General features: G+C 41.1%; 6 protein-coding genes, 3 long non-coding RNA genes, 1 other non-coding gene and 1 pseudogene across 24 annotated transcripts; 5 read left to right on the top strand and 6 right to left on the bottom strand.

Moving 5' to 3' along the window:
• Nucleotides 1-31,832: 31,832 nt before the first annotated feature.
• TFCP2L1 (transcription factor CP2 like 1) lies at nucleotides 31,833-88,274 on the bottom strand. The gene is made up of 15 exons (XM_020805679.3): nucleotides 88,033-88,274; nucleotides 73,906-74,057; nucleotides 57,803-57,879; nucleotides 56,529-56,634; nucleotides 55,789-55,895; nucleotides 53,915-54,067; nucleotides 50,522-50,632; nucleotides 46,837-46,928; nucleotides 44,965-45,013; nucleotides 44,774-44,867; nucleotides 44,251-44,341; nucleotides 43,742-43,842; nucleotides 42,063-42,205; nucleotides 37,243-37,294; nucleotides 31,833-35,941 (listed from the first exon to the last, which is right to left on the bottom strand). The coding sequence occupies exons 1-15, from the start codon at nucleotides 88,092-88,094 to the stop codon at nucleotides 35,904-35,906; spliced, it is 1,428 nt and encodes a 475-aa protein (XP_020661338.1). The 5' UTR covers nucleotides 88,095-88,274; the 3' UTR covers nucleotides 31,833-35,903.
• Nucleotides 63,613-72,059, top strand: LOC144583601 (uncharacterized). The gene is made up of 2 exons (XR_013537502.1): nucleotides 63,613-65,221; nucleotides 65,729-72,059. It is a non-coding gene; the product is annotated as an uncharacterized LOC144583601 (long non-coding RNA).
• Nucleotides 88,275-128,691: 40,417 nt separating the features above from the next.
• Nucleotides 128,692-360,919, bottom strand: CLASP1 (cytoplasmic linker associated protein 1). Of its 6 annotated transcripts, XM_072985237.2 has the most exons (42): nucleotides 360,624-360,919; nucleotides 333,073-333,564; nucleotides 284,535-284,613; nucleotides 282,761-282,864; nucleotides 279,570-279,661; nucleotides 279,374-279,449; nucleotides 270,108-270,205; nucleotides 267,678-267,745; nucleotides 238,955-239,107; nucleotides 237,519-237,592; nucleotides 236,285-236,377; nucleotides 235,517-235,662; nucleotides 233,008-233,143; nucleotides 232,045-232,115; nucleotides 229,936-229,995; nucleotides 228,182-228,259; nucleotides 227,239-227,406; nucleotides 225,103-225,152; nucleotides 217,971-218,141; nucleotides 215,164-215,187; nucleotides 211,592-211,699; nucleotides 208,498-208,524; nucleotides 207,581-207,748; nucleotides 204,607-204,714; nucleotides 197,445-197,507; nucleotides 188,546-188,649; nucleotides 184,754-184,777; nucleotides 183,315-183,559; nucleotides 180,422-180,485; nucleotides 179,407-179,570; nucleotides 177,915-177,993; nucleotides 177,528-177,671; nucleotides 171,141-171,284; nucleotides 169,866-169,972; nucleotides 164,912-165,028; nucleotides 158,400-158,550; nucleotides 157,722-157,968; nucleotides 155,633-155,823; nucleotides 151,192-151,320; nucleotides 145,977-146,183; nucleotides 132,686-132,802; nucleotides 128,692-131,210 (listed from the first exon to the last, which is right to left on the bottom strand). In XM_072985237.2, exons 2-42 carry the CDS (start codon nucleotides 333,265-333,267, stop codon nucleotides 131,124-131,126), a joined length of 4,731 nt encoding a protein of 1,576 aa, XP_072841338.1. In that variant the 5' UTR covers nucleotides 333,268-333,564; nucleotides 360,624-360,919; the 3' UTR covers nucleotides 128,692-131,123. The 6 variants fall into 6 exon arrangements, with proteins under 6 accessions (XP_072841338.1, XP_078233706.1, XP_078233662.1 ...); XM_078377580.1 differs by lacking the exons at nucleotides 197,445-197,507; nucleotides 204,607-204,714; XM_078377536.1 differs by lacking the exons at nucleotides 204,607-204,714; nucleotides 208,498-208,524; nucleotides 215,164-215,187.
• LOC140703584 (U2 spliceosomal RNA) lies at nucleotides 238,262-238,376 on the bottom strand (annotated as a pseudogene).
• LOC140703640 (U4atac minor spliceosomal RNA) lies at nucleotides 289,827-289,952 on the top strand. The gene has a single exon (XR_012082942.1). It is a non-coding gene; the product is annotated as a U4atac minor spliceosomal RNA (small nuclear RNA).
• Nucleotides 360,920-383,575: 22,656 nt separating the features above from the next.
• On the top strand, nucleotides 383,576-391,410 carry TSN (translin). Its single transcript, XM_020805831.3, has 6 exons — nucleotides 383,576-383,948; nucleotides 386,412-386,505; nucleotides 386,841-386,937; nucleotides 387,767-387,882; nucleotides 388,915-388,994; nucleotides 389,765-391,410. Exons 1-6 carry the CDS (start codon nucleotides 383,613-383,615, stop codon nucleotides 389,990-389,992), a joined length of 951 nt encoding a protein of 316 aa, XP_020661490.3. The 5' UTR covers nucleotides 383,576-383,612; the 3' UTR covers nucleotides 389,993-391,410.
• A 2,179-nt stretch (nucleotides 391,411-393,589) lies between these two features.
• LOC110085671 (intersectin-2) lies at nucleotides 393,590-504,407 on the bottom strand. Of its 4 annotated transcripts, XM_078377325.1 has the most exons (8): nucleotides 504,283-504,356; nucleotides 427,361-427,507; nucleotides 421,096-422,845; nucleotides 411,442-411,538; nucleotides 407,882-408,086; nucleotides 406,107-406,729; nucleotides 397,798-397,943; nucleotides 393,590-396,200 (listed from the first exon to the last, which is right to left on the bottom strand). In XM_078377325.1, exons 3-8 carry the CDS (start codon nucleotides 422,637-422,639, stop codon nucleotides 395,405-395,407), a joined length of 3,411 nt encoding a protein of 1,136 aa, XP_078233451.1. In that variant the 5' UTR covers nucleotides 422,640-422,845; nucleotides 427,361-427,507; nucleotides 504,283-504,356; the 3' UTR covers nucleotides 393,590-395,404. The 4 variants fall into 4 exon arrangements, with proteins under 4 accessions (XP_078233451.1, XP_072841337.2, XP_072841335.2 ...); XM_072985236.2 differs by lacking the exon at nucleotides 421,096-422,845 and having other exon boundaries at nucleotides 504,283-504,407; XM_072985234.2 differs by lacking the exon at nucleotides 504,283-504,356 and having other exon boundaries at nucleotides 427,361-427,957.
• On the top strand, nucleotides 426,955-429,811 carry LOC144583539 (uncharacterized). Its single transcript, XR_013537371.1, has 2 exons — nucleotides 426,955-427,990; nucleotides 428,342-429,811. It is a non-coding gene; the product is annotated as an uncharacterized LOC144583539 (long non-coding RNA).
• A 2,881-nt stretch (nucleotides 504,408-507,288) lies between the features above and the next one.
• On the bottom strand, nucleotides 507,289-524,589 carry LOC144583464 (uncharacterized). Its single transcript, XR_013537247.1, has 2 exons — nucleotides 514,389-524,589; nucleotides 507,289-507,677 (listed from the first exon to the last, which is right to left on the bottom strand). It is a non-coding gene; the product is annotated as an uncharacterized LOC144583464 (long non-coding RNA).
• A 9,039-nt stretch (nucleotides 524,590-533,628) lies between these two features.
• On the bottom strand, nucleotides 533,629-558,263 carry IQCB1 (IQ motif containing B1). 4 transcript variants are annotated; one of them, XM_020805870.3, is made up of 14 exons: nucleotides 558,126-558,263; nucleotides 555,649-555,762; nucleotides 552,947-553,109; nucleotides 552,660-552,789; nucleotides 551,155-551,248; nucleotides 550,888-550,987; nucleotides 549,821-549,993; nucleotides 547,963-548,072; nucleotides 546,881-546,990; nucleotides 539,894-540,036; nucleotides 538,959-539,107; nucleotides 537,904-538,032; nucleotides 535,743-535,899; nucleotides 533,629-534,765 (listed from the first exon to the last, which is right to left on the bottom strand). In XM_020805870.3, exons 2-14 carry the CDS (start codon nucleotides 555,755-555,757, stop codon nucleotides 534,539-534,541), a joined length of 1,794 nt encoding a protein of 597 aa, XP_020661529.2. In that variant the 5' UTR covers nucleotides 555,758-555,762; nucleotides 558,126-558,263; the 3' UTR covers nucleotides 533,629-534,538. The 4 variants fall into 4 exon arrangements, with proteins under 4 accessions (XP_020661529.2, XP_020661501.2, XP_020661511.2 ...); XM_020805842.3 differs by having other exon boundaries at nucleotides 558,122-558,261; XM_020805852.3 differs by having other exon boundaries at nucleotides 557,761-558,168.
• On the top strand, nucleotides 558,191-575,754 carry EAF2 (ELL associated factor 2). 4 transcript variants are annotated; one of them, XM_078377159.1, is made up of 7 exons: nucleotides 558,191-558,407; nucleotides 563,963-564,057; nucleotides 565,671-565,807; nucleotides 568,687-568,832; nucleotides 571,316-571,534; nucleotides 574,621-574,682; nucleotides 575,038-575,216. In XM_078377159.1, the coding sequence occupies exons 1-7, from the start codon at nucleotides 558,191-558,193 to the stop codon at nucleotides 575,053-575,055; spliced, it is 894 nt and encodes a 297-aa protein (XP_078233285.1). In that variant the 3' UTR covers nucleotides 575,056-575,216. The 4 variants fall into 4 exon arrangements, with proteins under 4 accessions (XP_078233285.1, XP_078233313.1, XP_078233367.1 ...); XM_078377241.1 differs by lacking the exon at nucleotides 558,191-558,407 and adding an exon at nucleotides 558,591-558,826; XM_078377187.1 differs by lacking the exon at nucleotides 574,621-574,682 and having other exon boundaries at nucleotides 575,038-575,754.
• Nucleotides 575,755-576,716: the final 962 nt, after the last annotated feature.

Genomic DNA, 576,716 nt, shown 5'->3' with positions numbered 1-576,716 from the left:
AGGGAGAATGCCAATTTTTACTCTGTGTGTGGTACGGTATTTTATCATAATGCTTGAAATTGTATCAGTTACCTCTTACATTTTTAAAAAAACCAAACCAATACACAACTTAAAAGAATGACTTAAGGAATCCACCATTTAAGGATGCCTATCTCTGATTATTTTCTTTTTTGCTCAGTTCTTTTTGTTTTGTACATTCTTCTTTCTTTTGTACATTCTTCTCCACAATGGCATGGTGTTTTTTTGTGGGGGGGGGAAGTTACAAGAGCTGTTGCCCTGGGCACAACATTCTTAGGGGGTCTGCAGACTGTCCCACCCAGCGCACTGCCGCAGCCACTCCTCATGCTCCTCTTTCCCTCTCCCAGCAGTCTGAATCCAAGTCGTCAGGGACACGGGGGCCCTTGCTTCCACTGCCACCAGGGCAGACCTTGAATGGCTCCACATCTGCTTCATGGCACCAACTCGGGGACTTCTCCCGCACCTTTCCATGCCCTGTCCCACCCACATGTTGTGTCACAGAGCCGACATATGACCCACGCCCTGCAATACTTGCCTTGACTTGCGTGCTGGGAAGCCACCCTACACCACTGCTTCTCCATCTAGCCTTCCTCCATTTTCTCTCTTTCTCAGGCTAGAAAGAGAGATTGGAGACAATCCATAATTCCATCTGAAAACACACGCTATGATAGTCAAGGCTTCCTTCTTCCTGTCGCAGCCTGTTTCTAATGTTTGTTTCTGGCCTACTCCACTGGTAATGAGCACCCCTCCTATCCTTAGCTCTGGTTTTCCTGCCCCAGTTCTCAGCCATTGAAGACTGCTGTTCAATCAGACCAAAGGCCTACGTAGCCCACCATTGTGTTTATACAGTGGCCAGATATATTTTTATGGGATGTCCACAAGGAAGACACAAGGGCAGCAGCATACAGAATTCTGCTCATGTTCCCCGTCAGTGGGTACACAGAGATAAACTGCCTCACCAGGCCAATCCCACTCTCTAGATTAAAAATAATTTAAAATATAGGCTCAGATGACTTTGAGATACCAGAGGAGGCCACCATGACCAATCCATAGGTGTATGCAGCTGTCCCCTATATCTTCTCCTTAAGAGAATTACTGTGCAAAGAGGAAAGTAGCAGAGAGAGGCCGTAAAGGAAAGCAATCCTCACAACAGGAGCCCTCATGTAGAAATATGGGCAGAATCAGCTACCAAAACATGTTGACATCTGGAGCAATCAAGGTGTTCTCTTTTGTTCTGTGAAATGTTGTTTGAATTATCTTCAGGTTACAAGTTTGGTCACTGCTAAATTCCTTTCTTGATAGCAATGATCTAAGTTTGCTAGAGTAGCTTCATTGGGACTAATACTGGAAGTAACATATGTATCCATCATGACCAGTAAATAGGCTCTGAATCTTTCCACATCTAAGGATTTACATCGTGTTAAATTGACAACCGTCCCATTTACAAAAGACTACAAATTGTTTAGTCCCATCTCATCATATCAGCTCAACCAATCACTGTTTACCAGCATAAATGCAGGACAGTGCAATACAATAAAGAAGACTTGTGTGTCATATTGTTTCACAATGTACTTTTTTAAAAACCTACATCCGGTTCACAAGCATATAGCTTTGCCACTCTAATACTGATTTCTTTGTTATAGATCTTCTACTCTCCCTTAACAAAGGAACACATTTACCCATCTGGACACCCTCAAAAATTTTTACTTTTATAGTTAGTGAAAAAAAGGCCATTTATGAATGTTCAGTGTTATTAGGAAGTTAATATTCAGAAAGAAATAGCTATCTCAGCATGAATAAGCTTCTTGTTGTAGGTCTGCCTTGCAAATCTGACGGGTGACCAAAAACGTAGCAGAAACAGATTTAATGACTAGCCGTAGTTTTCAGTCTCTGGATGGGGAACAGGGCTATTTCTGTCTCAAAATCTGGCTGAAAGCTGCATTGGAATTGATTCAAATAATTGCTATCATCCAAGACTCTGGACATGAAAAGTTACACTTTTTCTCAAACAGTATGTGCCTATGCATATGCCAACACATGCACGCACGCACGCACGCACGCACGCACGCACGCACACACACACACACACACACACACACACACACACACACACACAGAGAGAGAGAGAAAGAAAGAAAGATATGCATGTATGTGTCATTTACAAATATATAAACAGGATATATGGGGAATAGGTGGAGGGTACAGTTGTAGCTGGCATAGCAGCAGCTGATCCTGCATTAGGTTCTCCAGAACAGTGGTACACCCTCAGTCTGCTTACTCCAGTTAAAATCTTGAACTTGCCTCTGCAACTCAGTCCAGAACAACCACTATCTCTACCGCCTCTAAACTCTGGTGACATCACAATCTGGATCCTGCCCAGAAAAAGCAGACCTCGTCAGCCTTACAAATGTACTGGTCATCCTCAGATTAATTTATTCTATGTAACACACTTCCTGCTGGGTTGCATTTAAAGAAATGGGAAACTCGAACCTGGAAATGTTTTGTTTCTGGATTACAACTCCCTGACGTCCAAAACAAGCTTAGCTAGAGGATTCTCAGAGTTGTAATCAAGAAAAGCGAGTTTTTCATACTCTGCAATGAGTACAGAATAGAGCTGGTTGTCAAGGCCAAGTGTTCAAGCCATATAATGTGGTTATTTATACCAGCTGCATTGACAATTTGTTTCTGGGCCAATTCATGTCCACATTCACTTTTTAAAGCTCTAAATAGATAAAAAAACATTCTACATTGTTATCCACATATATACATCTTGTTAAACACTTTGTATGAGGAGAGGTTAAGAATGTATTGAATTCTATGGTCTTAACTTCAAAGAGCTTATTTTTTCCAACATTATGTCATTTGTATTCGCGAAGGCTTTCACGGCCGGGATCTAATGGTTGTTGTGGGTTTTTCGGGCTTCTTGGCCGTGTTCTGAAGGTGGTTTTTCCACCTTCAGAACATGGCCAAGAAGCCCGAAAAACCCACAACAACCATTATGTCATTTCATATATGAGAAGAGGTGATATTTCACTACTTTCCTATGGAGCACTGTTCTTTATACTTACTGTGTGTTTCTTGTGTGTGGGAGGGGATAATTTTGCTATTTTAAGAAAAAAAACAGTTGGTTTCTAATGCAGCATTGGCTGAAATCCAGTAGTAAGTCACAACTAACATAGGCCCATTGAATCAATGGAACTTATGGAGATGAGTCATCAAATCCCCACTGATTAAATGGATTCTGCTTTAATACTGGATTTCAGCCACTAAATGTCTTATTTGAAAAAGCCTTGAGTAGTTTATAGTTTGGATCCGGTTATTTGAAGCACTAAGTGCACCCAAGTAAGTCCATCCGTATTTTACATTTGACCGCAAAGGCAGTGCCTGCAGACCAGAATCAAAATATATCAAAATGCATTACTTATTATACTGGCAGTACTAAAGAAAGAATTTTCCAGGGGTGGCCCTGTATCTTCCAAGAGACATAAATGTAATCCAGAGCTTGGACACTTCCAAAATCTGCTAGCCAGAATATGCTAGAATCCAGGAATTGGTAGATCCTAGGAGTTGTAATAAAAACAAAATGAACCTTTTCAACCCTGATGGAGCTATATTTTACCAGTCTTCAATCAGACATGGAATACTTTTTAGAATTTGTTCTGCATTCTTAAAGTATGCTATACATTGACTTATATGTTGTTTTACCGACTGCTGTTTTAGGTTACAGTTGGTTTATTTCTATGTAGATCTTAAGACTTCTTTTGTTTTTTCCTATTTTATGAAAACTGCCTTGAGAAGACCTGCTACTCATAAGCATTAGAATGAATGAATACATATTTCCAGACAAATAATATATCTATCTTCCAAATAATTGGATAACAACAATTCAGACTTTTATATATTCATAAAATGGATTAAAATGCTCATGTTTTGTGCTTGTCATTGGTTTTCAACCAGAAGAATGCCCTTCTATATACTGGGCTGGGATGAATACCAGCAAGACTGGTCTAGATGCTAGATCCATTAAAAAAATTAGAAGAGGAAGTGCTAGTTGCTTCAAGTCTTTGCATATTCCATGTCTGCATCCCCATAAATATCTCTCCCACCGAGCCTTGGCAAGTTTTTCATGCTTGTGTCTATGTATCTTACTCTTCCAACACTGCCTAACGACCAGCTATTTCCAGTGGGATAATGAATTCTATGAACAGACAGATGGAGTGGCCATAGGGAGCCCCCTCAGCCCAGGTATAGCAAACTTCTACATGGACATTTCGAAAAACTTGCCCTGGCTTCGGCACCCCTCGCACCCACAGTCTGGTTCCGATATGTGAACAGCACCTTTGCAATTTGGAGCCACGATAAAGAAAAATTGGAAGAAGTTTTCAACCATCTCAACAGCATCCATCCAAATATACAAATCACCATGGAAAAAGAAATAGAGGGCCAACTCCCATTCTTAGATGTCATGGCCTTACGCAAAACTGACCTCCGACTGGGACACAAGATCTACAGAAAACCCAACCACACAGACCGGTACTACACAAAAACTCCAACCACCACCCACAGCAAAAAAGAAGCATAATCAAAACACTGGTAGACCGTGCAAATTGGAACTATGAAGCTCACTTTCTCAGCACTGAACTCAACCATCTCAATTGGGCCCTACAGGCAAATGCCTACTTCAAAAATAAAATCACAAGAGCCATCAAACCAAGAAAACAACACCGAACTGAAAAAGAAAAACAGCCACCCATAAATAAAGTATTTCTGCCATACATCAAAGGGGTCACGGATCGCATGGGGAAACTTTTGAAAAAACACAACCTACAAACAGTATTCAAGCCCACCACAAAAATACGACAAATGTTACGGTCAGCAAAGGACAAAAGGGATCCCTTCACCACTGCAGGAGTATACCAGATACCTTGCAGTTATGGCCAGGTATATATTGGAACTACAAAACAAAGCATCCACACCAGAATCAAAGAACATGAGAGACACTGCAGACTAAAACAACCAGAAAAATCTGCAGTAGCTGAACTTGCCCTAAAACAAACTGGACATGAAATTCTATTTCAAAATACCGAAATACTGGACAACACCAGCAATCATTATGTCAGACTGCACAGGGAAGCCATTGAAATCCTCAAGCACCAGCAAAACTTCAACAAAAAAGAGGAAAGTTTGAAACTCAACAAAACTTGGCTCCTAGCTCTCAAAAATACAGTGTGCAAAAGGTCAACGAACTCTACCCAGCCACAAGGACCGGGGACCACTACACACAGAAGACCAGCTAATTACACCCATCAACCACAGTGACAGATAATCTCTCCTTATCACAACAATACACCCACAACAAGAGACACACTAATCACCCATCTACAGAAAAAGACAAAAGCCCATCTCACAGCCATAAATACTCCACTCCCAAGCCAACTACACCCAAGCACAGAGTGCTGTCCTCTGAAGATGCCGGCCACAGAGACTGGTGAAACGTTAGGAAGAACAACCTTCAGAACACGGCCAAAAAGCCTGAAAAACCCACAACAACCATATCTTACTGTTCCCAAGGAATTCACAAAACATTTTATCACAAGACATTTACAAGCTGTATGTACTGTTTATCTGCCATGATTTTTGTTCTCGTTTAGTCGTTAGGTTGTGTCCGACTCTTCATTGAACCCATGGACCAGAGCATGCCAGGCCCTCCTGTCTTCCACTGCCTCCCGGAATTGGGTTAAATTCATGTTGGTAGCTTCAATGACACTGTCCAACAATCTCATCCTCTGTCGTCCCCTTCTCCTCTTGCCTTCACATTTTCCTAACATCAGGGTCTTTTCCAGGGAGTTTTCTCTTCTCATGAGATGGCCAAAGTATTGGAGCCTCAGCTTCAGGATCTGTCCTTCCAGTGAGCACTCAGGGTTGATTTTCTTTGAAATGGATAGGTTTGTTCTCCTTGCAGTCCAGGGGACTCTCAAGAGCCTCCGCCAGCACCACAATTCAAAAGCATCAATTCTTCGGCGGTCAGCCTTTTTTATGGTCCAGCTCTCAATTCCATACATCGCTACCGGAAAAACCATAGCTTTGACTATGAAAATCTTTTTGGTATAATTCCTCTGTTTATTCTTGCCATCTCTTCTTGATGTCTTCTGCTTTTGTGAGGTCCCTACCATTTCTGTCCTTTATCATGTCCTTTAATACTTTCAGTTTTCCTCAACAGATCTCTGGTTTTTCCCTTTCTATTATTTTCCTCTGTTTCTTTGCACTGTTCATTTAAGAAGGCCCTCTTGTCTCTCCTTGCTATTCTTTGGAAGTCTGCATTCAATTTTCTGTAACTTTCCCTATCTCCCCTGCATTTTGTTTCCCTTCTCTTCTCTGTTATTTATAAGGCCTCGTTGGACAGCCACTTTGCTTTCTTGCATTTCCTTTTCTTTGGGATGGTTTTTATTGCTGCCTCCTGTACAATTTTACGAGCCTCTATCCATAGTTCTTCAGGCACTCTGTCCACCAAATCTAGTTCCTTAAATCTGTTCTTCACTTCCACTGTGTATTCATAAGGGATTTGGTTTAGATTATACCTGACTAACCCAGTGATTTTTCCTACTTTCTTCAGTTTAAGCTTGAGTTGTGCTATAAGAAACTGATGATCAGAGCCACAATCAGCTCCAGGTCTTGTTTTTGCTGTATAGAGCTTCTCCATCTTTGGCTGCAGAGAATATAATCAATCTGATTTCGGTATTACTCATCTGGTGATGTCCATGTGTAGAGTGACCTCTTGTGTTGTTGGAAAAGAGTGTTTGTGATCACCAGTTTGTTCTCTTGACAAAACTCTATTAGCCTTTCCCCTGCTTTGTTTTGAACTCCTAGGCCAGACCTACCTGCTGTTCCTTTTATCTCTTGACTCCCTACTTTAGCATTCCAACCCCCTATAATGACAAGAACATCTTTCTTTGGTGTCAGTTCTAGAAGGTGTGGTAAGTCTTCATAGAATTGGTCAGTTTCAGTCTCTTCAACATCGGTGGTTGTTGCATAAACCTGGATAATTGTGATGTTGAAAGGTCTGCCTTTGATTCGTATTGACATCATGCTATTATTTTTGAGATTGTATCTCAGTACAGCTTTTCCCACTCTTTTGTTGACTATAAGGGCTACTCCATTTCTTCTATGGGATTCTTACCCACAATAGTAGATATGATAATTGTCTGAATTGAATTCGCCCATTTCTGTCCATTTTAGTTCACTGACGCCCAGAATGTCCATGTTTATTCTTGCCATCTCCTGTTTGACCACATCCAGCTTACCAAGGTTCATATATCTTACATTCCAGGTTTCTATGCAGTATTTTTCTTTGCAGCATTGGACTTTCCTTTCACTTCCAGGCACGTCCACAGCTGAGCGTCCTTTCAGCTTTGGCCCAACCACTTCATTAGCTCTGGAGCTACTTGTACTTGTCCTCCACTCTTCCTCAGTAGCATGTTGGAAGCTTTTCAATGTGAGGGACTTATCTTCTAATGTCATCTCTTTTAGCCTTTTGTTTCTGTCCATGGAGTTTTCTTGGCAAAGATACTGGAGTGGCTTGCCAGTTGCTGTTCCAGGTGGATCGCGTTTAGTCAGAACTCTCCACTCTGACCTGTCCATCTTCAGTATCCCTGCATGGCATAGCCCATAGCTCCTCTGAATTACTCAAGCCCCTTCGCCATGATAAAGCAGCAATCCGTGAAGGGAATCTGCCACAACACACTTTCTCAAATGTTATCAGATTCTTGGAATTTGTAACAGTGATTATTTAACACTCTCATTTTGCAGATGCACATTAAGTATGTGGACATCCTTACTGAACCAGTGCAAATTGGAGGAAAAAATAATTACTTTGAAGTGTTTGCCTTTAAGGTGCCACAAGACTCTTGCTATTTTGGATAGAATAGTGTTCTGTTCAGTTTTCAGACAGAGCACATTTGCAATTGGGTATAAATTTGATCAATGGCCTATCCGTCTTCTAACTCAAATGCCAAAAGTCATATGTCTTAATATATAATGTTTCAGTTTACTGCATCCAAAAATTGCATGACACCTGGGCACAACCATCACTTGTTTCCCAGGCCAACTTTGTCACACAGCATAGTGAAGCAATCTGCCTTGGAAGAAGATTGAAGCCAGGTGAAGAAAGTAGGGTTAATAATCTTAGAACTGCAGAGCTTGAAGGGATCCTATGAATCATTAAGGCCGGGCCCTGTGAGGGAGGCACAGTGGGGAATCGAACTCCCAACCTCTGGCCAGAGACCTAAAAAACTGAGCTACCTCCTAGAATTGGCAGTTCTGCCTTCAGTTCCTGTAACCCGCTGTGCATGCTAAAAACCTACTGTGGATGGCTAGGAAATCCTCTGAAGCATGTTTTTGGCTTCACAGAGGGTTATAGCAAATGGAGGAGGAGGAGAAAGGCTCGATTCTTCATGTTGACTGGCAAAATACACTGCTGGGGTATGGCTAATAGCAGCTGGGTTATTCCCCATTTCAACTGTTTGAGTTAAGTACAAAGCTACAAATCACGATACTTGCCAGCTGAACAAACAAACCTAAATCCTCTGACCTGAAGACAGTAACAGTCACCTCAGAGAAAAGTTGTGTTCTATGTCCTGGCAAGGATGGTCAAATATAAAGGAACCAGCTAGTTAAGAGGGAAGAAATTTAGCAAGTGAAAATCATATTGTGAATGGCGAATCAAATTAATTTGGGGAGACACCATGAGGAGGAAGGTGCCTAAATCAACAACTCTCGTAAATATGAATTCTGAAGGACTATCATATGATGATGAAGCAACCAGGGAACTCACAAATAAAGGTCATACAAAGTGGTGTTTAAAGAAATAGAGAGTCATAAAAGGCATATCGCTATTAAGAATTAATATCCACATACACAGGAATAAGCCCAATGCTCCACCCTGATACTAACACTCAAGTATAAACTTTTCACAAAGAATGTTTCTCAAGTAAAGTGTTAGGAATCTTTATTAACATTTTTACCACTGTATTGCAAAGATTAGAAAATGCTTTTGAAAAATAACTATTTATAGTTATGTACTTGGAAGTTGAGTCATGGCAACTGGACATCTTTCTTATCAGGTTGAAATGTTTTGCTACTCATCCAAGTCACTTCTTCAGTCTGAGGAGAGTTGACTGAGGACGTGCCTCGAATGAGTAGTGAAACGTTTCAACCTAGTAAGAAAGTCCAGTTGCCATGACTCAGCTTCCAGATAACCTCAACTGGATGACTGAGAATCTTTGCAGATGTTTATAGTGACTGTTCCAAGGACTAAAAAAGGAGTTAGTTGCTGTACCTTGGCAATTTTGTAGCATAATTCTTTATTTTCTTGTATTTAAAAGTAAGCAAAATGTATACTTTTTCTAGCTTGTAGTTAATTCTAGTTATTTAAATATGGTATGAAGCACACACTTCTAAATATAGTGAACCATAACTATAAAAATAGCTAAAACAGCTGCGGTCAGTTACTTTACAAACAGGAATGAAACTCTTTCATATTGGCCAGAATCTTATTGTTTTTTGTTAGATTGCTCAGTGGTTTAGGCATTTGGCTGTGGAGCCAGAGGTTGGGGGTTCGATTCCCCACTGTGCATCCCTGACAGGAGCTGGAATCAATAATCCACAGGGTCCCTTCTAGCTCTGCGGTCCTAAGAGGAGGAGGAGGAGGAGAAAGATGAAGGCGATTATGAGATTTGCTGGAGTCCATCTCAGTTGTACAGTCAGGCATGTGACTTAGATATGCCATAGCCCTGGCAAACTGTACTCAAACACCAATAAGATTGTGGCCACTATGTTACAATTATAATGCAATTTAGTCATGGCTTAGTGATTGCAAAACGGCATTTGTGCTACTTGCAACTAGCAGTTTATAAGATCTGTTCTCTTTGTTTTGCTTTGAGTGACCTGGAATTCACAGATGACTGAATCATCCAAGATGAGCCTTCTTCGGGCGGGGGGGGGGATTTTTTTACCCACATTGCTGAAACACCCAAGCAGGGGAGCCCTCGTCCCTCCCTTCTTCATCATTGCTTTCGATGCCTGCCTCCTATGCCTACATAGGAGATGTTCCTGCTCACTTTCCCAGGGTGTGTGCGCATGTGGAAAGCCTACACATAAACAGGCACAACTGCTTTGTGGGTACATTACTTTCCATGTTGAAAAACTGGCATTGGAGGGGGGGGGTCAAGCAGTGCCCTACTCTTTCGTTGGAGGGAAGCAGGTAAGTTATGCATGACTTAGGCCATGAGCAAACTCCTAATCACATGGGAAGACATTGTGGTTTTGTAAAAGGAATTTCTTGTTCCAGTCTATAAAGACTATCACCACTGCTGCTAGAACTATTAACTGATTTTAGCAGTGTTCTTCATTGTGTAGAGAACAATAAAACAAACAAGAGGTCTTTTCAGACAAAAAACTTAATATGAACAAGAAGGCAAAGGCTAAGAGACTCTTGTCCTCTACATGGTCAATATTTCTAGAGTTTGAAAAATTTGTGAGTGTATTTATTTGGTTTCCAGTCCTCTAATTTCTATCCTCTATTTTCCCTCTTCTATTCCCCCCTCAAAGACTGTAAGACTGTTAGAGAGATTTTGAAAACCGGTTATGGTGCCTAGACAATTCCATTAATAATTACGTCAGCAAATTTAACTCCATTGCTAGTCCCCTCTAGTAGCGACCTAACTGAATCAACAGGCAGAAATACAGGCAAGATCATCAGGAGAACCTTTTTCTCTTGGTTCCACACCATCTTCAAAGGTGCACTTGGTGTGGACACAGGAGGCCTTCTCTATTGCTGTTCCGAGACTTTGGAACTCCCTCCCACAGGAGGTCAGGCTAGACCCATCTTTGCAGTCCATATGCAAGCAGGTGAAGACCTATCTCTTCAAGCAAACTTTCTCTGAGTGACCGGCTGCCTGGATGGAGTTTTAAAACTGATTGTTATACATTACTACTTTGAATGTGTTTATGTGTTGCTTATGTTTTTTAGTATGGTATTTGTTTGATCTTTTTTAGGTTTTGTATATTCACTGTTGTTAGCTTTAAATGCTGTCTTTTAAGGGTGTAAGCTGCTTCGGGTCCTTTTTATGGAAAAAGATGGGGTAAAAATATTTTAAATAAATACAAATTAATAAATAATTCCAGATGGCAACATGGCTCATAATACTCCTGGGGGGTAAAGAGAGGGAAGAATCCTGACTTTGAAGAAGACAGTGATTGTAACCCAGTAGCAAGCTGCAACTAAAATAGGCCTATTGAATTAATAGAATTTTCAGAGGAGTTGACTCACCTAACCCTCACTGGTTCAATATAATTATGACTTACTACTGGATTTCAGCCAAGTTCTTGTAAGCTCAAGATGTTTCAGAAATCCTTCTTCAGGGACACTATATTCTGGGAGCCTTGTGGAGCAGTGGTTCAATTGCAGTACTGTAGTCAAGACTCTTCTCATTACTTGAGTTAGATCCTGGCGGTCTTAGGGACAGTAGTTAGCTCAGAGTTGACTCAGCCTTCCATCCTTCTGAGATAGGTTAATGGAGTACCCTGCTCTTGAGGGGGGGGGGATGAGTAGCCATCATAATTAAATTAGAAACCACCCAGAGAGTGCTTTAAGCGGGGTGGTCTATAAGCAGCACATTTCGTTTTGCTTTACCTACAATCACAAAAAGCTTACTTCCTCCCCCCCCCTTCTTTTTTTCCTGCTTCTTATGCCATTCTCTTTTGCCTGTTTGGATTATTCCATAATCTTCCTAGCCTAGAAGAAAGAGATGATTCGGGGGGGGGGGTGTCACCAGCTGATACACAGTTTCTGCCTCTGTACTCTTCAACTACTGGCCACCTGACCTCAGGATTTTGCGCCTCAGCAGTGTCCCCTCACCTTGTTTATTGAACTCCCCAGGACACCTAAGAAGTCACCTAGAGACGACTGAATGAAGGAGGGTCATAGGTCTTAACAGAAATGATATAATACGTTTTCTGCAATGCGACATTAACACTCCTGTTTTGCAGATAAGGTGCCAAAAACGACATACCACTGAGTTCTCCAGGATTTCTCAGCTGCTAAGGCTGACTTTGAATCCTGATTTCCAGAAGGAAAGTCCACTGCCCAGAAGTTCTGTCTCTCCCAGGACACGCAGAAATAGTGATGTTGCAGTCCTATACTACCTGTACAACAGAGTGAAATAAAACAAGACGGGATGTTGTGGCAAGGCTAAGGACAAATACTGTTTAATAGTCAGAGAGGTCATTTTTTTTTCTTTTTATTATTTTTAGGGCCACTGCAGCTCTGCTTAAGCCAGGTCAAGGCCAGCAATGGCTGTCTAGAGACATTATTGCCATCCTCCATCTTGGCCAGCACAGTTAGTGGTGGTGGATGATGGGTGTTCCAGTCCAGTAACATAAACACTCATTTCCCCACTCTGGTCTAGGCAAAGATTGATCACTTATAAAGCCCTAAACGGTTTGGGACCTCAATATTTGCCAGATCGTCTTCTCCCACCCAGATCTACCCGGATCACCCGCCATAGCCAGCAGGGATGGCTGAGGGGCCTGGCGCCAAGAGAGGCTCGGAAGGAGAAAACTAGAAACCGAGCCTTCTCAGTGGTGGCCCCTTGGCTGCGGAACGCCGTCCCAACAGATATTCGGCTGGCACTCTCGCTGGGTGTTTTTAAAAGACAATTAAAAACTTGGCTATTTAGGCAGGCCTTCCCTCCAGTCAGCTAAGTCTTTTTATTTCTTCTTTCCTTATCTTACCCATCTTGGTAATTTTTTTCTCAAATTAATTGTTTTAATTAATATAGTAACTGTATTTTTAATGATTATATATATTTTATATTGATTTTTATGTTGTAAGTAGACATGGTCTAGAGGGGCGGGGTATAAATTTAATAAATAAATAAATAAATAAATCCCAAAGGGGCATCTACATTTTTGTTCATGAAACATATTTTGACAAACTTTGAAATCCTACTGCACCTGTTTTGCTTGTGGCTTGAGACAAAATGTGCACCACAGCTTACCAGGACAAAAGGTGCTCAAGAGAATGCGTCTTCGAGGTGAACAGAATCTGCACTTGATACATCTCTTGCTGGGATTCTGGCTCCCACAATCACCCTGACTGGGTCATTTTGTATATGCATGGAGGATTCAGACATTTAAGCATACTCATGCAGGCTGAAATGATGCAACTGAGCAGACAGATCTGCTTTGGCTTTTTTCAATCCCCCCACCCCCAGCTTGCACATAATTTTGAATGCGAATCTAACTTCCTTGGAACTAATTTCTTTCAAACCCATGCAGTTCACTCCTCCCCACTCCAACCCTCTCTTGGACCCATCTTCTCTTTCTCAAACCTCCTTGCCTCCCAAGAACATACCACATTTTCAAATTAGCAATTAGGTTTGTAAAGAAACCGGTCTCATCTGGCTGAAGCTGGTTAAAATACAACTTTTCAATCAGAGCCATCAACCTTTTGCAGGTTAGGCCCAAGGGAAATGATCCTTGAAAATGTCAATCTAGACGACTATGAAAATTATTGTAGTTGTTTCCCCTTTTCTACGTGGAGTGACAGTAGGTAGAAATTGCTTCTGAATAACCTTGTTCTCTATCCTGTAATCAATGGTTTGCTGTAGCAGGTTAACAATATTTGGACACAGCCCATTTCAGTCTGTTAAAAGAGGAACATTTCCTGTATAAAATGCCTTCAGAGGTGCTACAGTATAATAAGCACTCAAGGTTCATTTAGACTGATGAAAAGTAAATTATAAAGCTTCCATCAGCAGACCAACAGAATCTCAGCCGACTTTTCCAAATGTTCCCATCGATTCCTGCTCCTGAGATTATAACTCAAAAAGAGAGGCCTGAAATATGAGTGGCCATCAACAGGGCATGCACACAATCTGCTGGGAAAGTCATCACAGCAAATCCCATTGAAACAAGCAGCTATTTACCTTCAGAATTTGTGGGGACAGCTCAGATAGGAGGACCACCTGCAAAAATAAACAAGCAAACAAGGTTTCTGCCCTTTTTAATAGTTGCAAGAAAAATGGAGGGCTCCACAAGTGTCATTTGCAGGACAAAGCCACACACCCACATCCACACACCTTCTGCACCACCATACAAGTGGCGAAGAGGCTTGTGTTCTTCTTCACTGGAAGATTGTTTGAGAGGGTAACAGAAGGGACACGATCTGGGCCCAGAAGCTTTTCAGTTAGCCTTTGCAAGACACAAATGCAAGAAAACATCCCTGAGCAGCATGCTCAAATAAAGTACAGTACTGTAAACTTTAAATGGCCAGGAAGAGCTTGCTGAAGAACTTTTGCAAACAAGTGGTTTTGAGTAACATAAACCTCTTCCAAGGTTAAAGGGCAGGATGGCAGAAAAAGGAGACACAAGATCAGGGTAAGAGACAGACGAGGCAAAAAAAAATCCATTTTAAGGGCAGAAATATGTGCTCATTTAATTTCACACTGCTTTTTTTCCAAATAAAGGAGGACCCAAGGTAGCTTGAAACAATTAAAACCACACAATACTAATAAGTTAAAACGTTATACAAAACTAAGTATTAAAAATGGTTAAATATTTATGAAGATTAAAAACAATTCTAAAAACATTCAAAAATACAGTGGACCCTCTACTTAAGGAATTAATCCGTATTGGAATGGTGGCTGCAAGTCGAAAAGTCTGTAAGTCGAATCTCCATTGACCTACAATGCACTGATTAATCCCATAACCAGTGGTTTTTATTCTATTTTTATTCCATTTTGGTTTTTTTCTGGTCTGTAAGTCGATTCTCTGGCTGCAAGTCGAATCTAAATTTTGCAGCCAGAAAAGTCTGTAACTCGAAAAGTCTGTAAGTCGAGCCGTCTGTAAGTCGAGGGTCCACTGTATCTAAACTTCATAAATGGAGATAGTTGCCTAGACCCCAGCCTGACTAGGGAAAGATAAGAGGGAGGTGGTCAACCTGGCTTCTCAGGCCAGTTCTGAGAATAAGAACTAGAAACTTGAAGCTGGTAGAGAGTACAATTGGTAACTGCTGCAGTGAACCAAGAATACACACACACCATCTTCCTCTGCAAATCTATTAGCCTTATTTATTCTTCAATGGCTGTACAATAAACCTTCCTTGGCTCAGCTATCGATGAGTTCCAGATAGCAGTGTTTTCATTACTTATCAAGTAGCAAAATTTTCTTTGACAGCAGAGAAATTACGAGTGTCCAGCGAGTTAAGGAAAAGCCTATGTTACTTTATCTAAGCATATAAGAATATGCAAATATATTGTGTCGTTGCTAAAACAGGTTCTTTTGATATATTATGATGGCCTATGTTTTAAGCAGCAAAATTTTGTACACTTTTAAAAAATAAACATGTATCTTTGCATAGTTATCCTGAACTGAGTGAAAAGTGATTACATGGCAAGCAACGAGGCCAACGAAGCTTACTACCATTTCATACAAAGCATGACTAGAGCACCTGCAAAGATTCTGAGCAGTGAGGTATAGTACAGGTAAGTAAGGTGCAGCCCTTCAGATGCTAGTGGACTGCATCTCCCTGCACTCCTCAGCACTGGCCATCGTGACCAGTTCCAAACCACGTGGAGGATGGCACATTCCCCAGCCCTTGGGTGCAAGAAGGAAAAGACATGCATTGAAGTACTTTGAACAGAGGTGGCAACAGGATTACATGGTGTGAGACGATAGACAGCCATAAAATACTAGGGCTGTGCTTACAGAAGAGTTCACAGAACCTACCACTATACTTACAGAAAAGGTCATGGAACCTGCAGCATTTGAGCATCTAATGTGTTTTGTAATATTATGTTGAAGCATCCTGGATCTACTAGATCTGAGCTGTTAGGCAGACAACAAGAGCTGTTCTGTTGCATGTCTCTGTGCTAAGGAAGCACAGATTGTCGCAGTTCCCACCATAAACTTTTATGGCTGTTACCCAAAGGGCCCTGTCTTCAGCATCCACTCTATTTCTAAGTGAATGCCCATTTCCAAAGGCCATTTTCATAGGGTGTGGAAATGTACACATTAGGAAAAAAATAAGGTTGATAAGGAATAAGGATTAGTCATGAAGATATATAGAATTTATAAAGAAGGTTTGCAGGTCAGGGACCAGTCAGGGAACTCCATGGCCTCTGCCTGGAGCTATAGAGCTCTCCTCCTCTTTCCCACTAAACCTAGGATCAGCAGGAAAGTAAAGAATTCTAGGACCTTTTTTTTTTTTTCAGAACTTGGAATAACTACATTTTTGAACTACAAAAACCAGAATCCCCCAAGATCTTCAATATTGTGTGGGGGATTCTGGGAGTTGTAGTCCAAAAGCTGCAAAAAGTCTTGCAGCCCTCTACCCAGCTTGCCAGCTTCTCCTCCAGAGCCACGTTGCCTCCTCTGATCCCAGCCAGTCCCCCTCGGTCATGAGGTGGCAGGGTCGGCATCGCCCCTAGCCTTGTTGGTTCCGAATCACAAAGAGTCCAAGGTTCCATTCCTTTACTTTTAGTCTTTGGAAGTCAGCTGGCGAGCTACGCATCCCCCCCCCACACACAATGAGAAGGCATCCATTACAAAACTGGAGGACAAATGAGGATCCTGATTTTTGGAAACCACATCTACTACGTAATTTATATGTACAGATGCAAAATTATTTCTTTCAATGAAACAGCATGCCAAATGCATATGACCTACATGGGGAAGATAGGGAGCGGGCAACCTGTGTGACTGCTGAGCTGAGTCTGCTGTCCAGGGGTTCTGTGTGGATTGGCAATCCCCAGGTCCCTCATCTCCTTCCTTGTAGTGCTTATCCTGGGGACATACAAGGAGTCTCCTTGAAGAGTGGGAAAGCATTGTGAGTGCCCTAGGGCATCTCCTGGGCCATGGCATGTAGCCAGCAAATCTTCCACTTCCAGAAGTGTTACACTAGAACAGCACTGAAACGACCCACTTCATAGACACTTGCCCCCTGGATGACAGCTGAAGCTGAGGAAAAGTTTCTGCACACATCTTAAGCTCTGGCCGCTTATGATCAAAAATAGTCGGACTGTCTTGACATTTTAATTGGTTTTGCCTATATTTGGGGGGGAGGGTCATCTTCTGTGTACGGAATTCTGCCTTTGCCCTCAGACAGCAAAATATCTTGATAGTATCCTAGATCAGTGGTTCCCAACTTTGGGTCCCCAGATCTTCTCGGATGAAAACTGCCAGAAGCCTTCTCCACTAGCTGTGCTGGCCAGAATTTCTTTGAGTTGTAGTGCAAGAACATCTGCAGACCCAAGGCTGAGAACCACTGTTCTAGATAATACTTCTGCAGAGTCAGCCCAAGATATTTTGGGCTACATCCAATTACTGGCACCAGCTAGGATAAACCCACTGTTACAAATATTACATAGCATACAGCAATTGATTCAGAAGGCCTACTCTAGTAAGGAGTGACAATTATATTTAGGCCATTCCTGCTTGAGGCAAAGGGCAGGGAGCAAAATTATATTCCTTTGCCACCCAATGATGCAGGTAGATGCCTCACTTCAACATAACTGAAAAGGAAGTTTTTCCCACTATACTTCAAATCAACAAGCTAGTTCAGGCTAGAGGATACAACATGGGGTTCTGTCCTTCAACACAGCCTCACTGCTCCATTGTGTCGAGCCCTCGTGATCTGTGGCTTAAAGTAGGTATTTCACTCTGCCAAATGGAAGGACTCTCAGGGCATTTTTTTTTTTAATTTTTAAAAAACTACCCCCAAAGATGCTGGGAGGCAGACTGTGAAGTCAGCATACCTCCAGACAAATAGCTTTTCCCATTTAAGTTTTCCTGAAGGCCTGTTTCAAAACAATACAGTGGAACATTTCCACATTAAAACTATGATGCCATTCTCTACACACAGTGTCTCCCAAACAAATGTTCTCACTAAGCCTATTGCTGTCGATAGTGAAAGAACTATGGGAACAAATGGTCACCCTGGCACAGAAGCTGGCACCTTCTTGTGGATACACACGATTGTCCTTGGCCACACTTCAATGTTTGATATGCCAAAGCTGCAAGTTGCCAAAATTTATGAAGGAGTTCCCACACAACCTGTGGCATTTGGATAATGCATTTCATTTTGTAACCAACAAAATCTCTCAGCCATAACTGGGCGATGGAATCTCTCTTTACTCACTAGCTGTCCTGTCTGGGACCTCAATTTCTTTTTCAAGAAAACTTTTCTTCAGCATGTAATTTTATTCTTCTTGAGGAAATGAGTTTGCCAACAAAATTCAAATTCTCTTCTGAGCCTCTAACAGCAGAACATATGCATGAGCCTGCTTTATTAAAAGTTATTTTAAAAGGGAGACCGCAATGATCATCAAGTTCAGCCCCCTGCCAATGCAGGAAATGCACACCGTAAAGCATCTGTGACAATATGATTTCTGCTTAAAGATCTCCAGCGAAGGAAAGTCCACCACCCTCTGGGACTGTGGATTCCATTGTCAAATGGCTCTCACTGTTAGGAAGTTCTTGGAATTACATTAAATGTGTTATTTTTATCATAGCTAATGCAACCATACAGCCATATTTGGGAGAAGATTACTTCTATAATCACTGTAGTAGTTACAGTGGACAGCAAAATTTGGATCAAATTAGTGGCAATATTATATAGCACCAAGAAATATATTTTCAGTATCTAATCACTTAGAAGTAAAGAACTATCAAATGTTTTTTTATTAAAAGCTTAGCAACACAAAAACCTCAACCACTTTCTTTGAACTTTTTTCAAAATAAAGAGGATTTTTAAAAGATGTGGGGCAGTGACCCAGATTGCATATTTCCAGGTGTAAATCTAAGAACCGGATCTGCTAAAATGGATATAATTCCAAAATATGTTTTAAAAAATCATTATCAATATTACTCAGTGTTTCAAGTAAAAGGTTGGAATTATGGGGAAGAGATAGTTTGACAGAAGACAAAGAGCAAGAATTGTGTGTCAATGGGGTCCCTCTCAGCTCTGCAGTTCTAAGATGATGATGATGATGATGTCTTTACAGCAGCATCAGAATGGAATGGTGGAAATTTGTAGTATAAAAATACCCCCCAAAAAAGAGAAAGAAATTTGTAGTATCAAAATACAAAACAGAATATATGTTAGGTGTTTCTGGGTGGTTTTTACATCCTCAGTCCAATGTTAATTTCCATACAGTACCAGTATTGCTTAATGGCATTTTAAATGCATATTGCATTGTAATAAAAATGATAATCAATTGCACAGCAGGATTTTGGCCAGTATCTGGAGCAGGACTGAATGCTGAGCCCCCTCCCATCCAAACGTGCCGCTAGAAAACCTTGTAGATGGTGATGTTCAGTGGATGCTGCAGAGGACAGCAGCTTTTCTGAACAGGAGCCAAGCTGAACCCCCGTTTCCCCAATGGGCATGCCATCGGGTTTGATATCTAAGGTGGTGGCTGGCCATTATGGGGTAGAGGAAAACCAAGTGCTAGTTTCAGCACTTGACCGTGTTTCAGAAGTACCATTATACACAGAGTTGATATAGTTGAAGACGAGCCCCTTGGGTCCTTGGCTGTGCCCTCACCTTGACAACCCTTGATGCCAGGGCCAGTCAAACACTCAATATAGCAATACAGTATACCAAAAACATTTCTAAAATGGAGTGCTTTCAGTGGTATCTACGGTATTTTTCTTTTTAATCTTTTTATTTTGTCTTCTACGTTACTGGAAATTACATCGGAGCCTACTAAAAAGTTTCCCACACTTTTGCCCTCATTCTTCCACAGTACCTGTCCTTTCTGGGGTGATTTGGAGAAAACAATGAGAGTCCCAAAGTGGGGAAATGGAACAGAGCAGCAGTAGCCCATTATCATACTCCAAGACACAATCACTGTAATCAAACAGTTACATCAATATATTCTAGAGCAGCTGGTGTTCTCACTTTAACTTTATATCTGTAGGATGCTCCCCAAAGAATTATACCCTGTAACCAGCTACTCAGCTCCCTGCCCTGCCTGTCCCACTGGAGGCATTTGGAGGGCACCTCACCCCTCCATAGAAGGAAGAGGAAATAAGCTGCTTCCGCTGCTCCCTCCACCCACAGGTGCAGCTGCAGGAGGAAGACATAAGAGGTGACTAAGAGAATCATAGCCACACATTGAAGAAAGAGCCCTTTGGGGTAAATATTCTCTGATCATTCAGTGCTGCCTCATGCTGGTAAAAGAGGCTCCCAAAACCCACCAGAGAAGTGTTTTTGGAGAGCAGAGATGGGTGTGGGGTAAAGGGAAGGGAAAGAAGAACTATCTTGGAAAGTTCTCTTTCACAAACTTCCTTCTATCCACAGTTCTTAAGATTCCATGTGTTGAAAGTGGTGTTCAGGTTCATTTCTGAAGTGAATATCCAGCCTAATATGCCACTATGTCATTTGGATAAGTATTTGGACATGGTCTTTCTGAATCCATTTAAGTGGCACATCTTTGTTGAATAACGGGTTGCCCTCTGGATACCCCACAGCAGCAGAGCAGCTAGAAAGCAGCAAGGACTTGAAATGACTTTTAGTGAAAGTGAAAGAAGGAAGTGTCAAAGCAGGATTGCAGCTGAACATTAAGACAAAACTCATGACTACTGAATAACTACATAGCTTTAATGTTGATGATGGAGAAGCAGAAATAGCTAGAGATGTTGTATACCTTGGTTCAGTCATCAATCCAAATGGAGACTGCAGCCACGAAATCAAAAGACGACTGGGATTCAGAAGGGCAGCAATGAAAGAATTAGAAAAGATCATCGAGTAAGGATGTGTGACCTGAGATCAAGACCAGGATCATCCACACTCTTTAATTTCCAGTCACCATATATGAGTGTGGAAGCTAGACAGTAAAAAAAGCTGACAGGAAGAAAATCGATTCATTTGAAGTGTGGTGCCGGAGGAGAGCTTTGCGGATACCCTGGACAGCCAGAAAGATGAACAAGTGAATGAAGATTATCAAATCAAGCCTGAATTGTCTCTGGAAGCAAAAATGTTGAAACTGAGGCTGTCCTACTTCAAGAGAAGGCAGGATTCTCTGGAAAAGACAATAATGCTAGGAAAGGTGGAAGACAGAAGGAAAAGACCAAATATGAGATGGATTGACTCCCTAGGAAACCACAGGCTTCAGTTTACAAGAGCTGAGCAGGGCTGATGAGGACAGGACATTCTGGAAATTGCTCACTCATAGAGTTGCCATAAGTCATTGCCAACATGATGGCACACAACAACAACAAAAACAGAACAGCTAAGGAGAAAGATGCCAAAACCAACATTTGGTGCTCCAAGCATCATGTGCAAACATGACGGGTACTTCCATCAAATGCCGTGAAAGTGAAGGCAGAAATGCAAAGAGACACAGCTATAGTTCTGGTTTTCTTCCATGCCCTCCATTTTGTTCCAGCAACTGAGGAAATCGAATTTCATATGACTGAGCATATGACAACCTTGTAACGAGAGTGAAATGAAGAGGTTTCAATGAAGAGATTTACCAGGACTAATCAGAATTTGCCATACTCTAACTTTGAAACTGGGTCATTTCCTTCCTCATTTATTGTAGGCTCGTCTACCTTATGCAAGTTAGTACAACAATTGCTACTACTTTTCTAACAAAATACCACAAAGCTGGAGTCCTGCTTTTGCAACAGGACAAATAATCTGAAATCATCTATCTGTGTTTTCAAATCATTGCTTTCTCCCAAGCCTTACACCTGTGGCTGAAGATCAGACTCTGACAAAATGTGATGTCTAGATATCAGCAGGTACAGCTGGTTGAATAACTCAGAGAGGCAGGTATCTGAGGTTGGGAGTTCAATTCCCCTCTGTGCATCTCAGAACAGCCAGCTTGTGGTGGCCACGACAAGCTGCACAGTCCCAAGATGTCCCCAGACGAAGGGAAGAGTAAATTATGTCTGAGTAGTCCTCTACCTAGAAAACCTTGGAAAGGTCACCACAAGCCAGAGTTGGCTTGATGGCACTCAGTTATTTATTATCAGCAGGTACACCAGACACATGGATTGCTCATGTTTTTGAATCACTCATACGCACTAAGGATTCATAACATTTGATACCTAATGCTTTGATTTTGTTATTCTAGTAAGAAGATTTGTCTTATTCCTTCACTTAACATTCCGATACAATTGTATTTCAGTTCATCACATCCTGTATGTATGAGGCACCAGGAAAAAAATAGTTGATAGTGTCATGAGGTTGGTGAGAATAAATGAATAAATGAGATGCCAGGTTTGACAAAGTAATTTCAAGGCTGGGTAACCTGTAGCAATCCAGATATTGATGGTCACACAACTCCTATCATCCCCGATCCTAGGACATGCTTGCTGGAGCCGATGGAAGCTGGAATCCAACATCTTCTGAAGGACAATGGGTTCCCCATCTCTTCTGTGGGATGGCCATGCTGGCTGGGGATACTGCAAGCTGTCCTCTAAAAAAAGTCATATTTCCATGTTTTGGAGAAGGTTGAAAGCACTTTCCTATCATCCAGCTGCTTTTTGGAGCTGCTATTTTTCATTTAGGAAGAACACTCTCATTAGAGATATTGCTTACAGTATTTACACAGGGGTAGGGGCAAATCCACCCGTTACTTTGATCCTGTTGGTAAACATCACCCTCCCCTCCCCTTTCCGAAACTGGATTGAAGAAGAAACTGCAATTTTGCATTCGACATCACAGCTCATTTGGTCCTGAAACTTGTGCTTTGTAAAACGTATGGGTATATTTTTGGAGTTTGCATGAGAGTGTTGAGTATAACTAGTTGGCGCTCACTGAAACTGGATCTGTGCAGCCAGCGATACGGGACGGCACAAGCTGAACTCTGAGGAGCTATCGGCTTTTCTTAAGGAGATTGTGTGTTCCCAATATGTTCTATTTGCTCAGTTGTATGAAGAATTAATATGGCAAATATGACATAGGTTTCTAATGGAGGGTGGCCACGAACCCTTTTTAAAGAAAGACAGTCCTCCGTTTTAAGAGAAGCCAGAGAACAATCTTCCTTTGGAAGAAGGAGAAAAGATGCCCAGTCTCAGTCAGATCAAAAGATAAAGAAAGAACCATAAGGAGGGAGATCAGGGACTCTGAAGTTGCTCCTCCACAGTTGAAAAAGAAATAGGTTTACAGAAAAATAACTAAAATACTTGAAAACCCTATATGTAACTAATTACTAAATATATTTAGTAAGTGATGTATACTTCATAGTTTTTAGCTTTAAATATTGTCTTTTAATAATGCAAGTTGCCTTGGGTTATTTTTAAGGAGAAAGGCGAGGGGGGGGGGAATATTTTAAATAAAACAACAAACCAACAAAACTATCCTGTTGTAATGCACCGTCAAGTTGGAACTGACTTATAGCAACTCTGATGGGATACGTAAGGTATTTAAGAAGTGGTTTTACCAGTTTTGTCTCCCTTGTGTGTTCCCATGGCTGAGCCAGGATTTGAACTCTGGGCTCTTGAATCGTTCTATCCACCACACTACCCTGGGTATCAAATAAACCTATACTGTACACAGGATTTATTTCTGAGTATCTCTGCATCAGTTTGCACTGTTAGGCAATGGCACTCTTATGAACACTTTTCCTGGGAGTAAGCCTCTTGAAGATGGTGCCTTGATGCATGTGCAGAATACAGAACTCAAATCAGTGCCAAGCTGATAGCTATTCCTATTTAATCAGCCATTTAATCAAGTGCCAGGTTAGTAGACATAATAAAGACAGAACAAGGATCGGGGATAGGAGAGAAGTAAGATAATAGACAGGAATTTTCTCTCTTTTTTTCTATAATACTTTATTATAGTCATCTAATTTACATGGCAATTACACATCAAATTAACTGTTAATATTTTACCCCCTCCAACTCAAACATATTCTTGGGCTGCCTAGTGGTTAACTGTTAACCCTTCTCTGCTAACTTTCCGGTCTCTGCCTCCAACATCTTCCTTGAACATGTAACACTCTTCTATGATCTCTGACGACTCTGTTCTGACAAGTCTTTAAGAGAAGTATAATCTCTCGGGTTCACCAAAAAGGTGCTAGCAAGCCAACTGAAGTGTCTCACACATTCCATGAAGAAACAGAGAAAATGGTTTAAAAACCACAAAATGGTTTTTAAAAACCATTTTAAAACCATTTAAAATGGTTTAAAGACCATACAAAATTAACACAAATGGTAGAGCAGGCCAGTTGCTATTCATGGCCCAGGTCTTCAATGGTTTATGACACACACAAAAAGACTTCATACAACCTTTGTCCAAAAAACTCTCTCTTTAAGGCTGACTATGTGAAGCTAGTAAACAAAATATGCCAGGCATTCCTCAGGTCAAGATACTGGACCGGCAACATGTTAAGGAAGACAGGAATAGAGTTTACATTTGGAGGGTACTGAGAACAAAATGTACAGATTAAATAACTCACTAGAGAAAAAAAAAAGACCCTAGGCAATTGGTGTTCTATCCTGCTCCACTACCCCTTCAGGTGAACAATGAATTAAATTATACCTTGTTTGCCAGGGGGGGAAAGAATTTGATTTATTGTAATTCCTCAGTTAGGAACAGGATAGAACAAAGGGTGGGAAAATAGGTTACCATTCAAATGGGAACTGAGAAAATTTTGAAGAGAAGGCTTGGGGGTTTGTTTCAAACGACTGAGGGTTACAGGGTTTTTGCTTTGCTTTGCTTTTGTTTTTGTAATGGTCCAGAAACTTCCAGGAAAGGATTTAAAACATAATAGTAAGTAGTTCAGTATTTTTCACCTGGAAAAAAAAGGCACTTGTAATAGTGGCTTCAAATTTATTTCTGTGAAGGTGTTCTACAGAAAAGATTCTTATGGCACCTGAAACGCTAGTATGTTTTATCAGGCATGAACTTTTGCAAACTGCAGCCCACTTCGTCAGATGCAGATTTATGCCTAATAAAATCTGTTCGTCTTTAACATGCCAGAAAACTCTCTTGTTTTTTGTGGCCATAGGTTAATATTGCTACTCATTCACACTTGCAGTCATACAGAGAGGTCATGAGAAGGTAGGGACATTTTCCCTTTTAATCTCCACAGTAATCTTTATAGATATCTAAACATATCAATGTATAACATTGATTTAATAAAATTTTAAAAAAGAATTTTCATTTTTCTTCAGTCGTCCCCATTCACTTCAGTGTGCAGAGGTGACTCATAAATGTCTCCGTTTGGGAAAGAGTACCTCACAAAATGTAGCAAATATGTTCCTGAAAAGTAAAAGCTATAGTCCTAAGTAAATGTTATGAGACTAGACATGTTCACTAGTAAATTTGTTGAGACTAACTTGTGGATTTGCTGGATAGCTCAGTGGTTTAGTTATCTGGATGCGGAGTCGGATGTTGGGAGTTTGAGTCCACACTGTGCTTCCTGGGAGAAGGGCCAGCCTTTGTGGCCTTGGGCAACCTGCATTGCCCCAGGATGCCCCCCCCCCCAAAAGAAAGGTATGGTAAACCACTTATGAGTATTCTCCACCTAGAAAACTCTGAAAGGGATTGCCATAAGTCAGAACAGACTTCACAGTAAATTATGATGATGATGATGATGATGATGATGATGATGATGATGATGATGATGATGGATAAATATGGTTAGGATCAGCTGTTACTATTAAGTCCACAAATATTATGGACTGTAGCTATCAACAATAAGCATTAAAAGAACATTTGGTTGGATCAGACCCATAATTCATCCAATTAGTATCTTGTTTCCAGCAACAGCCAACTTGGTGTTCCAAAACAGGACTTGAAAACAACAGTCTTCACCTGTTCTTCAGCAAGAGTCTTCAGCAACAGCAGCTGATGTTCAGGAACATTAATAAAAACCTGTAACAACATGTTTCCATGTGAAGCCCTCCTTTTCAGGAGTCCAGCCAATCCACCATTTTGTCTTTCGAGAAACCCCATTCCATCCTCTCTGTCCACTGGATTTCCACCCCACCCTGATACACACATGATCACTCATCATACCATACTCAGTTCTCATTGAGTCCCATCTCACCCCTGTTGGTGGTTCCTTCCCTCCTAAAATTGTCTTTACTTCTGCCAAGGTGTGGTTCTCCTGAGCTGGCTGACTCCCCTTTTATGCATGGTTGGCACTATTCCAGTTACTAAAGAACTGGCACTTAGGGGTTTCAGTTCAGCACTGGCACATGTGATGCAGCTCCTCAACACTAATGTGAGGTTCCATATAGCTGTCATAGCCCATAGGTATTAATTGGCTGTTGCACAACTCTGAGTGCACAACTGGGATGATGTCAGTAACAGCAGCAAATATCACTGATTAAAGGCATATCTCTGCTCATTAAAATCACTGTTGGGGTGTACACTACTAATACTTAATGGAACAAAGGCTTGATTAAAAGCTTCCAGCAGAAGCCTTTAATCAATGGTATTTGCCATTCCCGACAATATAATCACTTGAAACCACAGAAATGCACAATAGAATTTCAGCTATAGTCTAATTCTCACAGAATTGTCTGATCCTTTTCTCTTAAAAAGAATTAGACCAGTCAGTACTCCTGGTGGCATTTTCTTAGATGTCATTGCAACGTGAACATTGTGTCAACCTGCTGAACTACATGTGGTTTTGCTGACCTAAATCTATGGTCAGCATTTTGTCATGAGAGGAAAAGCCGAGGAGTAGCTATGCATTTTCCTGTTTAAAAATTCAAACTGACAAGGAAACATTGGCACATTGTACACATGCAGAATGCCATATTCCATTTTGCTAAAGCATCTATGCAATATGTCCTTGGGACAGACGAAGCCAAAGTGGAGATGATTGGCCATAATGCCCAGTGCTATGTTTGGTGAAAACCAAACACAGAACATCAGCATAAACACCTCATACCAACTGTCAAGCACGAAGGTGGAGGGGTTATGATTTGGGTTTGTTTTGCAACCACAGGACCTGGGCAACTTACGGTCATTGAGTCAACCATGAACTCCTTTGTAAACCAAAGTATTCTTGAGTCAAATGTGAGGCCATTTGTCTGACAACTAAAGCCTGGCTGAAATTAGGTCATGCAACAGAACAGTGATCCCAGGCACACCAGCAAATCTACAACAGAATCACTGAAAAAGAAAAGAATCAAGGTGTTGCAATGGCCCAGTCAAAGTCCAGATCTCAACCTTATTGAAATGTTGTGGCAAGACCTTAAGAGAACTGTACATAAACAAATGCCCTCAAATGGTTGTTGTGGGTTTTTTGGGGTCTTTGGCCATGTTCTGAAGGTTGTTCTTCCTAACGTTTCACCAGTCTCTGTGGCCAGCATCTTCAGTGGACAGCACTCTGTGCTCTGGTGTAGCTGGCTTGGGAGTGGAGTATTTATGGCTGTGAGATGGGCTTTTGTCTTTTTCTGTAGATGGGTGATTAGTGTGTCTTGTTGTGGGTGTATTGTTGTGATAAGAAGAGATTATCTGTCACTGTGATTGATGGGTGTCATTAGCTGGTCTTTTGTGTGTAGTGATCCCCGGTCCTTGTGGCTGGGTAGAGTTCGTTGACCTTTTGCACGCTGTATTTTTGAGAGCTGGGAGCCAAGTTTTGTTGAGTTTCAAACTTTTCTCTTTTTTGTTGAAGTTCTGCTGGTGCTTGTGGATTTCAATGGCTTCCCTGTGCAGTCTGACGTAATGATTGCTGGTGTTGTCCAGTATTTCGGTATTTTGAAATAGAATTTCATGTCCAGTTTGTTTTAGGGCAAGTTCAGTTACTGCAGATTTTTCTGGTTGTTTTAGTCTGCAGTGTCTCTCATGTTCTTTGATTCTGGTGTGGATGCTTCGTTTTGTGGTTCCAATATATACCTGGCCACAACTGCAAGGTATCCGGTATACTCCTGCAGTGGTGAGGGGGTATCATCTGTCCTTTGGTGACCGTAACATTTGTTGTATTTTTGTGGTGGGCTTGAATACTGTTTGTAGGTTGTGTTTTTTGCAAAAGCACCAGCCTGAGGATTTTTCAGGATGCTTGTAATATAAGCCCTACCCCAAAAATAAGCCCCAGTTAAGTGAAACCCTGTCCTCCACCATTGTACATCAAACAGAATATGACATGGCTGTTTTTGAATAAATGTAGATTGTTGTACATGAAAAAAAATTAAATTCCATGAAAATAAGCCCTAATGCGTTTTTGGAGCAAAAATTAATACAAGACTCTGTCTTATTTTTGGGAAAACATGGTAGCTGTAGGACAAATGCTGGCTGGGAGATTATGGAAGCTTAAACTCCAAAAATAAACTTGTAGAAAATCTGATATTATATATCTTAGCAGGATTCTAGAAAAACAATGTTTCATTTTACCTTTCCTATATTTCTGAGAACTTAAACAAGTGCTACCCTGAGGAAAGGATGAGTTGGTAAGAACAAGAAACAAAGTGTAGGATGAATTATTAGAAGCTTCTGCTAATTGTTATTCTCTGAATCCTTTGAATCTTAAATTTCTGAGAAAATATTTCACACAATTGCAAAAAACAAAAAAAGATAATGTCCTCTTAAAAGAACTAATTTCTACATGTTGTTTTGGCAGCATGGAATGGCTTTTTGAACAGCAAAAAAATATATTGTTGAATACAGAACAAGGAGAGCTAAATTCAAATCCTAGCTTAGTCACAAAAGCTAAGTAGGTGCCCTTGGACCAATCGGTACCTCTCAGCAAAACCTATGTTAACAACCATAATTCAGTGTTGTCAAGTCAATTCCAATTTATGACTGTCCTTTCCAGGGTTTTATAGGTATATAGTACTCAGTAGTAGTTTGCAATTCCATAGACAGACAGACGGACAAGCAGATGGACAATGTATTCTTAAAAGAATTCATTCTACACATTATTTTGACGTTATGGAACGGCTTTTTGAACAGCATACACATGCACATACATATATGTTCCACATGTTCTATATTGAAAAATATATACCCTGAGGAAATCATTGCTATAAACAAGTCACCCTAACTATGACTCCTACTGAGAGAGAAACCTAACTGTATGTGATGTTTTTGACCAAAATATGATGTCAAGTACCTTTATTCAAAGCCAACATGGGTGCCTTTGCATTTCTTTAAAATGGCATTATGTTATTTGATCCTAAATGGAAAAAGCCACATTGTTCTATTATAAGGTGGAAAATCCATTTTAAAAGCAAGTTGGCTTGCTACCAGGGCTGAAAGCAGAGTAGTGGAAAGCTTTGCCTAAGTCGTTCTAACTTCAACTTTTCTTTTCCTTCTTTAATGTTTCTTTTTTAACATGGCCAGCCTTAATCCATTTATAGTCATCAGCTTCAGGCCAATTTCTAATATATTTTTCTTCAGTTTTCTACCACAGAGAATTTGGCAAGCCTTTGAATTTATCTTTAATAGGCCATTTGCCTGTTAAGACAGCATGAAAATCATTTAATGTTTCATGACAGATAATACAAGTCTGACTGCTGGGGAGCTTTTTGTGTTATTCAAATAAAATAAGGAGGAGACATGTAGGGCTCTTCCCCACAGCTCTCATGTAGGTTGGCCACATAGCTCACATGGAAGTGTTACATGGTCTCTGTGTGCATATTTGTAAATGTGGCAAATGTTTCCATGACTTCTCTTACTTGACAGAAAGTAAAGACATCACTGCTCCCCTTAGAACAGGATTTAGTGAAGTACATTGCTCTGGATATACTTGGACATTCCTCAGTCCTAGCTAACATAGCCTATAGTAAAGAATGCGGGGATTTGTAGTCCAACAAATATCTGAGGTACTGCAGAAATAGTTGGATTTTATTTTAGAATATATAGGACTTGAGTTATTTTATAGCGAGCAAATACACACTGTGTACTATTATTTGATCCTGTTAATACCTAGCCAGCTCTTCCTTTGACAAGCTTTGATCAACTTATATATGGCTCCCCCAGGTGGTCTCCTATTCAAATACTGCTCAGGATTAGCTCCTCTGTCTTCAACAATCAAACTTTGTTATCTTCACATCTGTCACATAAAACTTCCTTTGCATTCTGCTTCACCTGTATGGGATCTAAGTCCAGTATTTAAAAGGGCCTTAATGGAATAAAAGGAAAACCTGGAAGCAGGTTAAACAGCAAATGGCAGTGAATATGAAGTGTTTTACCTAACCTCTCCTGAACCTTACATCTCTCTCATTTTGGAAGCAACAAGTCAATTTTAGGTAGTTCCTTCAACCATCTGATATTGAAGATACAGCAGAGGTTTTCTCCATTGATCCCCTCTTAATCTGAAGTACTTTGTTCTTGCTTAATGAGGATTTCAAATACATTAAAAGTCAGTAAACATTTTTTTATAACCTCTTTCGTCTCAAAGTGCTAGCACTTCTTGCTGGGCAACCTTGAGAAATGTCAAGGGGAACATAAAATCACTAAAGGAGAAATACAGCAGCATTGCAAGGAACAAGAGAGGTAGCGCGTACTGGACAGGCATGCAAGAATTTGTTTTCTTTTGATTTGGTTTGATTTTTTGTGAATCATAAATGGGCTCCTTTCCTTCATTAATCATGTCACAATCACACAAATTTTGTTACTATCTTACTGAGGTCACATTCATTTTTATACTTTAAAAATGCTGTTATTGGGAGAAATTGTGTTGTTTTGTGACACAATACAAGTGGTGCCTCGCTAGACGATTTCCTCGCGGAACGAAAAACCCGCAAGGCAATTGGTTTTTGCGATCACTATGGTGCCTCGCAACATGTTTTTTCTATGACTCTATGACCGTGCTTCGCAAGATTTTTTTTTTAGACCGATGCTTCACAAGACTTTTTTTAAAAAGACCGATGCATAGGGAACCTCGCAAGGCAATTTTTTCACAAGACGATTTTCACAGTCTTGCGAGGCACCACTGTACTTTGCTCCTGAAATATTCTGGAAAGATAGTATCCCTGCTAAAATATAACTAACATGTTCCCTTTAACTATACAAATAAAAGCTCAATTCTAGAGAGAGGGGGAAAAGAACTGGGCATCTTTAGTGTGTATTTCATTTGACAGCAATGATTTCTACTTCACTATCTCTGTAAATAGTATTTCAGAACCAGAGAGGTATCTATTAAACTGTGGCAGAAACAGTCATTTATACATTTTACCTCAAGGACCACATAAGCATGACAACAATAGAAAAGGACTTTGTGATTAAAAAACAAAATATAGGTTAAAACTAAAACACTCAATTTAAAAACACCCATTTCTTTTCTGTACTTTACCATAGACTACTTGCAGTATCACCAAAGGTGTCTTTTTGCATCTTCATATCATTTCCTACCCAACCTTTAAAATAGTCTTTCCAGAAAAAATGCATTTGGCCTCCTCCTTTTTTTGTTTTCAGATGGGGACTTTTCATTCAGGCGGTTTTCAAATTATTTTTACACTTAATTTTGTGTTATTTGATAACTTCATTTTTACCTGATTTATCACTTCGTTAGCAATCATTGTATTTTTATTGCTGCCTTTGTGACATTACTATGTTGTTCTATTGACTGTCATATAAACCACCATGTCAGGATAATCTCTCCTGAAATGCAATTAAAACCCATTAAAAATCCTCCTCCTTCTCATCTTGCTATCCCAAGCCCTTTTAATCTTTTCTCCAACTACATCATGTAAGATATGCTTTCTCTCCTTCTCTACCATTACAGACATTCCACCTGCCCCCCAGTTTCTGATGTTAGAAGTAAAGCCAAGCAGGAGGCACTAATAACCAGCTGCATCCTTTTATAGCTGAAAAAGAGAATACATGTACTTCAAAACATAAGTGTTTCCTATAAACAAATTTATTTGCATTTTTACCAGAGCACAGAGTCTAAATACAGCAGTGTCTTTTCTTCAGTACAACAGTAGAATGGCCAGTGCAAAATATGCATTTAAAAAAATTCTTTCTATATATATATATCTATGTATACGAAAATGTCTGGCAGTATTACAACTCTTACGCTTGGCCTCCCTTTCCATTCATTGTTCATTTAAGTCACAAATTAACTGGCTGTTGCATTATATAAAGATAAGCTCCCACAGCCCTTCTGAAAGATAGAAATACCTACCCCAATTACCAGAAGAAATTAAAACATTGGGGGGAAAAGAAGGGGGAAGAGCATTGCATAAGACAAAGATAGGTGCAAAACTAAACATACAGAATATATATTCAACATGCATCAAGAGTTAGGCACTAAAATTAAAGCTGCCTTTCCTGAGACACCAGCATAGAATATTATTACATCACTATTCTTGAGCACACTGAAGACTTCAGCCACAATAATAGGTTCACACATTTTCTCCCAGATTGCAGTGCTTGTGAATAGAATAGTGGCATGCTGGCAACGTCATTCTATCTGTCTCTTGAGGTAACTGAAGCACTAATGACAACACTACCTAATATACTTTTTGTCATCCTCCTTTGGAGGACTAAGAGAAGTCAAGCTTAATGGATGTAGATGAGAGAAAAAGTTAAAAAAGAAATATTTTAATTCCAACACAGAAAGTTTAGCACTTAAGCTAAAATGCCAAGCTTTCTCCAGATTCCCCCCACCACAAAATGCATTTTTTAAAAAATCTACAATCTGTAACTTTTTTTTTTGAAGAGTAACAAGCCAGAATTATCTTTACCAAAAGAACATTTATATTTCAGCAAAATGCAATACATTCAAGCAGTTACAAATGTGCTAAATGTGAATTCTGAGCTATGATTATTCTTCTCAATGATATCTGTACTTATTTCAGCTGCTTGAGGAACCAAGGTTTTGATGCATCTTTTCATCCTGAAGAGCCAGGTAACGGGAACAAGATACACACCAAGGATCCAACCTAATAAGGCCGGTGCATGAGTTGCACACAAAGCTCTGGCTATGTGCACCCACCTAACAGATACTAACGAAATGCTGGAATCCAAAGTAGCAGCGTAGAGTTCATCAACTCACCAGCGCATTAGTCATCCATTGGGCACTGTGCACACAACCCAAATCCAGTGAAGAGCACTACAAAGAAAGCCCCAGCTGCTGGAGGTGGGCACCCAGCAATGGGAGGTAAATGTGCACTTCTTCAGTACCTGCACAGTTCCTGATCCAGCAGAGAATTTTTGCACAGAAGCCTGCTTCTGTATACCTACTGCACTCACTGGATCAGGGTTCACGTGTCCAGCTCCTATACACATCAATGCAACTCTGCATTGCATCTGTCCAGATTAGTATTATATTTAACATAGGTAAAAGAAAATATTTTGACACAAAGATTTCATACAGTTTACAATATGTTCACTGGTAAAATAGAGGCACAAAAGTATTATTATCAGAAGGCACACAGGTTAGCATAGCAAAATTACTTTGTCACAGATGACATCCTGACTTTTAAAATGCCTGCCTTTCCAATGTCTGAGTGTAAAAAAGATTTTTTTTATGTCTTGTGAGGCCCAACAGAAGTATGAGACTTACTTAAGAGGATATGTGGGTACATTAGATTAGAGGGGAAAATGGGCAAAATCCATCTCTAATCCAACAGCAAGATTAGAGAAGGGCTAAGACCTATCAGAGCACTCACCCAAAGCATTTATTTCCGAATGTTTTAGCTCATCACTTGTCTTTTACTGTCTGCACCATTTAGTGAATGAAATAAAACCACTGGGGGGGGGGAGAGGGAAAATATATTTAATAAAAATATATTATCTCTTCAGTTCTACTTTTTCTTATGACAATCTATGAGGTGGAAAAACATTATTTTAGCAATAATAATGACAGCTTTACAGCCTCTAAGTTTGTGTGATATTGGCTTTCAAGTTAGGATACCCAGTGTCTCTGGTGTTTGTCCTCTGCACAAATGTTTATAATGTAAATACTAAAAAGAACAAGAGGTAGCAGGAAGAGGTGTCATTGTTTTTTTCAAAAGAATATCCAGTATATAAATGGAAACAGAAACCCCTATTAGTTTGTGTACGACAAGGTACACACATTTCCAACATTGGGCAAAAGTCTCTCCTCACATCCTTCATCAACAACTACTGTAATGTCTTAAGATCTTGTGAGGCAAAAGTGTGAACACAGCAAAAGAGTGATGGGAGAAAAAGAGTAAGACTTCTACCCATAACTACAATAGACATCCAAGTCACAGAAAGGATGTTCCCTCACCAAACCCTGTAACTTTCCGTTAAATACATGAAGGGAGCCATTTGTGTTTATAAAAGTAAGGAAACCACAGCTCTGGGGAACACACAGGAAGCCATATTGTACAAAGTCAGATTACTGGTCCCTCTTGCCCAGCAATGTCAACTCTGACCAGCAGCCAGAATCCAGCATTTCAGGCAGGAGTCCCTTCGCACACTACTCAGAGCTCCCCATATCCCCTGATTGTCTACCAACTAAGTACCAACCAGGCTGGACCCTTTTTGTCTTCTGAAATTAAACAGGATCAATGTGTCAAGGCTGGTTTTGATAAATTAATCTACATAAGAGGAAGAAAGGTGAAGCTTGCTCCCTGCAGAAAGTGCAGGTAGCTCTTTGCTACAAGCAACCCACACCTAAATGTGCAGCAAGACTCTTTTTTCCAAGTTAGATCTCTTAACAAGTTATATGGGGCAACTGCAACTTTGGATGTACATGGAACAGTACACAAGGCCTGCCCATCACTCTACTTTCTCCTACTATAGCCACTATTTTAACCTTTTCCAGGTGATTGCAATGAGAGATGTTGTGTTTTGTGAAGCAAATAAACTAGCAACCATTAGAGATAGAGCTTAGTTGAGGGCAGAAAATGCCCCCCTGTTTTGTCCTGTTCTCGTTTGAAGATCTGTTTGGGGAGGAAATATTAAATGTAGGGGACAATTATTCATATATTTAAACATTTACAAAGCACTACATGTTGAAGATTTGGAGTACTTCATTATAAGTACAAAAACCTGAGGGGGGGGTGGAAATTGGTCATCTGCCTAGTTTTTGTCAAACTCACAAAAAAGTGTTAAAAGAACAAATCCTCTCACTATGACAAAGGATGGACATTTTGCTTCAAGAGAGAATCATCCAATACAAATTAATTATAAAACCCATGATTTCAGGCTACTGTACACCATCTACAAAGAAAAATCACAGCAGCAAAAGCCCAGTGAAAAACATCTCTATATCCAGGATTACAGTATTAACCCTGAACTCAGGGGTGATGAGTATTCCCCGTGGCTTATGTATGTGACCTCCCAATACCACTGGGGAATCCTAGTTCCTCCTGAACAATTTCTTTAAGGACCGAAACTTAAAAAAAAAAAAAAAGAAAGTTCCCTAAAGGGCAGGGCAGACCATATCCCCTTGTTTTACAGGTCTTAGCAATCCTAGCTGCCCTTGCTCTTCCAAAATTTCTTTTTTTAAAAAAAAAAATGGCCACTAGAAGGCACAATAGGACTTTTAAAAGCAACAAGCCTTTTTGAAGAAAAAATGTTCTGAAGGTGGGAGTAGGTGCAACCTTTCAAGGTCCAGAGGCGCAGCCTGTGCGTCTCTGGAGGTTTCCCAGGATCTTTTACCTCCTTGGTCATCTCGGAGAGGTGCCTTTTCATTTGCTTACATCAAAACAATTTTAGCAAGGCACACAGTTTTAAATAATGAACTGAACTGCCACATCACTACTATGTTCGAAAGCAAGTTAGGAAGGTTAGAGATAAAAACAATCAATGCCAGAGACATTCTTTAGTCCCCAACATGTCAATATCCAGACATTTTAATTTTCTTGTTAGGATATCCATTTAAAAAGAGAACTTTATCCAAAAGAATTTTCCGTCTTTCCAGTCTGTGTCACAGTAATGTAGGCGAGATAAAGTAATATAAAGCTGTCCAAGTCTCATTATAGAGAGAGATGAGTCATTTCAGGATGATATGGTAGCCATCATTACTTTCAGCTGCAAGAAAGAGAAAAGAGCTTTGGTTAGTTTGTTCTCAGCTCCTTGGCTCCTAGTAAGTTACCATAAATTTCATCAACTGTACTTTCCACAGATTGTGTAACAACAGGCTGTAACATGCCCATGTTGAATTTCTTAGCATTAAATGAATGATGTATTAATGATCCAGTTCTCTCCCATACTGTCGTTCCAAGAGTAAAAATGAAAAGCTTACTCCAGCCACCCGAAAGCAATGAATATTCTGTTTGTATTCACTGTGTGTTTGTGTGATGATAAACACAGAAGCAAAAGTGCCCTGGTGTCTTCCCACCACCAGTAAGGAAACATCTTATCCATCTATGGCCAGAATTCTGTTATGAACGCATGGAAGACTTCTGCCAATTTGCTTTCTCAAGCAGTTCTCCAGTTCCTCTCCTATCTGCTGCACACGTATGGTTCAACCAGTGAGGGCCTTTGCTCAGCCAAATGCATATATGAATTCTAGTCCTAGAGCAATATTCGCCAACTTGACACCCACCACTTATGCTGGACTAAAACTCCCAGAATCTCCTGGCCAGCATGCAGGATTTTGGGGAAGTACAGTCCAACACATCTGGAAAGTGTCATGCCAGGGAGGGATTTTCAGATCCTTGTAGGAAAAACAAGGTGTCTAGTGGCACCTTAAACTTAACGAGTTTGTTTGCCTAAGCATTTATGGACTAATTTACTTCATGCAGCATGCATCTGATGGAAGTGTGTTGCAGTCCACAAAAGCTTACATCATACAGAACTTGTTAGCCTTTAAGAAACCACAAGGCTCTTTTCTATAGATGGAAAAGATCTGTAGACAAACAGACACTGCAAGAGCAATCCTTTTTCTTAATATAGCTGATAGGTTTGTATATTGATAAGGCCCTCTTCAAAATGCATCCACACCTGGACATGATTTCTGTTCAAAGAGGAGGACAGTCTAGACAGGTAACTAACTGGCAAGATTAGGGCTTTTAAACAAAGGCTTCCTGAGGGCTATCTGGCATTCTGTGCCTTCAGGCTCTTAGAACTATGGCCCAGATGCCTGGTATTCAAAGCAGAGTATTATCCAGTATGAAACGCTCAGGAAGTGCCACCTCACAGATGAACCTGTGAAGGAAAGGTCAAATCAGCCTGTAACCTACTTTTCACACAAGAATGGTCCACGCTGATGGTTCCTCTCTTTTGCATTTTATGGGTGTCTTTTTAAAGGCTTAAAAAAAACACATTCTTACTCTGTTTAAAGAAACTCTGCCGAAAATGTTTATGGCACGAAATGTGTGTAACTATACCTTTTAATGTAGAGATGACAAAACAAGATTCATCTTGGAAATTCTGTACCATCTAGAGAAAGAGAGAGAAACAAACCACAAAGATTTTTACAACAGATTCTCCCCCCCCCCAAAAAAAAGATTCTTATTTTTCTATTTTGCTTCATTTGACAAAGCACCATTACTGTGCAAAACAAAAACTGTCAATTATACAAGATTGAGTTGTTAAAAGACCACAAATCAATTTGGGTCCAGGACTCTCATTCTAACATAGCACTTTGCAATTATGAAGTAGTTCTTAGAACAAACCATACACATTCTTTATTTGTTATGTAAATGATGGATTCCTCTAGAGCTGATAATAATAGTATCAATTATAAAACATGAGACATTTTAACAAGGGATTTGCAACAATCAAAACAGAAAAGTCTTCATTTCTCCCATTCTAGTAACTTCCTGTGAGCATATATGATATCTAACGTGATGTGTTCTAAGTGAAGTGCTGCAATAAGGTGGTGAACAATGTGCTAAAATTTTGCCTCTGGATACATCAGATTAGTAAAAAAAATGCATTGGGCGTACACACATTATTTTCCTTATTATTTCAGTAATGCACATTTATGCTTAGCTAAAGAAGTGAAATTCAGCACTCCAAAAGCCTTCACAGAAATGGCGAGTCTTGAGAAGAGATGTGAAGAAAGTTAAAGGAGATGGCCTTCAGGCATAAGGTAAAAAAGAAAAAAGGGGCAAGTATTTGGAAAAGGTTAGTATGAAAATAAAATTAATAAGGTATAACCTGACTGCTTCAACACACACCAACCAGGGTCTGGACAAGCAAAAGGCCTTGACATTATAAGAGAAAGAACATTCTAAAACAACATTCTGATTTCTGACATGGTTTGCCATAAAGTAGATCTATATCACAGATAACCTAAGCACAGCAGTATAATGTATCTCTGTAGCACCACTAAGTTGCAAATTATTATATACACCAGCAAAACCAGTGGCCTGTCATGACATCCATCCAATCTAAAGCACTATGCAGAAATCACAGGCAACATCTGCTACCATCTCCAATTTTTTTTTTTTACAAAATGTCCTTTCCCATCATAGTTCTCTTAAGCATTTAAGGTTTCTCTTCCCTCAATGACCTCCACAAGCAAAAATATCTACCAAAATGAAAGTCAGTGCTGCCTTCTTGTACACACGCACGCGCATACACCACGTATCTAATGATGCATGAAGAACATCCATTTGGTGCCTCTTGTTTGCATCACTTTTGCTGCCTTTCCACTAAAACACAAAAATAAGGCCATCATAGTTGTTAATCAGTAACTTAAGCATTTAATGAAGGGGCCTCCTTGCATTAAAAGTTAGCTAAGGCAATTCTTCTCTCCAAAAGCTGCCTTAAAGCACTTCATTGCTACTCAAATGCTGAAAGTTTCAAATTCATCCTGGTAACAGATTTTCAGAATAAAAACTACAGGCGACATTTGTATTCTTTCTAGGAGATTCTTCTTTTTTTCTACTTTAACCCTTTTCCAGAGGTCATATGCAATGAAGCTTGTTAAAGTATTTCAAAATATGCAACAGGCTGACCCGTAGAGACTGAGAATTATCTGACATGAAAATATGGAACATACATGGGGTGGTGGTAGACGGGGAGATCTGTGGAAATGGGTGCAAGAGTCCAAAATTAAGCAAGAAAATGCATGGAGTATCATGACTCAGAAAGTTTACCATTTTCCAAAATATGTTAGTCTTTGAACACTTCAATCTGAGAACCTAAACACCCTTCGTTTCTACCTGTCCATAGATTAAGGTGTCAAAATTAAGCAATGTCATAAATTTTGAAACTGAAATGTGTATTTTAAATTAAACAAGTAGAAGCCAGTTGAGCAGTTACAGTTGCAAAAGGAGAATGGCATATCTCACAGTGGCAATTTGCCACTAATTAAGAGGTCCTTGCTTGGATTCCTGTTTGTACATTGGGCCACCAGGCTGGCCACCAGACCCCAACTAGGGTCTCAGTAATTATTGGTACTTTGCCACTATGAGTCACACCAGAGTTACTACACAACAAGATTTGGCCACTGATTTGTTTGTTTTGCAAATCATTCTTCTATAACTAACCAGAGATTGGTTTGGTTAGCAGACTTTATGCTGTCATAAATAATTATTATTATTATAACTACAAATACTATAATATTTGCTATATAGAGTACACTTCTGATGTTCTGGTTTGGAAGATATCCAGATACGAGACCTGATTCAATCCAGTATGGACACAAACAAAGAAAAAAATAGACTTTATAGTAATTTCTTACTTTTAAATTGAGACTAAGGAAAGTGCTGAAAATAACAGACAGTAACTAGATTGGCCATCATGTATCTCCAAAGGCTACATCACTTAACATTAAGAGTTCACAATTTAAGCACTGCCAATTTATAGAGGATCTATTCTGAATGTGGAATAATTTGAGTACATAATTTTTTGTTGTTTTTTAAGGGCACAGGTTAAATGATTTTAATACTTTAATTCAGAGTTGGGTAGACTTTAGGCTCATGAGATATGCTTAGGATTTTCATGACAGCTGTGAGAGCCACAAAACAGAACCCTGAAGGAAGAGACAGATTTTAGAAGACTTCAGAAACTTTCACACAAAAAATTATCTCCTTGGTTACCTCAACCTTTTTTCATTTCAACAGTATAAATCACGTGGGGATTGTGTAGAATAATAATTTTGTCACTGCTCCTATTAATAACTAAGAATGAGTAACCCTTGTCATTTTACTGCCCAGGCTCTTGGATGGAAGTGTACAACCAACAACTCTGGGTGACTTATTCATCCTGATATAACGTATCTGCATCTCTGCTTTAATGGCCTTTTCATTATTTATAAGTCAAGAGGGGCTAAGATAAAGGACAAGGAAAGCCAAATGAGTGAATGAGTGAAGCCAGGAGGAACTGTTCATGGTGCTGAAGTCTCTCACTGGTTGCCCACAGAAAATGGCATTTTGAGTGGAAGACTGTCAACAACATTCTGCTCCTTTAAGCTAAACACAAACTCTAGAAGAGCAGCTGCCAAAACAATGCAGAGGCCATGGCATTGTATCTCATAGACTGAAGAGTCCACTGGAAAGAAAGAGTGACAGGAGGCATAGCCCAGGCTTCACATTCTAACCTGTCATAAACTTAGCACTAAGCTTCAGGAATTCCTGACACATCGGCAGTAATGCTAGTGTAAAAAAGATTTATCCCAGGAAATGAATATGTAACAGATGTAAAGGTTCTGGAGTCCAATGGGTAAAAATGGAAAAGTGTAACTACTTTTTATTTACTCACCCTTTTAAAAACAACAATAATCTGTCCTAGCACTGTCTTAATTTATTTTATTTTTATTCCATTTTCCTCCCCTAGTGGGGACCCAAGGCAGCATACAATTTTTTTTTAAATCAACTATTAGTTAAAGCAAATAAGATTCTTTAGATTTTGAAACTGCTATTGTGATTTTGAACATTATTTTAGTGGAAGATTTCAAAATTAAATTATTTATGCATTTCTTTTAAACTATTTAATATGTCTAATCTAAATTACATTAAATTAATTTAAATGGTGCAACATTATTGTTTGTTCCAAACAGTGCAAAGTAGTTTGTTCCAAAACTATACAACTAAACAGCAAGGTCTCTGAGCACAGTGGAACTTCCACATGCACACACAAAAAGGAGGCCTAGGGTAGGATAGACTGAAAGTTGTTTCGAGTGCAAAAGGAAGAGAAGTAAGAAGCCCAGTTGCACAAACACACAACTACTCCACACATAAAAAAGTGGTTATTTGGACTGGGATAAGATAAGGTTGTCTGTTGGTTCCCCTGCTGTTTAAGATATACATGAATGCTATCTGACCAATTAGCTGAAATTCGATTTCCAAGTTGTCGTTGGCTCAGGAAAATGGAATGTCCTATTGTATGCAGATGATAAGGTCCTTCTGTCTTAGCCTCAAATTAGCATGAGCGATCATTGAAATCATTTGGAGAAATATGCAAGAAAGAACAGTTATATGTACATTATACTAAAACTAAAGTTACAGTCAGGGTGGATAAAAATCAATGATTTTAAAAAATCAAATTGATTTAAATCATCATTTAATTTTTTTAATTGATTTTTAAAATTTAAATTGTGAAATTAACCAATTTGATTTAAATCAAATCTACCCTGGCTATTGTTTTTGGCAGTTGCATAATTAATATTGTTCCTATGAATTTTAATATATTTGTTTAATGCATTTTTAATACTGTAATAATTATTTGGCTTTTAACTTGTTTTATTTTAAATATTGTAAGCGGCCTTGGATCCTTCAGGAGAAATGTGCCACATGAATATTTTAAATAAATAAATAATAAACATAAAAGGCAGTTGGATGATGATGCTTTAGAACAAATTAATTCAATTACATAGCGATTTGCTTTAGATATAATGGTTTATGGAGGAATTACTGGCAAGCAAATATGTTAAAACCTCAAAGTTCTGAAATTGCTAGATAGGTGTGAATTTTGCCCTAGGCTTTTTACTGCCAACATTATTCCTCAAATAACATGCAAGCACAAATCTGGGGTAACTTGAAGACAGCATGGACACTGACGTCAAAACAACTCAGGGCTTTAACGTGTTTTCCTAAACAAAATGCAGTTACTAAAGAGACAGCGAACCAAGCCATTCTTCTTGCCAATGTAGTCATACCTTAAGGCTAATATGAAGAGGGGGGAGAGAGAGAGAGAGACTACATAGCTGTCTTGGATAGCAATACACGTATGAGATCCATTTGAGTTAAAGCCTTACCTCATTGCTCACTAATACGTGGATCCCTGTAGGTCCTTGTCGATAGATGCGGTTTATCTGCTGTGGGGAAATACTGTACAAATTTGCAATCTTCTCCATCAATTCCATCGTAGTCAGCTCTTCCAAGAAGATTGCATGGTATACTGCAATGATATTGGGTAAAAAGCTTTAGAGTTACAGCCTAGAATTTGCATGCAACAAAGGCAAATAGTTTAGTTACATAAACAATCCCTAGTCACCTCTTGTGGTTTAGTCCATGTGAATTTTGAAGTCCACATGTCAGAATAACTTATCAAAGTGTTATCACTGTGAAACAATGGCTGAAAATTAATAATGTAAAGTTACACTGCACAAGTCTGATGATGTCTTCTGTTGCAGTTGTATTTTGGTAATAAAAAGCTCCCTATCTCTCCTTCCAAGGTTCTTAGGCTCCCTTAGAATTGTTTTGCTCCTGGGAAGGCCTTTGAAACGGTAGGACAGGGCAGAGAGTCTTAAATGTTTGAAAATCACTGCTGGGTGTCCTAGTGGCCACAACATAACTAGCTGAAGCAATCTTCAGATGTTTAAGATTCCCAAAGTGAAAAGAGAGCCTAACAACTTTGGAAGGAGGATAGGGATATTTTTATTACTAAAATATGGCCATGGCTGATGATATCATCAGCCTTCCACAGTGTTAATGTAGTGTTACAGGATTTCAGCCAATATGAACAACTAGAATGTGTGTAGAGAACATCTGTGAGATTATTCATTGCCTCCCATACTCTTTGCTGCCTGTATCATTGCCAGATCTGCATCTGTTCTATCCACACCAGCCTACAATCAATTTGCTGGTGATAAACCTAGAAGAATAATGAACTCCCAAGTAAGGGCAAAAAACAGATACGTTTCTTAGAGAGACACAGGCTCATTTACACATAAGGGGAGGCTCTACTTTTTATGCCAAAATAAGTATGTGGGGTGATCTCACCCCTGCCCCCATTTTTAGATGCTTCCAGTCATTTTTCCAGTTTATCTCAGGGGAAAGAGTTTAAATCATCTGAATATGGTGGGGTAGGTTTCACTTCTCTTTCCCACATGCCCTTTTTTCATGAAATGTAAAACCCAAAATAGAAAAAAGATGACACTTGAAAATTATCACATCTAAGAGAAACAGGGATTAGATTATAATAATTATTATAATTGAAATTTGCCATCAAGTTAATTCCAATGTATGGTGGTTCATCCAGGGTCTGCCAGATATAAAACAGAAGGGGTTTGCCAGTTTCTGCTTCCAGTGGTGCTCTGAGATGGCGACAATGCATGTAATCCCCAAAACTATGTGTGTTCTAGGACAGTGGTCCCCAACCTTGGGCCTCTGGATGTTCTTAGACTACAACTACCACAAGCCTTCACCACCACCTCTGCTGGCCAGGATTCTGGGAGCTGAAGTCCAAGAACATCTGGAGGCCCAAGGTTGGGGACCACTGCTCTAGGAGATCTGGGATGGCACATCCTGAAGAGACACAGGACTCCCAGTCCCTGGCTTCACGACAAGGTGCATCAAAAGATGCTGAGTTGTATCAGCTCTTAATTAGATGATGAATTTGGTCGAGGCAGCAACATACTTTTTTCAGTTGGAAGAAGTCATGATATAGTTCATAAAATGCTAGCAAACTTTTCCAAAAAGACAGGACACTTACTACACAGATTGCTGTCTCCATTCTCTCGTTTTTGATGAAGATGAGATCTATTTTGTTCAGGCTCTTGACATACATAAATTGTCATTTTAGGCCTTACATTCCTATAGGCAAAAAAAGAAGATTCTCTTCAATCCTGCCGCTGCAAGCAGACACATAACACCCACCATTTTGCACTGGTAACCACAATACTGCTACAAAAGAGCATATTTTAAATAAATATAGCTCTGCAGATACCTAGTATGATATAGCCCAAGTAGTAGGCTAACTAAAACAACCTACATCCACATCCCTGCTCAACCACAAAATTACTGCCTAGTCTAATACAAGGATTGTTTTGAGGGAAGGTATTACTGCAGTACTCTGGAGATACTCACAATTTTCAGCGTTATTAGACCACACAAACATCCAATAGCACAACTAGGCAATTAAGGATTCCAATACGACACTAAATTCATAAACTGGAACTAGCAACAACTGATGCTATATCAACAAAAAGAACTGTTACAAACCTTCCTTTTATGGCATTAAAAAGTCGAATGCCATCAGCTGGGCCACAGATCTGAACAAAGTCTTCTTTAGACATCTTCAGTAAATCAGCACCTGCACATTTCAAGCAAAGGTTGTTTATATATATATAAAATTTGTGCTCCCAGTGTGACTTCAAGGAGCGCTACAAAGAGCATTGTAATGATGAACAGGTTTTAATCAGCATGGGTTTGGTGGACTGTACCCACTTTATCAGACAGAGATCACTGGGCTGCTCTCTGTAAAAGCTTCAATCAGATAAAACTGTTTAATATCAGAATTATATTGGTGTTGGTGGAGAAACTGTGGGCCTTGGCGCAGCTAATCATGACTCAGCTCCTTTTGGCCACATGCCTAATCATGTGCTGGGCACATGCTCTGGCGCCCCAGCAAGAGCACGGGTCACAATCAGATGTGGCAGTTTACATAGTCTCCTCAGCCAGTAGATTTATCCCCTTTAAACGTATCAGAAAAATAAAGGTACATAGCCCAAATGAACACACATACCTGAGAAACTTGAAAAGAGCCTACAGAACTGAGAAAACCTATTTCGATGAAGCCACTGCTGTGCATCTTGAATAGAAGCAGAAGGAAGGAGATGCTACATTGCAAAAAGAATAAGAGGGTCTTGAAATGAACTGTTCACCAGTCTCCTAAAAAAAGAAAAGCACCACATTAACAGGATCTCAAATACTTACGTCATTGCTGGGAGGCAGGAGCTCCACCTGATCAGTTGGAGAACTGTTGCTAAAATTATACAGAGTTGGGAAAGAAAAAAGGAGTTTTAAGTCTCTCGTCAATAATGCTGGCCATTCCCTGCTCCTCATCCCCACCCTTCTAACATCCAACTAAGTGGTCTGTTAAAAGCCCAACTCTCATTTTCTACAAGGCTGATTATTTCATCTAAATGAAAAAATAGCAGTGTATTCCTAGCTTGGATTGTCCTTTCCAAGAATATGGAATCCTCTTGTGGACAAGATTTATAAAGTAAACAAGTGGCAGGTACAAGTTGCCTGATCAACATTTCAACTGTGTGGATTAAAGTTGGGGGATATTCGTAAATGAATACCCCCCACACACACAGGTGGAGATAATGAGGGTCCAGCCCCCTGGAGCCAGACCGTCCATTCACCGTTCCACTGCTGCTCCGGGCTCCCTTCCTATCACTCCGGAGCTTGTGATGGATTAGCCAGTCTTCCAGCTGGCAAAGAGACTCATCATTCTGTCTCCTGCCAGGAGTGGGTAATCCACTGCGAGCTCCAGAGCAATAGGAAAGGAGCGCGGAGCCCAGAGCAGCAGCAGAACAGTGAATGGACGGTCTAGCCCCAGGGGGCCAGACCCTCATCTCCACCTGTGTGGGGGGGTAATTGTACATAAATACCTCTATCTTTAGTGTGGATATATTTTGCCTGCTAGACTGATTCCATTAAGAGAAGCCAAACTAAGCTGTAAGCAGAAGACAATTATATTCTTGATAAACAGCCCTAAGATCTGAGAAGTCTTCCTGCAGGAAATGGGGCAAAAGTGTTTTCATTATAACATTGCTGGAACAAAGCTCGACCACAGCCAGGTACAAGCATAAGGCTATCTGCTTTTGGCATGAATAAGATTGGGCTAGATCCTACTGAGCATCACAAATGCTCCTTCATTAAGTTAATAGGTCCAAATTTTGAACATACCCCTCCTGAGTAATAAAACAAATATACTGTACAGTATGTGTAACTTTTTTTTTCTTGGACTCAGTGCAGAAATGATAGCCAAGATTAATTTCTTCCTTCTTGTACCTTCGTAGTTTCTATTAAGCTGTTATTTCATTCAAATATTGGGTAGGTTTGATCAGATTCAGAGAATTATCATAAAATCCTTTTGAGGACTTTCCTCTGGGCATTACCAGTCATGACTCACCAGGAAGTTCTACCTTAGGGAAAGAAGGAATCCTGCTCGATCTGGCCTATGTGTTTGTTCCCCACCCTCTCTCTGCTCCACCTTCCGAGTCAGAGACAGAGGCTCAACACCACAAAAATTATAAGTTTGCTGCTGGATACAAAAAAGTATTTGGAAGAGACAAAGGTTGGTCCTGCAAAATTAAGATCTAACCCTTCTTTATTCTCGATTAATTTTAGAATAAACAAAGATAATGCAATGGCCAGGCTAGGACCAGCAAGCCTCAAGTCTGAACCTTATCCCATTATGTTCTTCAGTTAGTCACCTTCTTTCAGCTTACACCATTTTCCATGCTTTAGATAAAGATAAAGCCAAGGAACTGTGTGGATTATCCCAAGCTTTTCAGGGGAAGACCAGGATATATTTTAAAATAAATAGATGGAAATAAATCCCCCGGCAACCCAGTCAGCAATGAGTACCGTATATAGATACTTTGCAAGTAAGCAGAAGTGGTAAAATAAATAAATAAATGAAGGATTCGATTTGTCCAGGAAAGCCTATCTTAAACACCAGGTTAAGCTTCCTAATCTTCTATACTCGGAAGTGACTTTTTAAAAAAAACATACAAAACACAAAATGGGGGGGCTATGTTGTCAGCTAAAAAGATAAAAATATTTATTGCATACCCATCTCCAAGGCTGAAACTGTTTGGAGAGCTGTTGTAACTGGGAGACGGAGCGTTGTTCACTTGATAAGGCACATCTGGCCACGGGGAGCACTGTTCAAACAAAATCAAATTGGGAACACTGAGAAGAGCATGTTCTGAATGAGAAGCAGCTGCAACCTCACTCTCTTTCAAAACTGGTTTTACTGCCCATAAATACAGAGAACATTTGGACTGATCAACCTATAGTATGTTCAGATTCAGGGATTTTCAACATTTCAAAACAAAACATATCAGTATTAGAATCTGTTAGGCTACACAAACACTAAACTAATCATCTTCTCCTAACCAAAGAATTCCAACCTAGGGGTAAATATTCTATTTGGCAGTTTGTACTAACAATTTTGGAACACGGCAATTGTTCTCCACTTGTGAAGTGATAAATCCTAGGGGGAAAAAACTACAGGTTACATGAAACAGATTACTTGGAGATGCAACCCCTCAGAGGAAATAGCTTGCATTTTATACCAAAGCCAGTACCAATTATAATCTGTTTTAGTCCAATTTAAACATAAGTCATAGTGCGGGGATTTGGGGACAGCTAATACAAACCTATCAAACCTCTTTCCAAAGCAAAACACATTTCTTTTTCTTTGAGCAATCTGAATAAAAAGGGTAAACCTGTGAAAATCAGAGGTACAATACTGGCAGCTTTAAGAATTAAGTGTGTACAAATAGTTCGTTTAAACATCCAGGAGCATTCTATGAAATATTTCTTCAGGGTGACATCCAACACAATGTAAGGAAACTTGTCATTAACACAGCAGGACCCTGGAGTCCCTGCTTTCTTCAGATATGACCAGAGGGTTTCTTTAACCTCCAAAGCAGATTTCAGGGCACCGCAAGAGGCTGTAGAGAAAAAGGGGGATCCATTTTGCCAGTGCTGTCTATTGTGCTGGATTTTAACCTCTGTTTGCTGTGCCATGGAGGACCCTAGGACTTCTCTCCTCAGCAAATATAAGCATTAGAAAATGTTTAACTCTTTAGTAACAAGGAGCATATGATTTCCAGCTTCAAGGTGCTGAAGGTCATTCCTGCAAAGAGCAGGCCACCTTAATCTGACAGTTCCTTAAAATTAGGTCATTTTCCATGGAAAGGTGACATTGCCCTGAATTGCTGGGGCACATTATGTACACCCAGCTAAACTGTATACAAATATAAACAGGCTTTATGAATAACACTGGATGTTTGCTTTTGCTTCTCTTTAAATAAACAGGAAAAGTGAGGTAAAGTTACTTTTTAAAGTCTAGGTCTTGAAATGGTGTGAACTTTAAACAATGTCAAAACACAATGGCCTTGCAAAGAAAAATGCACCAGACAACCCTAGCTGGTAATTTTGTATCACTTAGCAACAGGTTCACAGAATGACATTAGATGCAGTAAGATACACAAACAAAACAATATAAATGTCATCAAATCAATTAGGACTTATGGCAACTCCTTCTAAGGTTTCCCAGGTACAAAATACTCAGAATTCCCTTCTTGTGGGGACATTCTGGGCCTATGCAGCTTGCCCAAGGCCACACAGGCTGACTCTATTTGCAGGAGGTACAGTGGGGGAATCAAACTCCAAACCTCCGGCTCTATCCAGTCATTTAATACATGTTAAATTTGCAAGTGGAAAGGCGAAACCAAACAGAGTATTTTTTTTAAAAAAAGCAGTATTAAGGATATAGATGCATATGTTTAAAACTGGAATTCTGAACATCCTGGGAAAATAAAAGATCTTTGTGAAATGGGGAATGGAAAATAATGGACAAGCTGACATCTCTGGAAATACCAACAACACTCTCTCTAATGGTTACTTCAGATGTGCAAGACTCAGAAGAGGGCAACAGGAGATAACCATAGGATACAATTATATATATATACAGTAGGAGACGTTCCATCAAGTAACCAGAATGCAAGTTGTTCAGGGCTTTAGAGTTCAAAACCAGCACTGTGCCATATTCATTACCTTCCTATTTCTAGTCTAAAGGCCAATGAATATAGCAAAGCACTGGCACATTGTCACAGCTGAGTGTCACCATCATTTCTATGCTACAGCTAATGCAGCGGTGAGCAGATAAAGCAGGCTGAGGAGCCAATTTTGACCCTCATGACTTACAAAGCGCTATACACATACATACACAAAATCCAGCAACAAATCACACCTCTGAACATTGACACAAGCTTTTCAAAAGTAGTAATTTATAGGGACCTCCCTAAGCCAGAAGCAACTTAACCTTTGAGGGCACTTGTCAACTGGGCAACATATAAACATTTTAAATCAATCACCCAATCTGCTCATGGCAATTTATTTACCATTTTTTTCACCAATGTGACTTGAAGCACATGGTATACAATTTAAATGTCTTTGAAAATAATATGCCCTATTTTTACAATTTCAATAAGAATAAAGACTGTGAATCCAGTACTGAGCAAACTGGGTGAAGTGTCATACAATGCTCTGTAGAAGCTTCTCCAACATAGCTCAGATCAATAGTCAATTAAAACAAGCCACAGAACTGCCAAACTTCAGCAACACATGATCAGTCTCAAATCTGTCCAGTTTTGCAATTACAGAAACTGGAGAAAAATACATTGAGAGGTACATGAGCCAGGAGTGGCACCCATGATCATCTATACTTCAAGTCCAAATTTTGATTTGGGATGATTGCCATCTTGCATGGCCTCTGCATCCATACAGTCTGATCTCCAAGTTGTCATACATAGGTGATAAGCGGGATGAGAGCATAGAAGCTCTCGTCGGAGTGCCGTCCACAAGTAAGACCTCCAGGGAGGTACAGAGCACTCCGCTGCCAACACCTCCCCGGAAAGTACACCAGGGGACAGACACCCAGAAGCTAGAAATGAGTTTGCGGGCTCTAACAGTAGCAACCCAAACAGAGAGAGAATTGCCGGGAAGGGAAGAAAAGGGGAGGTCCATGGCAAGGGCGGGAATGGAGATTATAAATAGGGAAGACAACAATATCCCGGGGGGGGGGGTTTGGGAACTTATCTGGGTAGAAGACCCTTGGACTGGGAAATGGGAAAGGGTGAAAGTACCCAGGGAGGAGGCTGACTATCGCTGAACGAGAAGATTTCCCCAGTGCCCGTCTTACTGGGGTGAGCCTGAGGCGAGGGAGTGGAGGAGATGACTGAGGGAAGAGAAGGAAGCAGTGGCGCGAGAAGCCGAAGAACGTTGAGCATGGTGAGCCGAGGAGGCGCGGAGGATGATGTACCTCTGGGACCCTGGGGACAACTTACGGGTGAGGGAGACCCGGTATGGTGAGGGGACAAGGATGATGAAACCTCCCCATTATTGAGAGATGAAGGGACCGAAGCAGATGTGCCAGACTATGACCCTTTTGTTGCTGGACCCCGAGATGTTAAATCTTCGAACCCGTTTGACTCTGAACTCTGGTTACCCTTGCGAGCCCCATTAGCTTCGCAAGAGAAGTTAAGACAGGAATTGTTTAACGAAGTTTTTCCTTTGCATAAAGAAATAAACACCAGTTTAGATACTGCTCTTAAAAAGACTCCTAGTTTATTCGAACAAAGGGGAGGGGTGAATACTGAACCTTCACAACATGCTATTTTGTAGATAAATTGAAGATCAGCAATCTATCATAGCTAATGTCACTGCAGCTGTAAAACAATCATACCTCTGTGAGAATGGTTGTCTCATAGGATGGTTGATATTTCTCCCTTTCTTGAGTTGTTTTCTTCTCCATTTTTTCTCTGTCTGTTTTTTGTTTCCTATCTGCTCCTTTAGGCTACAAAAGCAAACAGAAATACAGTTTAAACTAAGCCAAGAATACTGGAAAGTAAATACACATGTTTCTTTTGATACCTAAGTAAAAGCAACACTGAAATGTAGCTTAGAAATTCTAAAGAAAGCTATATTTTCCACCTTGACCACAGAGATGGAAGGAATCTCCTTCTACAGAGTTTGTTCCCATTCATTAAATTATTGAACATATTCCTTGCAAATTTAGCAATAACTAACCACTAGAATAAACTGCCTAGGTCTAGATCAAATGTTCAACAGCAAAACGTACTTCCTCTCCAACTCTCCCCTACAGTCCTTGAAGCCAATTCAAAAAAGCAGCTCTTGTGAGTTCCCCAGGTCTATACAGCAGGTTTCTGGATACACCAGAACAGCATGGGAATCAGAGATTGCCGCCCCCCCCCTTACATACAGAGAGAGACATGCTTCCCATGGATTTGTCCATTCTGTGAGTGGAGGTCAGGCACTCTAGGCTTTCTGTCAGCCAACTTTTTATCCTATCCTCCTTGTACAAAATGTAGTACTTTAGCCTCACTGCAAAACTATAAGGCTGAAAGTTAATGGCCTGCAGAAAGCTATCCAAGTTATCTCATAGCTGAGAGGAGAATTGATCAGCTTTTGTCAGGGAAGGGAACCTGAACAAGATTTCTGGGTGTGTCAGTCTTCAAATGCCTTTCATAATAGTAATACAGTACCTAATGCCTTTGACAGAATTGGCCCAATCCACAGAGGATATGTCCAATCAACAGCAGGTTTGACAGAACTTGCCCAATCTGGATCTATCTTCATCCCCAAGAATGTGATCACCACTGGTTAATATCCCATTAAATAATTTGCCTGGATATTCCCAATTATTAACCTGTATTATTCAGGTTGCAACAATCATACAGGTCACTATTTTCAATTTCTTACATTTTCACTGGCCTGATCCAACTGCCAATCACAAATAGACAAAACAACTGCTGAACTAAATCTGTACTTGCACAATCCCCACTGATGCAATAAATATACAGGGTGCCCAGCAAGACCATGTTAATCCGTTCCATTGAAATTGCTGTTTAGCAAAAACAATTCCCCATTGGAATGCATTGAAATCCATTTAATGCGTTCCAATGGGGAAAATAGTCCTTGTTTTGCGGAAATCGTCCATACAGAAGCCATTTTGTGAAACGTCAATCAACTGTTTAAATTGCTGTCTTGCGAAGCATCAGTCCCAAAAACACCCATTTTGCAAAGCCTCCGATCAGCTGTTAAAATCGTCATCTTGCAAAGCATCGGTTCCGAGAAAAAAAGTCTTGCTAAGCACGGTCCGAAACATCGTCTTGCGAAAATCACCCATAGGAAACTGTTTTGTGGAACGCTATAGCGGTCGCAAAAACTCATCATGCGGATTTGTCGTTTTGCGGGGTAATCATCTAGTGGGGCACCACTGTACTCTAGTTGGGCCAGCAACTGTATTTAGATCAACATTTTTATCCTCTTCTTCCTCCAAAGAGCTCATAGTGACCAACATTGTCCTACTCCTTTCACATTTCACAAACACTATTGTTGGTCTGGGTTCGGATGGCATAATGACTGGACTGGTCATTTTTATGGCCAAACAGGGACTGGAGCCTGGATCTCCCAGGCCTAAGTGAAACATCTCATTGGATAGAAACTTTTGTGTATTAATAGGTATACGTAAAGGTTCCCCTTGACATTTAGTCCAGTCGTTTCCGATTCTAGGGGGTGGTGCTAATCCCCGTTTCCAAGCCGTAGAGCCAGCGTTTGTCTGTAGACAGTTTCCGTGGTCACATGGCCAGCGCAACTAGACACGGAATGCCGTTACCTTCCCACCATGGTGGTAGCTATTTATCTACTCACTTTTACATGCTTTCAAACTGCTAGGCTGGCAGGAGCTGGGACAAGCAACGGGAGTTCACCCCGTTGCATGGATTTGATCTTACGACTGCTGGTCTTCCGACCTTGCAGCACAGAGGCTTCTGCGGTTTAACCTGCAGCGCCACCATGTCCCAATGTGTGTTTTAATACCAGACCAAAAAATTTTTTGTCAAGAAGTCTAGACTGAAGTGGTGGGTTGCCTCTGCCATTTCCAGTATAATGGACTGCTGAACTCTAATACTTGAATCCTATGTGCAATGCTGTACTATGCATACAATGCGGTGTTTTGGAGCCTGCACAAAGAGAGATATCATGTACATCCTTGCACGTGCATAAGCCCAGCACTTACAGACCCAGTGCAGTTGGTGGGAGAGCACACAGCAGAAGAGCTAGCAAGGCTAGAACCAGATGTAAGCAACAACAGTATGGTGGGGAAAGGAGGATGTAAGCTGAAGCTGGTGTGTCTTTTCACAGACTGCTGCTTCTTTTTTGCCAGCAGAAGATTCACCAGCCTAAACTCCCTTCCTCCTCTTCCTATAAGGTTGTTACTGTTACCTCCAGTGGCAGGCTAGGTTGCTTTCCTACCCTCCAACCAGCCATACAAAACACTGGGTAAGTAAGCACACAGCAAGCTAGAGACTCTGGGAGTTTCATAGGCAGAAATTTATGCTCTGTCTGCAGAGTTATTGGCCTTTCATACTTGCCCAAATCCTGTTGCTTAGTGTAGAAAACTGTAGTAGAGCAGGCCCATTGAATCAGCGGGGAATCAATTTCCCCTCAAACTGAATGGATTCAAATGGACCTACTCTACCTGCAACTTACTTTAGCATAGGAAGTCACAGTTATAGACAGAGTAGGCACATTTGACTCCATTAAATTTACAGAGGTGTTCTCACCAAATCCCCATTGATTCAATGGGCCTATTCCAGTGTAATTTACTACACTAAGCAACAGGACTTTGGTCATTATGTTTGATTTAATAGCTGCATATTATGCAATGATTGCACGAAACAGAACGTGCATTTGTACAGAGTGAGAAATCCCCAAGTGACTCCCAAATTTCAAAATGTACAGGAGAGGAGCTGGCCTGGATATATTAAGTAATTTGTTGTCTTAATTTAAAAAAGGAACATATCTCTGGACCGTTGGATAAACTTTCCTGGTAAATGGCTTTAATAGCTATTAATTTCATCAAACAAACAAAAAAAGAATTGCTTTTAAACTGCACGAATCCTTCCTTTTTTTTGTAACAGCCTGAAAATATCCTCACACCCTTTCCCAGCCCCCACTCAAGATTTACAAATGAAATACAAAATTTTACATATGGCCAGATCTCTATTCTGAAATATAAAACAAGCAGTTTCTGGGAGTCACATTACTGGCATACCTTAAATACTTTGATCTGGCAGCTGGCAGAATGCAAGTGTTCGGTATATTCACCATTCTCATTTTGTCTGAATGTATCCATCTGTATCCGGAAAGGTACTCCTTTCTCTCCCCCATGTTTTCTTGGAGTAAATTCTGTACTAATGCAGTGTACCTAATCAAAGAGAAGTGGTTAGAATTCAAGATCCAGAGCAGAATAAAACATTAAAAAAAGGGGGGGGGTTTCTATTTTGTTTGTTTGTTTTTACTAAGAGGGCCAGGAGAAATGAAATTGCAGACCTGTCTCTTAACTAAGGCTAAGGAACTGGCATTGGTTGTGCAGGATGGCACTTGTTTATGTTCTCTTTCGGCCTAACCTGTCTGGGATATAATGGATTTAATTTCTTCCTGCTACTTTAAAAAGGTTATGGTTTCTCTTTTCAATTAATCTGCTTTGTTGTCAAGGACATTTGTCATTCTACACGCATTCCTATCATCTCTTCAGAAACAATTATTAATACAAGATTAAATTCTTATTTTCAATTACATAAAACTACATATTTTCTTATGTTGTTCTTCAGTGAAATATATTTCTGTTGTCTACATGTGATAATGAAAAATGTGAAACTTTATCTACATCAAATGAATTTAACATGACTTTTTGTGAACTTTTCATATTTTGGGACTTTTTGGAAAATTCACAGAAGTGACTTCTGTATTTTGCAGAACATGATTTGCATTTTGTAAAAAAATTACAAGTTTTACAATGTAAAATGCAAAGGTTTTCCATGCAAAGTGGAAGATTTTTCACTCAAAATACAGTGGTGCCTTGACTTACGAATGCCCTGACCTACGAACAATTTGACTTACAAACAGCTCCAGTTGCAAAATTTTGCTTTGACTTGTGGCTGGAGCGTTGACTTCCGAACAGAAAAAGGCAGAGTGAAAAGGCGGGAAATTGGTGGCAAAGAGGCTGCTTCTTAGAGCAGGTGGTTATGGAACTTTTTTACTCCTGGGGCGCAAGAGGAGGGGTGGGGCGGGTCTACTCATGAGTAAGCGCCACCGAAGGTGCGTGTTTTCTCACAAGTAAGCGCCACTAAAGGTGCACGTCTACTTGTAAGCGCTGCCGAAGGCGCGGATTGGAGGGTCTCCGTGGATGGGGAATGCGGCAGCGCGCAGGAGGAGGAAGGAGAGCTGGTTAGGTGCCAGTGCTTGGAAAGCCTCTGCAGACACTTCGGACTGGTAAGGTGCTACTTTTTCCTTTTTAAAAAGTTGTTCTGGCTGGGTTTAGGAGGGTAGGTTTGGGCTGGAAGGGTTATGTTTCTGTGTTGTTTTGTTTTTTGGTGTTTTGGTGTTTTGTTTGTTTGTTGTGCAGTCCCAGCATGGGACTTGCAGTGTTTTATTATTATTATTATTATTATTATTATTATTATTATTATTATTATTATTATTATTATTATTATTATTATTATTATTATTATTATTATTATTATTATTATTATTATCGTCGTCGTCGTCGTCGTCTTCTTCTTCTTCGTCTTCTTCGTCTTCTTCGTCTTCTTCTTCTTCTGCCAGAATGGATTAATCGGTTTTCATTGCATTCCTACGGTAACTGTGCTTTGACTTACGAACGTTTTGACTGACAGCCACCGTTCCAATACGGATTAAGTTTGTAAGTCAAGTCACCACTGTAGAAGATTTTTTTGGCAATGTGGCTGACTCGTGTAACACTGAAAAAGTCTCATACAACTGACAAGTGTTTGGGTTTTGTTTTTTGTTTTTCTTGATGCAATGTCACAAAGTGTCAGGACACTCTTTTCCCTAGCAGATATGACATAACTACAAGTCCAACAGAAGAATGTTTGTTTTCAACCGGGGGGGGAGAGATTTCCTTACCTGAATAAATGCAGATGCTCTCTTAGATGGATCCCACAAAAACTCAACTGTGTTCAGCTGCGTTGGACTGGCTCTGGGGTCTAAGATACCAACTGACAGTGGGATATCTGTAGAAGAAAACCCCTAAAATTTTAAAAAAATTATAATTGAAGAGGAGAAACATTGCAGCATAATCATTTATTATGAGAGTCATTTGAAAAGCCAGTCAGGAAAACAGCTAAATTTAAATTGAAGAGAAACATGCCAGACTTCTGCTGAATTCTGACACTCCATTGCCAGAGTTTCACATGACTTGCAACTTGTCATTGCACAAATGGGAACTTCCCTATTGGAATAGGTGTTTCAGCTTACAGGAGATAAAGGATACCTTTTGGTGCTACCTTGGAAAATCTTGAACCCACCCAATCAATGGATTATTATGTAGGAGTCTGACCAAATAATATTCTGGTCTCAGGATTTTCCCGACCTCTCATAAATGAAATGACCTCTTTTAAGTTTTTGTCTGTACCAAAATGGTTCTGGTGGCATGTTAATGGTATTTGTATGGAATTGTTTTAGAATTATGTAATATATTTTTAAAAATAAATTAAAATACACATGAATTATTACCTTGCCTTTGAAGCAGTCAGTGATCCAGTGAGGAAATGCATGTTGAGCTCATGCTTTTTCCAAGACAAGCTACTCAACAAGTTAGGTGATATATGAATATGGGAAGGGATATCATAATGAAAAGTTCTCACCTATATCAAGGATGCGATCTCCAGGCCGACTCCACCTCCAGCCTTCTAGCTGTTGATGCTCTGTATACTGCAAACGGCGGTCATGGAAAACCACGCGAATGATGCTCTGTTGAGAAAAGAGGGCAAAGTTAATGAAGTTGCTCTGGTGTATATTTTTGAATGTTCATAAGCTTCACTTCTAACCCAAAAGCAACCAAAGGTTTGCGGCTTATATTTAATTCAAGTTAATGTATCTCTCTGCAGATGTCATCCATCCCTATTTTGCATCAAACACATTATAAGAATAATGGGAAACTTTAAAATCCTGTTGAACAAGATAAAATCCACAGACATCGCACTACTATAATAGCCAAATCTGGCTGGATAGCTCAGTAAATTGGGTATCTGGCTCTCGAGCCAAAGGCTGGGATTTCAATTCCCAACTGTGAATCCCAGAAGAGCCAGCCTATGTGGCCTTGGGCAAGCTGCATAGTCTCAGGTTGCCCCCAGATGAAGGGAAGGGTAAGCCACTTCTGAGTTGAAGGCGCACAATGACTATTAAACTAGCCAAGCATGTCAATTTCTTTCCTTCCACAACTAAAACCAGCCACCTGAGACCAAGGAAATTGTACTGTAGATATGGCCAAAGACACAGAAAGTGACATTTATCAGTGCAGAACCTCCATGTGAAGTAGCAATATCACCTAGGTAGTCCTCACATCTCACTGTGTGAATCTTGCCTGAGTGTCTCTATTTATAAAGATGGAAGTTGAAAACATTTTGAATTTGTACTTGAAGACTTCGATGTCGTGGCATTCCATTATTTGAAGGAAGTGTGAGCAATAAAATTTATATAAATAGTAGGAAAGAAACCTAATAGCCTCAAATCTTCAGAGATCTGTGAAATATAAAGCAAATAGCTTCAATAATGTAAGGTACAAAAATCTGTTCTCAAATTATCCCCTTCCTTGAAAGTAAAGCAATTTATTCAGAACATTGTTAAGGGAGAAGAAAGGAAAAGATCGGTATCCAAATGAAAAGAAGATGGAGAGAAGCAAAGAGAGGACACCAAACCAGACCATTTCAGGACTGATTTGCCTTTTATGAAAGCTACCTATCAGACGCATCAGAAGATCCAATTCCATGTTATGGGCCGTGCCTTACTAGGGCAGAGAAATAGACCATCATCATCAACCCAGGTCCTGCCCCTCTTCCTAATAAATTCTTTTTCCACCAGTATGACCATTTTATTATAGTCTGCCTATATGTAGCACTATGAAGAAAAGTCTCCTTACCTTTACATATTTTGTGTTTAAATCTTGAAACTCTCCCAATTTCCTATTCTCAAGTAGACGGATTTCATAAGACTGACCTAGGAGTTCAAGGAAACATTTCCAAGGTGTTTAAGCATGTTGCAGCAAGAACAGAAAGAGACAGTTGCACAGGCATCAATCATGCTGGGGAGGGGTTGGTGGTTTTTGTTTTGTTTTGTTTTTTGCAGGACAGCAGGATTCTCATAAAGGGTAAGGTATTACTGCAACTTCTTCTTAAGAGAAAGCCTTTGGCTAAACATGTGTCTTGGAAAGTCAGTGAGAATCCCTCCGCACTCCATGTAAGCTTCCTTTATATGAGGATCCTCGTCTAAACACTCTGTTTAAGCTTGCCATGAAGCATGAAGCATATTTAAATATCCATATCTTGCTAATTACTTTTCTTTTCTTTTCAAAAAGGGCATCTTAGAAAGTGGAGACTCTGAACCATAAGCCACTGGTGGCTCACAAGCCAATGGGAAGCATTTCATAACCGTTTCACTGGCACATGCTGTAAAAGAGTTATTTTTAAATGCCCAGAAATCTACTATTGGGTCTTTTTGTCTGTTTCTGAACAACTACCCGAACAGGCTACTACTGCCACTCAGGCTACATTCCTAAAACAGACTTCAAAGAGTCAATCCCAGTAAATAAAAGGCCTAAACGACTGGTCTAAAAATCAGTCTTATCATGTATGTATATATCCATAGTGGCTTGTAAGCTATGTTGTTCATACAGCCCTATAATGAAAACCAAACTGGAATGATGGATTTTGTTCCACGCCCTGGGTACATTCAGTTTATTTTTTAACTTTCACAAGCTCTCATGAGTGATCCACGCAGTTGAAAAAAATGAAGTCCTTAAAAGATCTTGCAAAATCATAACCTTGTCACACAGAAACTTCCAAATTAAAATAAGTGTCTGCTTATTGAATTAGTAGTGGCTTGTAGAAATCTTTGCATCAATTCCAGGAATAGAGCTGAGCATTTGTTTGCTTTGGACTTGCTGCATTTTATGAGAAACACTGATAGATATGGGCTATAGGCTTTCTAGATGATGAAAAGGTTGAAATCAAAAGCTTTGAATAAAAAGTTGTACTTGAATTAAATCTATTCTTTTTTGCAGACTATTGTTAACCTAACACAGCTAGCAGCAACTAGCATACATTTCCATGTGTATGAGCCTGATCAGCAATATAAAACTTTTATTTTGGATACAACAAAAGTTTGTTTAGTAACCAAATATAAAGAACAAGAGCAAATGTATAAATATAATAAAATCAGGGAACAGATACACAAGAACTGGCTTTTCAGGTTCTTCTTGGAACTACTTCCCCTCTTTGCACAAGAATGCAGATCAATGTATAACAAGGCAATCTAAAGTGATAATCAGTTTTATGTTCTGGTTTGACAAGTGGTGGGGTTGGTCCTTCAAAGAAAGTGATATAGCAGATATATCTCCCTCCTACAGAGAAAAGAAAAATGCTACATTTCTAGAATTCAGTTCAGAGATAGCAGATTCATTCTGATAGTGTAAACAATGAAAAGACTTTGCACTGAAGAGCTAGGAAGGGGATGTTCTTTTGCAGACTATGGAACTCAGCTGGGCTGAACGAATAGATCAGTGTTGTGATGGAATTCCATTTCTCAAACACACACACACACTCACGTCTAGTAATTAGCATGGCTCTCCTTTTTTAAAACTCAGGTAGCTAACATAGTTATTGAAGGGATATAAATACAGCCCATTTAGTCCAATATTGTCCACTCTGACTGGCAGTGGCTGGCCAGCGTTTCAAGTGGGATTCTTTCCCAGCTTTACCTGGAGATTCAAGGGCAGGAGTCTTACATCTAGATACTACCCAGTTCCTACTCTGCTTAATTTCCAAAATCAGATGAGAAATCAGGGTGGCATAGTAGAAATCAGGAACATGGCATATTTGCACAAAAGGTTCAGCTAAATAATTGCCTATACTTGATTCCCCTTGACATGAACACTAGAAGTATTCACTATGTAACACTTTAGAACTTGTTCAAGTTCATTTATCTTAAAACAGATGATCTGAATTAAATTCATTTTCACTACAAACAAGGCCACATCCCTTCACTCAACTGTGCAAGCAAAACCTGTGTGTGGGACAACCTGTTAAATTCATCTCGTTCATTTTCACTTAATACCTCTCAGAAATTGCCACAGGAAAATATTTTGCTTTTTTATCCAGGTTTTGATAAAACCTGTTGTTGTTGATTGATTGATCTACTACATTTTTATTCCGCTTTTCCTCCAAAGACATCATGTCTGTGTATATAATTTTCCTTCCTCAATTTGATATTCAGAACAGATTGTTAGGCTGAAAGACTGTGGCTCAAGGTCATACAATTAACTTCAGGGTCAAGTGAGAATCTGAAGAGCCATAGCCTAACACTCTAGTTGCTGTTGTTGTTTAGTCATTAAGTCATTTCTGACTCTTCATGACCCCATGGACCAGAGCACGCCAGGCCCTCCTGTCTTCCACTGCCTCCCGGAGTTTGGTCAACTTCATGTTGGTAGCTTCGAGGACACTGTCCAACCATCTCGTCCTCTGTCGTCCCCTTCTCCTCTTGCCTTCACATTTTCCCAGCATCAGGGTCTTTTCCAGGAAGTCTTCTCTTCTCATGAGATGGCCAAAGTATTGGAGCCTCAGCTTCAGGATCTGTCCTTCCAGTGAGCACTCAGGGTTGATTTCCTTCAAACAACACTCTAGTATGTGATACTAACTCTAATTCAGGAAGCTATGATAGTGATGCTACTACAATTTCAATTTCATATTATGAGGTAAGCAAACATAGAATCTGGATTGTACTCCCAGTACAAACAGTTGGAAAAGTTCCCTTAGTGTTAAGGTAACATCATACCTTTAGAGGCACTAGAAGCCATTCAGAGCCAATTAAGCAGATACTGTATTAACATCAAACACATGCTAGTATTCATTAATCATTTTAATGAATCATTTTAACTGTAATTTAAAAAAAGATCCATGTGTCCGTCAGTCTTTCCAGAAAGTCCTTCTGTAGCACAGACAGGCCCAGAGGCAGACTCACACCTATCCCTGGACCAGGGAGGGCCACACTCACTCCTACAAGACCTTTCCTCCCGCTTACAGCTTTTTTTAAAACTGGGGGAGGGAGAACACCTCTGGTGGCCAAAATTATATGTGTTTTTAAAATTGGGATGTGAGGGAGTCAGAGGTGTTGGAAGCTCCTAAAGACATGGCAGAATTGCCCCCCCACACACACACCACCTAGACGGCCAAAGGGGACTTTTGAGGCAGATTTTAAAAATTACTGTAGTTAATGGGGGGGTTTGGATTTGGGGGTTGTCCTAGCGATTGCGTTTCAACCTAGCGTGGTAGACATGGCCCACCAGCCACGCGTTACTCTATTGAAAGATCCTGACAAAAATGTAGGATCCAGTTTATAAACCTCTTCAGGCAGCATTATATTGTCCATACAGTATCTCTACATTCAGAGTTTGTACATGCAAGCACATGAGAATTGCTTCTAACTAGAGATGGGGGCATTCGTATTCGTATATCCCCGCACAGGTAGTGTTAATGAGAAGGCAGCAGACCTAAGCAGGAGCAGCAGCAAGCTAGCAATTTTATTTTTATTACAACTAGCATGGGGAAGATCCTACTGAATAGCTTCCCACAGCCATTTGGCTGGTCACTAAGGAAATAGAAAAATTCATTTAGTTAAGCCTCTGCTCTGATCCAGCATAGCTCTTGTATTCTGGACAAGGGAACCACTTAGTCTTTCCCATCTCATCATGAATGTGTACATGGCATAGTGGGCACACAATGTAGTGAAGCCAGGTAGTTTTGGGGTAGTCTCAGTGCCTTGGGAGACCTCCATGTATGCCATCTTGAATTTCATGAGATATAGTGGACTAATTAAAAATACAACAGAGCAATTTGATCTGCTGGCACACTTCATAACTGCTTATTTGTCAAATATGAGTACACTGCCATTTATTGGGAGGAGGCAAAATATGTCCCCAAATGACCTCGGCAGTTCTTACATATCTCAGAAAAGACATGCTCATCCAGGGAGCAAACTTTTGTCTAAATACACAACTCCACTTCTATGGCAACCCAGACTAAACACTCCATTGGGGCACAAATTACATAGACTACCATCATTAGTCAAGTACATTGCTTTATTAAAACAGTGCGTGTTCTGCAATTGCCATTTATAAGGTGTTACCTCTGACACTGACCAGTCTATTTTGGACTAGAAAGCCAAACCATTTTACCTTTCCACAACAACTGGTTAATTATAAGCAGGTGTAAATTAAATCTAGAAACTAATCTGGGTTCTTACCTAAAAACAGACCCCTGAGATTTTGCTAATATGCACTATCTGAATGAACCCAGCAATTAAAGGGTTGCAGTCTCCTTACAGATCAATTAAGAGTGAATTTCTCTGCACTGGTTTTAGGTCAATATGACAGGTAACTACCGTATTTTTCACTCCATAAGACGCACTTCTCCATAAGATGCACCAATTTTTTAGGAGAAGAAAACAGGAAAATAATAATCTGTTTTCTTTTCCTAAAAATTTGGTGAGCCTTATGGAGAGGTCCGTCTTATGGAATACACCCTAGGACCCTTTGGAGGCTCACCCAGCCACCCCGGGGGCCAGAGGGGGCGAAATCGCCACCTTCAGGGACTCTTCTGAAGCTTCCCAAGCCTCAAAAGAGTCCCAGAAGGTGTCGATTTCGCCCCCTCTGGCCCCGTGGGGGGGCAGGGTGAGCCTCCAAAGGGTCCTAGGGTCTGTTCCAGGGCCCTTGCGAGGCTCCCCCCACCCCCCATGGGGCCAGTGGGGGTGAAATCGCCAGCTTCCAGGACCTTTTCTGAGGCTTTCAAGCCTCAGAAAATGTCCTGGAAGCTGGCGATTTCGCCCTATAAGATGCACTTCCCCCCTATAAGACGCACTTCTCCCCACTTTTGGGGGGGTGCATCTTATAGGGCGAAAAATATGGTATATTTCACACTCAACATAGTGGCAGCTAGGGGCACTGAATTCTTTTAGTAACAAACCAGGGAGACTTTTTAAGTATTTCACTTATATAAGCTAAAAATACATAGAAAAACCTATATTTACAAAGAAAAATGCTAGGAGTTGATAGTGAAATGACAAAATCCTAGTTTTCAGTGTGCCTACAGAATATTACTAAAACATAAACGTAAGATAGATATACATCCAATACTTGATCCTAAATTGAAGATTAGGCAAAACCCAACTAGAGTAGATCTACTAAAACAATAGAATGTACACAAGTGTTTATCTAACCCATTCATCCAATATCCAAAATCCTGCCAATGTAAACTTACTTGTTGGAAGTAAACTTTTAATTAAATTCTGTTTACTTGCTGGAAGGAAACTTTAACTAGAAAGTTCCTATCCTCCCATTTTAGGTCCCTAGGACCTTCCCGCTTTTTGCCTGTCAGAAACCTTTTGGAGGCTCAGAATAGGGTGGGTGGGAAGTCTTTAACTCCCCATATCAATGCCAGCACTCTGGATCACAGAAGCAATAATCCAGTGGCAATCCAGTTCACAGCTCACTCGCGCACATGCAGAGAGTGAGTGAGTGAGTGAGTGAGTGTGTGTGTGTGTGTGTGTGTGTGTGTGTGTGTGTGTGAGAGAGAGAGAGAGAGAGTCCTGAGATTCCTAAAATGTTCTACGGGGCAAAATGGAGCTTTTGTTGAGTAAATTCATGCCAATGGAATTTTGCCCAATACATAAAATTTAATTGCGACTAACAAATTAATTATGCCCATACTGTGAGTGCTATTGACACTGGAGGCTTAACATACAAAGCATCAGGTCTGGTTTTTTTCAACCATATGGTGAGGTAAAATCGAAGCTCTTACTGTTTAGCTCTTCAGAAGCTTTGACATCAACTTCCAGAACCTCTATTGCCATGCTGACTGCAGTTTCTAGGAGTTCATATTCAAAACACTTGGAGGAGCAAAGACTAAGAACTATTCAATTGAAAGACAGCATTCAATCCTTTCTGTGTTCATATGCTAAGAAATTTTGAGCATTTGCCAGGGAACCCCAGTCTAGAGCAGAGAATTCTGGGCCAAATTCCATGCTACGGCTTACACTTTATTTACATGGCAAGGTGACAAAGCCTTATTAATGAAAATGAACGGAAAATATAATAAGAAATACATGGAGCACTCTCCGGCAGCAAATTTATAACTGGACAGAAACTGCTAGGGGTGGAAATTTTTGGACTATAAATCCTATAATTCTACATTATGAGAGTTCTACCTGAAAGCCACTTAAATGTGACTTAACTGAGCAAAAGGTCAAATTGGATGACTTTGAGGTTTAGCTAGGCCTAGTTCTGCCCAAGCTTCCTGTTCAAAGAGAAAACTCCCAGCAAATATTTGGGCAGAAACAAGAAGCTTAGGCAGAGCTAGGCCTACCTAGACCTCAAAGCCTCCTAGATTAGGCCTGTCTCTTAGGTGAGCCAAATTCAGGTGTCTGTAAAGTGTCTATCAACTGGAACTCCTAGAATGGAGAATTATGGGATTTGCAGTCCTTTTTTTAAAAAAAAAATCCCATCTCTAGTAATGCCTTTAAGAAATGTTCATCTGTCATTACTGAGATTTCCACTGAGGAACCACCATGGAGCTTAACAAAAGCCACGTTATCCAGTACCCGGCTCAACATTCCACATGTCAATGACTTCTTGGGAACTCTAGGGAAAGAAGCAGAGTGAAGAGATACTCCATGCTCTAGATCTCTCAATACTTGAAACCATAATGCAGTTAAAGAAAAATGTTAAATAGTACTATGTGAGAACCAATTTTGCACTGGAAGGACACCATAGCAAAAGTCACCATAAGGTGCATTCCAATAAACATTAGCCACAATGGCTCATGATATTTTGCTATTCATCTTATCAGTCTCTCTTAGTTCTTTATAGTAGGTTTATTCATACTTTTAAATACTTAAATCCTAATCTTTAGACTTTGGTCTTCACATAGGGTAGACTATGTCCTTAAGCAGCAGATATTACACAGCAACAGACATTACACAGAGCCTCATGGTTAAATTGCTGTATTGCAGCCAAAAACTGTGTTCAATCCCAGGTAGTCAGCTCAAGGTTGACTCAGCCTTCTATCCTTCTGAGGTCAGTAAAATGAGTATCCATCTTTCGGGGGGGGGGATGTATAGCCTGCATAAATTAACTTGCTAACTCCCCAGAGAGTGCTTTAAGCACTATAGGGCAGTATATAAGCAGCATGCTTTGCTTTTGCTTTTACTACTAGGCAAGTAGCAATTGCATGCAGTGCTTCTCCATGAAAAAAAGTTGTAAAACCAGCTAGGTTCACAATGTTCCTTGGTGGTAAGTTATGAAGCAATTATATTTGTCTTTTTACTTGCTTTACGAGCTCTTTGTGTTTATTAAGGCTATTTTTGCTCACAGTTAAATGCCATATGAATCTAACAGCATCTCACTGAAACATTTAGGACAAAAGAAGGAATGACAAAGCTAACATTTGGAAGCTGTGTCATACAGTAAGAAGTCAGACTCCCACGTTTTCACTCACTGTGAAAATTATCATTCTCTGGGATTTGTGATAACAGTGCCCATTTTCCTCCCAAGCTTTAGTCCGCATATGGTGGGATTGTCTTGGCCTCTCCAATTTCTCACCTTCAAATCCAGAAGGCAGATTTGATTTAAAAATCAATTGACTTAAATCACAATTTCAATTTTTAAAAATCACATCGTTTGGGATGATTTGAATTTTACAATTGTTTTTAAGTAAACTGATTTAAAACCTGATTTAAATCAATTATATATTTTAAAAATTCACTGATTTTTATCCACCCTACTTTCTTCTTCTTTCAGGTCCAAAGTTGGAGAGAGAAGCACAGGACTGGAACCGATCTGATACTGTACCATACACTAGGGATGTAAGACTCTCTTTTCCTACATTATTTTTGCAGGGAAGCTTGAAACTTTTCAGTAGTTTTCTCCCTATCGGGCCAGACATTTTAAAGAACATGAAACAGTGCTTGTCCAAAAATTTTGTTATGTTTCCAACACAAAATGTAATTTTTTCACACATGAAACCTATTCTGTCCCCATGCAATTCCTGATGGAAAAAAATGTTTTTAGGAATGAAAAGCTCAGAGAAGTTGCCCATTTTTTTCCAACAATGCCCTCTTCATTGAGGACAATTTTTTTCAATTCAAAATATAAGGTTCTGTGACATTTTCACAAAATACATAATTTTTGCACAAGAACAGTTTCAAGATTTTTTTTTTTTTGAGGACAAGAAAATTGTAAAATATTTTCCATACACAAGATCAGAGACAAAACAAGGTGCAGACTTCTGCCATCCTCCACTGTACAGGTTACTATGATGTCAAGAATAGTGCTACACCTGCTGATATATTTGTATATATTTGTACACTGCTGTCAACATTTGTAGAGTCCTGTCTGTCTCTGAGAGAAATAGAATAAACTCAAGAAAACTGAGCACAATTGTGTCACCTCAATGATTTGTTTATCAAGCCATGACAAAAAAACCTGACTGCTTTGTTACAAACGAAATTATAAAGCTAAAACTTCATGAAGCAAGTAATCAAATACATTTTTAATGGGTGGGAGACAGTACACCACACAACCCTGACAGAGAAAGAAATAAAATCTCAAACATAAAGCAGAATACTGGGTAAGATCTTTTAAACTACAAAAGTTGTGTTGACAATAGGCTTAATGAGTGAGCAAAGTGTATGTGATTGCCTTAGAAAAGGTAACTAATTACAATATTTAATGGGATGGAGGAAAGCAATATCTACCATATTTTTCTGTTTATAAGATGACCCAAAGTATAAGACGACACCCCCCTTTTCTAACTCCAAATTAGAAAAAGCAGGGATCAAAGGGCTCCCTTTTTGCTAAGCCCGGTGCCTTGGCAAAAGGCAAGGAAAGCGGCTGTCAAAATGACTACTGCTTTTCCTTGCCTTTTGAGAAGGAACAGAGCTTAGCAAAAAGGAAGAGAGCAATGCTTCCCCTTCCTTTTTGCTAAAGCCCCGTGCCTTCGCAAAAGGCAGTGGTAAAGAGCAGCCTTCCATACATAAAACAACCCTCAATTTTTTTCTCAAATTATTTAAGAAAAAAGTGTTCTTTTATACACAGAAAAATATGGTATCTGATGTTCTATTGTTCATCCTGCTTTTCCTTCTTTCAACATGTCAAATAATATTTTAACACTTTCTTCCCTTGTTAACAATATTCTGTGTGTGGAGAAGAAAGCAAAGAACAGTGTGTTTGTGGGACTGAACAGAAATCTCTCTGCTAGATCAAGTCCAGTTCTAAATGTTCTGTGGCATTTACACTTGAATTAGGAAACAGCTGATTTCTAAGACCAGTTGACAGCTAACAGGCTTTTATTCCAACTTTGCACATTAAAATGTCCTCTAGTTAGAGGCACAGAGCTTATTTTAAAAGGCCACTCTTTACACAACGCATGTGGCTAATTTCAGGGGTCAGTTACAAACTACTCCTGTTCTGGGAATCCTATCAAGATGGGGAATAGGTTATCCTTTAGGGAACTCAACTATTTTAGTTCAGCAGAGTGGACTTGATTTAAATTAAATCAATTCAAACCACAATTTAAATATCAATTTAAATCATTAATCAGTAAGCATTTTATTTCAAAAATCTGATTTAAAATTTAAAAATAAAATAATCAGATGTTTAAAATTTTAATTGGATTTTTTAAAAAAACGGTGTACTGACTAATTATTTAAATAATGATTTAAACTGCTTTAATTTAAATTCATCCTATTTAAATCAAATCAACCTCCAGTGCAAGTACTCTACTCAAATTTACTATTTTTCCTAAGTAAATTTCCAACAAAATTTCAATAAGTACATTTCCAACAAAATCTCATCACTTCCTCCTTACTATTAAGAATAAAAATATTTCACTCAATTGAACTGCACAGCTGGAAGCGACCATATGTTTCACTAAGTCCAGCCCCTCTCAAGGAGGCAAAGTGGGGAATTGAACTCTCAACCTCTGGCACTGCAGCCGGAGATCTACACCACTAAGCTATTGACCATCACCATATATAACAATCATTTTGTCCTACTTACACATATCCTACATACTTATAGCAAACTTATTTCCTAACTGTCTTATGCAGCCAAAGTACCACCATTCTCTCGTAAAAGGGAGCTATCAGTAGGCTTGGTAAAACTGCAGGCTTGGCACAAGTACAATAATTTTTTTCATGTAGAGAACTAAGGAAGAAATCTCCAAAAGAGACAGATGAAGACTGGGGGGTGGTATTCGTATACAAACACGAACATCCCCTCAGAGGTGGAAATCAGGGTCCGGCCCCATGGGGCCAGACTGTCCACTCACCATTCCGCTGTGGACGTGAGCTCAATGGAGTCTTCCTATCATGCCATTCTTCACAATGGATTAGCTAGTCCTGGGATGACAAGACTCTCTGCCAGGTAGCAGAGTGACTAATCCATTGTGGACAATGGTGCGATAGGAAGGCTCCATCAAGCACACATCCACGGTGGAATGGTGAGTGGACAGTCCAACCCCATGGGGCCAGACCCTCATTATTTCCACCTGTGGGAGGATACAGTGGTGCCTCGCTAGACAATGATAATCCATTCCACTGAAATCACTGTTTAGCGAAATCATTGTCTAGCGAAAAGCATTTCCCCATTGGAATACATTGAAACCTGTTTAATGCGTTCCAATGGGGAAGAATTGTCATTGTCTAGCGAAGATCAGTCATAGGAAAGCGACTTTGCGAACCGCTGATCAGCTGTTTAAATCACTGTCTTACAAAGCTTAGGTCCCGAAAACACCTGTTTTGCGAGCACAGAGGGAGCTGTCAAAATCACAGCAAAAATCGGTTTGTGAAGCAGGGACCAAACATTGTCCAGCGAAATTCCCCCATAAGAATCACTGTTTCGCGAATTGCTATAGCGATCGCAAAAAGTCAATGTCTAGCAAAAAAACTGTCATGCGGGGTAACTGTCTAGCAAGGCACCACTGTATTTGTATTCGTATACAAATACCCCCCATCTCTAATGAGGACCAACGAGTTGAGCTGTCATTTGCCACTTCCAAGTTCAGCAGTATATTCCACACAAGAGGCAGCATGATTTTTAGCAAGGCAAAGACAAGAAGTACCCGTCAGGATTGTCATGTCTTGGGTCCCCTGTAAGTAGCCTGTCTATCAAACACAATCCCTTGCCAACATCTGCTTCCTGGGTAAATTCTGAGCTCTGGGTCTAGATCAACTATTCTGGTACTTAGTCTCCTCTTGGAAGGCCTGGATAGACCTTCATATTTCACAGACTGGGAAGCCACTTCATAATATAGCCAGACTGATTATATACATTAAAAGAAATCTAGATGTGTTTGCATTTTTTAAAAATAGGGAATTATCAAGGTGGAGCCCTCATTACAACCATTTATTAACCTTTATGATCATTCTCGTTCCACTCATTCATCCTCACTTTTATAAACCTGCTCTTTCCTAATTTTTTTTATGTCCCCTTGAGAATTTACTTCTTGGACTATGACTCTCATAACCACACTCACCCACTCTGATAGTTTCACCAGTGACCACACTTGTTAACTACTTCTAGGAAATGTCGTCCGGAAAAAAAAGAGAACATTTCAAACGTTGGTCTCAACCTTCCTCCCACAATCTACAGTGCAATGTTACACAGAAGTAGTTCAGCAGGACCTCTTCCCCAGCAGACCAGCATAGGACTGAAGCCGTAATTCCTAGGAAATGTACATAATCTCTAGTAAGACTGTAGCCTTTGTTCACCAAACTCTTATACCCAGAATGAAATAACCTATAATTTTTAGGACCCCTTTAGGGGGCCCCTGCAGAGGTATTTCTTTTTTGTACACCTGCAGTATAATCAAGGGCTTCCTACAGTTACATCAGGTTGTATTATTGATTTAAACATAGTATTTCCTGACAGTTGGTTTGGAAAGGAACAGGTTTTAAACAGTCAGCCTATGTCCTTTGGGAAGTGCTTGGATTAAAATTTAAGCACAGTGCTTCTACAAAGAAATAACTAATAGAGTATCTTAAAACGAAAGGTCTTTTGGACCAAACATGAGGTTCTGTGCTTTAAGCAGCACTTGTATGTCAGATTTCCAGTGCAATGTTTCTTTTTTTTTTCTATGTGATACGGTTTTTCCAGCCAAACTGTTTGAAAAAAATGACTTTGTGATTAAAAATGGCTTATTTGGACCAGAACAATAAGAATTTATACAAACAGCGTATCAATAAAAAAAAAAATCTGAGTTATCAGGCATCTATTTCCTAAGCACTATGCAAAAATAAAAGGCAAGATTGCTCCTGCTCACAATCTAACAGCAATGATATAGGAGGAGGAGAAAGGAAGGAAGAAGAAAGGAAGAAGAAAGGAAGAAGAAAGGAAGAAGAAATCAAGCACTGGCCTAGGTACAGAGCTAATTTGTTCTCCTGCTTGCCATGATACCCCTCCGGGGAGGCAGGGCATGCAATCCCCCAGTGAGCACTGTAGTTCAATAGCAACTGAAGCTGAATATTCTTTCTGCTCCTTCAGTGGTCAATGAAGGGAGGGTAGAGTGATCATCTATGTTCCTCCTGCTTTTATTGACAATTTTGTGTCAATAAATTCTAGGGATTGCAATCTTTTGGCACTCAAAATATTTTGGAATACAACTCCCAGAACCCCCGGCTATACTGCCAATAATAAAGGACTGTGGGAGTAGTAACCAGCGATGGGCACAAGCCTCAGTTTGGAGGTTTCTGCCAGTTCATATTCTCTTCCCCTGCCTCTCCCCAGCTGGACCTCCCCACTCACCAGCTGGCACGTGCTCCTCTCCTCCTTCTCTTCGGCTGTTTAATCATTCTCTGGCAGGAGCATGGGCTTCCGTGCCAGGTCTCCTTGGCTGTTTGCCCACTCAGACAAGGAGGTGGGACAGGCAAACCTGTCCTCCTGCTGGGGACTGGTCAAACAGCCAAAGAGGAGGAGAGGAGTGTGTTCTGATAGGTGAGTGGGTCCTTGGCCGGGGAGATGGAGAGAGGAAACTAGCATGAACCTCCAAACCGATGTTTGTGCCCATCTCTAGCAATAACGCAAAACACTTGAAGTGTCAAAAGGTTCACCACCCCTGCCCAAGATCATCCTTACACTATGAAAAGAACTTGTCAGATGGTGTGCAGAGCAGGTGAAAAAGTTAAAATGACAGTGGCATGGCTGAGAGAAACAGAGAATAAATTCTTGATAAGATCAAGGAAAAAAATAAGAAAAATCACAGATAGTAAACATTGAGATAAGGACACAGTGATCATCTGAGTATGAGAGAGAGAGAAATATTTTTGTTCCTAGAAGACAAGTTGCTTCCTGGAGTAACACAGAGCAGGATGAATAAAAAAATCAATGATTTTTTTAAAAAAAGGTTTTTTTTAATTTAAGTTGAATTATTTTTTATTGTTATTTTGTTTTTTTTTAAAACCTATATGAAAACAATTTAAAATCAATATGTTGTAGTTCAAGTATTTAATAATGGAATGGGGATTATAAATGCTAATTCTATTTTGTGAGTAGAGACGGGGGTATTCGTATTCATATACGAATACCCCTGAACAGGTGGACATAACGAGGGTCCAGCCCCCAGGGGCCGAACCATCCACTAATCCTCCGCTGTAGCCGTGAGCTCTGTGCTCCCTTCCTATCGCTCTGGAGCTAGCGGTCTGTGGTCCACTCTTTGACCTTGCAGTGAGGCTCGTCCTCCTACCAGGTCTGGCTTGCAGGCTGTGAGCTCCGGAGCAATAGGAAGAGACAATGTATAATCTATTTTAAACCCTTTTTAAAATTGGGTCTAATAGTTCTTTGACTGAGACCTCTGTTTTATGAGAATTCGTAAGTGTTTGCATAGATTATTTAGGTTAGTCTTTCTATCCATCTTGAAGACATTGCTGAAAAATTTGCACTTCTTAAGCCAGTGCTTACTGACAAAAAATAAGAGGGAATTAAAAAAAACATAGAAATCTAATCAGCCCTATTTTTCAACTATTACTGATTCTATTCCTGATGGGCACAAAGCAAAAAAACAAATTAGAAAATTCATTGAAACCAGCTAATTCATCACTAATTTGTCAATTCATGTTCATCAAACATGATGACACCAATGAAACAGGCAGTTTTTAAGTGCTTTTTAAGTCATGGATTTGTCTCTAAAAATGTTTTTTAATTTTTTTTTTTTTGAGAGGCACTCACTACCCCACCCACTTCCCACTGCCCCCCGTCGCTTCCCTAGCTTTTGCTGCTGCGGCCTCCTCCTCTGCTCCTACTACCAGCTTGAAAGGCAGCTTGGTTGGCTCCCGCAGGCTGGCTCCCTGTGCATATATGCCCGTGTCTCAGCTGAGAGGTGGGTGCATGTGCAGAGGCAGCTGGCTGGCAGGCAACTCTCTGCTGCTAAAAAAATTAATAAATAAAAAAAATGAAAGCCTCAGCCTCTGCAAAGGCAGTCGACTTGTGGGAGCCAGCCGGGCTGCCTTTCCCGTTGATCCAGCAGCAGCAGCAGAGGAGGCAGCAGTGGCAGCAAAATGCAGGGAGGCAACAGGGGCAGTGGGAAGGGAGTGGGAGGACAGTGGATTTCTCTAGGTACCTGAGCAGTAATGAACCAATGAAAAAACTGTCTGAAAAAAAATCATAAATGCACGATTCGTGGACTTTGATAAATTGCAATTGCCATTATGTCAATTTGTGTCTATCTCTATCCTGAAGCTCCCCTCCTTGTCTTTAATATAATGCTGGTAACTATTGACAATCCTATTAAAATGGCTAGGATTGCATGAGTGATGCCGATTCCTTCATAGTAATTTACCTAATTTCTCTCTGCAACTTTGTGTTGATTAAGTCATTCACTAGAAGTAGGTAGCAAGCACACTCTTCTTCACTGGTGCCAATTCAGTGTCATCCTTAGTTTCTCTATCCCTTTTCCTGTTTGTAATCGTACGGAATCTTTATTATTTTAAAATGCTGAATACTATCGGCGTCAGCTTTAGTGTGATAAATCCTTGAGAGTTCTACTCTACTTTGAGAATGCCTGTGCGCTCACTCACAGGGTGGATAAAAATAATTTTTTAAAAAAAATCAGATTGATTTAAATAACAATTTAAATTTTGAAAAATCATTTTTAATTTAAATAATAAAAATCCAATTTTTAAAATTTAAAATCATGATTTAAATCAAACTAATGTTTTAAAATATTGGTTTTTAAATCCACCCTGCCCATAATTGCTCCTGAAACAGATAAATACCCTTTTTAAATCTGATTATTCCCAACTCAAGACTTGGCATATTTCATTCCATACAAAGATGCGACTCTTCTACTTCAGACATTGCAAAAGAGCATGAACACTAAGCATGATTTACTTGAGTTTCCTGTTCCTCTTGTATTATGTAATGTCCAAAGCCACTAAGGGCATTTGTCAGAAAATGTCAGTATAAGGTTGAAAATTTCATTAATTCTTTAATTCTTTGAAATTCATCCAAATATAATGGTCTAAATCCAATTGCTAATCTAAACGACAGCAGACTCATTAAATCAAATGTTGAATGGCATGTCAGAACATATGCAAATCCCATTGATTCAATTAGCCAAATCACATTGGGACTACCAACTGCCTTCAGGCCTATGAAACAAAGACAACTCCATCTAACAAAGCAACAGTTTTTATCAGAAGAATTTCATGTCAACCTTTAAGGGGCATGAGGGTAGAGGGCTGTGTTTCTCTCTGAAAAAGGATAAGAAGCTACAAGTTTTATTTTACTGGTTAAGGATAACATTATACTTCTAATTCACTCTTCCTTTACCATGCTCAACAAAAGAGCACACCGAATCCCTGAACTCTCCCAACCAAGCACGGATCACATGGCTGATAACTAGCAAGCCAAATTAAATATAAAATGTGCTTCATTCAACCTGAAAACAAATGACCTATGCATTAATTCTGTGCCAGTCCTACCTTGGTTGAGATAAGTCAGAGTTTCTTCATGGAGTTTCACAGCAGGCGATGTAGCTGCGCAGAGCACATACTGAAATGGAGGGAGTTTTGCGTCATTCTCAGGAGAGAGTTGAGGGTCTTCCTGCTTAAAGATTGGCAGTGCGAGGACATCACTGAAACAATACAGTGCACACCCAGTTAGCAATCAAACATTCCTTGAAATATAGAACATAGAATCACTATAAAAAGATTTACATTATAATGTGCAAGACCTATTTTCCACTGAGTACTTTTTTACTATGATCAGATACACAGGAAGCAGATGCCAACTAAGATACGATCAGATGGCTGCAAAGGCACGTATCTGACCACACAAAAAATTGTTGATTTAATGGAAGCTATGTCCCTTCGGACATAGCTTCGGACAAATGCTTTGGACAAATGCTGGCTCTATGGCTTGGAAACGGGGATGAGTACCGCGCCCTAGAGTCGGACATGACTGGACTAAATGTCAAGGGAACCTTTATGTCCCTTAAAGCAAGCATTCTGTCTGTTAGGGCAGTGGTTCCCAACTTTGAGTCCCCAGAAACCCTCACCAGGATTTCTGGGAGTTGCAGGTCAAGAACATCTTGGGGACCCAAGGTTGGGAACTACAGTACCGTGCTAGGAAATTGCTTCATTCCAGGCCCTCAAAGTAAAAACTCTACTGGAGCAAAAAAGGATGGGCTGGGTCAGGCTGGAGAACATTTCCCTCGTCATTGTGTGATTGTTGGGAAAATACTGCCGCACAAGTGATCCAGATTGCGATCTATTTCCCCGTGTGATTATTCCCTAAAAGAAATATGTAGCAAATGAGATGGAATTAAACAGAAAAGACCAGAGGGCACAAATGTAAGTCACCCAATACCAGGCAGCGATGGGGGAGAACTATCCACAACAAAATTAATTCAGTTTAGCAGCTCTTCCCTTCACAGTTTTGTACTACAAATTCTGCAAACACAGTCACACTGCCGCTACTACTCTGTCCCATGCATGCAGTGTAGCAACCTGGAAGGTTTCAGAAATAATGTAGCATGCAGGGGGAGGAGGCGTTTTGACTTGTATGTATGCATATACAACTTTTAACATTTAACTTTAATCGAATACAAGAATTAGATTTTGTCTGAATATTGTTGTCTTACAATTAGAAATAAAGATGCTCTTGTGCTAAGTAGGAAATTGATTTTTCCTCAAGTTCCTTCCTAAACGCACAGCTGAATTCATTCAGTTGTTGGCAAGTAAGCGGGGGGGGGGGACTATAGAACTACACCCCCTCATACTGACCTCTCCCATTTAAACTATAAACAGTCTCTTTCAATTTATCCTCCCAGAGACTACCTCTTCCTAGAAACTTCTAGCTCAGAAAGGCAGCTCCAAACTAAAAACAATTCAGCCACCCTTACCACATCAAAAATGACAAAATATGAAGAAAGTCTGTCAGAGAGAGGGGAGAGGGAGTGAAAGCTAGAGAGACTGGCCAGTGACTCAGATTTACCATTAAAACAGAGAGCGTCTTCTGGTTTGGGTAAAATGGACATTGTTCTTGTACAACAGGCTCACACTCCAGATTCCTATCAGACTGCTAGCCTGTACATCTACCATATCAAAACTACTTTAAAATTTGTTCCCTATTAAGAACACAAGGTCAACAAAGTCACCGGCTGACAACAAATCAGAGTTATGAGGTGCTGACGAGAAGATGGAATGCCTGATATTTTAATCAGACATCTTAAAAGATTCACTGAAGTGAGTTTAAAATAAATACACTGTAGTCTGTATTTCAAGAAATTGATCTTTAAGAATTTGATTTTTGTAATAAGAAATAAATTTTCAGAAGGCAATGGGGTTAAGGAAAGAAATAAGGCATGTCAATGTAAGATGAACCTGTGTGAGAAGCAGAATTATTATACAGAAGCACTGAAGGCCCATTCATGAAGGTAATTAATAGGGTGAGAAAAGCTCTTTCCATGTCCATTTCCTGCAAAAACACTATCCTAGAACATTAACTAGAGTTGTCTGACACTTTCCCTAGAATTACTGTGATCCTACTTTTCAGGGTAGAGTGTTAAAAATAAAATAGATACGCATCTTATACACCAAATATAAAATTGTGGCAAATGCACATCAAATGCCCTGGTGTTTTTTCTTCTTCACATACATTTGTCTCACATTATAAATGTATCAGTCAGGGTGAGAAACTGGTCGATATACTTATATCAATCATTAGTTGGTGGGGTACAACTCCCATCAGCCCTGCCAACACAGACAATGATCAGAGAGCTGCAGTTAAGAAACACCTGGAAGGCCACAGCAGTCCATATCTGGTGTCTTTATAAATTTCCAAACAAGTTGGGCCATGATCAAGGAATGATAATCAGGAACACCTAAATGCATGATGCGAGTTAATTTTGTGAAACACATATCACAAATTTTTAATGTGGTGGAAAGATTTTTTACATTTGTGTCATGAACGTGTATGCAGTATCAAGAAGTAAATGTCTTTTATATTTTTAAAACTAATAATGTTTTCTTCATTGGCTCATTCTGTTGTTGTATGCTGGCAAGTTGCTTCCGACTTTGGGCAACCTTAAGAAGTCGTTCGTTTAGTCATTCAGTCATGGCCGACTCTTCGTGACCCCATGGACCAGAGCATGCCAGGCTCTCCTATCTTCCACTGCTTCCCGGAGTTGGATGGTCGCTTCGATGACATTGTCCAGCCATCTCATCCTTGGTCGTCCCTTTCTCCTCTTGCCTTCACACTTTCCCAACATCAAGGTCTTTTCCAAGGAGTCTTCTCTTCTCATGAGATAGCCAAAGTACTGGAGCCTCAGCTTCAGGATCTGTCCTTCCAGTGAGCACTCAGGGTTGATTTCCTTTAGAATCGATAGGTTTGTTCTCCTTGCAGTCCAGGGGACTCTCAAGAGCCTCCTCCAGCACCACAATTCAAAAGCATCAATTCTTCGGCGGTCAGCTTTCTTTATGGTCCAGCTCTCACTTCCATACGTCACTACTGGAAAAACCGTAGCTTTGACTATGTGGACTTTTGTTGGCAAGGTGATGTCTCTGCTTTTTAAGATGTTGTCGAGGTTTGTCATCACTTTCCTCCCAAGAAGCAGCCGTCTTTTAATTTCATGGCTGCTGTCTCCATCTGCAGTGATCATGGAGCCCAAGAAAGTAAAATCTGTCACTGCCTCCATATCTTCCCCTTCTATTTGCCAGGAGCTGATGGGACCTGTGGCCATGATATTTGGGGTTTTTTTTTATGTTGAGCTTCAGACCATTTTTTTGCACTCTCCTCTTTCACCCTCATTACAAGGTTCCTTAATTCCTCCTCACTTTCTGTCATCAGAGTGGTATCATCTGCATATCGGAGGTTGTTGATATTTCTTCCGGCAGTCTTAATTCCGGCTTGGGATTCCTCCAGTCCAGCCTTTTGCATGGTGTATTCTGCGTATAAGTTAAATAAGCAGGGAGACAATATACAGCCTTGTCGTACTCCTTTCCCAATTTTGAACCAATCAGTGTTTCCGTATCCACCGTATCCAACCTTAAGAAGTAATGATATCCAAAAGTTCCAATCATTAACAGTCCTGTTCAGATCTTACAAATCAAAGCCTTTGGGTTCCTTTTGTTGAGGCTATACATCTCATGTCAGGCCTCCATCTTTTCCTACCACCTGTCACTTTCCCCAGCATTATTGTCTTTTCCAGGGAGTCCTGTATTCTCATGATATATTTAAAATACAGAGATGGCTTTAGTTTAGCTTCTCACCAGAATTCAGACTTGTTTTAATCTAGAACTCATTATTTGTCTTTCTAGCGGTAAAGCTGTTTTACAATATCTCATTTCAAGGAAGCTGATTTTTTCTCCATCAGCTTTCACATCTCTATGTTGACTACTTTGTCCTAATCTCTATAAATGAGCACAGCAAAAAAGATCCCAAACAGGGTCGGCACGAGGACACAGCCTTGTTTCACTCTGCTTCGGATATCAAAATCTGATGTTGAGCCATCAAAAACAGTGCCCTACATTTCCTCATGAAAGGACCTGATGATGTTAAGGACTTGAGGTGGACACCCAATCTTGGGAAGGATTTTAAAAACCAAATCAAAGGCCTTTGTGAGATCTATCAAGGCCACAAAGAGTGGCTATCGTTGTTCCCTACATTTCTCCTGCAACTGTCTGAGGGAGAATGCCATGTCAGTGGTGGATCTATTAGCTCGACATCCACACTGTGATTCTGGACAGACTCTGTCTGCAAGCACCTGGAGTCTCTTTAACATAATATGGGCAAGCAGCTTCCCTACAATGCTGAGAAGAGAGATGCCACGGTAGCATTGCAGTCACCCCTGTCTCCCTTGTTCTTATACAATGTGATGATGTTTGCATCCTTCACGTCCTGTGATACTCTCGAAGCAGGGAACCGATCATCGCAAAGCAAAAAAAGCCTATTCAGACCATCGTTTTGCGATCACAAAAATGTTGTCGTAATGCGGTTTTGTCATAATGCAGGGCAATCGTAAAGCAGGGCACGACTGTATTTCCCTCACTGGAATGCACTGACCGATTTTCAATGCATTCCAATTGAGGGTTTTTTTCCGCTTGACGACAATTTTGCTGTTCAGCGATTTTGCTTTAACGGATTATCGTCATCAAGTGAGGCACCACTGTATTTCTGCTAAAGTTGGTTTGCTGTCCAGCTCTTCCAAGACAGGCAGGCACTCAATGTTATTAATGTCTTTCCAGTTACTACATTCTGTCTGGAATATAGCTCAGAGTAGTGCTGCACCCAGCGGTCCATCTGCTGTGCTCGGTCCTGAATGATCATGCCTGCAGCAGACTTCAAGGGAGCAGATTTCTTCTCTACTGGACCTAAACCCTGCTTGATGCCGTCATACATTCCCTTGATGCTACCTGTGTCCTTTGCTATCTGTATCTGCGAGCAGAGCTGAAGCCAATAGTCATTGGAACATTTCCTGGCAGCCTGTTGGACTTTGCTACAAGCAGCTCAAAGAGCCTACAAGTTGTACTCATTAGGACAGGCTTTGTATGCTGCTAGAGCTGCACAGGGTTTTTTTCTCCTCAGATTTTTTAAAAAGAATTTAAACATGGAAGCTGTAATCTGCAATGGAAAGCTGGTTTGTGGTGGAAGAGGGATGCTTAACCTGTCTGTGGAACAACCTGAGAAGTGTGTTTTGTTTTGAGGGAACAAAGGCAAAAAGGATAAGAAACCCCTCCACCAGGAATCTTCCAGTGCAAATTGGAAATCATGATACTAAACTTTAACCAAGAAAAAAGGGGGAAGCACTATATAACTGGACCTTAGAAACAAAGTAGTTACAGCACATTAACAGTTAAAGTGTGCTGCTCATACAGTATATCACAGAAGTGAGTACACCCCTTCAGATTTCATAAATATTTTAGTACATCTTTTCATGTGACAACACTGAAGAAATAACACTTGGCTAAAATGTAAAACAATGAGTATACAGCTTATATAACAGTGTAAATATGCTGTCCCCTCAAAATAATGCAACACACAACCATTAATGTCTAAATCGCTGGCAAAAAAGTGAGTACACCCCTAAGTAACAATGTCCAATTTGGGCACAAAGTTTCAATATTTGTGTGGCCACCACTATTTTCCACCACTGCCTTAACCCTCTTGGGCGTAGAGTTCACCAGAGCTTCACAAGTTCCCAGTGGAGTCCTCTTCCACTCCTCCATGACGACATCACAGAGCTGGTAGATGGATGTTAGAGACCTTGTGCACCTCCACCTTCCATTTCAGGATGCCCCACAGATGCTCAATAGGGTTTAGGTCTGGAGACATGCTCGGCCAGTCCATCACTGGTGGATGTAACGAGAGTCCAGCCCCCCCGGGGCCAGACCGTCCACTCACCTTCCGCTGTTGCCATGGGCTCCACACTCCCTTGCTATTGCTCTGGAACTCATGGTCTGCGAGGTACTCCTGGAAGGAGGCAGAAGGACAAGCCTCATTGGAAGGTCGAAGAGTGGCTCACAGACCACAAGCTCCAGAGTGATAGGAAGGGAGCGCAGAGCCCATGGCAACAGCAGAAGGTGAGTGGACAGTCTGGCCCCAGGGTGTTATGTCCACCTGTGCAGGGGTATTCGTATTTATATACAAATGTGAATACCCCCATCTCTAGTTGAGATACTTGATGTCATGTGGACACTGCCATCATAAAGACATCTTACTTAAAATAAGAAACTGCTATGTGTTGGACCATAAAGAAGGCTGACCGCCGAAGAATTGATGCCTTTGAATTGTGGTGCTGGAGGAGGCTCTTGAGAATCCCCTGGACTGCAAGGAAAACAAACCTATCCATTCTGAAGGAAATCAACCCTGAGTGTTCACTGGAAGGACAGGTCCTGAAGCTGAGGCTCCAGTACTTTGGCCATCTCATGAGAAGAGAAGACTCCCTGGAAAAGACTCTGATGTTAGGAAACTATGAAGGCAAGAGGAGAAGGGGACGACAGAGGATGAGATGGCTGGACAGTGTCACCGAAGCTACCAACATGAATCTGACACAACTCCGGGAGGCAGTGGAAGATAGGAAGGCCTGGCGTGCTCTGGTCCATGGGGTCACGAAGAGCTGGACACGACTAAACGACTAAACAAACCAACGATGTGTCAGACTAGTGATTTCCAACCCTGTGGCCAGAGGCACTATTGGAGGATAAATCCCAAAAGCCCTAGCCAGGACAGTCAGCAATCAGGGCTTCTGGAAGTTGAAGAGCAGGAACATCTGGATGTCCAAGTATGGAATCATCATGTAAGGGTTTCAGGCTGCTCAAAGGCATGCTAAGACAAAGAAGCAACAGGGCTCTCCACAAAAAAAGTCATGTTAGTATCTGGGACAGCCTGAGTACTTTTCTCCCTCTTGCCTTAAGGGAGGAAGTTTAAGAGATAGCTGATTAAAATTCCTGGCACTAAGTTTTAGGAAGGTGCTCCAAAGCCTATGCTTTAAGAGAGACACTCCAGAAAAATACCTGTCTTTGCAGTCCTCCAGGCTAAACAGAGAAAGTTAGTCTAGTACTTTTCAAGTACTGTGATACACCCATGTTTGCATTGCTTTTGTTCTAATATCTTGAAGTATATTGTTTTCTTTGTTTGAAAAATGGCTTGATCAATATCTTCACCCATTCCAGGGGCTGGGCTGATAACAAAATTACACAACATGAAATTACAGTCCTCTGTAACACTCACCATCTATATTAGGTGAAGGGGAAAGTCAGGAGAACAAAAAGGGATTGTGTGGACTTTTGAGGGATACTAGCCCTTTCCTTCCCAAAAGAGATTCACTCAAATCTCCTTGATTTAGATTCCTGCATTGAGCAGGAGTCTGGACTTGATGGCCTTATGCTGTTGTTGTTTAGTTGTTAAGTCATGTCCAACTCTTCATGACCCCATGGACCAGAGCACGCCAGGCCCTCCTGTCTTCCACTACTTCCCGGAGTTGTGTCAAATTCATGTTGGTCGCTTCAATGACACTGTCCAACCATCTCGTCCTCTGTCGTCCCCTTGTCCTCTTGCCTTCACAGGCCTTATAGGCCCTTTGCAATTCCACTATTCTGTGGTTCTATAATTCTAAGAAATCTTTATAATTTAATTCTACCCAGACAAACCGAGATGTGTACACACCAATTGCTTGAAGGTCTTGGAAGTTTCACCTGCACATTCACACGACATTTTTCATACGCTTTAATCTTGAAGAATGTTGCTAGCTATATATATAAACCAACTGAAAGCACAAACTTTTCCTATGGAATGTTACCTTGTGATTCACACTTGGTTCATTTCCAGTGCTAGGCAGTGGAGGAAAGTGCATTTTCCCATATTTTAATCAATTGGATGAGTAGAAGTGAAATAAGAGTGTGTATACATGGTCCTTTCTCTTCTCAAAATAGAGGGAGAAAAGGAAGGGAAAACAAGGACAAAATATTTTGGCACTACCAAGACAAAATTTGTGTGAGTTTTTGAGGATCAAAACCCAGAGGTGATAGGAGTCTAACAGCATCTTGGAGGCTCAAAGGGGCCAGAATTAAACACAGGAGTCACTTTATTGAGTCAGACCAATGGACCATTATGCCCAGTGTTATAAATTCTGACTGATCACAACACTCCAGCATTTTGCACAGCAGCTTCCCTTAGGGCTACCTGGAAACTTAAGCTGCATGTAGTAAACCTGTATTGCATACAATACCAGCAATCCAAGAAAAGGTGAGATCAATACCTATTTTGCAAGAACAAAGTACCAGTAACACTCCAAATCATTACAGTGGTGCCTCGACTTATGAACTTAATTGGTTCCGGAGCTCCGGTTGTAACTCAAAATGGTTGTAAGTCGAAGCACCATTTCCCATAGGAATTCACTGAAATGCAATTAATCTGTTCCGGCCAATGAAAAAAAATCACCAAAAAAATAAATACAAAATACATTGCATTACCCATCGGAAATGCAATTAATCTGTTCCAGTCGAAGGGGGGTGGGGAAGAAAAGCAAACAAACCATGCAAGAGCCATCAGAAATGGGGGAAAAGCAAAGCAGAAAACAAACAAACTGTGCAAGACCCATCAGAAAACAAGCAAAGCAGAAAGCAAACAAACCGTGCAAGACCCTTTAGAAATGCAAAAAAAGCAAAGCAAAAAGCAAACAAACCCACAAGACCCATTGGAAATGGGGGGGGTCCAAAAAGCAAACAAACCCCGCAAGACCCATCAGAAATGGGGGGGGGGGAACAAAAAAAAAACAAACCTCCCAAGACCCATCACAGCACAGAAACATAACCCCCAGCTCAAAACCACACTGCAGAACACAACCAGAACAGTTTTTAAAAAGTAGAAAGCAGCACCTTACCTTACCAGGCAGTCCCAAGCCTCCTCCAATCGCATACTCTCTAACTGCTGGGGTGAAAGAGCTACAAAGAAGCAGCCTCCTCGCCACCAACGGTTAGCAATTTGAATTCCCCGCCTTTTTCCCTACCATTTTTGGTTGTACTGTAACTCGAAGCTCTGGCCGTAAATCAAAGCAAAATTTTGCGGCCGGAGCTGGTCATAACTCGAAATGGTCATATGTCGGGATGTTCATAAGTTGAGGCACCACTACTAGTGACCTATGAAGATTATCATCTTCAGTCTGCAGAGGAGAATTCCACCCACTTCAGCTGATAAACACCTTGTGCAGCTGTCCCAGGAAGATCTTGATTTAGTACGCAGGTATTAGAACCAGGAAGGGGATTAAAATACAGAGAATATTTACATTCATTTAAACATTAATCCTCGCTTCATACCACTGGCACAATGTTGCACAACTTATTTAACAGGACTCTTTAAAGAATCTGGAAAGTTTATTTTCACAGTAGATGATATAAAAATTCCAATTAGGGTAGACACATGGAAAAGAAAACTGGCATCCTGTACCTTTAACAGTTGTGTTGAGGAGTAAGTACACTTCCTGATATGCTTTCTTCTACAAATGTGTTAAAGGTATAGGGGCCCCATAGTTCCAATTTTGACAACCATCTCACTCTTAATTTCTCACCCATCCCAGTTTTACCTCTAAACTTTCCTATGGAACTCCCCCCCTTTCTCCTTCCAGACTTCTCAGGGATGACTAACAGTGTAATCCTATACATGTACATTTCGCCACTGTCATGGATTCAGTGTGGCTTAAATAGCAGTAAAGAAATGCAGGATTGCAGCATCAGCCACTTAAGCATCTAATTGTATTTAATCGTTTTATCTTTTATTGTATTTTAATTGTATTTTAATTGTTGTAAACCGCCCAGAGACCTTTGGGTAGAGTGGGTGGCATATAAGTTAAATAAATAAATAAGTGAATGAAAGGGGAGAATATTTGATCACTAGACAGTACTATATCTAGAAACGAACCTTGGGTTCTCAGGTGTTCTTGGGCTAAAACTCCCAGAAGTCTTCACCACAAGTTGTGCTGGCTAGGATTTCTGGGAGTCATAGTCTAAGAACATCTGTGGACCCAAGTTTGAGAACCACTGATCTAGAAGGTAAAGAACACAACTATGAACCCTCTATACACCCATATCTACTTTATGAGCCACCTGCAGCTTATACTAGATAGAAAGAACTTCATATAGAGACAAAAATTCAAAACACTGCTACAAGCAATAGTTTGTTGCTAAGATTAGTGTCATTTTCAAGAACACATTTTTTTAAAAAACATCAGCAGTTCTTGGAAAACCCTACCAGAATCTGATTGCAGTTCTCATTTAAATGAAACTGGGTGTGTTTGAGTTACTTGATGCCAATGATCTGGGCTTTAGAACACAAAAACACACATCCAATAACGTGCATCAGTTTTTCAGACACCACAAATTTCAGTGTTGTTTTTGCTACTCCATGGAAATGTTAAATGTTGCTTTGCCATTCTAGCAGTGTGCATTTTTTGCAACAGTTGGCAGCTAGAATTCCTCTGAATGGATTCACAATCCTGACAGCTTAAGAACTGCATAGAACAGTTTTATAGAAAGTCTAACATTTTATATCAAAGCAAAGCAGTAACAGTTAGCAGTACCCCTTGTACTTTACTAGGGCAGGATCTTGTTACTAAATATAATCCCTGTCCTAAGGACACATTTGAGCCTGCAGGAGTATGCCAATTAGGGTTAAGAAAGACTACTCCCTAAGCTGGACAAGTTCTAGATTGTTATAAGATTTCACAAAAATGTGCCTTAATTTGATTAGGTTCCACAAGTTGTTCAGTAGATCTGTATCCTCCAGTCATTAGGAAATGCTACCCCATTTGGTTTCTTTACCAACTTTTAACCTTGTGTACCACCTCCTAAAATGTTCAATTTACCAAGTTCCTCCTTATGTGTGACAGATCCAGGTTTTATATTTTCAAACAACGGTTTGGTCATAACTTCCATCTTTGTCTCAGAAGCCCTAGAAGTGATCAAAGATTTGCATTGTTTTTCATAATGCCTGGTTAACTTTGCAATTCCTTGTATTTTACCAACTAAACACAGACTTTATGGCTCCAATATCAAAGCCAATTTCTCCTATCCTAATTTTGCCTTCACTGAAACCAGAGGATAGAAATACTGTATCACTTTTTTTGGACTAGAATTGGGGGGGGTTAATAAGATTTTGGGAGTTCTAATCTAAAATAATAACATTTGTAAACTTTGGGACAAACTGATGAAGATATATGTAAAGTCAAATGCTTGGCTGCCTAGTTGATATACGCCAATTGATCCAAATAATATTACTGTGGACTGTTGAGACCTGAAACAGCATACGATATCATGTTCTGAAGCATACAGATAAAACAACTTTTATTTGAAAAGGCATTCCCTGTTATATATGTACTGTATAATCTTCTGTAACAAAAGTTTGGATGGAGGTTTCCAATTTGCTCTTACATTGCCCACTGTCCCTTTCTCCTAAAATACATTTAAATAAAATGTGACCGATGTGGAAATAAAGCAGGAAAGAAATGGATTAAACAAGCCAAATAACTACACTGAATAAAAGGATCTACTCATCATTCAAATGAGGGGGTGGGTGAGGTCATACATCTTAAATCCCTAGATAACTGGCCTTTCTTATCTGCAAGGTTCACCAGTGTTTTGCAGATACTTCTGAAAGGCCACTTACAAATTCCCAGGCTCAAATTTAATTTAGGAAGTTAAGGATTTTATAAAATGGACTCTAGTCTAAGTTAATAATTGGGCTAGTTTTTAATGTGGTACAAAATTATTCTTCCAAATTTCAAGAAGGTTAGCGGTTAGTCTACTGCAATGAAAGTTATTATGAAACAGCATCTTTATTTAGGATCAACTAAAGGTGCCCAGCCCAGTGTGGAAGCATTCAAGATCTTCAGATCTCTTAATCATGCAAGATAGCACAAAAAAGAGGAAGAGGGAGAGAGAGGGAGGGAGGGAGGGAGGGAGGGAGAAAGATAAGAACAAACTGATTGACTCCAAAGCATGGGACAAATGTATTTAAATCTAGTTTTGCTGTATTCCATTTAAAGAAGCTGAGCCTAACACAGTACGCCAACATCTTCTTCATTGTCGTACACTCCATCATATTTATTTTGTTTTTGCATAAGAATGGTATACCCAGCACCATGAAATGTATTCATGTGAGTCGGTGGGCAGAGGGTCTAACGTGCAGGGGACCTGGATTCAAATCTTTGCTCAGCCATGGAAGTTCACAGAGATGGGTTAACTATGGCAAACCACTCCTTGAACACCTCACACATGGAAGTTCATAGAGGCAGATTTGCGATGGTAAACCAGTCCTTGAACAGCACACACACCTACTAGAGTACAGTATCTGTAACTTAGAAGTGACTTAATGACATAACAGCAACGCAGTCAAAAGAAGACACATAAAGTTTTGTTCGAAACTAGCAGATGCATACACCTGTGTGTATATATTCATATCACTGTAGAGAGAATACATACATTGATCTACATACTTGAGGTGTGTATGTAACTGCCAATTTAACACAATGAATCAGATAAAGTGTTCAAAAGCCTATGCCACAATTTGATTGTCTTTAAGATGCAATACCATCATTAGATATGAAGTCATGAAATCAAATGTATAATTTTTATGCCCTACAACATGCACTGTGAAAAAGAAATCAGAGAATATGATTTAAGTGACAGAAATACACACAGTGTGGTCCCCATGCTAGTTTTTGTGTGCTGTCAAGGCACTTGTGATTTTGGATGACCCTATGAATTAATGACCTCCAAAAGGTCTTCTTATCTAACAGCCCCCTCCAGTCTTTGCAAGCTGAAGCTGTGGCTTCCTTTACTGAGTTAATCAATTTCACCTTTGACCTTCCACTTTTTCTAACATATATAAATCAGTTAACTCATCCAGACCATGCACTGATCCATCCTCAATCAGCGGAGCAGACTGAACACTTTACCCATAACCATCCAGCTTTTAACCATCGTCCTAATGGGAGATTATTAAGGAGGACCTAGTCCATCCGAAGCAATACGAAGTGGAATTTGCGCCCGTGGCTGGACCCTTCCGTACCTGGGAGAACGTTCACGTGTTCAGCCCACCCCATACTTCGACCAGCCACGTCTGCCAAGACCCGTCGCAGCTCGTGCCACTAAGATACCCACAGCGAAAGACAACTGCCAGACCTGCCTAGGCAAGGCACGCCCGCACTGCAGAACCCTTCCGCGCTCTCACACAACATCTCGCCTCAACAGACGCTCGCCTTTCAGCGGCTTCATCTACCACTCTAGCGGCCGCGAGCCAAAGCATTACACGAACCAGCAGCGCGTGGAGCCCGCTTGCATCCATTCGGAGCTTTTCCGTCGGCGAACTACTCGCGAGACACACCCGATCCCAACACGCTCCATCGCTGCAACAAGTGCATTTTCAGAACTTGGGAAACTTGGCGGAAGGAAGCCGTATTAGGCTATATACACACAGGACCCGTTGCTCTCCCTTCTTCCTCTTCTGCAGCACGAGCTGCTCCTGAGAGCGCAAGCTCCTTGCGGGCAGAGCCTCGTTTACTCCTTCCGAAGAGCCGGCAAGGCGCTTCCTACTGACGGCGTGAGAGGAAAAGCCGACCGCAGCGCCCCCCGGCGCCCAATGACACGGCCCGTCTCTAAATCCTTAACGCCCGTTATGTCCCTGACGCGCCCCTTTCTCCCGGCACCCTAACGCGCGGGTCCCAAGGGCGCCACTAACGAAGGCCAGACATTGGCTTTTCAGTGAGCCGCTTTTAGGGCTGCAATCCAAGGCACTCTAACCTGGGAGGAAGCCCCCTTCAACCCGGCGAGATTTGCTCCAAAGTCCGTCAACTCCGGTCTCCCCAGCCACCCACCGCCGCCGCCCTGGAGACCTGGCCGCCCCCCTCGTCTTGTCCGCACAACCCAAACCGAATTCGAAGCGGGCTGGCAAAGCAGCGGCCCCTCAGAGAAAAGCCCCCGAGAGACGGCTGCTCCGCGGCCATGTCTTCCTGTCGCCTCTCTGGCTGCAGCACCCGGGGGAGGTCCCGCGGGCGGTAAGCGCTGACCCCTTTCCTGTCCCCGCGGCGTGAGCCCGGCTTGGCGGCTCTCACTCACCGCAGGTAGCTGCCCGTGGAGTGCTGGTTGTAATGCTCCGGCTGCGTGTGCCAAAACAGCATCTTTCGCGCTCTTCCTTGGCCAAACCGCCCCGGGAACCCAAAGCAAAATCCCTCGGCGAGGCAAGTGGCGACCCCGGTGCGCCAAGACGACGGCGGCGGCAACGGCGGCAGAGACAGCCACAAGCACTCGGCGGCGAAAGCGACTCCGCGCGCTTTTATGGGTCAGCCGCGTGATTCGCCGCTTTGGCCGCTCCCAGGCGCTGAGGTCAGCCGCGGGGCTCGGCTCTTTCGCTCGGCTCTCCGCCCTCCCTGCCGCTCCACCCCGGCACCATGGGGCGGCGGTTGCCTGAGGCTCAGGTGGGGAAAGTGAGGAGGAGCCACCGAAGTGGAGCTTGCTTTGTGGTGGATTACCTGATGGAAAGAGAAGGAGCGCCCACAGAAGTGGAGTTGTGAGGGGAGAAGGGTTACCTCACAGAAACGGGGCGGCAGTCGTGCTGCAAGCTACCTCCTCCAAAAGTAACATCATCCCACTCCACCACCACCCTGCTTCCCACTGTTGGCGCCCTGGGTCCAGTTTATTAATTTACGAGTATTTTACAAAAGCCGCCTTCTCTTGTGGAGCTCCAGGGTAATCATTACGCTCGACCTATGAGGTGGTTTAGCCAAGTAAGAAGTTTTTCATGGCTGACCGAGAAGTTATAGGATCAATCTTTGAAGACGACTCCCAACCCTCTACTGGTTATAGCAGGCTAGCTCCTTAAATCACGGAATAAAACGATAATGCTGAATACATCCATAACTGAGCAAGTTCCATTGCCATACTGCTCTAACAGGAAGTTTTTCCTGATATTCAACCAAAATCTGACTTCCTGTAACGTGAACCCATCGTGCATGTCCTGCACTCTGGGATGATACAGAACAGATTTTTCCCTTCCTCTGTATGACAGTATTTCAAGTATTGGGAAAGTGCTATCATATCTCCCCTCAGTCTTACATAAGAACTTAAGAGCCCTGCTGGATCAGGCTAAGGGCCCATCTAGTCCAGCTTCCTGTATTTTACAGTGGTCCCACCTCTGGGAGCACACACGACAACTAGATAGATACCTGTCTCCTGATATGCCCTCCCTTGCATCTGACATTTTGAGGTCTTCAAGGCTAAACATGCCCAGTTCTTTCAGTCTTTCCTCATAGGGCGTAGTTTCCAGCCCTCTGATCATCTTTGTTGCCCTCCTCTGAACTTGCTCTAGTTTGTCAGCATCCTTTTTGAAGTATGGTGTCCACAAATGGACACAGTACTCAATATGAGCCCTAACCAGTACCGAATATAGGAGAACTAGTACCTCACGAGATTTGGAAACTATACTTCTACTAATTCAGCCTAAAATAGCATATATATATATTTGTAGCCACATCATACTGTTGGCTCATATTCAGCTTCTGATCTATGATGATTCCAAGATCCTTCTCACTTGTAGTATTACTGAGCCAGTTATCCCCCCACCTTGTAACTGCATTTGGTTTCTTTTTCCTAGATGCAGTACTTTGCGCTTATCCCTGCTGAATTCCATTCTGTTGTTTTCGTCCCAGTCCTCAAGCCTATCCAGATAATTTTAAATTTTGTTTCTATCTTCCACCTAAATTAGCTATTCCACCTAATTTCCTGCCATCTGTAAATCTGATTAGCATTCCCTGCATCACCTGATTCAGACCATTAATAAAAATGTTGAAGAGCAGTGGGCCTAGGACTGAGCCCTGGGGTATCCCACTTGTTACCTCCTCTCAGTTTGAGAAGGAGCCATTAATCATCAACCGCTGTGTATGACTGTGTAGCCAGCTGTGTACCCACATGATAGTTGTTCTACCCAGCTCACACCTAGTTAGTTTAAGAATCAGAATATCATGGGGCATGTTGTCAAAAGCTTTGCTGAAGTCAAGATATATGATGTTTACAGCATTCCCCCTGTCTATGAGGGAAGTTTTGTTTGTTTGTTCAGTCGTTTAGTCGTGTCCGACTCTTCGTGACCCCATGGACCAGAGCACGCCAGGCCCTCCTATCTTCCACCGCCTCCCGGAGTTGTGTCAAATTCATGTTGGTTGCTTCGATGACACTGTCCAACCATCTCATCCTCAGTCGTCCCCTTCTCCTCTTGCCTTCACACTTTCCCGACATCAAAGTCTTTTCCAAGGAGTCCTCTCTTCTCATGAGATGGCCAAAGTACTGGAGCCTCAGCTTCAGGATCTGTCCTTCCAATGAGCACTCGGGGTTGATTTCCTTTACAATTGATAGGTTTGTTCTCTTTGCAGTCCAGGGGACTCTCAAGAGTCTCCTCCAGCACCACAATTCAAAAGCATCAATTCTTCGGCGGTCAGCTTTCTTTATGGTCCAGCTCTCACTTCCATACAACACTACAGGAAAAACCATAGCTTTGACTATTCGGACTTTTGTTGGCAAGGTGATGTCTCTGCTTTTTAAGATGCTGTCAAGGTTTGTCATTGCTTTCCTCCCAAGAAGCAGGCGTCTTTTAATTTCGGGGCTGCTGTCTCCATCTGCAGTGATCATGGAGCCCAAGAAATTAAAATCTGTCACTGCCTCCATATCTTCCCCTTCTGTTTCCCAGGAGGTGATGGGACCAGTGGCCATTATCTTAGTTTTTTTGATGTTGAGTTTCAGACCGTTTTTTGCACTCTCGTCTTTCACCCTCATTACAAGGTTCTTTAGTTCCTCCTCACTTTCCACCATCAGAGTGGTATCATCTGCATATCGAAGGTTGTTGATATTTCTTCCTGCAATCTTAATTCCAGTTTGGGATTCCTCCAGTCCAGCCTTCTGCATGATGTATTCTGCATATAAGTTAAATAAGCACGGTGACAATATACAGCCTTGTCGTACTCCTTTCCCAATTTTGAACCAATCCGTTGTTCCATATCCAGTTCTAACTGTTGCTTCCTGTCCCACATATAGGTTTCTCAGGAGATGGATAAGGTGGTCAGGCACGCCCATTTCTTTTAGGACTTGCCATAGTTTGCTGTGGTCCACACAGTCAAAGGCTTTTGCATAGTCAATGAAGCAGAAGTAGATGTTTTTCTGGAACTCTGGCTTTCTCCATAATCCAGCGCATGTTGGCAATTTGGTCTCGAGTTCCTCGGCCCCTTCGGAATCTCGGTCCACATACTGCTGAAGCCTACCTTGTGTGATTTTGAGCATAACCTTGCTGGCGTGTGAGATGAGTGCAATTGTCCGGTAGTTGGAGCATTCTTTGGCACTGCCCTTCTTTGGTATTGGGATGTAGACTGATCTTTTCCAGTCCTCTGGCCACTGTTGAGTTTTCCAAACTTGTTGGCATATTGAGTGTAGCACCTTAACAGCATCATCTTTAAAATAGTTCAACTGGAATGCCATCACCTCCACTGGCCTTGTTGTTAGCCAGGCTTTCTAAGGCCCACTTGACCTCACTCTCCAGGATGTCTGGCTCTAGGTCAGCAACTATATTGTCTGGGTTGTCCGGGATATCCAAAACTTTCTGATATAATTCCTCTGTGTATTCTTGCCACCTCTTCTTGATGTCTTCTGCTTCTGTGAGGTCCCTTCCATTTTTGTCTTTTATCATGTCCATCTTTGCACAAAATTTTCCTCTAATATCTCCAATTTTCCTGAACAGATCTCTGGTTTTTCCTTTTCTGTTATTTTCCTCTATTTCTTTGCATTGTTCATTTAAGAAGGCCCTCTTGTCTCTCCTTGCTATTCTTTGGAAGTCTGCATTCAATTTTCTGTAACTTTCCCTATCTCCCCTGCATTTTGTTTCCCTTCTCTTTTCTGCTATTTGTAAGGCCTCGTTGGACAGCCACTTTGCTTTCCTGCATTTCCTTTTCTTTGGGATGGTTTTTGTTGCTGCCTCCTGTACAATGTTACGAGCCTCTATCCAAAGTTCTTCAGGCACTCTGTCCACCAAATCTAGTTCCTTAAATCTGTTCTTCACTTCTACTGTGTATTCGTAAGGGATTTGGTTTAGATTATACCTGACTAGCCCAGTGGTTTTTCCTACTCTCTTCAGTTTAAGCTTGAATTTTGCTATGAGAAGCTGATGATCAGAGCCACAATCAGCTCCAGGTCTTGTTTTTGCTGACTGTATAGAGCTTCTCCATCTTTGGCTGCAGAGAATATAGTCAATCTGATTTCGATGTTGCCCATCTGGTGATTTCCATGTGTAGAGTCGCCTCTTGTGTTGTTGGAAAAGGGTGTTTGTGATGACCAGCTTGTTCTCTTGACAAAACTCTATTAGCCTTTGCCCTGCTTCGTTTTGAACTCCAAGGCCAAACTTCCCTGTTGTTCCTTTTATCTCTTGACTCCCTACCTTAGCATTCCAGTCCCCCAGAATGAGAAGAAGTCAAGATATATGATGTTTACAGCATTCCCCCTGTCTATGAGGGAAGTTACCCTATCAAAACATGAGATTGCGTTAGTCTGGCAGGATTTATTCTTGACAAATCTGTGTGGGCTTTTAGTTATCATTGCATTGTTTTCTAGGTGCTTGCATAGTGACCACTTAATAATCTCTTCCAAAATTTTTCCTGGGGTTGATGTCAGGCTTACTAGTCTGTAGTTCCCAGGTTCCTCATTTTGGCTTTTTTTGAAGACAGGGACATTAGTCCTCCTCCATCTGGTACTTCACCCATATTTCATGATTTCATGAAAATAATGGACAGTCTTTCCGAGACTCAGTCAGTTCCTTCAATACTCTTGGATGCAATTCATCTGGCCCTGGAGATTTCAAGGTAGCAAGGTATTCCTTGATTATTTGTTTAACAATTTCCAGCTGTAATCCTGCCCCCCCCCTTGCACTCATTTGTCTGGGGAAAAGACTGGGCTGAAATAGAAATTGAGTGCTTCTGCCTAATTATCATATAATTTTTCCATCTCCATTGAGTCGCTTAGCCACCACCTATTTTCTTTTGCTATGCACATACCTGAAGAATGCTTTTTTTGGTTGCTTTTAGTGTCTCTAGGTAACCTCAGCTCATTCTCAGCTTTTGCCTTCTGGATACCATCTCTGCAACTGCTTGCTACTTGTTTGTACTCTTCCTTGGTGGCCTGGCCCTCTTTCCACTTCCTATACATGTCCTTTTTTGTTTTGAGGTCCTCTCTGAACTTTCCTTTCCTTTCCCTTTTTATTCGTTTTCAAAGTATTGGTAAGATGGATGAGAAAACTACCTGGGCACCAAAGTCCTGAGGTTTCCTTCCCAGAGCTTCAAAGTCTGATGTGATTTCTCTGAAGTTGCTCTTAGCTGTGTTATTTGCTCCCACATGGATGAGAGCATTAGGATTAAACCAAAGCACCTAGCTGCCTGTCCCTTTGCTGAAGCTATTTAGCAATCTTGAGAAATGCAAATTTTCCTAACCACTTGCCTGCAGAGGATATTTTGCATTTCTTTTTAATTGTTCCTTATCTATCTATCTATCTATCTATCTATCTATCTATCTATCTATCTATCTATCTATCTATCTATCTATCTATCTATCTATCTATCTATCTATCTATCTATCTATCTATCTATCTATCTTATCATATGCAAGTTGAAATGTTTCTGTTCTTTATCTTTTTTTGTACCATAGAAAAGCATGTCAACCGAACTGCAAATCATGTCCCTCCAAATTGAGTAATCTATCATTTTCTAAGGTTATCCATTCCTTTATCCTGGAAGGAAAAGCTGGCTCTTTTCTCAGGAGGCACAGAGAGGAATTGAACTCCCGACCTCCAGCCAGAGACCTAACCCACTGATCTATCCAGCTAGTCCTAAGCACTATACCATACCACACTGGATATGGTTAAAAGTGCATACTCCTCATGTCCCCATATGTGCATGCTAAGATTCATCTATCTAATTTTCATGGTCTTAGGGCTATGGTTCTGACAGATAAATGTGTTTTTCATCATAAGATTCAGATGCTAACAGGCAATCGATTGTGCATCACAAGTAAGCAGAAGTATCAGGGGTTATCTCTGTGGAGTACTGCTTTCTGTAAAATTAAGAACAGACACTACAAATAAAAAGTGAGGCTACCTGTGCACTTTATCATAACCAAACAACTGAACCAGTGACCTGCTTTTTCATTTCAGATAGTGACTCTTGATAAAAAACTGTGAGCTTCCCTTTCCGCACCATTCTTGTTAAAAAAGAAATATTCATAAAATGGGTATATTTTCTGAGAATGCCAGTAAAACAGCTCTTTAGTTGAGAAGACAGATGCCAAACTTACTTACTGCCTGAAAGCACATTATTATTTTGATTTCCAATGTAAATACAATGTTTGCATTTACAGTGCCTCAGCAGTAGTTACGGAAGTTGGCACAACTTACAGGAAAAAATTAATTTAAAGAAGGAGAATAACTAGACTTAATTGCCTCAAGCCATTTTCTTTCTCTAAATATTTCTGTAATGTCATGGCTAAACTCAATGTAGCATGGAAATATAGACATGCGAATTGGCAATGTGATGTGAATGAAAGTCAAAACCATGCTCTTAATGGGTACTATTTAGTAGCTCTTTTCTTTTTACAGAATAGGTGAAGATACTCGACTGAATCCTGTTGTGTAAAGTTACACCAGCATAAATGGGATCTGCCACCAGAAATATTTAATTTACATGAATTAAAAGTTGTATTTCCCCCCACTTTCAGGTTTCAAGGCTGCATAGAGCTCTCTTTTGCCTTGGAGAAGCCTTTGGGAGCTTTGAACTAGTTGGAGGGAACCTTTAATAATAAAAAATGTCTGCTGGATCACTACTGGTAGTCCTGATCCAACAGGATTTTGACCCATATTTGTTACAGGATCCAGTGCAGTCCAAGTGGGATGCTTTAGCTGCATCAAAATAATGTGGATTCTGAATAAAGAAACCTGCATTCTAAATTATCACCTACACAGGATGAGAGATGTGGATGAAGGACCTGCTGCAGTGACTTATAACATCCCCCCTCCCCCCCATGCATCAGTGCATTTTACAAACAGATAGGGAGTTCTACTTTTCATATATGATTGGGTCCACAGAATGTGTTGTGGTGGTCATGAATGCATTAATGAAGAGTGAAACAGTATGGTCATGTACAGTATATCACAGAAGTGAATACACCCCCTCACATTTCATAAATATTTAAGTATATATTTTCATGTGACAACACTGAAGAAATTACACTTGGCTACAATGTAAAGCAGTGAGTATACAGCTTGTATAACAGTGTAAATGTGCTGTCCCTTCAAAATAACGCAACATACAGTCATTAATGTCTAAACCGCTGGCAACAAAAGTGAGTGCACCCCTCAGTGACAATGTCCAACTGGGCCCAAGTAGCCCTTTTCCCTCCCTGGTGTCATGAGACCTGTTAGTGTCACAACTCTCAGATGTGAAGGGGAAGCAGGTGTTATCACTCTCATTCTCTCAGACTGGTCACTGGAAGTTCCACATGGCACCTCATGGTAATGAACTATCTGAGGATCTGAAAAAAACAAATTGTTGCTCTACATAAAGATGGCCTAGGCTATAAGAAGATTGTCAAAACCCTGAAACTGAGCTGCAGCACGGTGGCCAAGACCATACAGTGGTTTAACAGGGCAGGTTCCACTCAACAGGTCTCGCCATGGTCGACCAAAGAAGTTGAGTGCCCGTGCTCAGCGTCATCTCCAGAGGCTGGCTTTGGGAAATAGATGTATGAGTGCTGCCAGCATTGCTGCAGAGGTTGAAAGGGTGGGGGTCAGCCTGTCAGTGCTCAGACCATATGCCACACACTGCATCAAATTGGTCTCCAGGGCTGTTGTCCCAGAAGGAAGCCTCTTCTACAGATGATGCACAAGAAAGCCTGCATACGGTTTGCTGCAGACAAGCAGATTAAGGACAGGGATGAGACGAAGATAAACTTCTTTTGGTTCAGATGGTGTCAAGCGTGTGTGGCAGCAACCAAGTGAGGAGTACAAAGACAAGTGTGTCGTGCTTACAGTCAAGCATGGTGGTGGGAGTGTCATGGTCTGGGGCTGCTTGAGTGCTGCCAGCACTGGGGAGCTACAGTTCATTGAGGGAATCATGAATGCCAACACATACTGTGGTATACCAAAACAGAGCATGATCCCCTCCCTTCAGAGACTGATCCACAGGGCAGTATTCCAACATGATAACGACCCCAAACATACCTCCAAAATGACCACTGCCTTGTTAAAGAAGCTGAGGGAAAAGGTGATGGACTGGCCAAGCATGTCTCCAGACCTAAATCCTATTGAGCATCTGTGGGACATGCTGAAACGGAAGGTGGAGGTGTGCAAGGTCTCTAACATCCACCAGCTCTGTGATGTTGTCATGGAGGAGTGGAAGAGGACTCCAGTGGCAACCTGTGAAGCTCTGGTGAACTCCATGCCCAAGAGGGTTAAGGCAGTGCTGGAAAATAATGGTGGCCACACAAAATATTGAAACTTTGTGCCCAATTTGGACATTGTCACTTAGGGCTGTACTTACTTTTGTTGCCAGCGGTTTAGACATGAATGTGTTGCATTATTTTGAGTGGACAGCACATTTACACTGTTATGCAAGGTGTATACTCACTGCTTTATGTTGTAGCCAAGTGTCATTTCTTCGGTATTTTCATATGAAAAGATATACTAAAATATTTATGAAATGTGAGGGGGTGTACTCACTTCTGTGATATACTGTATGTTGTGGTGCATCAAGACCATAAATCATGTGACCTAGGTAGGCAGAAATCTCAGTAGCATGCAATATTAAATGGAAATAGGCATTCACACTTATAGATAATATGAGGTATGAACTGTTCAACTTGTGGCTAACAGCAGCCTGTAATATCAAGCAGACTCTGTGGAAAACCTACCAACACAACCATCATTCAAGTCTATGGCCCAACTACTAATGCTGAAGAAGTTGAAATTAAAAGGTTTTACTCAAGTGTCCAAGAGGAAACTAATTACACACCAAAAGAAGATATGCTTATAATCATAGTTGATTTGAACGCTAATGTAGAAAACAAATCAGAATCAAATATTGTTGGAAAATTTGGCCTAGGGAACAGAAATGAAGCAGGAGAATGAACAGGAGAATGATTCATAGAGTTCTACAAAGCCAACAGTCTGTTTATTGCAAATATGGGCTTCAAACAACTGAACAGACAGTTGTACTCATGGACATCAATAGTAAATCTATAGGCAAAGATAGATTATAGTCCCAGGATGACAAATGCAATACAGTGGTGCCTCGCATAACAGGCGCCCCGTTTAACAACGAATCCGCATAGCGACAATGTTTTTGTGATCGCTTTTGTGATCGCATAACGATGTTTCCTATGGGGGGAAATCGCTTTGCAATGATCGGTAAGCTGTTTCACTTACCGATTTTTGCATAGCGATGATTTTCCCCCAGCTGATCGACGGTTCCAAAATGGTCGCCGGGTAAAACAGGGACGGATTTCTCGCTTACCAGGCAGCTAAAATGGCCACCGCATGGAGGATTTTCGCTTAAAAAGTAAGATTTAAGCCCATAGGAACACATTGAAGGGATTTCAATGCATTCCTATTGGCTTTTTAATTTCGCATAGCGACAAATCCGCATAGCGACGATTTTTGCTGCACAGATTATTGTCGTTATGCGGGGCACCACTGTATTAGTAGAGACAACGAGAACTACAATAGCAACCAGTGCAGTGGAGAACAACAAGAAGGGAAACTCAAGAGATCTCTTCCAGAAAAATCCAAGCAATCAAAGGGAAATTTAAGCCTACATTAGGAATGCTGAATGACCAACAGGGATGCACGCTATCTGACCAGGAAAAAATAAAGAGAAGTTAGAAACAGTATAATAAGGATGACCGACACATTTGAAGCGGAATCCTATTATGAAGAACCTGCAATTTTAGAAAGTGAAGTGAAAGTTGTTCTGAAAGTGGTAGGAAGAAATAAATTACCAGGGGTAGATGAAATATTGATATTTATATAGTTTCAAGCTGCAGAGACAGAATCTCTTAAAATCATATCAAGAATATGCTAACAAATATGGAAAGCAAAACAATGGCTCGCAGACTGGAAACACTCAATATACATTTGAATCCCTCAAAAAGGAGATACCAAGGAATGCAGTAACTACAGGATCAGTGCTTTAAATTCCCATGCAAGCAGTGTGATGCTCAAGGTGTTGCAACAAAGGCTTTTACCTTATACGGAGTGAGAAATGCCTGATGTTCAAACTGGATTCTGAAAAGGCACTCAAGATCATATTGCAAGTATCCACTGGTTAGGGGAGAGCACCAAAGAATTTCAGAAGACCATTCTATGCTTTATAAATTACAGCAAAGCCTTTGTAAATCATAAGAAATTGTGGGTTGTTCTGAAAGAAATGGGTGTGCCTCAGCATTTGACTGTCCAGATGTGTGACTTGTATTGTGTATGAGAAGCTACAATTATGGCAGAATATGGAGAGACGGAATGGTTATCTATAATTTTTAATCATTCAATGTATTTTAATCAGTTTTCTGGTTTGTTGTTTTTACTGTACAATTTATTATGTTTTTATTTCTATTATTTTTAATATTATTAGTCAGCTAATTAGAGTCCACTGATTGAGATAAAGGCAGCCTATAAATGAGATATATAAATAAAATAAGAATAAATAAATATAGCTAAAGGTGTCAGACAAGGATGCATTTTATCCCTTTATCTTTTCAATTTGTACACAGAACATATCTTATGGAAAGCCAGACTAGATTCAGATGAAGGAGGAGTGAACATTTGTGGAAGAAACATCAATAATTTATGCAGATGACACCAAGTTCCTGGCAGAAAGTAGTAATGAATTGGGTTTTAGTGAAAATGAAAGGAGAAAGTTCCAGAGCAGGACTGCAGTTGAATATTAAGACAAAAATCATGATTACAGAAGAAAAACACAGCTTTAGCATTGACACAGAGATTTTGTGGACCTTGGTTCAATCATCGATCCAAAGGGGACTGCAATCAAGAAATCTGAAGGAGACTCGGAAGGGCAACAATGAAGGAACTAAAAAACATCATCAAGTGTAAGGATGTGTCACTGGAGATCAAGACCAGGAACATCCATATTACTCGATTTCTCACCACCATGTATGATTGTGAAAGCTGGACAGTTTAGAAAGCTAACAACTTTTTTTAAAAAAAACAATTTATTTGAAATATGGTGCTTGAGGAGAGCTTTGTACATATCTTGGACTACCAGAAAGACAAACAAGAGGGTCCTAGATCAAATTCAGCCTGAACTATCTCTGGATGCAAAAATGTTGAAACTGAGGCTGTCTGACTCTGGCATATCATGAGAAGGCATGAAGAGATTGCTAAGATTCTAGTTCAACTGCTTCACAGGGACAGAAATATGCAGAGAGGGAGCCCAGTCTAGTGTGGAGGTTCTACATAATAAATTCATGAGGCCGAGGTTAAGGCTCCCTCCAGGGATACCTTTGGTTCTGATTCGAGTCTTCCCTCGATAGCTGCCAGAACTGATTTAGCCTTCCTTAGAAAACCAGCATAGATTGGAGGACCATTCCCCGATTAAATGTTGCTGCCTGAAGCAATTGTGTCCTGAAGGATGGGCGCAGCAGTATTATGGTAAAGTAAAGGCTTACAGGTTTTTCTATGGAAAAGTTTATCTGTCTCAGCTCTGATGTTCTCAGGAACTGGATTTTTGATCAGCCAAGACAGGGCTACCCTTGTTGGGTCACAATTCTCTACTTAGCACCCTCAACTTCAGGTTAATCATGAAATGCCGTATTATTTTGAGGCACTTATTTTTCCGTAGCTCCATGCAGATTCCCTAAAGTGTTTGTTGGGTAAGCTGGCTACAGTCTGGAGACAGACTAAATGCTGGAGATGATGCATGAATTTGAGACATCTCCTATGAATCTGAATGGAGGTGTATGAGTTTGTCTTGTTCCTTATCTGAAATTTACAAGGGTGGGGCGGGATCTGGCTACTTGTAGTTCCTTAGATGTTTTAAAAGTCATTAGCTATTATTTAGATGCATTCTTTGGTTTTTTGCTTTGATTTTTTTTTCAGAAGTTAGATCTAAGTCAATGATTTTCTTTCTGTTTTTTAGAAACCAATGCCGATGTCTCTCTCAATACCAATGTTGATGTCACCCTTGAAGGAGTGGATTTTGGAGAATATGGTGCCCTTAAGGTCAATGGCGACAGAGGACGAGATGGTTGGACAGTGTCATTAAAGCTACCAATATGAATCTGACCAAACCCCAGGAGGCAATGGAAGACTGGAGGGCCTCTCTGAGGCAATATAAGCACTTAGAATGTCCATTGGCGAGGGGGATTTTGTTGCCACATAAAGTGCATTTTTCTAAACAGGCCTGCCAGGGCTATAAAAGGCAGGAAGGCCTTAAAAAAACAAAGACAGGAAGACCTTAGAATGACAAACACGAACACTTTTTTAAAATTACTCATGGACAAAAAAGAATGACAAAGAGGGAGATGATGATGACAAGAGGTAAGGTTTCAGAGATTTTGAAAGGGTAAATAAAATAATAACTCATTGTGAATGTTCCTAGAAATTTCCTCAGCAGCAGCTAAAGAGAACAGAAGGATAACCACTAGACGCAGGGACATGCACAGTGGGGTGGGGGTTGGATTCTAACAGTTCTCTCTTTCATGCAGGGGCAGAAACACCCACATGAATGAATTCACAGAGGCCACTAAGATGGATTTAGATTCCAAGAGGTGCCCTCTGCATACCTTGAAGGGGGATATCTAGGAATTCCATTTATATTATGTAAATGTGTTTTTGGCTCTAAGCAAATTGAAGATAAAATTCATTTATTGTTCTGCCTCTTTTATATGGATCTTGGAGAAAGATTCCTATGATCTGTCATCCAGTCATATGCCAACTGTACTTCTGACAAAGCAGTTTGAGGATTTCTCACTGATAAGCAGTTATGTATCACATACTCTATCTAGTTATCTAAAACAATTTGTGTCAGAAGCCAAGAAACTTTGTTCTTGTATTGCTAAGGACCACAATGTTATATAATTGCTGTTAGTGTGATCAGTGGGTCGGGATGTTTGTTTCAAAGGATGGTATGACTGGACTATTGATAAGCACCTCAATGAAACATTACAATTGCCTGCTTTTAAATTGGATAGTTTGCTTCAGGCCAAACTATCCATCTTCTGTCTCATCAGAGAAGAGAAAGCAGACTGTCTTAGCAGAGCAACAGAGGGATGATGCCTCCTGGGAAGAAGCAGCAGCATTGCAATCAAGGACTCGGAGGAATGTGGCACGGAGAAGCAAAATTATCAGGAAGCATGCTGTCTCCTTAGAATGACACAATCAATATCAGGCCCTTTCTGTGGGCAGTGATTCTTAGCCAATGGAACAAGAACAGTAGTTTCAAGCCATTTCTATGAACAGTGATTCTTACCTGTTAGAACAAAAACAACAAACAGAAGGAACCATACATGTTGCCATGGAAAATTCTGGGGATAAAGGAAGCCCTCCCTCTTTCCAGAGGATGATATACATGACTGCTCATCATTGAAGACATAGGTAACAGTTTGCAGACATGACAGGATGTCTTGGATGTCATTGTCCCACTGATATAAAGACCAAGACACATGAAGACCCTTCCTTCAGTTTCAGAAGGCAACAAATGATGTTGCCAGATATAAGATTCAACAGATAACGAACTATAAGGCTCTTGGTAAGAAGATAAAGAACCTTGAGGCAGAGGAATATTTGTTTCATCACCACCAAAGGAAAATAGATAAGAATATTGGAAGTTTCAAACTGGTTGTACAAGTGGCATTGTCAGGAAGGAATTGGCTTTTTGGACTGTCGTACATGATTTCATGAAGAACAATTCCTGAGAAAAGATGGATTAAATCTTACAGAGTTGGGAAAGGATGGTATTCCAGGGGACAAGGGGGCGCCAATTACTGTGGATAAGAGTTTTGGTGATGCACCAGAAACTGGGACAAGCCAAGAGATGAGAAAAGACAATAAGGAAGCAACAATGTTTGCTATGTCTCTATCCTATGTATAATCATGTAGTTCATGGCCATTGCTAAAACCTGATGGAATAAGACTCATGATTAGAAAACAGTGTTTGACTACTGTTTCAATAACATATTGAAAAGAAACAGAATAAACATAAGGGTTAGAAGAACAGGACTGTATGTAAAGGTTGTACACACCTGCAAGGAGATCCAACCTGCAAGGAGATCCATGAGTTGGAGCATAGAATGCCAGTGGAGAACATTTGGCTGAAAATTAAAGAAGATAAAACCAACAGTGACATCACTTTGTCTCCAAGCCATACTGAAGATTTGGATGCTACTCTCCTAGATCAGATTCTCTCCCAAAGGAGATATATAGCAGTAATGGAAGACTCCAACTGCTTTGATATCTGTTGGGAGTCAAACTCTGCCATGAATGTAATGATACAATGCACACTCTGAACCTTAAGAAAGCTGATTCCAAGAAGCTTAAGGAAGTACTAGGTGAGATCCCATATTCAGATATACTCAAAAAAAGAGAGCTTATGATGGATGGTAAAGTTACAAGAAAGAAATGTGGGAGGTGTCTACAAAGACTAGAGTGACTGCATAAGGACCATTCACATTAGCTGCAATTTTAAAATGCCATGTATAGGAAATGGAAGGAAACACAAACCACCAAGGAAGAGTACCAATGAGTAGGCATTATTTGTAGGGGAAAGGTTAAAATGGCTAAAGCTCAGAATGAGCTCAGGTTTGCAAGAGAGTCTAATTAGAAAGGTTGTTTTTTTTTAATTACATACATTCAGAGCAAGAGGAAGAACAAGGAAGTGGTAGGTCTTCTGCATGGAAAGACCAGATATATGTTCATTGAATTCACAAATAACTTCAAAGTGGGAGATGTGGATAATACTTCAGAACACAGAGTCAAGATTCAAGATGATCTTAAAAGATTGCAGGACTGCACCAAATTAAAAAAGAAAGGCAGGGAAAAACGGAAGTAATTTGAGTCAGGACAAATCAGATATACAAATATAGGATGGGTGACAGCAGACCTAACCATAGTATGTGTGAAAAGAACCTGAAGTGGCTTAGTAGACCACAGGATGAATATGAGTTAAAAAATATTGTGCAGCAGCCAAAAAAAACAACAACAACACACACACACACACACACACACACAATGCAATAATAGGCTGCTTTGGTCACACTTCACTTGGAATACTATGTATAGTTTTGGGCACCAGAGTTTAAGAAGTGTATCAACAGACTGGAACTTGTTCAGAGGAGAGTAGCTAGATTGACAAAATGTCTGGAAACCAAGCTATATTAGGATTGGCTGAAATTTTTGTTGATATTACATGCCATCAGGTCACCTTTTAGACTTTTAGTGACCCTATGAAAGTAGGTGGGTATATTTGGCTTGGAGAAGAGAAGCCTAAAAGACAGTCTGGTACCTACCCATCTTCTGGTATTTGAACGGCTGTCATGTGAAAGATGAAGGAAGGTCATTTTCTGTGGCTCCACAGGATTCCACATGAAATAATGGATTAAACAACACCAAAAAGAGTTTTGGATTAACCGTTAGAAAAAATGTTTGGACATTAAGAGCTGTTCAGCAGTGGAATGAACTACTTTACAAGGCAGTGGACTCTCTTCATTGCATATGTTAAACACAGGTTGGAGGGCCAACTATAAGGAAAGCTTTAGCTGTGCATTTTGGAGAGGCAGCGGTTGCACTCAGTTAACTTAGGGATCCCTTCTAACTGTATAATTTTATGATTCTGTTTTTCTAGCTTCCAATAAAGCCTTAAGGCAGGGGTGAGAAGCACATGGTACTTCAGAAATTGATGGGCTGAACCTTCCATCAGCCCCAATCAACAGAGCCAATGTTGGGAGATAATAGGTGTAGCAGTTCAACAATGTCTGGAGGGTCATATATTTCTGAAATTTGTGTTATATTCTGCCTTTGAAGTCCATGAGTTAGAAATGTGTGTTAAAATACTTATTTTTGCTTATTTGCTTAATGGAAGCTGAAATTCTTAGGAAATCTTCAGTCCGTGCCTCATTCAACCATCAATATTGTTGTATCATCATGGTATATCCACAATTATAGTTATATATCAGCAAAGACAGAAAATTAAATAAAATAAATAAAATCAAAATTATAATGTGTTTTGAAGTGTATTTTTTAAAATTCACTTCAGAGTTCTTTTGATTTTAGGACACTCCACTGAAATGAAAGTGAAACTATATAGTAAACTCAGAAATGGTCTGGAATGGAACAGCATATTTAGATTGGTTTCTTCTCATTGAAATCAACAGGTTAATCCAGGTAAATTGCCTTCCATGTCAGTTTCTCAGTTTCCTCTATAGTACAAACATAAAAGATGCATTTGCTAGATACATTCCATTCAAAAATAACATCTTTAAACCTTACAAGCCAGAATTGGGGATATATTCTGGCATAAGTGTAAAATTCTGCGAATTGCCACAGATTAATCAATTGTCACTTATGTCTCTCATCGTATGCCAGTCGTGTGACTTAATGCACAACAAAGTATGCCAATAGTTATCAGCAAATTGCCACCACAGTCTATACAAATACACTTACATCACTATTAATCTCCAGTAAGATTCTGGCCACACTGTGAACTTTGGCAAACAGTGGGCAGAATCCTGTTGATGTAAAGTTACACCATGGAGCTGAATGATGTCATTATCTGGGGTTTAAAAGGATTGAAAACATTCTATCCCCCCGTTTCAACTTACAAGGCTCCCTAAAGCTTTCTTTTGCCCTAAAGAAGCCTTTGGGAGCCTTGGGATGAAGGGAAAACGTTTAATAGTGGGACAGATAGGAATCTTTTGGTTGATTTAAATTAAATATTACTGGCACTGGATAACATTGTCCAGCTCTGTGGCATAACATTGCACCAACAGGATTTTGGCCATTGTATCAGAGGTATATTAAATTATACACTAAATCCTCTAAAAAGATAAAATCATTAGGACTTAGGATCATCTGAGCACTCAATCAGCCCCTCATTTTTCTAAGTTTTCTGACATGTCTGAAAATTGTCCAGCTTTCTTACATGTGATACTATTTCACAGAACAGATAACCATGCAGAGTAACTCCCCACCCCCAATGACATTTGCATGCCAAAAGCAGCTATGGAGGACAGGAGTTCAAATCAGGCCTAACTGACCAGATAACCTGTACAGTGGTGTCACGACTTAGGAATGTCCTAACTTATTACCATTTCAAGTTACGACCAGCTCCGGCCACAAAATTTTGCTTCTACTTGTAGCCAGAGCTTCCAGTTATGAACAGAAAAAGAGGGGAAATTCAAATTGCTAACTGTTGGTAGGTGAAGAAGTTGCTTCTTTGTAGCTCTTTTGCCCCAACAGTTAGAGTGAGCGTGATCAGAGGAGGCTTTGGACTGCCTGGTAAGTTAAGGTGCTGCTTTTTAAAAACATTTCTGGGTGGGTTTTGCAGCGTGGTTTTGGGCGGGGGGTTATGTTTCTGTGCTGTGATGGGTCTTGTGGGGGTTGTTTGTTGGTTGGTCATTTTCCCTCATTTCTGATGGGTCTTGGAGAGTTTCCTTGCTTTTTTGGTTTTCCCCCCATTTCCAATGGGTCTTGGGGGGGTTTCCTTGCTTTTTGAAGTTTTTCCCCATTTCCGATGGGTCTTGTGAGGTTCCCCCCCATTTCCGATGGGTCTTGCACAATCTGCTTGCGTTTTGCTTTACTTTCTTTGTATTTCCAATGGGATCTTGCATGCTTCGCTTGCTTTCTGCTTTGCTTTTTTTTGCATTTCTGATGGATCTTGCACGCTTTGGTTGCTTTTATTTTTCCCCCCATTCAGCCGGAAGGGATTAATCATGTTTCCAATGGTTCTTGCAGTGATTTTTTTCCTTCGGCCAGAACGAATTAATTGCATTTCAATGCATTCCTATGGGAAATGGTGCTTCGACTTAACGACCATTTTGAGTTATGACCGGAGTTCCGGAACCAATTAAGTTCGTAAGTCGAGGCATCACTGTAGTTAATAGTTGCTATTCCTACAAACACACAAACCTGTTCTGTTCATGGGGCGGGGGAATTCCACAGAATTATACTTTTTTTTTATTCTTCATGATTTGGGGCTGTTAGCCAAAACCCATAACTGAAAAGCCTGTGGCATGAGGGCATATTTAGGGATTACAAATGTAGCTGGGATTTGGAAAGAGAGCTGTTTCCTCTGGGCTTTGCTGGCTTGCATAACGTCAAATAATAGCAGTTCCAGTTTGCCTTGGACTATGTCCCCAAATTCAGCAAAATCTGATAACCTTTCTGAGTTGCAGATGAGTTTTTATCATACCAACTTTAAGAAAACACAGATATTTGTCCAAAAAAGACACCCAGTCCCTAAGAACGCCGGCAACATTCACATTCACCTGGTGAAAACAGGACAAGGAACCCTTTGTTTGCATCTTGGAGTGTGTTTTGGTAGTCTTAGCTTGCATCCGAGTATATGCAGTTATAAAATATTGACTGTCAGGTTACCTGAGGGATTTCTAGCAAAAAAGGTTTCTTGCTGCTTTTTCCAACAGTATTTTCCAATACTTCTGATCAATTATCAGAAGTATTCTGTGATCTCCTCATCCTAGTATGAGAAAAAGCCATTGATAAGCACTCTCTTTCGTAACTAACTTGATAGTTATTCTATCCAACGCACATTTCGTTCTCTTATTGAGTGAAAAACAAACCATATGAAGTAATGCATAATAAAGAATGAGGAAGGGTTTGAAGTGGTATTTAGAAGCTTATTTGCAACAGGGATAAAACATGGGTTTCAGTGACAACAAGATTTGGCCTCTGAGGGAAGTATAGAAAAATGTTGAGCAGTGTCAGGAGAACGAAAAATAAATAATATTAATCCCCATTCAGATGGATTTTTTTCTTTTTTAAACTTTCATTGAGTGAATTCTGGATTATTTTCTGGTCTCAGGAGAACTTCAGAGTATTGTTGATTAGGTGTAGAGTTAGCACTGTGGTTAGGTTTAATAGAAGATTTAAATTCATGTGACTTCTCTGAATAACTGAGGATTCCAACTCCCTCCCACCCCCTTGTAATGGGACAAACCTACTAACAACCAGAGTATGACACCTGCACTTTTTGGCATCCTTATACACAGCAATAGCATGGAACATATTTTTCCCAACATATTACACTGGCTGGGGCTAAACTAAACTAAACTAAAATGTTCCCCAGTAGTAAAACATAATAGATTTGTTGGGAGATTCAGCAAAGGATGTGTGTGGGAACTGGAACCCTCAGTCATTCAGAAAAGTCATGTAAATCTAAGACTTCTGCTAAACCTTTGGTGTAAAAACAAAACAAAACCCATGACTATGTGAAAGAGTTGTCCCTGGAAAAGCTGCAAACAATATCCCCCGTTTTCAATGTTCTAAAATGCCTGTCCTTCAGTTCTGCTTCGGTGTGGCTTCTTCAATGAAACATGACTCTAGGGCATTATAAATTCTCATCTGGGTGGATGAGGTTTTACAGTATACTGTATTTGTTTATTTCAATGGGAGGGGAAGGCAAACGTTTTCATTTCCTGGTTGTTCATGATAATGTGTTAATTCACAGAGGGCAATAGTTGCTCAGGTCCCACAGATTTCTGACCATTAATGAAATAATCACCTTGGTATGAGGATGAAGGCTGCAACACGCATGGCAGTTTCCTGTCCCTTCATGTGGACGAAGGGTACAGAGGCAATGATGGGGGTCTGACGGAAGGCTGCTGCTTTTCCTCCCTCTTATTTTTATTTTTATTTATTTTTTTGGAGCTTTTGGGCTTCTCATTATGTGGAATAGAATTGCAAAGAGCTTCAACTGCCGGATAGTGAAGCAGTGTCACTGCTGAGACCCTTAATAACCCAAAGAAAATAACAAACTGAAAGAGAGGAAAGGAATACACCTGGCTCATGATCCTGCAAAACTCACTCAACTGTTAGTACGGCTGCAAGAGAGGTCAACCAGTGACATTAAGAGTCAGCAATCCTTCACAATCATGCCATTTGCCCCCAGTGAGAAGCAAGTGCCTCCTAAATCTCTGAGCAATGCACAAAATGCTGTAGCCTCAATGCTGTGTCTAGGCATGCAGTGTGGAGGACCTTCAGGTATTTCAAGCAGATTGTTGGGCTCCCAGTGCTATTGTACAGCACTACTGGAATGGCCACCATTGAAGCATAGCATTGGATATTTTACCAGGTGTGACGTTGTATCTGGATATTCTGGGCAGCAAAGTAAAGGCAGCACAGAGGAGAGCTCTGAGCCCATGAAGACAGGGAGCTGACACATGCTCACACAATTTCTTGCTCTCAATTAATTCCCAGGTCTCATCATGTCACGAGTCCCCAGCATGACTGACCCCTCACCTACATCAGTGAGATTTCATAGCTTCCTATAGAAACAAGACCCCAGTCTTACCCACAACATTTTGCCCATTCTGAGCAGGAAACGGCAACATTTTTTGCACTTTAATGCACTTTCGAATAATTGTGCACAAGTAAGATGCCATTCTGGAAAGGAATTCCTACAAACCAGCACAGCTTAATGTTTCTTCTGCGCTTTCCAAGTGAATCTTCCACAGGAAATATGCCATTCTGTGCAGGAATTTTAATAATCTTGCACAGCTTGACATTTCTTCCTCTCCCCCATCCCCATGAGATTTTTCAAAGGGTAGAAAAGAATTTTGTGCAAAGAACTCTCACAGCAAGAGGGAAAGAGAGGTTTTGATCCCCCTTGGTTTCTCTCCAGGAGCAAGAGACCACAAGATTCCCATTGGTAGTAGAGGCACTTTCAGCACCAGAGCATAGTGCTGGGAATGTATCACAAGAATGACTTTGGTGCATTCAACATGGATTTGGACAAAATGTTCAGTAGTTTGGCTCCTGAAACCAACAGAATCTTCCAGAGGTTCCTAACCACACAGCTGAACGTTGTCTGCCTTCTGAGATACAATCTGGTGTTTGGTTCCTGGAACAAAATGGGGCTATGAGACCCATGGTAGTGGTGCTTTAACAAAATAATCTGGACAGCAGGACACTTCAGGTTGGGAGGATATTTCCCACCAGTTTAGACTGGCCAGTTCTGGGCTACCTCATAGGTTGTCTGATTACAGTAGAAATCTTACTATCAGGAAGGTGTTTACATATAGCAAGTTCCTATGCTTTACATACTCTCAGAAGGTCACTCCTGTTAACTCAATCAGTGGAGAATACACAACTCAGGAAATTAAAGTACATTAAGGGCTAGTAGCTTACATGTCACCTTAGTTGTTTCATCCAAATCCACAGAACAACCAAATATATTAGGAAAAAATTATAGTGGATATTACCAAACATATACAGTATGTAAAGCCATCATAGAAACATTTAGGAAGCTCTAGTTGATTTAAAAGCTTCCTGTAATCAAGAATGAGAGAGTTACAACACCATTTTATAACTCTACTTTCCTTCAAATTTCTGAATAGGGTTGGGAGTTTTGACCACTATGATGAAGATAGTGGTGATTCAGAGAGTTTGAAGAGAACACCTGTCTACCTGCCTTCTTGCAGACACCATGGAGCTGCTTGAGAGATGCAGCTACATTCAGGAAATGTATCCGCCAATTTCTGCCACTGTTTCAGATCAGGTTGCATCCTTTGCTTGCTTCATACGTTCTTTCAGGTAGGGGACAGCTACCTCTTCCTCCCTGCCCTCTGTAGAAATGACTTTGGTGTCCTTCAGGTAACCCACTTAGTAGGACATAACTTAGTGCCACAGGTCTCTTGATTTGGGGTGCAACTGTGGTTGTTCTCCATCCTCCTACAATATAGAAAATTGTTCCTGTCTTAGTGCACAGGGACTAGATTATTCAGGCCAGAATCCTATTGGTGTTCATGTAAGGTTTGTGTAACTTGCTAGAGAAAAATGCAACTTATTGACAAGATGCTGGAGTATATCTTGGTGGTGCAATTGGTGGATGACCAGGCACAACTAGATGTAACCTGGGAGTTCTTTATTTAGCCATGACAGGTTATGTGAGCACCAATAGTGTTCTGGTCATGAAGTTGGCAGAGAACAGGAATAGCTTTAGTGTAGCAATGTTGGGGAGCAGGGGGACAGCGCAAGCACTTCACTGATGACAGGGACCATCTGTTACTGTTACTACTTTTGTTCATGTTGAAGGCAGTGTCTGCCATTTATGAGCTTCAATTAATTTTATCAAATTGATTTACCTTTGAGTGACGTTCACATTTTATCTTCAGTCTTCATATCAGGATGGAATCCACTGCATCTGACCTATTTATTGACTTGTTTATTTCTTCTCCCATCCCATGCCTGTACAATCTGGTATAATCAAGAGTTCTGGAAAACTCAAAAGCTGGCCAACTTTTGTATAGTCTTTAAAAAGGTGTTGCCCACCTGCCGGTGTTGAGGGTTATTGTGTGAATGCAGACATGTGGGATAATACTGTTTTCCGGAGTGTGCCCATCTAAGTTGCACAGAATTACTTTTTTGGCTTCAGTAAGCTAGGCTCCTTCACTGACTATCCCAGGCAGATTTTCATCCATTCACAAAGATTGTTTTATGTTGTGAATAGTTCAGGTTACAGTTCCGACCTGCTTAAAAACATTTGTTTCTTTTGAATTAAGATTGTTTTGTTTGCCAGGAAATCGACCCAGAAAAAAATGAAATGAAGTTTGGACTATCTGTGAGTTCACATCAGCTCTACCCGCTAATTTCTGAGGATGAAATGTTTCTCTTTTTTGTAGAGTCTTTGCTTCATTAATGCTAAACTGCACCCAGGTAAATGATCCAACTTTAAATTCTTGCATCTCAAATTGAATGTAGATAAGGCAAAAGGAGCTGAGTTAACATTGGCCATCCTTTATCTCCCAATAAACTGACCATGGGTAGAGAAGCAGAAACTTTTGTGTCAGCATGATTCACTTCCGTCTCAGTAATCCCCAGAGTCAATGTAAACCAGGCCGCTTGCCACGATGATAAACTGTGGAGCAAAAACCTGCTGTGTTTCCAACAGATAATCAACTGGTTTGGATCTAGCACAGCACCATCTGAAATCTCCTGGATCCAGGGAAAGAGCCAAGTGACCAGTTTACTGTTTGGCAAACACACTGGAGAATTATTTGTCTTTGACATACAGACGTAACCACGTTTCTTTGGTAAGGACCCGCAATTGCCTGGGCCTGATGCATGGAATTCCCATCTGCTTCCTATTTTAAAGTATGTGACTTACTTCCAATGGTCCTATGTTGTATAGCTCACTCCTCCAGCAGGATCTTGGGGTTCCGATAACTTTAAGGAAAGGAGACCGGCTACGGCAGCTCCTGCATCAGTGCCACCAAGGCAACACTGGAACAGACCCTTAGAAATGTACTGTTAGTTAGACAATTACTAGTCTTCCTTACCTTTCCTTCTACAATGCCATAGAATAAGTGGAGTTTTATAGAAACACGGAGCAAGTGTAATCCACCTACCTGTTCGAGGAGGCACCAAGGCAGAGAGGCAGGATACAACAAAAGAATACACCTAACAGGGCCAGCTTTCCACAATCTCATTCTCTCTCCAGATAGACTGGACTGCAGCCTTCATAATCCCAGCCACTAAGGGCTCACTGGCTTGGGATGATGGGAGAACACCACAAAGGGTCATAAGAAGGAAAAGGAAGGAAGGAAGGATCGGATCCAGTACTTTTCAGGATTTATGTCCTTTCATCCTCTTTTCTCCAGTGTGAGTTGTACCACACCTTCCTGAGTTATTTCAGGATTCCCAGAAAAGAAACCAATTCTAGACATTCTGTCTATGTGAGTATCTCTGGGGCAAAAGAGGAAGTATATGGTACATGGAGGGAGTATAATTAAAAAGGGGATTGAAAATAAAGCAGCCCACATTATAATGCTATTGTACAAAATGTTGGTAAGGCCACACCTGGAGTATTGTGTACAGTTCTGATTCCACCATTCAAAAAAGCCATAATGGAACTGGAAAAGGTGCAGAAGAGAGCGATTAAAATCATGACTGGGCTGGGGCACCTCCCTTATGAGGAAAGGCTACAGCGTCTGGGGCTCTTTAGTCTGGAGAAAAGGTGCCTGGGGAGGGGGGAACATAATTAAGACATTTAGAATTATGCAGGGGAAGGATAAAGTGGAGAGAGGGAAACTATTTCCCCCTCTCACAAAATACTAGAACCAGGGGACACCCACTCAAATTGAGTGTTGGGAGAGTGAGAACAGACAAAGTAAAATATTACTTTACCCAGTGTGTTGTTAGTCTGTGGAACTCATTGCCACAGGATGTGGTGATGGCATCTGGCCTACATGCATTTAAAAGGGATTGGATAGATTTCCGGAGGAAAAGTCCATTGTAGGTTACAAGCCACGATGGGGATGTATAATCTCCAGCCTTAGAAGGAAGGTACCTCCAAATGCTAGATGCAGGGGAGGGGTATCGGGAGACAGGTATCCAGTTGACTCATGTGCTCCAAGAGGCATCTGGTGGGGCCACTATAAAATAACAGCAAGCTGGCCTGATCCAGCAGGGCTCTTCTTATGTTCTTATGTGGTGAGATTTGGCTCAATTCCCAACTGAGCCAAGTAGACTACTGGGTAACTTTGAGTACATGAGTTAACCTACCCCATAAATAGAGTCGACTATGACATTTTGCTGCCCTATCCGAGGGACAAGATGATGCCCCCTTCCCATTCCACACAATGAGACCAGTTGGATTGGCAGCTGAATTTTCAGCACGAGCAATGGAACTGTCAGCCACACTTATGAAGCAGCAGGTAGCATGTTCCACTGTGTGGCATAAATATACCTTTGTCCTCAGAAAGATGAAACAACTTGGGAATTTAAGAGCAACAATCAGGAGGATGTATCTCCTGTCTAGCACTCTTGTCACCTGAGGTGGTTGCCTCACTCTTCTTAATGGTAGGTTTGGCCCTGTTCACAATGTGGTAAAGATCTGAGTAAACAGATTAAATGAAATCAGGTAACACTGGGGGCAGCTTTAGATTAGCCAGTTTGGAGTTACAGCTGTGGGTAGCCTAAGTGAGGTTATGACTCTCAAGAAGAAGGCATTTGCATATATGTTCCCCTTGCTTTAAGCAAACAAACACAGAGATCCCTGTTTCTCTCACTTCACTATTTGTCAAATCTTCTTTCCTGGAACCCCTTTGCAAGAATGAGCATTATTCTCTCTTTGGGAATGCTTCTTCAAGAACTGAAAGGGCTTCCCTCTGCACTTAAGGAGGCTCATCTTGGATTTACATGGGAATGCCCAGATTAGTTATCTGATTTCCATTTCTAGCACAGACATCTGACTGTGTGCCCTTAAAAACAAATAGACCAAATCAGCAATTGATTTTACTTTGTTGAAACTCTGTAACAAAACCCATTGATGGCTTAAGGTTTCTAAACCACAGACTGAACAAGCCTTAAAGTTCTGGTAATCATTCTAGAAGCTTAGGGTCATAGACAGTTGTGGGTTGCGGATGCCCCTCTGCAGGAAAAAGCAGGAAAAAACTGGCAGGGAGTGGAAATGAGTGGCAAGGAGATTAGAAAGCTAGCCGCCTATTTTTAGAATAGCAACAAAATCATCAAGAGTGTTAGCCCCAAGGGCATGTCAGTGATGGCTTAACCCTTTGAAGGTTCTGGCTTCAGATGACTTAGAAATGGAAGGAAAAAAGAGTGATATGAACAAAGTTGCATTGAAAAGACATAGGACCATGTGCAACATTTCTCTTTGGTGCTTCTGACAGGGGTCATGTTCAGCCTAGAGAAATGTTGCTGGTGTGTAGAAAATTCATAGGCAGACAGAAGGGTTTTAAAATATGACTGAAAGGTGTAGACAAATTTTAAAAGGTGTGATTGTCACAGACAGGTTTGGACAGCATGTGTCATACCATTAGTGTTTTTCCAATGACTGTCCAGATAGTTCTTTTCCTAGCAAGCGAATACACAAAAACACACATATTTTAGTCATTACAATTTCCATGGATCAAGAGTTTCTCACTTACTTGAGCTGTGGGAAATTGATGGACAGGAGCACTCCTCTGTTTTCTTTGGCTGAAAGATTGCTAGAATTTTATGATGCCATTGCTATCTCTGTTTTGGAAAAAAATCAGCAGGTTACTCACCTGTAATTGTAGTTCTTCCAGTGGACCTCTGTGATTCACACTGTGGGTGATCCGCGCCTGCGCAGAGCCTCTTTGGAATATTCTAAAGCTTCTGCATTAGCCAAAAACACATTAAAATAGACCCCTCCCCCTCGGTATAAGTACCTTGGTGCCAGGACTCTCCTTTCAGTTGTGTCAACTACCGCAAGGAGAAAATATTGCATGGTGTGACAGATGGGAGATCGGGTGAGATGTGTGAATCACAAAGGTCCACTCAAAGAACTACAATTACAAGTGAGTAACCTGCCGTTCTTCCTCGTGGCCTCTATGAATCACACTGTGGGTGACTAGCAAGCTGTCTTACCCGGCGGCAGGGTGTCATGCCAAGGCGGGAGCCAAAACAGCATGTCCGAATGCCACATCAGACTTTTGTCAGACATCTAATCTATAATGTCAGATGAAGGTAGATGGTTGTGCCCACGTAGCCAAGGTGCAGATGTTGGTTAGAGGCACACCATGTAAGAAAGCTGATCGCGAAGGAGGGATAAGGTGAAAAGGGTGTCTCGGCGAGCTTTGGGGTGGGAATGAGCTACAAGGAGCCGGACGTCTATGTATGGAAAGATGAGAATCTTTTGAAGTCTGAGGAAGGCAGCCACAGTGGCCATGCACTTGGTGAAGACTCTGGGAGCTGTTGCAAGTCCAAAAGGAAGTCTTTTGAATTGGTAAGCTTGGGGCCCGAGTTGGAATAGAAGAAACTGTCTGTGGGAGGGGTGGATGGAGATGTGGAAGTATGCATCTTGTAGATCTATGACTGTGAACCAGTCATTTCTTCTGAGAAGAGGTAGAATTGATTCGAAGGTCACCATATGGAATTTTGTGGTGATGACATATTGGTTGTGTTTTTTGAGGTCTAGAATAGGTCGTAAACCTCTGTCTCTTTTAGTGACGGTGAAATAACGAGAGAGAGAACAGTTGTTGTTTTGTTGTATTGTTTCTATTGCATCCTTGATGAGCAAAATTTTTATTTCTTCTTGTAGAGTTTGGGACAGTGGAATGATGATGTGATGCGATGGAGGGAGTTGATGGAAATGGATCCGTTTTGGACAATGGAAATAACCCAGGTGTTGGTGGTGATGGACTGTCAGGCAGGTAAGTGTTTCCAGAGGAAAGGGGGTTGATTTGCGATCTCAGTTGGGAAAACGTCAAACATGATGTTTGGGTTTGCGGTCATTGCACATTTGGATAGGTTGCTGGTGAGGTTTTTGTTTGTATTGTTGTTGTTTAACGTATGGTGTGTAGAGCTTCTGACATTGGGATTCGTGTTGGAACCTCTGGTAGGAATTGTAAGGTCACCTCCACTGATTGTGTTGGGTGTGCTGTTGATAAGTGGGATACACACTCCATCTTTTAGCAACAGAACATTTCTTCTGAACGTTTTCTAGGATGTCATCAGTTTCAGCATTAGAGAGACCGGTGCCATCAAATGGGAGGTCTTCAATATGTGCTTGGGCATCTTCCGCAAGGCTGGTTGTTCTTAGTCAGGAGAAACGTCTGAGCGCAACAGAGGTAGCCATGGATTTAGCCATGGTGTCTATCGTGTGTTTGGCAGAGAACATTTGCTGTTTGGTGACAGAGTGATCCTCCTGTTGGAAAATTTGGCTAATACTTTCTTGTCTTCTGGTAAAGAGTCAAGAAAAGTGGTCATGTTATCTCAAAGGAAGCGTTGATATGCCCCCATAGCTCCTTGGTAGTTAGCTACCCTCATAGTAAAAGCCACTGATGAGTAAAGCCACCTGCCCATAGAGTCGATTCTTCAACTGTCTTTGTTAGGTGGGATAAATGACTGTCGGTTTCAAGATTGGGATTGTGAGGCCTCAACAAATATCGAATTTGGGGCAGGCTGTTTCTGGAGAAAAAGTGCTCCAGGGTCATGTATCCGATAGAGATTATAGATTATTTTAGAGACTGAATGTGAGGAGGCTGATTTAATCCAAGATCACTGAGTGGTGCTAAGAAGAGATGGTAGCATGGAAATATGGACTGGGGTAGTTGTGTCTTTGGAAATAAGATCATAAAGGTGATCCGCTGGTTAGGTTGTGGGGTGATGGATTTGAAGATCCAGTGACTTAGCCATGTGGATCATGAGTTGAGCGTAAATTTGAAAATCCTCTGCTGAGGATAGAAGATCTGCATCTGCGAGGTCGGAATCTGGAGATGTGAGAAGCACAGATGGAGTTTGTGGTCGAGAACCATGTTCTGAGACCTCAGGATCGAGCCTGGAGTCAATAGAACGTCGATTGATCTCGGTGTCGAGAAGATGTTGGTCATATTATTGTTGATGGGGGTCTGCCACTGAAGAGTGTGGTATGTCCATGAACATTTGTCAACATCGAGAGTTGTCGACTGGTATCGATGTTGAAGGTGTGTCCATGGATGGAGATAAACCAGATGGGATCTCGGTATTGAGGTCTGCATCCCGATATTGATGGACTGCGCATCTAGGTTGGTGCTGTTGTTGAGGGCTAGCAACCAAAAAAAGATCAAAGTGGAGCATCCATGGACCAGGATGGATATTGAGGGTCATCAATATTGGAACCAGTGTCTCTATGGTGCCAAAAAGGTGGCTGAGGCTGATTTGGTGGACACATAGGTAGGTCTGTAGAGTAAATCAGGGGTGTGGAGCGTTGTGTCATCAGTACGCGGATGACATACAGCTCTACATCTCCTTTCTTCCAACTGCAGGTGATGGCGTCCTGTCCCTTCAGCGCTGCCTGGGGACCGTACTGGAATGGATGCAGGAGAATGGGCTGAGGCTGAACCCGGACAAGATGGAAGTTCTGAGGGTGGGTGCCCCCACCATTGGTGGTGTGGGTGACTCTCTCTCATTTGGGGGGGTGGCCCTTGCCGCCAAGAATGGGGTTCGCAGCCTGGGGGTACATCTGGATCCAATGCTCACCATGGAAACACAGGTGGCGTCGGTGGTCCGTACCACCTTTTTCCACCTTTGGCGGATAGCCCGGCTGCGGCCCTATCTTGATGTGGGGGCCCTCACTACTTTGGTGCATGCGCTCGTAATCTCGAGATTAGACCACTGCAAGGCACTCTACGTGGGGCTACCTTTGAAGTTGATGCGGAAACTCCAGGTGGTGCAGAACGCGGCGGCCAGACTCCTTAGTGGTGAGAAAATACCATCACATCTCCCCTATTCTGGCCGCGCTGCATTGGCTGCCCATCCAGTTCCGCGTCGACTTCAAAGTTCTGATGCTTACGTATAAAGCCCTAAACGGTTTGGGACCTCGATACTTGGCGGAATGCCTACTCCCACCAAGATCTACCCATGTCACCCGTGCGAGTCAGAAGGTGAGGCTGAGGAGCCTGACGCCGAGAGAGGCCTGGAAGGAAAAAACAAGAAACCGGGCCTTCTCGGCGGTGGCTCCTCGCCTCTGGAACAACCTGCCTCCAGAGATTTGTGCGGCTCCCTCGCTGGGTATTTATAAGAAACAACTGAAAACATGGATGTTTAGGCAGGCCTTCCCCCCCAGTTAATCCCTGACCTCTCTCTTGCTTTCTTTATTATGTTCTCCCTTTTCCATCTTATAGAATTTTTTAATTGTGTACAAATTCCTTTTTAATTATATATCGGTTTTGTATTTTGTGTTTTGTGTTGTAAGCCGCCTAGAGTGGTCAATATGACCAGATAGGCGGGGTATAAATGGAATAAATAAATAAAATAAATAAATAAATCGAGGCTGGAGATGCCGATTGAGAGGAGTGATTTCCATCATTTTGAGCTGGAAAATAGGTAGTCACAGGAGCTGCAAATGCTTCACGGGTGGAAGTGTGTGTCTCGACTGTCCTGATTTTCGCTGGTGGTTGATAAAAGAGTCATATGATAGCTGTATGCCTCTAAGCAATAAGACCACTTTGACACAGAAGGTTGTCGAGGTGGAGGTTTGTGACACAATGCTAATGTTGGACTGGAAGAGGTGGCCAGTCGAGCATCCGCAGCTGGCAGGTTAGAGAAACACTGATCGGGGCAAATGTCTATCCGATGAGTGTGTTGTGCGCAGGATTGATCAACATGCGCTTGCAGAATTGCCTCATATGATGGATGAGCTTGATAGCACGCCGGTGGCTTTGGAGGCCGGCCCAATGACACAGAATAGGGCACTGTGTCCAGCTGAGGATCGGGTTCCTCTCTCTCTGGTGAGGCATCAGTAGATGGATTAGGAGAAGAGATAGAGTGCTGCAGACTATTAGGTGAGGAAGTAAGATGGTCTCCTCGCTCATCCCATGTCGGTGACTGAGAAACTGGTTGACGAGATGGAAGTCCCTCATCATCAGAAGGTGAAGGTACAGAAATTAAATAGCCGGGTTCGGAAACCTGCTGTGAAAGGACTGTCGAAGTCTTTGATTTGGTTTGTTTAGATTGTTTTGGTTGCGGGGGACCAGGAACTGGATCGGAAGGAGGCTTTCGCTTTTCGGAAGGCTTCGGTGTCGAAGTTTTCGATGTTGGCTGTTTAGACTTGTGTGTCTTAGAAGTTTTCGATGAAGTGGAAGGCGCTTCAGAGTGAGATGGAGTAGCGGAGGAACAATTTTTCAATGATTCTGCAATGGCTCTTTCCATGGCTTTGGCTTGTGAAGTGGTTTTACACACAGTTTGAGCCATACGTTTTGCTGGTTGCAAAGACTGTTCCCAGAGATGAAGTATGAGTCGAAATAGGTGGGAATGGAGGATTCATCATTTGAAATTTTTACAATGAGGGCACGAGGAGGTTTGATGTGCCTCGCCTAAACAAAAAAGGCACTTTGCGTGACCATCCAATAGTGGGATCTTCGTATTGCAGATCATGCAGTGCTTGAACGGGCCCATAGGGGCCATGAACAATAAAGAGAAGAAAAAAGAAAAATGGGAGGGGGTGTGCGACGGCCAGAGGCTGAGGCATGGAGAAGAAAAACTAAAAACAGTATATGTAACTTTGATTACTAATAGAGAGAAAAATATATTTTAAGTTCAGCAGTAAAAATAGACTTGTTTCACTTTCAGACTTATAGAACATAGAAGTAAGAGGTTCTTCAACGCGGCAGTTGAAAGAAACTGAAGGGAGAGTCCTGGGGCTGAGGTACTTATACCAAGGGGGAGGGGGTCTATTCTAATGTGGTTTTTTGGCCACCACAGAAGCTCTAGAATATTCCAAAGAGGCTCCACGCAGGCGCGGATTACCCTCAGTGTGATTCACAGAGGCCACAAAGAAGAAAGACCCTTCCAACTCTGACTCTGCATTACTTTCCTGAAGATAACTGCTTAGGACCCCAATAAAGGACGATAGAATCATAGAATAATTGAGGTGGAAAGAGGCGATAAGGCCATTGAGTCCAACCCCCTGTTCAATGCAGAAATCCCAGTCAAAGCAGATCTGACAGTTGTCCACGTTTCTCTTGAATGCCTCCAGTGTTGGAGCATTCACCACCTCCCGAGGCAATTAGTTCCACTGTCACACTGCTCTAACAGTTAAGAAGTTTTCCCTGAAAAAAATCAGAACAAGACCTCGTGGACCCCAAAACAATACAAATGCAAGAATAGGTGATATCCTTATTGGACCATTAAGAAAATAAAAAGTAAAAAAGTAAAGTGAGGTTTCAATGATCAAGATGAATTGTCATTGAAAGCTCACTTTATTTTTATGTTCTTAAATATCAGCTATTCCTGAGGTTTTTCCTGATATTCAGCCTAAATCTGGCTTCCTGTAGCTTGAGCCTATTATTATGTGTGTTGCACTCTGGGATGATCAAGATAAGACTGGCTTGATCCATAGTAATGAACAAAACCCAAAACCCAGAATCCAAAGCGGGCAAAACCTTTCTTAGGATCAAATGTAAATGCACAAAATATGCAAATTCATCAGGTTAGAAGATTTTTTTAATGGAGGAGGCGGCAGCAGAGGAGGTGGTGGCAGCCTCAATGTCTAAATACCTTGCTTGGTTTTTGAAGCCATGAAGAGCTACAAAGTTGCAGGTGGGGAATGTAATCCTCTAGCCCAGTGGTCCCCAACCTTGGGCCTCCAGATGTTCTTGGACTTCAATTCCCAGAAATCCTAGCCAGCAGAAGTGGTGGTGAAGGCTTCTGGGAGCTGTAGTTCAATAACCTCTGCAGGCCCAAGGTTGGGGACTACTGCTCTAGCCCTCTTCAATCATACTGGACATGAGCAGAATCTGCACAAGGTGGTGATGGTGGTTTCTCCCTCTCTTCACCTCTAAAACTGTGATAGGAATACCCTCCTAATTTGGCCAAATTGACATTCCTATTAGCCTGACGTGAGAGATGCTAGGAATTTCAGTCTTTAGGGAAGATGTCCCCACCCACTCTCTCACACAGAGTTCTTATCAAGTTACTTACAGAACGGCAAGTAAAGGGAGGGCAATTTCTAGTCTATTAAGGAAAATATCCTCCATTGTTAAGGAACAAGAAGCATTTTGTCAAACTCCTGCCATTTAGTTTGTCAGGTGGAATTGTTAGAAAAAAAGGGCAGCCCAACCAAAATTTGGGCTTAGTTGGTGTGCTTAGAATTATGTTCTATTGCATTCAGTAAGGGGTGCCTCTTACATCACCAAGGAGAAGCCCCTATCCATGCCCAAGGATATGGATATATCCTGCTTTCCTGTTAATTATACTCAAAAGAGTTAACATTGTGGTTAAAAACTCTATCATGCAAGGCAAACATACAATATAAAACAGTGTGCAAGAGAACAACTAATAATCACTCACAATTAAATGTAGAGGGTAACTATAATGTTATGTATGGTCATCTGACAGCAAACTCTGTTAAAACTCCATGGTGCTTCCTTTAGACTACAAGAGTCCATTTATAAAACCCTGCCACTTAGAAGATTGCTACCTTGAGTGAGAGTAAGCCTCAACTGAACTTGGCTTTACTCCTGGGTAAAAGATGCTTAAGGCATACGAGTTTATCGAAAAGTCACTTGATGGTCACCTCTAGATTTTCTAAGTATATTTTTACAGTACTTTTTGTTACTGCTTAATTGATCCAAATCCTTTCCCCCTTCAATTTTACTTGTTAAAACTGGATTTAAAAGGGAGTTCATTATCTCAGGCACTCACAAGTCAACCCTTTCCTCGCTAATTACTCATTACTACTTTCTCTTTAGTGCTCTTTCGCCTCCAGATATATTTGTAAACAGCCTGTTTCTCAACCCTTAATCCCTTTGACCATCCTTAAGTCATTCTGGTTTGGACTGCTTTTAATGTTTTCCGTTTGCAAGTCTTAATTGACTTTTCACATTCCCCGTTGCATTTCCCACTTTGCTAATAATATTAGCACTGTGAATACCAAGATGCAGAGGAGCTCCTTCACTAGGTTGCTCTGCGAAGATATAATCGACGCACAGTGGGAGGAGACTGGACTGGAACAGGGCTTGGGGGGGGGGGGAGAAGTTTGAAACCTGTCCTAGGTGAAAGGTTAGGCATGGTCTAGTATATGTACAAAAGAACGCAGATAAAGAAAATATATGCATAGAGGGGTTAGGAAATAGATTTACCATGTCCTCACTTCCTATTCTGTGCCTTTGGTATTTCCATGGTAGGTAGAACATAATGAGGAGATATGTCCCATCACTTACTTGTAAATTGAGGGAAACACCTGAGTTAGCTACTGTTCAGGAAGTTAAGTGAATAGTACATCTGTCCGAAAATAAGTTGACAACTCTGTAGAAGCAGAAGATCATAGTTGGGCTTCAAAATCTCTGATCTCAAAATACAGAAACATGACATTGCCCACTTATAGACTTTGAGTTTTGTGGATCAAAGGCTTGCCATGGCTTTTATATTTGTTCTTGTGGGTCTTGTTACTCCTTTAAGAGTTGTGTAAACAGCAGAATTTCATCAGGTATGTCTTTTCCAACCACAGTTCTGCAGTATTCTGCAAATTTCTGCCAATTATTTTCAATACTGCTTCCTCTCCGATATGGGAGTTCACATCTTGTGACTTCTCAGATACAGTACATGTCTTGAAGTACCATTTTGAATGTCCTACTTGTGTTGGGTTTATTTAGCCCAGCAATGTGTTAAACTCCCAGCAGGACTAACCTTGATGGCATTAGCTGAAGTCCCAATATGTTTTGATCATTCTGGTGGTTTTTACATTCCACCCTATGTTTAGTGTCTAATCATTGCTCAAAGTTCATGTAAAAGTGCATGGAGCCCAGGTTCTGAAATTGTGATACCACCATCTTCAGGATACTTGTAGAGTTCCAGTTTAATTGCCTTCTGAAGCAAGCAGGAACTACCACCTAGCTCAAGACTGATACTGCAACTTGCAAGGAAAAACCTTGTCATAGGATAATCAAGGGATACAAGGTACTGCGGTTTCAGAAGACACAAAATTCTTAAGGGTCTATTGGTGTTGTCAACAGATTCCATTGTATCAAGTGAAGGGCTTGTACACACAGCAGATGGTTGCACAGGTGTGCAAGCATGCATATACACACAATTCACTCCCATGATCATGTAAATAGAGAGCTGGTGCTGACCAAAGCAGAATACAGTATGCGTGTGTACTCTGCTGGACCACAATACTCTCTCTTAAATGCTGTTCTGGAAAAAGGAGCTGAATCACTCACTTGTTGTGCATCCATCATAATCTGCTGAGGAGAAAAGAAAGCATCTCTTGTATAATTCCCCCACATTTTCTGAGCTATGTGAGGGGGGTTAACTTTCACACAAAACTCTGGCTTTTATCCATTTAGCTGTCAGCAAAGGCGTAGTGATGTGTGTTTGTGTGTATGTTACAACCTATTATATTACATCAGCTATGGAAGGTTGTCTGATTGTCTGATTCTTCTACATTACACAAGTGCTGCAGAAGGAAATGGTTTCTTCTTATTATTATTATTTGAACACTTTTATAGAATAGTTTTAAACTGTTTTAATTCACTAACTTTTAATTTGATGTTTCTTTAATTCTTTGTTATGATAGTAAATTTTTTTAGCTTTTAATATTGTTTCTTTTTAATATTGTAAACTGCCTTGGGTCCTTGTAAGGAGAAACATGGAGTATATTTTAAATAAATTAAGAATAGTAAATACAATTCAACTTGCGCAACAAATGAACATACAAGATACAAAGCGGGAATGAGTTGGAACGGCATTCCTTGTGTATTCCACCAAGAAGTCATTAATAAGACAGGCTGATCATACAGCTGATCATGCTGGAGTTTTATTTGCAATCTCACATGCTGCCTGTAGTTTATTTGACTGGGAGGGACTTTTCTAGGTTGGGGTGATTGTCTATTGAGTGCTAACCAGTCATTCCTTCCTTCCATTTTTTTTTTATTTCAAAGAGAGGCCGACTTCTCTTTCCTGGGTTGGAAGCAGTTGCTTGCAGCATACACAAGTTTGTAATTCCAAGCAACTGTAAGTAAACATTTTATTCTTTCTCCTACAAATGTCTCAGAGTGAGTTCTTGAGATTTTAAGTGGCAGTTAATGAGAAAGGAGTGGTCTCTGGGGATTTTCTAGCTATTCTCCTCCATGGGTCTCTGTATTTCTGCTGTGTAGCAAAAAGAGAATTTTACTCTGCTACAGATCAAACATAGAAATTATATATGTGTGTGAATATGCTATTACATCTGCTAGTAAACACTAATGGATACGAATTCGCAAGATTACAGCTGATTGAGAGGACCACTTCCACCCACCCACACTCCATTGAATTTTGAAGTTCCTGTATAGGAACACTAAAGAGCTATGCCTTTTTCTTCATTGTTTTCTGAGCAGCTTCTGAGGCTTTGATGGTCATTTTTATTTGTCCCCAGCTACTGGAGCATCATAGCTGGTATGGCAGCCCCATGCCCTTAGAACCCCAATTTTTTTACCCCAAATTGCAAATGACACTTCAGACACCTCTGAAAGGCAGTGCAATTTGCCACACAAATGTAACTTTAGTCCACACAGGCCTTTTTAAAGCCTTAAATAGCATTCTGTAAAAAGAGGAAGAGACTTCCTGTTTTCCTGAGGGAGTCTGTGCAAGTTTCCTGTTGATTGGTAGCATTTAATCCCAGCTTTAATGGCCACTGTGTCCCCCTCACCCCCAGTTCAGAAACAGTGTATTTCCTCAGCACAGTGGACTACAGCTCCCAGCATTAATAACTACTGACTCTGCTGGCTAGAAATGATGGGTGTTGCAGTCCAACAATATTTGAAGGGCTTTGCCTATCCCTGCCTTAGAAGGAAACCAAAAAGCAGTTATGCTTGACATCTCAAAGCAATATCTGAAATGAAGTGTGACTGTTCAGTTCAGCGCAGCTAATTGAATGATGTTGTTGATAAGCTTATTGCAAGAAAAGCAGAATTATTTTCAAATACTGGCTGAAATCCAGTACTGATCTGTTGCAACTGAATCAGTGAAACTTACAGAGGAGTTGATTCACCAAATCCTTAGTGATTCAATAGGCCTACTCTAGTGGTCACTTACTCTTGGATTTTTGTCATTATGCATGACCTGAGCAGAAATCAGTAATAAATAGATTAACGGATACAGAAACTTATGCCACAGTATATCTTTTAGGATCCAGTTTTACAGGTTGTTTCTTCAACAACAAACAACCTGTAAAACAGGATCCTAAAAGATATGTATTTGACAGTGGGCACACTTAACTAAAGTAGGAGTATTAGTATTTGTATTGGTGACCCTCATGTATTCTGTCCAAATTACTCTCTACACATATAGCTATTTACTACAATTTACTCTTGTCACAGTAATCCTATCTCCCCGTGTTGTATGAATTAGCAAGCATTTTTCCTAGGCTGCCTGGAATAGGCATTTGCTGGATAGCACATAAAGGGGATTGTAAAAGCTATCTTAAGCACGTGCATTGAAAATTTGCATTTCTATCATGAGATGCCTAACATGCAATTTGCAATGCCGGAAACTTCAGAGGTTTCTGCAATGCTCCAGGGCTAAAAACCAATCTGACCCAGTACAGGCAGATCACATCAAGACACATTTGGCACTGTGCCTCTACACATTTGTTGGCACATCTACAAACTAGAATGAGAAGTTCCTGGGGCAATTTTTTTTATTTTTTGAAGAATGAATATGCTACATCCCCATCCCCAAATAAACCTAAGGGAATATATTTAAGGAAGCTTTCTTTGGCTAGTAAGGAGTATAACCATCTGGAATGCCAACTATCCACATTTAAAGGGATGCCATTTTGTTACTGCATCTGATTTTACAAATTTAGCCTTATCGCACTTCTTGAGGGGCATTTGAAAAAGGCCTCCCCTTGAGAATTCACACAATTACGATATATGTACAGTTCCAGTAAACTTCTGCTCAGATCCATAACATGTGTGTTGCAAGGTCTTGCAATCTACCATCTTGTTCTGTCTGCTTTTTCAGATCTATGAGGCTGCTGGGAGAGATAAACCAGGGATTTGAGATGAAGTATCATCAACGGCCCCTTCACAGATTGCTGCCTTGTCGTGGCGAAGGGGCTTGAGTAATTCAGAGAAGCTATGGGCTATGCAGTGCAGGGACGCCCAAGACGGATAGGTCATAGTGGAGAGTTCTGAGTAAACGTGATCCACCTGGAGCAGGAACTGGCAAGCCACTCCAGTATCTTTGCCAAGAAAACTCCATGGACAGAGTCACCGAAATGATTGGACAGTGTCACCGAAGCTACTAACATGAATTTGAGCCAACTCTGGGAGGCAGTGGAAGATAGAAGGGCCTGGCGTGCTCTGGTCCATGGGGTCACAAAGAGTTGGACATGACTTAACAACTAAACAGCAACAGCATAAGGCCATCAAGTCCAGACTCCTGTTCAATGCAGGAATCCAAATCAAGCAGATTTGAGTGAATCTCTTTTGGGAAGGGAAGGGCTGGTATCCCTCAAAAGTCCACACAATCTCTTTTTGTTCTCCCGACTTAACAACTAAACAACAACAAAAGATAAGCCCCTCAGGTCGGAAGGCATCCAACATGCTACTGAGGAAGAGTGGAAGACAAGTACAAGTAGCTCCAGAGCTAATGAAGTGGTTGAGCCAACGCCGAAAGGACCTTGAGCCAGACATCCTGGAGAGCGAAGTCAAGTGGGCCTTAGAAAGCATGGCTAACAACAAGGCCAGTGGAGGGGATGACATTCCAGTCGAACTATTTAAAATCCTGTTAAGGTGCTACACTCAATATACCAGCAAGTTTGGAAAACTCAGCAGTGGCAAGAGGATTGGAAAAGATCAGTCTACATCCCAATCCCAAAGAAGGGCAGTGCCAAAGAATGCTCCAACTACCGTACAATTGTACTCATTTTACACACTTGCAAGGTTATGCTCAAAATCCTCCAAAGCAGGCTTCAGCAGTATGTGGACCAAGAATTCCCAGAAGTAAAAGCTGGATTCTGAATGGACAGAGGATCTGGAGACCAAATTACTAACATGTGCTGGATTATGGAGAAAGCCGGAGAGTTCCAGAAAAACATCTACTTCTGCTTCATTGACTACGCAAAAGCCTTTGACTGTGTGGACCATAGCAAACTATGGCAAGTTCTTAAAGAAATGGGAGTGCCTGATCACCTTATCTACCTCCTGAAAAATCTATATGTGGGACAGGAAGCAACAGTTAGAACTGGATATGGAACAACTGATTGGTTCAAAATTGGGAAATGAGTACGACAAGGCTGTATATTATCTCCCTACTTATTTAACTTATATGCAGAATACATCATGCGAAAGGCTGGACTGGAGGAATCCCAAACCGGAATTAAGATTGCCGGAAGAAATATCAGTAACCTCAGATATGCAGATGATACCATTCTGACGGCAGAAAGTGAGGAGGAATTAAAGAACCTCTTAATGATGGCGAAAAAGGAGAGTGCCAAAAATGGTCTGAAACTCAACATCAAAAAAACTAAGATCATCCCATCACCTCCTGAGAAGATATGGGGACAGTGACAGATTTTACTTTCTCAGGCTCCATGATCACTGCAGATGGAGATAACAGCCACGAAATTAAAAGACGCCTGCTTCTTGGGAGGAAAGCAATGAAAAACCGAGACAGCATCTTAAAAAGCAGAGACATCACCTTGCCGACAAAGGTCCACATAGTCAAAGCTGTGATTTTTCCAGTTGTGATGTACGGAAGTGAGAGCTGGACCATAAAGAAAGCTGACCACTGAAGAATTGATGCTTTTAAATTGTGGTGCTGGAGGAGACTCTTAAATGTCCCCTGGACTGCAAGAACCTTCAATTCTGAAGGAAATCAACCTTGGAAATCAACCTTGAGTGCTCACCCGAAGGGCATATTCTGAAACTGAGGCTTCAATACTTTGGTCATCTCATGAGAAGACTTCCTGGGGAAGACCCTGATGTTGGGAAAGTGTGAAAGCAAGAGAAGGATGACAGAGGATGAGATGGTTGGACAGCATCATCAAAACTACCAACATGAATTTGACCAAGCTCTGGGAGGCAGTGGAAGACAGGCGGGCCGAGCATGCTCTGGTGCATGGGGTCATGAAAAATTGGACATGACTTAAGGACTAAACAGGAACAAATCATCTATGGGCCGATGGCACTCAGTTCTTACTTCTTATTGTTCTTAAGTTAGGTGTGAGGATAGATGTGATCAAATTATGTCTAGCATTTACAAGGGTCTTTATCCCAAATGGTGGCTCCATGGAACCTAGTCTGGGGAGAGGGTTGTGTTCCCTCTAAAATGATCATGTGCACAACACGGGATTCTTGGAGGTGCTTGTGTTTTTTGGGAGAGACTTCTGGTTTTGGTGGCACAAAACATCTTCCCCCAAATCCTGGACTGTGGATTGTGATATTTTGCTTGCTATGTATGCTATTTGGACCAATGCAATGTTGGGCTGAATATAATTTGGAACCTGGCATTACTAAAAATAAATAAATCAGCAGACTGTTTACTGAGACAGCATGGTATGACTAATCACTGCATAAGTATTTATGACTTTTTCAAGTTGTTACACTCTTTTAAAGTTATACTGTAAGAGTTTTATGAAGACATTCAAGGTATATCCAAGGCAGTCAGGATGAGTTGGGCATTGTGACCTTCATAGAAGGCCCTGCTATGGCACTCCTAAACCTCATGTTTTGTGTTTGTCTTTTAGTGGTCCATATGAATGCTAAGCATGTGATCTTTAAACCTAATTTTCCCGAAAGTATGGATCATATGGATAAAGGCTGCACACACTGAGAGGACTGAGATGGTCCCACAACGAGGTCCTTGCTTCCCACAAATATACTTAGAAAGTCTATGTACATATATATGGTTATAACTCTGGCCAGCATTACAAATATGTGTTTCATTGTGATTTTGGTTTAAGAATTCATATTTTAGGGGAAACAATTCATCTAGTTGAATCTGACAACCTAACTGACAATCTAGTTGACCTTCATAACCAAGCTGCAGTGCCAAGAAGCTCCCATGAGGACTCAAATTTGACTTTCATTTATTCTAGGGCAAACTCAAAAGGTTTTATTTTTTAGCAAATTCTATCATGTAAATGTTAACATAAAAACATCTGTACATTTGCCATGATACACTCAAAAGTGAAACAAATAAGATATAAATACAGATATGGATGTAACATGACAAAAGTGCCCAAAAGGAAAAAAAAACCAAACAGAAATTAAATACATGCGTTGTGAACACTGTGCCAACAAACTTCTTTCTGATGGCTGACTCTTCTGAGAAGCTTTGTAAGCCTGTATTTCCCATTTAAAACATTATTACTATTAGCAAAGTCCTGCTGCATTCTACAAACATTTCTCTGTTGTCCTTTAATATGAACCATTACACTTGATAAATAAAGGGGGCTGGGAGGGTGGTAGAAAGAAGATTTATATGACAATGTTGCAAGTTATATTACTTATACAGGTTATTGAGAAGCTAGTAGGAAGCGATAGAAAAGTCTTGTGTTGTATTGTAATCCAGGCAAGCACACATAGTGTACCTTTTAAAAGAAAGCCACATGCCTCAGTTGATTCAGCACTACTTAGTAAGAGACCTACAGTACTTCAGATGGTGGAAAGGGATTGCATTGCTTTGTTTCCATATGTGCCCCAGGAACACTGGTGCCCCACCGGCGTCATGGATGTCACCATCTAAGGCAACCCAAACAGCAGGCAGGGTTGTTCTGTGCGAATTTGCAGATATCAAGGTTGGGAGGGGAGGGGGACATGAGAAGATGGAAGAGAGCGCAAAGAAAAGAAACCTCTCTCTTTCCTAACGTCTGACAAAGTTAAAAGCCCTGCATCAGGAGGCAGCCAGGGACAAGGCAGCTGCAGACACTGGGACAGTGCTGGGAAAAAGAGGAAGGCCTCCTCAATCTGGCAGCTAAGCGCTGACAACATGCAGATTGATCTCCATCAGCATATATGCATCGGTAGCCAAGAAGTCCTTGTACCTGGAATATGTACTAAACACCCCACATACTCCTGATTGTACAGGTTTAAAGAAAATAAGTTGGTGCAGATTGAGCTAGCCCTTTGAGTACTACCTAAAGAAACAGGGTCATATCTGAAGTATTAAGAGAGACGGGAACTAATTTGCTATGTACATTAGACACAAAACAAGTTTATAAATAATCCAGATTGCATGGTAGTTGGGTAGACATAACATACTCCTGGAGTACTCAAAGGGTCGGGGACTCTTGATGAGAGGGATGGGTGTTAACAGAACAAGTGTCACACTAAGGAGCATCTGTTGACATGACAAACAAAAGCAATATTTTATTAAGAAAGAAAGGCCTGGTTAAATGAGTTGCAGCTCCCAGAAAGCCAAACAAGCTTTGAAAAGCAAAAAATCTCTTTCTGAGGGTTGAAGCAGTAGTAAACAGCAAATTTCACATATATTTCTGAGGAGAAGGGCTGTCAGTTCTTCTGATAGTGACAGTGTAGATGTTTGGCCAGTTCAGAGACAGTACAGTGTATTCACTCTCAGTGCATACTTACCTATTCAGTTAGATAAAATTCTTAAAGACAGAATTCAGTTCCCAGTAACTACTGTAACAGAACAGAGTTCCATTAAAAAAAAATCAAAAACAAAAGGCGGAGCAGGACCAAGATGTGCCATGTGGGCAGAACTTCAACTACAGCAAAAATGGAGAATACATTATAAAATTTTGCGAAACATTTTTGGCAATTTTCAAAAATATAGAAAAAGTGCTAAAACATGACAAGGAAAAACAGATTATTGGAAGGTCTATATAGAGGCAGGTCTTAAATTAGTTATACTAAAACAACTGTGTACTGTCCTATATAAACAGCACCACTTCAAATTGGCTGAGGGCTCCTGGAGAATTCCAATGACCTTGTGTCATTCAGATAATGATATTATACCTTTAAAAAAGCATTCGCCATCACCACTCAGTTAAGGGATCTGATATTGTAACCTACACAGGTTTCTCCTGAAGAAGAAAAAATGTCAGATCATTCAAAATTTTGAACTCAGGCATAAAAGAAATTAGGGAACTAATCAAAGGTTTGATTATAAATGCAGTGTAATATAAAGCCAAAGTCTCATCAATTCTGTAGAAATTGCTTTGATTAAAACATGGATGTAGCTTTGGAACCTTTTCAAGTTTTAGAAATGACTACCTTGTGGATGATTGAGATGCGTTTCAACTCTAGTATTCTACTGCCCTTTTTTTTTTTCAAATGAAGGCTGCAACCCAGGCCTTGCTTCCTTTACATTCAATACCAAGAATATCCTACAATAAACAGCTTTAAAAGGACTAAAAATACTGATTGCAATAAATATCTGCATGGCCTCCATCAGCAGATGAAGTGTGCCAATGAGGGGAGGGTCTCTGAGAGGCACAGCTGATTGCTTCTATGTCTGCAGGTATGTCCAAAGGTCTCCATTAACTATGTGTGGAAACATCTGAAGATGAGCTGCTGTTGCTGTTCGTAGTCTGGGCCCTCTTTATGTACAAGTTCAGGAGCTTCATCTGAAAGGGGAGGAAAAGGAGTCATAACCATGCACTTCATTCATTTCCTTCTTTACAGAGGAGAGTACTCATTAGTTCTTCATAGCTGGCACCACTTTAGGAAACTGCAGACATGCAACTCACCTCTGGATCTCTGACTTAATATTTCAGGATTGCATACCAGTTCAGGATTGTATTCATTGTATTAGTTTTGCTGAAGTGCTCAGGAAAGTTGCTTTTAGGGCTCCCAGAATCCTTTCGCTGTGATGGCTAGGGGCTCTGCAATCCCCAAATCTAAAATTTCTAACCTCTGCTTGGATGGGTAGCATGTTACAGTCAATGAACATATTGGGACTTATTCTGGTATATTTTTACAATATAAAACTTACATTAAAATAACACTAAGGTCATTCCCCTTAAGGAAGAAGTTCAGAAACCAGCTCTGCAGAATGATCCAAATATTTTGTTCCAAATCTCAGCTGTAATTCTCACAATAAGTAATCTGTGGGCAACATGGCTACACATTTCACCCTTGTTCTCTCAGATACTGCTGTATCTTCTTGCTTACTCTCTTTCAATCAAATCAATGTCAAGAGCCATAACTCTGGACTTGGAGATTCATACAGTCAGGCTAACATGAACAAAACTTAGTGATGGTTCTCAGATTCAAAATGAAGGCACCCGTAATAAAAACTTCCTCCCAAGGCTATCACAAGCCAAGCCCAAATTTCAAGCTCATTAATTCACCTGGACATCATCACATATTGCCACTATAGCCCTTTCCCCCAACATCTACCTGGCAGTGGCTGTGGAAACAAAGAAGTCTATCTATTTTCCAACATTCTTGGTTCATCCATCCATCCCATCCATCCAATGTAAAAATATCTTCAATTAGGCAATTCTGATCACCTTCTTTTAACCTTTCCTCTCCCGATCCAGGAACTGTATTGAATATTAATGGCAACAGTTCCCAGTGGGTCTGACATTATGTGTGCAACATGCCTATACTTATTTAGAGCTCCCCAAAGTGGCTGTGATGGAGCCGAAGCCCTGTAAAGTCACGTAGCTGGGAACGCTTCTGCAAGCTAACTCAAGTAGTTAGTTGAGATATTATCAGAAAAGGTCATGCATACTTCAGTAACCAATTGTATATGGAAGTGAGGTGTTCCTGAATACGTGCAAAGCTACTTTGCTGGTTGGGAGCTACAGCTCTAAAAATGCCCAGTGGTTATCCTGAACATTACAATAACCCATATGTATACTGTTCAAGTTTCAAGCAGATTCTCTATAATTTTTCTCAGCTTCTTTTTATAAGTCTGCCATGTATGAAAACTTTGCAAGCCTCCCTTTCAATGGCGCAAGTGCTCTCTGGCCTGTCACTGATTTCAAGATAATCTCACATTCAGCAGCAATCTATGTTTCAAAAGTTACATAATTAAAAAGAGAAACATTCAAACATTCCAAGAGGAGACATCTGGCCCGATCTGAAAACATACCTTACTCCCAGTGAGCTGTGCAAGGTGAGGCTTTAGTTCTTCACCAATAACTGAATATATTGCCACAAGGCAAAATACACTGGCTTTTCGAACACTGCTTTCTGTGTTGTCGTAGCCCTAGATACAAAAAACGAAGAGTCATGTGAATCAAGGCTTCTTTGTAAGACCTCTTCCAATAATTGGGGTAGAAGGAATGAGTGGGACAGGTACATACATCCCATTCAAACAGGAGATGTGTGAAAGCTCTAAGAACTGCTATATTACTGCAGTAAGATCTATACCTGTCCAAAGGTACCCACTTGGAAGTGGGTACTGGAAATATGAAAATCCTACCTGGTGGAATCTTCAGTACATTGTGGAACTAAAATAAACAAAGGTTAACTGCCTTAAGAACAAGAGTATAATCTCTGTAAATAAAGGCCTCAACATAATTTGCTATTCATATATTTATAAAAGTGTCATGTTAGAAGACACAGATGTTAGCATCTGCAAGGTAAACCCTCTGGCCAAAGTTCCATTGCAATTTATACTGGTATAAGTAAAATCATGTAAATTGGGTAGCCAAGTGCAGCTGATGGATAAGGTGCCGGTTGCAAGCCAATCATATGACTGGGGGTGTGCAGGCATGTAACTGGCACCTCATCCTGGATTTGGACAACAGCTCTCCATCTTTGTTCAGGAATCCTGTCATCCAGATTGAGCACAGTGAGTTCTACAGATTGCCTTAATCACTAAAAAACACTTGCCTTTAGTTTACCACCAGACAACAAGCATGTGTTTAAAAGGAACAATAGCTGCTGCCAAAAATGAGTTCATTGATAGCTTAGTGGTTTAGGTATCTGGCTGCAGAGCCCGGGACTGGAAGTTCAATTCCCCACTGTGGCTCCTTGACAGGACCTGCTCGATGATCCATAGGATCCCTTTCCAACTCTTCTTCTTCTTCTTCTTCTACTACTACTACTACTACTACTACTACTACTACTACTACTACTACTACTACTACTACTACTACTACTAAGCACAATAGTGTATTTACTCTGTTTAAAATCTAAAACATGTTGCTTAATTTAACATATGGAAGGTAAACTGCGAAACATCCAGTCACTTCTAGCTTGCAAATAACAAATCACCATTGAGATTTTGAGCATGCACACTGATTGGTTTGACAAGTGTTTGAAAATCCCAACAGAGACTCATTAATTGCCAGTTACATGTAACTGAATCTTATGCCATTTGCCTCCTACACGAGTAATTAAGAAAAGGATTTCAGCCAATCTGACTTTCTTCTCACTCTGTCTCTCCGATGATGGCTAGCATTCCCAGAGGCCTCCAGAAGAGATAGAAAATGAAATCAATAGCTCTACAAGCTAACAGCCAGGTTCTCTGATGCTCACAGGACCTAACTGGCAGAACATATAGTATCTGATAAAGTAAACCTCAGTCCATGAAAGCTTATGCCAAACAATACCTATCAGTCTCTAAGGCATTGCAAGACTCCTCAATATTTTTCAAGAGAACTGCATTTTCAATTGAGCTCCACAAGATCTAGGGCCATGGTGTATGCTCATAACCAAGGGTTGGGCAGCTGTCTGCTAGTTTAGAGTCGAGAAGCAGGTTGTTCAGCTTCACAAGGCAATGCTGAGGTAATGAATGCCCTGAAGGCCAAGTCATACTTGCCTGGGTCAGAGCAGGAATTCCTGTATTTGCATTTCTCAAAGAACATTCTCTTGGAACACAACTAAAACAAATCAAGAATCAACTCTTGACCAATAAAGCAGTCACTAATCCTAAAACACAATGATTAATGTGCAGACACTTTGCCTTGAAAAGTGCTGCAGAAATGCAAAATAGGATATAAAAAGGGGGAATCTAACAAAATGCTGAGGAGTGGTATTTCGACCAGTTAGACATACTCCCTTCCAGGACACTTACTTCCTTCTCCCCTACCACTAGTTTTCCACCCCCCACCGGTCAGTGAGCATGCTTAGTCTTCATTAGAGTGTTTGGTTTTGGGGGGGTTTCTCTCTCTGTGTGTAATATTTGTTTTCTGCTTGCCTGTGTCTCTCCCCCTTCCCCCAAATTATTCCTTCATATTTCTGAAAACTTTGGAGTCCTACCAAGCATACAGAACCTTTCCACTTCTTTTAGTCTTCAACCCTATTAGGCCCTGCCTCAAATTACCACGTAAACAAACCTCATATTTCAACAATTTAATGGTTGGGAACAAGTCTGGTTTGGATTCTTATTTCTAGTGCCCAAGTGGCTCTTAATCACTGTAAGGCCCATTTCTTTAAATATGCAGCAGTGTTCTATTTTTTTCAGCTGCATTTGGTTACCTGGGTTTTCCAAGGGGAAAAAAAAAACTATGAGGAATAAAAGATTAAATATGCACATCCATTCCATGCTATGAAAAGAAGAACAATCCCCCAATGGGAGCTAAAACACACAAAGAATGGAAGAATAAAGCCCTCCCTGAACTGCAGCCCTTTAAAATGTGAGGGGGGGGTAGTTCCTTGACAACTTAAAAGATCCATTGTAGGAGGCTGACAGACATGCACTTTCAAGACTGGCTTCTTCAAATAAGTGAGAAAGAATGGCAGTAGTGGTTGTTAAAGTCAGGTGGCTTGATCTGAGGTACAGTGCTGGAAAAGGGAGCAGACAGTTCCAAGCAGCTACATAAAAAGGGAAAGGAAGTATTAAAGAGCAAAACATGGGTCAGGTATTATTCTGACCGAGGATGGGCAGGACACTGACAAGAAGGGTTTTGCTGGTTACTGCTGTACTGTGTTTAATTGTGAAGGCACAAGAGACCCTTGCCCAAGCAGTACAGTGGAAAGGCACTTAGCTTGCATAGATGTAGAAGTGCTGAAAAACAGAACAAAATTCACACAAACTACAACACTCAGAAAACTACACTATACACTGTATTCATGATGCCAACAGAAATTACATATCCCAAGAAACCAGGTTTTGTGTCGTAAGAACTGGGGAAAATGCAATATTCCTTCAACAGAAGTGAAACCTTACAGAAATATATTGGCTTGTACGCAAGACCTGAGTAACAGCTATGTAATTACTGCCCTGAAGATGATATCTGAAAAGGCTCTAGTGAAAAGGGACATGGAGTTTCTGGTGTGCTTGTGCCCTGGGCTCTGAGTGACCTCTGCTGGGGGAATGCTACAAATATTCATGAAGCAAGATGAGGACAGGCTTGCTCTTCCCAAACAAGATATTGTAATCTGTGGCCTTCAACCCTATGGTTATTCTCAGCCTTTCAGTATTCTCTTATAATTTTAGTTACTGTAGTATTGCGGCTGGAAAAAAAAAGGCAAACTGGCCTTATAGCTAGGTAGAACAGGCTGCCCGTGTGAGAACAGGACAAAGTTCTGTATAAATCATTATATCTTGTGACATGATGATTTGTGTGACTTATATTACCTTGTGCTTCTCTTATGTTATTTTTTTAACTTATAGTTTTTTAAAATTCTATGAATGATGACAACATGGCATTTTTAACCTACCAAGAAGAACATACTTGAGTCACACTGTAAACATTTCTGAAGGTATCTTAACCATGTTTGTTAAGAGTCATTCAAAGGTCAGTGGTGGTTGACAAGTACACTCAAGTATAGGTAGAAAGAAAAACAAATGTAAGGTGGGAAAAGGTCTTTAGTCCAGTATCATGAAAGATTATGCCCACAGTTCTGATAGATTTAGTAGTAGTCATCAAAAGGGTGTCTATGAAGGCTATGTTCTATGCATCTAAAAAAGCAGCTACAGTCCACAAAAGCTTACACCAATTAAACTGGTTCATCTTCTTGTTGATTTTTAAAAGTGCAATACAGTCCAATAACTCCTGCAGACCCTGGTGTGTGTGCATATCACTATCTCATAGAGACACGGAGAAAGAAAGCTGTTAGGAAACTTGCAGATGCTTCTCTTCCTTTTCTCGGATCCCGTCCACTCATGGGAAATGGTCTCCATCAGTTCTCTGCCTGCTTCTCCCTGTTGTCAAAACTGTGTTTTGGCAATTGCACTTACTCTTCAGGACTTGCAGTACTGAGGGGGGTTTTGTCTTCAGAAATGAATACGGTTACATGAATCAACCAGGAATAAATAGCCACAAAGCATGATTGTCACACCTCGCCAGATGTGAGAGCTTTATGCATCTCTTGACTATCTCTGGTGAGATTTTATGGAGACTCACACTGAACCATACTGAAGTAACTTCATTTATTTCCCCTCCCACCTAAAAGAAGAATTATGGAGGGGAGAGGGGCCGCACTTTCCCAACCAACATTTTTACCAAACAAGTGATTAGGCAAACCAAGTAGCATGTCTAAGACAAGCCGCCTTTCCTAAGATGTTCATATGTTTCCAACATTTTTAAACAAAGTTTGCAACATTTTGTACAGCATTTTCCACAATCTGATAAAAAAAAAAACCTGTTTCAGTCTCCTTTAGAAAGCTGGGATTCTCCTCAAGACAGATAGCACACAATTGCTGCTCAGACACTCTTTGCAAATCTGAGGACTTTTTCTTAAGAGCAATGTGAAGACTGACAGGAACAACTGATTGAATGACATTCGGTGGAAGGGAGGACACCTGTTAATCCATTGCAGCAATATCTGTGGAAAGCCTAATAGAAGACCAACAGATTTTCATAAGCTTTTGCACCAAAGCCCACTCCATCAAGTGTTGATTGATAGAACAGCTGTTTCTATGGAAAGAGTAGCTTGACCAAAATACCAATGATATGGAAATATGCATAAAGAAGGTTAAGTGGCTGGTGGATATTTTATATGGGAAAAAGCAGCTTCAGGAGACTGAGTTTTGGATGGAATAGCAGCAAGGAGCATATGTTTTTAGACCCAACAAAAATTTATGTTCAGAACTGTCTTCTTGTGAGGTTCTAGATTGCAAAACAGCCATTTGTCTGCCTGTCATTCCAAGCTATTTCTATAATACAATTTTCACCTTCAGCCTGGGAAAGGAACTGCAAAATCTCAAAGGTAACAGTGCTTTGCTTTACAAAATGTTGAGTTGTATGTAGTAAATCATTCCAAAAGACTAGGAACTCAGCACGTGTGACAAGCCAAGTTGTAGAAGCTGCCAGTTTTCAAGTAAGCAGCTAAGTGGGAGGTGAGAATATCATATCTCATTTTCACAACATTCTCTGACATCAGAAACTATTGTAGGGACAATTATATTGACCTGTAATACACTTTGAAATGTAGGTTCAGCTGACAAAAGGTGGAAAATGGAGAGCCAGAATAGCACTGAGAAACACGTTTGTCTTAGTAATGGATTTGGTGTCCCTCTGAGCACACTGTGGCACATGAACATGCAAAAGCAGGGAAGGACATGGTTACATGAATCTTTCAAACAGAGACTTAGCCAGAAACAGAGGAGAGGACCTACTGCTTCTGCATGTTTAGTGGCAGAGCAGTTTCAACATCACATGGTCCTGAGGACAACTGGGGATGCTAAGTGAGTCAGCTGGAACTCAGCCAGAGTTTCCTGCTATGACATGGCTCTTGTCCGCCCCAAACACAGGGCTGTGCCCCAAAGGCATAACCTAATTCTGACCTTGTACAATAAGACTTGTGTCTAGTAATGCTCATGGGGAAACAAGAACCAATCACATCAAGCTACCAACCATATGCTGCTCTTTAAGGCATAGGTCAGGAGAACACAATTGACTTTGTCTACAATATTCTTTGGCTACTAAATTCCAATGATACTCATAAATCCAAAACAGAACACCAAACAAACCCTCAGTTGGCAAGCCTTTAGCTAATGTTGCCAGTCTGAAACTATCATGAAAGTGGATAAACTTTAATCTAGTTGAAGCAGATTTTTTTTACACATGTATCATGTCGACCTGGATTGTTCGACTTTGACACTTAACACTGCAAACAATCCTTAAAGTATCTCTCTGTGACAAACCTTTCAGGGAATCTTTAGAAAGGGGAGGAAAGCGATGACAAACCTACACAGCATCTTAAAAAGCAGAGACATCACCTTGCCAACAAAAGTCCGCATAGTCAAAGCTACGTTTTTTCCTTTAGTGATGTATGGAAGTGAGAGCTGGACCATAAAGAAAGCAGACCGCCGAAGAATTGATGCTTTTGAATTGTGGTGCTGGAGGAGACTCTTGAGAGTCCCCTGGACTGAAAGGAAAACAAACCTATCCATTCTAAAGGAAATCAACCCTGAGTGTTCACTGGAAGGACAGATCCTGAAGCTGAGGCTACAATATTCTGGCCATCTCATGAGAAGGGAAGACTCCCTGGAAAAGACCCTGACGTTGGGAAAGTGTGAAGGCAAGAGGAGAAGGGGACGACAGAGGATGAGATGGCTCGACAGCGTCATCGAAGCGACCAACAGGAATCTGACCCAACTGTGGGAGGCAGTGGAAGACAGGAGGGCCTGGCATGCTGTGGTCCATGGGGTCACGAAGAGTCGGACATGACTAAACAACAACAGACCTCATTAGGCTTCTCTGAGCAAAAGATTTAGAGCAATGAGGGCTCTCAGGGAGTGCTGCTTCTTTGCCATCTCTCTCCCAAGTACTGGTTGTGATGGCCCCTCCCTTCCCCAAGAGCCTTCACAGGATTACTGAAGAGCTTGCAGGGGGGGGGGGGAATGGGAGAAGCAAGACAAGAGGAGCCTGTTTGCCAATACCCTGATCGAAGGCAGAACAGCATTGCAGGATCACAAGATCATATATTTCAACATCTGACTAGCCTGAGAAAAACATGAAAGACAACTGTTGCAAATGTCTCCTTTCAATGATGTACATATTTTTAGTGCTTTTATGGACTTTACTACGGAATGCCTCAACTACTTGATGGAAAAGTGTAGCAACAGTAAATACAGTAACCAATATCTTTCAGACTGCAAAAACTCTAAACAGGCCTTGCCAAACAAGAGCTCTGTAAGATACGGAGGTCCCAGGTTTATGCCTCAAAATAAAATTTAAAAAGAGAGGCTACTTACCTGTAACCATGGTTCTTCAAGTGGTCATCTGTGAATTCACACAAAAGGGTTAACCCAGCACCAGCGTTGGTCCTCTCGGAACATTCTCGAGCTTTAAGAGAAAAGCAACAAGTTTAAGGCTGCCTAAACCATGCATGCTCCGTCCGCCCCAGCCTCAGTTTCATTTATCCGCCACAGGTACCTGAGCATGAGCTAGATACAGCCAGTGACAGATAGAGGGGAGGCAGGGCGGGATTGTGTGAATTCACAGGTGACCACTTGAAGAACCATGGTTACAGGTAAGTAACCTCTCTTTCTTCATTGTGGTCTTCTGTGAATGCATACAAAAGGGTGATTAGCACGCTTACTCACCGGATGGTGGGCTGTCACTGGAGGACAGACGTGAACACCGCTCTCCCGAAACTTGTCTCCTTCTTAGCCCGCAGGTCTAGTCTGTAGTGAGTGATGAAAGTGGAGACATTAGACCAAGTGGCAGTCCTGCAGATGTCAGGTACATCAACGCCACGCAGTAGGGCAGTAAAAGAGGTGGAATGAGCCCAAAGTCCTTCAGGTGGAGTCTTATGCTGATGCTCATAAGCAAGTGAAATTGTGGAGACAAGCCATCTGGAGAGCGTTGAAGACAATGCTGGGAGACCTTTCTTTTTCCCAAAGTAGCAGAGGAAAAGTCTATTGGATGACCTAAAGTCCCTGGTTCTAGAGACATAGAAGGCCAGAGCCCTCCTGACATCCAGAGTGTGGAGCATGCGCTCGGTGTCATTTGTAGGTTCAGAGAAAAGAGTGGGAAGCAGTAAGGGCTGGTTGAGGTGAAAGTCTGAAACCACCTTTGGAAGGAAAGAGACATCAGGGTGTAACAGAACTTTATCCTTGAAAAACTGTAGAAAAGGTTGGTCAGAACGAAGGGCAGCAAGTTCACTTGCACGTCTGGCAGAAGTGATGGCCACAAGAAACAACGACTTAAAAGTTAACATTTTGAGGTCGCAGGTAGCCATTGGCTCAAAGGGAGGACGAGCAAGGGCATGCAACACCAATTGGAGGGACCACTGCGGAACCTGTGGCCAAACTGGAGGCCTCAGATCAGTAAGTCCTTTGAGAAAGGCCTTAACCGTAGGATGGGAGAAGAGGCGTGATGAATCTGAATCCTTAGGCTGGAAGGAGATAATTGGAGCTAGGTAAACTTTAATAGTGGAAATGGACAACTTGAAATCAAACAGGTAACACAGATATTGCAGTAACGTAGAGATAGACACAGGGGATGGCACAAGATCCCTGGCTTCAGTGAATTTCAAAAAAGTCTCCATTTATAACTGTAGAGTAGAATAGTGGAGGGTTTCTTTGCCCGATCTAACGCCTCCTTGATCTTGGGGAGATCCTCCACGCCGTTAGATGCAGAGTGTCCACATCTGGATGGAGCACCCTGCCTGCATCTTGAGTTAATAGATTGGGTGAAGCTGGTAGTTTCATGAAGTCAGAGGACATCATCTTCAGCGTTGGAAACCATACTTGTCGAGGCCAGTATGGTGCTATGAAGATTGCCTCCACAGGTGTGTGACGAAGTTTCACCAGTGACCTCTGAATCAGTGGGAGAGGTGGAAACATGTATAGGAGTCCCTGATTCCACTGAATCATAAACGCATCCCCGATGGAGTCTTTGCCGAGGCCGGCTCTGGATGCATAACTGGTGCACATCTCGTTCAGTTGAGAAGCAAAGAGATCTACATCTGGAGTCCACCAGAGGCAATGCGAAACACCTCTGTGTTCAACTCCCATTCGTGGTTCTGAGCTGTGGTGTGGCTCAGTTGGTCTGCTAGGGCATTCTCTGTTGTGGACACATGAATTGCCACAGGAAACGGTGGAGATAACACCATTCCCACAGGTGAATGGCGAGGTATAGCAGTGATCCTGAGCGTGTCCCTCCTTGTTTGTTGATATAGTACATGGTCGTGGTGTTGTCTGTTACTACTTGAACACCACGACCCTGCACCATGGGAAGAAAAGCTCTGAAGGCCTTGATGACCGCTATGATCTCCAGATGATTTATGTGGAGGTTTCTTTCTTGTGCAGACCAAAGAGCATGAACCTTGTGCTGTCCGCAGTGCGCTCCCCATCCTGTTGGACTGGTGTCTGTCGTCACTTGGGCGGTGAGCCAAAGTGGTTGAAAGGGTCTGCCTATCCTCAGATGAGGATAGTTCCACCATTCGAGTTGTCGTGCAAGCTCTCGAGTTACGCCTCTGGCTGTCTGTCATGGGATTGAAGAGTGCCAGGAACCATGACTGTAGGGACCGCAGTTTGAGACGTACGTGTACCAGAGCCGGAGTGGTGGATGCCATGAGGCCTAACAGATGTTGAACATGTTTCGCCTTCACGCGGGCCCCTGGCCGAAACTTCCTGAGAGCCTTGCGTATTTTTTTAATCCGATCTTTGGGCAGAAAAATTCGACTTCTGATGGCATCCAGACGTGCTCCGATGTAATGCACTATCTTGGAGGGTTCGAGATGTGACTTCTCCCTGTTGATGGTGAGACCTAGTTTTGGCAGTAACCATAGAATGAATTTTGTGTCTTTCAGAGCCTGAGTCCTGGATGGAGAGACTACCAGCCAATCGTCTATGTAAGGATAGACGTGGATGCCATTGAGGCATAGGTAAGCTGCCACAGGTGCCATGACCTTTGTGAATGTCCTGGGAGCTGTTGAAAGTCCGAAGGGCAAGGCTAGGAATTGATAAATGGTTCCCTAAAAGATGGTGTAAGACCTATCCTCGACCTAAGAATCCTAAACAGGTACTTGCAATGATCTGGATGGATGCTCACATGGAAGTATGCATCCTTCAGATCCACCACCACATACCAATTGTTTTTCTTTAGCAGGGGCAGGATGGACTCCAAGGTCACCATTCGGAAGTGTCTTGGATGCAGGTAAGTGTTTTGCATTCTTGGGTCAAGGATAGGTCTTACACCTCCACCTTTCTTTGGCACGGCGAAGTACCGGGAGTAGAATCCAATTTTTAGATCTCTGAGTGGGACAGGTTGAATGGCGTCCTTTTCTAGAAGTGACAGAACTTCCTCCTCTAAAGCGGGATCGAAAGATGTGTGACTTACGAATCCTAAGGGAGGAAATTCTATAAATTCCAGTTGGTAGCCGAATTGGATGATTTTCAATGTCCATGAGTCGTTCGTGGTGGCAGACCAGTTTTCCAGAAATGCTTAAAGTCGTGTGGTGATGGGATTTCTATTTATGTGTATGATAGAATCAAAGATACTGTTTTGACTTTTTGGCAGGAGGCTTGTAAGACTGCCTACGCTGTGACTGCTGAGGACGGTAACTGGGAGCGGAGGAAGAAGCCTGAGATGCCCTTTGCTGAGGTAAGTTCTTGTAAGGTCTGTACTGTTGTGAAGATTGCTGATATTGTGCATAAGACCTTCTCCATTGAAATTTTTTGTATCTAGGTTGTGGCTGGATTGAGTATGATTTGGCGGTCTTCTTTGCCTTATGAAGCTCCTCCAAATGGTTGTCAGTTTTCTCATTGAATAGTCCAGTAGCGTCAAAAGCAAGGTTTTCCAGTTTGGTTTTGACGTCCTCTAGGATGTCAGCAGACCTCAGCCATGCATGCCTGCGAATAGTGACAGCCGACACAAGAACTCTGGCAGCAGTCTCCGCTGCATGCCTAATGGACAATCTTTGATGTTTTGATACAGTCTGTGCTTCCTCATAGGAATTTAGGAAACCCTGCCGAACGTCCTCTGGGGTCATTTTGAGGCCAGGTAGAATTTTAAGCCAGAGCTGCTTTTGGTATGCTACCAAGGCAGTTTGATAGTTGATGATTCGAAGGAGCAGCGAAATTAAGGAGTAGATTTTTCTCCCAATAATCTCCAGCTTTTTACCCTCCTTATTCATGTGAGTGACATGTGATTTCCCAGAGGGCTTAGTGCAACTTGTTTCCACAACCAGTGAGTTCGGAATTGGATGTTTAAGCAAGAATTTTGTGTCACTGCCATGAACACGATAAAGATTTTCTGTGCGAGGAGAAACAGAGGGAGAGGTAGAAGGCTGATCCCAGAATTCTTTGATAATCACCATTACCACTGGAATGAAGGTGAGACTTGGGGGAGGAGACCTTTCTTGATTGATGTCACCAAAAATAAGGTCCTCAGCAGGAGGTTTAGGTTGGTGTACCTCCAGCTTTAAAGCCCTTGCTAGTCCTGAGAGCACCTGTGAGTAAGAGGAGAAATCTTCTGAGGGAGACGAGGTGTGTGGATCCCCTGTATCAGAACCCACAACTTCACCCTCAGGGAGCTCCCCTTGGCAAGGTTGCAATGTTAACTCTTGCTCAGAATTAGAAGATGCCACAGAGGAAACCTCATCCGGGTCTGATAAGACATCCCTTTTCCTTTTACGAAGTTGTCTTTTGACGTCGAGATTGAAGGACTGGGTCTGCTTGATGAGATAGGAGCTGTCGATGTCGAAGGAACAGGTTCTACAGGAGGTGGCACTGGGGCCCTAGAGCCCTCGATGTCGACCCGTTGACGTCAATGATGGCGGCGGGGACGTGGAGACTCAGAAGAAGACGAAGAAGAAACGCAAATATATTTTACTTTCTTATGTTTTTGACCCTGATCGGTCGACGTGGAAGAAGAGTCCCAAGAGCTATAGTCCCGACAACGTTGATGGTGGTGACGAACCCTTGGTCTATCAGAATCGTCCGAGTCTGAAGACCTATTTCGACGTCGGTGTTTGGATCGACGTCTAGTTGAAGAGCGGTGTTTCCTCTTCGACGAGCGCTTTTTTCGAGGGGATCTCAACCTCGAATGCGCTGACGAGACCGAAAGAGCCGAAGACCCCTGCCCATGAGGTACTGGGCTGTGTGGGGCAGAAGTCAAGCCTGCAGTGGCTCCAGCAAGCTGATTCGGCGTCGGAGATGAAACGCCAGCTGGAAGAGACGGCTCAACTTGTCGAGGAGGGAGCGATGGGGCTGCCTCCGACAAAGATTCATGGTCTCTCGACGAGTCCTCCAGTATAGGCGATGGTAAAGCTTCAGAAATAGGTGGTAGTTGAATAGAGGGTTCCTTAGCCTTAACAGGAGCCTTTCCTTTTGCTTGCTTCACAGGTTTAGATGCAGGAGCAGGAGCAGACTTCGATGTCGAAGCGGACTTCTTCGAAGAAGTTGCTTTTTTAAGAGGTCTGGTGACTTTGGAGACAACAGACTGAATGGAAGTTCCCGATTCAGATGGAGGGGTGGCTGAAGGTGAGGCCATTTCCAGGTCAGAAGGTCTAGTAGAAGCTAAAGTGGACACCCACAGGCGGTACTTAAGACGCTGTTGCCTGGCTTTTAGCGCAGCTTTAGTAAAGGCTTTACAATGTCTACAAGATTTAGTGAGGTGGGATTCACCTAAACAGAAAAGGCAACGATCATGCCCATCTTGGTGGGGAATCTTCCTGGAGCAAACAACACAGCGGCTAAATGGCCCTGAAGGGGACATAAAAGCTGAAAGGTCTTACTGGTAGCCGTTAATAAAGCGGGGGAAAAGGTGGGAAGTCCGAAGCAGCCAAAATTGAATGGGAAATCCCAAATGGAGTGGAGCCAAAAAAAAAAGTCCACATCAGGGAAGGAGACAGTTCACAAAATCCGTTTGATCCAATGTCAAAAGCCGAAGAAATCAGTCAAAATTAGCGAAAGTATATAGAGCTCGAAGCGAGAGGTTCCAAACCGCTAGGCGGAAAAATGGAACTGAGGCTGGGGCGGGCGGAGCATGCGCGGTATAGGCAGCCTTAAACTTGTTACTTTTCTCTTAAAGCTCGAGAATGTTCCGAGAGGACCAACGCTGGCGCTGGGTTAACCCTTTTGTGTGCATTCACAGAAGACCATGCTGAAGAATTAAGGTTTTGTGTTTTGTTTTGTTTTCTAAAAAAAGAAAAGGCCAAGGAGTACATTCAAATGCCATCATCTGGCTCCCTAGTTTGGTTGTGCAAGCATCTGGCAGGAACATTTGTAGCGAGACAAATGAGTGAGATGATCCTGCTATTCTTTACAATTAGAGGCTGCTGAAGGAAGAAAAGGGAGACGTGGGACCAAGTGAACTTCCCGATTTCCCTATGAGCCAGGAACCAGTCATCTTGGCATTTTTCTGGAAATAAAAATCATCCTGGATTTCACTGGCAATGCACCAAGTTTCTATTGCTTACTATTCCATTCAGCTGAGCATCTCTTCATAGTCACCAGAAGGTAAGTGTACCAGAATATTAAAGCGGTGTTTACTGCTCACAGCAACCCACTCGCTTCCCACAGGGTGCCTTACCTGCAACAGCCCAGGGATGATGTCTTGAAGGAGTTGATGCAAAGACTCCTTTGAGATCCTCTCAATGACTTTAGTCTGCATTTTAATAGCAGCCAGATTAATTGGGTAGTCTGCTGTTTGGATGATGGGGCAAAGCACTTTGATGCACTGTTCTGGGTGGATCGAGCTGGCCAGAGTGGAGGCTGCTTCCTCAGCAGCTCTGACAACCTAGTTGGTGGTGGTAGAAACAAGGAAAACATCAGCATTTTAAACATGTGTCCTTCACAGAAAACACACAGAACATACTGAAAAGGGAGTGGCCCAGAAGCAAGCCAACAGTTTCTGCCTCTAAGAGGTGGACAAAGCACAATTCTCACGCCACCCTCAGGGGCTTTTTGAAGACCCCCCCCCAAATCACACTCCATCCCCCAACTTTTGGGAACCAAAAGCGTATTTCTGCTGCTAGTGCAAAGGAGTTTTTCAATACACTTACTCTAGAACTGACATATTATAGACTTCAGAGACTGGGCATTTCTGAAACCCTTTTTGTATCAGCATGATACAAATGGCAACAGTGACGGAGAGTTAGGGCAAGCTTCCCTAGTCAGTTTTTCATGCCTTACAAAACATGCCAGATGAAATCAACATTGTAGGATAACGGAATGCTCAAGGCAGCATTACGGAGATGGCAGATCCCCTAGTTATCCAATGCCACTGACTCATCAGCAGGGTCTATACTCTACAACTTGGGGGAGTGGAGATTTCCAGCTGGATGCTCTTTGCAGAAGACAAAGAGTACATGTTCCGGCCTCACTGATAAAATTAAACTAGCTGCAAATCACTTTATTAGGTAAAAAGATCAGTTTTCTTCTGGGATTTGTACGATGCTAATTCAAAGCCACAGTGTAAGGCTGTATTCACATATATGCATCAGTTCCCCCACCCTCTTAATTCATGCTTGTTTTCTTGCAGTCAATAAATTTGGATGCTTGCCAAATGCTATGTTTATGCAAAATCTACAGAAAGAACTGAGAATTACAACTCTGGTTCCAAGGCAGCAATCTAGCTGCCAATATTAGCCTCAAATGAACCTTGGTTTCTTCAACATTGGCCAGCATTCTGTCCAATCATTATGAACATGGAACGCCAATTGGGGAAGCTGCTGCAGGGATCTGATGAGGTGCAGGTCATGGTCATGGTCATGGTCATGCAGAACTACCACATTGTTGGATCACTGTGGCAGCTTCCAAAACTGGAGTTCCACGCATGTAACTATTCAACAGGGCACTGGGGGCCATTATCATTTTCTTACTTTAAGTTAAAGTGAGAAAATGATAGGTTATATATTTAATTTTGAAGCTCTATAAATATAGTATGCATGTAGATGCCATGTACAACTTTGATTGTTGGATGATGGTAGTGCTCAATTTGAGGCCTATTCTTCTGAGATTGAATCCGTGGCCCTGAGTGATTGTTCCCACGAGAAAACCTTCAGCCATGACTGTCTTTTATAATTTTACAGTGCTGGATTGATGACCTTCACCCAAACAGGAAAGGCACTTATTACAACCATCTCTTAAGCAGATTGTTGCTGTTAGACACACAGTGCTTAAACAGGCCTTTTGGGTCAATAAATGACAAAGGAACCAAATTATGTTTAATGTTTTTCCCCTTAGTTTTTGATGAAGGAACAAGAAACAAAGAGGTGATAAGTAGAAGGAAAAAATAAACTATCTAAACTTATTTTTGAATAGTCTTCCGCTCCAAACATTCCCAAGGTGTTGCCACCTTGGCAGTTAGAAGGGAACTGAGGGGCAACTGTTGGGTGAAGAGTAAATTAGCTAAGGGGAGGGGCAAAGAAGAATAAAGAGATACAACATGACAATACAATTTAGCCTCTCTATAGTACTACTACACTGAAGAGGCTGTAAACTATTTGACACAACAGATTTAAAGCACAGAAGGGTAACAAGCTCCCCCACTCCCCAAAATGTCTTCTGCTGCAAATATTTCTGCAGTCCTTTTGGGGAAGAGCGTATGAGGAAGACATATCTCAGCAAGTTAACCAGAGCAGTGGTTCTCAAACTGGGGTTCCCAGATGTTCTTGGCCTGCAATTCCCAGAAGCCTCCACCACTTGCTGTGCTGGCCAGGATTTCTGGGAGCTGCAGTCCAAGAACATCTGGGCTTGAGAACCACTGAACAACTGCACCTGCTACATCCATTTTCAGCCAATGAGTTAGTCCAGTGTTTCCTAACTTTGGATAACCTAGATATCCAAGGAACACCTGGGTTAATTAAGACTGGGAGCCACTGGGCTAGTCTAATAGGGATGAACAATATGATGTGGTCTCAGTGTAAGGAAGTCTGTGCAACGGGCTTGGTGCTGTAGGACCCACTACTATTATTGTCTTAGAGCATACAGTAAGATAGAGATTTCATATTCTCCGACTTTTCCTTACAAATTTAAACTTCATAATAACATGAACAGAACCAGAGTGGAAAACCTGCCAGAATCACTATTATCCAAAAAGTAGAAAAAGCCAGACATGAAACAAAGTAGAAAAAAAATCAAGGAAACTGCTTTCTGTTTGTTTTACTTGCCAAGAACTTGGAATTTTTAAAAAGGGTATAATACTTTCAATCCCAGTCCTTAGAAGTCCTCTGTTCAATGGAAGGCCTCATCCTGTATCTCTCCCTCTATACACCTTAGAATCAAGTTCCTCAGTTGTACTGAATGAATATATGTCAGTGCAAGACATATGCCTGCATCTATGTCAATCTCTGATGGCTTCCTGATGTTTTATATTCACAAGGTGTACAAGAGCCTGCTAAGTGCATAAAAATGTACATATTCTTCATAATTTTAAAACTACCTGCTACCTAGTTTTTAACCCCAACAAAGTGATTCAGACAACACGAACAATGCTGGAGCTTCTGGAGACGGCTGAGCTTTCCTATTTTCTTGTGGAGGTGATTCGCAAAGAAAACGACAAGGGCACGGAATCAAGGTGAGACAAAAAGAATGTGAACTTAGGAGAAGCCTGCCAATAAAGGCACTCCTTTAGAACAAAATGTTTTGTCCAACTGCTTTATCTGGAAATCAGTTTACAGCTACTGCTAAATGCCGTTTAAATAAAAGTGTCTTTAAAAAAAAGTGCCGTGTGGAGATTCTGGTTCCAAGAAAATATAGTACAGACATGCTGATTTATTAAAGAGATTAAATTTCTTCTGGCCCTTCTTTTGAAGACAATCCTTACACATTTTGTTCCCATGTTACTTGCCTAACTGGACAGTATCACCTTGTGTTTCAGAGCAAAAACGTGCATCAGCTACATGGCAATACAGTGGGGTCTTGACTTGAGAACTTAATCCGTATTGGAAGGCGGTTCTCAAGTCAAAAAGTTCTCAGGTCAAATCTGCATTTCCCATAGGAATGCATTGAAAACCATTTGATCCGTATCTGCTCTATTCCGTCCATAGAAACTAATGGGAAGCTGCTATTCCGCCTTCGACCACTAGAGGGGGATATTTTGTTTCTTTTTTTCTTAGGTCAAGAAAGGTTCAGGGAAGGCAGGGAAAATACAGTCCAGGCAGTCTGAAGACTGTCTCCCAATCCACTCTCTAAACGCTGGGAGGAGTGAGGAAGCAGACAGGCACCCTTTTCACTGGCCAACAGTTAACTGAAAGTTCAAATTTTGCTCTTTCCCTGCCTCCCATGTGGTTTTTTCCAGTTCTTAACTCAAATCTAAGTATGTAAGTCAAGTCAATATTTTCCTAAGAGAGTGGTTCTTAAGTCAAAATGTTCTTAACTCAAGCCGTTCTTAAGTCAAGACCCCACTGTACCATGAAATCCAGTCTCATTACACCCCTTTTGTGCCGAAGAGTGGTCTGCTCTCCTGTTTCTGTATCAAAAGGTCTCAACATTTTATTCTCAAGCTGCCGTAGAATAGACAGCTCCATAATCAAACTGGTCTCATTATAATAAGAGGTACAATACCTACCTAGAAGTAATCCATTAACATAATACAGGGTGGGCAAAGTGCAATCTTTCATGGACTACAATACCCAGCGTGCCTCATGAGTGACTATTCTGGCTAGGGATGATGGGAGTTGTATTTAAACAACATCTCAAGGATTCACATTTTGCCTATCTTGATACAGTACAGTGGTGCCTCGCTAGACAGTTACCCCACATGACAGTTTTTTCGCTAGACATTGACTTTTTGCAATCGCTATAGCAATTCGCAAAACAGTGATTCCTATGGGGGAATTTCGCTGGACAATGTTTCATCCCTGCTTCGCAAACCGATTTTCGCTAGATGACATTGACAGCTCCCTCCGCACTCACAAAGCAGGTGTTTTCGGGACCTACACTTCACAAGACAGCTATTTAAACAGCTGATCGGCGGTTCGCAAAGCGGCTTTCCTATGGCCGATCTTCGCTAGACAACAATGATTCTTCCCCATTGGAAAGCATTAAACAGGTTTCAATGCATTCCAATGGGGAAATGCTTTTTGCTAGATGATGATTTTGCTAAACAGCGATTTCAGTGGAACGGATTATCATTGTCTAGTGAGGCACCACTGTAACACATTTCTGAATTAACTTGCCCATAAGACCTTGCCGTTGGTTCAGGAAACACGATGTTGGGGTGACGTTTACGGCAGGATAGGTTGGAAGGAAAGTATGCTGTGGGCTAAGTGGAAGATGCAGTGTGCTGAGGAGTGTGTGTCCCAAACTGGCACCTCTAGGGGCTGGCTTTCTGAGCTTTACTTCAGGTAGCACTGATGCTCTGGCCATTCAACCAGTTAGTCTGTTTAGGTTATATGGGGGGAGGCTTTCTTTTTCTTAGAAGGGGCCATCGATCAGGGGCTGCAGCAAGTGGTGGGTGGAGCCAGCTCAGATGTCATTTGTAGATAGAGGCAGCTCCTGCTGTTTTTTTAAGATGAAGTGGAAGTAAACAGAAAGATTATAAGCTGTTTAAATTTTGAAACAGGTATGGACTACAAGGTATCTTTATATTGATACATTCGCTTGTTGTAATTTACTGTCTTAGAACAGGCACAGAACAATCCCCCCCCCCCAATCCTTCCAAGTACAGTGCTTGAGCACCAAAAGGGTCAGGGCAGGTCTCTCGGCAACAACCCATGGATACAACCTCTAGAGTTCTAATGAGTGTTTCTTGGGCACTGCCCACTCCTCTGGGTAGCACCAAGGCAACCAGGATTACTCACCTCTTTGTGAGAATCTTTATGAGCTTCCAGAGTCTTCATGATTGTGAGTTCAGCATAGTTCTTAAATCTTGCAGGCTGATTTCTCAAGATTTCTCGCAATACTCTCAATGCCAACGCTCGTATTGAGTGCTAAATAAAATGAAGCAGCAGAATTCAGGAAGACGGATTTTAGCTTTTCAGAACTGAACAGGAAACAACACAGATGCAAAACAGATTTTTTGGTCAACAGTCTTCTAGACCTGGAAAAGGAATATTAGGCTCAGGCCTCTAGCTTTTTAGAGGAAGAGGTCATGCCAACTTCCCTCCTACCTGCACTCCCAGAACATGGATATACTGGCCACTGATGTCACCAGGTTGCTTTCACTCTGCCTGCCCGCCCATTTATTTCTAGGCAAAGAAGGTGAAGCCATGAAATAAAGAATTTCTAGTATTGTGTCTTCCCTACTTTCCATATGCAGGCTACGGTCATTAGGTTCAGACTACCTCAACTCAACATTTCTCATGGCAGACCTGCCTAGGATTATGAGGCAACTGGTCAGCACAGAAGGTCTTGGAAACCATACATCCCAAATCTCAACATTTACTCACTACAGCCCTGCTGTTCATAACCAGGAAGATGCTAATGCGAAGTCTGTCTTTTGTGAAAATCAGTCTGTGAGGCTGATAATCTCAAAGTAAAAAAATCTTAATTCCTCAAGCAAAAACTCTTTTACAAATTGCGCATGCGGGGGGGGGGGGCATTTCATTTGCTCTTTGTTTCTGAGCTTTTAGTACATTCCTTCCTCATACCTTACAAACACTACCTCTATTACGAGAAACAGCAAATTTCATTTTACAATGAAGCATGGGATTCTCTAAATTTTCACCAATCATTTTAATGAATCCCTAGGAAAGGGTCCAAAGAAATTGCTCACATGCAAAGACTGGATCCTATATATTTCTGAAATACAGGTTTATACAAAACATCCCATCCATTATTTTGATAAAGATACCAAAAGCCAGTTAAGGTAAGCTTCAATTATTCTTCTCCTATTGAATTCTGAACACCAACAACTGTCATAAACATAGCAAATTCAAGCAATGTTCTACTTTTTATAGCTTTACAGTTATTTTACATATCTTTTGGAAACCATTATCACAGTTCTTGTAATTCAGTTTACTGCCAGTATAGTCCTGACATTTAACCAACACCTTTACTCTGGAAGACTGTCATTAATGAGAATACAGGAACAGCAGCTCAGGTTATATAACTGTTGGGTTGTGATTTTGGATGACAGCCATTCTAAACAGTGCCTACAGTTTCAACACAGTCGTATTTAGCCTAACTTGCTTCAGACTAAACTGTTAAAGTACATCCTGATGCTTTGGTAGTCACCTGCGCAATTCATGTGCTAACACATGACTTGTCTCCTGATTAAATCTTCCAATGCATTAGCAACAACAAGAGCTGATGGACATAAAAGGCAGACAATAAGCAATTTACAAGAAAGCTGTATTGGCTTCCTCCAGAATTGTATTAACAGCATCTCAATTTTTTTATACAGGTAAAATATTAAGCCCTGAGATAATGTAGTGATTTGGGGCTAGTTTCTCCTTAGCTTGTCTTGATTCTTTGCAGGAAGGATAAGTGCACAAAATAATTTGATGTACTACTGACATTTTCTCTTTTTATTTTCTTCTTTGCCTGTGTAATGTAAGCCAATTAAGGCAAGGATTTTGCATCCAAAAAGGATAAAACAAGTTCCAGGCTGTATCCTCACATGCAATAAATATGCATGGCTGACAGTAGATGTCTAACTTTTGGAATACAGTGGTGCCCCGCATAGCGACGTTAATCCGTTCCAGGATTAACGTCGCTATGTGAAATCGTCACTAAACGGAACAAAAAACCCCATAGAAACGCATTAAATCCTGTTTAATGCGTTCCTATGGGGCAAAAACTCACAGTTCAGCGAAGATCCTCCATAGGGGCGGCCATTTTCGCTGCCTCGGTAAGCGAGGAATCCATCCTGAAAACAGCGGCGGCCATTTTGCAACCGCCCATCAGCTGATAAAAAAGCATTGCTTTGCCATGATCAGTTCCCCAAGCAGGGAACCGATCATAGCAAAGCACTGCCAACCAGCCAGCTAGCCAGCCCGGGAGACACCGGGCGTCCTTGGGCAGCGGGCGAGCGAGGGCTCGGGAGGAAGGCCGCCGGAACACCCGGGCCTTGCCCTGTCTCCCAGCTCTCTCCGAAGCACCCCTCACCCCCGTCTCTGCCGCCGCCGCAGGGAGGAGGGCCTCCGGAACACCCGGGCCTTGCCCTGCCTCCCAGCTCTCCCCAAAGCACCCCTCACCCCCGTCTCTGCCGCCGCCGCAGGGAGGAGGGCCTCCGGAACACCCGGGCCTTGCCCTGCCTCCCGGCTCTCCCCAGCCACCCCCTCATCCCCTCCACCGCCGCCGCCGGTCAGCTGGGGGAAGCCGATTTCAGCACAGCTCCGGAGGGGGGGAATCCCTTCCCACTCCCCTCCCAAAGCCAACGCTGAAGCCAGCATTTCAGCACAGCTCCGGAGGGGGGAATCCCTTCCTCCTCCCCTCCCAAAGCCGATGCTGAAGCCGGCATTTCAGCACAGCTCCGGAGGGGGGAATCCCTTCCCCCTCCCCTCCCAAAGCCGATGCTGAAGCCGGCATTTCAGCACAGCTCCGGAGGATGGGGAGGGGAATCCCTTCCCCTCCCCATCCGCCCGAAGCCCCGCCCATCAGCTGCGTGAAAATGGGGAGTAGGGGGAAAATCGCAAAGCGATTTTTCCCCATTGAAAACATCGTCTTGCGATCACTTTTGCGATCGCAAAATCTTCATCGGTATATGGATTATTCGTTAAACGGGGCACCCGTTAAGCGAGGCACCACTGTATCTAGTATATACATAGTATTGCAAGGGAAATACTTATTGAGTGAGACTAATACATCTTTTCCAACAACTTAGCAGTGCTTTCATTAATTATGGCTGCTTTTGGTTTAAGTCCAAAAATTCAAACACTATTGAAAAGACCCATACTGATGCCTTCCAAGACTGGAATGTCCATTTCCTCTTAAAGAACAGAGAAGGAAAATAATAATAGGATGGGGTTTTTTTGGTACTCTTTGCATTTCATCTGCTACTTGTAAATTGCCCTTGAAGCTGTAATGAAAGCAATTGGATATAACTGCATGCAGTTAAGTAGGCAAGTAAGTAAAATGTATGTAAGATTATAAAATTTATGACAGCCAGAATAACACCAACTGTGTTTCACCAGAATAATAATAATAAGCAAAGTGTGCTTTCCAATGACATATTTATTTCCCTGGTGTTAGCTTTGATAACTATATCCATACAAATCTGCCACTATTCTGTCAGATGTTAACTAGTGGTGAGAAGCTATCCAGGGCCAGATCTAGATCTGAGAGGAGTCCTGTACTAAGTAGCTTCTGGCGAGGACCCTCCACTTTTGGTGGATGTTGAAGGGCTTACATGACCAAGGTGGCAAGCAAGCAGTGCTCCAAGGAGCACCACACCGATAAGCATGGCTAACTAGATTTCTCACAAGGTCCTAGAGTGACCCTGCATCAGTGGCAGTGTAGAGCATTTTAAAAGGCAGCTAGACCTAACCCACGTGGTGCTGTCCAAAGCAATGAAAACAATGTCCATGTAAGAGGAACCTAGGACATTTATCTTTGGTGGACCTTGGGAGGATACTGAGACCCTAGCAGTTTCCCGAGGGTGACATCTATTAAGACCAGACCTGAGGTCTTCACAGATGTTTGATACTATGTATACAAAATAGTAGTGACATATATGATTACCAATATTGGGTCTAAGTTGCATTTCTTTATGCAGAAGATGAAGATGAATTAAGGGAATAAGGCTTTTGCACCGACATAGTTCTCTGCAAGCACAAAGACCAGGCAACTTCACTCTTATGTCAGTGTAACTTATGCCCCTCCAAATGTACTATGGAGAATTCTATATTAACTGCCTCAAATACTCTTGATATTACTTCTTCTTGGGCAAAATTATCTGACATACAGTACTCATCTAAACCACATTTTTTTAAAACTAGTTTGCATTTTAGATGTGGTTATATACAGACTGCTGCCTAATTTCTGATACAAAGAAAGAAAAGAACCAATCACACACACACACACACACACACACACACACACACACAAAAGACATTTATTTATTTTTAAACTTGTCTTTCTCTAACTCTGTCTGGCCATATCTGTTATTCTGGAGAACCAGATAAGCCTGCCAAAGCAAGCAGCCATTTTCAGCTTCACTACGTTTCTGGGTTCAAAGCAATATCCTTCACCACTAAACTTCCCACGATGGCCAAACTATCTAAAAAGTAGCCCCAAACATGTGGCTGATATCACTATAACATGCATCTACATCCAGAGAGCAAAAGGCCAGTTCCTTACATCTTTGTCTCCAAGGGTTTCAAGCAACAAAAGCAGAATAGTCTTGAAATGTTCTTCCCAAACTCCCAGATTATCTTCCCTTGTAATCTTCAATAGCTCAAGAAGGGCTCCTTTCCGTTCTTCTACCCGTTCATTGTGATTAGATAATTCTTTTAGAAGATCCGCTACCAAATCAGAGTGATCAATGGGCACTGATGGAAGAAGTAATATGCAAGTCACTTCATAATGAAAGCAAACAAGCAACAACTGCAATAAATGGCTGAAGATGGGACACAATCAAAATAGTTCTTGCTAATGAACCTATATTTTTATTTTGCTTGCCTGATTATACAGTTTTATCCAGAAAATTATTATACGCTCTGTCTTGGTGTTATAGTTTATAACCATGTCGCCATTAAAGCTTTGTTTGTTTGTTTTTATTTTGTTTGGTGGAAGGGGAACACCAATGAAAACACGTGATGCTTCAGTTCTCAAGACCTTTCTTTTCATTTTTATGCAGAAAGCACCTTTGATTTCATAATAATAATAATAATAATAATAATAATAATAATAATAATAATAATAATAATAATAATAATAATGTGCCATTATGTCAATTCTGACTTATGGTGACTCATAAGCGAAATGTATTTCTGAAGTTTCTCTTTTCAATGACATGAAAACAGAGTCCACAGAGTCAAGGGCCTGGTGGCCCTGGTACCACCAGCTGAACACCTGTGCCAGGCCTCAGACACCATGCTAGAGTCTGCTGTATTGGAAGCAGGATCTCTGAGGGATCCCTCCCTTAAGCCTAAAGTCCCATACACTTCTGCCCTTATTTGCTAGTTGAGTATCACAGAAAGTGCCTCAGTTAGGAGGCCATGGGGACTAAGAGAAACAAAGAGGCAGCTGGAGGTAGTAACTCAAAAGGCCACATGCTCTTGGGAGGATTGCTCCTACAGAGCTATCCATGGACTGTAACTACCAAACTGCTTTGCACAGTCCATCCCATATTCTGGACAACTTGACAGAATAAGGCGAAGATGTGCAGGCACTCCATTTGCACAGTGAAGGCTAGTTAAGACAGAGGGAAAACGTTTTTGCCTTTCGCCCTAATTTTCATTCACAAAATTTAGGCTTTTTGTTGCTCTTCTCACTTCCCTTTCCCCCTTTTTAGCTGCAAGCGACAGTTAAGCATCAGTCAGAATTCCAGTGGACATCCATATTCCATCACAATGCCTTAGTTGGAGAGATACTACCAGAGGGCTGTATGTGTGTATGATATATTGACTGCCTAGTGATGATTGAAGTTCCTCTCTCCCCCTAAAATAACAGTACTTCATGATATGCCATTTTAGCTGAGTAGTTTGAGGGGAACATGGTGGCCTGCTGAGTGACTGACCAAGGCAGCATTGCAGTAAGAATTTCAAAAGAGAGAAAAAAAATGTGGCAGATGATATTTTCCCCAGTGAACTGTGGACTACCTGTCTATCTTTTAATTCTTTCACTGTCCCCCAAGAAACTGCAAAATGCTGCTCTGTGTTTGCATCTTGCCAATGGGTCAATAGAATGGGGCACCATTTTCAGCTCAGTCTTGGAGGCAACTGTAAAACAATTGGTTTCATGAATGAACCATCACTGGCTCCAGGAAGCAGAGTGAAAGGTAAGTACAAATTGATCTTTGTGCCCTCATGCACAGGAGACTCATACCACGAAGCTGTGGCAATTCTCAACTCCCTGGCTCAAGTATCCAAGCATTCAGGTTCATATATCTCTCCTTTGTGTATTTTCTGCAACAAACACTGATGGAATCCTGGTACAGAAGGGCTTTAAAAGGGAAGGGGCTTTAACAAATACTCTGTGTTGTCTTCTTGTTCCTTTTTTGTGTGTAATTCTGACAATCCTGCTGGGCCAATTCACTCTTTGCCAGGCTTTCAACCCACAAAGTGAATGGAAAATTTCTCATTTATATTAATAAAAAGAGACGGAGATCATGGAAAAAAATATATAATTGTCAAAACCGTATGTCCTTAAGAATTAATTATGGACACCCATATTTTACAGCAAAGACAGAACTGGCCTAGAGTTTAGAAAACAAACCAAAACCAACCATCTCGGAGTTGATCGATATCATCATCAAACACAGCCTCTTTAAGAGCACTCTTGTCGTAGGAGCTGATAGTATCCGAGTACGGATAAGGGTTATATTCTCGGGTTCGGGGTCCTGAAAAGGCACGTGGGGGCTGAGTGTTGAGTAGGGAAGTTTTGTTGTCGAGAGCCATCCTTCCTCCTTCCACAACATCACTGCTTCCACGCATATCTGTGGCTGAAGATGCTATTCCACCATCCCGAGAAACCTGCAAGAATGTTGCAAGCAAATGCTGTAAAATTACTTTATTGGGGGTAACTTGCAATAGCCAGAGCTAATGTCACCTTAGTAACATGTTGCACTTTGATAGGAAAATGTTTTAGAATGTGACTAAGCCATAATTATTATCCATGATAGGACTGGTTATACATCTAAGTTAGAACAGACAAGATGGAACTGGGATTCTCGAGCTGAGGTATTCTGTTATATGTCTTGGAAGGTGGAGGCAGAGTAGTGAATTAGGCCAAAGTTTACTTCAACCATCATTAATAAAAATGGGCATTAACAATGACAAACGGGTTGAAAATGTTCTCTCTGGGGAAAAAATTTTTCAGAATCACTGCAGTATTTTAATCACTGGCTGGGTCCCCCAGGTAAGAAAATTTAAAATTCCTTTCAAAGCCAACAATAGTTACTTACAATGTCACTGTCCTTCTTTCCATCTCGTTTAATTGGTTCATTTAGATCCTCTTGGCTACGAAAACTAAACTTTTCAATTGCTTCTGTGACCCCACGAAGCGAGCTGTAAATTTCATCAGAATTTAGGTTCTCCGTGTCGTAATCCAGCATGCTAAAGATCGAATATATACAGAAAGTTAAAATCAAGGAATGATTGATTTGATCTTGAAGCTAAATATAACTCATCAGGACAACCATAAATGGGACTTCAATTTCAAAATTTGCTATTTTTCACAACTCATCAATTCAGACTCCAGCAACACACAAAGGATTCAGATACTGGTCCTCTGAGATATAAAGGCTGCTAATGCCACATTCACATGGTGAACATGAATATCCAACAAACCTTTCACCGAATCAACTTCATAGCATGACAGAAGTAATTCAAAACAATAGTTTTTCACAACTTTAATTATATTTTCTCATAATACCAGAAACCAAAAGACACACAAAGAGCATCTTTTTCTATATGAAGTTCAAACTTCCCAGTTGCCTCTGCCAAAGCTTAGCTCCAAAATATATGAAAAGTTATGGTAGCTGATTAGTAATACTGATAAGTATCAATGGTAATGGAAGCTCAAAAGTCATGGCATTATGGACTCAATGCCTGAAATATATACATTTTATTCCAGGTGGGTTTTGCATTTTAATTTGAAAGGAACCTGTGTTAAAGATTTCCAGGGATTAAATGAATAATATCCAGAGGGAAAGCTAACTTAACTGAAATTTTAAGTGTGCATTGAAAGAAAGAAAAAGAAAGAAAGAAAGAAAGAAAGAAAGAAAGAAAGAAAGAAAGAAAGAAAGAAAGAAAGAAAGAAAGAAAGAAAGGAAGGAAGGAAGGAAGGAAGGAAGGAAGGAAGGAAGGAAGGAAGGAAGGAAGGAAGGAAGGAAGGAAGAAAGGAAGGAAGGAAGAATTGTTAACACCACTAGGATACCAAGTTCTTCATTGGTACAACTGACACTTGATGACATCTCTGGATCATCCAAGTTGCTCACAGGCAACCCAAAGAGCTGCATCACAGCAAGCATCATTGATGCTAAAGGGATTGCATTACTGGAATATTTGGAGTGGATTTGCAGGAGAAGAAATGAAGAAAAGAAGCTCCATTTGTCTCTAATAGTTTCTTGTGGTGCTTGCTGGAGACTTAAAACAGCACAGTATACGTCACAAGTGAGTGTAACATATGAATAAAAAATTATGAGATAATATATCATTATGGGGAGAAAACCAGCATCTTGCTACTTCCTAAAAATTCCTGTTACCAAATTCCTACAAATACCTGTAACCATCTGCTATGCAAAACACTTGTGGTTATGAGCATGAATCTTGGATTGTAAAACAATGCCAGGACCTTTATCTTCATATATCTTTGCCACCAAATTGCTTAATGCATTCACCTTTCACAACTGCTCTGCATAAAACAAAAGAGGTTCTGGCAAGGCATCAGACTAGTCTCTAGATTTGCACACTCAAAGCTTAACCTTATTAGCCATGCCCCTGGTGCCTTTTCTAACTAGATCAAATACTGGCAGTGCTATCTATGCAAATCTGGAGATTCCAACTTCCTAAGGGAAAACAAGTGAAAATTGTGTGTGGAGGGAAGTTCCACTCAACATAACCAGTTGGAAAAAATGTTTGCATTACTTTTCTCAGATTTGTAATTCAAAATTACATAATTAGTTGTGAAAACCACATAGGTCTTTTTAAAGGGAATGAAAAAATATATTAAAATCATGACTTTGGGACAATTCTTGAGGAGGAATGTATTCCTGGCTAAAATAATAATGAAAAACAACAAGCACTAGCAGTAAATGAATTTAAATTCTGCCAAAGAGTCAACAGCCATAATTCAAAAGGTATGGCACACGGCCAAGTTAGATGCAAGGATAGTATTCACAGGTCTATACTGTCTGCAGATGGAACAGGGTGTGGAGGTTTTCAAGTTTTACAGCAAGTGCATTGAAGTGAGGGTGACTGATAGTGCTAGCAATCACAAGCCAGTATACTTTATAGCTATTTTGTGTTTTTATCCTTAACTGATCTTGTGTGGTAAGAAAAAAGATTACTAAAGCAATGGCAAAACGTACAAGGGTTGAATGCGTGACTCTCTCCTTTAATTTCCCTGGAACGTTTCATGTATGAAGTAAAATAATAACACGTCAAAAGGCCTGTCCGGAAGGGCTACCAGGCTTCTGGGGCACAAGTGAGTTGTTTTATCCTAGAATGGGCGAATGTGTATAAACAAATGAGGTTGCGCTCAACATATGTAATTTAGCCCAGAGAAACTAAAATCAAAGAGTCATAAGGTGATCGCCCATCACAGAAAACAAACAGCACCTCTGCTGAGAAGATGTCTTACAAAATGGAAAAACATTTCACCTCAATGAACTAGAATTGTAATTATCTAGAAGAATTTCTTCGCTTGGAAAAGATTCAAGAACTGCTAACAAGATCTATGTCTCCTGAATTATTTGGGTTTTGTGAATACTGGGAACAGACACCACACATCCTGGATTTCTGTTAGTGTACTCACTGAGCAACACCAGGCCTACTAGAACCACCGGAACTGAATGTACATGGTACTTTGGGCAAAGCAGCCAAAAGCAACTCCTACACTCTTAAAAAAAAAAAAAAACTTTGGAAGGATGGTCCTGCTTGGAAAGAAAAAAAGTCACCCGAGTACAGATGAGAGAAGAGAGCAAGTGCTTCTGTTGCAATGCTGCATATATTTTCTCTTTATTTATTTACTGCATTGCATTTATAGCTGCTCTAGCCATTGCAACATAAAACAAACCATAGCAAAACGCACATAAAATAGTTTCTGAAGAGATACAGGACAAAGTTCTTGCAGTTTTTCCTGAACAAATGATTATTCAAATAGCTCTCAAGCAAAGTTCTCAGCAACAGTGTTCCGCATAATAATAAGAGACTTAGCTTCCCACAAAATGTGTGCAATATATTTTCCCAGTCATGGACAGGATTAATTCAGAAAAGTGCAGACCAACTTCTCAGATCAGCTTCCTGTGAGACTTAAGAGAGAGAAGAGACTCTGGGAATGTAGGCAATAATGCTTAACATCTGCACAGCTGAATTATCTATATGCCTGTATTTAGGTATAACAGCAAATCCAGATGAAAAAGTCACAATTGTTGAAGTGAAACAACACCAATGCTTCACTCTGCTAAAAATAAAAAACAAACAAACCGCAAGCCTTTTCAACTGCACCTTACAGTCAATTTTAACAGCCTTTATCTCTCAGGCTGCAAAAATAAATTAGAAAATATAAACCTAGTCTCATTAACCAGATGTGTTAACTTGGGAATAAAGTCACATTGTGGCAGCACAATCCATTTTAAAAAAAGAGTCTGATGAGAGGGAAAAAAGTGGCTCTCATTCTGGCACTGGAACGACAATGGCAGCAAAGAATGCTCTGCTCTGATTATGATGTCAACAAAGAAGAACCACAGACGTACGTACACCAGCACTGCATCATTATCCCAACCACTCGACCATCATTAAGCTACCTCTCTTCTTCTATGCTCTGTTCTCTGTCTTGGAACTGATTCACCAAATTCTGTGGCTCTCATTACTACCTGAGTACACAATCATTTTACATTCATTTTATCCCAACCCATCACTCCCTCTATACAGCCATACTTCTCCAGCTGCTTATAAGATACAGCTACTCAGCTGTTACTCAGATGTATCAAGCTTGCTGTACTCCCACGACCATTTTTTCTCTTTTCCACTTTCAAACCTTCCTCTCTATCTCTCTTCCTTTCAACCCCAGCTCAAATATCACCTCTGCTGTGAAGTTTCTCTAAAGCTGTAATCCAGTCATGTGGCACTGAAGCAAAGCAACTATGGCTGCTCACGTTCCTCTCTTGATCTTCTACCTCCTGCCCTTCCGCTGGTTTATTAGTCTTGCCTCTTCCTGTTGTCCTCTCTGCATGTTTGCATTTAGACTGTAGGGCAGGGAGTAAAATTTTGTTTATATTACTCTGCATTCTGCCCTAAAACCTAAGTGATCACAAGCATAATAATGCACATATACTGGAAATGTTATTTGCAACTGTTAATTTGCCATTGTGTGAATTTTTTTGCGGGGGGGGGGGCATTATTTCAGAGCTTGGTTTTTTTTTTTGAAGGATTTAAGCATTATTTTGTAATTATCTAGCTCAGACAGAGTTAACTCAGACAGAGCGTATTATTTTAAAACATAACATATGAGCAGCACAATTAAATGCCTGGGTTATGTCATGTTACTTGTTTCATGGAATGGAATTTATTTGAAATCTTAAAAATATCTGTGGGATCCAAAATCCACAAGGGAAGAACTTGTTTTTATAACCTGAAAACAAATTATTATAAAATAATCCACAATCGAAAGAAAAGCAATTCCTTTAAAGAGTAACCACATGTACAAGCAAATACATTTAGGCAGTACAGGAATTTTATGATACACAGATAATGTCAGGGGAGAGAGAGAAAGGAAGAAATGAAAGATGAAAAGCATCCATTTACAATAAATAAATACATCCTATCAATCACGTAAGATAGAAAACAATGATTCATGCAGATAACTGGAAGAGTTACAAGGTGAACAAAGAGATGAGGAGAAATGTGTGACTTAAAAGATGTCACAATATTATTTTCCAACTGCCACAGCCTCCAACAACTACAAGTTTTAGGATACAGAGCTCGCCAATATCTGGAACTTTTAATATTTCTGAATGCAAATCAAGGTTGGCCTCAAAGGTGAACAAAAGTTCTTGCAAATATCAACAATCCACTTCTTTGTTAGCTCTCAGTATCTGAGCTAGTGGGATGTTCCTCAGTCTCTTTTCAGGTTCAATGCTACAGTCATTGTTTTGCTTGCATGGCTCATAATCATCAGTAAAGTAACTTGTGAGGTCTACAACAGAGTCTGTCACCAGTGAAATAATTGGGAACATTTTCTACTAATTTTACTATTCTCTCTGTTCAGTTATTCTTTGTGCAGGGCTGGATGCTTAGCACAAAAAAATTTAATACTGAGTGAAACCCAATTTTCAGCAAACAAACATTAGCTCTCGAAATACGGTTTTCCCCTACTCTTATCCCTTTTGCATCCTGTGTGCCTCAAAAATCTGCTTCAGAGAAAGGTGGAATGAGCAACTTTCTGTTCATAATGGAAGCAGTTCCATCTGTGGGAAGATCTGACTGGGCCAGACTCAACTGGTGATTTGGGAGATATCACCTCAAACTGAAAATGGCAGGTCAAAAATCGGGACAGCTTTAGTTGCCTCAGTCCAGAAAACTGCTGCGCATAAGCTGAAGCATGCTTGGGCTTGCCTAATCCTTGCTGGATGCCAAACTTGTACACCTACAAAGCTATAATGGTGAATGAATGCCAGAGAACACTGACGTGGACACGGCTCCCCAGCATGGATCTAATGAGCTCTTACAAGTGCATGTCGTCTCTTCATACTTCAATTTTCAGCTAAGGACAAAAGCCTGCTTGACTAAAGGCGAGTGCTCTTGCTGTATTAAACATGGACTAGCGTCAGTTAACAGTGTCCATTTATGGTTACTGACCTCAATTAATTAAAATGTGCAATAGCCAAGGCCATGCATGCACGCATATCAGTAAATAAAGCTGGACTCCTACCAACTGACTGTTTGGGTAGAAAAGTGGTACAGAAAGGAGAGAAGTCCAGCTCCACGCTTCTCCCAAACTGTGGGATTGTAGGTGCGGGATGAAGCTGGAATGAAACAAGCCACTACACTTCAGAAATATTTATCCCGGTTGTAAGAATATACGCAGCAAACAAATTTGGTACATGAAATGTGAACCAAATCCTATGTAGCTGGGCAAGTACTGGCTCTCACTGTTGCTGAGAGAGCAAGACAAACCAAATGAAGAGAGAATATATTATCCTGATATATTATCTACCTCAAGGATGCTTAGAAACCTGTTGTCCCTCTTGGAGCACGAGACACTATAATTCTGCATTAGCAACTCTTCTAGGTAGTTTTAGTTATCTCACCTGACCTCAAGGTCAATCTGCACTCACATGCTGCCTTTGGTTGCCACTTTCTATGCGATCACCTGATTTCTAGCATGAGACTCTACCTCAGGCATTAAGTGCATCTACTAATTTAAAAGGGAAGTAGGTGTAACAGTCTTAGCTTGGCACGAGAGCTTGTGTAAAACAGGCCCTGACCCTGCTCTAACTGCAGTGCTTCCAGCAGAAGGAATGAAGAAAGAGATGAATACTTTCTGAGATATCTGTGCAATGGGTTGATAAGTAATGCTTCTGGGACAGAGTAAAAGGAGCTGTGATTTCTCCACAGATAAAAGCACAGGACAAAAAGGTGCCATCCCTCTCCATGTCCCCTGGACCTAGCTGTTTGAAAGCACTCTACTGAGCCAAAAGGTAAATAACATTGTGACACCTCAGACAAGTTGGATTAACAGGTAGCTTGTTACCTGGGAGAATAAGAGCGCCTGAAAGTCTTGTGAGAAGGAGCGGCGGGGATGGAGTTAGGCTGAAAAAGGGGAGGGGGATGCTTCGACAGCCCATCTGCACTCCAACCCCAGAAACGACTGCAGTGATCACAGGAAGAAAAAAAGAGAGAGGGATGGGGAAAACAGAAAAAGGGAGAAAACAAAACTATAATCTGAGTGGCTGAGTCTTTTCATGCTTTCCCAGCGAGAGAGAAACTTAATAGAAACAAATCTGGTAGGAATACTCCATTTTATTCTGCCATTCACTGACACCCAGCATCAACAGATTTAGTTCTTCAAGGATTTTAAGGCAGTACATATATTTATAATGCTTTATAGGTGAGGGATACTATTCTATCATTGAAATTAATGAAAATTTAGTCAATGGCTTATTCTGATCATAGCTTCCACTCATTCAGCTAATTTTTAAGATGCATAAATGCATCTGGAGTAAATTCACCATAATAGTAGAATATCTAAATGGTTTCACAACTAGCCAAGTGTGGAAAGTCAAGACAGGTGCTCCAAGCATACCTGTTGATGACAAGAATATAACCTATAACTCTGACTTCAAATAAAATTTCAACTAAGTCTAGTGATTTATTGTTACCAGTATAACTGTATCTCTGGTCCTTTCAGGGAATATACAAAGCAATATGAAGAGTACCAACTGATGGTTCCGCACAATTTCTCGCAATGCACCCTATGAGCAGTTGGCTTCCCTAACCCACACCACCTTGATGCTCAATAATTTAAATAAATTTCCTCATTTGCTAGGCTTGAAGGAACTGAATAGATCATGGAGGAGAGGGGAAATTAAGTTATTGGTGTGTAAACCAGAAAGTAAAAACAAAATGTTCTGGCCTTTCACTGATAATGACCCCTGGCTCTGCTCCAAAAGGTGATTAGCTCTATCTACTATTTGTATCCTCAGATGTCAAAAGCAGTAAAGTATTCTCAGCCTTTGGTCCTATTTAGAGTGGGAGAAGAGTTCAATTTCACCTAACCACTTCTGATGACTAAGGACTTCAGTCAAAGAAAATGCAAATATGAAGCTTTCCCCAAATGCTGTGTCTCCACATACAGTATTACATTATTAAGAATCAGTCTTTATTTTACAAAAGTTGAAGCCCACATTTATTTCTGTCTCAAGTATTATTTACAGGTAGTGTTGTATCATAGTTGGTATTTTTTTTCTTTTGCTCCTATTCTTTTTTGCTATTATCTTTCCTTTGAAAATATCAACCAAGATAGGAAAGAGGGCCCTGAAGATTATACACTTCTCCTTACCTCATTCTTCCTGCCTGTTCAGTTTTCCTCATCCTTTCCCAAACTTAACCAGAGTGCAGACTCTCCGCTAAGAATTAAATATCTTCCAGAATTTTCTTGTGGAATTGAACCTTACTTTAAATATTGTCTTTTAATAATGTAAGCTGCCTTGGATCCTTTTTAAGGAGAAAGGTGAGGTAAAATATTTTAAATAAACAAATAAATACACTTGATTCCTCAAACCATGATCAGAACTGGCTTGTGGTCTGCCCTAACATGTTCACTCAGTTCAAAAGTCCACCTGTTTCCTAATAGTTAAACTGATCTGTCAGGTATAAGAACAAGAACAGAACCTCTCATCGTTGCTAAGGCAGCTCCTGCAGAATGGGCTCCACAATTCAGAATAGACCTTTTTTTAAAAAAAAAATTGCTGGAGTATCCAATTTGTCATTTTGTCTCTATTGAGTTGTAAGTACGTTATATAGGCAAAAGTCACATTGGTGTATAAATAAATGACAAATGCTGCAAGACTAGAAATGGAAAATCAGAAATAATTGTGCTGTTATGTCACAGCAAAGTCTATCTAAGCAGCACTTTTGGGGAAATGGCTCAAGACAAAAAATATCAGTTCTGCTTGCAAAATATTGTTTCACCAAAACAGGAAAACAAAATATAGTAAAAGATCACAAATTGAAATCTCACCTACCTGTCAGCTCGATGTGTAAAAAGATACACTCCCAAATTTGAAATATCTCTCATATGTATGAGCAATAAGCAATCATCCTACATATCCACTCACATTATAACCATGAAAGTAGACGTGTTTACCACCCCATAAAACAACTGTCTAGCTAGCATAAAGCTTTTCTGATGTTTCATATAGAAGAGTTATCATTTGTTAAAGAGTTGTCAGAAGATGTCAGCTTGAAATTCTAAAAGTACAGTGCCAGACAGTTATCTCACTATGACGTATTATTCATCCAACAGTTTTCAAGACGCAGTTTCTATGATTTTTCTAACCTCCCTGATTTGTTCTTTGTTATAAAATTTAAAGAAGAGCAGAAACAATGAAAAAAGAGGGTGGTGGAACCCAACATCTTTTCATAAGAAACAACACACAAAAACCCAGAATATGCCAAGGGTCAAGTAACTCCAAATACTTTGTGCAATTCAGAGACAAATAGAAAAACTGCAAAGGATAGTATAATGAAAGCGACATACACACACACACACACAGAGAGAGAGAATTGGCTAGAAGTCAGAAATGATAAAAGCCATTGAATGAAATGCTAATGCCCAGAAAACAATATTAGATTCCAATTTAAATGGTGAACATAGGAGAAACAATACTCCTTTTTTAGAAATTTGACAGAAAACATATTCTAGACATTCATTAGCCATGGACTTCAAATCTCCAGAAAATTAGATCCCTAGATGTAATTCTGTTTGCCTATATTCAAGTACACAAAGAAGTCTAAGTCCTGAAACTGTGAAATTTGACTCAGTACTTAAAACAATACTGTTTAAACTTCCCAAGAATAACCACGTTACAAAATTCAAAGTGTCAAGAAGAATTTAGGGTTACTGGATCAATGTAAGCTTTTCCAATGTACCAATACAATATATTGTGTGAGGTGCATCTGACTGGATAATACCACAGGCTGTTGAAAGTAAAAGCCACGTGCGCTGATGCTTGATTGCATTCCCAGAGGTAAGGGTTCAATGTTTCTACATTCAATACCAAAAGGCCACTTTATTCAGCTTTCATAGGAGACCTGAATCAGTAATGCCAAATGGGCTGAAGCAGCTTTGCATGGGCTGCATTTGGAGGGGGGGGGGGTTACAGGATCATTGGGACATTTGTAGACAATCTGAAGCAGGATGCCATCCAACTAAACAAAGACTATTCAGCTATGCCCTTTACTTCCCATTATCCCATCACCCAATGGCCTCTTTTGCTTAAACCCTTGAAAGACACTGCTTATCAAACTGGTCTCCTCAAGCTGCTCTGTATGAAACTGGGTACAGCAGAAGGACAAGTCAATATGGATTGTCTGTGGAATAATTTATGAAATCACTGGCACTACTGTATTTGCAACAGTCATGCCCTTGGATATTATGCAGATCTCAACATCTTTTCTTGAGGTAGCACTTCTGAACCAGGAAAATCGTATTTTCTCCACAACCGGGAAACTCCCCCCCGCCTTTTCGGACCAGCTATCAGATTGCATTTGTGAATGCAATGTGGAATGTGACTGTGCAAGTGTCACAACTATCTCTATGTTAAAGCAAACGACACTGCTAATTACTGGTGAATGGCTTGCCTCTCCATCCCTAACGCTGTTTTTCTTTTCTTCTCCTTTTTATGACAGCTAGATTTTATTATTGCTTTACACAGCTTTACAGAGGGCTGCAAACATCCACACTATACCACTCCTGCATGAGAATATCACCCTCTCTCCCACCTGAAAGGCTGAAGCACTTAACAGACTTTTTAAAAATAAGCGCTGTAGGGTTGCTATCCCCCTCTTAAGTGATATACTGCATATCCCCTCTGCTACAAAAATAAATTTCAAAACTCAGCAAACTAGGGTTCCACTATCTCTTTCGACAAAACTACTCATACAATCCATTCTGAAGTGGACAGCTCTGAGCAGATTCAGATGTCACACTCATGTGAACCGCAGAGAGTAACCACTGGGTTAGATGGGCGGTGTAAAAACTGAATAAATAAATAAGATAAAATATAAGCCAGAATTCTTGGGAATTCGGTTATGATCATACATGAGGCAGTGCATTACTTATTACCTGTTCACTCTTGCTGCTGACCACAGATCTTCCACCTGTGGTTTGCTTACCATGATGCCTGAAGCTTTGATAAAAGAAGCCAAAATGTTTAATTCAGAAGTCAAGATAAGCAAATCATGGACAAAAGGTCTGTGGTTTGTTTCGTTATAACAAGCACAATGTGTGTAAATAAGAGGCCAGGACTCCCAGGTGATGCAGTCTGAAACACCACGAAAACCCAGTCACTGAATCAGCGCACATGTGCATAGCATTTATGTATCATGGACTCAATTACGCATAGAGTCTCTTTCAGCTCTGCAGTTCTAAGATCACTAAGATCATCTCAAATATTACTGCCACTGTCTTTTCATAATGTTTTGTTACAAAACACAGGTAACATACCCACACATGCTTTCTGCTCGAAGCACAGTAACATTCCTTGCACATTCCAACCATATCCTTGCCTCTCATCTCGTGAGACTGCACAAAGCTTTGGAGGCCAAACTATCTTTCTTTACAGCTCTTTCTTTACTGGTTTATGTTTACAATAAAGTAGCAAAGCAAATAATAAAACAAACAAACACACAGCACAAAGAGAAAAACCACTCTCCATTTACTGGCAACATGCTTCCAACAAACGACATCTCTTTCCCCTTGCCCCTTGACTTTCCAGCAGAGGCACATTTCACTGTATGCTTAATATCTGGTTGAACGGCAACATCCAGAAAAGCTTCTTTTCTGCACTACTTTCAGAGCTAAGCAGATATGCTAAGCACTCACTTAGTGAGATTCTTAACAAGACATATTCTGAATAAATATACCTTACGCAGAAAAGTTTTCATATTTTATGTCACTTTTTAAAATCAAACCACAATATTACCTTGGAGACAGCCCTCCATGGGAACAGTTGGTAGGTGAAGTTAAGGGGCTGGTCCTGCTGCTAGGATGACGTGAAGGGGTTCGGCCAACGGTATTGCTAGGGGAACCCTAATATGCAAGCAAGAAGAGGAGGACATGATATGTTACAGGAAAAAGCAGCAGCAAAGGATGACACAATTTGTACCAATTTATATATCACATGATTCAACCAGTTTCTCTTAGGAACTCTTGCACTGTGTGGAGCACAAGCATTCTCCTGACCATAAGCTAGTTACATATCATTGACTTCAAAACTGATCCATCTTTATAGGAAAAATGGGCAATATCTGTCTTGTGTTCGAATGAACCAGAAACAAAAAAAGCATATAAAAAAAGATTCAAACTACTTCCAAAATTCAATATCAAGGAACAAAAATGAGGACCAGCTTCCAAACCAATCCAAAATTGCCCATCACCAAATCAACCTCACTCTCAGGCTCCTTGGTTCATCACTGTCATCATCATCTTAGCATTTGCAAGCTAGACGCAATATGCTCCCATTCCTCCTGGGATGGGTTTAAAAGGGAAAGAGGATATTTAATAGTAGATGGTGAAGGTGACACAAACCTTGCACTCCTTTGGATTGGATTTCAAGCTGCATTAGAGAAGACTGTGGCTCCTAACACTCACCCTTTGTTGATGAGTTCCTAAAATTCCTGTCTGTACCTATGAGCACTACAACAGTGAAATCTGGTTGTCAAAAAGTACAATTTTTATATTGTAAAGCTAGGAGTGCATATTTTAAAGCAGAGGTCCCCAACCCCCGGTCCACAGCCCGGTGCCGGTCTGGGGCCTGAGCCAGGCCGGGCCACAGAGACAGACCTCCCTGCACTCACTACCGCCATGTACAGCCCCTTTGAGCATGTGGGCGCACACCTGCACCCACGCGAGCACTCTCCCACCCCTTTCTGCATGTGCACAAGTGCCTCCTGAACACACGCCGGCCTTTGTGCATGCACACAAGCTCCCTCTTGCTCCTTTGTGCCTGCACATGAGCAAGTGCACCTGCACAAGCCCCTCCCACTCCTTTGCACATGCGCCTGAGCGCGTGCCCACTCTTTTGCGCATGCAAGGGGTGCCCTGACTTCTGCAACCAGTCCGCGGTGTTAAAAAGGTTGGGGACCACTGTTTTAGAGGACATGTAACTTTGCACATATCAGTAGTTAACATCGAAAGTAATGCCTACCTACTATTTGAGTTGGGTTTTTTTAAAGGAAAAACCTGAGTTAAGTCTTACCACGCTAGTGTTACTGGAGTTCTTGAGGTGGTTGTGCAGTAGCCTGGTAGCACCGTCCTGGAATGTTTTGGGCAAGGCACCAAGTAACATCGTAAACTCAGGAGTGTTCAGTTCAAACAGAGAAATCAGGACTATTTGTGCTGCCTGGGAAGGAAAAGAAATCATTTAGCATCACATCATTAAAAAAAATCAGTTATGTCCTTTAGGGGAAGATCTTACTAATAAGAAATCAAGCTGTAATTTAGATCTATCAATAAAATTTTGCTAAAGGGAACTCAGCTGTGAGCTGGATCTATAACAGTATCACACACTCCAAATGTATAACAGCTGAAGTACTGCTGAGATCAAATGACTGATGTATCACAAATCTCTCAGGCAAAGATACATAAAGATCTTTGCAAGTCTATTGAAATGCTTTTTGTTTCAGCTATAGTTTTACGGCTTAAAAACAAAACTGCCTTGCTGGATTACATCAACAATCCATCAAATTAATCTATCTCCCACACTGACCAATGCAATTAAAGAGAAGGAAATATGTACCACAAACATAATCAAAGAGTCTTATCAAAAGAATGTGTACCACACAACTTTGTAAGAAAGAGCAGAAATCTCATAGCAGAAATCTCATAGAAATTTCACAGCAGAAATCTGTGTAAAATATGTTAGGCTTCTTCAAAATATTCAAAACTGTATACTTCAAAAATTCAAGCTGAACTCTAGATCTGCATTCTGTGGTTCATACTCCAATATGACTACATTTTGCCAAGTATTTTATCTGTAAAGCTCAAAATCACTTAATTAAAACACAGACCTATGTTTTTATATGTAACATATTCATATGTAGTGTAATCTAAGAATAATTATTGAGAGGAGAGTCCACTGATCTAATTGGCACGTATTACACAGTAATCATATATTGGATTGCAGCCATCAACTCTTCTATTTTTTATGCTTACTAAGATCACATTTTGATTACTATAATCTTTCCATTTGTAACTTTACTTCCAACTGGGCAACATCTGCTCCTTAAACCCTCATATACTCTGTAAACATGGACAAGGTGTTAGCTTTGTAAGCAGCAATAACGTCGTTGGAAGAAAAAGTAATTCATAGTCAACTTCAACATCCAATTGCCATCGCTTTCCTTGTTTACATAAAGCATGAAATCAGTTTCAGGGCTGGCTTATCTGGCTGTGGAAAGGTATGCTAAAATACAGAATCATACAACAATGCTTCTTTCAACTTAACGCCATAATTGCTCATCAAAAGGAAAATACTAGACCTGAAAGAGAACATTATTTCTGGGAAACAAAATTCTAGCTGCCTCTATTTCTCTTTTATATTCTTCTACATTCTTCTCCAGACAACTATAGAAAATTTGTCACAGGAACATTTTCTGAACTGAAAATATTATTACAAACTGAAGGTCCAAGGAAAGACCAAGCAAGAGCAGGGATTCATGCCAAACTATACACGTACATACTCTGAAAAATCATGCACCACCACTGCTGTAACTTAGTTTTATTAAGAAAGCCTACATGCAAGTCAGTAGTACAAACAGGCAAAAAGAAAAGAAAAGAGCTGAAGGACCCAGCTCCATTTCTCAAAGCTTCCAATCCTTCTATTCCAGAATCAGGACATTTGGGCTTTGGTGCAGCTACCGTTCCTTGAGCTTGCTTCTTCAACTGTTATGTCCCTGTGGCTCTGGGATATAACATACTTTTATTTGTACACAGAAATCATCCATTGTCATTCCTCTAAATTCAAAATTCCCCCAGGCAAAAGTACATGTCCTTCATCAAAGGCCGGAGAAGATGGGTGTGAGTACTTTGACACAATCTGAGGTGCCTCTTTGTATAGACAAACATCCTTTGCCTCCACCTCCTGTTAACAGGGAGGAATTATGTTGGGCTAATGCCCAAAGAGCATGCATATCGCACACAGAGGGAGAAGGAACCACACCTCAGCTCTGCACTGGGGGAAGCTTTCAGCTATTTCTAACCTTTTGACCCGAACTCATCAGGCTTTGCGGCCATTTGAAGAGTCTCTTTTTAAAACAATAATTATTTAAGACAATAATTTAATTCAAACTCTAGAGTGAATGGAAACATACATTCAATTATTACATACACACACACACAAAATCACCACTGCATTTTCTTCAAGCCCCCAGTCCAATTCTCTCCAGAGATCCAAACTAAATTAGAATTCTATACTGCAAACACAATATGGAATCTTATGATTAGTGCACACTACTTTTAGTCTACCTGTTTACACTTCTCTTCCAAGTTTCCTTCACCAGGACCTGATGAGGCTGCTGTCGGTCTAGCTGGCATATCCTCACCTACCCAACTATGCATAGTCTGAGTTCAACAAATAGGAAAGGGAACATGATTTAGCAGAAGCAAGCAGACAATTTTCAGTGACCAATACAGGAAAGCAACGATTGACATATTTTAGTTTCTTCCCAGTGCTGTGTTTTCAAAGCTGGTGGTTATGTCTCCAGTTTGGGGACAAAGTCACAACAATTAAATAAACAGGTCTTGGAACTTTAATTTTGAATGGGAACTTAGCTATTATTTTAGTATGATGTGACTTCAACCAAATTCTTCTGTTATTTGTGCCTCATTCAGCAGCCTTCCAAGTATTCTCAGATGCTAATTTTTTCCCCCCACTGCTGAACATCAGTCTTCTTTTTCTTCCTACTGGAAAAATAAGGATTTTTGCAAATTTTGCTGAATCTCTCAGCATTTTGCCCAGGAATCTCTTCCTGTTCTGTCTCCAAAGTAAGCAGACTTTGAAGACTTAACAGTCTATTAGGCAAGAGCTAAGTTAATGGACAGCAATGCAACACATGTCTAGTGCACAGCAGATTGAGAGTTTTCAGTGGGCAAATGGACATTGTACTGCAGCATAAAGTAGCAAAGCAACAGCAAATCAACTCGTGAGCACTGACTGGACAGGCTTTCATAATGGTGCCAACAGACTGGCTCCTGACTCCACACTTCCAACCACACATTAATTTCCAAAGGATATTTGCATGTTTCTGCAGGTCTACCTAGGACTCCCATTTTGCAAGTGCCTGCTAGAGATCTAGTATGGTACATCAGATACAGTATCAGACTAGGATTCAGGAGACTTGATTCAAAACCCTGGTTGGTTATGGAAACTTATTAGGGGATGGCAATGATAAACCACACCATAAAAACCCCATTCGGATCACAATAAGTTTAAAGTGACCTGATATCACATAACATAGTGTTGAGATAATAATTTCTTAGTATTAGAAGTCAAATTTAGTTTTACCAACCCTAGTTTTGCCTAGTACATTATAGTTCCACTCAATGTCTTCTCAACCAATAGCAACCACAACAGCCTATCGCTACCAGTTCCGTAAGCTGTTAGCTTACACTACACCCTTCTTTGGGCAGCCTGTAGACATAGGGTGTGTCATTATAGAGTGAGGTGCCATCTCCACCTCAGTCCAAGCTGGCATGGTAATTTCTATTATCAATTTCAGTATATGATGCTTTGAGTTCTACTACCATTAAGTCATGCTACGTTTTCCTGTACACCAGTAATACATGTTTATTGTAGTAATTTTCGAAACCAGAACAAACGTCCACCCCCTTGTTCATTGCAGCTGTTCTTTCCTACATGTAAGCTATTCTATCTAAACATGCTGACCAGAACTGTTCATTCTAAATCCTGATGCACAATGGTATGATAGAAGGACATTATGGTAGTTTTACGATCAATTATTTCCTAATTGCCAACTCAAGCTCAGTACAGAGATCATAGCAGCACTAATCAAGATTGTTCTTGTACCCAAACTATAGCCGGAATTATCTTAAGAAAAAATATACACACCATGCAACGATTTTTCCCTCCAGTGGGCTGTCCTTTGTGTGACTAGTCATGAACCTGATTTCCCAACTAGTGTGTGATCAGTTGCAGAAAGAAGAGATTGCTGGAGGAGGGGAAGCACTTGCGCAATTGCTCTTGTGCTCTGTGCTATTCGACAGAATTCTGGACAGTGAAGTACATTTATAAATCATGGTTACAAGACAAACCAAATTAATATTCCTGCTGGCTAGTGCCAAGGCAGGCACCAATATTCTGCATGACTTATGTAAATAAGAAAAATGGGGGAAAATGCAAAAGAGAGAAGATGGAATGTGGACAAACTCTGTGAGCCCAAGACCCAGTCACCTAAATGAGAAAAACTAGGAAGTTTACAGTTTCAGTGGAATGCTAAATTTGCTGTGGTCCTTACAGTAACTTAAGTTGACAGGTCCAACTGAACTTCCTATAGTGACCTTAAGATTCTATCCCTGTCAAGTGTCAGACAATTCCATGTATGCATGAACCCTTTTGTGCCAGTACGCATGATACTGCTCTTATTCACAATACAGTAAATCTTATAAATCATTTGTTTGCTTAGTTGCCCAGTTTAAAGAGATCTGTTTGGAATTCTTCATTATCTGTTGGAGATTTAACTTTAGTGTTGTCAACAAAATTAGACTACCAGAAACTATCCCTCCCTGACTTCCAATCATTTACGAATTACACAGTACTGTTCCCAATAAGGAAATGGGTCCCCTCCCCCCCATTATTATTTATTTATTTAATTTATTTAATTTATATACCGCCCACACTACCCAAAGGTCTCTGGGCGGCTTACAACATCCAAAATACAACAAAGATATGCAACAATTAAAATACAATTAAAATATATATAAAATTGCCATCGGACCCACAGCTAATATTATTTCAGTTAAAAGCCTTCTGGAACAGGAAGGTTTTGACCTGGCGCCGAAATGTCATCAGTGTCGGCGCCAGACGAATCTCAGTCGGGAGGGCATTCCATAGTCTGGGGGCATCTGCCGAAAAGGCCCTTTGTCTACAAGCCGTCCCTCTTACCTCCTTGAGTCCTATTCCATTGTGGAAATGATGCTACTATATAGTTATATATTTGGTTTCCTCCCGAACTGGCACGCTTATATCAATTTCCGTACTCTTGTTACGTGCCCTTCTCCTCCCTAGCACTCATTTGCTGAATTCTTCCATATGACTCTCTGACTCTTGCCAAACTGATACTCCTCTTGGCTTGTATGTAGCAATGATGGCACCTAATGGTAGAACTAGGAACTCCCTGGACTTTATGCTGCATTTCACTAGGCCAAACATATATGCACACTCTCCAGAACCTGCTCTGCTGGAAACATCTTGTCAATTAACCCAGTTGGTACGGGTCTCTAGAATGATAGAATGTCCTATGGAATGTCCTCAGATCTGGCCCAAAAATACCAAAGGGGGGAGAAAGCACAGAACACCTTTTTTTCCAAAGATGAAATAAAAATAATACTGTGATAATACATTAAAGAGAATAGTCAGCTTCTCAGAAACAATTTCAAACTTTCTCTTATGTAGTTATATGACATCATCTGGTAATGTTGTCTTTTGGGTGGCCCACTGTCAGGAGCAACGAGCTAAAGCGGGAAGAAGATTTTCAGCTTTAGTGTCCTATCTCTAGAATGCTCCACCAAGGAAAGCTTACCTGGTGCCTCCTGTTACTTTTGAGGGACCAGACAAAGATTTTTCCTAAGCATTTAAGTCCATTTATGAAGATGCTTTCCTGCTGTTGCTACTGCATTGGTGCTTTTTGTTTCGTTATTACTACAGTATTAAAATTTGATATGTTGAACAAATGTTTCAAACTAACCTCTCAAAATCTCCAATAGTGAGAAAAACATGGTGCTAAGTTCTGCTCTGTCTAGACAGATGACTTGAAATCTTATCAGATAGGAATTCAGGTCTTGTGCATGGTGATAGTGGAACCATTTCTCCAATTAATACTGTTTTCAGCATAAGGTATAATTTGAATATCTGTCGGGTGGCAAAGCCCAAAAACCTTGTGCTCTTCTTGTGGCCCAAGTATTTATGCTCAAGAGGTTTAACTATTTATCCGACAAATACAGATAGACAACTGTTTTAAAAACTATGAGGATGTGTCAGTGTTTCCTTCTCTCAGCCACAACATCCACCAAATAGAGTTACACTTTCCTGCTCTCACAGGCAGAAGTTGGGGGAGGCAATTTCCACCTCCTCTTGGCAGCCCTCAGCACTATTGCAGGTCACCTCCCAGCCTGAAGCAGATTGGGAGAAGCACAGGTGACAAGTAAATCAATGAGATTTCCTTCTTCCCCATTTCACCTACAATACAATTTCAATGGATCACTAGCCTTCCACGGATGTAAGAGAGACAAATTATGGATCCAACCCAATATATTTATTTGGCTATCCAATTTTACAATGATTACGATGATGGTTTAAAATAAACTTACAGGACTCCAACAGCTACTTCCTCTTGTTGCTTTAACTCACCTTTCTCACATCTGAGCTCTTTGGTTCTGTTGTCCAAGTAATAATCCTAGAAACTGCAAGTTTTGCCTCACTGGAGTTTACAAAATCTGTGGGGTCCATTTGTCTGGCCAAGGACTCAATATATTTCAGGATTGCCACTTTTACCTAAAGTTAAGTGGAATGGTACATTAAATAAGAAACAAGACCATAAACTTATTCTTATATTCAATAACTGATAAATCACTGATTGTAACAGAACAAAACACCTCAATCTAGCTAGCTAGATACTACCAGCCCTCAAAATATAACCATTGGAAAAATACCATATTCTCCAGTAAAATATTATCCTTCATTTTGCTCTTAGACTTCCAAATCATCTCTGAATAAAACTGCAAAGCCTATACTCACCTTAAGGTTTGGTGTTTGGGTTTGATCAACAATAAACCGCATCAAAATATTAAACTGCTGGTCAAAGGGAAAAGAATCCCTAAAGTGGAAGAAACGATACATACAAAAAAGTCATGACAATTAGTCAGTCTCCAACTAGCAGAAAGATTTTTGCACAACATGAAACAGATTCAATATTAGGTCAATAACCAATGTTCCTGAGAGGAGGGACTCAGACATTCTCTTCATAAGCCATCTGCAAAAGGAAAAAGGGCTAGGCACAGTAATGTCTAAGGAACATCTTCTACCTTATGGTTGAAACCCTGCTGGTGTTTGCATAAGGCTTCTGTAACTTGCCTCAGCTAATTGCAACTAATTGAGGTGCTGAAGTGCATCTCAGCTGCACAATGGAGTGTGTGACTCGTCACATGACTAGGTACATGAGCAATATGCATCCCAGCATCTCATTAGGTAGCTGCAATTAGCTGTGGCATGTTACACAAGCCTTATGCAAATACCACTGGGATTCTGACCTATCTAATCTGAGTAGAGACCTTAGCTACTGACTGCCAACAAAACTGTCAGCACTGATAGGCCAGAATCAATTGATGCAAGTTACATCATGCAACTCCGATGATGTCATCAGTCATGGTGTAACTCATGCCAACACCATCTGCAAGACTGAGACTGTTGGCAGTGGGTTTCCAGCTTTAAATCATTCCCTATCCCATTCCATTGCTCCTGAATGTTTTCTAGGATGAAGAGGATCCCTAGGTATCCCCAGAATGTGGTGGGGTGGGGATAAGAAGTTTTTCATTTCCTCCAAACAGCCATGGCATGGCTGCAGTTGATAACTTAATTCGAGTTGCATGGTGTAATTTGCACAACAAGATTCTGGCCACTAAATCATCTGAGATATTGTTTTATTTGTGAATAGCCAGGAAAATCAAGACACTATAGACATACTGCACTTTAAATCTCAAAAAGAATCAGTCAGGACTGGCTCAAGTATTAAGAGAAAGCAGTCCCACTTTAGCTGGTGCAACTGTGAGGAGGCTAAAAGCATTTGCTTCCCACCCTACTGAAACAGACTAGTATGAAAAGCAACAAATCTGTTTTGCCTTCTTCCAATAAACTGTATTTTGAAATAATTACAGTTTAAGCTAGTTCAGACTGGATAACCATGTGTGATTATTTCAATCACAAGGCTTTTCCTCCTGTCACCTCTTTGTGACTCTTTTTAGGAAGCAGTCATGTTTAAGGGTCAAGCAGACTTACTCCTGAAATGCTACATTGCCGTTTACTATGTCCCTTCCCAGTCTGATGCTCTCCAGATATGGAGGACAACAATTCCAACCACCACTCCCAGCAAATATGTTCACTCTAGTGAACAGAAAAACATAGTCCAACTGATGTGGAGGCTATGGGTTTGAAGAAGACACGTTTTGTGCCAACTTGCCTTCCTCTTTCCAGGAAGAATTCACCACACATGTAGGTTTGGAAGTTACATTACCTTGTTACATCCAGAGCTTTCTGCACTTTTGCTTGCACTGATCCAAGCAAGTCAGCCCCCATCTTCTTGAGTAACTGTGTCAGGAGCACAAAGAGCCAGTCTTGCAAATCATCCTTGTGAATAATGATGAAGTCTACCAGAGTTTCAAGAAACATACTGAAAACCTAGAAGTGACAGAGAGATTAAAGAGACTGTGATTTGAATAGTACAACAATCTTAAGAAAAATGTACTTTAGAGAAGGGATGTCTTTAACATCTATGTTAGCACTGTGTAAAACTTATAGGGTATGCCACATTAAGGAGATAAAAGAGTGAGATTTAGAGGAGGGGTGATGAGGAAGGAGAATACACTTACTCTCTGTTGTGAATTCCACCGCAAAACAGGCCATGCAACAAAACAAACCATTGATTAGTACATAGATATAGAGAATCAAAGCAAACTGCTGTAGGGCAGTTTCCCCTTGGACAGAGATAAAATACACATTGATAGGAAGTTTAATGAAATGTTTATGACAGATTGTCAAAAGGGTAGCATTCTTTGCTTTAGAACTAGATACAAAATAAAATCTTTCGAAATAACCCATTTTATTGCATTTTAAGGAATATTCTGCTCCAGATAATCCTCTATGTCTAATGTTCACTTATGGAACAACAAGTTCCCAAATTAATTATCACAAGTAGAGACTACACCACTACTATTTAGAATTACACTCAGTTTTTCTGCTGTTCACTACAATGAGTAACTTATTTAGACCCTAGCTTCATGATTGTGATGAAGTATGTGCTAATTTTAGTTTTTTAGTTTTTATGGGGCCACAGGAACTCTCAGCTACTCCTCCTTCACCCACAGGATAATACACCCAAAGCCAAATATATCCCAAAATGTAATGAAGTCAAGAAGTGTTGAGAGGATGGAGAGTTTGATAATGGGCTTCTACTGTATTATCAAATGCTTGCAAATGTATTTCATTTGCAACATACAGAATACATCTTAAATATATACTTAATTTTTTACCTTGCTGTGGGGATCCGCAAACATACGTGTGAAGATCTCACACAGCCTTTTCAACTCAACTCGGCTGAAACAGAACACAAGAGAAGAAAATTATTTAGAGCTGACATTGGATATTAATGATAAGAAAGCAAATGCTTGTTATTTATGGCTTAGCCTCAAGACTGGCAGTACTATCAAATACTGTATAGTTCTTAAAATGTTGTATCTCTTATCACAGGCAAAAGCTCCAACGTTTTTTTCAGAATGGACTGAGATAAGGAGGCTCCTCTCCTAAAAAGGACAACAAAAATATCCTTTGTAAGAGTGTAGAGAATGCATATCTGCTTTGACACTTTTACTGCATCATGTAGCTTATTGTTTCCCCATTACCTATTTTTACATATTGTAATCTTGCTGAGCAGGTTTTGAGATTCAGCCTGCAAAGGTCTGCAGTATCTGAGCAAGCTCTTTGCAGAGGTGCTACAAGAATAAGGAAAGGAAAGGAAGGGAGAATCTTTCCCAAACCACGGAGAGAGGGGTGGGTGGGTGAGGTAGGGGTGGGCGTAGATTGGGGAGCTACAAATATGTAGAGAAAATACTCTCAGATCAGGGGTGACAAAAAATAATCTCATTAGACTGGCTTAGAGCTTATTGTTGTTTAATTGTTAAGTCGTGTCTGATTCTTCATGACCCAACGGACCAGAGCACGCCAGGCCCTCCTGTTTTCCACTCCCTCCCAGAGCTAGGAAGCGCTCAAATCCTAGCTGGAACCATGTAAGGGAACTACCGAATGCCAGAAACTTGGCATTCAGGAGAGCAACATAGGCTAGCAGGATTCCCTGACTAAATCCTGTTTTCTAGAGGGCTAAGACAGTGATTCCCACTCAGAACATGAAGTAATCACAAAGAGGTTTGGCAGGAATCAACAGCACCAGGTTACAGGCAAAGCAGAAAAATATAGAAAGAAAATTCATTTCAGAACATTCCCTCAGAACAGAACGGGGCAAAATGCGGCCCTCCAGATGTTGCTGAACTGCAAATTCCAACGCTCCTCGCTATTGGCTGTGTGGGCTAGGATTGCTGGGAGCTGCAGTTCAGCAACATCTGGAGGGCCGCATTTTGCCCAGGTCTGCCTCAGAACAACTAACATGACTACTGTATGTCTTCTATATGACTTTTCTCCAGACTGACTAATGATCTGCCCCCTTGTTAATCATGCTCCTGTCCTGCCCTGATCTTAATCTTTGCCCACTTGGCTAATCCTATCTGATGGCCCAGAGAAAATGCACAGGAAGAAGATGAGAAGACTCTGTTTACAAAGATGCAGACCACTCTAGGGTGTTTTCTCTTTCAGATCTTCAGATAATCCTTTTATCATAAAAACAATAGAGGGCTTTATTTGGCTGGGGTACTGAGATTCTTTCATTTCCTCTTGGAGGCTTGGCTCACCTTGAAACCTAGCCTATATCTGACAAGTTTCCCCGTCAAAACAGTCTGTGGCATGCCCATACATGTCTTAGCAAGAGCTGAGCCTCTGCAGGGATGTTGTACAAACATGGCCAGTTGGGTAGCACTAATTTCTTCCAAATCCCCAACACATATATCAGGAAAGCATTTGCCTGCTGCAAATAGCTTTAAGGTAAAGAAGATGGTTGGACAGTGTCATCGAAGCTACCAACATGAAGTTGACCAAATTCCGGGAGGCAGTGGAAGACAGGAGGGCCTGGCGTGCTCTGGTCCATGGGGTCATGAAGAGTTGGACATGACTTAATGACTAAACAACAAAACAAGTCATTCTCCTGGATCTCTTAAATCTGCATTTAGATGGGGAGCCAAGCATCCACCCTAACACTATGTACTGCCAACATTCTGCATTGTTAACTTCAACATTCCCAGCCCTCTTCCTTCTGAATATATTCATAATGTCATATACCATAAAAACAAAGCTCCACCCAATTGTAGAAAAATTTTAGCTGTATCAAACTTTGACGTTTCTTTATTCATCCAACCACAATACACCAAAATGCTTTGAAATACGATCTGATATCTCAAGACATTTTACAAAACCAAATTGGCCCAATTTAATGTAATATTCCGCTAGAGAGTCATATTCCTGAGAATAATGTGATGCTCCAATAGAGTGACAGGACGGAAAGAATCCATTTCTTTGAGACATCTTGCTTGTGAATTAAATCTATTCAGGCTAAATGGTTGAACTTAGGGCAGGAACAGGATAACAAAATTTTAATCACAGTAAGGAATTTGTTAAATAAATGTCTCCTCCCTTCTATAGATTTTTTTCAACAGGAAATCCAGAAACATGCTGACTAATATTCTTCATGTCATATGATCTGAACATGAAATGCAATGACAAAATACTGATACTGAATGTTTACTTCTGTCATCTATAATGATCAGTATTTCTTCAAATACATTTCCTAACATATTGCATTTCGTGTCTAAATCTGCTTAAGTCTGTAGTGGGGAATCAGCTTTTCACCTGCATTTTCTGGTTGATTGACTGACTGATTGACTGATTCATACATACAGACATTCCCTGCCTTTCTCCTTAAAAAGGACCCAAGATAACTTACTAAAAGACACCATCTAAAGCTATGTTATGCATTCCTATGGCCAGTGATAGTAATATTTTATCAATTTCATGGCTATATTTTGCATCCTTGTATTGAAAAAATAATTTTAATTAATTGTAATTAATACTTTTTAAAAAAAGAATGTGGCTCCAAGCTACTGAGCATCTTCTAAGAAAAAGCAGACCTGACTTCCCATGCAAGTACCTTGTCCATGCATCCAATAATGGCACTGTTCAGTTCTTCAGAGAAAGGGCATGTGGGTTGCCCCTTTAATCCTGAGTTAAAACTAAGGCATCCCGTAAGTATATTTAAACCCTCACCTCAGTGTCCTTTGGCTCTTCAGTAGGTTCTGCAAACCTATTAGTCCTTCCTTCCTTTCAGACCAGTTGGAACTCGCACAGTGGTTCAAAACTTCAGCCACATCCTCTGTCTGGCGCAAGTAGTGGGGGATGCCTCCATTGCGGGAACCGTAGGAGCGCTCCGAGCAAGCACTTGATGCGTCACTGTTGGCATCATCATCCGAATACATCCCATATGGCTCGTATCGTCTTCTCACTGGCTTTTTCTGGTAGAGGTGGGTAGGAAATAAAGCTTGGAGTTAGCAGGCTTTGCAAGCTTAGCAAAATATCTAAATAACTATGGCACAGAAGCATCACAATTAAACCGCATCAGGATTCAGTCAGGGAAGAGTGCCACAAACACTGGGCTAGGAGGGGCAAAACCAATGAGCCAGGGAAACAGACAGGATCTGATGAAAGAACAGTCTGCTTTCACTGGAAACAACTTATTAAAGCATGAGTATGCAAATAAATTAATTCAGCTAGGCTGAATAAATTCTGGTGTGATTACATCACATCTGACGCAAATTAATCTAGGTATACTCTGGGGAAAGAAGAGCACACTCTCTGTACTGTTCCTATTAGTGCCACACACCAGACTCAGTGAAGCTCAAATCCCAGCAACAGGATACAATACTTGCAGCAGTGGCAACCTTGCAAAGATATATAGAGTCACTCCACAAACACTCTACAATAGATATCCTGTTGCACTTGCACAGAATGGAAGCATGCAGTGCTATCATTTAGTAACTGTGGATATCAGCTGCACATAGTCAAGCTGAATGATTGTGCTATATAAGATCAAAGATCTATTTTATTTTACATTCTGCAGGCCTCTGAGCATGTTGCCAAATTGCTCTAGGACACAATCTAGTATCTGCCACTCTCTAGTTCCTGTTTTTCATAGTCATCAGCAGTGAACAGGTGAGCTTAGAAATGGCTCCTGTAAGATGGACTTCAAGAGATGAGAGCATAGGACTTAAATATATTTAGTACAGAACACTTTAAATCTCTTGTATGGCTAAAACTTTGATCATATGCGACTAGCCATCTAAACCATCCAAGCCCAATTTCGGTGTCTTTCCTATGATTCATTCCATCTGATTCACATCATTTACTAACATTCAATGAAACAAACACATCTCAAAACTATCCCATAAACGCATCTCAAAACTACCCCATTTGCATAGTTCTCTGCAGGTTTTTAGTTTTCTCACTTAAATATTTTGATTTTTAGAGGTCCCAGATACGTACACCTGTCAGTAAGTGAACAATGCAGGATTATGCAGCTTGATAAAACTTCAGATTTGGGCTTTAACACATCACAAAAAATTACAGCACCATATGAATTTCAAAACAGGGAAAGCAAAACTTGGAACGTAAACCAAAAAGAAAAAGAAAAGTCAAAACAGCAATAGTACCTTGCTCCTGGAGTCTCCTAAGAGCTGTATGCAGGAAAATATTGAAGGGTGGGAGAAAGCATAGAGAATTATGTCAGAAGCTTATGCAGGGATTGTTCTTGCAACAAAAATGTACAAGCAAATGCATCTTAGCAAATTAAAAATTCAAACTCAGCCAATACCTCATTAAGCAACAAAAAATTAAAATGGGATCAGAGTACAGCATCAAACTGATTGATCTTCTGCTCTCGATCTTCTAATATATACCAAGACCTCTTTGTAGTTTATATGCCTAGAAATGTACCTTTTTCATTCTATTTTCACTAAAACCAACTAACACCTATATAAAAGCCCCAGGAAAGAAAGTCCTGATTTGGATTATAATGTCTAAACTGCTGTTCTCCTCAAGGTGGCATTCTAAGAGCGCAGAATTCAAGAATGGCAGCATAAAACATGCTCTTTAGTCTTATGTAGCTAAACTCCTGTTAAATGAGAAGCATCTTTGTCCTGACGTTGATCAAAAATACAACAATATCCAAGATCTTTTTACAAAAAACTGGGTCCTCCTTTATCCCTTGTCCAAAAACTCTTCACTCCAAAGTTACTCAGGTTTCCTTGTGACCTTCAGAGCGAGAGGTCTTTTTCTGTACACTGATTCTGCCTTGTTCTCCTGGAACAACAATGAATCCTTGGACAACGTTCAGGTATCGTCTTTCACTGGCTTAAAAACTGACATATGCCAGAAAATGGAACTATAAAGCCAAAGGGCTTTGTTCAAAACCTTGTTTGGTGAATTAAGGCATATTTACAACCACACTGCTACTTCTCAAATACCAAGGAGGGGTTAAATAGATGGATATTCCCTTCCTCAGCAAGGCTACAGGACAGTATTCCCAGACATAGTAAGAAACAGGCAGCAACTGGTTACAAGATAATACTAAAATTATAACAATGCTGCTAAAGGGGATTAAATACTGGGGAAAAACTAAATGAATAAAGGGTATTTCACACTTTCTGGGATACACTCAAGATATTTTTGGTGGATACATTAAAAATAATGTGTGATTAACAAAACATACACAGAGTTCACCAGCATATGAAAATTTGTCTCTTGATTCACAATCTAGTCACTCCATATAAAGTTAAGTAAATACCAGAGTAAGCAGCATTTTGCTATCATCATATTTGTCACTGTACTCCTTATGCTTCCTACATATTCCATATTCTCTATGGAATACTGCCCATTCCCAATCAATTGACACTGAGACATGGGTTAATTAATTAAATGAAAACAAACTAGTTCCTTTGTGCTAATGTTAGGATTTCAAACAAAATCCCTCATTAGCAAATGAGATCACAATGGAAGGTCATAGTTTTCTTATTCACAGAGGCAATGTACCTTCATCCAGTAGAGGATTTCCAAAAATACTGAAAGCAACTTATATTTGAATAGTGACATAGATCACCTCAGTCACCATTTTTATACTGCCTTGAATCTATGCTGCATTCCCCATAAACCTTCTCCAGCTGAATTTATCCCACAGTCATATATCTGAGTGTGTTCATACGTGAAACCAGAGAATAGTTAAAGACCTGGGATGGAGTAACATTTGCTTCTCCAGATGCTGTTGGTCTCAGACTTAGATCAGTCCCATGGCAGTGGGTCAAGGATAATGGAAACAGTAGTCCAATTTCCGGAAGACCACAGTTGTGCTCCTTAGTGTGTTAGGAGCCTGGATTACAGCCAAGCCACCTCCATCCTTCCCGTGGATCAACGCATGTATGTTAAAGCAGCCCTCCCCAACCTAGCACCCCCAGATGTTTCAGATTGTAACTCCAATCATACCAGCCAGCATAGCCAATGATCTGGGATGATGAGAACTGCCATCTACCACAGCCCCATCTGGCCATTAAGTTATTGCTTCTCTGTAGAGGCAAGAATCCAGCTCTACCATCCTGAGAACAGCAGGAAGCACAGCAAATGTTTCAGAGAGAAAGCTCAGTTCAAATGTCCATTTATAGAATTTGAAGCAGTAAAACTAGGAACAACTACTGTTTATGTCCTTGAAGAACAGCAAGTTAAACACAAGCTATTCTTCACCTTCATGTCTCTTCTGTCATCGACTGGAGATTGGCTGGAGGGGAAAGGCGGATCTCATTTCTGAAACAGGCTTTGAAGGATTCCTGAACCCTATCGCAGCTTCGGCTCAACGTGAACATCGATCACACAGTGCTTCGATAAGACAAGCCCTATTTGGGCATAACAGAACCCACCACTGTCAACTGAGTTACACCAATTTGATACCTCTTTAGTTGCCATGCTTCCACTCTACAGAATCTTGGAAGAATCCATAGTTTGGTAACGTACCTAACTTTTCCCGCCACACAGCTCTTGTTCCTCCAACTCCAACAGAAGATTCTCTCTACTGCACCAAACTACAGATCCCAGGACTCAGCAGAATGGAGCCATGAGAGCTAAAGCAGTGCCAAAGTGCTATAACTGTGTAGTGCAGACACACTCCAAGAATGTAAAGCTTTAACTGAAAGATGTTGGGGACTGCTTTCAAAAAAATGCAACCCTAACACCTTAGACTTCAAAACTACTGTCATATGGATTACAGGAACACCATCCTTCCTCCACTTCTGTAGTGTCATAGGAAAGGGTTAGTACAAGTAGAAGTTAACAGGTGCCATTTCTGCTTTATGACTTTATGTCCTTCACCAAACTCAGTCTCAAGAATGTAAGACCATTTTGCTAATATTTCGATCAACATAGGTGTAGTGAGGTTTCAGGCTTATAGACTATAGTTAGTTTGTTTTGAAAGCCATGAAATTAAACCCAATGCAAATGACACAGAGTTCAGATTAAAGAACGGTAAACTCAGGAACGTGTTCAAACTAGCAGAATTCAATAGAGCTCCACATAAAATCGACTTCAAGTGACTGTAACCTTTCTTCATTTCAACAGGATTGCTTAGGACTGGGACGGGGCTCTGAGGATCTTTTGTTGTAGCTTCTGCTATACCACTGGGAAACCAGATCAGTTGGTCCTCATCTCCCTCCTGCCCATCCCCACCCAATGACACCATAAAATAAATGAAAAAGATCTAGAATCAAAGAAAACAATCTTGATAGTTCTAAATCAATGACCACAAGACAACAGACTTTTTACACACTTAGGTCCATCTTTTGGCACCTTTCTTGAGCCTAGAATGAAAATTTACTCTGCAAAGACATTTCGGTATGAACAAGCAAATTCTCTGGAGACCGAAATATAAAAACAAAGCATATCTGAGAGACAAAAAGCAAACTAATGTACAAAAACAACAAACATATAAACACATACATAGATAAACACATATATCCACTACTGGCACACCTTAGAAATCCAGACTAAAACTCCCTAGAATTCCTGCCTATCCCGGAAATACTGAGGTCAGTTTCTTAACACAGTTTAACAAAATAACTATACTAGTATTTAGCTCTTGCATGCAATGGACAGCTCTGTTATCATACTTGCATTTACGATCCAGCAAAATTAATAGGTTATGGTCAAGCTTTTTACAACTCTTCACACTTATTAGCAGCTTGACAAATGCCAACAATCACATCAACTCTGACTTTTCTAAAGTACAACCGTGTACTATCTTACTCAAATCATACATGCCAAATTCCCAAAGAAACATTTACACTGGGTCACATTGGCACATTTCAAAAGGACATTTTAAAAAAAAACCAAGAGAGACTGTACGTACAGGAGGCAACTTCAAGCGATTTTCTGGTGTTGATAGCATTTTTTGTTTTCCCTCTTACCAGTGCATCTGCCACAGCAGCCTCCAGATCTGTGCTTGTACTGAGGACTCGCATTGCATTCATAGAGGCAGGCAACCTGCCTGGCTGTCCAAGCCCAAACCGGTCTGCACAAAAGACAACAGTGAAAAGCCATCATTAAATGAGTTCATAGTCCCTCAGAATATTAATAAGGCTGCTGGCCAGGAATTTGCCAACAAAGACTGGGAGCTCTCGACATTTCTTTAATTACTAGCAGGCACTCTTTTTATTGGTTACTATGCTACGACTTTAGGACTATTACAGAAAGTGTGGGGGGGGGGGACTTCAAAGTTCTGTGGTAGAGCGAGGTCCCAGAGGGAACACCAAGCAGGTCACTGGATGGCTTTATACTTCTTTGCTATAAACTACGGGTGGGTGGAGGCTGCATTTAAATCTCTCTCATGGTACCTTTTTAGTTGAACAGTTTCTGGCTATTTCTCTCACTCTTCAAGGGAGGGGACGTAAGCAGTACAACAAAATTTTCAGCGCAGAACTGTAGCTAACATTCTGTTTATCTGTAAGTAGTTTCCCAGGTTCTGTTGTTTTTACCACTGCAAATAGTGCTACTGAAATCAAACACCCAGAGGAATCACCTCCCAAGTCCAAGCCAGAGGGCAAATCAAGGAGCTTTAGCAGCTATCCACAAATAAAGTTAACAGCTTTGCAAAATAAAAACCATACTCTCTGTTCACAATCCATTTTCAGAGCAACTTTTCTCCTCAAGGACTAGGGTTTCACAAACCTGAATATCAAATCTTTTGGGATTTTTCTCTGAAAAATAACGCAGCAAATCTTGGTGGTGGTGGTCAGGAACTCTACTCTTTCTCCTAGCCAGCAAAGGAGAACAGACTAACATGTTACACCCCAAGCTAGTTTTTGATGGCCCTTGTTGCTCCCATTCATCAGTGCCAAAAGTTGCTACATTTCTGCAGCCACCTAAAGAACTGCACCGCTAAATATTGGTAGGGGTACTGGGAGGGGAGTGGAAATGGAGGGCGCCCTCCTCCCCTTTACCTTATTTTCTCTAAAGAAGACGACAATCTGTTCTGCAGGCAGACAAGGGGCCTGTGGTGCAGGAAAGTTCTGTGGCATCCTCCTTTCCTTAGAAAACCACCAAATTGCAACAGCCATTATGGCAGCAGCAGAAAAATAGCCAGCACTGAGGGAGGCAATGCAGTTCCAAGAAGCTGTCCAGGCTTGGAGTAAAGATTTCTCTGATACCAATCAGTTTGGGGTGTTTTAAACTGTCCTGGTTTGGAACATTTCCTCTACTTAAAATTTCATCATAAATAATTGTAGTTTTTCAAGCATGTAGTTTCGGTTACACATTGCTGTGGCTGAATAATGTCCATTTTTCAACATGATGTACATAAATTGATTCATTAGTTGCAGGTTTGCTCCAGCTTATAAAGTAAAGCACAGTTGTACAGTGGGGTCTTGACTTAAGAACGGCTCGAGTTAAGAACATTTTGACTTAAGAACCACTCTCTTAGGAAAATATTGACTTGACTTACATACTTAGATTTGAGTTAAGAACTGAAAAAAACCCACGTGGGAGGCAGGGAAAGTGGAAAATGTGAACTTTCAGTTAACTGTTGGCCAGTGAAATGGGTGCCTGTCTGCTTCCTCACTCCTCCCAGCGTTTAGAGAGTGGATTGGGAGACAGTCTTCGGACTGCCTGGTACTGCCTGGACTGTATTTTCCCTGCCTTCCCTGAACCTTTCTTGACCTAAGAAAAAAAGAAACAAAATATCCCCCTCTAGTGGTCGAAGGCAGAATAGCAGCTTCCCATTAGTTTCTATGGACGGAAAAGAGCAGATACGGATCAAATGGTTCTCAATGCATTCCTATGGGAAATGCAGATTTGACCTGAGAACTTTTTGACTTGAGAACCGCCTTCCAATACGGATTAAGTTCTCAAGTCAAGACCCCACTGTACCTGAAAAGTGTTCAAAACAGAACATACTGTATAGTTTTCTTTTTGCAAAACTGTCATCTGTCTCCCCAATCAGCTCTCAAATGCAAGGATTTAGGGAGGAGTTTTGAATTGACATTTAAATTTAATGGAAGGCATGATGGGGAACTGGGGGAGGGACCAGGGTTTAATATAGGTAAATCCAGATCTAGGTTTTTAAAATGCAACAATTACAAAGGAATGTGAGAATTTGTGTTTTTAAAATGCAACAGCCATAAAGAAACATGTGCTGAAATACAACTCCATAGCTGGGTAGCTACTTACACACATCTTTTAGAGAACTGCAAGGTTCATTCCTCATACCCAGCAAAAGATGAGCTACTGTACATTGAACTGATGGCACTATGTGATAGGAAAGGATTCAGGCTGATGCCCAATTAATCCCTCCTGCTGACAGAATACTTTCCATAAACAGAACATGGAGGAAGTAATTCCCAGTGCCAGCTTCATGCTGACATGCCCTCAGAATCTGCTCTGGGAGACCAAGAATAGAAGGGAAGGGAAAAGTCTATTGTACACATGGGAATTCACTTCCATGGACATCCTGTTTTACCCACAGACTTGTACTCAGCATTCATGCATAAGGTTACTGCTGTGTAGATCTCGTTTGCTGGGTTGTAAAAATTATTTCTTATTATTTTGTTACTATGTGATCCTGAAAATTATTTGTTAACTATTTGTCCCTTCAATAAGGGAATTATTTGCTAACTATACTACTTGTCACAGTGTGATTTTTTTCTTTAATAAAAATGTAAGCTGCAAGCATATATTTAAGGGAACGCTGACATTAAAAACAATGTCTTTCAGCAGCTTTGTACTTTAAACCATCATGTACAAGAATTCCTCACAATTTTGGGGTGGAGGATTCCAAGGCAAGTGACACAGAAACTTAGAAATATAACAAGTGCATTTTAAAGATAATCTGTGAACTGTATGAGATCTGGGTGTGTGTTTTTAAGCTTTTGAAGTTTTCACTACAACACAAATGACGTACGATGTATTTCATTAGGCCTGCATGAAGGGAAACAGCATCAAATCAAGCATGATGAAAGAAAAGAATTTTAGTTAATGCAAAGAGTGCAAAATCAATGATTTTTAAGCATTGGGACAATGCTACCTACAGAATATTTCCCCCCAAATTTTATTATCAAGACATTTTAAATCTACAACAAGCACAATTTCTAAAATTAAAATAAATTACATGCAAAAATTGAAATACAGTATCTGTAATGAAAAACTGTTTCCAAAAGTAACAGACTGATGACATTTTAAAAGGAAATAAAAGTTGCTTGTGTTACTGCTATTCCCTTTTTTTAATGCATTGAGTTATTGAAGCAGCAATGCTTACTTCAAATATCTGTTTTGTTCCATGTTGAAAGGTCAGATGGAAAGATGATAATGCACAGAAAGTGACAAACCAAAATGTTCAAGTATGTAGATTTGTAATTCATCTGTATGCACTAGTAAATATTTGGCAAAATATAAAAGCTGTAATCCCAAACCTGTTGTTCAGCATACTTATCTGAGCAACAGGTTCCAGAGACAACAAATAATAGAAAAATTACACTTTTCCCCCTTTGGGCGTAGTTTCATTTCAGTTGCATTGCTCAGATCTCACTTGGGGGCGGGGAGAAATCACCCCAGCAGTTTAAAAAAATATATCCAGCATTTCTACTGGAATATCTTTAGCTTGAATCATTAGACTGGAATTTATTGTGAAGTATCATTAGCTCTGTGGTTTAGATATATGGCTGCACAGACAGAGGTTTGGAGTTTAATTTCCCACTGTGCCTCCTTGGAGTAAAGTCATTGTGTAGCCATGGGCAAGCTGCACAGTCTCAGAAGAAGGGACTGGTAAACTACTTCTATGTATTCTCTACATAGAAAACCCTGCAAAGGGTTGCCATAAGTCAGAACTGACTTGACAGCACACAATTATTATATTGTATCATTTCCCGACTGCTGTGAAGAAGGCAGCAAAAGAATGCCCTGGATGTTTAGGCCTTGTAATGGTGACTCTTTGCTCCTCATCAGCTTCCCTCGAAGTCTGATGGCAGAACAACAGAAGGAACACAGGAAAAATAGGTAGGGTGTCACACAAAAGGAAAAAGGAGTCAGATGGTGTGACCCTCTTCCTGTCTACAGAGTAGAAACCACATCAGTCCTACTATGTACAGGTAGGGGGGTTTTTCCCCCTGTGCTACAAAAGCCTATAAAAATATTGTTATTATTGGGAGTTATTTGGATGGCTCCTTTAACACAGATAAGAAAAGAATCTGCAAGATAAATCCCAATCAACCATTCTTTGTACATCCACATAAAGTATCTAAAAAGACAGAATGGCTCTCAGCTAGTAATTGAATCAAGATAAGCTAGTGCATGGCATGTGAGTCTATGAGATTGAAGTTATTTCATGGAAGGCCCTTCTACTGAAAGCTGCTTCTGTGGAGGTATATCTGTCAGTTTGGTAACATCTGGGAAAGAAACTAGGAGAAAGATTAACTCTGTTTCCCATCAGCTTATATATTTACACCTCCTCCATCTGGCGAAGGTTCTTCAGAGGATTTCACAGATATATAGTATGGGCAGTTTTCCCAACGCAAGAGTGTTGACTGCTCTTGCAGGGAAAACAGCCTAGTAGATAGGTTGGAGTCAACCCAGGCAGTTCACTAGTGTTGGGACATACAAAGCATGTCTTGAAGAAATCAGTGTTCTCCTTCGACCAGACTGAAAATTTCTGAGAACCACAACTAATGTGCCCAGCATGGGCCATTAGAACCACTACTTCTACCCTGACCTTATGAAAAACTCTGGTGAGGAGCAATGTCAGGAGGAAGGTACGGCTAAAGGTCACCATTACAAGGGGAACAATCTGGGCCACATGATCCCTTTCAGTCCTAGGCAACAGGAAGCTCTACATTGATTCATTTGGATGCTTCCTTCCCTCCAGCAGGCAGAAAGTATGGGCACTGCTGCTTTAGATTATTCAGGGCTATTCCAGTGTAAGGTATGTAAGAACTCTGGAACATTTGGTCTACGAATGTGGAAAATTTGTTGCTTCCTAACAAAATAATGATCAAGGATGAAGGTGTAGCTAAATTCATTTTAGAAAATATAAACAGGTGCAAGCATCTTTGCCCCAGAAGTATTCACTATGATTTTTTCATATCAAAAGCTGCAGTTATGAACAATTATTGGAGAAACCACAAGCTAAGTAACATAAATCATTGTGTTGTGTTAAAAAGATACTGCCAGGGAATTAACCTCAAGGAAAATTTATCACTTGAAAGTCTAAATCCACAGTGAAAATATAGATCCAGCAATGCTAGTTGAAATGGTCTTTACATGAGCCAGGATTAAATTCTGGCTGCCATGTGTTTTCCAACAAATTTAAGTCGGCATTAAAAAAGGGACGGTAGCTTTCAAAACAATGTATGGCAATCAGAATGGCAACGTAAATTGAGTTGTAAGCCTTTAATATACCTATTAAAAACAACTAAATCGCATCACAATAAGTATAATCTAGCATGCAACTGCGTTCCCCGCTTCTGGATATGGGTAGAATGAATGAAATGGTTAATGATGTGAGATCTCTTTGGTCAGCCTCAGGTTTTGTGCTTTTTTGTCTCTTTCCTCTGCACACTAGATGTTTTCAGCTAACGTTCATATGTAGGATAGGAATAGAAAAAAACTCTCTGAAAAAATCTTGGAAGATAAGCAGAAAACTTTGCCACAAGTTTACAAGTTACTACAGCTGGGGGGTTTGGCTCTACCTTAGTGACAGTCCTCAAAAATGAAGATTAATCATTAAAGCCTTTTCACAGTTGCTCTGCTACACAGACAAGGAGAGGCTCGGCCCATCCTTCTACAGAGACTTAGTTCACTCTTTTGAGAAGTGTTTCTCTGCAGAGTCAGGACAATGCGTCTTGACAAACCAATTAGTTACAAAATAAAGCATTTTGCAGAGGTTGCCCTTATTCCTCTGATGAACACTGGCAAAATATAAAGGGTTCACAATGCAAAACATATCTGGGACAACTGTTTCACATGTCTGGGACAAAATGAATACTGTCATGACTGGCACTGAGATGTCCTGTCTCCAAAATTTCATGACAGAATTCTGAGTTCATATATAATAACTAATGTGGCATTCCACATGGCCAATGTCAAGATAGGAAAAGGAGCTGCTGCTGCCTAAATGGGCAGAAGGAATATATCCCCAGTTTATATTCTGCACCTGCATGGGTGATTTCCCCCCCCCCAGGCAGTGTCATCCTTAAAACAAAATCTTAAAAGGTATTTCCTTACCATTTTATAATGGCATTTTGCTAGTAATGTCAGAGCAAACAGTCCGTAACGCAGGGAGATGAGTGACTAAGTGAAAAAGATGGGGCAGTGGGGTAAGAGGGAAGATTCTCTCACAGGCAACTGAATGAGAGCTAATTGGTGTAACTGCCATATAGCTCTACATATAGGAATTTATCATGCAAAATCTCAACTCTGGATATGATACCTAACCACACTGTGGAAGGTACTGCTGTGGAAATGCTGTGAACAGTGTGGCCTACAAGATGTTGTCTAGCAGCACAACCCAGCATAGCCAACAGTGAGGTATGCTAAGAACTGCAACCCGACAATATCTGGAAGGCCATACTTTGCCTTCTTTTGCCTTACGGCCTGAGACAAAACCATCCACCCCCAGCCCCAAAATATTCTTTTGTTCAGAGTGAATTTCTTGTTCAACTTAGTAAAAAAAGAGAAAACAAAGAATAGTGGGTCTCGTACTGCTGTTATACAGTATCAATTCCTCCTTATTTTTCTTCTCACAATGGAGAAATGGAGGGCTGGTTCTCAGACACAAACATGTAACGGCCAATTAAGGTCCAGTTTTCAATGTTTATACTGTATGCCATGTCCCAAGTAATTTCTCATTTGCTCATGTTTTGAGACAGATGATTTTATATAAAGATTAAAATCAATTTAAAGAGATACTTTGAATTGTTTTTTAAAAAGCAGTCTGTTAAATTAAAGCAGGGGTCTCCCAAGTATGGCCCATAGGCCACATTTGGCCCACCTTGCTTTTTTATCTGGCCTGTGCGGGTGTGCAGGTGCGCAGGCGGGAGTGCGTGTGAGTGGGAGTGTGTGTAGGTGTGCAGGAGTGCAGAAGGTGGGCAGGAGAGCACGCATACACGCATGTTCCTTCGGCCCTGAAAAAGATAGAAAATATATTATGTGGCCCTCACTGTGAAAAGTTTGGAGACCCCTGAACTAAAGCAATAATGTTTCCTTTATATCTCCTCCCCATAAGAAAAACTTTCCAGGCTTAAGTATGGACTGATAAAAAATAATATTACCAAAAATGGCTATAATGACTGATGTCATTTTACACTACAGCAGTAATGGCGAACCTATGGTACGTGTGCCACAGCTAGCACACAGAGCCCTCTCTGTGGGCACACAAGCCATAAGACACCATCGAGAAATACTTACCCATCCTCTGATCCCAGATTTTGGTACTCCCCTCTGCGGGTGCAGTGGTCCAGCAGAGGGATGCAATGGTGACTATTATCAGTCTAGCCCAACGGGGGATTGGAGGACTGGTAAGTATTTCTTTGTTAATACTGCCCATAGGAAAAAAACAAACAAACATTTAACCCTTGCAGTGCAGGAGCAGTTGTTTTTTTTCTAAATTAAAACTTCAGTATTCGGGTTTTAATTGCAGAGTTGGCACTTTGAAATAAATAAGTTGATTTGGTGCTGCAGTTTGGGCACTCGGGCTCAAAAAGGTTCACCATCACTGCACTACAGTATGGTGATTTAACATAACACTAAACTATGTCTTATTTTTCATGAGCATAAAACAGCTTGAGCAAAGCCCTGGGCAGGCATATCACCCCAGTGTCCAGGAGGACTAAATATTGCCCAATGCCTGGCTTGTCAATTCCATAATGACCAGGAACCACTGTTTAAAATCAGTTCCAATCAACTGCTCCACAAACTAACCCAGGGCTGTTTAAAACACGTGTGTAACAAACCAGTATTTGTTTAAAACCAGAGGTGCGCAGACTTGTCTTAGTGGCCCTGTTGCTTACAGAGTTCTGGGAGCTATAGCATAAAAGCACAAATCTGCATAATTTTATTTAAAACAATGATATAAATTTGAACGTAACAAGCCAGGAATCAGCAAAATGCAACCCTGGCTTATTCTTCCTCCCATTCACATAGCAAGAGAAGGAAGATTGTAATTTAGTGCATACTCCTTCCTGCTCACACATACAGTGCTAAGCAGCCAATGTGATATCAAAAATTCAACTACAGTATGTGACTGAATTTTTAATCTCGCCTTTGTTGTTCTTGATCAGTTAAGTCACTTACAGAATGTTGGAAATGTTTGGCCCTAAAGGGCTACTCTATTGTGGCTGTGGGTGTTTTGCATAAGCTTTTCACAGTGTGGGCAGGGCCAGATATGTGGAAAGTTACTTCTCCAGACTATAACTTCAAAACACTTCAGTCAGCATTGGCCACTGTTGATATTTGCTGTTGAGATGTAATCTTTAAAAAACAAACACAAAACCAAAACATTCCCCTTGTCTGGGGAGAATTCAGTATCTCTTGATACTACATATGCACCACACCTGACAGGATGACATAGTAAATACATCACCAAGTCCTAGATAATCATTTTAACACTGTTTCCCTTCTAGAAATAGTGTAAGCAAAGAAAACAGAAAACATTCAAAACTTAAAATGACAAAAAGCATGTTGGAACAAAAGAAAAATCCTATGGTGAGGGAGGTGGAAGAAGCCCATGCTAAGTGCTGAGTGACAGCTGTGACAGCAAATGTTAAAACGGCAATAAAAGAGACAATATTAAGAAGCAGATTCATGCAGTTAGCACTTGTTCACCTGACTGCCCAACAGAATCAGCAGTGGAGAGAGCACTAGTGGACCTGGAATGACGTCGAGAGGCTGCAAGTAGAAGGAATGGCAACACCCACAGGATTAACAGACAGGTACTCAAGACAAAAAACACCACAAGCCAAAGGGGATACACATGATTCAATACCAACACTGGTGTTACATAGCAAAAGGAAATGGCACTGCATATGAATGGACGTATCAATCAACTGCAAGCCCCATGGCAGCATCAACACCAAGTTTTCTTGGCTCACCTTCCACCAACCAACTCTATTCTCAGCCAAGGGGCATGATGTATGAGAAACAAAACTATTCACTCTTATGACATCCAGGTTGTATGAAATCCAGCCAAGATCAGTAAGAGTGAATCACCTGCCAGCTGCAGGAGAATCACAATGCAAACATGAAATGATTGGCTTAGCAGTCCCAGGATTTAGATATGATCAGTCCAAATCCCATGGTAAAGACACAATGAATCATTAGAAACTGTGCTTGCAAACATAAATCTGAGTCTTCTCATTCACCAATGTGAACCCATAATCGGTAAATACAATCCATAGGCTAAGATGGACTACATAACGCAGGAAATAAAGTGTCAGAAGAGAGGAATAACCATCATTAATCATACTTGCCTTTTGAATGACATTTAAATTGCCATTCCAATACATTAAAAAATCACCTATTATTCTGAATATAGAAAGCTATCTCATACAGATTCAGAACACTGGCCCATTTCACCCCTGGCAGCAGGCTTCTGGAAGATCCTTTTCAATCCTGACCCCTGGGGTCCAGTCACCACAGATATCAGGGATTGAACATGCGACCTTTCACAAGCAAGGTATGTGTTGTGCCAAGTGAAGTTTAATTTGAATATGGTATAACACTCACTTTGCCTTGAATACTTACAAACTTAGTTTCAACATGAAAAAAAGGAAATTCAGATTAAGAGGAGCTTTAGATCACTGATAACACGTTTCAATAAATATAAATATGCAGTTAGACTTGTGGCTGGATAGCACTCACCACCTAAAAAGCAGGAAACTAGCACTGAGAATGAATAACAAGTGACTTTAACTAGATTATATTTACAAGTACTTGTAGTGATCAATGGCAAATTAATTGTCAGAGTGCTTGAAACAGTAAAAGTCCATCAACCTTTATTTAATCAATCATGATGACATTAGCAGAAATTATGCTGAAAGTTGTGTTTATGATACAGTCAACAGTACATGATCTAGAGAAGGGCATGAACTGCCATCCTGTTTATCCGCTGAACAGGTGTTTGCTGCTTCATAGTCCTGCTTCCTCCAGCAGGCCCCCACTCAGAGGTAGCACTGGGAGGAGGCGGGGCAGGGAAGCTGGGCTACTATGGAATGAGAGTAGATCCGATAAAACGTGTGAAATGGCTAGTTTTCTATCAGTTCTCTATAACATTGTTTTGATTTTGTAATATTTTATGGAGATCTTGTATGCTCTTATCTGATGTACCCTCTAATTTCCAGCCCTGCTGGGCGGGGCTCTGTCTCTCTTTTGCGCAGTTTTGCCCCTGCACACGTGTATGACTCTGTCCACCGTGCACTGGGTTCCATTGCGACTGGAATATCACGTGATCACTGCATGGAGAAGGAAGAGAGCTGCGTGGGGGGAAGTGGCGTCGTGTGCGCGCCCAGCTTAGCAGGAACCTTGCTCTTATCTGATAACAAAAATAAGCACCACTCTATCATCTTCTCCAATATGATAAAAGTTCTTTGTATCCGCTGAAAACTACCATTATCAATATGCTGGACCCTGCCATTTAATAAAAGCATAATGCAGTTCCTAGATTAGTGCATATCTTTCAGATACAAGAAAAGCTGTCCGACCAGATCATACTTACTGTTGCAAACTATGATAAAAAAGAGTTTATACAGTAATAATATATTGATCAATGCCAAAAGAAGGTCAAACACAGTGCTAAAAGAATTGTGCTTCTCTGATAAGTGTGTTTATGTGTGCCTGTGTTATCAGAAAAGGAAAAAGGAATCCTGGAAAAAGTGACATTAAATACAACTATTTGAGTCACAGTGGTTGTTTTGATTATTCAATATATTTCCAATACACACACATTTGTGCCTTTAGTAATTCTGAAGTTCAGAAAACTTTGGCTTAGCAGTTGAATGCATATCTGGTTGCATTGTGTGTACATATTTTAAATTTCAAATCACTAGGAACCTGTGCATTTGGTTGCATTATTTGTCAAGAAGAAAAACATGCAGCTTTGTATTCACCACTGAAAATTACCCCAAACTATACAGATCTTCTACATCAATGTGCTCCAGTCTGAATCAATTAGATATTGAAAACATACGACTAGGGGAAAAACAGCATGAATACCATGTTCTGTGGGCTTGAGAACACTGAATGCACATACACACTGCATCGTGAGAGCTGCTGCCTTAACACAAGGGATGAACCCATTCATATGGTATTTCCAAGTGAAAGGAGGAGATTGTGGGACACAAAATTCCTTCTCCTGGAGACTCAACCTTGCCTCGCAATTCACATATTCAGTGGCTGCTTACAAACTTCAGAGCCCAAGAACGAGTGAGTGACACTGTAGCACTGTAAGAGAAGAGTCCCCCTTCTCCCCACAAGCAGACCCTGGGTGCTCCAGAGATACTTCCCTATCCTCCCATATTGTATATCCCATTCTCTGTGGCAGACTGCAGGGCCAGGCAGAAACAAGCTCCTCTCACCAGCACAATAACGTAAATTGGTTCATTATTTTAAAAGAAGAAGAAATGGCTTGAGAGAAAACTGAAGTTGAGAAGCCTGGGCTTGTGTTTCTGTTCAGACCTCCCTGAAGACCCTGTCTGACCACCAGTGGTTCTCATACACTATCTGAAATCGCCAAGTAGTCTCAGTAAAGTTTGTAGAACTTTCCCTTTCTATACATCACAGCACAATAATGATTCATGCTTTAATAACTATGGCTATCAATTTCCTTTCTTTAAAAAACTTAGCATAGTATAAGGCTTCTGCTTGGGTATACATTCCATAATTACCATATTTTTCTCAATCCATAAGACGCACCTCTCCATAAGACACACCAAATTTTTAGGAGAAGAAAACAGGGAAAAATTAATCTGTTTTCTTCTCCTAAAAATTTGGTGAGCTTTATGGAGAGGTCCATCTTATGGAACACACCCTAACCCCCTCTGGCCCCGTGGGGGGTGGGGGAGCCGCCAAAGGATCTTAGAGTGTGTTCCAGGACCCTTTGGAGGCTCACCCTGCCCCCCCATGGGGCCGGAGGGGACGAAACAGCCACCTTCAGGGACTCTTCTGAAGCTTCCCAATCCTCAAGAGACTCCCAGAAGGTGGCGATTTCACCCCCTCTGGCCCGGCGGGGGGGGGGTGAGCCTCCAAAGGGTCCTAGGGTGTGTTCCAGGACCATTTAGAGACTCGCCCTGCCCCTGGGGTCAGAGGGGGTGGAATTGCCACCTTCTGGGTCTCTTTTGAGGCTTGGGAAGCTTCAGAAGAGTCCCAGAAGGTGGTGATTTCGCCCGCGCTGGCCCTGTGGGGGGTGGGTGGGGGAGCGTCACAAGGGTCCTGGAAGGCTCACTCAGACCCTTGCGACGCTCCCCCCCACCCCCACGGGGCCAGCGCAGGCGAAATGGCCAGCTTCCGGGACCTTTTGTGAGGCTTGAGAGGCTCGGAAAAGGTCCTGGAAGCTGGCGATTTTGCCCCCGCTGGCCCTTTGGGGAGTGGGGGGAGCCCCACAAGGGTCCTGGAGGGCTCATTCAGGCCCTTGGGAGGCTCCCCCCCATGGGGCTAGTGGGGGCGAAATCACCACCTTCGCTCCATAAGACGCACAGACTCCCCCCCCCCACTTTTGGGGGGGAATTGTGTCTTATAGAGCAAAAAAAAACGGTATATAAAAGCATGGACATAACCCAAGATTGTTTCTGTGAACAATTCTGGGAATTTCGATGCAACATTTGTCAGCTTTAGCTTCAGGTTAAGTTCTGCAGTATTACCATCAATTGGTAAATGATGGGGGAAAAGTAGATGGTTTCCCTGGCATGGTAATCTAGAAATCATAGTCCTTAGGATAAGAGCTTGTTAGCCTGTTTCATTATCCAGCCCTGGCCCAGTGGGCTTATTTGCTCACATCAGAAACCATAAAGCACACATATTCTTGAGAACTTCAAAAGTTTTAGAAACCATTTAAATGAGTTTTGATCCCCAAGTAGTCAATAGACACCAATCTCCTCTAGGTCATAGAAAAACAGCTGTAAAAATCTGTAAAATTCCAGAATTATTAGATGTATTTCATCAAAAGAAGAAATACTACCATACCAATGAGGGAAAAGTGATCTATAAGCAGCAAATGAATCTTAAAACAGATGAAAGTACATTTTCATATGCAAATGCTTTAAGCAGCCAGAGCAACTTTAATTTGGGGCTGAGAATGCAAAAGAGAATTCAAGAATGTGTGTATTCAAACAATGCAAAATAATCTCCATTCTGTGGAAAAAGATCTTCTAGGAGACTATGTCAGGCTGCACTGTATTTCCATAATTAATAAGAATTTAAGTTAAATGACATGATCAGGAAAATTACAAGGACAACCTGTTTCTGCACTAAACCATTTCAAATATGTGGTTCCACATTTTCAGTTTAAATGCTTCCTCATACAAAGAGAGACAATAGCAGGTTTAAAAGGTCTTAGGCAGAGCAGATATATAGGGATGAGTTGCTTTCTTGTATTTGTTATTTGTGCACTCTACACAAGAATGATAAATGGGATATGTATATTTGTTTGCATGGTAACATATGGAAGTAAAAGCTTCAGCTAATTTTAAAATTGTTTTTTAAAAAGGAAAGGACACTAGTTTTGTGCAGTCTTCCATAGAAACATTTTGCAAAAAGTGCAGAATCCTTCAAAGAGAAAAGAAACACTCATGAATTTTGGACATCTCTCACTGAAGTGTCCCGTGGAGGAATCTCATAGAGCTTGGAAATCTCTCACTGAGGTGACCCATCGTGATGAGACAGTCCAAACTGAAGATAGCACCCAATTTAATCAGTATTCTTCACATCCTTACATGTCACATATCACGAAAAAGTAATTTAGGAGGTCATACTTCAAAGTGTTTAGAATATTTGGCAGCCCTATGCTAAATGCAAACTCATTTTGTTCGGAATAATAGGAGATGAACACAAACAACAATTTTTATCATTGTCACTAACTGCAGAAATCCATTCTGCTATGGATTTTAAAAACATGGAAACCCTCTGATATATAGTGCATACTTGGGATTAATACACGTTAATTATACCTTAACTGATACGAGAATCCTAAGTACGTTCTCACACTTCATCTAATTAAGGTACACTGGTAAACCACAGAGATTACTGTGGGGGAGAAAAAAACAGAATACCAGAGCATGCAAAACTATTGTCAGCCTACTCCTGATTTATGTCTCACAGATCTCACGTACCACTGAGGCACGTAATAATATTACAATACTACTATAAATATTAATGTACACCTTAGGACCCAGTTTCTGAAATCCTGTTCCATAACTGAGTCCACATAAGGCTAATGACATCAGCAGTCATGGTGATTTTTCAGAAATAAAAAAACTTCCAACCTACCTACCCACCTGAAGGTCCGAAGGCTTCCAAGGGATCCCTTTTATCGGGAGGAAGCCATCAGAGATCATGGGACAAGGAAAGTCTTTAGTTTAGTTCATAACCAGGGGCAAAATCATCCATTTCAAATTTTTGATTTCCAAAACACCACCAGGGCTATTGATGCTATCAGCCTTGTACAGCATAATTTATGGCAACAGGATTTCAGTCAATACATTATGGTGAAATAAAGATTTCACGTGGAGTGATTCTATTTGAATCATTTTGTTTTTCCCATGGCTAAAAACAACTGCAAACTAACCAACACATGGATAGGAGACCACTGACAGCACCACATTAGGTTGTTCTGTACTTTCTAAGAAGAACAGCATGACAAAAACAAACAAAACCCACAAGCCTCTCTGTACTTTTGTCCTGCTCATATTTCCCCAGCTTCCCAACTTGCAAACCTGATTTTTTTCCCCCAATCCATGTTGGTGAAAGCAAGTTGCTGCAATTCATATACAAAACCAAGACTCCAGTTTCATGCTCATAACATTTTCTTTCCCACACTTTGAAATCCCAAGGTGTATTGGGCATGCACTGCTAGAATGTGAAATAAAGACTCCATATTATAGAGCTGCTTCTTACACATCCTTTGAGATTTGCTGCAAACAAACCTGCCAAATGCAAACTAAGCCAACATTAGGACATGATTTACGTGACTGCTTTACTTTGATTCTCAAGCTTTGTGCCTCCCAACAAACTCTTGATTTCAGGGTGCTCAGACTGGAGGAAATTTTCCTTCAGATTATCCCAGGCAACTGGTTGAAAATATGAAGAAATACCCAATAAGAAAAACCCAAAGATTTCATGTTGCTAATTTGGAGAAACAGTTTATCCTTGGAGCCAGACAGCTAGATCAAAAATTTTTAAATAAGAGGGATTATGGTGGTTGTGTTGTGAAACTAGGAGGAATCCACTGTTGCTCTATGAATGAAGGAATAATTCATTTAAAATAACAGCTGTTTTGATTGAAATTAGAAGTTAGAAAGTGTTACCCTGGCAGAATGGTGATATGATATGCATACAGCCCACAGAAAACAATGCAAATTGTAAAATTAAATTACAAACATATATCCTCAGATCTCTGCAGAGTAAGCTTTTATTGCATCAGATCAAAAAGGCCCAAGCTCATGCTTGATGGTAATATCACCCTTTCCCTGCCATTGCAGAGCTAGCAGCTTTGGAATTTGCTGTATTTGCCAAAACCAATGTGGCTCAAGTATGTTTAAAGAATTCAGAGATTATCAAAAGGATTTTAAATCAATGGATCTTCCTAGCAAAGGAAAGCAGGACTTAAGCATGCAGAAGGGAACAGGAGAAACGTGAGGATCAGAAAGGGAGGGGGAGTGTTGGGAAGTTAAGAAAAGGAAGAAACAAGCTCATTCCACCTAGTGATGTCCTGACTAGGCAATGAGAAAAAGGGAAGAGGGAAGGGCCCTTAGAAGTTCCAGCGCCTACTGGTACTCACCAAGTGGAGGGAAGCCCCGAGCAGGGCTTGTATCTCGGCTGCTCTCACGGCTGGTATCGCGGCTGCACCCCTGACTCACGCTGGGTCGGGGGATACGGCTGCTCCGTGCTAGCATGCAGCATGGAGAGTTTCAGAGAAGGTGAACACAAGTTTAATGAGGAGACAAAGCTCAGACAGGAAAGTCACATTTACGGTCATTATTGACATTAGTAAGTTCAACTGGCAGGAGCCACCAACTTGGGCTTGGCACCAACCAACTGCAATGCATGCCAAGGGTACCTTCCTGTGTTACAAATCAGTATACCTGAGAGGCCTGGCTTTGGCAGGCAATCCCGACTGGCATACTGGGCCAGGGACAGAAGATTTAGTTGACAGGAGAGGGTTAGAGTAACACATAGAGAAGGCATGCCAAACTACTAAGAAGAGTAGAAATGTTGTGGAAAGGCTTCATCTATACATATACATATATCAAAGAGAGAAACAAAAGTGATGCACTTCCACTGAGTAACAAAATCAAAGGAAGTGATTCATTGTATATTGGCATCTTGGGTTCGTTCGGCAAGGCTGTTTCTGTAAAAACTCACCACAGACCTTTCCACGAAACCTTCTAGTTCCATTTTATTACCAAGTACAAAGAAGTCTGAATGTGGGTAGCCATGTTTGTTCACCTTCAATTCCTCCTGCACTTACCCTTCCGAGCCCTCCCTTCTTTCTGGCGAGTGTCCATGGTCAGGTATTAAGACTGTAATCTCCTGGGGGCATAGACCTTTTTGTTTACAGTTATGCTGTAAAGCACAATATACAGCTAGCTACATGGTGCTTTACAATATAACTTGAAACATATAGATATAACCTGAATGCATAAATAAGTTTGAACTTTTTAAAAAATCAACCATCCCTAAAGAACTAGAAGAAGATCTCAGGCATCCATTCATGTTGAAAAAATTAGGAAGGAGGTCCCCCTAAGGGTGTGTTCACAAGGCTGCTTGAAATGTTTCATGTAAAGCAATACAAAGCCCTTCACTTTTGAGAATAAGAAAAATGGACTGAATAACTGACTCCTCATTCAGTTCATGAAATGGTTCATGGACGCAAACTGATCCCCATCTCCATCCCCATCTATGCAAACCCTAAGATTAATCCACATTCTGGAGGAATCAATGGTCTACATAATGAGACTAAACAATAAATTAAATTCTAGGTTGATTACGTACCATTAACTTTACATCACAGACAAGAAGCCCGCTGCACTCGCCAGAGCACAACAGAACAGAGTTCAGCACGGCCCTGGCTACCCATTACGAAAGTGGGAATGTCCCCATTGGAACATAGGCTTCCCTTTGTGCAAGGAGGTGTTCAATACTTCCTTGCACAAGTCAGGAAAATATCAAACCACTCATGCAATGGACCACACAGGAACTTGTTTAACTGATCAAAATACTGGCTAGAGTGCTGAAGGCTTCACAGGAATAAGATATTGACTGTAACACAAAACTGTCACGATGTTTTGGAGATGGCAGAAACGAATCTCAGAATCTGTAAGAATTTCTGCGTCTATATCTGTGTATATATACTAAAGCCATTTTATATGTAACAATAAGCAAGGGCACTTGGCTTATCCCTGCATATGTGGGCTGCTTACTTCTGTTTTGTTCTGCTTTTCATGTCAGTGGGTAATCTTAATCAACATGAGAAATTGAATTTTGTTTCTCAGATAGATCTGGATTCATAAACTAATTGGAAACTCCAGGCATCTTAAATTTAGTTCATTCACATCATTTTTAACAGCATATTGTCCTGGGATGACTGGCTAACAAAAAATTATAGCCGTTTTCTCATTATGGTGACCACACTGGCCATAGCTTGGCGCTGATGCATTGATCCTTTTCTCAAGTACTGTATACTCACATCTCACTTGTATTAATTTCCCTCTCTGCGTTCTGTTTGCCTTTTGTGAAACTACAACTATGGAATGTATCCAAGGAATTCTAGAAAGGCAAGCTCCCCCGCCCTGCCCCACCTTACCATCAAGCTTTGCAATTCTGAATTCTAATATTTCTGAACTCTAATCATATACTTGCATTGCCTTCAGTCCTGCTACCTTTTCCAGTCCCATGTTTATCTACCAACTCAAGAAGTTCTGATGACTTAACTCTTCCCAGTCCTATCCTGTTCTTTTATCTGGATGCTCTAGCTTCAGGTTCTGGCCAGCATGTTAGAATTTCTTATCAACATCTTACAAATTGTAACTTCTACATTCAAAACAAGATTAAAGCTAGCACATTTCACCCAGAAGCAGGTAGCCCGAGACAGACATCTATGTACAGCAACGGTATTTGATTACAGGACATTTATTTATGTATGTATTTTATTAGACTTGTATACCACCCATCTAGAACATGTCTACTCTGGGCAGTTTACACAAAATGTATTCAAAATGAAAGATGGGACATACACAGTGGTACTAGCATAGGTTCATTAGGTGGTGGGTACACTACAGAGTAAGTCAAAAACTTTACAGTAACAGGTGCCGTTTTTGAACTATAAGAGAGTGCTATCTCTCTCTCAAAGTCTCAATTATTTAACATTGTTTAACAAAGTAAAAGAAGCATTATTAAGCACAGATATTTTGGCATATCATATCATATTTAATTACTATCCTATTGTAACCTATGCTCCAGGGAATATATCTGAACGGTATCAAATCAGGTGAGTGGCAACAAAACACAAAACACTAATTTAAAGCAAAGATTATTGCCTGCTTAATACCATGATTAAAAATGAACAATTTATGTTAATTACCCTGACAGATTTGTCTTGGCCCCTGCATTGCTAAAGGGTAAAATAGAATTAAGGCAAACACTGGAAAATCACAGTCATCCAGCAGCCACATTAAGTTTCTGCAAGAATTGTTAAAGCATTGTAAACCAAACCAGGCTCCGAGTTCCATACCACAGGCTAAGGAGAAGCTTACCTAGACCGATCCTGTTTGGGCTTGTCTCTCGGCTACAGCCCTGACTTCGAGGGACCTTGTTGCGTTTGTCAGCAGGTGATGGAACTGCATGTCCCCTGGCTGTTCCACTGCTCAGCCCGCCATATGCACTTCCCAACAGTTTGCCAGGGGAACTGGATCGACTCCCAGCTGGAAAGAAGCAAGAGATTAAAAACCCTCAGATCTTCAGACAACTCAAAATTCAATTCAATTAAACCTAAAATGAAATTATAAAAAAATATAACTTATAATGACATGCAAACTATCATACAGCACAAATTCTAGGCATGGACTTTATGTTAATAAGAATTGCTGGAGAAGGTAAAAAGTAAACAATCATATTCCTATGTTGTACATATTTTCAAAACTTCTAGCTCCTGGATTCGCATAACCTTCTGCACCTTAACCTCTATAGCACAGTTTATAATAACAGCTCCAAAGACTGTGTACATTGTGAGCAATAATAAGAGTCTTTGCCTTCTAAATAACCATGTTCTAAACATGTTGGCTGAGTCTCATATAGATCAATAATATTGGGATCCTTTTTAAGAATAAAGGTGGGATAATGCTTTAAATAAATAAATAAACAATCAATCAATTAATTAAATAATTAATTAAGAGCAATGCTGTTGGGCTGAAACAGAAATGTCTAGTTTTTAAAAGTGAGGCCACAGTCAATTAAGAGGTTTTTACTTATGGCAAGGATAGTTTATCTAAAAACTTTATTTGTATACCCCAAACATTTGTGAATTGAAACTTAATAGCAGTTATTTTTCAGCCTCTGTGAGGAGAGAAAGAGGTCATTTAAGCTTTTCTAAAGCTGAAAGTGTTAAAACCAGTAGTGTGAAAGACAGCATAGATGTGGAAGGAGTGAAAAACAAAGAGAAGATGTTTCTTACCGCCAGCAGGGTTAGCTGATCTGGATCCTGGATTATGAGAGCAGCCCAAAGGACAGGCAGAAAGGGAATCAGAAAAAGCAAGACAATGCAGAGTTCAAGAAGCACTGCTAGTTGCATGCAACACACATTATTTTTTGACAAAACACACCAATATTCACATTTTGCAGCATACCATGGGTTAATACACAGCAACTATGTCTACACAGACAGTTCCAGCATAACTTTAAGAGTTCTGGGGGAAAGGGACTGTTTGGAGTTGAACAAAACAACTTATATCCATATCAACTTTTAACTGGTAATATCCTGTGCAGCTGCCCCAGAACATGTTGTTTTGTAGCACAGCTGGTTAGCATGATTATCCCTTGGGAATAACAATTCCACCCAATGCAGTGCAAAAAAAGAGGATATACAAACTGTTACAGCTCACTGGAAAGTGATAAAGGTACTGAATTACCATGCTTGTTTGGGGACTGGGATAAGCGGTGGGGGTGGATTCATGAACCAGTGTGCAACAGGCCTGTTGCTTTCCAATCACCCTGAAAGTAGCAGCTCTAGCTCAACCCACAAGCACAGCATTTCCTGTCAACATTTATTCCTTTACGTGAACAAGGGGTTAAATTTAATATTGTAGTGAGAATGCAAAGTCACGCCTGTAAAAGTCAAGTCAATGGATAACTGATGGCATGCAGCTGGAACAAGCTTAGGCAGCGCTAGTTAACCATGTTTAGCTGCTATGTCTGCAGTGATGGGCTGCTCTCACTATTTAAGCAAGAGAGTGAGAACAGCACCTTGTCACTCAGTTGTGAGTCTGGTGGTCATTACTTCTGTGAAAGTTACGTTGCTCTGAGAGGTCTATGCACAAGCCTATGTACATAATGCCATGTACATAATGCCATGCTGATATTTCAAGTCTAAAATATAATGCTATGTCATATCAGAACTCTCTCTGTGTTTTTCCTTATACGTCCACGTCTTTGCTCTGCTTATAAAAGGGAGGATTTGAAGCTACCAGATAAGAGACTCTGTGTAACTCCAATGTTCGCTTTCCCTAAAAGAGTGCTCTTGGAAGTTTCATTATCCAAATCTGACTCCAAGCTTCCAGAGAGGCTAATGCCACATCCACCTTTGCAGTTGGACCGACGCCAACATTTCCTAGCATTCCCTCCCCCTTTCCCCCATTTGTAGTAGCAACGTCTTAATGTTGTTAAGAGTTTAGAACACAACAAAAGATCATTGTAAGAATGAAATAAGCAACAAAACAACAATAACATCAGCCCTGGCAGAAACACTGCTTCCAAGCAGTTACTTGTAATAAGATGATTTGCCATGACACTTGAAAGCACGTCAATTTCTGGGCAGCAGCTGCGACTTAGAGCATGAGGTGTTAGAGAGTCCAGCCTAACTAACTCTGAATTATTTCCAATATGGAAGTCTACACTGTACAGCTGAATAGGACTACAATACTAACAAGATGGTAACTGTGTTTTAGCTTTACTACTTGTAGTGATATGTTTCTGTTGATTTGGATAGGATTGAATATGTAGGTTTGGTCTTAATTTGAGTCTAGAATATGACTATCATTGATGAGCTGCTTCTCTGAAACCTTCTTCTGGCTTGATCTTAAATACTAATGTGAATTAACAATATCAGCTGCACTCATTCCAAGATAAACTGATCCTCACTGAAAACTTCACATTAATCTCTTGTACTAACATAAAAAGTAAAATTGTGGAGATCTAGGGGCCTCTTCATGAATGAAAAAAGATTTATATCTCATTGCTCCAGCCCATCTCTATCTGTTGTTATAAAGCATCCAATATTCACAATATACTGTAGATTCTTCTGTTTTCTCAGTCCTTTTTAACTTGATATTCTTTGAAGCAATAGTTCAAACAAAATAGTTCTTTTTCAAGCCAGACAGAAAAACCGATTGATAATAGTTTACCAAAATAACCCTTTCCCTATTATATTAAGAATGTTCAGTGTTGCATATGCCCTTTCCCCTTCAGCCCTGATGACACATATTAAGGATAAGCTTGCCTTTTAAGCGGCATTTGGTTGACATGCTATCCTTCCTGTATATATGAAGCTTGACAAGATCAAATGACATACATTTGGGAAGCTCCCTTCATTTGAATTGACTGAGCTGCATCTGAGCTCCACATTTTAAATTTGTCCATTAAAAAAACACCACTGACTTGGTTTTTCTAGTTTTCATAGAAGGGATGGGGAAAATGTGTCCTTTTGAAAGCTGATGGGCTACAGTTCCCATAAACTCTAGCCAGTACGACTGCAAGCCAAGGGCAATGGGAAATGGAGGCCAACAGTATCTGGAGGAATGCATACTCTCTATTTACTCCTGCTCTGAAATCTACTAGACTCTGGAGGATTTTCCTCCTGCACTTATGAAAGCTTAAATAGTTAATTCTCACTTCAACACACTCTGTAGTATTCAAGGATTAGAACTGTAATGATCCATCTCAAACTGTGAAATAAGAACAAATATTGGGTGAATTGACATTTTCTCAGAATCAGTGGACACTTTCAAGCCACACAAAAGAAGCCTTCAGTCATGCCACAGAAAACACCTTCTTCTCCCCTTTCTCCATCTATACTAGCATCTGTCTGCTAACTGTCAAAGTATTTCCTCAAATGCTATATTATTCCTTAACTAAAATTATATTTATATGACTAGATATGCTCTTTTTACCTAAGCGAAATTATAGTAGGTCATACAGTATCAAGACAAAGGAACCCACAGCTACCTTTCTTTATTAAGGTGTAGTTCCTTTCTCTCTTATTACAAATGCAGGGCTTTCCTCACATTTTGCCACAGTGCTCAAAGCAACCAACAAAAAAGCCTTAGCAAAAAAAGAGAAAGAGACATATTCTCCATATTTCTAGGAAGACATGCTCCCATGGTGCTGGATAGTCTTGGTGCCTTTAGAAACTCCTTTCCACAGATGAAATATACTTAATGAAACTAACTGGAGTGAATGGAGCACTTTTCAGAGGACAGCCAATAAAGCAAGGTAAAAAAATATATACATATATAGACAGCCTTCCTACAGAACCAGAGTCAACAGGTTCTTACGCTGGGACTGTGAAACCACTTTAGCCCGACTTCGGCCTCGAGTGTCAGCAGGGGTTGAGGTGATACTGGTGGCACTTCCAGAGCTTTGCCTCCTTGTGCGGATACGACCTAGTAAACACAAAAAAACAGTGGTTAACTATTTTAAATGACTGTGTTTTAATTGTATTCTCACCCACATTTTTCTATTGTGCTTTGACTGAAAGAAGACAACTAATGCAGGACTGTCCATTCAAATAGTCCTACGAGGTACAACACCTACTCCAGAATGCTTTAAGGCAGGTAACAGGAACCTTTGGCTATCCTGGGATTGTTGGATTTCAACTTCCATCATCCTCACCATTGGCAACCTGGTTGGAGTAATGTGAGTGATGGGAACTGGAGACCGCCACTTCCCCCACCGCTTTTTAAGGAAAAGTTTCCTAAAGCCTATTCATCCTGGCCAGTTAAACCAGTAACAACTATGCCAGATGGGAAGTTTTTCCCTATTTTTTCATGGCAAACTCAACCTACGTGCTCTCAAGCCAATTCTCCTTTAGGTCACACAGATGGTACCAAAAGTACTCCATATGAAGTTTATCAATGGAGAGTTTTATTCTGTAAAAAATTTACTATGTGTACTGAAGGAAGAACTTAGTTTAATTATTTTTTTGAGCAAAGGTCTCTTTCATGGAGGGTTATTTATATTACAATTTTCTTAGCATGCTGGTATATTTGTCTCTTCAGATCCAAGCAACTACTGTATCGAAACTAGTATGTCTGGTAGCACACTGATAAATTAAAACCTGCTCATGAACAGACCTTTATGATTATGAGGGGAAAGCAACAATTCCATACTCCTAAGACAAGGAATAGTAGTTTTAGGTATTCTCAATAAAACCATTTCAATAAAACGTAAGGTGTGTTTTAACAGAAGACAATGCCAAGACCTTGACTGTCCCTCACCAGAGTCTCAAAAACCAGTCAGCACATGAAAGGGAACAAATAGAGAAAAAGATCAGTGGGGACACCATCACCTGTTCCTATCAAGCCAGACTGAGCTGAGCTGATTTGCTTTCATGTGCTTTGTTTTTTATGTAGCCACATATGAAATATGCTTGAGAGCTCCTTATGTTATTAGCAAAGAGACCGTCGGGACGATGACAGGACTGTGATGGGGCCAAGTCACAGGTCAGACTGAGTTGGTTCATGATACTGTTGAAATACAGTGGGGTCTCCACTTACGAACTTAATCCGTATTGGAAGGCAGTTCTCAGGTCGAAAAGTTCTTAAGTCAAATCTGCATTTCCCATAGGAATGCATTGAAAACCATTTAATCCGTATCTGCTCTTTTTGTCCATAGAAACTAATGGGAAGCTGCTATTCCGCCTTCTGCCACTAGAGGGGGATAATTTTTTTCTTTTTTCCTTTTAACCTAAGATGACTTAGCTTTAAAAAAGGGGGGAAAAGAGTTCGTAACTCGAATCTAAGTTCGTAAGTCAAGTCCATATATTCCTATGAGAGCGGTTCGTAAGTCGAAACGTTCGTATGTCGAGCCGTTCGCAAGTCGAGACCCCACTGTAATAAGAAAGGGTGGGATGGAGCCATTTTTGTGCACGTTTTATCTGCTTATGGTTTTTGTTGCTTTTATCCTACAGCATATTAACATACATTGCTCTTCTCTATCATCTACTGCTTTCGTCCATCGTTTTGTTTGCTAGCAGACTTCCTCTCAACATACAATTAAGAAGAATTATGGGTTCACACACACAGACACACACGCTCATATCCTGATTGTGTGATTACTTCCACAGATACTTCCTTATCTAAACTTTACACTGATTCCTTCAGAAACATGCCCTTGGCAGAAAATGGAAGAAAGGGCATTAATATATTCAAACAGTAATGAAACCAGTTTATTTTAATATTGGAATTGTATGCTATAAAATTATTTTACAAAATCATGTTATGCTTGTAGCTCCCTACTATGTTCTGCTTAAACCATAGCTTAGCCTAAACATAACCGAACCGGACATGAATAATCTGTTTGGCTGCTCATTTTCATACTTACAATCTAGAATTATAAGTAGAAAAATCTGAAAGAAAGATAATGGGCCTCTTTAATTATTTGACTGTGATGATCTTCTTCTCTCTATAACTTCTCTCAGGTCCTAAAAGGACAATTCCAGAAAGCATATTGTACAATTAACATCTGGTAATTACCAGTCAAATTTACCTTAAAGTATCATGAAGTAGAAAACAGCACAGTTTCAAATAATTAAGACACTAAACATCGTAACTGGGATAAGCATCGCCTTTTAGTTTTCTGCTTGAGTCTTTAACCTCAGATTTAGAGACTGGAGGAGAGTCACGAGATCATGGGTACTCCATTCTTTGTGTACATTAATTTCGTCATATTCCTAGATCTCGTTTCAGTGTTCTGGCCCAAAATACATTTTAAAAATCAATGTGTAATCAGAGATTGTTAAAGGGAATTGAGGAGCCTAACTACCTTTGTTTTGAACAGGATAAGGGATAACAGCCGTAATGCTGAAACAAGTGAGTAAAATCTGTGGATGACAGAAGAGGGTAGGGGCTGGCACGTGCCCTCTACATCCAGTCCTTAAGTTCAGATCAGCATTACACCCAAACCATAACTTGGTCTGAGGAAGGAGGATTTCCTACAGCAGGCAAGAACTACAATGACACAGAATATATTCAGGCTACTCGTTCTGCATAGTTAATAAAATAAAAGGCCTACAAGGAATCTAGGCAAGGAACGGCAACTATTACACAGCTGGGAAAAGGATTTGTGTGTGTGTGGGGGGGGTAGTTTACAACTCTCAAAACCCCTTAGACAGCATGGTAGCTACAGGATTCTGTGAGCTGTAATATGAAAAGTAATTTTTGGACTCTGCCTTTAATATGAGAAATTGTAAACAGCCATGTAGCACTTAGAAGATAAACTACTTTTTTTTTCAAGCTTTCATGTGTCCAAGAACTTCTTTAGGTGAACGGGCATGCCTATTCCACTGATATGAAATGAAGTACTTAGGCACACATGAAAGTTTATGACAAATGAAGACTTGTTAGTACATCTTATAATGGCTATTATATCTTACAATGGCCACGTGACTATTTATGGTTTCACTTTTGTTATAGCAACCTAACACAGCTACCTCTTATGTTTGCTTTTAATATGTTTTCTTTTAAATACTTTTCTATATATAAACAACTGTCCAATTTTCCCAGCACAACCCAAGCAAGCCTCCATTCCTGTACATTAAATCTAAACCAAATATGTAATAAATCTCAAATGAGCAATGGCATGTATAGAGCATTCAATGCTGTTGGGCTAGGTTCCCTCAAAAATGTAGACACTACATCCTACTAAGTACTGTGTCCAACAAGAAGGCCATACTGAAAGACATGATGAAGGGTGCTGAACAACTATTATCATGAGTAAGAAAAGAATACCATGCAAGAGGTCATGCAAAAGGCACCAGCGAACACAGATGAAAACCAGGGACCACTGGCGAGATAACATAGACCTGGTACAGCCAACAACAGACCTCAGGTACAAAGAGACTGCTTACCCTCAGCTTTACTGGTAGTACCATCTTTAAGCAAATTTAAAAAAGAAATAAGGAGAGGGATAATAGGGAACAATTAGTAATATCAGCAGAAGTGGGCAGTGTGTGTTTAGTGAAAAAAACAAAAAAATCAGTTGGTTTAAAGAAATAAAGTTAGTCTGTTAAATAGAAATGTAACGTCTATGCACCTAAAAGGAAGAATAAAGGGGGGGGGGAGTATGGGCAGCTACCCAATATTCCTGTTACCAGACTTTTACTGCCTCATTGTTCTTAGCTTTAAATATTGTCTTTGAATGATGTAAACCACCACTGTATAATCGTTGTTTTCAACTTTTAAAACTGTCTTTCAGTGATGTAAGCCACCTTGGGTCCTTTTTAAGAAGAAAGGTGAGGTAAAAATATTTTAAATAAATAAATAAATTTCCATATTCTATGGTTCTACTTTTCCAGACTTTTCACCTTTGTTCTGTTTGGCTAACTGGTTTTTAATTCCGCTGTGCATTTCATAGGATAACTGTTTTGAAAACTTTGTGTAAATGAATCTGAGAGGCTTGTACTAATCATATAAAATGTAAACAAATGTTTGCCATTTGTTTAAACCAGAATGCATCTTTTGAGTCTATAATCAGAACAAGAGCTCCATCTGCTGGCAAGACGAAACAACCTCACAATGCTCCCAGCAGATTAAAGATGATTATTTCACATAATCACACTTTTGCCATGACCTTGCAAAGACTGCTGGTTGATGCTTGAATGGCTGTAAAGGAGTTACTCATAAGCAGCTCATCCTTTAAACCCAGACGGGAAGAAAGCGAATCTGACATCCTTTCACAAGACTGCTGTTTTAATATACTAACAGGGAACTGGGAGGAAGCACAATTCAGCAAACTGAGGGAAGAAGACTTCAAATATTACCTCCCACATTAACTAACAAAACTAATGATAGCTCTGTAAATGTTTGCTTCTTTGTAAATCCCTCCTCTTTGTTTTTGCTCTTTAAACTTCAGTACAACCAGAGTTATATACTGTTACTGTGAGTATAACTTTTGCAGAAAGACAGGTAGGAGCTTCTTGTGCAAATATATTTGCTTAAAACCCCTGAAAGATGGAGACTTTTGTGTAATAACAGCACTCTTCAACTGTAATGTAAAGAAAGGGAAGTGAAAGGGAACCTCCTGATAAAGTGAAATAAACATACAGAATTTCAATACAGGAAAACCTTCTGCCTTGGAATTAAAAAGCAGTTTCAGCTGCAGAAAAAGTGGCACCTGAACAATAAATGAAGGGAAATTCACTCAGATTCTACAATGACACGGACACCTGCAGACAAGATTTCTGCTTTGAAGATCCAAATGTGCAAACTCACCAAAACCAAGAAAGAACCTTCCTTCTGAAGCAAAATAGTTCACATCCTCTGGAACAGGTACTATGGTATTTCAGCAATCTGTTTCACTCTGAAAATGCCCTCTCTACAGCTTGCTACATGCGACAAGCCTACATCCAATGCCACAATCACGGGAGCACTAAGATATATGGCCCGTCCCCTGCATTCTTCTCTGGCGCTGCAAACATACTCCATGGGTTTTTCCCTCCCATCAGAGAAGGTTTCCGGGCTGCTTGGGGGACTGCTGTAGGGTGCGGAGATTGTGTCACTTTTCCACTTAATGCTGGATTCCATTATTGCACGATGAGAAATCTAGCACTGGATACAGCCCACAGACCTGAGCAATTTCTGTCATTTTGCCTCCCCAGAATACTGGGAAAATTTTTACAATTACCACAGATTTTCACTGTGGTAGAATGCATTTCAAAGGCAAAGCAGTCTATCAAGCAGCAGAAGTCAGCAAATGCTGTATACTGCCATACTGTTCCAAATACACCCTACTAGTGGTGTTCAAATACTTTCCATCACACACTGCTTTCACCACACTGATTACCAAGACCTATTTCTTACCAACAACAAAGGAGTCTGTTTCCTCTGACAAACAAAGTTAAGTCTAACTTTACAGACTTGTCCTAGTACCAATACTCTTTCTAATTGGTCTTTGACTCAAGTGATATACAGACAGTTATCCTGTTTTCCTCAAAATAAGCCCTAGTATGATTTTTCAGGATGCTCGTAATGTAAGTCCTACCCCAAAAATAAGCCGCAGTTAAGTGAAACCCTGCCTCCACCATTGTGCAGCAACCAGAAGATGGCATGACTATATTTGAATAAACGTAGATTGTTGTGCATAAAAAAAAAAAACACATCCCCTGAAAATAAGCCCTAATGCATTTTTTGCAACAAAAATTAATATAAGACCCTGTCTTATTTCTGGGGAAACACGGTATTACTGAGGAGACCACAGAGAGTAAGTTTTAAATAAACCTAACTGGAGAATATGCTCTATTTAAGCCACTTCTATGGGTAAAAATACACTCACTTACACTTGCATTTGCCACTGAATTCTGATAAACATAACAATTTGTACTAAAAGGCCTTACATCACAGGTAACAATTTGTACCTACTTCAGTCTTCGTGATCTGGGAATTTTTGCTACAGAATTCAGAGACTTTAGTGAAGTAAGCAACTAACCAAGTAAACAGCCACTCAACCCATCCAGGCAACCACATCTTTTCTTTGATTACTCAGGCACCTGACAAATTTATTTAGCTAAATTTAGTAAAAACAATGTATTTATTCCATATAATTTTCCAATGGTATTTCTCTACAAGGCTTTGAAGTTCCTTAAAACCCATTTTCCCCTTTACTCTCCAAGTCCAGTATAACTGTTCGTCCCCTTCAAGGCAAAGGAAGTAAGCTTACCTAAAGATGCATATGAGCCTGGAGGCAGGGCTGCGGCAGAACTGAAAGGGGTATCTGATCCGGAAGATGTTACTTTGGACTTGGCACTGGCTGCTGCATTCACATCAATGTCACTGCGAGAACGCTGGAGGGATCCTGACGTTGACACAGATTTCGCACTTACTGTAGAGGCTTTGAATTAGAAGAGAACCATGAATGATCAATATACCTGAACAGTGTTTTTGAACCACTACTGAAAGGCTTGTGTTTAGCACAAGACTTTCAATTTCTGCCAGGGAATTAGTCATGCAATTCTTTATTTGGAAATAGCTTAGAAGAAGAGTTTGCAGGACAAGGTAATGCCACCTAGCTCTTACATTACTACACCTTATTATCACTGTGACACAGTGCTGCTTGTAGGAACACTTAGTTCGATGCAAGGTAATTTATTTGTCATAAAGTGGTTAAAGTACCTTTGAACCTGTTGAAATGTCTTATTTGTAAGAAAGTAACCCTGAAGCAGTTTAAATCATTCCTCAAGTCACAATGAAGTTTTAATTTCTTCTGGCAAATGGAAGCAAAAGGGTGGCTGCTTTTACTTTTGTTGCAATTATGATATAGAAACAACTACGTGGATTAGAAAATGTTCAGCTGCCGTTATCATTTTTAATAATCGATCAGATCATTTTACCTAGCCAGACTGGAGCTAGCTGTCAGTCTTTTGACTGCAACACAAAAACAAAACAAAAACAAAGAAACCTACAGTTGCTTTATTGCGGGAAAAGAAAATGATCCTTCCCATGCTATTTTTTAAAAAATATGGGCTGTTTCATATGAAGGCAAGAGAAAATCAAAAGGTTTTTTAAAAAATCGGTTTACTGAGAAATGCAGTGTTTCTGTTTATCTTCTGGAAAATGATGTACCACACGAACATATGCCAACACTCTTTATTTTCTATTTGTATTAAAAGACCAAGGTATTTATATGATTAACTGAATGTTGCACAGTGAAGATACCATGGAAGCTCAGAGTGGCACCAAGTATCTTTAAAAGTATTCTACTTTCTTAGCCATAGTTAACTGGATTAGAAATGTATGGCATGTTAGAAAAAGATTAATGAAATATGCAGTTGGGGTGGGGTCCAGGGGCACTGTATGTAAGGAGTCAACATCAGCTGCTGCTGCCTTACACCAAGTATTGAGCTGTAATGTAAGGCCTTACAGCGCTGAGTGAAACCCATTATGGTTCTGGATGCCACTCAATTCCCATGTTTCTGGGCCATGGTCCCCAATGTGAAGGTGAAGTCCAAGAAGTACTGGAAATAAAGATGATGGTGGCAGTGCCAGCTTTAGCTGTAAAAGAACAGAGTGGGGTGTATGGCAGCCGCAAATTGATACTGACTTCTTTTTGGTCAAAGTCCCTGTGCCCTGGGAGACATGTTGGGGAAGTGGTCCAGAAGCATTAAGAGTGTGGTATTAGAAGCCTTGTGCCCTGGGTGTTTCTTTACCAGCATCTCTGGTGAATGGAATTTCTGGACTGTTAGAACTGTGTCACTTGATTATTCACATCAGTTCCCTCTCTGCTTGCCATGAGTGGTCTCCATTCATCCTCATCCAATAAGATTCTGGAGGAGAGTTTACCCAGAAAGGACCACTAGAACACTGTGCACAGGGTTTATCAATTCTGTTCCAGGCTCTGATTTAAAATGATGTTCACTGCAGTGCTTGCTTATCTTAAGGGTAGATGCAGACTTTTCAGCTTGGAAAATAATTTGAAACGTATTTGGAATTGCGAAACAATTAAAGACATGGATGTTTCGGCAGGCCTTCCCATCAAATAATTCCTGATGCCTTTCTTTTCCTCTTTCTTTATTTTTATTGTTTCTCTCACTTTGTGTATTGCTTTTATTATTTAAATTGTTTATATATTTTCATTGTATTTTTATGATTGTTAGCCGCTTAGAGTGGTCCTGACCCGATCAGACAGGTGGGATATATATATATATATATATATATATATATATATATATATATATATATATATATATATATATATATATATATATATATATATATATATATATATATATATATATATATATATATATATAAATAAATAAATAAATAAATAAATAAATAAATAAATAAATAAATAAGTGAATATTACTATATTTTCTTGAAAGACGTCAAGCAACATCAATGAGAATGCTCATATGCATTCCAAAGTTATGCTTCTCAAAACTATGAATCTCTGCTTAGCATTCTATTGCTATTTACCAGTCATTTGACAAAACAGATGACTGTGGACAAATAACATCATTTATACAGTGTTTTGAGACTGCTTCATAAAGACAACTGTATTTTTTAATTTAAATTTTATTCATTTTCAATAGGGATAGGATTAGAGATAGGAGGAAGAGGGGCTGGGGGAGTGGACATGTGCAGGTGAAGGGTAAAATTCCAGAGAGCACGAGGGTACTTTTATATCCACTTATACAATTATACAGTGGTGCCCCGCATGACAACGATAATGCATTCTGTTAAAATCACTGTACAGCGAAATCGTCATCATGCGAAAATAAAAACCCCATTGGAATGCATTGATAACTAGTTAATGCGTTCCAATGGGGGAAATACCTGCTCGTGCAGCGAAGATCCTCCTTTGCGATCCCTGTCTTGTGGAAATAGGTCCGGAAAACAGCGGGAAGCCATTTTGCAAACCACCGATCAGCTGTTTTAAATCATCATATTGCGAACAATCAGTTCACGAAGCAGGGACCTAATCATCATTAAATGAAAAAACCCCATAGGAACCATCGCAAAAAAAGGCATCATCAAGCAATTTCGTCGTTTAATGGGGTAAGTGTCTAGCGGGGCACCACTGTACTAGAATAAAAATATAATGAAAAAGAACAACTTAACATGTTTTACCAGAATTACTATGGTTACTAATCTCTCCATTCCCTGATTGGACATTCACATTCTTCTTTTATCTATGCTTTCCAGTCCATATTTCGAGTCCAGCTATAAAACCATTCCACATTTTGTGTCCTTTTTAAAGTGACCATGTTTCTGCTTTTTTTCCAGTACTTCCCATATTATATCCTAGTTACAGTAATTATATCTACAGTATTATCAAATGTTTCATTTCTTTATCTACAATCTCAGGCATAATACTCAATAAACAAAATTTCAATTTTAAAAAACATCTTACAAAATACATTTTTTCAAATTTCAACATTTCATATGCTAATCTCCAATAATTTTCAGCTTCTCTATCTGTCCACTAGCATGGCTGAAAGTACCCTCCTGTATTTTACATTTCCAACACTTACTAAAAAACATTTCATATTTTAAACATATTCTCTCATTGCTATTTCTCTTTGGGGTGCTTCATAAAACAGTTCTTAATTTTCAGTCTTGTAGACAGATAATGTCCAATTTTAATTTCCGTATTTGTTCATAAATTCTTTTGTCTCTGGGTTGAGTCTAAACCATTTACAGTAGCTAAAAACATTCTGAGTTGCTCTTTTTTTTCTAATAGATGTTGATCTGTTCTTTTTATATGAGTTTCTTGGAGACTCGTTTAATCCATCTTTATTAAGATTTTATTTCCTCTTCTTAGATCCTCTTGTTTCCATGGTGGATTTTCCCTTAGGCACTTCCCCTTTGGTCTACTAGCTTGAGTTCTGAACTTCCTTCTGAGTTTGGTCCCAATGATGCACTTGGTTGCTCCTCTTCCTGTTTCTCATCTGTCATTTTCTCTTCTTTCCTACCCAGCCATTTCCTACTTTTCCCCCCACAAAGTCTTCTGCCTTCATTGCTGAATTAATAAAATATATCTGTGGCTGGAAGTGGAAAGAGACATCTTCAGGTATCAACCACTTACATGTAATTGAGTTTGAATCTCGGGAGATATGTCAACTCTGTATATTGTCTCCTTTTCTGCCACGGGATGTTTCAAAATCCTAATTCCTTTCTCTTTTATAGTGGATTCTTTATTTTTCATGTCTTTTAGAACATTTTCTCGAAATACCATTCTCGTGTATTTAAAATAATTTCTCTGGGGAGTTTATTGGTGTATGCTGTATTAATTCTTCGTGTTGTATCCATATTCTGCTGTACTTCTGGTCGCACCTCCATAAGTGGGGCTAAAAAATTATTTACCAGTTGCACTGTGTCTTCACCTTTTTGTTCTGGAAGATTCTGGATTCCAAGTATGAAGTTGGCTCCCTCCATTTGTAACTTTAGCAGGTTGATTTCATCTTGTTTTCTTTCATGTTGTATCACTACCAGCTCTGCATTCATAGTCTCCTGTCCTCGATGATAACACATTCATAGTAACTTTTATGAACTTTTATAATAATAAAAAAAGGGAAGAAAAGAAGGTCCAAGGAGATTCTGTAAGAGGTGGACTTTAACTTACTGGGACTGATTCTTAATTTATAACCGAAGCTGGAGAAAGCTGGAGTCTGGGACAGTATAAATCATTAGCTCTGTTGAGGAACTGATGTTTACAACTTAAGTACTTTATGGCTTTCGGCTGGGAGAAGCAAAACAAACAGCAAGCTGGGTTTCTCCAAATGAGGTGCATATTTTGAAATCAGGGATTAGAAAGCATCTTTATCTACCTTCCAATAAGGATGGATACAACGAGAGAAATATTAAATGCCTTTCAGAATATGAAAGTCAACATTATGAACTGTCTTCAAGAGCAGTTTTCGGAACTCCAGACTGTACTTTCGGAGCTGAAGAAAAAAACAGGGAATTGGGAATCTCCGTAAGAACAGTGTACTGAAACAGAAGCCGGAGATCAGCTCATTTCAGTAGCACAAGAAAGAGTGGACTTACTGGTTTTTAGAAAGGACTGCAAAATCCTTAAAAAGCAGTTTAGGAAAACTGAGGGGTATTGTGAGAAAGAGAACCAGAGGGGTGGAAACGAGATGTGTCCTACTTTGATGGGTGAATATGGAAATCAGAAAAGTGAAAAAAGGCGTAAAGGGAGATGGAATGATTACAAACCAGGCATTGCTTGGCTTCAATGGTAAATTATGATGATTGGGGAAAATCCAAATCAGAGACAAAATAGTTTAACTGGGTTCCATAGATGGTATTATAAAATTAGGAAAAAGGAATAATTGATGATTATAATAGTAAAATGATTCTGATTATATTTGGAGATAAATGATGATTAAGAATTATTAATTGTGTATTCTGGAATATGTATGATGAACATAATATTAGAAATCGAGGACTTTTAAGGTACGTATACTTTAAGATGTAAATCAACTGTAGATTAATAACGTTATGAGAGATCTTGATAATTTCTGAATTATTGGTGAAAGGTAAAATCTGGATATGAAATACATGTATATGTCGATGGAAAATAGACTCTTAATAGAGCATGGGAGATTATTAAGCTAGATAAATATACCTTCTGACTCTGTTTATGATGAATATAATATTAGAAATTGATGGTTTTAAGGCATATATATAAAGAAATGAATTGCAACATGCTTAAATTTAGAAGGCAAGATACTTGAACATACTTATTCTCTGAAATTTTGATATGGAATATACTGTATATTTATATAGGTTCTAAACTTTTTTATGGTGTTGTTAGTGGTTGAAATGTGTTTTCTTTTATTTTCTTTTCTTTTCTTTTCATGATGGTAGCACGGATATTCTGAGGAATAATTGGAAGCCAAGGATGTGAGAGAAATAATTATTAGAATTTAGTACAATTTTAGGATGGATCACACTTGGAATTTTCATAGAGTAATAAGGTTGATGCAGTCAGACTTTTAAGAATGGAAATTTTGTATGGAATGCCTCCCCCTGGCCTATACATGTGGGGTTTTGTTTTGTTTTTGTTTTTGATTTTACTAGTATTGTTTTGTCTTGTTTTTTTCATGAGTGTGTGTTTTTGTATGTAGAAAAAAATAATAACATTTATTTTTTTAAAAAAGTCTCCATTTTCTTCTGCTTTTTTAAAGGCTTTTTCTATTTTAGCTATTTCTTTTTTGTTTTCTATAATTTGGTGTTTAATATCAGTCATTTGCATTCTTCAATCTTTAATTTGGTCAGACAGCTGAGCCATTCCTCCTTGTATCTGCTGTAATCCTGTGGATAACATTTTGAATGTTTTGTTGTCAATCCTTAAGTATCTCTTGTCCCAATAAATTCAGACTTTGGCAGTGCCAAAGGAAACAAAGGTGCCTCCAATCCGGTGATGTTACACAATCTAATACTCTTCCTAAATTCCTAAGTTCTATTCTCCAATTCTAGTTTCACCCATCAGCATTGTAACTAGACAGTTTATGATTAGACTCTCCCACGGGAGCAAGTCTTTGCCTTTGATTAAAACAGTTCATTCACAAAATAGCTTTCTCCCCCCCCCCTCCCTTTTTCTCCTTCTCTTTCTTCTCCTTCTCCCGATCAAGGCTGAGGGATTGGGGGGAGGGGGAGTCTCGCTTCTACCGTGGCTTGAAGAATTATAGGATCTAATCCACTTTCACTGACTCATTAACCCCAGCTTTCTTCTGTATCACTGTTTCAGGTCCATAAAGCTTTCTTTATATAAAACACATAACTTGACTTTATGAGTCCTTCTCAGAATATTTTCCAATATCCTTCTGTATATCTCCATTCTCTGCAAGGAGTGTTCCCAGCTCTTTGCTCAACATGGCTTCCTCCTCGGTCCTTTCACTAAGAAAAGACTTTGGGGGGGGGAGCAGCTTCCACCAACTTTTCTCCCCTTTCTGTTGCCTCTGCTGCTTCAGATGCCACTTTTCCTAGTGGACCGTCCTTTTACCCCCTACATTGGGGGCCTTGAAACTGAGGGGCCCTGTTCAGTTTCAGGAGCTCTCCTGAACCCAACTAGTCTTGCCGTGCGAAACCCTGCCTCTCCAAGGCAACTGTATTTTTTTGATGAAAGGTGTTTCAACAGAATCTTGCCATAAACAATGACTTTGTACAGAAGTAGACCAGAACTGTCTGCTCTCTTCAGCAGCACATCACCGAAGTCTTACAGCAGAATTATACACTACATTGGCAGGATTGCATCGTCATTGAAATTAGGAGAGGACAGCATTCACTAGCCTCCCACTTCCCTTCCCCTTCCTGCTTTTTAGCTCAGGTCCATCATTTCTCACCTCGTGACGTAGTGCTTCCAGTTGGACTTCTTTTGGCAGACAGTGGACGGCTAAAAGGAAAGAGAAGTATTGCATTTAATAACAACTTTTCTCTGAATCAAGAAATAATAAAAATATATGAAATTGTACCATATTACAAGGCTCATTTTAACTGGTTACCAGGAAGCCTCTCATTCCACAGGTTTCAAAAAAGAAAAGAATACAGTGGTGCCCCGCTTGATGACGACCCTGTTAGACAACGAAATTGCTTTACGATGACATTTTTGTGATCGCTATAGCGATCGCAAAACAATGTTTCTATGGGCAATTTTCGCTTTATGTTGAATAGTTCCCTGCTTTGGGAACTGATTTTTCGCTCGACGACGATCTTTACAGCTGATCGTCGGGTTTTCAAAATGGCCTCCCGCTGTTTTCCGGACCTATTTCCAGAAGACAGCGATCGAAAATGGCTTCCCCTATGGAGGATCTTCGCTGGACGATGAGGTATTTTCCCCATCGGAACACATTAACCAGTTTTTAATGTATTGCAATGGGTTTTTTACTTTCGCTTGACGACAGTTTTGCTTTACAGCGATTTTAATGGAATGGATTATCGTTGTCAAGCGGGGCACCACTGTACTGCTTTGTGTTTCCTTCACAAAGTTCCTCTCATGACAATTGTGGGTGAGAGGGAGTAGTGGGCACGACTGAATTCTGCTAGCTGAAAACATAGTTCAGAGTCTATAATATACTGACTTGGAACCTAAGGAAAGAGCACAGAGAAGTACAGAGAAGGAAGATCTCCCATCTTCTCTTTCCTCCTGTAATCTCCAGCAAGCTTCTCTGAAGAGCTGTGGGCTCCTACTAAAAATGTGGTTATCATACAGCCGAGTTTTCACTAACTTCTGTATGTTAATTAATCTTGAAATCAGACTTGATTGGTGGGTATTTTTTTCATGCTCTGTTCTAGATGGACCCTGGAAGCTTTTGTGGGGACAGGTGGGGGGAAAAGAATGTAAAACTTTCCTTCCATGTATTTTCCTTAGGGTCATTTATCTTAGAAACCAAGTCCATGTGCCCTTAGGAAACCACTCGAACTTTAATTAACTGAAGAATGTAGCAGAGATTTTGGGGCACCCTGATACAAGAATCCAAGCACATACCTTTGATAATACTCTTTAAAATCATTTCCAAAAACTCTGTCAAGCACTTAAACAAACAGCAGCAGCCACCTGTTTCCAGGAGATCTGGTCCTTGCATTACTTTGTTCATATGAAAGAGAGACTTTAGTTTTTAAGAGTAAAAAAAAGGGGGGGAAGGCTAACAAATCCAAAAACTGCATCCCAATCGCTGAAATGGTTTGAATGCATTCAGCTTGCCTATTTCTTCTGAAACCATTTGTGATTACATGAACAGACTATTTTTACAAATAACGAAAGGCTTATATGGGATGGGGTACTCCTCCCTTGGCAATTCTTCCTCTTCCTCTTGGTACACAAGTCATCTTCATCTCTCTCCTGACAAATACCTTGTTTTATTTTTTTTTTTAAAGAGCCAAATATCACATTTTCTCCACACTTCCAGAATTGTGCAGAGAAGATAACTAATATTCTGGTGTAGAAATTTCAGCCTTAGGACCAATAAAAATCTGTTCTTTATTTATTTTATTTAGTTGAAATATTTTTACTCCACCTTTCTCCTTAAAAGGACCCAAGGCGGCTTACGTCATTGAAGACAGTTTTAAAAGCTAAAAATAGTAAGTATACAAATGTTTAAAAAGATTTTGACAAGTATTATATTAAAAATGTTAAATAAAATCAAAAACACATCTAAAAACAACAGAGCACAAAAATCCACCAAGAATAAAACCCTTCTCAGACTGCCAGTCACTAAGGTCTTTGCCTGCTTGCAGAAGGACAGCAATGATGGGGCCAGCCTAGCTTCCCGTGGGAGGAAGTTCCAGAGCCTGGGAGCAGCGACAGAGAAGGCCCCCTCCTTCCACCACTCTTATGTAGAATCTATCCACCTAAAGTGAAATACATAGATTTTTTAGAAGCAATGGACTAATTTACAAAGGAACTGTCTGACGCCTCTTTTGTTCTGCATTAATTTCATACAGTAGAAAAAACAAAAACAAAATTGGACTTAGGTGCTCACTTGAGACTTTCTTGGGAGCTAGAAGAGGAGCGATCTGACTGAGGCAAGGAGACGATGCTGTCAGAGTTCTTCAAATGAGACTGCAGGGCTTTCTGGTACGAAGATTCCAACGAATTAAACATATGTTCTGCTTCTCGATTAAAATGACTGTGGAAACCCCAGTAACATCTGGAAATAAAAATTTAAATTGATCATTGAACAATATATGTTAGCTCACCAGAACTTAACAATCTTGGGTTGAGAAGGGAAATTGCATCAGAAAACATTTTTTCACACACCGAAAACAAGTGTATTTATATCTGCTCCCACATACATTTAAACTTCTACATGTTATTTTCTATAATTTTGATGTTTTAGCAAAAATGAGATTGAAAGGAGACTACCAACTATGACATAAATTACAATGTAGGCATGATTTGACTTCTCTTGTAGCTTGCACTAAGCCACTGCCCATGGGGGGGGAGGGACAATTAGATGGAAAATTCAGTTTTGGAGTGGCAACAGAGTAGAATCACGAACTGCAATTCTGAAATATCAGCAATTTCCTAGAGTGCAAACGTCTGACTTTTCAGAACTACAGGACAAAGATATGTTACAAATCAATGTCATCCTCTCCGATACATTAAAGGTCTGAACAAAGCACGCTAAAATGAGCCAAAATAACTATTAATTTAGAATGCAATCATTCTAGTAAGTCCTGCTGAGTTCAGTTAGGCTTGCTAAGTTACGTAGCGTATACTTTATCATATTACTAAGACAACATCCTATCTTTCTGTTGTGTGCCTCTTTGAAGTTCTGAAAATGTGATGCTACCTGTCACCATAAAACATCAAATGCCTTGGAACTGCAACATGTAATATTGCTCTTATTCCACCTACACAGTGAGCAGCAATCTTTGGCTATTAATGGAATCGGCATCAGAAAGAAAAAGACAACAACTTACTTTCTGGCTTTTATCCGTGCTTCAGAGTCAGCATCATGGATTCCCTTCTTTATTGTTTCAGCCAATACCGATATGTGCCTAAGAAGACATTGTCATTTACCTTAAAGGGGAAGGATAGAAACACTCTACATACTGCACTTGGAGCTCATAAGAAAATTATCCAGCTCTCTGGAATAAAAAGAGAATGCTTTTCTGCACAATATCCTTTTTGAGGATTTGGTTGTTTGTTTGTGCTAGTCAGCTTTATTGCCTTTGATTCTCTTGCATAAGAAATGCCAAGAAACATTCTTCAGCGGTCATTCCTTTGTCGTTTGGAACCACGCACGCATAAATGTGCAGAAATGTGAAAACCCACCAAATGGCACCAAAACCATACTGGAATCAACTCAATGTCTGCAGAACAATTATCACTGGTGCCTTAACCTACGCTGCATTGTGCATGGGACCAAATTCTAAACTAATGAGCTATTTTAAGACAAACCCCTATATTTAACTTAAATATTTTTTTCTTTCCTTGAAAACAAGCTGCCAAAATTTCAATATATTCTCATATTCCCACCACATATGAAAAATGAGTACCTTCCAGAGGCAAATGTTTACCTCCACATTCCCTTCTCCTGCCTCATAAAGAAAACTGAAGATGATCTGGAATGTACCATACTCCTCTTCTCATTCTGCTGCTTGTGAATGCCAAAAGCTGGCTCTCCACCTAGCATGCACAGAATTAAGGAAGCTGACATGCTTTATTTTAGTGACAGTAAAGTAGGGCTGCCCTGCCGTAAGGCATTAAACATCAAGGAGATGAAGCTTCACCCAACTGCCACAATTTCAAGGACATTCTCTGCTGGCATGATGTAACACATGTAAGCTGCCTCATCTCCTATGCAATAATTCTAAGGCTAAGAAGTTTGGATGCTATCCCTGAAGGCTGGCTGAGGACTGCAACCTCTTTTTAGCCAGGGTGACAATCTCCTTGTGTTCTCCCCGGTGTCCCCACAATAGTACATAATGCAGCCTTCATCAATCTAACCAAGCTAGCAGCAAATGTTTACATAATTATGTGACATGGCTCTGTGTTCATCAACACAGTTAAACCTTGTGTGCTCTGCCATTGCTCAAAAGGTGGAAGTTATTCATTTTTTTTCTCAATGAATGCTGCCGTTAAAAGGCGTATTTTGTCTGCAATCAAAAGTGATTTGAAATCTCAGTACTTTTGCAGTATACTGATCATACTGCCATGAGGTCTCCAGCAACTCTGTTTGTAAAGAGTTTAAATGGATTCTTTTCACTGCATCCAATTCCCCTCTCGCTTATTTATTTATTTAACACATTTCAGCCCATTCTTCAAAAATGGCTCCTATAAGGTCAATAAAAAGAGGAGAACTCTGGCCTATAGACTTATGACCTAAAAGATGGGAATCAGAAGGAAAAAGGGATAAAGAAGGAAGAGGAAAATATGCACACTTAAGACACTAACTACTACTGTTTCAGAGGAGTTACTCATAATGTAAATCTATTAAAAAACAGTTCAGGAACAGGAAGATTCAAATGCATTTGGTCTTGCAGCTAACACAAAGGCCTTGCTTCTTCTTCTGCTGTACCTTTTTGGGGATGCCTGCTATTAAGGTGCCAGATGAAGGGAGGAGTCAAATAGAGGAGATCCCCTACAATTTCTCCAAACTCATCTGATATTTCAGAACAAAATGAGATCAGAGAGGAAGCCCACTTCTTTTATCATAATACCCACATCTTACCTTTCTAGGGAATGTGTCTGCCACTCCTGCAAAAGCAAATCTAAAAATTCAAAACACCGCCTTTAAAAAAAGGGGAAAATGGACATCAGTCATTATCACTGTGTAAAAACAACAACGTGCTTTAAAAACAGATTAAATAAAAATTGCCAAATTGCATTCTAAAAAATAACATTTTATGAATGCCATATACGGTATCCACTTAACCCAAGAACTTAAAACACTGCATCTGCAGAAGAATAAACTTCTGTAAAATAAACTTTGGGAAATTTCTGAGTAACATCAGGTAGTAGCTGGGGTGCAGCTACAGTACTATAACTTAAGAAAACATCAATAATGCTTATCAAGGAAGTGTTGAAGACTCTCCACCAAACAAAGAAGAAGAAATATCTCTCTCTCCCTCTACTGCATTCATCAATCTTCTAGGTCCTGAATCATTCCACATTTAATTACTAAAAGGAAAGGCACCCTATCTTAATTCCTCAAGCCCTGCACACACATATGACATTAAGTGTTAAGAACATAAGCAGCAAATACATAGATTTGGGGGGATACTAATGAGGGAGCCTCTGGTGGGCTGTCTAGCCCCAGCCCAGTAGATAATCCAGAACCTACTAGAGAACCAGAGGCTAGAGAGATATAGGTCAGGAATAGTCAGACCCAAACAAATGTGTTACTTTCAAAGATGGTGAAAGAAACACCCATTAGTGCTGGCACTACAGAAAGCATAGAGCATCTTCTGTAGGAGATAAAGGGAAAAGGGACTAGCTGGGAAGCAGGAGACACAAAGGAAGCACTGGAGGAGGTGAATGGACAATCAAAAGGAAAGAAGGAGAAAGAAAATCCAGTGCTCTCAGAGGGAGAGGAGGAGGGAGCCTGGGGAGATGCCCAGGAGGAACTGGGAGCGGCATACAATGTGGAGGAAGACAGCAAGGAAGAACCTGAACTACCCAGGGAGCGGGACTATGTGATAAATGAGGATCCCTGAACAGAAGTCCTAGATGTAGGGAGGAGGCGAAACACTAGAATCCACCATCTCCACCTTGCCCGCACTACTGAGGGGAGTGATGGCAGTAGCAGGGCCCTCGCCACAACCAGGATCCGGTATGGGAAAGCTGACCCCAACGCAGCTACGGCACCAGAGATGGAAACGTCAAAAGAAATGCCAGCATTGTCTCCAGCAAGAGAAGCTCCTGACACCAACCTCCACTTCATCAGCATCCCAAGTAAGCCATGTGCCCTGCCCACATAGTGGGTGTACAGGCCCTTGCTTCTGCAGGCCTCACATTTTAGTAGTGCATGATGACCACCAGCGAAGTGGACTATAGACTCCCACATCCCAGTGTTGTTAACATGGGACATGGAGCAAAGTAGTCAAGGTTAGTAGAGTTAACTAGTCCCAGAGGAAATCAGTCACAAGAACACACTTCCATTAAAACCTTTCTCCAAGTGACAAAAAAAAATTGTTTTGTTTGAAACACCTGTTGTCGACTCAATGGATTGGGGAACAGAAGAGGGACTATCTGTTGACTCTGGTAGAGCTGGTGGGGATCACAACACTTCAAAGTGGCCTGAAGACATTTAGGATATGAACTCCAATTTCTGCCCTACACCTCTAGAAAATATAGAACTTCATTCTTGAGTGGGAATTACCATATTTTTCGCACTATAAGACGCACAAGTCTATGCATCTTATGGAGCGAAGAAAACAGATTATTTTTCCTGTTTTCTTCTCCTAAAAACTTGGTGCGTCTTATGGAGAGGTGCGTCTTATGGAGCGAAAAATACGGTAGCACACATCCTTTGAATTAGCAATGAAACTGCTTTTTCTCCAGTGCCCCATTTCCTCCTAGGAAGGAGGTTCTGGTCTAGGAAAATGTATGACTGAAATCAAAACATTACCTCTTGCATTTGAAGTTTTAATGGGCCCAAATGTGAGCTACTCCATCAACAGCGTTCTATGAAGCCAAATCAGATACAATGGGCACCATCCTGTCAGGCGGTTGCACCAATATAAATATTCACACATGAAGCGACACATAGAGGTTTCATGCGTAACCCTAAAGGTTCTTTTGCTAAGTCACTCATCAGAGAGTGGGGGGGGGGACTCACCTTCTAACAGCAACAGATTTGGAAGTACAGTTACTGGTGATGATGGGAATTAGTCGAGGGATGTGCGTATGCTAGGGGATGAAAACAACAAGAACAAGGAAATCCTGAGAATTTTTGAAAGGAAAAAAACCCCAGAGCTATTTCACATTAATTAGATGCTAAAATGAAGAGTTTGCACTTGACTTAAGCATGTGAGTCAGTGCCTAACAGCTCTCTTGCCTCTCTCCAGGACTATTAGAATTAATTGCACCAATCAAATACATGTTATTTTAATGCATAAAATTTATACGAGTAATCAAAAATTAAGTTTTTCTTGGCACTGATTTAAATGAAACAAAACAAAGCATATAACCCTCCATTACAACCCTGCACTTTCCAGTTTTGTATCAACAGAATCTGTGATTATACAATTACATCTATTTTAAAATGAATGTTCATTTGGAATTGAATGTGATTTGTCTATTCTTCCTTCATACACAGAAAACACCAGTTACATTTAAAAGAAATATATAAGAGAGCTCATTAACACTGCCCAAATATGCAACAACATCTGCAGTAGGAATTGCTTTCTCCATCTGAGATTATATTTTGGTAAAAGCTATATTTTTCAACAGATGGTGTACTTTATTCATCACTGAAGTTTAAGAAACAATTAATTCAGCACATATCAGCATGCAGTCCAGACAGTACAGATGAATTATTTAGATTTCAAAGCTTTGTCACTTTCCAGTCTGGCTATGCTCTATGAAGGAAGTCTGTACAAAGTTAGGATTGTGTATACATGTGCATGTACACACGCACACACAAAATTAGCAATAGCAGGTGAACAACTCTTATTGATTCCCAGCTATTACTTAGGATTCTGTTAGACAGCCTATTAATTTGATTGATTTTCATATTGGTAAATCACCACCACCTTTTTCACAAATGCCACAATTTATATTTGCTTTGAGAGATACTCACCCGGATGATTAACCTAACAGCTACTACACCAGAGGTGGCCATGACTTTGGCACTGTTAGGAATGAGATTAAAAATTGTTGGCATAATGGCTTCTGCCCCATGGTCAAACTTGTTACCCAAGACTGATGACAAATGCCTGAAATAAACAACGACAATTGTGTCACAACAGTAGAAGAGTGCTGGAGATCAAAACGATCATTATTTAGAATGGTATGCCTGCTGCCATTTTCAATTCTTACAATTTTACTGATATCACATATAAGGAACTACGTTAACACAGGATACCTCAACCCCAACAACTAGTGTGCTCTATCGTTAACATTAGTTTTAATTAGGAAAATCTAGCACAGATCTCACTGTGATAATATTGAATAACAGCCCAAAAGACAGAGCCAAACTGCTTGGTTTCCCAACATTGACAGATTTAGGTCTGGCCTTCTTTCTCATCAGCTGTCCAACTTACTTTGCCATCTGTGATTTTTATAGCTGCTATTAAAAATGTCCTACTGCTCTTTCTTTGAAATCAATATTTCTAGCAGGCCCCTACAGAGATACCACCAGACAAAAAGAATCATCTGAACTTTCACTCTGAACTCACTTTGAACTCAAATACAATGTTATAGTTTTCCACGTGTTTTATCTATTCTGCTTCCTAGCCTGCTAGCAATATAACATCACATACCCTTAGGGTAGGATATAAAGGAAAATTTGAAAAATTTAAGACAGGAACAGCCATGGCTTTCTAGAAACAACACAAATATGAATGTCAATTGTCCTTGTGGTTTTTACACTCTTCTTTTCATAATCCAAATAAAAATTTCTCTTACTGCTCAAATTATTGGTAGACCATGAAGAGTTGGAACCTGGCCCCCTTTTCCCTTCGTGTCATCTCCCATTGTTAACACTGTAAGGGGGTGTGCTGTGGATTTCATCAAACCTCACTCTTTCCTCTTCCATAATTCAAACATTGATTTATCTTATTAAAGTGGTATAGTCTCCCAACATTTGTCACTACTATTGATTTCAAAATGCCAGTGAATCTTGGAAGTACGTATACTGCCAAACTGTATGTTGTATACAATTCAGAAAAATGTCACCTGGAAAAGGGCAAGGGCTTGTTTTTATGCTGGGACAGACAACTCAAGTGATAGTTAAGGAATAACATTCTTATTGACCCTTGCACTGTGGCTAATGGGCAATTAATCATGAAGGAATTTCAGAATTTTGTCCTTCTTTTGCCTTGAATATTTTTGGTTATGTTCCCCCCTACCTCTAGGTTTTTAAAAACTTCAACTCTTTACCCACATCAAACAAGTCTATTATCTGATGTTTCATTATCTCACTCCTACAATTGTCCTAATTCATTTTCTTATGAATTCGTAACTTTCTGGGCTCTAGTCCTATGAAAGTCATGTTGAACTCCATGTTGAATAATGGTGCTACTGAGTTGTTCCCATCATATACACAAACAACATGGACTTAGAAGCTATGAACCAGAGCTAACATCTACGAGCAATAAAATTCTCGTTCACAAATTGTTACAGCACAGCTGATAGCTGCTCCATAAAATGTGGCTGAATAATTGTAAATGTCAAAATGCAGAGGAATAGCACTACTATAGAAAACCAGTCAACTAATATTTACATCTGAATATTTGCTAAAGTTAAAAAAGCAGAATATAGCCACTTGGGACCTAGAATGATTTACACATCCGTTTGAGACTGAACTCAACTGTCTATTAGTAATGTCTCCATGAGAAACTGAATAACAACCATTACACCATATTAAAGCATTGGTAGTTATAAGAATAATTTCAACTGCCTGATTGTTTTTATGTGTAAATGTTGACTGATGGTAAAAGAGGTGGCACTGGAGATTTCCACTGAATTAGCAATAATCTCTGCCCATTTTCTCATATGAAAGAGGAAGCTGGTCGTTCTGACTTTCTTGATAGTAAATGGGAACTAAACTGTACACTAGTCCTACAACTGTGCTTCCACACAACTAGAAATCAAAGACTTGCAATGGGAAGTGATTGGAAATTCCTGGTCTGAAACCTTGGCAATGCAGCTCAGCACACCCTAGCCCCTCCTATAGCAGAAGAGATGGGACGGAGGAGAGAGCACTGGCAGCTTTGTTGTTATAGCAATTGCTGACATAATGTCAGAGTTATCCGTGATTCAGCAAAGGGCTAGTCTCAACATGTGGGGAGAGGGAGAGAGCTGATTCTCCCCCTTCTCTCCTGCTCTCTTCACATGGAGACAGACAAAATAAAAAGGAAAACTTTTGTTTTGAGTGGAGTCTGTCTATGCCACCACAAATTCGTCAAGGTCCCTGACTATACACACTATCCACCATGGATGTCAGAGGGTTTCCTGACAGTTGTTTTTTATGTAAGGAGGGCAAGGAGGTGGGGAGTGGAGAGAGGTCTCGTCTCCTCGCACATTCAGGTGAACTGCTTTCCATATGTCCAAATAGAGCTGCAGAATCTGCAGACTGTATGCCTTACCCCAAGGTGATGCAAGCCTCTCTCACCACCTGGGACCTCAGGTCTTTGGCAGATAATTTAAATGCTCCATCGAGCAGGCGCAGGTGCTGGAAGAAGGTATCAAACTCGGCAGCTCCAGCCAGCAACAAAGACCGGATCTTTTTCAACTGTTGGGGGAACAAGAATTTGGAAAGGATAAGGAACAGAGACGTTGTCGTATCAGTCAACATTCTTCTGATTTGTGAAGGGAAGTGCATGTGTGACAAGAGATGCAATAATGTGATAATGATATTTCATTTCAAATATTTATATTCTGTCCTTTAGCAATTATTACCAGGACAGTTCATTGAAACAAGACAGAACTACAGCATAAGATAAACTACAACAGGATAACAGCACATTAGAAACAAAAGTACTGTAATGCTTTTAAAAACCTGGGAAAATAAATATGTCTTGGTCTTTTAAACACAGGCACTTCAACTTTAATTCATTTTTGAAGGCAGACTTTGTCAACTTGCTCCAAAACTGCAGTCACTGAAACTTTTCTCCAAAATGAGAACTCAACATTCATTATCTTCCTTTAGATTTTTCTGAATTTTCAGATTTCCACAATATAATATAATGTACTGAAATAAACAAGCTTCAATATGCATGAATATACAGCTATACAATTGCACTGTTATTTCCCACCATATCACAGAGTGACAGTCACATAAAACAGAAACAGAGACAAAGTACCTGAGAGGTAAATTGTACTATAAAAGAGTTCATCTACAATCAAAGACTTACGGCAGCTACTCTCTGCTCCCAATCATGCTTATCATCAGACAGAATTTCTCTTATTTTGTTTATGGATTCTTCAAGGTCTCGGCTAGAATAAATCTATGAAAAGGAAAACATTTGTTATGACACAGAGAATGCTTCCCACAATACCGACCCCCACAAACATTTCTTAGTAAAATGAAATTTTTAAAAAATTAGTAAGTCCCTTTCCACCCTCTGGTGGTCAAAACTAAACTTTCTAGGCAAAAATAACAATGGCGGTACTGCTCAAAACATGGCAAAATCGCTCCCCACTGCACAAGAGGGGTTTCTCAGCCATTCCTTCCCCCCTACACCCTTTTAAAAAGTGTGCGATGCTGTGGATTCTCAAGGGCACTGGGGAGGCATATTTGGAGCCTTGGAAAAGGTTTACTGCACCCCATGGGCTGCATAGTACCAGCCCCAATTTAATTTTCTTTTTAAAAACTATTATTCTTAATGGATATTGAGAGTGCTTTTAAAAAATTACTCACTTGCCATACTTGTTTCAGCCCTCTGAACTCCCAGTCCAAATCCCACCTGCATGCTCTTCAGATTTCATGTTTTTAAAGCCAGTATGAATGGGGGAAACTCATATCCAAGTTGAGAAGGCATAGTTCAAGTCCTCTTCAACATTTCTTGGCCTCAACTCAGAAACACATCCACCACTCGAGTGAACTTAGCAAACAAACTGTAGATTACAACAGTGGTTCTTAACCTTTTTGAAAGAAATGCCCCCTTGAGCCATTGAGGAAGTTATCATCGCCCCTTTCTAGGGTAAGGTAGAAGTGTACCAAAAGTGAACCAAATCCATGATATCAAGTTCCAAAATGGATTTTCCATTGGTTGATTTGACAGGGAATGACCCTACCATTATAATACTGTTTTCTTAAAAACATGAACATTTGGCTCCATCTTTCTTTCTGCCTCTCCACAGAAATCATACTTGGGCATAGATATTTTTACTCTCTAAAGTAGGAGTAGCCACATATTTATCAACTGCAAAAGAAACGCATAATGGGCTTTGCACTGTCCACAGTAAGCCTCAAACCAACACAGGGGAGGAGCTCATAGGTCCACCATGTTTAAGGCACTGGTAGTTTGGACTGCTTACTTAACTCACAAGGGCACCTTTCAAACTGTGCCATTTTAAATAAAACCAGTTTAAAAAAACAAGAACTGCAGACATAACTGCTTTGTTTTTAGCCACATCACTATGTACCTGAACTGTTGGGACATCCTCAAACGCTTTAATGAAGTCCTCTTCATCTACGGCACCAGCTCCTTCTTTAGTTGCTGAAAAGATGCAGAAAGGAGGGAGTGTTTCAATGTTTTGTGTTAGACAGCATTAATATGGGATAAGAAAGCAAGAGGTAAAACACAGTGATGGAAGCATTAAAAGGGTTTTTTAAAAAAAATCTGAAGAGAGGCATGTAAAATGCATCTTACTCTAGTAAGAACAGGAAGGACAAAGAAAGGTAGAAGTACAAAAGTCATGTACACCCCATACACAAAGAAGTTGGACTACATAATCATTAAAACAGTTTAAAACAAAACAGAAGGTGCCCTAAACTAGAAGGATTCTTTTCAATTAAAGGACAAGGCTTTATGTATAATTAATGAAACTGGGGTTTTTTGACAGGGATATAGGATGAAGCCAGGCAGAAGAGCTGTCGAAGAAGGGAAATCTTTAAAACATTAATTAGGTTACGGCTATTGTTTGACATAGAACCTCTGAAAGCTTTCTGCCAAGACTCCATTTGGTAATATGTGTTTCTTTGTTCTTCCCACCATCTTTCTCTACCCCATGTTGGTTTCCATGCATGTTAGTACAGGAGGAAACATTTCATTTCTCAAAAAGGACCACTGCAAATTGCACTCAGATAACTCAGCTCTGAAGACAAGGATTTGGCTTTTTTCTCTTTGAACTGTTTTGGGCAGCAGAAGTCTTGAGCCAGAACGCTTTTAGTATGCAAGAGCAAATATTCAATATATAGTCCTCAAATAGAGGACGTATCAGATATTAAACTGATAAGAACAGATACTACACATGATCTTAGCCAAAAGGCTGAGAAGCGATGCAAGAGCAAATGTTTGCACTGACTTACACTAAATTCTTAACTTGCAGCACTACCATTATTTTCTTATATTACTGGATATTTTGTTTTATTATGTTATAGTTCATATAATTTGATTCACCCAAGCAACCAGGTTGCAATCCTCAATCACCTTCCTGTTTTTGTTTGTTTGTGGTATTATCTATGTATTATTTTAGTTTGTATGTTTTGCTTAATTATGCAAACCACCCCAAGTAGAATCTCACTAAGTTGGGTGTTCTAGAAACTCAATAAGTAAATAAACAGCAAGATTTATACTGTATTGGGCTGCTATAAAAATGTAACAGGATTCCTGCCAGCCTGGATAATTTTGTTATGTAGTGCCATGTCCAGATAAGGTGAACCCAAAAAGACTCAGGGAAAGATTCTGGACATGCTTTTCAAACCAAGAAATCTTCCAAGTGTCCTCAAACTTATTTTGTATTATTCCATTAAATGACACCACAGTTGAGAAGGAAAAGACAATAACTTAAAAATAACACTTTCTTTAAAAGCATATGGAGCTTGGACTAGGCTTTTCATATTGAAAGGCCTGATCTACCTGGAGTCTTTGAGACGAGAGCTACTGTTCCAACCCTGCGCGTTGTCCCCATGCCACCTTTTCGAGAGGTCGAAGGAGCCTTTGAAGATGTCGAAGAGCTGGCTGAGGAAGGCCTGTTCCCATCCACAGAGTCATCATCATCAAAGTTTTTATCTACAAAAAAAAGCATAGGATGAAATTTAGAGATTTGCTAATAGATGCCTCTCCATTTTGGAATGAATCAGCTCTGCTGGAAAGCAGAGGGCAGACCTAGGTGTCAAAGTTCCCATTTTTCAGTTCTAAATTCACATCCTGCTTCCAGAGATTACATTATTTTTGAGACAAACTCAGAAGTTAGTTTTCGTTTATTTCAAGAAGCAGCAGTCTTCTCAGTCTTCTCCAATTCTTATATCCTAGTCCCTTGCAATGTGAAGATTAACCCTTCACTGACACTCCTTTGACAGTCAGGTGATGAGTCTGCCAACTAATCCTGCACAGTGTTCCTCACCAGGCCCTAATCAAATAAACACACACAGAGGGAAACACGAGCCACTTCATTTAGTCCCCGCAAGATAATATTCAGTTGATCCACACCAAACAGAAGAATTTTCATGACGGTTACAGTGCACTGAACATGGCAGTCTAAAATTCCCCATCCACCATGCCACAATGGAGGTGAAGATTACACCAATAAAAGGTAAAAGAGGCATAGCCTGGATGAATGCCATGGGCTGGAAAACCTTGCCAGCCATGTTAAGCTGATAGGATGTATGCTTCCCATCGTTTCCCAGTATTCATGCTATCAGTTACATTCAAAGGCAAGATTCATGCAAGTTTTTCAGGAGAACTAAAAATTACCAGTTTCTTTTTCCAGCTTCAATAACAGTTAACCTCTTCAGGGATCTTCCTGATACTTCATAAAAGTTTATTTTGTAACAGCTCACAGCAATACACACTCGGCTGTGGCAGCACAATTGTGAAATGTCCCTAAACAGGCCCTTAAATGGATTTTAGGAAAATAATACTATTTTTTGCCAAAATGCAGTGGAACTGCCTTTAGAAGTTGGAGCATTCGTCATGTTGCATCTGGTTTTATTTAACATTTAATTTCATTGCTGCTTTTACGCTTTACTAAAATATTGGGTACTGCTTGGTTGAACAGAAGTTTCTAACTGTGGCTGAGACTCAAAAGTTGTGTAGGCTCATGTAAATGGCTTATAATAGCCCAAGGGAATACTTTTACTTTCTATGTGGGCATCTTACTCCCACAATATATCACAGTGTCTTCTTACAAGATCCCATAATAACAAGATCAAAGAGGAAAACAAAGCTACAGATCTCTAGGGTTTACAGATCTTATTTTACTTTTCTTTGGAGTATATCCATCAAAAATAAACTTACATATACAGTGGTGCCCCGCATAGCGAGGTTAATCTGTTCCGGATTAACCTTCGCTATGGGGAAACATCGCTAAACGGAACGGAAAAGTTCCAAATGGAACGGAAAAGTTCCAAATGGGCCCAAAACTCACCATTCTGCGATGTTCCCCCATGTTCCGGTGGCCATTTTGGGTGTTCCGGCGGCCACTTTGGGTGTTCCGGCAGCCATTTTGGAACCGCTGAACAGCTGTTTCCCCATCGCAATGCAATAAAACATCGGTATGCGATCGCATTAGCGATCGCAAAATCCGCATCGCTATGCGGATTCATCGTTAAACGGTGTGCTCGTTATGCGAGGCACCACTGTAACTGTTTCAATGAGCCCAAGAAAGCCTTCCAACATGTATTGTGAGATTGCTTTCTCACAAAGGAATCCTAAATACAACTGCTTAAGCTCCTTCCTAATACAATACTAATACTGTACAATGAAGCATGTCCCTGCCTTTTCTGAATTAGAGCAGACTTAAAGGTAAACATGTGAGGGTGGCCTATGAAACAAATTCACTCCTTCAGGATTTTTCTGCCTTTTGTTAATAGTGTGTCCCACTCTGCACACAGTTCCATACACACTGCTCAAAATGAAGCTAGTAAACCATGCTTTCACAACAGTCTGCAGACTCAAACTCACAAAAGTTGTACAGGCAGGACCCCCTGCTTTTGCAACCCTTATTTCTACAAAGGCCACACTGATAACTTTATCTTATCATTGTCTTTCAATATCTTATAAAACTGACCTAGTTGCACACATCAGAATAACTGCAGAAACTATCCTTCTGTATTAATATAAAGAGGAACATACAAATACTACCAAAGCAAAGCAGAAACTGCACTAATTGCCGGCTTTTTCTCTGCCTCTTACATACTATCACCAAGGGTGTGGTTCTTTTATACTACAGCATTAAACAAAACAAAGAAAACTTTCTTCTTAGTCTGAAAAGCACATTTATTTTTGCATTAGAAAGACAAACTTACAATACAATAGCTCTCCCTTTAAAACACAAGATCACATTCTACAGCAAAGATACAAGAGGACATTTACTCATTACTGATACTAAAGAATGGGTCATTGTAAGCTGTCACTTATATTTCCATGTTACTCCTTCATTCTTAGTAAGATTGCATATTCACTTCAAGGCATCAGCTCTTTGAGTGGCACTTGTGCTGAGCCAAGAGAAACAAAGAAAGGGAGACATCTGAAAGAGGTCTTCAGGAAAGGAAAGGCAAAAAGTCAAATAAAGCTAATATTCACCCCAGTAAAATTACTGATGAAGGCAGAGTTAATCAGGGAGATTAGACCCTGCACATTAGTGTTGCCATTCATAAAGCTAAATCCAAACCTGTGTTACTTCCACTGGTTTCAGAGCACAGAAACAAAATTTCCCTATGCTTAGCGATTATCCACAGTTCTCTGACCCAGAGCTCATTTATGGTGATTAACCGATATGCAAGCACGTGCTTTATCTAAAATGGCCTTTGTCTGCTCATCACCGCCAGTTAAGAAAGAATAAAGTGCTTTTTAACTAACACACACACACACCATTCACTATATTCAAATAAAGAAGCAAAATCATGAACAATTTCCTTACAGATACATATCCTTTTGCACATAAGCTTCCTCAGCATTCCTTCATCTTTTCCATCGCAAGCCTAGATGTAATGCTTTCTCCCAGGCACCGCAGCGTCCAAGTCCAGGATATAATCAGTCCTTGCCCTTCAGAATCATTAAGCACGCTTGTTTTCTTACACGATCAGACAGCCCCGGCTTCAGTACTGCTTAGGAACCTCAGACTGAGTCCAGTGCATCCCATCGCCAGTTTCTGCACCTCTTAAACCTTTCAAAGGCTAAACATGGATGGCATACAGAGGCAACTGCAAGAGACAATCTCACTATCTCTGGTTTGACTTGCAGGAGGAAGTAGCCCAAGTCCATCCTTAGGGAAATCTAATGGGAGCATCTCACAACACCCGTCATCATCTGTCTTGACAAATACCTTTGTCATTATTATATTTCTAAAACCCAGTCCTTCCTGTCTCTGTCAGGTGTAAAATTAGAAGAAATAGATGCTATGCCAGGAATTTAATAATCTGGATGGATAGGAGAGTTGTGGCAAATGACAGGGGAAGACATCACCATCCACAGGTTTACCGATTTTCCAGAATGACACATCAGAATGGTTTAGACACAAGCTATGCTTCTAAACAAATGCAGCAATAAAATTCCCGTTTTCGTAATCTATGGTGAGAATATTTTGTTCTTTAGATTATTAAAACAATGGCATTTTGTTATGCTTTTAAGATGTGACAAGACTCTGTTGTTCTCACTTCAACAGGGTGATGCTATTCCCTCTTTATTATAGGAATCACAGAGATTTACAACCACCTTGTTTCGTTAATAATCATGCTGGTGTTTTCTGTTTTCTTTTCTTTGCCCTATCTTGTAGTATAAGAAGTCCTTATCTTTCTCACAGTAAGAGACATCGCTAACGAAAGTATCTAAGGAGACATGATCAGAGAATAGTATGTACTGCTGGCTATTTATACAGGGAAGACAGAGTGGCAATGTGCTTGTGCAATGGAGCTTTCCTGTCCTCTTTATAATTCCCTGCACCCCACAATATAGTCTTCTGTCCCTAAGGATTTACAGACCCACTCAGATAGCTTGGAAACAGACACAAGGAGGTGCAACACAACAGAGAGAGTAAACTGGAAGAATCTGCCTTCCAGATACGTTAATGCATTCTAAACATGTAAGAAATGTCTGGATCTAAGCAAACAATTATTTGTTTCATAGAGAACAGGGGTCTCCAAAGTACGGCCCACCTGGCCTTTTTATCCATCCCATTTGTGTGTGTGCACGGGCGTGCATTCCTGCGGGCGTGAGTGCATATGCACGGATTCCTTCAGCCCTCAAAAATATATTATGTGGACCTCTATGAGAAATGTTCGGAGACCCCTGCTGTAGAAGAACACACTCCGTAGGCTAAATTTTTAATAGATAGCTGGAGGATCAGACAGAACAAAGAGTCTGGCGAGACAAGACCACAGGGACAGAACTGTATTCTCCCATCTAGCAAGATGACTTGGTGAAGAGTCATTATTAGAGATGGGGGTATTCATATTTGTATACAAATACAAATATCCCCACACAGTTGGAGTTAACGAGGGTCCAGACCATCCACTCACATGTCCGCTGCCACCGCCGGCCCCACTCATCCTTCCAATCTCTCCTGAGTGCCATTCTCTTCCATCGGCTAGCCACTTGTGGTAGAGGGAGGGAGGACAGGATTCCCTGCAAGGCTGCCGAGTGGCTAGCTGAGCAGCGCTCCGGAGCAATTGGAAGGAAGAGAGGGGCCACTGCTGGACATGTGAGTGGATGGTCCAGCCCCAGGGGCTGGACCCTCATTAACTGCAGCTACCGTATTTTTTGCTCCATAAGACGCACTCTCCCCCCAAAAAATGTGGGAGGGGGGAGTCTGGGCGTCTTATGGAGCGAATGCGGCGATTTCACCCCCGCTGGCCCCGTGGGGGGAGCCTCCCAAGGGTCCGAGTGAGCCTTCCGGACCCTTGCACCGCTCCCCCCACCCCCCACTGGGCCAGCACAGGTGAAATCGCCAGCTTCCAGGTGGGGGGAGCATCGCAAGGGTCCAGGAAGGCTCACTTGGACCCCTGCGCCGCTCCCCCCACCCCCCAGGGGGCAGCGGGCGTGAAATCACCAGCTTCTAGGACCTTTTCTGAGCCTTTCAAGCCTCAGAAATGGTCGTAGAAGCTGGCGATTTTGCCCGCACTGGCCCCGTGGGGGTGGGGGGAGCGGCGCAAGGGTCCGAGTGAGCCTTCCAGGACCCTTGCGACGCTCCCCCCACCCCCCACGGGGCCAGCGCGGGCGAAATCGCCAGCTTCTGGGACTCTTTTGAGGCTTGGGAAGCCTCAGAGGAGTCCCAGAAGGTAGCGATTTCGCCCCCTCTGACCCCTGAGGGGGCAGGGTGAGTCTCTAAAGGGTCCTGGAACACACCCTACGACCCTTTAGAGACTCACCCTGCCCCCCTGGGGGTCAGAGGGGGCAAAATCACCACTTTGTGGGACTCCTTTGAGGCTTGGGAAGCTTCAGAAGAGTCCCAGAAGGTGGTGATTTTGCCCCCTCTGGACTCCGGGGGAGCTGGGTGAGTCCCCAAAGAGTCCTAGGATGTGTTCCATAAGACGGACCTCTCCATAAGGCTCACCAATTTTTAGGAGAAGAAAACAGATTATTTTTTCCTGTTTTTTTCTCCTAAAAATTTGGTGCGTCTTATGGAGAGGTGCGTCTTATGGAGCGAAAAATACAGTATACAGGGATATTCGTATTTGTATACGAATGCCACCATCTCTAGTCATTACATATCAAAGGGAAAATGTATTATTAGATATTTTAAAAGGATGAGGAATAGTGGCAGCATTCTAGCTCCCAAACAAAACTTAAATGTACTAGCAGTTCCTACCTTAGACTTTAATGGCACAATAAATCCTTTATCATTTTTGAACTGCTCCATGGAATTTCACCAAACAAATCAAAGGCACTGTTCCTCATTAACCCAAAATAAAGTATACCAGTTATTTCACTAAAATGTCAAGCCTTTTCAAAAAATAGAATAAAAATAGCAGATGTGTCAATTTCTGCTCATTTTAAATTTGTGATTCTTGCAGCAAATTTGCCCCACAAAAGTTCAAAATCTGTCATGGCTATAGACTTTTTCATACAGATCAGTGACACCGGTTTCAGGTTATTATCTCTGAAGGTGTCATATTTACACGTGACTGAATGTTCAGGTTTGTAATACTGTAAAAAAAAGGTAAAGGTTCCCCTTGACAATTTTTTGTCCAGTCGTGTTCGACTCTAGGGGGCGGTGCTCATCCCCGTTTCCAAGCCATAGAGCCAGCGTTTGTCCGAAGACAATCTTCCATGGTCACATGGCCAGTGCGACTTAGACACGGAATGCTGTTACCTTCCCACCAAAGTGGTCCTTATTTATCCACTTGCATTTGCATGCTTTCGAACTGCTAGGTTGGCGGGAGCTGGGACAAGCAACGGGAGCTCACTCTGTCACGTGGATTCGATCTTACGACTGCTTGGTCTTCTGACCCTGCAGCACAGGCTTCTGTGGTTTAGCCCACAGCGCCACCACGTTCCCTTCTGTAATACTGTAGTAGAATCAATTTTCTCTCCATTAGACACTGTTGCCTGAAGAAAAGATATCTGCTCAGTATTAGTAAATAAAGGTTGAGAGAGATGCCAGTTTATATTTTCAGTTCATATTTTCATATGAAAGTATTTCACATGCACATTCTTTTGTGAGGGGGCAATATTTTATTCCCTCTACTGGATTGCCTCAACTGTGTTTTAAATGAGAGATTATAATGTGTAAGTTGAAGGAAATCTTTAAATCCTAGAAACAATATAAGCAGTTTGCCACAGGAGGTTAAGAGAATGCAAATTCAGGAAAGAGCTAGGTTTATTACTGATCTCACCTGTCACAGCACATAAAATCCCTCACAAAGCTGTATCTCAATTAACCTTGTAACAACCATACAAGACAGCTTAGACTGAAAGAAAGCCACCAAGTTGGAATCAACTTAGAGCAACCCTAATGCAGCTTTCAAGGTAAGTGAGGTATTTAAGGAGTGGTTTTACCAACTCTACTCCCACAGTAAGTTTCCACGGCCAAGTAGGGATTTGAACCCTGGTCTCAAGTCCATCAGTCCATCACTCTATCCACTGTATCAAACTGGTGGCTGACCCTAAGCAAACCAGTGAGGTCATGGCTGAGCAGGGCTTTGAACATGAGTTTTCCAAGTTCAAAAGAAGTGCACTTTTCCTCTGGTCACACAGATACTGTGTTTCCTGGAGTTGTGAAACTGAGAATGTATGGCATCAAAACTACCTTTAATGTCATAAGAACTATATTCACTCTCTCATTCTTCCCCTATATTAGTTAGTCAATATAAACTGACATATCCTCGGAATGTCCAAAGACAGGCGCTCCTAAAGATCCCCAGGATACCAAAGTACTAAAAACATGTATATGGAGTAAGTTCAGCTACTTCTCTTTACAGTATTTCGTTCTTGCCTATCTAGTGCAGATGCTGAAAATAATAAGTGGCTATAACATTCATACAAACTGAGAGGGGAAAATAACTTTTTTATTGTAAACAATTATTTCCCTCAAGTCCTTCTGACTCCTCTTTTTTTCTTAGGTGACTATTATCCCTGTGGCAATCACCCTGCTTTGGCTCATGTAGGAGGTTGTTTGCATACACCAATGGGAGCTGTTGGGAGGCGGAGCCAGAGAACCTAGAGGGCTGAGTCAGAGTTTGAGGAGTTCAGTCAGAGAGAGTCAGATATGAGAGTCGGAAGGAGAAGTTAATCTGTGGTAGTTAGAGAGGGTGGCCAAGTTAGGAGTTAAGAGTGTGGAACTTATAAAGAGCTAAGAGAGTTAAGTGTGAAATAAGTTATTACTAATCTAACGAGTACATTAAAGTCTGTGAAGAACCTGTTTAAGCGAACTGTAATCAATAAACCTGTCTTGTTCAACTTTATACTCAGCTTGGACCTCAATCTTTCTAATTAAAGGGTGTTGACAGAGGTCAACTGGTGGCAGCAGAAAGGAGAGAACATGTCGTGGGCCTCAGGCTAGTGAAACCACCTGGGGACACGTGAAGGGCGCGTCACATTTGGCGTCAGCTGGTGGGATACATAGTGTGAGCTCTTTGTTTGGTGAAACAAGCAGGGGCCACATGGTAAATGTCACAATCCCCTTTTAACTTTCTTTAGCTCCCACCCTTTTAAAATATAAAAGAGTGTGGATCCAATTTATTGGCCTTGTATATTTCAAAAAGAGACAACATATTACACATACCTTTCCCAGGTGCATTCTGTACCTAATCCCAATCCCTTTACCCACAAAACCATTCTGAAATTAAAATACTTAACCATTTTTCAGTTGGGTTATATGTGTGTGGCTAGCATACCCCCAAAACACAAGGACTTCTTTCCTCATCAAAAGTATTGCATTTAAAACAAAGAACGCTATGGGTAGAGAGTGAGCCCTGAGGTGAACCTTAATGGGGTTGCTTGGGAAAAACATGGAAAGCAGACTACGTAGCTCTTGTTGCTAAGGAAACATCTGCTGGTGAATTCTTTATTGCTGAGGCTCAAGAGATCCTGCAGGCATGTAAACATGTGACAATGAACAGGCCAAAAGCAGCTTGCTTTTCATTAGATCAAGAATTCACAGGTAAAGCTGATAAGGCTTCATTCGTGAGAGTTCCTTTCTTTTCCTCTCTATATACGCAGTAACAACATATGAACCTCCATCTGTTCCCTCAAAAACACAAACACAGAATCTGTTCCGGTACCTACTCACTAGAACAGTGATGGCTGTATAAACCAGTGGTTCCCAAACTTGGGTCTCCAGATGTTCTTGGACTCCAACTCCCAGACATCCTGGCCAGCACAGCTAGTGATGAAGACTTCTGGGAGTTTGTCCAAGAACATCTAGGGTCCTAAGTTTGGGAACCAATGGTACACACTGCTCATAATTTGTGTAACACACACACTGTGACACACACCTTAGTTATTTCCCGGCTGGATTACTGTGCTCTTGGGGGGGGGGCTGCCAATGGAAAGTGTCAGGAAAATTCACCAGGTCCAAAACGCAGTAGCCAGATTGCTGACTGGGGCTAGTTAGATGGATCACATAACCCCACTGTTACAGCAGCTCTACTGGCTGCCAATCAGTTCCTAGACACAATTCAAAGTGCTGGTTTTAACCTAGAAAGCCGTAAATGGCCTGGGTCCAGCTATCTCAATGACCATATATCCCATTATGAGCCAGCTGAGGTGTTAAGATCATCACCGGAGGGCTTTCTCTTGGTCTCACACCTGCTCAGGTGCACTTGGTGGGGACACAGGAGTGGGCCTTCTCTGTTGCTGCTCCCAGACTCTGGAACTCCCTCCCACAGGAGGTCAGGCTGGCCCCATCTTTGCTGTCCTTCCGCAAGCAGTCAAAAACCTTTATCTTCAGGCAAGCCTTTCCTTGGTAACTAGCTACCTGTGTGTAATTTTTTAGATGAATTGTTATGCGTTACTACTTAGACTCTATTTTTAGTATTACTTGTGTTTTCCATTTCTGTTTTCCATTTCTCAGAGTGGCATTTTTAAATGGTACACTTATTGTTCCTAGCTTTAATATTGCCTTTTAATGATGTAGGATGCCTCTTTACTCTTTGTTCTTAACATTAAATATTGTATTTTAATAATACTAACCACTATTATATTTATTGTTTTCAACTTTAAATATTGTCTTTCACTGTTGTAAGCCACCTTGGGTCTTTTTCAAGGAGAAAGGTGGGGTAAAAATCAACCAATCAATCAAATTGGCTAGCTCAATCCAAAACTTCACCCATTTCATCTAGGTTAATGTAGCCTGCGTTGCTTTTACTGTTTGTTGTTTTACACATGAAGGATAATGTTTCTGTGCACTCTCTATCAAATCTGAGTTAACAGGGTATGAAAAACATCTTGTGCAGATGCAGAGTAGGACAGAAATGTAGACATAAAATCTTAGACTATGACTGAAGTAATACCAAACAGTGCCTCGACGTTCCTGCTCCCCACCCACAACTTGATGGTTGCAATTCACTCTTGTTCACACTCCTACCTCTTGGTGTGCCATGACTTTGAAACTGGCACTCCATGAAATCAATCACTGATTTACATTTTATGTCAAGTATAAACTATATTTTCCCAGTTCAGGCATGACAGCAATCTAAACTTTGCCTCAAACCAGAGAGGGAGGGAGGACAGAGAAAAAAATTGTGAGAAAGGCAGGCAGGAAGGCTTCATTTAGAATGGCTTCAAGCACTCTTGTTTCAAGCATTCTTGCTTCAACCATGTTCACTGCTGATATAAGGCTTCTGGCAGGTCAACCTCAAGGACAAACGGCTCTTAGCCTAAAAAGGGTTTCCCATCTCTGTTAGTAAGTATCATTTCTGTAGATGATAGCAACCAATGAATCACATCTAAAATTTACTTTAAAAGAAACTTAGCAAGTCCAACTATCCCCTTTACAAAAATATATATATGTTTTGTTTCAACACAAAGGCCAGAATCCTGCTTGTCTTCATTTAACATAAAGTTACACCTATGTGAATTTGCCAAGTGTTACGCCTAGGCAACAAGGTTTACATAATTCTATTTGTGAGCAGCACTTTTGTATTGATGCAATTAGAGCTACCACCTGTATAATGTCGAGTTATGCAAGCACATCTCTCAACAGCATTCTAAGGAGACTACTGTAATCATGCTACTTTGAGAGCAACCACAGACACACCCATTAACACCAATGGGGTTATGGCAACAGAAGCCCCCATCCTCCACAAGACAGGTCAGAATTCTGTTGCTGTGGAAGGGAATAGGACTACGAAGAGCAGTTGTCAAGTTGTGTTGCAATATTACTCAATGTTATGCTAAATCCTTAAAAAAAGAGAAAACATCACACTTTTGACTGTCCAGGCACTCATCGCTTATCATAAATATATAATCTTTAACAAAAATTATGCTGGCAGGAGCTGCTTGGTCTGAAAACAAAGTGACTGAATGGGAGGTGTCACACAAAAATTACAGGTGGAGGACTGTCATATAGTCCTTACTTTGTTTGATTATTATTTTCAACTTTGGGGACTTGGATTTTTCAATGAAACTATTTAACCAAGTAATTTCAATTACAACTACTTTTGATTCAAAAGACCTGATCTTCACCATGTGAACATGATAGCTGTCTCACATGGTAAAGAAGACCAAAAAAAAAGCCTATCATATATTTGGCTAATGTTGTTTTTTATTGTTTTTATCTCTTGATCTCATATTTAATTACTGGTATCTATGATCCCTATTTTAATAATAATTTAAGGTAGGGGCACACATATTTTTAAAAAACTTTTCTTTTAGTCTTAATCATGCTGCCTGCTTAACATCTAGTGATCATCTGGTTCTCTATCGCTGCCCATTAGTAAGTCTAACATTTGTCAATAATTAGATAAAACAGCAGCAGTTAAAACATCAGCTAAGCGGTTTGCAACCAACTGTGCCATTCTGCTACTACAAAGTTCCTAGCACTTTCAGGAACCCTGATCTCAAGGGTCAATGATCAGTGGCAATAAAAATGTTTTAATTGTCCATTCACAAAAGCATAGGCAGATAAGAAGGGTTTCTCCATTACAATCTCAAGTATGACCAAGAGGTCACTGAAACTGAATTCATTTCCAAGGACATCCTCAAAATCCAGCACATTTTCCAATTATCTCTCTTAAAATGAATTTCTAAATTTTATTTTGTCCCTCCCCATGATTTGTTACAAGTACTGTATAGCATTTTGTTTTCTGGAAGTTGAGTGATGGCAACTGGACTTTTTTTTTAATTAGGTTGAAACATTTTGCTACTCATCCAAGTAGCTTCTTCAGTCTGAGGAGAGTTGGTAGGAGACCCCTGATATATCCTCCACCTTGGTTTCACTTCCCCCTGGTCTGAATAGGCTCTTTAGATGGACAAAGGACCTGGGGGGAGAGTGAAAATCCCACTTCTGCAGTCCTTCTCCACCCATTGTCATGGGTCATAACCGTGGTCTTTCTGGTGAGTGTGGTCCTTGTCTTTCTGGGGAAGGATGAAAGGGCAGCATGATAAATACACAGTCATGGCCAAAAATGAGAAGGGTTGCATTTTCTGACTGAATTGCAAGGGTGCCAATATTTTTGGCCATGACTGTAGGAGAAAGGTTGTTATCAGGGATCTCCTACCAACTCTCTTCAGACTAAAGAAGCTACTTGGATGAGTAGTGAAATGTTTCAACCTAACAAGAAAGAAGCCCAGTTGCCAGGACTCAACTTCCAGATAACCTTGCATGGATGACTGAGAATCTTCACAGGAGTATTTTGTTTTGCTTGCAACCGATTGCCAAGGCAAATGCCATGAGAATTCTTTGTGCTTCTTATACAGGAAACTAAATTCACCAGGTATTGAAGGTCCAGGTTCTCATATATTTGTACTGTGGGCTTTCAGTGTTAATTAATCCCATGCAATGAATGATCAGGGCAGTGAGAGGAAATCCTAGAACACACATTAGCATTTGTTCACTTCTATCACGCAATCACCTACAAAGACAATACACAGAATACGCACTTTGTTTTTTGTTTTATTCTGCTGACAGGATTTTATTTGCCAAATGTTACAAGGTGCAGTGAAGGGTCCATTACGTTCCACAAAAGAGTTGTACTGTGGCTGTAACATACTTTAGACTTGGTCAGAGGGGAAAAAAACAGAATTAATTGGAATGTTCCCGTCTAATATATTCCACTGTAGTGAACTCACTAGAGGCAATGCATGCAAATAAAGTTAAGCAGCATTATTCATGTCTGTTGCTTATCTTAGGGAGGTATACAAGGAAGAGATTCACATTATGATTAATAGCACAATATGATTAATTCTTCCAGTGGACAAAAGGGCCAGCCATTAGACCATACTTGCCATTTAGCTCTGTTTTAAATATCAGAAACTGTGGACTTGCTCTAAATCACATCTTAGCCAATGAACACCTGACCTACTAACAACTGTGCACAACTAAGAAAGCCCAAACAAGGAAACACAATTAAATACGTCATGCCATACATTACAGAGTATTTATTTTGGGTATACATAAGATGACCACACAAATTCCCATTCAATTTAATAAGGCTTGCTTCAAACCAAAAGTGCATAGGATTGGGAGCTTAATAATTTGAAGCAAGAGAAACAGAATGCATGGCAATCCAGATGTTGTTGGACTGCAACTTTTATTAACGTTAGCCAGAATAGCCAATAGTGATGGATGATGGTTGTTGCACTTCACAAATTCCCTCATTCCCTCATTCATGGTTTAAAGTCTAGACTGCATTTGGGAAAGGCAAATTCCACTGTTTATATGTTACATTTTTAAAAAATTATCTATGTTGGATGAGATCCTTTGTCATATACAGTACCTTTGCTATACAGTAATTAATTCTCTCTCTCTGCATGTGTGTTTACTCTGAATTAAGTTAATTAGCTATTTGCTAGACTTTTAGATCAATCTTAAAGCATACCTGCTTAGTTCTAAGCAGTAATATAGGTTAATGCCATGTCAGTGGTCAGTGGATAAGGCATGCAACATGAATGAAGGAGCAAAAATAATAATCATTCATATTTCCACAGTAAATTCAATTTTGACATTTTACATTTGTTTTAACTCTACTGGCAACAAAGTGAATTATACCTGAAAAAACCAAAGCCTTCAAGTAAGGCACAAGTAACTTGACTACAGAGTATGAGGGTGTAGAAAAGAGTCAAGTCAGGGCCTACTGAAACTCTTAATGAAAACGTTGATTAAATGGACAATACTTAAAATCTAATCTGGTCTAATGGAACTACATAAGTACTCTCAGGGTGCTTTGGGTCTCTTATTACTTTATTAAGTTAGGGCTGTTCCTCTAATAGTTTTGCCACATGAGGCCACTGCAGGATAAAGGTTATGCAAGAGAAGCAGAGTCTCATCTGAAGAGGAACAGGCTTCCTGTTCTGAAACTAAGCAATATGAAATCTGTGCAGTTTGAGGACCAATTTTAACCTCATGAGTATATCCTGCTTATCACTAATACTAGAGATTACTTCTTAAGGAATTACAGAGCAATCCTAAATGGAAGAGATGAGGGAGTGAGGTGATGGATAATAAACTACTTCTAAAGCCTGGACAGTTCACAGTGGCCAGAGCAAACATTAGAAAAATAGTGTTCTTTTTCTCCTAGCAGTTCTTCCTGCTCCAGCACACGTTTCTCTGGAAGGACAATAACTTTGTCAGTCCCAGACCAGTGCCGCTGAGGGATCAAATCTCCCAAGGGAAGAGAGGAACTTTGGATAGGATACATCCAAGGCTGCCTCCAACTTCATCCTGGAATGCTCTGTTTCAAAGGATCCAGGAACACCACCACCATGCCTCTACAGGTTTCCTAAAGCATAAACAGAGACCACAGAGCAGACATGTTCACACTTGCTAGCAGAGAGGTATTTCTGTCCATCCTAAACTTCTCCAGCAGTTCTGGTGGTTAACAATTACATTCTTAACTTTCAGCAAAAACACATGAGTAGTACAGATAAAATAGAGGTGGACAGATAATTTACAATCTAGATTGTGGAGTTCAGTATGCATTTATCTGCCTTTGCTGAAACAAGACAGCACTCTCTTAAGGTAATACATTGTTCATACTGTACAGTCATTAAACTACCTAATATGAATAGTGGTCCTAGCCCCAAAGGTTAGAGAGGCTGTGGACACACTGGCATATATTTACATATATAGTGAAGCTATTCCTTCACATCAAAATTTTAGCCTGTGGTATTTGAAGAAATAGGAAAAATAATTAGACAAAATTTTGCTCCCTCCCCTGGCAATCAGGCACTACTTATCAACAAAAATTTCAGCCTCCATACTATGGATTTTCCATCATTCTTATGCCTCACACGCAGAATGACAATTGTTGCTATTTGGAAAAGAGAAACAGATTTAATCCTCTCTAGCTGGGAGAGCAACATTTGGTCAATGATTGTTACAGAGAAATTAACAGCACAAGTACATGATGGCTGAAATCCATTAGCTCCTGGAAGCAAATTGCCACAAGTTAAGAAGCCTCCATAAATATTTCATGGCACATGGAGTCACTTGACTTGGCATTTGAAAAATAATACCTATGGAGATTTCCAAATGTATAGCAATTCGTGTATATAAGTTACGATATGAGCAATAATGAGTATACCTTGTTCAGATCCTAGTACTCCTTTAGTGAATAATGTAACCAGAAACCCTCACAATTTCATCTGTTGCCCATACATCTGAACCTTTGGAAGATACGTAAGATTACAGAATAACTGTAAACTGAAGTATGTCTTTTCAACATCCATATAACAGATTTATTATAATATCCAGAATTATATTACCAGTATGGACTTGTCATATAGCAAAGTACCCAAGTTTATGATTTTGTGTTCACTACATTCTTCTTTCCTTTCTTCCTTGTTATGCAATAGGCGCAACCTGATTGTTATTGTTTCTTACTATTTTTTAAAAAAATGTTATTGTTGTTAGTATTATTTTTAATATCTTTAAAATGAAAAACTACGGAAACTCTCCAGTGAGTGAGCCATGTTTGTAAACCACTCCTTGGACATATCACATACCTTTGAAAAGCCCATTACAGTCACCATAATCTGGAAGCAAGTCGACGGCACAGAACAACAACATGGTACAAAAAGAGCATAAGCCACCAAAAGAAAGAATCCCACAAATGGAGAAACAAGGTGAAGAGTTCTGCTTCTACAACCAGCCTTGCTTCTTCTTCTTCCAGTTTCTCTCCACCTGCTCCATGCTGTCCAGTACTCGGTCCATCCTTTCCCTTGTTTTGATCTCTCCCCCCCCCCCGCAAAAGAAACTTCCTTACTTCCAGCTTTATCCTCTATTCTTGTTCACCTTCTTCTTTGACTCTTTTTCTCTACCTCCTACCCATTCTCCGATCCCTCACACTTCTTACTGCTCATCCAGCATTTTCAAATTCTACAATGGAACTGTGCATCACTTTATCTTATTTTACATTTTTCAAAGAAACAGTGATTGATGAATGGAATAATTAATAGAAGGGAAATTGATAAACCTCTGAAACAAGATCAGGGTAGTAGCTGGGAGGCTGAGTGTGCCCCTTCATTTGCTGTTGGTCTGCTCCTTAATTGGGACTTCATTAAATTTTTGAAACTCCATTTTGGTGCAAGATCTGCTATTTGTAAATAGAAGAGGGGGCAGACTCATGACAAAAAATTTTTACCAAATTATCATCCATACTCATGTTATTGACCAGTGTCTTAGCTGAAAAATTACTCACATTAATAAGACTAACTAGCTTTTATTTTTCATAAACTTTTGTGTGTCCAAACCTGCATCAACTGAAGAACTGTGGCTGGGCACAAAAAAGCTTATGAAAAATAAAAACCAGTTAGTCTTAAAGGTGCTAGAAGACATCTAATTTCTCTTAAACAACCGATATGAAATATATATGAATTGTTTCATTGATAATTAAAGCACTACATTCTCAGTCACAACTCCCTGGACAGTGTGCTTGATATAATTAACAATTTTACAAATCATTCATGTGTTTTTTTCTTGTTTGGGCAGTAGACTTGATTTCTTCCAAATAAGTGGTCTCCAACCTTTTCCGAACTGCAGGCTGGTTGGGCGGGCATTTGTGAGCGGGTGGGGCATCTGTGTGTGCATGTGGGGGGCCGTGTGTGTGTGTGTGTCCATGTGTAAGCAGGGTGTGTGTGTATCTGTGCATGTATGGGGGGCATACATGTGTGCATGGGGGGGTTGTGCATGCAGGGAGGCAGGAGATCTGTCTCTGTGGCCCGATCCTGCCAAGGCCAGGGCCCGGTATCAGGCCATGGACCGGGGGTTGGGGACTCTAAATAATGTATTTTGTGCACCCTTAAGTTTAGGCATACCATTATCTTAATTAAACAGATACATTACAGCAGATGTCTCCATGATAATACTGATAACGCTGTAAAGTTTTCTGTTACACATCACTTATCAGTCATAAGACATCAGTTTCTCCCTTCTGTTTGATCTGTTCAAATCAAGTGCATCGTGTTTTCCCAATTGAAGAGATTAAATAGAAAATAGATTAAATAGTTTCAACAGAAAACTCCATAATCTTGAAAAAGAAGGTGAGGAAATGAAGGTGGACAGCTTGAGATGCAGCTTCCTCAAGCCAAAAATGGCTAACATGAATGGCTCTTCTGAAATGAAATGCAGCCTTGGGAGGGGGGAAACAGTAGCATCTGTCTCTTCCTTACAAATTAATGCTGCACAGATATGCACATTCTTAAGCAGAAGATCACCACCTCTTCTTAGCTATTCTCTTGCACATCTCATTTTAGCCCACATTCTAACTGCTGTGCAATAGGACTCTTCGCAATAGAAGAAGAAAAAAAGCCTGACCTAAAAGCCACAAGCAAAGTCCAGCTCCCCTTTCCGCATATTTCCTGGCCATCATTCACTTGTGCACTCCAAATGCCTCATACCTCGAAAAATAAGGCTATAATCTTAAAGGCATGTACTAGAGAGCATGTCCCTTTTTACATAGTGGGACTAGTTTTGGCTAGGACTTGCCCTATGAAATTGTATCTGTAGGCTGCAACAAGCTATTATGCTAGAGATATCTTCCCCTTACCCTGAATAAGTACGTCACATTGTGCCAGGCAAATGCACCAGCACACTGTTGTTGTTTAATATTCTTCTACAGCTACTGCAGAGATGCCATTTACCTAAGCTGCTTCTTTTCTTTTCTTTTTAAAATCAAGCCAATGTTGTGAACGGAAAAATCCACTTGTTAAATGTCAGGAGAAAACACCTCGCTCCGTTGCCAAGACATCAAGGGACACTCATTCCTCTGTGGCACATTTGCATTCCAGCCAATTGTTTATTAAGTAAAATGCCTACCTTTGCTGGCTGTCATGATCTCCTTTGTGTATCCTCTGACGTGAGCCCAGGACTGGATCTAAAGGAAATCCTACCCTGTGCAAGTGCACCGTTTCTCCTCAACTTCAACACCAGTTAACTCTCCACCCTCTTCGACCTAAAGCAAGGAAGGACGGCTTTTCTCCTCCAAAATAAAAGCCTCCTCTGCAGTTTGAGAAGCAAGACATGCTCTGTCAGCAGAATCTGAACAGAATCTTCCCTCTCTGATGCACAATACAAGATTCAGCTGAATTGAAGCATCTCCCCCACACCAAGCTCTCACATATGTGCACAGAAACCTGACCGTAGCAATCAGAGGTCTTTCAAGCCTACACTTATTTCAAACAAAACTGGAAAGCTGACTAATCCAAATGAGCATAGATCTCCACAAACTGGAATCCTTTTGTGTAATGCTGCTGCTCTCCATTAAGTTAAAATAACAGTTGCTTGCCTCTAAATCAATTCTGACTTACAACAATCTTTCCAGGGTTATCTAGGTAGTGAGTACTCAGAAGTGGTTCATCATTCCCTTCTTTTAGGGACTTCCTGGGACTGTGTAGCTTGCCTGAAGCTACACAGGTTGGATTTTCTCCTAAAAGGCATAGTTGGCTACCTAACTCTCTGAGCAATCAGTCTTTCATTAACTTAAAACCAGTAAATTAAAGTCCCAACGAAACCAAGATCCTCAAAGAATTCAGAGATTGCAGTGCTATATTTTTAAAAGTCACAATCTGTTATTGATTTTTGTTGACCAATTAAACATATACCTAGCTGTGCATATTTTAGATGCACTGACGGTTTTTCAGGCTAGTAAACAAGAATCTCACCACATCAAAACCATGCTTTCAAAAACAAAACAAATCATTTTTGTGGCTCCTCCCTTTCCCTCACTGGATACTCAGGGAAGAGGCAATGACATCAAAAAGCTATCCATCAGTTTTGCTTTGTGTGTTCCATTCTTTTATAAATCACACACATCTCCATGACCACACATTTACTGTTGCATTTTACATAGAAGCCAGTCCACCGACTCCTTGTACAATCTGTTTCTGCTTCTAGTTGCGTGGCAGCTTTGCTGCTTTTTCCCCTAGCTTGCAGGCTGATTATCCTTGTTTATTCACTAACACTAAACCAGACTTCCCTAGTTCATATGGAACAAGGAAACGCTGGCCTAACACAAAGCAGGAATGACACACATAATGGAGGGAAGAGAGGAAAGCGCATGGGAGGGAGTAGTCAAGATGCAGCCACACCTTCCCACTTGCTGTTTAAGATGTACTTCAAGTAATTCAACTACTGAAGTCAAAACCACAAAGCTACGGAACTGCACACATAATTCTGCTGGCAATTTTTTTAACCACCAATATTTAAGATATGAGACTTCCATCCTTCAAGTGATTAAAGGTAAAATGACTTTCTCATAAGGAAAATTTTGTCAGGATCTTGGAGGTGAGGATGTGCAACTGAGAATTCCCCATTTTGTATGTGCTCAACTTTCACGAGAAAGGGGATCAGCAACCTTACAACCATGAATATATGGAACACAGATGATTTTATTGTCGTTTAGTCATTTGGTCGTGTCTGACTCTTCGTGACCCCATGGACCAGAGCATGCCAGGCCCTCCTATCTTCCACTGCCTCCCGGAGTTGTGTCAAATTCATGTTGGTTGCTTTGCAGACACTGTCCAGCCATCTCATCCTCGGTCGTCCCCTTCTCCTCTTGCCATCGCACCTTCCTAACATCAAGGTTTTTTCCAAGGACTCTTTTCTTATGAGATGGCCAAAGTACTGGAGCCTCAGCTTCAGGATCTGTCCTTCCAGTGAGCACTCAGGGTTGATTTCCTTTAGAACTGATAGGTTTGTTCTCCTTGCAGTCCAGGGGATTCTCAAGAGCCTCCTCCAGCACCACAATTCAAAGGCATCAATTCTTCGGTGGTCTGCTTTCTTTATGGTCCAGCTCTCACTTCCATACATCACGACAGGAAAAACCACAGCTTTGACTATTCGGACTTTTGTTGGCAAGGTGATGTCTCTGCAGTGGCCTACATTCAAATAATTTTTCTTTCATGTTGAAAACAAAAATTAAATTTTAAACCTGAAATGTTATTATTGAATATAATGCCAGAAATTATTGATAAGAAAATAAAATATAGTCTACTGTATATATTTACAGCAGCTAGGTTACATTGGGCCCAAAAATGGAAAAATGCACAGACACCAACGATGGAGGAGCTTCTAAAGAAGCTACTGGACATTGCAGAACTAGATATGTTTTCAGAGGCACTACGGGACCAACCAAGAGACTTTGTAAAGCAAAGTTGAAAGCCGATATATAATTGGGCCCAGAAAAGGATAGGAGCTTAGGGGGGAACTTAGTATGTATATGGCTAACTCAGTGCCCACCGGAATCCTCTTGAGGACATTCAAGGTCCAGACAATGATGAAATCTTCTAATCCATAGGAGAAGGAAGAATGTTTAGCTAGTACTTTTTCTTTTGCTCTTTTTGTCTTGTTGATTATATGTTAGATTGTTGATGTTTTTTAGTTTGTATGTCATAATAAAAAAATCAGGAAAAAAAGGATTTTTCTTTCATCATATTATATCCAAAGAAAGATGCATACAGGTTTGTGTCTAATTTTTGTCCTCTTGCTAAAAATGTGTTTCTGTGAAAGTACAAGCACATTCCACTAATTAGAAAAATGATTACAGAAAAAGTAGTACAGCTTCCTGAAGGAGAAGCTTGCCATTTTTACACCCAGAGATTTACAGATAATTCATCCACCCCCTCACCACATATATTAAGAACTACAGAGAAATCCAATGTGCAGCTTGGCTCTATTTTCTAACGATGAAGGACTGAAAAGACCTTGTAACCTAGCAACCTAGCAGCATATCCACAAAATAAAATCCTCCTTCCCGTTATATAAAGCCCACTTCAAGTCACAATTTGCTCCCTCCAACTGGCATTTTCTTCATAATAGTATTAAAGCTTAAAAACAAAGCCCCCCTGGATAAGAATCTTAAAGCTGGCATTTCCTAGGCTAAGATCTATTTGAGGAAAATGCTGATGCATTATGAGGAAGGCAGTGAGGAGAAGAAACCCTCATGATAAAGGATTACTGTAGTTGTTTCACCTACCCAAGAATGGAGATGGACTTATACTAAGAGATGCAGTTTTCAAACAAATACCCTTTCTGGAACTATACATTGTAGACCACTTTTGCAAGTTTTGATCTTGCTACTATGATGGATATGGAAATTGAAATGCAAATATCATTGGGTCGAGGGGGCTTATAAAGACAATACTTCTATAAATAAATAAAATAATTTACTATGCATTCAATCTGCAAAAAAATGTTTTAATTTCTGCAGAACCGCAACCAGAACCTCGCCTCTGCTCTTTTTATCAAATTTTCGCATTTCTTCTTAATATTTTATAACACTGAAGCCCCCCTTCTCCACCCCCCCCTCTTCCCTTAAATTATAAGTAAACAAAATATTAAAAACCATAATTATTAATACTTTTAGTTTTTATTATTACTGTTGCTATTATTAATATAATTAATATAGTTAATACTAAAAAGCAGAAAGAAAGTGAAAAATCATTATAAATGAATGAAGGAAAAAGAGAAGTAAAAGTAAAAAAAAATTAAAAGGTTTAGAAATGGTGGAGGCAACAAGTGGTCTGTCTTCTAACCCTTCAGGAATCTGGTCCTTTCTGCTTCAACCTTCTGTTTTTTTTTGTTTGTTTGTTTGTTTTTTGTTGTTTTTTTTGCTTGAAGTCGGAGTTAACTCCTGACCTCCATCTTTCTCCTGCCAGAGTTTCCACACCTTCAACAGGTCTTTACCTTCTTCACATGAGATTTTAAACAGAACCTGATCTTTCCAAATTTTCAAAAAAACCAGGATGACCCCATTGACGTTTGAGATTTTTTTTTTATCAATACTGCTGTAACAGGCTTCATAGATTTTCTCCAATTTAAAGAGTCACTGTTTAAATCTCGAAAAATCTGCAGCTTAATGCCTCTGTAGACCAGCTGGTCTTGTTTTTGTTTAATTTCTCTCATAAATTGTTCTTTCTTTGTATAATTAAAAAACTTCACCACCACTGGTCTTGTCCTCGGGCCTTTGGGATTACCAACAAAATGAGCTCTTTCTATGTCCTGTCCATCCAAGTGTTGTCTGCCCATTATGGAGTTAACCCACATTATAATCTATTTTTGAGGTCTTGTCGATGTCGCAATTGAAAATTCATTATTTTAATGTTGGACCTTCTGGAATTGTCTTCCAGATAAATCAGCTTTTTGTTTGTTTTGCTGATTCTCTCATCCAAAGAAACACAGTATTGAGCAAGAAGGTAAAAAAAAACCACTTGAAAGATATTTGGAGGGTAATGAAAGGTGATGAAAGAAAATATACTTATTTTTCAGCAGTATATAATAGTTATTCCATAATAGATTTCATATTCACAGCTCAAGATTTAATTCCTAAAATAGTTAATACTGAGATTAATCCTATAAAAATAACAGATCATGCTTTGATGTCAATGGAGATTGAGATTTAAAAAGATTATAAAGACTTTAAAAGATAGAGAATGGATATTAACATTTTCCAGCACCCAGAGGTAAAAGAAAATATAAAGAAAGAATGGTTAGAATTATGGACAATAAATGAAGTAGGAGGTACGAAATTAGGCCTGTTGTGGGACACAATTTCAAGAGGAATAACAATAGTGAATCCTGTAAACTGAAAAAAAATGAGATAAACATGAAAAAACAGGAAGAATTGAGAAATTTTGAAAGCAAGGGTTTTTTTAGAAAGAGATAGAAGGATATTAGCAGAAATTCAGGCAAAGAGAAAGGAACTAGAAAACTTAAGAGACAGAAAAAGTTCAGAAGGACTTGATGTTTATAAAGAGGAATTTTTTTGAATTCAGCAAAAACCCCTCAAAATTATTAGCTAGAATGTACAAAAATAGAAGATTAGAAAACACGATTGGGGTAATTAAAAATAGAACAGGCAAGAGGTGTAATATAATGAAAGATAAATTGAAGATTTTTCAAGAATTTTATCAGAAACTATATACAGTGGTGCCTCGCTTAACGATTGCTTCGTTAAATGACGAAACCACTATACGATGAACTTTTTGTGATTGCTTTTGCGATCGCAAACGATGTTTTAATAGGCAAAATCCGCTTTGCAACAATCGGTTCCCTGCTTTGGGAACCAATTCTTTGCATTACGATGATTTTAAAACAGCTGATTGGCGGCTTCAGAATGGCCGCCCGCTGTGTAAAATGGCTCCCTGCTGTGTTTTTGGATGGTTTCCTTGCTTTACAGGCAGCGAAAATGGTCACCCCTATGGAGGATCTTCACTGGACGGTTTTAATGCCTTTCAATTGGCTTTTTATTTTCGCTTGACGAGGATTTCGCTCTACAGCGATTTCGCTGAAACGGATTATCCTCGTTAAGCGAGGCACCACTGTAAAGGAAGCAATGTACTGAAAGGATACAGAAAATTATATAAATGAGAATTTTAAAACTAAATTATTGGAACGTGATAAAAGAATATTAGAAGAAGAGATTAAAGAAGAAATTGCTGAAGCCATTAATAAACTGAGAAATGGTAAAACACCAGGCCCTGATGGATTGGGTCTAGAATATTATAAACATCTTAGTTCCATTTTGATACCTAAGCTAAAATATTTTATAATAAAATATTGGAAGGAGAGACAATGCCACCTTCTTGGAAACACTTACTAACGATTCTTATTCCAAAACCCAACAAGGATCTAACAGATCCAGGATCTTATAGACCTATATCTCTAATAAATCAAGATGCTAAGATTTTTACTGCTATATTAGCAAATACTGTAGATAAAATGGATTTATAGCAAATTATATTAAAGAGGATCAATGTGGCTTTATAAAAGGAATACAAAATGGATAATTTAACTAGGAAAGTTTTAAACATTATATATGAGGTAGAAAAGGAAAAAACAAAGGCAACTGTTTTATCACTAGACATATTTAAGGCCTTTGTGTGGAATGGCTGGTTATTAAAGGGTTGGGGATTTGGTAGAAGATTTATTGGGGTTATAGATCAATTATATTCAGATAATACTTCAGAAGCAATAGTTAATGATGGTTTAACAGAGCAGATTTTTCTAGGCCAAGGTACAAGACAAGGCTGTCCACTTTCACCGATATTGTTCTGTATGATCATAGAACTGTTAGCTAATGCAATAAGAAATGATGAATTAATTAAAGGATTAGCTAAAAATGATAAAAGTAAGATTAATTTATTTGCTGATGATTCATTATTAACTATTAAAACCCCATTCGAAAGTATGGATAAAATTAAAAATCACTTAGAAAAATTTGGGGAAATAACAGGATTAACTATTAACTGGCAAAATAACACAAATACTGTAATGATGTTTAATTACAATAAATATGAGCAAGAAACATTTGTAAATAAGTATGGTTTTAAAATGTGTAATTATATTAAATATTTAGGTATAAAAATAGTTAAAGTGACTCAGAAATTAAAGGAGCAAAATTTCAACAAATTAAAAAATGATATTAAAGATAAATTACAGGAGTATTTTAAATTGAAACTATTGTGGTTTGAGAGAATCGCTGTGATCAAAATGAAAATATTACCAAAACTTACTTTTTTATTCAGGATGCTCCCAATACAATTAGAAGAAGATTGAAAGTATTGGTAGGGATTAATTAATGAATTTTTTAATCATTAAAAATGGATTTTAAGGAAATATGTGATATATTTGGAAAAGATATCGAACTTAATTCTAAAATTGCTTTACTGTCAATTTTTGATAAGATAGAACTTGATTACTGCTCAAAGGAATTGATTTCTAATTTTATGACAAGTGCTAGAATATTAATAGCTAGATTCTGGAAAGATAAAAATGATATTAAATTAGAAGATTGGTATAATGAAGTATGGGGCATCGCATTAAATGGTAAATTGACTATTGAACTTAAGATGAAAAGAGGGGAAATAAGTTCAAATATTTTTATGCTATTTGGGGTAGATTTATTGAATCTGTATTAGTGAAAGGAAAGGGGAAAGTCTCTAAGCTTTCAATACAATTATGGAAACAAGGATCGTAATAAAAGTATTGCTCCAAAGGGTCCTGTGGGTATGGGGGTGCACTGTGTTTTAGATTGTATTAGTATTTTGTATTCCTGTATTTGTTTTGGAAATGTTAAAAAAATAGTTTTTTAAAAAAAGAGAAAATAGCATCCATGTTCTCCTGCCTTAATAGCCAAAGAAAAGTTAGTATTTCTCAAGTCTGTCTATTTCCTTGACAAGGTGATAGTCCATAGGGTTGACTACACAGGCATTTAGCCCACTGTTTGGACCACTGACAGGGGACGGACTGGTTTGCTCCTAAAGCTGGTAATGAGATGAAAAAATTGCTGTAACGAACCAGCCCAACCTCAGAGCAGTCCTACCCACATCTTTATGACCCCTGTCAGGAGCTTCTACTTTTTTGATGCAGTGAGGATTGTTCCATTTCAGTTAATTTCTACCATGTGCTATTGCTGGAAATGAACCAAAGCCAGCCAGCAAATTGAAACTTCTTGTTTTGATTTGTCAGCCAATTTCAATTTCCATATATCATCAGAGGTTTAAACAGGCAGTTTCCACTTAAAGATATGGGGAAATTGGAAAATTAAAAACTTCCTTTCTCTTCTCCTGGAGCAGGAAGAGGAGACAAAAAAATTAAATAAAAGCTAATTAAGGTAGCAGTGATGCTCTGAACCTTTTAGAGAAAATTTTAAAAAGTGAAGGCTTCCTCTCAGAAGCAGAAAGAGACAGGAGGAGGCAAGGTGGGAGATTGTTTTTTCCTTTTCTTTACAACTTTTCTGTTCCTTGCTTAGCAAGTTGGTTTCTCAGGCTGTAAAGACAAGAACATAAAATCCTTCACCTTGCCTCCTCCTGTCTCCTCCCATTTTCAGGAGGAAGCCTTAAATTTTTTAAATTTTCTCTAAAAAGTACAGCAGACCAAACAGGGCCACTACACCATGTGGATGCAAAGCCCTCATCGCATGGCATATAAAATCACCACACAACATTAAGAGACCCTATTCAGCTGGGACCAGTCTACTCCAGCCAAATCATGTAGCCAAGCCCAATATCATCAAATAAATCCCACTGTAGATCCGAATGTCCTCAGGGTAGATCAACTTGATCAGCCCACTCTTCCAACAGGAATGCAGCAAAGAACTCTACAAGTAAAAACGCAACCTTGACATCATCTCCCCTAATAACTGAATCACTGACTTCCAGGAATGGAGAAGACAAAATCATCTCATACATCACACCAGCTGTGCTCTGGAACAGACTCACAGTCATCACACAATTAAACTAACAAATGCAACCTTATTTGCTACTTGCTGACAATCAGAACAGTCAGAGGTTTAATAGGTGAAGTTCAATTTGCAAAGCTCTTTTCTCTGTATCTCAACAGATTAGAAAGGTTCAGCCTAAACTGCAGTGATATGAAGAGTTTAGAATAATATTATAGTGCCAATTCTTTACCTAGCTCTTTAAGGAATTCTCTTACCACCACTATTTAGAACAGCCTTCCCCAAACAAATATTCTACAGATGTGCTGGATTATAAATCTGCACAATCTCAAGCCAACATGATCAATGAGAACTGCAGTCTGACACACTTGAATAGTGTCAGGCTGGACAACTCTGCTTAAAAGTCTCCCTGTTATATTCATCCATTTTGGTTACTATCCATGTTGACTGAACACTACCAAAACTCTGTCAATGCATATCACTATCATTTTACTATGACTGCTAACACACCAGCTGTTACTAACTTGCTGGTATCAAACATCAGTACTACATACAATGTAGCTATAATTCTGTTAACAGTAAGTCTCAAGGTAATTTGCAACCTTTTAAAAAGGCAAAACAATAAAAAAGGATACAAAAATAGCAACTAAACCCTATTTAAAAAAATAGTAACTCAACTTACTTGCATCCATTAAATTGAATGGAGCATAAATTGTTAACCTTTTCCTCTCTTCCTACTTACGTTGAACCACAAGGAACAGTTTAGAGGATGGGACCATCCTATCTTACAATATCACTACAATGCTCAGAAATACTTTAAATTACTGCTAAGTGGATAGTAACAACTTCATCCCGCTGGATTCTAAATGGAACTTAAATCTGTCTCCAAACGGACAGAGAAACGGACCAGGAAGGAATAGTTGCATACTAGGATATGCCAGTTCTGGTGTATTCAATGAATACAAATAGGAAGGTGGTGAAAGAGGGAAATTTTTGGAGATGGAGATGAATCCCAGACAATACTTAAGACCACGGGTACAGGATATATACAGATCTCTAGATGTTGTTGGATGGCCACTCCCAGTTTTAGGATAAATGCAAAAGGATGATGAGAGTTGCAGTTCAACAACATTTAGAAGACCACAAGGTGCCCAACCCTGCCTCCAAGCTGCAAGGCCCCTTCAGAGTTTAGAAAACCCTGTGAAACACAGAAGAGACAATTGGCTGCACAGAACTTATGAATCAAGGGTTCTGTGATAGAAGGGGAAAAGGGGATGCCAATAAGCTATGAAACTCCCATGACACCTTGGGTTCAATAAATAATCTATCTAATCTTAATCCCCAAGGCCAAAATGTAAATGTTTTCAGATTTGTGGAGGGACTGGTAAACTCTTTCAACTCAGCATCACAAAGCAATGAGACCTTGAGCTTCAGTCTCTGTGCTTGAACCACATGTTTCCAAGTTTACACAGAGGGACAGGGTTGAAGCACTATGCATCCCAGTTGGCTCCATGGATCGAAGAAAGGGGGAGGATTAGGTTTGGAAGAGAGGGATAGTCCTGATCATTTTCTTATGCTCTCCATTTTTTGAGAATTAATGTAGAATTTACACTTTGGGAATTGAAGCTTATCAATCACAGTGGTCTTAGCTCTAGACCTTAATGCAAGAAAGTACCAGGACAATCTTCCATGCTACCTCTATCCATGCATCTCAGACAGGACACCAGAAGGAAACTAGTATCAGTGCATATCATTTGTAAATAAGCAAAATATTTTGCTGCAGTTTTCACTGGACCACTTTCACCAACAAAGCAGAGCCTCAGATCATTTTTGCCTTCAGTTTTTTTTCACACCATGCTAAACAACTAAATATTCCAATATTAACTATGGTCTTAGCATACAGTTTTCAAGCAACTGATGCTACAGAGCTGTTAAAGCTACGCAAAAGTCCACACACCAGCAATCAGGTTGATTCCAGATTGAATGGTAAACACACACTGTTGGCTACCAGTTTTAAATGTAATGAAAACCCTATCTTGTCACAAACCACGAAGCACATAATTAACAGTTGTATGCCAAAGGAGGAGGAGGGAGAAACCACATGGAATAAGACTGTTCCTCCCACACCAAAAAAATGCTTCAGCGTGACATGAGAAAAGGCTCAATTAAGCTTTCTGTATGATCCTACTTTTTCTCTCTTTTAAACTAAATACCTAGTGATTAACACTTAAACTAGTATATAATTGGATTAGGAAACTGTGACATTCCCATGCTGCAGTTTTTAGCAAATCAATAAGAAAAGGAAAATAGAGCTCCTTCCTACTGGAGGAGATCTCATCTGATCTAAAAGCATTTCAACTCACCACCGGATCCCTGGATCATGGTTCCTGATTTCTGAACCTCATCGAATTTTGTAAAAATGATGTTCAACCTGGTTTGAAATGAGAAAGATTAACATTTTGAGCAGTCAAACGGGCAAACTTCACTGAAAGCAGAAAAAGTGTGTTTGTGCCTCTGACCTTTATGGGAGGGGGGAGCCCTTTCATTGTGTTTTCTTTGTTTTATGTGGGGTTTAAAATGAGCAGAAAAAGAAACAGTCAGCGGCTGTTCATAACAACAGCACACAAGCTATGAATTATATTTGCTTTCACAGATAAAGTTTAGTGCTTTTCCTACTCTATGCTTTCATTTATTGAAACAATGACTGAAACAAAGCCTTTTCAGAAATAAAAAGGTGTTGTGGTCATCACAAGTATTACTTATGATAACACAGATTACTAGAACCAGTTTCCCGATCTCATGATTTTGAAGTCTACAACGTATTGCTTGCTTTGCTTAGTCCATCCATCACACAGAAAACAGATGATATCATCATCACTATCCTCTTAAAACTACAGAGCTGGAAGGGACCCCTCTGGATCATCAAGTCCAGCTCCTGTCAAGGAGGCACGGGGCAAACTGAACTCCCAACTTCTGGCTCCACAGCTAGATATCAAAATCACTGAGCTATTCTGCAGTTCTGTAATACAGTGGTGCCTCGCATAGCGACGATAATCGGTGCAGCAAAAATCGCTGCAAAGCGATTTCGTCGCTATGCGATTTAAAACAGCCCATAGGAATGCATTGAAACCCCTTCAATGTGTTCCTATGGGCTTCAGACTCACCTTTAAACAAAAATCCTCCATACAGTGGCCATTTCCGCTGCCCGGTAAGCGAGGAATCCGTCCCAGAAAATAGCGGGCGGCCATTTTTTTTACCCAGCAGCCATTTTGGAACCATGGACCAGCTGCTAAAAAATCATCGCTTTGAGATGATCGGTAAGCAAAACAGGGTACCGATCATCGCAAAGCGATTTTTGCCCATTTAAAACATTGAAATGCGATCGTTTTTGCGATCGCAAAATCTTCATCACTATGCGATTTTGTCATTAAACGGGGCGCCCGTTAAGCGAGGCACCACTGTACATAATATTCTTATCTGGTCAGGATCAAAGGAAGTACAGCACTATATAGCAGTTATTTGGCAACATGGGTAGAAGGATGTCATTGCATCCAAGTCTCATTTGTTATCTGCAGTGGCCTAGACCAGTGGTTCCCAACTTTGGACAAACCAGGTATTCATGGACTGCAATTCCCAGAAGTCTTAATCACCAACTGTGCTGGCTGGGGTTTCTGGGAACACCTAGGTTACTGAAGGTTGGGAATGACTAACAGACTGTGGAAAAGAACACTGGACTAGCAAGCATTTATAATTCAACAAAACATATACTGTGTTTCCCTGAAAAGAAGACCTAACCTGAAGATAAGCCCTGATGTGATTTTTCAGGATGCTCGTAATATAAGCCATATTCCAAAAATAAGCCCTAGTTAAATGAAACCCTGCTCTCCATCATTGTGCAGCATTGTGCAGCAACCAGAAGAAGATGACATGACTGTATTTGAATAAATGTTGATTGTTGTACCCCTGAAAATTAGCCCTAATGCATTTTTGCAAAAATTAATATAAGACCCTGCCTTATTTTCAGGGAAACACGGTACAAAGAATGTGCCACTGCTAAAGGCCCAAACCCTTAGTGTCTCATTGATTAGAACCAGTCTGGAAAGTCATTTCCTTAAAAATAATTAGTGTCAGTTGCTATTCCAAACTCCTCCTAAAGTTAGTAGCTACTTTCCAGTTCCTTCAAATGGCTCAAGTTACAGGAAGCCAGATTTCAGCTGCATATATATAAAAAAACCTCCTAATTATTGGAGCAGTATGGCAATGGAACTATACTGCTCTAATGGGTTCTTCAACACTTGAGGCATTCAAGAGAAATTCAGACAACTACCTGGCAGATATCCTTTAATTTGCACTGAGCAGGGGGTTGGACTAAATGGTCTTATAGGCCTCTTTCAGCTTCATTATTCTATGATTCTATGGAAGTCACTAAAATAGTTACCCACCATTTAGTGAGGCCATACCTGTAACTATGAAAGTAAATGAAAGTTATACTACAGGGCAAAAAGAGTGACGCGATGTAACTTAGCTCACTGAGTTACAATCATGATTTAATAGAACTTTATTTTGGGGAGAAGGAATTAAATAATTACATATGGTTATTTGTTATTGATTACTTCCAAGGTCTGGACTCAGCAGATGAGAAGCATTGTGGAAAGTCCTTAAGATTCTCTGATTTCAGCAGTATACAGAAAGAGAGAAAAGAAGTGGATTTGAAAAACAAATAAATATACTGTGTAAGAGGGGAGAGGTGACAAGAGAGAATGGGAGAGCAGAGAAATAAATTCTTTACTCACCGAGACTGTGGCAATCCTTTTTTGCTGAGATCGGCCCTTACACGCTCACCCACATGTCTGTAGATTTCTACTAAACTATTTATTGCTGCATCACGAACCTAGTGAGTGAAGAGAAAAAAAACGTTAAAAAAAATTACATACCGTGTTTTTCTGAAAATAAGGCAGGGTCTTATATTAATTTATGCTCCAAAAAACACATCAAGGCTCATTTTCAGAGGATGTTTTATTTCTTTCATACACAACAATCTACATTTATTCTAATACAGTCATGTCATCTTCTGGTTGCTGCACAATGGTGGAGGGCAGGGTTTCACTTAACTGGGGCTTATTTGGGGGATAGGGTCTATATTATGAGCATCCTGAAAAAATCATACTAGGGCTTATTTTAGGGTTAGGGCTTATTTTTGTGGAAACAGGGTATACATATACCTTAAAGAAAACAAGTAATACTGCTCCAATAGCTACCTTTGTTACTGCTGACCCCAAAGTCTAGCCTATGTTGTTTAACAGGCTGGCATGGCTGTCTACAATGTTGTTGTTATTGTTTTGGCCCACCAAAAGAAATGTAAACAAGCTATCTGATGAAATTATGAGTATGACTTTTACACCTATACACTTGAAAATCACCAGCGACTGTCACCTGTGCTAAGAAATCTTTATTCATTCCAGGAATTAGTTTTGATCAAATAATAATGTCTACATACATTTTTATACAAAAGAATATTAAGGGAGGGAGGGAGGAAAGCAAGTGGAAATCTCTTTGTGGAATGCAACTTTCTTTGCTGAGTGTCCGGAAGAAGAGACATGACTCAAACTGGCTCCACCTAGATGGAGAAATTTGAAAAATTAAATAAAACTGCCCAGGGATGGGGACCTGAATTATGGGACTTACTGTCAAGTCGGACTTAGGTCGCTCCAGTGACTTGACTTTTTTTTTCAGTGACTCAGAGTCAACTCATGACTTGGAACCCACTCACTCCTCCCTGTTTTTCTGGAGGAAAAAGGCTTGTTTTTAACAGAGATTTGGGACTTGGTACCAAAGACTTGGACTCAGATTTCGGACTCAGACATAAAGACTTACCAACATCCCTGGGACTGCCTATTGCAAGGAGAAGAGCCAGTCTGCTATGCTGGCCACATGAAATGACAGATATATCTCCTGAACTTTTAACAACTGAATGGAAGCACACACGTTTTGCCAGGTACAGCTAACCTGTCATACAAACTACACCTGCTGACATTTCCTCTTCCAAAGCATTGAAGGTAGAGGAGCCGATCCTCAATTTCATGTGGCTAACCTGCTTCTGCCACATCATCACATATATACCATGAATGGATAAGTACAGAGTTCAGGCATGTCTGACTTCCACAGAAATTATGCACAACTATTGGTCAAAACCACAGGGCTTGTTTTTGCTTTGATTTTTTTTTCAGAAGTTAGATCTAAGTCAATGAGTTTCTTTCTGTTTTTTAGAAACCAATGCAGATGTCGCTCTCAATACCAATGTTGATGTCACCCTTGAAGAAGTGGATTTTGGACAATATGGTGCCCTTAAGGTTAATGACAACAGAGGACGAGATGGTTAGATAATGTCATTAAAGCTACCAATATGAATTTGACCAAACTCCGGGAGGCAGTGGAAGACGGAAGGGCCGGTGTGTTCTGGTCCATGGGGCCACGAACAGTTGGACACGACTTAATGACTAAACAGCTATTTTGCTGTGATCAAGCATATATCTCTGAACAGAGAAACCCAGCTTGAGAACTGCAAAATTTTCTAGAGGTATCTTCTATACTGAGTGACTGAAAAGGCAGAAAAATCAATCTAAATAATTGATACATAAACCTATGGAAGTGCAAGAAGGTGATCTCCAATCCAAGGGCTGCTGGATCTATAGACCTTTTTTATATATAAAAATGAATACAATGGTTAAAATCCTCTTATCTAAATTATGCCGGCATAGCATGAACAGTTAACTTTTGGAGGCAAATAGCCCCAAGTTAAGAAACAACTGTAAACATTATCAATAACGTACAGCATTGTGTAACTCAGAATGCACCTGATAACGTCTAAAGTGGTTTCTTAAGTTCCAAAAGTCAGCCATTTGCTTAGCTATGCAAGAGGCTTGTCACCACTGTCTCATAATTTAGAATTAGAATTTATAATCTCTTTTCCTTAATGAGATATTTAAATTGTAATACATTTTAACTATTATGATATAAGGCTTATATTTTTAAAAAGCCAAAAAGGATTTTAGCAATACAGGTAAAAAAGATTATAATTTAAATCATTTCTTTTCCAATTATCATTGATTTTTTTTCCCTTGACACATACCAATTCTCAAATTAAGCATCTATTAAGAGGCTTGAATCTTGATCCTGAAATATATATTATACTCCTTTCTATAATTAATTTGTTTTAGAAAAATAACTAACAAGAGCTCAATGTAACTTGAAAATGTATAGATATCCTGTTGTAGTTACTAGTATTATTTAAGTAAATCCAAAAAGCACCCAAGGATGGCACAACGAAGTGTCCAGACATTACAAGTGCATTTCTAGACATATCCTTCCTTCTATTTCCTTTTTTGACACCCTTTCTAATCTATCCTCTATTCCTCTTAGTTTCCCAATCTTTATCCATTTCCTAAATTTTCCTCATGAGACCTCTTCTAGTAATCCCATCGCAAACTCATTCTATTATACTGTTCCCCTTCGACCCTCTTGGCCCAACAAGTCTTTCCTTGTCTCCACGGCAACAGCAGCACTGTGTTGAAAGATTATGGAGAAAAGATCCTGTTAAAAAGTTTTCTTCACATTTCTAGAGAAAGGACGAGGAACCTCAAGCCCTAGTACTAAATCCAGTGCTTTGGGGTCCCCTTCCTAGCTATGCTCCCGGTCTTCACCATACCATAGAGCTTGACAGCTCCCTCACTTTTCTATCACACACACACCCCAACAGTTGAAACCCTTCTTCTAAACAAGCTTAGTTACTGGCAGTAAAAGCTTTCGGCTTATAATATGGTGACATTGGGGGTCTGTTCATTTTGCATTTTGCCCCACCCACCACTGGAATGCCAGCCCCATAAAATTTCTTTAAAACTGAATTTGGACCCTAAGGCTTAAAATGGATCCTCGCCCTTCTTCTAAAGGAAGAAAGCGAACATTGAGGCTAAATATCAAAGTTGAAGGGTGATTTTATGCACTCTCTCCCTGACTAACTCACCCCATGCCTTTTCAACTGTCACTATCCACAAGCACAACTGCCCACTGGAAAAGTTCTGGAATGCCGACTCCTACCACTGGCCTTCAGCATTCTACCAGCCGCTGAAGGCAAGGTAGAGAGCCCAGGTTTGATGGGGGAAAACTTCTACCTATCAAGCCACAAATCAGCTTACCCAGCATACACTAGAAAGGAAGCTCTGGTCAGAATCTGGAAAACCTACTTTCATGGTCTACATTTTCCCAGAATCTCCCAGCCAACCCTAGGAAGACTGAGGATATTGCAGTAACTTTTCCATGTATCTTTTCTAAAGATAAAAAGACAAAAGGTCTCTTCATACAGTGCTGCAGTGTTGTTCTCACCTCAGGACATCCCTGTGCAGGGCCGGAGCTAGCACTAGGTGACCACCTAGAGCGCAGATCTGAGAGGGGTGCAAAACTGACCTCGGAGGGTCGCAGAACTGACCTGAGGGTTGCAGAACTGACCTCGGATGAGTGCAGAACTGACCTGAGAGAGGCACAGTTTTATACAGACTAGTTTCTTGGAAAAAATGCAACTGAAAATTTATATTTTGAAATTTTAAGATAGAAACCACGACAGCGCTATAGACTATAATTATTTATAAAGTCTTATACATTTTTCTATATACTGCAACCCAGGGGTCATTTCATAGAAAAAGGTCTGCTGGTACTCTCATTAGCATAACTCATTTGCATATATCATAAATGGAAGTAAGCAAAAAACCACTGGGTAAGTAAAAACAAATAAATGAGCACTTTCAGAGTTGCCAGTACTGCGTACCCTTGTTTTGCAAACAAAAGGCAAAATGAGCCAAGGAGCAAGTAAAGAAAGATGGGGTTCTTCCAGAAATACCTTTGCACACAGAAAGCAGTCAGAGAACAAGAACATGGTGATACCCTTGTTGAAATTACCACAGAGGAAGCTGTACACGGTGCTCCCTCTACAAGTGATATAAACTCTAAGAATGAACTTTTACAATTTGTAGGCCTTTCAGTAAAACATATAGAAGAAAAAGAGGATTTCAAGGAAAGCGAGAGTACTGCAATGACTGCAAAAGAAGATAATGTGCCCAGCTTGGATTACACTGATCCTGCTAACTGGATCAGCAAAAACAATAATACTGGCAACAAATCTTGGAACGCTTGATTGCTTTGGTTAGACTTCTTGGCATGCAAAACCTGGAATTCCGTGGTACTACTGAAAAGTTGTACAGTGCTAACAATGGAAATTTTTTGAAGTTTATAGAATATTTAGCCCTTTTTGATCCTATCATGAATGAAAATTTGTGCAGAGACTACTTAGGAAAAGATATCCAAAATGAACTTATACAATTTCTAGTAGATGCTATAAAACAGAATATTTTAGCAGATATAAAGTCAGTCAAATACTATTCAGTTATTCTGGATTGCACACCTGATGTTAGTCATACTAAACAAACGACAATGATTATACGTTTTGTCAATGTGATCAGACCATCAGATACTGAAATGTTCAAACCTGAGGTTATGATAAAATAAAATTTCTTGGGATCTGTTCCACTAAAAGACACTACAGGTGCCTTTATGACAGAAATTCTTCTTGGACAGATTGAGCAAATGGGATTACCAATTGAGGTCATTATCAAGGTTATGATAATGGAAATAACATGAAAAGCAAAGAAAATGGCATACAAAAAAGAGTCCTGCAAGTAGACATAAATCCATGTGCCTTTTTGTGCACTGCAATGCACACTCTTTAAACTTGGTAGTCAATGATGCTGCTAAATGTTGTCTGGAAGCAACAAGTTTCTTCAGTTTGATTCAACAGACCTATAATTATTTCTCTGCATCGACTCAGTGTTGACAAATTCTAACTAGCCATGTATCAGGCACAACTGTTAAGCCACTGAGTCAAACGAGATGGGAGAGTCGGATCGATGCTTTAAATATCAGATATCATCTTGGTAGTATATATGATGCTTTAATAGAGATCTTTGATGACACAAGCCTAAAGAATTTATCTGGAAATACTTCGCGAATTGAAGCCAAGGACCTTGCTGATGCAATTTGTAAGTTCAAATTTGTGGTATCCCTTGTTACATGGTACAACATTCTTTTTTGAAATTAATCTTACAAGCAAGCCATTACAAAATAAGGAAATTGATTTAAATTCAGCTACAAGCCAATTGCAAGTAACTAAGAATTACCTTGTGGGCTATAGGTGCGATGCCAGTTTTCAACAAGTTTAGATGGATGCTACTGAGAATACAAAGGCTCTAGAAATACTACCAAACTTGGAGACAGAACAAATTAGAAAAAGGAGAACAAAAAAGCAGTTTGAGTATGAAGGACAAGAGGAGGCATCACAAGATCCTAAGCAGAAATTCAAAATAAGTTTCTATTATGATATCTTAGACATGGCGATGCAATCTGTTGAAGAGAGATTCCAACAGCTACAACAACATAATTCCTTGTTTGGCTTCCTGTATGACATCTACAAGATAAACAAAAATGTACTGAAGATATACTTAAGACCTGCAAGAATTTCGAAAAATCATTGATACACAATGGAAAAAAAGATATTGATGCTGAAGATCTGTGCTGTGAACATATAGCAATAGCTTGAAGACTTCCAAAGTCTATGCCACCACAAGGAATACTTCTCTTCATAGTGCAACAAAAACTCCTGGATAGTGTGCCTAATGTTTCTGTGGCTCTAAGGATCCTTCTCACACTTCCAGTGTCAATGGCTAGTGGTGAACACAGTTTCTCAAAGCTTAAGCTTATAAAAACATATTTACGCTCAACAACATGGCAAAGTAGACTAGTTGGTTTGGCAACTATATCAACTGAACACGCCAAAGCATCAGCCGTTGACCTGAAAGAATCAGTGACAAAACTTGCAAAAGAAAAGGCACGCAAAATAAGATTTTGATATGGCAAAAATAGAAACATTTAAGAGACACTAGAGTTCATAGGATTATTCAAAATGATTTGTGTGCTAAACTGTTTTGTACTTAAGAAAGAAATTGAAGACTACTCTATTACTTGTTCTCTCAGTTTTTTTTAAATAAAATTTTCACAAGTTCAACTTTTGTACTTTATATTTTTCCTACAATTTGTCTGTTTTTGAAAATTGGTTGGGGGGCGCAAGTAGTTAGTCTTGCCTAGGGCGCAAAAAAGCCTGGCACTGGCCCTGACCATGTGGGGTGTTGCATGCACAGGAAACAGAGACATGCTATTCTGGATCCTGAGGTATGTATAATACCTGTCACTTTTAATCACCTGTATATAAGCTGCCCATGTTTCTGTGGTACAACAGAATATTACATTAGCATGTTTCTAATTCTTTTTTTAAAAAATCTCTTTCGATAGATTTTAAAAAATCTTTAAAACAGCCTTTATTACAAGCATGCCACACTTGATGGAGAAAGAATTCCACAGCTGGCTAGATTTAGAAACCTATATGCTTTGCCCACAACAATCAGCAGGCCTCTATATTCTCTGGCATGGAGATCAGCCCCTTCTTCCTTATCACAAAATGCACGATTACGTGTAGAATAATGTGTGTCAGCACCTATTAGCAATTTGCCCATCCTGCCAATTTCCATTTTGAGCCTGAGTCTGAAGTAAATATCCCATTGCCATAATACCTAAATCTTCAATACTGATATCTCTTTCTCCAACCTGTTCTTTCTATACCACCTCACCTGATGAAGAATTCTAGAGAACTTGAAAGCTTGCATATTTTTGTGGCATTTTGGTTGGTCCCAATGAAAGTATAGCCTAACTGGGGAGAGGTCATCTCATGAACCAGCACAGCTGTCTTTATTATATGCTTGATTGTGTGACACCATAGTACAGTTTTCTCTTTAAAAATATAGCAACACAAAAGGCAAAATGATGTTTTGAGAAATATTACACTCAGAGGCCAAAGAACTTCCTCATTAACACTTCAGAATCTTGAACATGAACACATGGCAAACGTTTTGAAAACGAAACAGATTTTCCAAAACAGTTTGTGATATAGCATGGCCATTTCATGGGCAGATCAGCTATGAAACTAATGGTGTTTAAGCTTCAGGGTTGCTAATGCCAGAAGCAATTAAGTCAACATTTTTTTTTAAAATGGTGGTGATCTGTCATGGAACAACACCATTGAGGAAGATAACAGTCTTTACTCAGATCTCATTACTGTTGTGAAGGGGCCCCCTCAACAGGTCAAGCTTCACGGCCCTAAAAATGTAGGTCCATCACTGGGTAAGACAAGCTAAAAATCTTATTGTGCATGGCTAAGGCTTTGGCTATTCCTTAAGGATCGCTTCCAAGCCCAGCCTCTATATCAGGATAGTGAGGTAAGTAAACAATGGTAGTCACCATTTCCAACATGCTCTATAGCAGGGGTGAGGAACCTCTGGCTCTCCAGATATTTTGGACTACCACTCCAATAATCCTTTACCACTGGCCACTTTATAGTCCTATAGGTGCTATCAAGACAGGAGAGAATGAGAGCAATGCTGAGAAAAAAATACTATTTAACATCATTTGCCACAAATCAGGAACACATTAAATATCTATATTTTTAATATTAGATGACTTAATATATGACAAAGGGGCATTTTATAGAGAGCAAACCATAAAAGATAAACCCCTTTAAAATCAATACTTTCCACTTTAACTGCTTCAACCAACACAAGGCAAAACTGATTCATGATATATTCTCTTGTGTCTTTGATGTTACATCCCTGTGGTAAATCTGGCAGTTAATGCAAGGTGAATTATGATCTGATAAAATATTGTATCTACCTAGTTTGGCAAATGACAGTTATAATCTCTGTTAAAAGAAATGACTATGTATTCAATTATTGAAACAATCATTTAATTTCAGACAAATGGTTTATTTCTAAAATATATATAGATCTGAATGAAATCTTAATTTTTGGAAGCATCATGAAGGTAGTACTTCTAGGAAAATGACACTGGTCTACGGGTATAATGTGGAATCCAAGCACAAAAAGCAAGAAAACTCATGTTCTTTGGGAGGTACTTATTGGTCAGTCAATCCCAGCAGAGCAGAGAAACAAGTCAGTTATTTGCCTATGTGGGAGTGTGTGCTTTCTCATTTACAAAGTACAGTGGAGACTCGCTAGACAGTTACCCCGCATGACAGTTTTTTCGCTAGACATTGACTTTTTGTGATCGCTATAGAGATTTGCAAAACAGTGATTCCTATGGGGGAATTTCGCCGGACAATGTTTGGTCCCTGATTTGCAAACCAATTTTCGCTAGACAACAATTTTGACAGCTCCCTCCACGCTTGCAAAACGGGTGTTTTCGGGACCTAAGCTTTGCAAGACAGCTATTTAAACAGCTGATCGGTGGTTCGCAAAGCGGCTTTCCTATGGCCAACCTTCGCTAGACAGCAATGATTCTTCCCCATTTGAACACATTAAACAGGTTTCAATGCATTCCAATATGGAAATGCTTTTCACTAGGCAATGATTTTGCTAAACAGCGATTTCAGTGGAACGGATTATCATCATCTAGCGAGGCACCACTGTAACTGTTAATCATTACATCAAGATTAAAACATAACATAGTAGTTTCTACCAACAGGACTACAGTATAATCAATTCAGTGCAAAAGGAAAGATGACAGAGGAGGGAACATATGGAACTTATGTAATGTCCCCCTTTTCTCTCCATACAGGGACCCAAAGCTGCTTATGAAATGGTAGAAAAACATTTCATAGAGTAAAAAGCCATGGTATGCAGCTATACTATCAAAACTCAGTTAAACATAGATGAAAACTACTGATGGGAGGCAATTTTCTACTATTTAAAAGCACATCAAAAGAAGAAGACAAATGGTACAACACACACACCCCATTAAAAACAGCAGCCTGTTCAGTCACCAAAAGCCAGCCTGAAGAGAAAGGTCTTTGTCTTCAAAATTAAATAAAAGACACATGCCTCTCTGTCTCTGTATGTCACCACAGTCATCCCACTCCAAAAGAAGGAAATACTTATCACCAACAACTTACCTGGCTGTTTGGATCTCCAAGTAAATTACATATATGTGGCACAATTTTGCTCAGTGTTAAACTCTGAGCTCCAGATCTAAAATAGACAAGGAAAAAAGAAGATAAATAGAGGGAACAAGAATGAAATGTATGAGGAGTGTTAATTTTTTTAACATCTGTATGAAGGTATCAGAATGTACCAGAAGCCCCAACTTACGCATTGAGTGTTGCAATAAGGCAGAGGCAAATTCCTTCTCTTGTCCGGAAATTCTTGTGTTTGAATCCTCCCAAAATCCTGTCCCATACATACTGTCACAGAAAGAGAAGAAAATACAAGATGCAATTTTGCATTTTTTTAAAAAAAATCTGTAATAATCTACAACAAAAGGTGAAGAGATGGGGGGCACACATCCCATGAAAACAGGCGCACGTGCACACACAAGTGCATTCAGGTACAGGTAAGAGTGGGAATAATCAGTTATTAAAATAACCTCCCTAATACAGAGGTCAGTTTTCTTGGATAAGCCAGTACTGTAGTGTTCTGGGCCTGTTCTCTTGTATCACCTTATATGGGTCAGTGGCTACTGATTCAACATCCATCCACAGGAGGACAGATAGATCCAACACAAAGAGAACTCACTCGGTCTGCTGGTTTAAAAAAAATGGATAAAATCCTGTTCCATAGTTTCATTGGCCAAAAGGAAATGCTGCAACTCGTTGCAGCTATTTGCTGTAAATTAATGAGTCCCCACTTGGCTTCTTCTGGGTGCACCATCGTATGCCTTGGCACCCAGACAAGAATCCAAGCAGGGATTTGTTAATTAGCAGGAATTAGCTGCTGCAAGTTAAGCCATTCACCTCCTGCCCATATAATGATGAAATAGGACTTTAACCATTTTAAATAAAAGTGTAGTGGGTACAGTCTTACAGAACTGTCAGATAGACAGGTCATTTACAGTCAGCAGGAAATCTTCATTTTACCACCTGGGACAGACTTTATCTCAGTGGATCATTGGCTGTAAATCACTATTACATTTTAGACCTTAAATTTAGACCATTGCTATTGTGCAATAGTCTAAAAGTGCTCCACAACTTCAAGGATTTTTGGCAGATTTTTCATTTGTCTGATTTTTGCACACAGTGAGTTCAGGCTGATCTGAATGTAGGGGTGGGCAAAATGAAGCCTATGGCCCATATGTAACCCCCCACACACACACATAATCATAGGGATTCTTGAAAGTACTGGAAGGCATCAGAAGGTAAATGTGGTCTCTAAGGTCCCAGAAAGCAAAAGGTAGACCTCAGCCTCTGGAAGCGGTCTATGTGTGATTTAATGTCACATCCTTATATCCTACAGATTAAAAAATGAGGCACAGTCTTCTGAAGGATCTCCCTTTTAGAACAATTAGCAGCAATTCAATAGTAGTGTGCCAGTTAAATTCTCAATGCCAATGCTGCCTTCAGGCAAAGGGGTGTGTGCAACAGATGACAGCCCCCATCACACATAATTGGAGCAAGAGTAGAAAGTATTGCAAAACTGCCCTTCAATTATGCAGCATAATCCCCAAAATCCAAACACTCAGCAAATATGCAGAGCAGATGACTATGTCTTCAACACACATCCAGTGCAGGATTTACAACCCAGACAAAGAGATCTACCATCACTGCACCATACTGACTCCTTCCACTCACTAGGTAGTACTCTGAATTTGTTTCTAACTACTATTTAATGTCCAGCTTTTCTGATATGACCATTGGCATCTTTCTAAGTGCTTCTACTCCCACCCAAAAGAGAGACCGCATAATTTCACAAAAGGCAACAAGCAACTCACTAAGTGATTGTCATGCCTTTGTCCTGGGAGAAACAACTGACTCCATGGGAGTCAGGAGAAGAAATCTGAGTTATCTCTTCAGAGATCTGTGCTGAGAAACAAATGCCCGAGTTGGCGTTAGATGGATTGGATGGTGTTAGATACAGAGCTAGTAGCTTTACCTCATCCCTTGCTACTATGTGGCCTCATATTGTACATGCTGCACATATGTGATGTGTAATACCTGAAGAGGGTTTCCACAGTAATTTCATGAGCAACTCTTAATATTAAATACTGGCATCACAGACAATAGGGACTCCAGAGTTTCTATCACTTTATCTGATTATCCTTATTTTGGGACAAATTTAAAATGATCATCAATTTTATAGTCACTAAAGCATGAGCTGTAAGCCTATCTCATCCCATTCCTGCATGAATGACGGCATCACTGAGGGGAAAAACACTATACCAACATCACCAATATACATATTAGTTTTCTATACGCAGGAGATTTACATTCACATAGGGAATATTCACAAATGGGATCCCTAAAATTCAGTCTGAAGCAGTACAGCTCAGGATCACTGGCATTTTGTTCTATCAAATCATAATACTGTAGTCTCTTACTTTATTGGGTATATTCCCTACCTCTGTCCAGATATAAAGGCATTTGATTCTAATTCCAATACAACAGCTTTAGAATTACTGTAATTATATAACATCCATTCACAGGACTTGAAATTTTTTAGAATGTCTCACTAGTCAGTCAAAGATTTCACCAGTCAGCATGACCAGACTACAGCCTTGCAATTTATAAAAAATTAACAACTTTAAACTAGGCTCTTGTTCACTTTTATTTCTATGTAACAATGTGTACAAACCAATAAATATGTCCTCAGACTTGGGTTGCTTTATTACCTGCGTGTCTGTAGGGTCATGAAGTTTGTATTTTGAATGCCTTTATTTTGAATGTCTCCAGCAAAAATAAAACTGAAAGGAAAAGAGCCCGGCCTCATAAGGAGCCACAGTTCCCTCCCACCCCAGGATGTGTCCTCATTGGGTTGAAATTGGGAGCAGGGAATCTCCATATTCTCCAGCACTGGAGTACTCTACATTCTCCTGCAAAGCTATATCTCTATGTGCCACTCAAACTCTCTTCTCGCAAGAAGAGGGCTGTTTTCCTTTTGCAATGGAAGGGGGGAGGGGAGAACTGCAGGATCATTGAGACAGAGGGAGAGTCAGAGCGCAAGGAAGCAGGGAAGGAGCAGCTGTGGCTCATCAAGCAGTGTTTTTTCACTCATCACAGACAAGTGGATGAGTGCATTTTTCAAGCCCTGTCCATTCATAAAATGAATGTTCACTGATGTTTTTCAAGCTGCTATTCTACCTCACTGCCTAGCTAGGACTGTGACAAACGGTATTGCTATCACATCGCTGCAACATAGTCTGCAAAAGTCTGCCTTTTCTAGAAAGGTAGTTCCCAGCCTAGTAAAAACAGAATTGACGAAATGACTGTGAACCAAAAATCCCCTCCCAAGAAAGTTCTTCCCGGCCTAGAAGCCAACTGCTTGTACGTTGCAGCTGTCCAAAAACCTACCTGAGGACTAGCAGCTTGCTCCATGATTTTTAGCAGCAGTGCCTGATCCTGCTCTCGCACAGAGTCTTTTGAATCTCCCAGCCTGTCAATTAAACTAGGCAGCACTGGGGACAAAAACAAAAGTTGATTAGAGGAAAGGATATGGGAAGCTAGAGCTAAATGTATAAACAGATACCACCCACAAGTTTCAAACTTACCCGCATGCTGTGGGTGTAATAAGCTACAAGTAGGGAATGAATGGATTTCTGCCTTGGACCACAGGATAAGCATAAGGCTGCCATGCTACTAACATCACAAGCCAGAATTCTTTTGATATTTACATAATTTGTCACAACTGTGACTAATTGAGGAGGTGCTGCAGTTCATCTCAGTTACATAATCAAGCACGCACCAGGCATATAACTCAGATGTGCCCTAGCATCTTGTCAAATAGTTACAACAGCCACAGCAAGATACGCAAACAAGGAAACACCCATAGGATTTGGAGTGTTGTACTGAATTGTTTCATCTTTGTATTACACAGCTATTTTAATCTACACCACTTAGAGGCTTTTTCTTCCCACCAAAAGGTACATAAATTCTGCAAAGAGAAGGGAAGAAGAACAAGCAACACAGCTTTGCATGCAAGCTTTCCAAGATGGCCAGCTACATTTGCCACATCGGGCTGATCCAGTTCACATGTGAACAGACCATCACATGTGGCGAGTGTGTTTAAACATAATCTGGAAGGCACCATAAGTGCAGAATTCAGAACTGGGGGATCCCAGTTTTCGTTTAAAAAGAAAAGAAGAAAACTTGTTTCTCCTTTGGCCGTGAGAACAAACCTGAAAACAGGAACACTAATTAGGATTTCTAGCACAGGTTCTGGTTTCTGTCTGCCAGAGACCAGAGGTGAGTCAAAAATGGATGCACCCACAGCATCTTTTGCCATGTGTCTCCTTTGAATGATGCTCATGCCCCCCCCATGAGGCTCTGAAGGGAGCAGGCCTTATTTGCTTTATTTTTACTGCATAACAAAGGGGAAAAGATCCAGCCGAAGATGCATTCATCTACACTGTGTAGTCATCATTAAAAAGAATCACCCAACGGATGAATGTGGTATTTCCAAGGCACATTTCACATGTCAGTGACAGAATAGACAAAGAGTAAACTGGAGTTCAAGTAGGGATTGTTTGCTCCCATTTTACCGCAGGGATGAGAATCAGTGGTTCCATGAGCCACATGTGGCCCCGTGAGCAGTTTTTGAGGTTCTCTTAGCCCACCAATCAGTTAAAAAAACCAAATTCCACCCTAAAACAAAGCTTTGTTCCTCCAGGGTAATAATTTTCCTCTTAATTAAACCTTGTCCACTGATGTATACCCTGCTTTAGGAAAGAAATAAATTATGTTTATTTTTTCCTAGTCGGAAGTGAGCCTCTTCCTCAAAACTGGACGTGACTTTACAGCCTCTTTACTCAGATACCACTTGAAGGGGCAGCTGACAAAGGGTGTCAGAGCCTCAAAATACAGTCCTGGGAGCCCCAGAGCTTGCTCAGCCCTGCTTTACAGTTTACCCTACCCACAGACAATCAGAACCCAGCCCAGCACAACTGCTGCTGTAGCAAACCATCCCTTTCTTACTGCTGTGGCAAGCTTCAGAACAGCAGTTGAAGGCAGGCCTGCATGTCGTTCCATTTCTACTTAAGTCTCAAAATAGTACTTGCAGTGTGGTCACCAAGCACACAATCCAATACTGGAGCCTTTTCTGGCTCACTTTTCATCTCTGTGACCTTACCTGTGCCAATTTGAGCTCTAAATCTATCTTGGAGCCGGGACACCAGTGCAGATAAAATGTCCAAGCCCAGCAGGACAACCTGCAAACAAACAGAAGGAGAGAGTCACGTGGCTGGTTAAATATGCGAAGTAAACACAAAGTGAGTATACAAGCTAAGCATAAAAAGAGAGGCATGGTAGAGTAAGTTCTCACTCCTGCTGTTCTATACTATTCACCACTCTTGGGAAAGAAAAGATTTTAGAAGATGCACATTTCCCACTGGTATTTACCATATTTTTCCATGTATAAGACGATCCAAGTATAAGACCCTTTTTCTAACCCCAAATTATAAAAAGCAGGGATCAAAGGGCTCCCTTTTTGCTAAGCCCCGTGCCTTGGCAAAAGGCAAGGAAAGAGGCTGTCAAAGTGACTGCTGCTTTTCCTCGCCTTTTGAAAAGGAACGGAGTTTAGCAAAAAAGGAAGGGGAGCCGTTGCTCCCTTCCCTTTTTGCTAACAAGGCAGGAAGAGGTGCCCAAGCGTGCACGAGTATTTGTATTTACTAGTAATAGAGGACTTCCAGGTTCACAGAAGCTATAGATGAGTCTGCCATCCACACAAATCTTACTGAAATAAATGGAACCAATCTACAGAGTAAGGTGGATGCAAACCATAGCACTGCTTGATCTTATACTCATTTACTTAGAAACAAGTTGCAATAAGCTCAACGGTTCTTCCTCCAAGAATATGTCAGACTGTAGCCTTTATGTAGTTTCATCTCTGTCACCCTGCCCTCCATTTTTAAGTGTGAGAAAGTCTCTACTCCAGGCAATGAGATCTTGTGCTCCCTCCCTTGCCTCTTTAGCACTGAAATAGCAGGTCTGAGATCCAGGGCAGTAAAGTGATGTGAAAAGTATGTTTTCTGCATTTCAGTTCACTGTATAGTAGTTTAATGGAACCAGGTCATAAATGCAGAGGAAGAGAGGAGAGACTTGGTGGTCCCACATCATTTGTCCCCACTGTGGGCATTTGGGGAGCTGTAACTCACTGGTTCTTAACCTTGGGTTACTCAGGAGTTTTGGACTGCAACTCCCAGAAGCCTTCACCACCAACTGTGCTGGCTGGGGGTTTCTGGGAGTTGCAGTTCAAAAACATCCGAGTAACAAAGGTTAAGAACCACTGCTGTAACTCACAAAACAACTTTTCCATGCTCTGCTTGAAACCAAGCCCAAGAAATATGCCATAAACACTATTTTCAATGCAATCCCATATGATTAAAGATATCTTAATCACAATCACCAGTACAATAATTTAATACAAATAAAGTTTGGGCAATATTTAGGATTTCTGCACTTAGAAATACTAACCAAATTCTTGTAGCAACACTACTTTGTAGTTCAGTAATATTTCATAGTAAATATGTTAGCAGTCACTTAAAGTTCAACTTATTTCAAGTACAATGGGACTAGGCTTTAACTCACATGTTTGGACTGCTTTCAGCACAGTCAAGCCTCAATCTATTTTCCAACCACTACACAACACACTGGTAATTGCGAACCAGCCTGATCCTCTTCCGTGGCTATTTGTACTTTTTTGGATCATTGGTAGATGCTACAGGCGGGATATTGCCCTGTCTTAGTTAGATTGCCAGAGCATGTGATCCCCAATACTGAACCAAACAGGCATTGGTAGGACTTTCCCCCCAACAATTTAGTGCTGTGCCACTTGAGTGGTATGCCAATAAAGCCATACGTTACTTCCCAATATAAATGGAGGGGGGGGGGGAATCCAGCTTTCCCCATTCCCAATGGAAGGGGCGACAGAGAGCGTCTTTTCTTTCTCTTTCCAAGCCAGCACTATGTCAGTTGGACAGCAAGCCAAGAAAGTGACATGTTATTTATCAATAAACTGGGGAAAAAATCTCTCTGTGATCCCCAAAACATTCCCAGGGGTGAAGTGGGGGGGGCACAGAATCTTATGTGAGCCGTGCCATACCAGGCTCCTGGAAAAGAAGGGGACACCAATACCAGGAAATCTGCATTAACATTGCAACATTTTTCCAGTTCATTTTGGCAACTTCCCTGCCCATACTGCAGCCCCGTAAGCCCCAGTTTACAGTCACCTACACATCCCTTGCCCACATTCTAGAAGTGCTTTTCATGAGACACGGGGAGCGACACAAAGATGAAGGAAATGGGAAATATTAATTGTATGAGCTTCCTTTTTTTGCTTGCCTAATGTCAGATGTAAACACAATCAGTTTACACATATATGCACAGCCACAAACTCACACCCAAAGTTTCATTTCCAAGACCCAGAAATTCTTTATGTCACCATTTCTCAGCCCTTCTTTTCCCTCTGCAGTATAGATATAAAGGCAGGCTTATTTCAACAAATTCCTCCAATGATTCCTGCAATTATTCTGTTTTAAGTACAACTCCCAGAATTCCTCTGTCCCCAATCTGGCTAATAACACATGTGAAATGCTATGCATCCTACAATGTGCTAAGGAAGTAGCAATTAGCGGTAGCAGTTGCAATGATAAAAGCACATTGTATCAGTCCATACATAGCATCTTATAATTATAAATATTACTTAAAATGAGGATCCAAACAGTATGGCTCTTATTAGAATGAATACACATTTAACAACCTTAACAAACACAAAAATAAATGTATATGTAAGTTTCAAACAGTAAGATCTAGTAGCAAGGTGCTAATGCCATCCAATTATTTCCATGCTGAATTACTGCCCTAAATGTTAGGGTATACATGTATTAAATTTGGACTGTCTATTCTTGTTTATTCTTTATTCTCTGCTGTCACTATGTGAGGCCTGTCAACCCTTCCCTGGCTGGCAGGTGGCCCCTCCTTCAGATCCTAGGAGTCTACACCAGCTTATACAAAACAATGGAGTTCATTGAAACTGAGAAGGGGAATCAACATCTGAGAACTTCAGAAACAGTCCAACCTCAGGATTAGTTGACTCCACTGACCTGGATCAAGTCCTTCACATTGCAATCCCACCCACCCACCCACCCACCAAGGTTGACTGCACTGGCAGATTCAAGTCCACAGTTCATCTCAATGGCCGCCCCTCTAGACCGAGTAGACATGGTCTAGAGGGGCGGGGTATAAATTTAATTAAGTAATTAAGTAATTAAGTAATTAAGTAATTAATGATGATGATGATGATGATGATGATGATGATGATGATGATAATAATAATAATAATAATAATAATAATAATAATAATAATAATAATAATAATAATAATAATAATAATAATAATAATAATAATAATAATAATAATAATAATAATAATAATAATAAGGGCCTCCGAAGCTTGAGGCACAGAGAAGGCTAAGGCCAATTTGACCGCAATAAGAGCAGGGCACAGGACAGACCAGGGGCCCTGCTCCTCAGCCTGCTGCTCTCCCCCAACTACCACTGCAGTTTCTCCCATTGATGAGACAGGCAAGTCCTCTGGCGCTGCCGTCTCCAGTTCTGCAGCTGCCTAGGGGCAGCCTCTTCTCCTTGGGTCTCCTCAGAATTCTGGAGCCTTGGCCAGGCATATATTTCCCTCCAGTAATTACGGCAAGGGGTTGAGCAAGGATATTATTGTTCAAGCCCTTCACCCTTCAGGACTTGCAACTCGAGTAACTCCCCTGTCCAAGGATCCTCCTTGACAATATATATTCGCACTCCTGAGAGGCACTGGAGTCTCAGCATCCCTCTTCTCAGCTTGATAGGCTTTTCCCAGTTCCTCTGCAGCATCCCCCAGGTCCCTTTGTCACCCTCCTTTATGATTACCCTCTGGAGACTCTACCCAAGCTCCTTCCAAGTCAGTCTGTCCTTTCACCTCCTCCAGCATGGCTTTTATAGTTCCTAGTTTCCAGCTTCCTCCTCAGGTTGGCTCCTCTTCCAGGGAGCTCTCTGCTGCTAGCTGGCCTGGTGTAACTCCCAGGTTGGTCTTTTTCTTCCTTTCTTCCTTCCTTCCAAATATGTTTTGCCCCACCTTTCACTTTATAAAGGACCCAAGGTGGCTTAAATTATTAAAAAGACAATACAGTATTTCAAAGCAAAAGCAGTAACTATACAAATGTTTGAAAAGAATTAAAACAAATATTTTTGCTTAAAATTTAAACAAATAAACAGAGGCCTTCTTTGACAGGAATGGTTTCTGTGTTGCACAGTCTAGGGGGCACTGGGGAGATGGCCTGGACCTCCTCCAGTGGTCATTCTGACCCCATCTCAGTCAGCTTTGTGAAGTCCTTAGCTGTGGGTCTGTTAAGCGCTATCTTTCCCTGCAAGGCAGACACATTGCTCTCCTGGTGGCCTTGGTTGGGGCTAGACAGCCCACTGGAGGCATCTTTTGCGTGTCCCACAATGCAGCTAAATGAAAGTATTTCATTTATTCCACCCCCTCAAAAAAAAACATGATTACTGTGAATATGAGTTTTACAACTCTTCATCATTTTTAAATTGCAAACAATTCCTGAGTATACTGGGTAGTGTGTTTTTTTTTTTTTGTGCATTTAGACTGTTTTAACTCTGAAGACCTAAAGGCCACATACACAGCTTTCCTCCTGCACCCTTTAGCTTCACAACAACCCTATGAGGTAGGGCAGGCTGAGAGAATATGGCAGCTCCAGTAAGTTTCATGCCCAAGTGGAGAAGGGAAAGCCAGCTCTCTCTAGTCTAGGCATACATTTTCAGCGTTGCTGTTTATTGTTAAAATATTCCATGGAACCAAAGCCAAGCCTGACCCCCCCTCCCCTCCGAAAAATCTGCTGAACTAAAGATTCATCTAAAACACCAACAGCCATCTATGCTGTGCCCCGAGAATTGAGGAAACAACCTCGCCAGGAAAAAAAAAATCTGTGTTAAAGAATATTATTTATTGGAGAAGGGCAGTTGACAAGAGACAAGCGATGGCTGGGGAATCTGTTGCACGCCGCTTTTCCTCGTCATTTCGAAATCTCTTGCTGGAAAAGCGTCACCGGCAAGAGCAGCAAAGCCCAAGCAGCCGAGATGACTCCGCCCTCTTCAATTGGTTTCGCTTTGCCATACGCTCTATGCAAATTAGCAGGCTGAGTGTCGCGATGGATTCTGGGTAGAGCCGAAACTCCCGCACGGGGGGCTCCAGAGCGGTTCGTGTTGCGGCACAGAACGAGGGGAAACGTTGTCTGTATTGTTGCGTCATCTCGCCGAGGCAGTCTCGTATGCAAATCAGACCCAGCCAATCCTACCTCGCTGTGACCTCAGGGGTTCTCCCGTCCACCTCCCCAGCTCGCCGCCTGCCCTTTCCCTCTTAACCATCCTTATCTTGGGGTTGCGCTACTGTTCAATGAACGCTTAGTGAGGACAGTACTGCTAACGCCACCGCAACACATAAGCATCCCTGGGGTTTATGCCCCACTGAGGTGCAATTTTTGGAACCTTGCTCGTACCACACCTATACTATTTTGTACAAGAAAAGTTATAATCGCATGGTTAGTTGTATGCTCTTTGCATTATTTTTCCTGCGGTCTCCATACGCTCATTTAATGAAAACCATCGTTTTTCCCCATGCAAATTTCCTGTCACTAGATGGTGCTACAGGTCATTTATTCTCCTACGGTTACCAAGGTCTGAAATCTACAGCATCGTAACTCCCTTAAGGAAGGCTTCATAACGTTGGATTTTTCAGACTTCACGATTTGAAAGCTTCCCAATGAAAATCTTGTTTGTTCTGCTCCAGACTTGCAAACGGGAAATTGAGCTTTCAATGTAACTACAAGAGGAAGCTAAATTAAGCTATGAGCGCCAAAATGCTTGAATCATGATGGTACACAGATACTCTAAATTCCTGCTTGCATTATTTCCTTTCAATTATCCTGTCTCGCATGGCCAAGAGCATCTGGCAAATAGAAAGATTGAAAGGCATCAATCTAATCATTTGCTTTAACTGTACCACCCAATACACCACCCAATACAGAAGAAGGCTTATCATGATACACAGCAAGATCAGGGAAATAGGAATGTGAGAGGATAATCTGCAGTTTAGGAGGACCGTGATGCATTGGAAAGGGGGTACAGTATTTGAAAGATTAACTTCAGACAAATTAGCCACTTATGAGAATGAGTAATAACCCTATTTACAAGTCTGAAGGGGGGGAAGACCTGAAGGTTTTGGAGCCAGGCCATCAGAACATGCATAAAATATAAACATATCAATTACAGTTTTCCACTCTGCCTGTGTATATTTTACAAAAGGAACAGAAAGCATTAAAATACATTGCTGTCTCACCACTTTTTTTCTGTAGAGCACCATGTTATCCCTGATTTGCTTCTTTTTTTCAGATTTAGTCAGGGATGGGGGAATCTTCAACATTTTAAGGAACTAAGACAAGTGAGTCTGGCGAACATTCTAGTCTTACAATCATAAATTATAGCACCATTCCACACACCCAGGCATCCAGTCACTACTACTGGTGTCTTCCAGGTAGATGGATACAGGATCACAGGGCCAGTAAATCCATTCAGAGACCCACAGCATTCCTATTATTGCAGCAAACAACACTGATTAACAATCTACTGAATTTCCGAAGTTAGTAATAAGAACATTTTACTTAAAAGAGTTTACATGAAGCCGTTTGCTGAAAAACAAATTATCTTTTTTCTTATCTACAATACTTGTACAGACTAACACAGCTACCTCTTTGACAATTACCACTATGAAAGGAACTTGATATGGCCAAATAATGTGGAGATCCATCAATCACATGAAGAACCTTGCAAAAATCATCATCCTCACTTTGGGGAAGACTGCATCCCCAAAGGACTTATAACAACAACAACAACAACAACAACAACAACAACAACAAAAACAATAAATGTTACATTCTACATAGCCCAGATTGCAGCAAAAGATTATGCAATACATTGTCTGTAATGATTGAACCATCTGATCATCTTATACAGCAAACAACGGAAAAACCAGAAGGATATTACAGATCTTGAACCACACATACAAAACCAGCCCTATACACTGGATACCGCACAAATACTCTTCACCAGGAGCAAAAACATCTATGATGTACAATTCACCTCTCTGAAGAAAAAGAAAGAAAACAGGCTATCTAATCCGCTATAGAGACATTTAGCCCACAACAAGAACACAATGGACTTACAAAATAATATACAGAATCACATCATAAACCTACCCAGTCCCAAACTGAATCCAGTAGAATTGTCACTCCCTACATGGGGCTTGTCATTCAGTCCCACCAAACCCAAACAGATGATACAGCTCTGTGGCAACCTGGAATCCTTTTTTCTGTGGATTACAACTCAAATAATTTTTCCACAAGAATGACAACCAGAAAGACAACACACAAACTATGCCCCACTCTGTATAACAGGAAAAGGAAATGTTCCAACACTATGAGGAGGCATTATATACTGACCCACATCCACCTTTCTCCCAGGACCACAAAAAAAGCAACCCCAAAAAATCTATATGAACTTATCCAGAAGGTCAAAATAAAGAACTAGGCTATTGCCACCACACCTGTTCTAAGATAATCAACAAGGGACATGATTTACCACACAACCTCACTTTAGCAGAGTGCAATGGTAGGCACAGCCTCAGAAAAAATCCCAACATAGTTATCAATGAGGCAGACAAAAGCAGTGCTGTGGTTGTCATGGACAAAATCAAGCTATACACAAGAAGCTAAGAGAATTGTCCACCTCTAAATTTTACCAACCCCTAACCACAGACCCAACCACCAAATATCAAAATGAATTACAACACCTTATGAAAGACTTCCCTGAAAACATACATGAACAAATCCTGGCTACCAGAAGAACCTCAACTAGCCACCTTCTACATATTACCTATAACACACAAACCAGGATTCATATGCTACCAGCACACCTAGCTACGTAAGAGATACCACAGACTTTCGAAAGAAACTTCAATCCACACACATCCTTCCCAACAACACCATCTTATGATGGACAGAGAAGCATTCTACACTAACATCCCACACAGAGACAGACTATGAGCTGTATTTTGGATACCATTCAAAACAAAAGAGGAGCACACAAAAATCACCGCCCACTGTGACTTTGTGCTCACACACAACTATTTCACCTTTGACGATAAAACATACCCCCAGATCAACAGAACTGTAATGGGCACTTTCCTGACCCTACAATATGCAAGCATATTCATGGCTGGCCTAGAACCATGTTTTCTCAATTCTTGTACCTAAAAACCACTCCTGTATTTGAGGTACACTGATGACATTTTCCTGATCTGGACCCATGGAAAGGAATCCCTAGAGAAATTCCACCAGAATTTCAAAAACGTTCATCCTAATATCAAACTCATCCTGGAACAATGTACACAACAGGTGCATTTTCTAGACACCACTATAAAACTGCAACATGGACATCTTAGCACACTACTATACCTGAAAACCCACCAACTGCTACACCTACTTGCATGCTTTCATTTTCCATCGTGAACATACTGTACAACAAAATCAATTGTTTCCGGTCAAGACATCAGCTATAATTGCATCTGCTCAGGCTCACAAGACAGAGATTCCAAATAAAGCATCTACAAAATATATTCCTCAGACCACAATACCCCACGCAATATGACTAAAGAACAAATTAACAAAGCAGGATGGATACCTAGAAGTAACCTGCTGCAGGACAGGCCCAGAAGAGAAAATGACCAAACACTGCTAGTTGTCACTCTTAGCCCACAACAGACAGCACTCACGTGCATCATAAGTGATCTCCAACCCATCCTTGACAAGAACACTTCACTCTCCCAAGCCCTTCATAACAGACCTACACTCACTTACAGACCACTCCCCAATCTCAAACAACTACTGACACACAATGGACTACACAACACTGACACAGAGATGGGAACAAAACCCTGCAACAAATCCAAATGCTAGTTCTGCTCCTACATTTATTCTAGCAATACAATTACTGGACCTAACAATGTCACACACAATATCAAACAAATTTTACCTCTTCCTCTACCAATGTAATTTATGCCATCTTTTGCCAACAATGTCCATCTGCACTCTACATAGGACAAATAGGACAATCTCTACACAAAAGTGTTAATGTACACAAATCAGATATCAGGAAGAACAACACACAGAAATCCATTTCACATCATTTTAATTTACCAGGACATTTTACACATGATATAAAAAAGTGGTGCCACCATATTTTTGTCTTTTTTATTTGTTACATTATTTTTATTTTATTTTGTTTTTACCTGTAATGCTTGCACAGACTAATACGACAGCTACCTCTTCTACACTTACAATATAAAAATAATTATCATCACTATCTGTATCTAATTCCAGAAGAGTAACCATGGCAGACCTGCAGCTGAAAATCAACAAAGGCCCCAAAGCATTTTTGAATCTGCTGTGGAATTTTGCTCAGGTTTATTGTTTACAAAAGTGAGGTAACAATTAATTAAGCCCAAGAGGGGCAGTAGGGATCTGGTCTGGGAATACAAAAAGCTTGGCGGTATATGAGGGAAAACAAAGAAAAGGCTTGAGGCAAAATGAATAAAGAAAGGTTAGTCCTACTGGTAGGATCTTTAAATATCTGTTCTGGAAATAGGTGTTTTCCTCCTATAGGCACCCTAGGGATTATTCTACCAATGAAGGAGAATGGACTAGTGGAATAGGTCACACTGTGTCAGAGTACACAGGAGAGATACTGCTCTCACAGAAAAAAAATGAAAAATCTCTTTTCAAACAGAAAACTAGCATGGGTGGTGGGGAGATCTATTATAGCTCTCTGGTTACTCTGCTTTGTTGTTTTCATAGTTGTTGTTGTTTATTTGTAGAAAGCTGAGGGACATTCAAAAATAAGGCCTCCTACCAGCAACATACACACAGCATGGTTCATTTACCACCTCATTCTCTGGCCTATGTTTACCAGGCCTAAATCTTGTATGAATCCACTAACACTGACTGGATCCATTCTTCCTGGTTGATTCCTAAACTGTCATTGCCAGGGCTCAATGCCTGTACTTTTTGTCAACTGTCTCCTCTGTTTCTTCCCAAGCAGTGAAGCTTATTGGCTGCCAGTGGTCTACCTGACAAGGTTGTTGAGAGGAAAAGATCCATGTATGCTGCCCTGAGCTATCTGCAGGTGGGACAAGCCCTAAGAAACTTGGATGAGGGATATATGACTGCATAATTAATCACATGTGTGGTTAACTATTATACAGAGAAACATGCAGGGGATCAAGAGTAATAATCATTCAAAAGCTAGTTGGCTATTTCATCTCAAACAACAAGTTTAAAAGCTGGCTTTTCATCCCCTCTGTATGTCTGAGCAGCCCGGAGAACCTTAAAACAAAAATACTGTACTCCTGTTTTGTGGTCTTCAAGCAGCCACAAGATTCTCAAGCTGTTTTTTCTTTAAAAGATTAAGCAAAGCTATCCTTCAAGCTCAAGGACACTTTTGTTTCAGGAAAACAATTTTGAGATTCATTTTGTCAAAAGAAACAATGGATACTCTGAACTGTTCGTGGATTCTCATAAGACAAAAAATAGACTCAAGCACAAGCACCCACTTTGTGTTCCAAGGCTGTGTTGCTTTTTAAAAAATGTTTCTTTCCATGAATCATGAGGGAAATCCAGGAGTGTAAGATATTACCTGACAATCTCTGTTCCTAAACAACAACAGGACTCTCTTCCTACCTTTTCCTGAAAGTATTCATCTAGAAAGAAACACATATCACTGTTCAGTGTAAATCTCTTGGGGCAACAACGTAAAAGAAAATGGCAGACAGTATGCAATTACCAGCACAAAAGCTGCAGAAAAACCAGACAAACCAAACCAATGAAATTCATCAGCACTTATAATAACACAGTTAGCAGTGGCTTACACCCAATGCTGGTATGCCTGAAGAAATCAGGAAGACTTCTCTTCACACGAGACTGTCTTCAAGGCAATCTGGTGCTAGACAATCTTCCTTGGGAAGATTCCACAAACAGGAAAACCAGTAGCAAAATTCCCATTTTTGTCACAATGTGCTTTTTACACCAAATGGCAGAAGGGCCCAAAACAGATTTCACATGCACTGCAGGAATAACAGAGCCCAGTTCGAAGAATGGATGATACTGGCCTGCGAGCTCCAGTACCAGGCATCAGTTCAATCCACAGCAGCAATACTGGTATTTAGAAAACAGGCACCAGTATACAGAACCAGCAAGGGGCCAAGGGAATAGGAAGCCCAATGGCAAGTAGCTGGACAGGACACGAATTGTTTCTAATTACAACCTCTGTCTTACAAGTCTAGGGAAGTTAGAGTGAAACCCACAAAGGTCTAAATATAAAAGCCATTAAATTCCCCAACCCACCCTCAGCTCCTAGGATCAGACAATGGGGAAACAGTTAAGCCCTTTAAGACTTTTTAGCTATTTGCTTGTCTAACGGACAGTTAAAATTAGCCAAGGGGGCTCATATCACTGCAGTAATTATAAAGCTAAGAAGCAGGGGCAACTCCACACTGCTGTTGTACTTGTGAAGACAAAAGAGGTAACCACAGCTGGCCGCCCATGGCCCACGTTGCCACACTGCTATCAGAGCAGTCATCAGTGGCCCAGTGCATTGTCCATGGCTCATGGGCTTGACATTTTATTGGGCATATATCAAAGGGCTTTACAGCTTTATCATTATTCTTCAGAGAAGATCTTCCTAACTCAGGTGAGAAAGGATCACAGAATGCAATTTGATTCATTTGAAATGTGATGCTAGGAGAGAGAGATATGGACACCCTGGACAGTCAGCAAGACAAACAAGTGGGTCCTAGAGCAAATCCAGCCCAAACTATCTCTGGAGACAAAAACACTGAAACTGAGGCTGTCCTACTTTGGATACATCATGAGAAGGTAGGATTCTTTGGAAAAGATAATAATGCTGGGAAAGGTGGAAGGCAGCAGGAAAAGAGGAAGATGGGTTGACTCCCTAAGGAAGCCACAGACTTGAGTGCAGGCGCTGAGCAGGGCCGTTGACAGGATACAACATTTTGGAGATCACTCATTCATAGGGTCACCATAAGTTGGAGGTGACTTGAAGGCACTTAACAGCAATAAAGGAGGACCAACACTGACACTTGTAGTGCACAACACTCTATCTAAGTGAAGGAAAATGGCATCTGAAGACTCTTGAATATGTCAACTTTTAAAAACCCAAAAGTAAGGCTTCAGCCTTCATGGGTTAGAGCATAGACTATTTATTGACACCTAGGAAACAATGAGGCTTCCAAAAGTGTCCATATCTTTGAAGTATCACATGCCCCATCCTGTGTCTTTCCTCTACTTCACTAGAAAATAGAACCTTATGCAGGAGAGGTGTCCTCCCTCCCCCCCCCCGGTGTACCCACCTCCAACAGGTTCATGAACAACCAGATGTCTTGCTGCATATATGAATTCATCACACTAAGGATTCTGGTTGTAGGACATCACTACAGTCCGTAAGACTATGAGACACTGAAAAAGAGAGTAGAACTCTGGAAGTTGTAGTCAAAAAATATTAATCTTCCCAAACTCTGTATCAGACACACACTGGCAGACTGAGAAGCAACCAAAGAAGCTGCACTTCAAGATCAACTGGCCTGCTGAAGAAGTCATTCTCTCTATAGTTGTTAGCCTGGAGTGACAGAATGTTTCTGCAGAATACATAAAGTACGTTAACTTTAAAGATACCTTCTATATGTATCAGTGAAGAAGATTTTGAGACGCTTAAACCAACAAATGAGTATCTGCCCTAACCCTTAAGGGCAAAAACATCAAGGATAATCAATGGATATGCTGGAGGCAGCTTACCCTAAGGAGGAAAAGCTGCCACTAGGCATGGAATGTTCATTATTCTTTTTTATTTATTTATTTTTACTACAGCTCTCAAAAATTGCCAGGTGTTCCTCAGTCACAATTCCCGCAGCTGTTGTCAAAAAAATCCAAGTCCTCAGAGGCATTTCAGTACTCAGGCCACCCACACCTTGGCCAGCGCTCTCGACCCACCATCACTGGCCTGAAGGAGAAGAAAATGAGTGGGAGCAGCAAGCTCTGTGGGAGCAGGAAGGGATTAAAACCGGTAGTCCCTCTGCTCATTAGCTCCACAAAGCATGCCTCTCAAAAAGCTACCTCTCTATTTAAAGAGGTAGCTATTTGCTAATAGTAAAATAGCTATTTACAAATAGTAAATACTATTTACGGACGGACGGACGGACGGATGGATGGATAGATATGTGTGTGTGTATCACAAATTTACAAATAGTACTATAGTATTTACAAATAGTGTGCGCGTGTGTCGAGAGAGAGAGAGAGAGAGAGAGAGAGAGAGAGAGAGAGTGGTGTCTCGCTTAACGATTGGTCTGCATTACGACGAATCCGCTTTACGACGATCTTTTTGCGATCGCAAGACAATGGTCTACATGGGGGAATTTAGCTTTGCGATGATCGGTTCCCTGCTTCGGGAACCGATTCTTCGCAAAACTATGTTTTTAGAACAGCTGATTGGTGGTTTCAAAATAGCCACCAGGTAATTAAAATGGCTCCCCGCTGTGTTTAGGGATGGATTCCTTGCTATACAGGCAGCAAAAATGGCCACCGTATGGAGGATCTTCACTGGACGGTGAGTTTTTACCCCACTGGAACGCACTGAATGGGTTTCAATGGGTTTCAATGGGGTTTTTATCTTCACTTTTCGATGTTTTCGCTTAATGGCGATTTTCCTGGAACGGATTTTCGTCGTTAAGCGAGGCACCACTGTATGTTTGTTTTTGTTTTTGTTTGTGTGTGTGTGTGTGTGTGTGTGTGTGTGTGTGTGTGTGTAAAACAAATAGTAAAAAAATCACAAATACCAGAAAGCAGATGAATTTACTAAATGCAGGTTTGATTCATTACAGTAAATATGGCCAACATGGGGGAACACAGAGAGACCGTACAGACTCCCTAACAGAAACACATACAGGACTGCACTATTAGTGATATAAATAGTTATAGAATAATTATATCACTAATACTGAAGTTAAAAAAAACAGCTATAGGTGGACCTTGGTCATAATCACATAAATAACCTAAATTTTGTAGCTAACTACCATGTTTCCCGGAAAATATGACAGGGTCTTATATTAATTTTTGCTCCAAAAAATGCATTAGGGCTTATTTTCAATGGAAGTTTTTTTTTTCATGTACAACAATCTACAATTATTCAAATACAGTCATATCATCTCCTTCTGGTTGCTGCACAATGGTGGAGGCCGGGGTTTCACTTAACTAGGGCTTATTTTTGAGGTAGGGCTTATATTAAGGGCATCCTGAAAAATCATACTAGGGCTTATTTTCAGGTTACTGTAGGTCTTATTTTGGGGGGAATAGGGTAACAGTGCAGAAGTATACTTCTATAGCTCTCCAGATTACTGTAAAAAATCATTCAGTGTGAAGAAAGCAAACATACCATGACTCATATTTTAGCCCCTTTGGCAAACCGACTGCTATTACTGTTGCAAGCTTCTTTGTACTCCATAGACAATAACTACTTTTGTGTAGTAACAGCTGAGATACCCACACCGTACTCTGACACAGAAACTGCATTCTAATGAATGATCTGACAAGTATTTTATCTTTTCCTACCACCGGGGTATGACTGTTTGGCTCCTGGGATTTCTTTAAATCTACCTAATTGTTTAAAATGGAAACCTTGAAGCAAGACTGCTGTAGTAATATAACCTTCTCTTCGACTAGTTTGCAATTCAGCTCTTTCATGCATAGGTCAAACGAAAGGCAAATTCCACACACTGCTACTCCCACATTAAAGGATACAGGGGGGAAATGCCAGGGTTTTTTGCTTGTTTGATTTTTAAGGCCTCCAAATAATTGCAATAATTGTGGTGTTGTCCATTTTGTTATCTCACTGTCGATTCTCAGCATTCACTGCTATTTCTTTTGCTGCTGATTTTAGTATTCTCAATAGTTCCTACAAATCAGATTAATTAAATCTAGGTATCAAATTAAATGTTACTGTGTTGTTGTTGTTTTAAAGTATCAACTATATCCAGGATGATTTCTTCCGGACAGAAATGTTAGTTTTTGCTCCTGCTCTTGCCTAGTGTATAAGCATGCCAATGAAAAAGAAATAAATATAAACCCACCCATCTCCAATGGATGCAAATTTACTTTTGTTGTTGTTGTCATTCAGGGCTGACACTCTAAGAGGTGGAACGCAATTTAATTTGACTGAGTAAAAAGCAGACCAACGAAAGCAGCAAATTTCCTGCATGCCGTTTTAGCATACTGACTGGCAGAGATATATGGCAAGGAAGATAGATCAAAATCTATTAGGGATCCTCTGGATGATTTATATTATCCCAACAAGGGTTTCTAATCCCAATCCCAAAATCCATATTGGGCATGCTGCTTTTATTAAGACTATAGCAGCAGCAATAACTAATTTCTGAATCAACAATCTTTTTAGCACTTTTAGCGCTCCTTAGACTTCACAAACAGAAGCAGAAGGGGAGAGAAAAAGCTTGATCTTAAGTCCTTGTAGCCTGTATGTTGTTTTGAAATGTAAATAAAACAGGGCTCACTGGTTATGTACGAATATTTATTAGGAAAAAGTTGAAGTATAAGTAAGAGGGAGGGAGTCCCCAACTTCACAGTCATCCTGAGTTTCTGTTAGTTACTAGAGTAAGAATTTAATACAGTACCTCCTCCACATTCATTCATTCTGAACAATAGTCCGATACAAAGACTTTTTTTTTGGCTTGCTATTCTCTTAATCACACAGCCCTAGTAGGATTCTTTTCTGAACCATACCATGAACACTGAAAGTATCTTTATTGCCTTAATTTTTTTTAAAGTAAGTTTTAGCAAAATATCCTCCCTGCAATATTTAAGAAGGCATATACAGTAGGTGGATGCAAGTTGAGAGAGGTACCTCAAGGCCTACCCTGACACATGGGACATTATCCCACTTAGTTCTGGCTGTGAGGATCACCTAGTGGTCCAAACAGACTGGAAGAGCCACTTCTGGGAAGTCATACCCAGAACACTGCAGGACAAATGCATTAAGGCTCCCTGCCAAAGGACAAAGATAAAGGATGCAAGAAAAGCCAGTCAATGTATTTACCTTGTGTAAATTTTTCCTGCTTGTTTCCAAGCTTTGCATTATCAAAGATTTCTAAAACCTTGCTCTGAGGAACATAAGGAGGAAGAGAAGGGAGTCTTTCAGATTTTGAAGTACTTGAGACAGACAGTTATCTGGGAGTTTCTTTTTCTTTTTTAAGAACTTGAGTTAGGGTTCTGGGACAAGAAGCAGACACAGAAGACTATTGCTACTTTGGGCATAGTTTTGGTCAATCAACTAATAAAGGAAATTAAATATGTACCTCTTAGAACTTGCCTCCTTTTCTATTTTTTCTTCCACACAGTAGACATCAGAGAACCTGAGCAGCTAGTCTTTCATGAAGAATGTTATTGTTATCTACTATCAAGTTGTTTCTTAACAGGTTTTTTTTAGGTATATGGGATGTTCAAGAAGTGACTTATCTTGCTGCCTCCCAATGTATTTCTATAGCTAAATGAGAATCTGAACCTAGGTCTTCTGCGTTTTAGGCCAGAATCCTGTCCATCAAGATGTAACGCAACAATATGCTATTGTAAATGTGCCAGATGTTCCACTTCAGCAACAATAAGGCTTTTCCTTAATAACTGGTGGTCCGACAGAGATTTTTAAATGGATTGTTGGGCTCTATTGTTTTAAACGTATTTTAGTATTGATTTTATTACAGTTTTTTATACAATACATATTTAATTCTTTTTAAATATTTGTATGCCTACTGGTTTTAGCTTTTAAATATTGTCTTTAATGATGTAAGCCACGCCTTGGGTTCTTTTTAAAGAGCCAGGTGGGATAAAAATATTTTTAAATAAATAACTCTGTGGGTAGCATATTCCAATAATCCAAACAGGATGTTATTCTGAGTGCAAACAAATATGTCCAAATTACATCTGCCAGGGAGACCACCAATCTTTCACTTAGCTGGTGAGAGAGGTTTTGATCCACTGTTAGGCCTTTTCAAATTCCAAACGATAAGAATGGATCTAGTAGTATCTCTGCCATAACCCAACCTAGTTTGCTTTTAACTAGCAGACAAAGGAAGAACATAGGACTGAATATCAGTTTTCTGGGCTTCATCCAACCCACGGGCAAAGAATAATCCTCTTGGGTTAACTAAGATATAGCAAAAGTAGAACACCCATGCAGCTAACACAGCTGTGCCCAGTGTTTGATGCATCACTTTGCCTTCCATTCATCCTCTAAGCACTACAGCAGCATGATCAACACCAGGGGTGCAGTGGCAGGAAGGTATCTTAGTGGCAAAAGAGGAAATTGGCAGGGCGGGAAAGAGACAACTGGGGTGAGTATACCACTGCTGAAGAAAGCCATTTCCATGCCTCCTTTAGCTATATAGTTACAGTTCACCACTTAGCCAAGCTTGGAGTTCCTCTGTATATTTCAAGAATTCATATTTATATTAAACAGAAAACTAGACATAATTACTGTGAGCACACCTGTGGGCTTTGTGCACTATTAGTCAAAGTGCACCACAGCTAAGATTAACCTGTACAACATTTCCTCTATTTCCTTTGTCATTTGCAATTGTGTCTCAGGTTGATCAGTTACAGCAGGATTCATGAACTACAGCCATCCAGAAGGTGGGTTGGTGCTCTGCCTCCTTGTGTGATAAAACAGTGGTCTTACAGTGCAAAGTTCTTTTTCTACACCTCATGGAAAGTATCTGTGCATGGATGGGTCCTCCCTCTCATTCCTGTAAACAAGGCTATGTTAACCAGATTTATGGCATAATTCCTGTGGGAGAGGGAACATCACCACTCCCAGATTCAGGGTATGTTGTCCATGTCCAGCAAATCATTTATCATTTGAGCATGAGGAGGCTGAGGGGTAAAGAAACTATGAGATAGACAGATGCTCATGTGAACCAAGAGCCTTAAAAAGCCAATTTCTGGACAAGTACCCAGAATCTCATTTACAACATGGTCATTGGCTATGGTGGCCAGTGATCTATGAGAAGGGGGAATCCCAGGCACGGAGGTGCCTCAAGACCATACTCTAGATCCACCGCCAGCGCCAGCTGCTCCAGATCCTGGCCCGTCACCTGTTAAAGCGCCAGCACCGCGGCTGCAGCTGCATCCTGAGGGTTGGCTGCAGAGGCGGGGGAATAGGGATACAGTGACTTATGGCTCACATGCCCACAGAAAGGGCTCTGCATGCCAGCTGTGGCACGAGTGCCATAGGTACACCATCACTGGCCTAGACCATGGCAGCAAGAATGTATTTCCAAAGGATCCTGTGACACTGTAGCTGTTACACTCAGTGGTTGGATGAGTCTGTGAATTCACATGTGCACCTGCCAAAGTTTCTTGTTCTCATAACAACAGCAACGACTAATATGGGAAGGAATAGGAGGAACGTGAAGGGTGCCACAAATTGCACTACAATAAGGCTTAGGGCCTTACTCACCTGTCAGATTGCCCACCTCTATCTTAAAAAAACAGTAACATTACAGAAGAGCAGCAGCACATCGCACAGGTGATCTCCTCTGCCTCCTCTCCATTTATTAAGGGGGAAACAGTCTGACGATGTGGTGCAGGTACTTGAGCAGGAGAGTTGTGCCTCCTGTCATTAACTACACCACAAACAAAAATTACATGAGACCTACAATACTTGTGCAATCTGATTCATAACAACAATCTGAATTTAAAAAGGACCACATTGCATTTTCTCCAGGGTACACAATTCCATTGCTATAAAATGCAACTAGTCTTTGCAGCAAATAATAAAGCCATAAAGCATGTGGCTTGCTAGCAACAAATTAGAAATAAAACATTCATTTATCATACAGTACAGCAACTGTACAGAAAAGTCGCGCCTACCAGAAAAGATGAGAAACATAGGAGTTTCCCTGGCATATATTGTTTTGCTTTAATAAATCTACGCTCAGGTTTCACTTTCCAAATTGTGGCTATTTTTAACCTTCTTGACCTTCTGCATTAAGAGTAGGGGTGAAAAGCTAGATGAGCTAAGAGACACAAATGTCTTTTATTGATCAAGGCACAATACACATCTGTAGGACAATTTCCATTTAAAAACACACCAGCCAGCTGACTGTTTCAGCATAGGAACACATGAGGATAAACAGTTATTTGATTAAAGAGAGAAGCAAAAGGAAGACAACAGCAATAGAAAATGAAGAAAACTCAATCCCCAGAGTCAAGGTGTCTGTAAAAAATAAAAATTAAAAAAATCCACAGCTCTTTTCAAGCAGAACCTTTGTAAGATTGTACAACTTCTCTTTCTTCCAGACATTCATTATCTTACAGCAGTAGACAGGGTTCTAATGAAATTTAATGATTCATGAGAAATGTCAAGGTCACCATATATCTGAACTACCAAAAGATCAGGCATGATGTATACTGAATTGAAGCAATTTCAGTCTTTGTGATAGCAATGAACTTTCCAGTTCTCCTTGGTCCATGTATTCTTAGACAGAGACATGTAACCCATCTGTACCACTTCACTGACAAAACTGTGAAGCAAAATCAGTCGATATTATGCACACCTTCACAGCTGGTACAGTCAGGACTGCAACAGGCCTTGACTACGTTGTCAACAAAGCAAAAATCTAACAATAGACACAGAATGTACTTTCTTCAGAATCTCAGTTTTCAGCCCATAAAAAGAAAATGTTCTCAATACTCAAGGTTATAAAGAGAATTTGAAATATACTGGCCAATGCCTGCCAAGAAGCTTTTGGCAAGGTCAATTAAAACCCTCTGTAGAGCATATGGAGCCCAAATTGGATTGCCCATTTCAAATTAATAACATAAAAACTTTGTGCCATGAGATAGTGCATTTTCATATACAGTAATTGTTTTACAAAGAAACCCTTTGAGTGCTTACCCATCATTTAGGGTGACTCAAAAACAATTATCTCCCTCCCGTTCTCCCCAAGGAGCTCCCAAGGGTGGTATACATGGCACTCCGTTGTTTCTTATCTTTTTTTCTTTGTTTTTCTACTCATAAACCCACTCAAGTTGATTGATCTGGGAGATTAGTGCCTTGTGGACAGCCACTCAGCGAGTTTAATGGGTGAGAAGGGATGCACAAATGCAGGATTTCCATATTTAAATGCTGAATTAATTGCCCCTCTCCCCCCAAAGTTTTGGATTTCCTTGAAGCCCCAGGAAGCATGGCTGAAAGTAAGGGAATACGAAAAGTTAGAGTTCAGAACATTTTAACAGCCAAGTGCTATCACATTCAAACTGCTAAAACAAACTGGCTCCCTGCTTCCCTGCAGGCTTGAACCCTGATGCCTCCCATTTTAGAAAATTGTCAGCTTATAGCTTTTCAAACCCTGAGCTCAGAAGCAGGACAGCACCATGGAAGCAGAGAGGTGCAGCGAAGCAGACCACTGTTATCTGCAGCCCATCCCCACAATACCAAGAGCTTTGTTTTCCCTATGGCTATTTTAGATCCATTTGCTCTAAGAATATTCTAACACTTAGCCTACATGGCTTACTGCTTCCAGACTAGGCTGTTCCCAATCCAAAAAGAGAATTCAGTCTTTTATCGGTCTACTTATTAATAGCATCAATAAATGTCATGTGGTGCCAAAAATATACATAACAATTAGAAAAGGCAAAAGATATATCTTTGCCCTGAAGCATTTCTAATCACACAGTACACCCTGGGGAACAGGGATAGGTCAGAAAAAGAAGTGAAATGTGGGTAATGGTGTAAGTAATGAGGTTTGGGGCAATGTAGGGACTTGTAATCGAAATTTTAGATTTGTCTCCAGAGAAAAGGAACGGAGGGGTTAATCCTCAGGTTTCACAGAAGGCTGTTTGGGAGAAAAAGGAACTGGAGAAGAAAGATCCATATTACCCTCAGGCTCTCCTCTTTATCCAATTCCCTAGGGCAGCCATTCTCAACCTTTTTTTTGGCCACAACCCTATTAAGAGCTCTTCTCAGGTTCCAGGGCCCCCTGTCAAATAAGGATACAACACAAACCCATACCTTTCAGAAACGCCTCACATTTTTCAGTCTGCGTCCCCCTTCAAAAGTGCCATATCCCCCCCCCCAAAAAAAAACTCGGTTGAAAATGGCTGCTCTACCTACGCTGGGCGGAAAAAAAACAGAAAACTTAACAGCAGTATCAGAATCTGAAAACTCAGTATCTAGGGAACAAACAAAAAACAGTTCAGCATTTTTAAATACTGGAGTCTACAATCTAAAGCAAGTTAGAAGCAAATTGCCAGTCAATCCAACTCCTTTTTAAGAGCTGGCTGGATCCCAGATCTATTTGCTGTCTCTATTCCCAGAGACCAGCAGTGCAGTTTGAAGGTATGATACAGTTTTCCATCCTGTGACATATTATAAATGTTACACTGTGTAGCAACAGTCACAATTATTAATTTTATTAGCATTGTGCTTTTGACAGACTTTTTTTAAACTTTCTTTTCATTTGATCTAACATCAAAGACAAAGAACCTGAAAGAGCATTTGTGATGCAAGCTACATGAACAGTCTTTATAGTCAGAATCACAAGGTATTTTTAACACAGTAAACAAATGCTTATTTACATTTATTTCTAAAGGGAAAAAAGATTTATGGCATATTGAGGTCAGGAGTTTTATTATTACTGAAGGATTTGAGTCTCTTCCCTCCCCTGTACTTCTCAGATGGGGAGGGACCACAGCGTAATGGCAAAGCACAGCCTTCTGAACAAGTTAAATTCCTCACATTTCAGTTAAAATTAAGTGGGGGGAGGAAAACATGTGGACTCTGCCCAACAGCATGAAGAAATGCTGCTCAATGGATCAAAGCAGCCATCTCTAAGCTAGGCCTGTCCAGTCATTTCGAATTACAACTCCCATGCTCCACAGCCTGCATGGAGTCTACTCAGTGAATATCTTCAAGTCCAAGTCCCCTCTAATTTTCTTGAGCACTATATGGGAACTATAGAGTTCTAGCTGCAACCAGAAGCAAATGGGTGGCAACACTCACTCAGCTGGGCATAGCCGAGAGGGACTGCTGTACTGAACTAATAGACAAACAGCTTGACATTATAAAAAGAAGGAAGGGTCATATTGGAGAATGCAGACGTTCCCTTCTTCAATTCCTGACATCTCCAACTAGGGCAAGGAGACGATCCTACCTAAAACACTGGGTTACCACAGCCATTCGTTGTCAGCAAAACAACAGCTCAAGATGGACCAATGGTCCAACTCAGGAAAAGGCACCTTCTTGTTCTTCCTAAGTCACAAATGGAAACAGAGTAGTGTTGCTGTTGCCACAGATTCCTCTGTTGGGGGACACTCAAGCCAATCACAGACTTCTGTTCAAGCAGCTGTGGTATCCCCAGTCACAATTTTCTCAACTTGTCATCAGTTTTCTGTTTCAGCAACCAGTAATCTGATCTGGCCATTATCCTTTAAAAAAAAATCTCCTCTAATATATACTTTCGTTTATGACTCACTGAACTCATGAAATCAGAATGCCCACCAAATGGTATTTGTCAATAAAATATGACAGGGGAAAAATATCTGTCATTTGATAATGGAACTGTTCTTTGGCATAAACGGCTGGTGAATGAATTGGGAAGGAAAAGCCCCTGTAGGAAGAGCGATTTCCTTACCTTTATTGTCCTCAAAACCGGCTGATGAGCAGTAAAGAAAGATAGTGATGAAGTGGGGTGGGGGAGGATACTATCTTTTTCAGAGCCATGGACAATATTTGCTTGCTTAAGCTGTCAAAATCTTATTCAAATAACAGCAAAACAGTGCTAAGGTACAGCTTCAGACGGTAGATTTAATCTCAAACATCTCCACTGTCAATCTTAGGGTAGCATGAGCAGCTGCCCATCAAGGATGTAAAATGGAATTAAGTGGACTGAATTTTGATTCTTTGTTGTTTACAGATAACATCTTCTAACATATTGGTTTCTTTAACATAGCAAATAATTTTCCCCTCTCTTACCTACAATTCAGGTCTAGAAGACATAACTAATTTAGCAGAAGCAAAGCAAAGTTTGCTTCTTTTATACCACCCCAAAGCGCTTAAAGCTCTCTCTGGGTGGTTTACAATTTGATTAATGCAGGTTACACATTGATACCCCATGAGCTGAGTACAGTGGGGTCTTGACTTAAGAACGCCTTGAGTTAAGAACATTTTGACTTAAGAACCACTCTCACAGGAAAATATTGACTTGACTTACATACTTAGATTTGAGTTAAGAACTTAAAAAAAACCACGTGGGAGGCAGGGAAAGTGCAAAATTTGAACTTTCAGTTAACTGTTGGCCAGTGAAAAGGGTGCCTGTCTGCTTCCTCACTCCTCCCAGCGTTTAGAGAGTGGATTGGGAGACAGTCTTCGGACTGCCTGGTACTGTAATGCCTGGACTGTATTTTCCCTGCCTTCCCTGAACCTTTCTTGACCTAAGGAAAAAAGAAACAAAATATCCCCCTCTAGTGGTCGAAGGCGGAATAGCAGCTTCCCATTAGTTTCTATGGACGGAAAAGAGCAGATACGGATCAAATGGTTCTCAATGCACTCCTATGGGAAATGCAGATTTGACCTGAGAACTTTTTGACTTGAGAACCGCCTTCCAATACGGATTAATTTCTCAAGTCAAGACCCCACTGTATCTATTTACTGACCTTGAAAGGATGGAAGGTCGAGTCAACCTTGAGCTTGCTACCTGAGCCCAGGATCAAACTCAGGTTGTGAACTAAACTGTTTGATTATATGTCTTCACCCTCCCATTGAAACCTATGTTCATTTGAAGGGGTTTTAAAAAAACTTCTCTCCTTCTGAATTCCAAGTTCTCCAATATATAAAAAAAGGAAACTGTATTTATTTGACCAGACACATGGAAAATATGTACTGATAAATATTCAAAGGAACACTGTGACAATTAAAAATGTCTATGAAAAACTTTCTATACAGTACTAATCTTTTGATACAAGATTGAAGTAAACAGAAGTTTTCGTGAAGGCTTTCACGGCCAGGATCTAATGGTTGTTGTGGGTTTTTTCGGGCTCTTTGGCCATGTTCTGAAGGTTGTTCTTCCTAACGTTTCGCCAGTCTCTGTGGTCAGCATCTTCAGAGGACAGCACTTTGTGCTCTGGTATAGCTGGCTTGGGAGTGCAGTATTTATGGCTGTGAGATAGGCTTTTGTCTTTTTCTGTAGATGGATTATTAGTGTGCCTTGTTGTGGGTGTACTGTTGTGCTAAGGAGAAGACATTATCTGTCACTCTGGTTGAAGGGTGTCATTAGCTGGTCTTTTGTGTGTAGTGATCCCCTGTCCTTGTGGCTGGGTAGAATTTATTGACCTTTTTGCACGCTGTATTTTTGAGAGCTGGGAGCCAAGTTTTGTTGAGATTCACACTTTCCTCTTTTTTGTTGAAGTTCTGCTGGTGCTTGTGGATTTCACTCTGAGGAGCATAACAGCTGATGCTTACTACTTTTCAATATAAAAAGTACATTGGGGTAAGGAGAAGCTGGGCAAATTAAAAAATGGAACTAGAAAACAACGAACACAGAAGTTTTTGCTGTAATAATCTAAAACACATAATCTCATTCCAACTTTTTTGTTGCTTTTTTAAACACCAAAGAAAAACAAGAATCATGGGTTGCTGTTACCTATCCAGAATTTTGTATTTAATTCTACAGGCAAATTGAGAGTATATTATACATACTTAGCTATGGCCAACAATTTTCCGTAATTTTTCTTCAAAGTTACCTTGACTTCAGCTACAAACCAACCTGAGAAAGATCCATTGAACACAATAATGCATCCCTAAGGGCCTAAATAGAGATTAGTGCACGACATAACATTAATAACCTAAAAACCTGTAGTATTGGTTGAGTATAAAATAGCCGTGTTCTCCACCCTGCTTAACATACGTGCCCTAGGAACAATTCTTAGCATTGCTGTGACATCCAACTTGCATACATCTTATCACCCAAGTTATCATCTGCAATTTAAAGTAATTAACATATCAATAATCTCCTTCCTATGTTAACAATGCACTGTCACTTTATCTATTGTCTGTATCCTTATCTGGTCATAAACCCCTAACACCATGGGGATGTGTAGAAATATAAAAGACATTGCATTTGCACTCCTTTTTTTCTGAAGAAGTGGATTTAGATCCACAAAAGATTACACAGAAATAAATTTTAATCTTTAAATTGCCTCTTTCCCTCCTTTCTCCCCCTATAGTTTATTAGTTGCCTAATGACAAGGAAATTTGCTGCAATCAGCTGAAACAATATTTTAAATTATAATTTAAAAATAAATGTCAGCTATAACACAAGGTCAGAGAAAGATGAATAATTTATCAATGATGTAGGTACATATTCTGAGTATTCTCTACCTGTAAACCATGAAAGGGGGTTCCATGAGTCAGAATTTACTTGACAGTATGTCATTATCATTTTCATCATTATTGTAAATGCAAATCTGGAGGGATTGAAGGAATGCTATCACAGGTCTGCAAGAGAATACAAATTAGAACAATCTAGCCCCAAAGTGCAAACAAGGTGAATGGGAGTCGGAAAGGAACATCAGGAATCCCACCCTCTACTCAGTTCGATATATACAGTAGGTACTGGAGTGAACAAAATAACTAAAGAAAGATTCCTTTGGATGAACTGCTACCACCAAAAGAACAAAGGACTCAGAAAATGAGCACATAAAGCCCAAAATTCCACTGGACAGCTATGCAAAAGGCGTAACTTTTGGATGAGAATTGCCTTAAGCTAAACAATCTATGTTGTGCACCAAGTCTCACAACTACCCATGTTTCCCTGAAAACAGGACAGGGTCTTATATTAATTTTTGCTCCAAAAATGCATCAGGACTTATTTTCAGGGAATGTTTTATTTTTTTTCATGTACAACAAGCTACATGTATTCCAATACAGTCGTGCCCCGCTTAACAATTACCCCGCATTACGACAAATCCACTTCACGACGATGGGCTTTTTTTCCACTTTGCGAAGATCTGTTCCCTGCTTCGGGAACTGATTCTTCGCATTACGACAATCAAAACGGGCTGATTGTCGGGTTTTCAAAATGGCCACCAGGTGCTCAAAATGGCTCCCCGCTGTGCTTAGGGACGGATTCCTCACTATACAGGCACAGAAAATGGCCGCCGTATGGAGGATCTTCGCTGGACGGTGAGTTTTTAGCCCATTGGGACGCACTAACCGGGTTTTAATGCGTTTTAATGGGTTTTTTATTTTCGCTTTACGACGTTTTCGCTCTACAGTGATTTCACTGGAACAAATTAACATCGCTAAGCGAGACACCACTATACAGTCATGTCATCTTCTGGTTGCTGCACAGTGGTGGAGGGCAGGGTCTCACTTGACTGGGGCTTATTTTTCAGGTAGGGCTTACATTATGAGCATCCTGAAAAATCATACTAGGGCTTATTTTCAGGGAAACAGGGTATGCATATGTAACCCGAGTAAACGCAACAGATACAAGATTATAGATATTTCTTGTGTTCTGTGCCATCGAGTCAGAACCAACTTATAGCTACCCTAATAGGGCTTTTAAAGTAAGTGAGATATTTAAGGAGTGGTCTTGCCAGTGCCACACCCCCAGTAAGTTTCCATGGCCAAGCAAGGATTCAAACCCCATTCTCCACAATTCTCTATCCACCACACCAGTGGTTCACAATGTTGAATCCCCAGATGTTCTTGGACTGCAACTCCCAGAAATCCTGGCCAGCACTGCATGTGGTGAAGGCTTCTGACAACTGCAATCCAAGAACTGGGGGCCCCAGTTTGAGAGCCACTGCACCACACCACACTGGGAATCAAGATATTTTCTTAACTATAAACAATTTATGTACAATAGTTATGCTTTTTACGTAACTAAGCAACAGGATTTGGCCAAAAAGAACCTAAAAAGTCTAGCCTTTGACTGGACATTTTCACAGTTGAGAGGTTTAATTCTTATTTATTCACCAAGCATGAAAAATACCACTTGGAACTTTTCTATTTCAATTAATAAAGAACACTACCTGCCCTTTGTTCCTCCTCGCTCTGTGAGTTCATTACAGTTAATACGTATTGGTGGAATTCCAATTTCTATCTTTCAAACTATTTCTAAAATCAGTAGGTTTTCTGCATTTCTCTATCAAGACAAAAGGCAAGAATTGTATTGTGTTGAAAGGTATGATTAATGTTACTCATGTAAAACAAAATGGGGAAAGGAGAAGGGGTTTTTAAAGACAGGAAAGGTGTTCTGTGGCCAAAGGCTTGGGAGGCCAAGAGACTGCGTCATCAAGAGATGGAAGGAACGGATTCTAATCCATAAAATACATGCCACCGCATAGCATCTCAGGTAGCCCTTATATGCCTTGAAACAAAAAGCAAGGGCAAGTTGAAGCATGATTACCAAGTAAGGGATGGACATCGAACAATCTCCTGGCACCAGCACTTTTACAGGTCTCAATTATGCCACAGTAAATATGTTAACCCCTTCTTGGATGCACACCTTTTCATGGCGGAGGAGTTTGAGTATATCAAGTGCAGCTGACATCAATGCTGTTAGGAAGCCATATTCCATTATGAGTCTGGACTCCTAGCAGAGTCTCTCAGGGAAGAATGTTCACAGCTAAGACACCAGACTAAAATGCATCCACCCTCTTCAAGGCAGCTACTGGGCAGCAACAGTAGATGAAGGTGACAATGCAGAAGAAGCAACAACTGCGACACTCAAGCTAACTTTTGTTAGTACTCCACATAAGCTGGCAATGGTAATGCCCTGCTGAACTTTCCTTACCATGAAAACCCAATGATGAAACAGGCCAAAATGAAAGTGACACCGAGCGAGGAGGCAAGAGCGGTGACACTCAAGTTAACTTCTGTTAATACTATGCAGAAGGTGGCAGTGGTGAACCGCTGCTGAACCTGAAGTCTAAAATGAAAGAAGAGACAGTGCTGGAAGATGGGACTCCCAGGTCAGAAAGCACTCAATCAGCTACTAGGGAAGAGCAAAGGATAAATACAAATACCTCTGTTCCTAATGATGCAACTAGACTAAAGCCAAAAAATATGTCTAGTAGCTGAAGTTAAAAGAAAACCTGATGCTGCACAACACATATAACTGGAACATGGAATGTGAGAAGTACGGATCAAGGTAAACTGGAAACAGTAAAGCAAGAAGCTGAATCTATAAACATTGCAGTGCTTAGTGTCAGTGAACTAAAGTGGACAGGACAAGGTATTTTCATTCAGACAACTACAAAGTGTTCTACTCTGGAAATGTCAAAATCAGAAGAAAAGGAATGGCTCTAATACTGAGGCAAGATATAGCACAGGCAGTTAGGAGCTATAATGTATGACTAGACCAAATAATATCAGTGTGAAGGAGAGAACACCAGTGTGCCGTCCTCCGTAGAACAGAATCCTGAGGAGAACCGTGGTTGTGTGGAGGGAGTGTTGGTGGAGATAGAGCAGGAGATGGAGGAGTGGAAAGGGTTGCTGGAGGTTTGTTTAGCCGACGAGAAGGGGGAGGAGTTGGACCTAATCATCTGGGAGGAGGATATAAAAGGAGAGGAAGGTGCGCGAAGTTTTAGAATCCTAACGGGGGGGGGGGTGAATAACCAGAAAGGAAAGATCAGGCTGTGCAGGCTGAGCTGGGCTATGGGCAAGAGGACTTTGTAAGGTTAATGAAGGACTTTCCCAACCTTCATACTGGGGGAGACTTGCTACCGGACCTGAAGGACCAACACGCAAGAGGAGAGAACCTAGAGCTACTAGAATGGACTGTGGTGGTGTTCCCACGCAATCAGCGTGTGGGGGGAGGAGGGTGTGATCTGTCCCAGTCCCTCTTTACTCCAACAACCGCGCGAAGGGGACTGGGCAAGACACCCTTGCTGTGGGACAGTTTGCGCTGTGCGGAGCAACCCCCTGAGGCCCATGACCGATCGGGAGCGGTTTGGACCAGCCCCAGTGTTAGGAGTGACTTGTTGACGCCGGATGTAAAGGTCCGAAGTTACAGAGTTCTTCCAGAGTTGAGTTTATTAGATCCTTTTGAGGCTGTTGACTTGAATATGTTGAATAAAAGAGACTACAGTATGTTAAGAATACCAAACAGCCTCCAACTCTCCTTCCCGCACAATCTTTGGGGTCGCCTCCGGCAGAAGATGAACCCAATCACAATCAGTCAGACTCCATGGAACACCTATCAACACAACTATGATTCAAGTCTATGCTCTAACAACTAGTGCTGAAGAAGAGGAGATTGAAAGCTTTTATACAAGAATCCAAGAAGAAATTGTTCACGCACCAAAACAAAACACGCACCAAAACAAAACATGCCTATAAGTCATAGGTGACTGAAATACAAAATTAAGGAACAAAGCAGAAGCAAATGTTGTTGCATTTTAGCCCCTTATCTGTTCAATCTGTACCCAAAACGTATCATACAGAAAACCTGAATTAGATTCAGATGAAGGAGGTGAAACTTTGTGAATGAAACATCAATAGTTTAAGATATGTAGATGACACCATCCTACTGGCAAAAAGCAGCGATGACTTGAAACCTCTAGTGAAAGTGAAGAAGAAAGTAACAAAGCAGAACTGGAACTGAATGTTAAGAAAACCAAAATTATGACAACAGAAGAACTATAGAACAATGGAGAAACTGAAATACGTAGCTAAGAGATTCTGTATACCTTAGTTCAGTCAGTCATCAACCCAAATGGAGACTGTAGCCAAGAAATTAGAAGACTCAGAAGGGCAGCAATGAAAGAACTAGAAAAGATAATCAAACACAAGGATGTGTCAGACCAACATCAAGATCATCCACACTCCTGTATTTCCAATCACCATACATGGGTGTGAAAGCCGGATACTTAATAAAGCTGACAGGAAAAAAATATATTGATTTGAAATGCAATGTTGGAGGAGACCTTTGCAGATGCCCTGGACTGCCAGAAAAATGAGCAAGTGGGTCCAAGATCAAATCAAACCTGAGCTCTCTTATAGAAGTAAAAATGTTGAAACTGAGGCTATCCTACTTTGGGCACATCATAAGATGACAGGATTCTCAGGAAAAGACAATGATGCTGGGGAAGGTTGAAGGAAGGGAAATGGATAGGAATGCAGTAGGAAAAGCAACGTACTATTCCCACAAATGCAAAGATCCATTTAGTCAAAATAAACATAACTTATGAGGCTGGCAAGTTTGCACATTAGGAGCAGCCTCATAAGTTATGAGAGTCGTATTCTGCCACCCCAGTAAAATCAAGAGAGATCTCTATTGAAAAAGTTCTGTTTATAGGGATCAGGAACTTACCACACCAGCCAAATTTAGTTATTTGCTGTTGAAGAGAAGTGTACCAGGAGACACATAAGGAGATGCCATGCCACACATGCCAGATACCAACAGCACTGGTACTGGGTATCAGACGCCAACAAGCAGCAACATGTAGCAGCACAGCTTGAAGCAGCACCTTGGAATAGACAAGGGCGACATGGATTTTCCTCCATAAATTTAAACTGGCTTGGCTGGGCTAGCACTTAGAATATTTTTCATGTGTGTCCTATAATATGCGTCAAGGAAGATTACTCAAAGTTATAATGCTTTTTATTTTTTTATGAAGTATTTTACAGTTGTATTCTCTGCTTTCTTTATGTGACATTTTAGGCTATTTTGAAACATGGTTAAGTTGCTGACAACTTAAGTTTTGTTTTTGAATGTACTTCTGTTTGCAACGTCTCACAGCTGTAAGAATTTTGGACAGCAATCACACCTCCAGCTTTTCACAAGTCACAAGAATGAATTCATGCTTAAGAATTTTTGCCCACAGTTCTTCCAGAGCTATAAGACTTTTAGATGTTCTCAACAACTTTGAAGTATTTTTGCGCATAGAAGCAACACAGATGAATAAAGTTTGTAGAAATAGATGAATTGATGTTGCCTGGAATTATTGCAGCAAGGAAGCAACTTTTACCTTGACATCCAGATGAGTTTTGATATGAATGGAAATGGTTTTCATTCTAGAATTAACCCCCTTTTCAGGGATGAATACCAGCTGTGACAAACACAGGCTTCTGCTATTTCCTTAGTTGTCTGAGGCATCAGACTTTCTAAACTGACCTGTGCCCTACCACTATAAGCACAGATGAACAAAGATCAACAGGACATCCTTCCACATTCCAAGATGTTCCAGATGGGGACACATATTCAAGATGAGTTAATAATGATGACCATTCACCCTCTGATCACTCTGTCCTATGGGTGGAAAAGAATTTCAGTGAATTTGAACGTGTTGCCCAAAGCACCACTTTTATAGCTTCTGAGATGTACGACAAGAAGAGACTCATCCCACCTCAAGACTCGGCAAGGGTTATAGGGTGGATACGATTCAATACAATACAGTATGGTGAAGACAAACTACTGGTCTATCTCTGCTGTGAAATAAGGGGTAAACCCACATCAGGATACATACACAAAGAGACCTTACGGACATTGTCACAGTTTAAATATACATCACCAATGTATGATCTAATATGTGACATCCGGATCCTTCAATACATCAGAACACGTTTGATCGCACAACTAGCAAATTTGCCAACAAACCCAGGCAGCCAAATGGGGGGAGAGGGGGGAGGGATTGTATTTCTTTAGTTCTTTAAAGATGTGGAAAACCCATCCTTCTAATCTAATCTACTCTAATCTAGGCCATATCTACAAAAGAAATATATATTAGTTTTTAATACTTAACAGTGACACATTTCCTCCCAAATCCTTGTTTGATAAGGAGCTGGTCATCCCTTCAGGGATGTATAATCCTAAAATTTCTGGTTTCTTTTTGGCAGATTCCAACTGTGGTTCTAGGAAAGCAACAGAACTAAGACACCTCTCTCCTATAATACTCAAATGAAACTCAGATCCAGCCATATGCATAGAGTAGGCTACCGAAAATGACATACCCAATTCTGCTTGTTCATTGCACTGTATGTTCTTTGATTCTGACTGTATCAATACTCAGCCTCAACACAGGTCACAACAAAGGATAAATTCCAGTACTGTTACAAGGAACAGCTGACAAAATAAGGGAGTGCTTCACCTGTTCTGTGCTTCCCATGCTCAGAGACCATAACAAGTTCTAACCCAGCTACTAGGGAGCCCTGATGAATTTTTCATTAAGCTAATTCTTTCCGATCAAGGCTCTCTTATTACACACTCTGCAGCAAAATTTTGTGCAGCAGCAATGGCACAGCACTCCCTTATAATCTCCTAAATTCACAGGTTGATTGGTTTGAGAATGAGGGTGTTTTATTGTTGAGCGTAGAGAAATGTTGTGGTCCCAAGTGAAGGAGTTTTAATCTACAAATATGTAGGAAGGACTCTCTATAACCCAGAGCCCCTGTCCAAACCAGTATGCCCTAGATGATCCAATGGTTCAAAAGACAGCTATAAAAATGCTGTATTTGATTCTCCCCATATTTTACAACTAGTACACAATTAATTACCTGTTGTACACTTTTTATTTGCATTTTGTATATTTTAGCCATATAATATGTTTTATGAACTGGTTGTACACTTTTTAAAATTGCATTTTGTATATTTTAGCCATAAATATGTTTCATGAGCAAGTCACTTAACCGTAATAAATAAATTCTAACTCAGTTGGGGGGGGGGGGAACAGCTACCTGATAGAGAAACAATCAAATGCTAAAGTTAATTCTACCTCAAAGCAAAACTGGGCAGATAAGAGTCATGGAACTCCTACAAAACTCATACTTTTTATTTTGAAACCACAACACCAAGCGTGGAAAGCAGCAAGCAGAATCTTCATTTGGGACATCAACCAACCACTTTCAGGCTTGCGACATTTTCTTCTTCGTACCAGTTTTACAGCTGGGAAGCAATTTACAGCTGAAATGGTGAAACTTACCCTGCAGTTACCCAGGACTTCTAATCCCAGAAGCCACAGCCAACAGGACCAAGGAGAACAAGGGGAGTTCTAGTCCAACAGCTGAAGGGCGCCAAGTGTTCCTTGCTTTACAGTTTGGCCTTTTAAACAATGTGCCCCCATTTAACTTTTGACATTTCTTCTTTACTTTTATTTAAATGCATAGATTGCCCCTTGGCACAAGACTCTCAGAAGGGCATACACGTAAAAGCTGTTTAAAAAAAAACCCAGCTGAGTTCAAGTGTGCCATTCTCGTCTTCACAAACAGCAGTTCACCACAGTAGGAACAGGCAAGGCTTCTGCTTCTTCTTTTGCCAGGAAAGATGATTTGAGAACTCCATACAAAGATGGCAGAGTGTATCCTTATCCCAGTGCCTGGTACATAAAAAGAAATTCATTCCTATTCCATAAAGCCATCATTTGTTGTATCATGTGAGCTAGGCTAAAAATGCAAATTGAGAACACACACACACACACACACACACACACACACACACACACACACACACACACACACACACACACACACACACACACACACACACACACACACACACACACACACACACACACACACACACACACACACACAAAGTTGAAGCAAACAAACTTCACACAAACTGCCAAGAATAATAAGCACCATAAAAACACAACTGATCATCTATATTCCATGCCTACACTTTCTGTCTTTTGTTTTGTTGGTCTTTACTTGCCACAAAACATACACATCAAGATAATGTCTGGTAAGTGTCTTTGGGGAAATTCTTCTATATGTATCGGGCAAAATGACTAGTTTCCCTACTGCTACCAGGTAAGACCTGAGGTGATCTTCCAGAGACAAACAAACGTGACAACGTGTAAAAAACTGAGGAATCATTTCTATGTTTCAGTTTACATGCTGTTCTACTCTAAAGATCTGGGAAAGGTCATCATCTAGCAGGCAAAATAAAAAATAACTAAAGCTGGAAGAGAACTACTACTACAGTATCTTTCTACCCTCAGCAACAGAATCACATATAAATGATCAAAGATCTTACAAGTTATTAACTAAAAGCGACAAAGAGAATGTTACAGAAAGCCACAAAATTTAATTACCAGTATACCAAAATCACCTCCAAAAGACAGGAGCATTCATTGTCTTGCCACATGGTTTTGCACAATTGCTCTAGAGCAGCCAGATCTAAAAAATCACAGTACTATGCTAACCAGACTGATCATCTTTCCCAGTAAGGCAATGGTTATATCCTTGCTCCATCTTTTAGGTATTATTGCTGAATTCCACAAACAGGAAGAATTGTCATCACAACAAGGCACCCTCTCCCTGCTCACAGAGCCTATATGGCTCCATGATATACAGAGGAGCTTCTGGCTATGAAATGGTTGGGGAGACGGCTTGAGTGCAGATGGAGGAAATATCGCTGCGACTATGACCAAACACAGCTTGGAGCCCATTATTGGCCTACTCTGTGGCGATACAGCTGGTGAAATGCCAGCATTTCTCCAGTCGTATTGCTTCCTCGGTGTGTCGTCCAGCAGAGCTATTTTGAGTGGTCTTCAGCCTAATGGTTCAGTAGAAGTCCCAGACTGCTCAGTGGCTTGCTGTAATGAATCTGTTACACACTTTGAGGGGAAAATTGCTCAGATTCGCAAAGAGTTGGACTCTACTGCTGATGCAGAGCCTATGGTTGTGTCCAGTGCTCTGGACTTATGTCATGATTTATTGGATGAGTTTCAGTTGTTACAATCCGAGGAGGTGGAAAGGGTGCTTGGATTGGTTCGTGCCACCACTACACAACTCAACCCTTGCCCATCATGGCTAATAAAGGAATCTGCCCAGGGAGTTCGCACCTGGATCAGGCCAGGAGGCCCTTCTGAAGGTGCCATCCCTGAAAGAGGTGAGGGGGATGGCATGTCGAAATAGGGCCTTCTCAGTTGTTGCCCCCCAACTTTGGAACGCCCTCCCTATAGAGATCGGCCTGGCTCCAATACTTTTGGCTTTTCAGCACCAGGCAAATACCTTTCTGTTTAGCCAGCATTTGAATTATATTGTATTCTTTACCTGGCCATATGAACAGCAGGATTTATTAATATTAATGTTTTAATGATTGTTTTTAATATAGGATATTATTATAATATTGCCTATGTTTAATGGTTTTAATGCTTTTAAAGTTTTAATATTGTTGTATGCCGCTCAGAGGCCACTGGTAATGGTGCGGCTTAAAAAAATCTTGTAAATAAATATATAAATTATGTTTGTTGTACAAACTCAGACAAGAGTAGCACTGTGAGGGGAAAACATACACTCTGGCTGAAATCCAGTAGTCAGTTGCAACTACAGTAGACCCATCTAATCCACAGCACTTTTGAAGGAGTTAATTCGCCACATACCCACTGATTCACCAGGCTTACTCTAGTTGTGATTTACTACTGGATTTCAGCCCCTAATTGTCTTTTGTCCGGCAATACCAGAAAACAAACTTGAAACCCACAATTTTGTTTTGTTGGCCACATTTCCCAGATAACTGTGTCAGCTTTGTGAAAAAAAGCAAACAAACCAAAGGATTCATGTCAGTCTCTGGTAAGGATATAGAAGAGAAATGAATATTCTTAAAACCACTAACCCTAGCTAGAATCCAGCTGAGGTTATATCTTTCATAAGAGGGAACAAGCTCTATTAGTTAAAGTAACGAAAGCATCCCCTCCTCCATGTCTTTGAAGTTTTGGAATGTTTGTCTTTCTGCCACCATTGTGTCTTGCATAAGCAGAGAGAAAATGTTATACAGTACACAGGTACTTTTTCCTCATATGGCTTTAGTACGCAATTAAATGCAGCAAACAAGGATCACATTTTGGCGTAAATATTTTCACACAAGGTCTGTCTCTTTTCTCGATGTCCTTCCTTCAGAAGTACATAGTCTGCAAGCTAAAATTTCATAACATGTTGGCAAGCCACAAGGAAGAGCTGAAAGATACCGTTGTCTGTCTTGCTCATTACTAAAAGCATGTTTTTTTTCCTAAAGGGTACTCTATTATGCATATTTGAACACTACCAAATGTTAATATTCCTATCCTGATTCTCCCTCACACCCACCCCTTGCCACAAACAGCCACTGCAATGCAGCGTTCATTGCTGGATTTGCCACATAAAGCACAAGCACAGCAGAAAGACCCCAATGTTCAGTTCAGCTCCATGGTATCGTATGTGAGGGCAATTCAAGCCATATTGACTCTCACATTGCTCAGCTGCTTCCTTTTACCCTCCCCGTGGCACTCCTCATACTGGTGATGCCAGCATAACCACAGGAAGGTCAGGTCACCAGATCTCAGCAATGAGGTATCAGGAAAAGGGTGTGGGGATGTAAAAATCACTTGGACAAAAACTAAGGTCACATTCAGGAACTTCTAAGTGGGCCCCTCTAAGCAACATTTGCTCTTGAAGCAAAAATATCCGTATGACAGATCTTTGGCCATTCGGCCACCCCACCTTCAAAACCTATTGCCCACAAGCACTGCTTGTCTGTGAGAAGATATAACTCATTTGGAGAAGGGGAGTTCTGCAGTAAGATTTATTTAAGGTAATGTTTAGCCACTTTTTGAGGTTTACTGTCACAAAGTGTCTCACAAATAAGAGAAAGGGAAAATACAAACACATGGCATCCATATAAGGAAAACTATTTAAGAGGGCACATGATCTACAAGCATACACTAATTGCAATTTCAATGAAAAGCAGCACTAAAGGTCATGTACAGATGGAATGAGGTGACAAGAGTAAGAGAGTACCACAGGAAAGATACCCACTCTGTAACTCTTACTTCCTGTTCCTGTCCTTCTACTCTTTTTCAAAGATATTTCAAATATTACAGAGAGAAAGAATCAGGATATGCAGATTTCGTAGACTTAAGACAGAGAAACATACATTTACATTAATTTGTCCTGAAGTAAGATTTGGGGTTTGTTTGTCATAACATTGTACATAGATGGTTGTTGTGGGTTTTTCGTGCTCTTTGGCTATGTTCTGAAGGTTGTTCTTCCTAACGTTTCACCAGTCTCTGTGGCCGGCATCTTCAGAGGACAGGAGTCAGAACTCTGTGTTCTGGTGCAGTTTGTTTGGTCTTTTGTGTGCAGTGATCAACGGTCCTTGTAGCTGGGTAGAGTTTGTTGACCTTTTGCATGCTGTATTTTTCAGTGCTGGGAGCCAGGCTTTGTTGAGTTTTAAACTTTCTTCTTTTTTGTTGAAGCTCTGCTGGTGTTTGTAGATTTCAGTGGCTTCCCTGGGCAGTCTAACATAATGATTGCTGATGTTATTCAGTACTTCAGTATTTTGAAATAGAATTCCATGTCCCGCTTGTTTTAGGGCATGTTCAGCTACTGCCGATTTTCCCAGCTGTTTTAGTCTGCAGTGTCTCTCATGTTCTTTGATTCTGGTGTGGATGCTGCTTTTTGTGGTTCCAGTATATACCTGGCCATAACTGCAAGGTATACTCCTATCCAGCTACAAGGACCGGTGATCACTGCACACAAAAGACCAGCTAACTACACCCATCAATCTCAGTGACAGACAATCTCTCCCTCTTATCACAACAATACACCCACAACAAAAACACGCTGATCACCACAATCACCCATCTCCTGAAATGGACAAAAGCTGATCTCACAGCTATAAATACTCAACTATCCAAACAAAGTGCACCAGAGCACCGACAGAGTTCTGACTCCTGTTCTCTGAAGATGCCAGCCACAGAGACTGGCAAAATGCTTGAGAATACATTCTACATAGAATTAAGAAATTGGGTCAGGAACCCCTGCAGAAGAAACAGCAAATGCAAATCACACCAGCATATTTATGCTAAAAGCAAACTCATAAAATGAAAAGGCTGTCTTGATAACTTCACAGAGGTGCTTGAAAATGAGCTGCAAGAGTTCATTTACTTGATAGGTGCAGCAGTTAAGTGAGCTGTGAAAATCTGTGCTTCCAATGTGTGTCCTGCACAACACAATTTCCCACCATACATATACCCAAACATAAACACTGTACCACTGTCACCACTCCATTATTTTCTCTCATCAACATATCCTACCCACAAACTGATTGGTACTAACAGCAGTGCAGCTGTTGGCAAAACAGTTCCCATGTGAATTGGATTACAAGACTTTTGAGTTGATAAAGTCCAAAGTGAGGGGGCCTGAGAGGAGGTCTTCACCATGTTCTGCTAGACTGCGATGAAGCTGAACAACAGCCAGTCAGAAAACCTCTAATATTCCTACATTCCTTCCAATGTAAGATAGACACAAAATTATTTTCAGTCCGAGTACGGGTTTCATAAAGGAGAAACTTTACCCCTGGGCTTCATAACTAGATTTTGGCTAATTACGTTTTCTCAGAAGAGCTTGTTGACACTGCTCCTTCCATGCTAACATTTCTGTTAATTCGATTCAACAGATGTTGATTTGCTAGTGTCTGTATTTTCCCTATTGTAGTCCTTGGTAGCATTAATGTCACAAAGAAAGAGCAAACCCACCAGAGTCCAGATGGAGGGTGGCACCCCAGTTGATCCTGCTTATATCCTCTGCAATTTTTGCACTCCTACCACACTAAACTGTATGGTGATTAGACCACAATGCAGTGGTTACTGACTTAATGAGTGGTTAATCGCATATAGTGGCAACTGTGATTTTTCCGGAGGGCCAGCCTTAGTAACATGGCACAGCTGCATGTTGTAAGCCCCCCCCCACATTGCCATAACACAAGATAGCCAGAGGCATATGTAGGTATGTCATGAAGCAGACCCACTTGTATTGCTGATGAAGAACAATTATATTACCAACCTGAAAGTGACTGGGAAAGAAATATGCAAAGGGGTAAGGGTAGGAATGAGGAATACATGACACAGCAGAGGTTGTCGAGGCTGCAGTTCCCATCAACTGTTGCCAGGATAGCCACCAGCAAGGGTTCATGGTAGTTGCAGTCCAACACCGCTTGGAAGACTGTGTGTTTTGGAGAAAAAGCCCATGCTATATTTGAGTTTTTGATTTCAAAAAAAGTAAAAGCTGAATGTAGCTGCAAATGTATGCTGGATGTTAAGAGAGCCAATTTTCTTGATGGAAATCAACAACAGAACTTCCAATTACCTTAGGAAGCGATGAGCACTTCAACACTGGATGTATTCAAGAGAAAGTTAGACATGTGACAAAAATACCGTATGTTTTGCACCATAAGACGCACTTTTCCCCCTCCAAAATGTGGGTGGGGAAGTCAGTGCGTCTAATGGTGTGAATGCAGCAATTACATACAGTAATTGCACTGATGTTACCTGTCTGTCATGGGTTTGGAGGGAAAGTTCCATCCTATGGGGAGTGGAAGGCGGGACATCAGGAGGAGGGGCTGTACTGTATATATATGTGGAGTTTGTGTGGAGAAGGAGAAGCTGAGGGAGAAGCTGAAGGAGAGCTGGAGAAGAGCTGAGAGAAGAAGCTTGAGTGGGAGTCTGTGTGTCAGACAGGGTACTACTGTGTGTCAGTCAGTACCAACCTGATAGGTTCAGGTGTCTGTATGGTTAGCCAGAACTGATAGGTTCAGGGTCTGTGCTTTATTTAAAGGTGTTCTGTGTGAACCAGACTGGTGTATGTATGATTGAGACTAAGCCACGTTACTGTATCTTATTCACTTGATCATTTTATTTTCCCTGTGTGTTCTTTAAATAAACCTTATTCCTTTGTTTGTTAAAAATCCATCCCTGGTCTGTGTGACTCCTTACAGGGAATGGTTGGTGGCAGCTTAGTGAAACTGTGGCATATCCCAGTAGGTCTGGGGTTGTCACATTGATTGGTGTCCAGCGTGTGGGATACGACTGGTCCAGTTGTCCAGTGGTCCAGCAAAGCCTTGGCAAGTGTGCCCAGAGCAAGGGGGGTCTAGTCAGGGACAATCTGAGGGCGCGTAGGTAATCTTCTAGGCGTACCTCACGGGGAGGTGCGCTAGTGGAAGAACGTGCCAACTGGGGACTAGATTAGGGAGCTCTGAGGCAACCTGTTTTGGCGGGAAAAAAGCTGAGGCAAAACTGTGTGAAGTAGAAGTGTTCTAGCCTGTCTGCTGAGAGGCCTAGCAGAGGGGGGTAGACTCTGGCTTGCAACAGTTGCAAGTTAGTGCTGAAGAACAGCAGCAATCTATAGAAGGCTGGTTCTGAGGCAAAAGAGAGAGAGAGAGAAAAAAAAAGTGGTCGCTTTATTTTGAGGCTTGACTTTTGAAAGCAGCCTGTTCTGGGGGGGGATTATGCCCTTGACTCGAAGCCAAATGGCAGAAATGGGTGAAGTGAAAGACCCCCAGGTTGACCAAGGTTCTGAGGATGAATTTGGCTCAGTGCAGGGTGACAGCACGTGAGAACAGAACCCAGAGCTCAGGAAAATGCTCATAGCCCAACAGCATGAACTGAGGATGAGGCAATTTGAAATGGAGGAAAGATTAGAGAGAGAAAAAATGGAGGAAAGGGAAAGGCAAAGGCAATTTGAAATAGAGAGAATGGAAAAAGAAGAAAGATTAGAGAGAGAGAAAATTGCTCTGGAAAAGGAAAGGATGGCGTTTGAGTTAAGAAAATTGGAACTGATGAACCAGAACAATAATAACAATAGGGATTCTGAGGGGGGCCAATTGTCTAAAACTGACCTGAAGAAATTCCCTGTGTACCACAAGGGAGATTGCCCTGAGGTGTTCTTTTCCTTAGTGGAAAGAGCGTTTGTGGACTTCTCAGTAAGGGAAACTGAGAAGATGACCATAATGCGATCTTTAATCAGTGGCAGCCTGGCAGAAGTCTATGCAGAGATGCCAGAGGAACTGCTAAAAGATTTCGCTGAGTTTAAAAAACTGGTGTTTGCCAGACATGGGATAAATGCGGAACAGCTGAGGCAAAGATTCAGGTCACTCACAAAGAAACCAGAGCAGACTTATACCCAAGTGGGGGCCCAATTGGTGAGGCTGCTAGAGAAATGGCTGTCTCAGGAGGGAACAGAGACCTTTCAGCAGCTCAAAGACTTGATAGCGCTGGAACAGTTCTATTCAGTCATGCATGGGGAACTGAAGTTCCAGGTGAGGGAAAGGAAACCGAAATCTGTGGCAGAAGCAGCCGAGATCGCAGATTTTATTTCCCAAATAAGAAAGCCCTTAGGTGCTGAGGGGAAATCGATAGGTAAACCCAAAGAAATCTACAGCAAGTACTCTCAGGGACCAGGAAGAAACCAGCAAGGGGGAGCGACCCATGGTGAAGGGAAGCCCTCAGACATGAAACCAAGACCTCAGATTTTGGAGGGAAAACCAAAACAAGATGAGAAAGACTCAAAATACAGCAGGAAATGTTATTTCTGTCAGGGAAAGGGCCATCTAATCTCAGAGTGTGAGAAATTAAAGCAGCTAAAAGGAAATGTGCCTCATGATTCGAGTGGAACCAAGCCAAAAGCTGTGTTCTGTGTCCAGAAAGAGCAAAGCTCCTTGTCACTGAGGGAGCCTGTTGCCATGGCTACTCAATCTGGAACAGTGACATCTGCTGATCAGGCTGAGGAAAATGGTCCTCTTGTGGAGGTCAGGCGCTGCTTACTTGTGAGAACAGATTCTCAGTTGTTTGAAACAGCAGGGGTGGACGTAGGAATACTTGACCATCAGTATCGGGGGTTAAGGGATACTTGTTCCCAGGTGACCCTGTGCCATCCAGATATTATTCCTAGGGAGTATGTAATCCCAAATGAGAGCATAAAGGTGGCAGGGATTGAGGGACAGGTGATCTCGCTGCCAGTAGCTGAGGTACCTATGAACTTTCAAGGCTGGAGGGGAGTTTGGCGGCTAGCGATTTCATCGACTCTGCCAGCAGCCGTGCTCGTGGGAAATGACCTGGCTGAACATGTGAAACGGGTGCTAGTGATTACACGTTCACAAGCCACCACGGGGACAGTTCAGGGGGATAATGATGAGCCCGAGACGGAAGCAGGTGGGGGGAGTTCCGAAGCTGTGGTGGAAACCTTAACCACAGACAGCCGATTTGGCCAAGAGCAAAAGGCAGACGCCACTCTCCAAAAAAGTTTTGAACAAGTGACAGACGCCCAGCTAACACCTGAGACCCCAGTGAGATTTTGTGAGAGAAAGGGAATTTTATATAGAGAGACCCTGAGGAATATCTCAAAAGGGGGAGATGGGATCAGAAGTCAGCTAGTGGTAACTGAAAAGTATCGCCCCATGATCTTACAAAGGGGGCACTCTGACATGTTTGCTGCGCACTTAGGGGTGAACAAAACACAGCAGAGAATCACACAGAATTTTTACTGGCCTGACATAGGGAAGCAGATCAGGGAGTTCTGTAAACAATGTGATGTGTGTCAAAGGCAGGGGAATAGCCGCGACAGGACCAAAGCAAAGTTGTGCCCTTTGCCTGTGATTGACACTCCGTTCAAATGCATAGGGGTGGATATTGTGGGACCTTTGCCCAAGGCCACAAAGAGGGGGAACAGGTTCATTCTCACCATTGTGGACCATGCCACGAGGTACCCTGAAGCCATACCCTTGACTAACATTGAAACTAACACAGTGGCAGATGCCTTGGTGGGGTATATGTCCAGGATGGGATTTGCCTCAGAAATAATCACAGATTTGGGCGCATCGTTCACATCGAAGCTCATGAAACGCTTATGGCAAATCTGTGGAATTAAGCACAAGGAAACCACTGCCTATCACCCTGAAAGTAATGGGTTAACTGAGAAGTTCAATGGGACTCTAATGCGCATGATTAGGGCTTACTTGGCAGAGAATCCAAACAATTGGGACCAGAAGCTGCAATCCCTTTTGTTTGCTTATCGATCAGTGCCACAAGCCAGTACCGGGTTCAGTCCGTTTGAACTTTTATTTGGGAGAAGGGTGAAAGGGCCACTCGATTTGATCAAACAAAATTGGGAGCAAATCACCCAGGATGACCCACAAGACGTTGTAACATATATAGACTCTTTAAGGAATGACCTAAAGAGAAACCTAGAGCTAGCAGCAGAGACCCTGCAGGCTCAAAAGGTCAGAAAGAAAGCTTGGGATGACCAGGAAGGCAGGGAGAGGCGCTTTAATCCAGGGGAGGAAGTGCTTTGGCCTAGGCTCTGCAAAGAGAACAAACTGCAGCTGGGTAGCCCAGAAATAAAATACTTGGGTCACATAGTAGGGGGAGGAGTGATAAAACCCCTAGAGGCCAAGATAGAAGCAGTTCGTGATTGGCCTAGACCCAACACCAAGAAAAAGGTCAAATCATTTCTTGGGTTGGTGAGCTACTACAGAAAGTTCATCCCGAGGTTTAGCGAGATTGCGGCTCCGCTGACCGATCTGACGAGGAAGAAGACTGATGACCGCATCCCGTGGACCAGCGACTGTGAGGAGGCATTCCAGAGGTTGAAGGAGGCCCTCATCAACTATCCAGTGCTGCGTGCTCCAGACTTCGACCGGGAGTTCATCATCTACACCGATGCGTCTAACAGCGGGGTAGGAGCAGTTCTTTGCCAGGAGGATGAAAATGGTGACCAGCATCCAGTGTCCTACCTGAGTAGGAAGCTCCAGAAAGGTGAGAGACATTTGGCAACCGTGGAAAAGGAGTGCCTGGCCATAGTCTACGCGATCCAGAAGGCCAAGCCTTACATCTGGGGAAGACATTTTATTCTGTGCACTGACCATTCACCACTGCAATGGTTAAAGACAATGAAAACCCACAATAGTAAACTTATGAGGTGGGCTTTAAACCTGCAAGACTATGACTTTGAAGTGAAGGTGGTCAGAGGGTCAGTGAACTGTGTTGCTGACGCCTTGTCAAGAAGACCCGAAGAATGAAGACGGCGAAAGAAACATGGACTATGTATATATTTTGGTGACCAAAGATTAAATGTATCTGGTTATTAAATATGCCTGGTTTGTATCAATAAAGGTAACTTGATGTATTGTAAATGGTAAATGTTTAAATGCCTAAGTGATATGGTTATCCTAGTGTAAGTATAAGTAAGTATGGTATTGTATGTTATGGTATAACTGTTTTTGTATGTTTTGGATCCAGGTTGTTTTTTGGAGAAAAGCACCTTAGCTTTCCCCCTACAAAACAACTTATAAAGAGGGGAGGTGTTACATACAGCACTGATGTTACCTGTCTGTCATGGGTTTGGAGGGAAAGTTCCATCCTATGGGGAGTGGAAGGCGGGACATCAGGAGGAGGGGCTGTACTGTATATATATGTGGAGTTTGTGTGGAGAAGGAGAAGCTGAAGGAGAGCTGGAGAAGAGCTGAGAGAAGAAGCTTGAGTGGGAGTCTGTGTGTCAGACAGGGTACTACTGTGTGTCAGTCAGTACCAACCTGATAGGTTCAGGTGTCTGTATGGTTAGCCAGAACTGATAGGTTCAGGGTCTGTGCTTTATTTAAAGGTGTTCTGTGTGAACCAGACTGGTGTATGTATGATTGAGACTAAGCCACGTTACTGTATCTTATTCACTTGATCATTTTATTTTCCCTGTGTGTTCTTTAAATAAACCTTATTCCTTTGTTTGTTAAAAATCCATCCCTGGTCTGTGTGACTCCTTACAGGGAATGGTTGGTGGCAGCTTAGTGAAACTGTGGCATATCCCAGTAGGTCTGGGGTTGTCACAGTTACTGAGTTAATGAGTGGTTAATCGCATATAGTGGCAACTGTGATTTTTCCGGAGGGCCAGCCTTAGTAACATGGCACAGCTGCATGTTGTAAGCCCCCCCCCACATTGCCATAACACAAGATAGCCAGAGGCATATGTAGGTATGTCATGAAGCGGACCCACTTGTATTGCTGATGAAGAACAATTATATTACCAACCTGAAAGTGACTGGGAAAGAAATATGCAAAGGGGTAAGGGTAGGAATGAGGAATACATGACACAGCAGAGGTTGTCGAGGCTGCAGTTCCCATCAACTGTTGCCAGGATAGCCACCAGCAAGGGTTCATGGTAGTTGCAGTCCAACACCGCTTGGAAGACTGTGTGTTTTGGAGAAAAAGCCCATGCTATATTTGAGTTTTTGATTTCAAAAAAAGTAAAAGCTGAATGTAGCTGCAAATGTATGCTGGATGTTAAGAGAGCCAATTTTCTTGATGGAAATCAACAACAGAACTTCCAATTACCTTAGGAAGCGATGAGCACTTCAACACTGGATGTATTCAAGAGAAAGTTAGACATGTGACAAAAATACCGTATGTTTTGCACCATAAGACGCACTTTTCCCCCTCCAAAATGTGGGTGGGGAAGTCAGTGCGTCTAATGGTGTGAATGCAGCAATTTCGTCGCTGCTGGCCCCGTGGGGGGGAGCGTCGCAAGGGTCCGGGTGAGCCTTCCAGGACCCTTGTGAGGCTCCCCCCCCCACGGGGCCAGCACCGGCGAAATCACCAGCTTCCAGGTGGGGGGAACGTCGCAAGGGTCCTGGAAGCTCACTCAGATCCTTGCGACGCTCCTCCCACCCACGCACGGGCCAGCACTGGCAAAATCGCCAGGTTCTGGGAGTGTTTTGAGGCTTCCCAAGCCTCAAAACACTCCCAGAAGCTGCCGATTTTAACCCCCCCCGGCCCCATGGGGGGGTGGGGGAGCGTGGCAGGGGTCCAAGGGAGCATCCCATGACCCTTGCCACCCTCCCCCCACCCCCCCACGGGGCCGGCCCTGGCGAAATCGCCAGGTTCTGGGAGTGTTTGGAAGCTTGATAAGCCTCCAAACACTCTCAGAAGCTGGCGATTTTACCCCCCCCCCCGGCTCCGTGGGGGGTGGGGGGAGGGTGGCAAGGGTCCAAGGGAGCCTCCCTTGGACCCTTGCCACCCTCCCCCCACCCCCCCACGGGGCCAGCCCTGGCGAAATCGCCAGGTTCTGGGAGTATCTGGAAGCTTGATAAGCCTCCAAACACTCTCAGAAGCTGGCGATTTTAAACCCCTCCGGCTCCGTGGGGGTGGGGGGAGGGTGGCAAGGGTCTAAGGGAGCCTCTTTTGGACCCTTGTCACGCTCCCCCACCCCCCATGGGGCCAGGGGGGGTAAAATCACCAGCTTCAGGGAGTGTTTGGAGGCTTAGGGAGCCTCCAAACACTCTCAGAAGCTGGCGATTTTAAACCCCTCCGGCCGCATGGGGGAGTGGGGGAGCGTGGCAAGGGTCCAAGGGAGCCTCCCAGGACCCTTGCCAGGCTCCCCCCACCCCCCCACGGGGACAGCGGGGGCAAAATTGGGAGCTTCCAGGACCTTTTCTGAGCCTGGAAAGGCTCAGAAAAGGTACTGGAAGCTGCCTATTTTGCCCGCTCTGTCACCCGGGGGAGGCAGGGTGAGTCTCCAAAGGGTCCTAGGGTGTGTTCTAGGACCCTTTGGAGACTCACCCTGCCTCCCCCGGGGGCCAGAAGGGGCAAAATCGCCACCTTCTGGGGCTCTTTTGAGGCTTGGGAAACTTCAGAAGAGCCCCAGAAGGTGGCGATTTTGCCCCCTCTGGCCCCGAGGGAGGCAGGGTAAGTCTCCAAAGGGTCCTAGAACACACCCTAGGACCCTTTGGAGACTCACCCTGCCTCCCCTGGGGGCCAGAGGCGATGAAATCGCCACCTTTGGGGGCTCTTCTGAGGCTTGGGAAACTTCAGAAGAGCCCCAGAAGGTGGCGATTTCACCCCCTCTGGCCCCCGAGGGAGGCAGGGGGAGGCTCCAAAGGGTCCTGGAACACACCCTAGGACCCTAGGACCCTAGGGTGTGTTCCATAAGATGGACCGCTCCATAAGGCTCACCAAATTTTAGGAGAAGAAAGCAGATAATTTTTTTCCTGTGTTCTTCTCCTAAAAATTTGGTGCGTCTTATGGAGCGAAAAATACGGTAAGAGATATAACTTGGATTCCTATACTGAAAAGGGGATTGCATTTATAGGCCCCTTCCAACTTCATTATTCTACAGTTCTCTGTTTCACATTTCTTGATGAGGATACGAAGTCCTGGGCAAGCTAAGAAATTATATAGGATGTAAGCAACCAGGACAAACTTGACTGAATGAATGATTCTGTCCGGTTCTTCTTCCTACCCCCCATCCCTTTTTTCTACAGAAGCAACCAAAGTGATTTAAGAATGAAACTACCAAAATAAAAAGTGATTCACACATCTGAAAGTAAGTAATTATACAAAATAATCTTATTAATGCATAAATTCACATGTCATTGTCTTCCAAAGTTTACTCTATGGAATACAACTTTAATTTTGAAATTGCTTTCTACTCCTTTCTACATTTGCCCTCACAACCACTTTCATGTGGTAATCAATTTATCAATCCAAGGAATTTAAAACAATTTATGCAGCTGTTCTTTATTACTGCTGTGTACTTCTCATTTCCCTCATTTTTTACCTGTTACCACAGCTCCTGTTATCTACATTCCAAACGGCCTTCCTGCTGAAGAATGACAATGATGATCACACATAATGCACACACAGAACATGTCTCGCATCAAAAAGCTAAGCAGGATCAGACCTGGTTAGAACTCAAAATACAAGACTACCAGGGAATACCAGGAAACTCCAGGTAAGTCTAGAAAAGAATCCTCCCCAAAGTTCTACAAAATTCTTGGCAGGCACTAGTGACACCATGGTCTAGATAGACTGACAGGATGACTCAGCACAAACCAGCTTCCTATGTTCCCATAATGTGCTACAAGGAATAGAAGGCTGTCAATAAAAGCAGGCCTTTCCCTTCCATAATGTGCAGCATAGCTTGTGTCACATCCAGAATCATCATGCAAAGCAATCCCCTGCCAACAACTGTCAGTGATGTGCAGTGGAGGAAGGAAAACATGCAACATCACAACATGAGAAAAGACACAGAATTCTACTGTATTTCATGGAGGAAAAGTGGAGATGACTCAGGGCAGCTTTTTTTGGGGGGGGGGGGGAATCTGTCTTTCTTATAGCATAATGGTCCACTCTTATTACTCTGACTTCTTTATCACACTAGTCTCTTTCCGAGTCCAAATATCATTGTGACAAGGCACCATCAAGGAAGCTCAAGACGACAGTGATCAGTTGTTTATTATTATGGAGATTATGACACACACCCCCCTTAAACTGCTCTCTAAAATCCAAGACTGGCAGGACACATGGATTTATATTTCATGCTGCTACAAATTTTGTCCATCCAGCCTAGGCAAAGACCAAAATCACTCAGCTAGAAAGAAAATTGGTCCAGCTTAGTCATGCTGACATCCTTGTTCTTACTTTTGATCAGTAAATTCCAAATAATGTCATGCTCATCTTTCTCTTTCTCTCTCTCTCTTGTATCAGTAAAGTAAAATGCCACAAAATGAAGATTTTTTTTCACTACATGATCAGCTCCCGATCATTAAAAAAATGTGCAAGATCAATAAGATTTGCAAGCTCATTTAAATGAAAAGTGCAGTCACTATTCTATAAGGGATGGAGAGGCTTGTGTTTGACCTTAGCAAACTCATCTCTGCAAATCAATCTTACCTTGTAATTGCTGGAATTTACCCATGAGGTAGCAAGACCATCAACCATTTTATCCAGCATGGTCTGATCATGTTCCAGATCAGCAGATTTCTGTTTATCTGAGAAATAATCTATCAGTTCTTGGCCAACTTGAAGTCTCTTCCCAACATCTTTCTGCAGAACCTGTGCCAAACAGTATTCCATGGTGGGCTCCATGATGTGCTAGAAAAACAGCACAGGCCACAGAGAAACTAGAGGGCAGCAGTTTCGGAAAAAGTCCTGCTGCGGATGTATCCTCTAAGTCACCTCTTTGTTTGCTGAAGGTTACCAAGAGCCTGGATTTCAAAGATGTGATTCTGGGAATGGCAACAATGCACCATGTGTGTCCGAAGAGCAGCTGGCAGGTTATTAAAAGTTCAGTTTAAATAACTAGTAATAGATAAATAAAGCAGAGAGCGGACCAGCCAGGCTGTATGACCAGGTCTGTGATTCTTCTCAATTCAACATTCCATCCTGAAAGAAAGAAAAATTAAAGAAGGAAAGGTTAGAAGCAGACTAAGTAGCAAAAAAAAAATCTGAACTCCATAAAGTTTCAGATTGCCATTTTCCATTTAAATTCCTTTCTTCATAAAATTTCCACATTTTATTTTCAAACTCATTTCTTGACAGAATTCCATTTCAGCTAGGTTCCAGAAAAGGTGACAAGCAGATTCCAGTCTGAAAACTTGGTCTATTCTCAAGTGGAATGCAGCGTGGCAGTCTGCTCCAACAGTAAAAAGATCAACCCATCATACTTGGCATCAACTGATGAGAAAAATACACATTAACACCACCCTTTTTTTTTTGTCCAAGAATAAGAAAGGCCAAATGGGAAGGTGTATGCATGTTTGTGCCTCTCTGTTTGAAGAACTGGGGTGTTCCACTATTGTAACTTTAAAACAACAAGGAAAAACATGTGGCAGTTTAAATCCAGAGCTTAAAATTGTTATGAGGGGGGGAGAACAATACCAAGAACCCCCAGTCAGTATGGTAACTACCCTGTTTCTCCAAAAATAAGACCTAACCTGAAAATAAGCCCTAGTATGATTTTTCAGGATGTTCATAATATAAGCCTAACCCAAAAATAAGCTCCAGTTAAGAGAAACCCTGCCCTCCACCAATGAGCAGAAACTGTTGGTGGAGGGCAATACATGACTGTATTCGAATAAATGTTGTACATCAAAAAAATCCCCTGAAAATAAGCCCTAAAGCATTTTTGGAGCAAAAATTAATATAAGAACCTATCTTATATTCGGGGAAACACAGTAGCTGTAAGATGTTGGGAGCTGTGATTCAAGAGAAGAATCTTTTTAAAACTCTACTTAGATCTAATACAGGCTATCAGCAGTAACCTTTTCGCAGAGGTGGAGACTTTGCTACCAGACCTGTCTTTTTTACATTAGAGATTAACAAGGGAAAGAGGAAAGGGGGAGAAAAAAGACATGAGAAAGATTGTAGCTATGTGGGTCAGAGCAAGGGACAGTAAGGTTTTGCATGTTGGTTTCTTTCTAACTCAAGAAAAAGCAAGACCAGGTGCCTGAATTTAAAACCTTGGGGCCAACATTATGTGTAAATTTTTAAACAATTTTTCATTAGCTGTCTTGGGTCCGTTCTTTGGAGAAAGGTAGGGATAAAATAAAATAAAATGTTTGGGAGAGGTTCGCAGTTTGGGTGTACATCTGGACCCGGCGCTCACCATGGAGACCCATGTCGTCAGTGGTCCGTTCCACACATTTCCACCTTCGGCAGATTGTCCAGCTGCGTCCCTATCTTGATGTGGGGGCGCTCACCACTTTGGTCCATGCATTTGTAGTCTCAACATTAGACTACTGTAATGTGCTCTACATGGGGCTGTGCCTTTGAGACTGACGCGGAAACTTCAGACGGTACAGAATGCGGCGGTCAGACTTCTTACAGGGGTGAAAAGGTACCAACATATTTCCCCGACACTGGCTGCCTTTAATCGGCTGCCCATTCGTTTCCGCATTGATTTCATAGTTTACACATTTCAGACTTTACATATACAATTACATATAAAGCCCTAAATGGTTTAGGACCTTGGTTTAGAACGCAGATCACGTTCTCTCACCTAGGGGCCTAACGCCGAGGGAGGTCCAGAAGGAAAGAATCAGGAAGAGAGCCTTCTTGGCAGTGGCCCCTCGCCTTTGGAACAACTTGCCAGTGGAGATCTGCCTGGCTCCCTCTCTGGGTGTTTTCAGGAATAAACTTAAAACATGGCTATAATTTCTTATACTTTTGCCACCTTGGATCTATAATATATGTTTTTTTTATATTTTTTTGTTTTTGTTTTTGAATCTGTAAACTGCTCAGAGTAGACCTTTGGTCTAGAAGGCTGGGACAGAAATTCAATCAATCAATCAATCAATCAATCAATCAATCAATCAATCAATCAATCAATCAATAAGCAAGCCTCCAGGAGCAACCATTTGCTTTCCAGATGGGACACAAGGCTTCCTCACAGTGCTTATTGCCTCAGAATACCCACTTTCAAAACAAGAAATGGACTTCTGCCCATTTCCAGTTTTTTTCTTTTTCTTTTTTTTTTCTTTTTTGCATTTGTGTGGTCCCCACAGGACCCCGGGAATAAAACTCTGCCCCTTCCCAATTCACTGAAGGTGCCTACTCTTCCTTTACCACAGGGATTGTTGAAGGAAACCTGACCAGACTGGAAAAACTAGTGGTCTAGCCTTTCTAATAAGGATAATCAGAGCTCCAATCCTCATTGTAAGTCAGTGGGACTTATTTCCCAACTAGTGGCATTAGGTTCTAAGAGGCTGTTTGACATCTCTCTTTCCATCTCCCTCCACCCCCTTTGGGCTATGTAGAGTATTCACAGGAGGCTGCAATATATTTCACAGTTCCTTGTGGAAGCAAAAGGATAGGCTGGTCCCTGAATTCCAACACTAGCAGACAACATGGCGCAACACCAGAAAGTGGTGTAAGGAAGGAAAGATATGCATTCCCAGTCAAGACATACGGTGAGGTGGGCAATATATGCCTTCCTGAGAATATGCACTGGAACAGTTTGGGATGTATTATTCCTTACTGAAATGTATAGTGGGGGGAGACGGGGGTTGACCATGCATGACTCCAGACAGGATTGCCCTACAGTAGTGGCACTGCACTCCATGTTTATTAACAGAAACTGTTTCTGAGCGTTTTGATATTATACTTGGACACACGGGGAACAACAACTAGGACTTGGTGCATGATGAATGCATATCCAATGGCACTTTTGATGCCATTACATACACATGCCTTCATACCTCATCACAGATCTGTTAGATATAAAGTGCCAATAAAAAATCTTGTCAGTGATGGTGCTAATAAATACAGCACTCCTCTTATACCACGTGCTGCTTAACCAATAACTGATAAACAAATTATGTACGTATCATGTAGAATCAACATCCATCATTCATGCTCTTCAGACGCATGTAAACAGAAGCCAATAATAAATATAACACACACACACACACACACACACAGAGAGAGAGAGAGAGAGAGAGAGTCCCCGAAGTACTGTAGGAGCCACAAGTATCTTTAAAAACAACTTGATTCCAGCAGGACTTCTCTGCTTGAGAGAACAGCAACGGAGGCACACACTGGAGGTTCCCCACATGACAATGCTGCCAGCCCTTCTGTATCAGCTTACCAGCAGCTGCAATCTCTCCCTTCCCTTCCCCCTCCATAATGAAATGAATCTCTCCTCACACATATTCCAATACAGTACTCTTGCTATTAATTCCAGCAGAATGGACACTCCTCACTTCTCCCAACTGCAGCCACCAGCCTTTCAATTCCAGCCTCCCAAGTGCCATTGACCAGGATATATAAAATACTACTTGTATAAATATTAAACTCTTCCCACCTTGAAGTACCCTATATTGGCAGTTGTCCTTTAACATTGGGAGGGGAGAAAATCTAATAATAACATTTAAAGCTCCTAGTTATATAGAAAACTAGGGCATACTTGAAGGAAAGCAGGTCAAGCTCAGTGTAAAAGAAGGGGGTGGGTGAAAAATCAGATGGATGTAAAACAATCTCTTGCTAAGTAAACAGGCAGAGCAAAAGCTACAGGCATCATTCAGTTCAAAACACTACGGTAACATGCCCTAATTGACTTCTGTCTGCAAAGCAGAAATTGCACAGGGTCAGACTACTGTCTGCCTTCTCATATTTGAGAAAAAGAAGAACTAGGATCTGGTGCACAATAGATGCCCAATAAAAGCCACCTTTGATGCCATTATGTATGTATGCTATTAATTACTACTTGTACGAATATTAAACTCTTCCCACCTTGAAGCAGCCTATGATTCTAGTTGTCCTTTATCCCTAGGAGGAAGAATACATATATCTTTCTTCCATAAAACAAGAAGAGCCAGCAAGGTTTTTAAAAAATTAAAAAATCCTACATTAGGATAGTCTACCTGTTATTTCTTTGAAAGATTTATAACCTGCCTTCCCATAATACAGTAACATTTCCTCAAATGACACAGACCAGGCACAAACTTTCCCCACAAAACCGTAATACACAAACTGAAATCCTAGAATACAAAACATGAATCCTTCCAAACACACACACACCAAAAATGAATGTGAGAGCATGGGGAAACTTAGGAATGGGATGGAATTAAACCAGGCATTAATTCCCAGAAGACTAACTTCTATATTTTAATGTAAGCTTTCGTCAGAGCAGTTAGTCTTTAAGGTGCCACAACATTTTTGTTTCGTTTAATTTTTTTATTTGGTTTTGTCTGTTAATTCCTCAGTTTGTCTCTGACATGAGGAATGCAACTTGAAAGATAAAAGGGCTTTCTTCCAAGAAACAAGAGTTGTGACTGATGTCCTGAATTGAACAATGTTGTAAAGAAGCTCAGTTTTAAAAATCAGGGGACAACTGTGCTGTCTTGTAAAAACTCTAAACCAGAGGCAGGGAAGCTGAGTACTTCCAACTCAGAGAAAACTCACCCAGTATGACCAATACAAAGGGTTTACAGAAGCTATAGCATAAAACATTGGAGGAGTGAAGGGTTTCCTACCTCTGCCTTAAGGTAATGCAGAAACAGCAAGGGTTGAATTCAAAGTTATGAGTTGAGAGCTAATCATTGTACCCAAGATGTTTGGCCAGCAGAGATCAAAAGCAGAGTCACCATTCTCCATGTATGGCTGAAATCCTCAGCCAACAGGAAACTGATGCAACTAGAAACTGACATGAACTCAGGCATGTTTAAAAACTCCACCTTTTAGACACTAGACCGCATGTACCATCAGAGAGACTACTCCCAGAAGTTATCCGTTCTTTTTTCTCTATGCTCCAGATTCTGTAAGGTAGATATGACCAGAAGGAAAGAAATCTGATTTTCTTTTTTAATTTCTTATACTCAATTGCTGTATTTTATTTAGAGTTGCAAACTGAAAACCTGTGGAGGCTGCTGCTGATGGAGATCCATCAGCATGACTGCCAAATGAAATGACCTCTTGAGAAAAATACATTTAGTAGGGTGACCCATCCCCTGAAAATAAGCCAGCCTCTTTCTCTAGAGCAACAGACCTCCATGGCACTCGTGGTGTTGTGCTTTGTATTCATATCCCCAGGGATATGAATACAAAGCTCCCATCTCTAGTCATGACAATAATTACAGCAATAATAATTACATGCCATCAAGTCCATTCTGAATTATGGCAACAATTTCCAGGGCTTTCTGGACACAGAGTACTTGGAAGCAGTTCACCATTCACTTCCAGGATGCTCTATGACTGTGCCATTTGCCCAAGGCTATACACGCTGGGCCTTCCCACAGAAGATAGAGTGGGAAATCACACTCCCAACCTCTCACTCCACAGCCAAGTACACAACTCACTGAGCTATACAGCCAGTCATGATAATACCAAGCTATAATCCACAACAGCACAGCTTATAGCCAATCCCCCTCTCTGCCAAAAGTAGACAATCCTTCAATGCAAAGGAGATTCTAATGGGATAGAAACAGATATTCATTGTTCTGTTGAATTTGGAGCCTCTCTACTTATGATTATGTTCAGCATTTTATTACATTTGCATTATTTTATTCATACTTTTATACATAGAATCCAATACAGTGGCGCCTTGCTAGACAATGATAATCCATTCCACTGAAATCGCTGTTTAGCGAAATCATTGTCTAGCGAAAAGCATTTCCCCATTGGAATGCATTGAAACCTGTTTAATGCGTTCCAATGGGGAAGAATCGTCGTTGTCTAGCGAGGATTGGCCATAGGAAAGCCGCTTTGCAAACCGCTGATCAGCTGTTTAAATCACTGTCTTGCGAACCTTAGGTCCCAAAAACATCTGTTTTGCGAGCGCGGAGGGAGCTGTCAAAATCATCGTCTAGCGAAAATCGGTTTGCGAAGCAGGGACCAAACATTCTCCAGCGAAATTCCCCCAAAGGAATCACTGTTTCGCGAATCGCTATAGCCATCGCAAAAAGTCAATAGCGAAAAAACTGTCATGCAGGGTAACTGTCTAGCGAGGCACCATTGTATCTGCAAACATGAACGGTGATTTTTAATATATTAATACACGAAGAAATAAAATAACTGTGTTCAATTTACAACTCACCTCTGGACAAATTTTAAAGGGTTGGTCACATGTACCAATACTAGCTAGTTATGCAACACCTCAAATGGAGACATGGGTTGGAGCTGGGAAGGATACAATAGCAGGCATTGTTTTGCACTTTGTATTTTAAAGCACGACTGTGGACATCCAGGCTTAAGGCATCCTTGATTAATAAGAGTTCTTTGAACAGCTCTCCAAGAATGTCAGCTTCAGGGCCATTTCAGAGAAACTGGCCAAAAGAGCTTCAACCAGAATCTCTCTTTGTTTAGAAGAAACTCTGTACAACCCTTGTATCAATCTCGTTAGGCCCATGACCTTTCCTGAGCAGCTACCTTTTTCTTCTGCCCATTTTGTTTGAAGAAGAGCTTTTCAATCTGGGCACTCTATTCAATACTAAATTAAGTTGGAAATACTGTCAACAGCGAATACAACTAGGGAACAAAGAGGGAGAAAATGATCGTTGGGCTACATTTTAAGCTGAGTTGTCAACAGACAATCATTTCAGAGGAGGAAAAGGTGCCCTGGTATATTGGGTGTATTTGGAGGTCTATGTGTTGTTGTTGTCATCGTCATTTGCATCACTGATATAATCACCCTAATCTTCACCATCAGGATTATTATTCAAACTATCAATAGGACTTTTCTTCTTTCTACAGGATCATTTATGGCCACTGGCAGTATCAGAAGGTGGTGCCAGATGGAGAATTTGAGGGGCCAAATAGGTTACCCTACCAGGCTACACACCCATTGCTGGTCACCTGGAAGAAAGATACTTTTCACAGACACACTATCACAACACTAGACCAGAATATGGCCGCAATCTTAAGCATGTTTTCTTTCAAGCTGTTGTTATACGTGTGCTGCCACATGGTATCAGACTTATGGCAACCGTAATAGGGCTTTCCAGGTGCATGAGATAATTAAATGAGTACTTATACCATTGCTGAGCTGACTGGATAGCTCAATGGTTTAGAGGTTGGCAGTTTGATTCCCCACTGGGTCTCCCGCAAAGTAGGGCCAGCCTGTGTGGCCCAGGGCATCCCCAGAAGAAAGGAATGGTAAACCACTTCTGTCTAGGTACACTCCACCGTCCTAGATGATCCTGGAAAGGGTCTCCAGAAGTCAGAACTGACTTCTTCTTGTTTAGTCGTTTAGTCGTGTCCGATTATTTGTAACCCCATGGACCAGAGCACGCCAGGCCCTCCTGTCTTCCCCTGCCTCCCGGAGTTGGGTCAAATGCATGTTGGCTACTTCGATGACACTGTCCAACCATCTCATCCTCTGTCGTCCCCTTCTCCTCCTGCCTTCACACTTTCCTAACATCAGCGTCTTTTCCAGAGAGAAATGAACTGATGACATGCTATTGATATTATTATTATACAGTACTGTATTATAGCTACCTCAGAGTATGTGTCTCTGGCCAAGTGGCAATTTTGACTCTAGACTCCTAATCTGTCATTCTATCCACCATATCACACTGGCTCTCTTTAAAGTTAGTGGAATCAAAATCCGTAGGACTTTTGGGGAAACAGCTTAGGACATTTCTTTGTATTCCTTCATTATCTCAAGCTTTCACCTTCTCTTCTCTGAGGGGTTTTTTCTTCAGAAAGAGAGCTTTATTTTTTAAATCCTCACTGCCTTTTGTCTTACCCATGTTTATTACCTTCCCTCTTCCTGTTCTTCACACAGATTACATGGAATTCTCTTCTGCTGAAGAGCTATCTTCCTTGCCTTACACTTTTTCAATCCACTTTGAAAAACAACAACACTGTTCTCCCACCATGCACACACTTTCCATTTCTTCATGTCATTTCTTTCTGTCCTTGGTTCTCCTTTGACTAGCAACTACAAAGATTCTGCCTTTCCACCATGCTTCCTTCTCTTCTATCTCATCTTATTAATTAGGCAGTACACCAGGGCATGTTATTTTAGCTTCCCATTTTAAAAGGTCATAGATCTGGTTCCATCCTTCATATAAATGAGGATCTAATCGAAGAACAGCCCTTGGGAAAGTTTTGTTTTCTAAACACAACTCCAGAAACAAGGAGATGAAGTCTCCAAAAATAATTCTTCCAGGCTCCACCTTAAGGCACTCCATAGAAGAAAAGTGAAGGCAAAATCACTTTTTAAAAAAATCTCTATTTCCCCTACTATTTATTTATTTATTTATTTATTTATTTATTTATTTATTTATTTATTTATTTATTTATTAATTATCCCGCCTATCTGGTCGGTTAAGACCACTCTAGGCAGCTAACAGCATAAAATAGAACAGTAAATAAATATAAAACAATTTTACAAAGAAATAGACATAACAGAATAGACAAATAGAAGGGAGAAAGAGAGTATCAGGGATTGACTGGAGGGAAGGCCTGCCGAAACATCCATGCTTTAAGTTGATTTTTAAAGATACCCAGCGAGGGAGCCACACGGATCTCAGCAGGTAGGTTGTTCCAGAGGTGGTAACTGTATATGTTATGCACCATCAAATCAGTTCCAGTTTATGGCAACCCTATAAGGTATGTGAGATATTTTAAGGGGTTGTTTTACCATTGCCACCACCCAGTGAGTTTTCATGGCCAACAGGGATTTGCCCCTAGCTCTCCGAAGTGCCCACAATAAGTATGGAAAATTATGAAGTGGGCATGGTAGACGATACTAAACATACAGGCCCTATTTAGTTGTCTAGGATAGGAGTAACCTAAGTGCCTGAGGAAAGGAAGCAGAGTAGCCCTCTCCTCTGGCAGGTGTTTTCTTCAGACAAAAGCAATAACCTGAAAAGGAAAGCCTCTACTTTGTATGGACCTCTCCATGGGATTCAGAATCATGAAAAATCAAGGTTTCTCATCACCTAGAGAAGCTACACATATAAAAACATGCTTTCCTCTTCAGCATCAGAGATGGGCAACCTCCACATGCCCATCCCTGGTGCCACATCCCCTCCAATGTTCCAATCCCTGCCCCCAAGAAGTCCTACACAAATAGAGGGTTACTGATGTCCTTTGTAGCATGGCTCTCAAAAATGACAAAACTGCTCACATATGCTCAGGGTTGTGTTTAATCAGTAACCTAAGTTTTCAGAATAACTATACATGACATAAATATAGTTAATATCAATTTTTTTAAAAAAATCCTCCTGGGTATTTTCCTTTAACATATACACCAGGAAACCATACAAGAAAGCCTAGAGATTTAAAGACTGTAGCTGACATTGAGTAGTCCAAAGAGGCAAACAACAAGTCTGGTAGACTATATTCACAATCGGATCAAATGGAGTTTAGCAATAGACATGGTACAAACCACCAGCTACCAAAACAAAACAAGGATCAAAGGTGTAAACACATGAACTTACAATTTTCTCTCATCATTTTTGCACTCATGATCCACAGAAACAGCACCTTAAAACAAGTCCAATATTGGCTATAATTGGGGAAACCTTCTCTAACCATGCAAGAATTCCACTAGAAACAAAGCTAGAGACAGTCAAAAGGGGTGGGTGGGGGATGGAATGCAGGATGTTGTTCAACAAATGTAAAGGCCATAACTTAAAAAGCAATAGTCTTGTATTTTGGCACCTTAAAAAAAAGAATAACAGATCTGTTGTGGCATAGAGGCCAAAGCCACTTCATCAAAGGAACCAAAGTGTTGCGCTGTACCATGACATACAGTACCTACAAATCTCTCCTATATTACTTTAGCTTCAATTTATTTCAGGCATTTCTGTTCCACTGTATGCATCCCCCCAGTCCTCCACAGGCAGAGCTTGAAATGGTCCAGTCGGTCCAGAGTCAAAGATGGGATGCACTACAACAAGAACCTTTATTCTAACAATGTCAGGAACTACAACATAGCCTTAACAGAGCTGGATAGTTTCTCCTACCTTTTTAAAAAAGGATTCCCCACCCCCTTCCCGGGAGTTTAAAAGAACTCATTAAACTGCTACTTGGTGCAAAGCATTCACATTTTAGCTATATATCAGCATGTCACTTTTTTCACTGTAGAAGATGGCCCACTTTTAACTTTAGCAGAGTACTGCAGTTACTTCTGCAGATTAGAAATTTAAAAAAACAAAAACAAAAAACAGAGCCTTAGGTGGCTCTAGAAATGTATTAATTAGTGTCTCAATTACTGCTTTTACATCTACAGCTTTCTTACCTCAGCAGTTCCAAGGAAAGCCTCTTTCATAAGCTTTATTTTCTAGAAACTTGCTTGCTGTGACAGATTTGCGGCTTTCTAAATACAGCATCTAGACACATTCCAGTCAGACAAAACTACTCTGTTATTGCCTTCCACAGGTACATTTCCCTTCCCATAAGCTTACTACACACCCTCTTTAGTCTTAGTTATACCTAGTTATGGTGGCTGTGTAATGGGAAGCCATAAGCCTTATTCAGGTATTGCTAACAAGCATCAATTAGGGGTTGGAGGAGAGAGCAGGGATTAGTATGTTGAAATGTGCACTACCTCTGTGTCAGCACTTTTTTCTCCAGCCATGTGTAGAGATGACTACCTGCCCAGGAAGACTTTCTAGGCAGAGAGTTCTCTCTGTGCATGAAAGGTGGTGACACAAGGACAGAGCTACTGTAGTAAGTTTAGCCCCGCTGTCCCTGCTGGTATGTAAGGGTTACACTGATATTAAAATTACTAGCACACTGCTAAGAATACTAACTAGTTTATGCTTGTCCATGAACAAACTGGAAGCTAACACGAGCAGCTGTGCCTTTCCCCCCAAATTAGAAAACAAATCACACATATTTTGCCCCTTCCCTGACCTATTACTCTCCTAATGTTGTCGCCTACAGATTCTAGAATTTCCAACCACTGGATATGCAGTTTGGAGCTGATCTGTAATCTGTAAGGCATATATAACGCTTAGTTCAAGGTTTTGACACTCACATACAAAGCCCTCCACAATTTGGACCCATGTTACTTGTTGGAGTGTCTTTTCTTAATGTCATCTGTCCAACCCAGAAGATCATCCCAGACGAGGCTCCTCCAGGTGGCCACACCAAGGGAGGCCCATAAAACCTCTACAAGAGGCAGGACCACCTTCACAGTGGCTCCATCTTTATGCAGGTGCTCTAGCCCCCTCCCTGGGGTCTTTTAGGAAGCAATTAAAGACATCATTTTTCAGGGAGGCTTTTCCCAATGACCTCAGCTGACCTCCTTGCTCCCCCTTTTTCCCCCTCATCTTCTTCCCTTCCCCCTTTCCCTCCATCCACTCTGGGATTAATCTGTTTTTTTTTTTTCCAGGTTATTGCTGTTGGTTTTAATATCACTATTTTTATTTTTGTTTTCTATTTTTACATTGTAACCCGTCCAGAGTTATGCTGTGATACTAATGGGTGCGGGATACAAATTGAATGAATGAATGAATAGTAATCTTCAACATTAAGTTCATTAACAAATGGTATCAAGTAAGGGACATGGTGGCGCTGCAGGTTAAACATGGCACTGCGGGTGGTGCTGCAGGTTAAATGGTAAGGGACGTGGTGGCGCTGCGGGTTAAACCGCAGAACCCTCTGTGCTGCAAGGTCAGAAGACCAGCAGTCATAAGATCAAATCTACACGATGGAGTGAGCTTCCGTCGCTTGTCCCAACTCCTGCCAACCTAACAGTTCAAAAGCATGTAAATGCGAGTAGATAAATAGGTACCACCATGATGGGAAGGAAATGGTGTTCCGTGTCTAGTCGCGCTGGCCACATGACCACATAAAAACTGTCTATGAACAAACACTGACACTACGGCTTGGAAACAGGGACGAGCACCACACCCTAGAGTCGGACACGACTGGACTAAATGTCAAGGGGAACCTTTGCCTTTACCTATCAAGTACAGTATTACCATTCTGAAAGCAAGATCAAGTAGAAAAGACGAAAAAGGAGTAAGAAGTCGACAATCACATTGCCACTAAGAGATTTTCCCTTTACTTTTTATATCTGCCATTAGATCAAACGATAGGTGGTCGCTGCTATGTGCTGTCATATCAGAATCAACTTATAATGACCCTAATATGACTTTCAAGGTAAGTGTGGTATTTAAGGAGTGGTTTTGCCACTTCCACTCCCCCATGGCTGAACGGGGGATTTGAACTCTGTTCTCCAGAATCCTAGTCTGCCATTCTGTCCACTACACACCACACTGGGGAGGAGACGGGTAGCTTACCCAGCTTAAGCTATAATTTCCTTCTCTGGTATTTTTCTAACTGCATGCCGTAGAACACAGTTGAACTCCTGTTTCTTATTACCAGCAAGTGAATAAGAGAAGAGAGGACAGGAACCAGTACAGTGGTGCCTCGCATAACGTTTGCTTCATTTAACGTTTTTTTCGCTTAACGTTTATTTTTTCAGAGTCAGATTGTGCTTCGTATAACGTTTTTCCCTATAGGCGATTTTCACATAGCGATTTTGGGACCATGCTTCGCTTAACGTTTTTTGTTTTAGGTCCCCTGCTTCACTTAACGATGTTCATTTTTTCAATTACAAAAGTGTCTTAACATGTTGAAAAATGGTTTTAAATGCTTGGAATCATTAGTGCACCTTCTAAAATGTGTGCATACTTAATTTGGCATTGATCTGACTTTTCGTTAATTTTTTGTGATTTTTTTTCCTCCCCCATAGGAAACAATGGAGCTGTCAGATTTTGACAGCTGTCAAAAGTTGGGGGGGGGGAAATCACCATAAATTAAGGAAAAGTCAGATCAAAGCCAAATTAACTTTTGCATCCGTTTTAGAGGGTGCAGAAGCTAATCCAAGCATTTAAAACCATTTTTGACCCTTTTATGACACACTTAAATTTGCAAAAATTGACTTCGCAAAGCCATTGAAATGTATTAGTCGGCTTCAATACATTCCAATGGAGGAAACATTGTATCGTTTAACGATGTTTCCTATGGGTTTTTTCACTTAAGGGCGGCAATCCGTGCCTATTGGAACGGATTAACCGGTTTCCAATGCATTCCTATGGGAAATGGTGTTTCGCATAAAGTTTTTTTCGCATAAGGTTTTTTTTTTTTGAACCAATTAAAAACGTTATGTGAGGCACCACTGTACTAGGATAAAAGGAGGGGACGAAGCCATGGCTGTCTCATCTCTCAACAGACCAGCAGTTCTAAAGACAGACAGACTGCTGGCATTTTCCTTCCTGATCTGTCTTTTCATGAAAGATCTCACAGTTCTGTTCTCTTTGATTAGATCTTTTGAAAGCAACCCGGTATCATCACTACTATCCCAACATGCAACAACAATTACAAAAGTATGTGGTGAGAATGTAAGGCGTAGGCAGACATTGCAGTCATGCCTCTCCAGAAGCCGCGCTTCTACCTGTTTAATTCTCACTTGCACTCAGAAAATCTAGGAGGAGGAGCCGAGGCACACAAAGACAGAGACACAGACTACTATATGAATAAAAGCAGCAAATAGAATGTTTGTTCCATACAAACATAGCATAACCCATTTTCCTGTACTCATTTTGGCTCAGAATCTTTTTTAAAACCACTCTGAGCACCTTGGGGAACTATAAAGCAAGATATAATTGTTCCAGATAACAAGCAAAGAGAAATTAACCCTGCAGTGGGAAACAAGAGAAAACCCGGCTAGAGAGAAAAGTGGCTTCGTTCAGTTTCCTTGGAATATTCAAATTAAAAAAAACAAAAGCAATCAATCAACCAAGAGAAATGGCTTTAGCTGTTTGAGCTGCTTTGCATCCTAGCATCTACTGATGGAAACCAGTCGAACAACTTCAGCAAGAGAGACATTCAGGCATTTGAAAAGCATGGCTTTAAAACTACATATCCATGACTATATCTGTATTGATTTGGATTACTTATCAATTACTCCCATTCTGCTTTCACTGTAACACCTCCAGGGAAAAGAATGGTTTCAGCAGTGACATTTTTCACCCAATCACATACAGTATTGCTATTCCACAGCATTAATCTCCTACCTGCTTGAATAACAACACATCAAGAATCAAGCACAAAGATAAAGTGAAATGTCCTGTTGTTTAGTTTTGAACACACTATAGTTACAAAAAAGCTCATTTTTTAAATTTGATTTAAATCACTAGTCAGTAAGCATTTTATTTTTTAAAAAATCCAATTTAAAAAAATTTAAAAAAAACAGATTTTTATTTAAACCAAACTAATTATTTAAATCATGATTTAAATCAAGTCCACCCTGAAAAAAAACTTTTTAGAAACAGATCTGCCCACTCCTCCACATAAATATAAATTCCAATTGAAAGTATTTGTATCAATTTGCAGACCCTAAATCAAAGCAGGCAGCCCCAACTTCATTCCAGTGCAGACTGAAATCACGGAAGTCTGCAACAGAAAACAGGTTGCAGGCAGAGGGTTAATAATAATTTTTTTAAAAAAATATGCTGAAAAGTGGGGAAAGATTAACAGAAAGCAATAACACCATATAAGGAAGAAGTCGAAATAGCAGAGGATAAAAACAGTAGACTAATACCTTTACCTCCCACTGGAGTTCAAACGGTTCTCCTGCACTTTTCAGTCACCAGGCTGTGGGAAGGGACGCTGAGTGAGATCACTTAGGATCTACACAGTATATTCTCATGCATATCGTATTTTCTCTCATATTTTTAACTTAGCATAATGTGGTATAGTGAAGATGCTACATCATAGCATGTATGCATAGATGCTTCAGACTGCATTGATCTTTTGGATTGTGTGTGTTTTTGTATGGGTCCTGCACACTGTGTTTTTCTGTGGGCTTTGAGTACCTAGTTACATTGTAGAACAGTAGTGTCTCTATGTACATGTTCTCCTCCCCCACCTTCTTTATCATTATTATCTTTAGCATCTTTTTCTCTGATGCTGTTTAAACCATCAAGGATCTTATGCAGCCCACACTTCTCTTCCTCTTCCAGAAGCTCCTCCATTTTCTTGCTTTGTTTTTTTCCCCATTGTGCTCACCAATTCTAGAAAAAGCCCAAGGGAAAAGAAGTGCAGTATTGTACAGCCACCTTATACTGCACAACCAACTCACACAGCAAATCATTTGAAGCATCAGATTGATCATTTGAAGCATCTGATTGATATCAAGTTGTCTAACCCCAACTTCCCCTTCCACTCTTCCTTTAGGTCCAGTTCAGGGGAAACACCTTGGTGGAGTCACATACAGACTTAATAAGAAATACAGTACCAGTAACAAATCCCTATGTGACCAAGTCATAATGATAAAAAGAGCTTGGAAATTCCACCCACCCCCCATTCCAGCTCCCAAAAAACCTCACGCCCCCCATGCGAGGCACTTCTTGTTTTATGCTTACCCAAAGTAATTGCCTCACCAACATCTGTCACTTACAAAATCAGAGTAGATATTCTAGCGCTATCAAGATGATGTGCCAGGGATTTGTAGTTAAAAAAAGAACATTTTCACTCTGTGATAAAAGATATATTATTACCATTTAGTTGGGACTATTAAAATTGCCACAGGGTTAATGACCTCAAACATTTCTCAAACAATTTTTTGTATTTAAACAGAAGCCCCAACAACAACGCAAATAAATAATTACAGCAGCTTCTTTGGATTATTTGAAAACAGGCTGACCAAATCTAATTCAGAAAACAAAACAAAAAAAGGATGTGTGGGCTCAAATTCACTTAACAAGCTACACAAAGCTTATCACATATTTGTTAATGATTTAAAGCCCTCAAATGTTCTGCCACTTTAAAAAAGAAAAAGAGAATTAGCAACTTTCCTGGATAATCCATTCTGCTGGGCAATAACTCCCTTGTAAACAGTTCATTTAAGAGGTTTAAAAAGATGACTTTGTAAGCTGTTCCTACATTAGCCGCCTAGACAGACAATACCCCGAATACTATAAAAGCACCAGGCAACCATGCAGACCCTTGAATACCAGGGTGAAGGATGAAACTTAAGAACCTGACTGGAACAATTAATAGATGAGAAAAAGACTTGTGGCTGCTATTTTTCCCTATGAAATGCCAGGACAGACCATCATCTTCCAAGTAATGAAAATGCCTTCCCTTGAAGAGGCGATTATTTTGTCTACATCACAAAATCTTAATTATTAGTTATTTCTAAAGATAGCCTTCATTTCTGTATTGGAAAAATGATAACAGCAGTTCTGTATCTAGAATGAGAGTAAAGGAGATACTCATTCTCTTTTTTAGCAATGCATTTAAATTAAAATGCGTCCCATGAAAATTTATAATAACAAGGATGTGAGCCAGTCATGATTGCCTAAAGTCTCATTGATTTCAGTGGGTTAACCACATTAACTATAGCAAAATCTGGGTTCAGCTGTATACGTATTGATAAAATGATAGTGCAGTTTGGATCCAACTGCATAGATACTGGAAAAATGGGTTTACACTGCATGTCACAATAACCTTGTTAGCCTTTAAAAGGCAGGCACAAAGATTCCTTGTAGTTTGTGCTATAACACAGTGGTCCCCAACCTTGGGCCTCCAGATGTTCTTAGACTACCACTCCCAGAAGCCTTCACCATCACCTCTGCTGGCCAGGATTTCTGGGAGTTGAAGTCCAAGAACATCTGGAGGCCCAAGGTTGGGGACCACTGCTATAACAAACAGTGGAATCCCACACATCTCTGCTCAGAGTTAAATTACATTGAGTTCACTGGGTTTATTTCCAGCTAAATAAGAAGACATGGTAGCAATCCTCTGCAAATCCTCCTCCTCCTCCTCTTCATCTCCTACCCTCCCCACCTCCCTTCCACAACAAGAATTCTGCTTCATCGTGGAAAATGGCCCTGCTCCATAGTTGTCCTGAGAAATGTAATTAGGACCACCAGAACTAGGACCAGAAATGCTATAGACCTCATTGATACCAACTCAATGTAAAATCTTTAATATGAAAAGAAATTCCAGTATGGTAACTAAAAGTGCAGAAATACCTTTCCTTCATTACTGTAAGCAACATATGAACTTGGACTTCCCCTCCCCCTTTTTAAAACACTGATTGCATTGTACCCCTATAGCTAGTGTTTTCTGTAACAAAGGAAACTGGGTTGTCCTCACTTACATACTCAATAGCATCACTTCAATGGAATTTCCAACTGCTCCCCTACTATGACTGTTGTTGCACTAAACCAACTGCTAGGCCACTGTAGTAGGAATGGGACTTTCGCCTGCATTTTATTATTGTGTCCACCTTAAACTGTAAGGAAATTTGTTAAAAGAATAACTACTGGCAGCCTTCAGGAAGCATCCCAAATAAGAGCTGCCTCAGGTTCTTCTGTCACCAGCTGCTACGCGCAATGAATTTCTTTCCTATTCCCACGGTATGTTGTGTTCCAGAAACAACGCATTAAATAAACCAACTTTTCCTAACCGATTCTTTTCAGGATACTGTTTGGCTAGATGCCTTTTTAATTGATTAATGTTTCAATAACATTACCAGGTGTACTGTAACAAAAACACTGCCATATTTCAGATGCCAATACAGTTTAAGTTCTCAATCTCAACATACAGTGGGGTCTCTACTTAAGAACGTCTCTACTTAAGAACAATCCAACTTAAGAACAGCTCCATTTGCTAAATTTTGCTTCTACTTGAGAACAGAAATCCAAGATAAGAACAGGAAAAAAAAACCTTTCCTGCTCTTTTTTTAACCTTAGGTCATCTTAGGTTAAAAAAAAATTCTCCCCCTAGTGGTAGAGTACGTATTAACCAGCTTTGCATTAGTTCCTATGGGAACTAATGCTTCAATGTACGAACGCACCTCTACGTAACAAAAAAACAGCCAGAACGGATTAATTGGTTTTCAGTCCATTCCTATGGGAAATTTTGCTTCAACTTAAGAACGTTTCAACTTAAGAACATCATTCCAAAACGGATTAAGTTCTTAAGTAGAGGTTCCACTGTAGTTTCTATGGACGGAAAAGAGCAGATACGGATTAAATGGTTTTCAATGCATTCCTATGGGAAATGCAGATTCAACATAAGAACTTTTCAACTTGAGAACCACCTTCCAATACGGATTAAGTTCTTAAGTAGAGACCCCACTGTACTTCGAACCAGCAAAAGGCTTTCTCAAAGATCCAAAAAGACCACACAAATACATCAGCAGATATTCATAACTGTCACCAATTGCATTCAAAAAATAGCAGCAGCTACCTAGTGGTTACCATTAACCATAGCTCATTTTCTTTTTCCACCCTTCAGATCCAATTATGAACCACCTTTGCAGACCACAAAAATAAATCACAAAGTTTTAACTAATGAGCCACGTGGCACTGTGGTTAAACTGCACTACTGCAGTCAAGTCTCTGCTTGCAACCTGAGTTTAATCCCAGCAGGTTCAGGGAGTCCGTTCAAGCCTGGCTCAGTCTTCCATCCTTCCAAGGTTGGTAAAATGAGTACACAGCTTGCTGAGGGCAAGTTGCATAACTATGTTGTAAACGGCCCACAGAGTGCTCCAAGCACTATGGGGCAGTGTATAAGTCAAAACAACAACTTATTAAATAGCTCCATACACATACACAATAAATAGATAGATAGATAGATAGATAGATAGATAGATAGATAGATAGATAGATAGATAGATAGATAGATAGATAGATAGATAGATAGATAGATAGATAGATAGATAGATAGATAGATAGATAGATAGATAGATAGATAGATAGATAGATAGATAGATAAAAATACACTTTAACCTCAATATGGTTTTGTTTCACTCTGTAACATGAGACTAGGAATAATTAAGTTTTGTATCAACCCTTATTTTGCATTAGAGCATAAGAAATATTGCTCAGTGACACTGCATGCATTTTGTACATGGGAAACACTCTGACAAACCCCTGAGGTGGTAAACCAAAGAACATGTTTAACATGAAAACACTTGAAAGCTATGTTACTTCTCAGTAAGCATGGTCAAGAGAAATAAAGAGGGTTACAACTAACGCAGAAGAAGCCCCTTTTTGCTTTCATGGGAAGAAAAATTAACCGGTTATTTTCTTGGAAACTAAACACACTGTCCAATACAATATAATATTAACCTTTCACACTCACTGCCCTACAGGCAATGCCCACAGAGCCACATAACAAAAGCAGGAAATGTAATTTTTGTAGAACAAGGCTGACTTTTCATTAGCTTATTCCAAGGAAACCCCCAGACTCCCAGACATGCTACCCCACCCCACCCTTAAAAAAAAATGAAAGTGGAGATTCTTAAGAGTTTCCACTTCCTTTCCTACCACATACACTCATCCCAACATATGTCGAGTGTAGAGTGTGTTCCTTGCAAGGCTAGTCACCACTGGTTCTTCTGTCTCCGGCTATCCAGTGCCACCGGAAGATGTCTACCAGCTGACGCAAAGGATGGCTTCCACCAACAGGCAACCGGTTTCCCCGTCACAACATGTGCTCACCTACTTTCTCACTCCCATGCTGCCAGGCAGCCTTAAGAAAATCCACACCCACTCTCAGCTTCAATGTCCCTTGGCTGCAAAACAAAGGCTAATATTGGTTTAACCTACCAGGTCACTGTACAGAATACAACTACACAATACACATGAGGTATTTTGAACACTCACAAATGCTCCACAAAGATGAATCAATGTTTGATTGTAAGTACAGAACAGACTCAAGCCAGTCAATAGCTATTTTCATCAATTCTTTAAAGAGCATCTCTCAAAGACGCTGAAATGACACACCAAAGGGGCTGTGCAGGCTACCCTTCCTCACTGCCGTAAGACATGAACTCTCCCCCTCACTCAACAAATGTGCAATTGCAAGACGATTCACCACACATATGGAAGTACTGTGTAGAAAATGCTTAGATTAAAAGCAAGATAGTGCCAAATCAGAAGAGAAAGGGGGGGGGGGGGAAGAGATCCAGTTCATGAACACTCATTATAGGAGGGAGGCACTACGCAAGGTTAGCCTACACACCCCTCAAGAGAGTTGTGCAACATTTCTCCCTCAACGAATGTGGCACAACAGAAAATCATGTAACTTTCTAGATCTAAATCCAATTGTTCAGTTGCACTGAGCAGACACAACTGAATCAACTGCTGAAAGATATTTCAACAGTTTAGTCAATCTCTCTAATCCAACAGGTCTACTTTAACTGAGACTGGCGGCTGAATTTAGGTCCTAGACTCAAGGGTAAACAGAGAAAAGAGGCTATGGGCACAACTGTATCAACACAGCCATCAACTCAAATGTTAAAATCCTACAAGAGATTTAGAACAGCAGCTCAGTTTATTTAGGAACATGTTATACAACAGTCCCTCTTGGGGATGCCATAAATGAATGTTTCAGACATCATCTAACATCATCTCACACAAACATGAACTGCAAATGCCATCTAAAATGCTGAATCATGAAGGTTAGCTTGAAGAATGAGAACAAAGTTCAACAGCCACGAGCCCAAAACCTAGATCTGCCCTCATCCTATTCTACCCATTTAACTCTGACTCGCCTCAAGTCCTTTATATTACAGCCAAACTTTAATAGATGGGCCTTGCCTTGGTGCAAATGGAACTCATTTTAACTCTACAACTGCCACACAGAGCTGAGTGATTTTCAGGGGAGTGAGAAGCAGCTGTGGAGAGAAGAATTAAACCTGCCCTTACTGTGCACTGCAGCCCCTATTCCCCTGCTTACCTTTGAGAAAAGTCATGCAGCACTGCATACTGTGTATGAAACAGACCAGCTGAAATCACAACTACAGGTTCACTGAATCAGTGGGGTTGTACTGAGTCAACTCTGCCATAAGTTCCACTGATTCAGTAGGCCTACTGTAGTTGCAACTTATTATGCTAAGCAACAGGATTTCAACCTATACATTGTTTGACAGTATACAGTACTTCTATTATAACTACAGTACTGGTCTCAGCTATCCTATGCAAGCCTTCAGAAATTCAAAGAGCAGATCAATGGGAGTAGGAGAATTACAAGAAAGCTTTAGCAAACCTTACAGTATACAGATATGACTTATAATTACACATTATTCATCTGCCCAATCTATGAACTTTGCAAAGAAGAGGCTTCAGAGGTCTCTCACCCAGGGGATGCACAATCAAAAATCAATACAAATGCAGGAGCAGGTGATATCTTTAATCAACCATTGAGAATATAAAACAAAAAACAAATAGCGAATCTAATTTCTAAATCAAATTTAAAACCAGAGGCCTCAGATACTTTTGGACTACAACACCCAGACGTCTTGACCAGCATAGTCAATTAGCTGGTCTTCTGAGAGAAGCTGTCCATGAATAATCTGGGGCCCCAAGTGTAGAATTAGTGGTTTAAAACAGAATCAAGAGAAATGGAGGAAAGGGGCAGGAAGAATGGAGAGACAGGTAAATCAAGGAAGACTTATGTTTGCAATTATACAAAATTTTGCTTTGTTACAATAAATCATATGGACAAGAAGATGATCCAAAGTGAGTTTTGAGGAAAGGCAAAGATAGATGGTGACACAGACGTGTTCTAGCAGGCAATTCTAGACATAAGGTACAGAAAGGGAAAATGAGAGCATTCCTTCCAGAGAACCTTAGTTGAGAGCACAGAACCAACAGAATAGATTTTACTATTTATTTAAACTATTTATATCCTTTTATTTACTTAAAACATTTATATCCTCTTTCCACCACTGAAAGAACAAGACAAGTTTACTGATCCCAATTAAGCAGAGGTACCAAACTGTTTCCGTGAGAATTCAACTTCCCTTTAATTGTAAATAATTTAAGAAGGGACTTTGTCAAACTGGTCTTTCCAAAATGAAGCCTGCGCCCTCAGACGTTTTTCCCAAGAAGCATATCCACTTACATGGCAGCAACTGACTTCCATCTAGCCGAGCTGGATTCAATAGTGCCATTCTGCTGATAGAAATGGTTCCGTCAACACAACTAGGAGATGACAAAGTTTGTTTCTGAAGAGGTCCCCCAAAATGTGCTCTAGGGAGATGAACACATTTCAGCACAGATTTTCGGTCAGAGTACAGAGCTGCTGGGGTGGAGGCATTCTCCCTTGTGTCAACCAAGCCCTCCACAACAGCTCTTCACCTCACCACATCATAGGGTTTCCCAGACCATTAAAACTAATTCTATGAGTGTGCAGCAGGGGAGGAATCTTTAATGTACCACTGCGACAGAGTCTGGAAGAATCTTTTTACCTATAACTAGCTACTTGCAATTAATTCATTTTCCTTACCAGAAGGCCACAATCTGAACTTGGGTGCCTGTGCCACACCCAGCTATTTCAGAGATAATCACCCCCTTTTGCTCAGTCCATGATCTGCATCTGTCAAACAAAGCCAAGACACAACTGTATTGTTGTTGTTGCTGCTGTTGTTATAACTTAACATTGGGCACTTTTATTCCTTCTGTGGTGTAGCTCTAACTTCTAAATTTCCTTGGTTATGCTATAGGAATGTGGCCTCACTAAATGGTGGTGAAAAAAAAAACATTACATGGCTCAAGCATTGCTTTGTTTTGTGACCTGGGTTGCTGCCTCCCAGTCAGCTGTGGAAGCTGAGGGAACAATGAAGTAGATGGCAAAAGAGCACTTTCTACTATCGTCCATCAGCCTATAACATTTAGGTGGAATTGAAAAATAACTAAAAGAAATATATTCCAGTTATTCTGAGAAACTGGAAAGTAAAGAGTTACATTTTAGAAAGTTTAGCTATGATGGTAATTATTGTATTACCATCATACTGGGGCTTGAACTATAATTACTTTCCAAGTTACTTTCCAAGCTTTGCGCTGACAAAACTGTTTACCGCAACAGAATGAAATCAAAGGATGCAGCCCTGCATGATTTAAGATCAATTTGCAACAGCACTATAGAAAATATCACCACTATAATGCAGCATAGGGGTGAATCAAGGTAGAGGAAATAGAGACATCAAATTATCCCTTTCAAAACACAAATAGAAAAGGGCTACAATGAGCCTATGGACCAAACACTGTGTTTGGTCCATCTGCTTTACAGTATAGGCCCACAAAACAGTGTTCAAAAGTAGTTGTTAAAATGTATTACCTTGTCTGTATGTGCTGGAGAGGAGTATTTATTGCTTGGTTGGGTAATATGATGCTGAGTGGAAATCATGAATAATGTAAAGACTTGGTCATACTTTGGCCAAAATCAGTAGAAGCAAAGTTCGAGCTGACCAATAAGTGCCTCTTATTTCAGTGGATCTACTCTATATAAGCCAGACATCCTGGAGGGTGAAGTCAAGTGGGCCTTAGAAAGCCTGGCTAACAACAAGGCCAGTGGAGGTGATGACATTCTAGTTGAACTATTTAAAATCTTAAAAGATGATGCGGTTAAGGTGCTACATTCAATATGCCAGCAAGTTTGGAAAACTCAACAGTGGCCAGAGGATTGGAAAAGATCAGTCTACATCCCAATCCCAAAGAAAGGCAGTGCCAAAGAATGCTCCAACTAAATTGCACTCATTTCACATGCTAGCAAGGTTATGCTCAAAATCCTGTAAGGTAGGCTTCAGCAGTATGTGGACCGAGAACTCCCAGAAGTACAAGCTGGATTCCGAAGAGGCAGAGGAACTAGAGACCAAATTGCTAACATGTGCTGGATTATGGAGAAAGCCAGAGAGTTCCAGAAAAACATCTATTTCTGCTTCATTGACTATGCAAAAGCCTTTGACTGTATGGATCACAGCAAACTATGGCAAGTCCTTAAAGAAATGGGAGTGCCTGACCACCTTGTCTATCTCCTGAGAAATCTATATGTGGGACAGGAAGCAACAGTTAGAACTGGATATGGAACAACTGATTGGTTCAAAATTGGGAAAGGAGTACGACAAGGCTGTATATTATCTCCCTATTTATTTAACTTATATGCAGAATACATCATGCGGAAGGCTGGACTGGAGGAATCCCAAGCCGGAATTAAGAATGGTGGAAGAAATATCAACAACCTCCGATATGCAGATGATACCACTCTGATGGCAGAAAGTGAGGAGGAATTAAAGAACCTTGTAATGAGGGTGAAAGACAGGAGTGCAAAAAACGGTCTGAAACTCAACATCAAAAAACTAAGATCATTGCCACTGGTCCCATCACCCCCTGGCAAATTGAAGGGGAAGAAATGGAAGCAGTGACAGATTTTACTTTCTTGGGCTCCATGATCACTGCAGATGGAGACAGGAGCTCGAAAATTAAAAGACGCCTGCTTCTTGGGAGGAAAGCGATGACAAACCTTGACAGCATCTTAAAAAGCAGAGACATCACCTTGCCAACAAAAGTCCGAAAGTCAAAGCTATGCTTTTTCCTGTCGTGATGTATGGAAGTGAGAGCTGGACCATAAAGAAGGCTGACCGCCGAAGAATTGATGCCTTTGAATTGTGGTGCTGGAGGAGGCTCTTGAGAGTCCCCTGGACTGCAAGGAGAACAAACCTATCAATTCTAAAGGAAATCAAACCAGAGTGTTCACTGGAAGGACAGATCCTGAAGCTGAGGCTCCAATACTTTGGCCATCTCATGAGAAGAGAAGACTCCTTGGAAAAGACCTTGATGTTAGGAAAGTGTGAAGGCAAGATGAGAAGGGGACAACAGAGGATGAGATGGCTGGACAGTGTCTGCGAAGCAACCAACATGAATTTGACCCAACTCCGGGAGGTAGTGGAAGATAAGAGGGCCTGGCGTGCTCTGGACCATGGGGTCACGAAGAGTCGGACACGACTAAACGAACGACCTCTATATAAATCCAGTCTTACAACTGTTTGTTTCAAAACAACTATGATGAAGACATAGGGGAACTATCTGCACTAGAGAGAAATGTATATCATATCCTAAGAGCTATTTTCTCTTTCAAGTATGTATAGTGGCTACAAATCAATAAAAACTGATACCAAAAAACCCCACGGCAACAAATTAAGAAAAGTTGTTTAAACTCATGCATGCATACTGAAAAGTTCTTCCCAATTTACACTGGAATTTAACCACTTTCTCACTTTTAGGGAAGAACCATTTCTTTCAACCAAGCAATAACAGATCAGCAATACAGTTTCCTAAGAGAATGCTTAAGAAGATCTCTCTTTCAATCTCCCTCTCTCCACTCACTGTACAATTTACAGTGGGGAAAAACCACAGCAAGCAGACATTTGCTAACTGGGACCTTGTTAAACAGTTCACTTAACACAGGGAGCAGCACAATGGGAAGAGCAAGCATAAATGCTCCCCTGTACAGAGACTGAAGTACCATCAATTCTCTCATTGAAGGCATTATTTGAGAGTTAGCAGGGAACTGGAATTCTCAAGAAGATCCATTTAAAGGGCAAGGCACTGGAAGAAAGTAGCCTGTGCTTATTATTTCTGAGCAGTAACTTGAAGAAGCACTCCTTTGCTTTCATTTTTTAAAAGTCTAAAATATTTTCACAAATATATAATATGGCATGAGGTTGACTCTCTCTTTCCTAGTGGTGTCAACGTGCACAGCAGATGCTCTTGACACTTCTGCTAAGGCAAATTTCATTTCCAGTGGGTGCTCACTGTTATTATAGTTGACATGGAGCAATAATTTCCAGATACTGAGGTTCAAGAATGGGAGATAAAAAGAGAAAGCAGAATGGCAACTACACAAAGCTACACAACACAAAATATCATATGCCTATCAAGACATCAAGGATTGCACATAAAGAAAGCGAAGATACAAATGTTGTAAGTCTTCAGGAAAAAGAATATCCTCACTATAGATGTCTGGAAATTCCAAATGCATAACAATTGGACACCTGCTGCTCTCTAAACTGATCATCTAGAAAGGCTCCAGATTAGACGATGCACTTTGTTTATATCAAACAGAAACAGCATTAATTGAAGAGTTACAATATATCCTATGTTCCCCAAACCAAACCCAACTTTTCATAAATTGTTTTCATTCGGCATCTTGTCGTATTAAGACACAAGTAATGACTTCAAATTATTAAAATGTTAAAGTTTTGAGGATCAAGTAGAATTAGTAACACCTTCAATGGGCACAGGGTTAAGTAACTCCATTCCATAAATTCATCTATCGATAATTACACTCTCTTATTAATTCAGGTATCTACCTGTAAACATAGGTAAGTAACGAAGGCTGCGGGATCAATATAACAAAAATGGCATCATATTTTGGAGGGGGGAATTGAAACAGTGACAATCACCATCTTTAAAAGCCAATTACAGGGGGGAGAAACTGGAGGAAAGGTTTAAAGTGTAAGCTTCTCCGTCTATAGGGCTGCACGATCAATCCTTAATCTCAGGTTTAAGCACAAAAGGAAGAGGTGGGGAATGAGATTAAACAAAAGCTGCGTGTCCCTGCTCTTTTTTCCCCCTCTGCCTGTGTAGTCTGAACACACACACACAAAAAACCCAAGCGTCTCCACAGGTCTGCCAGCCCATTTTCCCCAACTTGTGTACAAACGTAGCCCACTATGCTCTCTATTCTTATGGATTTGCTTTGTTCTCCATAAATCTTCCAAGGAGATGGGAGACCGGGCAGAAAAAAAAATCCCCTCTGGCAGGCGGATGCACTCTCCTAAAAGAGTTTCCCATCCCCTCCGTCCATTGTGCGGGTCGTTTTCCAATCTTTCCCCTATTATACATTGGGGGGGGGGGGGAGAGGAATCCACCCAGGATCTCTGGAAAGGCAACGCGAACAACGGAGATCCAAACGGGAGCACTTGTCCCGCCCTCCCCCCAGCGCACTCCCGCATCCATCGGCGGATCAGCCCCCCCCCCGGCTCGGCATGCACACATCCATCCCAGACAGTCCTTCAGCTCCTTAATCGCTCCAAACAATGCTCCCTCTCCCCCCCCCCGGTTTCGCTCTCCCCTCCCCCTCCCAGCCCACCCCACCCCTCCCCCCTCCGCTAGCCATGCAGAAAGTCCATGCAACATGACAGGGCAAGGAAAAGAAAAGGGGGGGAGAGTGATTTTTACCTGGCGGTAGTGATGGGGGTGACACTAGAGGCGGGGGCAAAAATATTTGGACTCCAGCACGCCCTAGAAGAGGCATTCAGACGACTAGGAGCAACAGACCTATCTAATCCTGGCCGCGGTTGCTCCTGCTGCTGCAATGCATGGCTGATGCTCTTCTCCGCCCCTGTGTTGCCGATAAAACTGCAGCTTGGGCTTGGTAAGAATGGAACCTCTGCTGCGCAGGCGCATTTCGCGCTGGTTCGAAAAGCTGAGCGAAAGGACCAGTGTCGCACATGCGCCGTAGGAGAAGCGCAGGCGTTGCTATTGAGCATGCGCATCATGTTCCCGAGGCTTCCAGCGACCCTCACGCATGTGCTGTTCAGTCTTTCTTTCGCCTCCAGTATAACCGTCGTCAATCATAGAGGTCCGTGGAAAGTAGGTAGATCTAGGCTGACGTCTCTATGGTGAAAAAGAATGCGATCGCAACAATATGGGACGGGAGGGGGGGCATTCAGGGCGATGAGCTCAGTGATTGTGGGGCGCATGCGTCGCCCAGCGGTATTGTAGTAATGACGTATGTGCTTAAAACGACTGCTGCATTCCTTTATTAATATTCATACAGATGAAGGGTTGCTAGCGAGATAGGAGCAGGGGTGGACAGAGCTACGGCGTCGTGATGTAGAGTAGGAATCATTTCCCGGGGTTAAATGTCATAAGGAGGCACTATCTTATTCTTCCAAATGGATTAAATAAATGGACAGAGGAATGTTCTAAAGGTGGGTAGGGAGCGTCTGCTCAGGGTCGGCTAGTAATCCAGCAGCTGTCCCTCATCCTGATCACCTGGTGAATTTCTGCCTGCTAGAGTGATTTTAGATGCAGAAGAGAAACACCAAGTAGAAAACAAAGGGAAGCCGCCCATTTATAATTTTAGAGACCCTCTTTGGTTGGGGAGCCTCATCTGTAATGATTGTGATCTGACCCCTCAAAAAAAATCGTTACAGTGTACCAACCCTCCAGTTATTCCAAACCTCAGCTGCCTAAAAGCATTTGTTACCAGATAAGCTTGCCTGTTACCTTCAATGTGTTCAGCACTGTCCTCATTTTAGTGGTACTGCCTTCAGTGATGAAAGAGAGAAAAACACTACTTTGTCCGAGTACTGTATAGAAAAGGCTGGGTTTAGAAAGAATAGGTCTATGTACGTGGTTGGGTAGGATATGTAAGCAAATTTTCATAAACATTATACACTATGCAGCGTTTACCGACAGAGCTGTTCAATGGTGAAACAGCTTGCTTCCAAAGGTAGCAGACTTTGTTGGAAGCTATTGAACAGAGGATGGATGGCCTTCTTTCTGGGATGTGTGCGCTGTGTATTTTCTGCTTTGTCAGGGATTAGACTCAATGGCCCCTTTTCCAGTTCTACCATTTTAAGGCTATATTATATTTAGTAAAAATTCTGTACTAAAAACAGAAAGTTAGAAGTTAATGGACGTACAATGATGGGCTCAAGTTACAGGAAGACAGATGTCAGTTGTATATCAGGAAAAACTTTCTGGCTGTTAGAGCAGTATGGGAATGGAACCGATTACTGTATCTCAAAAGGTGGTAAGTGCTTCAACAATGGAGGGTTCAAGGGGAATTTAGATAACTACCTGGCAGATATCCTTTGATTTGTATTCTTGCACTGAGCAGTGGGTTGGACTTGATGGCCTTATTAGGCCCCTTCCAACTTCATGATTCTATGAATGATTACAACACAGTTTTAGAAGCAGTTAATCAATAAAAAGATTAAAAATCTGCAACAGGTGAACATGGCTGGTTGACCCTAGAAGCTGTCACATAGAAACTGATGGTCCTAGAGAGCTCTGACAATACTGTATATGGTTACAGTGAGACTGTTAATACCACATCTATTTGACTCTTTTGGCAGTCTTTTTCATAATTTGGTAGGTTAAGTGGGGAGGGCAGTCCAATAGATAAAGAACTGACCAAGGTGTGTGCATGCTCTTGCCTTCTCTTCCTAACCTTTTACTGTGTGCAGCTGCTTTAACAGCAGTGAAAGAACACTTACCCGCTCTGTACATTGTAAATAGGTTCCCTTTTAGACAGTTCTCTCAGTCATGATTGCTGCTTCTACCACAGCTGATCACTTCTGTTGATTCAAGTTTAGATATGCAGATTGCTTGGACCCCTTCCCCACGCCACCCCATCAATCAATTTTATAGCTTAAAGACGGTCCTAGATCTGGACGGTTGATCGTACTAAGAATACCTTATATCGGGGGGGGGGGGGGGAATCTGAATGACTACAGTTGGCCCTGCCTTGGCCAGATTAAATTACAGTAATTCACTGTATGGTTACAGTGAGGCTGTTAATACCACATCTGTTTGACTCTGTTTTGGCAGCCTTTTTCATAATTTGGTAGAAATACAGATGTGGTTTAGAATTCACCGGTATCATCTGATCTTTACTGTTCTCACATTTGTTTCTTCTCTATTCAGCTGGGGCTCATCTTTAAAGGCAGAAATGGCTTGACACTAGGCCTGCCAAAGGACCAATTCACTACAAAGTGGTATATGCTGGCAAATTGACAACAGACATGTTTGTGTTCCCCTGCCTTCTGAGTTAATAGCTGGCTAGCACTAGAAACAGGACTGTTTCCGTTATGGGCTCTAACTTGTACAGGGTCCCATTGGCTTAATTTTGGCTTTGAGTAAAAATGTGAAAATTTTGGTTAGCTTTTGCATTTTATGTTAATTGTTCTGGACATTTGTCATTTCTTTATTGTTTTATCCCTGCTGCAGGTCTTTTAAAACTTGATAATTCCCCCCCCCCCAAATTGTTTTGCTTTCAGCCATTTTGGAGTGGGATGACTAAAAAGCAGCAATTTCTAAAAAGTATCTATACATCTATACAGTCTGAGATGACTGTAAATACGGAACTATTTGTTGGATTCCCCTCTCTTGACTGGCTGTGAACAGAGTGCAGTAGTTGTGTTATTATGTTTACATAATAATATCTGCCAAGACCCTGACAACATACAACAAACCACTTAATATGAGTTATCTCCTAACATCACATGACCCCTGTGTCATAATTACTTCAATATTCGAGACTAAGGATGGGTTACTATTCCCTGGCTCATATTGTCAGGGGCTTGAGTTTGTGTTTGAAAGTAAGCCCAGTTAATAAGAGCACCTATTGATGCATTTAACTGCATCTTTATTTCACTTCCACACAAGAGCTTCCTGTTTCATATTATGAGTTCAGAAATCATTGCAGTACATGAGAAATGTCACAATAAAATACAGTTGATTTGTTGAGGTCATATTCATGTCACAGTGACAAGAATAATGCACTGAACATCTCTTTCTAATACATCCAAATCATCATAACATGGTGCAGTTGAATGATTTCTGATGTTCATCTGTGGCCAAATTGAAGTGTCCAATGGAAGAAATTGTTTTTGCTATGCTTATACAATGTCAGTGTGTGAAATTACTTTTGGCATTGAAAATAAAGATCTTGGAATCCCAGAGGGTAATGTTCTGAAAATATCAACCCAAATTTGTTCAACAGTCTGATGCATATTATAAAAGGGGAAATAAATAATATATCAACATCTCTCAATAAATTCTCAGTAACAGCCAAACAGAAGACGACTCTGTTGGTAAGTTCACATTTCACATTTCTTTCCCATTCATGTATCACGAGGTGGGCACATATGCAGGTTTTAGAGGCCAATTTTGTGCACCTCAGATTCTCCAGAAACTTTTGTTGTTTAGTCATTAAGTCACGTCTGACTCTTTGTGACCCCATGGACCAGAGCACATCAGGCCCTCCTGTCTTCCACTGCCTCCTGGAGTTTGGTCGAATTCATGTTGGTTGCTTCGATGACACTGTCCAACGATCTCATCCTCTGTTGTCCCCTTCTCCTCTTGCCTTCACACTTTCCCAACATCAGCGTCTTTTCCAGGGTGTCTTCTCTTCTCATGAGATGGCCAAAGTATTGGAGCCTCGGCTTCAGGATCTGTCCTTCGAGTGAGCATTCAGGGTTGATTTCTTTCAAAATGGATAGGTTTGTTCTCCTTGCAGTCCAGAGGACTCTCAAGAGCCTCCTCCAGCACCACAGTTCAAAAGCATCAATTCTTTGGCGGTCAGCCTTTATGGTCCAGCTCTCACTTCCATACATCGCTACAGGAAGAACCATAGCTTTGATTATGTGGACCTTTGTCAGCAAGATGATGTCTCTGCTTTTTAAGATGCTGTCTAGGTTTGTCATCACTTTTCTAGGTTTGTCATTGCTATAGACTGCCAAAAATAAAAATAAAAAATAAACCAGAGGCAGATAGAAGTCAACATTCCATTTTGACAAATTGGTGTTTTGCATTGTTAAACTGTGTCCAGCGTTACCTCTTTAACAAGTGAGCTGCCCCTTCTGGAGGTTTTTTAGAGCACTAGTTCACCTTGTTATCTGGAAAAAAGGAAGCCTATCAATGGCTCCTTCTCAAAGTGGAAGGAAGGAACAAGTGGAATACCACAAGGTTCAGTCTTCGGCCCAGCACTCTTCAACGTCTTTATTAATGACTGAGATGAGGGAGTGCAGAGTATGATTATCAGATTTACAGAACACACAACATTGGGTGGAATAACTTATATCCTGGGAGACAGAAACAAAATCCAAAAAGATCTCGATTGGCTCAAGCACTGGGCTGAAAAGAAAAAAATGAAATTTAACAGGGATGAGTGCAGTCTTCTACCCCTGCAGAAAAAGAAACCAAACGTACAGTTACAAGATGGGGGATACTTGGCTCCATAAGACTATGTGCAAGAAGGATCCTAGAATTCTTAGATCACAAGCTGAATATGAGCCAACAGAATGATGTGGCTGCAAAAAAGGCAGATGCTATTTTAGGCTGCATTAATATAAGTATAGTCTCCAAATCCCGTGAAGTACCTTCTTTTCAGCACTGGTCATGCCTCATCTAGAGTACTGTGACTAGTTCTAAACACCACACTATAAGAAGGATGGCAACAAACGAGCAAGTTCAGAGGAGGGCAACGGGAAAGTTCAGTGTACTGGGAACCAAGTCCTGTCAGGAAAGACTGAAAGAACTGGGCATGCTTAGCCTTCAGAAAAGAAGACAGAGGGGGGATGTGATAGCATTTTTCAAATATGTGAGAGGTAGTCATACAGAAGAGGGTCAGGGTCTGTTCTCAATCATTCCAGAGTTCAAGACATGCAATGATAGACTCAAAGGAATCCAGATTTCTTTCAAATATCAGGAAAAACATTGTAAGTATTAGAGCAGTACGACAATGGAACCAAGTACCTCGGGAGACAGTAAACACTCCAACACTGGAGGCATTCAGGAGAGAAATTGGACAACCATCTGTCAGATCTGCTTTGATTTGGATTCCTGCATTGAGCAGGGGATTGAACTCAATGGCTTTATAAGTCCCTTCCAGTTTCTTTTATTCTCTTATTTTATAGTAGAGATGACTCACCAAATCTCCACTGATTCAATAAGCCTGCTCTATTTGGAACTTATGTTGACCAGTGCGTTCAGCCAAAAGAAGAACGTAATAAATAGATGCACCCTGGTCCAATAACAGGAAAGGAGGTGGCAGCACATGTCAAATAGAAACGAGAGATTTGTGAGCAGGGCAGATAGCTGGCTAGTGACTCCAATATGTCTGAATTTATTATTTATTTCTTTGAAATATTTGTAACCCACCTCCTTAAAAAGGAACCAAGGCAGCTTACAAATAAAAGACAGTAGTATTTAAGATGAACAACAATAAAAAGATCAGTGAATGCAATGCATACTGCTACACCTGAAATTTCGAAATGATACGGTAACTAGATATTAGATTTTAAATTGTCTTTTAATGTCAAATGTTTTTATAAGATATTTGGAATTTTGGAAACTGGAAATGTCTAATTTTTCCTCCTCTGTGATTGGTCTAAGGACCGTAACAATAAACTGCACTGATTACTGAATCATACTGTTAATGGCTTTCTCAAGCAATTAGAAATTTCATAACACTTTAGATGGTACTCCATATCTTTTCCACAAGAGAATGCTGGATACATGATGATTTTATAGTATTGTGTTTATTTAAAAATATACAAAATATAAGTGAACAGCATTAACATTGTCTTCTCAATGAAAATCAGTGAGATACTTGATTCTGAATAAAATGCTTATTATTAAGTTATGCACAGATTTTGTCTTTTCCTTCTCTCAAATTATAGTCCCAGGTGGGGGAACCTATGCCGGCCTATATGTTGTTAGGCTCTGCCTTCCATTCATTATTCTAAACCACACGGGTTAGAAGTGAGTTACTCACCACAGCTTGTGTGTTGCACAGATCTGCAACCTATTCAGCTCTTTATAACAATAGACTTTGCCCCTCTTCAGTCTGCTGTGAACTGATCTACATGTCTATGTTTGACTGTCCATGGTTAGCTGGAATAACTTATGCATACAGATAATATGTAAAGCAGTTTTTTGCATTTCATTTTCTGCTCCCACTAAGCCTATCTTTACTCTCCCATTCCATTTCACACTCTCTTGGATTTATCCCCTCAGACATTCTTCATTTCCTCATCTGTCTATTGATGTGTGCTTCCTAACAACACTCTACTAGTACAAGTCACTTATCAATTTCTTCTTATTTGCTATTGCAGCCCTTTACAAGAACATTGATCATATTCATGTTGACCTAACAATAAATCTGCTGGAACACGATGGACACATTAAGGTTGAAAATGAAGCATCCATACAATAAGGGAGAGGTGCCGAGTTCTGCAGGGGAGGCTGTGTAAAGCCAAGAAAAGTGCAGTCCTCTGCATGCTTACCAAGGAGTAGAAACAGGGCTGGCCAGATAATTTGTTATGTAACTCCCCCTGCTTCAAAACCTTACTTTGATTCTTTTTAAAGGATTAAATGACTTGATTAGCAAAGTTTGAGCCACTGTACCTTTATTCCATCAAATCTTAGCTGACAATTTGGAGTTTGTGTTCCTTGAAGGGGCCTGATAGAGCCAAGTATCTGTCAAGTTAATTAGCAAGCCATTACAGTGTCGTAATTTTCCATGCATCAGGCAATAGAGCTGCATTGTCCTATCACTTTTGACCAGCCACAGAGAGGTTTGGGCAGTAATGTAGCATGGATTGCCAGAACCTGTGGCAAGTATTGCACTCCTTAACCCATGGACCTCTGCCTCTTCCTTCTCTCTCTGTTCCCAATAAGAGTGCTCCAGAGGTGCCCTCCTCCTTCTCCATCATCATCCTTCTTTTCCCCATCTTCCCCAGGCTCCTCCTTGCCTACCTTGCACTGGGTTCAACCAGGGCGCAGAGGGGATCTACTGCACCTGCAACTCGCATTGCTATACTGCCACTGCTGCCACCTCCTACAGCACCCGCACAGCCATGCTCTGCTCCCGTGACCAGGCCAGCAGGGAGATGCTGCTGTCCAGGCTCAGCACAAGCAGCAACTTGACAGTGGCCAGGAAGAAGCAGAGCCACGTCTGGCCCCTCTGGACACCCAGCCCTACATGGCTCCGATTGCCCAGCAGGAGCAACAGTAGCCACACTCCCTCCACCAGTCCCGGGTTGGATAGAGCCTACCAGGGCGCTCCTCTCGACAGGGTAGTCTACTCCCGTTCATTGCCTGGTGCTGAGCTTGTGCTGGGCTGGGGGTGGCTGGCTTGCCTTGCTTGCCAGACAGCATTGGCAGGCCAGGAGGTGGGGGCAGCGGCAGGAGGAGGGAAGGAGAGAGGACAAATGGACAGAGCCACCCTGGCCAGCCCAGCAGCAAGGCAGAGTGCGGGGAACCTGAAAGGTGGTGCTCTGGGACGACCAACCTTTTGCCCCCGCCCCCCACTACGCCACTGGGTTTTGGCACAGAGAAGAAAATGACACGTGTTTTAAATAGGCAACTCACAGGAGAGAGGATTCTGGAGGGGCAAAGCCATGAGATAGGCCTATGCCATGCCACCTCCCTCAAGACTTTTAGAAAGACGTGTGGAGGATACCCTCAGATGTTGATTTTCTGAGGAAGTGGAGTTGATCCATGAAGGTCACATTAAAGTATACCGTTTAACCTTTAAGATGCCACAATGTTTTTCTCTCCTTTGTTTTATGTGTGGTGTGTATTTGATATGATTTCACTTACAACTTAATTGCATTAATCTAATTTGAAAATTACCAGATCATTGACTGCTGAAGCGAGGTTATTCCTGTCCAGGCAAGTTAATTGCTGGGCCACCAGCCCAAATTGGTAGAGGTCACTTCGAAATATGGAGCCCACCTGCTCCTCAGGTGCTCCTGTGAGCTACAAATTCCCATGAGGAATCAATTATTTATTTAAGGGAGGTGCCGTCCCAACTCACATAAACCAAAGGCACTGGTGTGGACAGAAGCACCCACTCGCAGCACTCAGTCTTATCTTGATGGTGCCTCCTGTCGTTGGTGCATATCCAGTCCAGCCTGACACTGAGTCCGCAAACGGAGTTAGCCTAACAGGTGACAGGCGCTGATAATGGAAATGAGAAATAAAGCCGTCTGCCATAAGCATAGTGATGACAACAAAACTCTCACAGTCTGAATTACCACTCGGAAGCAGAGCTTGGCAGCAACTACAAATTTAAAAAAAACTGTTATAATTAATTCCTTGGCCTAGTAACAAAGGTATAACTAAGTTATGCTAATGTCACTGTTTCATAGTTAATGGAATGTGGCTTCACTAAATGGTAGAAGAAGAATACTATGTTGTTTAAGATGAGCCTATTTGTCTGAGCAACTTTCCTCAAGAACCACGATTTCAATCAGAACGTGCTTACTTCTGGCTCCTGATTTAAAGGCTAAAGTAGATATTGATGGACACTTAGACTTCAAATGCAGGAAGCCTCCAAACATTTTAGTACTTTTCCCTAACTTTCTTTTGGTGCTTTTACATTTGTTGAGCTCTTTCCACTTTGTAGCTTGACAGTGGAAAAGTTCATCATTCCAGGCAGAAGATGACAACAGGCAAAGGATTAAACAAATCACCTGAAGTTAGGCAAAGCAAAACATTCCCAGAAGGAACAATGGCCAAACTCTGATTCTGCCAATTGGCCATGAAACAGGGTAAGTGGGGTAGGAAGAATACAATCATTATTAATAGCCCTTAAGCTTTCTGGGAAATGGTCTCACTGAGCTGAACAATTGTTCAAATTATGCAGGAAAATGGTTTTTCAGGGAAGCTCCTTAAATTAATGGGTCATTTTCAAACATAAAAGTTAACCCATCTGTGAATGCTACAGCATGACTCTGAATAGTAGAATATCTCTTGTATTCCATTAGCTACAGAAAGAACAGGAAGGGCTGAAAAAGCTGTCGGCCTTTTAAAATTCCAAATACATGCAATGCGCACATACACACCCCACTACCAACTTATAACAAAATGCTCATTACTTTCTATTCAAGTGATCTGCAGGATGCCATGCAATTTGTCCAGCTTTCCAGTTCCATATCTATGCAATTCATCAGGTATATAACTCTGCAAAGGCTCCATTAGGAGGATATGTGTGATTTGAATTTACTGCTGTTTTCCTCTTCCTGTGCTTTGTAAGGATGGAAACACTCTTGGAAACAATCAAAATGCAAGGTTAAAAAAAGCAATCCCTGTACTAGAATACATTAGCCTATTTGTTTGTTTGTTTGTTTGTTTGTTCGATTTATATCCCGCCCATCTGGTATATTCTACCACTCTGGGCGGCTTACAGAATATCAAAATAATTAAAGAAACATAAAAACATTAGCATACAACAATAACAAATAGTGCAGGAATAAATAAGTAATAAATAGCAAAGCAAGAGAAATCAGTAGTTGACAGGAGGGAAGGCCTGGATGTACATCCATGTTTTCAGCTGGCATTTGAAAGTACCTAGATCTTACAATTGTGTTGATTAATGTGCAAATGACTTTAGGAGGAAGATAGAGAAAGAAACAGGGCAAGGCCAGGACAGTTCCCCCCCCCCTTCTTTTTTCTGCCACTATGGTCATCGAGTCAAGCATCACAGGACCCCTTGTAAGGATGCAGCAGGTTCTGGAGAACTGACTGTGCTAAAGAAGCACGAGAACTTTGTCCATGTAGATCTCTGCTGTCATCTCCAGAACTCCCTGGATCATGGCCTCTGAAAGCAACTGCTTTACCAGTATCGGAGACATAGAAAACCAAGGTAGATTTTCTAGTGCTCGAAGGAAGATGTGCCCTGGATCCCTCACATGAAGGATGCAGGGAACACTTTGGCATCAGCCATATTGGGGCAATGCTGCCAAGGAAAGGAGTACATTTCTACTCCTCTCCATAGTCTGCTTGTGATAGTTACACAAAAATAATCATCTGCTCATACTAAATTTAAATGTTTGTTTCTATCAACACAATGTCCGCATATTTTACTACTTTTTAATGTAAGAACAGAAGATAAACAAAGACATTGACGGGAAGAGTATTGTGGGTTGGTTGTATGTAAAAAAAATTCCCTGTTTCCCCGAAAGTAAGACAAGATATTAATTTTTGCTCCAAAAATGCATTAGGGCTTATTTTCAGGGGATGTCTTATTTTTTTCGTGTACATCCATGTACATTGATTCAAATACAATCCTGTCATCTTCTTCTGGTTGCTGCACAATGGTGGAGGCCGGAGTTTCACTTAACTGGGGCTTATTTTTAGGGTAGGGCTTATATTACGAGAATCCTGAAAAATCATACTAGGGCTTATTTTCAGGTTAGGTCCTATTTTCAGGGATACAGTGTTAATAACAAGGCATTGTTATGCAGGAAAAGTATCAGATTTGTTAGCTGCTTCCTAAGGTACTATGACAACAATGTGGCTGCCCTTGAAGACGGTCTGGCGACTGCAGCTGGTCCAGAATCGAGCTGCGCGGCTGGTGAGTGGTGGGGCTGCTAGGAAACATATCAAGCCGATTCTGTTTAAGTTACATTGGCTACCAATTGCTGCCCGAGCACAATTCAAAGTGCTTGTTTTGACCTATAAAGCCGTAAATGGCTTGGGCCCTGGATACCTGAAGGACCACCTCCTTCCATATGAACCTACCTGGCAGTTAAGATCTAACCAGGGGACCCTTTTGAAAGAGCCGTCTCTCAAGGAGGTAAGAGGGATGGCTTGTAGAGAAAGGGCCTTTTCGGCAGCTGCCCCCAGACTATGGAATGCCCTCCCGACTTGAGATTCGTCTGGCGCCAACGCTGATGACATTTCGGCGCCAGGTCAAAACCTTCCTGTTCCAGAAGGCTTTTAACTGAAATAATATCAGTTGTGGGTCTGATGGCAATTTTTAGAATATATATTTTAATTGCATTTTAATTATTTTGCCCTTTTATTTTGCCTTTTTAAAGTATTTTAAATGCTGTAAGCCGCTCAGAGACCTTCGGGTAGTGTGGGCGGCATAGAAGTTAAATAAATAAATAAATAAATAAATAAATAAATAAATAAATAAATAAATAAATGAATGAATGAATGAATGAATGAATGAATGAATGAATGAATGAATGAATTTGTTAGTCTTAAGGGGTCAGAGAATTTTTTTCTGTCTTTGACGTGGAAGTCCCCTGACAGTCATGCAAATAACATGTTTAATATGTTTAACAAAAGGTATGAGTCGGGGGATGTGACCACATCTCTAAAAAGGTATTATCTCTCCACACAAATAGAAAGCAGTGAAGGTTTAGAGCCACCTACTGACTTAATGCTGTAGGACAGTGAAGCATAGCTCTGTGGTTTAGGTATCTGGCCTGGAGACACAGAAGCTGGTGTTTATTCCTCAGTGTTAGCCTTTGGAAACAAAATTAAGCTTCATCGTGTTACATGTAACATGTCCTGATGCAACGGAAAGTGTGGCCAGTGTCTTTCATCCTTAAATTGAGGGCACTTTTTCTATGGTTGGCTCAATGCATGTCGCTGCTAGAGAGAAAGATGAGCCACCCCTCATTCTTTGTGACAATTGTATGATGGGCCTCCAGGTCCAAGGACACCGGCTAAAGTATTGGGAAATTGCTATGTTTCTCCAGTTCACATGGCCCAAGAGACAAATCTCAGAGTGAGTGGCATGGGAAGAGAAGAAAGCTTGATTTTTCCCCCCGTGAAGTGCCTTGAAATCTTGAGGTTTCATCTCCACTGATTTCCACCTAGCACCAGGGCACACTGGCTCTGCACAAAGGTGTCTGTAGCTGTGTTGTGCTTCCACAGTGCTCATGTACCAAAAAGCCAGAAGTAATAGAAAGAGATGGGGAGAGAGTTGGTGGGTGTCTGCATGTGGGCCTCTAATGCTATCTAGAGTGTGGTAGTGATAGGAAACTGGCCAGGTTTGCATGACACCTCTGTAGAATCTCGCTCTTACTAAGACATGTATGTGGGGTGCTTCTTTACTGGTCCTTTAAGACAAAGTAAAGAAAACTTTTAAAAAATGTTTATAACTGATGCAGCATATTGTGTTTCTGTCACACCTATGTTATGGTCTATTATATAGTCTTTTAAAATGTCACTTCCTCTGTTCCTCTGCTGGTGAGCAGAGGAAGTGATTAATTTGCCATTTCCTGAAGTGGCCCACTTATTGAGCTGCTTAATGATATCAGGAAATTCAGACTGGAAAGCTTGCTTTGGATTGGTTCCAGCAGAAACACTAATTTTTTTTAATTTAAATTTTATTTCTAAAGAAAAGGCAATCCATCATGTTACAAGCAATAAATATAAATACAAAGCTTAACATTGTAAGCTGTCATCTTACTTGTTATATAATTTAACTGTTGACCAATTGCTATTCCCCACAGTTCTCAAAATCACATGTGAAAATGCAGCAGACACACTAAGTGGAACCAATCCAAACCAGAGTGATCCTACTTGACAGGGGCTCTGAAAGGCACAGAGAAGACTACTCTGGTGATGGGCCAGCTCATGCCAAGCCACAATGTCGCCTTCATACTGGAACAAAATGAAACTAGATTTTAGACATGACACCTGGAAGAGAGGACATAGGCCCTCCGGGAAGTTTAACCCTGAAACATTCACACCTAGCTCAGAAGTATTTACAGATGACATAGAATTACAATGTAACCCTTCTTCCTTGCCCAACAACCTTTCGATCTAACAGATGGCCCATCATTGGAATCTGGGCAGGAGGAAACCAGCGATGACTGTTGAAACATTCACAGCAATTCGCAGTATGGGAGCCAGAGAGTGAAGGCCATATATCAGAGCCCAGGAGAGAAACACATAAACATACCAAAAGATAAGGGAAATAGACACTCTTGTCCCTAGACTTTGACGTGCATCTTGGGCATGGGTCAAAGAAAGACAGGGGCACATTGTGCTTATTCATAGATGACCAATAGGTTAGCATAGTTGGCATCACTTACCGAATGAGGGACTGGATCCAAACTTGGGGTACAAGTCACCAATAGAAATGTAGCATTCTATGACTCTTTGTTAGTATCATTATAAAACATATGTATTCTGCATTTTCGGGATCTTCTCTGCTTTTAAGAGAAGTCCCAGCTGACCCTTTTTCTTTGTTGCTATTCAAATAAAATTGGACTTTGGTTCAGCTGGCTGCCTCTGTGCCTGATTCCTTGCTGAAGAACTTAGAATCCAAAAGTGGCCACAAACAGCCTGATCACCATCTTCAAGAGTAAACCAGCCATTCCTGCTGTGGCCTAAACATCAGGCCAACCCCTCTGTAGTCAGTGTCTTCACTTCTGCTGAAACCACTGTTTTAACCACAGAGAATCCAGAATTTAGCCAGAAAGTTCTACTGGCTTACGATGCTCTCTGGAATTCCTGGTTTCTGGCCTGAGATCTCTGCTAGCCTGTCCTCTCTTGGGATCCATGCCCACAAATTCTCTTACACGGTTTCAGTCGGAGTTCCAACAGTCCCCGGCTCCAAGACAGTCCAAGACTAAGGAGAAGCCATCTTTGTCGATCTTAATATATTTTCTGGGAGTATTTTCCCCCTACACTGATGGCTCCCCAATCTATTCCTACTCCCCCCCCCCCCGGTGTCCCTCACTCACTCTCTCCCTCTGTTTGTGTGGTTTGTAACATCCATGCAAATAACTGCTCAGGTATTGCAGACCTGTTGCTATGCTTCAAGGATCCCTTAGGGTTGTGTCTCTCTGAACATGTGTGAGTTCATGCATGTGCTCTGAGAGCATGCCTGGTAACAGCAGGGAAAGGAGAGCCAGCATTGCAACCAGAGAGCCTTCCTGCTGCATAGGTCCCAGAAGCAGTGGTGCAGCACGTTGCAGGTGTTTGGAGACTTTTCATGTGTCATGATCAGTGTACAGTATATAAAGCAAAGCAGACTGGCAGCCATAACAGCACAAGTAGCAACTACTATGTTAATTTTGCTGCTTCCTCCAAAGTAAAAAAATGCCCCCATCTCTGATTTCCCATGTTTTCTGACCAGCGAGATAGCGCTCAGGTTGTCCTTGTGCCCTGTTCTACCATAAGCTGCCCCAGCATCACTTCTGCTTCCTGAACATTTGCCTGCCCTGCCTCTGAGACATCAGAAGGATCTGCCCTCTAATCTTTCCATTTTGGCTCAAAAACCTTTGGCAGTAAAATGCTGTCGACTTGGCAACCCTCCATCAACGCTGCTGATGGCAGAGTGTCCTCCAGTGTACCTGAGGGGAGCCGGTTAAGGTGAAGAGACACCGGGCAGGTTGTGTGCCACACAGAGCTCTGCCCCTTGGCATTTCGCTGCTGCTTCCTGCTCACCAGCATTTATTATTGGAATATATGTTGTACTGCTGACTGTGAGTGTCGTCCTGAAGGAGTCAATGGATCAGTGTGCAACCTCCAAATCAGGTGAGGAGCAGGGGGGTTATTTTTATTTGACAACACGGACGAGTATGGAAATATGCTGAACTTCGTAGTAATCAGCAAGGCTGTTGATTCCACAACACATAGCAGATGTAACTGTAACTCATTCCAGCTCGCGAGGCTGAACAAACAACTTGACAGCTCTTGCTATTTCCACATTCATAAGCTTGCAGGACAGGAGACAGGGTCTGAATTCTCTCCAGTGCAAAGCATAGGCTTCGGTGATACTTCATTCGCATGGGATTTGATAGCTATTTCTTTACTCCAACAGCTGATGGATATTCATTAGTGCACTGGATTCAGATATATAAGTTGACAAAATCAGTAACAGGTGCCTTTAGAGTTACTTCTAGGATTTAGGATTTCTCAGTTAATTATGGAATTATGGAGATCTTGGAATTGTTGTAGATCACAAACTGAATATGAGCCAAGAGTGTGATGTGCTGCAAAAAAAGAAAGAAGCAGTAAGTGCTATTTTAGGATTCACTAAGAGAAGCATGGTCTCCAAATCCTGCTGAAATTGCTAACATGTACTGGATTATGGCGAAAGCCAGAGAGTTCTAGAAAAACATCTACTTCTGCTTCATTGACTACGCAAAAGCCTTTGACTTTGTACACCACAACAAACTATGGCAAGTCCTTAAAGAAGTGGGAGTGCCTCACCACCTTATCTATGTCCTGAGAAATCTATATGTGAGACAGGAAGCAACAGTTAGAACTGGATATGGAACAACTGATTGGTTCAAAATTGGGAAAAGAGTACGACAAGACTGTATATTGTCTCCCTACTTATATAACTTATATGCAGAATACATCACGAGAAAGGCAGGACTGGACGAATCCCAAAATGGATTGCCAGAAGAAATATCAACAACCTCCGATATGCAGATGATACCACTCTGATGGCAGAAAGTGAGGAGGAATTAAAGAACCTCTTAATGAGGATGAAAAAGGAGAGCACCTAAAATGGTCTGAAGCTCAACATCAAAAAAACTAAGATCATGGCCACTGGTCCCATCATCTCCTGACAAATAGAAGGGGAAGATATGGAGGCAGTAACAGATTTTACTTTCTTGGGCTCCATGATCACTGCAGATGGTGATGGCAGCCACAAAATTAAAGGATGCCTGCTTCTTGGGAGGAAAACAACGACAAACCTAGACAGCATCTTAAAAAGTAGAGCCATCATGTTGCCGACAAAGGTCCACATAGTCAAAGCAATGTTTTTTCCAGTAGCAATATATGGAAGTGAGAGCTGGACCATAAAGAAGGCTCACCACCAAAGAATTGATGCTTTTGAACTGTGGTGCTGAAGGAGACTCTTGAGAGTCCCCTGGACTTCAAGGAGATCAAACCTATCCATTTTGAAGGAAATCAACCCTGAATGCTCACTGGAAGGACAGATCCTGAAGCCGAGGCTCCAATACTTTGGCCATCTCATGAGAAGAGAAGACTCCCTGGAAAAGACGCTAATGTTGGGAAAGTGTGAAGGCAAGAGGAGAAGGGGACGACAGAGGATGAGATTGTTGGACAGTGTCATCGAAGCAACCAACATAAATTTGACCCAACTCCGGGAGGCAGTGTAAGATAGGAGGGCCTGGCATGCTCTGGTCCATGGGTTCCTGGAGAGTTGGACACAACTTAACGACCAAACAACAACAACAACAGCAACAACAACAGGCCAGTTCTGGACACTGCACTTCAAGAAGCTTGATGGCAAACCGGAACAAGTTCAGAGGAGGGCAACAGGATGATCAGTGGGCTTGCAACCAAGCCCTATGAGGAAAGACTGAAAGACCTGGGCATGTTTAGCCTTGAAAAAAGAAGATTGAGGGGAGATATGGTAGCACTTTTCCAACACATTAGAGGCTGTCATACAGAGGATGAGCAGGATCTGTTCTCGATCATTCCAGAGTGCAGGACACATAATAATGGGCTCAAGAAAGGGCAGCCAGATTGCAATTGAATATCAGAAAAAAATTTCCTAACTGTTAGAGCAGTACTATAGTAGAATAAATTACCTCACGAGGTGTTGAGTGTTCCAATGCTAGAGGCATTCAAGAGAAAATTGGACAACCATCCGTCAGAAATGCTTTGATTTGGGTTCCTCCATTGAGCAGGCCCCTTTCAACTCTATTATTCTATGATTATTTCACTGTACTACTTCGGGTGATATATCTATGAAAAACATAGGAACCTTAATGGAAAAAAACTTGGTAACTTCATTGTAAATACATGTATTCCATATTCGCTGTTCAGATTTTAAGAAGTCTATGACTTACAAAGATCCTACACATTTGTATTTGGAGGGAGGAAATCCTATTGTGCTTCGAATGACATATTTTTAAGTGAGACTACACGGGATCAGAGCCAGAGTGAAGGGCTTTCTCTAACCTTTGAGTACAACAAGGTCCACAGCATAAAATCTTCTGATGAGTGGCTGAAATATATGTCATGACAGAGCAAGTCTGTCTACTTGCTACGGAAACTATGTTTGGTTAAGTATCAGGTGTCCAGATTTCTGTTCATGTTCCTAGCCAGGAAGGTCTGTGTATTTATAACTCAGGCAGTTTAAAGACTACAACAGCAAAGTTTATTTCTTTCTCTGCCTCAGCATACATTGCACAGTTTGGCAGGAACTATGGTAATATTATTAATTAGTGTTGTTTTAAAGTGCCAAAAGAATGCAGAGTCCCTTCCAGATGAAGACAGATTGGTGCCCAGAAGGATTAATGGCCTCAATTAGACACAACAACACAGGGAAGAATGATAAAATAAAGGAAGAGGGGAGGGCCCATATTAAGGTCTGAGCAATCTGGAAAAGAATTATTTATGGGCAGTTACGCATCACAAGAAGCACAGAGATGGAGGGACCATATGAGGCAGGAAGGCAATTTTTACAGATTTCCCCCTGCAACTCATTGTGCCCTGCAATGCTCTTCTGGAGTGTTCTAGAAGAGTGTGGGTAACGGCACCGGGAGACAGAGTGGGGGAAGAAGAACTGGCAGATGTTATTTTCACTGATTTCTCCTGCAGGTAACTGTGCTGAGAGGAATTCTGTTCTCAGGAAATCTGTATTTCATCCACTGGCTGATCTGCTAAACAACTTTTAAATATTTTGCAGAGCATTGTTGTCTGAGCTATTTATTTATTTAAAACATTTTTACCTCACCTTTCTTTTCAAAAGGACCCAAGGTGGCTTAAGGGTCCCCAACCTTGGGCCTCCAGATGTTCTTGGACTTCAACTCCCAGAAATCCTGGCCAGCAGAGGTAGTGGAGTTGTAGTCCAAGAACATCTGGAGGCCCAAGGTTGGGGACCACTCATTAAAAGGAAAATATTTAAAAGCTAAGATCAGTTAGTTTACAAATATTGAAAAAAGAATTAAGCAAGTATATTAAAACTGGTAATGAGATAAATACTAAAAACACATTTAAAGCAATGATGCACAATGAAGGAATAGGAGAAGGAGATTCGTTTCACTCACAAACAATTCCCATTCACAGACAATGACACTTTCACATCCAGTTTGCTATGCAGTTGTGAAATCTTCACTCATGCTATTGAGATGTCTATAATTTCCAAGTCCAAAAATGCATTTTTCAATCAGAAATTCTGGAATTAGTTCAACAAAAAAAAAACTGCCTGTGCAAAATATGCTTCAAATAGGAAGCAAATGTGAATTGGCTTAAAGGAATTTTTTAAATTTGTGCAAAAAGGCCTTGCTTAAAGATACAGTGGACCCTCAATTTACAGATGGCTCGACTTACAGACTTTTCGAGTTACAGACTTCTCTGGCCGCAAAATTTAGGTTCGACTTGCAGCCGGAGAATCGACCTACAGACCAGAAAAAAACCAAAATGGAACAAAAATGGAAAAAAAACCACCGGTTACGGGATTAATCGGTTTTCAATGCATTGTAGGTCAATGGAGACTCGACCTACAGACTTTTCGACCTGCAGCCACCATTCCAATACGGATTAATTCCATAAGTAGAGGGTCCACTGTAATGAGGTTGGCTGCTCCCTAGTGTATCAGACAATTGGCATGTAAGAGCTTTTTGCGACATGGACTGATCAGTGATATTTAAATGTGAAAGTGGCAGATGAGTTGCTTGAGCATGTAACCAAACATCACCAGCACATCCACTTAATGGATTACATCAGTGGTCCCCAATCTTGGGCCTCCAGATGTTCTTGGACTTCAACTCCCAGAAGCCTTCACCACCACCTCTGCTGGCCAGGATTTCTGGGAGTTGAAGTCCAAGAACATCTGGAGGCCCAAGGTTGGAGACCACTGGATTACATAGTGAAAAAGGACACAGGCCATAATTGGTTTACTGGCAGTTATAATGGTCTGTTCAAATACCTGGTTCCACACATTCCATCTGAGACAACAAAAACATACAGTAATCAACTGGCCACAGAATTGGTCCTTTCACAATCCTATCCACACTTATGCTTAATCAACTGAACTTGCTTCCCAGCATTAAATTTTAGCCAGTTTCTGTTCTTTTTAGGGGCAGAAAACTTTAAGATGGAGACCGTCTAAAATTCACAGGTGGACTTTTATGTTTACAACAGTGTAAGATTAAACTCTTCTCCCTTGGTTTTAACTAGAGCCTGGTTATTGCAATACCAACAGGGTGTCACCTGCAATTTCCACATATGAGTGTTTCTCCAGCTTCACCACAACTGAGACATGGTGGAGACAGAAAGACTTTACAGATCTGTCTGTTTTTGCTCTTTTTTTGCCATTCTCTCATTCTAATTCATAGAATCATAGAATAATCGAGTCAGAAGGGGCCCATAAGGCCATAAAGTTCAATCCCTTGCTCAATGCAGGAATCCAAATCAAAGCAGATGTGACAATTGTCCAATTTTCTCTTGAATGCTTCCAGCATTGGACTACTCAACACCTCCAGAGATGACTGGTTCCATTCCTTCTTTCCTTTTCCATTTTGTTCACCCCAGCTCTTTTGTAATGCCTTCTGCAATGAAGGGCCTTGTTAACTCTGAGAGCTTGCACACAGTTTCATGCTTTTGGATTATTGTTGGTGCTGGAGGAGACTCTCGAGAATCCCCTGGACTGCAAGGAGAACAAACCTATCCATTCTGAAGGAAATCAAGCCTGAGCGCTCACTGGAAGGACAGGTCCTGAAGCTGAGGCTCCAATACTTTGGCCATCTCATGAGAAGAGAAGACTCCCTGGAATAGACCCTGATGTCAGGAAAGTGCGAAGGCAGGAGGATAAGGGGACGACAGAGGACGAGATGGTTGGTTCATGTAATTGAAGCTACCAACATGAATTTGACCAAACTCCGGGATAAGTGGACGATAGCATGCTCTGGTCCATGGGGTCATGAAGAGTCAGGCATGACTTAAAGACTAAAGAACAACAACAACAGAATAAAGGAATCACCATAACATGGAGTTTGGGTTATAGGATTTTCTCTACCAGTGAACGTGATCACTATACATGAATGATTGCACCAGTCCCTTCATACCCTCTCCCATATTTATTTTAAGCTGGAAAAGAGAGAGAGATTTGTATTTTGATTGAAGTTAAGTGCCAACCAGAAAGTAATTTCAAAATCTTGCCTTTATTGAGCCAGAAGAAAAATTGATTTCGGAGGAGACTGTCTATCAATAGTGATCTATCCACTTTCCAACAGGCTTTTAATGCTTCAGCTGACTGAAAAAAAATACAGCTCGTGCCTTTTAAATCTAGAGAGCCAGAGCTTTATGTTTTTTAATTTTCTAGACTGCTAAAAAGATCTATAGAACTCAAATGTTTCCCTAATTGGTGCATTATACTAGTTTATCTTAATAAAGGTATTGCCAACCTGTGGGTGTAGGAGCTTGGAGATATCCAAAGGTAGTCAGTAGGTCTGGCAACATGTAAGGACCATCCCATGTATAATACAGCATATTTACATATCCTGGAATCAATGAAAATTGGATCTTCTGATTACTACTGCCAATCAATCATCAATAACCTGATCTATAAGATACATAATAAGATATATTGCTTTGGAGTTTTCCCCAAAGCTGAATGAAAAACATAAATGGCCTTAATGGTGATGCTATAGATGCCAGTGTTTTCCCCATATTTTTTATAAAATAAAAATATATTTATTTCATTTTTATTAAATCCCTCATGAAAAGATTTCTGATCTCATCTAGATGACTTAAAGCACATTTCTTGGCTAATAGTGACAGAGCAAACAATCTAATTTCTCCTGATATTAGTGCTTTGCTGTGTGAACACGTTCGGTATTATCAAATAGAAAATGGGAAATATGGCACAGACATTGTTATCTGATAGGTAAGAAGGTTAGTCCAGCTCACCCTTCTGACTAAGCTCAATGCTGAAATGATAGCAAGAGACATTTTTAAACATGCCCTTTCTCACACAAGGTATACTAAGTTGGGTAGTAATGCTAAGCGTCTACATACTTCCCTAATATTGTTACAAAACTATGATAATGAAAACTTAGATTTATGGGTGCGTTCTCATGATAAGTGAATGTGAATTAGGAACTTTCATAGGGCGGGACCAACCTTGTAAACATGATCATAAAATTTACTAGCCCGTGTAGCATTTTACCTTGCCTGTTAAAAAGCTGGTGCTTTAATGCCGATTATTGCAAAGAAGTCCCCAGGTATGCGGCAAGTTTCAAAATTCAGTATACTGACAATCACGAGTTGGTAAAACCAAGCAATTAGCTGGGGTCTACCAGGGAGATGGGCAGATAGATAGGCAGGGGAAAAGACAAAAGGCAGGTGTCAGTGCACACGTGCAGACCGCGGACTCGGATTCAGATCTTAAGTACGTACTCGTCACCGTAATAAGGCAGCACAGGAGGCACAGCTTTAATTGCTCGTAGTTTTAAAAAAATGTCTTTTAATGTTAACCACCGTTGTATACTCATTGTTTTCAACTTTAAATATTGTCTTTCATTGTTGTAAGCCGCTTTGGATCCTTTTCAGGGAGAAAGGCGGGATAAAAATATTTAAAATAAACAAACAAACAGACAAACCGTAGGTCAGACATCCTCTGGCATAACTGAATTTAAAAGGAACAATGCAACCCTTCTCAGCATGTGCAGAACGCGTGCCCCTCATTACAGCCTACCTTCTTCCCTATATATCTCACGTGTGTGTATATATCTCATATGTGTGTACACACACACACACACGAGATTAAAGACAGGGTCGAGCTCCAGTAACACCGCTCTTTAGAATAAACCGACAAGGAGACTAACCTCCGCCCACCCCCGCTCTTGCATTAACTCGTTCACACAATCCAAAAACTCTGTTTGATCGGAGGACGCTCTCTGGCTCGAGAGAGCTGCCTATCGTTTCGCCTGTACAGAAAAGCGCGCCCCTTTCCCCGCCGATCCGCACACTCTCCTTAAAAAAATTTTTTCCCCAAAAATATATATTGAATTTTGGGAGAAAGTCGACTTTCTCTTGTTCATTTTATAAATTTAAAATATTCGCATTATTTTATCCAGTGCAAAGCGCCGGGAATGAGAATGGACCCCCTCTTCTTTTTCGGGAGGTTTTAAGCGGTGAAGCGTGGTGGGGGATCTCCCGCACAATTGGGCTCCGTCTCTGCTTTTTATTATGAAAGGAGCAGCTCTTTTGAGGGGCGACGAGCCAGCGCTGACGGGCATAGAGCGAAACGCCGGGCCCGGGGGAAACCCTCCTAGCCGGCCTGGCTCTCTCCCCGGGCGCCTCTTAAGAGTCGCTTGGTGCCCATTCAGAATGTATCAAGGGAAAGCTCTCCGAAACACAGAGCCGGCGTGTTATTTTCCACTGACATCCCGCGGATCAAACGGCATCTCGAGAAATGTTTGGACAACATGTTTGCCACCTTAGCGCCCCTTCCGTTTCTTCTGGCTCTCTGTCCCCAGAGAGCCGATTGCCACGATGAGAGGAAGGGCCTCCCTCAAGGGAAAAAAAAAGGCCTATTTGTATACAGAGAGGTTTGGGTGCTGAGGACTCGTGCGTGGGATCGCACAGCACGGGGGGGGGGGAGCCGGGCTCAGGGAGGTCCGGCCAGCTTGGCGGCGCAGCCGGTCTCGAGTCTTCGCCGAGGCCGCCCCGCTTCCTCCTCAGATGGGTCCCGCCTGCCGGCTTTGCCCGCTCCTCATCGGCGGCTTGCCTTTCCCTCAGGCAGCGAGCGGGGCAGCCCTGCGACCGCAGCGCCGAAGGACCCCTTTCTTTGGCGGCCACAGCGAGCGTGGTGGGACTGCCCGCGAATCGGTCCGGCCAGGAGTTGGTCTCAAGCGGCGGCGGCGGAGGCACCACCACCACCACCACCGCCACCTGTACCGCCACGGGCGTCGTCGTCGTCGTCGTCGTCAGAGCCTGGCCGCTCCCGTCATCATGTCCGTCAGCGAGATGTTCATCACGTTACAAGGGGTGCTGACGGCCGACCAGGATATCCGCGAGGTGAGCGCGGGCCCGGGCGCGGTTTCCCCCGCTCGGGTGTGGGCAGCCCCGTCCCTTGGGCCCCTTCGAGGGCTGGATCCGGAAGAGGCCCCGGCCTTCAGCCTTGCTCGCTCGAGGGTGAGGCTGGAAGCCGTGCCTTTCGCTCTTAAGCGTCACCGTCTGAGGCGGGAGACCCGCTCCCCTTAAAGACCGCCGCCCCCTCTCCCCCCCCCCGGTCCATTTCTTGCTTGGGGCTCCTGTGCCCTTTCCCTGAAGACGATCAGCCGAGGCCAGTGGGCTCTTCTTCCTTCCAACGAGGGCCTGCTAACCGCCTGGGGGAAACCCTCGAGCAGGAGGAGGTGAGGGCAATAAAATACCCAACCTCTGTGCCTCCACAGGTCTCCTTGAAGCGGATAAACAGGGACCCTCGGGCTCTGATACTGGCATGTCGCTTTCTGGCCTAGCGGCCACTGCCAGATAATAATTGCATGGCATCAAGTCAGTTCTGACTTATGACAACTCTTTTCAGGGTTTTCTAGGCAGAGAATACACACACACACACAAGTAGTTTCCCAATCCCTTCTTCTCGGGGTGGCCTGGATTGTTCAGCTTGCCCAAGGCCACACAGGCTGCCTCTACTCCAGGATGGCACAGTGGGGGAATCAGTAGCCATAACTTCTGTCTCCTCAGCCAGATACCCAAACCACTGAATTATCTAACCAGTGTATTGATAGCTCTAATCCCTATTAATTTACCTATTTATTAAAGTTATGAAAATTGGCACCTGTAACACCGAATCTCAGTATACCTATGAGTTGTGTGAAGAAGTGCTTCCTTTTATCTTGACTGAATCGCCCTTAACAGTTTGGGCCTCTGGTATTTGTCGGAGCCTCTCTCCCTCAGGAATTCTTTACAGGCCTTGCTTCTCCAGGTTGCCATGCCGAGAGAGGCAAAGATGGGGATTATCATGTTTTCTCAGAAATGGCCGCTGCCTTATGGAATGGGCTCCAGGTAGAAATCCACCAGGTCTCCTCCCTCTCATCCAAAAGGATGCTAAAGATACAACTGTTTCTAGAAGCATTTTAGGGCATCCTCATTTAAGTTGTGCCTATTGGTTTTCCCAGAGTCCATCATCATTTTGGTGGTTGTGTATTTAGTGTATGTGTTCACTTGGGAGTGTCTTCTGTTGGGTTTTTTAGGTGATTGGGGTTATTGTTTTATTGTGTTGTTGTAAACCACTTAGAGTTGGTATACAAATGCACAAAATTACTCAATTTCAGTGAACAGCCCTCAGTTCTTGTATTATGAGAAAGGGAGAAGAGCTCTGTATTCAATACATTTATTTATTCACTTTATTTATTCACTTTTATTATGTGTCCCTTTATTCTTGTTACTGTTAATAGTTGCACTAGTGCAGGAAACATTTTAGTTCATACTAATAGAAGTAATCTGACTTGATTCAATTTTCCTTTAGGGACCAACACTGATCCTTTTTTGTTTTGTTATTTTAATTTGCTTTTGAAAGTGTTGATGGAGAGACAGGAATCAAGCATAGAATGCAAACAAATAAATTTACAATGTACCATTTTTAACTCCACATGGCTCCTAGATGCCCAAGTTGCTTCTTAGAACTTACTGTATTTTCCCATGTATAAAACAACACTTTTCCCTAAAATAATTAGAGGAAAAATTGAGGTTCGTTTTATACACCTCTCGCTGTTGCCCACTGACTGCCGCCCAATCACAAGGAGACGATTGCTGGAGGGAGTGATCCGGCGCCAGTAGTCAGTGGGCAGCAGCGAGAGGCAACCAAGCCTGGCTGCTTCTTTGCCTCAGTCTCTACCTCCTGCTGCTGTTCCCTCCGCCGCTGGTTGTGGGCTCAGTGAATGTGCATCCCTTTGACCTTCCTTTTGCTAAGCCCGGTGGCTTAGCAAAAGGAAGGGAAAAGCAGCGGTCAAAGGGAGCTTAGCAAAGGAAGGGAAAAGCAGTGGTCAAAAGGAGCCTTTTGATTCTTGCTTTTCCCTTTCGCTAAGCCCTGGGTTTAGGAAATTTTCTAATTTGGGGTCAGAAAAGGGGGTGGGTCATTTTATACATTGGGTTGCCTTATAAATGGAAAAATATGGTATGTTTGTCCTGTATTTGTATCTGTTATGTTGTCAAGTCTCATCTAATTTACAGCGCCCTTAATTTAAATCAAATTCTCCTCAGCCCTAAATAATCCCTCTATCCACAACACCACCACACTGGCTCTTATATGTGTCTTTGTGTAACTCAAAACAGTGAATTTATTTTATGAAATAGACTGTGAGTCTGGAAAAGCTTTTGCCAAAATGAATATTTTAGTCTTTCAAATGCAACTTCATTGCTCTTAATCTAGAAATTCATTATTCCGGGGTTTCTTTAATTAGAAGAAACCAAAAATGCACCAGTAATTTGTATTTTTCTGTGTTATCCTGTTTTTGAGAGTTTGATTGCCTTTTGCAGGAGATCAGGAAAGTTGTTCAAACTCTAGAGCAAACAGCTCGGGAAATCCTAACAGTACTACAAGGAGTCCACCAAGGTTCGGGATTTCAGGACAGTAAGTCAAGGTTACTCTGGTCATTGTCTTTAGCAAGATGTTCTGGATGCAGGGGCGAAGTCATGCAAGAGAGAAGCAGAGCCCCAACCAGGGGGGCTGAAAATTAGAGGATACATTGAATGGACTATATCCAAATTAATAACGACTATCCTGTGCAATTCATTTTAATGAAACTAAAGCGTAACCTAGGTATAACCCACCCCATCAGATTTGTTTCTTTAGTTGTTTCTTGGGTTTTTCTTCCTGTTTCTGTGAATTATCTTTTTTAAAAAAAGAAACACTGAACTTTTTTCCCCTTTTAGTTCAGTGTATCATCTGGTTGCTTTTTATTTCAGTTCCAAAGAAATGTCAGAAGGCTCGAGAACACTTTGGTACAGTTAAAACACAGTTGGCATCTCTGAAAAACAAGTTTCCTGCAGATCAATACTACAGGTTAGTCAATGTATACCTGCCCTGCCCCTTGCAATTTTGTTAGTGTAGCAGAGCTCCATTGAATCCCATCCATTCTACAATTTTAGACCGTGGTTGAAAATAGTGTCTGCTGAAAGGAAGAATAACTTATTTGAGCAAGTGCTAAAGCCCGCATAATTGTTGGTATATTAAATCTTCACATATGTATAGTATGCTAGCTCAGGTCCTCTTTGTAGATGAACAGATAGATTTTTGTTTTGTTTTGTTTTAGGCTAGACAGACGGTGCAGGATTTGGACTAAGAAAACCTGAGTTCAAATCTCTGCTTGGCCATAAACCTAACAGGGCTGATAATCTTGGGATAATTGTTGCCATTCTGTCCCACTTCCCTTACACAGGGACTGGCTCTTTGGATTACAAGACAGCAGACAGATATATATGATTAGTATGCTTAATTGTTAGGTTAGAATCATTCAAACATTGTTTTTTAAGAAAATAAAAACCTTGTGGCAACTTAAAGACTTACTGCTATATTTTAATATGAGTTTTCCTGGAGAAAACCACTTTGTCAGATGTTGTCTGATGTTTGAGGAAGTGGACTTGCTCACAAAAGCTTGCATTAAATTATAGGAGTTAGTCTTTAAAGTGCCACCATATTTTTTGTTGTATTTTTTTAAAAAATGCTTTAGACTGATATGCTAGCATAGAATAATGCAGCTACCTCATCTAAAACTTCAACTACGGAAGATGTGTTTTTTGTAAGCTCAGTCTCTTCATCTTGATATCTAAATGCCAACATTTTAAAAGGTCTGCTAAGAGCCATGTGCTTCACTGTTGTTTTTTCCATCCAGATTCCATGAACACTGGAGGTTTGTGCTACAGCGTTTGGTCTTCTTAGCTGCATTTGTTGTCTACTTGGAAACAGAAACCTTAGTCACTCGGGAAGCTGTTACAGAAATACTTGGAAGTAAGTTATTGTTTTTCCAGTTTCATTGCAATTAATTTTGGTTTTAATGGGGTAGCAAAGTTCTGTATTTCAGGAGTTCCTTAAAAGTTTATACACATTGGAGCACCAAAAGGTGCCGGTGTATCAGTTGATTTCCAAAAAGGTTTGACGTTTCTGGAAACTTCAGTAAAAGCTGGACTTCTGCGTAACCTTGGATGCAGTTTCTTTATGTCTTAAAAAGAGTATGGATTAGTCAATAAGGAGTCTGCATACCAACTTTTTGGGGGATTTAAATGGGCAAGATTCAGTGTAACTTGCCAGACTAAACATATGACACTTCCAATGTCAATGACTCAAACCTTTGATTCATTGACATTGCGGTGCTTCACAGGTTTAGAGAAGATGTCACACTGTATTTCCGGAGACTCAGCTTCCTAGTCTGTTTAGGATTCCACCCTTTCTCCAGTACCGTCTGCTGTAAATTGTGGCAGCTTTCCAAGGTTTTAGGGAAAGGATTCCCCCCTCCTCAATCCTGCTATCTGAAATCCTTTAAATTAGATTAGGGGTGAGGAGTGGTACTTAGGATCTTCTGCATGCACAGAATATGATCTTTGTTGACCCTTTGGTATTCAGCTGTGGAATTGACTTGCCTAAAGTCTATTAGACCTTCAGAATATAGTTAAATGAGTGAGGAAAGAATGTGCTAATCTTGGCCTCTTGTGTTGTTTCTATCCCCACGCAAAAAGCAACAAGTGTAACTACCTCTAGATGTGGAGGCTCTCTATATGAGCTGGGACCCTTAAAAAAATCCAAAGCATTCCAGATTGTGTGGAGTCTGCACATTGAAGAGGCCCTTGCCTTCAGACCACTGTTGTCCACCTGGGGATAACAATAAAAGAGGCAGAGCTAACACAGATTCTTCCTCTTTACTTTAACAAAATCTGAACACCTGACTAGGGCATAAAATGAAGACTTGACCTGCATTGGCATAGGAGTCCCATTCTTTTTCAAATTTATTTGAGGTGAGTTTGGTTTATTACTTTCCATTTGCAGTTGAAGCTGACAGAGAGAGGGGCTTTCATCTGGACATCGAGGATTACCTCTCTGGAGTGCTGACTCTTGCTAGTGAGCTGGTAAGTTAATGTTTTACAATGTTACTAAAGTGTTGATGACCTTACTACAAATGCTAGAATTACGAGGGGGTGCTGGTAAGTATTGAGCCTTTCCCAGAAAAATGACTGTTACCCATAGTTTCTGACATTTCATCATGGATCGGCTTTGCACCTTTCCCTTGGAGAAACAGGAACTTGATTATGGTCCTATGCTCTTCCACACTGAACTTTTCTGGAGGTGCCACCATGTTCACTTTGGACCGGAAAATGAAAGTTAAGTTAAAATCATAGGTAGTTGATTTTTGCACTGTTGAATGTAGACAAATTGGCCAATACACCCTGCAATTTATAGCTTCTTAGCTCAATTTTTTCTGGGTAAGGCTCAATACTTATCAGCACCCCTCGTACCAACCTTGATTCTCTCTTTTTAAAAATTGTATCTGATGTTTTCTTCTTTTTGAAAGGCTGCCCTTTTTTTGTTAATGGCATATTACCATATTAAAAATAACACCTTTCGGGATTTGAGCGTTATCAGAGATCCACTTAAAGAAGGGCATGTATCTGTCCAGATCTGGATGAACAGCTATCAACCCTAGCCAGTGTAGGTGATGGTTTGGGATTATAGGAGCTGGAAGCCACCAACGAGTGGTCCAGACTTTTGCCATCCCCGTCTTAAAGGTTACAAAGAAGGCAATACCTTCATTAGGTCTGGAACTGTAAGGAGGCCTACCAGGTTTGGCCCAACCATTAAATTTATTCCTCAGCTCATACATGTTTTTGTTGTCCAATAGTCTAGGCTAGCAGTCAACAGTGTCACTGCTGGGGACTACTCTCGCCCACTCCGCATCTCTGCTTTCATCAATGAGTTGGATTCTGGATTCCGCCTTCTGAATTTGAAAAACGACTCCCTGAGGAAACGTTATGACGGCCTCAAGTATGATGTCAAGAAGATTGAGGAGGTCGTTTATGACTTGTCCATCAGAGGGCTCAACAAGGAGGCAACTGGTGGGGAAAAGTAAAAAAAAAAGTGATTGTGGGACTGCATTCATGATTACCTCAGATTTTCTGCCAATGAAGGAGAAGTTTTATGTGAACTCTCCAGCAGTAGCTTAGAGGAACCACATGCTGCAAACCACTGTTGTTTTTCCCAAGTGAATGTTTAGTGTTTCTGACCGAAAGCACTCAAAACTGTTGAATGCCCATCATCTAGTGGACTCTTGTTTGCAGTAAAAATCACCATGTCTAAACAAACTGTAACCTGTGAATTACAGCCATGGCTGCCCAGCTGCCCTACAAGTACCAAACATGGAAGTTTTGTTATCCCAACGTGATAGGTTTGTTTTCAAGCCACACTGAGCTTAATCTTTTTTTTTGGGGGGGGAATTCCATGTTATTGCCACTGATTAAACTTCATGAAAATCAAAATGGGGAGCTTGGCTATAGGAAGTACGTTAATGCCTTTATCATTAGAACATGATCAGAATATGTCATTTTCTGCTTTTGCTGGTAAATCATAATGGTTCCTCTATTGAAATTAAGGTTTAGAATTATCAGTTCAGTAGATATATATTGTTGGAATGTATGTTTTTCAAATAGTCATTGTATGGGACATGGTTATCTTTGTGTTCTTAAGCAAGCTGTTTATTAGACACGGGAAGGGAAGTGATTTATACCTTAAAACTTGAGTAGTTAATTGCGGGCATTTTCCAAGTAGATACCCAGTTTTGAAAAAGAAATGTTAGAAAATGTGTCAGTGATTTTACTGGGGGCAAGTAAGAGCAGAATGCAAGGAGACCAATAGCTGTATAAGATGAGAGAATTTATGATCCTTTGGACTTTTAAGTAATCTGTTGCATGTTTCCTTCATATTTGTATTTCATCTCTTTTTTTAAAGATCCTACGTAGATTGCACAGCAGAGAAAACAGTTTATCTTAACAAAAGGGGGGGGCATTATTCTTACTTTAATCCAAAAAAATACCTGGAGGCAAGTTGTTTTTCCTCAACTTATTTTAACTTTAGAAAGTGTCTAAAGGATCATGGTCTTTGTAGTACAGTATATAAAGCACCAGTGCAAATCAAGCTGGGCTTTTCCTGCTATGCATGTGCTACATCCACCATGCCTTTTGCACTTCATTTGTTTCAAGTTTCCTTAATACACCATGTTGTTTTCCCTAAGTATTTTTTTTTTTGCATCATGTACTTTTATCAGACTGGTTTCTCCCATGGTCCTAATGTTTTCTGATGATAAAGGTTACCCCTGCCCCCAAAATATCAAGAGAATCTTCATACTTTATGATACTAGTGGTTGTAAATATATCCATTTGTAAAGCTTTGCCTTGTTCCGTTACATTTTCTAAAAATGTTCACAGAGAAGCATATACTTCCCTTGTTAATGTGGGTGAATAAAATAAAAAACATTGTTCTTTAAGAATTTCATATCAACTGCATCACTGTGATTTGTATTTTTTTCCAAGATAACATTGAACAAATTGTTTACAATTTTAGTGAACTAGAATGGAATTAGGCTGTTTTCAGAAATCCTAAAATTCCAGGTTTTCCCAGAAGAGCAAAATGCAATCTTCATTTAACTTAGCTGTAATGTGTCTAATTATTTGAATTATATAGGATATGTGCAGATGGAACAGCATAATACAATACTGTTTAATGTGTAGTTTGACGCAGATAATTAAGAATTGCATGTGGCTGCATAGTATTATTTAATTTGACTTTGTAAACCTTTTATTTCCTTCCTGCTCATCAGTAGGCACAGAAACACTATATGGTGTCTACTACTTAAGTTTTTTTTTCTGTCCTCATGGCTCTTGGGAAGAAAAAAGGCAAATGAGGGGAGGCTAGAGATACCCTTGTATGTTAAGTAGTAGAGCAGAGAAAACAATAGATGCTTTTTCTCCCCAGAGCCATCCACTGAAGCTGAATACTAGGAGATTAATGACAGATGATTAGATTATCACACCCCAGTTCTTCAAACAGTTCTTTTTCGTTTGAAGAACTGGAGTGTGATATCCAATCAACAGCTTCCTCAGCTGTAGCTTTAAAACTACACCTCCAATATAGCCTGCTTCTTTTCTAACTTACATCTAAGAAACAAGCTTGGCAAACTCATCTGCAGTGAGCTTTTGTGACTCTAAATTTTCTGGACTAATGACAAGACACTGGTGAAGGCCTGGTGAAATTTATTCTCAATCCATGAAAGGTAGCAGACTGCATGTTTGTTTTGTTTTTGTGGTCTATAGAGGTACAGTGGTGCCTCGCACAACGATTGCTTCATACAACGATGAATTCACACAGCGATGGGTTTTTTTGAGGAATTTCCCCCATCGTTTAACGATGTTCTCTATGGGGGAATTTCACTTAACGATGTCCCTTTTTGCTCATTTAAAAGTGTCTTAAAATGTTTGAAACCTGTTTTAAATGCTTGGATTCCATAGTGCACCTTGTGAAACGTGCAAACTTAATTTGGTTTTGTTCTGAGTCTTCATTAATTTTTGGTGATTTTTTTATTTTCCCCATTTAAATCAATTGAATGGAGAGTTCAGTGCATTTAAATAGGGAAAAAAAAATCACCAAAAATTAAAGAAGACTCAGAACAACACCAAATTAAGTTTGCATAGGGTTCAGGAGGTGGGCTAACGATTGCAAGCATTTAAAACATGTTCCAAACATTGTAAGACACTTAAAAATGAGCGAAAAGGGACATCGGAAAGGACTTCAAAAGCACTGAAGCCGGCTTCAGTGCTTTTGAAGCTCTTCCGTTTTCACTCATTTTTAAGTGTCTTACAATGTTTGGAATATGTTTTAAATGCTTGCAATCGTTAGCCCACCTCCTGAACCCTATGCAAACTTAATTTGGTGTTGTTCTGAGTCGTCTTTAATTTTTGGTGATTTTTTGAATTTTCTCTCATTGGAATGCATTGGACGGAAAGTTCAATGCATTCCAATGAGAGAAAATTCAAAAAATCACCAAAAATTAAGGACGACTCAGAACAACACCAAATTAAGTTTGCATAGGGTTCAGGAGGTGGGCTAACGATTGCAAGCATTTAAAACCTGTTCCAAACATTGTAAGGCACTTTTAAATGAGCAAAAACGGACTTCGCAAAGCCTTTGAAATGTATTGAGTCGGCTTCAATACATTCCAATGGAGGAAACATAGTTTCACTCAATGATGTTTCCTATGGGTTTTTTCACTTAAAGACGGCAATCCGTTCCAATTGGAACGGATTAACCGGTTTTCAATGTATTCCTATGGGAAATGGTGTTTCAGAGAACGATGTTTCACACAACGTTGATTTTTTTGGAACCAATTAACATCGTTGTGTGAGGCACCACTGTATCTATAGACCACAAATGTCTATAGATACCTCTATAGACCACAAAAACAAAACTGTACTACACAGAAGGTGCAGCTGTTTCCATGCACTGCTGGGTGGGCTTCCAAGAGGCAGCTGGTTGGCCAGCGTGTTGACAACATGTTATACTGTAAAAAGTCCTTGGTTTCTTCCAGTGTGGCTCTTCTTGCATTCTTAAAATCAAATTGTTCACTAAGGTGGGAACGATATGGAAACAATATACTCAATTAAAGATTAAGGAAACATAGTTATTAAAACATTTTATGTTAATCTCTAGTATAACATAACATTTCTTTTTCATTAAAATTTTGAAGTACACTAGATTACATCCTTTAAATAATCACAAACTAATAGAGGTAATTGAGCGTTGTTAACAGAAGCACAATTCCGAACTATTTCTGATGTATCACATTCCTTGAGGTGCTACAGTGGATTTTTAACCATTTGCAAACAAGTAGAGTGATCCTTAAAGGGAGAGAGTACTGCTTATCTACAGGATTATGTAGATATTTTGGAATGTTTATGGGTGAACTCTGAATATATTTTGGCCTTCCTTTCAGTTTCCATGTGACATGCGTTCAGTGCAAAATACAATTCAGTAACCTTGCGCTTATCTGGTCTTGAGGGTTGAAGTGGGAAATTGACAGTTTTCCTTTTATTTTTCTTAAAAAAGGAAGAAAACAACTGCTAAAGAAAATATTTCCTAGGAGAGCAAGCTGGAATGACAAGATAATGATACTGTCTAAACATTCTCCACAACTTCATTAATACTGTTCTAAGTTTGACCTTGATGTTAGAATATACACACAATGAAACCTCTGTTATATATTTTCAAGATCCCTCTCCCCAGCACAATCATGCAGTGTCAAATATCTTGCACTCTTTATCTTATCCCCCACAATATTAACAATCTTAGCTCAATATTTTCTTTCTAGAGACCTGCTCCTCGCGATCTGGTGCCAATAACTCCTAACTACCATACAGATGATAGCTCAAGTGGGCCAACAATCTGAAGGGCCTGCCTTCCTTGAGCAAGAGTTCACAGGCTAAAGCCTGTATTTCCCACAGATGGACAACGCACAACATGGTTGTCTTTGCCATTATACCTACTTACAAAATGTGCAAAAGATTCCCACTGCTCAGAAGCTAGAGATTGTAACTCTAGTGCTAAAGAGTGGCTCTCCTGACTGCTCCTTAAGCCTGTTGTCAAGTGGGTGAAACTATTCCCTTTGTCAACCAGAACGGAACTCCCTGTATTCCTGAAGTTCATGTGTGGCTCCTCACATGTAACTTTCATTCAACCCTTAACAGGTAGTTTTTCAAGTTGACAGTGCTTTTATGTTGCTGTCAGCTTGGTAAGTTATTTTAAGATTGGCTTGACCTATCAGCTTTTTCTCAAGATCTGCCTTTTTCCCACCCACCCCCCAACCACTTGAGGCATTGTTTCCCAAAATAGGGAATGTGGGCCTCTGGGACAAGCTCATGGGACACCTACAAAATACGATGCAGACTTTCTGTATGTCTTATTGGTAGCAGGCCAACAAGGAGGCTCACAGTTTCCCACAATGAGTTTCTGTCTCCGCAGATCTGCTGCAAAGAAGGCATGGAGTATAAACTCCAGACTGTTGCAAGTGACATTGGGCAAACCGTCGTAGACTGGAACGGGGGCCTGCTCGGTGGCTGAAAAGAGGAGGAGCAGCTGTGTATATTTTGAATGTTTTTTTAAAAAACAGGAATCACACAGATGGCAGTAAAGTGGCAAAAAGGTTTTAGGTGCCAGGTAGGTATACCCAATGAGGTTTTCAGGTTGGGTTGTACGGAAGATCTAACAAGTTTAAAAATGGAGCACAATTTTTCCAGAATCTGAGAAACACTGTTCAAATAGTACTTGTTAGAAAGTCTTTCTCAGTACAAAATGGAGTTGTCAATAGGTAGCTACGATGTCATTTGGCCGGGTGAAGGTCATCCTTTATGCAATTCTGCTGAAAGGAGACACTGGACCCAAAACAGATCTAGTGAAACTTTAAAGCTTAGCCAAGTCATTTCACAGCAGGATCCTCTCATGATCTATTGTGAGATGCACTAATCATGATGTTAGGCAAAGCATTACGCCGCTTCTTCCAGGAGCCCAGCTCCCGAGAGTATCTCCGTATCTGTCTGAACCAGTGGTGAGTCCGTGCCTTGTCACCATCTCGGAACACAAAGGACTCCCGCCTAATCTCAAGAAGTTCAAATGTATCATCGCAATCAGGATCCACCGACACCACGCAGTTGCTGAGTCTCAAGGGCTCCCTGAGCAAACTGAATTTCCCATTGTTTTTGTCTCTAATAAGTACCAATACGGCATCTTTCACAGACCCTGGCTCCCCAGGTTCAAAGCTAGATTCAGATGCACGTCTGATGTTGACCATGAGGAGCACCTGCATGTTTTGGAATTTTAAGGTCTTGCTGCCCTTTTTCACCCACTGCCCATCAGGTGGCTGGGCAAGCTGCAGGGACCCTTCCATGACAAAACGCGTCTCTTCCCTCAGCCAGCCCACAGTCTTGATGGCAGTTTCTCTCATTTCAATGTTAATGACTTCTCTGTTCTTCTTGCTGTCCTGGCGGAAGGAGCGCAGAGTCCAGGAGTTCCCTTCCTGCTTAGTTTTCATGTTGATGTGCTCCAGGTGGGACTCGATGCGGCTCTTGGCTTCCCTCAGGCTGCTGTGATCCGGGTGGTACTCAATGGTGGCTTTGATGATACGACTCAGCAGTAGTGGGTATTTGGTGACTCTCTGCAGTGGAGCCATGAGGAAAGACCGCAGGTTCATTCGGCGAAGTGCTGTGTTGTCATTTTGAGAAACATTGAGGAATATCCTGCATGGATTTCAAAAAGGGAAAATTTTCAGTTAGTATATGTGGGGAAAGGAAAAAAACATTACACTGAGTGTCCATGCTAAACACGATTATGCCTTATTGATCCATAAATGAACACTAGATGCATACATTTTTTTCCCAGTTAGCTTTTGGATAACATTCAGGTTATTGGGGCATTAATTTGCTAGAGTTCATGGAATAAGCAAAATTCTGGAAGTTGGGCCATTTCAAAACAGTAAAGACAAATCTCCCCTCAACATTGATCCGTTCTTCTTAGAAGAACCAAATTAGGTAGACATTTAGTATAAGCTATTTTTTTTAACTCTTTAAATTCCTCCACTTTTGTGTAACAGCAACAGAAACTTTAGCAGTACCCTCCCTTAGAAATATCAGTTACCCGTTCCTGTTCCTCTGGCTTTTGTTTCATATGAAGCAAATCCAGTAACTTAGGGCCAAATACTAAACAGGTTCTGTTACTCTTCACTGCTAGTTGTAGCACAGGCTGTAGCAGAAGAAACCAGCTATGCTATGTAGATATTGTAAGAAGCATATGAGGGGCTAGGTGGGAAGCTAGTGGGGACAGCGTGGGTCCACGTAATCTATTAGTTATATAAAATAACTGGAAACTTCTATATTTTCAGGTGCCCAAGTTATGTTTCATAACTTGGCATGCTGCTGGTTTTCTAGTCAGTAAATGCTACCAAATTTTTGTAAACTCTGTCATCTTTGTCTCCAGGGTTATCAGAATTCCTAGTCAAAATCCATCTTAGTGGTGGCAATTTGGATACTAGGAAAGTCTTAGGTGGACACATCAAAGTCTACCCACCGTTTCTCTAAGGCAAGCACGAGCCACACATGGCCCTTAGCAGGTATGTTACTAGTGTCAAAACCATCGGTGTGATGGTGTGTGTGTCATTGTCTAATTTTGGCTTTTCCACTCCACCAGCATGTAGCTGGCTAACTAAATAAAAGGCTTCTGACAGAAAAAAGGCACCATATCCAGCTGTCAGATCACATTTACCAGCATGCATTTGATAATCTCAGAAGCTCCCATTCCTCAGCTCTAGTCTCTGCCATAGTCTTGTCTAGATATGGGCATGAACCTCAGTTCAGAAGTTCATGCGTGTAGCACATCAGGTGCCATGTGTTCCCTTCCCCAGCCTTCCCAGCTGGACCCCCCCTCACCAGCTGATGCGTGCTCTCCTCCTTCTCTTTGACTGTTCAATCAGTCTCCAGCAGGAGCACCGGCTTCCGTGCCAGGTCTCCTTGGCTTTTGCCCACTCAGACAAGGAGGTGGGACAGGCAAACCTGTCTTCCTGCTGGGGACTGGTCAAACAGCTGAAGAGGAGGAGAGGAGTGTGCTCTGATAGGTGAGTGGGCCATTGGCTGAGAAAGTGAGGGGAGGGAATCCGTGGTGCTGCATGTACAAACTGGCAAAAAACTCCAAAACATGTTTCATGCCCATCTCTAGTCTTCTTGTTCTTTGTGGAATCCTCCCCCTGACCCCCCCCACCAGTGTGCTTGTTCTGAAAAATACTTCCCTGTTCCATCGTCTTCTTTACATGCATTTTTACCTAAGATTAAGGACCCTGCTTACCTGAGTAACTCCTTTTCTTTTTCCAATGCATTCAGCATGTTCACTGAAGACGATTGCTGGAGGCAGTAGGTCTGAAAGGCAGGCAGCATATTGACGAACTCAAGGAATATTTCGCCAATGCACACCGTCATGAGGTCCTCATCACCCTGCCAACATAGAATGTGAGCCAGATGCATCAGCAAAGTTGAGGCCATGGGTGTTTGGGGCCCTTCCAAAGGTCCCAGCCTAACAGTTTTGCCAGTACAGTGGCGCCTCGCTTAACAAGCGCCCTGTTTAACGACAAATCCGGATAGCAATTAGGTTTTTGCGATCGCAAAAGCGATTGCATAACGATGTTTTGAATGATAAAAAATCACTTTGCGATGATTGGTAAGCTGTTTCGCTTACCGATTTTCGCATAGTGATTTTTTCCAACAGCTGATCGGCGGTTCAAAAATGGCCACTGGGGAAAAAATGGCCGCCCGCTCTTTTTTGGGACGGATTCCTCGTGTACCGGGCAGCGAAAATGGCTGCCATATGGAGGATTTTCGCTTAAAGGTAAGTTCCCCCCCATTGGAACGCATTGAAGGGGTTTCAATGCGTTTCAATGGGGTTTTTTTAATCGCATAGCGATGTTTTCGGTTAGCGGCGATCTTTGCTGCACCAATTAACATCGCTATGCGAGGCACCACTGTATTTGTAAACAACATCTAATCAAAGTGTCACATGATCAGGTGCTGCAAAGATGAGTTCTTTTAACCACATCTTCCAGGGTCTACAGCCCAGGTAAATGCTGAACATCAAAATGAACAACAAAGAGCACCTATACTCAATTCAAAAACAAAACCCACCAACCTGTGGTTGTGTTCACTACCACTCACACTTATTGAAAAGCAGCCATAACAGCTGCTTTGTACTTGGTAGATAAGTGGATAGCTGATTTAAAAAGGAGTCAGCTTCTGGGACATTCCCCGTGTCACTTCATGAATGGCCGTGAACTCAAGAGGGTAGACCATCTTGACTGCTTCCATTGTGTTGTTAACATTCAGAGCTGGAAGAAACACAACTGCTCTGTGCTTCTCTAATCCTGAAATACTATGAATATTCCTTACAAAACTGGATGCTAATTTCATTGAGATACATGAAAAAATGTCATTTTCTGAAGGACTGTCATTCCATAGCTTTCTTTAAAGCAAGCCTGTTTTCTTTTTTTTTTTCTTTTGGAACTCTTTAATGGAGACTGTGCCCATAATATTTCATTGCCCTACAGCAGCGATGGCAAACCTATGGCACGCATCCCACAGCTGGCACACAGAGCCCTCTCTGCGGGCACGTGAACCATAAGTCGCTGGATCACTGCTGCCCCCCCCCGCAGCCAAACCTGTGGAGGCGGCTGCAGTTGCCATGCTGGCGCCCCGATAAGCAGCGGGTCAGGATCCGGAGCAGCTGGCACTGGTGGCGGGTCTGGAGTGGGGTCTTGAGGCACCTCCGTGCCTGGGATTCCCTCTTCTGCCACCTGCCGTTTTTTGTCTTTTTTTTCAGTTTGGGTACTTGGGACCCCAAAAGCCGTCACTGCCCTACAGGCTCCCCTCCCAAGAAGCTGCAACATTCTATCTACTTTGGAATACTCTTGACAGTAAGCCTTTACTACGCATATTCAGTTTATTAAAAAGTAACTAATTTTTCCTGTTTGAAAGGTCTTTTTTTCAATATTTCAGCCCCTGCAGCCTGGATTCTTTCCCATTTTTTTTTTAAAACCCCGACGGGAGCAACCATTGTCTTTCATGATAAACAAGATTGGCTTATTCAGTTTTTATGAGCAATTTTAAATCTGGGAACATTTTGGGTTGCTTGTTTCTCCACGAGGGGTAAAACAGCTTTCATTTAAAAAACTCATAGCTGGAAAACTCTTTTCCCAAACTTCCCCAATTTCAGCATTGAGCAAGAGCAGACTGTCTGCTACACCTGTGCCAAATGAGTTGCTGGTCCAAAGCCCAGTTTCAAATACATAAATTTTTGTTGTGTTCCCCCATTTTTAGAACTGCATTGTCGAATGGTGATTTGCTCTTCTGCACAATAGCACAACTGCAATCTTGTGCAGTTATAATTAGTGATGCCAACTTTTGCAATCTGTTCTCCAAACAGCAGTCTTGGGGCTGGGAATGCTCAGTTCCACAGTCAAGTTGGCATTACTTAGCAGTCAAACCTTCACAGCTATAGAGAACATCTGTTCAGGAATTGCATTACGCCAAAGTCTACACATACATATTTTACATACAAAAGGCAAAAGAGAGAAGTAAAAATGAAATGTGCAATCTCTGTTTTTCCCAGCATGGAAGTATCTGTGCTTCACATGATGCAAGGCAGACTGCCCTACATTTAATTATCTCTACAACTCACTCACTGCACATCACTCTCAAAAATCCTAAAAATAAATTGGCAATATATTCCTATAAGAAAGCAGTCTCAATCACCATCTCTAAATAAGCTGAATTAACCATTCTGTGTGTATTACTGAGTCTGCTTGCACACAGAAAAAAAAATACACATGCCTCGTTGTACCTTTCCATTTAAATTCAGCTCACTTCTGCCCATATCCTTCCTATGGGGTTTATTGACTATTGGCATTTACTCAATCACTATGTTAGTCTCACAGGAAACAGAAGCTTGCACTTACATGACACCCAATGCACATGATTTGTGTCCCCCTTAACTTTTGCTTCTTAATAAAATCCTCACAATGTTCACCCAAATGTATGGACTGAAGGAAGCATTTAAGTGAGGGGATTCTAGCCATATGATTTAAATAAAACGGAGTAATGTTGTTGTTTTCCAAATGATTTTTTTAAAAGGAGGGAGTTATGGAAGAAGGAAGCAACAAAAAGGGAAGGAGCACAGAAACCTGTGCTCACACCAAACAGGTCTGTAACAATTCACAGTATTGGGTGGAGGGGTAATGCCATTAACCAGAACCCTGAACTTCTTAAAAAGACATGCATTTTTTTCCTAGTCACTGTGATAAAAAAAAAAACTCAGCTAAGTCAAACAAGAAGGGTCAGGATGTTGAACAAGCAATGGGCAGAGCAGTTTTAATAGGGGAGGGAGCAGAGGCGCAGATGATCCATCCATTCCAAAGGCCCACCACCGTGTGCTGACCAGCAAATGGACAAGGGTGGACAGGTGGTTCTGGGATCCCAGGGAGTTCTCCTGTGGTTCCATTAGCAAAAACCGTTTCTTCCCACTAGCAATCCTATACTTTTCAACCTGAGACTCCAAAGGAATCTTGAACAAGTGCCTAGAAGTGGTAGTAGGATGGATGACAAAGAGCTGGGAATGCTGGCAGTTCTGTGGGCTGGGAAGCCAGAGGATTTGAGCAGCAGTGTGAAACCAGTCTTGGATGGGGGTTCACTGTGCCAAATGACCAGATGCACAGCTCAGTGGCAGGGGTCTCCTTGACTTAGTGCTATCTGGTGCGTTAGATGTTTGTATGCCAATCACAACCTATGCTGGGCTCCAGAAGCTGCTGTATCTAACACAAAAGCAGCTCCCTAGATTCTGGTGATGGCCAGAAAGTTTCAAAGCATACCTCTAATTCTGCAACACTTTTACTGGTCCCATTTTAGAATACTCGTCTGAATACCTAAAGACTTCAATGGCACAGTTGTCTAAAAGAATCCTCAGTCCCCAAAGTGCTGCCATATATCTCAAGTGCCTGCCATGAAGATCAATTCGATTTTTGTGCACAAGAAACAAAGTCTTCCTTGATCAAACTCCCTTTCTGTTGATTTCTGCCTTGACCCTTCTTTTACTCAGATGAAGCTTGAAGATTTCCCTCTTCGCTATTGCCTTCCGTATTGAGATTGTAACCATCTCATGTCCCTAACAGCAGCTCCTCAACGTATCCTGCACAGTTGCAATTATGGCAGTTTTGTTTATTTCTTGCCTTTCTTCTTTATGGCACATCAGCCGGTCCAACCCCAGGGCTTCTCAAAGATCTAATTGTTCCAAGGCCATTTCCTCTCCAGCTTGTTCCCTAAGTATCCTGTATGCCCATCCCCAATCAGTGGGATGAAGCACCATCTTGAGAGAAAACTTTACTGGTCGTCTCTCAGCATTAAAGCACATATAAAATAAATTGAGCTCATCGGGGTGGGAGGATGTCACTAATTGTCCCTCTTGTTAGCTTGTTTGAGGAAAGTAAAATAATGGGAATGTCGAAAAGTTATGAAGCAGATGCGCATAGCAAAACAACACACGGTCCATAATCCTGATGCATAACATCACGCACACTACTCAAAATGTTATCCCTGAAGCACTTCCATCAGTTGGTCTCACTAGGGGCCTGCAAGTGATTGTGCAATTGAAGAGCACAATTCCTTGTCGCCAGGCATAACTCTTGGCATATTCAAACTGACATAATTTTATGTTACACCAGCATGAATAAGATTTCTAAGACATACAAAGCTGTCTGATTCCTGGCCCCATTCTTGCCCTCAAAATGAAGAGCCATAGACTACATAGTTCCCCTTTCAGGCATCTCCCACCTGTTTCATGACCAGTCACAGCGCTAGTTGCACAAGTACGGTAATCTCGAAAGCAGCATGAGATCAGGCATGCAAAGGGAAACGTCTGCCAGAGTCAACGGAATGCTTATGCAACAGCGCTTCCATGATCATATACTGCAACAAGATTCTTGCCTTTGAGTTTTAATAAAGGCTGGAATATTTTTTTTTGTGTTATCACATTTGTTTTCTACTGATACCTATACAGTGGTGCCTCGCTAGACGATTGCCTCGCAGGATGAAAAACCCACAAGACGATTGGTTTTTGTGATCACTATGGTGCCTCACAAGACTTTTTTTCTATGACCGTGCTTCGCAAGACTTTTTTTTAGACCGATGCTTTGCACGATGTTTTTTTAAAGACCGATGCTTCGCAAGACTTTTTTTTTGAGACCAATGCATAGGGAACCTCGCAAGATGGTTTTTTCACAAGGCGATGATTTTCATGGAACAAATTAAAATTGTCTTGCGAGGCACCACTGTATTAGTAAAAATGGTGTCAAAATTATAAAAATCAATAGAAAAACGATTTAAGCTAATTTAGCAGTGATAGATACAAGTCATTTTTTTATAGTTTTAACCTTTCTTTCTTCTGATCAAGGATCAGAAGTTCAAGGATCTTTAGTCATCTTCTATGTCTCTCATTAGCAAAGTGTATTTTACAAAATATGAATAAGACTATTCTGCTTTTTGCCAGCATGAGGCACTATGGCACAGAGGGTCAGTGGTTCAGTTTGTATGGCTTCTATTAAACCAGGAACTGCCGCTAGAAAAATAAATAAAAGAAAGATCAAGCAAAATTAAAGAGTCACACAATCCATACCAGATTTGGACCCATAGGCAGCCATCCTTTGCCCAATTTAAATTGTGTTTCAATGTCAGAGCTAGGTTTCATGGTTGAAATCTGCATCCTGAGGTTTTAAAACGTTGATTTCTATCCTCCATTCCTGAAACATGCCTAATGAGCCATTATTTTTAACACTGTCAACTTCTTAGTTTTTAGCTCAACTTAACTTAAAGCTTCATTAAGTTTAATTTCCTCCATTAAAATCCATTTTCTGCAGGGGTTTTTTTTTTGCCAAGTCTGCAGTATGCTGTTTTCATATATGGTCTTGCATTCTAATTTGAAAATAACGTTGCTTAATTTTCATTAAAGGCAAACCTGAAACGAGCTCTCAGAATAATTCAAATGTGGGCTCTTGTCCTCAGCTCTTCTACTATCCACAATTTCCTGTTTCCCACTCCTGCATTGTTTTAAAGTAGAAACACTTGCTTTAAGTGGAGTTTTGTTCAGATGCTGCCCAAATATAATGAAACTGCAGTGAAATTTAAAGGAAAGAACATGGGTTTGTGGTTTTTTTTTTCATTGCTGCTGATGTCACAGCAAACTGAACAACTGCAACAGCAGCAAGGAATTTTGGAAGGTGGTGATAGCTAGGAACACTCCTGTGGACTATAGACAATATGCTGATTTCCACAGCAATGTCTACAAAAGCCATCTGGAGTCAGCCGTCTCTTACTGCTTTCAGTGCACTCCTGCTCCACTTCCACGATTCCTTTAAAGTCTGGCAGGTGTTGTGGAGTCTCTCAAATGACGACTCTCATGGAGCTGTGGAACCTGAGACCTGTGGGGCCACATTTTGCCCAGCTGGGCTGTAGTGCCTCAAAAAGAGGGTAGCGATAATTGCTTTTGGCTACCCTAGCTCATGGCAACAAATATCTTAAAACAACGACATCAACAGTGACTGAATTCTGCTTGGTACCTTTTTTGAGCTCAGCTGGATGCTTTCCTTCATGTCAGCTCAGCACGTGACTGCCCAGCTCACTCACCCGAAAGGCCAGCCTCGGCCTGGGTCGTATGACTGGCAGTAGATGTCCAGGATTTCAGGCAAGCCATACCTGTTTATGTCCAATATTGAACCTGGCATGTAATATATAATTTCTACCACTCCGCTATAGGCCCTTCCTCAAGACAACCACACTGAAGTCCAGATCATTGTTTCCACCCCATTTGGCTTGCCAACTTGAGCAACTGGGAGCAGTGCCCAATGCCGTTCACAGGGTGCTAGCCTGTCATAATCAATTTTCAAGAACTGCTGCTCCAACAAATTATAAAGAACCTTGAGTATATTTAAGAAAGTGGGCCAGTTTGGCAAGTGGCTCTAATAACACTTAAGGCTTTAACCAGCCTTGTGTTTGTTCTTGGCAACCAGCAATTACTGGCAAGCCAAGCTGCTTTTAATTGCTCTCCCTTGGGCACAGTGGGCTTTTTTTGAATGTTGCTGTAAAAATGAATTTCATGGTAAAAGGATGCCTTTCCTTTCAGAGCTGGTAATAAAGTACAAGGTATAATATAAATCCAGAACAGTGTGCAAATGCCATTCGTTTTGCTTAGGTGATAGCGGAAGCAGCCAGTTGTACTCGCTGCACACTCCTTCAGTCAATGGAAGTGCACTCTTATTCGTAGCTGATGGTAGGGCCTCACTCACAAACCAACACACTGGTGTTTCAGCAGACAATGAAAGCCAGCACAGTGCAAGGGTTATGGTGTTTTGACTCAGATTTGAAAAACGCGGGTTTGAGAAATTCTTGTCTCCACAAAGCCATGAAAGTCACTGAAGCGCTTGGGCCAGTGACATTCTCTCTCAAGCTTACCTACCTCACAAGACTGTTGCTGTGAGGGTACAGTGGGAGTAGGGGTGAGGAGGAGAAGAGCTGTGCATGACACCTGGACATCCACTGAGGGAGGCCAAAAAATCCAATGAATTGAGCCTTCTCGATTCTGCCCCTAATTTTTGGAATAAAATGCTGATAGAGAGATGCCAGGCTCTTTCCCTCCGTGTGCTTAAAAAGATGATAAAGACAGAATCATTTAAAGCTGCCTTTATTTACTGAATCTCCTGAATGCTGCCAATAAAATCTGGTTCTGGTTTTGTCTGATGATTTGATGTCTTTTGTTTGTCATATTGACTGTTTCCTTTCATGTAAAGCAACCGGAGTAGAGCCCAGCACTAATTGGGTGGAATCGAAGTTTATGAAATAACAATAACCACCACCACCATAACAACAACAAATGTGTGATTTTTAAAAATCTTTTAATCAATTATAGATTTTTCATTGGGTTATTCATAATTTATGATTATAATTCTTGTCTCTTCTATTGCTGTACAGTATTTTTTAAAATTTGTCTCCTTTTTGTTATTATGGTGTATTCAGGGTTTGGGAGTTTTTTACCTTGTGTAAACCACTCAGTGTACCGCTTGTAGGGCAGCACAAAAGCTAAATGGATAAATAAATATTGAGCTTGTTGAACAGTTTTGCAAGTCATAAAGCTAGCCTTAGACTGGCCTACACGAGAGCAATCAGAGTGACCTTTATAGTTCTATTTCATAGGCCTGCATACTTAAGGGAAAATGAGGGAGCAAAAGCATTTGTGAGATGGTTGGTCCACCCAATGATCTTGCTGCTGATCACAGAGAAGAGCAGACACCTGCAATCTGATTCATGGCTTTCTTCTATAGCCCAAATATACAAATGTCTTCCACATGTTGGAAATGAAGAAACAAAGAACAGAAATGCAGAAGACTAATTAAATAACAGTCAAGAGTTCTCTAGCACTGGGGTAAAAATGGGTTGTATCAATCAGAGTCTAGAGTTCCATCAATTACTATGATCTGCAAAGTGCTAAAGATAACAAACCTGTAGTAACAAATTAATTCATTATTACTTCATATGGGAAGAGATAGGAAACCTGAGGCCATACACTACCTGCTCAAAGGCCTGGTCTATCTCTTCCTGAAGGTACTCCAGAAAATTTTCATTGAGATCGATCAGCTCCTGGATGTTGCCAAAAACCACAAGCAACTGTTCCTGCGTGAGGAGGCCGGCAGCTTGCATAGGGAGGTAGAATTCCTCTTTGATGATGCGCAGGTCCTCCCCATAGCTGGCTTCAGTGTTGACAAACTCCAGCACCGACTCCTTCCGCTCTGTCCGGCACTTCAGGCATTTCTCACAGAGGTTGGCCCGCCTCTTGTTCTGGTTCTGAACATCGGTTTCCAGTGGGAAATCTCTTCCACCACAGTCCGTACAAGGTTGGTGGGCTTCCCAAGCCTGCAGAGACGCCAGTGTTTCAGAGGCCCGACTCCTCCACTTTCTACTCAGCACTTGACTGATGCCGCTGTCTGCCCGTTCCATTTCAGCCAATCTCATCTTTGGCACCCCTCCGCTGCCGGCGTCAGGATTGTCCCTGTCATCGAGCCCACCCACAATGCCACTGTCAGCACTGAGACTGCTCACATTGCTCCAGCGGTGTCTAGAACGAAAAGAACTGCCCCAAACACGACGGTTCTCATCAGGGTTGCTGCCACCGTTGCTGTTGGCTTTCATCAGTGCTGGGCCAAAAGCAGAAAAATGAAATAAATGAGTACCACTTTTGTACAATAGCAGAGACTCTGCTTAGAATCACAGATGTTGCCTTAGTCCAGTGTTACCAGTAGGATATTTTTTCCAGCTCCACCCTACTTATATAATGAATTTTCTGCAGGCAAAGTGTGTGATATTTCCTGCTGAGCTATGGCTCGCCCATGGCCTTTTTGTCTCTAGTGAAAGCACCATCTCTATCCAACAAAGTTTTTTCTGTACTATGATGGGGCATCATTCCCGTAAGCAACCAAGAAAGGCTTCTGTAAAGCCTCCCCACTCCCTGAGCTCGGAAATAATGTGATAGCACTGACATGTTAACACTAAAATTGTAGCTTCTGCCTTGAACACAAGAAGGAAATTAATGCATTTAATATTCTCCAAATAATATTTTGAAGCACTTTGATATTACTTTCCAAACATTATTTTTAGAATTTTAGGTGGATCCATTTCTTTCTTCCCCAGGGGAAGTAAAGATTTTAACATTAATGTGTTAACACTCACACATTGTTTCCAAGCTCTGGTTTATTTTAGGCATAAAACCAACCACTGCCATCTTCTGTAAAGCTAAGAAAAGCTGACCTTCCCTTCACCAACTTTTCTTTAAATGGTTAAGAAATTCACTTATTCTCCATTTCATTGATAGCAGCCCAGTCTCTCCATGTTCTTAGAGGGAACCCAGTGATCTTTGGTTCTATTGACTGTCTGCATTCACAGAACCAGTGTTGCACATTCCACCTATCTTTTTGTAATGTCATTCATAAAGACAAAGGGATAGACTACTAGGTAGGGACAGATCACTAGAATGGAGCCTAGCCTAACACTCAAAGCCACTGCCGTGGCTCCAAATTTCCTCTTTTCTGAATATTTGTCTCTGCTGCTCATTCACTTTTCTTTGCAGGAGGTATTGTTTCGAAAAGATATTTCTTCTAAGTTGTGGGGCAGATGCTACTACAAGCAATTGCTGTAGGCCACAGAGCCCCTTCCACGGCTGCTTGAATGGGAATGTCGGAAGGATAAAGGTTAGCCTTGTCTGAGAGACAAAGTTTAACCCAAGGTTACAACAGACTCAGAACAGAGACTGACAAGACCCACACAAACGACATCAAGAGCAGGGGACGTACTGGGGTCTCTCTCTTGTCGACGCTTCTGGGCATGCTGCCGTGCGGCGGCGGCTATCTTCAGTTCCAGCTGTTTCCTCTTCACAGCATCCGTCGGCATCGGATCGCTGAAATGGGGCCTTAACCGACACTCCCGCTGAGCTTTGGTGCAGTCTGATGTTTCGTAGGAGATGTCGGAACTGGATCTGCGGCAGTTGGGATTTGAGCTCTGGAAGGCAAAAAAAGAGCAAACACGGAGGCAAGGTTTGACAGAGCAAATTATGGGATATTCAGATATCTCTGGCTGATTGTGACAATGCTCTGAACTGGAAGTGGGCAACTTTCAGAGATCCACATATCATCCCACATCTTAAAGGGCGGCACCCACTCCTGTATGCAGCCATTTGCCTCCCTCAGCCCCTGGATTAGGTATGGGAAATCTCAGCCTGGCCAAGGGCCAAATTCCCATTTGACCATCAGCTGAAGGATTGCCTCTCTCCTGATCTGCTGCTTTAAAAATGGCAGTATGGCTAGGTTATCTAAGGCATTTTATGTTTAGTCCTAATTGTTTACATCTTTTTTAACAGTCAAGTGCTGTTTTGAACATTTCTTGGTATTATTTAAAATTAGAATCTTTAAAAAACTTTAATTGACTGGACTGAGACATCTTTGCCTGCACTAAATATTTCCTGGTTTCCAGTTATCAATAAACCTGCATGGAATTGGGTTAAAGCTTCCTTAACCGAATTAAGGTAAAGAAATACAATTTTCCATTAAAAAAAATAAATGCTGAAAACAACCTTTGACCATGAACTGGAAACAAGTAAGAATAAACATAAAGTATCTGCAGGGAAACTAGGAAACCAGCAGGAACACATGATGCCAACTTGTTTTGCAGCAGATGGCATCACTGGTTGGTTGGTTGGTTTGTCTGTCTGTTTGTCTTGGGCAGTCCTCCTGCTCCCCGGTTGGTCCCAGGAGATTAATGAACGGGGCCTAACAGAGGTCTGTTAAATAAGATGCAGAAGATCCAAAGCCAGGGTTAAAGAACAATCCAAAGTCAAGCCAGCCCAGTAGTCACCAAAAGAAATAAGGGGAGTCCAAGAGACATAGTCAAACTGGTCCAGATCATTACGCACAGGCCTTTTTCCAGTTAGGAAAGAAACTCAGCTACACGCTTTGATCTGCTGATCTTGCTGGGAGGAATTAGCTTTCCCTCAAGAAAACCACCCCCTCCTCTTCATGTGGCCTCCTGGGCCGTATTTCTCCGCAAACTGAGCACTTTGTCTAGAGTTTTCTAGTCAGGTCATATCTTTGTCCTGTGATGTTCTCAGGGAGTTAAAGGTGACCCAGCTGCCTCTTCTGTCTCAGGCACAGTGCCGTCTTCTTCCAGGAGTTCAACCCTCTAGACTCTCAAGAGCCTAAAGTCCAACGGATTTGGCAGTTCCTCCTCTGTGCCAGGCTGGGCTAGGGGTCCAGCTCATCCTTGCTGAACTGCACATCAAGCAGGGCCAAGACACCAGATTTTTTTCTCAAAAATCAGTACAGGGGAGGGGTCTGGAGGTTGCAAAAATTGTTCTGGGGGTTTCCTGTGGCCCATGGACCACACAACACAATACCCTCTACCTACCATTGAGGATGTGAGGTACATATTGAGCTTAAAAGTTTTTTTTTTGAGATGCTGGGGTTCCAGGAGTGATTGTGGGTGCATTTAGACCCAGGACGTAATCCCCCAACCACCCATACTCTGCACCAGCTACCAACTTATTTGTCCTTTCTTTTCCATCTGACATTTATTGTATGGTTCCTTTTTGGCAAACAGCCACAGGCAATTATGGGTCAGACTAAGTGCTACAGCCAGCACATTTTTAGAAGCAGGACATACTTACCCAGTTGGTCCCAGGAGATTAATATAGTGCAAAATACCCTGCTCTGGTCACAGGCTTGGCTTCCAAGGCTGTCTGCTCAGGCACAGAGCTCTGCAGAAACACATCACTGGCACACTGCCCTGGTATGTGCATTGTCTAATTTGACCCTTAGCACTAGACAAGATAGGACCTGGGTTTTTTTTTGGTGGGGGAACATTTTTGCAAACTCTATGTGAGGCTGTTTGTAGGAAAGTATGATACCATATGGAGAGATTCTACAAAGAGTAAGAGAACAGGAAGGGGCATGCCATTTTTGTTTCCTGGGTGGAAGTAAGAGGTAGAAGTAGCAGAACGAACCATCAAATATAGTGAAGTGTGAACATCAGTGTGGATGTGCAAAAGCGGCATTTCTAGATTAAACAGGAAATAAGAGGAAAACATTTTTCCTCCCCAACAAGCAGTGACACTGTCTCTGAGAAATGGTATCACACATAGGCAAACAAAACAGTGACTATATTCCAGTCAAGACACGCTTGATCCAGGGTGAAGTGGGAATTTCCTCTCCACCTTATCCCTCCCAGTGTCTCCATGCTGAATGACACATCTCTGCTTTCAGACTTGTTCAACTGTTAGGTCTCCCAAACAACAAACCAAGGAAAATGTATTTTTGTGAAGAACTTATAGATTGTTATCAGAGAACTCCCAAACTAGTCACATGGCTAAAGACTACAATGCTCCCATTGAGGGAAGCCATGAAAACCATGCTAGTTTCAAACTAATTTGAAAACTAACTTGAAACTGGTAGATGAAATCCTGCAAACATTAGTTGTGATTTTAAGTCCTGCTGAAATCAACAGAACCAGTTAGAGACCACGAATTCTTCCACTTTCAAATTGAAATCCTATATTCATTTAAAGGTAAAGGTTCCCCTTGAATCGTGTCCGACTTTAGGGGGCAGTGCTTTCAAGCCGTAGAGCCAGCGCTTGTCCAAAGACAGTTTCCGTTGTCACGTGGCCAGCGGGACTAGGAAACACCATTTTACCTTCCCACCGAGGTGGTACCTATTTATCTACTCACATTTACATGCTTTCGAACTGCTAGGTTGGCGAGGAGCTGGGACAAAGCGACGGGCGCTCACTCCGTTGCGTGGATTCAATCTTACAACTGCTGGTCTTCTGACCCTGCAGCACAGGCTTTTGCAGTTTAGCCCACAGCCCCACCACGTCCCCCTTCATTTACCTGGGAGTTAACCCTATAAAACTCAGTGGGTAACTTCTGAATAGACCTGCAGTGTCGGTCTCTTTCTCTAGATTACGGCCTCATTATGGATATGCCTCAGATGTTTTTATCCATTTTAAGTTGTTGGGTTTTTTTTTACTTCCAACCAGAAGCAGGAAGATTTGGAACAGTGAAATAAGAAAAGGAGATGGAAACAAGACCTTGAGCCAGGAATGCAGAGCCTTTGAGAGATGCAACAGGAAGCTGAATCATCTTATATTTAGGATGCTGAATGAAGTTCAAATCTCCACTCAGTATGATGACAACTCAGTCCAAACATTATTTTTTAGCCTACACGGCCTCACATGGTCATTATAAGGAATAAAAATGGGGAGGAATACCATGTCCCTCGAGCGCTTTAAAGGACACATGGGGCACAAATGTATTAAAGCAAAAACATTCCTAAAAGTCCTTCGTGCCTGAAGCCAAGCAACTCACCGTGGACTGAGGGCATTCCTCCGCAAATGTGAGGTCGGACTTCTTACGTTCACATGATCCTTTGGAGGAAGGCTCATGGTCAGTTTCGGCAGTGCAACTACAAGGAATGGAAGACATTTCCATTAATATGCTCAATCAGCACTCGAGCGCTAACTCCAGCAGCAGAGAGGAAATCACTTCCCTCATGAAGATACAGCTGATGTACGTGACAGATTACATATACAGTACATTCCAAGCACAAATCTTTGCTCCACACATTGTTCTTGATTCTTGTAAAATCAATAACGCTGCTTTCTTTTGTTCTGAACATGCCACCCAATATTCCATCCAGCTCCAGTTGCTATACTGTACTCTTATGGAAATTCATTGCTACATTTAAACGTTGGCCCCCTTCAAAATTCTGTATAAAAGTAGTATTTGAACTGCACTTTAAAAATTCTTTTCACTCCTCTTAGATATTGTAGTCGGACAAGAGACAACTTTCTCTTAATAGCCACAAATACAAGAAGAGACTCCCATAATTATTATGTGATTCCGACTTATGGTGGCCCTTGTGAGATTTCTGAGATATCTTAGATATCAGAGGAATGGTTTTGCCAGTGCCCTGTCATCCTATGAATTTCCATGGCCGAACAAGGATTTGAACCAGTCTCTCGAATCCTAGTCCAAAACTCTACCACTAAATTGTACTGGCCCTCTCTTTGAATTGTTCATTTGCAGCCATAAATGATGAGGAAACAGGATATGCAGGCCCAAGAAGGCAAAACCAAGTAGCTACTTCCCATAAGTCTAGCAGTGGTTGCAATAATAACAGCAATCGTACTTAGCATGTATTTCGTACATTCCAGGAATTCAATATACATTTCATACATTCCTGAATGATAACAGGAATTTAAGAACCTTTCTGTATGTTAACAGCACAAGAAATGTATGCTTTGCTCATTTTTTACACGAGGTTGAGGCAGTGGCCCCCAAGAAAGGGCCTCCCACACGAAAGGACTTTTGATTGGAAAAAGTTATTGCAAATCATAGGAGAAAACTGAATCAGGAGTGTTTTCTTAAGACTGTGAGAGGTACTGCAGCGGGCCAGACCAAAGATTGATCTCTCCAGCATTTTGTTCACAAGTTAGCCAGTTGGATTCCTCTGGGAAGCCCACCAGCAAGGCATGAGCCAAAAAATTCCTGGTTGGGTTCCCAAAAAAATGGGTATTGAAGGGCATGTACCACTCTGGATGGTTGTCCTCCATTCAGTTCCTCCACCAAAAAACACAGGTCACTTTAATAACCTACATGTGAGACCCTCTTCATTGTATCAGGGATTTTTAATTCAGTTATTACCAACACTATTTCGTAAAGCATCAAAAATTTATTTGTTGATTTGAAGGACAGTCTGAATTTCTAGAATGGTGGAGGATTCACTAATTCATGGCACAGTGGCCGGATTTGTTTTGTTGCTTGTCTAACGTTTGTGAAAACTTGCTGTGGCTAATTGCAGCTCATGGTGAAGGTGTGAGGGCACATCTCAGTCATACGCTTGGTCATGTGCCTGACTGCTCAAGAAAGATATGCCCTGGCATCTTGTTCATTAGCTAAAATTAACAACATTAAAAACAGCAAGTTACATCAATCTTATGCAACTATCAATAGATTTCAGTCAGAGAAATGAAAGAATACTAAAAATTCTGTAATTCTTCAAGACACAAGAGAAAGGGAATGATACTATATAATGCATATCAAAATACATTACTTATTCAGCTTTAATATGTCTATACAGTTTTTTAAACAATTTAAAGCCGTATATAGCACAGCTCACATAGAAATTATAACCAACTGTCTGGAATTGAAGAGGCAGCACTGAATCAAACAAAAAACTAAACTCCTGACGAGGGCATTTCACTAGGCTCTCAGTTGCTGGACAGGGTCATACAGGGTCAGCTGTTCCCAGTTTGTTTGGGGCTCTAGAGTCCAAAACCACCTGGAAACAAAATGGTAGCCCGTGAAACTCTTTCAAACTCATTCTCTCCTACCTAGTAATATATATTGAAAAGAGACAAGAGAGCAGGAGAAAGATCACATATGAATATACATGTCCCCACTAGAGATGGGGGTATTTGTATTTCTATAGGAATACCCCTGCATGAAGAGTTGGACATGACTTAACGACTAAACAACAACAAAAACCCTGCACAGGTGGGCATAAGAAGGGTCTGGCCCCATGGAGCCGGACGGTCCACTCACCGTTCTGCTGCTGCCATGACCTCCGCAGAGCCTTTCAATGGCTCCAGAGATCACGTTCGGCTCGCCACTCCTGGCAGGAGGCGGGACGACAAACCTCTCTGCTAGAGTCGAAGAGTGGCTCGCCGAACACAATCTCCGGAGCCATTGGAAGGCTCTGCGGAGGTCGCAGCAGCAGCAGCATGGTGAGTGGACCGCCCGGCCCCATGGGGCCAGACCCTCGTTATGTCCACCTGTGCGGGGGTATTTGTATTCATATACGAATACCCCAATCTCTAGTCCCCACACTATGCAGTCTTTAAGTTGAAATATAATGATTTAAGATTGACTGTGGCACTGGATATTGTCATAGGTTAACAGTTATTCCTATAGCTTAACAGCTGCTATTTGACTTCCATTAATCTCTGACAGTCAGGGCAATGTCATTCATCCACATTTGGGGGCCGAAGCATACAATATACAAATATCCCACGAGCTAAATAGCTGGTAGCAAATAAGCTGAAGCCGCCTACTTATGAAGCTGTGCTAGTTCGTCCGTTAGTTTGTTGCACACTTTGGCTGAAACTGTATTTCAAAGTCCTTGCTGAAGTAACACGCCAAAGGTGTAATCTTAAAATATATGCAAAGGAACCACAGATTACATGTTAAAAAAAATACCAGAGTAACTGTTCAAACTCTGATCAGTTTGTGACCTTGGAGAATATATACATATGCATTCTCCATGTGCCTTGGCTCAGTTCCCTGTACTATTTGGCATTATCGGATCTGCAGACAGCAAAAGGCCACGTGACTCCCTCACTAGCTCTCAGCTGGTGGTACACTGGGATTTGGATTGATCAGTAAAGAGTTGATGCAGAGATAATCCTGCCTTCTGGGGAGGAAATTCAGGTTGGAGTTGATGACAGTATGTGATCAGACAACTCAAAGGCTCTATTTCACTAAAAGGATGGTACAATATTTCTGATGTGTAATACTATGCAGTCTGGTAGCATGGGGGTGGTGGTTGTGGACTTCCAGATTTTGTTGGATTCCAACTCTCATCACTACTAATTAATGAAAATGTTGACTTGTGCTGATTGGAAGTTGAGTCCAATGACATCCAGAAGCCTACAGGTTCCCTACATAGCCTTGTTCTAGCAAATTGTGAATTAATGGTCAAGAGACAGAATGTGACATAGGATCAGGGATCTTGTTGTTCTGAAACTCTCAGAAGCTCTTGCCCGCACAGCAAATTGTGAACAACAGTGGGAGATGTAGTACAGCAGTATCTGAAGGGTCACACATTCCCCATACCTGATTTATATGATGGGCAAATCATTTATTATTGGAAGCTACCAGTAACTTTCCTTGACCATCTTCCTTTGTCTGCAAATGCACATACACATATTTCCATATTTATGGTTACCATCATATTTATCTTTATTATTTGCTATTGCAGGATTCCCATTTTTCCATTGCCTGCTGTTTTCTTCTGTCAGGTAACAGAATGTGACAGGATGGCAAAGAATCAAAATATGACTGGTGACTTTTGGATAAGAACACTCTGCGGTTCCTGACAGAAGTGGTCGGGTTAAAAGCTGGCCTGGAGTCATAGGAGAAGATATAGAATATAGCAAAATAGAAGTGCCTCAGGTTTTCAGTAGGCTGATTGCTTTTGAACGCTGCAACTATTTTCAGTTTTAGGAGGAATGCAGTCCAAAGAATGGCTTCTGTGAACAAAACTGTACCCATGCTTCACCCCATCTAATTCTACCTTTAACTGCCTAAGGAAGCTCCAGCTTCCAGTTACTTCTGTGTCACTAAACAAGGCATTGTTCTGGAGGCGTTTGTGTGTGTGTGTGTGTGTGTGTGTGTGTGTGTGTGTGTGTGTGTGTGTGTGTGTGTGTGTGTGTGTGTGTGTGTGTGTGTGTGTGAGAGAGAGAGAGAAAGCCTTTTATTCGCATTATTTTAATGGGTATCGTAAAAAAGAAAAAAAAAAACCTTAATCTTGGGACTCCCCTGTCTGTAAACATCATCCTCTAAGATGCTCATCTTTTCCTCATGGGTTTTAAGTCCCATGCTCTTGTCCATTTACCAAGATGCTGCTTAAGACTGCCCAGGTTCCATAATGAGATTGTTTAGAGCTGCCAGCTCAGCTCTAGTCATGCTGGACTAGAATTCCCATAATATGCAACCAGTTATGATGGCAGTGGAAGAATAATGCATCTGGGATGGCATTAGTTTCAGGGAAAGCTAGCTTAGATAGCCTGTAAACACAATTTATATTCCAAAGAGGAAAACAGGTAGCAAATCTCTATCCCTTTTCAATCATGCTTTGTTTTGCTTGAGCCCAAAACATTAAGCAATTCATTAATGGCTTTAGATTTTTCCATGACGGTAACATGGCGGCTGAATATTAAAATATTAAGGTGCTTACATATCAATTATATAAACACCAGTGGGCTGTTAGGAAATTAAAAACAAAGCACAGATCTACTGTGCATAATTCTAACTCTGCAGAATTTCTCAATATTGCTAGAATCAAGAAAAAAACACACCCAGAAAACTCTCTTTGAGGCCTGATTTACCTAAATGAATGAATGAATTGAAACTGTATCCACCTGGATGCTGTTCCAGAGCCAACTGTATCAATGAGCAGGGTGAGGTGTCTTTCTCGGTAGGCAGACGTTGCCTGTGGTATATTAACAGAAGTGAGGTACTGGAATAGGGCAAAGCTGGTACTGTGCACTCTATCCTGCACTTCACTAGATGCATGCTGAAGAATCCTTTTATATCTAATACAGTAAAGATGGCAGCAGTCCATAAAAGCTTAAGCCAAATAAAATTCAAGATTCTCTTTGTAGTTTCGCAGGAAGAGACTAACATGGTGACCCACTGGATATACCTGTGGGCCAAACTTGTAATGTTCAAAATAAGCCATCAGTACAGCTGGAACCACAATAATTTATCAAAACACAATTCAGGAGATCTTTGCTTTTGTGAAATCAGACTTGCAAACAAAGATTGGTCTTGAAGACCGAACACAAAACAAAGCCTGCTAATCGGCAAACACCAGGCAGTGAGAAACACATCTGCTGTGACAATCACAACACAACCAGCACTTAGCAGTTCACCCTTCTAATGACAGATCATCTGTAACATACAATTCAGCCCCAGGCCAGCTTGCTGTTCTGAGGCATGACCCCACTGGTAAGACTCAACTATCATCCTGCATGGTTCCTGAATGTGGAATGAGAGTCTGTCATTTTATTGTCCAGTTTATGTGGCAGAATATGGAGGTCTTGAGGGTGGGTGGTCCCCCCATCAGCGGTCTGGGTGACTCCCTTTCTTTTGGGGGGGACAACCCTCACCGCAAAGAGCGAGGTTCGCAGCTTGGGGATACATCTGGACCCGGCGCTTACCATGGAAACCCAGTGGCGTTCATGGCCCGTTCCGCCTATTTTCATCTATGGTGGATTGCCCAGCTGCGACCATACCTTGATGGGGGGGCTGTCACTACTCTTGTCCATGTGCTCGTAATCTCGAGACTAGACCATTGTAATGCACTCTACGTGGGGTTGCCTTTGAGACTGATGCAGAAACTTCAAATGGTGCAAAATGCGGCAGCCAGGCTTCTCAGTGGGGCGAGAAAATATCAGCATATCTCCCCCACTCTGGCTGCTTTGCACTGGTTGCCCATTCGTTTCCGCATTGATTTCAAAGTGCTAATGATGACATAAGGTAAAGGTAAAGGTTCCCCTTGACAATTTTTGTCCAGTCGTGTTTGACTCTAGGGGGCGGTGCTCATCCCCATTTCCAAGCCATAGAGACAGCGTTTTGTCCGAAGACAATCTTCCGTGGTCACATGGCCAGTGTGACTTAGACACGGAACGCTGTTACCTTCCCACCGAGGTGGTCCCTATTTATCTACTTGCATTTGCATGCTTTCGAACCGCTAGGTTGGCAGGAGCTGGGACAAGCGACGGGCGCTCACTCCGCCGCGTGGATTCCATCTTACGACTGCTTGGTCTTCTGACCCTGCAGCACAGGCTTCTGCGGTTTAGCCCACAGCGCCACCACATACAAAGCCCTAAACGGTTTGGGATCTCGATACTTGGCAGATCTTCTTCTCCCACGTAGGTCTACCCGAATCACCCGACAAAGCCAGCAGGGATGGCTGAGGGGCCTAATGCCGAGAGAGGCCCGGAAGGAAAGAACAAGAAACCGGGCCTTCTTGGTAGTGGCCCCTCGGCTATGGGATACCCTCCCTACGGAAATTTGTCTGGCTCCCTCACTGGGCGTTTTCAAAAGCCATTTAAAAACCTGGCTCTTTAGGCAGGCCTTCCCTCCAGTCAATTAACTTATTTTCTGTTTCTTTATTACTCCATCTTGGCAATGTACTGTATATATAAAAAGTTTGGTAGGGTTTTATTATGTATGTTTATTGTTCTGTTTTATTACCTGTGTTTTATCACTCATGTAAGCTGCCCCGAGTAGATTTTGTCTGGGAGGGGGGGCGGGGTAAAAGTCCAATAATAGTAAAGTAAAAAGAATATCTTGGTCCAATCTTACCCACAGAACCACTGCCACATGGGCATAATTTCAAGCAGCCTCCATCCTGCATGTTACTTAAATAAACACCAACCCCAGAATTATTTCTGCTCTCACCAAGGGACAAAATGGGATCCTGAGAATAATATTCCCTCTCTATATTTCCTTGGTGACAACACAGCTGCTGACCTGAAAATCTTAATCCCCAATATGAGACACACACTCCCAGCAGCACAGGAGCAGGGAAACCAGGGCTGCATTTCAAGCAAACCCTGGCTTGGTTTTATCTCAGCAAAAGAGAAGCCACTTAGCCTTGCAAGCTAAATTCAAGGTCACTCAAAGTCAAAGATGTTTGACATTTGGGGGGAATGTATCTTTATGGGTTTGCTGAATGAATTCCTAGAGGATCTGTAGGCAAGCAATCTGAGCCTGGAAAGAAAAGGAAGGCTCAAAGGTAATCCCCTCAAAAGGATGACATGGAGATAAGAAAATGAGATCCTTCAACGGGTGTTAGTTCTGCATCTTGCAGAACCTGTGGCTTGCTCTAAAGGGGCAGGGAGAAGGTTAGCAGAGCAGGGGGGCATTGTCTGTAACAGAGAAGGAGGGGGGGGTCTCCCTGCATCATCAACTTTCTGTTGTAGATTTAAGAAAGAAAGAAAGAGAGAGAGAGAGAGAGAGAGAAAGAAAGAAAGAAAGAAAGAAAGAAAGAAAGAAAGAAAGAAAGAAAGAAAGAAAGAAAGAAAGAAAGAAAGAAAGAAAGAAAGAAAGAAAGAGAAAGCTGACACAGTGTTTCCTGGAAGTTGTAATTGCAGGTGCCCTCTATAAAACTTAATGGGCAGTGAGACCATGATTCCCAAGAAGACCAGGGCAGCTTTCTTTTTTTTACAAATCAACAAGGAAAAATTTGCCTGGTGTGAGGGGGGAAAAACTTAAAGCCTTAGAGGGATAAAACCTACAGGTGTGCTAATTTGGGTTTACCAGCATCAGTTCCTGGAATTCTTAGAGAATTCAGGGAATTGCAGTCACAAAACACAAAAGGGCACGGCATTAGTAATTGGAGCAAGAATGATACCTCATCACTCCCGGGTTGGTCACCATTTGCTTTGAAATGACAGCGCCTCCAATTTTGTTATTTTTCAAGCACAAGGCTGAACTTCTCTGCCCTCTGATTATGGGTTGTCAGCTGCCTTTAATGGTGCTCAATACTGAACAAACATTTTATCACCTTTGGGCCTTGATGGCGCTGATAGCCTTACCTGCTGGTTTTCACCATATTTTCTGCCACTTTGATGCTTTTCTTGTTCTTCCTCTTAGCTGTGTTTCTATTTTGCTTTACCTTTTATACTGTAAGATGCCTTGCAGTGTTACACACCGATGTTACATGTGTTGACAAGGCAAGGTATCAGCCTTTTAAATAAACAAATAAGGATAGTCACTCAAGTATGACCTCAAAAACATGACAATAGTGAATATTCTGCTTCTATCATCTTACCCCCAACAACAGAATTTAGGATGTAATTCAGTACACACTCAGCTGGGGAGTGAGCCCCACTGAACTCAATGGGATTACTTCTGACGACACACACACAAGATCATAGTACAATTCTCTCAAAAGGAATCATCCTTTCCACCAACCAGATCTGTGCCATAAATGGCTTCAGATGGGTACTATTGAAATCTAGCAGCCTGATAGGCTTCTAAATACACTGATGATGACATGAACCTGTCCTTTTGGAAACACTGGTCCTGACTTTTCAAAAGATGTTTCTGAGTGACCAGAAGCTTCGATATTCTGAAAACTCTGTGATGTTTTCTGTCATCTCCACTAAGCATATTTCTTCTCTCTGAGAATGGCCATAGATGTTTCCTTTTCAGTCTACTGAGAAACGTGTACAACAACAACAACAACAAATGAACACGAGGAGCTATTCCAACTGCTTTGGTTATAATGCTGAACCATGGTTTTGCATCACAAGAATCAATCTAACTTCCCCACATGCACACAAGCTACCATCCAACTCCTCCGCCACCAGCACAGTTTAATAGATCAACTACATTAAGAATTCAAAGAGCATAGTGAAGTTCAGTTAATCTAAGATGGAAGCAAAAGCTTCTGATCAGAACCATGTTGAAGGGGTAGAAGATCATGAAAAGGTTCCTTTCATGATAGTAAAACTAGGAGGAGGGAAATTTTGGGCCCACAGATATTTTAGACTTGAACTCCCAAAAGACTCGACCCATATGGCCAATAATAAGGAATTAAAGGAGTTTTAGTCTAAAACATCTGGAGAGACAAACGTTCCTTATTTTGGCTGTAAACCACAATTTAGCATTACTGTATATCCAAACACAACCACTGAGTGCCTACAAGAAACAAGTTTCATAAATACGCTTCTGACACAAGTTAGTCAAGACTCATCCATAGTCCATCCTTCCAAACCAGAAACAATGCATTGTTCTCTGGTATAAATTCACAGGGCCCCTCCATAACATCTTTGTTTATAACGTTTTAATGCCTCAGAGGAAGAAATTTTCCATGCTTCTGAAAGTGCAACTTGCCCAAAGTGGGAGTTTCTATGGAAATAAAGGCAAAGCTACTTCCATTCTACAGCACACTACCATATTTTTCGCACCATAAGACACTTTTTCCCCACAAAACAAGGGAGTGGAAAGTCTGTGCGTCTTATGGAGCGAAGAAAACAGATTATATTTTCCTGTTTTCTTCTCCTAAAAAGTTGGTGCGTCTTCTGGAAAGGTGCGACTTATGGAGCGAAAAATACGGTAATTCAAAGAGAAAATACTAGAACTTGCTCATGCCATCTTACTCTGTAACTACATTTGTATCCTTCAACTGAAGTTGTTCCCAGGAATTCTAACATAATTTTTTACCTCTTCTTAATGATGTCCAATGCAGAACCTATAAATTCATCTTTCATCTTCTGTAGCTTAGCTCCATAACTGGATATATCTGTCACTTCCAGTAGCAATGGGCAGCAAGAAGACTGGGTTTCGGGCGCAAGGGACTGGCCAGCATGTTGAAGGACTTCACTTAGTTGTCTTGCATCCAGTTCTTGTTTCTCCGCTTCACCCAAGGTCTTCTCTCCTTCCTCCCCAGCAACAGCAGCAGATTGCAGTGGTGATCTTGGAACTGGACTAGAACAAATGGCCACTGGGATCATATCAGAATTTGACACCTCGTCATTCCTGTCCCTAGTCACAGGTATGTTCATCAGGCAGAAACTCCTGTCCCAGGTGGATGAACTATCTTGATAACCCACAAATCCAGAAACACTCGGGGCATTTTCATGAAACACTTCATCATAATCATCAACGGTTGAAACCAATTCTTTGGCAAAATCCCTTTGGGTAGCTGAACAAAGGTTCTGGTTTCTTTTTCCTTCTAAGTTCTGTGGCCTCTCCTCCACTGCTTTTGCTGTTTCCTTGCTTCCATTTGCAGAACATGTCCCTTGGTTTCTCATCCTCTTGAACTCTTCAAAAGTGGGAATGTAGAGCCTCTCTTTGCAGTCTCCTTTTCTGTTCTGTTCCAAAGTCCTTCTGGTGTAGCCTTCCCCCTCGTGTGCCTTTAAAGATCCGGCAGTTCGGGATTTGACCATCTGCTGGCTGTCACTGGAACAGTGAAGGGTCAGGTTGGGTGAGCTGTTCTGCCTCTTGATCTGCAACCTTCTTTGGGCTTCTTGTTTGATGTCTTCTGGGTTGGTCAGCTGACTAGAGAAGCATGGTCGATGCCTTCCAAGTGCCATCCATGGACCGTGAATGAGGCTAGCACGCTGCGCAAACATGGTGCAGCAGTTCACTGAACAACCGTTCTTATGTTGCTGACATGCCCGACATTCTGAACACTCTCTCGCAACCAGGTCATTCAAGGAAGCCTGAGGTCTGAGAGGCTTGCAAATCGCCGTAGTTTTCGTACTGTGGATTCTAAGTTTTTCCTTCAGGTTCTTTCTGGCGTCTCGGTCTATGGAGGGGAAAAGCCACGGAGGCACTTTGGCACTAGGAGGAAGAGCTACGTCCCGTGCTGGTGGTGGCATTTGCTCTGGTGGAAAGGGGAAACACTGGCAACATTCAGGTGAACTGGAGGAGGGCGAACCTTCCATGGACCAATGTCTGGTGCCTTTGTAATGGAAAACAAGTTCATTGTCTATGTTCCCACAGCAGGGGTGACAACATGAATCAGCCCCTGTGGCCCAGTGGAGATTCTCCACACTCCGATACAGATGTGCCCTTACAGTGGTCTCTGCTTTGCTCACTGGGTTAAAGTCTCTGGTAAAAACGCGAGTGTCTGAGTTCTTTAGTGGATGCATGCTGCCAACCAAGCAGTCCTTTAAGCCATGTTTTGAGTACAGCTGATTATTTCGGCAGCTCAGAATGACCCGACAGTGCTCCTGTCTCTCATCAACACTGATGTATGTCATAGCAAATTGACACGGAAGCGTGAAAGGATGGATGTTTTAAGAAGAAAGAGGGTGAGATGATGAAGGGGGTTGCCGCCAGGCTGCTCAGACGGTTTCCAGAAATCCGAGCCACAGACAGCAGGGCTCCGCTCTCCAGGTACTCACATTAAAGAACAGCTACATCTCCAGAATCATCACTGGGATCCACAGAGAGAGAGAGAGGAAGCCTGCAAAGTCAAAGAAAAAGAAAAAAGAAGAAGACACACAACACTCAGGGACAGACCATGGAAGAATCAGATGTCCAGCCAATGATCACAACACCAAGGTGAATCTTACCTCCAGCCTGCACTTGCAGATACGGGATTGCTAGTTCAAATCTAAATAGACCTGAGTGAACATTCTGGAAAGTATAATTGAAACTGTCTCCAAACAAGCACAAGAAATGACAGCTATTGACACTTGTCCAGAAGCCTTTCTCTGGTAATCCAGCATATCTCAAATGCTATTACTTTCTGTATGAACAAAAATGTGTGGGTATGATGATGAGCTGAATGGTGACTGGCAGGTGCAACAGAAGATGGCATACTCAGAGTATATCCCTATAGGTTTAGACCAGATTAGCAGCCATTACCTCTTCTCAGAGGGCCCTGTGTCTTATACATTGCTGGAAGGTGCACGAGGGGGGAGCTCCTAACACAGAATTTTCAGTCCCACTGAAAATGGTGTTTTATATTTTTTTAAAAAAGTATATTTTATATACTAAAAATATACTAAACGGGTGTTTCAAATATGATTCAACTTGTTCTAATGATTTATGTTTTTAACACCCTGTTGTTGTAATAAATATTTTATTTATTTATTTATTTATTTATTTATTTATTTATTTGATTTTTACCCCGCCCCTCTAGACCATGTCTACATTTAATGTTAATGTCTTCATCGATTGCAATTTGAAACATAAGTTTTCTTATATTTAAAATTGCAATAATCTTATATTGAAAACTGAAGCTGTCCTAATTTGGGCACATCCTGAGAAGGCACGATTCTCTGAAGAAGACAATAATGCTGGGAAAGGTGGAAGGCAGCAGGAAAAGAGGAAGGCCAAAGGTGAGATGGACTAACTCCCTAAAGGAAGCTACAGGGTTGAGTTTTCAAGACCTGAGCCGGGCTCTTGAGGACCAAGCATTTTGGAGATTGCTCATTCGTAGGGTTGTTGTCCATGGGAGGTGACTTGATGGTACATAACAACATTTCTTGTATTTAATGTTAATATAAGTACTTCTTTTAAACATAACTTCTTCTCCCTAATATCTCTGTGGAGTCTTGGAGGCAAGGGGGTCACTGAAGTTAAAGTATTCTAAAACTGATTCAAGTTTGTCAATGCACCTACGCCTTACAAGGAATTAAACTGAATTGCAGCTGTTCAGTTAGGGGGCCACCATAGCAAGGGGGAGGAGGGGAGAAGAAGAAACTAAGCGTGTTTCCTGACAGACAGCTCCTAGAGCTACCAAACAAAAGACATTCAGGAGCTATTCAATCTTTTCCTCCTAAACTGTTTGTAAGGAGTTTTGAAAGCTCAAGAAGCTGTAGGAAAACATGGGAGACTTACAGAGTTACCTACTGAAGTTGGTGATCTCTAGTCCCCCTCTAAAATTCCATGAACGAAGCAGGGTGACTGTGTCTGGAAGCATCCTTAGAGAGAGGTAAACTCCAGACTACACAAAAACAGAGGTAGGGAGCACGGGGCTTTGTGATATTTTTGGACCATAACCCTTATTTGGTCCAACAACGTCTCGAGAACCAGACTCATATGGCTGCCTTCCTATTCCCATGAAGAAAAAAAGGGGCTCCACTTAAGCCTTGTGGTTCACAACAGTTGTTGCAACTAGCATTGTCGCCTTTCACCAGAAAAGCAGGCTCACCATCTATTTCAGTGTAGCTGAAACAATAGCTTACAGTATATGGTGTCTCAGCTTCTTCCCAGATAACCTGACTTAGAAGAGTCCCAAGGAGGAAGACCGGGAAACAGTTTTCAAAGCTTCTGTCAGTCAAGGCAGACAACATGGGGCTTGATGTCTTGCTTTGCTACCCTTTGCTGAATCAATGTGAAACTGGCAAATCATGACAATCTCCAGTGTCTGACATCCACAACAAGAGAGACCCGAAGCCACACCTATGGAAACAAGCTTGATTCTTAAGGGAGTGGGTCAGAGAGAGAGATGGAGCAGGTTTCAGTCTGCTGAGTTTCTGAGTACTGTACACCTTTTAAGTCTCTATCATCTAGTGAATGGTTTCTGTTTACTCTCATGAAAAACAACATGTTGCAATTGGAGGGGAAACTACCTGTCTACCATCCCCGGAAGTATGTGTCCCCAGGACTAGTCGCAGGAAGAAGAACAACCCCTCCCTTTTGCTTTTTTTGTAAGAAATTCCAGGTTGCAAGGAAGAGGGAGGGCTTCTGTCCCCAGAACCCATGTTAAAAGCAAAAAGGAGGAAATCATCTAGCCTGAAGAAACAGAGGAAGAAAAGCACGCCTTCCGTCCCTCTTATGCAGAACCAACTTTGGAATGAGTAGGCTTTGGTTCCATCCATGCCAGTGACCTCAGTAATGATGGAAAGAGTAAGAAGTGGGGCTGGCGGGTGTAGGCAGTGAATGGAATGCAACTGTCCTTTCTACCACTCACCCTTCTATATGCTTTGACAAAGTCAGATCTATGGCACATAGGTTCAAGGATTGATTGAAAAGTTACCTTTTTGGACTGTAACTCCCAGCAAACCCTCCCCATCAGCATGGGTAGTGGCATGCTGCCTTGAATAATCTGGAAGTTATTATTCAAAAAAGTACTCAAATTGGGGGCCGACACTTACCGTACTGGTGACCATTAACATGCACTGGAAAAACCTCCTAGAGGATGATACTAAGAACTTTACAATCTGACACTCATAGCAGCCCATACAAAACTTGAGAGGTGTGCACATAATGTGTGTCTTCAATAATATTCATTGAGTTTAGTGGCATATTTTTTTTATAACTGATAAGGAAAATCTTGGCACAGGTCAGAAAGTATATTCTTCTGCAGTATGTTGTGTCCAGCTACAGACATTCAGAAGCATAAAATACATATACTGTTCCTCAATTCTGAATATAGCACGAATGCTTCAGTTGAGGCTTGTCCCTTTAAAATAAATGGTGGCAGGCCCGAACCAATTCCCAACAACCACTTCAACAGATCAGAAAGGGAGAAACAATAAACTTTATATCTATATTTCCGTCATCAAATTATTATGCAAACAGGGAGTTACTTTTTTCTATCATTTAAACACCCCTGTAAGGAAGTGCAGAAACAGGTGATACTCTGAATGGACCATTAAGAAAATAAAACAAAAAATAAAGCAAGCGATTGATGATACTTCATCTTCCTCAGGCTGTGCATCAAGTTCTCGCGGGTAGCTCCAAAACTATATGTTTATATTAAAAGTCCCAAAGGTTTAATGGCCACAATTTCTATTTGGCTAGGGAAAACAAGTAGGATAACAGAAGCATGGCAAGCCTCCATCAGAGTGGGGGTTAAGAATTTAGTTAATCCACCAGGAACAGCCAATTTCAGCCAAATTAAAGCCAAATCCACCATTTTACCTGGTTGAGGCTTTCTTCAGCATTCAGTACTGCTCCTCTGGTTCCACGAGTCTGTATTGTATACGAATACAAATACCCCCATCTCTATCAGGGACTCATGTTGGTCTTCATTTGGTGCCCTGACTGCCCATTCTGTGGTATCATACACAGTTCAGAAAAAAAGGAGGTGGAAAGGGGTGAAAGAAGGGGGGGGCAGAGTACTGGCCACCTTTTGGTTAGAGAGCTGGGTTATAAATTCCAAACCATTGACTGAAGAGGGGACTGAAACCACACCCTTCCCCCACAAATGTCTTGCAGACTGCCACTATCTCAATCTAAGAAGCGACACCTGGCCTCCCTCAGCAGCCACAAAAATTTTGGGACTTTAATAAAAATATAAAATTTTGGAGCTACCCACGAGAACTTGGGTCTCCATACAGCCTGAGGAAGATGAATTATCATTGAAAGCTCGATTTTTTTTGTTTTTGTTTTATTTTCTTAATGGTCCAATAAAGGTATCACCTGTTCTTGCATTTGTACTGTTTTGAGGACCATACAGCCTTGTCCTGTAAGGAAGATATAATTGAAAGAGAGAACAGCTAATGATTTCACATGATAAGCCAGGATTCCTGGCTATTCCCAAACAAATCAGACCCACATTAAACCTGACTTTGTTATTGCTGTCTTGTTTGAGAGCAAGAAATCACATTCCAGTTTCAGATGTCAGAATAAGCTATCACTTTCTGGCTTGTTTTACCTGCTTAGATAAAGGGAGGTCTGAATGGTCTAGACGTCATTCAGAGCAAACTAGAAATTTTGGCTTACTATTATGTGCAGTGAACAGCTGAGCTTGGCAGCCAGGCACTCCAACCCACTGAGCTATGGCAACTATGTACCTCTCCATGCATATATCTTGTATCTGCACATAGGTATTAAAGTATGATTCAAGAAATTACATAGGAATCACAAACTGCTGCAGTAATAGTAATAAATAGGAATAGTGGGCTGCAGTAATAATTTGCAACTAGTCTGAGTTGTAACATAGACTGTGTCCAATAGGCATGGTTTGTGCTTGTGGTGTTTTTGCTTTTTTTAATTATCTGCCATCACCAGCCGACTATCTCACCTGGTCCTCACCCAGCCTAGGGGGCTTCTTCTGAGATGCTTTGTTTTGTTCATGCTTTAATTATTTCTGCTCCACTGCTCTCTCCAGGAAAGACTGCAGGTACCAGCAATGAAGCATTTCTTGTGTGATCAAAGGTTACAACATCATCTGGCAGGAGAGAAAGAGAAAAAAAGGAGAAAATTTGGCAGGAAACAGAGATGGCTCAACACAGAGCAGCAATGGCATGAAGACAGTATTAGAGGAAGAGGCGAGGGGAAGTACCACTTGTTAATAAAACAGATTAAAAGCACAATTTGATCCATGTTTATGCAAAAGAAAATCCCACTACCCAATCAAGTCCATACCAGAGCATCAAGTGCTAGATGCTGGGGCGGTGACGGCTTTGATTATATATTTTCCCCCTTTGCTTGCTTTATTGGTTTTTGGGAGAAAGGGCTATGTATGTCTGGTTGTGTTTTATTTTGTTCTTTGCCCTGTGTGATATACATGTGGTGTTTTCTCTGACTTTTTTAATTGTTTTTTTTAATTTACTGTGCATTTATTCTATTAAAGATGCATATATTGGTGGTGTTTTTATTGTTAACTGTTTTGTTCCGTCGTGGTTATTGGTTGTACTGATGCCTGCCATAGGTAAAGGTAAAGGTTCCCCTTGACAATTTTTGTCCAGTCGTGTTCAACTCTAGGGAGCGGTGCTCATCCCCGTTTCCAAGCCATAGAGCCAGCGTTTGTCCGAAGACAATCTTCCGTGGTCACATGGCCAGTGTGACTTAGACACGGAACGCTGTTACCTTCCCACCGAGGTGGTCCCTATTTATCTACTTGCATTTGAATGCTTTCGAACTGCTAGGTTGGCGGGAGCTGGGACAAGCGATGGGCACTCACTCTGTTGCATGGATTCGATCTTACGACTGCTTGGTCTTCTGACCCTGCAGCACAGGCTTCTGCGGTTTAGCCCGCAGCGCCACCACATCCCTGCCATAGGAGTAGACTAATACTCTGTTGCCTTGTCTCTGCTTTTTTAAATGGGCTGGTTTTGGACAAGTGCCAGAAAACACTAATGGGGAAAATGGAAACAGAATGACCCAAAAGAGGTGCAAAGAAAAATATGTACAAAAATCAAAGAACCCCACAAAAGAATCAGAAAACAAAAGAAAACAATGTATTCATGAAGGCTTTCATGGCTGGGATCTAATGGTTGTTGTGGGTTTTTCAGGCTCTTTGGCCGTGTTCTGAAGGTTGTTCTTCCTAATATTTCGCCAGTCTCTGTGGCCAGCATCTTCAGAGGACAGCACTCTGTGCTCTGGTCCTCTGAAGATGCTGTCCTCTGAAGATACCAGCTACAGAGACTGGCAAAACGTTAGGAAGAACAACATTCAGAACATGGCCAAAGAGCCCGAAAAACCCACAACAACCAAAACAAAACACGTTTTAACTCTACACACCCCTAAGAGTAGCACTGCATGACAAGAATTATTTCAACATATTCAGCTAGATGTAAAAATATTATGAAACTTCATTTACTATGGATGAGGAGATCCTCAATTGAAATGAACAACTTGCTGAAGGTTCGTTACTATTAGCCAACACTATCCTGAAACTTAAAGATACCTGATTATAAGAATGGCAAAATATGTAGAGTACATTTGGTAATATAATCTTCATAAAACACCACTGGCCACTTCGAGTTATCCATGGAAGAGAAAATGTCTTTACCGATTTTCAAAATGCTGCAATGCCTGCAGATTAACTAATTCCTCAAACTGGGCAAGTGAAATTGGTACTGAATGTTGGGGACAAACAAGATTGTATTCCTCATTTGTTAAGGCATTTTGAATAGATGATTTAAAAAAATCCATGTGTTATGCTATCTCCTTGATTTGAGGAAAATATAAATCTAGGATGACTCTGGGGATATCACCCTGTCTAAGACTTCTAATGAAGAAATTAATGATGTAACTCTGTGTGATCAGTATAAGACAGATTCTTATATTGCTACAATGTCTTTCTCACAAGAATTATTAATAAATGCAGCAACTTGTTCTTTTAATGGATTTCACTCCTGCCAACCAAACATGGTTAGCATCTCAGACTGGCCTTATATGTCATCCAGCTCCACAATAGATAGAACATTAATTTCAGGATCAGTAGAAGGATGTTGTCTGCACAAACCTGTATAATTTGGAGATATATTTATGAAGTTGCACCTTTAATACTAGAATATTAGCCCACAGACTAAAAAAATATACATTTCAATTCTCAAGAAAGGGGAAACTAAAGACTGTGGTGACTATAAGACTATTCATTGCTTTCATTTCCCATGCAAGCAAACTGATGCTCAATGTGTTGCAACAAAACTTTTATACGGAAGGAGGAATGCCTGAAATTCAAGCTGGTTTTTGAAAAGAAAGGGGTACTCGAGATCAAACTGCAAATATCTACGGGTGAACTGGAGCACACTAAAGAATTGCAGAAGATCAGTCTATGCTTATAGACTATAGTACTGTAAAGGCTTTGACTGCATAGTTCATAAGAAACTATGGATTGTTTTGAAAGTACTGTAATGGGTGTGACCCAGCACTTAATGGTTCTGATGCGTAATTTTTAGTGTGGACCAGAAGCTACTGTAAGAACAGAATATGGAGAGACAGAATGGTTCCCTACAGGCAAAGATATCATAAAAGAGTGCATTTTTATCCCCTTATCTGTTCGATCTGTATACAGAACATATCATAGTAAATTAGGTAAAGGTTCCCCTTGACAATTTTGTCCAGTCGTGTCCGATTCTAGGCGGCGGTGCTCATCTCCGTTTCCAACCCATAGAGCTAGTGTTTGTCCGCAGACAATCCTCCATGGTCACGTGGCCAGCGTGACTAGACATGGAACACCATTTACCTTCCCACCGAGGTGTTACCTATTTATCTACTCATATTTTTGCATTTTACATGCTTTCGAATTGCTAGGTTGGCGGGAGCTGGGACAAGTGATGGGAGCTCACTCTGTCGCATGGATTCGATCTTACGACTGCTGGTCTTCTGATCTTGCAGCACAGAGGCTTCAGCGGTTTAACCTGCAGTGCCACCCACGTCCCAAACATATTATACAAGAAGCCAAACTAGATTCAGATGAAGGAGTGAAAACTGACGGGAGAAACGTCAATAATTAAGCTATGCAGATGACATCATTTTACTGGCAGAAAGCAACAATGACTTGAAACTACTTCAAGTGAAAGTGAAAGAAGAAAGTGCCAAAGAAAGACTGCACCTGAACATTAAGAAAACCAAAATCATGACTACAGAAGAACTACACAACTTCAGCATTGACAATGAAACAATCGAAATAGTTAGAGATTTTGTATACCTTGGTTCAATCAGCAATACAAATGGAGACTACGGCCGATAAATTAGAAGAAGGCTGAGACTCAGAAGGACAGCAATAAAGGAACTAGAAAAGATCATTAAAGGTAAGGATGTGTCACTGTAGACCAAGAACAAGACCATCCACACTATCACATTTCCAATATCAATGTATGGGAGTGAAAGCTAGACAGTAAAGAAAGCAGACAGGAACAAAATTGATTCATTTGAAATATGGTGCTCCAGGGACTGCTTTGTGGATATCCTAGACTGCCAGAAAGATGAACAAGTGGGTCCTAGATCAAATCAAGCCTGAACAATCTCTTCACAACAAATTGAAAATTTTTTCCACCACATGGAAAATGTGGTGTTTTCCAGGCAGAAGGACATTTTGGCAGAGCTTTTTAAGAGCAAGCTACCCCACATCAATAATTGTCCACACTGAGCATTTGTTCAATATTCCTCCCACCCATGATACCCAATACTACATCCTGATGTCCACATGATGGTGGAATGAAACTAGTGTTACCAAGTCAGAGCAGAAAAATGCTTACTTTCTGGTTTGTTTGTTTGTTTGTTTGTTTGTTTGCTTGTTTCTACACTCCTGCCAGGTGGTGGTATATATTTGTTCTGTTCTGCTTCAGTGGAGATTCTGCTCATATTTTGCTGCACTGTTTCATGCTTATCTGCACACTTTGGGGGTGAGTGTCATTTAAAGATACTTCCATATACACAATTTTCTGGTGGTCCGTCTCTACTACTCCATGCCCCACGGACAAAGAAAACAAAGAAGAAAGGGAAGAGAGACTGGGAACAAGGCAAGAAAAGGGCAGAGGAGACAGGCAAAGAGGTAGGGCATTCTGTGTTGGAAATGAGATACAGGGGGAGCAGTTCTGGATGCGTTTGGACAGGCGGTACTGTCCAAACACCTCCCAGCATATCCAGAGACAAATGCCCTCTGCACCAACCAACCAGGGACAATTGGGGGCATCTGTATAGTGCCAATTAAGGTAATATTCTTGGACCATGCAGGACAAACCAGAGTGAAGACATTTGCTAAGAATGTTTACTGTACTTTCTCGTTGTCTTGGCTCAAGAATTAAAACAATCACAACATGAAGACAACGGATGTTCTTTGGCAAACATTCAGCAAGAATGAGATCCTTCTCCCATTAGGACAAATATCCCCCTCCCTCTTCCTCATACTCCTCAACCTTCCTCACTCTCTTCCTCTTCCTCGCTGACACTCCCATCCCCAACAGCTTTGTCGTCCACTGCAATAACATGGTACTGTATTTAACTGACTAAAAAAAAGCTCTCGTGGTAATCTTCATTTCTATTCAAAATCCCTTCCTGCCTCCCTCCCACATCCTAGCTCCAGAGAATCTGACATATGTAGAGGATTAAGCCTTACTGGCATAAATTATTTTCTTCCAAGGCTGCCTCCCTGACCCTGCCTTTGCAGAATTAGCAAGAAAACCACAGGAACATGAAAACAGACAAACAAGATGGGGAACAAGATAAAACATTTCTGTACTAATATGAAGGAGGAGGAGGACTATAAGGAGCGAGCAAACACTACATAGTCCTGGGTGACACTCCTATGTCCTGGTTTCAGTGGTAAAGCAGGGAGAGCCAAGCATGGGCAAATCAGTTATCATCCTCTTCCTAACACAGGACAGAGTTTTCACTTTGTTCCTGCCAGATAGGTAGGAATTAGTTTGATCCTGGAGAAATTTGGTTCAGAAGACTAGGGATTATATTTTGCTCTGCTTATATTTTCCACACCACCTGACTCCCCTGCCTGCTCTCTCTCTCTCTCTCTCTCTCTCTCTAACTCAAAGCCTCTGCTAAAACGGCACAGGCCCCAGGGACTCAGGAGGGGAACAGGGGAGGAACACAGTTTCATGGCACATTACCCCATTCCTCCCCCCCTCGTCCATTTCCTGGAATGATAGTCCCCAATTAGCAGAGAACAAAGCACCTTGTGACTTATGACATAATGCCAAATGTGACTCCAGGGAGCAAGTCGTTAGAAGTTGAAGCCAAGAGGGACGGGGTATTGCGTTAGCAATGGCTGGCAGTTAAGAGTGAAAGTGAACACGGCTTCCTTCCTACGTCCCTCATGCCAATCACAGAAGCTTCTCAAATCACCACAGTAAATTGGAGGTAGCACTGTACCGCTTAAGAGCATCCAGGGTGCATTCCCCAATACGTATTACGGTTCTTGGTCTGTTAAGCCTACATCTGGCAAAGGGGGCACAAACAATTTTGATGCCTCTCGTAGCAAGACTGGTTGTTACACAGAATGAAGCATACCTTCAAGCACATCACTCCTTCAAATGATGTGCCCAACAATCTCCCCACCAGGCTGGTTTTGATTACATAATAATATAATATTTAATTATATTATTTATATACCGCCTTTCTCCCCACAGGGGACCCTTAATACCATGGAACAGGGTGATATCTGCAATGCAATACAAGGCTGTGTTTTGTTGTTTTTTAAATAACATGGCTTTAATCAAAAGCACTAATGAATTTTTAAATCATCTTATGGCATTAGCATGATTTCATCATTTCTAGCGACTGCTTTTTTTCAAAATAAAAAGCAATCTTAAAACATTCTTAAATAATATACAAATGCATCCTTTTGGAACCATTGCATAATACCATACTGTGAAAACTGCACAGGACAAATTGATTTCTTGAAGAAAAATGCTTTGTCATGGAGAGAATATTGATTAATGGCTGAATCAGTCTCCTTTCTCACACTGGTCTTTTTTTTTTAAATTCTACCTCCATAATTCAGGTGACTGCTAGCAATGTATGGGGATGCAAGGAGCCCAGTGAAACTTTCTAACATCAAATTGTGAGGTTAAAAACAGCCTGAAAGAAACTCCAGGGCACAAAACAATGTTTTTCCTTTTCTGAATTTCAAATGTGAAACAAGCTGAAGTGACAATAACAAAACAAACCCTTCCCAGGGAGGGTAGTCAGAGTAAAACAATCATGTTGGTGAAGTCTGCCAAACCTTTCTGCTTATGTCTCTTTTCTTCTCTCTCAGCCAGTCCACCCACATGTTCCTGTAGTTCTATTTACACTACAATGATGCTAATTATAAACCTGGTGTGTGGCTAGAAAATGGGGGGAAATTACTGGAGCTATGACTGTCCTGTCACATCTAGACAGATCTTTGGGGCTGAACTGCTGGAAGCTACAGTATTTTCATTCATTGATCCTATCTTCAGCTTTATTTTATGGTGTTCATTTTATTTTTGTATGAAGCACTTGACTATTGAAACCCACATACCCTAAACAGCATTCAAGAAGGCTACAATGTATGATTCAACCAACCAACCAACCAACCAACCAACCAACCAACCAACCAACCAACCAACCAACCAACCAACCAACCAACCAACCAACCAACCAACCAACCAACCAACCTACCTACCTACCTACCTACCTACCTACCTACCTACCTACCTACCTACCTACCTACCTACCTACCTACCTACCTACCTACCTACCTACCTACCTACCTACCTACCTACCTCTGGTTTATGAACGTGGGATATTATGCTTCTTTAACCATGATCCAAAAGACCAGGAAATGGGCCAATATTGCTGCACAATATTGTGCCCACATTTCTGGCAGGAAAAAGAATGCCAGGTTTTACATAGAAAAGTGCAGGCTGAATGTTGACAGCCCCAGTGGCAACAGTCAAGATAGTCTACAGGATACCCTCTTGTGCTCACTACCATTTACAAAATGACACCAAGCAAGAGAATGTCCCCCATGCTGACTCCTTTTTTTTATCAGCTGACAACTTTTCACCCAAACACAAAGCAAATGTCAGCTTTTTTAAAAAACAAGTGTTGAAAACTAGAGATTGCATGTGGACACATTTAGAAACACAACTGTGTTAGTTGGTTTTATCAACAATAACAAGAAAATGAAACCAATGCTCAAAAGAAATACCAAAATATTGTGGCAACTTTAAGACTAATCAATTTATTTCAGTGTGAGCTTTTTGTTGATTACAATCCAGTTCCAGACTGTACTATCCACTTACAATCCACATCATGAATTTGAAGAAGGGGACTGTAACCCAGTGGTCCCCAAACTTGGGCATCCAGATGTTCTTGGACTACAACTCCCAGAAGTCTTCACCACCACCTTTGCTGGCCAGGATTTCTGGGAGCTGAAGTCCAACAACATCTGGAGGCCCAAGGTTGGGGGCCATTGCTGTAACCCATGCAGGATGAGAATTCGGTAGTTGTAACAGTGCTACAATATGTTTGTTTTTCTTTTTTTATTTGTTTTGTTTGGAAGTATGTATCTTGTTGCTGCTTCTGCTGGTTTTTCATCTTTGTCTATCCCCCTATTCCTTTTCAGAATTTGGAAAAGGTTCTTTTTTTCAACTACAACTCCCACAATTCCCATGCTGAGTACAGGATTCTTGGAGTCCTTCCCAAGAGTCTGCCCCTTTTGCAGAAACTGAACACCCCATTCAAAATACTATGGGGTTCAGACGAGGAATGGCAGAAGAAGCTAAAACTTATATTTTCCTCCACCTGCTCTAGTTTTCCAGCCAATTCCTCCACCTGACTGCTTTCGATGGGGAACAAAATCGAGTTCCGATCATGGGAAAAAAAATACTGATGAAGAAACAGTTCATTACCATCTGCCTTCTGCCTTGCTTCCAACCATATCTGCAATTTCCAAGACTTGAGTGGATGTGTGTGTGTGTGGGGGGAGATTGGCGACTGTATATAATGGCTAGTTATGAAAGTAGTCAATCCCATTGCTTCTGCAGCTTTCTAAATATGGAAAGCTAAGTGCAGGAGTAACTCAAATCCAGCCTTTAACTGTGGATAAAACAGAGCAGGGAAAAAAGAAAAGAAAAAGAAAAAAAAAACAGGACAAGACTTGCATACAAAAGCTGGACCGAACCATTGATTGCTGCTCCTCAAGTCTCCTAAAGACAAATAAGACAGTGGAAATTTGCTGGCAAGGGCTGAGGTGGAGTCAAACTGAAAGGAGTTAAAAAAATTAGATCACAGTTAGACCTCATGGTCATAAACATAAGCCCCACTGCAAGGACAGTGCCTAAGTCACATCAAACCAGGATGGATGGGGGGGGGGGGAGAATACAAAACATCCCCACACTGTAAGCAGCTTTCTTGGCGTAACAGTGCAAACGATCTGGATTTCAGATCACCCAAAGGCTTCTCATTTGATTTCATTTTTTCTTGGGGTTACTTTACTGTTTCTGCAGCACAAATCATTCCCGCATATGTTCTGAGTATCTCTAAGCACTGCAACCTGTTGCTAAAAAAAAAACAACAACACACACACATTGGGAAACATGCCAATGTTTTTCTCTCAGCAAAGAGCAAAAGAAGTCAGCTTTCCCTAAGATCTCTGTCTGTTTCAATAGCATTTAGACATACTGAGGGGTCAGAACTGTCACATGCAATTATGTGGCTGGGCTACTATTAGTAAATTGCTGTGTTAGGCATGCAGGGAAGCCACCTCAATAAAAATAGACAAATAATGGCTGAATTCAAGTTGCTACTACACTTAGTAGCTACCCATAGTTAGACAGTTGCATAAGCTATGGGAATGCCCACTTTCACAGGTTACTATGTTCACCAGATTTTCTTGGGTAAGGATCAAGTTCAAGATCTTTTCACTTTCTCAGCAGGGTCCAAAAGTCCTGGTGGATACCAGGTTGTCCTAGGCTATTGTCTACACTAGAGTTATAGTGGTTTGATTCCACCTTAACTGCAATGGACCTATCCTATAGCATTGTGGGATTTGTAGTTTAATGAAGAACTTAATGCTCTGCCAAAGAGCTCTGTCTGCTGTGTTCCCTTGAACCACAGCAGACAACTCCAACTACCTCACCAAACTCCAAATCTCAAGTTTCCTTAGGGCAGAGCCATGACAGTTAACAAGGTATTAAATTCTTAGATCTGTGAAATGAATAAAACACTCTTAGATTATTTATATCGCCAGCTAGAAGATAATGCCAATGAACAATATGTGTTTTCTATCCACATGGCTCTGTGAACACATGTCTGAAAGAAAAAAAGAAACCTAGAACAGAATGCTGAACTAAGTCCATTTAAATCTGCCAGTGGCGTTGCCGAAGAAGAATGCTCTCGAGAGCGTAGGCGGGTACAAAAGGAATCTATCCCTTTCCCCTCTTGTGCCCTTTTCACTGTATAAATAAATAAAACTCACTGCAATATAGTAGCTTCACTTGTACTATAGAATCTATATCTTGTCAGGCTGGCTGAGAAAGATGCAGCAAGAATGTCATGCGCCTTTTGTTTCCCCCAGTTATAGGGAACATGTAACTCCCTTCCTCCAACAGTTTAACTTGTGATCAGTCCATTTCCAGGCAGAAGGCAAAATGCTAGTTATGACTTTTAAAACCTTACATAACTAGGGCCCAGGTTATCTGAAAGACGGCATCCTCCTGTACATGTTAACCTGGGCTTTAAAATGTGCAAGGAAGTGTTGGAATTTAGCAGCCTTTGTATACTGCCTTTAAGAGATTTTGGATGGGTCCTTTCTGGCTGGGATGACTGCCAATCAATCCAACAGCCACCAATTGTCCCCCCCCCTGCCTCACATTTTGAAGATAGCCATGCCTCTCTACTCTAGTGTCCTTTTCTTGCTCTTTTTCAGTCATAGGTGAGTTAAAGTTATGTAATCAGTTAGAGTCATGCATGTGCTTAGTCAGTTTCAGCTCTGTTCATGTAACCAGTCATTATTTTTCTAAAATATGCCATTATTGATCTATTCAAAATGTGAGTAAATGGAACTTTTTATTCTTTCTCTTACCAGTTCTCTGAGTGAGTTATTGAGACAGCAATTGCCAGTTGAGGAGAACAAACAATAAGGGGTGGCTTACTGTAGGGAGACTTGAAGCTAATTCTGCTCTGTAGGTCCCTGAACATTTTCTGCTGCAGAGCCAGAGGTTTTTAAGCCACAGTAATGTTCACACCTCAGCTTAAGATGTGCAGGAAAGCCCCACCCGCCCCTTAGTTCCATCTTCAAAGGCCATCTAGTGGAGACTCAAGAAAAGGCCTCCTTGATCACCATGCCCAGGTTCTGGAACTCCTTGCCAAGAGAAGCTAGGTTTGCTGCCTTGCTGCTGTTCTCCTTCCAGCAGCAGGTGAAATCATTTTTACCTTAATAGGTCTTTGACAATTAAGAGTCTCCAGTTTCCCAATGGATGCGCTGGTTCTCAGAGTTTTAAGTTTAATTATTATTACTATTTTTATGTCTATAGTTTTAGATGTTATTGTATTTTCATCTGCTATTGTTTTAGATTGTCCTGTAGGCTGTCTTGACTCCCAATTTTGGGAGAAAAGCAACACAAGGAAGGAAGGAAGGAAGGAAGGAAGGAAGGAAGGAAGGAAGGAAGGAAGGAAGGAAGAAAGGCAGGCTTATAATGAGTGATGCCAGATCCTGGAACCACTCCAGGCAAACCAAATATAGTCTGACTGATTTTAGATGAATGAAAAGAACTTCACTGAAGCAGCTACAGTCAAGCAGGGCCTGCTGGGGGCATGTCTATTTTGGCTCTTTTGAAGCAGGCTAGTGCAGAGTAATTTTCCAGTAGCGATGTATGACAGTGAGAGCTGGACCATAAAGAAGGCTGACCCCCGAAGATGCTTTTGAATTATGGTGCTGGAGGAGACTCTTGGGAATCCCCTGGATTGCAAGGAGCTCAAAACTATTAATTCTGAAGGAAATCAACCTTGAGTGCTCACTGGAAGGACAGATCCTGAAGCTAAGGCTCCAATACTTTGGCCATCTCATGAGAAAAGAAATCTTCCTGGAAAAGATCCCAATGTTGGGAAAGTGTGAAGACAAGAGGAGAAGGGGACGACAGAGGATGAGATGGTTGGACAGTGTCACTGAAGCTACCAGCATGAATTTGACCCAACTCTGGGAGGCAGTGGAAGACAGGAGGGCCTGGCGTGCTCTGATCCATGGGGTCACGAAGAGTCCAACATGACTTAACGACTAAACAGCAAAAACAAGTGCAGAGTAAATAGGGTCACTTGGGGTTGGGTAGAAATGCAATATGCTATTCAGTGCAATACCTGCATCCAAATGGGATCTCAGAACTCAGACAACCTTATTTGATCCAGCTCCACTTGTATTCTTTGGCAAAAGGATCCCATCCACCCCCACTTTGCTTTGTTACAGTTGGATGGAATGTGGGAAAAAGGGGGAAATTGTTTGGAGAAAAAAAATCCAATCTTCTCCTTGGATCACCAGGAATTTCTCTCCTCCCCCCCCCCAAAAAAATATTCAAGCTCAGGATGATGCTACCTCCATGCACAGCCCCAGCGAGAACCCGGCACCTATGAACTAAAGGGGTTTTGTGCTGGGGAGGAGCTCCCCAAAAAGCACAGGGCCATAGATCATGCCCTTCTTCCTGCCCTCCTTTCTTCCTTCTCTTGGCTGTAGGTATTGGGGTTCCACCAGATGTCAGCTTTAAGCAGCATGCTTTCTCATGTGCCTGGTGGTGATGCCGCCACCTCTCCACATGGAGTCACTCCCAGATTGCTGCCTTGCAGCTTCCTCTTCCTCTGCTACCTGCCTGTCAGTATTAGGAGATAAGAGGTGTTTTTATTTTCTTTTGCCCTTCTACCTTAAATTGTGAAATCCTGTTGCCTCGCATACGCCCACTGAATCAGAGGAGTTGGTGAGTCAAATCTTCTGTAAGTTCATATAATAGATATTGTTCTGTTATGCGGTTTTGAATGGATTTATAAAATATTATAAAGGGGAAAAATTAAAAATTAAATTATTTTTTTAAAAAATATTCTGGAAGTTTATCAGATTCTATGGGCATACTCTAGCTGCAACTTAATGGTGCAGTTTTGAATTTCTGGGAAAATTATCTTTTGGCTATATGGCAGAAGTACAGAGATTCACAGAGAGGAGAACAGCTACAAGTTCTCCAGAGTCCACCACTTTCTCATTAGCTGGCACGTAACTGAAATTACAGAATTACGTATACAGCTTTCTTTACTGTACACATACTAGCAGCCACTAAACAGATCAACAGCAACAAACAGCTGCCACCAGCTGATGAAAAAGAGGAACAGAACACTCAGCAGAGAGGCGGGGCTTTCTTTGAATGACAAAAGAAATGACTGGCTAGTGCTAGATACAGAAACGATCACCCCAGCCCAGAAAAGCCACTCCCAGTCACTCATACTACAGACAGCATGTGCGCTTGTAAATAAAACTCCAGCACTTACTATGCAACAGGATTTCAGCCACTGTGTTCTGACACCATATTAAAGTGCACATAGATCTTTCTGACGACTTCTTCAGTAACAGCCTTGCCCGTATTGTCATCACTACACTTACTTCACATTGTGTGTGTGTGTGTGTGTGTGTGTGTGTGTGTGTGTGTGAGAAAGTGATGTAGGTAGACCTCAGAGACCCAAATGCATTTACCACTCCTGCATCCCCAATTTCTCTCTCTCACAGATGCACAACCCAACATTAAAAATGCACGCAAAATCTATGAAAAGGTTTCTTTGTGTCTTCTAGGATGCGTGGAATGTAATTATGCCATCTCTTGAGCCTCCCCCGCCCCCAGTGCTCTAGGGATCTCCATATCCCCCCAAATTTTTTTAACTGAATTCTATAGGGAATAATCTTTTCTTTGGGGAAAAAATGGGGGGAGGGTCCACTGGACTGGATGAAGTCCTGCAAGATCCAGAGAGGATATGTGTGGCCCCTGGAACTTGCCAGGTTGCCCACTCCTATTCAGTTCTGTGGCCTCCCTGAACTTCAAGTGCTAAGGGAGCAGGGGTGACTCAGCACCCTCTAATTATGTGGATAGGTACTGCAAATGGCTACATTCAGGCTGAAGCCTGAACTGAAGGATTACTTTAACAAAAAAAGCTGTTTGGTTTTCTGACAAGGACTATGGGGTCACTTCATGGCAGCTGAATGACTTCAGGCTTTATTATTTAATCCCTGAAAAATAACAGAGCAGAAGCTGTTCAGGATTTCAAAAGGGAGTTCGATATTTGGCAGGACCAGCTTTCCCCATGTTGCTATGACAGTACTGAATGACAGACTAGTGATGGTGAGGACTTCAAGGGACACCTGCATGAAAAGTGAGCAATGATGCCCACTGGGAAAGGCTAAGATTTGTCCACAGATGGAGTAAAAGTGACTGGCTCAGCTCTTTCATAACTTACAGCTTGCTACTGTTTAAAAAGAAGGATACCGTTGGGTGAGTATAGAAGCATCTAATTTTATGAAAAAGAACTGTAACAAGGAACATAAATGAGGTAGGAACTCAGTTCACGTTGCCTTATGTAATCACTTTTATGAAGGCATCCTCACCAGCTTTGGAAAATTCAGATGGAAAGCAACAGATGTGATCATCGCACACACTAGGACATAATGTGATTTCTTGACACTGCATTAGCAAATAATTACTTGTGGACACCAATAGCTGAATATATTAGCCTGTGCCAATTCCAAAACACTGTATTATTAAAGTTCTGTTTCCAGCTTTCTAATCTTGATGATTCATGCGCAGATGCAGCTCATCGCTTGATCCTGCAGTCACCGAGAGACAAGGATACGTCTCTGAATGCCATGCATGCCAAAGGGGAGTTAGGACCCAGTCAAACAGGAGTAAGATAAGCCTGCCCCAGCCTCTTTCAGCAGCCCTCCCATTCCCCAAATTTCGTAACACAACTGCATCCCATGCTGGGAGGCCTGAGACTAGAACAACAGCTGCAATGTTCTTGCAAGAGGAAGGTTATGTTAGCTGTATGTTTTCTGCTGTGGCAGTGGAATGCTGGAACACTCCTTTTAAAACACATCAGAAAAAAACGATTCCATATTCAGAAACATCCTCAGAGAAAAAAGGAAATAAAAGGCCCAGGAAACCATAAAATCAGCCAGTGTGGAAATTAATAAGAGCAGCAAGAGAAAGGGAAGCAATTTATACTGGACACATCTTCCATTCTGTTGCCACCGTTGCAGCAGTCAGATTCTTCCTGAATGCAAAATCAGGAAGAGCCAAATTCAAGAGATGGAGAGATTCTGCCTCTAAAGAGAGCTGGTTTGATACTGTGCAATGTATGGTTTCTTCTTCTGCTGATCCGTATGAAGGTCAGCTACGTCCCAGCCTTCTGTACAGATATGCCACAAAAGAGACTTTTCACACTGACAGCACATTATTAGCTTTTAGTGCAAACGCCTGTTCGTTTCAGATCCAGGAAGGGAAGAATAGATTCCATACATTGGCTGTGTGTGTAGAACAAAGAGAGAAAATGGCTTAGGCAACAGGGATGAAATTATGATACTCTCCTAAACTGTTCACATTTCCAAAAACATTATAAATAAATAAATAAATAAATAAATAAATAAATAAATAAATAAATAAATAAATAAATAAATAAATAAATAAATAAATAAATAAATAAATAAATAATAGAAAGAAAGAAAGAAAGAAAGAAAGAAAGAAAGAAAGAAAGAAAGAAAGAAAGACAGACAGATAAACAGACATTCCTTTAGGACCTGACTTGAAAAGTCTAAGAATGCTACAGTACCTCATGACAAAGGGTTACACTGCTGTTCTGCAGCCCAAAACTCTGCTCCTGACCTGGGTTCAATCCCAAGTAGCTGGCTCAAGGTTCACTCAGGCCTTCCATCCTTCCATGGTGAGTGAAAGGAGTACCCAAATTGCTGGGGGGGGGGATATATAGCTTGCATAATTAATTGCTTTAAGCACTATGAGGTGGTACATAAGCAATACACTTTGCTTTTGCTTTGCTTCACTGTAAAATCTTCTCTCTTTATATATCTCTCTCTGTGTGTGTGTGTCTCAAAAGCTTCACACTCTAAAGCAGAGAGGGGGAGAAAAATCATCTGCTGCAAGGTCACAGAAGGCCCTTCTCAGAGTGTTCCTCAGAGACTGATCATGGGGGACAAACGTCAGTCTGCCTCACGAAGCTCACTAGCTGCACAGAATATTTAGGCATATGGTCTGTGCAAAACAAGCAACAGAAAGGGCCAGTGTTTCTAGCTACCATCTCACACAGCCTACAATACACTCCAGAAAAGTCTATGATGGGTACACTCTAGAGTCAGGGCTTGTTGACAGAAAAGGGCAGGGCTATAAATATTTCCATTACTGTGGCTAGGCTGGCATGCTGTACTGTATAGCCACTGGGTGAAATCCTCTTGTATAGCTAACCCAACATTACATCTGCAGTAGCTACTGTAGCACCAAAGCAGAAGTGCTATCTATGAAACACTTCCACGTGACCATTGTGCAACAGTCACCATAGGAATCACACAGTTTATTAAGCAATCAAATCACACACTGCACTGTGGCTGGAGATAACACACAGCACATTTACACCTGCATGAACAGGGTTTTGCCCACTGAGTGAATGAGAAAACAATACTACCCCTCAGGCCTAGACCTCACAAGTAAATTGTGATTGGACTGTACTGCTGCTGGGAGCTCCCATAATCTACCAAACAAATACAGTCGTGCCTCGCAAGACAAGCGCTTCGTTTTACGACGAAATCGCATAATGATGAAGTTTTTGCGATCGCAAAACGATGTTTCCTATGGGGGAATTTCGCTTTGCAATGACTGGTTCCCTGCTTCGGGAACCAATTCTCGCAAAACGACGATTTTCCTACAGCTGATCGGCAGTTTCAAAATGGCCACTGGGTAAAAAAAATGGCCGCCCGCTGTTTTCTGGGACGGATTCCTCACTGCACGGGCAGCGAAAATGGCTGCGCTATGGAGGATCTTCACTGGACTGTGAGTTTCAAGCCCATAGGAGCACATTAATTGGGTTTTAATGCGTTTCTATCGGCTTTTAAATTTCGCTTTACAATGTTTTCGTTCTACAGCGATTTCGCTGGAAAGAACATCGTAATGCGAGGCACCACTGTAATCACTTCATACAATGATTAATCTTTCTTATACCTAATTTTCTGGATGGAAGGAATTCTTTGTTGAATAGAAGAACAGTTAGTCATGTGAGCTCATACAGACAGTCTGAGGTGGGACAGAAAATGATCAGCCATGAAGACTACCTCAGGGAGACTACAAGCCCATTGGCCATGACAGCTGAGAGATGATGGGAGGTAGGCTCCCAAACAGAATTTTTTTCTGAGCTCTGTTTCCAACAATGGGTGAGCTATCTGCACCTCTCATTTTCTACATACCTTTTAAAGTTGAACTATGCAATAAACTACAGTAGTTTTGTAGTTCAGCTGGGAAAGGAAAGTGACATGAGAGCAGCTATTATGTCCTATGAAATAAAAGAAATGTCTTTGGAAAACCTATGTTTCTCTTTCTTCACTGTCAAGTGGCAGTAAGAAATAAGAGGGCTCCTTTGCCCTAAAACAGTAGTTGACTTCTATAATCAAACTCTACTTCTGCTTTGTGATTAATGGTACTGCTTGGAATGGGAAGAGGTTCTGAAATAAACATAACATTGGAAGAACAACTTTCCTCTCTAGCTTCCCTATTATTTTATTTATGAAACTCCATGTCTGCTCTGTGTGGTCGGGTGGAGTGAGAACTGTTCACGGGCTGAAACCCAGACATTCTTTAATCATATTTGCTGTTCATGTTGTTACATGCCGTCAAATTGCCTCTGACTTAAACTCAAGACTGTGGGTTCTTTTAGGGAATTGATCCATCTTGTATTTAGTTTTCCTCTTTTCCTGCTGCCTTCAACCTTTACCAGCATTACTGTCTTTTCCAGAGAATCTTGCTTTCTCATGAGCTGCCCAAAGTAGACAGCTTCAGTTTCATCATTTTTGCTTTCAAAGATTGTTCAGGTCTGATTTGATCTGGGATCCACTTGTTCATCTGGGACCGACTTGTTCATCTTTCTGGCAGTCCAGGATATCCATAAAGCTGTCCTTCCCCACCATATTTTAAACAATTCAATTTTGTTCCTCTCCGTTTTCTTTACTATCCAACTTTCACACCCATACAAAGTGATCAGGAATACAAGAGTATGGACAATATTAGTCTTGGTGACACATCCTTATACTTGATGATTATTCTTAATTCTTGCATTGCTGCCTTTCCAAGTCACAATCTTCTTCTGATTTCTTGGCTGCAATCTCCATTTAGACTGATGATTGAACTAAGGTATGCAAAATCTTTTACTATTTCAATTTATTCATTGTCGACATTAAAGTTGTGTAGTTCTTCTGTAGTCATGATTTTGGTCTTCTTAATGTTCAGATACAGTCCTGCTTTGGCACTTTCTTCTTTCACTAAAAATCATTTCAAGTCATTGCTGCTTTCTATCAGGAAGATGGTGTTATCTGAATATCTTAAATTATTGATGCTTCTTCCATCTATTTTACCTCTGTCTATCTGTCTGTCTGAGTGTTCAGCCTGGAGGCAGGTGGTGCATCATGGCCTCTCCCAATCTGAAGAGACCCTTGTTCAGCAGACCGAGGCAAAGAGGCAGTCCCGAAACAAGCAAAACCAGGGAGCTGGACAGGGGACAGATTGGATTTGTCTTCAGTGTGGAAGGGATTGTCACTCTCGAATTGGCCTTCTCAGCCACACAAGACACTGTTCCAAGACCTCCATACAGAGCACGATACCATAGTCTCTCGAGACTGAAGGATGCCTACACATCTGTCTGTCTGTCTATTACTACACTTATGCTCCACCTGAAATAGGGCAAAGCATTACTTGGGGCGATTAACAACAGACATAAACATAAACAATGTCTCAACACACACACACTATGTCCCAACTATATGATTGATTAAAAAACCAAAAGCACTCAGACAAAAATTGAATTATAAAACCTAAAGACATAAATAAAAGCAAATAGTGATGGCGGTAGGATGGGATATTGCTGAATCCTATCAATTTTCACTCCTCTTTCATCTGAATCTAGTCCTGGCTTACCATATGCATGTCCTTCATCCAGACTGAGCAGGGAAGAGAATGAAATGTACCATTCTCTGACACCTTTCCCTACATGAAACCATTCTGTCTCTCCATATTCTGTCCTTACAGTAGCTTCTTGTCCACACTGCAAGTTATACGTCAGGACAATCAAGTGCTGGGGCACACCCATTGCTTTCAAAACAACCCATAGTTTCTCATGAATTACACAGTCAAAGGCTTTGCTGTAGTCCATAAAACATAGACTGATCTTCTTCTGCAATTCTTTGGTGCTCTCCAGTAGCCAGTGAATATCTGCAATGTGACCTCAAGTGCCTCTTTCCGTTTCAAAATCCAGCTTAAACATCAGCCATTTCTTGCTCCATATTAAGTTAAAAACCTTTGTCGCAACACCTTGAGCATCAATATGCTTCCATGGGAATTTAAAGCACTGATCCTATAGTTACTGCATTCCTTGGTATCTCCTTTCTTGGAAACTGGAATATTTATTGAATGTTTTCTGTCCATAGGGTAATTCTTTTGTTTTACCCTTGTTGTCATACCCTTGTTAGGATTTTAACAGATTCAGTGTCTATGGCTTGAAATTGTTCTAAAGGCATTCCATCTACTTCTGGTGATTTATTTATTCCTAGTGCTTTCAGAGCAGCTTCCACCTCATCTTCTAGAACTGCAAGTCACAGGATTCCTCTTCAAAGGAGTCTGTCATCCTTTTATCTCTTCTCTATAGGTCTTCAGTATACAGTTTCCTCCTTCTATTTCTTTTCTCTTAGTCAGATATTACGTTCACCTGTTAGTCATTCAACACCCCTAACTTTGGCTTAAATTTCCTTTTCATTTCTTGGATCTTCTGGAACAAATGTCTGGTGTTTCCCTTTTTGCTGTTCTCCTTTGTTTATCTGCAATGGTTATTGTAATAGTGGGGAGGGGTTGTCTCTACATGATAGTCACTGAAACGTTGCATTCAAGGTTCTGACCCAATTTCTTTAACTTTTGTTTCTCACCTGTCCTTTACCATGTTAAGTCTTTCTTCTGTCATCCACCTAGGTTTTTCTTTTCTTTTATCTATAAGAAATCTTTTTTTTTTGCATCCTCCCCTAGTTAATATCTCTGATTTCAATCCATAGCTCTTCTGGTTCAAAATCAGTAGAGTTTAGTAATGTAAATCTGTTCCTTATATGGAGTTTAAATTAATCAGGAATGTTGTTTAAATTTTATTTTGGCATTACGACTCTTTTAGTGTCATCTTCCAACTTTGTTTTAATGTTTGATATTAACAGTTCATGTTCAGTATCACAATCTGCTCCTGGTTTTGTTCTGACAGAGAGACTATAGCTTCTCCGTATCCTACTTCCAATTACATAGTCTATTTGATTTCTATATTGACCATCTCGTGATGTCCACATGTACAGCCATTCATTCAGTTGCCTGAAGCATATATTTGCAATAAACAGATTGTTGACTTTGCAGAACTCTGTGAGATGTTCTGCTTCATTTCTGACCCCTAGGCCAATTTTCCAACCACATTTGGTTCTAGATTGTTCCCTACTTTTGTGTTCCAGTCACCTATGATTATAGGCATGTCTTGTTTTGGTGCGTGATCAATTTCCTCTTGGATACTTACATAAAAACTTTCAACTTCATCTTCTTCAGCACTGATAGTTAGAGCACAGACTTGAATTATGGTTATGTTGATAGCTCTTCCATGGAGTCTGACTGATATTAGTCAGTCAGACTTTTCCTTATACAGTCGTGCCCCACTTAATGTTTACCCCGCATTACGATGAATCCGCTTCACGACAATGTTTTTGCGATCGCAATTGAGATTGTAAAACAATGTTTTAAATGGGCTTTTTTTGCTTTGCGAAGATCGGTTCCCTGCTTTGGGAATTTGGAGGATCTTTGCTGGACGGTGAGTTTTTAGCCCATTGGAATGCATTAACTGGGTTTTAATGCATTTCAATGGGTTTTTCATTTTCGCTCTACAGCAATTTCGCTGGAACAAATTAACGTCGTTAAGCGAGGCACCACTGTAGCCCCTAACTGCCTGTGCTATATCTTGCATCAATATTAGACCAATTCCATTCCTTCTGGATTTGTCTTTTCCAGAGAAGAAAACATTATATTTGTCAGACTGAAAATGTCCCATTCCACTCCATTTTAGTTCACTGACACCAAGCACTGGAATGTTTATACCTTTCAATTCTTGCTTCATGGTTTCCAGTTTACCTTGATTCACACTTCTCACATTCCATGTTTGTTTGTTTATTTGTTTTTATTTGTTTGTTCCATTTTTACCCCACCCATCTAGATTCGGGAATCTACTCTGGGTGGCTTACAGAATACAAAGATAAAAACAGCATTAATGTTCCAACTGTAAGTGTTGTGTGGCATTTCCTTTCACTTCTGTGCACATCAACCATAAGGCATTCCTTTTGCTTTATCCAAATTGCATTGTTAGCAACAAAACTACAGATACTTGTCCTTTGCTCTTCCCCAGTAGAGCAACCTGAGAATCTCATTTTCCACTACTATCTCTTGTATCATTTTGGACTGTCTCAAGTTCAGCAGGGGTTTACCATTGCTACCTTCTGCACAGTACTAACAAAAGTTAGTCTGAGTGTCACCACTGTTGCCTCTGCCACAAGTGTCACTTTCATTACTGCTGCTGCCCAGTAGCTGCCTTAGTCCAATGTATCAGCTACATCTTAGTCCAATGTATCAGCTATGACCATTCTACCTAAGGTGATTCTTCTAGGAGTCCAGGCTCATAATGCTGTCTGTCTGAGCGGCACAGGCTCAAGACACAAGATGCTGCTGAACAGTCAACATCTTCATGTCTGCACAGAGCTGACCCAGCAAATTCCTGCGCCTGCTGCTACCTCTCAACTTTTTACCTCTCAACGTAAAGATTAAGGGCCTCTTTCCACCTTGGTCCCTGCTCTAAGGCAGAGTGCTTTCACTCATCAGGGATGACAGTGACTGTGATGTGTGCCATGACGTCACCTGCCTGTCTTGGCTAAGGCTGGAGTTTCCTGGCCTATGGCAGGGCAGGAGGTGGGTCTTAAAGGGGTGGAGTTTGTGTATATAAGGGGTGTGTGCAAAGAGGGAAAAGGTGGTTGGGGAATGAGTGGGAGAGTGAGAGGGTTAGATATAGGTTAGGTGATTAAGTAACTGTGTGTTAAGTAACCAAGAACTGTGCAGGGTGAAGGTCTGATAAATATAGTATTACAAGTGATTCTTTTTCTCAGTGATTTACATTTTATTTTATGTATACAATAAAACATCATTTTTATTTTAAAATCCATACATAGTCTGAAGTGTCAGGTTTATGTGTGGTTGGTGGCAGCGAAGTACTGTGTGTGTGTGTGTGTGAAGGATCGTGGCCTGTCATCTCTTGTGGTGACGTAGGAGGAGGTGGCAGTCGCGACAAAACTGGTGCCAGCGTGTGGGATACGAGTTGTCCAGTTGCCCAGTTGCCCAGAAAAGCCTTGGCTAGTGTGACAAGAGCAAAAGGATTTCAGTTAGGTGCACCTGAAGTGGGGTGTGGGTAACTCTCTAGGATTTGTCTCCAGGGGGGAGCAGATCTAGTAGAGAGGCACCTAAACTTCAGAGTGAGGGAACTGACTTATGAGCTCTAGAAGGTCCATTTTGTGAGGGAGATTGGCCCAAAGTAGGAGGCTGTTGTGACTTGGTCTGAGAGTCCAGAGTTGGGAGAACTCGGAAGGGACAGACAGACCAAGGGCAGCAAAGATTTGGGATCTCTCTAGTGAACTGCAGAACCTGAGAGAAGGTGAAGCTGTGGTGGATTTGAAGTAGAGCCAAGGGCAGAAAATTAAAGTAGCTCTAAATCTGGCAAGAGGCCCAGTGAAGGGGCAGAAGCCATTAGAGACTACAGTAACAAGCCTAGCCATATCTGTTTGTATACCCTGTTAGAGAGTGTCAGACCTTAGCACAGGAAAGGAAAAAGTGACGTTTTAAACAGAGGCTTGAAAATAGAAAAGAGCCTTCTGTGTGATTAAAATGCCTCTCACGCGCAGTCAAATGGCAGAAGTGAGTGAACAAAGAGACCAAGCAATGTCAGACTGGTCTGGGGATGAGTCAAATGGTGAGGGAAGAGTTGCCTCAGTGCGGGAAGAAGCTAATGGTGAACAGTTATCAGAACTGAGGAAAATTCAGTTAGCCCAAGCACATGAAGTTCAAATGAGGCAGTTAGAAATAGAAAGGGAAAGAATGGCCCTAGAGAAAGAGAAAATGGAATTAGAAAGAGAGGAAAGAGAAAAAGAGAGACAAAGACAATTTGAACTGGAGAGAGAGAGGATGGCGTTTGAGTTAAGAAAATTGGAAATGATGAACCAGAACAATAATAATAATAGGGAAAATGAGGAGAGCCAATTATCAAAAGCAGATTTGAAGAAATTTCCTACATATAAACAGGGGGATTGTCCTGAAAACTTCCTTAAAATCTTTGAACGAAGTTGTGCTGATTTTTCTGTGAGGGAAACAGAGAAAATGATAATTTTGAGGTCTCTCCTGAGTGGAAAAATGGCTGATGTGTATGCTGATATGCCAGTTGAGCTCAGTAAAGATTATTCAGAGTTCAAAAAAATGGTTTACAATCGTTTTGGCATTAATTCAGAACATCTTAGGCTGAAGTTCAGAAAACTTACTAAAAGATCAGATGAATCTTATACCCAACTTGGTTTTAACTTAGAAAAGTGTTTAGATCGGTGGCTTGAACAGGAGAATGTAAAAACTTTTCAGGAATTGAAGAATGTTGTGGGCCTGGAGCAGTTTTATTCCTTACTCCATGGGGAACTTAAATTTTTAGTTCAAGAACGGAAACCAACTGATGTTAGAAACGCTGCTCAAATAGCTGATTTTATTTCTCAAATAAGGGGTCCTAGTTGTTATGAGGGGAGAGGTGTGAGGAAAACATGGGACCCAAAGTTCTCTAAGGAACAAGCACAGAGACAGACTAAAGTGGGCGGCCATTTTAGTGAAAAGCCCTCAGAACAGGGCCAGCACAGTAAACAAGTTTTGGAGGGAAAAGAGAAACTTGAAAGATTTGATGGGAAAAGCTCATGGGGGGAGAAAATCTGCTTCATTTGCAAAAAGAAAGGCCACATTGCTGCACAATGTTTTAATACAAGGCAAAATAAAGAAATTCCACCTCAGAAAGTTAATGTAAAAGAAGCAAAGGCTGTATTTTGTGTTCAGAATAAACCTCAAGCTTCTTCTAATGAAAGTTCTGTTGCCATGGAAATCCAGGCAGAGGCAGTTAGGAGCTCTGAATTGGATACATTGAAGGAGCTACCTCTCGCTGAAGTTGTCCACTGTTATTACATACAGAGCAATTGTGCTTTATTGGAATCTGCTGGGGACAGGATAAAAGTTTTTGAAAAGGACTATTCAGCTTTGAGAGACACCTGTTCTCAAATTTCTATTTGCCACTCAGACATAGTACCACAAAGTTGTATGATTGCTGACCAGACTCTATCTGTGAAAGGGATTGGGTCAGAACTAGTTTCATTACCTGTGGCTGATTTGAAAATTGAATATCAAGGTTGGAAGGGATTGTGGAGAGTGGGGGTGTCTTCTGAGATTCCTACCCCTTTTCTTATTGGTAATGACTTAACAAAGCATGTCAAGAGTGCCCTGGTGGTAACACGTGCACAATCAGTACAAAGTGAAGCCAGTAATGAGACTGACTCTCAAGAGCCAGAGAAATTTGTACCACAACCTGAGGCATTCTCAGTTGAAATACCTCAGAAAAGCCTCTTTGTCAAGGAACAAACAGCAGACCCCACCTTAAAAGACTGTTTTGCAAAGGTGACTGATAAAGATTTATCACCTGAGTGCCCTGAACGTTTTATTATTAAGAGTGGTTTACTGTATAGGGAAAAACTGAATAATATTTCAAAAGGTGGGCCTGAAGTTAAGAGACAGTTGGTGGTGCCTGAGAAATATCGCCCTATGATTCTGGAAAAGGGACATGCAGACATTTTCTCAGCTCATATGGGGATAAACAAGACCAAACAAAGAATAGCCCAAAACTTTTACTGGCCTGATATGGGTAAACATATTAAGAGTTTCTGTCAAAGATGCCATATTTGTCAGAGACAGGGCTCTAACTGTGATAAAACTAGAGCAAAGCTATGCCCATTACCAGTGATTTCAACTCCTTTTACACGTCTAGGGGTGGATATCATAGGTCCAATGCCCAATGCCACTAAGCGGGGGGACAGATTTATTTTAACTATAGTAGACCATGCCACGAGATATCCAGAAGCGATCCCATTACGTAATATAGAGACCCAGACTGTAGCAGAAGCCTTAGTAAATTACATGAGTAGGATGGGTTTTCCTTCTGAGATAATCACAGATTTAGGAACCTCTCATACATCCAAACTTATGAAAAGGTTAGGCAGGGGGGTCATTAACATAAATGCCCTGAAGCCTTATTACAGAGAGACCAACCATGTGCAGTTTGCAATAAAAGCGGCTGATAAGGAGGAACATGGGTTGCCCTTCGGGGAAGGGAGGGGCCCACAGAAGTTCAATCCACAAGAAGTGCAGATCAGCCCTGCTCTATCCAGAGAACAGCAAAATAGTTGTGGAACGCTGGTTACAAAACCTCAAGAAGTGTTCCCAAACAAACCTGGTGTTGACAAGGGAGTGCTACCCAGGACTGACACAGGGAATGCTTCTCAGTCTGTAACACCATATAGAGTAAGAGGTTATTACTTTGACAATATTCGCAGAACGCTAGACGAAATGCTAAACGATCAAATTATTGTACACTCATCTAGCGCTTGGTTAGCCCTTGTAGTTTTAGTAGACAAGCCGGATGGCAGTGTCAGGTTCTGTGTGTACTACAACAAGTTATATTCAGTAACTAAACCTGATGCTTATCCTATGCCTAGGCTTGATGACCTAAGTAAGATGATTGGAGGTTGCAGAGTCGTATCCTTTTTAGGTCTAACCAAAGAGTGTTTGCAAGGAAGAAGTGATCCTAAGGCCCAAGAGAAAATCGCATTTGGTAGTCCATTTGGCCTGTTTGAGTTTCGAGTCCTCAGTTTTGGCCTGAGAAACTCACCAGCAACATTTCAAAGGCTCATGGACCATACTCTGAAAGGGCTTAGTGACTTCACAGTAGCTTATATCGATGACATAGGGGTCTTTAGCAACACCTGGCAAGATCACCTACATCATCTAGAGTTAGTGCTACAAAGATTGAAAGATGCTGGCTTAACCGTTAAAGCTAGTAAGTGTCAGCTAGGTAACTCAGAGATGAAGTACCTAGGTCACATAGTGGGAGGAGGCCTAATCAAACCTTTAGAGGCCAAGGTAGAAGCAATCCTGAATTGGCCCAGACCTACCACTAAAAAGAAAGTGAGGTCCTTTCTAGGTCTGGCAGGGTATTACAGAAGGTTTATACCCGGTTTCAGTGAGATTGCTGCACCTTTATCAGACCTGACAAAGAAGCAGAGCAGCAACAGCGTTTCCTGGTTGGAAGAGTGCGAGATGGCGTTTGGACGGCTGAAAGATGCTCTAACCAACCATCCAGTGCTGCATGCTCCTGACTTCAACAGAGAGTTCATCATCTACACAGATGCGTCTAATGCCGGTGTGGGAGCGGTACTGTGCCAACAGGATGACAGCGGAGACCAACATCCAGTGGCGTACCTGAGCAAGAAGTTGCTTCCCAGGGAGAAGAATCTTTCTACCATCAAGAAAGAGTGTTTGGCGATCATCTTCGCGATCCGGAAGCTGAAGGCTTACGTCTGGGGTCGACATTTTACCTTGTGCACTGATCACTCACCTCTATCATGGTTGCGGACTATGAAATCACAGAACAGTAAACTGATGAGGTGGGCGCTTCTTTTGCAGGACTATGATTTCGAGGTTAAGGTGGTCAGAGGGACTATAAACTGTGTGGCTGACGCCTTATCCAGAAGACCAGAAGACGACATCTAAAGGACTTATGGACTCTGTGTATGGTATATGGCAATGTAAAGTGTTTGGAAAGTTATGTATTGTGTTATGATAAATGTTTTGCATTGCATGTTTTTATTTACCTGTATGGAGGAAGTGTAAGTATATTTGTAGTAGTGTTAAACTGTGATGATAAATGTAATGATTGATGTTTGTTGCAGTTGTTTTGGGGAAAAAGCACCTTAGCTTTCCCCCACAAAACAACTTATTAAAGGGGGAAGGTATGTGACGTGTGCCATGACGTCACCTGCCTGTCTTGGCTAAGGCTGGAGTTTCCTGGCCTATGGCAGGGCAGGAGGTGGGTCTTAAAGGGGTGGAGTTTGTGTATATAAGGGGTGTGTGCAAAGAGGGAAAAGGTGGTTGGGGAATGAGTGGGAGAGTGAGAGGGTTAGATATAGGTTAGGTGATTAAGTAACTGTGTGTTAAGTAACCAAGAACTGTGCAGGGTGAAGGTCTGATAAATATAGTATTACAAGTGATTCTTTTTCTCAGTGATTTACATTTTATTTTATGTATACAATAAAACATCATTTTTATTTTAAAATCCATACATAGTCTGAAGTGTCAGGTTTATGTGTGGTTGGTGGCAGCGAAGTACTGTGTGTGTGTGTGTGAAGGATCGTGGCCTGTCATCTCTTGTGGTGACGTAGGAGGAGGTGGCAGTCGCGACAGTGACAATCACACATTTCACAATATCAATTCAATTCTCAGTTTTGGCAACCGAAAATTAGAGCCAGCAACAACAGCAGCAATCCTCTTGCTGAAGCACAGCCCTCTCGTGGTCCTCTGATTCACGCAGTGTTAAGCTCAGACCACCACAGAGTGCCCCCACGTTTTCAGTCAGCCAGTGTAAAAAAAATACAGAAAGATGTAATTTGGTGAATGAAACTTGCATTTAGCAAATGGGTTGGCAAATCAAATGAAAATTCCCAGGACAAGGACATCGTTCATTGACTATATCTCCTGCTGAAGTACGGGACATAGGCAAGAAGTGAAGGAACATTGATCCAGCAACCCCAAGAAGTGGCTTTTGTATCCTTCATGGATCTTTGCCTCTCCTATGTAAGGCAGAGATAAAATAAAGAAGCATATGTATAGACATTAGCTTTATTACTTAATTTGTCAGAGAATTTAGCATCACATTTAGCACTGCAAAAAAATAGTGCAAAATATTCTATTCTATTTATTTATTAATTAAAAGTATGTATTTATCACTTCTCAGACCATGAAGTGCCCCAAAGCTAGTTGTAGCTACAAAAAATGAACAAAATTCAAAACAAATTGAATGTCCACAGTTTTTGAAAACAGAACAGCCAAAAGCACAGCATTTACACTAAGCATTGCTGAAGACAAGCAATGACATGTTTAAGCATATAATGGCGCATGCTCCTAAGATAACCTTTGTATGTCTGATAAAGCTTTGACCCTATTTGTGAATACCATTGGGCTGCCATTACTATGTGTAGTTATGATGTCTCAGGGAGCTTAATGATCACTTACAGAAAAGGGAAAATGTGTTGTATGACCTTTGTCATCCCATATCCTGTAGGTCAGCATTATTTAAGACAACTGGGACAGTGAGAAGCTGAACATTAGGCTTGCCAGATGAACAGATGGATGGATGAAAGCCAGCACAATACATCTTCCTGCTTTCCCCTCCACAGAGCCGAATCATATTCAGACCCATCTATTCCTCACATACATAGGAAATATATGTGGATTTTCAGTAGCCTTTTCATCAACATGATGCTCCACAATGCTTTATCACATTGCTTTAATATTATTACAAGAAACAATGTAAATGAAAGAGAGCACCATTAAACAAGAGAAGCAGTTTAATGACCACTAGATTTGTATTACAACCGGTAACTAAAACCAGGCCACGATCAAGTTGCATTTATCCTGAAATATTTCAAATGAGTTGACCTTTTCATCAGAACAGTAGAGCAAAAGTGCACATCATATTCAGCCTCGTGGATTTTTTCTCTCCATTTTTTTCCCTTTCTAAGAGTAAAACAAGCCTCAAAGATTAAACATTTCAGTGGCAAAATGGCAACTGAAGAGAAGGAAGAGGTTGTTGCTTAATCTTGCTTTCTCCGGTGGCTTTCGTGGCTCAAAATTCCAGGCCTATGGCCTTTTATACTATGTAGAGATACGCAGGGCACATTCAAAGGTCAAAATGAACTGAGGTTCATGTTAGACATGATTTTAAGAAAGCAGCTGTAAAGGAGAAAACCCAAACAAAAAGTGGCTTGCCTTCCCCCTTTTAGATTTGCTTCTGAATTCTCTCTTGTCCCTCTTTTTCCCCTTCCTGTTTTGAGATGAGCAGATTAGGAAACAAGTCAGGGAAAAGCCACAGCTGAAAGGTAAGATGTGAGAAAAAGTCATGGCTTAAAAAAACAGAGTTGTAAACTAACAGAACTATGATTTCAGATTGTAGTTTGTGGCTGGACTAACGAGTTATGGCTTCACTGCAAAGGTTGAAGCCTCACATTGCAGCAAACCAGTTTTCAATAAACCAGACCATCATTGGCATAACTGTGTCTTTTCCTCCACAGTACAAAAAAATAGATGGGGATTCCTATTTGGAGCAAATAATCCTGGGGAAAAGTTAAGTAGTCCACATAAACTCTATGTACTAAAATTCAGCTACTGCTTTTTGCAGAAAGCAAGAAAGGGATGAACTGGCAAGAAAAGGGAAAGGTTGAGCAATTCCGCTCCTGTCCACCGGTTCGGATTATAAAGAAAGCCAGAAAAAGGATACACATGACTACATGTAATGTGTTATCTGGCCCTTAAAAGCAAAACCTCTACCTATCAAATGTGATGTTTGATCACTTCTTGGCAAGACAGATCAAATAAAAGTCCCACTAAGATCTTGGAAGACAAATATGTTCTAATTGAGATTGGGCTTCTCAGCCCTTGAGTCTGGGCCAGATACCAAGATGTAGAGACTGCCTGACCTCCTGAAGGCCAAGAGAAAAGCACAATGTGGAACTATTTTGCATTCCCTCCCCTGCCACAGCTGGCTAGCATACTAGGTTCATTTAAGACAGAACATGGATTAAGGTCGCTGTTCATTGCCATGTGCTAACTGTTTATAGACTCACCGCAGGACAATTACAGTCTTGTGGAGAGTCAGGTGTCTATGGCATCCGGCCATGTAATGAAGCGATGTTTACTCATGCTCCCTCACAAAAAAGTCATCCATACCCACCCAAAGTGTAGTGACATCATGGGGTTAGACTGATGCAGTGTTGACCAACCTCATTCTTCCTTCTTTGGGGTGAGGTACTATCCTGCTTGGACAAGGCGCCACTGCCAGGGTCACATTTGTACAACAAGAGCATGCTTTCCTCTTCGCACACTTAAATGCTCCGATGGAAACACATTAAGTATTGCAGTGATCCCCATGCTTACCATGGGAGTCAGCAGTACAGACAGACAGACAGCAGCTTGGACAGAAAGAATTGGCACAAACTCTCTTACACTGTATGGAGTTGCAGTCCAGTAACATATGGCCACACTCTGCCAACTAGAGAAATATCAGGGGTTGACAACATGTGGCCTTCCAGATGTTATTGGCTATGCCAGCTAGGTCTAAGGAAATGCAGCAACATTGGGAATGCCACAAGTTGCCTAGCCCTGCCATATACTTTGAGAGTCATGGAACAAAATGAAGCTAAATCCCACAGTAAGTAGTTTGCAGATTCTGTCTTTGCTAACTTTATCCATTCACAGTTCTCTTCAATTTCACAATTAAGAGTTCAGTCTCATGAGCAGGCTTCTCCTTTCACTTCTCCTCCTCTCTCTTTCTTGCTTAATAAAGACAGTCCAGGATCACTGATTGCTGCAGACGCGACTGCCACACCGCTGAATGGTGGTCTTCTTTCATGTGGTACTCCCAGAAACCAGATCATTAAAACTCCCCTGATGGCTCAGTCCCTTCAGCAAGGACTACCTTTGATCTATCAATCAAAAAGACCCTCCACGTCAGATCTGCAGGTGGGCTGCTCTGCTCTGACTCTCACTGCTGGCAGATTCATTGCAATGGAAATTGGAACTGCCGCCTCATGTGAAAATGCCTCTAAACATGTTACGGCAAATCTTTATGTTACTATTTCCCCTCATCCTGTACTTAACATGTCTTCCTGCATTTTCTCTTCCCTTTGCAGCCTTCTGCTTCCTACTGTGATTATGCTGTGACCATCTAATGCAGACACGGCTTAACTGTATCCTTGCATGATGGTTTCAAATAAATGAATGGTATTAGGGCATCAGCAACATAAAAAAAATAAAGAAGAAAGAACTGGAGGCCCACTGTGACAGCTCGATAAAACTGTGAACACTCAACTATAGTCCACTTGCACAGAATGAGAAGCAGCCTCTAATTGGCCCCATCCAACGAGTCTTATAAAATCAACTTCAATCCATAAAAAAATTCAGCTATTATAAATCCCTCTTCCAGGGGCTACAACTTGTTGTTTTTATTGCACCAAGTGAAGGCAGCTATCCTTCTGGAAATCCACACCATGAGTCTTCACAGCTAAGAAATGTTTATAGCTTATGCTGCATCTAGTATCCTGCACTTCATTTAGGGTGGTGGCAGACGCAACGTTCTTGCACTGATACCAACCCCTGACACCAGACGTGGGCAGTTAGCCTGCAATTCTCACCAGCCCTTGGCATCACAGTCAGTGGTGGAACCACAGGATCACGAAAAATTTAGTCCACAAACAATTTAATCTGGAACATTGAAAGGGTCCTACTCTGTCCGATGCAAATCCACTTGCCCTGTACAAACAGGTTAGCTAAGCTGTGGGGAGTAGGCTGCACTCCAGGATATGGTCAGACAACAGATGATGGAGCCACCTTGACAAAGCTAAGCAAGTGTGGGTTTTGTCATTATGGGAAGGAGAGGCTGCTTGCTCGATTTATGTAAGCTGCTGTCTGTTTCATTAGCAAGATAAACAGGATGTAAATAAATGGAATAAAGATTTTTAAAATTCTCTCTGACTTAAAATATTTTCTGGACGTGATATGATTGTATAAACTCATGAAAAATAATTGCAATTTAACAGTTAGGAGCTAAAATACTGCGGAATCCTCACAATACAGAGGTAGATAAGACAATGGCCAGAATTGTTACTTAAACCCATGGCATAAGCCAAATAGTATAAATAACTGTGGCAGACTGCCACTGGTTAAGAAGTCAAGGCTTCCATGTTTTGTTGCACTTGTCCCGATATGGCACACAATGAGATACACAATTCCTTACTTCTTTTGTTGTTGTTCAGTCGTTTAGTCATGTCCGACTCTTCGTGACCCCATGGACCAGAGCACGCCAGGCCCTCCTATCTTCCACCGCCTCCCGGAGTTGTGTCAAATTCATGTTGGTTGCTTAGATGACACTGTCCAACCATCTCGTCCTCTGTCATCCCCTTCTCCTCTTGCCTTCACACTTTCCCAACATCAGGGTCTTTCCCAGGGAGTCTTCTCTTCTCTTACTTATTAACTAGCAGCAATTCACTACTGCAACTCACATTGCAGGACTTGCTGCATATCAGGGGCATAAGATTCTGACCAGCAACACAAAGAAAGAATTTGTTTCCATTACTCTTTAGAAACTATACCTTTTCAAAATCCACTTTTTTCAGATTGAGGAAGAAATCTTCATTCAAACAGAAATGAAAACGTTAAGGCAAGAATCCTATTACCACTTACCAAAGAGCAGGTCCCGCAGAACACAGCATGCTCAATGCCAAACAACTATGATCAACTGGTAGGTATACTTGTATTTCTGATATTCATCCCTTATTACCTTGGTCTCTCCATCCCCTCTCCCCTGGAGTGTCAAAACATAAACTCTTCAGGGCAGGGACTTTTTTTTTTTTTTGCTCACAAGTCTGTACAGCATGATGTAAATTGATAGCATCCTAGATACACGTCCACACGGACAGACACAGAGGCGCTGCACAGATATACATCCTAAACAGTATGTTTTAAAATAAAGCACTAAGTACAGCAACAGAAATGTTAAATTATGCACTAACAGCCTACTCCAGTGTATACTTTCTTTCCCCAAGAGGGAGTTCAGTAAAAATGGGGCCTGCTTTATAGTACACATGTTTACATTTCCAGCACCTGGTAGCAACTATGTACATGGTTATTGTGTGCAATGCTATGCACAGTGGCTACACTTTCTCAGAAGTAAGCCACTATGAGTTCCATGCAACACATTCCTAGCTATGTATATGCAGAATTGCAGCACTATTCCCTGGTAAGAACATTTATGATTGTAGGTTAAGGCTGAGTGTGTCCCCATCACTTCAGCTGTGTGTACAACTATGCCTCATTCTGTTGTTTAAGCTGTTTTAACCTAAAGGGAATAATAGTCCAGTTTATTATGTAGAACAGTATAAGACTGCGATCCAGTACCCAATCTCATTTATTGTTTGCAATAACCATCAGGCACTGTTCTCCATGTGCTGTAAAATCATGCTATAAACACTGCTCTTTTGTCACATTGTATTATTTGGTGCTGAATTTGAACAAAGACTGCCCAAGGGAAAAATCAGATTAAATTTTTTTTTTGCATTTAACCTTTCAGAAGGTCACTGGAAGTAACAGGTCTTTTTATTTCCATCCAGAAAAGAAAAAAATTATTTCGACATGGGACAAGTTCAGACAATACTCTTAAGAGCCCAAAACATAGGTTGCATGTGTCATACAGGAATTGTGCCCTCTCTATCCATTGGCCCTACCTGACACCCCCTTGTTAGATATTATGTTTGCACAGCGCCCTAGATGTATAGATAAATTTAAGAGATAGTCTTGGCAACTATTCCACAAGGAATAAGTTCACAAAAAAATAAATAAATAAAAAGACTGACAATAGACTGGGATCCATCTCTTAGCCTAAGTACAACATAATTTGTGACCTGGATTCACAAACGCTTGGGGGGGGTTCACAACCTATCTGTCATGCTCTGGAACACCTGTGTTTTCTGAAGTGAACCGAGCACTGAAGAGGGCCACAAGACAGCTTCAGCTCCACAAACCAACAGAACTACTGGCAAAAACTGGCGATTCCAAGAGGGCAGCATCTGGTAAGTGCATGATAAAGGAAGAATTTGCAAGAACACTATCTTGCCTCCCCATCACTAGCAAAAATAGCCGTACAGCAAAAACTACTGGAAAAAGCCATTTCTGGCCCTAACGTCAGGCAAAGCAAGGTGGTCAAACATAGATTTGGGGATATACCTAAACAATTGCAAGTTATCAACTGTTGAGCGAGAGAACGAGAGAGAGAATCACAAGAGGGATTTTCACATTCTGCTGTAGGCACCAAAACTGTTTTGCCCTCTCTCCTATGGTTGTTCTCTTTGCATTATTGTTCTATTTTGTTTTGCTCTTTGACCATGCCTGTATATACACACACTTTTAAATTAAACTTTATACCGTCTCTCTCCCACGTTCTCTCCTCCTCTCCTTCCTAAGGTCACCACATCACAAACTCAAGAGGGCTTCTGTACCTTTCATGTTTCAAGAACGGGTTGCATCAGAGGAGAGACTGCCTTAATTTTGCCCAATTTTGCATCCTTTGGAAAACACCATACGGGCAGTGCTGAAATGTGCACAAATCCTTATCTAGTCTCTAACTACACATCTTTTTGTTTTCACAGAAGCTTCAAAATCATCAGCACACAATTTGCTATTCTGCAGAAATAAAATTCATCAGTAGCTCAGTTGCAATTATATCTAAAAAAAAAAATAAATAAATGCCTGTCTCAGCTCCAGCCTTGCCATGGGGCAAGGGCAGTGCTTGCCAGAGTAACAAATGATCTGTCAATGATTTTAAATTGAGGACAGATGCTAACTTTGGTTATATTAGACCTTACCCATGTATTCAATATACCACTCAATACAGGCTGCTGCTTCAGCAGCTGGGGGTGTTGCAAAAGGGGCAACCACAGCTGCTCATGCCATATACACCAGATCAGAGTCAATCAGTGGTGACGGATGGCTAGCCATCATCACCAAGAGCCTGGGAATGAGGCATCCCTCAGAGCTACAATATGTGACTCAGACTGCAGACACTGAACACAATTGCCTTGAGGAATGACAAGGGTAAGAATCAAGATCTGTTTTGCTGATGATATCTCAAGTGCACATTATTTGCCCTGCAAACACTAGCAGCTCTTTCTCACCCCAGAGGAATGCTTGAACTATATAACAGGCTGTTTTAGATTCAGTAAGGGTACAGCAGAGTCTGGAAACATGACTCACGTGCACTCCAGCTGTCCCTGATCTCTCAGCCACCTCAGTCAGTGTATTGCAATATGGGAAGCATACTGGCTGAGGGATTCTGAGAGCTGCAGAGCAGAAGAGTATCCTTTCCAAGCTCTCCTGCAGAATGCCATAAATGCAGTTACACACTGACAGAACGATGACATTGTCTCCCTTGGACATCAGGGAGGCTGATCACATCCAATTAAAAGCGGTTGCTCAAGTGAAACATGTGAGTAGCAGTTTTGATCACTGGCATCTTGCTATTGTAGGGAAGATGTTGAGTGGGGGGGGGAGGGTTTGCAGGGTGTGGAAGTATTTTATTCATTGAGTAGATGGAGTATCTCATGACTTTTTGAAAGAGAACCTCTTAAGCCTACAGTATAGGTAGTAGCCATGGTTTTGCATGATGAGAAGCTCTGCCCGAGACCTAGCAGCTCCCTTTCAAAAGGAACTCAGGTCACAAAACTCAGGGATATTTTTGAAAGAGCCACCGCCAACGCCGTATTTAAACATATGTCAGATCCTCAGCTGAGACTTGTTGCCTAAAACCCACATGGCTACACTGCAGACCCTTATATTCTTTCAATGACACACATTATCACTGTCAAGCTCCATTCATGTGAGTGTATATCATAATATCATCTTGGTGTAACTTGAAAGGAAAACATTGGACAAAGCTAGCCAGATTCCTGGACCCACAGCTGCTCTTTACTTGTTATGTGCTGTGAAGTCACTTCTGGCTTAGGGTGACCTAAACAAAGTCTTCAAAATATGTGAGGTGTTCAAGGAGTGGATTACCACTGCTACCCGCAAGTGAATGTCCAAGGCTAAGAAGGGATTTAAATCCAGCTCTCTCATGTCTCACTCCTAATCCAGTACTCTGTTCACTACATCCCAATGGCTCTCACTAGGGACAGAAAAATATGTATTTTCTGCTTTCTCTCCTATTTGAATTTTGGTAAATCATTAAAAACCTGCTGTAAGAAAATTCTCATCTGTCTCTAAGTTAAGTAATTCTATTAGTTTTCACTTCTTCCACATTTTCTATCCGAGGAAGTGGACATGTCCACGAAACTTCACATTAAAATATGGCCATTAATCTTCTAGGTGCCACAATGTTTTTGTCTTCTTTATTTTTTTTAATTTGTTTTGTTTTTGCCTGATATACTACCATAGACTAACACAGCTACTTCTTCAAAGTACATAGTCCAATTTTGTAAAAGGGAAAATAAAGCGATGAAATTCTCAGCCACCCCTAGATGTTGTACATTGAGTTTTGGCCTAAATAAGTGAACAGCAGGGTTGGTAGACCAGTGGCTTCCCAACTATTGTACTACAACTCCCATCATCCCTCACCATGAGCCATTCTGGCTCAGGCTAATAAGAGTAGGAATCTGACAACAGCTACAGTACTGCTGGTTTGCTATACCTGTACAAAAGTCTGATACCACTCACAAGTTACTATGTTTCCCTGAAAATAAGATGAGGTCTTCTAGAGTGGTCCTGATACGACCAGATAGGCGGGATATAAATAAAATAAAATAAAATAATACAAATTTTTGCTCCAGAAACGCACTAGGGCTTATTATCAGGGGATGTTTTATTTTTTTTCACGTGCAACCATCTACATTTATTCAAATATAGTCATGTCATCTTCTTCTGGTTGCTGCACAATGGTGGAGGGCGGGGTTTCACTGAACTGGGGCTTATTTTTGAGGTAAGGCTTACATTATGAACATTCTGAAAAATCATACTAGGGCTTATTTTCAGATTAGGTTTTATTTTGGGGGAAACAGGGTAGCTTACAAAACTGGTGAGGAAACTTTGGCTGTCCAGGCATTTTGTTTCAGTGACTGCGGCTTCTGTGAAGGCCAAAACATCTGGAGGGCCCAGGCTCTCACCACTGCCTTAGGGCAACATCTTCAAGGACTGTTGATTTTAGTGAGGCTGTATCAGATTATACTGAGGGTGTGACTACTCTTGAAAGCTGAATCAGAAGGGTTGAGCATTGCTGTGATTTGAATCACAGCCTATATTACATTTGGAATCACAATCAGTGCTCACAGAGGAGTTGCAGATTGATTCAGGAATTTACCATCATACTTGAGTGTGAGTTGCATTCCAGCCCACAGCCTCCAATTCTTTCCTTCCTTCCTTAGGTCTTATTTCTGCCATCCTTCCTTTCCTCTCTGGTCCTACCTCTGCCGATCCTTTGATGGGATGTAAATGTGGGAATTGTGGAATTGTGCCTTAGAATTGTGGTGCTGGAGGAGGCCCTTGAGAGTCCACTGGACTGGCAAGGAGAACAAACCTATCAATTCTAAAGGAAATCAATCCTGAGTGCTCACTGGAAGGACAGATCCTGAAGCTGAGGCTCCAATACTGTACTTTGGCCATCTCATGAGAAGAGAAGACTCCTTGGAAAAGACCTTGATGTTGGGAAAGTGTGAGGGCAAGAGGAGAAGGGGACAACAGAGGACGAGATGGATGGACAGTGTAATGGAAGCTATCAACATGACTTTGACCCAATTCTGGGAGGCAGTGGAAGATAAGAGGGCCTAGCGTGCTCTGGTCCGTGGGGTCACGAAGAGTCGGACATGACTAAACGACTAAACTACCACCAAATGTGGGAAATAATAACAACAAGGATCCAGCAATAAGGTGATATGATGATATAGTGCTAACCTCTTATATGTAAGAATTTTTTTAAAAGGGCTGGACCAATTTGAATCAACCTTTGTGCCATGTGGTCAGTAAAAAGCCCTTTGAATTCACCCATCTTCTAAGCAGAGCAAAAACCGTGGTATTTGACCATGTAGTTGTACTCTGAGTTTGGACACAAAGAAATGCCAATTATTTCAAAGAACTTCCCTTGAAGGTTCATGCTAGACCAACTGTTTGTGAGAGCTCTGTTGGGTGGGTGTGTTTCAGTGTGGTGTGCACATGTGGTTATGAAACAAGCCTCCTTCATTTCTAAGTGTGAAAGCACAGGACAGCGTTTGGCAAACGAATCTTTCAGTGCCTCAGCCAGTGGTCTTGGCCTGCCTAAAAGGGCATTGCGGAAAACTCTGGACTGATTAAATTTAATGAGGAACTTGACTGTGCCTTAAATAATTCACTGCTTATCATCAGCTGCTGCTGTGGTAATAAGAACACAGCAAGACACCACTTCAGGAAACTAGTCTATGCTGCCTTGTGTCCAAAGCTAACCTGACATAAAAAGTTTTTTTTAAGTAGCAAACAAGGACACTATATGTGGTTCTTCTGAATCAACAGACATCAAGAGGCAAGCACAGTTATAACAAACCAGCTTCTCCACAGACATGTCACTATAGGTAATAAAATATTTGGCCCAGCAGTTCTCCAGGTACATCAACAAAAGTTCATGTAGTTTTTAATCGTCATTTTCTTCCCCTGATTACCCTGGAAACAACAGTTCGACAATGGTTAGAGTTCTACAACATAGAAAATTCAGCACCTGCACCTGACACTATCACAGGGTTTACTGCAAGTTAACACTGGAAAGAATACTGCAGACCTCACTGGAGAGGCATCTATAATTCGCCTTAAGAAATGGGAGGACTTCATGAAATTTCCCATTTGTAATACTCTGGTTATTTGATTTTGTTCATGGCTTTTTCTACTGAACTGAAGTTTGTTTTATTTTAACTATTTTATTTTTAAACTCTTGGGGCTAAAATTTTAGCCCATAACCCCCCACCCCATCATATTAATTATCTTATAAACAAATTTTCACAAAGCTTGTATCCTTTATTCCAGCAACATCACCAAACAGACTTAATAATCTGAACTATAAATCTTTCATAATTCTTTTTTAAGGTGAACAATGAAAAAAAAAACCCAACAGTGACACTTTTAGGACCATCAATCTATTATCATAATAGAAATAAAACAAAATTAACTGGGCAGAAAAGTTCATGTAGTTAAATTAATATGTAACTATATAAAGGAACGTAACACATACAAACACTTTTATAAATAAAATGATGGTATAATCTTTGATAGCAGCTCAGAAAGCAAACAGAAAGAGCAAATGAGAAACAGAGAATTTTCCACTAAATTACTGAGCCACAATCCCAAAGGAACCCAGTCATAGAACCTACCTTGCTCTCCCTGACTGCATGGTCTGAGGGGGCGGGGTTTGGCTTTAAATGAGCGCGAGCAGAAGCGTGCGCCGTTAGGAGTGTGAAATTCCGTGATTCTGTTTTTTACTCTAATCTGGTGAATAGGAAGGCCAAGTAGCATTGCATACACGTGGGGGGCAGGAAAGTTTTAGGGGCCAGATCATACTTCCGCACTATTAGGAAGCAGGACAGGTAGGCAGGGCTCATCAGCCTTAGAAGGCAGCCCATCTAGCAGAAGGAAAACTCAGATTTCAAACCTCCACTGCCTTGTGACTATATCCACTGATGGAAAAGGCTTCAGGAGTTAACCTTGAGGCAAAATCCGGAGCCGGAGTCCCGGAGGCAGTTCGTGTTGTTCTGTCAACTCCTGCGACATCGCTGGAACCAGTTGTATTGGCTCTTGCCTTTCCATTGGACTATTTCAGCGATGTGGAGAGGGGGAATTTGCTGCTTGGGTAACAGCCTATCCTCCATATTATTTTACCCAGGCTTCGTGCTCTGGAGAGGACACTCCAGCTTCGCATATAGCGTCAAAGTCTTCCATACACTGCATGTTGCCATAGTCTCTCGAGACTGAAGGATGCCTAACACAACAGGTGGAAAATTTCTTTCTAGGAACAATAAATCTACAAATAGTTTAAATTGATGGTTGTGAGGAGGATGTCACGTTAGTGATTTATACTGTACTTTTTAAAAACTGAAATACAGCACAATATAATACATTAGTCTATTTTTAACTTGTAGCATAGGCTTTGATCCAGAGCAAATTTCTCTCAAACCTAAAAACACATCACACCAAAGTGATATATTTCACAGGAGAATTATGAGATTGATTTCACCTATTTTCAAGTCTCACTCTGTAAAACATATTCGCAGCTCGGTTATTTGGGAATTGGCTGGTTATAAAGTTTATCTTGAATTATCTAAAAGTGCTATATTTTCTATTCCAGCTTCTACCACACTGCTCCTGCTATTTCACTCAAATAGGGCTGGGATCAACACTGTTTCCTATCAAAACCCATGGGGAATGGGACGGTTTTAACCTTGTGCTTGAAATAGTGCCAGACAAATGGGTCTTGGGAGAATCTCATGGGGTGGAAATACTGAGAGGTAAAGGTAGACCGGGGGAAATCCCCACAAAGCTGCACTGAGAAATATTGTCACAGATTCTTCCATCTCATGTATAGTTTGGCCCTTCGTCCTAATCATACTACATATTCTCCAAAAAAGCTCAACAACAACAACAACAATAGCAGCAGCACACCAAACTCCTCCATGTAAAAAAAAGATTCATAACCTATTACCAAAAATATGATTTCAGATGATGAAAACTCTCACTGGCAGTCCTTTTAGAGCCATAAATATTCTTTGCCTGCCAGCTCAGATAGGTCTTAGTGGAAGCAAGGGGATGAAATCCTTCCTTGAGTGAAAACTGGTAGATTACACAACTGCAGCCTATCTGTGAGGAAACCACATGTCTGAATTCTTTACATGTGAAAAACAAACAAACCTTTCTGTACACAAAAAGACAAGATGTTACAGGTGGTAAGCAATGTTTCTCTGACATAAGAGTTTTCTTAAAATGAAACATTTTATATATAGGACTATCCAATATACACAGATACACACATACTGCATCATTCTGAGGTGGAGGGTGTATTCCACCTCAAAATATCTGAATATATGCCAAGATAGCAAAAACCATATAGCAACATTTGATTTTTTTAAAAAAAGGGTTGAAAGGTGAAACTCTGAAGTATGAAAAGTTAAGGCAAGGATTTACACCAATAAAGATATTTTTTTAAAAAAAATCTTATGTGTTTGTTGGTACCCAACAGCCAAGAGGAGTGTTGCTCTTGTATTATATCACTAACTTCATAACTCCATATTTTCCAAGATTCAAAAATGAAAATTTTTTTGACTCATGAGTGTCCACCATGAGTCAGAGTTCGAATTCAGTAAACGTTTGTGTTTGCCCAAGCAGTGGCAATCTTTCATCGTAATGATCAATGCTGATCTAAGCCCTTGGTGTCTTACACAGCATCAGTACCATTTTACAAGACAATGAACTTTCCATCAGTCCTATATAACCATGATGTAATGCTACTGTTTTATACAATTAAATCCCCCCCCTCCCCAGAGGAAGTCATCAACAATGCACAGCATGTCCTTTGAGCAGTAAAGCACTAACCTTGATATAATGAGCAACCAAATGTAATAAAATGACCCGGCGGATGTTTTCATCATGAAAGACAAACAACAACAAAACTGCATAAGAATTATCATAACATGGTGAGGACTCAAGTGAAAATTCCTTTCAGAACTTCAATAGGATAACCATGCTCCCTACTTTATAGAGGGCTACCCTCTGCTGACAATCCTCTATTGTTGAATGGTGTCCTGCAGACAAAAGATGATCCAAATAAAGAACCACAAAAAGGGAGAGCAGAGGTCCATCCATTTTTAGCACCTGGATCACAAATTTAAAGATGTTGCACCCAGTATATGACGTATTTTATTTCTCTTATAGAAATCGTGTCTTAATATGCACCTGTATGTTAGCACATCCAAATATACACCCCCTTTCACTTTATATTTTAGTGATCAGTGTCATGTCCACTTCAAGTTCCACTGGAACTTTAAGGGTGTGTTTTACAGAGCAAAAGGGAAAAAAGTATGCAAGAAAAAAAGGAGAAGGGGAAAAAAACTGAATAATATAACTGAAAACACTTATACTGAAAAATATTAGAAGTCCTTAAATTCTTCCTGTTAAATATCAGGCAACTCTTATTGTGTAACTTTACACCTAGAATAACCCGGACTGGGTGCCAGAGACATTTAATTCACACTAATTAGAAGCTTCCTATTCCACCTCCACCACCACTGTAGGTTACAAGGCTCCCTGGGACTCTCTTTTGCCTTGAGGAAGCCTTTGGGACACCCAGGAAGAGGAGGAGACTTTCAAAGTAAAAAAAAAATAAAGAAAAATCACTGCTGGATGGTCACCACTGGGACTGGCTTGCTGGTGATGATCCATTGACCATTTCTGATGTTTAAAGGCACCACCACCACCCCAGGAGTCCCAAAGGCTGACACACAGCAAAAGGGAACCCAAAACAAGGGAATAGGAAGCTTTCAATTAAATACCTTCAGGAATTCCCAGTGTGGGACAATGGATAGAGTGATGGACTAGGATTCTGGAGAACAAGGTTCGAATCTCTGTTCAGCTGCGGATACTCACTGGGGGATTAGAACTGGTAAAACTACTCCTTAAATATCTCACATCTTGAAAGCCCTCTTAGCATCTCTATAAGCCAGTTTGGACTTGGTGGCAAAGAACAACAGTAACAACAACAACGACTGGCTGCTTATTTTGGGTCATGTGGGGCACGAAGTTATATGGCAAGATGGTGCCCGTTAATTTCTTAGACAAGGTATTTTATTACAGGGATTTAAAACTTGCTAGTTGTTCAAACACCAGCCCTTTCTTTTCTATTCGAAACTGTGAAAGCATGCTGAAGTCAGAGCACGGAATAAATGAATTATTTTTCAAAGAATGAGGCTAATCTTTTAATTGTTGCTCTAGTTTTGACCAAATGGAATGGCGACTCAATTTAATTAAGTCCCAATTAACATAAAAATTAAAAGTTAAAAATTAACATCCAAAGGTGTTTTAGATAATTGGGCATAGAAAAAGTCTGAGCAGCCAAGATAACGGAGCTGATTACAGCAACAAGAGCAACAAGGAGGGGGGATGCAAAGTGCAAGGCAGGTTTAGGGATGTGTGTAAGAGTGAAAGCGAGAGGGCATTAGATGAATTGCTAAATTTGGGCAGCTCAGTCCCTGTGAAAGCTTATATGGACAGGTACACAGATCCATGCTTGAGGGTAGCTCTTCTCACTGTGCCGTGTTCAAAATCCTCTGAAATTGTAGGACTAGTAATCCAAGGTATCTGGAATGTGCCAGGCTGGGGAAGTTAAATGAAGCTATCAAAGGTCCTAGTCTGAAGTATGAAACAATAAAATGCTGCCAGAAGAGGTGTCAACTACAGTAAGATATGCCTTTCTCTCTTATGGTTTCCTTTAAAACGAAGATTTGAATATTTAATTTAGTCTTTAGATTACTTTTTGTGTGTTTTTTAAAAAAATCTCCCCTAATGTAAACCTTTAAACTTCAACGAAAATCTTAATCTGATAGGATTAAGTGAATATTTCAGTTTGTTGTCTTATAATACAGTGAGTGGGAGTCATCAGGGTTGCCAGGCCAGAAGAATCCCATTCCCTAAGATTTGGGGGGGGGGCAAGGTCTGAGAGGAGAGGGCAGCTCTTGTAAGGTCACAGAGGTGAAGTGGCTAGAATCTGGACCAACCATGGGTAATATGGTGACCAAGGGCTGGGTTAAGAAAGGCAAAAGGACCCAGGAGCTACATGGATTGCTGTCTTTACCATTAGTACTCACAACCTGTGCAACTTTACCTGTACCACCCACGACACACAGTTCCCCCCCCCCCAGCAACTGCTAGGGTTTGTGGAAGGCTCATCACCAGCCCATGAGTTGCTCTCCCTCTGACGGTTTCAGTTCCCTCCTGAGATGAGTATTCAAAAAGTGACAGGTAAAACAGTTATGATAGTTGGCAGGAGGAAGGAATATGCCTCCATAGAGTTTTGTTAGTCATTGGCTGATTTTCCCAGCCCAAATGGGAGGGGGCAGAGCTTATATAAGAAGGAGAGAATGTTTAGGATGTTAGCTGAGGATCGCGAGACCTACAGGAGGCAAGAGATAGATATGGATTGGGTTAGAGCAGGGGTGGGCAATTAATTTCTATAAAGGAGCCACATGAAAAATCTGAATTGAGTCCGGGGGCCAAACCAACTTTACTTAAAAATAAAATAAACAGTGATGTTATGATTGTTTTTATTTTAAACTTGTTAATCTTCACAAATACTAAAGAGATTTTTGCACTGACCTAGTGAGTTACTGGGAATGAATGGATATGGGTGCTGAATAATGACAAGGCTATTTCACATTGGGTGACCAGCATCCTCTGAGCAACATGCACTCATGGAAATAAAGGAACGACTTTCTTTTGCTAAATTATGGTGATGCCCCAATCAAAAATGTTAAGCCTTCTTGAATGATTTAGGTGGACACAGACCTTGACAAAGCTCACACTTCATAATTTGCCAGCTGAAGTCAAGTGAAACTCCTGGACTGACACCACAAAGGAACCCATTTGGTTGCAAGATCTGAGGAAGGCCATTAATAAGAAGACCTTTTAGGGATCCTGAATGTATAGGCTCACCTTAACAAAGAAACAACTTACAACAACACATCTCCTGAAGATGCTGGCAATCCTTTTGCTTCTTTCCAGTCCAAGATAAACAAATCCCAGAATGCTTTACTCAGCAAGGGAAGCGGGACTCATGGGATATGAACTCATAATCTAAGAGTATGATAATGGATAATAACCAAGAGGCAAGAGTAACAGAAATAATTTCTGAAGCAAAAAAAGTGGCTGCAAGGGCAGAACTGAATGGAGATAATTAACAACAGGGGAGTAAAACCACACTGCAATTGCAACTGTGAACATGCCTCACAGAACAGCTTTGCAAAAGCTACTGCTAAGCCCATTTATCATAGTTGATAATATGGTCCCTATGGTTTCAATGGGAAAACTTTGTAATTCCTGAGGCCGTTTTAATTAGATGGAAACCCTGAGCCATAAAATCACTTGTGTGACAGAATCAAGAAGCTAAGGCTGGAGGCCAACTATTTATTTAACACATTACCTCCTCTGTCTCCTGTGTAAGCCAACTAACATATATGCAACATGCACATGTTTTAGAGAGACCAAGAAAGAGAGAGACAAACAACTAGTACTTTTACTTGTCAAACAATCACTCTGGCTGGCTCTTTTGATGAGCAAAAATGAAAAGCAACTCTTATTGATTCTGCCAGCCCGGTAAGACCATATGCCCCAAAGGCACTGATGACCAAGAGTAGGTTAATTACTCAGGCTGCAGGGTCTGAGATAATGACAGTCATAAAGGAACTGAGGGACACCAGCAGTCTTCTCTGTGACAGTTACATCATCCATTTACATGAGGCAGCTGATGTCTCCTCCATGTGTGATGTGGCAAGGCATAACTACATGTTTTAATGATAAATGGAGAACCACTGAATCATATAAAAATTGCTTCCGGCAGATGAAATTTAAGTGGAATGGAAAGAGATTATCTAATTTGATCTGAGCACTGGCAAGCAAAGCCTGCCCTAATACTAGGTTGATTGAGGTGGCTTCCTCAGGAGACACAGAGTAACAGCCACGAGAAGGTGGGACAGGTGAATAACATCTGAGTGATACATATCTAGAAAATACTGGGAAGGTTGTTGTAAATCAAAATTGACTTAACGGCACTTATAAAAAAGCATTGACTTATTCAGCAATTGATTCAATGGCTGAAATCATGTAGTGAACCACAACTAGAGTAGGCCCACTGAATCAAGAGAACTTAAGGAGAAGCTGACCTACCAAATCCCCACTGATTCAATGAGCCTACTCCAGTTGCAACTTACAACAGAATTTCAGCCAATGGGTATTCGTTAGTTGGCAAAAGCAATTAAATTCAGTGTGCTGACTGACAATTACAGTTTATGATGAGGTACCATTCTCGCAGAATATCACAGCATCAAGAATTTACCGACTGATTCCAGGCTACATGGCTAAGGAGCACTTGTGTTCATCGTCACCGGTATCGTTCATTCATTCCATTTCAAATACACCCCTATGGTTTACAAATTGCGTGTATAGCAATGAGCAAGTAGATAATAAATATTTATATAGTGCTACATAAGAAGATAACAGCAAATGACAAATTTTGGTTAAGTTTTCACCCAACGCGTAAAGATAATATAAGACTGCAGTAACATGTAAAGGCAAACTGCACATTACATGCAAAGTCCCAATGCTTAAAAAACTTTTTAGAATTCAAAAGTACAGTGGAAAAGGAGTGCAAACAGACGTATTAACTGCTTCCTCACTTGCATTCTACATGAGGTTCTTCTTATAGTGACCATGTAGTGGATAGAATGACAGACTGGGACCTTGGAGAATTGGGTTTGAATCCCCACTTGGCCATAGACACTCACTGGGGGAGTGGAACTGCTAAAACCACTCCTTTATTATCTCACTTACCTTGAAAGCCCTGTTAGGGTTGCTATAAGTCAGTTCTGATTTGACAGCACAGAACACACACACTCCCTGGGAAAAGGAACAATTGCTTTGCACCTGGCATCTAAGCAATTCGAGCTTACATAAATCCCATCCAGGCACTCTGGAGCTGCCTCACTTCGGGGGGGGGGGTATATTGGTGGTGTCTCTCTTCTCTCTTTAGTGAGTAACTCTCCTCCCATTAGTTGATTTGGAGTCAAAATGTTCCTTTTCCTTGTCAAATTTGATAAATATATTTGTGGGATTAAATTGGGAAGCACTTTGGAAAATTCTTTAAAGTGGAAACAGAGCTGGCGCAAAAAGTTAAGTACTTTCTCCCATAGGCTCTCTGCTGTTTAAAACATCTCATGTCCCCCATTGCTTTTAACAAAAATCCTGTTCGGGCTTCTTTGCGTACATGTGTATATACCATGTACATGCCTTATTTTAAAACGTAAAAAGTAATCATAAGGTATTATGCACCTGCTGCGCACACCCAATTTACCAATCTGGGATCAAAACTGGAAGTGCATTCATCCTGACACCTGTCATAAGGTGTTATTTGCATTTCAAGGAAAACCCTGTCAGCAGCAGAGGATTTCCACTCTAATGCAAATAGCCGCTTTAGAGAATCCCTTGTTTTGATAATATCACTATGGGAAGAAAAAAAATTCCTATCTAAATCCGCATGATCCAGTGATGGCACAAGACTCCCTTTTAAGCAAATACACTACCAGTTAGGCTGCAGTCACACAAGAGAAATGCTCCCCTTCCTTCTTGCATCTTCTGCTTTCTGTAAAGTAGTGTGTTGTGGTCATGTGGCACATATCCTGTGATAATGCTTTATATGGTTTTGAACCATCCTGATTTTTTGGGGGTGGTGTGGTGGTGAATCAGATGCAGAATGTTAATCAATACCACCAAGCAGGACATGTCCCCTTCTTTTTCTTGTGCCTTTCTCTACCCCCATTCCCCCCTTTCAAAATTTATTAGGGGTACATTGCTGTGTCGGCAAAATGCCCTGGCTGGCCACGTCCTGATCTGAGTCGTTTCTTCCTATTTCTATGTTTCATTACCCTCTATGGAGGAGAACCCACAGCACACTGCAGTGGTGGTTAAAAGACAGTAGGAGGAATGATGCTCTGTATTTGACATAAGTATACCAATGTGCTGACATTCCCTTTGAAAATTCATTTTAAAAAATTAAGAGAGTCGAACAACAGCAGATGAGGGAGGTGGGACCCCACATCAGATGCACAGGAAATGAATGAGAGTTGGAGTATCAATGGGATGTCAGTTGCACTGCACAATGAACCGTGGAGCAAATATAGTAGTAGCCTCTCAGAGGGATAGATGTGATGCGGAGATAGCATGGAGGGGGAACAAAAGAATCTATAATGTCCTTGCATCACCTAAATCCAAAAAAGGGTCGAAATTCACAAGGAGTAATAAGGAAACATTTTGACGGTGTGACTGCAAAGTTAGTGTTGTTCATGAGCCACTAAGCAAGCTCTTCTTTTGTATTCCTCCTAGTGTTTGACATGTTCTCATAATGTACGGCTGGGGTTTGGTTCCTGGCAAGTCCTCAATTAATGCCATCTTGTTTCTGGTACATACATAGTTTCCGCTTCCTGGGAAGAAGTGGGTTAACTAGCGTCTTACAGTCCTCCCTGCCAATTTTGAGAGAATGAAAGCCCTTGGACTGGCCAGGTCTTGGTAGCTCCTCGGAAGGGGGAGAACCTGGGAGCGGGGGCCAGTTCCAGCTGGACACAGGGAAACTCCCTCATACATCAAAGTAGTCCCAATCCTGACAGTGGCCATCTAACAGCAATTTTTGGCTATTCAAGGCTTCCCACCCCTGTTCTTATTTCCCCCAGGGCAAAAGGGAGCCCTGGGGACCTGAAAGGGCAAGAATAGAAAAATGGGGGATAGAAAGCTTTAAATTTAATTAAAGAATAATGGTACCAGGTGACCACGTCATCCTACTTATGCAAAGAAAAGCTGCACACAAGGATTTCAACTACAGTATTATAACAGTATTATTCCTGTTACATAACCATTTTGCAATAATAATTTTGCTTATCAAGGCACTATAAAAATAATTAACACTATATATGTATATATTGAAATAATGCTTTCAGTCCCATTGACAGTACTATGGAGTTACACAGCACATGTGGAGGAATCTGGATGATTTTTATCCACCTGCACAAAAAGACAAAACCACAGCTGCCATCCATTTATCACACTATACGCCATTTCCCCTGAGAGGCAAAACAAAGCAGATCAATAGTAAACGTGAAGCAAAGACAGCTAATCTGCACCCAGAGTGTTGCTGGAAATTAAAAAGAAAATGGAATCAACAAAGTCTGCTTGCCATTCGCCTCTATTCTATTGGATGATAATTAAAATCCATAGGCCAAATTCAATCTGAGCATAATTCTACAGAAGCCAGGAGACATTCCGCAGAGATCCTTTCACCTCGTTATGTTAATTCTCAGACTGTGGCTACAAAGAAAAGCAGAAGCAGAAGTAACAGCACCACGAGATAGAAATGGAAGAGCAGGAGGAAGCCTCTATTTTAAAACAGTTAATTTGTTCACTTCTGACTGCGACTCCCATGAACCAAAGCAAGGGGTTTCCTACGGCATTTCCATAGCAAGTCTGGAAAGCAGAGGACATTTGCTGGCTCTTCTCCCTGGAGGCACACTGGGCAATCAAACTCCCCCCCACCTCCGGCTCTGCAGCCAGATACTACTGATCTGTTCAGTCATCGATGTATATTTCAAGCGATCAAGTACATATGTCTTCTTAATGAATGATAATTAGTCAGGCAAAGCATTTGTATGTTCCTTTAGAGGAATATGTTACATAATGCCAGAATAACACAGTGTTTGAAATTTGCATAGATTTGTAGAGCAACTTCTTAAGAAATCTTAAGGCCTTGCAAGCTATTATGAATAGAGATGGGGACAAATAAAAAAAATGGCAATTCGTTTTGATCTTTTATTTGTCAAGGTTGATTCGTCAATTAATACAAATATTTGAATATTCTTTGATGAATCAACAAACCAATCTGTCGATTCATCTGCACTTTAAATGGGTATAACACTGGTCCCAACCATCTAGAGACACCAAATTTGCAGGGAAGCTTCCTCAGACACTTTTCTACAACTCCTTAATAATTGGTGAACATTGGATCACAGACCCCTGAGTTATATAGTCACAAAGAGCCCACCCAGGAAAGATCCCCCCAGGTACTTAGAGACTCCAGAATCACAACGGAGCTTCCTATGTCTTCCCCCAACACGCCTGCCAACTTTGGTGAAGATTGGATGTTGGACATCCAAGTTATTCACCCACAAATTGGGTCCCCCCAGGAGAGTTTACCACATGGCACAGAAGCCCATTCTGCTTACCATCCACCAATCAACTGATCAAAAGGCAATAGGCAGCCACCACCACCACACACACACAGCCAGCTGCCCCAACAGCCTACCCTCACACCCCCTTCCTTTCCCTACCTTGGCCCGCACCCCGCTTCCACCAACACCCCCTTACCTTAATAGCTGCTGCTGAGGTCTCCATCACGCCTTTGCAGCCATGGCATATAAAATGGAGACTGGCTGCCCTTTTCAAAGACCCTATGTAAAGCGGCAGCCACCATCTTTGAAAAGGGCAACCAGTCTCCATTTTTACATGCCGTGGCTCTGAGGTCAGAAGACCTCAGCAGCAGCGATTAAGGTAAGAGGGTGTTGGTGGGGGTGGGGTAGCGTGGGGCCTAAGGTAGGGAAAGGAAGGGGGTGGTGGGGTAGGCTGTAGTATTGGGTGGGTGGGTGGGGTGGTGGCTGCCTTTCTGCCGCTGATCAGCGGCAGGTAGGCTGAATTGTTTTTTAAAAAAATACGAAGGATGAATAAAAATGAGTAAATATTAATTCCTTCATATTCATGGGGGGGGGGGTGTCTCTGGAACCCACAAATATGGATCGATGAATTTTTAATGACTCGGCTATACTCATCGGAAAATGTGATCCATTTTTATATTTGTCCCCATATCTAATTATGAAGTATTTTTTTTCTTTTGGACAAAAGCCCTCTGGTTTAATAACAGTCCTACTGGTGAGTACATCATACCTTTGTTAAAAGTACTGAACTGACTATAGGCGACCACCCTTGAAGAACTACTGGTGCCCATTTATACCTGAGGGGCCAAGAGAAAACAAATACTGTAAAAAAAAAAACAACCCTGGGAGTAGTTGAACTTTTTCCAGTCTTGGTTTCTGACTTGGTCAGAAACCAAGTCAGAAACTTGGTCAGTCAGCAAATATTACTGTCTTTGCGATAACCCAGTAAAATAGTAAATTATAGCACAGTAATACCCATCGGTCTTTCTTTGTTCATGACAGACGAACCACAGTACAATTCATAAATATATCAGATAATTTTGGCCAAATAATGGAACATCAAGAGCCTTCAGGGCAACTAGCATCAAATCTTCCATAGTACATATTGAGAAGCAAAGAGTACACTGACATAGGTGTGACAATTCCTGTTTGCTCGGCACTCACAAAGCCCCATTTTCTCAGGGTCATTATTAAGCACCACTGGATGAGTGACTATAAAGGCTATACAACAGGAGCAGTATGTATCAGAATATCCTTTCTTTGCAAAAGATGCAGAAAGCCACCAAGATTGCCCTTCAATCAAGGGTATGAAGTGCTCTGTAACTGTATGACACATGGACAGAAGGAAGAAGTGACAGGGTGGTGGAGTGGTGGGTCTATTGCTTTTTCCTTACAACCAGAAGAGCAATAAATGGTTTTTATAGACAACAGCAGCTTAAGTGGACAAATGAGAAATACACTTGGAAGTCTGGGCTACTGTTTTTTTTTCCACCAACACTAGAATCCTATAAACAAAAAATGGGTTTCTTCTTAATAACTCTGCTTATTGATGGAATTAATCACTCAGAGATACTGCCTTTGCTCCTAGCAAGCCACATGGCATGCCAAAGCAATGCATTCAAACTTCTCAACAGGATCCCATATCGCCGCCTCCTCCCTGAGAGGAAGCACCATGCAAGCCTCAGATTAGTGATCCTTCTTCACAGTGGGCAGCCCCCATGCCTAGCAAATCAGGAAGCTCTGCATGTGAAAACACAACTGCCAAAGGAGTAGGGAGCATTTAATGAGGGCACACGAGTGCTGACAGGAGGGGAAAACCATCGATAGTCACGTGGACGTCCGGGTGAAAAGAGCAGCTGGAACCGAACTGAGGTAGAGGTGCGGATGGGATAGCTTTCACCCTGCCATGGGATGTTGCACATCCTGCACTTCACAGAGTGCAATGGGAATCATCACACCAAGACCGAAAAGCCAAACACTGCTGGGTGGGTTAAAAGGCAAGGCCAAAACTTTAATGGAACAGCATAAGACATATACAACAGAAGGGAGAGGGAGAACCCATATGCCATAAGCCCCTCCAATGCCCCAGGTCTCATCGGCTTGTGCTTCAATGCCAGGTCTTCCTGACCCTTGGGAATGTGCACCAAAGTCCCAACTGTGTGCAAACCCTAACAGGAACCCTTCTATCACACTATGTCATATTACTACTGCAGCTGTCTAAGCTTCCAGTGTAGCCCCCTGCAGACTCTCTACCCAGCCCCTCATTTCCCCTGCCACCTGCCTTTTGTTGTTGCAGCAGCTGTTTTTGCTTCACTTTCTCTCCCTCACTTTCACACACACCCTCCAGTGTTCAGAACTCAAGCATCTGGGTTCTCAGAACTTATCACATAGACCAAGTTACTACAGTGGACCCTCTACTTAAGGAATTAATCCGTAATGGAATGGTGGCTGCAAGTCGAAAAGTCTGTAAGTTGAATCTCCATTGACCTACAATGCACTGAAAACCAATTAATCTCATAACCAGTGGTTTTTATTCTATTTTTATTCCATTTTGGTTTTTTTCTGGTCTGTAAGTCGATTCTCTGGCTGCAAGTCGAATCTAAATTTTGCAGCCAGAGAAGTCTGTAACTCGAAAAGTCTGTAAGTCGAGCCGTCTGTAAGTCGAGGGTCCACTGTACTTATTACACAACTGCAATAAGGAAGGACACTCCCCTCCCTATGGAAAGTGCAAAACACGCCCATGTCAAGACACATTGGCATCAGATGACTGTCTTTGCTGTCCCTGATTAAACTGACCACCATCCACCCAGGTGGACCCTGCAGCAAAAGAAAGGAGGTTGGTCACACTGCTCTCCAGCCAAACCACAGCCATGGGGCAGCTCAGCTATAGGCCTGCCCAGCCTTGAACTCTTCTAAGATGCAACTTGCACATCTGTCAAAAGTCTCTAAGAGATCTCACTACCCAGAGTCTCACAACAGCTTGGAATATGGGTTGCCTTGAGACTTTGCTTCAAAGGCATAGCATGAAGCCTGGGGACGGCAGTGCTGCCGACTTCTTGCCACAACTTCCCCCTCTACAAGTCCTGTATGGAAAGGACATTGGTCCTGCAACTTGGGAAGCAGGGATGCAATCTGGAACCCTAAGTATTCTAAGCCTAAGGCTGTCATTTGCTACTACAGTATTCATATATATATTGGGATTTTTCTTTTAATAATTTTAATATTTTCAGACCACAGATAAGGGGGTCCTACTGTACTATGTTTAACTACATGGAGCTTTCTCTCTGTTCAGAAAAAAAAACAGTTTTGTCACATGTCCTTATTGTTCTTACACTGAACATTTTCCAAATCCTTCGCTATAAATTTAAGAAGGAAACTGCTTGAGAAGACTAAAAGCTTATCTCATCCAGTAGCCTTTTTATTGCAATATTCATCAAGATACCTATTAAAGATTCTTAGTCAGGACACTAGCAACTGGTGTCCTGAGGTATGCTGCTTGTAATCTTGAGGAAAAATATGGCTATCAGGACTAGTTGTTCCTGGTAGGCTTACACTGCATGAATTGCCTAAACCCCCTTTATAATCATGCAAAATAGTGACCATGACTACCACTGGTTGTAAAAATGTAACATCAATTCCCTGTCCAGCACACTTCTAATGAAAAAAAAAAAAAAAAAAAAAAAAAAAAAAAAAAAAAACCTCCTGTACTGTACTTCACACTTGACTGCTATTATGTATTTTCCCTTCACGGAGACAAATACATAAATGGAGGTTAGGGTATTAAAATATTTACATCTTGTCCTTTATTCTTTTGTTGTTGTTTAGTCATTAAGTTGTGTCCGACTCTTCATGACCCCATGGACCAGAGCACGCCAGGCCCTCCTGTCTTCCACTGCCTCCCGGAGTTGGGTCAAAGTCATGTTGGTCATTTCAATGACACTGTCCAACCATCTCGTCCTCTGTCGTCCCCTTCTCCTCTTGCCTTCACACTTTCCCAACATCAGGGTCTTTTCCAGGGAGTCTTCTCTTCCCTTGAGATGGCCAAAGTATTGGAGCCTCAGCTTCAGGATCTGTCCTTCCAGTGAGCACTCAGGGTTGATTTCCTTCAGAATGGATAGGTTTGTTCCCTTTGCGGTCCAGGGGATTCTCAAGAGTCTCCTTCAGCACCAAAATTCAAAAGCACCAATTCTTTGGCGGTCAGCCTTCTTTATGGTCCAGCTCTCACTTCCATATATCACTACAGGGATAACCATAGCTTTAACTATGCAGACCTTTGTCGGCAAGGTGATTTCTCACTTTTTAAGATGCTGTCTAGGTTTGTCATTGCTTTCCTACCAAGAAGCAGTTGTCTTTTAATTTCGTGGCTGTTGTCCCCATCTGCAGTGATCATGGAGCCCAAGAAAGTAAAATTTGTCACTGCCTCCATATCTTCCCCTTCTACTTGCCAAGAGGTGATGGGACCAGTGGCCATGATCTTAGTTTTTTTGATGTTGAGCTTCAGACCATTTTTTGCACTCTCCTCTTTCACCCTCATTAAGAGGTTCTTTAAGTCCTCCTCACTTTCTGCCATCAGAGTGGTTATAATCTGCATATCTGAGGTTATTGATATTTTTTCCAGCAATCTTAATTCCGGTTTGGGATTCCTCCAGTCCAGCCTTTCGCATGATGTATTCTGCATATAAGTTAAATACAGTGGTGCCTCGCAAGATGATGTTAATTCGTTCCGCGAAAATCGCTGTTAAGCGAAAACATCGTCTTGCGAAACACGTTTTCCCACTGAAATGCATTGAAAACCTGATAATACGTTCCAATGGGAACGGATTGTCATCGTAAAGCGAAAATTGCCATAGGAAACATCGTTAGGCAAAACACGGTTCCCAAGCGAAGACAGCGGTCTAACGAAACAGAGACCATTAAAAGACTCGTATAGTGAAGCAAGACCAAGCTGTTAAAAAACATTGTAAAGCGAAAAACATGGACCTAAAATTTAACCATCTTGCGAGGCAAGGTCCCTAACATTGTAAAGCACCTATAGGAAACATTGTTAAACAAAGCGCAAGACCGCTCCGAAAACCTCATCGTAAAGCGAATTCGTTGTTATGCGAAGCAATCGTCTTGCGAGGCACCACTGTAAGCAGGGAGACAATATACAGCCTTGTCGTACTCCTTTCCCAATTTTGAACCAATCAGTTCCATATCCAGTTCAAACTGTTGCTTTCTATCCCACATATAGATTTCTCAGGACATAGATAAGGTGGTCAGGCACTCCCATCTTTAAGAACTTGCCATAGTTTGTTGTGGTCCACACAGTCAAAGGCTTTTGCATAGTCAATGAAGCAGAAGTAGATGTTTTTCTGGAACTCTGGTTTTCTCCACACTATCTCGGTTGTCTGGGACATCCAGATCTTCCTGGTATAATTCATCAGTGGATTCTTGCCACCTCTTCTTGATGCCTTCTGCTTCTGTGCAGTCCCTACCATTTTTGTCCTTTATCATGTCCATCTTTGCACAAAAGGTTCCTTTAATATCTCCAATTTTCTTCAACAGATCTCTAGTTTTTCCCTTTCTATTATTTTCCTCTATTTCTTTGCACTGTCCATTTAAGAAGGCCCTCTTGTCTCTCCTTGCTATTCTTTGGAAGTCTGCATTCAGTTTTCTGTAACTTTTCCTATCTCCCTTGTATTTTGTTTCCCTTCTCTTCTCTGCTATTTGTGAGGCCTTGTTGGACAGCCATTTTGCTTTCTTGCATTTCCTGTGCTTTGGGATGGTTTTTGTTGCTTCCTCCTGTACAGTGTTACAAGCCTCCATCCATAGTTCTTCAGGCACTCTGTCCACCAAATCGAGTTCCTTAAATCTGTTCTTCACTTCCACTGTGTATTCATAAGGGATTTGGTTTAGATTATACCTGACTAGCCCAGTGGTTTTTCCTCCTTTCTTCAGTTTAAGCTTAAATTTTGCTATGATAAGCTGATGATCACAGCCACAATCAGCTCCAGGTCTTGTTTTTGCTGACTGTATAGAGCTTCTCCATCTTTAGCTGCAAAGAACATAATCAATCTGATTTCGGTATGGCCCATCTGGTGATGTCCATGTCTAGAGTAACCTCTTGTGTTGTTGGAAAAGAGTGTTTGTGATAACCAAGGCAGACCTTTCAACATCACAGTAATCCAAGTTTATGCACCAACCACTGATGCTGAAGAGGCCCAAGGCCACACAGGCTGGGTGTATTACCAGAAGGCACAGTGGAGAATTGAACTACAATTCTATGAAGTCTTACAACACCTTCTAGAACTGACACTAAACAAAGATGTTCTTCTCATTCTAGGGGACTGGAATGCTAAAGTAGGGAGTCAAGAGATAAAAGGAACAACAGGCAAGTTTGGCCTTGGAGTTCAAAATGAAGCAGGGCAAAGGTTTATTCTGCACTATATGTTTATTATTATTATTATTATTATTATTATTATTATTATTATTATTATTATTATTATTATTATTATTATTATTATTATTATTAATGAGTTGTTCTGGACCCATCTGCATTGGAGAAAAGTAGAAAATAGATGAGGAGGGATTCAAAAGTATTTCCATGCCTTAGAAATAATATAATATTGTGCCATTAAGTCAATTTTGACTTGTGGCAACCCTTTCCAGGGTTTTCCAGATAGAGAATACTCAGAAATGGTTAACCATTCCCTTTTCCTGGGGGTGCCCTGGGACTGTGCAGCTTGCCCAAGGCCACACAGGCTGGGTGTATTACCAGGAGGCACAGTGGAGAATTGAACTACCACCCTCTGGGTCTGCAGCCAGATACCTAAACCACTGAGTTGTCCAGACAGCTGTGCTTTAGAAAAGACACTAGAAAAATCAAGTGATCCCTAATATACTTCAGACATTTGGGAGATCTAGAATAGGGCTTCAGAGAAAGATCATAATAAACATATAATTTCTATGGTATAAAGAGGTCTATATCTCTAGTAATAGATAAACCAACTAGTGTGATGATCTGAATAAATGAAAATTCTGTTGTTTGTTAGGAACTCCTCCTAGTGAAAGGTTGGGGAGCCATCTGTATATAAAGGGCACCATCCCGCTGTCATGTGATCGATCTGCAGCTGGATTTTCTTACAACATTTGTTGGCGTTTGCAAAAAACACAGCTAATCCAAAGTATCTTCTGCTGCCCAGATGAACTGCTTTGTTTTCTAAAGGTCATGGTCACCTCCTCTGACCCATTTTGTAGGTCTGTATCTGAATCCTTATTCCATGTTGGCTATTCCTACAGTGGGGTCTTGACCTGAGAACTTAATCCGTATTGGAAGGCAAGTCAAAAGGTTCTCAGGTCAAATCTGCATTTCCCATAGGAATGCATTGAAAACCATTTGATCCGTATCTGCTCTTTTCCGTCCATAGAAATTAATGGGAAGCTGCTATTCCTCCTTCAACCACTAGAGGGGGATATTTTGTTTCTTTTTTTCTTAGGTCAAGAAAGGTTCAGGGAAGGCAGGGAAAATACAGTCCAGGCAGTACAATGGACCCTTGACTTACAGAATTAATCTGTATTGGAACGATGGCTGCAGGTCAAAAAGTCTGTAGGTCAAGTCTCCATTGAGCTACAGTGCATTGAAAACCGATTAATCCCGTAACAGGCAGTTTTTGTTCCATTTTGGTTTTTTTCTGGTCTGTAAGTCAAATCTCAGTCTGCAAGTCAAATCTAAATTTTGCGGCCAGAGAAGTCTGTAACTCAAAAAGTCTGTAAGTCAAGCCGTCTGTAAGTCAAGGGTCCACTGTATTTGCAAAGGTTCCATTGACACCAGTACAGCTAGCCACCGATTAATAAATATTGTATGTGGTAAACATCAATATATAAGAACTTCATTACTGTGATTTTTTAAACCATTCTTCTGCATAATTCATAACATTAGATATAGATTTTTTTTCCTCAGAGGCACATCATTCTAATTAGCTATGATCTATGTTATTGTGATACACAGAGATCATACTGTTTACTTGCTCTAGCATCAGTAAGAACCTTTCTCTACTCTTCAAGGTTTTGAAGTCTGAGTTCTTAAAGGACACTCTCTAAAGTACTTTAAAGGGGGGGATGCTTGGGAAATGTTACCATTAAAAGTCTAGGACTTTCAACATAGTGTCAAAATAGGGGGTTTATAGTGTGAAGGAGGGGGCTCATCCTGCCACTCCAGCTTCAGGCACTTCATCCTGACTGGCCCAGATCACCACTGCCCATTAATAAATTCTGACAGAAGCTCCAGTGGCGTGGGGAAGGCCACATGGGCAGTCGCCCGGGGGTGCAATCTTATTGGGGCACAACCACTGACGTTTTGTGCGCCCCACACTCTGTCCTGCTGCTGGGCTGGCCAAGGTGGCTCCCTCCCTCTCTCCCTCTGTGTATGTGTGTGTGTGTCCCTCCCTCCTGCTGCCATTGCCCCTGCCTCCCCAAGCTGGCTGGCAAGCAGAGTGAGCAAGCCACCCCTGGCAGGACTGCACGGATGGAAGCACTGGCAGTCTTTCAATTAATTTGTCTGCAAGTCATTGAAGGCTTTGGGTTGAGACGAACGTTTCCAATGTGGCTTGAAAACATATTGATGCAAGACTGGAGTCGATGCAATTCACATTTTCCGGCCATCACCAGGATCAGGGGAGCCATATTCTGTACCAGTTGTTGCAGCCAGACTTTCTGAAATGGCAACCTCACATAAATTACACTGCAGTAGTTTAATGTGGAATCATCTGTAGCACAGGTAGCTGCGGTCATAATCAGCTGTTCCAAACAGGGTTGCAGCTGGCACACAATTTGGTACTCATAAAAAGTCCCCACAGAGAGCAGTGAATCCAGGGCACCACCAAGCTGCCAACCAATCCACTCCAGGCTTAAAAGGAAGGCACTGTACCTCCAAATGCCAGATGTAGGGGAGGGGGTACCAGGAGACAGGTACTTAGTTGTCTCCTGTACTGCCAAAGGCATCTGGTGGGGCCACTGTGAGATGCAGGAAGCTGGACTAGAGGGGCCCTTGGCCTGATCCAGCAGGGCTCTTCTTATGTTCACTCTCCAGATCTGCTGTCTCCTCAGCCCTGAGAATGTTCACCTTCCCATCACTTTGGCTCAGTGTGGACTCCCACCATCCATCGAAAAGCTGAATCCAAATACTTGTTCAACAGTTCCAGAACCTGTTCTGGCATTTTGTTAGGCAAAGTGTGGTATACCTACATATTCTTGGTGAAACAGAAACCCCAACTTCCGGGTGACTTTTCCAAGCAACACAATAGGGTCAAGATAGAAACCAGTCATAGTGATAGGTTGTCACATACCTATAATTCATATGTGACAACCCCTGACCATTGGACTACAGGTATTCCTCAGGGGCCTTCTGTGTCGCTCACTGCAGGTGCAGAACCATCCGTCCCTTGCCCTTGTCACCTCTATGATTTAAGCGGGGGAAAGGGAGCACAGAAGGGGAGTCATACCAATGTGCCACCTTCCCCAGTACAACCACACTCCCAACAGCTTGCCAAACAGCAGGATAAAAAGAAGATCATTATCAACAGAGTCATAGCAGATCTTTTCTTCCCTGGTATTTTCCTCCAATGGCCATAGCTCAAATACAGCAATTCTAGCAGCCTCCCAGGGAGACAACTTGCTCCCGTTTTTATTCTCACTTTATCTTATTCTTACTGTCCCCTCCCCCACAAGCCACTCACTAAAAGAAATGAATGGCTTGCTTTTTGCATGGTCAAGCATTTATACCAGGAAACCTTTAAAAAAGCATCCCCTCCTCTCTGGCCAGCCATTCTTGCCAAACCAACACATACAAAAGCCTTTTTCGGTATCTGCAGGCTGAACTCTTTGTTTCATCCTCTGAATGTGTTCGACACCAGCATCTTCCTTCGCTGCTAAACTACACTGAATCCAAGCTGTGCCCTTAACAAAACAATGGCTGAACAACAACTTTGCAAAGCAATATTCCACGAAAGGCTGTAAAAATCCATCACTGACAAGATGTCTGCCGATACAAGGTTTTTTTTTTCAAACTTTCTACCTTTAGGCTACCTCATTAGCCGACTTGCCAAGTAAACCCTGTGTATTTGTCACAGAACACCTACACACTGCAGATCTTGTTGCAATATACCATCCAAGGGCATACTCTGGACACTGGCCCAGGATTGGACTAAGCCACACTGTTGCCTTGTTTGTGTGATCTAGAGCAGTGGTTCTTAACCTTTGTTACGCGGATGTTTTTGAACTGCAACTCCCAGAAACCCCAGCCAGCACAGTTGGTAGTGAAGGCTTCTGGGAGTTGCAGTCCAAAACTCCTGAGTAAGCCAAGGTTAAGAACCAGTGATCTAGAGCATAGCCAACCCAATACACACATCTATACACAGACAGCAACAGCTGCATGTGTGGATGTCATACAAAAACTGTATTTCTTGTCCTCTGAGTCACCTCTACCGTTGGTCAGCCAAAAATCTCAGAGAGCAGATGCTGGGGGGTGCTAGTGGCAGCTGTTCTCCGCCCCCCACTGACCACCACTCCAGAAGCCATTTGCAACCTTTTGAGCCAATGTCTCCTTAGCAGCAATGCCTCCTTGTTGCTGGGTCATGCTCATCTAATCACCTTCTCCCAACACATCACAGGCAATACTAATGGGAGAGAGGCCCACGGCTGGCTAAACAGGCAGAAAGTCAGCCAGCTTCCAGTCACATATGCCCGAAACCATGACAGAAACTGGCACTGCAGCATTTGCCTAAGTGGGAAGCAACTAGCCACCAGGAGATTCTTTGTGCAAGTGCCAATAAGGTGTTATATCTTATGGTGTGAACTGTACCTCCCACCATGAGCCAGCTTGCTCTCCCATAACTAGTACCGTTAAGTTACCCAGTTGCCATGTAAACCCAGTCAGTTTCTCTCTGAGAAATAAGAAAAATTCCCTCCTTAACCTTCATCTAAAGCAGGCAACATTACTTTTTTCTGCTCCTGCTTCCTCTTCACTGTTAGCAACTTTCTCAACCACGAGCTCCCAATAAAGTCCTAAGGAGAGAAAGCTTGTTGAAAGAGCTTTTAGAACAGTAGTTCTCATCCTTGGGTAAGCTCGGTGTTCTTGGACTGCAACTCCCAGAAGCCTTCACCACTAGCTGTGCTGGCTGGAGTTTCTGGGAGTCGCAATCCAAGAAGACCTGCCTCACCCAAGATTGGGAACCACTGTTTCAGAACACAATAACAAAAAATGACAATGATCTCTAGCTTGCCAGTTGGCAATAACAAAGCAGTGGAATTCCTTAAATAAATGTGGAAAAAGCCGCTTGTCCACAATGCCTGCTACTTCTGGATGATCTAATTTGGTAACAACAAGCCACTGCTTTTCTGCATACCTCAGTTCTCGATCTGTGGTCCTTCAAACACTTTGGACTTTGACTCACAAAAGCTTCTGCCGTTATGGCCAACCCCCGTGGGAGATTAAGTCCAAAATATCTGGAATATCAAAAGTTGAGAATTACCAGCCCATGAGAAGCCTCTCCCCCTGCACTGTTGTTCCAGGCAGGATCTGCATTGCACCGAACAGGCAACGAGGCTTAGAGAGGGAGTTCTTAAAAGCACAAGCAGGGCCTCGGGGTTGACATCAGGCCAGAGGGGCATCCTTTCCTCTCACTCTCAGGTCACTGATTAAAATCACCTACTCAGACCCAAGATTATATCTGACACAAAATAAAAGATAGAACTAAATTACCTCTGATAAGGCAGAGAAGGGGCTAGGAAAGCTATTCATTGAAAATTATAGGTGCTAGTTACATTGTGAATAAATGGTTCAACATGCAGACTGGAGGCACGTGTAAAATACAGGCTACGTAAGAGAACTTGTGCTAACAGTAATCTTCTGTCAGTTTGTACACTGGGGCACACAGAATTTGGGGTTTACACCGTACAAGCCCAACATGATTTTGGCTGTGACTACATTTTCAAAATCTATAATTTAATGAAGGCTGTTTTTAACAAAAACACACTGATCAAATACAACCCCCCCCCAAAAAAAAACAAAATATGTCCTGCATAAACATGCAGAGTAGAATTTGCTTTTAAGGAGAAAACTGGTCTTCAGCAATGATAACAGATGACTCGGTTCAAATGACTAAGAAAGGACCAAGCCTTATGTGGACAGCTTTGGTACCAGTAATTTTGGCAAAAGAAAAAAAAATACTTTTCATTTGATAATTGCTTTGCTTATGCTCGAGATGTAAGTTTTACATTACAGCAGGTAGGGCAGCTCAACTGAGTTAAGTTGGAAGTTTGATTCCCACACTGTGCCTCCTAGGACAAGAGCTATTCTGTGTAGCAAGCTATATAGTCCCAAGACTCTTTCAGAAGAAGGGACTTGTAAACCACTTCTTAGTACTCTCTACATACTGTAGAAAACCCTGGAAAGGATCACCATAAATCAGAATTGACTCCACAGCATGCAGTTGTTATTATTATTATTATAAAACATGGCTTTACACAGACAAAGCATTCCAACAAGGAGTGTTATGTGTGAACACTGTATTCAAATTGGTATTTGCATGTATTATTATCATTTTCAGGTTAGGCAAACCTTCAGATCATGAAGCAGATCTTCCATTGCCTCTGTCTCGAGTAGGAGTGGGAAAGGTAGCTCAATAACTAAAGTCAACAGGTCTTTTAGCTCAATGGGTCTTGCCTTCCAGATGTTTTGGACTTCAACTTTCAAAAGTCCCAGCCAGCATGGCCACTGGTCAGAGGTGGTAGGAGCTGAAGTCTGAAATAGGTGAAGCATCAAAAATTGACCAAACTCTAACCCAAGATGTGTGTGTGTGTGTGTGTGTGTGTGTGTGTGTGTGTGTGTGTGTGTGAGAGAGAGAGAGAGAGAGAGAGAGAGAGAGAGAGAGAGAGAGCTCTATAACTGGCACCTGAAATCTAATGGCACTGGGCAGAATGGAACACACACAGGCTAAAGGTTGTTCTCATAGAAACTCTCTAAACTCGAACCTCGTCATATAGCAAAGCTGTTCTTAGATCGTACTATTTCAAATTTCCTACAGTAGACTGTAATATCAAATATCCTACCATATTTTTTTAAACTGCTAAATGTTTAGTGTGCTTTTTGCCTTCACGCATGAACTTCCCACATGCACGAATGCATCTCTTCTACCACCAAAGAGATGAGAACCTGCAGGTTTGAACACGCAATTTCTAAAGATAAAAAATCTGGCACGCATGTGAGGCTTAAAAATATTGAGTCGCAGAAACGTATTCCTTGCTGCCTTTCTACCTAATGCACTGGGCATAAGCCCGTATGCTGTCTCTATTATTTATTTCCTTTCTTACATTTCTAGTCCATCTTTCCTTGGATGAGCTCAAGACAACATATACAGTTGCCATCCTCACTGCCTTTATCTTTTGAAGAACGATATGAAGTGGATCATGCTGTGGGAGAGTGATAGTTCCAAGGTCACCTACGGACTGTCACGGCTCTGATGAGGACTTCAACTAGGAACCCTCTACCACAGTGGTTCTTAACGTGGGCGATAATGCCCCCCAGGGGGCGATTTCATTTTTCAGGGGGGCGGTAGAACGAAAAGGGGCGGCGTGGGGGCGCTGGAGCAGAAGGGGGGGTAGGGGGGCGCTGGAGCAAGCCAAACCTGTGAAGATGGCTGCAGCCTTTTTACATTGTGCATGAATATATATTTTCCTCCAATTTTAATTTAGTTTCAGACTTTTTGTCTTGAAATTTTTAGTTCCTGAATTTGTTTTTATGCCCTTTTTATATTTCTTTTTGCGTCTTAAAATTCACTTGCAACTAAATCATCAAATGTTACTTTTTGGGGGGCATTTCATTTTCTTGGAATTAAATTTTGTTTTCAGGGGTCATTGGATTTAAGTGTCTTAAATAAATAAATAAATAAATAAATAAATAAATAAATAAATAAATAAATAAATAAATAAATAAATAAATAAATAAATAAATAAATAAATAAGAAAGATATCATCACCGCGGGGAGGGGGGCGATGATAACTTCCTCAATGGCTCAAGGGGGCGTTTCTTTCAACAAGGTTAAGAACCACTGCTCTACCACACTACATTCATTCTACACTACCTCTGCATCGCTGCCACAGAGCTGTTGCCAATATTTGGGCCAATATATGAAATGAGAGATTTTAAAAAAACGAATCGAGCTACCGAAGGGAAAGTATCTTCTAGATGCTTTTATTTGTGGGCTCTAGTTATATCCGTTCCAAATCTCAAGGTTCTTCATCATCAAAAATGGCAAGTTGGGACATTAGCACTGCTTGAGGAAAAACTGCACTAAAGGCAGTATCTATTTTTCACAGAGAAAAACTATAACAAAGCTCCGAGCCAAAATAGTGCCGATTCATGCAAAGTGAGTGTAAAAGGCCACTGCACTCCAGGGACTACTTTGATGAGGTAGGGGATCCTGAGGGCTTTCTTATAGAGACATTTGGAATCTGGAGATTTTAGTTTTGGCTCTTGATTTATATATGAGAATAATGAGTGGTTTTTAAAAAAATCATGTCCCAGACAAAAGACAAACATGAATGCAACATTACTATTACTACTACCAGAGCAGAACCATGCTAAGCTAAAACAATAAAATACATTAACATGTATTAAAACCTTCCCAACTACAGAGACCCAGTGAGAAGCAGCAGTGCCTCTGGAGCATGAACATGCACCATCTCCTGACAAATGTGCAAACAGACCCAATCTGGAGTGCTTGCAATTCCATGGTGACTTCAGGGAAAACAGAGTCACCGGTCATCCCTGGGGTAGAGCAATACCTCCATGGATCTTTTGCGTTCCACCTAGCAAAGATGCCCAACAGTTTGAACTGGGAAAATAGAAACTGAAGAGACTATGCTGTTAGTGTGTTTGTTTCTTAAATTTGCATACCGCTCCTCCTTAGTGCTGAAGCACTACTCTGGATGGTTTACAATACAGTACGCTGTTAGTGTTGGAGGAGAAAGGGAATGACAGCACAATACTACATCGAAGTCAAGTATCTCTCCTGAACACCACATCCACTGAGGCAACAGGGTACAGATTGAGGTCACTGCATAGAATATATCCTTCTGCAGTTGCTCTACTAGCCACTTCATCTAAATGCAACGTGAAATGAAAGACTCGTGTCACTACTGTAACCTAGGAGTCATGTTCTAGAATTTCTTTCTTTTTCGCCCTTTCTTATCTAACTCAGTTAATTTACTAAATAATATATTGCTTAGACTGAGTGTATGTGTGACTATGGATGAATGTCTGCATTCCTCCTGCATGTATTTTGATCAGCTTGGTCAGATTAAGTGTGCTAGTCTGCCTTTCCTCTCTTTACCCACCTGTGCCTTCTTTTCTTCTTTGCGGTCTTCACGTCATACTGTCCTCTGGCCTTTGTGCTACTCCTAGAAAGGTGCCACAGAACTAAATCCTTTTTTTAAATCACACCCCCATAACTGGTGACATTCTGTAGTCCTTACACCTATCATAGTTACATGCATCTTCCTCATTTCCAGGAATGTTTCTTTTTCATGGAAATCCAGAAAAGCAGAAATTAGGTCACTGACCCAGACAATGAATGGGTAAGAGCATCAAGAAAAGGCTCAGGGCAGGTCAGCCCCAGTCTCTGTGCTCTATTTTCAGGGACGTAGTGGAAGAGCAAGGGCACTATGTACATCGCTACTTTCAAGGATTTCCTTGCAGATTTGGTTCAATCATGGCAGCAAGACAGGCAATAAGTAAATAACCATCCCTGGCTCACCAACTGAGTGTGGATGGATGTGGCAGATCATGCATCACTTCCAATGGCCACGGAAATAGTAGTTGAGAGGATGAAAAAGACAGATGGGCAGGGCTAAGCTATGTGGGAGCTGCAAGTGTTTATGGGCATGGGAGTCTTTTGGGCTAAATTTTTAATTCCATCTGCCTTTAAGAGAAGCAAGAGGTAATGCACATGTTCAACATGGGTGGATTCATGCCCTTGCAGCAGCAAATACCAATGGGCAGGTTCAGTTCCTTCAAGCAGCAAATGTCCACACCTTCTAAATATTGATGACCTGGATCAAAGCCCAAATTGCCCCACCTCCATTATGGCTCTGATGGGATACTTGCGTTGCCAAAAAGGAGAGAAACTGCAGTTTCTAACCCTCAAGTCCAAAGGATACTAGGCTTGTTTCTTTGTTTGCAACCACATCCTGCAGCAATATGCAAATGAAAGGATGTAAGATCAGTCTTCTTCCCATTTCCATTTTTCTTCCACACACTTAACATTTAATGCCTGATGAAGAAACAATAATCTCAAATGACTGTACCTTTTTTTGCTCCCTTTTTGGTAGGCTGACAAAGGTGTCACTTTACTATGGTGTTTGGGATTTGTTGCTACTCTACCTCATAGTCAAAGCTTTAAAAATTTGTGTTGGAGCATTTTAGATCTTTTATACTGCTGCTGTCCTCTGCTGATATTCTAAATTTATTTTAATTTATTTCAGATGTTACATTTTATTTTATCTGTGCATTTTATAATTTTAACCTTTGTTTTATAAACTGCCCAGAGAGCAAATAAGCACATACTTGGCCAAACCTGCTGATATCCTCCAATCTCAACAACTGGAACTCATACAAGAAAAAAAGGACCAGGCAGTGCTCTGAATATATCCACAAAACTAACAGCTTTTACATATGCACCCAAGTTGATTGGTGCAAATGACTTTTACCTTCAAAGTGTCTTGAAAGCATGTTGCAGGGTTTAACTTAAACAGGAATACCAACCATAAAAACAAGAAAGGCCTACACACACACACACACACACACACACACACACACACACACACACACACACACACACACACACACACACACACACACACACACACACACACACACACACACACACACACACACACACACACACACCCTCCAAAATTCACTGATGGTACACAATTTTAACAGATACATATATACACAGTGCCTGAAATCCTGTTGATAAAACTACACTTGCAGAAGGCTGATGATGTCACCAACAGGGACGATTTTTCTGAAATCAATAGTTCACCCTTTCTCCTCCCATCCTGTGGCTCTCAAGCTTCCTGATGATGAAAGAGATTATACTAGAGTTGTATGAACTCCAGGACAGAAGTAGGAAGAGTTTAGTTTCAGAAAAATTGTTCTTGCTGCTGATGTCATCAGCCTTCAGCAGAAGGCTATTTGCATAATTCCTTATCACTGGCATTAACAGGATTTCAGTCCATTCAGTAGAAAGAGAAAGGTGATAACTCTCTATATCTTGCAATGCTTTTGTAAATCTTTCTTTTTCTATGATGAAGACCATTGGGCCATATACAGTATTTAGTACCTAACTGGGTTAGAGAAACCTTGCCAAATCTCAAAGCCTCTGCTGCTAGCATGAATAATTTGCATACCTATGATTAAGACAATGAACAATTCTCAAGTCACATTTAAACTAGAGCACATTGAAAGGCATATCTGTGCTTATTATTTATTGAAATAAGATGGACATCTAACCCTCACCTTCCATTACCAATCTTCTACCTGTGCTCAGCCTTTACCAATAACCCACCCACCTGCACTGCAGTCCTGCATCTGTATGTGATCAACAGAACTAGCAGAGCAGGTGTATTCTGGACAGAGTCGCAAAGTCAGCACAATGACTCAGTCCTCTGTTTGGATGGTTTTCTTAGCAGTTCTACATTAATACTAAAGCATAAAATCTGAAGGCGTGTGGGAAGTCCTCTGCGAGATGCCCCTCAAGCATCACTCTAAGACATAGCCTACATGCTCAGTTAAGTAAATGAATTGCTCATTCAGAAGATGATGCTCTGCCAAAATTACTCACTGAAAATCCTTTATGAGTCAAGCAAGGTACTACAGGAATCATCATTCATTAGAAAGACTGCTGTTATGCCGTGCATCGATCTCGGAAAGGCTGGGTCGGATAGGTCAGCTGTCACTCAGCAAAGGTGTGGGATTCTTGGCTTGAAGAATGCCAGAATGAGGGCAAACTGAAAAGGTCTAGACCTCTTAAAATCCTTCAGAGAAATTCACACTCTTTTGATTGTAGATATTACACTTAAAAATAGACTGGATTTTCTATTTTAATGCACTTTGCTTGCAATGGCTGGGTGAGGGGTTATGGGCACCAGATAAATGATGCCCTTGGACCACAGAAAGAGTAGCTGCCATTCTTTCCAGAGGTGTGAGACATAAGGGACAGAGAATATTATTTTTGGCTTCTTGTGAACTTCAGTGTCTCCTGTTTTCAAACAAAATCTCCAGTTTTCATTTAGGCAGAAGCTGTGAATAGATATGGGCCTCATCTGCAAAGGGCTGGAAAACCATTGCAACATTTTGAGAGACTGCTTCCAGTTCTAGAGGGCTTTTGCGAATATCATTCAAACTTGTGGGGAGTCTAAATTAATGATATAAATCATATAATGCAAGTATATGCACAAATCCAGCCAGAATTTAAGTTTCCTAAATGCAAATACCTATCCAAGGACTGCAACCTGAAATTAAAAAGGAAACAGAACCCCTTTCATGAATGAACGGCACACACAAAAACAGTAACATCTTATCCAGCATGAGTTCTAATTTTAAATAGGCATTATCTGGTCTCCCTATATGGAATCACCTTCCCCCTCTGATCAAGAACACCCATTTCCAAAAGAGATCATCTATTGATGAGTTTTATTCTTCATCTTAAAAAACATCCACATCTGTATGAAATATTAATTAAATTCACTCATTTACCAAAAATGCACACCCTCAGAAAGTCTTCATGGATGGTTATAAGCCGGGAAGGAGAAAAAGTAGAGGAGGGGGAAAAATATCCCCCCAGTTTCATAACCAGAAGCTCCTTTTCAATTATCTAAATTATGGGACTGTAAATAAAACAATCCAGTCAATAATATGAACTCATCGTGCTACATTTGTATATACATGTCAAGTGAGTGATAACAGGACACAAAATTGATCAGATGTGACAGGATGGTGCTACTACTCCATCCTGATGAAAGCCCCCAAGCAGTATACTGTCCCAGAATGCCACTCAGCCCCCAAAGTTGTAACAACACAGACTGAAATATCAGGAGCTTAACTACTGCAAGCAATAGGTTACCAAAGTCGTTTTAAGGGGGGAAAACTCACATATTCTTCTTTGTTTTCAATCATCTGAACACCTTTTCAGTTTTTGTATAAAATGCAAGCGCCGGCCTTACGGAAGGGGTGGGAAACCTACCAGATATTTTGGACTGCTATTTGCATAATTCCTTATCACTGGCAGTGCCTGCTTGGAGCAATCCAAGTGAAAGTCAAATAATCCGGCTAAAGCTCCCCACCACTGGAGAACTGATAGACAGCCCAGTGATTTAAGTGTCTGGTTGGGAGTTCAATTCTTCAATGTGCATATACAGTGGTGCCTCGCTTTACGATCGCTCTGTTTAACAACAAAACCGCATTACGACAAACTTTTTGCAATCGCTTTTGCGATCGCTTTACGATGTTTCCTATTAGGGAATTTCGCTTTGCGATGTTTGGTTCCCTGCTTCGGGAACTGATTCTTCACAAAACAATGATTTTCGGACAGCTGATTGGCAGCTTCAAAATGGCCGCTGGGTAAACAAAATGGCCCCCCGCTGTTTTCCAGGACGGATTCCTCACTGCATAGGCAGCGAAAACGGTCACCCTATGGAGGATCTTCGCTGGATGGTGAGTTTTCAGCCCATCGGAACGCATTAAACGGGTTTTAATGAGTTTCTATGGGCTTTTAAATTTCGCTTTACGATGTTTTCGCTATACAGCGATTTTGCTGGAACAAATTAACATCATTAAGCAAGGCACCACTGTATATGTGCACCTACAGTGTTGAGGGTGCCTCTGGTAAACCACTGATGACCCGGGAAAAATAACCAGACAGCAGCTTCTGGACAACCAAGCCGGGGGGGGGGGGGGTCTCACACGTGGGATTGACAAACTCAGGCTGAGGCACTTCCTGTGAAAATGTTAAAAGTAACCCCAGCAAGGACAGAGCAGCTCATGGGAAGTGGAGAGAAGAGGTAGCTTGGGGATAAACGGTGTAAAAGAGGCACTAGAGACAGTAGGGAGGGAGTCTCCGAAAGAGAAGAGACTGAAACCCAAGGCCAGGACAGACAGGCTTTGAAAGAGGAGAACCCAACACTAGGATCCCTGGAGGAGGAGGAGGAGGAGGAGGGAAACGTTTGAGAAGACGCCTGGGAGGAACTGTGGGGGAGGGGTGCCAAGTTGAGACAGTCCTAGAGCAGTGTTTCCCAACCTGGGGGTCATGTTCCCCTAGCAGGGGGTCACAAAGTGTTTTCTGGTGGGTCGCAGGGTCACCTTATATGTGTTGTAGCCCTTGTTAAATAATTTCTTCCTTGACCTTTTGGAGCAAGCTATTAAAGTTAATGTGTATGTGTTTATATGAGAAGCAGGGGAGAAAGAAGCCTATACTGTACTTTCTGAGAAGGGATGACTGGGACTTTTTTTTTAGGAAGCCTCATGCTCTACCTCACTCGCTACTGCAGGCTTCAAGATTCAGGCTCGTATGGCATCCCACCTTGAACCAGACTTTACCCTGGTGCCATCAACCTGGGGTGGGGAGCCAAGCTGAACTGAGTCAGGGCTAGTACAGTTAACTAGCCCAGGGGAAGGCGGGCTGGGCAAAACTCATCTTGTTGTACTGCTCTTCCCAGTTGGAATAAACTTTGCTTTTTCAGAACTTCTTGTTAAGTCTGAGGATCAGAGAGCAGAGGAAGGACTGCCAGTTGACCAGGCCAGGCCTGGAGGTGCTCGCAGTTCAATATTAAAGAACAACTCTTAACAGTCTGATTGGCAGAAGATCACCATGTGACACTAGATAGTACTGTAGTCAAATTAGATATTAAGGGAAATGTGCATGCCTCACAACCAGTCCATATTCTTTCCCAAAAAGTGGCCTCCTTAGAGATAAGATCTTGCACAATCAGATTTGCAAATTATGTCACTCATCACCTTCCAATCACCCAATAAGGTTCACTGGGATGCAGGATAAAGAAGTGAGGGGAAAGCACAGCAGGATGACAAACAGGCATGACTTAAGGACGCACTGCTTCTAAAAATCCGCTAATTACATCACCAAGTTTCTCTGAAAAGGTTTCAAAGAAGGACATGAGACAGTTTATCTAAAGATAGCATATTGCAGTTTTTCAGACATTATGCTAAACTATGATTTCATGCTATGCAACAAGCCTCAGGCTGCATTGCAGAAGAGCAACAGAGACAACCCAAAAATCTAATGTTTGTTCATATAACAATAAACCATCTTCGAATATTACACTGGAAACAGATAATTGTGGTAGCAAGACCTGGAGAATATCTCATAGAAGCTAGAAGATGTACCCGTATACAAATATTAAGCTTTGCTAAAGGCTGACTTTTTTTTTTAAACAGTCTGGCTCCCATATGGATATATGTTTCTTCCACTGAATTACATGTTGCTTCTACTATAGCTAGTTTATTAACTGAAAGAATTTGCAAAGACTGCATCATAAATCAGCATTAAGGAGGGGCGCAACCTGTGGTTTGAGCAGCTGGGTCTTCCCCTTGCCATTTCCACCTCCCTGCTCTGGTCATGAGCTGCTTATGATTAATGGTTTCTTAAAGAACAGTGTGTTGTTTTATGCATTATGAATTAATTAGTACATGCATTAAATAGCACTTATTTTGCTTTTCCTCAGAGTTAATACATAATCCGTTCATCTTCCATCGCTCTCTCTCATACTGAACAGTTTACGTCAATTTAAGGATTCAATCCTAAGCACACATACAAAGAAGTAAATTCTGCTATCCTGAATGAGACTTATTAAAGTAAAGAGCAGGGTGTTAAAAGAGACTGATTCATTACACACACACACAAACACAGACAGACGTGCAGATGGGATGACAGGATTAATTTTCCATGTATCTGTGTACTCCCCTACATAACATCTTGTTTCCTTTATATGACTCCTTGGCAATTATAATTTCATTTTTAAAAATTATCACCTAATCACTAAGACAATGCCTATTAAGAACAAATAAAGGATGCATAGAACTCCAGAAAGTCACAAGGTCACCTACTCCCTCTGGTTCCTGAAGAAGGGTCAACGCAAGCATCTGCTCTTCAGGAGTTGAGCTCCAGGCACTGCATGTCACAATGGGCTACTGCAAGTACGGCTCAGGCATAGAAGCCAGGTCAGTCCAAAAACCTGATGACCTTTAACAAAGCTCAGCATTTGTATATGTATTTCCCAACTTCCTAATAAAAAAACAAGCTACAAAATGTTCACCAAGATCTGCCTTTACAATTATCTGGTTGCAACACAATCATTTCTAGTGTGCTGCAGTGTCACCAAAATTTCCCTTTCCCCCATAAGAGCTAATATCAGCCTCAGGAACAAAGCTTTCATTAGCACCAACTAAAAAATCAGCCAAGTGGGAAATGGAAGGAAGGAAGGAAGGAAGGAAGGAAGGAAGGAAGGAAGGAAGGAAGGAAGGAAGGAAGGAAGGAAGGAAGGAAGGAAAACCTCCTCTCTCCAAAGAAATGGACCTGGAGAAAGTTTATGTTCTGATCTTGGCTATGGTGATATGATTACAATGAGCAAAATCTGTCTACAGAGACTATATGTCTATGATAATCTTCTGTAAGGAATAAAACTTATTGTCCTTTATTAAATGCAGTATTGGACATGGAGTACCACCAAAAAGTCATAATTTTGCAACCACAGGAAAGGAGAAGCAGGACTAAAGAATGGAGAGCCCATGTTCCTTGTTTTTCCAATTGCAGCCAAATCCTCTCCTACCAGAGAATTAAAAGGCAAAGGGAACCAGATCTGATTGTAAACCATTCCTACACTAGTCAATTTCATTCCTTAAAGGAGGAACAGTCTCCACTGGTCTCTTTTTAAAAAGAGGACACATACCTCAGGGCCTGGGCAAGTCAAAGCCACTATTCTGTAAGTACCTCAGACCAAAATATGTCCATGCCTACCACAGCAATGTTCTAATTGTGTCTACCACAGCATCAGGAAAGCTTACAAAATCAATTTATCCACAGACAGGGGTACATGGAATTGTTAGACCCAGGTTCCCAGCTACAGGAGACGCAAGAATCGCTGGGATATTAGTAGGCAAATATTTCTAAAAGTCACATTTACTTGATGGATCTGCTCTAGTTGGAATTAACAACTGAATTTCACCCTCCAGGAGGATCAGATGAAGGACTTGTACCCAACAGGTAGGCAGGACTAGTGTAATGAACTTCCACTTGAACAAGATCTTTACTGATCCCACCACCATCCACTGAAGCCCATTGCACGCATCAAAAATATGACTTGAAGGAAAGGTAAGATCTATCAAAACAATATGGAACATGGTGCAGAAGGCTGCAGCAGTTAGAGGTGGGCAGTGAAAGTTGAATGCACAATCAAGTGTTTGTGCAGTTTCACCTTCCATACCTGTCAGATGTCACCTCTCAGAAGCCTTGAGCTGGCAGCTGTGTAGAAATTCTAGGAACTGAATTTCTCAGTTTTTCTAGCAGGCCTGAGGTGGAAGAAGGAGGGTCTTGATATGAGCACTACCTTCCAAAAGGAAAATGAAAGGATGGAGAGGAAGAAACCTCAGATACATTCTAAGAATGAGGATGTCTCTCTGGTTAATTTTTGAATCCTGTAATGTATTTTTTTCCCTGTCAAGACCACTTCACCCATTGCAATGCTTAACTATGCATCTAAAAATAAAGCATGAATGTGAGAAATGTCTGCACACATGTACATTCAACAAGAAACTTTGATACCAAGTATAGACAGTATAAGAAACTGCAGGAGTTTATAACTGCAATATATGTGAAATGGAGGCAAAGGAAGAGGGTCAGGATGTTACTGTTCCTCACTCTTGAGATCTATGTTTTTACCTGTATGAATAGCATTAATTGAAGTAGCCATGCTATAAGGTGGTGTTGGATGCACACCTTTCTGAAGCAAAAATCTTGTGTAATTCCCACCTTTAAATAAATACATTGATTTCTTTATAGCAACATTTCCTAAACAAATAGCTTTGGGGTATGGATCTTACCAAGTTACTGTTACTATATATCAGTGTACATTCCCTAGTGTGCACACTGCACTGTCTAGTTCCATCTGTATGGGAAATGTCCTTGCCAGTAAACCACCACACTGACAAATCTACTGACGTCAGAAGGCCTACATTAGATCCAGTATCATTAATGAGATATACTCAAATTATATGCAAACCTATACCTGTACTGATTTATGCCAGAAGTACAGATTCAGCTCCAGGATTCTCAGGAAACAGAAAATATGTAATAGAATGCACACAGTTGCATCCAGAACACAGTCCTAGGACAGCAACTTACCAGAAGCATTGTGGACTTCCCTTGTATAAAGATGGTATTAGCTTGAGGTCTCTTAGGGTGTTCTTCTGTATATTTTCCCTACATCTCATATGCAGAATGGGGCGGGGTAGCAATAATGCAGCTAATGCACTAATACCATAAGCTTTGCTGATCTTGGATTTGCACCATGAGCACGTGCAAGGCAGCATTCTTCAGAACACTCATGCATATTCCTCATCACCACCACCAAAGCCATACCCTACACGACCCGTTACTCTTTACATTTACAAGATACTCATCCTTGGCATACAGGACAAGAAGCAGCCAACATCCACCCTAAGTAAAGGAATATAAGCTGTTGTTTTACACAAAGTCAGACTATTAGTCTGCCTAGACCAAACCTGTGTATTCTGTTAGGCAGTAGCCATACGAAAGCAGCTGTCGGGATTCGACCTGCATAAAAGTGAGGACTCTACCCCTAAACTAGCCACCTTGCCCTGGAAGAAAATCTGTGTTTTGTACAAGCTGAAAGCATCATGGAAATGCAAGAGGAGAATTTCTCGTTCTCTTAAAACCACAGACTGTAAAGCATGATGGCTATTAATATTACTTACACAGCTTGTTAGCACTATGCTAAGTTTTTTCGCCATAATCCTACAACATAGGTAAGACTCTGTAAGTCCACTTTTGATATGAGATTTGAATTTGGGTCTTAGTCAGACTGTTCCCTATTTTATAAAACTAAATGATGATAAAATTCATAATTCATGATGAAATAATAACCAAATTACAGAAGATTATTTTTGTTTAAAAAAAAAAAGCTTCCTCTACGCACATAACTGAAGAGTGGCAGATCTGGCTTTAGCCGGTTATTTATAGATTTACTTTGTAGCAGTATTCATATTTGACATTTTTCAACAATGCAATGAAATAACTGCCCACATACATTCAAAAAGATGACCTTGCCAACACATTCTAGGGCTTCAAATCCATATGTATAAAGGAAGTACCCAGAGCCCAGAATATATTATGAATCAGAATATTGAGAGCATTTAGAAAAATGAGTCATATCCTGCTGATTCAAAGCGTGAGATGCTATTCAGCTTTCCTTCTTTAAACTCTAGCTGTTATAAATAGAAAATCAGCTATCTCACCTGGGAAACAATCATTCACAAAAATAGCAGTTTTTTTCTCATCCTGCTGGTCTACCAATGCTTCATAATGTTGTCTACCACAAATACTGAGCCACAAATATCTCAATGACAGATTGCAAAGTATTGTAATTTTCCTCAAGTCTTTATGCTGTTAGGTAGAAAAAACCATGCCGATTTTAACAAATCCAAAATGAATGACACTTTTCATATTAATGGATACAGTGTGAATATTTATGTACTTAGACAACACAGGCAGACACTTATAAAGAAATAATAATTCATCACCTGCATATAGTCATAGCAGCTCTGGGTTTCCATCAATCCATCATTAATGTTAGAAACTGCTGTTAGTAACAGGACAATAGATGTACAAAATGCACGCAAGGTCCCTAGACTACAGAAACAGTCTGTTGAGCATCAGATGCAGCCAGGAAAGGAGTTAATGCGTTTTAGAAGCAATGTCTTGCCTCTGCAATGTGACAATCTGATATGGAGGCTGCCTTAGCTGGTTGCTTGGCAGGTTACAGATCTGGTAGCAAAGGGGGAGGGGGGGTTCAGGGGGAAAAAAACACCAAATGATCTGAAAATCAATTTTACAGACACTGTTGTCTATTTGCTATTTCAAGCAGAAGCAAAAAAAATAAATAAATGACCAGATGGCTGTCAAAGAAGGAAAGGCACTGTCTGCTCACTAACCTCTTGCAGCTCTCCTCCACCACCACCCCCTATGCAGCCATTTGCCTTTGTGGCAAAGCCTGTCCTACAACCTTGTATGTGTGGGTCAACCTAGTCAGGTTTGCCTAGAAATCTATTCCTCTCCTGCCCTCTTCCTAACAAAGCTATTCTGTGAGACATCAGAAACTTCCACAAATCCACCTACTCAGAATAGCAAAACCTCAACGATGATGCTCCCACAGGACCTGTGTGATGGAATGAGGTTGTTGTTTTTTTTAAAAAAATGGTAATACATTCTTCAAGTGACAGAGACGCCAAGGTGTGTTCAAACAGGGAAGGATGGAGAGGCGTAGGAGAGAGCAAAAGCAGCAGCTTTAGAAGTAACACTAAAGTGGATTCCTGCACTGAACATGAAAGGTCTGGTGTATGCAAGGAAGCAGCTCCCCCCCCCCCCCCCCGGTATCCCTAAGGAGAAACGCTCAGTTTGAGCAGAGGATTTTTTGAGAGGAATTCAGAATTCCCAACTGACAACTAGAAGGCTTCGCTATGGTTTTCAAGGGATCCTTACTTTTACATATGGCTCTCTTATTTTAAACTCCCGTGTCTCTTCTCCACCTTCCCTGCAACACGTACTGCAGTCCCAATAAACCACCACAGCTAACCAGAACTCTCATTCCCATCGGTCTTCGGTTTACTCTTTTAAGCGGTTTTATCTTTTAATACGGACCGCGCATTTTCTGCAAAAAACAAAAAAACAAAAAACAAACACTCACCGTCAGCATCTACTACAAAATAATGCAAACTCCCCCACAACCTTCAATCCCCAAAGGGGAACTTTCAGTCCATCATCCTCTGCCTCTTCTCTCGAGCGGGGAGGATTTCCTCTCCCGAGTCGAGCTTCCTTGCTCTCCCTCCGGAAGAAACTCCGACTCAACTTTGTGCTTCCCCCCCCCCTCAGAAAACGTTCCTTTATGTCGCCAGCTTGTGCAAAAGAAGGGGGGGCGCCGCAAGAGCTGGGATGCGCTTTATTGATTGCTTGCGGCGCACACAAAGGACACAAGGCAGCGATTGCTACCGCAGCTACGGCACACACAATAAGGACAACAACCTCGCAGAAAGAGGGGGGACCCAATCCACGCCACAATCTAGCAAGCCACGACGTCTATTATTCCCCCTCACGTTTCCATTTTAACAAGCGAGACCGCCGCCGCCGCCCCCCCTCCCGTTCGCCCCCTTTCTCATCTTGCCTCGCTTTTGTGCGACACTCCTTTACCTGGAGCTCTAAAAGGCCGGGCTGTTCCGCGACGTCCGCACCGTTGTCGCGCGCACACACGCCGGTTCTGACTCGAGCCGCTGCAGCACCTGGCGTGGCATGGCGGGGAATTAATGCGGTTCCCCCGCCCTCCCAGGCGGAGCTGTGGCGAACCAGCCTCTGGTTTTGTCCGTCGCCACAGCAACCCCGGGCAAGAGGCACGCGGAGGAACAGCAACCGAGCTGATTGGCTTTGTTGTTTAGTCGTGTCCAACTCCTCGTGATCCCATGGGTCAGCGCACTGCCAGGCCCTCCTATCTTCCACTGCCTCCCGGAGTTGTGTCAATTTCACGTTGGTTGCTTCGCAGACACTGTCCAGCCATCTCGTCCTCTGTCATCCTCTTCTCCTCTTGCCTTCACACTTTCCTAACATCAAGGTCTTTTCCAGGGAGTCTTCTCTTCTCATGAGATGGCCAAAGTATTGAAGCCTCAGCTTCAGGATCTGTCCTTCCTGTGAACACTCAGGGTTGATTTCCTTCAGAATAGATAGGTTTGTTCTCAGTGCAGTCCAGGGGACTCTCAAGATCCTCCTCCAGCACCACAATTTAAAAGCATCAATTCTTTGGCGGTGAGCCTTCTTTATGGTCCAGCTCTCGCTTACATACATCACTACTGGAAAAACCATAGCTTTGACTATGTGGACCTTTGTCGCCAAGGTGTGTCTGCTTTTTAAGATGCTGTCTAGGTTTATCATCACTTTCCTCCCAAGAAGCAGGCGTCTTTTAATTCCATGGCTGCTGTCACTATCTGCAGTGATCCTGGAGCTCAAGAAATTAAAATCTGTCACTGCCTCCATATCTTCCGCTTCTATTTCCCAGGAGGTGATGGGACCAGTGGACATGATCTTAGTTTTTTTGATGTTGAGCTTCAGACCATTTTTTGCACTCTCCTCTTTAACCCTCATTAAGAGGTTCTTTAATTCCTCCTTACTTTCTGCCATCACAGTGGTATCATCTGCATATCTCAGGTTATTGATATTTCTTCCGGCAATTTTAATTCTGGCTTGGGATTCATCCAGTCCTGCCTTTTTCATGATGTATTCTGCATAAAAGTTAGATAAGCAGGGAGACAATATACAGCCTTGATGTGCTCCTTTCCAAATTTTGAACCAATCACTTGTTCCATATTCGGTTCTGACTGTTGCTTCCTATCCCACAAATAGATTTCTCAAGAGATAGATAAGGTGGTCAGGCACTCCCATTTCCTTAAGGACTTGCCATAGTTTGCTGTGGTCCACACAGTCAAAGGCTTTTGCATAGTCAATGAAGCAGAAGTAGATGTTTTTCTGGAACTCTCTGGCTTTCTCCATAATCCAGTGCATGTTAGCAATGTAGCTGATCGGCTAGCAGGAGCCTGGATGTAAAAGACCCAAAGAGGTAGGGCCTAGTGGGCGACTTCTTCCCAGGCGGATGAGAGGGGAGGGGGTGTGATGTGTGTCTGGGTCAGCGAGGCACCTGCTGAGGGCTCGGAGAGTGTTAGTCTGAGGGCGAAGCTGGTGGGTTAAAACTCACAAAAATAGGGGAAAACTTTACAGAACAGGGCAAGCTGAAGTTGCTTAAGATAGACACAAGGCGTGTGCTCAATTCACTTGAGAGATTTTCTCTAAAAACTCCCCAAACGCTGTTGCGTACACTGAACACAATTGTTACAGGATAGACAGGTAAAGGCTACTGGTGGCTCTTATTGGTGGGAGGTGTAGCACAGATGGGTAGAGACAGGGTAGAAGACAGGAGTCAGGGACAAAAATGGGTATTCAGAAAACAAAGACATATACACGCTTGAGCAAGCATTCACACATACATAGAGTGAAAGGGATAGAGAAAGAGCTGTGACCCCCTACTCTGCTAAGGCGGCAAGTAGGAGCACACTGGCTGGGGTCACTGCTCATTTTGCCCTAACTGGCAAGCCAGTACCGTAAACCAGTGGTTCTCAAACTAGGGTCTCCAGTTGTTCTTGGACTGCAGTTCCCAGAAGCCTTCACTGCCACCTGTGCTGGCCAGAATTTCTGGGAGTTGCAGTCCAAGAACATCTGGAGACCCAAGTTTGAGAATCACTGCTGCAGACAAATATCACATGAACATGCTCTCAAATACCACAGGTCAATCAACGAGCTCACCCTGAGTCATAGCTGAACTCCAAAAGCAGTTTTCCACATTGGCTTCTAGATGTGTGACATGTGAAGAAGCAGCACGAATGAATGCTTTCTGAGTTTGTTGAGTATACCGTATTTTTTGCTTCATAAGACACACCTCTCCATAAGACGCACCAAATTTTTAGGAGAAGAAAACAGGTAAAATAAAAATCTGTTTTCTTCTCCTAAAAATTTGGTGAGTCTTATGGAGAGATCCACCCTATGGAACACACCCTAGGACCCTTTGGAGGCTCACCCTGCCCCCCCCCAGGAGCCAGAGGGGGTGAAATTGGCACCTTCAGGGACTCTTCTGAAGCTTCCCAAGTCCCAAAAGAGTCCCAGAAGGTGGCGATTTCGCCCCCTCTGGCCTGGCAGGGGGGCAGGGTGAGCCTCCAAAGAGTCCTAGAGTCTGTTCCAGGACCCTTGCAAGGCTCCCCCACCCACCCCCCACGGGGCCAGTGGAGGGGTGAAATTGCCAGCTTCTAGGACCTTTTCTGAGGCTTGAAAGGCTCAGAAAAGGTCCTAGAAGCTAGCGATTTTGCCCCCGCTTTGGGGGGAGCCTTGCAAGGGTCCTGGAAGGCTCCCTCGGACCCTTGCGAGGCTCCCCCCACGGGGCCAGTGGGACGAAATCGCCAGCTTCTCTCCATAAGATGCACGGACTTCCGCCCCCACGTTTTCTTGTGGAACAAAAAATACAGTATCTGTCTTCTTCACCACTTGCTGATGCTTTTGAAAGGCTGTTAACCAAAATAGCTAATCTTGCAAAAATGTTCCTGACATAAACAATATTTGGCATGCCACTTACCAGTGTTCAGAGACACTTCTCTGATATAGTTCTCTTTAAAATGTTAACAGGTTTATTTGAGGCATTTACATTCTGACTTTCCAATTTCTGCCTTCAGTATATTTGTGGTGAGAAGAATAATGTATTAAAATAAAACAAAAGCAGAAGAGAAATAGGAAACAATTTTTGTTGTTTAGTCATTAAGTTCTATCTGACTCTTCGTGACCCCATGGACCACAGTATGCCAGGCACTCCTGTCTTCCACTGCCTCCCGGAATTAGGTCAAATTCATGTTGGTAGCTTCGAGGACACTGTCCATCCATCTTGTCCTCTGTTGTCCTCTTCTCCTCTTGCCTTCACTCTTTCCCAACATCAGGGTCTTTTCCAGGAAGTCTTCTCTTCTCATGAGATGGCCAAAGTATTGGAGCCTCAGCTTCAGGATCTGTCCTTCCAGGAAACAAATACACATCTGGTAAAACCCACAAAAATATATGTCACTATTATTTTCGGCAAATAAATCTATTTTTAAATATCACATAAAAGACACAAAGTTTCACCACAAAATGATCCAGTTCCTTTTCACCATCTACTCCACTTACAAAGATGGACAACAAAGGACAAGGCCTTAGCTTAACATCAAAACACACAGGCAGTTTCTTATGTTTAGTTTAATTTTAATTATTTTAATTTATTGTAAATCTCTTTGAAAACCTTGCAAAAAGATAACAAATAAATGAATATGGAATGTCCTAGTCCTTAATTATTGCAAGCCTGTGTTACTATCTCAACTTAAAACACATTCACTTATCTTTTCTAATCACAATAGGGCTGAGACTTGGAAGGGCAGCAATTAAGGAACTAGAAAAGATCATCAAGTGTAAGGTTGTGTCACTGGAGATCAAGACCATCCACACTCTTGTGTTTCTAATCAACATATATGGTTGAAAGCTGGACAGTAAAGAAAGCTGACAAGAACAAAATTGATTAATTTGATATGTGGTGCTGGAGGAGAGCTCTGCAAATATCTTGGACTGCCAGAAAAACAAAAAAGTGGGTCCTAGATGTAATCTAGCCTGAACTATCTGTGGAGGCAAAAATGTTGAAGCTGATGCTGTCGTGCTTTGGGCACATCAGAAGAAGGCAGTCTAGAAAATAAAATAATGCTAAGAAATGTGGAAGACAGCAAGAGAAGAGAAAGATCAAATATGAAATGGTTTGACTTTATGAAGGAAACCACTGGCATTAGTTTACAACAGCAGAGCAGGGCAGCTGAGGACATTTTGGGGATCACTCATTCATAGGTTAGCCATGAATCAGGTCCACAGATATTCTTGGATGACAGCTCCCAGAAATCCTGGCTAGCACTGTAAACCGTGAAGGTTTCTGCAAGTTTTAGTCCAAGAACATCTGAGAATCCAAGAGTGGGAGCCACTATCCTAGGTTATTGCAATCTTTGGAATATTCTTTCTTTGGAACTGGAATGTGTATGGAACACATCTGATCTGTGGGCCATTGTTTTGCCTTCTATACAGTATATCACAAAGTGAGTACACACCCTCACATTTCATAAATATTTTAGTATATCTTTTCATGTGACAACACTGAAGAAATTACACTTGGCTACAATGTAAAGCAGTGAATATACAGCTTGTATAACAGTGTAAATATGCTGTCCCCTCAAAATAACGCAACACACAGCCATTTAATGTCTAAACTGCTGGCAACAAAAGTTTCATTCGTTTAGTCGTGTCTGACTCTTCGTGACCCCATGGACCAGAGCACGCCAGGCCCTCCTGTCTTCCACTGCTTCCCGTACTTGTGTCAATTTGGGTAGTGTGGGCGGCATATAAATTAAATAAATAAATAAATTTCACTTTGGTTGCTTTGCAGACACTGTCCAGCCATCTCATCCTCTGTCATCCCCTTCTCCTCTTGCCATCACACTTTCCTAACATCAAGGTCTTTTCCAAGGAGTCTTCTCTTCTCATGAGATGGCCAAAGTACTGGAGCCTCAGCTTCAGGATCTGTCCTTCCAGTGAGCATTCAGGGTTGATTTCCTTTAGAATTGATAGGTTTGTTCTCCTTGCAGTCCAGGGGACTCTCAAGAGTCTCCTCCAGCACCACAATTCAAAGGCATCAATTCTTCGGCGGTCTGCTTTCTTTATGGTCCAGCTTTCACTTCCATACATCACGACAGGAGAAACCATAGCTTTGACTATTCGGACTTTTGTTGGCAAGGTGATGTCTCTGCTTTTTAAGATGCTGTCGAGGTTTGTCATCACTTTCCTCCTAAGAAGCAGGCGTCTTTTAATTTCATGGCTGCTGTCTCCATCTGCAGTGATCATGGAGCCCAAGAAAGTAAACTCTGTCACTGCCTCCATATCTTCCCCTTCTATTTCCCAGGAGGTGATGGGACCAGTGGCCATGATTTTAGTTTTTTTGATGTTGAGTTTCAGGCAGTTTTTTTTTTTTTGCACTCTCCTCTTTCACCCTCATTACAAGGTTCTTTAATTCCTCCTCACTTTCTGCCATCAGAGTGGTATCATCTGCATATCGGAGGTTGTTGATATTTCTTCCGGCAATCCAGTCCTGCCCTTTGCATGATGTATTCTGCATAAAAGTTAAATAAGCAGGGAGACAATAGACAGCCTTGTCGTGCTCCTTTCCCAATTTTGAACCAATCAGTTGTTCCATATCCAGTTTTAACTGCTGCTTCCTGTCCCACATATAGGTTTCTCAGGAGATAGACAAGGTGGTCAGGTCTTCTGCTTCTGTTAGGTCCCTCCCATTTTTGTCCTTTATCATGTCCATCTTTGTACAAAATGTTCCTCTAATATCTCCAATTTTCCTGAACAGATCTCTGGTTTTTCCTTTTCTGTTATTTTCCTCTATTTCTTTGCATTGTTCATTTAAGAAGGCCCTCTTGTCTCTCCTTGCTATTCTTTGGAAGTCTGCATTCAATTTTCTGTAGCTTTCCCTACCTCCCTTGCATTTTGTTTCCCTTCTCTCTGCTATTTCTAAGGCCTCGTTGGACAGCCACTTTGCTTCCTTGCATTTCCTGTGCTTTGGGATGGTTTTTGTTGCTTCCTCCTGTACAATGTTACGAGCCTCTATCCAAAGTTCTTCAGGCACTCTGTCCACCAAATCGAGTTCCTTAAATCTGTTCTTTACTTCCACTGTGTATTCATAAGGGATTTGGTTTAGATTATACCTGATTAGCCCAGTGGTTTTTCCTACTCTCTTCAGTTTAAGCTTGAATTTTGCTATGAGAAGCTGATGATCAGAGCCACAATCAGCTCCAGGTTTTGTTTTTGCTGACTATATAGAGTTTCTCCATCTTTGGCTGCAGAGAATATAATCAGTCTGATTTCGATATTGCCCATCTGGTGATTTCCATGTATAGAGTCGCCTCTTGTGTTGTTGGAAAAGAGTGTTTGTGATGACCAGCTTGTTCTCTTGACAAAACTCTATTAGCCTTTGCCCTGCTTCGTTCTGAACTCCAAGGCCAAACTTCCCTGTTGTTCCTTTTATCACTTGACTCCATACTTCAGCATTCCAGTCCCCTAGAATGAGAATAACATCTTTCTTTGGTGTCAGTTCTAGAAGGTGTTGTAAATCTTCATAAAATTGTTCAGTTTCAGTCTCCTCAACAATGGTGGTTGGTGCATAAACCTGGATTATTGTGATGCCTTAGATTCATATTGACATCATTCTATCATTTTTTGAGATTGTATCCCATTACAGCTTTTCCCACTCTTTGGTTGACTATGAAGGCTACTCCATTCCTTCTATGGGATTCTTGCCCACAATAGTAGATATGATAATCATCTGATCTGAATTCGCCCATTCCTGTCCATTTTAGTTCACTGATGCCCAGGATGTCAATGTTTATTCTTGCCATCTCCTGTTTGACCACCTCCAGCTTCCCGAGGTTCATAGATCTTACATTCCAGGTTCCTATGCAGTATTTCAACCCAATGGTTGAAAGTTTTCTATTATGTAACTCTTTTGTTTTTATAGTGTTATCCCATGTTGTAAGCCGCCTAGAGTGGTCTATTGACTAGATAGGCGGGATATAAATAAAATAAATAAATAAATAAATAAATAAATAAATAAATATTTCTCTTTGCAGCATCAGACTTTCCTTTCACTTCCAGGCACGTCCACAGTTGAGCGTCCTTTCGGCTTTGGCCCAACCACTTCATTAGCTCTCGAGCTACTTGTAGTTGTCCTCCACTCTTCCTCAGTAGCATGCTGGACGCCTTCCGACCTGAGGGCCCCATCTTCCAGCGTCGTATCTTTTAGCCTTTTGTTTCTGTCCATGGGGTTTTCTTGGCAAAGATACTGGAGTGGCTTGCCATTTCCTACTCCAGGTGGATTGTGTTTAGTCAGAACTCTCCACTATGTCCTGTCCGTTTTGGGTGTCCCTGCATGGCATAGCCCATAGCTTCTCTGAGTTACTCAAGTCCCTTCGCCACGACAAGGCAGCAATCCGTGAAGGGGGGCAGCAATCCATGAAGGGTGGTGGGAGTAAAGTTAGTACTCCCCTAAGTGACAATGTCCAAACTGGGCACAGAGTGTAAATATTTTGTGTGTCCACCATTATTTTCCACCACTGCCTTAACCCTCTTGGGCATAGATCTCACCAGAGCTTCACAGGTTGCCTCTGGAGTCTTCTTCCACTTCTCCATGCCATCACAGAGCTGGTGGATGTTAGAGACCTTGCATACCATCACCTTCCATTTCAGGATGCCCCCCAGATGCTCAATAGGGATTAGGTCTGGAGACATGCTTGGCCAGTCCATCACCTTTACCCTCAGCTTCTTTAGCAAAGCAGTGGTCATTTTGGATGTGTGTTTGGGGTCGTTATCATGTTGGAATACTGCCCTGTGGTCCAGTCTCCAAAGGGAGGGGATCAAGCTCTGCTTCAGTATGTCCCAGTACATGTTGGCATTCATGGTTCCCTCAGTGAACTCTAGCTCCCCAGTGCTGGCAGCACTCATGCAGTCCCAGACCATGACACTCCCACAACCATGCTTGACTGTAGGCGCCACACACTTGTTTTTGTACTCCTTACCTGGTTGCTGCCACACACACTTGACACCATCTGAACCAAAAGAAGTTTATCTTCGTCTCATTGGGTCACAGGACATGGTTCCAGAAATCCATGTCCTTAGTCTGCTTGTCTGCAGCAAACCGTATGTGGGCTTTCTTGTGCATCATCTTTAGAAGAGTCTTCCTTCTGGGACGATAGCCCTGGAGACCAATTTGATGCAGTGTGTGGCGTATGGTCTGAGCACTGACAGGCTGACCCCCACCCTTTCAACCTCTGCAGCAATGCTGGCAGCACTCATACGTCTATTTCCCAAAGCCAGTCTCTGGAGATGACGCTAAGCATGGACACTCAACTTCTTTGGTTGACCATGGCGAGGCCTGTTCTGAGTGGAACTTGTCCTGTTCATTCATTCATTCATTCATTCATTCATTCATTTGTTCAATTTATATCCCGCCCATCTGGTATATTCTACCGCTGTATGGTCTTGGCCACCGTGCTGCAGCTCAGTTTCAGGGTTTTGGCAATCTTATAGCCTAGGCTATCTTTATGTAGAGCAACAATTCGTTTTTTTTCAGATCCTCAGATAGTTCATTAGCACCATGAGGTGTCATGTGGAACTTCCAGTGACCAGTCTGAGTGAATGCTCCCCCTTCACACATGAGACTTGTGACACTAACAGGTCTCATGACACCAAGGAGGGAAAATGGCTACTTGGGCCCAATTTGGACATTGTCACTTAGGGGTGTATTCACTTTTGTTGCCAGCGGTTTAGACATTAATGGCTGTGTGTTGTGTTATTTTGAAGGAAAAGCACATTTACACTGTTATACAAGCTGTATACTCACTGCTTTACATCGTAGCCAAGTGGCATTTCTTCAGTGTTGTTACATGAAAAGATGTACTAAAATATTTATGAAATGTGAGGGGGTGTACTAACTTCTGTGATATACTGTATATGTTCACATATTCTTGTTAGGGTTGCAATTGTGTTGTTCTCTACAGCTTGAAATAGCTCTCTTGGTATTCTGTCTACTCCTGGTTATTTATTTATTCTGAATGCTTGAAGAGCATGTGGTGATATCCATGCTGGGGCTCTGCCTTACTATCTGCAAGGTAGGAGACAAACCCTGGCAGGACCTTTCCCATCACTTTCTAAAACTGCAGTTTTCATCAAAAGAGATTAGAAAACTCTTTGCTTCTCTACCATATAGTTCTTCAGGAATGTGCTTCTCAATGGCTCCTTCTCGAACTGGGAAGAAATAATAAATGGGGTATTACAAGTACTCTTCAGCATTTTTATTAATGACTTGGATGAAGGAGTGTAGGAAATGCTTATAAAATCTGCAGATGACACAAAATTCGATAGGATAGCTAATGCCCTTGAAGACAGAAACAAAGACAAAAAGATTTTGACAGGCTTGAGCTCTGGTCTGAAAACAACAGAATGAAATTTAACAGTGGTAAGTGTGAAGTTCTACACCTAGGGAAAAAAAAACATACATACAGCTGCAAGATGAAGGATACTTGACTCAGTACTACTACAAGCAAGAAGGATCTTGGAAATGTTGTAGATTAACAACTGAACATGAGCCAACTATGTCACATGCCTGCAAAAAAGGCAAATGCTATTCTAAATTGCATTAACAGAAGTATACTCTGCAAATAATGAGAGGTTTTAGTTCAGCACTATTTAGACCTCATCTAGAGTATAGCATCCAGTTCTTGACACTGCACTTCAAGAAGGATGCTTACAAGCTGGAACAAGTTCAGAGGAGGGCAACAATAATGATTGGAGGACTGGAAGCTGTATCAGATATCCTTTTATTTGGATTCCTGCATTGAGCAGAGGTTGGACCTGGATGGCCTCATAAGCCCCTTCCAACTCCATTATTCTTTGACATTATGATTCTATATTGTTTCCATTCCACTCACACTATGTACTAGAGTAGTTTTAAAACCTGGCAGCTTCTTAGTATGTAGTACTGCATCATCTAATACATGCAACAGTGGCTGAGGTATGTGAATTATAGTCCATCTGCGTACAGCCATCCCCCCTGCAGCCGAGCATTAAAATGTGAAAATAGCATTATAAAACACCTGTTCAAAGGCATATCAGCTTCAGCTTATTTTCATTGCAAAAACAATTGTCACAACGTCTAATCCATTTCCCCTGCCATTTAATTTTCATGAATACTTGTAATTCTGCTGGTTTCCTGGAAAAAAGCAACAGTTTCTCAGTAAGTGTTCTATTCTTGTTGATCATTTCATTCATGTGATAACTGCAAAAGAGCATTTTAGAGCTGGAACCTACTCCCACTAATGTCAGGCTGATAAAATAGCTTTCAAGAATTTTAGAACAAGTAGCTATGTTAGTCTGTGCTCCTCTTCTTCATGGATTGCTGCCTTGTCGTGGCAAAGGGGCTTGAGTAACTCAGAGAAACTATGGGCTATGCCGTGCAGGGACACCCAAGACGGACAGGACATAGTGGAGAGTTCCGACTAAACGCAATCCACCTGGAGTAGGAAATGGCAATGCCACTCCAGTATCTTTGCCAAGAACGCCCCATGATCAGAAACAAAAGGCTAAAAGATATGACGCTGGAAGATGGGCCCCTCAGGTCGGAAGGCATCCAACATGCTACTGAGGAAGAGCGGAGGACAAGTACAAGTAGCTCCAGAGCTAATGAAGTGGTTGGGCCAAAGCCAAAAGGACGCTCAGCTGTGGACGTGCCTGGAAGTGAAAGGAAAATCCAATGCTGCAAAGAAAAATACTGCATAGGAACCTGGAATGTAAGATCTATGAACATTGGGAAGCTGGAGGTGGTCAAACAGGAGATGGCAAGAATAAACATCGACATCCTGGGCATCAGTGAACTAAAATGGACAGGAATGGGCGAATTCAGCTCAGATGATTATCATATCTACTATTGTGGACAAGAATCCCGTAGAAGGAATGGAGTAGCCCTCATAGTCAACAAAAGAGTGGGAAAAGCTGTAATGGGATACAATCTCAAAAATGATAGAATGATGTCAATACGAATCCAAGGCAGACCATTCAACATCACAATAATCCAAGTTTATGCACCAACCAGCATTGCTGAGGAGACTGAAATTGAACAATTCTATGAAGATTTACAACACCTTCTAGAACTGACACCAAAGAAAGATGTTCTTCTCATTCTAGGGGACTGGAATGCTAAAGTAGGGAGCCAAGAGATAAAAGGAACAACAGGGAAGTTTGGCCTTGGAGTTCAGAACGAAGCAGGACAAAGGCTAATAGAGTTTTGTCAAGAGAATAAGCTGGTCATCACAAACACTCTTTTCCAACAACACAAGAGGCGACTCTATACATGGAAATCACCAGATGGGCAATATCGAAATCAGATTGATTATATTCTTTGCAGCCAAAGATGGAGAAGCTCTATACAGTCAGCAAAAACAAGACCTGGAGCTGACTGCGGTTCTGATCATCAGCTTCTCATAGCAAAATTCAAGCTTAGACTGAAGAGATTAGGAAAAACCACTGGGCCACTCAGGTATAATCTAAACCAAATCCCTTATGAATACACAGTGGAAGTAAAGAACAGATTTAAGGAACTCGATTTGGTGGACAGAGTGCCTGAAGAACTTTGGATAGAGGCTCGTAACATTGTCCAGGAGGCAGCAACGAAAACCATCCCAAAGAAAAGGAAATGCAAGAAAGCAAAGTGGCTGTCCAACGAGGCCTTAGAAATAGCAGAGAGGAGAAGGGAAGCAAAATGCGAGGGAGATAGGGAAAGTTACAGAAAATTGAATTCAGACTTCCAAAGAATAGCAAGGAGAGACAAGAGGGCCTTCTTAAATGAACAATGCAAAGAAATAGAGGAAGATAACAGAAAAGGAAAGACCAGAGATCTGTTCAGGAAAATTGGACATATTAGAGGAACATTTTGCGCAAAGATGAACATGATAAAAGACAAAAATGGGAGGGACCTAACAGAAGCAGAAGACGTCAAGAAGAGGTGGCAAGAATACACAGAGGAATTATATCAGAAAGATGTGGATATCCCGGACAACCCAGACAATGTAGTTGCTGACCTTGAGCCAGACATCCTGGAGAGCGAAGTCAAGTGGGCCTTAGAAAGCCTGGCTAACAACAAGGCCAGTGGAGGTGATGGCATTCCAGTTGAACTATTTAAAATCTTGAAAGATGATGCTGTTAAGGTGCTACATTCAATATGCCAGCAAGTTTGGAAAACAACAGTGGCCAGAGGATTGGAAAAGATCAGTCTACATCCCAATCCCAAAGAAAGGCAGTGCCAAAGAATGCTCCAACTACCGTACAATTGCACTCATTTCGCACGCTAGCAAGGTTATGCTCAAAATCCTACAAGGTAGGCTTCAGCAGTATGTGGACCGAGAACTCCCAGAAGTACAAGCTGGATTCCGAAGAGGCAGAGGAACTCGAGACCAAATTGCTAACTTGCGCTGGATTATGGAGAAAGCCAGAGAGTTCCAGAAAAATATCTACTTCTGCTTCATTGACTATGCGAAAGCCTTTGACTGTGTGTACCACAGCAAACTATGGCAAGTTCTTAAAGAAATGGGAGTGCCTGACCACTTTATCTGTCTCCTGAGAAACCTATATGTGGGACAGGAAGCAACAGTTACAACTGGTCATGGAACAACTGAGTGGTTCAAAATTGGGAAAGGAGTACGGCAAGGCTGTATATTGTCCCCCAGCTTATTTAACTTATATGCAGAATACATCATGCGGAAGGCTGGACTGGAAGAAACCCAAGCCGGAATTAAAATTGCCGGAAGAAATATCAACAACCTCCGATATGCAGATGATACCACTCTGATGGCAGAAAATGAGGAGGAATTAAAGAACCTTGTAATGAGAGTGAAAGAGGAGAGTGCAAAAAACGGTCTGAAACTCAACATCAAAAAAACTAAGATCATGGCCACTGGTCCCATCACCTCCTGGGAAATAGAAGGGGAAGATATGGAGGCAGTGTCAAATTTTATCTTCCTGGGCTCCATGATCACTGCAGATGGAGACAGCAGCCCTGAAATTAAAAGGCGCCTTCTTGGGAGGAAAGCGATGACAAATCTGGACAGCATCTTGAAAAGCAGAGACATCACCTTGCCAACAAAAGTCCGAATAGTCAAAGCTATGGTTTTTCCTGTAGTGATGTATGGAAGTGAGAGCTGGACCATAAAGAAAGCAGACCGCCGAAGAATTGATGCCTTTGAATTGTGGTGCTGGAGGAGGCTCTTGAGAATCCCCTGGACTGCAAGGAGAACAAACCTATCAGTTCTAAAGGAAATCAACCCTGAGAGCTCACTGGAAGGACAGATCCTGAAGCTGAGGCTCCAGTACTTTGGCCATCTAATGAGAAGAAAAGACTCCCTGGAAAAGACCCTGATGTTGGGAAAGTGTGATGGCAAGAGGAGAAGGGGACGACCGAGGATGAGATGGCTGGACAGTGTCTGCGAAGCAACCAACATGAACCTGACACAACTCCGGGAGGCAGTAGAAGACAGGAGGGCCTGGCGTGCTCTGGTCCATGGGGTCACGAAGAGTTGGACACGACTAAACGACTAAACACACACACAGTCTGTGCTAACATATCAGGCAAAACCAAAAGGAAGATAAAAATAAAGAAGACAAAAATGTTGTGGCACCTTAAAGACTAACTGCTATATTTTAAGAAGAGCTTTTGGGGACAAGTCTGAAAAAGTGGGCTTGTCCTTGAAAGCTCATATTAAAATAAAGCAACACTTGATTTTTCTTTATTTTTTTCTTTTTCTTTTCTTTTTGCCTGATACGCTTTCAGTAGTTACCTTTGCTCCTCAGGAAGCTCACTGCCAACATAGAACAATTAGATTAAGTCTTAAGAGAGCCACAGTTTATAAGAATGGACCACCAGGAAGAGTGAGCAGTTTCTAGACTATATTGTTTCTCTTTGTGCCTTGATTAAGAGAAACAAGACCCAGCTATTTCAGATAATGGTTCTCTGTTATAGAAATCACTGGCATACTGGATTCCTATGTTTCCCATGCTTGAGATGAATTACCCAGTGTTTTGTTGCTTTAGATCTTATATCTTAGAACCGCAGAGCTGGAAGGAGCCCTGGATCATCAGACTTTGTCAAGGAAGCACAGTGGGGAATCGAACTCCCAACCTGTGGCTCCACAGCCAGATGCCTAAACCATTGAGCTATCCAGTAGTTCAGAGGTTCCCATCCTTGGATCCCCAGAAGTTCTTGGACTATAATTCCCAGAAGCCTTCACTACCTGTGCTGAACAGGATTTCTGGGAGTTGTAGTCCAAGAATATCTGGGGACCCAAGATAGGCAACAACTGCTTTGATGTATGCAGATATATAAATGCCATTTATTATTCCTCTATTTTGTATCCTTTTGGAGACTTGCAATGTCCACTCTATCAGTAGTGCCCAGGCAGCAGTTCTTTAAGATGAAATGGACAAGAGGCAACCTGGGTGTGGGGGATATGGTAACAGAACCACAGTATAGTAGAGCTGGAAGGGACCACACAGATTATCAAGTTCTGCCATTGATTAAGGAGGAGATTTGCAGATAAAGCATCCCTGACATTTTGCCATCCAGGCACGTCCTCTACCTTCCTAGGCAGTCCATTCGGCACTCAAATAGCAATTTTTATCAGAATGTTAAAACCTCCTTTATTGGAATATCAATTCATTGCTTCTGCTCGTACCATCTGAGAAAATGAGCTTCCTTCATCTTTCATGTGAGAACCCTTCAAATATTTAAAGACAGATTACACAGTAACTTTCATTTACTCTTTTGCAGTCTAAACATACCATACTCTGCTGTTCATAACTCTTGGTTTCCAGACATTTCAGCACCTCGGTAGCCCTAATTTGAACATGCTCCTGTCTGTCAATACCTTTCTGAAACTGGTGTCCAAAACCGGTATACACAGTATTCCTGCTCAAATCTGACTTAAACAGAACAGAAGGATAGTATTACCTCTCTTGAGCTGGACACTATAGTTGTCTTGACAAATTTCATGGTTTTGGTGCCGCATCACATTGTTGACTTGTGTTTAGACTGTAGTATACTAAACTTTTGTTTTTTTTGTTAAAAGAATTTAGGAATTTAGTTATTCCTTTTTGTTAGCAGAGGACAAAGCGCACACACCAACTAACCCCCAAGAAACATGACAGCCCAGTCTCATAAGCCCTCCCTTATCACACAAATCTAGCTCTTTCTTTAGTAAAAGGTCATTCTAGATGGATCTTTAGATAGAAAGAAATATCTTTACTCACAATTATCAGCTTGTAATTACAGTCAGAGAGAAAAGGATACAACGATGTCTCTTGGCATGAAGAGAACCTCCATCCTTGCTTTTCTAATGATGCCAGGGAGTTAGCAAGGACAATCAAAACAATAGAATCACAGGTAAACAGGAAGAAGGGGCTGGCCTCGATGCCAGGGGCAGGAAATTTTTTACCAATCACATTAGTGGCAAAGAACAATTATTTTACCTTGCAACAACCATACTTTCATATCCTGTGTAAATGGCATGCATGCTTACTATTTTTTGAACCCTAGCATGCTCAGATCCTTTTCATACCTATTACTGCTGAGCCAGCTGCCCCATGCTATGTTTCAGCATCTGATTGTTTTCTTCCTGAATGCAGAACTTTGTAGTTTTTTATGTTGAACCTTGGGGGGGGGGGGGGCGGCAGTTCTCCAATTTGTTAAGGTCATCCTGCATCTTCATTCTATCTGTTGAACTATTTGCTCACTCTCCTAGTTTGGTTTTGCCTGCAAATTTGAAAAGCATCGTCTCCACGCTTCCATCCATGTAATCTATAAAGATGTTCAACAACACTGGTCCTAGGACAGAATCTTTTGGCACTACAGGTGACAGTCCTCTTCAGCAGGGCAAGGAACTGTCAGTGAGCACTCTTTGGGTACAGCCATGAATCAGCTACAAATCCACCTAACACCAGCATTGTTTACTCCACATTTTACTCGTTTGGCAATAAGAATACCATGAGGGATCTGTCAAAAGTCTTGCTGGGGTGACTGTCAGCGTATCCAGCATAAACCAATAATTTTCTCCTGCCTCTGAATTCAAAGAGAGACTTGCCTTTCTGCTCTGTCTCTCTTTTCCCCTCACTGTAGTCTGTTGGAAGTCAGTTAGTCTGGGGGGCTTATTGCTGAAAATCAGTTAGTCATGTTTGTCAGTTTGTTATATGATCTGTTCCATTGAAACCTTTTATCCTTTCTCCTAGTGTGAGTTATTGAGATTGTCACTTGATGAGAAAAAGGGGATGCAATAAATGGGGGAACTAGAAGCTATCCTGCTCTGTGAGTCCCTGCACCGCTGAGTAATTTTACCAAAATTCAAAACTCTGCAACAAGTAATCACAACATTGTTTTCTAAATGCTTACAAACCGACTGTTTAATGTTCTATTGTAGAACTTGTCCTAGTATCTGTGTCAAGGTGACTGATCAATAGTTGCCCAAATCTCCATTTCTTCCCCTCATTGAAGATGGGGACGACATTTGCCCACCTCTATTTCTCAGGTATATCACATGTTCTCCAAAAAGTCGCAAAGTTTGTAAACAAAGAACCTGAAATTACATCTGCAAGTTCCTTTAGTATCCTTGGATACAATTCAGCTGGTGTTGCAAACTTGAATTCATTTTCAGTAACTTGATATTCCTGTGCCACCTATCATGGGCATCAGAACCCTCGCTGCCCCCTTCAGTCTACTTGTGTGATATAATGTTTTTCTTTTGTGAAAAGACAGAGACTAAATAGGTGCCTTCTCTCTGTCACCCATTGGTGTATCTCCATTCCCTTCATGTAGCAGACCACACCATTCCTGTTTTTTTGTTTGCTCTGAGCATTACTGAAGCACCCACTTTTTTGCTATTTGCATTTCACTTACAAATCTTAACTCATGTTTACATTTGGCCCTCCTCATCTTCTCCTAACAAACAACATCTACTTGTTTGCACTCTTCCTAAGTGATTTGCCCTTCTTTTTCCTGTACATGCCCCACTGAAAGCTCCTTGTGCAGCCATCCATTTCTTAAGACACCTAACTTTTTTCTGTCTCATACAAATTGCTTATGACCTTGCCCTCTGTATCCCACATCTTTAAGAAACTCCCATCCTTTCAGTATTTCAGTCTCTTTGACTATTTCTGGCCATAGAATCTTGCCCAGTATCTACTTAGGTTTACTGAAACCATCTTTCTTCAAATCCAAAATGCATCCTATACTACCCCCAGCTTTCAATTTCTTGTATATAACACAACCCAAGAAGGCATGTCTACTTCCACACCATGTTCTGTCACTGACCAGTTTGTAAAGATCAGAAAAGGATCAGCTTACTCCTTTCACCTTCTAGATGATAAAGTTCATTCATTCATTCATTCATTCATTCATTCATTGTTTAAAATATTTTTACCCCACCTTTCTCCTTAAAAAGGACCCAAAGTGGCTTTTATCAGTGGTTCTTAACCTTTTTGAAAGAAACGCCCCCTTGAGCCATTGAGGAAGTTATTATCGCCCTCCTCCCTGCGGTGATTATTTATTTATTTATTTATTTATTTATTTATTTATTTATTTATTTATTTATTTATTTATTTATTTATTTATTTATTTATTTATTTATTTATTTATTTATTTATTTATTTATTTCTTTCTTTCTTTCTTTCTTTCTTTATTTATTTATTTATTTAAGACACTTAAATCCAATGACCCCTGAAAACAAAATTAAATTCCAAGAAAATGAAACGCCCCCAAAAAAGTAACATTTAATGATTTAGTTGCAAGTGAATTTTAAGACGCAAAAAGAAATATAAAAAGGGCATAAAAACAAATGCAGGAACTAAAATTTTCAAGAAAAAAGTCTGAAACTAAATTAAAATTGGAGGAAAATATATATTCATGCACACTGTAAAATGGCTGCAGCCATCTTCACAGGTTTGGCTTGCTCCAGCATCCCCCTACCGCCCCCTTCTGCTCCAGCGCCCCCACGCTGCCCCTTTTCGTTCTACCGCCCCCCTGAAAAATGAAATCGCCCCCTGGAGGGCATTATCGCCCACGTTAAGAACCACTGGCTTATATCATCAAAAGACAATATTTAAATCTAAAAACACTAAGTACACAAATACTAGGAAGGGTAAAATACCACACTACAACAAGGCAAGCGTTGCTGGCAAGGTTAGTGGGGGATTTGCCAGTCCTTTCTTTTTGGCTGAGTTAGACTTCCAACAGATATTAGGCTACCTGAATATTAGCAAGAAACACAAAACATAACAAAACTAAACATAACATAACAAAAAAGAGAAGACATTGTTGATACCTGAAGTCTCTCATTACTGCTACATATCTTCTTGAATGTTTGACAGGCTGTTCTAAGAGGGCATCATCCTACTCTGACTAGGAGGTCTGTAGCAGGCCGCATCAGACTTCCTTACTCCAGTTAGTGGATGCCATCCCATCTCCTGCAAACAATGCTACTTATCCACCTTTCCTGTTTAATCTATTCTATTCAATCACGTTCAAATAATACAGTGCTTCTTATCCTTGCCTTTCTTGTGCTCAACCTTATGAAATGCAACCCATCATTTGTCAGTAGTTCTTCTTCATGAAAATACTGGTCCAAGAAGCCAGATCCTTCCCGATGACATCATACATGCAACCAGCTATTCTCTTCCAGTATCCTCGCCTCACTTTCTGGGCCATGATCTTTGATAAGAGTAACCAGCAAAAAGCCTATACTTCCAACCAGAACCTCATAGTTGCTTGCAATATATTGAAGGCTGTGTCAGGCAGCATTATTCATTTGCACATAGATCAGAAGGAAAGGATGATAGTCAGGGGATTTAATGAATCTTGGCACGCTCTCTGTCAGATCCTGGATTTTCACATCAGGGAGACAGCACATCTCCCAAAATATCTTGTCATATCTGCTTCTGCCCTCCCAACAGAAGCAGCAGGAATCCTTCCATCCACAGAATCTTCCACAGTCATTTCCATGCTCTCTGCTGTTTGCTGTCTCTGTTCCAGCAGCTCAAAATCACTGTCCATGGGGAGGAACTGATATTGACTCTGAAGCACAAAGGACACTGCATGCTTCCTATAGTTCTGCTTCTCTGTGCCACATTTCTCCCAGTGCTTGCCTCCAAATCTACTATAAGTCAGTATGTCCTCAGCCAAGCAAATGTGTCTTCAGCCTCCATGGAATATATCCCTTCTTAGCAATCATTTCCCTCCTCTTCACAGCAACATTTTATTTCCTTCACTCTTCTTTAATGCAGAGGAAATGCCATCATGCAATTGGGACTGTACTGCCATATCCCTGAAAGCCACATTCTCTGTGCTTCTCTCAACTTGTCCCGCGCAGCAACCTTGAGTTCAATGAGAGACATTTATATTATACAGAGAGCACAAATAAATATAAATATTTTCAGAATTCTGCACTGTAGGGATTTGATAGCTCAGTGGTTTAGGCATCAGGCTGCAGAGTCAGAAGTTGGGAGTTTAATTCCCCACTGTGCCTCCTTGGCAAGGGCTCGACTTGATTATCCTTTGGGTCCCTTTCCCCCTCTGCAGTTCTAAGATCATAAAAGCCAACATGCTTACTGAAATTAACCAGGCATGTCTCAACCATCTGCCTAACAGCAGTTAACCATTTTAATCTATTAGGTGACATGTCTGACATGAACATGATGCCCCAGTATTAAGTGGTAGTAGAGATCACACAACCTTGAAGAACAGCAAGACCACGTTTATGCTGATGAAAAACAGTCCTATCAGGCAAGCTCCACTGACACTTTGGTACCTTTAATCAGGCACCAAAAAGGGGGTTAAAATGGAAATTCCATTATCCTGCACATTGAATATTACAAAGGGGGAGTTCATAATTTAGTTCAATAGTGGTAAGTGGCAGAGACTATTAGCATGACAATGAGCAGCCTTTTGGTGAGACAGCCCTATAATTCATCAACTATTTAACACAGGCCAGGGGTTCATTTCTTCAGAGGAAATGCATTATGCAGGACACCTTTGTGAACATCTCTCTGTGATAAAAGAATGCTATAATGAGGATAATTATGAAGAGTTCAGCATAAAGTGCTGCACTTTTAGCAGACACACAAAACAAGGAATATTAGGCTGTGAAATGTGTAGGAGATGACAGGAGATGACATAAGTCCAGCTGATGGAGATGGAGAGTGCCCACAGGGCAGACTGATAAACAGGTCTTCTGTAGGTCCAGCTAATTCTCAAAATGTTTTCACATTCCTATCCTCAAATCCTAGGATAAGAGTATCAATCCTAGTTTATCAATATATATATATCAAAATGTTTTTCTTACAATGCATCTGTTCTCAATCTTGGGGTATTTTCCCAAGTAAGTGATGGTCAGCAGAAAAGAGAGGTTACTTACCTGTAACTGGTTCTTCCAGTGGTCACCTGTGAATTCACACTAATGGGTTTAATCTGCACCTGCGCAGAGGTCTCTGGAATATTCTAAAGCTCAAACATGTGTTTGTTAGGACTGCCCCCCTAGTATACATGGTCCGCCTCAGTTCCCAAACTGCCCACCACTGAATGAAATAAACAGACATGATGGACAGAGGGGAGGACGGGCGGGAAGTGTGAATTCACAGATGGCCACTTGAAGAACCAGAGTTACAGGTAAGTAACCTCTCTTTCTTCTTTGTGGTCTCTGTAAATGCACACTAATGCGTGATTAACAAGCTTATCTTATAGGTAGGTGGAGGGATGTCATAGCAAGACCGAGGACAAGACTGTGCAACCGAAAGCTGCATCCGACTTAGCTCTTACATTCAGGCGATAATGGGATGCAAATGTCAACAGAGTGGACCAAGTAGCAGCCTTGCAAAGATACGGAATAGGAAAACCTCGCAGAAAAGCCATGGAAGTGGTTATTGCTCTGGTGGAATGAGCCTTAATCTGTGTAGGCAGAGGCTTTTGAACAAGCTGATACGTGAGGTGTATGGTTTGAACAATCCATCGTGAGATGGTTTGAGGAGATACATGTGTTCCTCTATGTGGCAAATGCATAGAAACAAACAGCCTCTTAGACGTCTGAAAGGAGGCAGTCCTTTTGACGTAGAACGTGAGAGCCCTTCTCACATCCAGAAGTTGAAGGGATCACTTGAGGTCCATTGTTGGTGACGGGAAGAAGGTAGGGAGGACAACAGGCTGATGGACATGAAATTTGGAAATGACTTTAGGGAGGAAGGAGATGTCTGGATACATCGTGATTTTATCTGGATGAAACTGCAGGAACGGAGGGTCTACTCATAGGGCTGCAAGTTCGGATGCATTACAGGCCGATGTGACAGCAACTAAAAACAGCACTTTAGAGAAGAGTAGACACTCCGAAGAAGTGGCAAGAGGCTCAAAGGGTGGTAATGAGAGGCGACGGAGAACAGTGTGCAGGGAACACTGTGGTGGAGGGGAAGGTTGGGATGGATGCAGGTTGGTGACAACTCAAAGAAACTGCTTCAGAGTAGGATGTCTGAAGAATAAGGCAGCATCTGAATCCTTTGGTTGGTGGGCTATAATCGCAGACATATAAACTTTGATCATAGACAATGAGAGATGACAATCGAAGAGATAGGAAAGAAAAGCCAAAACCGCGGGAAGGGTAGTAGGAGCTGTAGGGAGATCATTTTGACGAGTGAATTTCTGGAAAGCCGACTGTTTATAAGCATAAAGCTAATTTGTGGCCGGTTTTCTTGCGTGAGCGAGAATGGTGATCAAGGAGGGTGGATCCTCCACGCCGTGAGATGGAGGAATTGTAGGTCGGGATGGTAAGTTTGCCCATGATGCTGGGTGAGAAGGTGTGGGAGGAGGGGTAGACGGATGGATTGAGAGGCTATTGTTCTGAGCATCGTGAACCTTGGTTGTCATGGCCGGCAAGGGGCTATCAGAATGGCATTGGAACACTTCTGTCACAATTTGACCATGGTGTGCAGGAGAAGTGAGATCAGTGGAAAGAGGTAGAGGAAATGCATATTTCATGTTGCCATGAGAGCATCGCTGAGGGAGCCTCGACCCAGGCCTGCTCTGGAGAAGTACTGGATGCATTTGGTGATGCTCGCTGTGGTGAAAACATCTATATCTGGATGACCCCATTTGGCGCACAGTTGGAAAAATATGGTGCCGTTGAGGGAACACTCATGCATCTGAGAGTTTAGTCCGCTGAGAGAGTCTGCTAGTTGGTTATGTTGTGTGGCAATGTGCACCGCTATGGGGAAGATATGGCGCATCAGGCACCACTCCCAAAATTGGACAGCAAGATACAGAACAGGTAGAGAGTGTGTACCTCCCCTGTTTGTTGATGTAATAGAGTGCTGTTGTATTATCTGTAGTCACTTGCACTGCGGTGCCCGAAATAAGTAGTTCGAAGGCGCGGAATGCGTTGAAAATCGCAAGCAATTCGAGGTTGTTGATATGCAGACCTTTCTCGTAAGGGGACCAGGTCACATGAAATTGCAGATCGTTGCAATGTGTGACCCAACCGACAGGGCTGGCACCGGTTGTAATTTGAGTCATCAATTGGAGAGGTGCAAATGGTCTGCCCAGAAAGAGGTTGGCCAGGGTGATCCACCAAATTAACTGAGAGGCAAGTTCGAGAGTGACCTGCAGAAGCACTGTGGGTGGGTTGAGAAGAGAGTCAAATAGGGAGAGGTACCATGATTGTAGCGAGTGCATTTTTTAGTTGAGCGTGCTGGATAACGGATGTGGTGGAGACGATGAGATCAAGGAGGCATTGTACTTGATGAACTGTGACGAGCGCATGAGGCTGGAAGTGGTTGACAAGAGTACATATCTTGATCGCACATTCTCGAGGGAGATAGGCCCTTGTGTGACGTGAGTCCAGCACAGTGCTTATGTAAGTAACCCTTTGAGAGGCAGTTAGTACTGATTTGGTGATGTTGACTTTGAGGCCCAGATCTGCTAGTACAGAGAGGGTAACAGCAATGTCCTTCAGTGCTTGTGCATGTGACTGAGCTATGAGTAACCAGTCATCGATGTACAGAAACACTGAGATTCCTAGGGTGTGAAGGTATGCTGCTACGGGAGCCATGCATTTCATAAATACTTGCGGTGCTGTGGAAAGGTCAAACGGAAGGGCTTTGAATTTGTAGGTAGTATGACCTAGGGAGAAGCACAGAAATTTGCGGCAATCTTGTCTGATGGTAATATGGAAGTATGTGTTGCTCAATGACTGAGAACCAGTCTCCATTTTGCAGAAGAGGAAGAATATGTTCTAGAGTCACCATGAGAAAACGCTTTTGAATGATAAAATAATTGAGGTTGTGGAGGTTGAGAATGGGCCATAGACCGCCATCTCATTTCAGGATGAGGAAATAGCGAGAGAAGAACCCTGGGTCGGAGGCACTTGGCCTGATGACTGAAATGGTTTCTTTTGAAAGGAGAAATTGAATCTTTAGCTCGAGGGTGCTGGATGGAGGGATTAGGACGGTCCGCGGTGGGGGAAAGGAAATGAACTCTAGTGCATGTCCGGTGGATATGATTGACAGAACCCACGACCTGGTGGTTATGCTTGCCTCCAAGATCGAAAATGAGGCACTACGCGGGTGGTGGGAGGAGTGGATAGGGTACGTATATGGACGGTAGGCAAGTCAAAGATTCCGTTTGTTCTTTTTATCAGGATGCCTGAAAGATTGGCGAGGACTCTGATGCTGAATGTGCTGACAGGGTTGGAATGTGGAGGACGAGTGAGATAAGCAATGTTGTTTTTCCGGGAAGGACTTGTATTGGTGGAAAGGATATGGACGACACCACTGGTATCTCTGAGGGCGATAATATGACTGAGTATTATATGAACGAGCTGTCTTTCTCATCTTTTGTAGGTTGTCAAGAATTTCATCCGTTTTCCCATCAAATAGGCCCACACCGTCAAAGGGTAAGTCTTCAATATGAATCCTAGAGTTCTCTGATATTTGAGTGGAGCGGAGCCAGGCATGTCTGCACAGAGCTACGGCTGTGGCCATATGTCTGGAGGGTGATTCTATTATATGGCTTGCAGTGATGCATTCTTGTCTCATCAATGTCATAGCCTCCTGATAATAGGCGAGACCATGAGGCTTGTACTTCCAAGATGCTGACTGTAATGAAGGTAGGGCTTTGTTCCAGAGGAACCTATGGGAGGCTCCCACTGCTGCTAAATAGTTGGCACGTAAGATGAAAGATGCTAGAGACTAAATTCTATGGCCAATAACGTCCAACTTTCTGCCCTCTTTATTGTTAGTGCAATTACATGCTCGGTTTTGCGTTGCGTCTACAATTACTAAGTAGGAGGAGGATGTTTTGAGAGAAATTCTGTATCATTGAACATGGATCTGAGGTACTGAAGATGGTTTAGACCAAGACTGCTTAATCAGTTTGAGCAGTGATAGAATGAAACCCATCCAAAGTGGGGGTGTCTGATCCTCATCAATATCCTCATACACCTTATCAGATCCTGAATGAGTTGGCTGCTGGACCTCAAGGTCCATGGCTTTGGCAATGTGGAGAATCACTTTATTTATTTATTTATTTATTTATTTATTTATTTATTTATTTATTTATTTCCCACCCCCCCTAGACAGCGTCTACTCGGGGCGGCTTACAAAATCAAAAAATCATTAAATAATAATAAAAACATCACAATCAAAAATAAACAACATTCATACTCATAAAAAACATTTGAACAATAATATAGCATGATCAAGATGGGGAATCCAAGAACAGAAAGATAGAATTCAGGAACTGACATGAGGGAAAGCCTGCCTGAAGAGCCAAGTTTTTAAATGGCTCTTAAAAACAATTGTGAGTAAGATGAGAAATCTTCTGATGGAGATGGCGAATTGGTATTGACCACATCGGAATCAGGAGTTGGAAGATTGGGGAGTGATTCTAGTAGTATTATTGAATCCGAGGAATCAGAATCTGAAGATTGTGCTGGTGAAAGCGAAGAGGCCGATGTATCAGGAAGAGCATCTGGCTGGTGTCATTTAGGAGCCACAGTATTGCTTTTGCGAGATATCAATTGAGTTGAGTGATCTGACTTATGCTTTTGAGGTTTCTTAGGGTCTACGGTACTGGGCGAAGGGCCGGTATAAGTCGTGATGACCTGTAGGGATGATGAATGGACTTGAGAAAGAATAGCCATATTGGCCGTTGGTATAGAGGGCTTGGTTGGCATTTTTGGCTTCTTTGTTACCGAAGTTACCGGAACTGGAGCTGCTTGAGTGTGCCGCTTATGAGGTTTTTTTTATGGGGCTTTGGTACCGGAGGGGGAGGAAGTCCTTATCATCCAAAGTCTGATCGTAATAGTAGCCAGACTGGTACTAAGGAGGCAAGAGGGACTCTGAAGAATCCAAAGGGTAGTAATATGCGTACCAAAGGTGCTTGGGTTCAGCGTAACATTCGGTATAATGATGCCAATACCGTCTAGGCCAGGTGTTTTAAACTCAATTTACCTGGGGGCCGCTAGAGGCAGAGTCTGGGTGAGACTGGGCCGCATCAGATTTTCCACCAAGCGGAGCAAGAGCCCGAGGAAGCCGCCCAGGAGTTTCCTTAGCCGACAGACAGGTGGGCTGGCTGGCAGGCTGCAGTTCCGGATGGAGGGGGCAAGAGGTGCTGTCTTGGGAGAGAGCCAGCAAGCGAGGCTAGGCTTTTTTTTTACTCTTGACAGCAAAGGATGTGTGGGCGCTTTGGGGGGGCAGGCAAGGCGAGGGCCACAAACTATCATCTGGGGGGCCGCAAATGGCCCCCGGGCCACATGTTTGAGGCCCCTGGTCTAGGCTGTGGTTCGTAGTAAGCCGGAAGCTCATAAACGGTGACTCGCTTGGGATGGTGTTGTCGAGCCCGAGAGTCCCGCAATATCAACAGTCCCGAAAGTCTCGGAGGCTGCAAGAGCAATATTGGAACAGCCAGTGTACTCAACGTGGTGAAGTTTAGCTCTCTTCTTCTGCAAAGGCACTGAATCAGCAGGGACAGATGCTGATTCAGACTCACACCCGGACACAGAGCAACCCAGGTGTTTGGGGCTCGAACAGGCAGTACAGTTACCTCAGCCGAGGTGTCCACCCAGGAGGGAGATTGAGCCAACAGAAAAGGTGGTTGTCTGGTTGGAGGCGGAATGGTTTCATGGTCAGTATCAAGATCAATAGGTGGTTGATCCTGCACGGGAGGATGTTGTACCAGTGGCTCAGCATCGATGGAAGACTTCTTTGGTTTCTTTGATTTGGTACCGACTGGTTTCGGAGTGGATTTTGGTGTCGGAGTGGATTGAGATGCCAATTCTGAGGATTTAGGCATTTTTGGCTTAGATTTAGGTGTTGGTAACAGAGAGTTGGTAGCAGAAGGGACCGGGGGTGGTTGTGAACCCTGTGTCTCATCCATCTTGGATGGGGGAGAAAGAGATTGCTCCCACAAGAAAGATTTAAGATGCTGTTGGTGGAGTCTGATGGCTTGTTTAGTAAAATTTTTACAATGGGAGCAGGAGGCCGGTTGATACGCTTCCCCCAGACAAAATGGGCAAGAACCGTGGCTGTCAGACACAGGCAACTTATTTGTGCACTAAGTGCACCTCAGCCCTGTGGGGGCCATAAATAGCAGGAATGGAAAGGAAGGGGGGTGGGGGAAATAGTGGAAGGAAAGGGGAAAAATAAAATTCAAATCTCTATTCTAAATAACAACAATGTAATTATTATGTTTCCTCAGGAAAAAGAACCAGCTTGCTTGAACGGAGAGCTCACAAAAATGAGACCTAAACGGCGGCAAAAAGGAAATGAGGCAGTCGTGACAGGTGGACCATGTGTACTAGGGGGGCGGTCCTAGCGAATGCATGTTTGAGCTCTAGAATATTCTGGAGACCTTGGCGCAGGTGCAGATTAAACCCATTAGTGTGAATTTACAGAGACCATGAAGAAGAAACATTTTATACACTCATCTGAAATTCTAGCTACTGGAATATTTTCTTGGGGAGAACAGCTACCCAGAAAATTCTGAGAGTGATATGCATATGTAATTACACAATTTCCCCGAAAATAAGACCTAACCTGAAAATATGCCCTAGCATGGTATCTCACCCATTTCCCATGATTTCAAGAAAATCTCCCAGTACTTTCTTCCTGCACTATGAGGTTCTGTCTCCCAGTGTATACATGACCCTGCAGTCATTGCCCTCCTTCATTTTCAACAATCAGACACTACTCCAATAACATCACATTTAAAATCCCATTTTGTCCAATCAACATTATTTTACAACTTTCTAATATGCACATTTGCTAGTTATTTGACCTGAAATCTATACTTCCTGATTATAGAAGTTAAATTCCAAAATGTACAAAACTATCATAGAATTGTTGTAGGGCTGGAAGGGACCTTGGAGGTCTTCTAGTCCAACCTCCTGTCCAAGGCAGATCTCATGCCACCCCAGACCTCAAACCATCCTGGACAAATGGCTGTCCAATCTTTTCTTGGAAACCTCCACCTATGGGACACCCACATCGGGAGGCAAGCTGGTGCATTGCTTAATGGTTCTCACCACCAGGAAATTCATTTCCAGGTTGATCTTTCTCTGATGAGTTTCCACCCATTGGTTCTTGTCCTACCCTCAGGCGCAATGGAGAATAAATCGATGCCCTCTTCCCTGTGGCAATCCTTCCGATATTGGAAGACTGCTATCATTTCACCCATCCGTCTTCTCTTTCTTAAGCTAAACATACCTAGTTATTTTAGTCATTCTTTATAGGATTTAGCCTCCAGTCTATCATCTTTGTTGCTCTTCTCTGCACCCTTTCCAGGGACTCAGCATCTTTTGTGTATTGTAGTGACCAGAACTGAACACAGCACTCCAAATGCAACCTTACCAACATGGTATAGAGTGATACTATCACTTCCTGTGATTTTGATGCTATCCCCGTTGATGCAGCCTAGGACTCTGCTGGCTTTTTTGGCAGTTTCAGCACACTGCTGACTCATCCTTAGGCAGTGGTCCACCAGGACACCTAAATCCCTCTCACAGGTACTACTGTTGAGACAGGTACCACCTATCCTGTACCTGTGCATCTGGTTTCTCTGTGCAGGGCCTTACTTTTCCTGCCACTGAACTGCATTTTATTGGATAGGGCCCAATGTTCAAGTCTGTCTAGATCCTTCTAAATGTTGAGTCTATCTTCCAAAGTATTAGCAATTCCCCCCAGCTTTGTGTCATCAGCAAATTTGATGAGTGTTCCTTCAATCCCCTCATCCAGGTCATTTATGAAGGTGTTGAAGAGCACTGGGCCCAAGACAGAACCTTGAGGGAACCCACTGCACACTTACCTCCATGTAGTAGATATGGTTCTATTGAGGACCACATGTTTTGTGTGGTTGGTCAGCCAGCTGCAAATCCATCTAGTAGTTGCGCTGTCTATCTCACTTTGTTCTATCTTATGCAGAAGTAGGCTGTGGTCTAACTTATCAAATGCTTTACTGAAGTCTAAGTATACTACACCCACTGTGTTTCCTTGGTCCACTAATTTAGCCACTTTATCAAAGAAGGCAATAAGAGGTGTTTGGCATGATGTGTTCATAAAAAAACCATGCTGGCTTCTAGTAAATCACATTATATTCTAGGTGCTCACAAATCTGCTGCTTGCTTATTTTTTTTCCAGGATTTGCCCAGGTATTGATGTCAAGCTGATTGGTCTGTAGTTTCCTGGATACACTCTTTCCCCCTTTTTGAAGACTGGAATCACATCAGTTCTTTTCCAGTCCTCTGGCAGTTTGCCGTGCTCCAGGGTCACTCAAAGATTTCATTCAGTGGTTCCGAGATCACATCTGCCAGTTCTTTTAGTACCCTGGGATGTAAACCACCCAGTCCAGGAAACCTGAACTCATTCAAAGCAGCTAGGTGTTCTTTTGCCACTTCCTTAGCTATTTTGATCTGCTTCCCTCTCGTCTCCTATAGTGCTGCTTTTGACAGGGTGGACCAATTTTTCCTTTTGTGTCAATTGGTGCAAAAAAAAAAAAAAAAAAAAACAAAACAAACCCGAAGAAGTTCCACTTTCTCCCTGTTGCCTGTCACCTTCTTGTCATCTTCTCCCACTAGTGGACCAACCATTTCCTTGGCTTTCCTCCTGTGTCTTACGTGTTGAAACCTTTTTTTGTTATTTTTGCCATTTGTTGAAAGTTTTAGCTCATTCTGAGCCTTAGCCTTCCTGACTCCATCCTTGCAGATTCAAGCTATTTGCTGGTATTCTGTTCTAGTTATGAGCTCCTTTTTCAGTTTTTTATACTTATCCTTTTTGCCCCTTAGCTTGTCAGAGCGCTCTGTGAGCATCCAGCTAGTCTTGTCTGACATTTCCTCTTTTCCTTTCTCTGTGGTATTGTTTTGGTTTGGGCCTTTATTATCTTGCCTTTCAGGGTTTCCCAACCATCCTGAACTGTTTTTCCCTTCACGATTTCCATCCATGGAATCCCTCCTATTACATCTCTTAGTTTGTTAAAGTCAGCTCTCTTAAAATCTAGAACATTAGTCTGACTTGGTACAGTTACCCTTGCCTGCATGATGAGTTCTAATATCACATGGTCGCTTTCTCCTAAAGTTTCTACAATTTCCACTCCCTCAACTATTTCCTCCCTATTAGTATTAGGTCCAGTATGGCTGACCCTCTAGTTCCCTCCTGCAACCTTTTGGATGATTAGTCAGCCAGGCATGTCAGGAATCTGTTGGATCTCCCACTAGCTGCAGAGTTGGTTTCTATATCCATGTAGATACAGTTCCTCATTACTACAGTGGTGTATTTCCTACACATTTCAGCTAATTGATTTGCAAAATGTTCATCTATTTCCTCTGCTTGGTTAGGTGGTCTGTAGTACATGCCAACAGCTATGTAATTCGTTTTCCCCTAATATTCAGCCAAACAGCTTCAGGAAGGCTTTCATCGTTGGTCTTCTGTATTACAGTACAGTAGTAGTAATTCTTTACATACAGTGCAACTTGTCCTCTTTTGTTGGGTCTGTTTCTTACCAATTGAAAGAATACCAGCTATATGATTTGTTTCTTTACACGTATTAGGACATTTTCTTAATAATAAAATGAAATATCGTGTTTAACCAGCATTGGAAAAACTGCCTACTAGAACACAACCTCAGATGATAAAATGCACAATTACACAGCTATTAGCTAGCCATTTTAATTATGCCTCTCAATTATGCTTTACTTCCACCAATGAACAAAGTTCCCAATTCAGCACTCAGAAGATCTTCAGAGACAATTTCTTCATCAACTAAGTCCCCTTCTAGTTTCTTCCACCAAGGTGATCTGGTATATTTTAGCATAGTATTGTGGCACTGCTTGGCTTTGACTGCTACAGGAACAGATCTACTCATAAAAACAGTCAGATCTTTCATGGTAGAACTTGCAAGACCTGGAGCACCTGTGGTAAGAGAAAGAATTTTCCCCCATATATTTGTTTTCCTTGAGAGCCTAAGTTGATTATATCCAGATTCAGTGACTTTGTACCCGATCTGACACGGAATAGCTCTTCATATGCTATATGGTTTTTATGGTAGGATAAAGAATCTTGCATGGTTTGAATTGTATGGCATATCCTGATACTAGTAAGAACTCTAATATAGAATATAAAAATGCCCCATATCAAAATAGTATTTCTGTGTTTAGAAGCAAGTGTGTTGCATCTGAAAACCCAGTGTCAGAAAGCATACAACAGAATTAAAATAAAGTAAGATCAGATAAAATATAAAATTGTATTTTGAGATATTTTCTCACTAAAATAAATACTTGACTTCTCCCACATGAGGCCACTCTAGTGATTAACTAGAGTACATAATTTCTGCTTTGCCACATCATAGTTCAAACAACAGCAGCAAAACATTTTTAAAATTATTTTGTTGGTCCTAATACATTACATTAGCTGGGACAACAAAATAGCCTGTCAGGGATTTATTGGGGCACATTTTGTCCCAAATGTTTCCTTTAAGTAGGAAAAAAGATTATATGCAGAGATTCTGAAATCTGGGGATGCTGATGTTAAATATCCTGCAGGTGACAAAATCGTAAGATGTCCATTTTCTGCAGACATTCTGCAAGACCAAATTGATGTAAGTCACCTTGTATTCTTTAAGGAGAAAAGACGGGTTAAAAATAATTTCAATAATAAAATAATATACCATTGTGGTGCAGGTCTAAAGAGGAGCACAACTAAAACACCTGTGATACCCAAAGGATACTTGATTCACAATCACACAGCCAATGATGACTTCTGAAGATGATCTCAGGCTTAGAGAAGTAACAGTTATGAGCTTAAATCAATGCTAACATTAATTTTCATTACAGTAGAAATAAAAGGTGAAGATTTGAATAAGACTGGGAAACAAGGGATTTTACACCTACACATCAGGTGATCCACATCTGTGCGGACTTGGGCTAGCAAAGCTTTTCTATGCTGCTCTGCTTTGCGGCCCTGGTTTCTCTTCAGCAAATACTGGGCCAGCTTTGTCTGAGCTTGGTGATGAAGTTCTCTGCTCATTTCTTCTGACATCTCAGAAGCCTGGGGAAAAATGATGGTGCCTGTCATTGTTAGCCGTTATCAGCTTCAAATCTTAGTGGATGCCTGCAACAGAACATTTGCATTCCTTGGGCACTTGTAAATCTAATAACTATGCCTCTTCCTGTGTTTTCTCCCTGCAGTCATCGATCCATCACTGAATAAATTTAGTTTTCTAATTAGGATTCAGGAGGAACAAATTCATATTTCTTAATGGTGAAAAAGGCCCCAAGCGACCCCCAATATCTTATTCTTAGGCCAAATAAAGAGTGAATACTATATTAATGACATTTTCTGAGTTTATATAATCCATACGTATTTACGCATTTTGGATCTGTTATATTAGGTAAAGGCTATAGAACTCTAATAAAGGCCGCTTATTGGTTATTACTTTTCAAAACACAGATGCAAGATTGTTAAGCCATCATTACTTGGGGTACCCATCCATTTCTTCTCTCCTGCTATGGTGCTCTGCCCAACTAGCGTTATAGTCTAAAACAAAAGTTCCTAGGAAAAGATGAAACTAGCTCCTAGTAGCACACTTGCACCGAAAGCAAACACAACTCTCCTGGGCAGCAGCATATCTGACAGAACATGGACAAGGATGCCCTACCATTTCAAGAACACTTTTTAAAATTTTACCTTGGAAATGAAACAGATTAAACCATAAACTGTTTTGTAACCAGACTAATGAATTTCACTACTTGTACGTGATCTTAGAACAATTTCAGTTCGAATAGGGATGAACTGGGCCTCTATCCCCCTAGTGTTTGTACCATAAACAAGCTGTTGATGCTGTGTGAGAGCTAGTGCCAAAGTAGTGTAAAGGTGAACCACTAGACAGCACTGGTTTTCAAACTGTCTTCCTATGTAGCTTGAATTCCTCAGAAGCTTAGAATGGTTTCTTCAGTGGCTGGGTTTACACCCAATAAGCTAAGGATACAGGGTAAGTCTGGCATATCATTTATGAGCAACATGCTGCCTAATAATTGTTGCAACAAGATTGGTATCAGAGAAGATTATTCAAGCCACCTTAGGAGGAACTTTATCTGTCACTGCTGCTCTTTAGCTAGGTGTGCTTAGTTGTTATAATTCTAAGAACTCTGACATACTGTGTATAAAGGCACTGGAATAAAGCATGCTGTGCAGTCAATCCTGCTACAAGCAGGAACAGTTAAAAACCCATGGATCTTCTGTCTATGGTATACTTCTCACAACATTCAAACCAGCATTTGGATTTGTCCTTCCCTTGAAAATCCTGAGGAATCGCCCATATATTGTTGCTAGTTTATTCTTCTGGCATGTCTAAGAAGACACAGGCTACATTCTCAGATTTAGACATCAGGATAAGCATACCATGGTTGGAGGGTTGATGGTTTATGAGCTTCTCCACTTATAGGAGGAGTGAACAAACACCAACACGATGCCTTCATTCATAATGAGCCAGAGGTTTTTAGACTTGTAACGTGTAAACTCAGTGATAATAACAATAGCAGGCAAATCAACCCAGAAAAGAGCCTGAGTATTCTTCACTAGTCCCAATACTCCCTTGCAATGTGCAATGGCAGAAAAAGACTGGAAATAATTTAGTTCTCAATCTCTAGCCTACTGGATGTTCTATGAATAGCCATGAATTCTTGGAAAAGAGCCCCAAATATGTAGAGAACCAAAGGTTAAGAACCACATGTTTGGGCCAGCTATTCTCAGTGGCAGCCCTGGCACATTTGAAGGGGACTGCAGACTTTAAAATGTGAGAAGTTTCTGAAAGATATCTGTTTGTGTTGTGTCCTTGTTTGACTGGGGCCCCTGGAACCTGAGAAGAGCTCCTAAAAGGGCTGTGGCCAAAAAAAGGGCCAAGAACACCTGGTTTAGGCTATACTCAGTCCATACAGGAGAATATCTATAACATACAGATCCAGGCAATGTTAAGTGTAAACTGCATGCACGCCCAAAAGCCTCTACATCAAACTGTTGTAGCGATAATGACAGATGATGATGATGATGTACCGGATGAAATTTGGTATAGTCATCCACTTTTTTCTGCAGTACTAATCTCTTTTCATCAGAGAGAGATGGGGGCTGTTTCCAAAGAGAATAAACCTTCTTTTTTCTTCGCTTTTCCAAGAATTTAAGCACCTGGGGGAAACACATGGTGACAACAGTTTTTAATTCTGTTTGTTTTGTTTTCTTCAAGAGAGTTCCTTGAAAAGCTTTGTGATAAGCCTGGGAAATCATGCAAGAAAAATATATTCTGTTTCACAAATGCAACCTCTGCAACCCAATTAAAACAACACATCTTACAACATTTTCCCTATGTACATTGTTTAAACAACACCGAAAGTCTCAGCTCAGAGCTCCATGCCGGAACAAGAAAATAAACAACCAAGTTTTGATGCAGGTCTGTTTCTAAATATTAAATGTGAAGAATGAATACTGATTTTCCTAATACAATTTTCCACCTTGCTTTTGTTTTTTCTACTGAAAAGGAAGTTCCATCCTTCAGACTGAATGGAAAACCCCATAGCTGATCAAAAAACAAGCACAGGATTGCAGGATCTGATTAGAGGGCCCATGTAATTCAGCATCGTATTTTCTGATGCATTTGTACAAGTCAGACCATTGTAATAATCCGACAAGGAAGCAAATGCATAAGAATTATTTCTTGAGTATGGTTTTGTAAGAGCAGTATCTAACAATCTTGGCCCCCAAAGCAACACTGAATTAAAGACTGATTTAATATACTCGTAAAAAAGATTCCAAATAATAATAATAAATAAGATTCTATTCCCAGGATAGACAGAAATGCTCCATCTGTACAGTTTTAACTCACTGGATACTGCTTTTTCTAACACTACCTTTGAAGGGATATTTGGACTTTTGCAAGTTGCATGGTTTCCATGAAGATCCTGAAGCCTAATAATCAATTAATTCATAAGCAGTTCTTAAAGTAAACTGCATTGGAGATTATGAATTGTGTACACACACAGACAAAGTTAATTAAGTTGATTATTACACTAACTGAGAATACTGATTGCATGGTACTACTTGATTTGCATACTTACCACTCTCTGAAGGACAACAGCTGCTTTATATTGCTGAAGAGATTTTTTCTGCTGATGAAAATTTTTCCTTGCCTTAAATGCTCTCCAGTATCTCTGAACAGTCAGAGCTGCCCTCACCTCCATTTCATGCATATGCTTATCTACCTGACCTAAGAGATAAAATATGTAGCTGTATTATTAGAAAACCTGTGACCATGCAAGCAGAATTTATTTGGGTTTTATCCTGCACAAAAGAAACGACTTATAACATCCACTAGTTGAAATTTCCTTTTGCATGGTTGTTCATCAGCCAGAGAGGTCTGTGATGCATCATATCCAGCTGCTACACCAATTATATTCTATACTAAATTACACAAAACTGTCCATATGTACCTCCTCTATGCTAATTATTCTGTAATTTTCAATATACAGATCTACATTTCTACAATAGGTCAAAAATAGTGCCATCTATTAGAGCAGAAGCGTGCAATGAAATGTGCAGGTGAACTTAACGAGTTGCCCAGACTTAGATGTCAAGATTGTCTTGGTCACACTTGTTACCACCTCTCCATAAGTGAAGGAGACATGGAATAAGTGGATGAGGAAGTATGCAAACCCAAGGCTTGTTCACAATCACATCTCAAGAAGAGCCTTGGATGCCAAATAACATATAAGCACACTCCATGACTTTGCATATTTAACAGGTCAACACTGAATTGTATGTTTACAGCTGTTTCTAGCTACAGGTTATGACATACCTCCCATTGCCCTCAAAGTGAAGCATGTCAAATTGTTTTTTGGACGTTTAAAGAAAAGCTTTTCTAGAGCACTAGCCATTAGGAAATGGAGTAAAGATAGACGTTTTCAAGTGAACATTTCACAAAAAGAGAGAATGGACATCGACATCTATATAAAATAAAAATAACAATTTATTCCTAGAACTATAATGTCCATACCTGCATGAACTATTTCCAACAGTGTAAGCTGTCGTTCATGAAACTGTCTGATTGCTCTCTGCCTCTGAAGCTGCAGGTGCTGGCGGAGGCTCTCCTCTTCTTTCTGTTTTTTCAAACTTTGCAATTCCCGTTCTCTTTTAGCTCTACAACAAAGTTTTAACAATTACCAAAGGTTTTGAACCTAATACCTACACTGGTCTTTTGGCTATTGTTTGGACTAAAGCTATCTAACACAACCAGAAATCCTACTATGCAGAAATTACATATGTTCCTCACAGCACCAAGTAATCTAGTCTTCTTTTGCATCCTTTAGTAAAACTAGCAAGACTAAGTAGTTTTGTCTTATTTCCACTAAACTATCCCCGACAAGGGGTCAAACTTCAGAACACTGAGAAAACATTGTTGCAGACAAAGTCATAGTTAGCCATAGAATCAAAAGTGACCTAGTCTTATTTCTACTAAAATATGCCCGAAAGGTGGGCAAAAGTCTGCCACTTTCTATCCCATGCTGTTCCAATAACAGCTAGTGCCATCAGATTCCTACTTTTTTGTCAAAAACCCTTTGTTTGTAATTGAGGAATTTAAAAAAAGTAAGGGTACACACTCCTTTTCAAGGTAAGTATAATACTTTATGGTTGTTTGATAATAAGTGCACAATATCATATTCTGTAATCAGATTTTCTGTATCTATATAAGAATTTCAGTTAGCCTTTAATAAACACTTATTTAGAATTTTAAAAGTTCACTCCTAGTTCTCAGTTAAAGATTACAGTTCTTCCCTGTAAGAATAGAGTATATAAACAACAGAAGTGAACCAATTCTCTGTTTAGAGGTGGTTGTTTCACAGAAAAATTAGCAGCAAGTATACAAAATTTCAATATAAGGTGCAAACTTTCTATGATAAAAGAAGTGTTCATTAAGAACATGGGAACCATATTGATCAAAGAAATAATATTTAAGAATTAATCCTCTCAGAAATAAAGGAAGATATGTGTACAGAAGCAGTTTCTATGTTAAAATTCCTAGATTAATTAGGCCTCCTGGTTCTCACAATAAAAGCACCTATGTATTTAGGTCTGATCATTCAACCTAAACTCCATAATTCTTACTGTGATAGAATGGCAGATCTTCATATAGTTTTATTACACAGACAGAAATATACATCCCAACAGTCTCAGGGTACATAGACATTGTTATAAAAGGTAAAGGTAAAGGTTCCCCTTGACAATTTTTGTCCAGTCGTGTTCGACTCTAGGGGGCGGTGCTCATCCCCGTTTCCAAGCCATAGAGCCAGCGTTTGTCCGAAGACAATCTTCCATGGTCACATGGCCAGTGCGACTTAGACACGGAACGCTGTTACCTTCCCACCTAAGTGGTCCCTATTTATCTACTTGCATTTGCATGCTTTCGAACCACTAGGTTGGCGGGAGCTGGGACAAGCGGCGGGAGCTCACTCCGTCACATGGATTCGATCTTGCGACTGCTTGGTCTTCTGACCCTGCAGCACAGGCTTCTGCGGTTTAGCCCACAGCGCCACCACGTCCCTACAAACACTGTTATACATTAACGTATTTGGGTCAGGTTTAACATTGGCAGTGAAAGCAGTACAGTGGTGCCCCGCTTGACGACAATAATGCATTCCAGCAAAATCGCTGTACAGCGAAATCGTCGTCAGTTTTAAAAAAACCATTGGAATGCATTGAAAACTGGTCAATGCATTCCAATGGGGGAAATACCTCATTGTCCAGCGAAGATCCTCCATAGGGCAGCCATTTTCGATCCCTTTCTTGCAAAGAATCGGCCCGGAAAACAGCGGGGAGACATTTTGCAAACCACCAGTCAGCTGTTTTTAATCATCGTCAAGCAAAAAAATAGTTCCCGAAGCAGGGACCAAATCATCGTTAAACGAAAATTGCCCATTGGAACAATCGTTTTGCTATTGCTATAGCAATCACAAAAAAGGCATCGTAAAGCGATTTCGTTCATCAAGCGGGGCACCACTGTACTGTAATTCTGATTTTAACTGCAGATCACTCTGCAAGCAAGAAACCTGTGTGTGAAGTCTGCCCTCTAATGGATACTTCAAACAAGTGCCTGTTAAGACACTTTTGTATTTTTCAACTATAGGCTGCAAGTCTAAATGTATCTTCCCACCTACAATTCTGCAACCCCTAATCCAAACCTGTACCAAAAATCTACTTCTTGCCTAATTTTAGTGATGTAACAAAAATGTTTAGTGGAAAATATGAGTATGTGTATCAATATTGTAAACATTTTAATGGGAACCAGGGAATAAAAACTGATAGACATAGCAAGGCACTTAACAATGGACCTGAATGGGATTGAGTCTTTGTGGATTTTGGCATTGGCTCCCCAACATATGAATTAGCAAAATACCTAGCCACCCTCCTACAGACCTACATTGGACAAACCTCATCCTACATCGAGAACTCAGGACATTTCATAAACAAGATCAGCACCCTAAAACTCAACCCCAGGGACCAACTGATCAGGTCTGACATAGTAACCCTATTCACCTAGGTACTGATAAAGGACACTCTGACACTCATCCAGCAGATCTTTCCAGTAGACATTAAGGCCCATTTCCAACACTGCCTAAAGACCAGCTACTTTCAGTAGGATAACGATTTCTATGAACAGACAGATGGAGTGGCCATGGGGAACCCCCTCAGCCCAGTTATAGCGAACTTCTACATGGAACATTTTGAAAAACAGGTTCTGGATTTGGAACCCTTCGCACCCACAGTCTGGTTCTGATATGTGGATGACACTTTCGCAGTTTGGAGCCACGGTGAAGAAAAACTGGATGAATTTCTAAACCATCTCAATAGCATCCACCCAAATATACAATTCACCATGGAAAAAGAAACAGAGGGCCAACTCCCTTTCTTAGATGGTCATATGCAAACCTGACCTCCTATTGGGACACAGCATCTACAGAAAACCCCTACACAAAAACTCCTACCACTACCCACAACAAAAAATAGGCATAATCAAAATGCTGGTAGACCATGGGAATTGGAACTGTGAAGCTCAATTTCTCAGCACTGAACTCAACCATCTGAATTGGGCCCTACAGGCAAATGGCTATTCCAAGAATGAAATCACAAGAGCCATCGAACTCAGAAAATAACACGGAACTGATAAGAAACACAGCCCCCGCAAAGTAATTCTGCCATACATCAAAAGGGTCATGGACCACATGGGGAAACTTTTGAAAAAACACAACCTACAAACAGTATTCAGGCCCACCACATAAATACAACAAATGTTACAGTCAGCAAAGGACAAAAGGGATCCCTTCACCACTGCAGGAGTACACTGGATACCCTGCAGTTGTGGCCAGGTATCTATCGGGATGACAAAACATAGCATCCAGACCAGAATCAAAGACCATGAAAGACACTGCAGACTAAAACTGGCAGTAGCTGAACATGCCCTGAAACAAACTGGACATGAAATCCTATTTCAAAACACAGACGTACTGGACAACACCAACTATCATTATGTTAGACTACACAGGGAAATCACTGAAATCCACAAACACCAGCACAGGTTCAACAAAAAAGAAGGAAGTCTAAAAATCAACAAAGCCTGGCTCCCAGCACTGAAAAATACATCCTGCAAAGGTCAATTAATTCTACCCAGCCACAAGGACCAGTGATCACTGCACACAAAAGACCAGCAACAATACCCATCAATCACATTGACAGATCACCTCGCCCCTTATCAGAACAAAACATCCATAACAAAAATTACCCTGATCACAGGAAACCCGCAATCTCCTGAAAAGAACAACAACAAAAAACCTTATCCCACAGCTACAAATACTCAACAATCCCACACATGACACCAGAACACAGACAGAATTCTTGCTCCTGTCCTCTGAAGATGCCGGCCACAGAGACTGGCAAAACATTAGGAAGAAAAACCTCCATAACATGTCCAAACAGCCAGAAAAATCCACAACAACCAGTCAGGTATTTGGTCGACCTCTACCATCTATTTATTTCCAAAAGCTTGAGGGATTATCTTGCTAGGGAACAACAAGATAGATTTTCTCCAAGTTTCTCAAAGATCCTATAAAATATACTGCTAAATATATCACTATGCCTGGTTACTTAGAAAATTTGGAGAATTCTTAGGCTGTTCACATTACTCAACTTGAGTATTACCCAAATGACATCACTATGGCCCCTTCGCTGGGTATTTTTAAAAGTCAATTAAAAACCTGGCTGTTTAGGCAGGCCTTCCCTCCAGGCACTACTTGATTTATTTTTTCTTTCTTTTCCATCTTGAATGATTGTTTATGGTTGTTGTAAATCACTGTTACTTTTAAATTGTTTTATTTACTTGCTGTCAGCCACCCAGAATAGCCTATGACTAGATGGGTGGGGCATAAGTATAATAAATAAATACATATTATTCTCAATGTCTGCACCCACTGGCTATCATGGAATGATAGAAGGGTGAAGTTGGAAGGGGCCTATAAGGCCATCAAGCCCAACTCTGTTTGATGAAGGAATACAAATCAAAGGATATCTGTCAGGTAGTTGTCTAAGTTGCTCTTGAATCCTCCAGTGTTGGAGCACTCACCACTCCTCAAGGTAATTAGTTCCAGTCGCACTGCTCTAACCATTAGGAGTTTTTACTGATGTTCAATTGAAATCAGGTTTCCTGTAACTTGAGCCTATTATTGTGTGTCCTGCACTCTGAGATGACCGAAAACAGATCCCCTCCTCTGCATGATAGCCTTTCCAGTATTTCAAAAGTGTTATATTACTACTCAAGTCTTCTTTTCTCAAGGCTAAACGTGCCCAGTTCTTTCAGTCTTTCCTCAAATGGCTTGGTTTCCAGCCTCCTGATAATCCTTGTTGCCCTCCTCTGAATTTGTTCCAATTTATCAGCTTCCTTCTTGAAATGCAGTGTCCAGAACTGGACACAATACTCAAGGTAAGGCATAACCAGTGCGGAAATCCCGTGTGGGATTTGGAAATTATACTTCTGTTAATGCAGTCTAAAATAGGTTTTGCCTTTTTTGTACCTGCATCGCATTGCTGGCTCATATTTAGCTTGTGATCTATGACAATTCCAAGATCCTTCTCGCTGACAGTATTGCTGAGCCCAGTATTCCCCATCTTCACAACTGTGGGTCTGGCTTCTTTTTCCAAGGTGCAGTACTTTGCACTTAATCCCTGTTGAATTTCATTCTGTTGTTTTCAACCCAGTGCTCCAGCCTATCAAGATCATTTTGAATTTTGTTTGTCTTCCAGGGTATTAGCTATTCCACCCAATTTTGTATCATCTGCAAAGCTGACAAGCATTCCCTTCACTCCCTCATCCAAGTCATTAATAAAAATGTTGAAGAGCACCGGATCCAGGACTGAAACCTGGGGTATCTCACTTGTTACCTCCCCCCAGTTGGAGAAGGAGCCATTAAACATCACCCTCTGAGTATGATTCTGTAGCCTATTATTTATCTACCTGATACTTGATCTATCCAGCCCACACCTAGTTAGCTTGCTTTACTGAAGTCAAGAGATACTATATCGACAGCATTCCCTTTGTCTATCAGGGAGACAGAATCATGGAATAAAAAATGAGTTGAGATTAATCTGGCAGGATTTGTTCTTGACAAAAACTAGTGACTACTGCATAGTTTTTAGGTGCTTGCATAGTGACTGCTTTATAATTTGTTCCAGAATTTTCAGTGGGATTGATGTCAGACTGACTGATCTGTAGTTCCCAGGTTCCTCCTTCTTGCCCTTCTTTGAAGATAGGGGTAACATTAGTCCTCCTCCAATCATCTGGCACCTCACATGTTTCCCATGATTTCAAGAAAAAAATGAGCAGCAGTTCAGAGTGTTCAGAGTTTCATAGTCTGTCCTATGGAAAAAGACTGAGCTAAAATAGGAATTGAACTCTCTGCCTTTTCTTTGTCATCTGTTATTATTTTTCCATTTCCATTAAGTAGCTGTGCCACTATTTCTTTTGTTTTTTCTTTGCACATACCTGAAGAATGCTTTTTATTGCTTTTATTGACTCCAGCTAATCATAACTCATTCTTAGATTTTGCTCTCCTAATCCCATCCCTGCATTTCCTTGCTTGTTGTCTGTACAGTGGTGCCTTGCATTATGATCTTAATCCATTCCGGAATGATGGTCGTAACTCGAAATGCTTGTAAATCGAAGCACCATTTCCCATAGAAATTCATTGGGGCATGATTAATCGGTTCCGGCTGAAAATTTTTTTTTTTTACAAAAAACAAACAAACAAACAAAACACTGCAAGTCCCATTGGAACGTGTTGGAGCCGGGGAAAAAATCACCCCAAACTAAAAAACACTTGCAAGCCCCATCGGAATGTGTCAAGGCCGGAAAAAAAATCACCCCCCCCCCTCAAAAAATGCAAGTCCCATTGGAACGTGCTGGGGCTGAAAAAAAATCACAACAACAACATTAATAATAATAAAAATATCCAACACAGCAAGCCCCATTGGAAGGCACGAGGGCTAATAAACAAACAAACAAACAAACAAACAAACAAATAAACAAATAAATAAATAAACAAACAAACCAAACAAAACACAGCACTGAAACATAACATAATTTTGGTAATTAAATTTCTCCTATCCTGTGCCTCAAGTTTCTTAGGTTTCCTTAGGCTTGAGTAGATCCTAGGGAAGCCTTTGGGGACAGTGGTGGAAAGTCTGAAATGCCTTAAAATAATCTCTGCCACTGATTCAGATATTTAAGACACCGCTCCTCCAATTCCTGCTGCCCTCAAAAGCTTCCCTATGACCAAAGGGATCCCAAAGGAACCTAGATACTTTGGGGACAGGGACAGGAAACTTTTAATTAACAAAATATGGCTGCAGCTGATGATATTGTCAGACTTATATGACATAATTTTACATTACTAGATTTGAGTCAATAACTTTTAATAAAGTAAAATTCTGTTCTTACCTAAAATTCCTCTGCAATGTCGTTACTGCTTTTGGGAGCTGCTTTAATCTCCTTCGTGTTTGAAATCCTCTCCACGCTGCCTGAATTAAGCATGCTGCTTGATGTAGTCTCTAAAACCAACAAGTCAGAGTATCACACTCATTTTTTCATTGCATAATTGAAAATGTCAAAGCAACTGTGATACCTTCGCTGTCTTGTGTTTATCTAACAGTTTCTCAGGATGAGGCAGGGGAATTCTAAACTATTTGTCAGATTTCTTCCATAAATCCAAATGGTACATCCAATTCCATGTCGTAGGAGATCTCTACATATTTTGATGGAATGAAGAGCCCCCTCTCTCAGTCTTTATCTTAAGCTCTTTGAGAAGTATGTGCTTCCCTCCTCCAGCACTACCATAACTACCTTCCAATCCCAGAAGTGTCTAGCAGAAACCTGGAGATCTTTTCAGTACCATTATATAGAATGATACATTGGGGGTAGGGTACTCAGTTCTCTTGCCCTGCCATACAAGAGCAACTTTCCCTCTAATTTTCAGCCCTGCTAGGTGGGACTCCACCCCCATGCACATGACTCTGCCCCCCATGACCCTCCCTGAACAGGGTTCCACAACTGGAACCAAAGGGACTGAGTATGAATGCTGTGTGGAGGGGATGGAGTCATGCCTGCTCACGCTGCTGAACACCTTAAGAGTCCTACCTAACTGAGCTTTAGCAAAGTGCTAAGCAACTGCTAAGTGTTCTTTTAAGGTCAGACTTGTTCAAAGGGCTTACGCTATGCACTGAAGTCCTGGGAGTTGCCCCAGCACAAAGGTGGTAGGTAAGTGGTCTGTCGAGCTCTCTGACCGAATGGCAGTGGCCCTTTAGGGGGTCCGGTGCACCACAGTCTAGAAGCTGCCTTGTAGCATTAAAACACATGGTTGAAATGTTGTAAAACAAATAACTAAGGAGCTAGATATGGCAATTGATCCATTGGACCTGTAATAAGGAACAAAAGCCAGCTTGGGGCTCAGAAATAATTCACGGCTGAGGTCTAACACAAACTACTTCCACCAAATGCAGAACTCAATGAAACTTCCAGCATACCTGTGTTTTGCCTGATTTGAAGTTTTCTGAATACAGCAAATCCAAAAGCCGATTGAGGTTCCTGTCAAACTCTTTGCCAGTCCACTGCTTGCTTAGAAGAGTCTGTAGTCCTTAAGAAGACATACCAAGAAAAATATGCTGCTTTGGAAAAAACACTAGTTATCTTGGTCATCCTACATTTCTCAATGATGAATTATAGTTGCACATGCAGGAGCAGACCGGTAGTGTGAATTTTCCATGCAAAACAGATGAGTGGCAACAAGGGGCCAAAATATTAATGAAGAGCTGAAACAGCTAAGATACTCTTCATACAAGCCCAAGGTTGCTGTTTAGTCGTTAAGTCATGTCCAACTCTTCGTGACCCCATGGACCAGAGCATGCCAGGCCCTCCTGTCTTCCACTGCCTCCCGGAGTTGGGTCAAATTCATGTTGGTAGCTTCGATGACACTGTCCAGCCATCTCGTCCTCTGTCGTTCCCTTCTCCTCCTGCCTTCACACTTTCCTAACATCAGGGTCTTTTCCAGAGAGTCTTCTCTTTGCATGAGCTGGCCAAAGTATTGGAGCCTCAGCTTCAGGATCTGTCCTTCCAGTAAGCACTCAGGGTTGACTCAGTCCAAGGTAGTAAACCCAGATTTGCCTCCTGATGTACACTGAAAGATCTGCCACCTATCATAGTGTGGGGATTTTGTACTCTAAAGTTCCATCTTGTGGCTATTAAGGGATACATCACTGGTGTTTAGCATAATCAAGCTATTGTAGTATAAAGATGCATTGTTCTATGATTCTCTCTCTGCGCAGGCGTGGAATGCCTTAAGACTGATAACCACACGACGCCTCTATGGCCAAATTCTTATCTTATGCTAGTTTTGCTTGTTTTGCGTGCTTAATAAAAACGTCTGGGGTGAAGAAGGTAGCCATCTTCTTCTTCTTCTCTACCGGTACCTGAATACTAACAAGATAAAGTCTGCAGTGTCTTTTTTCTCAGAGAATTCTTCTCATCAACTGTTGCCAGGCAGGCCTGGTAATAGTTCCCTGGCTATTTTCCCACATCATAGCCCTTTTTTCTTAACTGCATTTACTACATTTACAAATCATATTTTTACACACTGTACAAAACATTTTGTTCTGAATATTACTGCACCTTTCCAGATGTAAAAGAGTGACAGTCCCTCTGCCTCACATTCCTACTTTGTTTTAAAAATGGTACAATAAGCAAGACAATTAAGGCAAATATTGTTGACAGAATTTCAACTACGTAACCTTGGTTTAAAGTAAAATCTTTCAAAACAATTGCCGTGGTTGAATAAACTTGTACCATCTTAGAAATACGATTGCTGGATACGAACACTCCAGGAAAGCTTGGGGAGTATCCACTGCATTAACAAAGGGCAGGTGCTTTGGATATCACAAAACCCAAAGGGGTTAACTCTAGGATAATGGTACAATAGCTAACTTGAAGTCATTTGGGGAAATATAGGTGTATTAACTCAATCAAGTGGCACTGCTGAAAAAGAAACTTTTAAAAAATGTCTATTCATGGGGCTTCACCTCTCATGAGAAGGACACTATTTTCTCCAAGTCAGGATGAGAGATGCAGTTAGTTTTAATAGAACTCAATTAAGAATGTGTTAACTGAACACACCACTGAAGTCTTACTGTACCTCACTGTGTCTTACCAGTTTATTTACAAATTTAAGATTTTTCACAACTGATACATGAAACTATATTGTATAAAATTATCTTTTCTCATAGTGAAAATTACAGTGAACCATATATCCCTTCAATTGATAATCTATGCCAATGGCCATTATTCTAGATTTCCCCCCCCAATTCCAAGGAAATAAACAGCATGGCAAACCTTTGTAGCGGGTAACTAGTGTTGTCAAAAGCTGAGCATCAGATTCTGTGATCAACAGTAACAGTGTCACAGCTGCATTTCCTATGACAGGATTGGATGTGGAGGAAATCTTGTAAACAAGTTCATCTAAAATGCAGTGTAGAGTCTTTTCAGCTACTTGAAGTAATATAGCACTGACAAAAGCAGAAAACAGACAAAATAATATTGAAGTCTACCCAAGGTGGGGTGGTGGAAGGTTAGCTTATACTGCATCCAAAACACAACACAAGCACCTTTAAAATCTGACTATAATGTTTTATTGTAAGGAAAATTGGGGAGGAGATAATCCATGCAGGCAGTTTTGAGTATCAAAGGAAAGGCATGAAAAAATGTAATAAATAAATCACTAGGCTAAACCAACAAAAAGACTTCCAGAGAAAAATGATTGCTCACTAGATAGCACTGAATGTCACCTGTCTCTCAATATAATAAGCCATAAAGGACATTCTATCTAGAGTTAGAATAATGGGCAGTTGGTGAGGACACAAATGAATTAAGCAATGTGTTACCTGTTACTAAGATGATACAGCACTTCTATCTTAGGCGGAAAATATGTTAACATGTGCGGTGGTAGTAGAAAGAGCTGGATTAACATCATCACTACATTTCAAAAACATTCAGGAAGGGGACTTGACACATACAATTCCGCACAGTGATTTCAGTAGTAATGTTAAGTGCTAGCTAAGAAAGAAAGAATCTTTCACATTCAAGATTCTTTAAGTCCTGAATGTTAAATAAATGTGAAATTCCCACAAAGTGCAATCCATACTAAAGCAGCTGTGCATGTTGTTTATAGCCACTGGAAAATTACTGCAGTATAAAAGGGCTTGCTATGATTATTCAGTTCCACAATAAAATTATTTATGAGGTCACTACTCTGGAGATAAAATTGATTAGGAAAGCACCTAAAATTCTACAGAGTCCTCTTTTGGTAAAATATTATCCCTCGTCCACAGAAGTAAATTCTGAGTTGAAATATCTCAATCATTAAGAGAAACACTTCCAGATATAATTTAAGTATGGTTTACCTGTTCACCTTTAAAATGTTCTGTAACACAGACATAGTTATAGTGGAAGTTTCAACATCATCAGTCATCAGCAGTTGTTGGAAGTGTTTATTCTGAAACACTAAAGTGAAAACAGGAAGTCTAACTTAAGCAGGGGAAGAAATATCAACAAATCTGTAGTTTTACCAATAAAAATTCGGTTTAAAAGCAGAATACAAATATTAGATGAGACACTCCCACCCATCCTTCTAGTTACAATGATGATCATCCAGACCCCTTTCCCCTTACCATTGCCTGTTAGTTGAATATGTCTTCCACACAGCCTGCAGATGGCATCAGTTACTGTTCTGAAACTGTTTAAAAATGAGTTTCTCTCTTCCTCCTTGAAAAACAAGAAACAACACCTGCAACATTTAAGGTCTGTTTGTTGAAACATATATTTAATAATCTTAACCTCCAATTACATTTGCTAAATAGTACTAGTCACTCTGAAAGCCCCTTGGAGCAGGCGAATACAATGCTACGTCATTGGCAGTGGAGGATACTTCTGACCTGACCACTGGATATGTCCACCGGTTTTCAGAGATGTATCTTTATGAGAAATGCAAAAACTACACAATAATGGGTAGATTTTTTACATATGAATGCCATCCATTCACGCAAGTGTTATCCCTTGATATCTATTTCCTGCTGCAACATTTTCTTCCATTTGTCAAAGACCTAGAACCATTTTTAGAATGGAGGTTCAATTCTTTATCCTGTGGCAACTGGCAGTAATTGATCCAGTTTTAAAATCCACTTCTCTATTTGTTCTGTATGGAAAGCCAGCTGGTTTCTTAGGTTAGCTCTCATTTAGGTCTGTTTGATGTCAAGCCACCAAGCTGTTTTTTGAAAGTTCCATATAAACCATCTACACCATTGGAGCAGGTGTAAATCAGAGGTAGCCTCTCTCAGCAGGGCCATTTTTCAGATTTCTTGGCAGCCAACCCTAAAGGAAAAGGGCATGGCCAAAGAGACAAATGTGTCTATATATTATTGTCACTGTGACTGTCATTACTTTGTACAAGGTTGAGACTATAGGTATAACTAAAAAAATTAAAACTATATAAAGTTTAACCAAAAAAATACACCTTGCTTCTTTTACCGGCCAATTGTTTTTTTTTAAAGTAAAACCAGAGGAATGGGGCTCCAGGAGTGCTGCTGGCCACTCATAACTGCCCCCAGTTAACCTGTATGATACAGAAAGACTGAGAAAAGATTTTTTTAAAAACACTTAAATTTTAGGAGGGTTCTAGGGGGCTCAACAATTATTCTAAGGAGCCTGTTGCAGCTCACAATTCATATGTTGCTCATCCCAATGGAAATGTTTAAAGTATGTCTCACACTTTAAATATATTTGGAAATCACTTCTTGACCACATAGAAGAAACAATACAATTTCAGTATGCAAGATCAATAGTATCTACAGAAGATTGTTTTCTTGACGCTCTTAGTTTTATATGGGTGGGGAGAGGCTACACCAACACTCTTGAGATCATTGAGAACCTGGGATTATTCTTTTTCCCCTAATATTTCTCAGCTGTTTCACAGAGTTGCATGGGTAAGCACATCCATGTAGTGTATTGTTGGCTTGCAGTGTAAAAGGTGAATAATGTTTGTGCCAGGAATGGAGGAGGTTAACTCTCCATCCCTTACTGCCTGAATAAATCCGCATTCAGCATGTTAATGTGTCAAGAAGCACATTAATGGGTCAACAGTTCCACTACACAACATTAAGCCAGCCAGTTCAAATACCTTCAATGTGCGAACAAAGCGTGCTTGCAGGCGCTTTCCCAAAAAAAGGAGGTTGTCTACAGCAGAAGGAAGTAGTTTGTTGTAAAATTCTTCAGGGTCTTCCTTCACTTCGACATCCATACAACACAGGCTACAAAGATAAAATGCATAGACATCTTTCTTTTAGCCATCTGTAGGTAACACACTCATATTCCCCTTAATCTACTACACAGTCACACAACAATTTAAAGGTTGAAGAGCTAAAGACAGAACAGGAATAAACGTTTGTAACTATGGCACATTTTTACCTTAGTACCTCGGCTATATCTGCAGCAGTAGCCCAGCCTCCAGATACTTTTGTATAATCTTGCTTAAGGACGAATACACAATATTGAAGCAGATTATAGTAATATACGTCTTGCTTGATTTTCTGTGATTCGTTACTTCCAGATGGAACGCTACTTAAAATATCTAGGGAAACAAACAAATGAAAATATTCAATGAGCCGTATGTTAACAAAGCCTGTATTCAATGTAATTATAAGAAATAATTACTGTACATTAAACTCTAGCAATGTGGGACACTTTCTTTGCCTATTTTATTACAACACCCAATATTTCATCACTGAAGAAGATGCCACAGCCTGCTAGACGGTATTTAAAATCAATTAAGGTCGAACTAGCAATTCATACTTAGAGGATTGCTGGTTGAATCTGATGGAAAAGACAGGATGGACAAAGCAGGGTGGCATAGAGAAGAATAGGGCAATCGTGTAGTGACAAAAATGGCTCAGAAATTTTGAACAAACACAAAAAATGTGCGCAAAACACTGTAAAATGAGAGATTCTGAGTTGAGTTCCTGGTAATCAGATGGCAAGACTCCTTTGTTCAGAACAGCTAGAATTAGTAAACTCTGACCACAAAGACTTCCTTTACTGGAAAGCAACCCTCTCACAATTAGCACTTCCTCTAAAAATAATGCAACTGTGATTCACCTTCAACTCATCTTCAGAATATACGAGACCTGCTTTTAGATAGCAATAATTTTTATCATGAATGTTTTAAGGGCAGAGAAAGCTACTCTACCAGAAATATAGCAAAAATATGGGCACCCCACCCCCAGTTTCTTTTAGTCCTTAATCCTAATGCCCATGCTACTACACCTTTTTTCTGCAACTTTCAATACTTTGTTTTCTCCAAAGTTACAAACTGTGTAAAGAAACCTACAAACATACTAAGCAGGATTAATTAATCAAATAAAATACATTCATTAAAATTAGTAATATATATTTTGCCTAATAGTCTGAAAATTAAAGGAGGGCTAAAAATAGAGGTTTATATTTCCGGAGTTTTTTTTTAAAGAAAGAAACAAAACTACTCTGTTATTTTGTCTTACAACAAGATTCTGAACAACTCAGTGGTCCTTTCAAACAGCAATATCATTCCTATAGTTGCTGTGCTGGGAAAAGAAACACAAAGAGCTAAATTGTTCTACAACAATTACTCCTCTTTCTCTACTCACCCCAATCAATAATTATATTTAGAAATATCTCAATGGAATCAGAACAGATGTTTTATCAAAACTGCCTAATAACCAGTGTAAAAAAACTCCAGCATAATAGAGTCTGCATTTCAATTTTATTACAGTGTAAGAGTCTCAGCACATAAAGCTATTTTACCATTTATCTTATGATTTCAACAACATAAGGATATTCAACAAACAGAACAGAGCCACTTATAGTTGCCTCATACCCCCTATTTGCTTCTCAGGAATATAATTAGACTCTTAAAGTACAGTACACAACTTATTTTAAACAGAAAAAAAACAAAGTTGTCAAAAAACAAAGTACAAGAACTGCCCACCCCAATTTAAAAAGGAGAAATGCTTTTTTTCTGTCATTGCTTCTGTAGCAAATTTGACAGTGCTGGCACCAGAGAAAGATGCAACTACAGTGGTGCCTCGCTTTACGATTGCCCCGCAAAACGATGGTCTAAATGGGGGAATTTCGCTTTGCGATGATCGGTTCCCTGCTTTGGGAACCGATTCTTCACAAAATGCTGTTTTTAGAACAGTTGATTGGTGGTTTCAAAATGGCCGCCAGGTAATTAAAATGGCTCCCCGCTGTGTTTAGGGACGGATTCCTTGCTATACAGGCAGCGAAAATGGCCGCCGTATGGAGGATCTTCACTGGACAGTGAGTTTTTACCCCACTGGAATGCATTGAACAGGTTTCAATGCGTTTCAATGGGTTTTTTTTTCACCTTACGATGTTTTCGCTTAACGGCAATTTTCCTGGAACAGTTTATCGTTGTTAAGTGAGGCACCACTGTATACTGGAAAGCACTGATTCAGCTTTGCTGTTGCTTGATTCACAGTATCTTTTACAGTTCTATTTGATGTAATGATCAAACAAAAGCTCCAGATTGTTTTGATGTCTGTGTCCTCACTGACCTTTAATCCAATATGATTTGGCATGCGTTAAGAGATTCTTTGGTGTTTTTTTTCTGTACCAAGGTGATGTAGCTCTAAACTAATATATCAATGCAGTGATAAGGTGATCTAGTGCTAACCTTGGTAGTTTAAATAAATAAAAAAAATACTTCAGGTTGACTACAGAGAAATATTGCAGGGGCAGGTGTGCCTGCTGCCCCGAAATATCATACCTCAGTTTAATACAACACTACCCAGAGTCATAGGCCCTGTTCTTTTGTAGAACAAAACAAACGATCATGCAAGGAAACACATTTTGAATCATTCTGGCTTTTAAAAAATAGAAGTCGTCCCAGGATAAAAAAAAACCCTCCAAATCAGAAAGAAAGGGGGCTGCACTGATTCATGTTGGCTTCACATTACTCTAGAAAAATACTTCAAATTCACCCATGCTAATCATAGTGCAAATACCAAAGTATTTGTCAATGTAGTTGCAGCTAAAACGTGCCTCTGGTGCATGTGAGGAATATCAACCAAATGTTGCCCAGCTCTGGGCTTAAAAGCTTTCAGCCTACTTACCTTTTAACTTCAGCAATAACCCAGGAACATCCTGATCTGAACTTTCAGTGACATGGGTAGCCAGAGACAATATTCTGGGATCCACAGGTAATGGCTTCATTTCACACATTTGAGCTGTTTTTAACAAAGAGAAAGAGAACAGAAAACAAAGATGTTAGCCCTCATTTAAAGAAAAGACTATTAGATTATGCTTTTAATAAAATCCACATTTGGAATCCAAGCAAATTATTCTGAGGGCAGAATCATTTCGATAACACATTCATAAATTGGTTCCTCTTCTATAATTATCTCTTCTTTCAGTAACAATACAAGTTCCTTTTTCTGTCAGAGATAAACTGTAGTGCTGTTTGTCAGCCAAGATTGAAAACATAATGTGATGCTAGAGGTTGCACACCAAGGTCCCAAGTTTGCCCCCAGTACTGTCAATAAAATGATCTTCAGAAAAGTATGGAACACCCTAGAGAGTAGCTGCCAGACAGAGAATGCAGACATGAACTAAATGGATCACTGATCCATCAGTAGTAGGCAATTTCTTATAAACAATTTAGCTGCTTTCATTCAAGCAACTATGATTATTAGGTGACTGCAACACTTCACAAAATTGTGACAAGTCAAATCAGGTTTGTTTGTTTTTTTGCAATTTGTTTCACTTGATGAATTCTTAAAAGGCTTGAAATAAAACACAAGATAGACAAAGAAAATTAAAGGTATCAGCCAGAATCCTGTTGAAGTTACACCAGCAAAAGAATGATTATGTCATTTGTTGGGGCCATTTTTGGTGATTAAGGACTTCCTGCACCTGATCTGCAGTTTGTCCAACTCATGAGTAATCTGCTTCATTGCACTGATGTTACGGAAACCACAAGACAAAAGGAGGAAGTCTTTAATTACAGAAAATATTTTCTATGACATTACCTCCCTTCTGCAGTTGTATCTTGTGCAACATGATTCTGGCCATTTCATCAAAAATTTGGAAGCATAACATGTCTGGAAAATACTGGGAATAAACATTTTGGAAAGGAAAATAGCAACTAAGGGACCTGAGAAATCTTTGCTACTGAAGTCAGCAACAATGTAGTTCCACTATCTATACAGAAGGTGCAGTGCAGTAACACTGTTGATTACTAAACTTTACTATCAGGCTGAAATGCAGTGTATATGTCCAGAGCACAACAACACATTTGTAATGTCAACATCAGCTTAATCCCCGCAGCCTTTCTAAAGGAAGATGAAAAACACTAAATATAGCTTATACATCAAAGCTTTTCCTCTGATGATACATAGAAATGCTTATATAAGGTGTATTTCAACTAACATTATCCACTCTGACTATTCCTTCACACTATTGACTTGCAAGTGTTGGAGAACAGGACTGCAGTTGCACCCCAACTCACAGGTTTGGGACACTAGGTGTGCAGAGAAGAGTTAGCTCTACACACAAAGAATGACTCTACAACCCCAATACTATATGGAATCCACAACACATGGAGAGACTATAAAGACAATCCATATTGGTGTGAAATCTTTATTACACCAATCAAAGAGGTACTGAAAAGTGTGCAAACTTTCAAGATCACTGATGTCTGGATCAAGATATTTTAAAATTGACATAGAATGGCAAAGGGAAATGAGAAAACAAAAGCTTGATCTAAATTCCTTGCAGAGCATATGGAGTCTTGTGAGATAGCAAAGGAACTCTACACAGGCAAGGTGGATAGACAAAGACGTGAGGCTACCAAATGCAGTCCTATTCTGCAAACCTGTAAATCCATGACAGAAAAGCCAAACAGAGCTCAGGTTTTATGGTAAGCAATATCAAAAGATAAAAACAAAATAATATGGTGCTGCTCTGAAGACTGAAGCTGCAAAATAGAAGGCCCTGACTTGGCTGAAATTAGAAGTTGCAGCCCAAACACTTTAGCTAAGGCTGCTCTACAATTTTAGATCCGAGTCAGGCAATGGGCAGCACTCTAGATATTTTTTGGCTTGCAACTCCCCTCAGATCTTGCCATCAGTTCGGTTGGCAAGAGCTAATGAAAAAGGGGCAATCCTCGAACACGTCAAGGGCCACAAGAGCCCCGCCGCTTTTAAACAAGTATTTCCCAGTCCCACCTGGGCATGAATTGAATCCAGGAACTTTGGAGTGTAACTACTGTAGTACACAAATGCAGCAAATTCAGGCCTCAAAGCGAGCGTCCCAGTGCATATTCAGGGGCCTATTCCGAGCCCAAAGCCGAAGCCAACGGCCAGAGTATTTTCACTCGTTGTGGAAGCACCTCACGCACCACAAAATTTACTTCACTGTTTTCCCCACAGGAGGATTAACGAAGCCGGGGGGGGGCTATAAACCCCCGCTCAGAGTACACTACTTCAGGGCCCTCAGCAGAACCACGAACAGTTTTCCCGACGCGTTCCTCAACCTCCACAGTCTCTCCGCCCAACCACCGAGAGAGGAGCGCTTCCTGACTCTTACCAACCCTCTTTTCAACCGCCGCCTTTCTTGCGACCGGAAGCGCTTACGAGACTCCTACGGCCTGCCTCAATGGTGAGGTCACAAGGGCCTCCACCCAATAAGACAGCAGTCCTCGGCACGAGACATCAGTTCCCATGGCGTCGCTTGGAAGCTCCCCCTCCCTCTTTCTTCATTTGCATAAGAGGCTTTCCCTCCTGGGATCCAAAATCGCCTCTTCCGGGCGCTTCAGCCGCTCGCACTCGCGCCACGACAAAGAGTGACAGACACCGAGAGTGGGTGGGTTTAGGTAAGCGGCCGCAACCAATCGGAAGGCCAGAGCTCCCTCTTGCTTCTCCGCCTTTTCAGGTACCGCTTTCATCTCCTTTGAAAAAAAGTTCGGAGGAGGCGGTGCTACGACTCAGTCCTCCAGTGAGAAGAAGAGCGAGAGACCAAGGGGGCGTGGCCTCCGTGAGGAGAGCGCGCGGTGGCTCCGCCCACCCCTCCGGCTCGGGAGGTGCCAAGGAAAGTTCACTCAGAAGCAACCAGGTGGAGGTTGGGGTCACTTGTCTCTGTCAAACGGGGTCGGAGAGAGAGAGAGGCAAGGGAGGAGTGGGCAGTTCGGGATGAACGGCGTGACCCAGCCGCTCTTCGACTGTAAGCAACGCGTGCTGCTGCTGGGCAACAGTTTCGAGAGGAAGCCGCGTTGTGCCTTCCACACTGTGCGCTGTGAGTGTGTGTGTATGCTGTGTGTCGTGGGGGGGCGGGCGGAAAGCTAGGTAGGGGCTGCCGGCGGCCGGCCGGGTTGTGGTGGGTAGGACTTGTTCCAGAAGTTCATGGGTCTTTTAGGGAAAGATCGGCGATGGGGCGATGTGGGGGGGAGGGCAGACCCTCAGGTTGGGAATCCCCAGCGCCTGTAAGAAAACCAGCTGGAGTCCGAGGAGTTTGGCTAGGCGGCAGGATGGAGGCTGTTCAAGTAATATCAGAGACGGACAAGTAATCCTTTCATCACTCTCAGCCAAAATGTTGAGAACGAATATATGTAAAAAGGTACCGGAAGGTGACCAAACCAAAGGCAAGCTAATCCTTCCAGGGATCTGATAATCCACCGATCGAGAGGCTATAATCTTGTAGGATCTACTTTGTGTGTCATGTTTTTCAGTGGGATCCTGACATCCACCAACCAGGGGCGTGTCTAAAAGGGATACATTTCAAGCAACCTAAGTTTGGGAATTAATTTTTGCTTAAAACTGAGCTGGACTTGTCTTCCTTCCCCACCCAGATCCATCCCTTGCTCCCTGAAACTTTTGGGGAGGCACTGTTTACAATTCTTGTCAAATAATTGGGAAAATCATGGGGAGGAGGCTCCGGCAGATCACTTAGAGATTGGGTTTCTACCCCCCCCCCCCCAATTATTTCATAAAAGCTAATTTCTCAGTGAATCTGTTAGTTTTTACAGGAGCCAAGGCATTTTGTGTGGCTACAGAAATTCCAGCTTAAGACTTTTGGGAAAGAAGGGGTAGTTTGTACCTGTGTTTTTTAAAATGAGACCACTGGGCTTTTAAAAGTGATACTGTATTCAGTTTAACTGAGGGTGGATTGAGGCAATAATTCTTATATTTCTCCTTCTGAATGGCAGTATTATTCAGTGTTCAAGAAAGAGATCATGAATTAACTTTGTTTTATATTCTTGTACCCACAAAGTCAATAGGGAAAAACTAGCAGTGTGCTGGAATTTAAAGATAACTATCACAAACATCAGTTTTATTCAGTTGATTTCAGTCAACTCCATTTAAGAATCTGCAGTGGTTTTTAAGAGATGGGATACTTTTAAAAACTACTTTTAAAAAAGAAAACCTAGGCAGAACTAATTGGGCGCTGGCCAGAAGTGAAATGGGAAAAACTGAGGTTAGGAGGTAAGCAGAGTTGCCAGATCTTGCTTATCAACTTCATGCAGCACCAATCTCTATGACATTATAACAAATGTATCATAACAATAGCTTACTGTGTCATGAGCCTGTTTTCAAGAAGAGGAAGGAGTCAGGGAAATCTAAATGAAACCATACATTGCCTTCAAGTTCTACATATCATAGAGGGGAAAAAATCAAGACCCTTATGGGAAAATTGAGGTTTTTAGACTAGGCAAGATGTGTGGCTTTTAATAAATAATGGCATTTGCTAGATAACCCTGTGATAGCTACTGGAACTTACTTCCTAGTAAGGTGTTTTTTTTTTTGTTGTTTTTTTTTTTGGACTTATATACCGCCCCATAGTGCTACAAGCACTCTCCGGGCGGTTTACAATTTAATTATACAGGCTACACATTGGCCCCTCAGCGAGCTGGGTACTCATTTTACCGACCTCGGAAGGATAGAAGGCTGAGTCAACCTTGAGCCAGCTACCTGGGATTTGAACCCCAGGTCGTGAGCACAGTTTTAGCTGCAGTACAGCGTTTTAACCACTGCACCACGAGGCTCATCTTCTGAAGCACTATTGCTTTGAGTCACAGATTCAAGGGAGAAACAGGGGTCAACCAGCAACTTCTTAAGAGGAAAGAGGTGCCAGGCTGGATTAGGCCCATCCAAGGCCTAGGTAGCCTAGCATTCCATTCACTGGCTTCAAGCACAAGCTTCAGGATCATCCATCCCTAATGCTTTGTATTTGCTTTAGAATAATTTAGTTTCCAAGTATTTGAAAGTTGGAGACCTGTTTATTTAAAACCTATTCAAATTCTTTGTATAGTGTCAATAATTAATGGGTTCATTTAACAGTGTCAACTTTATACTCATCAGTTTGAGGGAGAGAGAAAGCAGTAGCACTCCAACAATGAACTTTTTATAGCTAATTTTCTGGGTTCTTGGAACATTCGGTAAAATAATTTGGCCTTGCCCTCTTGTCTTTAAGAGGATGCTAAAAACCAGGTTGTTTGAAAAAGTATTTAGGGGACATCCTTGATTAAATGCATTTCTAGATTTTTGCCATCTTAACATTGTGGGGGCTGTTTACTTCTATGTATAGTTGTATTTTTGTTCGTTTCTCAATTATTTTGTTTTTATTTGATGATTTGATGTCTTATGTTTGTTATCTCATGTTTACATTGTTTCCTTTGCTGTAAACTGCCCAGAGAAATACCCAGCACTAGTCAGGTGGTATACAAATGTATTAAATAAATAAGAAAACTGATGTTTTTGAAACAAAAATTATCTAAATGTTACATTTTCCAAACACTATTTGTCAACTCAGTAATTTTTATTATTAATGCTTATGGTTCTTGGATGCACACCTCAACATGGTGAAAAGATTTGAGTGTGTCAGTGAAGTTGAGAGCAATGCCAGAGACTCCATTATGAGCGTAGACTCCTAGCAGGGTCACCCAAAGCAGGTCACAGCTGAGACGCCAGTCTAAGATGCATCCACCCTCTTCAAGGCAGCTACTGGTTAGCAGTGCTAAATGAAAGTAACACTGATGAAGGAGGTAGTGGCAGTAACACTCAAACTAACTTTTGCTGGTATTGTGCAGAAGGTGGCAATAGTAAACCCCTGCTGAATTTTCCTTACTGTGAAAACCATATGATGAGACAGTCCAAAATGAAACAAAAGATAGTGGTAGAAGATGCGACCCAGGTCAGAAAATACTCAACCAGCTACTGGGGAAGAGCAAAGGACAAGTATGAATAACTTTATTGTTAATGATGCAACAAGAGTAAAGCCAAAAGGATGTCTAATGCACAGAAGTGAAAGTCCAAATGTGAAGCACATACAATTGGAATATGGGATGTGTGAACTGTGATTCAGGGTAAACTGGAAACCATAAAACAAAGAACGGAATGTATAGACATAGCAGTGCTCGGTGTCAGGGAAATAAAGTGCACTGGAATGGGACATTTTTAGTCTAACAACTACAAAGTGTTCTATTCTGGGAGTAACTAAATCTGAAGAAATGAAGTGGCTTTAATACTGAGGCAAAATGTAGCACAGGCAGTTAGGGACTATAATGCAAGGTCTGGCCAAATAATATAAATCAGACATAACCATCATTTAAGTCTATGGTCCAGCTACCAAAGCTGAAGAATATGAAATTGAAGACTTTTATGCAGTCCTCTAAGAAGTGATTGATCACACACCAAAGCAAAGCATGTTTATGAATATAGGTGACTGGAATGCAAATGTAAGGAAGAAAGCAAAACCAAATGTTGTATATAACTTGGCTCAATCATCAATCCAAATGGAGAGTGCAGCCAAGAAATCAGAAGGGCAGCAATGAAAGTTCCAGAAAAGATCATCACATGTAAGGATGTGTCACTGGAGATGAAGACCAAGATCATTCACACTATTGCATTTCCGAACACAATGTATGGATGGACATTAAAGAAAGCTGATTGGGGGGGAGAGGAGAGATTTGTTTGAAATGTGGTGCTAGAGTAGAGCTTTGTGGATAACCTGGACTGCCAGAAAGACAAACAAGTTGGTCTTAGAGCAAATCAAGCCTGAGCTGTCACTGGAGGCAAAAATGTTGAGACTGAGGCCGTCCTGCTTTGGGAATATCATGAGAAGGCAGGAAAGGACAATAATGCTTGGGAAAGGTAGAAGGCAGCAGGAAAACAGGAAGACCAAATATGAGATAGATTAACTCAAGACCAAAGGCTTGAGTTTGCAGTTGTGGAGTAGGACTGTTAAGGACAGGATATTTTGGAGATCACTCATTCATAGATGGGTGGGTTTGACTTGACAGCCCATGACAGTGATAGTTTATGGTGAGGCAGTAGCTCTTGCTAAATCCTTTTTTAAAAGACTGGATTGTTTGTACTAAAACTTAAAAAGCTGATGTATAATGTCTAAAAAGAAAAATGTGTTTTGCTAATATGGAATAAAAATCAGATTATACCTATAAATGTGTTATTTCTTTTGAATGTAGGAATTGTGAGGTAATTTCCATTTGCACTTAGACATGCTTTTCCTTTCAGTCTACTCCTTTCTTTCCTAAATCCTAGTTCTCTCTCTTCTTATGAACATAACAACTTGACGTAGATGAAGAGTCTCCTTCATTTAAGCCTACTTGGCATATTTAGATGAAATTATATACCTCTAAAATTTGCTGAAATCTGTAATAGGTATTGAGAAACTTTCTGAGCTGGACAAGATGACCAGGAAGTACAGGAGCATAGAGAAGTGTGTTTGGCTGATGAGAGAGGGGAGGTGTTTGATTTGATTGTATGGGAAGATATAAATGAGGGAGAAAAGGCGGGAAGTGGGAGAGTGGTAAAGAGTGAACCAGCAGATAAGAAAGATAGATCGGCTCAGACAGAATGGAGCATGGGCCATGACAGCTTTCTGAAGCTGCTCAAAGAGTTTCCGAATTTGCAGGTTGATGGAGGATTGTTGCCGGCACCTCCAGAGTTCGTTGTGCGTGGTCAAGAGGTAGATCCCTTGGAATGGACTGTGGTGGTGTAACCACGCAGTCAGTGTCGGGGGAGGTGGGTGATCTGTCCCAGTCCCTCTTTGCTTCAGAGCCAGCAGGAGGGGGACTGGGCGCGACACCCATGTTATGGGACAGTTTGCGCTGTGTGGACCACTCCGATCCGTCCTATGACCAACAGGGAGCGATTTGGTCCAGCCCCACTGTAAGGAAAAAAGACAAGGAAATAACCATGCAAGTTTGAAGTTATAAGTTGTTACCAGAGTTGAGTTTAATGGATCCGTTTGAGCCAGCAGAGTTGAGTTTGTTCACAAATAAAACTGATTCTGTTAGAAAAGAAGATCAGCCTCCTGTTCTTTTTCCCGCGCTGTCAACAGAACTGCCCCTGGCAGAACCAACCCGTATTCACAGACACCAAAGGATATTTTATCATTCTTTTTTCCTCCTAGATGACTTCAAGCCTGCCTCAATTGATACAAGTTGTGAAGGAGAGCTTGAAGTTGGTAAAGGAGAACAGGTGACAATAACTTTGCCAAATATTGAGGTAAGATTGCTTTATCTCTTTGGGAGGAAAGGTTGGAGATGCTGTTTTAAACGGTCATTACTTTTAAATATATCAAGAATGCAAGAATGACATTGCCCGTAACTCTCCTGGTGTTGATTTGGAGTGCTGTATTTGACATGTTCACTGCAAATATTTGCACTTCTTAACAGGTACGGGATTTGTCTTTGTGAGCTATAGCCAGCAATCTCCATTTAGGTGCATGTGTCTTCACTTCTGCTGTTCCTATACACAAAGGGACCCTAAGAGTTGCAGCCGTTATATTTTATATATTGTCCTGTGATATGTAAAATATAACTTGCTTCCATATTAGGCTATTTAGGATCATAGTCTCTTTGAATGAGTACAGATTATGTACAACCACAGTTAACTTGCATAGTGTAGGGGAGCTCTGAGTTCTCATCGGATATTAAACTATAAGCTCCAGTAATGAAAAAAGAAAATTTATAACTTAGTCCACATTATATATATTCAAGTTTTAAGTATTTTCACAGCAGCTGTGTGTAAATTTTGGAATCTTGGCTGGACCAAAAATTCCATTACAGTTTCTTAAAAATCCCTGATTTTTAACACTTTGTTTAAAAACCATGTTTTCAAACATGGCACAGAAAAGCCTAATACTGTCACAGAAAAGCCTAATACTTCTTGCAGCTTTTACTACAGAGCCAAGCAATCACTGACATAATTCCTTTCACCATAACCTGGGTGACATGTTTCACACTTTGTGAGTAAAGTCATATGTCTCAGGAAAGTGAGCCAGAAAGATTAATTTAAGAGAAGAATGTCATTCTACAATTTTGAAAGGCACTACAATACATTCAGTAAATAATTGGTAAATTAGGAAGACCAATAGATGTTCTACCTTAATTAATAAAACTGAGGAAAATATTTTGTCTCATCTAAAGGTAAAGGTTCCCCTTGACATTTTTAGTCCAGTCGTGTCCGACTCCAGGGGGTGGTGCTCATCCCCGTTTTCAAGCCGTAGAGCCAGCACTTGTCCGAAGACAGTTTGCCACGTGGCCAGCGTGACTAGGGAATGCTGTTTTACCTTCCCACTCGCATTTGCATGCTTTCGAACTGCTAGATTGGCGAGGAGCTGGGACAAAGTGATGGGAGCTCAATCCATTGCGTGGATTTAATCTTAGGACTGCTGGTCTTCTGACCCTGCAGCACACAAAGGCTTCTGTGGTTTAGCCCACAGCGCCACCACGTCCCTGATGATCTAGAAGGCTCAAATGGCAGCTGCAAGCTCAGCATACTCTACATAGGTTTCCTATTGTTATTTTGGTATGCATTCCAAAAATAATATAATAGCTCCATATATGTTAATAATACTTTTAGAACTGTGGAGCTAAAAGGGCCTTATGGGTCCAGACCTTGTCAGGTAGACACAATGGGGAATTGAACTCTCAATCTGTGGCTGAGCAGCCGGATGCCTAAACCGCTGAGCTAAATGGTTGTTTGTGGCTTGTGATGCCACCATCACACATACTCTTTGGTAAAATGTTCTGATGTACTGGCTCCACAAAATACACAGCTATTTGCCCTTTTAAAAAAAAAAGCATCAATATTATTTTTGTTCTAATCTGAAACAGGGTTCTACTCCACCTGTAACAGTTTTCAAGGGTTCCAAGAAGCCATATCAAAAAGAATGCATCTTGATAATTAACCATGGTACTGGAGAATGTACACTAGAGAAGCTTAGTAGCAATATCACTGTGAAGAAAACCAGGTGGGTTTTTAAAATGTTTCTTTAGTCATTTTGGAAGTATTGGCAACTATGACTGTGCTAGGACACAGAAAAGTTGATTACTGTGTTCTTAGAGAGGTTATAGGGGTGACTGAGTTCTACTAAACCACAAACTTGTTTCAGTGATACTCTTGGAATTTGATAAGATAGACTTTAGAGACACATGTGAGAAGTAATGTGCTGAACCGTGAAGAAGGGCAAAGACTTAGTGATTCATGGATTCCTATAATTGACCTCATTAGAACAGCAGTAAGTTGATTAAGCAATTAGTCCACCTGGAATGTGTGATGCAGTCACATTGAGTGTATATTACTGTATGCAAGGCAGCTAGTATGCCATTTATATCCTGAAAATGGTAGGGCATGTTTCCTGTTGAAAGCTTGATCTTTTGTTGTTTCATTAAAGTTTTTACTTGGAAGCTTAACCTGTTAAGTTGTTCAGGTCAATTCTTTCTGCTTGGCTGGGACTGGTCAACTTTTAGTATGCTCCAAGAAAGCAGAAAATTTCTCAAGCCTAGACAAGCTCTCCCTTCTCTAATTCAGTACCGTGTGAGGAGGAAGAATGCAAAAAGCTTAAATTTCTAAAAGTTTAAGATTAGTCCTGAACTGGCTATAATTCTGTTGCTTGGTGTAGTAAATTTTATTAGAGCAGGCCTATTGCATTACAGTGGTGCCTTGACTTACGAACGCCCTGACCTATGAACAATTTGACTTACAAACAGCTCCTGCTGCAAAATTTTGCTTTGACTTGCGGCCGGAGCTTTGACTTAAGAACAGAAAAAGGCAGGGGAAAAGGGTGGGAAATTCAAACCGTTGGTGGCAACGAGGCTGCTCTTTTACCCCAATGGTTAGAGCAGGGGGTCAGGGAACTTTTTTACTTCTGCCGAGGAGGAGGAGGAGGGAGAGGCGGGGACAGCCGGTGCACTCCCTGCCCATCCCTGGTGCATGTCTACTTGTGAGTAAGCAGTAGACAGTGTGGGTCTACTCATGAGTAAGCGCCCTGGAAGCCTCCGCAGAGGCAGCTGGAGCCCTGGCCCGGTAGCGGCAGCGGAGGTAAGGTGCTGCTTTTTCCTTTTAAAAAATTGTTCTGGGTGGGTTTTGGAGGGTAGGTTTGGCCTGGGGGGGGGTTATGTTTTTTTTTCCAGTCCCAGCGTGGGACTGAAAATTCAATGTTTATTTTTGGATTTGTTTGGTTTTTGTTTTTGTTTTTTGTTTTGCAGTCCCAGCATGGGACTTGCAGTGTTTTATTTTATTTTTGTATTTTTTTTCCTTTGGCTGGAACAGATTAATCGGTTTTCAATGCATTCCTATGGGAAATTGTGCTTTGACTTATGAACGTTTTGACTTATGGCCACCGTTCCAATATGGATTAAGTTCATAAGTCAAGGCACCACTGTAATGGAAATTTGGTAAGTCAGCTCTGTAAATTTCATTGATTCAAATGACCTATTCTAACTGTGACTTGCTTTAGCATGGTATTTAGCAAATTATTTTTGGTTGGTGAAAAATCAGTTGAAATATTGCTGTCTAGTATGAATGCATAGGAAAACAATTCATGTTTTTAAAAGGCAAACTAAAAATGTTTAAAATGCACTTCAGCTAGGAAGCCATGCAATTCCAAAATCCAAAATAAGTAATTTAAATCTTTCTTTTTTAAAATCCAAATAATTGCTTTTAAGTAATTAGAACCATTGTAACATTATGAAATTCTGTTGTTGCATATTTTCTCTTCAATATTTGTAGAATGTTCCACAAGAGCATGTACAGACTAATATTATTTTTTTTTAATATGCTACCATTCTTCCAGAATTGGGACCCAAGAGGGCATACAAAAGAGTTTAAAACAACAGAAGGTTATAATAGAATAAACACAATACAGTCAAAACCATTAACACAGAATTAAACTTGATTTTATTAGTAAAATACTATTAAAATTAAAACACTTCACAATAATTTGATTAAAAACACTATACTAATTTGCTGTAAAAAGTGAAAATCAGCATATTAGATAAGGTCTTAAAATCTGAGATTCTTCATTGACGAAGGCCTGCCTGAATAAATAGATCTTTGCTTCCTAACCAAAGGAAATCTTGGATGGGGCCAACCATGACCTCTCTTAGGAGCTTTGGTGCATTTTATTAACATTTTATATTCCTTAAAATATTTGTGCGTCACCAAGAAGGAAGCGTTCTCCTTGCTTTGCAGCAGTAACACTGTTAAATATATTAACAAATTAATAATAAGCATTGTCTGCTGTCAAGTCAGTTCTGATTTATGTGACTCTTTTCGGGGGGGGGGGTTCCAGGTCAATAATAGATGTAGAAGTGATTTACCATTCCCTTCTTCTGGGGGACATTCTGGGACTGTGCAGTTTGTCCAAGGCCTCATAAACTGGCTCTTCTCCAAGGAGGCACAGTGGGGAATCAGACTCCCAGCTTCTGGCCCCACAGCCAGATACCGAAACCACTGAACTATCCAAGCAGCTATTAAGAAATTAGCAGAACAATAAAAGAAAAAGAACAATTTAGAAGCAGATGCAAATAGACAATATAGCTAAATGCACAGCAGTGTGAATAATGTACGACAGATGTTAAAAGCCTGGAAACACTTAAAGTCTTTTCATTGACTGCCAAAACCAGGGTGGCATAAGGTTGCTCAGGGAAGAGAATTCCATAACTGGAGGAGGAGGAGGGACACGACCCATTGCAGCTTCTGCCTGGGGCTTTCAGTGATAAGCCTCCAAAGATGTTTCTTACTCTTGTCATTTGTTAGAAGTCATGGAAAGTAAAATTTCCGTTTTTTTCCCCTTACAAATGACCTTAGAAAATTCTCGGATATGACTTTTTAAAAACTTCGTTGCAGAGGTGAAGGAAGCAGTAAGATTCAGTCTCGTCTTGAGCAGCAGCAACAGCTAATGAGAAACACAAATAAGATTTCCAACAGTGCCAGATGTTCTCCACCAAAAGAGAAGATATCATCACCTTTTCCTATGGATGATATAGAAAGAGGTAAATTGATTTAGCAGGTTGATTAAGCTTATTCTTTAATTTGAAGGTTTGAGATTGGCATTGGTACTCCAGTTTTCATTGGGACGGTAAGCTTGTCTGGACTGCATTGCTTCATATTGTAAGGCAGTGAGCTGGAGGTGCAGAAAAAGACCTATACAGTCGTGCCCTGCTTAACGATTACCCCGCATTACGACAAATCCGCTTCATGACAATGTTTTTGCGATCGCAATTGCGATCGCAATGCTTGCTTTGCGAAGATCGGTTCCCTGCTTCGGGAACTGATTCTTCGCATTACGACGACCAAAACAGCTGTCTTTGGGTTTTCAAAATGGCCACGGGGTGCTCAAAATGGCTCTCCGATGTGCTTAGGGACGGATTCCTTGCTATACAGGCACCGAAAATGGCTGCCGTATGGAGGATCTTCGCTGGACAGTGAGTTTTTAGCCCATTGGAACACATTAACCAGGTTTTAATGCGTTTCAATGGGTTTTTAAATTTTCGCTTTATGACGTTTTTGCTCTACAGGGATTTCGCTGGAACGAATTAACGTCATTAAGCGAGGCACCACTGTACATTTTTTAAATGTAAGAGAACATTGCTTACTCTATAACTAAGCTTTTCTCAGTAACTCACTGGCTTAGACATGGTTCCTTACAACAGGGCTGTAGTTGTTCTTAAAGTTTTAAATGTTTCTTTTAGCATGGTAATCTGCCTTGGGACCTCTTGAAGAGAAAGGCAGGGTATAAATATTTCGGAAAAATACATGGTGGTCTATACTGACAAGTAGGGCAGCAGAATCGAGGGTAGCTGTGGTAAAATGCCAGGTATGCAGAGAAATATTTTTAGAACAAAATAGAAGAACACTGGTCTGGTCTGCAGTACAGTACCACTGAGGTGTTGTGCTAAGTAGCACAGTTGTGATAGTGGGGCCAAAACACATTCAGATCTATAAGATATGAGGTGCACCTAAATAAAGCAGATAAAGGTAAAAAGTGTCCTTTTTCCTTTTCACTCCACTAAGCTACCACAGCCACACAGCGTAATGCCACTGACATGCACACTGAACATGAGCGGTGTGACACTTGCACCACAAGACCTGGAACACAACATACATAGGTAGCACTAGCATGTTGGGTTTGGGGCTTTGGGGGATCCATGGTAGCAGTTTATTGTACGTCTCCACTTGTTTAACATGTACAGTAATATGAAATTCATTCTGTACATCAGTAAGGCAGAATCTCGCTTTAGGGATAGAGCACCCCTGCAGTGTATCTTCAGAACATTAATTATAATCTTATTCTGTCTTTTTTAAAAGTGACTCATTGTTATAGTTCGTTTGTCTGTATCTGCAAAGAATGTAAGTAGTTTTCAAAAGCAAATCTTGAGAGTCAATATTATCTTATGAGCACAACCACAAAACTAACTGTGGCCACCATACTTTCTGGTAGCTAGGCTTCATTCAGTGGCCTTTAAAAAAAGGGGGGGGAGCATGGAAACCCCTCAGAACATTGAAGAATTATTCCACATATCTACCAGAAGGGACAATAGGACAATTAGGACCACCTTTAAAAAAAAAATAATAGAACATGATGATGTTACAGGGCGGGAGGATGAATTTTGACCCTTGTGGCCTGTGGGCCACATGTTGCTCCACTCTGACCTAGTTAAATGAAAGCTGCCCAGAGCACCCTGATCCTACAAGGGCGTGTTGCATGCTTCTGCTGCAGCTTGAACAATATGTGTATTTAGGATGTGTGAAAAGTTGATTCATGACCAGCATGATTGATGGCAGAAATCTGCTGTCATGTGGTTAAGTAAGCCCTTGTCACTGCAAATGGGAGTAATGACAAAAGTTGCTGCTGTGTACTTGGTCATTGTACTTAACTCAGCTGTTGGTAGGATAATGTGTTCCGACTCAAGCAATTGTTTTGGAGCTGTGTGGTTTAATTCCCACCAGGGGGGAACAACCTCTGTGTTCCAGAATCTGAAGACTGATTGTTCATTGAATTATTATTTTGTACCAAGTTCTTGTGTTTTACTGTCCATAGCAGAGGGTGAGTAATCAGATACCTTTCAGTGAACACTGACTGAGGGATTTGTTTGCGGAAACACTGAGGATTTAAAGATGTTTTTATTAAACCCAATATCTTTTGAACCCAGTTCTTCTTCAAGGGGCACTCTTTCACATCGAGGAAAAACTCAATTAGGAGCAGACTGAGCATAGTTTAGAAGTTTCCAGTGCTTGTTTCTAAGGATGCTTCTTGGTTTTGTCTTAACTGAATCGAGCATCCAGTCTAAATCTTAAGTCTAACCATTTGATCACACTGACAGATGTAAAACTCTACTTTACTTTCTGCTGACTCTCATATACTTTTCTCAGTTCATATTGTTTTCAAAATTAAATGTAAAGTAATTATAACCAAGCTGGCAAATGTTCTCTTGAACCCAAATCCATGTTTTCTATACTTAAATCTTATTTTCAGAGCTTCAAGCAGAAGCTAAAGTAATAGAGCAGATGAGTAGCTCTGAGAGTTCATCTGAGTCCTCATCCTCATCCAGCAGTGAAAACAGTTCCAGTGATTCAGAAGATGAAGAGACAAAGCCATCCTTTCCCCTGTCAGTGCCAGAACAGGCCATCCCAGACGTTGGTGCAGGCTATCATAGACATCAAGAGAGCAGTGGCCACTTAATGAATACTCTGCGTAAGTACAGGACGTGAAACATCATGTTACACTCAGATTCAAAGAATCTGAAAGAAAACCACATGCTTTCAGAACTTCCCAGAGAAACTAAAACCATGTCTGGATTGAGAGGGTTTGAACCGCTGAGGTTGGGGTTAGATGTTGGGATAAAAGTCACTTAAAGACTGATGATGCTAAATTAAAGGTTATGGCATTTACAGTACAGCTGATGTTGCCTCCTTTTGATTTGTAGACACTGATTAAATTGGTAATTTGTTCTGGAAGGACTGAAACATCTCAAAAGGAACTACTCTGTGTTTAGTGCAATACATCCTGGTTTTGAATGCAATAAAATGTCTAATCTTTCAACGGGCTGGCCCTGCTTACTGCAGTAACAAGCACACTATGTATAGCAGCCTTTAGCCAATAGCATGCTCTCCAGATTTTGGACTACAGCTCCCAAATATCTGACCATGGGTCATGTTATAGAGAGAAGAAGGATGGTAGTTTGAAGTCCAAGGTCCAAAACTTATGGACATAGGTTGGGCAAGGCACATGCTTTAATACCACCCCAGGTTTGTCACTGCGATCTGGTAAGCGTGATGAACATCAGTCTTAAATGCATTGAAGGGTTGCCTCTGCAGTAGTATACTGTAGTTCTAAGACTGGACTTGGATTTATTTGGCAGTTATATTGCATACGCCGGGTAGGTGGGGCTCGTCAGCCATGGAAGGCAGCCCATCTAGGAGAAGGAAAACTCCGATTTCAAACCTCCACTGCCTTGTGGCTATATCCACCAATGGAAAAGGCTTCAGGAGTTAACCTCGAGGCAAAATCCGGAGCTGGAGTCCCGAAGGCAGCTCGTGTCGTTCTGCCAACTCCTGCGATGTTGCTGGAACCAGTCGTATTGGCTCTTGCCTTTCCATTGGACCATTTCAGCAATGTGGAGAGGGGGGATCTGCTGCTTGGGTAACAGCCTATCCTCCATATTACCTTACCCGGGCTTCATGCTCTGGAGAGGACACTCCTCGATTCAGAGCATGTTACCATAGTCTCTCGAGACTGAAGGATGCCTATGTATATTGCATACATACCCAGTTCTTTGCTAGACAGTACATCACAAACTGTGGGTGCAGTATATTGTTGCATGACTCCTTGGAAAGCATCTCATTGGGGAAAACTGCATGCAATAGTAATAATGTAAGGGGGGGCCTTCACTGGGCAACCCATCATTGTGCTTACAACCAATACCCAGTGAAGGGGAACAATTTACAGGATCACCATTACACACATGAGTTGTTCAAACAGGATGCTGGCCTTTGTGTTTTGCTCTAAGGTGGCAATAAAGCTATTCTTGCATTGACTCTAGAATTGTTGCATAGGAAAAAATGGCAAATAACATGAGAAGTAAAAAGAAGCTCTGTATTTTTAGCATTAAGTATTCTAGCATTTTATAATTACATGTCTGTCTTTATTCAGTTTTGCATATACATCCACTTATACTTGACAGGAAGACCAGATTTCTACTGCAAAGGAATACCTTAAAATATTTATTGAGCTACCACATACTGGTGCCAGGGTATAAATAAAAGCTGGTTAACAGAAGCACTGTAAATCACTTCTGCCTGAAAATGTCTTTAAAGTCTAGTTTTGGGGTTTTTTTAATTGTGCCTTGCTATTAGTCCTTGTGATTGGTCTGCTGCCATAAATCACCATGTGAAACATTTAATAGGGGAACTCCTTTTTTTTGCAACAGTCATCAAAATTAATAGGCGTTGCACAAGATCACATCTTTTTAATGCTGGGCTGCGTGTATGTGCAGTGTTGTAGCCTGCAAATGTTGCTTAATTTATATTTAACATAGATATGTAGGGCAGAAATAATGGAGGAGGGAAAAAAGGGCATGTCCATTTAAAATAGTAGTTTAAAACTGTTATGCATGGGCGTGCAGGCAACTTGCAATGATTTAGAAAAGACAGTATGGAAAGAATTTTCCATAGTGCAGTCAAACTGATGGTTAAAATGGTTAAGTTGATAATTAAGAGTTGCTTTCATTGTGTAAAAGCATCTGAAAAATATAGATGTATCTGTATTTATTAATTTATTTGGTTTGTACACCATCCCATTAGTGAACATCCACTATTCTGAGCAGTTTACAGAATAAGACATAAAAGCCATTGCCATCACCCCTATGTAATAACCAACATGGCAGTACACCAACTTGAACATAATAGTAAAAAGAAAACCTAAAATTAAAAATTAATATTAACATCTGGAGATATGTTCTTAAAGGCTGCTTTATAGAGTTCTGTCTTCACTAGGTTTCTAAATATCAGGTGGGATAAAGCCTCCATTGGATGCTTGTTTCACAGAATAGGAGCTACCACTGAGAAAGCCAAGTTCCTTGTTGGTAACTTTTTTGCCTCTCTAAGTGCTGTTGGCTCTCTCAATGCGGCCACCTTAAGCCATGTGGATTCGGAGGAACATGTGAAATGAGTAGCTGTTTCTGGGAGAGATGTTGCAACAAGTATTGAGGTCATGAAATGTTAAAAGGGCCTGTTATTCCTCTACCAATAGCCCACTATGTACTTTATTATATTGCTGTCTGTGACTCACACTCTCCTCTTGCTAAACTTGGTGTCCTCTATCTAAGTGCCATTCAGCTTAAATTTTTGCATTTAAAAAAAATTGCTGTTCAGCTCGACTTCTTGCAATGAAAAAACTGCTTAAAACTTGTCACTTAAAAAGAAAACACAGAATTCTAAAAAGGAAGATTAGGTAGTGTTGAAAGGTACATGGCCTCTTCTGTGTAAAGTGCACAATGTGGAACCTAAACATCCCATATGTACAGAAATAGGTTCACATCTCAGCTAGATTCAGACTACAGTGATGCCTTGCTTTACGATTGCCCCACATTACGCTGGAACCGCTTGACGACGATCTTTTTGCGATCGCAAAACGATGGTCTGAATGGGGGAATTTTGCTTTGCGATGATCGGTTCCCTGCTTCAGGAACCGATTCTTCGCAAAATGACGTTTTTCGAACAGGTGATCAGCGGTTTCATAATGGCCACCAGGTGATTAAAATGGCTCCCCGATGTGTTTAGGATGGATTCCTCGCTATACAGGCAACGAAAATGACCGCCATATAGAGGATCTTCGCTGGACGGTGAGTTTTTACCCCATTGGAACGCATTGAACAGGTTTCAGTGCGTTTCAATGGGGTTTTATTTTCGCTTTACGATGTTTTCGCTTAACGGCAATATTCCTGGAACGGATTATCGTCGTTAAGCGAGGCACCACTGTATGATGTTCAGAATGGATTAAAACAACAACAAACAAAATAGCCTCCAGCAATCATTTTTCTAGTTAAGGAAGCTTGTAAGATTCCATGTATGTTTAGCTCTTAACTTCTCCCTGACTTTTGTCTGATTCTAGCATTCTCATGTTTGAAAAAAGAAAGATCCCCCTTTTTATGGAGAAAAATGTTTGCAGAATTCATGTGTGCTTCTGTTTAATTTTAGGAAATGATCTTCAGCTGAGTGAGACTGGAAGTGACAGTGATGACGACTGAGGACATGTTGGTGTTCTAAAGGTCCATCATTTCTCTTGCTTTAGATGAAGAGGCATCTGTTTTGCACTAAGTTGAAAATGATAAAAACAGAGGAATGTTACTAAAATAAACTTGACTTAATTTATCTGACTTCATGTACAGCAGTATGTCTGTATATGTCTCTTCCAAATGTCTGGGTCCTGGTATTTATCGTTAGGTGTATCCGGAGTATCTTTTACTACCTCCTTTACTTAAAATTTCAAACAGCTGACTTCTGTATGTAAGTTAGATATGGAAGAAGTTCCAGACAGTTTGAATTAAAGTTTTACTTCAGAACTTGTATGTATGTATACATATAAATAGGAGAAAGCAAACAGTTGAAATCTGTTACATTTTTATCCTTTGAAGCTGGTCATATAAAATTAGTTGCCAAACAATATAGTGGAATTCATTCTGTGTAATATTTTATGTATCATCACAGTCTGTTTCATAGCCTGCAGAGTCTCTGGTGGGTCTTACTCAGTTCCTCTTGTAACAAATTCGAATCACCTGCAAGGTACAGCTCCTTGCTTGCTAAATGTTGATTGCTGAACAGTGTCAATGTGTCTTTTTAAAATCATGTTAAGATCAATATACTACTTTTGATAGCAGTTTAAGTACTAATAAAATATTTATCATTTCACTGAAAGCTGCTGTTTTTATTTGAAAACTTTCTCTAGAGTTTTATTCTTTACCATGTGGTATAGTGCCAAGTAAACTGCATTTGACTTCCTAATTTTGAGTGAAATCATGAAGTCTTGGAACTTCGTGCAGTTATGTGTGCAAGATAACGGGAACTTTAACTACACAATTAGATACATGAAGAAAATGGTGATCTTCCACTGCTTTCCCTGTACCCTTTCTGTCCAGATTATTGCTGTCACAAATATAACCACAGAAACTTGCTTGTACAATAGGCACAAATGGTAATTGCCAGCATGTACTGTACAGCTGTTTTTCAGTGTGAAGTCTGAGATCTCATGGGCTTAGACAGTGAAGATCTTGTGAAGGATCTGGTTCCTAATACTGTACTAATTTACATTCCAAAGTCAACTGAGAGTTACATAAAGTTTTGTGTCACTTTGACTGGACTGGGTCACTTGAGAGCTTAAAAATATGTTTTTGAGAGTTGGAAAAACAGGGGTGGGGGTGGGGGGTGAAGTTCTAGAAACCCTTATTGAAAAGGACCATAATTTAAAGGCCACATTTTTTAAAAAAATTGCCCCCATACCCTTTGAAGGCATAATCAAAACTGGGGAGGCGGGGTGAATTGTAAAGACATTGAGGAGAACCATGGATGACGGGGGGAGCTATACATTGCCTATCTTTATATTAACAGCACTGGAACTGAACAAGCAAAAGTATCACTGCATATGCTTCTCTTCTTTTCAAAAACTGAATAGTCCTAACCTTCTGGTCTGTCCCTCAGGCTTGTTTAACACCCAGCTCCCTGAAACTACTTTTCTGTGACTGATTTTTCATGGGAAGGACACATTGAGGCTGTCTCATTTAATTGGTGCCAGGTTTCAATTGCATGAGTGTGAGGAGGTTGGCGGGGATGCCTTTGATGGGCCATCTAGCCCTGGCCCAGGAACCTAAAGGGGTGCTGTA

Source organism: Pogona vitticeps, chromosome 1, assembly GCF_051106095.1.
Source record: "Pogona vitticeps strain Pit_001003342236 chromosome 1, PviZW2.1, whole genome shotgun sequence".
Taxonomy (NCBI): Eukaryota; Metazoa; Chordata; class Lepidosauria; order Squamata; family Agamidae; genus Pogona; species Pogona vitticeps.
The sequence above is the reverse complement of the archived record's forward strand: the minus strand, read 5'-3'. Positions and strand labels throughout refer to the sequence as shown.

Coding starts and splice junctions, on each gene's coding strand:
- TFCP2L1 (XM_020805679.3), bottom strand. CDS start 88,094: ATGCTGTTTTGGCACACGCAGCCGGAGCATTACAACCAGCACTCCACG. Junction 55,896..56,528: donor AGATCGCATCCTTGATATAG/GTGAGAACTTTT, acceptor TTTCTTCTACAG/ATATCCCACTGTCAGTTGGT. Junction 35,942..37,242: donor TGTCATCTCTACATTAAAAG/GTATAGTTACAC, acceptor TCTTTCTTGCAG/CTGAAAGTAATGATGGCTAC.
- CLASP1 (XM_072985237.2), bottom strand. CDS start 333,267: ATGGAGCCCACCATGGAATACTGTTTGGCACAGGTTCTGCAGAAAGAT. Junction 267,746..270,107: donor AAAGGATTGCCACAGTCTCG/GTGAGTAAAGAA, acceptor ATTTCAAACCAG/GTTGAACATCATTTTTACAA. Junction 228,260..229,935: donor CAGACACATTCCCTAGAAAG/GTAAGATGTGGG, acceptor ATGTCTTCTTAG/GCACATATCGGTATTGGCTG.
- TSN (XM_020805831.3), top strand. CDS start 383,613: ATGGGTCCCGCCTGCCGGCTTTGCCCGCTCCTCATCGGCGGCTTGCCT. Junction 386,506..386,840: donor AGGTTCGGGATTTCAGGACA/GTAAGTCAAGGT, acceptor TTTTTATTTCAG/TTCCAAAGAAATGTCAGAAG. Junction 387,883..388,914: donor TGTTACAGAAATACTTGGAA/GTAAGTTATTGT, acceptor TTCCATTTGCAG/TTGAAGCTGACAGAGAGAGG.
- LOC110085671 (XM_078377325.1), bottom strand. CDS start 422,639: ATGACATACATCAGTGTTGATGAGAGACAGGAGCACTGTCGGGTCATT. Junction 408,087..411,441: donor AGGAATGCCCTCAGTCCACG/GTGAGTTGCTTG, acceptor TTTGCCTTCCAG/AGCTCAAATCCCAACTGCCG. Junction 397,944..406,106: donor TAGACCAGGCCTTTGAGCAG/GTAGTGTATGGC, acceptor CTATGTTGGCAG/GGTGATGAGGACCTCATGAC.
- IQCB1 (XM_020805870.3), bottom strand. CDS start 555,757: ATGTGTGAAATGAAGCCATTACCTGTGGATCCCAGAATATTGTCTCTG. Junction 540,037..546,880: donor ACATTGCAGAGGAATTTTAG/GTAAGAACAGAA, acceptor ACTTTGTTGTAG/AGCTAAAAGAGAACGGGAAT. Junction 538,033..538,958: donor CTGTTGTCCTTCAGAGAGTG/GTAAGTATGCAA, acceptor TGTTTCCCCCAG/GTGCTTAAATTCTTGGAAAA.
- EAF2 (XM_078377159.1), top strand. CDS start 558,191: ATGGTGAGGTCACAAGGGCCTCCACCCAATAAGACAGCAGTCCTCGGC. Junction 568,833..571,315: donor TATGGATGATATAGAAAGAG/GTAAATTGATTT, acceptor TCTTATTTTCAG/AGCTTCAAGCAGAAGCTAAA. Junction 571,535..574,620: donor CCACTTAATGAATACTCTGC/GTAAGTACAGGA, acceptor CGATGTGTTTAG/GATGGATTCCTCGCTATACA.